At 37.7% G+C, this 576,716-nt stretch overlaps 3 protein-coding genes and 1 pseudogene across 13 annotated transcripts; 2 read left to right on the plus strand and 2 right to left on the minus strand.

Annotated features, from left to right (window-relative positions):
• Positions 1–24,336: 24,336 nt before the first annotated feature.
• Positions 24,337–379,391, minus strand: CCDC171 (coiled-coil domain containing 171; the record flags this gene model as incomplete). Of its 3 annotated transcripts, none has more annotated exons than XM_079707043.1 (25): positions 24,337–24,555; positions 71,385–71,537; positions 107,443–107,574; positions 130,018–130,072; positions 132,097–132,242; positions 171,838–172,023; positions 175,447–175,629; positions 176,118–176,344; positions 194,767–194,883; positions 195,732–196,236; positions 246,830–247,018; positions 255,132–255,299; positions 257,845–258,045; positions 258,884–258,949; positions 260,728–260,834; positions 274,335–274,437; positions 293,240–293,378; positions 301,051–301,211; positions 304,911–305,003; positions 320,215–320,361; positions 345,234–345,365; positions 347,801–347,991; positions 353,922–354,096; positions 371,928–372,063; positions 379,348–379,391. In XM_079707043.1, 25 exons carry the CDS (start codon positions 379,389–379,391, stop codon positions 24,337–24,339), a joined length of 3,975 nt encoding a protein of 1,324 aa, XP_079563169.1. The 3 variants fall into 3 exon arrangements, with proteins under 3 accessions (XP_079563169.1, XP_079563168.1, XP_079563170.1); XM_079707042.1 differs by having other exon boundaries at positions 258,884–258,973; XM_079707044.1 differs by lacking the exon at positions 345,234–345,365 and having other exon boundaries at positions 258,884–258,973.
• LOC307054377 (RNA-binding protein 7-like) lies at positions 275,142–275,880 on the plus strand (annotated as a pseudogene). Its single transcript has one exon. The product of its transcript is annotated as an RNA-binding protein 7-like (transcript).
• A 46,257-nt stretch (positions 379,392–425,648) lies between the features above and the next one.
• PSIP1 (PC4 and SRSF1 interacting protein 1) lies at positions 425,649–463,195 on the plus strand. Of its 5 annotated transcripts, XM_079707182.1 has the most exons (15): positions 425,649–425,799; positions 429,111–429,187; positions 441,036–441,174; positions 443,636–443,740; positions 444,977–445,039; positions 449,407–449,503; positions 450,905–450,980; positions 455,364–455,592; positions 456,514–456,632; positions 459,373–459,428; positions 460,029–460,099; positions 460,318–460,419; positions 460,530–460,743; positions 462,193–462,304; positions 463,120–463,195. In XM_079707182.1, exons 1-15 carry the CDS (start codon positions 425,728–425,730, stop codon positions 463,178–463,180), a joined length of 1,593 nt encoding a protein of 530 aa, XP_079563308.1. In that variant the 5' UTR covers positions 425,649–425,727; the 3' UTR covers positions 463,181–463,195. The 5 variants fall into 5 exon arrangements, with proteins under 5 accessions (XP_079563308.1, XP_079563309.1, XP_079563310.1 ...); XM_079707183.1 differs by lacking the exons at positions 459,373–459,428; positions 460,029–460,099; positions 460,318–460,419; ... (1 more) ...; positions 462,193–462,304; positions 463,120–463,195 and adding an exon at positions 458,083–458,566 and having other exon boundaries at positions 425,713–425,799; XM_079707184.1 differs by lacking the exons at positions 459,373–459,428; positions 460,029–460,099; positions 460,318–460,419; ... (1 more) ...; positions 462,193–462,304; positions 463,120–463,195 and adding an exon at positions 458,028–458,167 and having other exon boundaries at positions 425,713–425,799.
• A 4,877-nt stretch (positions 463,196–468,072) lies between these two features.
• SNAPC3 (small nuclear RNA activating complex polypeptide 3) lies at positions 468,073–504,632 on the minus strand (the record flags this gene model as incomplete). Of its 4 annotated transcripts, XM_079707187.1 has the most annotated exons (9): positions 468,073–468,372; positions 472,864–472,971; positions 476,226–476,390; positions 477,638–477,720; positions 485,913–486,062; positions 487,975–488,079; positions 496,339–496,423; positions 503,563–503,640; positions 504,313–504,632. In XM_079707187.1, 9 exons carry the CDS (start codon positions 504,630–504,632, stop codon positions 468,225–468,227), a joined length of 1,242 nt encoding a protein of 413 aa, XP_079563313.1. In that variant the 3' UTR covers positions 468,073–468,224. The 4 variants fall into 4 exon arrangements, with proteins under 4 accessions (XP_079563313.1, XP_079563316.1, XP_079563315.1 ...); XM_079707190.1 differs by lacking the exon at positions 485,913–486,062; XM_079707189.1 differs by lacking the exon at positions 476,226–476,390.
• Between the last annotated feature and the right edge of the window lie 72,084 nt (positions 504,633–576,716).

Here is a 576,716-nt window from a genome sequence, read left to right on the forward strand (position 1 = left end):
AATCATTAATTGCTATTATCAGCCCCTTTCATTTCCTAAACATCAGCAGTTTCTTAAAATTCTGCTTTCATTCCTCTACTACGTTATCCTTTCTTGTTCATCACTTGGTTCTGTGGTGTCTTTCAACCAAGTACAGAGTTTACAACTAGCCAATAATGGGAAGAAAAAGAATGGCCTGAAATTCTCCATTGATTAAACCGTCTATCTCAACAGCTGCACACAAAACTGAAAAAGTAGTCTGGCCACTTCTTGATGGATGTTATCAAGTACTTCCAAGGCTCCAGGTGGGTCTGCCCAACAGGACTCACTTCGATATCTCTCTTTTAATGAACTACTGAATTATCACCTTTTGGTGGCCAATTATTCTACATATCACAATATAACTTCTTTCTTCCCAAATTGTCAGTATTTTCCCGTATATCAAAGGTTGGACAGCAGGAGAATCTGCCATTCCCTCACTGCCTAATTCGGGCAACTCACAATCTCTGTGGATCTAAATATCCTCATATGTAAAAGGGAATCACAATAGCAAATTTTTGGATATTATGAGATAATATGAATAGAGTATTTTCCACAGAGCCTGGCTGCCAGGACGTATCCTAATAAGGAACTGTCCCTGTTAACAGTATTGTTATCACTGGCGTCTTGTTGACTAAATAAAGGGTACTAACTGAATGTAGGAGTGAGTACTCTTACTAAATGGTCAGCTGCATTCCCAGCTGCGAATGCATCTCTCACTCGACTAAGGAAGAAAATGAATTTACGTGATGCATCAAACAATCTTTTTAGCTGGTGTGTTGCATTATTTCAAGCAAGACTATTTCCATTTGCCACATTATAGAACCTCCCTTCTTATACTGCTCTTTGTATACAAATTCCTTTGCTATTTTTATAGAGTTTATTTTATTCTAAACATAAAATTATACATGTTCATTGTAGAAAATATAGACATATAGAAAAATATGATAAAGAAAACAACACTTATAAAGAAAATAAAAATTGTTCACAATTCCACTTCTGGTAGTATTTTGGTGTGTTTTCTCTCAATTATATACCAATGCAGCTATATAGATTATGTATACGTGTAGAAACAAATCAAAATCATTTTGCATATAGAAGTAATTCTAGCGGACTTCCAGGGAAGATGGCGGAAGAGTAAGACGCGGAGATCACCTTCCTCCCCACAGATACACCAGAAATACAGCTACACGTGGAACAACTCCTACAGAACACCTACTGAACGCTGGCAGAAGACCTCAGACCTCCCAAAAGGCAAGAAACTCCCCTACGTACCTGGGTAGGGCAAAAGAAAAAAGAACAGAGACAAAAGGATAGGGACGGGACCTGCACCAGTGGGAGGGAGCCGTGAAGGAGGAAAGGTTTCCACACACCAGGAAGCCCCTTCGCAGGCAGAGACTGCGGGTGGCGGAGGGGGAAAGCTTCCGAGTCGCGGAGGAGAGCACAGCAACAGGGGTGTGGAGGGCAAAGCGGAGAGATTCCCGCACAGAGGATCGGTGCCGACCAGCACTCACCAGCACGAGAGGCTTGTCTGCTCACCCGCCGGGTCGGGTGGGGGCTGGGAGCTGAGGCTCGGGCTTCGGTTGGAGCGCAGGGAGAGAACTGGGGCTGGCGGCGTGAACACAGCCTGAAGGGGCTAATGCGCCACAGCTAGCCGGGAGGGAGTCTGGGAAAAAATCTGGATCTGCCGAAGAGGCAAGAGACTTTTTCTTACCTCTTTGCTTCCTGGTGCGCAAGGAGAGGGGATTAAGAATGCTGCTTAAAGGAGCTCCAGAGACGGGCGCGAGCTGCGGCTGAAAGAGTGGACCCCAGAGACGGGCGTGGGACGCTGGGCTGCTGCTTCCGCCACCAAGAGGCCTGTGTGCGAGCACAGGTCACTGTCCACGCCGCCCTTCCTGGGAGCCTGTGCAGCCTGTCACTGCTGGGGTCCCGGGATCCAGGAACGGCTTCCCCAGGAGAGTGCACGGCGCGCCTCACGCTGGTGCAACGTCACGCCGCCTCTGACGCCGCAGGCTCGCCCCGCACTCCGTGCCCCTCCCTCCCCCCTGGCCTGAGTGAGCCAGAGTCCCCAAAGCGGCTGCTCCTTTAACCCTGTCCTGTCTGAGCGAAGAACAGACCCGCTCCGGCGACCTACACGCAGAGGCGGGGCGAAATGCAAAGCTGAGACCCGGGAGCTGTGAGAACAAAGAAGAAAAAGGGAAATCTCTTCCAGTAGCCTCAGAAGCAGCGGATTAAAGCTCCACAATCAACTTGATGTACCCTGAATCTGTGAAATACATGAATAGACAATGAATCATCCCAAACTGAGGAGTCTGAGCCGTGTGGATGAAAGGTTCTTGGTGCTTCAGCCAGGAGTCAGTGCTGTGCCTCTGAGGTGGGAGAGCCAACTTCAGGACACTGGTCCACAAGAGACCTCCCAGCTCCACATAATATCAAACGGCGAAAATCTTACAGAGATCTCCATTTCAACACCAGCACCCAGCTTCACTCAACGACCAGCAAGCTACAGTGCTGGACACCCTATGCCAAACAACTAGCAAGACAGGAACACAACGCCACCCATTAGCAGAGAGGCTGCCTAAAATCATAAAAAGTCCACAGATACCCCAAAACACACCACCAGACGTGGACCTGCCCACCAGAAAGACAAAATCCAGCCTCATCCACCAGAACACAGGCACTAGACCCCTCCACCAGGAAGCCTACACAACCACTGAACCACCCTTAGCCACTGGGGACAGACACCAAAAACAATGGGAACTACGAGCCTTCAGCCTGCAAAAAGGAGACCCCAAACACAGTAAGATAAGCAAAATGAGAAGACAGAAAAACACACAGCAGGAGAAGGAGCAAGATGAAAACCCACCACACCTAACAAATGAAGAGGAAATAGGCAGTCTACCTGAAAAAGAATTCAGAATAATGATAGTAAAGATGATCCAAAATCTTGGAAATAGAATAGACAAAATGCAAGAAACAGTTAACAAGGGCCTAGAAGAACTAAAGATGAATCAAGCAACAATTAGAAACACAATAAATGAAATTTAAAATACTCTAGATGGGATCAATAGCAGAATAACTGAGGCAGAAGAATGGATAAGTGACGTAGAAGATAAAATACTGGAAATAAATACTTCAGAGCAGAAGAAAGAAAAAAGAATAAAAAGAACTGAGGACAGTCTCAGAGACCTCTGGGACAACATTAAATGCACCAACATTCGAATTATAGGGGTTCCAGAAGAAGAAGAGAAAAAGAAAGGGACTGAGAAAATATTTGAAGAGATTATACTTGAAAACTTCCCTAATATGGGAAAGGAAATAGTTAATCAAGTCCAGGAGGCACAGAGAGTCCCATACAGGATAACTCCAAGGAGAAATACACCAAGACACATATTAATCAAACTGTCAAAAATTAGATACAAAGAAAACATATTAAAAGCAGCAAGGGAAAAACAACAAATAACACACAAGGGAATCCCCATAAGGTTAACAGCCGATCTTTCAGCAGAAACTCTGCAAGCCAGAAGGGGCTGACAGGACATATTTAAAGTGATGAAGGAGAAAAACCTGCAACCAAGATTACTCTACCCAGCAAGGATCTCATTCAGATTTGATGGAGAAATTAAAACGTTTACAGACAAGCAAAAGCTGAGAGAGCTCAGCACCACCAAACCAGCTTTACAACAAATGCTAAAGGAACTTCTCTAGGCAAGAAACACAATGAAGGAAAAGACCTACAATAACGAACCCAAAACAATGAAGGAAATGGGAATAGGAACATACATATCGATAATTACCTTAAATGTAAATGGACTAAATGCTCCCACCAAAAGACACAGATTGGCTGAATGGATACAAAAACAAGACCCATATATGTGCTGTCTACAAGAGACCCACTTCAGATCTAGAGACACATACAGACTGAAAGTAAGGGGATGGAAAAAGATATTCCATGCAAATGGAAACCAAAAGAAAGCTGGAGTAGCAATTCTCATATCAGACAAAATAGACTTTAAAATAAAGACTACTAGAAGAGACAAAGAAGGACACTACATAATGATCAAGGGATCGATCCAAGAAGAAGATATAACAATTGTAAATATTTATGCACCCAACATAGGAGCACCACAATACATAAGGCAAATACTAACATCCATAAAAGGGGAAATCGACAGTAACACATTCATAGTAGGGGACTTTAACACCCCACTTTCACCAATGGACAGATCATCCAAAATGAAAATAAATATGGAAACACAAGCTTTAAATGATACATTAAACAAGATGGACATAAATGATATTTATAGGACATTCCATCCAAAAACAACAGAATACACATTTTTCTCAAGCGCTCATGGAACATTCTCCAGGATAGATCATATCTTAGGTCACAAATCAAGACTTGGTAAATTTAAGAAAACTGAAATTGTATCAAGTATCTTTTCTGACCACAATTCTATGAGACTAGATATCAATTACAGGAAGAGATCTGTAAAAAATACAAACACATGGAGGCTAAACAATACACTACTCAATAACGAAGTGATCACTGAAGAAATCAAAGAGGAAATTAAAAAATACCTAGAAACAAATGACAATGGAGACACGACGACCCAAAACCTATGGGATGCAGCAAAAGCAGTTCTAAGAGGGAATTTTATAGCAATACAATCCCGCCTTAAGAAACAGGAAACATCTCGAATAAACAACCTAACCTTGCACCTAAAGCAATTAGATAAAGAAGAACAAAAACACCCCAAAGTTAGCAGAAGGAAAGAAATCATAAAATTCAGATCAGAAATAAATGAAAAAGAAATGAACGAAATGATAGCAAAGATCAATAAAACTAAAAGCTGGTTCTTTGAGAAGATAAACAAAATTGATAAACCATTAGCCAGACTCATCAAGAAAAAAAGGGAGAAGAATCAAATCAATAGAATTAGAAATGAAAAAGGAGAAGTAACAACTGACACTGCAGAAATACAAAAGATCATGAGAGATTACTACAAGCAACTCTATGCCAATAAAATGGACAACCTGGAAGAAATGGACAAATTATTTGAAATGCACAACCTTCTGAGACTGAATCAGGAAGAAATAGAAAATATGAACAGACCAATCACAAGCACTGAAATTGAAACTGTGATTAAAAATCTTCCTTTCAAAGCCCAGGACCAGATGGCTTCACAGGGGAATTCTATCAAACAATTAGGCAAGAGCTAACACCTATCCTTCTCAAACTCTTCCAAAATATAGCAGAGGGAGGAACACTCCCAAACTCATTCTACGAGGCGACCATCACCTTGATACCAAAACCAGGCAAGGATGTCACAAAGAAAGAAAACTACAGGCCAATATCACTGATGAACATAGATGCAAAAATCCTCAACAAAATACTAGCAAACAGAATCCAACAGCACATTAAAAGGATCATACACCATGATCAAGTGGGGTTTATTCCAGGAATGCAAGGATTCTTCAATATACGCAAATCAATCAACGTGATACACCATATTAACAAACTGAAGGAGAAAAACCATATGATCATCTCAATAGATGCAGAGAAAGCTTTCGACAAAATTCAACACCCAGTTATGATAAAAACCCCGCAGAAAGTAGGCATAGAGGGAACTTTCCTCAACATAATAAAGGTCATATATGACAAACCCACAGCCAACATCGTCCTCAATGGTGAAAAACTGAAACCATTTCCACTAAGATCAGGAACAAGACAAGGCTGCCCACTCTCACCACTCTTACTCAACATAGTTGTGGAAGTTTTAGCCACAGCAATCAGAGAAGAAAAGGAAATAAAAGGAATCCAAATCAGAAAAGAAGAAGTAAAGCTGTCACTGTTTGCTGATGACATGATACTACACACAGAGAATCCTAAAGATGCTACCAGAAAACTACTAGAGCTAATCAATGAATTTGGTAAAGTAGCAGGATACAAAATTAATGCACAGAAGTCTCTGGCATTCCTATATACTAATGATGGAAAATCTGAAAGTGAAATCAAGGAAACACTTCCATTTACCATTGCAACAAAAAGAATAAAATATCTAGGAATAAACCTACCTAAGGAGACAAAAGACCTGTATGCAGAAAATTATGACAGTGATGAAAGAAATTAAAGATGATACAAATAGATGGAGAGATATACCATGTTCTAAAATTGGAAGAATCAACATTGTGAAAATGACTCTACTACCCAAAGCAATCTACAGATTCAATGCAATCCCTATCAAACTACCACTGGCATTTTTCACAGAACTAGAACAAAAAATGTCACAATTTGTATGGAAACACAGAAGACCCCTAATAGCCAAAGCAATCTTGGGAACGAAAAATGGAGCTGGAGGAATCAAGCTCCCTGACCTCAGACTCTACTACAAAGCTACAGTAATCAAGACAGTATGGTACTGGCACATAAACAGAAAGATAGATCAATGGAACAGTATAGAAAGCCTAGAGATAAACCCACGCACATATGGTCACCTTATCTTTGATAAAGGAGGCAGGAATGTACAGTGGAGAAAGGACAGCCTGTTCAATAAGTGGTGCTGGGAAAACTGGACAGGGACATGTAAAAGTGTGAGATTAGATTACTCCCTAACACCATACACAAAAATAAGCTCAAAATGGATTAAGGACCTAAATGTAGGGTCAGAAACTATCAAACTCTTAGAGGAAAACATAGGCAGAACATTCTATGACATAAATCACAGCAAGATCCTTTTTGACCCACCTCCTAGAGAAATGGAAATAAAGACAAAAATAAACACATGGGACCTAATGAAACTTAAAACCTTTTGTGCAGCAAAGGAAACCATAAACAAGACCAAAAGACAACCCTCAGAATGGGAGAAAATATTTGCAAATGAAGCAACTGACAAAGGATTAATCTCCAAAATTTATAAGCAGCTCATGCAGCTCAATAACAAAAAAACAAACAACCCAATCCAAAAATGGGCAGAAGACCTAAATAGACATTTCTCCAAAGATATACAGACTGCCAACAAACACATGAAAGAATGCTCAACATCTTTAATCATTAGAGAAATGCAAATCAAAGCTAAAATGAGATATCATCTCACACCAGTCAGAATGGTAATCATCAAAAAATCTAGACACAATAAATGCTGGAGAGGGTGTGGAAAAAAGGGAACACTCTTGCACTGCTGGTGGGAATGTGAATTGGTACAGCCACTATGGAGAACAGTATGGAGGTTCCTTAAAAAACTACAAATAGAACTACCATATGACCCAGCAATCCCACTACTGGGCATATACCCTGAGAAAACTGTAATTCAAAAAGAGTCATGTACCAAAATGTTCATTGCAGCCCTATTTACAATAGCCCGGAGATGGAAACAACCTAAGTGTCCATCATCGGATGAATGGATAAAGAAGATGTGGCACATATATACAATGGAATATTACTCAGCCATAAAAAGAAACAAAATTGAGCTATTTGTAATGAGGTGGATAGACCTAGAGTCTGTCATACAGAGTGAAGTAAGTCAGAAAGAGAAAGACAAATACCATATGCTAACACATATATATGGAATTTAAGAAGAAAAAAAATGTCATGAAGAACCTAGGGGTAAGACAGGAATAAAGACATGGACCTACTAGAGAATGTACTTGAGGATATGGGGAGGGGGAAGGGTAAGCTGTGACAAAGCAAAAGAAAGGCATGGACATATATACACTACCAAACGTAAGGTAGATAGCTAGTGGGAAGCAGCCGCATAGCACAGGGAGATCAGCTCCGATGTTTGTGACCACCGAGAGGGGTGGGATAGGGAGGGTGGGTGGGAGACGCAAGAGGGAGGGGATATGGGAACATATGTATACATATAACTGATTCATTTTGTTATAAAGCAGAAACTAACACATCATTGTTAAGCAATTATACTCCAATAAAGATGTAAAAAAAAAAAAAAGAAGATGGAATTCTACTTAAAAGTAGGCTTGGTTCTCAAATGTAAATCCATTTGTGCAAAAGTCCATAGTGACTTTAAACTTATCACAACATGTGTTGTTGTTGGGTAAAATCAGCCCATTTTGTTCTGTTGTGTGGCTTAGTTCACATCTATAAAAGACTGTGAGTGGAAAGTCTATAAAAAGAGCAGTTTCTATATACAGTTTTACGTCCTATCTTTTTGATCAAACACCAAATCATGAGAATTTTGCATGTGAAATTTGCATGAGAACAATGCAATTAGTATTCTATGAAACTGTGATTCTCAATATTGCAGAATACATTGTTCTATAAATACAAAATTTATTCGACAATCCCTTATTTTGCTTTTATAAATAACCATGTGACACACATCACACAGAGAAATCTTAGTGTATATCACCGGTCATTTCCTTAGGAAAGAGTCCTAGAAGTTGGAGCAAGGGTAAAGAAATCATTTAAGGATTATGATATATAAGGCCAAATGCTTTCCAGCATGATTGTACTTATCTACACACTACTCACAGGGGCACAATTACTGGCACAAAGTTATCATGGTTTTAAAAATCCTCTCTGGTTAGACAAGCATGACGATGTATTCCCTTCCTTCCATTGTGGTACGCTTTCGGAGCCCTGGATGTCTATTCTTTCTCTAACCGTTATAGGTCGTAGGACTCCAAATGATCTGTAGTAGCTCACATTTGTCCCAGGGCCATGGCTCCACTGGCATTACCTTCTTCCTTGTCTTGTTGCCCACCTGGGCTCGACCATTCCAAAGCCGTACTGACCAGTTTTGCTTGATGTTGAGACTACACAGCTGTCTCTTCTGACACCAAGGACTACAAATTCCCCTCGTTTCTACTCTGCCACGGATTGGAAAGGGCTACTTATGTTTCCTCAATGGCTCTGGATGGGAGGATTGTTTCTGAGCGGAGTTTCTGGTTTCCCTACTTCAAATTCCCTCCTTATGTTGCAGCAGAAGTAAAGTTGTCACAGTAGTGCTTAGTTTCCAAAGTCCAACACACACACACACACACACACACACACACACACACATATTTTCAGTTCATGTCTTCCTACCTAGAGGTGAATAAACATAAGTGAAGTGATTACTATAGACTGCTCTGATCATAGGCAATCACATCCATCTCAATGAGCAGATTATTATAACTCCTTACACAATTATCCAGCACCAGTCAAAGAGATTTCCCAAACAGTATTCAACATGACGGTTTATCCAGGAACAACTGCCTGTGGGACTTTGGGAACAAGAACTGAGGATCCCTTAAAAGGTGCGAAATTCCTAATTGCTGCTTTCCTAGATATTCTCTACATACTTCAGAGATACACACACACACGCACACACACACACACACACACAATGTTACAAAATCCATAATACAAACTGCATAAAATATAAAAAATATTGCATATTACCAGGTTTCAAGCAATAAGAGAGTGTCGAAAATAAGAAAACAGTAAAAATTTCAGCTCTTAAGAAAGAACTTAGAAATTAAAGACATAAAAAAAGAAAAGAAGATTACTCCCATTTGCCTGGCAAGTATTGTGTTCCAAGTACTCTGTGGTTGAGTTCACCAAGGGACAGACAACTGGGGAAAAGAGAGCAGACATAATGACACAACCTCACAAAGTGTTCATTATTTATGGGAAAAGATGAAGAGGAGCCAGACAAGAAGAAGAATCTATCAAGAAAAAGTAGGAGGGTAACCAAGATCGCATATTTACGTGGAAGTTGAAACAGGAGCTGCAAGAAAGCAGGAACATATATATGTGTTAGCATGGGGATGTATGTGTATGTATAACTGATTCACTTTGTTATACAGCAGAAACTAACACACCTTGTAAAGCAATTATACTCCAATAAAGATGTTAAAAAGAAAGAAAGAAAGCAGGAACAAGTCCATAGTTAAGCACTGCACAAGAAGTCAAGGACAAAACCTGACAGAATTAGGTGGGATATATGGGTAGGAGGTGACCTTCAAGGGAGAATGAAAGTTCATGTTTCTTGAGTGACTTTTCTGGAGATGCCCATGATTTCCTCTTCACCCCACACCACTTTCTCATAGAATCTACCGTGTTCCCTTCCATCTCCATCTCTTCCCGTTGCCTCTGCTGAGCAGGTAACAGCCCAGAGGGACCCCTCTCTGGACACCAATGACTATAGGGAAGTGGACCACAAGAATCAAGAGTCTCAAGCTAAGATCATTTTGGTTCCTAAACTGGAAAATTATGTGATGCGAAGCCAAGGTGGTCAGGCCTGGGCCACATGGAAACAGCTGAGACAGCCAGTCAGCAAGGGAGAGAAGAAGCAGATGTGCAGACAGCTACAGTGATGAGAGACCAGGGAGCCTCAGGAACAGATGAGAGAGAAAGACTCTGCTTCCTCTGGAGGCTGGGCTGCACTCCTTGCCCTGGAGTTCCATGAATTACCCCCCTTTCCTTCCAATGATTTTAAGTGGGATTTGGTGCCTCATAATCAAATTACCCCTAATGGAGACACTGACTACTCTGTGCCATTGAGCTGTGTGCTAAGTATTCTCTCACAGAATGCTCACAAGAGCCCAGCAAAATAGGTGTCATTATCTCCCTTTTCCCTGAGAGTAATCTGAAGTCCATGAGGTTAAATGATGTGCCTAAGGTCACACAGCTGCTGAGTGACTTTGGTTCTAAATTCTCATACTACCACACTGGACCATAAACATGACACAAGCTCAATTACTGCTAATTGAGAAGGAGTCCTCAGAAGTGTAGAAAGGCTATGTCTGTGCTCTAATCTCTTCCTTTATATTAAGTTATAAACAGAACATTTTAATTTGCATTACTTATGCATTAGCATTCAGTATGCTGTATGAGAGAGGAAGTGTGTCGGAGAGAGACAGAGGCTCGGAAAAAGAAGTCTGTATTCTCCTGGTTCATGAAATACACTACAACTACAATATGAAATTTATCAGAAGTTCTTAGAGACTCTTAACAGAAGTATAAGCCTTTTCAGTTATTAAAAGGATTGAAAGCTTTTTATGGTGCATGAAAAAGACAAACTCCTCCCTTTCAAATTATTCTACTTTATAGTACAATTCCTTTAGCTGGGAGGACAACTTCAGACACTTTTTCAAATAACCCCAACCATTTAAAATGTACCTTTAGGAAGTCATGCTGAGAGTATATGGAAAAGAGACAGACAGAGTCAAAAAAGGGGGGTGGGGAAGGGGAAAGAAGGAAGAAGAAAAGGTAAGACATTGTTTCCAAAGTAGTAAGAATCTCCCAGTTGTTCTGGCCTACTTTAAAATGAGCTGGGTATTTCTATCCACAAAGAACACCTAACATTGTTTAGGTAGCTACAACTGAAAAATCTTCTTGTCCACTCCAGACAGATCTCTCCACCTATCTGTCATCCCCATCACACATAAATCAGGACCACTTACATTAACTCGACACTTTCACTGAAAGTTAGGACGCTGTCTTATCTCAGGCTGCTATAACAAAATACTATAGATTGGGTGGCTTAAACAACATTTATTTATCACAGTTCTGGAGGCTAAGAAGACCAAGATCAAGATGCCAGCCAATTCAGTTCTTAGTGAGGACCCTCTTCCTGACTTGCAGACAGCCACCTTCTCATTGTGTCCTTACATGATGGGAAAAAATGATGTCTCTCTCTCTTCTTTTTCGTATAAAGCCACTAATCCAATCATGGGGGCCCTACCCTCATGAACTCATCTAACCCTAATTACCTCCCAAAGGCCCCATCTCCAAAAGATCACGCTGGGGTCTATGGTTTCAACATATGAATTTTGAGGGGATACAATTCAGTCTGTAGCAAAACTTTGAACTATTAAAAGAAACTACTGAACTATTAAAAGAAAAAAAATATGTGAGCAACACCCCAGAATATCAGCCATGATATTACAACAGGATACAAATATCTACCCAAGTAGAATGATAACCTTTAAACAAACACCAAGGAACTTCTATACTTTAGGAAGTTTGGAGAAAAGATCTTTAAAGATGGTTTTAGGCATCTTAAACCATGAGAAATAATGTTTAAGCAAAGAGTTTTAGTAGATCTTCATTGAGAGAAGATCAAATTGGAAAACATGGGCATAGGCGGGGAGCAGAGGCCTTACATGTAGGCCACTGTCCCAGGAACAGAATCCAGATGCTGAGGATGCTGAGAGGAGGAAGGTCAGCTGCTACATCCTCTCTCTGGGCCATGTGCTAAGGAGACCCCTGGGACTGGGGGAAGTTCAAGAACTCTGACTTGAGACCAGTTTAAAAATCGATCCTGGAACCTTTGAAATCCTGAATACAACATGTAATTTCAGAAATTCAGTTGTTGCTTGAATTCAGTTTGGGGGGATAATTATTGTTGTTTTTGGAAAACCTCTTCCATAGATATTTGGGTTCTACAAAAGTAAAGCCAAGATCCTAATTTGAAATAAAAAATTTCCAGAAAACATTAATTGCTTTGTATAATTCTATCTAAAACTCTATTATGTGTGCAGTTGTCTGTCAGCAGACTGTGGCTAGGAACTAGGTTGGAAGGAAAGCTGAGATTACTTTCCTCACTCTTTCTAGGACTCACTGTATGGGTAGAGTACGTGGACTCCGAGTAAAGGAGACACACAGCAGAGCACACCCACTGTCAAGAAGTAAGGTGGCCTCTGGGACACGGCAACAGACCAGGAGAGTCACTCTGTGGCAGGGCTTTTCCTAAGAACACTGGGAGTCTTCATATTTATTACCATTTTAAGATTTTTCTCTTCTCTGATAAAATTCCCTTCAATTATTCTCATACCTTCATTAAAGTTTTGCTAAACATTATAGCTTGGTCTTAGTAAAGAGATTAAATTAATAGTCAAAAAATTATTAAAATAGTAAATTTTATGTTATGTAGATATTGCCACAATTTTATCCCACAAAGAAAAGCCCAGGCCCAGATAGGTTCACTAGTGAACTCTACTGAATGTATAAAGAAAAATTAACATCAATCCTCCCCAAGCTCTTCCAAAAAATAGAAGAGGAGGGAGAATTTCCCAATTAATTTCCTGTGAGCCCAGTATTAACCTAATACCAAACCAAAAAAAAACCCCTTCAGACCAATATCCTTTATAAACAGAGATGCAAGATCTTCAACAAATCCTAGCACATGGAATCCAGCAATATTACTAGCTGAGATTTATCCCAGGGACACAAGGTTGGTTTAATATGTGAAATTTAATCAATGGAACACATCACACTAATAGAATAAGGGCCAAAACCACATGATCATCTCAATAGATGAAGACAAATCATTTGACAAAAAGCTGATCCTAAAATTCAGATGGAAATGCAAGGGATAGAGAATAGCCAAAACAATCGTTAAAAGAAAATTAAAGTTGGAGGACTCACATGTTTCAAAAGTTAATTTCAAAGCTATGGTTATCAAGACAGTGTGATTCTGGCTAAGAATAGATATATATAGATCAATGGAACAGAACAGAGAGTCCAGAAATAAGCCCTTATACTTAGTCAAATGATTTTTGAAAAGAGTGCCAAGACAACTTAATGGAGAAAGAACAGTCTTTTAACAAATGGTGCTGGGACAACTGAATTTCATATGAAAAATAATAAAGTTGGACCCCTACCTCACACTATACACAGAAATTAACTCAAAATGGATCATTGGGCTTCCCTGGTGGCGCAGTGGTTGAGAGTCCGCCTGCCGATGCGGGGGACGCGGGTTCGTGCCCCGGTCTGGGAAGATCCCACATGCCGCGGAGCGGCTGGGCCCGTGAGCCATGGCTGCTGGGCCTGCGCGTCCAGAGCCTGTGCTCCGCAACGGGAGAGGCCACAGCAGTGAGAAGCCCACGTAATGCAAAAAAAAAAAAAAAAAAAAAAAAAATGGATCATTGACCTAAATGTAAGAGCCCAAACTATAAAACACTTAGAGGAAAACATGAAGTAAATCTTTGTGAACTTGGATTAGGCAATGATTTCTTAGCTATAACATCAAAAGCATGTGACAAAAGAAAAAATTAGGTAAATTGGACTTAACCCAAATCAAAAACGTTTGTGTTTCAAAGGACTATTAAATAAGTGAAAAGACAACCCACAGAATGGGAGAAAATATTTGCAAACCATGTACAAGGAACTTGTATCCAGATTATATAATGAACTGTTACAACTCAAGAATAAAAAGACAATCTGCATTTCCCTGATGATTAGCGATGTTGAGAATCTTCACGTGTCTGTAGGTCCTCCTCTGGAAAATGTCTGTTCAGCTCCTCTGCCCATTTTTTTTAATCAGGTTGTTTGGCTTTTTGATATTAAGTTGTATAGGTTCTTTTTACATATTGAATATTAACCTTTATCAGATGTATAATTTGCAAATATCTTCTCCCATTCAGTACATTGGCTTTTTGTTTGTTGATAGTTTTCTTCACTGTGCAAAAAGTTTTTTTTAGTTTGCTGTAGTTCCGTTTGTTTATTTTTGCTTTTGTTGCACTTGCATGAGGAGACAGGTCCAAAAAATACTGCTAAGACCGATGTCAAAGAGTGTACTGTGTCTGTTTTCTTCTAGGAGTTTCATGGTTTCATGTCTTACATTCCAGTCTAATCCATTTTGAATTTATTTTTGTATATGGTGGAAGATGGTGGTCCTGTTTTCTCAACACCATTTGTTGAAGAGACTGTCTGTTCTCAATTGTCTATTCTTGCCTCCTTTGTCATAGATTACTTAACCTGATATGCATGGGTTTATTGGGCTCTCTATTTTATTCCATTGATTTATATATGTCTGTGATTATCAAAAAGATGAAAAATAACAAGTGTTGGCAAGGATGTAGAGAAAAAGAACCCACATGCACTGTTGGTGGGAATATAAATAAGTTGGTGCAGCCACTATGGAAAACAGTCTGGAGGTTCCTCAAAAAATTAAAAATAGAACTACTGTATGATCCAATAATTCCACTTCTGGAAGATATATGCACACTTATGTTCATTGCACCATTATTTACAGTAGTCAAGATATGGAAACAATTTAAGTGTCCATTGATAGATGAATGAATAAAAAGGATGTGATTATATACATATATATACAACAAAATATTATTCAGACATAACAGAGAACGAAATCTTGCCATTTGCTACAACATGGATGGACCTACAGAGTATTATGCTAAGTAAAATAAGTCAGACAGAGAAAGACAGTTACCTTATGGTTTCACTTACATGTTGAGTCTAAAAGACAAAACAAACAAACAAAGCAAAAAAGAAACAGACTCAGAGATACAGAAAACAAACGTAGTTGCCAGAGGGGAAAGGAGTTGGGGGTGAAATAGGTGAAGGGGATTAAGAGGTACAAATTTCCAGTTATAAAATAAATAAGTCATGGGGGTGTAGTTTACAGCATAGGAAATATAGTCAGTAATATTGCAATAACTTTGTATGGTGACAGATGATAACTAGACTTACCTCAGTGGTCATTTAAAAAATGTATATAAATGTTGAGTCACTATGAGGTACACTTGAAACTATTACAATACTGTATGCCAACTGTACTTCAATTAAAGAAAAGAAGATGAATAGACCAATTGAAAAACAGGCAAAGGACATTTCTCCAAAAAAGATATACAAATGGCCAATAAACACATGCAAAGATGCTCAAAACCATTTGTCATTAGCAAAATGCAAATCAAAACCACAATGAGATACCACTTCATATCCACCAGTATGTCTATTATCAAAAAGATGGACAATAACAAGTTCTGGCAAAGATGTAGAGAAATTGGAAAACTCATACATTGCTGGTAGGAATGAGAGACAGTGTAGTCACCTTGGAAAACAGGCTGAAAATTCCTCAAAAGCTTAAACTTGGAGTTATCATATAACCCAGCCATCCCATTCCTAGGTATTTACACAAGAAAATGAAAACATATGCCCACACAAAAACTTCTACATGAATGTTCACAGCAGTATTCTTCATAATCATCCCAAAGTAGAAACAAACCAAATGTCAATTAACTGATGAGTGGATAAAGAAAATGTGGTATATCCATACAATGGAATATTATTCCACTTTAAAGGAATGAAATACTGATACATTGCTCCAATATAAATAAAACTTGAAAACATCATGTTAAATGAAAGAAGACAAGTAAAAAAGTCAATACATATGATTCTATTTACATGAAAGGTCCAAAATGGGCAAATCCATAGAGATAGGAAGTAGATTATAGTTGTCAGGGGCTGGGGGTAATGAGGAATAGAGAGTGACTGCCAATGGGTATGGAGCTTTTCTCTGGGGTAATGAAAATATTCTGTAATTAGAAAGTGGTAATGGTTGCACATCCTTGAAATATACTAAAAACTATGGAATGAATTATATGATATGTGAATTATATCACAATAGAGCTGTTTACTTTTTTAAAGATAAGCATGTGCTGTAATCTAAGTGTGTGAACTCTTATTTGAATTGTTATGAAGTAGATAAACTTAGTCAATGTGTGACTGTAAATTGCAAAGTTGTTTAGTGATAAAGGGACACAGGGTTTCTACTCTGATTAACTTGATATTCAGGGAAGACTGTGTCAGACTTTCTCTTACGAAGAACAGGATTCTGCCTCCCTACAGATTAAAGAGAGTAAGAAGCCCTACAGATTATTAAGTGACTTTGAAGTTGAAAATGGCACCCACGTGCCAGGACTGCTATGTGCAGCCCTATGGGTTGTGCACTAGTCATACAGATGATGTTATAAATGGTGCCCTCTGATGCTGTGCTGGCAGCCTGCTGTGTCCTTCAAGGAGTCTTGGACCCAGGCACACTTCAGTAAGAACATCACCACCTTTAATTACCTGAAAGCATAATTTTAATTCTCACTCTGAATGTGAACTCTGCTTCATAGGAATCTCTCTCTAGTCTTCACAGTTTATATTTAGAATTATTTCTCCCCAGCCCAGAGGAAAACTTAAGTGTAATCACAGGTGATGCTTCTGGAACCATAAAAGGACTCACGGTGAGCTCAGTAGTCAGCTGTACATCAAGGTCACTAGAACGAAGTGTTGCCTTTATGCCTCAGTTCCTAAATGATTTTCATGGAGTGTTCAAGTGCCATAGCTTTCCATGCACAGTTTTACTGTGACAGCCTCTTACTTTCAGACCAGAAGTGAGCTTAGAAAGAGTAAAGAAAAATATATTTTGCTTTTTGCTGGAAGAAAAAAGGCAAAATTAGATATCCTATTCTATATTCTAGATTTATTTCTTGTATGGTGCTCTCTACAAGGCATTCAATATGATTCCATTCACTCTGGATTGCATTTAAGATTTTTCCCTTATATAAATACACCAAAACATAGAAGGGATCTATTGAGAACAGGTAGCTCCCTTTATATTCTTGTCATTAGTGAATATTTATGAATATCTGATAGCTCTTAACCTGTCAGCTGAGCCTTCTACAGATCTAAATAAGACTTTTTATTTTACATAGTTTCCTACAGCAGCACAACATTTCTGGAGCCGCTTCACTGGGAGGACTCTGTCAACAATCAGCATTTCACTGGCATTAACATGCAGTAAAAGACAATGAAGCATGACTCAATTAAACAGCAAAAAAAAAAAAAAAAAAAAAAAAAAAAAAAGCCTGTCTTCAGATAACATTAACCCAGTAGTTTTCAAAACCTATGTGGGGTTTCTGCTGCATGACTAGCATTAAGGTCAGTGCTTTGAAAACCTGTGCCCAAGCATCTAACAAACCCGAACACAAGAGGATTTAGAGGAAAGAGCAAAACTCTGTTTTGATGTATCTCCTTCTCATACTGTATCCAGATATTTTACAATTTATAGCATACAATATCAATTAGATCTCACTGCTACAAAGATTAAGAACAAATTTCCCATTTGAGATGTCAATGGAAATTTAATTTGCACAGAAGATACAGTTTGGGAGACCTGTTTGGGAGTCAGCTGGATTTAAAACAAAAAAACAAACAAAAAAGGCTTGTGCAGGGGGTGGTTCAGAGAAAATATGAAAGCACCCAGGTATGAACTCACAGGACATCTGATACTTGGGTATGCCAATCGACACATTCCATAGCCAGAAAAGAGACATACTACAATTGCCAAGGTTCAAGAGAAAAGATGGCACTCTTCTATGATATGTAAATGTACATACTTATGTCTCACGTAACCAGGAGGGATGGATGTGTTCCTTACAGACCCAGAGGTTTATTTGTTCGTTTTGTTTTTGTTGTACTTGAAATATTTAACACCTTAGGTTTAAGCCTTCAAGATTTCAGGTTTCATTATATTGAACACAATCATTTCAGTTCAAGTTGCTCTCATTGAACTGCACCATTTTTAAAAAACTATATGATTTCACCAAAGTGAAGATAAAATATATTCAAATATTAGACAACAAAATTTTTTGAAGATTTCACTGTTTGCGAAAATTATTAAAATTCTTTCACTTCAATGGTAACAAAAAGCATGGATAAATGACATATGTTGAACTCATGGGTAAATAGCAAAGAAAAATGCTCTGGCACATTTAAAATATGATTTATAAATTCTGAATCATTATTTTAAGCTATGATTAAAATAAATTCTTTCAAGTTTGAATTTCTTTTGTAAGAAAGCTATAAAAATATGCCAACAGAAGGGGAACCAAATTAAAACAATAGACCTTTAAGATAAATGTACACATTTAAAGCATGATACCTTTTTAAAGTTGTAGACATTAAAATGCATACTGAAATCACAAGTTAATTTAAAAATCATCAAAAATGATGGCAATAGAATGTGACTAAATGTCCTAATTAGACAATCACTGTTTATTATATTCAGAAGCTAGGAATATAAAATGGAAACCTAAAAAAATGGGAATTTCAAGTTATGAAAGCAACTGATCAGGATAATTTAAAAGAAGAAATGATTTTTCTGTTAGAAAATATTAAAAGATCAATGTATTGATCTTTCCAAAGAACACTAAAAGTTTACTGGTTGAATTAGTTTCCCACCGCTGCTGCAAAAAATTACTACAAACTGTGGCTTAAAACAACACAAGTTTGTTCTCTTACCTTTCTGGACCCTTGAGAGGAGAACCTGTTTCTTGGTCTTTATTAGCTTCTAGCAGCGCCTGTATCCTCAGCTCATGGCCCCGTCCTCCATCTTCAAAGCGCATTGCCCGAATCTCTGCTTCCATTATTACATTGCCTTTCCCTCTCCATAGTCAAGTCAGCCTCTGCCTCCCACCCCTAATAGGACAACTGTGACTGCATTTAGGGCCCACCCAGATTATCCAGGATAATCTCCCCATCTCAAGATCCTGAGCTTAATCACACTCATAAAGTCCCTGTTGCCATTTAAGGTAACAGACACAGGTTCCAGGGATTCGGATGGGGATATCTTTAGGTTCATTATTCAGTCTGCCACAAAAGTCCAAAAAATATATTTTAAAATCCCCATCTCCATCCTAGGAGTTATACAAGTTAATGCTTTCTTGATCAGCTTTACTTAGCATATGTCATTATTTTCCATTGGGAAGTTACAGCTTGGTCAGGCTGGCTTACCATCAATATCTTTCAACTGAGGGTCTGTCCTAAGAGCATCCATTTGGTCTCTCAGCCCAAGCTAGAGACACTGGGCAACATAATAAAGGGGGCTGGTTCCTTTGAAAGGTAGGGACATACATCACGATTCTTCCCATTACTTGTCATACAGATAGACGGATGTGTTTTATTTTGTTTTGTCTAATCACTGGATAAATGATCTAGATTTCAAACTAAAACACACTTCTGAAAATTATTCCTTTGCTGTGCAAAAGCTTTTAAGTTTAATTATGTCCCATTTGTTTATCTTTATTTTTATTTTCATTACTCTAGGAGGTGGGTCAAAAAAGATCTTGCTGTGGTTTATGTCAAAGAGTGTTTTTTCTATGTTTTCCTCTAAGAGTTTTATAGTGTCTGGCCTTGCGTTTAGGTCTGTAATCCATTTGGACTTTATTTTTGTGTATGGTGTTATTTGTAGTGAGGTGGATGGACCTAGAGTCTGTCATACAGAGTGAAGTAAGTCAGAAAGAGAAAAACAAATACCGTATGCTAACGCATATATATGGAATCTACAAAAAAAAAATAAAGTGGTACTGATGAACCTAGTGGCAGGGCAGGAATAAAGATGTAAACATAGAGAATGGACTTGAGGACACAGGGGGTGGGGAGGGGGAAGCTGGAGCGAAGTGAGAGTAGCATTGACATATATACACTATTGAATGTAAAATAGCTAGTGGGAAGCAGCTGCACAGCACAGGGAGATCAGCTCGGTGCTTTGTGATGACCTAGAGGGGTGGGATAGGGAGGGAGGGAGGGAGGCTCAAGAGGGAGGGGATATGGGGACATATGTATGCATATGGCTGATTCACTTTGTTGTGCAACAGAAACTAACACAGTATTGTGAAGCAATGATACTCCAATAAAGATCTATTAAAACAAACAAAAAAACCCTTATGTGTTACCTGGGAGGATTAGCTTAACACGAATCGGTGCTGCAAAGATGTAAGGTTTTAAAAGTTTTTTCTTTCATTATTAAAATATATGTGTTCATTGATGAAAATGTGAAAGCTATAGATTGCAAAAATGAAGAAAATAAAAATCACCTGTAATACTGAAAAAAGAAAGTTATCCCTGGGGTTCCCTAGTGGCGCAGTGGTTGAGAGTCCGCCTGCCGATGCAGAGGACACGGGTTCTTGCCCCCGTCCGGGAAGATCCCACATGCCACGGAGCGGCTGGGCCTGTGAGCCATGGCCGCTGAGCCTGCGCATCCGGAGCCTGGGCTCCACAACGGGAGAGGCCACACCAGTGAGAGGCCCGCGCACCACAAAAAAAAAAAAAAAAAAAAATTATCGCTAACTAGACAGGAAAAAATTTTTTTAATTTGTCCTCTTTTAAAACTGCTAATTATTTGTGGAAGATAGGCCTAGTAAAGTGGAAATAATGTGGGCTTCGGAGTTATAGCTCTGGGCTTTACTAATTACTAGGTTCTGTGTGATCTTAGGTAGTCAAATGCTTAACATTTTAGATGCTCAGTTATTCATCTATAAGATGGTGATGGAAATACCTAAGAGGTTCATTGTGAGAACATTAGGGTTTTGCTATAATAGCTGGCATAGAATAGCTGCTCAGTAAATATGTTACTTTCTACCTTTTACATGAGAAAACTTGTCTATAAAAAGTGCTTAGTAAAATAAGATCGATTTACCATTGTTCAGTATTGTCTATAGAATAAATTCAGATATAACTGGTAAATAAAGTAACATGAAAATAGTAATGCTCTCATTGAACGCTTGATAACAGCATATATTATAAATGTGAAATAAGTAGTGTTGCCATGTTTAATAAGAGTCAGACATTCGGTAAATTAAAGTTATCATTCTACTATTTAAGGGGTTATTTACCTATGTCATTAAATTATCATTGAATTGGCAATTCTCCCAATTTCCTACACCTCTCTACATTTGCAGTATGTCAGCCTAAAATGTTTATGTTAAAAATGCTGGCAAAGCCTCAATAAGTATGACTTAGGTGTCAAAACAATAACTTTAAGAATCCCTTTGATAGTGATGGATAATACAAGTATTTTTTAGATCACAAAAGGTAAGAAAATCTACATACTAAGGTGTAAAGTAAAACTTCCTTTCCCCTCCAAAAGTATTTGAAGTCGTTCTCCTGAGAAAAGTCTACTTTATACATCATTCTTAAGGAAGTAAAGAAGCTGATAGAGCAACCGTCCTTGTCAACACAACACAGATCTCAAATATGCAGCAACTGGTCACTGAGGAGCTCGGAAGCAGTCTAGAGTTTCTCAGATCTCCATAGGATGTGTCATTAAATCTTCTCCTCCTGCTGGGTCTGACTTCTGGGGAAAAAAGCATACGGTATAAAAATTACTATATTTGGTAGTGAGTACAAATGATCACTCAAAAGGCTCATCCTTCAGTCTCTATGGCCTTTAGCATCTAGTTGGTTATAAATGTGACATGCTTTGATTTGATTTAATAATCTTTTTGAATTTATAGTTCAGAATTTATTGTATAAAAATTATCTGTAGAATCAGATACTCCCATATATGGAGAGACATATACATTTATTTCTGGTGTTATCCCATCAACAGATTGTAAAATTAAGGCAAGAAGACCAAGGTCTGTCCAAGGCAAAGTTTACAAAGGTGCTCCTTCCCCTTAAATTACTAGGATCTGAAAACAGATTTAACACAAACATACACACACAAACCAGACATATAAGTGATGTAAAGTAACACTGTTTTTCTGCAGTGTGAGAAGTGGAGGCTCAATGATGTCACATGACTAAAAAACTGTATTTGATTTCTATATGGGCAATATCTTAATCACCGTATGGAACGGCAGAGGAAAGTATTTTGAAATGTGCAGGAATTATTCTATGATCCATATAAAAACAATAGCATTTTCTGTGTTACAATAAATTTTCAAGTTGAATTTCATACATGTCATATTATATTACACAGGGCATATTCTTTAATATTCAAAACACAGAATGGTTAATAAAAAGAACTCCAAGGAAAGAAGTAGAGAAATTTGGTTAAAGATTCATTTTACTTCACAGAAACAGCTTTCAAGAGATTTATATAAAGCCTATTATATTGTCCCATACTATCAGAAATAGTATTGTGCTACACAGTATGACAGTAATAGTGCTGTGTTATCTCAGATGGTATAAGTCACTTGGTTGATTTGGCTAATACATAGACAGTACAATAATTTTATTTACCAAGTCCAATAAAAAAAATTCTCAGAAGTTGGGTATATTTGAATCAAATGTAACTGTAAAGTTACAACAATACAGATTCCATCATACCTACTGTTATTCTCTAATGCATCCATAATGAAGAACTCAAAAATGAAAAGTAATACAAAATATGGATTTTGTATTAAAATTCTTTGTCAAGAAGCACCATTCACATCAGAAGTTAATATCACTGGGGAGTTAAACGATTAAGACAAAAACAAATACATATTACAAATATCCTTTTGTTCTTCACTTACCATAATGCAAACTGCAAGGATTTAACCTTTAAGGGTTAAAGAGTTTAATCAATGTCAATGTCTGATCTTCTGAAGGCAATAAAGAACAGTCTGCCTAGCGATACCCAACAGAACATCACTTTGTCAAGCCACAAAGCACCCAAAAGCTTGTCAAGTAAGTTACCAGAAACCTCTTTGTGGTTAGAACTCAGCTCCTTCCTGCTTGACCTATTATTTGATATTTGACCACTTGGTTGCAAGACACTTGCTCTTTCTAGCTGAAATGTCACTGGGGCATCTTGTCAGCTCCCCGACATCTCGGCCTGACATACAATTTTACTTTTGTGTGCTACAAGGCAGAAAATGCAGGGCAATGGCCTTGTTTTAAATTCTGTCAGCATCAAAGATGGGCGTCACTCTTGGGTCCTACCAACAACACAAACAAAAAAGGAGTCTATTTTGAAGGTCAAAACAGCCATTACCTTGAAGTTTTTCAGCTTATACAAAATATATTACCTGCTGTACTGGTGTGGGAACTGTCCTTAAAAAGTGCCTAAACACACCACAGACATCTTCCCAGCACAACTGCACTACTTTCTTATCAAATGCAGGCTTGATAAAAGGATGAGTTTTCAGTGCCTGCAGGGACCAGATTCAGCAGTTAACTTAACTTGTTCAAATGGGCAAGTGGTATCATGTAGCTTTACAAGGAGCAACCTGACCTTCTCACATTGACCAGGAGTGACATTATTGTGCAGGAGGAGAAGCAGTCACATCATTTCTGTTTTGCACAACCTGCTTAAAGTTTGCAACTAAATGCTTGTCTTCAGTTGAGCTGACAAGAGAGAAGAGGGGGCTCAGTGAACCATGGCAGGGCTGCCATGAAATGACAGGAATCATTGGCATACATTTCAAATAGCTCTCTCAATCCTATTAAAGTATTGCAGTCCTGCTTTAAAATAGACAAGTATGAAACAACTTTGATAGATAGAGACTAAAATGGCTTATTGATTTTTTTTAAGTCTGAAGGAAATTACCCAAAATGTGTCATTCTTTAACATTTAAAAATATGTTACATAAAAATGAGCAACTGTGGTAATAAATAAAACTTAGAGGGAAAAAAAGTTGGTTATTTCATTATTCAAGGAGACATAGATACCTGCACACATCAAGGTATCACACAATTTTTAAAAACCCACGGCCACTTGTGCTGAAACAAAATTCAACTGATAAGAAAATCCCCCTTCAAAACAATTTTAATTGTACTGTAAACTCTTCCTGCATCCTTTTTATTTCATAAAGTCATAATCCAATCTGAGCTGGTCTCTTGGCAGTAGCAGACATCACTGGAGAGGACTGAGATGACGACACGGGCGCAGGATTTATAAGTGTCTCCTTTAAGGAAGTGTAAGTTGTGTCAGGTTCAGCTTTCAACAGCAAAAAATTCCCAACATAAACTGTGTCAGCAGGAAGAGCAGCTCTTGAAGGAATGGAGAGATTTGAACGGTCTTGTGATTCTGTCTATGATATAAAAAAGAAAAGAATAATAAACATAGAATTGAAGACGCTTAAACAGACTCTGATACCATAAACAGAGAAGTGGACTAAGAATCACTGTAATATGGAATGGGGTGGAAATTGTCACTTAAATAATCTATATGATAATACATAAATATGAAATTATTTTCCAAGTTGTGATTGAACCTCATTTGTTCTATATCATAAACTTGTCAGGACATCAGGTGTTTGCCTAGACATTAACACTTGGTATAAAACTTTTATCAAGTTATTGAATCAAAGGGTCAGTGCAATCAGGCATTTTTACCTCTGCTTCCATCCGCTGGCAAATTACAGAAACCAATGCTAATAATGTTTTCTCATTATGCTATATAATTGGGAGATTAGACTGCTTAGAAAATGAACTATGGATATTTATGTTTTTTAAGTTATCAGCCGGGGGACTTATTTAATTGAACAACATAGTACAAAGAAAAACAAGTTAATCCTAGTGCCTTATAGAAAACAGCACACCAACATATAAAATGCCAGTGAGATGAACTTTTTGTCTTTACCTTTAATAATACTGCCACTCTGTTTTAATAAAGACTGTTTCTGTTACGAGTATTTGGAAATCATATATCAAAATACGGGAGTGCAACATGAAAACAATTTGTCACATATTTTAAAACATTACAGTTACCCAGAAACTACTGGAAATCAAACTTAAGAAACCCACACACTCATTAAGTACTTAAAAACAGAATATTTTGTTGAAGCTATAATTTAAGCCTTATGTAGTACCAGTAAACAGTAGTTAGCCTTTAACATAAATGAAATTTTACCAGTAAAGCAGATAGGTGTTATTTTATGGCTTTTATAGATAGTAGGAAAATAGTAATCAATTGTATATCAGGGTTTTCCACATTCCCAGCAAATAAATGTTGCTGAGGTAAGTGTAGTCATAAGTGTATCCACTATAAACCACTTTTTATACTGCAGAGTTTTTTTTTTTAAAAACACACAAACATCTTTTTGGTAGATTCTCTTATGGTTTTGACAACAAAATAGCGTGAACTCTAAGGATCTGCTTTATTATGTCATGTTACACAAAACCGTTTCTACATGTGAAAACAAGAAGGAAGCTATCTCTGGCTTTAGGAATGTATTAGAAATTCAACTGTTGTATGTGTTACCATTTTTGTGGATGTTTTTTAAACTACAACTGGAGAAAAATCAATGGCTGCATCTAACACCTAGTTCAGCAATTTTCTTTGATCTCCGTTCTTTTGATTTCTTGATACTTCCACTGCAAGCCTACAGCTGACGGAAATCATCTCTTGTTCTGCTGGAAGTTAAAAAAAAAAAACTCACCTAAAATGACCACTTGAATGGCTTTATGAAGAAGGAGAGGATTTAGCTTATCCTTGCAGAAGGAAAAGAACTCCTGAGGTCTTGTGTTGACCCTGATTAGAAGCACTGATGAGGTTTCACTTGCAGAACCTTAATGCTGGGCCTAAGCATATCAGTCCAGAACCAGAACAGAGGCATCTCATTACGTCAGCGGCTCAAGGTATAGATTCCTGTACTTTTCCTGCTGCTAGAACCATCTTTGGTGATTTTTTTTTAGCCACGTATCTGAATTGGAAGTGTTATTACTTGATTGATTTTGCTGCTGTAAAGACTACAATGCCATCTACTAACTGATTCTGCCAGACTTAGGGGTGAGAGGAATAATGGAAGAGCAGGAGATGGTGGGGCAATCATACTATTTATTATGATAAAAAATATTGTCAGGCAGCCTTCAAAATTTTGTTGTTACATCTTTATAAATACTTCAAATTCTGGTCTAAAAAAACTATATATGAAAAGAGAGGAGTGTGCAGAATCAGACCAAGGAAGGTCACCTACTCTCTGCAAGTATTTTCTTCTTGATGCTTTAGACTAGAGAAAGGCAACTGTGCCAAACTGACCAACCATGCCTGTTTTGCAGTGTTAGATAGATGGATATATATTTTACTCAAATCTATATTCTGTACTTGAAGTTTCCTTTTCTTTTCTTATGAGTCCATCAACCTAACTCGTTACACATCCTTCAGGGAGGTCTCCAACTGCCCATCTCCCCTTAATATATTCAGTGGATCTTGGAACTCTACAAAGGGGCCCCTCTTTTGCCTTTTCTGATCTTACTTTTTCAAATGCCTATTTCCCACCATGTTGTCTGAAAGCATTTTTTAAAATCTAATATAACATTTTTGACTAAATAACCTTGAAATGGGGTATTGAGTATTTCTCTAGTATTTCAAGTCAGAGTCTCACTTTTTGCATACTGTCTTCTGACCTTATGTCCTAAACATGGGAAATAACCTTAAAAAAGAGATTTCTTTCAAGACTTTCACCCCTCAAAAGATAGGCCTTCCATCAAGTAAACAGACTTACTTTTGTGTAAATGAAAACAATTATTTTTCTGTTACTGAGGTCATTTGCTACACTTCATACACTGCTAGAAAATAATCTTTTTCATGAAATAGGATAAAATTTGATTTTAAGTCACTTAATAGCTTAAAAACAAACAAGCAAAAATTCTGGTGAAATCTTGATTTGAAAATAGGATGTTAAAATAACAAGTAAATATGAACTATTTTTCTTGTTACAAATAATATTCAGAAATATATCATAACACTTCTTTTTTTGCGGTACGCGGGCCTCTCACTGTTGTAGCCTCTCCCGTTGCAGAGCACAGGCTCTGGACGCGCAGGCTTAGCAGCCATGGCTCAGGGGCCCAGCCGCTCCGCGGCATGTGGGATCTTCCTGGACCGGGGCACGAATCCATGTCCCCTGCATCGGCAGGCGGACTCTCAACCACTGCACCACCAGGGAAGCCCTATCATAACACTTTTAATATAACACAGAGAGTAAAAGAGAGTTAAATAACTTTTTATTAGAGACCATTAAAAGTTAATATTCAGGGTTTCCCTTGTAGCACAGTGGTTAAGAATCCACCTGCCAACGCAGGGAACATGGGTTCAAGCTCTGGTTTTGGAAGATCCCACATGCCACGGAGCAACTAAGCCCGTGCGCCACAACTACTGAGCCTGTGCTCCAGAGCCTGCAAGCTACAACTACTGAAGCCCGCGCACCTAGAGCCCGTGCTCTGCAACGAGAAGCCACCGCAATGAGTAGCCCGCGCACCGCAACAAAGAGTAGCCCCCGCTCGCCACAACTACAGAAAGCCCACGCGCAGCAACGAAGACCCAACACAGCCAAAAATAAATAAATAAAATAAATAAATTTATTTTTTAAAAAGTGAATATTCACCATCTGATGTTATATTTTAATCTGTGCTCATTTAAGCTACTTTCTGAACTGCTGAGGTGTTCTGGTAGTCTCTCATGTAAATTCAAATTTAAGCAATTTCTAAAAAAGAAATTAGTTACCTTAAATAAAAGCTAGGTGTCATGTGAATCTTTATGGAGGCACTTTTATTTACTCAATAAGCTGTAAATGATTCTATTTGAACTGTTACAGTCCATCAGCTAAATATACATTCACAATACAAAATGTGCCTACTAAATTTCTGCATTTTAGAAATCTTATGAAATACAGTAATTAGACATGTCCATTAACCATTTTTCAAGACTTTAATATCTTCATTTTCTAAGGGTGTTTTTTTTCAACAACAAAAATAAAGCATTAGTGTAATAATAAGATAATGACTCAATAAACTATCTATAAATCAACGCCACTTTGCAGACCAAGGCTTCTGAAACAATGACACTAAGCCATTTGTCTCCTGTGTAGCATTTATGATCAAGTCTTCTAGAATCTAGTATTATAAAAAATGAGGAGTGATGCGATTTAGTAAGCCTGAATAGTATTGCAAGGAGATTATGCCAGTCACATAGTATGATGGAAAGAGTATTAGACTGGAGATCAGAAGACTATATTTTTCCCTCCCAGTTCTGCTATAATCTAGCTGGGTCATTTAGGCAAATGAATTAGTCCTCCTAGTTCTCACTTCCCTTGCCTATAAAATGAGGAGCTAGACTCTTTCCAGCTCTGAAGTTCTACAGGTCCACCATGATTCCAACCCATGATGACATATGATATAAGGTTAACACCTAACTTTTGTGAATAATTTAACCCAGAAATCAGAGTTCCCAAACATAATTCTTAAGATTTTGAGGGGATATGGATGGGCCGTTCTTAAGGGGAAGGAATACATACTGCACATGCTTCTTAAAAAAAGCCAAAGAGATGATAAAATTAGCCACAGTTTAGATGATGTGGCTATATGCAATTAAATTCTGATACATTTTTCATTACTTCGACCTCCATGATGATGTTTTAAGCCCTGTAAATTATTGACTGATTTTAAGTAGAGTGTGCGGCTCTACGTAAACTGATGAAGGAATCAAAGTACCCACAGAGGGCCTTACAATGAGGCTCCCTCGCCATTTCTACTTTAGCTCCTAATATGTTCTTACCACTAGAGCCTTAGTACTCAGAACACAGAATACTTCAAGTTAGTTAACCAAATTTTACCTGTCTGTTTTCCAGTTCTGCTGTGCTGGCCTCATAGGATGCTGCAGTTTACGCAGACAAACCGAGTTGACAATAATTACATATACAGTCTTCTCTTGAGGAATGCTCAGTTATGTACCTGAGATATGTCTGTCTATCTATCTCTCCATCCATCCACACACACATATACATGTACCTGATAAATATATCTACACACATATACTTGCTAATTTGCATATATATGTGTGTATATATATATACATATACATATATACACCTGCTACCATATCATTAAATATTTATTCCTTGTAATTATCAATTCTAACTTTTAGTTACCAATGCCAAAGCCGCAGAAATATTTTATGCATTCCTCTCTCCGTAAGTTATTAAATCTTAGTACAGACCAGTTTGGCTCTTTAGCTCAGTGACAACAAGATAGCCTAGGTGGGGATATGTGAGTCAGTCAGCAGAGCAGTGTAAAGGAGTCTCCAGATAGAAGAAAACAACCTGAGAGGTCTGGGTACCTAGAGATCAAGAAGGAAGGGCAATATGGAGGTAGAAACAAATCAGAAAAGAGAGGTAGAAGACATTAATTATCAACTTGATTCACACCACAACAATTTAGTCCTCAAGCAGACATTCAGCACTGGTTCAAGAGCCAAAGCTCTTAAGACAGACTGGTTCAGTTTCAGCCTCAATAACATGGTTAATGTAGTAGATTAATTGGATTATGGCTTCGATTCTTCAGGCTTCCTTATAGGCATGCCCTTTGCCATGTGACACTGCAGCTGTGTGCAGCCTGGTTCACAAGCACTTTACTTCCTTGTCCAGCCTCATCTAGCATTTCCTCACTTGTACTCTGTAATCCGGTTACATGGAACTTGTGAGTCAGGATATATGATGTTCCATAGTTCACACCTGCCTCCGGTCTGTCCACTGTCTGGGATACACTTCTACCCTATGTGGGGTAAATGCCTTCTCCACCTTTCAGACTCTGTCAAGGTTCCCCTCCTTGTAAGGCCTTTCCAGATCCTTGCCCCACCCTTCCCCAACTACAGTTAGCTGCTATATTCAATCACACATTGGCATTCCTTTATGAATATTTATTTTTCCATTTTCACTTATTTGTATACTTTTATCTCCCCAGAAAACAAGAGCACCTAGTGTAATGGAATCATGATTTTGTATTGCTAGCACTTAGCAGAGTATCTGGAAATAAGATTTCTAACTGATGAATGAATGAAACCACTCATGTTATTACTTCATGGTTTTGGTTTGATATTTGGTTATTTCATGTATATACACATTATGTCGCAATTAAAAGTAGCACAGTATAGTGGAAAGAATATGGGCTTTGAAACTGAAGAGGCCTCGGGTTCCAAACTTGAGTCTGCCATGTATTCACTATGTGATCTTAGACATGTTACTTAACCTGTGTGAGCCTGCATCCTATCCATAGCATAAGAAGAAACATCCCTCATGCAGTTGTTATAAGAATTAAGTGAAATAATATACACAAAAATGCATAACATACAGTAGCTCCCCTTCACCTCTCTTTCTACTCTTCTCAAGTGATAATAAATTCCAAATTTTTAATTATAGCTAACGTGTGAACATATATGTCAGGTACTGTGCTAGGTTTAGCTTTATAGGCATTATCTCAATTCTCAAAGCCACTCAGTGAGAAGGTATTACTATTACCCCATCTCACAGTCGAAGAACTAGGGCTCACAAGAGCGGAAAAAACTACTGCACGTTGCACAGACGCTTGGTCAGTGGTGAAAAGGGACATGATTCTTGATCCATGATTCTTCTCCCCTTATGCTTGGCCACTACCTCATCATGCCACCCAAGGAAGACATGGTCTCAGGCTTATTTATATCCAGAGCTGCTTCATAAAGACAGCAAGGGCTCAACACATCTCTGTGAAACTGGAAAATAAAAGCACACACATTGTACTAGAGATTAAAAGTAGATGTTTATATTTTTGGTAAATATATTTTCTCATAGTCCATTTGAATGTCCATGGTAGTGGAGTAAATAAATAGATTTTATGACATTTACATAAAATAAAAGTTCTAGCCCTTTCACCAAAGAAGCTTATGTGTTGTTATATTCAGAGATAAAACTCAGCACTGAAGTTTTAAATTACACTAGAACATTTAAACTTTATTTTTAAATTACTTTAAAGGTGTCTTATGCCTGACAAGATAACAATTCCCATTTTCTTCTCTTAGATGTTTAGATTTCCTGACATGATTGAGGTTGGAAAAAAGAGTCAAAGAATTTTCCCAGATGGCTTTTGTTCTTTCTTTTCCTACTTTCCTTCACACCCCTGTGCTCCCAGTCTGCTCCTTTCCTGACAATTCTGGTATACCTGACAGTAGAGAATGCCAGAAATGGCCAGAAAATGCAAAAGAGACCATGTTCCCCCTGTATCTTAAGAATGTATATTTTCAAACAAACACAGAGAGAATTTGAAATGTAAATATATCCATAAACTCAAGTATACAGAAAGGGACAAAACTGAATAAATAAAAACTTAAGCACACTATACAGAAAAATGCCATTGCAAAACTGAAATGACAAGCTGATAAAAATATGCACAACACACATGATAGCCATAGAGTGACTTTCTTAATTCACAAAAGGCTCATGCAAATCAAGAAAAAGAAGAACCTAACTGGAAAATAGGCTTGGGACAGTGTATTTATTAATATTGGGTTCAGCTGTAACAGAAAACTCAAAATGTTGGTGGCTTTAATAAGATAGAAGTTTATTTCTCTCTGATATGGCTATATGAATCTACCAGGAATCCAGACTGCTTCTATCTTGGGCTCCACAGCCTCAGTATGTAGCTTCCACCTCAGGGTCCAAAATGGTTGCTCAAGTTCCAGCCATTATATCTGCATTCTAGCCAGAAGAAAGAAGGATGGAGTAAAGGAGGAGGTATCACTTACATTTGAAAACACTTCCTAAATTCTGTTTACACCCCATTGGCCAGAACTTAGTCATATGGCTAACTTAGTTTCAGGGGAGTCTGAAATATGTAGCTTTTTCCCTCCCTGAATGGCCTGGGTAATAGTCAGAGGTTTTGTTACAAAGAAAAGAGAAAAGAGATCAGGAAGCCACTGACAGCCTCCGCCTCAGATATATATTGGCTGTTTGGTGGAGGACGCAGAAATACAATAACCAATAAACATATGAAAAAGAGCTAAACCTCATTCATAATTAAAGAAATGCAACACAAAACATGACAATGAAAGCTTGCTTTTCACCTATCAGATAGCCAAAAATTTAGATGTCTGATGATACCCACTGCTAAGAGAGGGAAACAGGCAAGTTCCTACCACGTAGGCAGGGCTGTATGCTGGTGCAATCTTTCAGGAAGGTTGCACCTGCCTTGATCCAGCAATTCTACTGCTAGGCATTTTTTCTATGGCTACACTCACAAAAGCTCACCAAGATGAGCATACAGATGTATTCATCAAAGCATTTTTTTAGGAAAACATTTTATAAATGAAACTAAAGGGTCCATCAACTGAGTGTTATTTAAGTGAAGTATGATACAACCATATCATATAACAATTTTCAAAACTGATGTAAATATGTAAGTACTGATGTAGAAATATGTCCAAGTGAAAGAAGAAGGTTCAAGACACTCTGTGTGTGTGTGTGTGTGTGTGTGTGTGTGTGTGTGTGTGTGTATAAAGAGAAAGAACCCATTTGTATTAAAAAAAAATAAGTATAGGGAATTCCCTGGCAGTCCAGTGGTTAGGACTCCGCGCTTCCACTGCAGGGGCCCTGGGTTCGATCCCTGATCTGGGAACTAAGATTCCATAAGCTGTGTGGAGTGACCAAAAAAAAAAAAAAGGTATAAACACATACATGCATACACATATCTTTTTTTCTTTCTGGAAAGGGAATCACAAGAAAACTGTTAATTATTTTTAGAAAAAGGGAATAAATTCGAGCGTGCATTATGAGGAAAAAGCTTTGAAAGCCCCAAATTTTCTTTCCATGTTTTTTATCTTTAAAACTACTGAATCATGAACAAAGGCTATGAAGTGGCAGTTCAGAGAGGTCAAAATACAGCTGATTAACAAATAAATGGGAAAAATGGTAACCGCCAATAGTAATCAAAACTGTAAAGGAAAATGAGATGTTTATTGCCAATCAAAATTCGATTTAAAAGATTATGATACTAAATGTTAGTGAAGGCATTATAAAACAGGCATTCATAAATTGCTAGTGATTGTATAAATTGATAGAACCATTTGGACTATAACTTGGCAACTGTCTTGAAATAGTTAATACCATTTGACCCAACAATTCCATTTATGATTAGTTTACTAATATTAATAACAGACAAAAACTGGAAATAATCCCATACTCAACAATAGAAGTACATTTAAGTAAGCTATAGCCACTTGATGGAGTATTATATGGCTGTAAAATTTACAGTTATAAACGGTTGGATAACATGGACAAATGCTTAAGCTTGACCAGGAGTCAGAAGCCTTTTTCTGTAAAGGATCAGATAAATATTTTATGCTTTGCAAGCCATATGCTCTCTGTTGCAAGTACTAAACTCTGCTGTTGTAGCCCCAAAGGAACTATAGACAATATATGTAAATAAATTAGTCTGGCCATGTTCCAATAAAAGTGCATTTATGAATGCTGAAATTTGAATGTAACATATTTTTCACATCGTGAGATATTAATCTTCTTTTGATTCATTTTTCAAACATTTAAAAATGTAAAAACCGTTCTTAGTTCTCAGGCTATACAAAAACAGGTGGCAAGTAGATTTGGTCCACAGGCTGTGCTTTGCCCACCCCTAAGCAAGACTATATGAGTGAAAAGGAGACGTGCAAAATTACATATGATACTTTTGTGAGGTACTGACATTGTAGGAATTTTTTTCCCTAAACTTCTGTATTTTCCAATTATCTACAACAAGCATGCCTTACTTTTGTAACTAAAAACCCTTCATTAAAAAAAGACTAATTTTGTATACACTGAAACCCATATTTTAGTATAGTTAGGACTCTGAACTGTGTGGTCAAAATGAAATGTAATTGGTTTGTTAAAGGTCTCAGAGGGGAGGTTTTGAACCAAGTGTTTTGCAAGTTCTGAAAATCGGATTTTAATTTAGCTGAGAACACTCTGTTATTTCAACATTTTCAGTTATCTAACTCATATCCACAATCTGACATTAAGTCTACACATACACAAATAATTTTATGAAATAACTTGTACCTCTACTCTGCACAAACGCAGCTCTTTATGTAGAGTGGCTACTTAACAACTTGTGTGCCTTCATTTTACTCCAAATAGCAATTCCAGCTGCCAAACTACAACTTCTGTGGTCAAAATGTACACATGTCACACTCTCTCTGGGAACTATTAGGCAAAAGTTTGCTGACCACTTTTTCATTACTGAAGAATTTCCTCTTAAAGTTATAAGCTCTTTTTATCCAATGTCAAAAATTAGTAATAATCTGGAAGCTATAAACTTCGACCTTTTAGCAGCATGTTTTTCTCTGAGTGGAATTACTGACCACGCATGCACTCAGGTAAAGGGGGCAGAAGGAAGGAAAAATCATCTAAAATTTAAAGGTGTATGAAAGACGATTTTCCTAAATCTTACTAACATTGTGTCAGTCACATATTTCAACAAAATTAGCAATAAATTCACATTTTAAAAGTTGAAACCCATTTTTTCCATGCCCCTCCTTTCCACTGCTGGTTTAAACCACGTTCCCTCATTACTCCACTATATCACACCTAGAATCCCCAGCAATTCTTCACGAGATGTTGCAAACAGTCTTGATTCCCCCACTGACCACCCAAGGGATCAGTCCTATATCCTCCAGGGCTGTTGACCCTCTGACCAGTGCCAGAGCTGGGCCTTTCTGGAGGGACTGGTTATATTCAGTTGAAAGAATGTGGCCTCTCTATTTTTCAGTGAGAGAGGGGCACTTCAGAAGTAAGACAAATCATGTGACCTGGAGTTCACATGTGTGGAATGCCTTCAAATCACAACAAGCACTGGGGAGTATGTTCCAAAACAAACCACTTAGCTGGCAATGACATTTCCTTTACATGATAGACAGGAATGTTACTTCTGATAGAACCAGGCCATTTCCAGCAGTCTCAAACTGAACCCATCTCTAGCGAGAACATATTATTGAATTGTGAGAATAATGCAGCAACCACAAAATTCCAAAATAATATAGCTATAGGTTGTATCTCAAGAATCTGCTCCCTACATGACCAATTCCATATGACAGACTTTCCCCATGGTTGCATAAGGCATAAGGCATACCTAAACCCACACTCATCATTAGTATCCTAAATTAGCTCTATTCATTAATTCTTTTAATAGATATCTATTAAAAGAATAAAATCAGGGCTTCCCTGGTGGCGCAGTGGTTGAGAGTCCGCCTGCCGATGCAGGGGACACGGGTTCGTGCCCCAGTCCGGGAGGATCCCACATGCCGTGGAGCGGCTGGGCCCGTGAGCCATGACCGCTGAGCCTGCGCGTCCGGAGCCTGTGCTCCACAACGGGAGAGGCCACAACAGTGAGAGGCCCACGTACCACAAAAAAAAAAAAAAAAAAAAAGAATAAAATCAAAGATTTAACTACAAGTGCCTATAAAGTGTCAGACACTGTTCTTGGTACTGGGACAGCAGTGAAATACACACCAAAAAAATTCTCTGCCCTTAGAGAGTTCACCCTGTCCTTAACTACCTGTGTCCTGAGCCAGTTCTCCTTAAATTACAATTTTCTCAATGCTCTAAAATCACACATCGGCTGTTTTCCTAGTGTTACGTTTTGATGCACAATGGCGCTGAGAGTTTGCCAGACACATTGTTCCATGGACACAAATAAGGTCCCAGTAATGAGTCATATTCCCCTGGTTCTTCCCTGACCTGCTTACACATGACCTCAACCTCCCCGTCAAGAGTTGCTGGGTGCCTGCAATCCCTCCATCAGGCTCTGCCTCCAACATATTAGGAGATGGGCTCACAGTGCCATACGGGTGACATCTCTACCCAGCACTGGCCCTACACCCACCCTTCCCTCTCTGTCGTCTGAAAACTGTGGCAACTCTGACTGGAACCCAGTGTCTCACACTGTCTGTCATAAAACATTTCTTTCAGCTTCCACCTGTAGGCATCTATTTCCAGATGTCAGTCCCTAGGCCTGCACGGAGGAGAAGCACTAGGCCATTCACTCCATTTCCATCGCCACCTTTGGGCACCTGCCCACAAAACCTCTGCTAGTCCTTCAACTGTCACCAAAGCCCTCGCTCACGTTAACTCCCGAAGAGCCTGCACGCCACTTTTTCACAAGGGCCTTGACTTTGAAACGCAGCTCAGGTTCAGGGTAGGGTATCCACAAGACAATGATTTTGACATAGGTTTCAAAGCTCTTTACTAAAATTTTTCATCAGTTATTTAAGTGCCTCATCACTTTCTCTAGCTTATAAATGCACTTTTAATTTTTGTAAACAAGTCATCCCTTCAGGCTTATCTCTATCTCCTACTTCATGTCTGTGTTATTGTATACATGCTTATTATTTGAGAATATTCAAAGTTGCTCTTGAAGATGAGAAAAAATAGGCTAGATGTTAACTCATAATAAGTGTTAAGCACAGAGAACGAATCAGCCGGTAGTGTCAGACAGAGGCAGAATCCACACGATAGGAATAGATTGTAAATTAGTACCCTGTAGGACAGGCTCCTTACAGATAGAAAGGGAAGGAAAGAGGGAGAGATGGGTCACCTCTAGGCTAATGTCATCCTCAAACTTCCCCCAGAACTGCAGATAAACCCAGAGCTGTCCAGCTACCTAAGTGGCAAGCTACAATGACTGGCCAGGAGTATTTGTCAAGGCAAGTGTGGATAAGTGGTCCCAGGCACCTTCGGTCACCCAATCCCCCTTTCTCAAACCTCCACCCTGGTCCTCATAACCTCACAAAGAATGGAGAAGGCTAATGTAGCCGAGAGAGAGGTCATATGAACACCATAAAAGCAAGGCATCAGGGAGTATGGTCCGTCTCCCTGCTGGCTCCCTACCTTCCACTTCTTACTGTGTGTTTTATTGACAGATTGAAACCATGTGATCTGAGGATCCTAATTTCGTCTGTGAGACCTCCTGTTCTGTGACCTCTGGGATAACCTGTTTGGTAGAGTACTCAGTGACTACCATTACATTAAGGCAATTTCTCATAAGCCACCTTTGCCCCCCAGTACTAATCAAAACACTGATCCTGAAGAAAGCCCTGCCTTCTCCTATCTCAGAGACTTTGTTTCACACTGCTTTTTCTATTTAAAAGGAGACTTCTTTGTCAGGCTTTGACAGTTTTCACAGCTCACCTCAGGTATCACCTTGCCCTCAAACTCCCCCTGCCTTCTAACCCCCCACATTTGGGTTATGTGCCCCTTCTTTGCATTATAGAAACATCCCACACATACTGCTTTTATAATAGCACAGCGTCACAATCTGCTGTTTGCTTAATTTGTGGTGTTTAATACAGTAGCCACTGGCCACATGTAATTGCTTAATTTTTAATTAATTAAAATTTAATTTAATGTAAAATTAAAAATTAGAGTTCCTCAGTCACACTAGCTGCCCTCCACGTGCTCAAAAGCCATGCCTCCACCATCACAGTAAGTCCTAATGGTCAGTGCTGCCTTGGAGTGTCCCTTCCTTGGAGGCATAGGCTAGTTTGTTTGTTTGTTTGTTTGTGTATTATCAGTGGCTTGACTAGTGACCGGCACATCGCAGGCACGCCGTATGTTTGCTTATTGTTCACCAAATGGACTGCTTCTAATCCATATTCCAAAGAAAGCCAACAGGAGGGCATGTTTTGATATAAAACTTTTCTCTCTCTGAAAAATATTTTTACTTCACAAAGTTTAATTTTCATTCTTTAATTCTAACTTTCTCTGATTTCTCCTTTCTAAAGTGTCCAAAGTTTCAGAAGGAACCTCACTGTTCCTTTCTGTGTTTATCTTTCCCAACTTTCTGGTGAGTGTCATCACGGCATTTCACCTTAGGCCGCTCTGAAAATGAAGGAAAGAAGCCTGGGACAAAAAGACAAGAGGACAGTTACCTTGGCAAGTGTCCATTCACAAGACACCCAGACCAGAATCCTAGCTCTCTTGAGCTAGGTTTTCTATATCAGAGAAAAATGCATTGCTTATCCTCTTTAATTTTCAATTTTTATACTCTCTTGAGAAAAAGATTCTATTATCAGCTAACTTTAGAGGCAATCTAATTGTTTGATGTAAACCTTCAAAGTTGCCTTTGAGTTGAATGTCTTCTGCTTGGGCAGAAAAGGGGAAAAGAGGGAATTTACATTCACTTTGCTAAACATTAGCATCTTTTGTTCAATCATTTGAATGCAGGACAGTTCCAGGAAACAGCTTAGAGAACAAGAGTTGACACATACAGTGGAAAATCTTTTAAGGTGCTTGGATTCAATGAGGGAGAAAGTGAGACGGAACCATATTTCAGCTCCCTAACTGTGCTCCAGTCTGCGGGAACTTTGTGACAGGTCTCTGTCTCTCAGCTACACTTGACTGGCTTTTGCTGACATTCAGCTGTCAGACAGCAACCCTCTACCAGGCCCCTAACATGCTCCACAGCTTCACCCAATTAGCTCGCTTTCACTTGACATGGCAGCAAAAAGCTTCATAATAGGTGGTCAAGGTGTACCGTGTCTGCCTGCCCTCGCACTGCTCACATACAGCAAGATGGTTAACTACTTTCTTCTTGCTTGTGAGCACATAACTAGGATGACTACAGTTTAGTCATTCCATCTATTGAATTGGACAGGAATCTAGGAAATACTACAGTGATGCACTAAGCTGCTCAAAAACAGACCTCTAGATGACTAAAGTTAAATTTCAAATCAGTTCCTTAGGCCCTTCTGAGAGGAAGATATGATTTGTAGGTTATCAAAACTTAATATCGACTAGCAATCAATTTACGGCTGTTTTCCCACTATATCACAAATAATAGGATTGTATAAAGATGACCTGGGATAGAAAAAGCATTTGACAAGTAAGAGCAGAAAGGTCTAGGCACAATTCAGGAGTATGGAATTTAGCCTTTGCTCATAAAAATATACTTTCTTGACAAACTCAAAAATTTTTCTATAAATTTTTGTCATGCTACTTAGCCTTTCAGATGAAATACATTGTACTTGAAAATACATTTGGCAAAGAAATAAAAACTCTTATACTTATTTTGAAAAATGATCTGAATAATTTACACATTTTCTCTCATCTCCCAATACATTCAGACATAAGCATATAATCCATTTTCACTTATTTGCACTCTGGAGATCTGAAAATTATTTTTTTAATGTTACGTAAAGAAAAAGAAAAGTAATATAAATTGTACCGCCTTTGGTTTCCTGCATTTATTAAGCCATGTGATGAAGAGGCCACCAAAAAAAGTCACTTTATGATAGGACCCTTCATTATTGACATCCAAATTCAGATTCTTGTAGCTATTACCAAGATAGAGTTACAATTTCAATTCCAAGTATCCTATCAGTAATCAAAGCTGAAAATCTAATTAAAGGAATGGGAATTCTAGCCTTCAGCACCATGAACTAATGCTAGTAGAGATTTACCACTACTTTACACCAGGCAAAGTAGAGTTTAAGTATACTTTGCCATCCTATATGAATCAGATGAGTCTCAAAGCTTTTGGAGTCAAGTCTGTAAGTAGCAGTGTTTCTGTGACATGCCTTCAAATTGAAGGAAATCTTTCTCTACATAAAATGCTTACTTGTTGTTTTGAACACTGCTCACTTCTTACTAGAAGCTCAAGGCAGGGACAGATCCTAACTGAACTGCTGGGCAATTAGGAAACCACCCAGCATCCATTTTATTCATTAAATCCTGTCAATGTTTCCATCTATATCTGGCCGCAGCCTAATTCTTCTCCATCTCCACTGTTACTACCCTCACACAGGTGATTCTCACTTCTCACTTGGATTTCTTTATTATGACTTATCACAATTCATTACAAGTATTCATGTATATGTCTGTCTTCTCACAAAAACCTTCAGATCCCTGACAGAAGGTCTCTTATCTCATCCTATTAAGGGTGTAATATAATACAATGCTTAAGAGTGAGGACTTTGGGTTCACACTGCCTAGGTTCAAATCTTGGACTCTACACTGGTAGTTTCTTCCTCTGAAAGGAGGAGATAATAACCCACCTTAGACAGGACAATTAGGATTAAATTAGTAACATACATAAAGTGCTCAGCACAGTGGCTGGCACATAGTAAGCATTCAATAAATACTGGCTGTTGTTGTTATTATTCTTACTATAACATCCTTAGAACTTGGCAAAGTACATAGCACATAGCAGGTAATAAATGCACGGTAAATGAATAATTAGGTATTCTTTTTGATTATTGTTTCATTTCAGGATGATGTAAAGAATAAAAATTGTTCATGAACAATATAGTGATCCTTTAGGCCTGAACCCAGATGGTGGAGTAGAAGGATGTGCTCTCTCTCCCTCTTGTAAGAAGACCAGAATCACAACTAGCTGCTGGACAATCAACAGGAAGACACTGGAACTTACCAAAAAAGATAACCCACATCCAAAGACAAAGGAGAAACCACAATGAGACGGTAGGAGGGGCGCAATCACAGTGAAATCAAATCCCATAACTGCTGGGTGGGTGACTCACAAACTGGAGAACACTTATACCACAGAAGTCCACCCACTGGAGTGAAGGTTCTGAGCCCCACGTCAGGCTTCCCAACCTGGGGGTCCGGCAACGGAAGGAGGAATTACTAGAGAATCAGACTTTGAAGGCTAGTGGGATTTGATTGCAGGACTTCAACAGGACTGGGGGAAACAGAGACTCCACTCTTGGAGGACACACACAAAGTAGTGTGCACATCGGGGCCCAGGGGAAGGAGCAGTGTCGCCAGGGGAGACTGAACCAGACCTACCTGCTAGTGTTGGAGGGTCTCCTGCAGAGGCAGGGTGGGGGGTGCTGTGTGGCTGTGGCTCGCCTTGGGGACAAGGACACTGGCAGCAGAAGTTCTGGGAAGTACTCCTTGGTGTGAGCCCTCCCAGAGTCCACCATTAGCCCCACCAAAGAGCCCAGGTAGGCTCCAGTGTTGGGTTGCCTCAGGCCAAACAACCAACAGGGAGGGAACCCAGCCCCACCCATCAGCAGTCAAGCAGATTAAAGTTTTACTAGCTCTGCCTACCAGAGCAACAGTCAGCTCTACCCACCACCAGTCCCTCCCATCAGGAAACTTGCACAAGCCTCTTAGATAGCCTCATCCACCAGAGGGCAGACAGCAGAAGCAAGAAGAACTGTGATTCTGAAGCCTGTGAAACAAACATGACATTCACAGAAAGACAGACAAGATGAAAAGGCAGAGGACTATGTACCAGATGAAGGAAAAAGATAAAACCCAAGAAAACAACTAAATGAAGTGGAGATAGGCAACCAACCAGAAAAAGAATTCAGAATAATGATAGTGAAGATGATCCAGGACCTCAGAAAATGAATGGAGGCAAAGATAGAGAAGATGCAAGAAATGTTTAACAAAGACCTAGAAGAATTAAAGAACAAACAAAGAGAGATGAACAATACAATAACTGAAATGAGAACTACACTAGAAGGAATCAATAGCAGAATAACTGAAGCAGAAGAACGGATAAGTGACCTGGAAGACAGAATGGCGGAATTCACTGCTGTGGAACAGAATAAAGAAAAAAGAATGAAAAGAAATGAAGACAGCCTAAGAGACCTCTGGGACAACATTAAACGCAGCAACATTCGCATTATAGGGGTCCCAGAAGGAGAAGAGAGAGAGAAAGGACCAGAGAAAATATTTGAAGAGATTATGGTTGAAAACTTCCCTAACATGGGAAAGGAAATAGCCACCCAAGTCCAGGAAGCACAGCGAGTCCCATACAGGAGAAACACAAGGAGAAACACACCGAGACACATAGTAATCAAACGGGCAAAAATTAAAGACAAAGAAAAATTATTGAAAGCAGCAAGGGAAAAATGACAAATAACATACAAGGGAACTCCCATAAGGTTAACAGTTAACTTCTCAGCAGTAACTCTACAAGCCAGAAGGGAGTGGCATGATATACTTAAAGTGATGAAAGGGAAGAACCTACAACCAAGATTACTCTACCCGGAAAGGATCTCATTTAGATTCGATGGAGAAATCAAAAGCTTTACAGACAAGCAAAAGCTACGAGAATTCAGCACCATCAAACCAGCTCTACAACAAATGCTAAAGGAGCTTCTCTAAGTGGGAAACACAAGAGAAGAAAAGGACCTACAAAAACAAGCCCAAAACAATTAAGAAAATGGTCACAGGAACATACATATCAATAATTACCTTAAACGTGAAAGGATTAAATGCTCCAACCAAAAGACACAGGCTTGCTGAATGGATACAAAAACAAGACCCATATATATGCTGTCTACAAGAGGAGACCCACTTTAGACCTAGGGACACATACAGTCTGAAAGTGAGGGGATGGAAAAAGATATTCCATGCAAATGGAAATCAAAAGGAAGCTGGAGTAGCATTACTCATATCAGATAAAATAGACTTTAAAATAAAGAATGTTACAAGACACAAGGAAGGACACTACATAATGATCAAGGGATCAATCCAAGAAGAAGATATAACAATTATAAATATATATGCACGCAACATAGGAGCACCTCAATACATAAGGCAACTGCTAACAGTTCTAAAAGAGGAAATCGACAGTAGCACAATAATAGTGGGGGACTTTAACACCTCACTTACACCAATGCACAGATCATTGAAAATGAAAATAAATAAGGAAACAGAAGCTTTAAATGACACAACAGACCAGATAGATTGAATTGATATTTATAGGACATTCCATCCAAAAACAGCAGATTACACTTTCTTCTCAAGTTTGCACGGAACATTCTCCAGGATAGATCACATCTTGGGTCACAAATCAAGCCTCAGTAAATTTAAGAAAACGGATATCATATCAAGCATCTTTTCTGACCACAACACTATGAGATTAGAAATGAATTACATAGAAATGCACAACCTACCAAGACTGACTCAGGAAGAAATAGAAAATATGAATAGACCAATCACAAGCACTGAAATTGAAACTGTGATTAAAAATCTTCCATCACACAAAAGCCCAGGACCAGATGGCTTCACAGGCGAATTCTATCAAACATTTAGAGAAGAGCTAACACCCATCCTTCTCAAACTCTTCCAAACAATATCAGAGGAAGGAACACTCCCAAACTCATTCTACAAGGCCACCATCACCTTGATACCAAAACCAGGCAAGGATGTCACAAAGAAAGAAAACTACAGGCCAATATCACTGATGAACAGAGATGCAAAAATCCTCAACAAAATACTAGCAAACAGAATCCAACAGCACATTAAAAGGATCATACACCATGATCAAGTGGGGTTTATTCCAGGAATGCAAGGATTCTTCAATATACGCAAATCAATCAATGTGATACACCATATTAACAAGTTGAAGGAGAAAAACCATATGATCATCTCAATAGATGCAGAGAAAGCTTTTGACAAAATTCAACACCCATTTATGATAAAAACCCTGCAGAAAGTAGGCATAGAGGGAACTTTCCTCAACATAATAAAGGCCATATATGACAAACCCACAGCCAACATTGTTCTCAATGGTGAAAAACTGAAACCATTTCCAGTAAGATCAGGAACAAGACAAGGCTGCCCACTCTCACCACTCTTATTCAACCTAGTTTTGGAAGTTTTAGCCACAGCAATCAGAGAAGAAAAGGAAATAAAAGGAATCCAAATTGGAAAAGAAGAAGTAAAGCTGTCACTGTTTGCAGATGACATGATACTATACATAGAGAATCCTAAAGATGCTACTGAAAAACTACTAGAGCTAATCAATGAATTTGGTAAAGTAGCAGGATACAAAATTAATGCACAGAAATCTCTGGCATTCCTGTACGCTAATGATGAAAAATCTGAAAATGAAATCAAGAAAACACTCCCATTTACCATTGCAACAAAAAGAATAAAATATCTAGGAATAAACCTACCTAAGGAGACAAAAGACCTGTATGCAGAAAATTATAAGACACTGATGAAAGAAATTAAAGATGATACAAATAGATGGAGAGATATACCATGTTCTAAAATTGGAAGAATCAATATTGTGAAAATGACTCTACTACCCAAAGCAATCTACAGATTCAATGCAATCCCTATCAAACTACCACTGGCATTTTTCACAGAACTAGAACAAAAAATTTCAAAATTTGTTTGGAAAAACAAAAGACCCCGAATAGCCAAAGCAATCTTGAGAACGAAAAATGGAGCTGGAGGAATCAGGCTCCCTGACTTCAGACTATACTACAAAGCTACAGTAATTAAGACAGTGTGGTACTGGCATAAAAACAGAAAGATAGATCAGTGGATCAGGATAGAAAGCCCAGAGATAAACCCACGCACATATGGCCAACTTATCTTTGATAAAGGAGGCAGGAATGTACAGTGGAGAAAGGACAGCCTCTTCAATAAGTGGTGCTGGGAAAACTGGACAGGGACATGTAAACGTATGAGATTAGATCATTCCCTAACACCATACACAAAAATGAACTCAAAATGGATTAAAGACCTAAATGTAAGGCCAGAAACTATCAAACTCTTAGAGGAAAACATAGGTAGAACACTCTATGACATAAATCACAGCAAGATCCTTTTGGACCCACCTCCTAGAGAAATGGAACTAAAAACAAAGATAAACAAATGGGACCTAATGAAACTTCAAAGCTTTTGCACAGCAAAGGAAACCATAAACAAGACCAAAAGACAACCCTCAGAATGGGAGAAAATATTTGCAAATGAAGCAACTGACAAAGGATTAATCTCCAAAATTTATAAACAGCTCATGCAGCTCAATAGCAAAAAAACAAACAACCCAATCCAAAAATGGGCAGAAGACTTAAATAGGCATTTCTCCAAAGAAGATATACAGACTGCCAACAAACACATGAAAGAATGCTCAACATCATTAATCATTAGAGAAATGCAAATCAAAACTACAATGAGATATCATCTCACACCAGTCAGAATGGCCATCATCAAGAAATCTAGAAACAATAAATGCTGGAGAGGGTGTGGAGAAAAGGGAACACTCTTGCACTGCTGGTGGGAATGTGAATTGGTACAGCCACTATGGAGAACAGTATGGAGGTTCCTTAAAAAACTACAAATAGAACTACCATATGACCCAGCAATCCCACTACTAGGCATATACCCTGAGAAAACCATAATTCAAAAAGAGACATGTACCAAAATGTTCATTGCAGCTCTATTCACAATAGCCCGGAGCTGGAAACAACCTAAGTGTCCATCATCGGATGAATGGATAAAGAAGATGTGGCACATATATACAATGGAATATTACTCAGCCATAAAAAGAAACGAAACTGAGCTATTTGTAATGAGGTGGATAGACCTAGAGTCTGTCATACAGAGTGAAGTAAGTCAGAAAGAGAAAGACAAATACCGTATGCTAACACATATATATGGAATTAAAAAAAAAAAATGTCATGAAGAACCTAGGGGTAAAACGGGAATAAAGACACAGACCTACTTGAGAATGGACTTGAGGATATGGGGAGGGGGAAGGGTAAGCTGTGACAAAGCGAAAGAGAGGCATGGACATATATACACTACCAAACGTAAGGTAGATAGATAGTGGGAAGCAGCCGCAGAGCACAGGGAGATCAGCTCGGTGCTTTGTGACCGCCTGGAGGGGTGGGATGGGGAGGGTGGGAGGGAGGGAGATGCATGAGGGAAGGGATGTGGAACAGATGTATATGTATGACTGATTCATTTTGTTATAAAGCAGAAACTAATAAAAAAAAAAATTTGAGACCAAAAAAAAAAAGAAATGAATTACAGGGCAAAAAACGTAAAAAACACAAACACATGGAGGCTAAACAATATGTTACTAAATAACCAAGAGATGACTCAAGAAATCAAAGAGGAAATCAAAAAATACCTAGAGAACAATGACAATGAAAACACAATGATCCAAAACCTATGTGATGCAGCAAAAGCAGTTCTAAGAGGGAAGTTTATAGCTATACAAGCCTACCTCAAGAAACAAGAAAAATCTCAAATAAACAATCTAACCTTACACCTAAAGGAACTAGAGAAAGAAGAACAAACAAAACCCAAAATTAGCAGAAGGAAAGAAATCATAAAGATCAGAGCAGAAATAAATGAAATAGAAACAAAGAAAACAATAGCAAAGATCAATAAAACTAAAAGCTGGTTCTTCGAGAAGATAAACAAAATTGATAAAACATCAGCCAGACTCATCAAGAAAAAGAGGGAAAGGACTCAAATCAATAAAATTAGGAATGAAAAAGGAGAAGTTACAACAGACACCACAGAACTACAAAGCATCCTAAGAGACTACTACAAGCAACTATGCCAATAAAATGGACAACCTGGAAGAAATGGACAAATTCTTAGAAAGGTATCACCTTCCAAGACTGACCAGGAAGAAATAGAAAATATGAACAGACCAATCACAAGTCATGAAATGAAACTGTGATTAAAAATCTTCCAACAAACAAAAGCCCAGGACCAGATGGCTTCACAGGTGAATTCTATCAAACATTTAGAGAACAGCTAACACCAATCCTTCTCAACCTCTTCCAAAAAATTGCAGAGGAAGGAACACTCCTAAACACATTCTATGAGGCCACCATCACCCTGATACCAAAACCAGACAAAGGGCTTCCCTGGTGGCGCAGTGGTTGAGAGTCCGCCTGCCGATGCAGGGGACACGGATTCGTGCCCCGGTCCGGGAAGATCCCACATGCCGTGGAGCGGCTAGGCCTGTGAGCCATGGCCGCTGAGCCTGCGCGTCCGGAGCCTGTGCTCCGCAACGGGAGAGACCACAACAGTGAGAGGCCCGCGTACCGCAAAAAAAAAAAAAACTAAACTAAACCCCATAGTAAACTTACCAACTATATTAGTTTCCTAGGACTGCTATAACAAATTGCCACAAACTCAGTGGCTAAAAACAACAGAATGTATTCTCTAACAGTTCTAGAGGCTAGAAGTCTGAAGTCAAGGTATCAACAGGACCGTGCTTTCTCCAAAGGTTCTAAGGAAGAATTCTTCCTTGTCTCTTCTAGCTTCTGGTGGTTACTGGCAATCCTTGTCATTCCTTAGTTTGGCGCTGCATCACTCCAATTTCTACCTCTGTCTTCACATGGCCATCTACCCTCTCTGTCTCTCTGTGTGTCTCCCCTTAAAAGGACACTGGTCACTGGATTTACGGCCTGCTCTAATCCAGTATGAAGTCATCTTAATTTAACTGATTATATCTGCAAAGGCCTTATTTCCAAAAAAGGTTACATTCTATCTGAATGAACATCAATCCTGAGTGAACTTCAATTTTCTAGAGGACTCTATTCAGCCTACTACCCCAACTACTAGCAACATAAGGAGGAATGAATTAGGGTTATTACTCTTTTAATTTTGGGCTTCGGGCACCTATGCAGTTCTACTTCAGACTGTTTTAAATAATAGCTTAAATATTAGTTCAGCAAAAACTCGTGGCTTTCCTAAGCCCTATTAACTTTTAAAGGTCATTGCTGATGAACATCATCTCTCATTAAAGCTATATGTTTAGCCTTCAAATGTTACTAAGCAAATGGAGCAAATATTTTTTGAGGCCTAGTTATATCTTAAAGTGAACTAAACTTTTTCCCCTTCATTTCCAATTGCTGAATATTTTACTTTCATTATAAACAAAATATTCAGAAAGCAGGAGGGTATTTTTAAAGTGTATTAAATGATGCCATGATAAACATAAGCTTTTATCCAAAAGTTCCACAAACACCCTATGAAAGAAATTTTTTAATGTCTGTGAACATTAAAGTCTCAGAATCTCTATAATATATGTGCAACTATAATTTTCTAATAAATACATGTAGAAATGGTTTATAACAATGGTGATACACATGGGTTGTTGTTCCATTATTCAAATTCATGTTATAGCAATTTATTGTCTCTCCCAAATCCCAAAGTAGCTTGATTTGCTAGGATCATGTTTTTCACTTTTTCAAAAAACATAATTGTATTACAATAGGATATTATTTATGCAAATAAATGAGACAGATTAAAATGTTAATTTTATAACCTATGAAATAAAACCTCTGTATTCAGGAAAGAAAAGTATTAAAATATAAAGCTGTTATCTCCTCCTGCCATCAATAAGCCAGGCATTTAACAATGTATCTTGAAACCTAACTAAATAAGATGATTTTAGGCAAAGATACAAAAATGCCAATCAGAAGGCATTCTAATGCTAACTCCAGCGCTCTGCCTAGAATAGGGGAGTTACTCTGACGCCTTGGTGGTTCCTTCCTACGTTGGGAACAGGTAAAAATTATAATTCTACGCTCAATCGATTAGAACATGATAGAAATGGTATTAGTCATAATAGCAGGGACTTTATAGGTATCCTTACTTTTAATCTTCATACAAGCCTACAGAGAGAAGCTATTATTATCCTCATTTTTACACATGAGGAAACTGAAGCACTCTTGAAGAGGCTGTTAAGTGAACCAGGTTCACATGGTTAGCAAGAGATGAAGCCAGGATCTGAATAATCCTACTCCAGGGCCCCAAAACCCAGCCACCGTGAATGAGCTCTTGAGTTGGACTGTGTTCAAATCTTTGCTTCAGCACCTGGTAAGCTGTACAATATGGAGATAATAATAGTACCAAAAAATAATATATAACCACAGGGGTGTTGTAAGTATTAAGTAAATTAACACATATTAAGTTCTGAGAATGTTGGTTCACACATGGAAAGTACTGGATAAATGTTAGCTAATCCTCCTCCTCCTCCTCCTCTTCCTGCTCTATACCAACCCTCTGGCTTGAAAACCACATATATATCCATAAGCCCTGTTCTGTTTCACGTTTACAGACTGTGCCTTTACCTGGAAGAAACTTTCTCTTGGTCACAAGGGGGCTTCAATAAGAAAAGGATTTAGGCCAAAAAGAAAAGTACTGGCCACAGTGGTTTACAAAGAGCCAGCGGTCTCAGTTCTTTGTCTTACTAGCTGGCTGATGCTGTACAAATCACACAACTTTTCTGAATCTCATAAATAATACCTTTATCACAAAAAGTTATAAGGTTGTATACATAGGAATATTTTGAAAACTGTAAAGAATTGCAGAAACAAAATTGTCATCATTATGGGGAAAGAAGCCAACTCATAGCTTGACCTTGATTGCATATAGCTCAACAGCATACTGCTTCTGCTCACACAGGTCTCCCTGTCCGGAATTCCTTATTCATCCCTATCATTCCTTCAAAATCAAGCTCAAATACAAATTCTCAAGAACATCCTAGCCACTCCAGTCCAAATAAATCTAACTCTTCAAACTCTATGAATATTCATCATCTTATTGCTTTACGTGAGTCTGTCCTGACTCACCAACTAGATTACATATCCATCAAATCAGTGACACTTCATTGTGCCTTTTTGTATTCAAAACTCCATATGCAGATACAACTATCTTTCTTACATAAAATATGGGAAGAGAAAGAGCTCTAAAAGATTTCAGAACTCTTCAAAAAGGAATTAAGCTCATTGACTGATGCAACAAACTTTTGTTGGTCACTTAGTAATGAGTCAGGCACAATGTGGGGACTAAGGATATAAGGATGATTAAACACAATACCTGACTTCCAGATCCCAAGCTTAGCAAGATCAAAAGTGTACGTAGGGGCTTCCCTGGTGGCGCAGTGGTTGAGAGTCCGCCTGCCGATGCAGGAGACACGGGTTTGTGCCCCGGTCCGGGAAGATCCCACATGCCGCGGAGCGGCTGGGCCCATAAGCCATGGCTGCTGAGCCTGCGCGTCCGGAGCCTGTGCTCCGCAACGGGAGAGGCCACAACAGTGAGAGGCCCGCGTACCACAAAAAAAAAAAAAAAAAAAATGTACGTAGGCCTGCAGGCCTTGATCTTGATCTAGTGCTAGATGTACATGTCTGGTTTGAAAGAGCAGCAGTGATTTGACGTACTCTTTGAAGGTATTAAGTTGATTCCTGGGACCTGACCCTTCTTTATCTCTTTTCCTAAATTGTTAAGAATCACTAAAGGAAAAAGTTTACCAGTGCTCCCAAGATTTTTCCAAACCAAGGACAGTCCCTGGATCAGGCTGGAACCTTGGAAGGAGCTGAAGTGGGAATAGTACAGCCTGATAACTTAAAAATAAATTCATAACCCCAACTGCATAAAAAATTCCATCATAAGTAATTGGGATATATCTCAATTCTCCTATATGATCCCAAAATAAATATATGATTTTTTAAAGATGGGATTTATTCATTTAATAAATATTAACTCATTGTTATTACATGCTTAATTGTTATGATTTCATATCAATGAGCCTGTTTTTTTGAAATATATAGTGTTCTCACCATTTACAGAAATAAAAGCAAGCACAAGTTCTTATCATCCTCTATATGATGTACTTCATATCCATCTCGAGGTTCTGAATTCATCAGTAAGTGTTTGCATCTGACTTCTGCTCCTCTTGTCCTTAAACTAATGTCCAACTGCCATCATGCCAATTCTAGGGTTACTGAATTAAATGCATCAATGACAACAGTGACAAAGCTGTTAACAATGCTGAGAAACACATGTGTACTACTGGATCATTATTATGTTGCCATGAACCTGATAGAAAACAGGAAATCTTCAAAGGGAACACTGACATCAAACAGAGCTGACAAGACAGCCAGCATTTTAACTCAGGATCTGTCTCCTTACTCAGTTTGGTCTGGGTTCAACAGCTACAGCTCAGGGTTCGGGGCTATTCTCTAGTGGGCTGACATTCCTACCACCAGATTCTTAAACTGTTTCTTCTTTCTTTCTTTCTTTCTTTAATTTGCTGTTCTGCATTGCTACTAATGTTGTAGGAGCTCTTTATCAGAGTTTAAGATTTCTATCCATAAATAAAGCAAAGAACAAGTTAACATAAAAAAATAAATAAAATAAAATAAAATTTCTAGAATACCCTATATCTTTCTTATGGTATATTTCTTATGGTAAAGAAACATAAATAGGACTTCTCTGGGGGTGCAGTGGTTAAGAATCTGCCTGCCAATGCAGGGGACACGGGTTTGAGCCCTGGTCCAGGAAGATCCCACATGCCGTGTAGCAACTAAGCCCGTGTACCACAACTACTGAGTCTGCGCTCTAGAGCCCGCAAGCCACAACTACTGAGCCCGCGTGCCACAACTACTGAAGTCCACGTGCCTAGAGCCCCGGCTCCACAATGAGAAGCCACCACAATGAGAAGCACGCTCACTGCAACGAAGAGTAGCCCCTGCTCACCGCAACTAGAGAAAGCCCATGTGCAGCAACGAAGACCCAATGCAGCCAATAAATAAATAAATAAATAAATAAATAAATAAAATTAAAAAATTAAAAAAAAGAAAAATAGTTTTTCCCCCTAGGGATATGGAATGTTAACACATAAGGATTATTTGTTGCAAAATTATGATTTCTACTAAACTAAAACATGTATCCTAAGCACTCTCTTTACTTGAACTTAGACCTTAAAAGAACAGCTCTTTTATTCTTTGTATTATTTTTAAGGCCTACAAGATGGTCAACTAGAATATCCCTTACCATCACCATTATTACTTATTTATTATACTTCAATAGTATGCTAGTGACTGAATAAGATAGAAACAAAGACACAATCCCTGATCTCAGGTGAACAGTTCAAATACAACCACATATGGGAAATTTCTTTCCTTTCCCATTTTCCTTCCCTTAAGAAAGGGGGTTGGGGAGATCATAGAAACAACATTTTCAATAGTAATTTGACATAACAAATGATCTTAATAATAAAGAATCTCTGAACCCACAGAGGCAGAGGACCAAACACAACCACAAGCTTGGCTTTTTGGTAACTGAACTCCTGAACAGGCTGGTAAACTTTAAGCTGGTCTACATAATTTGGAATTTGTGATGGAACTTTCAGCAAACAATTTCTATGTTCCAGATATTGTGCTAATATCTAGGAATAGAACAATCTCCTATTCACATGGCACTTCTAGTCTAATGGGGTTAGTCAATTAACAATCAATTACAATATGGTAAATTAATGTTATAATAGTATAATAGGGTGTTTGGGGGGAGACTTGGACTTTAAAACTTGGGGAAAAATCAACTAGGCACAAGGTAGGAAATAACATTACGAACAAAGGAATCAGCATATATCAAGGCTTGTGAGAGAGACAACCTGACACTAATGTTTACTAATTTAAGTAAAAAACAAACTAATTTAAGTTTAAAAAAAAACAACTAATAGATTGGTAATGCTACAAATGCCAAAATTTATAACCTTATATTAGGTCTTTGATTTTGTGATTAAAAATGAATTGGCTTATTTTATATAATATTTGAATATTTTGTTTCTAAATCACTAGTTAAAAGAGGGTTTCGGGCTGCTGCTTATTGTCTAGGGTGTTTTCCAAGCTACACATTCTGGGTCTCTTCAATAAATGAGCAGCCAATTTGAATAAAATTTCACAACTTTCTATTTTTAATACTGGATTTGAAACACTAAAGATACCAAAATGTTGGTATAAGAATTTTGATCCAATGAATGGAACTTATGGTTCTGGTGAAGATCATCTGAAATAAATTTCCATAACGATTTTTCGGTTTTGATTCCTTACTACCATTGTATTTCAACATCAGTGTTCCTTATGCCTCCTATCTTATCCAGTGTTACCCTATGGGTGCAACTTAAAAAAGAATAAGAATAAAAAGTTAACCTATAAAAATAGTTAAAATCACAATGGTATTCCAGAATTGCTCAACCTAAGTAATAAATTAACCAAGGGTCAAATCAGGAGTACTACCTGTGAGTTCCACTAGCCAACATTCTAATTTTATATGCATTCAGGGGCTGTCAATATTCCGTAACAAAGGTGAAAATATTTAAATACTCGTTTTATTTATTAATGTAAAAAACAGAAACTGAAACAGATGCCATTATCATCATGAATGACCTGAATCGTCTGAAAAACCTGCCAGATGGGGGAGGTAACATAGAAGTGACAAAAACCCATGAGAGGAAAGCCTTTAATTTGTACCTACATGCTCTGGAATGTTACCAAGTAGGACGGAAGGTTGTGACAGATTAATAAAGTGAAAGAGAAAAACATTTGTTTAGTACTGGAAGGCACCCTAGAGATCATCTGGTCAAATCTCCTCCTTTACAATTGTGGGAACTCCCAGAGAAGTCGCTCGCCCAGGACCATACAGCCAGTATGGCAGTGCCAGGAGTACGTTCCTAACTCTTGACTCCTCAGTCCAGTGTGTTTCCATAGCCCTGAATTAGGAGCACATCCCTTCAAATCCTCTGTGCCTCAAAAATCACAGGTAGATATGCTGAAGAGGTAGAGCAGTGAGTACATGTGAGTTGTCATGAGAAAGACAGAGAGGGAAGATCAGTGAAATGTTTGATAGACTGGCCAACTTTTACATCTTTGTTGGCTCCCAAATTCAGTCTGCAAGGTTGGCTTTATGTAAAGGGTCCTCCTCTTACTCCCAATAAGGAAATTCTGTGAATGTCCCTACCAAAAAGGAAGTCGAGGCATAAAGTCAGCTACCTCTGCACTTCTGTTCCCTTGTAAATTTCCTTCAGTCATTGAAAAAGAGAAATGACCATAACTGACTTAGAGCTTAACTGGATAAGGTGTTGAGATGTACAAGTAGATCAAAGACTGCATATAGGAAAGCCACACTTCAGTGTGGTACTCTGAAGAGTCTTTATTAAGTTTACTAAAGTCAAGTATAAGATGCAGACTGAAAAACACATGTTAACATGTGCTAACACATGATTTTATTTCTTTAAAGGTTAACTATATGCTTTTACCCAAAATATGTACATCACTATTCTCCCCAAAACAAATGATATAAAGTTATATATTTAATGAAAAAATCAGCATCAGCAATCAAAATCTTATAACAGTTGTTCCTTAAAAAGTTTATGCATAAAGTAAAGCAAAAATATTTGTTGTTCCTGTCTTCTTGATATGACAGGGGCTCTCAAACTTTTTTAATGCAGAAGTCTTTTGTTAAATTAAATCTTACTCAGAAATTTAACTTCTAAATAAGCTAAAAGTAAAGTTACCCTGCTTAGAATAGGGGTGGGAGTGAGAAATCTGTTCTCTAGGCTTCCCCACTCCCACCCTGAGGTACCCATATGAAACAGGGATAAATACAACTGAGACTTACTAAATGGATGTTTCTAATAAATGATAAACCCCTCTAAATCTAGCTTTCTTAGTTCTGAAATAGGGACCAATTTAAACTCTTTCAAATATAGCTAAAAAGCATTACTACACACCTGATGTCTTTGGTTATCAGTGTCATTAAAAGAAGAAACAACGTGGTTATAAAATCTGAATTATTTTAATAACCTTACTTTGAATTTCTTGGTTTTTTACCTGCTTTAGGAAAAACACTTAGCTTATTTTAAAGAATTGGAAGATTTTATATTCAAATAAATATGAATCAGGAAATGTAAGTACATGAACCAAGATATTAAACAAAGATTACTCCACAGGCAAAATATAACAATATATAAATAATGAATACCTATTTCTACATAGGATATCTATATAGATATACATATATATATATATCTAGATTCAAAACTCCTTCCTAGGCTGCCTTCTTTTCACCAAAAAAATGGTTATACTATCAAGAAAAGCCAAAAATGGATAGGGAATACATAAGAATCTATAATAGCCAATATGTTATTTAATAAAATATTTTAAAATTTAAGTCATAAGCCACCAGGAGGATTATCACTTTATCATGATAAAATTAGATATAATCTATACTGTATACAATCTATATGATACATTTTTTCAACCAAATTCGTATTTTCAGTTAGAACTCATCAGAAATAAGATGGTGGAGACTAGATACATAAAGCTGTAACCTTAGCTGGCCCTTACATTCTGGAAGGGTATCTTTCCAGTTGGTGTCAGACAAACACTGAGAACAAAAGGACATCCAAAGGAATAAGCTGAATTCAGATTCTATCAAAGTATGCCCTAAGCCAAAGTTCTGGGAAACCAAGACAGCTATTTCTTCCCAATTTCTCAGCTAACATAGAATCTTAAGAACAAATGTAATATATCCAAACTTCAAACCAGTATAACATAGAAGGGTTACACTTTCAATTCTCTGTGCAAAACAAAACTTCAAAAGGAAAGAGGAAGGTCCTTTGTCCTAGGTAAAAGGCCTAAGGCCTTAACCATAGACCTAGTGAATTTGCCACTCTTCATACACACTTTTTACTGAAAGAAAAAAATTAGCTTATTTTTGCACAAAAAACTATAAAACTTTTATTAAAGTTTAAATGTTCTTGTCTCTTAACAGCCTAAAGGCACATTCAACATAAACTTGGTCATTCTTAATGTTTCTCTACTACTTCATAACGTGGATTCCATTTTCTAAGAAAAATGTCTACTTCCATCTTTAGTTCAAGCATGGACTTTGGACACAGAGAGAGTAGTTCCCATCTTGGATCCCACACAGCATGATCTTAGGCAAATTACTTATCCTCTCTGGGACTGAGCTGCCTTATCTGCAATATAGGGAAATAATATTTCTCTCATAAGATTGATATGAAGATTAAATAAAATAATAAATGGAATAGATATAGATAGAATATGTCTCTATAGCACCTGTCAATTAGAAAATGTTACTGATATTATTTGGGGATTATTAATTTAAACTCAACTTTGAATTAGCTGCCCAGCTTTCTCCTTCAAGACATGTGCACTGTATCACCAACACAACTATTCATTCACCCATCCATTCCTGACAATCAACTACCTATGCATGAACTCTTAATTCGACTAGAACAAAAGTTTCCTTGTCCATACATGGTTCGGAATGAGTCCCTTAATTGGTCAATGAGTCTGACTGAAAAAGATGTGCCTTGACCACCCACTTGGTTGGATTTAATGTCTTGGATGTGGGAAATTTCATTTTAAAGAAATCATTTAGCTGTCTCTTGAGTATTCGGTTTGGCATAAATCATGCATTTTCAAGCAAAAGTTTCCTCCAAAATTATTATGAGAATTATGACTCTTTATGTTTGTTGTTCAGCTGCCCACCTTACTTTTTCGCATTGCTTTCTATTTAATGGCCACTTTTCAAATACTGACAAATTTTAAAAAACATTCATAGCATGTAAGGGGAGTTTTAGTCATCTAAAATACAATGGAGCTAGAACTACTTTAAATATGTAGCTCTAAAATTTATGATATCAGTGACAATTGTATTGAAAATCCCGAAGTATTGGAACCATCTAATTATTAAGACTTTTACTTTCCCTGCAGGTGTGAATACATGATTCTAATAAGCTTTCTCACTATGAAAAAACATACTTACATTAAAATATTAAAAACTATTTAATGAGGTCCATTTCCTTCCAAAAGTAAACTGAGGTTGTGTCTGAACCAGCTTGAGGCAAGGGAAGTTTCAAACATAACATTTTTAAAACTAGCCATTATTTCCCCCGTTGAAAAAAAAAATTGCAATTTTACTTCCTAACAGCAAGTGAAACTGTCAGGAAAATTTAGGTGTAATAAAACTGGGTGGTTAAACCAACATGCTGGACTTGAAATAAAACTGAATTAAAGGAATTAAAATTAATTCTTATGTCAGTCAACCCTTTAAAAATACTATTCAAAACTTACTGTTTTTACAAACAGAACTTCCTTGTTCTTAATAAAGTACAAAGTTAACCATCTCCTTAATGACCACTAATAGTGCTGCAGTTGAAATTGTGCATCGAACAATATTTTGCATAAAAATGTGTTGCTTGCTTCTGGCAACTTTTCTGCTGAAATAAAAAGTTGTCAAGCAGGGTGACTTTAGTGGTACAGAGTTTGAAAATGGTGGATTCAGTCCAAGGTTAGCTAATAACGGCCGACATGCCCTGGAATCTTGAGGGCTAAATCAACATTGTTTTCACAGCTGTAATTAAGCCACCTAATCAGAAGCACATTTTGACGGGACAGTTTCTGGAAGCCAGACATTACAATTTCTTATGCCTGGAGCGCAGTGGCCATGAGAAGTCCTCGTTTAATTTCAGGTTAAAAAGGGGAGGGGGCAGTAAAATAAAAGGACTATTTTTTTTAAGCAACATACAACTGTTGAAATGAAGCAGGCCTACGTGTTCATGCCTTGACCAGCCTTGCATCCCACCCTCCTCGAGCTCTCTGCTGAGTCCCCCAACTCTCAAGTGGCAGCTGCACACAGTGAGATGAAGAGTCTCTGCCAAGATCAACAGATGAGCTGGTCTAAACTGGCTCTCTGTGTGTTCTGACTGTAAATTGTGCTGGTGATGATTAGAGAACTCTAACACAGGATGTCGACTCTTAAAACTGTCCAGAGAAAATAATTTTTTTTAAGCTCAGGAAAAAAATTTTTTTAACTTTTTTTGTGGCTTGGTGCACAGTGTTGTGTCTGTAACTTTCATATGATTCAAATGAATTCACCCAAATTAAGCAACTCTATTATTAAAAAAGAAAAGGCCATGGCTTGGCTCATAGCAAGGACCTTCGTCTGGGGTTGTTTATGTAACAGTGCTGTAGAGTGTGGTTCTCCACCAGCACACCAGTCATGTGCTTCAACCACCTGCCAACTGAAGATATCCCTAAAATGATGAAAATCGAGGATGTGATAGTCACATCTTATCAAGTAGCCATGTGGATGTCTTTAAAACAGCTAAATTGCCAGCTGAGTTTGCTTTCTGCAGTGTTGTTGCATTCTGTAACATTTAAACTTTCAACCCCAGAGGCCATTGTAAAACTATCAATATGAAGGCACTAGTGGCTGGAGTCTGATTACATTTAGTTCTGCATTTTAATTACATATGGATTCTATTAACTAAAACTTTTGCCTTATAGGCAACATTTTAATCAAATTACTATAATTTTCAAATATGTTACAATAGTTTAACAAGTTAAAAGTTCACATTCCAAACATATTAAATATCAAAAAAACCTTTGCATAAAAAAAGGAAATACTCCTTACAGATACTCTAATATATTTTCAGATTACTTTGGGGACTTTTTGGGGACTACCTGGTTACAAGTTTTATTGTGAGATTTATTTAACTGGTGTACATTTGTAAATGGGTTATTGGTGTTGAATATAACCAAATTCAAAATACAATTATGTTATTATAAGTTTAGAAACATGCACTCACTTTATTGTTGTAAATTAAAGCAAGAACAAAATAAAGCACGGTTAGAATCTAAGTACTAAAAAGTATGTATAACTTCAGTGAAAGAATTTTTGAGCTGAGAGGGAATTTAGATTCCATCTAGTTGAAACCCTTCATTTTACAGCCAGGAAAAACCAAGACCAAGGAGCTTGTGTGATTTATTTCCCAAAGCTTTTTGAGTTGATAACAGAGGTTGTTCTAGAATCCAAGTTTCCTCTGACTCTCTGTCATGCTACTTTCCAGTACAATACACTGCCATTCTGTGTAAGCAACAATCTAGCTCCCTATTCCATACCTCCCAAGAACTAAAAGAAACATTTTGTCAGGTGGCAAAACACACTGGACATAAAATTAACCACTTTAACAATTTTAAAGTGTACAGTTCAGTGGCATCAAGTACATTCACAATGTTGTGCAACCATCATCACCATCTTAGCTCTAGAACTTTTCCATCACCCCAAAAGTAAATTCCATACCCATTAAACAGCCATTCTCCATTTCCTATTCCCCTGCCCCAGTCAACCACTTATCTGCTTTCTGTCTCTATGGAGACAGAACATGTCCATTCTGGACATTTTATATCAATGGAATCATACAATATGTGGCCTTTTGTGTCTGGCTTCTTTTATTTAGCAAACTGTTTTCAAAGTACATCCATGCTATAACATGTATCAGTACTTCATTCATTTTTATGGTTGGATAATATTCCATTGTCTGGATATAACACATTTGTTTATCCATTTATCAACTGATGGGCATTTGGGTTGTTTCCATCTTCTGGCTATTTTGAATAGTGCTGCTATGAACATTTGCTATTTTCCTTTATTTAAAAAATTTTTGTTTCATGGCATTCCTAGTAGTTGTAAAGTGGTATCTCGTTGTGGTTTTGATTTGCATTTCCCTACTGACTAATGATGTTGAGCATCTTTGCATGTGTTTGTTGGTCATTTGTATATCTTCTTTGGAGAAGTGTCTATTCAAGTCCTTTCCCCATTTCTAAAATTAGGTTGTTGTCTTTTTGTTGTTCAGTTGTAAGAGTTCTTTACATATTAGACCCTAATCAGATATATGAATTATAAATATTTTCTCCCAATCTGGGGTGTGTTTTTTTTTTTTTTTTTTTTGTGGTACGCGGGCCTCTCACTGTTGTGGCCTCTCCCGTTGCGGAGCACAGGCTCCAGACGCGCAGGCTCAGCAGCCATGGCCCATGGGCCCAGCCGCTCCGCGGCATATGGGATCCTCCCAGACCGGGGCACGAACCCGTATCCCCTGCATCGGCAGGCGGACTCCCAACCACTGCGCCACCAGGGAGGCCCTGGGGTGTGTTTTTTTAATGCACAAAAGTTTTTAATTTTGATGAGCTCTATTTTTTATTTTCTTATTTATGCTTTTAGTGTCGAATCTAAGAATCCATTGTCAAAGCCAAGCTCATGAAGATTCATATCTAAGTTTTTTATTAAGAATATTAGCTCTTATATTTAGGGCTTTGATCCATTTTGAGTTAATTTTTATATATGGTGTGAAGTAAGAGTTCAAGGAAATATATTTTTGAAAATGAGCTTTTTAGCGATTTATGTAAATTAGACTTCTATTTCTGAAATAAATCTCACATACTCTTACTTTTTGCTAGGCCCAGGCACAGTTAATTTTAATTTGGTATATCACTGTTATCATCAAACATTTACTGAGTACCCACCGTGTGAGTAAAAAGCATTATACTGGTCATTTTATGGTCTATGTGAGTAAAGATATACAGTCAGGGGCCCCATAGATCTGAAAAAGTTTAAAATTATTTAAGTGGTATGCTGAAAAGAATGTTCTTCTCTGTCAGAAATAATTTTCAGTCTTGGGTTTTTTGGTTTTTATAGGAAGAGTAGTAAAGAGGAGAAGAAATATGCAATTTGGATTACCTGAAAGTATTTACTTTAAATTTTACGTTGGTATAATAATATATAAACTATTCATTCTCATTAAGTGTTTGCTAGAGACATACATGAAATATAGTTTGATGGGAATTAAGAAAATTTTGTGTGGGAAAATCTGACGTGGAACTATGGTTTGTGCAAAGTATAAGTGCCATAACAAGTGTGTACTGAAAAGCAGCACTAAAGGACTGCTCTTCCAGTTAATTTCAATTCAAATAAACCAGCATTTTATTGAGGTGAGACCATTATAATGAATTATAAAAAATATCACCTCACAGACTCACAATATGGTAATCCATACACAACTAATTGATTATATAAGTCAGACTACTATATAGTTCTCAGACAGGTAAATTCAGTGATGAATGAGCATAACAAAGGAAACCCTTAATTCTGCCAACTGAGAGATGAACTAAAAAACCAGATGGAGTCAGGATACACCTCGATGCCAATGATAAAGAATTTTTGCTTTCATGAAGAAAGTGTAGAGCCAAAATACGTTTTGGGTCAAGCTATGGTCTGACCTTATCTGTGTGTTGGAAAGATAACTGGCACTAACGTGGCAGACAAGATGGAAGGGGAAAATCTACATATGGGGAAATGCATTGGAAGACCATTGCAATAACCCAGGGAAAACTTAATGTGAACACAAGGGTAGAAAGGAGAGACTGGGTCTAACAGATCCTGTGGTGGTAGAGACATTAAGACTTAGCAACTGATTAAATACTGGTGGTGGAGGGAAAGTATGTAGAACAAATGTTAAGGGTGCTACGTTGGGCTGCGAGGTGAATAGCTATGTCAGACACAGGGAACATAATGAAAGGAGAGTTTGGGAAAATGGGGAGTGGTAGAGTTAGATAACATGTTCAGTTTGGGACCTCAGTGAGTCTGAGGTTTTTGCAGAAAATCAGAATGGAGATTTCTGAAAATCTAGCAGGTAACTGAAGCCTTCAAAGAAATCAATTTAGTAAGAAAGATCAAATAGTAGAAGAGATACTCAGCATATTTAGTTGCCACCACTCTGAACAACTGGTAGGACTATTGAGAGCATTAGATTGCCAAACTGCCATCTCTATTCTCTACAGCTTAATTGCTAATTGATTATAATGATCAGAGTTGGAAATTTTCATTCTTGCTACTCTTTGCTCTACCCTTGTAACATTTCATCACTGAAGAACAGAATTATATAAATATATTTATTACATGTAAACATATTTTATATTTATACTTATATATAAAATATATCTAATATTAAATGTTTATAATAAAATGTTGGGTTGGCCAAAAAGTTCGTTCGGGTTTTTGTAACAGCATACCAAAAACTCGAACGAATTTTTTGGCCAACCCAATATATTTATATATTATATCAATTATATATGTATATACTTAAATATATATAAATATAAAATTTATAATATCTTGCCCCTACAGTCACTATACAGATATCATTCATCATAAAAGTAGCTCCTCTTACCGCAAAAAAAAAAAAAAAATTAACTTTTAAGGGTTTCCCTGGTGGCGCAGTGGTTGAGAGTCCGCCTGCCGATGCAGGGGACACGGGTTCGTGCCCCAGTCTGGGAAGATCCCACATGCCGCGGAGCGGCTGGGCCCGTGAGCCATGGCTGCTGAGCCTGCGTGTCCGGAGCCTGTGCTCCGCAACGGGAGAGGCCACAACAGTGAGAGGCCCGCGTACCGCAAAAAAAAAAAAAAAAAAAAAAAAGTAGCTCCTCTTAAACTGCATCATACAAAAACTAAAAGGCTACAGAAGAGGTGTGAGGCCAGTGGAATATACATTATTATTATCTCTAGGCCCCTGTTTACTGTATAAAAAAAGCTTGAGTTTCTGGACTATGAAAAACCTTTAAAAGTTTGGAAATTTGTGTCAAGGATCAAGGAAAATGTTTGCATATTGACTGGGCTGTCCCACCTTTTGATGTTTTTGTTTCCCTTATTTAACTCTGTTAGTATCCAAAGGCCAGAGCTGGAGCTCATGATTAAAATGTGGAAGGATTTAATGAGTATCTAAGTAAGCAATATTTAGTAAAAGGGTAAAACAAGGGCTGTTATGACATAAAATGTCAGTGAATTTTGAGAATTAAATGGAAAAGAATTAAATGGAAAAAATTAAATGTGCAGTTGGGAAGAGTAAGTACATAAAGCAAAGGGGGTAGATGTTTTCCAGTGCCATTAATGGAGACGTATGAGTCAGAGGGCTTCTCAGAAAGCTGAGAGTCACAGCCACAGTGCTCCTCCACAAGTCTGCATTATTTCTCACCATTCTCCACCTGATTCACGCTGCTCAAGTCATACAGACGTCTTTCCATCCCTTCAGCATTCCGTGCTTTCCCTTGTCAACTCCTCCTTAACCTTCATTATCACAACTAAGATCTCCATTCCTCAACTAGACCACCTGAAGCCAAGGTCAGATCCCCAGTTATGTGCTCTCATACCACTCTGTGATTCCACTTTAATGTCATTCTTTTAATTATCTGTATAATGGTTGTAGTCTCTACTCCACTTGAAAGCCCTTGATGGCAGAGATTTGTTTTAACCCACACTGCAGTCTCAGAGGAAAGCACCAGACAAGAAATCAGAGGCCTTGTTCTAATCTGATTGGGTTCTAATCAAAAACCTGGGAGTAAGTCTCGAGAATCTGTACTTGATACCACTGAACTGCACTGTACAGCCTGTCTCAACAAATTAAGGCTTGGTTTATGGCTCATTTTTAAAAATTATTTTTCTTGAAAGATGAAAAATTTCAATAATAAACATGAGTAATCAACTGAGATAAAGTAAAGTTTATGAAAACAATTTAACTAGAGTAAGTTACTTAAATTCTGTCAGTTTCTTTATCCATACAATACTAACAAACAATACTTACTCTCTCAAGAAAATGTAATAAAAATAAATATGACAGAATTTTAATTGAGAACTTAAGATAAAGGGGATCCTTTTTTTTATCTTAACAGATAAAAATAACATTAACCAAAGTATCTAAACCCTTCTGCTTGATTAACAGTATAACACCACTTGACAACTATCGAATCTGACATAATCTGAAAAATGATGCAATGATCTCTCCCCTGCAATATACTAAATGGAATGCTCCTCTGATTTGTTACTCACTATTTTCTCACAAATAAAGTACTGTAGAATCAAAAACATACTGCTTAAACATACAATGGAAATGAGGCAAATCAATACTGTAGCTTGAAGCACCATAACTCACAGCAAAGTATTTGGGTTTGGCATTCTATGTTTCACAGACTGAAATATCATGTGTTTCTCCACAGTTGTGGGTGTGCCGGTCTCCAAACACCCACAAGTAATTGGTTCTGACTGCTGTACTGTTCTCTACTGGACTGTACAGGATTCAAAAGCTCTTTACTCAAAGCTCTTTCTGGTTACTATTACTCAAGATAAAAGCTCTAGAACAGCCCTAAGTTAATGGGTCAAAGACCAAAACGCTGAAAATGTTAAAGTCCTGGCAAGTATACAATTGATGAGAACTCTTAGATGAACTCCAGCATCACTATTACATGTTACTGAACAAAAAATGAAAATGTCACCTAAAGGGGGATAAAGCTTTTAAAGATGACTATTCATATCTGCCATACAATCCATCTCTTTCTATGCATTACAATACCATGATATATTAAGTTTTTTCTTAACTAATAATGAATATTTATTTTTTATTCTTATCTAGTGAAATGGTAGAAAATTTAGAAATGAGCATATACTGACTTTCCTGAGTTCATTAAGTAAGTGATAACAACAGCAGCTAACATTAATACTGTATTTAGTATTAAATGTGCTAAAAGCACTGATTTAAGTGTTGTTTTAGATCTTTTGCCTACTCATAAAAAGATTTCCTCATGCTTACATATATTTCTTAAAGCTACAAGTATAGCTTAGCTGTATGATATATACGTAACTATCAGAAAAATTTGTATGTGTAGGGAAGCGAGCCAATATTTACTGAGGATCTACCAATACGCCAAACACTGTATCTTTGTTTAATCCTCACAACAATCCTACAATGTAGGGAATTTCACCTACATGTTACAAATACTGAAACTGATGCTTAGAGTATTGTGTGGGTAATAAATAAGAGTGCCAGAAAGCACCCCCAAGTCTGCCTGACTCTAAAGCTATATATGAGGGGAAGGAGGTGATGGTAATTGAAGCAGGTACTGGAGCAGAGAGCTAGTTCATCTGAGGACCCAGTAATGGAGTTTTGAGAATGGACCAAAATAACAAATACAGAGACCAAATAAGAACATCAAGAGTGAAACAGAGAAAGAATCAAATTAGGTTATAAAGTAAGAAGCAGGGATTGGATGGTGCAAGAATGGATTGGAAACATGTGAAGGTAGGGTTTGGAGTGACTGCTGCAAGCAGTCTTGGGCTCCAGTGGGTACAGGCTGTTTGGGTGAGTTGGATGTCTTTGATTCAGAGGGGGAATGGAACTAAAGCAACAATACATTTCTATTACACAAAAAAAACATATATAATTTAACTCATTAAATATATGTACTACGCATGAGGCCTATTCCTCAAATCAAAATAAAGCAAAGATTTTTTACAGCTCTTCCCCCTTAACAAGGTGTCAAATTGCTAGACATCCTTCAAAGACTCCTGCAAACATTTCATCTTCTCAGTACCTTCTTCTAACAATGTTAGGCGGAATGAACTCCTCCCTCATCTATGTTCCCACATACTTTATACATGCCTATTTTTAGTATTGATATTTGCTTATGTGACCATTTCCCTTGCTAGAAGAGGAATCCACAAAAGTAGAGGTTATGTCTTCACCTTCATCCCCATGAGACAGCTAAAATGGTAGACAAAAATCCAAAAATGTCAATAATTTTATTAAACTTAAATGCTCTAATCACCCAATTAAAAGCCAGAGATTGTCAAATGGATAAATACAACAAAACCAACCATATCTTTCTACAAGAAACCCACTGTAAATATAAAACATAGGTTAGGGCTTCCCTGGTGGCGCAGTGGTTGAGAGTCCGCCTGCCGATGCAGGGGACACGGGTTCGTGCCCCGGTCCGGGAAGATCCCACATGCCGCGGAGCGGCTGGGCCCGTGAGCCATGGCTGCTGGGCCTGCGCGTCCGGAGTCTGTGCTCCGCAACGGGAGAGGCCACAACAATGAGAGGCCCATGTACCACCAAAAAAAAAAAAAAAAAAACATAGGTTAAAAGAATGGGAAGAGATATATCATGCAAACACTAGTCAAAAGAAAGCTGGAGTTAAAAAAAAAGAAGTAGAAGAAAGCAGCATTATGAAAAAGGTGATAATTGAAATTATAAAAATGGACAGTACAGTGGACAGGGTCAAAACCAGACTACGGGAGGCCTATTTTAAGAAGATACTGAAACATATTTAAGTCATTCCTGTCTTAGAACTCCCTGAATCCTCTGAACACTCCACTCCTATTTTTCACACTTAATAGCTAAATCTTTGCGACAGATGCCTAAATTCACTTCTTTTGTTCAACTTCCACTAATTTCACCATCTCTTGCTGAAAGAGCCTTTGTTAAGTTTACCAAGGGCCTCCATGCACTAACTCCAAAGGCCATTTTTCAGTCCTCATATCACTTGCTTTTCAGCAGTATATGACACTATTGGCATGTCACCCTTCTTGAAATTCTCTCTTCTCATGGCATCATACTTTCTTGGTTTTCCTCTTCCCTCTTTGCCTGTTCCTTCACAGCTTCCTTTGCAACGTTACCCTCTTGTACTCAGGCATTATATGCTGGAGTTCTTCAAGCTTCATTCTTAGGCCTTTTTCTCTTCTTACTCTATAAACCATCCCTATGTCGTCTCAGTCTTGCTGACAGCTTCAAGTCCTACCCGTATAATAGTGACTTGAAATTGTTATCTCCAGCTTGGCATCTTCCTTGAATTTCACATCAAGCAGCCTTTGTGACATCTCCAGTTGGATGTCTCAGTGGCACCTCAAACTTAACATACTCAAAATTAAACTCACAATATCCTCTCCTGTTCCATTGTTTCTCTCTCAGTAAATGAGATCATTAATCCATTTCCAAAAGCAAAAAATCCTAGGAATTGTTTGACACACCCCTATCTCTTGTTTTTCACATTCAATTGTTTCTTCACACTACAGCCAAAGTGATCTTTTAAAAAAAGCAAATCCAAGCATATCACTCCTTCTTTAAAGTTTTTCAATGACTCTTCCTTTGCTCTCAAAACAAAGACAACAAAGTCTGACCTCTGCCCTTTTCTCCAGACCTTTCTTATCTCAGAGTACTCTTGCCTTTGCTCTCTTTATTCCAGCCATACTGGTCTTCCTCAATTTCTTCAATTTCTTCCTTCCACCACAGAGCCTTTGTAGATATCTGCGCTCCTCTCCTCCTGATCTGGAACACTATTCTCTTCCACCCCTGGGTAACTTATACCCAGTCTTCAGATACTAGCTTATGCATCACTGACCCAGAAAAGGCTTTACTGATACCTTAGACTAAGGCAGGCTCATTTGTTTAAAAAAACTCTTATACACTTAAGTTCTTCTCTTTCAGTGAACTTATCCTGGTAAGTAATTACACATTAATTAATGTGATTACATGAAAAATATTTACTTTCACTATTAGATTTTAAGTTCATGAGAGTAAAGATTGTCTGTTTAGGTTCACATGACATCCCTAGGACTAAAACTAACCCTGTCACAGACCAGATGCAGAATAAATATTAAACTAATGGGTGGAGAAAAGAGTTAACAAACAATAATACAAAGAAGGCAGAGCTCAACTAAGTAGAGGCCAGAGAGCCAAAGAAGAAAAGTCGATAACAAGAGAAACAAAGGAGATGAGTATTTAAAGAAGAAAGTAGTTGAAGCCTCATATGTCTGAGAAAGATGAAAGGAGATGAGAAGGAACCAATGGATAAGCAGAGCAAGCAGAAAATTATTGGTGACCTTTAAGAAAATAGTTTCAGTAGAATGAGCACATAGAAGAAGAAAGTATAGACTGCTTTTCAAGAATGTATCAGTGAAAAGAGGGGAACACAGGCTGCAGAAAGGGCAGAGAGCTCAGCCATGGGAATATACTAATGGTGATCATAGAGCAGGAGTTACATGCTCAAGGTTACAATAGGAAGCAGAACAAAATGACACAGTTTGAAACTGAAGATGTTATGTTAGTAAATAATCTTTTCCTATGGTGCAATCCAATTACTTTCTATAAATATAATGGTAATAAAAATAATAGCTAACTTTTTTTGGATTATTCACTAAGTGCAAGGCAAAGTGCAAAGTACTTTAAGACTTCTCACTACCTTTTTTTTTTCTTAGATTCCATATATATGTGTTAGCATACGGTATTTGTTTTTCTCTTTCTGACTTACTTCACTCTGTATGACAGACTCTAGGTCCATCCACCTCACTACAAATAACTCAATTTCGTTTCTTTTTATGGCTGAGTAATATTCCATTGTATATATGTGTCACATCTTCTTTATCCATTCATCCGATGATGGACACTTAGGTTGCTTCCACGTCCTGGCTATTGTAAATAGAGCTGCAATGAAATTTTGGTACATGACTCTTTTTGAATTATGGCTTTCTCAGGGTATATGCCCAGTAGTGGGATTGCTGGGTCGTATGGTAGTTCTATTTTTAGTTTTTTAAGGAACCTCCATACTGTTCTCCATAGTGGCTGTATCAATTTACATTCCCACCAACAGTGCAAGAGGGTTCCCTTTTCTCCACACTCTCTCCAGCATTTACTGTTTGCAGATTTTCTGATGATGGCCATTCTGACCGGTGTGAGATGATACCTCAATGTAGTTTTGATTTGCATTTCTCTAATGATTAGTGATGTTGAGCATTCTTTCATAGGTCATGAAGAACCTAGGAGTAAGACGGGAATAAAGACACAGACCTACTAGAGAATGGACTTGAGGATATGGGGAGGGGGAAGGGTAAGCTGTGACAAAGTGAGAGAGTGGCATGGACATATATACACTACCAAACATAAAATAGATAGCTAGTGGGAAGCAGCCGCATAGCACAGGGAGATCAGCTTGGTGGTTTGTGACCACCTAGATGGGTGGGATAGGGAGGGTGGGAGGGAGGGAGACACAAGAGGGAAGAGATATGGGAACATATGTATATGTATAACTGATTCACTTTGTTATAAAGCAGAAACTAACACACCATTGTAAAGCAATTATACTCCAATAAAGATGTTAAAAAAAAAAAAAGACTTCTCACTAGACCTCCCAACATCTCTATTAGAGAGTAGTATCATTATCCTCATTTTACAGACGAAAACCTGAGACCCAAGCCACCTGATTAGCAACTGACAGAAGTTGAATTGGAATCCAGATATATCTGACTTGTATGACAAGTCAGATATACCATTAATTGGTTAACCCGGTATCTATTCATTCCTCATTTCCTTGTCCCTTGACTCATTATAGCTCAAGGTGGCCACACAACCCATTTCCAGCTGATGGAATATAAGTGGAAGTATGTTTGGAACTTCCTTGGAAGGCTTTTTCTCTTTTAAATATATAAGCATTTAAATATACATTTAATATCTGTTATCTATTAAATTTATATTAAAATTTCTAAATATTAAAAAAATAAATATATGGCATAAATACTTAAATATTTTCTAAGTGGAAAGCCTTGCAATGCTTTATCATATATATAAAACAGGTAGTGCTGGGCCATCCCATTCCTCTGACTTGAATGTCATTCCAAATCCTAGAGCTGGCTTCCATCTTATGACAATCAGGGAGTGGCAGAGAAATTACAGAGAAGCTGAACCACTAAACCAATGACAATAGCCACCTACTTCTAGACTTCTTGCTGTATGAGAAAAAAAAACTGTCTTAAACATGTTAGTCAAGTTTTCTGTTATTTACACTTGACTGTACTTCTAATGGATGTAATTCCAAAGCCCATGCTCTTATCTACCAAACTATATAATCTCTCATCTATGAAATTAAAAGCTTAACCTCTCTCAGAGTTCTTAAGTGGTTCAAGTTAGAAAGTGCGTATAAATGTCTTGAAAAATAGAAATTAGTAGACAAATTTATTATTGTTTTCAAAACAGTGATTCTCAACTAAGGGAAGAGACTGGAGAGCATATATCCCATAGAAACATGGGATTAGGCAGCAGTGTCCTAGAAGGACACATCAGAATCTCATGGGGAAAATTTTCACATTACACACATTCCCTTTTGAGAATCACTGCCAGAGTGAACCTCCTCTTACTAATAAGATGATGAGCATATCCTGTAAATCTGTTCAGAAGGTTGAGAAGTGGAGCTTTATTATGATAGTGGGGGATATTAAGCACACCTCCATTAAGACATCAATAGCTTAATAATTGGTAAAAAATTTTTTGAACCCATGGGAAACAATCCCACCTTACCAAACTTTCTCAGAACATAAACAATTATTTTTATATGAATAACAGTAATAAACAACCAATAATGGTATGACCCAACAAAGCTGACATAGTATAATGTAATATTAACCAATGGGATCAGAGAGTTAACAGGAAAAAATGTAAATGTGTTTCAGAGAAAGACTAGAATGAATTCCAAATACTTACTCAAATCTTTATAAAGCTTTCCTCTTCATTTTGATTTCTCTTATTTGAGGTCAAATTTACTACTCTCTCACTAAGAAATTAACAGAGTAATTTTACAAATTGAACTCAACTGAATCTCATCTCAGGTCCCAAATAACTAGTTTGTTCATTTATTGGATTAGGTCCCCGTATGTTTCATTCAATAACCATTTGTTGAGCACCTACTGTGGGTCAGACTATTCTTGGCACTAGAGTGCCTTTACAGCTGTGAAGAAAATAACCAAAATTGCTTGTCCTTATGGAACTTATATTCTATGAGGGTAAGGAGCAAACAGACAAAAAGCAAATAAATAAAATACAATATATGTAAGTTGGTAAGTGCTATAGTGAAAAAAATAAAGCAAAGTGAAGGTAGACAGGCAACATGGGGTGAGAATGAGACAGAGCTTGTGGGGTGGGGGAGGGTTAGTGGTTGCAGTTTTAAATACCATGGTCATAAAGCTTTCATTTGGACGCTGACACTTGAGCTAGGACCTGAAGGAGCGGAAGAAACAAACCACAACTATGCATCTATTTGCTTTAATGCTAACTCTTTTTCTGTTGAATATATCATTTGAAATTGGTCAATAGCTAAAATGGCAAAATGATACTGTTTTTCCTTACAAGTCACCCAGATCCATTCTAATCAAACCAAATAGGGAAAAAAGACATTCTAATTATTGGTAACCCTCTGAATCTCACTGTTGAGATATGTTGACATACCTGGCTTTTGAGGAGAAAGTTTAAATGTGTATTTTATTCCTTTATGTCACAAATATATTCATTTTTTGATACTCCCCAAACGTGTATTTCAAATGTAGAAAATTTTGTTTAGTCTTAAATGAGCCCAAATTTCATCATGGGCTAAAATTTTAAGACATAAAATGACTGCCGAAACTGAATTTTAATCATATAGATGAATCACAACATGCATCTTTAGCTGGACATGTATTATGGATAAGACTAGCTTTCTACAGAGAATAATCACATGTTCTAATTACCATTTTGGTTATACGCATAATTAATAATATTCTGTCTTAATGGGACACACTGAATCTTCAGACAGTTGCAAGCTTTAACTATGCATACTGCCAAATCCAACTGTCAGCTGCACTGCCAAACACAAAGGAATCTTGATGTAGTGTTTTAGCATTGATAACAATATGCATATCTTTATACATGATACAATGGAAAAATTAATTGCTTTTCTTCCTTCAAAATTTTCTCCACACTTAATAATTTTACGTTGCTTGATTGATTACTCACCCTAAATTATATATACTGGTGAGTGATCTTATGAACAACAAAAACATGAATGTAAATGTGACCCAAGATTCAAAGAAGAAAAAAATATTGTAGGACTTACTGATTGTAAACTTTCATTTTCACGTAAACAAGCTGTGTGAAGTTCTGATTTCAAGGTTGCAATGTGACTTCGATGAGATGTCATTTCCTTTTCTAATGTAGCAATTCTAGTGCTTGCAAGCTGGTAGACATGCACGAAACTTTTAATCATAGCCTTAAGAAATAAAAATAATGCCACATACAATTCAAATAAAGCTGTCCCCAAAGGAGAATTTCCATAATTTGAAAGCAAAATCATTAAAATTTTAAAATAAACAACTTTTCATCCTCCTTTAAAATAATAAAGCTAAACCTCACATTTTATATTGAGAACCGTGACTATTTTAAGAAAGTTTGGGAGAAAATAATTGAGACTTTTTTCCAGAATATTTATTTAAATAAGGTGTACTTTGATCTATTGTGCTTAAAATTTAGAATGCAGTTTTTAAAGATGGCACACTTATTACCTTTGTAAAGTTAAATTCAAGTTGCAATTTGACCTAAATTTCAATCTTAAGACACACAACAGATGGATATATAAGCAAGATATTTCAAAATGAGCTCAGTAAAATTTTCAAACCACCTAGAAAACAATGTTTTGAAACAAAAGAAGCTGAACTAATCCTATGATTTTTTAAGAGTAAATAATATGATTCCTATATTGTAAGAAAAGCATAATTATTTTCATTCATATAACAAAGGAACACCCTTGCATTACACTGGATATAATAAAATAAATAACATAAGCAAGTGCTGGTAACTTTTTCTCTTCCCTAAGTAGTGTAATATTTGGGAGAATTGTTGGGCCTCTGTATCACAGTTTAATCATATTTTGTAGACTTTTGCTTCTAAAGCAAGCTGTAGTGAATTTTAAGTCCAAGAATACTATTACACCTTTGAAAGACTAAAAAGTCTTTCAACATACTTCAAATACAGTAAAGTAAAATCAAATATTTCAAAGACATATTCAAATATAATTTTATGTTATTTACAAGAAAACCATGTTCCAACTGCAGCCACAACTTAGAACAATGGTAGACAGTCTGAAAATTTCCAAATTATATTCAATCTGAAGAGTCTGGTTTGAGAGAGCTTTAAGAAACTAGATATTTGGGCAATTCTGAATGCATATGAAATAATCTGGTGAACAAAAAGTAAGAAATAACATACACAATGTCTGAGAAACAGAAGTGGGTGAGTTATTTGTAGTTAAAAGAAAATTCATAGCTTTTTGCCTAACAAATTCTTATTTGCCCTCAAAAACCCAGTTCAGAAACCACCTCTTTGGGCTCTTTTGAGGCCAAAGGCAGTGTTAACTTCTATTCTGGTTCTCTGTGGGTCCCTCATGCTTGCTTCTACTATTGCATTTATTGCTTTGGCAGAAATGCATTAGTTTACATGTTTATAGTCACTACACTAAGGAGCTACCGAGGCCAGATATTGTGTCAAATCTAATCATGTCTGTATCTTCAGGGATGGCTTGAATGACTGACAGGAATGAAGGAAGGAAGGAAGGAAAGGAGGGAGGGAGTGGAGGGAGGGGAGGGAGGGACAGAGGGAGGGATGGAGGGAGGGAGGGAGGGGAGAGAGAGAGACTGGAAAAGATGAAAAGCCACATTAGTCATATTCAGTTTGGCAAAAAATACCTTATAGAAAAGGATGAAGATACTTGGGAAAATATAACCTTAACACTCTAGTGAATAAATTACTACCCATACTTTATTCAAAGTCAAAAAAAGAAGCAAAAGCATAGCTGTAGGCATAAAAAGATAAAGTACACAAAAGTTCATTCTATTACCCAACACTAAATAAGCATGGTATGACCTCATGTTTGGGAACATCTCACATGTCCTAACATTCCTTACCTTGAGTCATTTTAAGGTAAGCTGAGGGCTAATACTAACACAAAATATGTCCCTGGGTTTCAAAAGTAGATAAAAATCAGAAATTACAAAATCATATCTGTTTCTTCCTACACCGAGTCTCTCTCTACTTCTGTAAATTCATTTATCTTCTCCACTGAGACGGTGGACCAGGAATCACAAGTCCTATTTTTTTCTGGTTCTCATGCTGCCACTTACTTAGCTTTATCTTGTTGGGCAATGCCATGTCATCTCTCTGAGCCTCCACCTTCTCCCTCTAGAAAATGGGAAGAAAAGTCTTTTTTTTTTGCTTATTTCTAAAACTGTTGTGAGGATCAGATAGTTAAAAATCTAATACAAAGCCATTCTCTTAACCCTTCAGCTATGTTGCACCTAATATAAAAAAGCCCTCTAAAAATGGTAAGCTAGTAAATTTCACTGTAGTATTACCATTGTTCTATTTTTAAATTCTCCACTAAGATCTTAATGAGACAATCTGTGATAGGTGGCTTGTATACATGTGTTCCTGTTATATAAGGACCTAAAGTGCATAAAATGCATGAAAACTTACATAAAGGCCTTATTTAATAAAAAGAAGAAAGTACTCTTCTATCAATAATAGGCTCCTGGATTATTATCTCAATGTAAGTCATAACAGAACTGGCCTCTAACATATAAAAAATTTCAACATTTAAAAAGTTGTCCTGAATGGAATTGAGGATATGGGGAGGGGGAAGGGTAAGCTGTGACAAAGTGAAAGAGCGGCATGGACATATATACACTACCAAACGTAAGGTAGATAGCTAGTGGGAAGCAGCCGCATAGCACAGGGAGATCAGCTCGGTGCTTTGTGACCGCCTGGAGGGGTGGGATAGGGAGGGTGGGAGGGAGACGCAAAAGGGAGGGGATATGGGAACATATGTATATGTATAACTGATTAAATTTGTTATAAAGCAAAAAAAAAAAAAAAAAAAAAAAAGTTGTCCTGGGGCTTCCCTGGTGGCGCAGTGGTTGAGAGTCCGCCTGCCGATGCAGGGGGCGCAGGTTCGTGCCCCGGTCCGGGAGGATCCCACGTGCCACGGAGTGGCTGGGCCTGTGGGCTGTGGCCGCTGGGCCTGCGCGTCCGGAGCCTGTGCTCCGCGGCGGGAGAGCCCACAGCGGTGAGAGGCCCGCGTACCGCAGCAAAAAAATAAAAAATAAAAAGTTGTCCTATTTCTTAAATTTGGAGAAACACATTTCATGAATTGTCACATACATGATATTCTAAAAGGAATTATAATATAAAAGGTATTCCTTCAAATCTCTTTTTGAAAAAATAAAATATTTTTTGAGCAGTTGTATCTGAATTTTTATGTGATGGATGGAACAAAAGTCATAATTATTTTGGCTCCTTCCTTGATCTGCTTTTAATAACTAAATTCTAATATTCAGTGCAGTATTAAGAGAAACCACATATTACTTCTTTATAACATTAAAAAGAATAAAATAATAATCTACTTTTTGCTTGGGATTTAGAGTCTTAAGCATTTAAAATCTTTAAAGCAGTATTTGAGAGATGAAAGCAATTTTCTATAACACTTACTGTATAGGATATTTTTTTCAGAGCAGCAAAGGTAAGGTAATCAATACAGAAAGTATGTTTCATGGAACTAGTGTAAGTAAAATATACTACATACTTCTAAGATGAAAACCTCCTTCAGAACTGAAAGGTAGGGAGGAGTGTCAGTGAAATCGCAAAGCTATTCAAAGAACCCACAGCTCTTTTGAAGAATAAAGAATGTTAACTTCCAGTATTAAAAAGTGATTCAAACTATGTTATAAAGGATGCCAGTGAAAAATCCAACTCTTTAATACAAAAGAAAGGTGCCAGCTTGGTAGAAGAAATGGAAATGACAGCTGGAATCAAGTGAGGGGGTGCGAGGAGAAGGGAGTGAGCATCTCATGACCTCTTCTCTATCAATCTCCTGAAGTCTAGCGCTATACAATACCCCTCACTCCTGTATTAAAACATCACACCTTTTTACATTAGGAAACAATGACAAAGCAGCATGATCCTGTCAAAAGCAAGCCCAGCACTTGAGAATTTACCCCATGTCATCTTTGGCCCTTGGGATTTTGACTATACCATGCAGTGAGATATGAATCTCAGTAGGGTTTATCTAGTTATATGAGAAACAGAACAAAAAACAGTTTCTGGACAAAAAATAGCCTTTTGTTTTAGAGATAATCTACTGTGTTTATAATCGGCATACCAAGATGAGAAAGTTCAAACATATAAAATTCCACATCCTATCTATTTCAAGGAAAAGCATAAGTGTTTTAGCATACAAAAAATTCTGAGATACAAACAGGTGACTGTCACTTGAGGACTAGTATGTTATTTATATAATTTGTTATGTACATATTATGTAGTTTAGACTGACTTCAAAATTGGACTTCAGGGAAAGTAGGAGCCTTGGGAAGCTGATGTTAGGAGAAGGAGCAATTAGTGGGAAATGTCATAAGGTCTAGATGCCAACAAAATAGTAAATTTTCTATTTATATTTTTGAGTAAGTAATTGGGAAGCAAAAACCTCTGACATTTACTTTAAATTTTGTAATTACGGATATACTTCATTTCTATATACTATATAAAGTAAGTATACCATGTAAAATAGATATACCAGATATACCAAATATGTGAAATATAATAAATCCCCATAATATGGGGAAAATGATTCCTACCTTACAAAGATTTTGTGGGGGTTAAATGAATATTAATACATGAAAAGACCTTAACTATCTGGCACACAGTAAACACTCAGGTAAATGTTAGCTATAATAATGACAACGATATCAAATTAGGAAAATTACTATTTTAACTCATAAAGATTCAATATTTCTGAGGGGTATTATTGGACATATAAGTATTTTAAATACAAGTTATTCTACACATTGAATATATTAAAATTCTTTCAAAGATAAAGAATTTTAGAGGCTAATGAATATTTACTTCCTAACAACAAAATGTCCCATTGATAATAAAAGTTACTATTTAAAGAACAAAATAAGCCATTTGCAGTGACATGGATGGACCAAGAGATGGTCATACTGAGTGAATTCAGAAAGAGAAAGACAAATATCATACGATATCACTTATATGTGGAATCTAACAAAAGGGTACAAATGAACTTAACTACAAAACAGAAATAGAATTACAGATGTAGAAAACAAACTTATGGTTACCAGGGGGTAATGGGAGGTGAGGGATGAATTGGGAGGTTGCGATTGACATACACACACTACTATATATAAAATAGATAACTAATAAGGACTTACTGTATAGTATAGGGAACTCTACTCAATACTCTGTGATGGCCTATATGGGAAAAGAATCTAAAAAAGAGTGGGTATATGTATATGCATAACTGGTTCACTTTGCTGTATACCTGAAACTAACACAACATTGTAAATCAACTGTACCCTAGTAAAAAAATTTTTTTTAATTAAAAAAATTAAAAAATAATTAAAAAATAATAAAATAAAAGTTACTATTTAAGATGTCTTTCCTACAAATGAAAGTCTTAGGATGATAACATTCTCATAGTTTTTAGTATCAAATTTTATTCCTTGGCACTTGGAATTAAAGGAAAATTATTTTCTTCATTATCACAAAATTACTCTGTAAGGTTGCTCATTTAGTTGACTTACCTTCATTCCAATATTTTATAATTGTAGGGATACAGCAGAGAATGAGGGTTAAAGGGTCTCTTACTAGTAGTCTGCAAATAGCAACTACGTCCCCCAGTCAAGAGCCAGTCTAAGATCTGGAAATGGACTGTTTAGTTTGGATGTTTGGTTTCTGGCCCTGGCCCTAAATACTATTCACCATGATATTCCAGTACAAAGTTATGTAGGAAAGACTCAATCAGGATGGCAGACTGCCATCTACCTCCTTGCTTTACCACACAGAGTTGCGCGTGTGTGTGTGTGTATGTGTGTGTGCATGCATGTGCAGGCATCAAAGCTGATAAGAATGCTTTCAGCTGAAAAGAATTCTGAGGAATCAATAAGGAAGAGAAAGTAGAAGGGCCCAGAAACAAAATTTTAGAGAAACCCTATCCAAAACACAAGCAAGAAAACACTTCCACAAAGGTATAACCAAGTACAAGTGGGCTTGAAACTAAGCATAAACAGCTATGAGAGGAGGGAGAGGGCCTTAACTTGGTTTTATCAGTAGCCCTGAAACCTCTTACTCTGAACAAAAAGTTATTACTAATGATTGTTAATGAAAGAAATATGATTGGATATGCTTTACAATTTTAAAAATCTTGTATAACTTTTTGTGATACAAGTATCCCTGCTCTTTGAAAGTTTGCCTTATGCCACTTCGCTTTCACGAAAGACCTGCATTTGTACCGGTTTTCGCTAACCGAAAGAAATCCGAAGAGGATTTTCGTTTTTACCAAAAAAGGCAAAAAAGCAAAAATAGCGTTCACTGTTTGTTTTGCAGTGAGCCCTTTTGGAGGCAGCGCTCACCCAGAGCAGTGAGAGTGGCCCCTCCAAGCTCCTTCCCCAGGAACTACTCTCAGCATCTCAGCACCAAGTCCACACAGCTTTGAACTGTGTCTGTGAGCATCTGTGCTTTGTCTCCATTTATTTTGTTCATCCATTAGCAAGGTGGGGCCTAGGGTAACTGCTCCTTCATTTAACGCCATTTCAGCTTATGACAGGTTATATAGGAATGCTCTGCTTTTGGATAGTGGGGAAACCTGTTTGGAAGTCTAATACTGAATCCTCACCCTGACCACTCCCGTGACATGGTAAATAGGGAAGATGCACTTGGCAAAAGTACACCACTGGTTGTGTTTATTAAATCATGACATGCATGTTTCAATCCTATCGATCAAGTAAATGAAGTTTTAATTGGAATTTTGGCTAAAATATTTCCAACTTCCCTGAATTAATCAACTGTTCTTTAAATTAATATATGTCCTGTTTTTATATTTTCACAAATGCATTTTATACTAAATACATTTTATATTTTTAACAAAAATTCAAACACATTTTTTGGTTCAAAAATTTTGCTTCTGGGCTTCCCTGGTGGCGCAGTGGTTGAGAGTCCGCCTGCTGATGCAGGGGACGCGGGTTCGTGCCCCGGTCTGGGAGGATCCCACATGCCGCGGAGCGGCTGGGCCCATGAGCCATGGCCGCTGAGCCTGTGCGTCCGGAGCCTGTGCTCCGCAACGGGAGAGGCCACAGCAGTGAGAGGCCCGCGTACAGCAAAAAAAAAAAAAAAAAAATTTTGCTTCTGAATTTTCTATGTGTATACACATATATGAATTTTTATAGATTTAGATCTTTTGGAAAAATTCCAAAATTCTGGAAACACTTTCAAACAACTATTTTCATAATGCTCCATAAAACTCCTTCAATAAAGCAGTTCAGTTTTTTTAAAACTTCTTGTGACAGAATGTGTTTTGTCTTGGCTTCTTTAAAAAAAAAATTTATAGATAGAATGCTTTTGATAGCCACTTGCCATCAAAGAAAAGGTCTACAGATTTGGAACCCTTCTCTTTATGTTACAGAAAAGTACATAATTCACACTCAAGTTCAAGAGTAATTTGAAGCACTTTGTCACAAGAAAAACAGCAAACCTTATATAGAAGATTTTAAAGACTACCTCTTATCTCATTGTAAACTACTGTAAAGACTACACTATGAAAAATAATTTAATCCATAAATTACTTAACCATATAGGGTACATAAGAGTTCGTGGTGAAATACAAAGAAAGTAAATAAACAAGTGAGGACACCATTCTCAGCCCTGCTGCACTGTAGAATCCTTCCACCTTTTCCCAAAATACCTAACAGGAAATATTAATGTCTAAAAAATGGACCAAGTGATGACACCAGTGCCAATCCATATCAAAGAATAAAAATTTTATCTCTTATTTTATTAAAAAAAAAGGGAAAGTCCATTGTCTTACATACACACTGGGATGTATTTAGTCTCCAAAGTGAGTTAAAATGGAAAAAAAAAATTGGAGACTTCCATATATAGATTTTATTTTATATTATATTTAGTTCTTTTAATAGACTACATTTTTTAGTGCAGTTTCAGGTTCACAGAAAAATTGAGTGGGAAGTACATAAATTTCCCATATACCCCCTGCCCCTACACACCCAAAAACGTCCCGCACCAGAGTGGTACATTTGTTACCATCAGTGAACCTACACTGACACATCATCACCCAAAACCCATAGTTTGCATTTGTGTTGACTCTTGGTGGTGTACATTCTATTGGTTTGGACAAATGTATAATGACATGTACCCACCATGGTAGTATCACACAGAAGAGTTTCAGTACCCTAAAAATTTTCTGTGCCTACTCATTCTTCCCTCCTCCCCAACCCCTGGCAATCACTGATCTTTTTACTGTCTCCACAGTTTTTATATTAACTTTTTAATCTTTCTTTTAAAAATCTTTTAAAATCATACCTTTAAAATATTCTATTTTTTTGTTTTATGTTATAGAGCTTATTTAACAATAACACAAGTATACAATTTATAAAGGTATAAATATACATACATACATATATTGGAGATACTGGTTCAAAAATAAAAGTAAGCAATCAACAAGTATGGAGAGCACTCCTCTGCATCACAGGGTGACTGAGCTAGGCAGCTCTTCCCCTACTGGTGTGAAGGAGAGGGCAACAGCTGTGTTTGTGCCCACAAACCAAAACAGAGAGTGGCCTAGAGTCAGAAGGGCACAAGTTGCTGGAGAGGGTGTGAAAAAAAGGGAACCCTCCTACCCTGTTGGTGAGAATGTAAATTGGTACAGCCACTATGGAGAACAGTATGGAGGATCCTAAAAAAACTAAAAATAGAGCTACCATATGATCCAGCAATCCTACTCATGGGCCTATATCTGGAGAAAACCATAATTCAAAAAGATACATGCAGGCGTCAAGATGGCAGTGTGGGAAGATACTGAGTTAGCATCTCCCCACAACTAGGGTGCCTGCCAGCTGCTGGTGGGGGACCCTGACACCCAAGGAGATGGGAGGAACCCCCAAGTGAACCAGTCATTCAAGTCCAGGAAGCACAGAGAGTCCCATACAGGACAAACTATAGGAAAAATACACCAAGACAAATATTGATCAAACTAACAAAAATTAAATTCAAAAAACAAAATTAAAAGCAGCAAGGGAAAAACAAAAAAATAACATACAAAGGAATCCCCATAAGGTTATCAGCTGATTTTTCAGCAGAAACTGCAGGCCAGAAGGGAGTGGCAGGATATCCTTAAAGTGATGAAAGAGAAAAAGCTCCAACCAAGATTACTCTACCCAGCAAGGGTCTCATTCAGATTCTACAGAGAAATCAAAAGCTTTTCAGACAAGCAAAAGCTAAGAGAACTCAGCACCACCAAACCAGCTTTACAACAAATGCTAAAGAAACTTCTCTAGGCAGGAAACACAAGAGAAGAAAAAGACCCACAAAAACAAACCCCAAACAATTAAGAAAATGGTAACAGCAACATACATACTGATAATAACCTTGAATGTAAATGGATTAAATGCCCCAACCAAAAGACACAGACTGGCTGAATGGATACAAAAACAAGACCCATATATACGCTGTCTACAAGAGACCCACTTCAGATGTAGGGACACATACAGATTGAAAGTGAAGGGATGGAAATATATATTCCATGCAAACGGAAATCAAAAGAAAGCTGGAGTAGCAATACTCGTATCAGAAAAAATAGACTTTAAAATAAAGACTGTTACAAGAGATAAGGAGGGACACTACATAATGATCAAAGGATCAATCCAAGAAGAAGATGTAACGATTAGAAATGTTTATGCACCCAACATAGGAGCACCTCAATACATAAGGCAAATGCTAACAACCATGAAAGGAGAAATCAAAAGTAACACAATAATAGTAGGGGACTTTAACACCCTACTTACACCAATGGACAGATCATCCAAACAGAAAATAAATAAGGAAACACAAGCTTTAAACAACACAATACACCAGATAGATTTAATTGATATTTATAGAACGTTCCACCCAAAAGTGGCAGAATACACTTTCTTCTCAAGTGCACATGGAACATTCTCCAGGATAGATCACATCTTGGGTCACAAATCAAGCCTTGGAAAATTTAAGAAAACTGAAATTGTATCAAGCATCTTTTCTGACTACGACACTATGAGACTGGAAATCAATTACAGGAAAAAAACTGTAAAAACCACAAATACATGGCGGCTAAACAGTGAACTACTAAATAACCAAGAGAATACTGAAGAAATCAGAGAAGAAATTAAAAAATACACAGAAACAAACGACAATGAAAACATGACGACCCAAAACCTATGGGACATGGCAAAAGCAGTTCTAAGAGGGAAGTTTATAGCAATTCAATCTCACCTCAAGAAACAGGAAAAATCTCAAATAAACAATCTAACACTACACTTAAAACAATTAGAGAAAGAAGAACAAAGAAAACCCAAAGTCAGTAGAAGGAAAGAAATCATAAAGATCAGAGCAGAAATAAATGAAATAGAAATGAAGAAAACAAGAGCAAAGATCAATAAATCTAAAATCTGGTTATTTGAGAAGATAAACAAAATTGATAAACCCTTAGCCAGACTCATCAAGAAAAAAAGGAAGAAGACTCTAATCAATAAAATTAGAATTGAAAAAGGAGAAATCACAACTGATACCGCAGAAATACAAAGGATTATAACAGACTACTACAAACAACTATATGCCAATAAAATGGACAACCACGAAGGAATGGACAAATTCTTGGAAGGGTACAATTTTCAAAGACTGAACCAGGAAGAATTAGAAAATATAAACAGACCTATCACAAGTAATGAAATTGAAACCATAATAAAAAATCTTCCAACAAACAAAAGTCTAGGACCAGATGGCTTCACAGGCAAATTCTATCAAACATTTAGAGAAGAGCTAACACCGATCCTTCTCAAACTCTTCCAAAAAATTGCTGAGGGAGAAACACTCCCAAATTCATTCTACGAAGCCACCATCACCCTGATACCAAAACCAGAAAAAGATATCACAAAAAAAGAAAACTATAGACCAATATCACTGATGAACATAGATGCAAAAATCCAGAACAAAATACTAGCAAACAGAATCCAACAACACATTAAAAGGATCATACACCATGATCAAGTGGGATTTATCCCAGGGAGCAAGAATTCTTCAATATATGCAAATCAATCAATGTGATACACCACATTAACAAATTAAGGAATAAAAACCATATGATCATCTCAATAGATACAGAAAAAGCTTTTGACAAAATTCAATACCCATTTATGATAAAAACTCTCCAGAAAATGGGCATAGAGGGAAACTACCTCAACCTAATAAAGGCCATATATGACAAACCCACAGCAAGCATCATACTCAATGGTGAAAAACTGAAAGCATTTCCACTAAGATTAGGAACAAGACAAGGATGTCCACTCTCACCACTATTATCCAACATAGCTTTGGAAGTCCTACCCACAGCAATCAGAGAACAAAAAGAAATAAAAGGAATACAAATTGGAAAAAAAGAAGTAAAACTGTCACTGTTTGCCGATGATATGATACTATACATAGAAAACCCTAAGGATGCCACCAGAAACTACTAGAGCCAATCAATGAATTTGGTAAGGTTTCAGGATACAAAATTAATGCACAGAAATTTCTGGCATTCCTATACACCAACAACAAAAAATCAGAAAGAGAAATTAAGGAAACAAGCCCATTCACCACTGCAACAAAAAGAATAAAATACCTAGGAATAAACCTGCCTAAGGAGGTGAAAGACCTGTACTCAGAAAACTATAAAACACTGATGAAAGAAATCAAAGATCACATAAACAGATGGTGAAATATACCATGTCCTTGGATTGGAAGAATCAATATTGTGAAAATGGCTATACTACCCAAAGCAACCTACAGATTCAATGCAATCCCTATCAAACTACCAATGGCATTCTTCACAGAATTAAAACAAAAAGCTTTACAATTTGTATGGAAACACAAAAGACCCCAAATAACCAAAGCAATCTTGAGAAAGAAAAACGGAGTTGCGGGTATCAGGTTCTCTGACTTCAAACTATACAAAAGCTACAGTAATATAGAAGGCATGGTACTGACACAAAAACAGAAATATAGATCTATGGTACAGGATAGAATGCCCAGAGGTAAACCTACGCACATATGGTCACCTAATTTACGAGAAAGGAGGCAAGAACATACAATGGAGAAAAGATAGTCTCTTCAATAAGTGGCGCTGGGAAAACTGGACAGCTACATGTAAAAGAATGAAATTAGAACACTACCTAACACTATACACAAAAATAAACTCCAAATGTATTAAAGGCCTAAATGTAAGACCAGACACTATAAAACTCTTAGAGGAAAACAGGAAAAACACCCTTTGACATAAACCACAGCAAGATCTTTTTTGACCCACCTCCTAGAGTAAAGGAAATAAAGACAAAAATAAACAAATGGGGGCTTCCCTGGTGGCACAGTGGTTGAGAGTCCGCCTGCCGATGCAGGGGACACGGGTTCGTGCCCCGGTCTGGGAGGATCCCACATGCCGCGGAGCGGCTGGGCCCATGAGCCATGGCCGCTGAGCCTGTGCGTCCGGAGCCTGTGCTCCGCAAGGGGAGAGGCCACAACAGTGAGAGGCCTGCGTAACGCTAAATAAATAAATAAATAAATAAATAAATAAATAAATAAATAAACAAATGGGACTTAATTAAACTTAAAAACTTTTGCACAGCAAAGGAAACCATGAACAAGACAAAAAGACAACCCTCAGAATGGGAGAAAATATTTGCAAATGAAACAACAGACAAAGGATTAATCTCCAAAATATACAAACAGCTCATGGAGTTCAATATCAAAAAAACAAACAATCCAGTTAAAAAATGGGTGGAAGACCTGAACAGACATTTCTCCAAGGAAGACATACAGATGGCCAAGAGGCACATGAAAAGATGCTCAACATCACTAATTATTAGAGAAATGCAAATCAAAACTACAATGAGGTATCATCTCATGCCCGTCAGTATGGCCATTATCAAAAAATCTAGAAACAATAAATGCTTTCCAGTGTGGTGAAAAGGGAATCCTCCTGCACTGTTGGTGGGAATGTGAATTGATACAACCACTATGGAAAACAGTATGGAGGTTCCTTAAAAAACTACAAATAGAACTACCATATGACCCAGCAATCCCACTACTGGGCATATACCCTGAGAAAACCATAATTCAAAAAGAGACATGTTCCACAGTGTTCACTGAAGCACTATTTACAATAGCCAAGACATAGAACCAACCTGAATGTCCATCGACAGATGAATGGATAAAGAAGATGTGGCACATATATACAATGGAATGTTACTCAGCCATAAAAAGAAACAAAATTGAGTTTTTTGTAGTGAGGTGGATGGACCTAGAGTCTGTCGTACAGAGTGAAGTAAGTCAGAAAAAGAAAAACAAATACCGTATGCTAACACACATATATGGAATCTAAAGGAAAAAAATGGTACTGATGAACCTAGTTGCAGGGCAGGAATAAAGATGTAGACATAGAGAATGGACTCGAGGACATGGGGTGGGATGGGGAAACTGGGGTGAAGTGAGAGGTGAGAGTAGCATCGACATATATACACTACCGAATGTAAAATAGTTAGCTAGTGGGAAGCAGCAGCATAGCACAGGGAGATCAGCTCGGTGCTTTGTGATGACCTAGAGGGGTGGGATAGGGAGGGTGGGAGGGAGGCTCAAGAGGGAGGGGATATGGGGACATATGTATGTATAAGGCTGATTCACTTTGGTGTACAACAGAAACTAACACAGTATTGTGAAGCAATTATACTCCAGTAAATATCTATTAAAAGCAAAAAAGATACATGTACCCCAATGTTCACTGCAACACTATTTACAATAGCCAGGACATGAAAGCAATCTATATGTCCATCGATGGATGAATGGATAAAGATGTGGTACCTATATACAATGGAATATTACTCAGCCATAAAAAAGAATGAAATAATACCATTTGCAGTGACATGGATGGACCTAGAGATTGTCACACTGAGTGAAGTAAGTCAGAGAGAGAAAGACAAATATCGTATGATATCACTTATATGTGGAATCTAAAAAAAGGGTACAAATGAACTTATTTACAAAACAGAAACAGAGTCACAGATGTAGAAAACAAACTTATGGTTACCAATGGGGGAAGGGGGCAGGGATAAATTGGGAGATTGGGATTGACACACACTCATTATTATATATATAAAAGATAATGAATAGGACCTACTGTATAGCACAAGGAACTCTACTCAATACTCTGTAATGACCTCTGTGGGAAAAGAATCTAAAAAAGAGTGGATATATGTATACGTGTACTGATTCACTTTGCTGTACAGCAGAAACTAACACAACATTGTAAATCAACTATACTCCAGTAGAATTAATTTAAACAAAAGGCACAAGTAAGGCTTCAGGAAGCCTCCACATCCAGAAGACAATCTACCAACTCAGTGTGCCCAACAGTGTGGATGTCCCATTTCTTTCCCTAACACCCAGATGCAAGCTCCAGTAATCAGAATCCTTATCTACATAAGCACAAAAGCAGCACCACACTCTAGGATTACCAAAAACTTAATGACTTAAAACAACACAAATTTAGTATCTCATAATTTCTATGGGTCTAGCATGGGTTAGCTGGGTCTTCCACTCAGGGTCTTACCAGGCTGAAATAAAAGTTTCAGTTGGAGCTGTGATCTCTCTGAGACTCAGGGCCCTCTTTCCAAGTTCATTCAAGTTGTTGGCAGAATTTAGTTCTTCCAGTTGTAGAACGGAGGTCTCCATTTTCTTGCTGGATTCAGCCAGCAAGAAAATCAGCCAGGGTGATTCTCAGCTCCTAAGGAAACCCCTCAAGTCCTTGCCAAATGGACCCCTCCTTTCTCAGCTTGGCTGTTTGCTTTCTTCCAGGCCAGAAGAAGAGCACATCTCTGACACTTCACCTTCTTTTAAAGGGCTCATCTGATTAGGTCAGGCCCATCCAGGATAATCTCCTATTTACTGGTCTCACCCTCAAGGAGAGAGGGTAAATTATATAATGCATCTACAGAACATCAGGGAGAAGATCTTGGGGGTCACATTATAATTCTGATTACCACAATCTAAACCATAGACCTTATACAAAAATGAACTCAAAATTGATCATAGATTTAAATGTAAAATATAAAGCTGTAAAAGTTTCAGAAGAAAATGTAGGAGAAAATCTTCGGCATCTAGGGCTTGGCAAAGAGTTCTTAGATATAATGCCAAAAGCATGATTCATAAAAGAAAAAAATCAGTAAGGTGAATTTCATCAAAATTTAAAACTTTTGCTTTGTGAAAGATCTTGTTATGAAGATTAAAAGACAAGCTACAGACAGGAAACAATTTGCAAACCACCTATCTGATAAAGAACTAGTTTCTGGAAAATATTTTTAAAACTCTCAAAACTCAATAGTAAAAAGACAAACACTCCAATTAGAAAATGAGCAAAATAAGGTACATTTTACCAAAGAATTCTCTTATACAAATTGCAAATAAGCATATTAAAAGGAGTTTCAAAATCACTAGCCATTAGAGAAAGAAAAAACCCACAGTGAGATATCACTACGTACCTAATGGAAGGGCTAAAAAAAAATTGTGACAACATCAAAAGCTGGCAAGGGAACAGAGAAACTGGATCTCTCATACATCCCGGTGAGAATGAAGAACGGTACAGCCATTCTAGAAAACAGTTTGGCAGTTTCTTAAAAAACTAAGCATCCACTTACATATGGCCTAGCAATCACATTTCTGAACATTTATCCTAGAGATCATAGCTTCACATGTAATAGCCAAAAATCGGAAACAATGAAAATGTCCTTCAATGGATGAATGGTTAAACATATTATGCACATCCATACCATGGATACTAGTCAGCAACATAAAGGAACAAACTATTGAAAGATGCAACAACTTGGATGGAACTCAAGGGCATCATGCTGAGTGAAAAAAGAGTCAACCTCAAAATGCCACATTCTGTAGGACTGCATTTATGTATTCTTGAAATAACAAAATTATAGAGACAAAATATTTAGTGGTTACCTGGGATTAGGGCTGATTTTGGGGGAGGGGTTGATATGTCTATAAAGTGGTTAGCTGAGGAAGATCTTTGTGGTGATGTAATAGAACTGTATCTTGATCACGGTGGTGACTACACAAATACACACGTGATAAAATGTCATAGAACTGGGCTACCCTGGTGGCGCAGTGGTTGAGAGTCCGCCTGCCAATGTAGGGGACATGGGTTTGTGCCCCGATCCGGGAAGATCCTACATGCCGCAGAGCGGCTGGGCCCGTGAGCCATGGCCGCTGAGCCTGTGTGTCCGGAGCCTGTGCTCCGCAACGGGAGAGGCCACAACAGTGAGAGGCCCGCATACCACAAAAAAAAAAAAAAAAAAAAAAATTGTCATAGAACTATACATACACATTGTAGCAATGTCAATTTTCTGGTTTTAATATTGTCCTAAAGTTATGTAAGATGTAACACTGGGGGAAAATGGGTGAAGGGTACATGGGGATTTCTTTCCTCTGTACTATTTTTGTAACTTCTTGTGAATCTACAATTATTTCAAAATAAAAAGGAGAGAAAAGTGTGTGTGTGTGTGTGTGTGTGTGTGGTATGCTAACATTTAACTAAAAAGAGGATATATATACATATCTAAATATATTTTAGAAACAAATAAACTTTTTTTGAAGTTTAAATGGTAGCTATTTTTCTGGCAAAGGCCTGGACTAGACTAACCTGTCTCCTGCCCCTAACTCCTAGAGACTCCTTTATACAGATACTTGGATTAAACAACCTAGCTTATCACACTCAACCTGACAGAGTGTCAGATAACTGTCTATATTTGCTCACTGACTGGCAAAGCAGTGCCAGAAGGAGCCATAGTAGAGCCTGAGGCATCAAAGAAGTCAGTGCAATCTGACTCAGTGCAATGTGCACTCAGCCCAACTCTCCACTCAAAGTCAACCCCACATCTGCCTCAAAGTAGCCCAAAGAGGGAGGTGAACCCACGCTCTACCACCAGAATCACCAAACACATTGGAATGTATGGGAGTCAGTAAATCCTAGGCTTGACCAAATCTTTGCCCAAGGTGCTCTCACTTCCTCTAGAGTCCCATTCTCCAAGGCTTACCAGAACCCCAGTTTTAACAACAACAATTACTATGTGCCAGACACCACATTATGAGCTTTGCATATTTTTCCAATTCTGGCAATAATCCTGTAGGACTCATATCATCTCTATTTTACAGAACAAGAAACTAGGGCTCAGCGATGCTAAGTACATTTTGCAAGGTCCCCTAGCTAATAAAGAAAGAAACTAGGTTTCGAATCCATGTCTGTCCAATTCCAAAGCCCATGCTTATCTCATGTGTTGCAAGCTTTCCAGTTTGCTTTGGACTGGTTTAGTGTTTTTTTGCTTTGTTTGTTTTGGCTATCTATCATACAAAGTTTCTCAGTTAAATCAGCAGAATTAATCTAGGCTTTCCAAGTTTCACAAAATTATGCAGATAGTCTATCACAACACTCATTTTTGTCAATTTAATTCATGTTTTCTCCTCTACTGACTGAAAAGGGTATAAAAGCAAAGCCCTCTTGAATTTTGCTATGAAACCAAGATTTTCAAAGATCTCAAACTCATTAATAATTATTATACTACATTGACTCTGAGCTACCAATTTTTGCTTATGTAATGGAAATATTTAGTTCAAGCAAAAGAACTTCAGATGGTATTTTCTTGGGGACTTCATTCATTCTGTAGAATGAGTTCAATAAACATTTCTAACAAATTAATGAATCTCTATACTATCCAAATATGTCACATAATTTCTATACTTCCCCCAAAGCATCTTTTGATTCTAGAAAAATGTAATATGAAAGAAGGTTGTGGGATTATTTTAATGAGAAAAAAATTAAGATTACAAATTATGGCAACTTTCCTATTATCCACACAATAGAAGATTACTTTGAAAAAAAGAGAAAATTTGGAAAACAACTTCTAGTGAGTTTAGTTGACTTATATACATAAAATGACAACGTGCTGTGCATCTCTCAGCAGCCTGATTTAAGGATTCAATAACATCAGTAAAGGACTTTACAAGCAAAATAAGACAGTGATATCCCAAATCCTACCCACACAGGATTAGCTCATGACTCAAATTCTCATTCTGAATGAGATCTAGGCATATTAGATATATGTACAGAAGGGAAGGGATTCCAAGGAACTATATTTTCATTTTTCGTACTAAGACTGGGGGAGGCCTTTATCTTGACATATCTGAAAATCTTCCTGGCAGAAAAATGACCTTTCCTTTATGTAGAAACTAGAATTTTGGTAAACCTGGTTTTCTTCCCCCCCTGTCTCATACAAGATGTTTTCCCATTCCTGGGGAGCCTACTTTTGACCGTCAATGTGCTAGGGGTTTGTGTGCATGTACTGGAATTACTATGTTTCCTTTAGAGACTGGTCTGGGGCACTGATATCCACTTAAGGTTGTGTACTCCTATTTATTTAGTAGAGGGAATGGTTAAAATCATGTGTAACTAGATACTTAATGTAATATGCACACAGATACTGAAATGCTTTTTAGTGATGATGGTGACAATGATAAGGATAGTAAATGTGTCAAGTAATTAAATAGAAGAAAAAAATTTTTTCTGCAAATGCACAACCTCCTTAAGTCAAGCACAACTAACGACAAACAGCATAAATTGACTTAATGTGGTGTTGCATATAGTTCAGGTATGTTTTTGTTGGTGTTATTTTATATAAGAAAAAGAGAATCAAAGTTCATTTTCTCCTTTTCGCCATTTGAAAGGGCCCTGGACTTGACTTACCCCAATGCTCAAAAGTTTTACTGGCACCACTTTGAAGGGTGTAAATATTGTAGCTTTTCAGGTATGAGAAGGAGCCTCATGGGAAACCATATTCAGCAGAGTTGCAGAATACTTTTGCAGCAGATTTTTTTAAATGATGTTTTCTTTGTATCGTGTTTAGACTCTCAACTTCTTTTCTGGCCTCCACTCAACCATGGCATATACAACTTCAATGTGCCAAAAACAAGACCAATTTTTTTTCAAATATTTTATTTCCAACCCGAATTGAATTAAGGCCAATTTGAGGCTAAATGCAGCATCTAGATTGATGGTGATTACTACTCTTATTACGCTAAAAGTTAATGTAAAGAAAGACCAAAAGGTTAAGACATGACATGTTGGTTTCCTATAAGAATATGAAAAAGAGATCATCAAAATAATCAGAGAATGAAATAAAGTTCCTCTTGGAAACTACTGCATATGGACATATAATAATATATATGTCCATAATATAATAATAAGAACTATAATAGTAGTAGCAATAATAAATTCCCTTACTTTAGGGACTTAAAATTTTAAGTAATATACAAAATGCTCATTATATAGGTAAATTATAGAATTTATTAACATGTTGCAAAACAAGGCCTGACAAACTGAGAATAGTTTAGTTAGTAAGTAACACAGAAATAATTGTGGGTCATAGGAAACCATGAAGAAACTTAACTTCACTACTTTAGCTCTCCATCAGAAAAAATATATATATTATTATAGTTACCATTTCTTGGGAACCTACTATGTCTTGACATCATTGTGAGTTTTACCATGGAGATTTATTAGCCTGCTTTAGATTCTATTGACATATAGATAAGACTTAGTATGGTATGAGTGTAAAAAGGAATATTTTGATTTAATGTAACGGTGTGAGCTGGAATTCAGGAAGTCTGGCTTTGTCCAAATGTTAAAACCATAACATCTGGCACTGATATGTGGAAATGTTTATATAAACTTTTGATAACTAAGAGTATATTCCTTGGAGATCACTGTTACTTTGACTATTCTCTAATTCTTATCAAGTAATAGATACACCTTTGCAGGATAATTTAGACTCCTCACGAAAAAGAAGGGCATTTTCTTGCTATATTAAATAAAGTATATGAAAATCTGAGCATGGTCTGTTTTCTGTAGCAAACATGCATAATCTCTAATCTTTACACTGTCCTTGCAAAACAGGAATTACTTAGCACAATTTTACATATAAAACTACTGATGTTCAGAGTCCATAAATAACTTTCTTAAGGGCACATTGCTAACAAGTGGCACAACTGAAAATCAGGAGTTCATCTGATTCCAGGCTCCTTGCTCCTTTCTTTTATATGCACACAGCTCTGCCTCTTAAAAAGCCCACAATAGAGAAAACTCCAGTTCATTAGTTAATGTATTCAACAAATATTATTGAGCACCTATTATGTTCCAGGTGCTGAAAATACAGTGCTAAAGACCAAGCCCTGCTCTCATGGGTCTTACATTCTAATTAGGGGAGGATAACAGACAAATACATTAGGTCATGTGCTATGGAGGAAAATAAAGCAGGGTCAGGGCTATAAAGTGTGAAGGGGGAAGTTAGTTAGTGATCAGAGAAGGCTTCCATGAGATGACATTGAAACAAAAACATGAATGAAGTGAAGGACTGAGCCTCATGAAGATCTGGTGTGAGGCACACCAAGTAAAGGGACCAGCAAGCACAAGGCCTCCGAAATGGGACTGTGCCTGCTGTGTTCAGTTACAGCAAAAAGGCCAGTATTGCTACACATTCATTGCTATAGACTCAGTGAGTGAGGCGGAGACCATTGAGAGATGGAAGTTGCAGAGTCAGGCCCAAGTCGTGAAGAGCCCAAGGGCAACATGAGACGGTTGGAGTTTATTTTAAGGGTGATGGGAAGCCATTTAGCTGTATGTGAAGAGAGGAGGCAAGTGCTGATTCCCATTTGTTAAGTTGGGGCAATAATACATTTTAAAATTTCATACTGAAACTGAGTGGATAAAACACCAATAGAGGAGATTATCTCCTCCAAAAGACGGAACTCTTCTTGTTTAAAACACTGTTTTTGAGGAGGATGTAAAACAAGGTTAGTGATACATTCAGGCCCTTTCCCAATCTTCACACTCCACAAAGGCTCATAGCCTGCATGTTGGCCCTTGACAGTCCCCGTATTAGTGCTTGTTTTGTTCCTCTTGTACTAGGAACTAACATTTGGGGTCCTTTTTTTTTTAAAACTCCTCCTCCCTGAATGCACATTCATCCTCTGTCATTTCAGTCATCTGTCAAGCACAGGGCTGGATACAGAGCAGGAATTCCATACTTACTTGTTAAGACTGACTGAATCAACTACATGTAAGATGGTATGGTTCTTCATTTTAGAGTTAGTGAGACCTTCAATTTCTGTAATAATGTGGACAATATTGAGAGTGCCTATTTATCCAAATTCAAAAGCTATTTGGAGCTTAACAAAGGGCACCTTATATCCCAATAATCTCTCTCTGATTGATACTTTTTGGAGACCAAAGGGATAACCAGCACTCCCCATTTGTCTGTGCCATAATCAACCTACAAAGATCCAACTGCTTTAATCAAATTTGAGCAGTGTAACAAAAACACATCCTAATTTTGATCTTTTGTGGGTTCAGTATGCAATATTTTTAAGGAGTGGTGTTAATACAAAAAGAAAAGTTATAGGGGCTTCCCTGGTGGCACAGTGGTTGAGAGTCCGCCTGCCGATGCAGGGGACACGGGTTCGTGCCCCGGTCTGGGAAGATCCCACATGCCACGGAGCGGCTGGGCCCGTGAGCCATGGCCACTGAGCCTGCGCGTCCGGAGCCTGTGCTCCGCAACGGGACAGGCCACGACAGTGAGAGGCCCGTGTACCGCTAAAAAAAAAAAAAAAGTTATAGAAATAAATTACTTACAGGGCTGAGAGCTAGTTGCTCACAACCAAAGAAAAACTGCCCAATCCAGTATCTCAAAACCAACAGCTTTCAGAAAGTGCACTTGATCTAAGCTACTGATAAAGAGTAAATACGTTAACACACACACACACACAATGTTGAACACTTATCTTTCCTCCTTTCACATAAAACTTAGCTTTATGAATCTCAGCAAAGGACATCCATTAGTGTCTTTACATCAATTTGTACGAAGATGCTAAAAAGCCATTTAGTTGGAATTATAAGAATTTAATGCACTTGTTTGTGGTTTAATTAAATGCAATATGAACAATTTTCAATATACCTAAAGAAAAGCAATCAGTAAAGAGAGTGAGAAAAAATTTTATGAGCTCTTTATTAAGAGCTAATCTTTTATTACCATGATCCCATTCTGATTCTGATATATATCAAATTGGTTTGGGAATCTACATGCTTCAGTCAGGGTTATCATCCTTGAATAACTCCTAAAATTTCTATTCTATGACAAAATTCATTGAAGTATATTAAACTATATCACTCCAAAAAAATAGTTACTATATTGTTTTAAGGACAAATTGGTTCTAAGGTGCTTTCTGATTTCAACAAAATCAATGAATTTATTTTTTGTACATTATGAAGGAACAAACAATAAGAAATCCAGCAGAGACCATAATTTATTCACAATACCACTGAGCTTAATTAACTGGAAAGAATCCTACCAATCATTTAGTTCTACCCTTGTTTGCAGATGAGACAATCCTATAGATGTCACTGCTGCAGAGCTACCAAGCAGCTCAGGCTGATACTCCAGATATTTCCCATCTGTATTTCCTGACAGTAACATTTTACATGAAAGGGGATTTTTAACTGCATAACCTTCAAGGCCCACTCAAATGCCACCTCCTCTATGAAGCCTCTCCTAATCTTCCCAGCAAGAATGAATTTCATTCTCCTCTAAAGCACAGGCTATGGTACTTTATCTATGTCTCTCCTACAGCAATCATTTTTTCCCTCTCATTTCAATCTCAAATTTTATATTCCCTCTAGAAAGATTTTTGAGTCACCCCTGTATCCCAGAGCACAGCACGATGCCTTGTTCTTGGCAGGTGCTCAATACATCATTGGATGATGTTAGCCAAACCCAAATCTATATGATTGAAAGAGCTGACCATTTTATTGTTTAAAGCCAATTTACTGGTTTGAATTGGTCTCTAAATATGCTCAAAAATATATAAAGAACTCATACAACTCAGTAGCATAAAAACAAATATTCCAATAAAAAATGGGCAAAGGATCTGAATAGAATTTTTCCAAAAACACATACAAATGGCCAACAGGCACCTGAAAAGGTACTCAATATCACTAGTCAAGAGGGAAGTGCGAATCAAAGCCACAATGAAATATCACCTCACATCAAATGCTGGTGAGGGTGTGGAGAAAAGGAAACCCTTGTGCACTGTTAGTGGGATTGTAAATTGGTTCAGCAACCATGGAAAACAGTATAAAGGTTCCCCCCAAAATGAAAAATGATCCAGCAATTCCACTTCTGGGACCATATCTGAAAGGAACAAAAACACTATGTCAAAGAGATGTCTGCACCCCTATGTTCACAGCAGCATTATTTACAATAGCCAAGACATGAAAACAACCTAAGTGTTGAACAACAGATGAATGGATAAAGAAGTCTTTATATATATGTATATATGTATGTGTGTGTGTATATATATATATATATATCAGCCATTAGAAAAACAAAAAGAAACTCCTGCCATTTGTGACAACATGGATGGAACTTGAGGGTAAGATGCTAACTGAAATACGTCAGACAGAGAAACACAAATACTGTCTGATCTCACTTAAAAACTCAGGAAAAAAGAGATCAGATTTATGGTTACCAGAGGTAGGAGGTGAGGAGAGAGGGGACTAGATGAAGGTAGGGTGGTCAAAAGATACAAACTTCCAGGTGTAAGGTATATAAGTTCTAGGGATGTAATGTACAACATGATGACTATAGTTCACATTGCTGTGTGGTAGATTTGAAAGTTGTCAAGAGAGTAAATCCAAAGTTCTCATCACAAAGAGAAAAACTTTTTTTTTCTTTTTTTTTTGTATATGAGATGATGGATGTTAACTAAACTAATTGCTGCAATCGTTTCACAACACTACATGTAAGTCAAATTATGCGGTACACCTTAAACTTATACAGTGCTGTATGTCAATTATATCTCAATAAAACTGGAAAAATAAAAAATAAAGCTATAACCAATACAATAAATCAATAAATACTCTCAAATGATATTTCCATTTTCCCTCTAGAATAACTAGAAAACTTTGGCTCAAAGGCCACCCTGGGGTTTCCCTGATGGCGCAGTGGTTAAGAATCCACCTGCCGGGCTTCCCTGGTGGCACAGTGGTTGAGAGTCCGCCTGCCGATGCAGGGGACACGGGTTCATGCCCCGGTTTGGGAAGATCCCACATGCTGCGGAGCGGTTGGGCCCGTGAGCCACAACTACTGAGCCCTCGTCCCACAAGTACTGAAGCCCGCGCGCCTAGAGCCCATGCTCTGCAACAAGAGAAGACACCGCAATGAGAAGCCCGTGCACTGCAATGAAGAGCAGCCCCCGCTCGCCACAACTAGGGAAAGCCTGCGCACAGCAATGAAGACCCAATGCAGCCAAAAATAAATAAATAAATAGATTAAAAAACAAAACAACAAAGGCCATCCTGGTTGCTAAGACTCCTCGCTCCCAGTTACCTCGCTCTCCTTACCTAGAGTGTGCCTAGACTCTAGGAAAGCCGGTTTCTTCAGACCCTTCAAGAGTCTGCATTACCTTACCCAGTGGGAACAAATTAGAAGGATATGCAAGAAAAGATAAGCAGTTTATGTGACCAGGAATTTCATCCATTCCGCTTTCAGAATATAAAAAGGAAGGGGCCTTGAAAGAATGTCTCAGGAGACTCCTACGCACATGGAACTGAAACATGCCTTTAGTTTCCAAACATGATCAGACTTGAGCAAAGTAAAGGCTATTAGAGCTATATCTGATTAGCCTATAACAACACAATTGTTGAAGTCTCTGAGTTTTTAGGGGGCACAAACTACATGATTCCTTTAAGGCTCAAAACATAAAACACAAGATACTAGATATTAAATTCAAATTTCACCTAAGAATACATGCCATGGGCTGAATGTGCCTCACTATAAGAAAAACACAAGTCTTTCATTGAAGCAGTAACATGTGTTATTTTGGTGGGAAATGTTTTATAATGTTGATACAGTTCCCACAATCCCAATCTGAAACCTCGGAACGAGATGTGTTTTGGAACTTGGGATTTTTCGGATTTTGGAAATATGGAGCATATACCGTATATTAACACTCTAGTTGGGATGTGGGGCAACACAGTCTAATCAAATACATTTTACAGCAAAACCTTGGAATGATCACACTGAGGGGTATAAGCTGAGCCACAGCTCTTCCCAGGCTTTGTCACAAAATTAGTTCAGGTCAAGTTTTGCCTCCGAGTTACCAGTTTTCAGAGCATTTTATTGCTACCTACCACTCAGTGCTAAAGAGAAGTCATTTAACCTCTTCATGTGCTGTAATCAAAAACTTGGTAATAACGTGAGACACCCAAAACTTTCAAAGAATCCCTTCTCACTGATGAAGAATCATAACATCCCTCAACTCACACACACTGTCTTAACAGTAATAATCTTAACTGCTATCTTTTGAGGGCTTTGTGTAAGTCCCCATGCTAAGTGTCTCATATTCTTTTTTTCTATTTTTTCCTATGATATAACTTAATAAATATACAAGGTGAAGCTGCATACTTTATTTTAATCTTGATTTCCTTCTCAATTTTAGAAGGATTAAAAACATGGAGTTTCTTCTAAATTTTACATGTTGTAGGTAAATCATTCTACCAGATAATCATTCAACCAAAGACCTAAGGTTTGAGGACTTTTTTAAGCCTTATTTGCAAATATACAACGTGGGCCTCTTTTAAATATGTCACAGATATCACTTAGGCTTATGATATGCCACTTTGCTAAACCTCCTACCACTGGCACAGAACCCAGGAGCTTTCTTCACCTTAGTGCTCTGTTTTCTATGTTGCCCTTTTAATCTTAATGAAGTTATACCAAGTCAGGTTCACTGTGATTAATATGCATTATAAAATATACTCCAGACAAAAATATTGCTCTGCAACACAGAAGCAATGTCATACACTCCACAGAGAAAATCTACCTGGGGTCTGTGGGGTGAAATAGCCCTCACTCAGAAGAGATATTAAGATATTAGTATTTCACAGTTTCCTCAGCGAGTTACTTCTTAAGTTAGTCTTTCCCACAAAAGTTACACCTCTTTTTAATCAGCACTATGAAATTTTTGGCCATTGAAAGAAAAAAAAAGAAGCTACTAGCACTTTACTAGAAGGCTCTGAAACTGAAAAGCATTTAAAGCTTCAAAATTACCCTATGTTTCATTGGTGACTTAATATACAGCACTTATACAACCTCAGATAAAATATTTTTTAAACCATGATTCTGACAACTCCAAGTTTACGTAAGTGGGGAGAGGAAGATTTACTATAATTTGAAAAGATTTAAGATCACTTTTAGTTCTCTTTTTCAATTCAATCCTCTATTTCTGTCCCTCTGTCTGTCTGTCTCTACCTACACACACCCCCCACCACACACACACATACACTCTTGTGACTGATAATAGTCTGTTTAATAAAACTTAAGGCATCTGTGGAATCATTACAAGAAATTAGTTTTGTACCTAGTTTTAGACTGAATGATTTACTGCATTTCCCTTAATCCTTAAGTTGCATATTCATTGCTGTATTCTCCTCTAAACGCCATCACTTAAATTGTCATGTAGAATAGGGCAGATCAGGGTCAGTTTATATAAGCGGCATCAATCTGAAGAACTTCATTGGTCTTTATTTCAAGGCATTATTCAAAGAAAACTGACATTAAGAGAGCCTTAACTGACAGCAAATGAAATCAATCAGCAAATCACTAAGCCATAATAAACTCACTCAATTTGTAGATAACCCTTCCTTTCCCAGGTCTTCACCTAGGCAGTCCATCAAACACTGTTTTTTGTCCAAGTAGCTAAAATGAAGAGCAATTCTGTTGTAGCCCTTGAAAGTTCAAGTGCTCACAGGCTTCACTCTCTCAATAATAAGCATTAAAAGGTATTATCGAGTAGGGTTATACTTAAATAGGCTTCAAAAATGAAAAAAAAAAAGATAAAGAAAGCTTCATTCTCTCAATAATAAGCATTAAAAGGTATTATCGAGTAGGGTTATACTTAAATAGGCTTCAAAAATGAAAAAAAAAAAAGACAGAGAAAGGGTCAAGTTTGAGATTTAGTTTTTGCCTCTTAACATTAATGGCAAAGAAATGATGTTCTATCATTCAGGAGCTTTTCTGCTTTGAGGTACCTAGAACCGAAAATTGTAACTAAAAATAAAATGCTCTGTACTTTCATATGTTTTGTGCTTTTGTTTCTTTGTTTTTAACTAGGTGTGTCTCAAACATTTCACATACAGGCAAATATTGTCACTTTCCAGAGTTGGAATTTGAAGTCCAAAAAAAAAAAATCATATGGTATAAATAAAGGCAACAAAATGAGTTAAAAGGACATATGAAGACAGTAGTAATGCTTGAATTACTTTAAAAAATAATTATTCAAATAGAAGTATATGGTGAACATTCACCAAAGTGTTAGCAATGGCTTTATACTGAGCTGTAAGAAAACACTAGAGTTGTGGAACATTTTGTTCTTTTTATTGCACATGTTGCTACTAAAGTGAAACCTGTATCAAACAGGTCATCAGTCAAAAGTCTCCAAGAGTCAAAACACTAAAACATTCCTCAACGTCCTTAGGTTACTTTTCCTGAAACACAGGCCTGTTTGCCGTTCAGTCCAACATAATTTATATTAATTTAGCATTTTACAATATAAAAAGCACCTTATCTCTCTTGATCTCCCCACATTACATTATCTCACCTGATCTCCCCACAACCCCATGAGTGAAAGCAAGACAGGCTTCACCACCTCCATTTAAAGATGAGGAAATAGGGGGCTCAGGGCTGTTGAGTGACCTGCCAAGATGGTTACATTACAGAGCCAGGACTTCAATCCAGGCATTCTGACTCTCCACGTAGGCTTTCTCCAATACTACATTGCTTGCCTCTTCCCCAGCAGACACAGTTATTTTATCTCTTCCAAATTCCCATTCTGATCAACATAACGTTTCCAGCAAACTCAGTGACATTCAGAAAATTGCACAGATTCATGGTTGCCAACTCCTCCATCATCTGATTTACTTGCTTTTCTTTTAGAAGGGCAAAAATCTCATCCTGAGATTGAAAACTAAGCGAGTCTACACCTGATCAAGGAATGTTTACAAGCCAAATATTTAAAGGAAAATCATTTAAAAACTACCTATTAGTGCTGTTTAATTTCCAAAGTTTTTTCATCCATGTCATGTGATCCTCACAACTGCCCCAAGATGCAGCAGGGCAATTATCATCATCTTCATGTTACAGATGACAAGGTGATGCACCAGAAGAATTAAGGGCCGAAAGCTCACAGACAGTGATTCTAGGATAAAACTCCAGTTGCACTCAGCACCACAAGGATGATAATTCATATTCATCCTTCACAAGAAAGGACAATGTTGTTTTCCATGAGAAAAAGACAAGACAACAACTGGATAAAATAATGAGAATTCCTGTTACCTGTGTAATTTGTGTCTACAGGTAAAGGATTCCATCTTTTCTGTGGCTAATCCTATTACTTTCTGGTAAAGTTGTATAACCTCTTCAACCTTCTGTGATAGTGACTCTGCTATGAATTTATTTTCTTCCAAATTATTCTTCCTTATAATAAACAAAGGAAGAAATGATTTGTAAAAACTAGAAAAAACAAGGCTTTATTTTAAATAATTCCTACCAGATTTTACTTAGTGTCAGTTCAGATCACTGATGCCAGGTCACTCCCACAGGGAATAATTCGTGAATATTTTCAGCTGAGTTAAGGAGTAGGGAGTCACTAGATTCCTCAGTATAAGATTCTGTGTAGCAGAAGCTTTATACAGATGCATTTCCTTGCCCTCATCTGTCATCCTGTCATTTTCAAAAGGCAAAGAGAGATTAAAGTCCCAACAGGAAAAGAAACAGAACAAAACTGCTGTTTCAGACCACCACTAACCTGAAATAAAACCCATGATCCAAGATGTAAAATGTCCTATCAGCTAAACATTTAAAAAAAACTTTTTAGCACTCCTAGCCTTAACAGATTTTTTCTTTTTTAGAAATCTTAGCTATCACTTAATGCCCAAGACTATGTTTTAACAACAGATACAAAGAAAAATACGGGTTTTTTTTTTTTTACAACAAGTCTTTTGAAATAAAATATGGGGATTAAGAAAATAATGGTAGCATATATCACCTGGTAAAATATCTGGACCAAAAAGCATAATTCTACATTTTTATTCTCAAGATTCTGCCCTAGGGCTTCCCTGGTGGTGCAGTGGTTGAGAGTCCGCCTGCCGATGCAGGGGACACGGGTTCGTGCCCCGGTCCGGGAGGACCCCGCGTGCCGCGGAGCGGCTGGGCCCGTGAGCCGTGGTTGCTGGGCCTGCGTGTCCGGAGCCTGTGCTCCACAACGGGGGAGGCCGCAGCAGTGGGAAGCCCACGTAATGCAAAAAAAAAAAAAAAAAAAAAGATTCTGCCCTAAAATTCTGTTTGATGCGCCCCCCTACGCCCTCCACCACCACCATCATCACCACCAAAAAAAGAGAAAAAATGCAAATCAAATAGGCAGAGGAAGGGAAGGGAGGAGGAAGGGAGGCAGGGAGAGTGAGAGGACTTAGGTGATAATACCGGAACTGCTCTAATAACGACTGATGGGCGAGGTTAAATTTCTAGCAAAGTCTTCCTGGTCAATGGAAACTAAAACGTCCTGAAACCTTAGGAGAAGATACAGATTCAGGACAACAAGGTGTAACTCACAATGACTATAAATCAATGTTTAAATGCTGTTATGCTATTATTTAATCACTGTTGTCCCAATTTGCAACACACCCTAAAATTAGTCCTTCTGTACACATTAACATCTTACTTCTCTTTATATTTTGTTTTATTTAGCATTGCTCACAGCTCTAGTACCAGCAAGTTTTGAAGAAACTTAATGTATGCTTGTGTATTATCAAATCTTCAGAGTAGAATTCTAAAATTTTAACTAGCAAATAACAAAAATATTTTCTCTGACAACATTACTTCAGGAAGTGCCATTTATTCTTCCTGGTGTCAACATGAAAAACAAATGCACTAATTCTTATATTCATCCTTGAGGTAAGCCTCAAATCCTGGACATTTAGATTCCTCACTGGCACAATTTTTGTTCTGTGGAACTGGAGATTACAGCTGTCAAGCAGCTAGATGAGACAAAGGATGGCATTTTTCCATCAAAATGTCTTTATTCTCAGATGAACTATATGATTTTTCCAGCTAATTGTTTTCGCCTAATAAACAGGTCTTCCCTGGGAAGCACTTTCCAGCCTTTGAAAAAGGTAGCATTTCAACATTCTCTTTGATGCCACAACTGAATTCTAAAATCATTTTATGTTTTTTAATTTAAAAGATATTTTGATTTATGAATTTAAGGAGAATTGCAGGGCTTCCTTGGTGGCGCAGTGGTTGAGAGTCCGCCTGCCGATGCAGGGGACACGGGTTCGTGCCCCGGTACGGGAAGATCCCACATGCCGCGGAGCGGCTGGGCCCGTGAGCCATGGCTGCTGAGCCTGCGCGTCCGGAGCCTGTGCTCCGCAATGGGAGAGGCCACAACAGTGAGAGGCCGCGTACCGCAAAAAAAAAAAAAAAAAAGAGAGAGAATTGCACACTCATTGATAACAACTTTAGATAACCCCAAAATCTTCTCGATCCCTTATTACAAAAATGACCCCATTTACCAAAAAGGTCAGATTTCCAATAATGTCAAACATTCAAACCACAGTCATGGACCCAGAAATAAATGAAAAGGAATATCTATGAGACATACAGCTGTCACAAAATATATTCTCTTTACTTCACCATGGAGACTCTTAGACTAAACCCTGACAACTCTGTAAATTAGGAACCCAGTGAGAATGGACATCTGAAAATAAGGGAAGACCTGAACTATAAAAAGAAGGTAAAACTTTCTTTTAGTATCAGAAAATAAAGAACCATACTTTAAAAAGGAAACTAAAGAACTAATAGAAGTCATCTAGTCTTTCAGGGACAACTGGGCAATTTTACATATTTAGTATTCTACATATTTAGCAATATTTCCATTTAAAATGGCTAATTTTCATGTTTTAAAAAATAATCAGAGATCTGAAAATTCACTTATGGGGATGGAATAACTTGAAGAAGAAAATATCTACATAATACAAGATTTCAAGTAAAACTGCCTAACATTTCTTTAACTTCTAACTATGCCCAAATGAAGACATTTCTTATACAACAATTAGAAGGCTGCTGCATTAAGCAGTGTAACTGGGAACACATGTGAAAAATTATTAAGAGTGATTCTTGATATTTTTATTCCCTGACAGTTTAGGTACTTAGGTACAAGGTATTTGTTCCTTCTCTATATTAAAAAAAAAAAATCCCTTCAAGATGCCCTTTTATGATTTAACTTTATAAATACAACAAAATAGCTGGAAGAAATTTCTATGCCTGGAAAATAAGTTAAATGTAAAAAAACATGGTATCCCAAAAGTTGCGGGTATAACACATAACAAACAACCACACCAAGTAAGGACTTTGTAATAACATGGTTAGGTTACGGGTGATTAAAGGATTACTGGATTTACGGTAAAGATTCTTGTTTAAAATCTTCATAAATAAATGGTTTCACAACGAAGCCTTTCTAATGAAGTGTTTATAAACATATATTTATAAAATATACTACATTTCCAGAGGTATAGTTATTGTGCACTAAGCCTTAAACACTTTTATGAGATGGTTCGGGGGACTTTTCCTTTTAAATGAAGTGGGTTTAGAAGTTAAAAAAAAAAATTGATCCCAAGTCTCTTAAAGGCGTGCACAACTTAGGCACAGCAGCTTCCTAAGGCACCTTGACCAGTGTCTGAAATCAAGTATTAATTCACCCATACATACTGAGGGCCTCTTCTATGTGAGGCAGGGTTCTGAGCTCTGATGATGCATCAGTGAACAAAACCAAGTTCCTGGTCTCATGACCTTTCATGTTAGTGGAGAGCTAATAAATAGTGAGTGTTTACAATGTACCTGTCACTATTCTAAGCACTTCAGGTGGATTAACCCACTCAATAGTCACACTTAGTTAGAAACTTCTATTATTTTCATTTTATAGATGAAGAGGCTGAAATACACAGTTTAAGTAACTTTCCCCATTAATCTCTTTTGGATTTCTATTCTCGCTATGATCTCCTCACAAACGAAATTGTATTTTATAGAGAGACCCTACCTTTATTCTTTTTTCCTCTCAGCTACCCTAAAACACACACACACACACACACACACACACACACACACAACACTATGCCATGGTTTACAAAAGGCAGAAAGGCATGATTAAAAGAATGAATGGACCAGTGCACCCTACTCACTGGATATGTGACCTTTAGCAATTTACTTCATCTCAGTAAACTTCAGCTTCTTCCTTTGTAAAATAGATAAAAGCAGAGCACCTATTATTCATAGGGATGTTGCAGGGATTAAATGAGAGAGTAAATGTAAGGTGCTTAGCACAGTAACTGGTATAGAATAAGCACTCAATAATATCAATATTGATATTGTTCTGTGTTGTTTATTGTTGAATGGGAATGGAGGCACAAACATTTATTGGATGCCTGCTAATATTTTCCAGATATTAAAAGCATCACATATCATAATTATTGAAAAAACACAATTCAAAGTATAAGACAATGAGTAACAGGTATCTTTATAAAGTATGGGCAGAATATTTTTTCTTACAAAGTCCTCTGCATTCACACTGTACTGGGCTTTTCAGCTAAAGCTAACTTGTCTAATCTAGGTGTTTTATTTTTTTCCAGTATCCTAGTAGACTAATATGCTGTTATTTAGGAGATAAAAGCCCAGGTATAATAGTTCTAAACTTGCCATAGGAGCTTAAACAGGGGTTACGTTGGCGACATGGCCTCACTGGAACATCAAGTAACAAGGAAAAGTAAATAGGGAGCTACAGTTGATCTTAATCAAAATTATTTGAAGCTTTTGAAGAAACAAGAAAGACTGAAGAAAACAAATGGAAAGATATAGAGAAAAGATTCTAAGTAACCATTTCTTTAAAAACAAAACCACCCACACACACCCCTCAAAAGTAATAAAATCAAGCTACTGTTGCTTACTTCATCTTTACAATGTTTCCCATACTGGTCACAGTAATAAGAGCCACCATGCGCTGTCTGCTTTCTTTGTGCTGGGCACTGTGCTCTCTGCTTTACATGCATTGCCTCATTCAAACTTACTACAAGCCTGAGAAATTGTTAGCATTACACTTTGTTGTAGATAAGGAAATCAGGGTTAAAAGCTAGCAGATCGCAGAGACTAGATGAACTGAATTATCTCCTGTAGAAGAGTATCAGTCACATGCTCTTCTGGGTACAGAGAGATAAGGTAATCCACTCATCCTCTTCAACTTTCAGTCATGCTCATTGGTCTTCCTTCCATCAAGGATTATACCTATAATAAAGCTTGCCCCTTTGGGAAAGACAGACAGTGGCTGTCTAGGAAAACTTCAGCTCCTACCGCTCTAAATGATGGTTGTATATGTTGGCCAAATAATTCAGACACTACCACATCCTGCATAGTGGTCCTCCCCTCATCATAATCGAAAGCTGTGCACGCTTTGAGTAGTCTGCTTCATCAGCACGCAGCACAAAGTTAAACAAATACTGAGTTCCTAAATATGTAGCCACACTTAGCATAAATATATATATTTACAAACTGCAAAAAGGTGAAAAGTAGAGTTCTATAATATTAGCCCGTCAAATGGAAACACAATTTTGTATCTGTGAATTTGTCCACAATACAGCATAAACTATGACCTACATCATACTCAGATGCATAATGTATACTTTGTAAATGGAAGAAAAACTCCACTGTAGATTTCAAAGGTTTCACTCTTACCATTTAACACAGGCATCTAGATTTTTACTGTCAGATTTTACCAGTTCAGGCTTTGCAGTCAAATACACCCAGACTTAAACCCAGACTCTAGGCCTTACCATTTACCTGCTGTTGATCTGAGGAGAGTTACCTGCTATAGTTGTTGTTTTCAATTGTAAAATGGAAATAATGCCATCTATTTGACAGGTCCATTGTGAGAATTAACTGAGATCATTTATTTAAACAGCTAAGCATGATACCTGTTACACAGTAAGTGCTCACTAAAATGGCACTTATAATAATAATAATAATTATTATTATTATAGTTATTATTATAATTAAGGTCTTCAATTAATACAGTGCCTTTCTTCTCAAAGTACTCCATATCACCAATTGTGTCCCTGTGCGTGTGTGTGTGTGTGTGTGTGTCAAACACTATTAGGGCCCAAATCATGTGCTCTTCTCTGCACAGGATACTAAACCAAAACATATATTACTAAACTACAATGCATGTTACAGCACGTCAATACAAAATTTACCCAAGTGTTTAGGTATCTGGCAACCCACATAACTATTTTTATTAGAACTTGGAAAAGATAGTAGTTTAAAATACAAGCCCATCCATTTCCTTCCTGTTATTCACAGATGTCAGAACTCTTATAGAGTTCATGCTTTGCCTCAAAAAATGGCATTCCTAAGAAGCAGTCTCTTTCCAAATCACCACAATCTAGAGTTTGGGGGAAGCCTTTATTTGTGAATTATGACAAGTACTAAGCCCTGTGAGATTCCAAATTAAGATAACCAAGCAAAGGATTACTTTACAACCACTAGAAAAATCTCAAATCATATTGTACTTAAATATAATCAAATTTTAAATGTACATCTTAATCTTGTACTAAATAATGGTACAGTATTCTAGCCTGTAACTGAAAATAAAAATGCCTTATGCTTCATTTTACACATATGTTTTAGATATATTGGTGGACAATCTAATGAAAGAAACAACATGCATTTTTTCTTTGTTGAGCACTAATTTGAGTACTAATAACAAATTAAATTAGGGTATGGAGCATGTAGGAAAAAATTAACATAGCCTCACTTGGACTGACGTTAATTTTGTACGAAGCTAAAATTTTACAGGGTCATAAACTGAAGAATGAAAAAAGTTTATCTTAAACCTCAAAATGTGAAAGGGACTGAGTTTTAAGAGATATTTCTCTTAAATATGTTGAAAAATCTAGGGTGCTATTGAACAAGGACAACCTCTTTTGAATTACCAGGTTCCCTATAGTTTACATAATCTCGATAGATTTTTCTAATAAAGAAATTGGGCATTAAAGGGAGAATAAAATACATACTAAATTTTGTTTGTCTGATTAAAAAATATTTTTAATCCTAAGGAGAAAAATGATCACAATAACCTAATAGTAACCTAGAATAGAAAGCTAGCTGCAGCATCTGAAAATAAATGTTTTTGAAAATAAATATCTTTATTAAGTTTATTTTAAAGTTATTTGAGGTTTTATGATTTGGTGCTTTGAGTTTTATAAATGAAATAACCCAGCTGGCACATATAACAAAGTTCACTAAAACTAAACATTGAAGTATAAGATACTTTTCAATGCAAAGTGCAGCTAGGTTCTAGATTTGCTGAAATTAAATTGCCACCTGAGAAATGTTGGATATACTTTGGAATTAACACTGAAAAATATCAAATATCTATCCTGATAATTTTATCTAAAGTGATTTATTGTAAAACAATAAGAGCTACAAATTCAGACTAGCTTAAAGAGATAACAGCCTAGCATCTTATTGTCCTCTGCTGCCCAAAAAGTATGTTCTTTTGATACAGTACTTAGCTATAAACCGCATGTTTTTCCTTGGTAAAAAATAAAAAACTTTTCTGGATTATTTAACTGGCTAGTTCTAGGCTTTAAAGAAAAAAACAATTATTTGTGAAATATAGTGTTACATGACAGAAGAAAAATGAGGAAAAATTATTTGCATCTCCTTCAAGTTAGTCACAATACTTTGAGGCTTCCATTCTCCGCAGTTAGTGCAATTTCTTTTTCTACGTGTCTCGGTAGCAAACAATGTAATTTAGACTCTAACCTGGCACGCTACAACCTCTGGCCCACCCTTGAGCCCCTCCATTGCAAAGGTCTCCAGGTGCAGTCTGGGTAGCTGCAGGGTGAAGTCATTCCTACTTGCCGCAGTCCGTGACAGCGAGATCTGATCTCTGACCTAAAGGGAAAAAAATAGCATCAATGGTAATTCCCCTTCAGACACATTAACTGGGATGAACTGGGTCCCCTTGAGCCCACTGAGTGGACTTGCATTGATCGCTGGACCTGAAATCCATGAATAAATTTAGGACTAATTGATTTTTCGTTGCAAATAAATCTCTAATTCAGAGTACTGGGGGAGAATGTTAAGAAGAAAAAGCATCCTCCTGCTTGAAATGAGGGAGGGAAGGAGAGTCGCTAGAGCTCTTCTGATCAAGAGGTTTTGAATTATTTTTTCACTGTTCCACCCTCAGAAGAAAAAGGAAAGGAAAAAACATCCACAAAATCAAAAATAAACAGTAATCTCCTACTTATTCTCACTTTCTTAATAACATGTTTAATTTAACTGGTATTAACTGATATATATTAAACAAGATAGTTATTAGGTACTAGGTCTTTGAAAAGAAAACTTCAATATGTACTCTAGAATAAAAACAAATATGCTCAACACACAAGGAGACTTAAAAATATACTAGCAAGAGGTCTGCTTGCCCTCTTTACTCTAAATTAAACTTGAGGCTTAATGATTAAATACATATAAACCAACTTGGTCACACAACTTCTAAATAAGATAATGGATAAAATTAGTAGCGTTTGTACCATATTTTAAGTATTCAGTAAGGTAACAATACAAACACATCACAGATATAGAGAATTGGAGAAACACCAATTCTCTAGCTAGCCTCTACATCACATGCAGTTGATATTACACTGCCACCTTCTGGACAAATGAGAAATACTCACTATAAAATATAAACAGATACAAGAAAATGCTCAGAAACATGTATTTTCATTTTTAATTTCCAAACTTAGTAAAAGCCTCAAAAATTCCACAGTTTAGTTTTCTTTTAAGACCAGTGATCTCTCATCTTCAATCATACAGTTTAATGATAGCAGTTTTCATATGTATACATATTTCCTAACTTTCCTTATACCTGAATAGGTTTTAAAAAATTATTTCTTTGACACCATATATTTGATAAATAGTATACAATTAGCTTAAAACCACAGGACAAAATGAGTTTTTATGAGGTAGCAAAGGTCAAGAATGGGGAGAACTATCATTGCTCAAATAAATGTATTTATATCTCTAGTTTTACCTGAGCAATTTCATATGTAACTTGGCAATAATATATGATAGAAATCCCAACCTTCATTTTTCTATTCCAGCTTGTAAAACTGTTTGAATTATTTCTTACTTTATGAATGAACTATCATACTACATAGGGTTTCCTTAAATCAGCAAACATGTGCAAATACATGATGACATCTTTCATCATTCGTGCTAATCTAAGTTATAAAAATCCTTATACTCTCAAGTTGAGCTGAAGAATTTCTGTCAATAAGTGAATGTCAAAGTGTATGCTGTAAAACATACACTATAATGCAATTTCTATAACAGTGTGAGTATGATATTCACGCCGGAGTCCTAATTCAGAATGTATATTTATCTGTAACAAACATTCTCCAGGCTTCAGTTAAGATGAGAATGCTTTTAACTCACTTAACAAAATAAAGCAAAGACATTTGTGAAATATGATTTAGGTTTTATATCTTATATGTATGGACACCTTCTCTTGCCTTTTTTTTTTTTTTTGTCACCAATGTGCACTCAGATAAAAGGAAACATTAATGTGGATTAAGGTACTGAGAATTTATCAACATCAAACCACTAGTGTTTTGCCTTCTACCCTTCTGAACAACAGTCAATAGATCTAAATATTTTACTGCACCCTGGCCAATTCATTGTTTGATGTTTAAAAACTCACCCAGAATCAAAGAAAATTTATTAAATTTGAGCCCCCAAATGAGATACTATTAGCTTTGAAAGTCAAGTTTAACTGCGATATTGATGATTCTCTTTTTTCTGTGACAAAATTCACTAGGGAAATCCTGGATGTCAAAGTACAAAAGCAGATTGCTAATATGGGCAAGGGGGGGCGGGGGGGAGGCTATGAGCAATGTAGGTATAATCCACAACACACTCCAAGCACTGGAGGTCCTTTAACCCGATTAATATCAGGCACCATACTTCATCTGTGAAGTCTGACATACAGGAACACTAAGCCGCATTTTATATTCTCTAAATAAACTTTCTGAACAACATTAAGCTGGGGTATCTGGCATTTAAAACTGTGATTTATTGTCAAATTAACATTTTCACTACAACATTATTTAATTTGCCAAATGAAATAATTCTTTGCATTTGTATTAGATAAGGAAAAAACTCAAATGCAGTTGTATTGCTAAACCTAATGATGGGCATCATAATTATAACATTATTTGAATAACATGCATGTGTTAAACTATCATTAAATTATAAATTATCTGTTGAATGTTGGCAGTGCCATCAAGAGATGGTGCCCCATGATATAATGTCACAAATATTTCTACTAAAATTTAAGAATTTTTTCCCACTTTGAAATTAAATCAAAACTTTGAAAATAGGCATCTAAAATAGTCTCCAAATATTTCAAGGAAAAGGATTTTTTTAAGTCTTGATAAAGGACTGTCCAAGAATTCTTTTATTTTAATGGAAAAAGGGAGTGAAAGCATCATGTTGAAAGAATACAAAACAGTGACACTAGGACAAGTGAAAATATAACGATGCAGCAAAGAGCAGCAAGGAAAGGTGACAGGGAACAGGAAAAATAAAGGGCGAAAAGGGGAGACTGTTCAGAAAGAATGCAAAAGGCAAGTCTCAATATCAGTGTGTGAACAAGGATAAGAGGGAAGAGATTCAACACAGAACAGTAAGTAGAAAGACTCTCACCTTGTTTCATTAAATTAGTTCATAAGAAAAATAGAACAGCAGGCTGAGAACAAAGTGACTAAGAGCAGAAAAGAGATAAGTGGGATTTCTTTAGGAAATGCTGCCCACTGGATAAAAAATGGTCCTTCAACAATGAGAATTTAAAGTAAATTTCTTTACTGTCAAAAAAATTTTGAAGTAACAATATTAGGACAATAAAATTATTTTTCTTCCTACTCTTCCTAGGGAAAAGTAGGTTCACCTTTTAAAATAAAGATTTCAGTGTGAATTTAGGATTAGAACAACCATCATCGCCTGTCTATGGATTAAATTATAATTTCAAATTAATCTGAAATTATAATTTCAAAAGCCAACATTTAACTCTGCTACAGTACATCCTTATTCATCCTATCATTCAGATGCTATACCCTTTTTACTCTGATTTATTTATATATGTGAGCAACAAATTATATATTTTTTTCTACTTTAAAATAGCTAACAGTTCATTTTAACATATAATAAAAATTTTCAAAGAATTCCACAATATAAATCTCAACTGTAAAATTGTATACATTTTTATAACATTCTATAAAAACTGTACAGTTTCATATTTTGATAAAGAATAAAGAAAAGCATACCTATATTACTCCACCCTAAATTTCTGATTTTTAGAAAGAGCAGTTTACTTTCTCCCTTTTGTATTACATACTTTCAGAAAGCAGATATTTCTCAAAGATAATGCCATAAGAAACAAGAAAAACAGAGGCATATAGCAAAAATTAAAAAAAGAAACTTTTTAAGAAGCCAAAACATCATTATGAAATATTTATTTTATTGTAACAATCCAGTTCCAGGTTTAAGTGATTCTTAAGATCCATACTGTACTGTTCCTAGTCCTCTGATTAGCGTTTTCTCACAAGCCACCAATCTCTCCTAATCTTCTGTACTGCTACCAAAACACACAAAAAACTATTTCTGCTAGATACATCAACTATGAAATTAAACTAGTCATTTTTAGAAAAACTGCTCAACTCTCAAAATATGACCTGTATCTTTTATCATGCACAGTTATAAAGCCCTCTGCACCCAATGTTCCAATTAATTTTTTAAAAATTCATGAAATATGGTACTAGTTGTGTTTTTACCAATAGGATACCCAGGACGAAGCAGTGAGGGTTTTGATAAAAACTCAGATACATTTGAGAACACGTGTAAGAAGATGTACACAATGCCTGAATCTTGAATGCCTGGGAAAAGCAACTGATAATCGGACTTTTATATCATACTCCTGACCTGCCTAAAATTTTATTCATTCCAATCTATTATGGCCCCCAGTATTTCAAAATAAACCTTTTTTTACCAGAGAGATTTCCATCATATACAGATCCCAACGATATTTCCTGTAACTTCCACTTTTATCATCCTGTGTTCAGGTTTTACTATGCTTCCATTCCCTGCCTTCCTTTGTCCTACTTCCTCCTCTGTACTTCCTTCCACATCCATTGATTCCTTATTGCTTTCCCTTCTCTCTTTATTCTATTTTTCACCCTATACACTAGTGCAGCCTAGGCATTATTTTTCACCCTATGCACTAGAGTGCAGAGTGCAGTTGGCACACTACAGCCCAGGGACCAAATCCAGACCACCGCCTGTTGTTGTATATAAAGTTTTATTGGAACACAGCCACACCCACTCACTTAGCTAATGTCTTTGGCTGCTTTCCTGCTATGAGGATAGAGTTGAATAGTTGAGACAGAGACCATATGGTCCACAAAGCCTAAAATATTTACTATCTGGCCCTTTAGAGAAAATGTCGGCCATCCCCTGCCTCAGAGGTATAGAAGCAAAGACTATATTTTTCACCATCTATAGATTTTTTTTTAAATGACCACATCTCATCAGAGAATGTATGAACAATTTCTAGTGAGTAAACCTTGTATCACTAACACAGGGTGCCAGCTCACAGATACTTCTGGCTCCTTCTTTCAAGTTTTACATAGTCCAGTATACAACTTGACTGGGTCTAACTTTCCTGGCCCAATGACTGATCACCACTCTAATACCTAAACAACAGAAAAGTTGGCTAAACAAGTAGTATAGGCATACTGGAGAGCCTTTTATAAATACAGAGAGAAGGGAATCCACGAGAGTTAACTATATACTCTGCAATAACACTAGCAGCAGAAAAAACCCTATGCATACAGAGGTTCTTAGTAAGCATGTGATCAAATAAGAACATCATTCCAAACTCGCAAATTCTACAAGGCAGTAGGAAAGAGAGGACAACAAAAAGATATTTAGACAGTTCCAGCACCCTGGTATGTGCCCAGTGACAGAAGCAGGGATTAAAGCATGTCAACGCAATGCAAATGACATTCACAAAATGGACAGTTACAACTAAATGGATATTTCCCTCTTTTACCTTTTCCTTAACTAATTAATTTATGAAATGGATAGAGTACAGTACTATTCTTATTAGTGACAATACCACTAGCACTTCCAAAAGTACTTCATACTTTTCAGGGTACTCACCACACTACCTCACTTCATTCTGTCATCCACCTTGTGAAAGAGCTACTGCCATCCCTAGTATGAGGATACTGTGTCCAGTGCTCCTAGCAACAAATAATAATGCCTCTAAATATCCACAATTAACAGTTAATAGATGAGGAAATTGCTCAAGATTTTGGTACTCCTTCCATTTCCCTACCTAAAAAGCAGCACTATCTTATTTTTCCTTTCCTTTGTCCCTTGTCTGGCAAGCTAGCAAAAATGTGTGTCATATAATTAGTTTTGTGATAAGCAGTGGAGACTATTATTGAAACATCCTTATTTTCCTCAGTAGTTTCATTGGACCTGTGGGCATTTCATTCATTCATGTTTTTTTCTCCCCCACCCGTCTTCCCTGCTCTCTCTCTCTCTCTCTCACACACACACACACACACACACTCACACACACACAATTATCATACTGGGAGACAAGTATCTGTGCAGCAATCATCCTTATACAATGGCCATAATCTCACAGAGAAGATCCCCAAACTATGAGGTTCCAAGATGTGTGCAACAGTTCCAGCTGTGCTCCACACCTGCAGGAAGGAGACCTTGGCACTCACAGCAGGAGCAGGCGTTCCACTGGTGCTGCAGCAGGCACAGAAACCCCTCACTTGAAAAGAAGGAAGTGAGAAACTAGACTTATTTTGCTGGCAGGTTATTTAACTTAGCCTACAACTCTGGAGCAGAGCCAGAACTCTCCAATGACGGCCTGCTGCTGTCGCCAGAAAAAAGGGCAAAATCCACCACTACCACAAACACCCCACACATTATAGTTCCATCCCAATTATGGAACTAAAAAACTGATCTTTTGAATCAAATTATCAAGCTGGCTACATCCCAATTAAGGATGTGAAAAACTGAACCCTCAAATCAAATTATCAAGGTGGAAAAATAGAGTGATTTAATCATGGACATCTTATAAAGGCACTAGACAGCATGATAAATCTGTGGTGTAGGTTATATACCATAGAATGCCCCTCATAAATAGATTACTGTGACCTTGAGTTATTTAAACAAACACAAAACCCATATTCAAGAATAGAGAAATGTATTTATGAATTGCTACAGTTCTCCACACAAAGATATTTTCTTTCCTAGGGTAAATTATTTCAAAGGGTAAAGACAGACGCACACTGAAATTAGTTATTTAGATGTGTTTAAGCTAAAAACTGGTAAGCACACGTACACGAAATTCTGTGGTCTCATCTTTGGTCTGTCAAGGTTTTTAAATCCCTCTTGAGCTGGAGTACCATTTTTAGCTTGGCTAGGTCAGAATGACACTGAACAATATGAACGATGACACACAAGACAGCTATATGGAAGAGTTGTCATCAGCAAGCCAGCTGTGCTAACACCTGTATGTCCTGCACAGCTTATCTTCAGAACCAGGATCAAGAAACTGAGAACGGAAAGGGGCTCAAAGATCATAAGTAACAGTTAGAGAGTCATTAATAAGTCACTTAAAGCTGGGTTATTAGAGGCAGATGACCATGTTTCAGCTTTAAAATAACTGTCAGTTTCATTAATTAAAAATTATTCTGTGGTCTTTGTATTCCTTGTAAATGCATTGAAAATTAAAAATCAAAGTTAACTATGTATTACCAAATATTGTCATTAACCATTTTTTAAGGTAAGATTATAAAATCACATTTAAAGATTTGGCTAGAATATAGAATCAAGATGGCGGAAGAGTAAGACGCGGAGATCACCTTCCTCCCCACGGATACACCAGAAATACAGCTACACGTGGAACAACTCCTACAGAACACCTACTGAACGCTGGCAGAAGACCCCAGACCCCCCAAAAGGCAAGAAACTCCCCACATACCTGGGTAGGGCAAAGCGGAGACATTCCCGCACAGAGGATCGGTGCCGAGCGGCACTCACCAGCCCGAGAGGCTTGTCTGCCTCGCCCGCGGTGCTGGAAGCTGAGGCTCGGGCTTTGGTCAGAGCGCAGGGAGAGGACTGGGGCTGGCGGCGAGAACTCAGCCTGAAGGGGGCTAATGTGCCACAGCTAGCCGGGAGGGAGTCCGGGAAAACTCTGGAGCTGCCGAAGAGGGAAGAGACTTTTTCTTCCCTCTTGGTTTCCTGGTGCGCGAGGAGAGGGGATTAAGAGCGCTGCTTAAAGGGGGCTCCACAGACGGGCGCGAGTCACGACTGAAAGCGCGGAGCCCAGTGACGGGCGTGGGAAGCTGGGGCTGCTGCTGCCGCCGCCAAGAAGCCTGTGTGCGAGCGCAGGTCACTGTCCACACCGCCCTTCTGGGAGCCTGTGCAGCCCGCCACTGCCGGGGCCCCGGGATCCAGGGGCGGCTTCCCTGGGAGAACGCACGGCGCGCCTCGGGCTGGTGCAACGTCACGCCGACCTCTGCCGCTGCAGGCTCGCCCCGCACTTCGTGCCCCTCCCTCCCGCCCGGCCTGAGAGAGCCAGAGTTCCCGAAGAGGCTGCTCCTTTAACCCTTTCCTGGCTGAGCGAAGAACGGACGCCCTCCGGCGACCTACACGCAGAGGCGGGGCCAAATCCAAAGCTGAGACCCGGGAGCTGTGAGAACAAAGAAGAGAAAGGGAAACCTCTCCCAGCAGCCTCAGAAGCAGCGGATTAAAGCTCCACAATCAACTTGATGTACCCTGCATCTGTGGAATACATGAATAGACAACAAATCATCCCAAATTGAGGAGCCAGGAGTCAGTGCTGTGCCTCTGAGGTGGGAGAGCCAACTTCAGGACACTGGTCCACAAGAGACCTCCCAGCTCCACAAAATATCAAACGGCGAAAATCTTCCAGAGATCTCCATCTCAACACCAGCACCCAGCTTCACTCAACGACCAGCAAGCTACAGTGCTGGACACCCTATGCCAAACAACTAGCAAGACAGGAACACAACGCCACCCATTAGCAGAGAGGCTGCCTAAAATCATAAAAAGTCTGCAGACACCCCAAAACACACCACCAGACTTGGACCTGCCCACCAGAAAGACAAGATCCAGCCTCATCCACCAGAACACAGGCACTAGTCCCCTCCACCAGGAAGCCTACACAACCCACTAAACCAACCTTAGCCACTGGGGCCAGACACCAAAAACAACAGGAACTACGAACCTGCAGCCTGCAAAAAGGAGACCCCAAACACAGTAACATAAGAAAAATGAGAAGACAGAAAAACACACAGCAGGAGAAGGAGCAAGATAAAAACCCACCAGACCTAACAAATGAAGAGGTAATAGGCAGTCTACCTGAAAAAGAATTCAGAATAATGATGGTAAAGATGATCCAAGATTCTATTTCCCAGATCCAAAATCTTGGAAATAGAATAGACAAAATGCAAGAAACAGTTAACAAGGACTTAGAAGAACTAAAGATGAATCAAGCATCGATTAAAAACACAATAAATGAAATGAAAAATACTCTAGATGGGATCAATAGCAGAATAACTGAGGCAGAAGAACGGATAAGTGAGGTGGAAGATAAAATAGTGGAAATAACTGCTGCAGAGCAAAATAAAGAAAAAAGAATGAAAAGAACAGAGGACAGTCTCAGAGACCTCTGGGACAACATTAAACGCACCAACATTCGAATTATAGGGGTTCCAGAAGAAGAAGAGAAAAAGAAAGGGACTGAGAAAATATTTGAAGAGATTATAGTTGAAAACTTCCCTAATATGGGAAAGGAAATAGTTAATCAAGTCCAGGAGGCACAGAGAGTCCCATACAGAATAAATCCAAGGAGAAATACGCCAAGACACATATTAATCAAACTGTCAAAAATTAAACACAAAGAAATCATATTAAAAGCAGCAAGGGAAAAACAACGAATAACACACAAGGGAATCCCCATCAGGATAACAGCTGATCTCTCAGCAGAAACTCTACAAGCCAGAAGGGAGTGGCAGGACATAATTAAAGTGATGAAGGAGAAAAACCTGCAACCAAGATTACTCTACCCAGCAAGGATCTCATTCAGATTTGATGGAGAAATTAAAACGTTTACAGACAAGCAAAAGCTGAGAGAGTTCAGCACCACCAAACCAGCTTTACAACAAATGCTAAAGGAACTTCTCTAGGCAAGAAACACAACAGAAGGAAAAGACCTACAATAACGAACCCAAAACAATTAAGAAAATGGGAATAGGAACATACATATCAATAATTACCTTAAATGTAAATGGACTAAATGCTCCCACCAAAAGACACAGAGTGGCTGAATGGATACAAAAACAAGACCCATATATATGCTGTCTACAAGAGACCCACTTCAGACCTAGAGACACATACAGACTGAAAGTAAGGGGATGGAAAAAGATATTCCATGCAAATGGAAACCAAAAGAAAGCTGGAGTAGCAATTCTCATATCAGACAAAATAGACTTTAAAATAAAGACTACTAGAAGAGACAAAGAAGGACACTACATAATGATCAAGGGATCGATCCAAGAAGAAGATATAACAATTGTAAATATTTATGCACCCAACATAGGAGCACCTCAATACATAAGGCAAACACTAACAGCCATAAAAGGAGAAATCGACAGTAACACAATCATAGTAGGGGACTTTAACACCCCACTTTCACCAATGGACAGATCATCCAAAATGAAAATAAATAAGGAAACACAAGCTTTAAATGATACATTAAACAAGATGGACTTAATTGATATTTATAGGACATTCCATCCAAAAACAACAGAATACACATTTTTCTCAAGTGCTCATGGAACATTCTCCAGGATAGATCATATCTTGGGTCACAAATCAAGCCTTGGTAAATTTAAGAAAATTGAAATTGTATCAAGTATCTTTTCCGACCACAATGCTATGAGACTACATATCAATTACAGGAAAAGAGCTGTAAAAAATACAAACACATGGAGGCTAAACAATACACTACTTAATAACGAAGTGATCACTGAAGAAATCAAAGAGGAAATTAAAAAATACCTAGAAACAAATGACAATGGAGACACGACAACCCAAAACCTATGGGATGCAGCAAAAGCAGTTCTAAGAGGGAAGTTTATAGCAATACAATCCCACCTCAGGAAACAGGAAACATCTCGACTAAACAACCTAACCTTGCACCTAAAGCAATTAGAGAAAGAAGAACAAAAACATCCCAAAGTTGGCAGAAGGAAAGAAATCATAAAAATCAGATCGGAAATAAATGAAAAAGAAATGAAGGAAACGATAGCAAAGATCAATAAAACTAAAAGCTGGTTCTTTGAGAAGATAAACAAAATTGATAAACCATTAGCCAGACTCATCAAGAAAGAAAGGGAGAAGACTCAAATCAACAGAATTAGAAATGAAAAAGGAGAAGTAACAACTGACACTGCAGAAATACAAAAGATCATGAGAGATTACTATAAGCAACTCTATGCCAATAAAATGGACAACCTGGAAGAAATGGACAAATTCTTAGAAATGCACAACCTGCCAAGACTGAATCAGGAAGAAATAGAACATATGAACAGACCAATCACAAGCACTGAAATTGAAACTGTGATAAAAAATCTTCCAACAAACAAAAGCCCAGGACCAGATGGCTTCACAGGCGAATTCTATCAAGCATTTAGAGAAGAGCTAACACCTATCCTTCTCAAACTCTTCCAAAATATAGCAGAGGGAGGAACACTCCCAAACTCATTCTACGAGGCCACCATCACCTTGATACAAAAACCAGACAAGGATGTCACAAAGAAAGAAAACTACAGGCCAATATCACTGATGAACATAGATGCAAAAATCCTCAACAAAATACCAGCACACAGAATCCAACAGCACATTAAAAGGATCATACACCATGATCAAGTGGGGTTTATTCCAGGAATGCAAGGATTCTTCAATATACGCAAATCAATCAACGTGATACACCATATTAACAAATTGAAGGAGAAAAACCATATGATCATCTCAATAGATGCAGAGAAAGCTTTTGACAAAATTCAACACCCATTTATGATAAAAACCCTGCAGAAAGTAGGCATAGAGGGAACTTTCCTCAACATAATAAAGGCCATATATGACAAACCCACAGCCAGCATCGTCCTCAATGGTGAAAAACTGAAACCATTTCCACTAAGATCAGGAACAAGACAAGGTTGCCCACTCTCACCACTCTTATTCAACATAGTTTTGGAAGTTTTAGCCACAGCAATCAGAGAAGAAAAGGAAATAAAAGGAATCCAAATCGGAAGAGAAGAAGTAAAGCTGTCACTGTTTGCAGATGACATGATACTATACATAGAGAATCCTAAAGATGCTACCAGAAAACTACTAGAGCTAATCAATGAATTTGGTAAAGTAGCAGGATACAAAATTAATGCACAGAAATCTCTGGCATTCCTATATACTAATGATGAAAAATCTGAAAGTGAAATCAAGGAAACACTCCCATTTACCATTGCAACAAAAAGAATAAAATATCTAGGAATAAACCTACCTAAGGAGACAAAAGACCTGTATGCAGAAAATTATAAGACACTGATGAAAGAAATTAAAGATGATACAAATAGATGGAGAGATGTACCATGTTCTTGGATTGGAAGAATCAACATTGTGAAAATGACTCTACTACCCAAAGCAATCTACAGATTCAATGCAATCCCTATCAAACTACCACTGGCATTTTTCACAGAAGTAGAACAAAAAATTTCACAATTTGTATGGAAACACAAAAGACCCCGAATAGCCAAAGCAATCTTGAGAACGAAAAACGGAGCTGGAGGAATCAGGCTCCCTGACTTCAGACTATACTACAAAGCTACAGTAATCAAGACAGTATGGTACTGGCACAAAAACAGAAATATAGATCAGTGGAACAGGATAGAAAGCCCAGAGATAAACCCACGCACATATGGTCACCTTATCTTTGATAAAGGAGGCAGGAATGTACAGTGGAGAAAGGACAGTCTCTTCAATAAGTGGTGCTGGGAAAACTGGACAGGGACATGTAAAAGTATGAGATTAGATCACTCCCTAACACCATACACAAAAATAAGCTCAAAATGGATTAAAGACCTAAATGTAAGGCCAGACACTATCAAACTCTTAGAGGAAAACATAGGCAGAACACTCTATGACATAAATCACAGCAAGATCCTTTTTGACCCACCTCCTAGAGAAATGGAAATAAAGACAAAAATAAACACATGGGACCTAATGAAACTTCAAAGCTTTTGCACAGCAAAGGAAACCATAAACAAGACCAAAAGACAACCCTCAGAATGGGAGAAAATATTTGCAAATGAAGCAACTGACAAAGGATTAATCTCCAAAATTTATAAGCAGCTCATGCAGCTCAATAACAAAAAAACAAACAACCCAATCCAAAAATGGGCAGAAGACCTAAATAGACATTTCTCCAAAGAAGATATACAGACTGCCAACAAACACATGAAAGGATGCTCAACATCTTTACTCATTAGAGAAATGCAAATCAAAACTACAATGAGATATCATCTCACACCAGTCAGAATGGCCATCATCAAAAAATCTAGAAACAATAAATGCTGGAGAGGGTGTGGAAAAAAGGGAACACTCTTGCACTGCTGGTGGGAATGTGAATTGGTACAGCCACTATGGAGAACGGTATGGAGGTTCCTTAAAAAACTACAAATAGAACTACCATATGACCCAGCAATCCCACTACTGGGCATATACCCTGAGAAAACCATAATTCAAAAAGAGACATGTACCAAAATATTCATAGCAGCCCTATTTACAATAGCCCGGAGATGGAAACAACCTAAGTGTCCATCATCGGATGAATGGGTAAAGAAGATGTGGCACATATATACAATGGAATATTACTCAGCCATAAAAAGAAATGAAATTGAGCTATTTGTAATGAGGTGGATGGACCTAGAGTCTGTCATACAGAGTGAAGTAAGTCAGAAAGAGAAAGACAAATACTGTATGCTGACACATATATATGGAATTTAAGAAAAAAATATGTCATGAAGAACATAGGGGTAAGACAGGAATAAAGACACAGACCTACTAGAGAATGGACTTGAGGATATGGGGAGGGGGAAGGGTAAGCTGTGACAAAGTGAAAGAGTGGCATGGACATATATACACTACCAAATGTAAGGTAGATAGCTAGTGGGAAGCAGCCGCATAGCACAGGGAGGTCAGCTCGGTGCTTTGTGACCGCCTGGAGGGGCGGGATAGGGAGGGTGGGAGGGAGACGCAAAAGGGAGGGGATATGGGAACATATGTATATGTATAACTGATTAAATTTGTTATAAAGCAAAAAAAAATAAAAAGAAAAAAAAAATGATTTGGCTATTTAGAGTCTCCACCTGTCAGATTCTATTTGACTCTATTTATTCCAGAATCCACTCTAACAATAGAAGTAATCATCTTTCTACTTCATAGGAGTTAAACTAGCTATTACCTCTAAATTTGTTGTTAGCATACCTCTCTTTCCTAGGGACATCCTTATAATTGAATCTAGGCTTTCTCCTCTAGATCTTGATTAGGCAAAGTAAATACATATGCTATTTTTACCAATCAAAAAATAAAGACAGGGGCTTCCCTGGTGGCGCAGTGGTTGAGAGTCTGCCTGACGATGCAGGGGACACAGGTTCGTGCCCCGGTCCAGGAAGATCCCACATGCCGCGGAGCGGCTGGGCCCGTGAGCCATGGCCGCTGAGCTTGCACGTCCGGAGCCTGTGCTCCGCAATGGGAGAGGCCACAACAGTGAGAGGCCCGCGTACCGCAAAATAAAATAAACAAATAAAATAAAATAAAATAAAGACAGTATCAGCAAGACTTCCACTGGAATCTAGAGGTGGCTTTAGTTATGTTTAGAGACTGGGTGATTGTAAAAGTTGGACTCATTCAACAAACATTCATTAAGTGCCTACTGGGTACCAGGCACTGTGATAGATGCTGAGGATATAAAAATTAAGGAGACAGAATTCCATCCCTCAAGGACTTCAAACTCTAGTGCATAATTAATCTCTCAAAATGTATTTCCTAGCCTCCCATTTATCTATAACGTCTTGTTTCTCCTGTCAATTGCTATACCACCTTTTTTCTTTGCCAGAGAGGATTATGTTAATCAATCTGAAACCTTTACCTTTAGCCCTGACTTTTCCCCTGAGGTCCTGACTCACATATCCTGCTGATCACTCCATATTACCTTAAACTCAGTATTTCCAAAACAAAACTCATCATTGTCTCCCTTTTTCTCCCTAACAAAAAGAAAAGAAAAAAAAATAAGAAAAGAAAAGAAAAAAAGCCTGCTCCTCTCTTTGTTTTCCCAACATCAGTTAATCACACTGCCCATCTTGGGAGTCATCCTCCCCTGCCTTTCACATCCCCATGTGCCATTTTACTAAATAAGCTTCATATCCTTTCTTCTGACACCACCAATCATCACTCTCCTGGTCCAAACCTTCACCAGCACTCATCTAGCCTACAGAATCACAGTTCTTAAAAACCACCTTCATTACTCAGTATTTCCAGTCTGCAGATGTGCCCCCTAGAGCCCCAGTTCAGTTTGGAAATCTGACCACATCACTCCTTAGCTTAAACCCTAGTTTAGTCTCACTTCCTCCATAATAAAGATCCAAGATTCTTAAAACAGCCAAAAAAAAAAAAAAAAAAAAAAAGTTATTCCATGACCTGGCTGCCACCTGCCTCATTCAGCAATCTGCTTGCACTTAATACTGAATTGAGGCTATTTAGCTATTCATGCTTCCATGCACTTGCACATGCTACTCTCTCTGCTGGAATGCCTTTCCCGTCCTTCCTCATACTTCAAACCCCTTCTAGGCTTTAATTTTCTTCTAAGAAATTTCCAGCCAACCCTTGGGTTTTCTAAGCATGCCTCATAGATGAATAACCCTATCTAAATGGATATGGAACTGCATCTTATGGATGCATATTTACCATAGTATACTGGAATTATCTGTGTCTCTACCTTGAAGAAAGGGACTATGAGATATATACCTACATACATACATACATACATACATATATATAATGTTGTTGTTGTTGTTGTTTGTGTGTTTGTTTCCCCAAAGGCTGGAACAGTTTCTGGCCCATAATATACATTCAAAAAGCATTTGTAGGACTTAACTATTTACAGTAAATATTGTGTTTTATGTTGGATTAGAGGTTTTAAGTGACTTCATTGTACAAGCAAATCCAAGAGCGTCATCAAAAACCCCTGTAACTTCCTAGTCATTGGTCTAGTGTCACTTCAGCCTTATAAGTTTACAGGATTTATACATGGAGGTATTCTAATCTTCTGAGGTTTCAAGATCATGACTTCCTGTTTTATCTTTTAGTCATCTCATTGAAAAGGCATCTGACACTTCTCATAAATGTTCAGAGGTAATTTTAAAGTTCATAGTATGCTATGATCATACATAGGAAACACTTTAGTTAATCCTTCCAAACTCAAGCAATCTCTAAAAGCCTCAAGAATCCAGCCATTCTGCTAATTCAAAAATAATTTTAAAAAGACTACAAAAAATATTCAGATTCTTCCCCACATTCCAACTTTACCAAAATCAACTTACTTTCACCAACAGCTACAGTAAAACAAGACATCTCTCTGTTAGTATCCAATAAATACTAACATAACTTAATTTTCTCATACCTAACCCTAAATAATCCACATATTATCCTATCCATCCAATCATTACCCTGTCCTGAAAATTATTTTGATATAATTATTGTACTTTCCCTCTTTTCCTCACAATAGAAATAATTAAGCATGTTTGGAGGGCTCTTAATTTTTTAAAAATTTCAATTCCTGAGAGGATATATGATCACTAATATTAGAAGCCTTCTGGTAAAATTATTAGGAAAATAAACGTATACAATTTTAGGGAGAGATGTTAGGAAAAATGGCAGAGTAAGGAACTCCAAAAGCCAGTCCCTACACAAAAGCAATGAATAAACTGGCAAAATTTATCAGAATCAACTTTTTCAGGACTCTGAAAACTATCTGAAAGTTTACAGCAACCAGCTGAAATCTTAATCAAGAAAAATCACCTGAATCTTGGTATTTAAGGAAATCTCCATCGAAATACTAACAGACCACTAAGTTAACAGAACAGAGATTTCAGTGGCCACACATGACCAAGAATACAGACCTTATGAAATTAGTTCAGGAAGTCACTGAGCAAACAAAAACTACTAGAGTAAACAGCAACAACAAACACTAGGGTTGGGAGAGAATCTGATTTCCAGAGTTGCCACATTATATATTCAAAATATCTACTTTTCAACCAAAAATTTTGAAGTATGCAAAGAAATAAGAAGGTATGGCCCACACATAAGAAAAACAGAAATTAATAGGAACTGTTCCTGAGGAAGCTTAGATACTAGATTATCACACAATGACTTTAAATCAATTATTACAAATGTGTTTCAAAAGTTAAAGGACACCATGTACAAAGAACCAAAGGAAACCACAAGAGTAACATCTTCCAAATGAGAAATATAAATAGATAAAAAGCATAGAAAGAAACCAAATAGAAATTTCGGAGTTGACATATTCAAAGTGTTGGGGGGAAAAAAATGTCAGTCTAAAATTCTATATCCAACAAAAATATTCTTCCAAAATGAAGGAGAAAGTAAGCCATTCCAAGATAAAAAGCTGAGGGTGTTCTTTACCACTAGTCCTGCCCTAGAAGAAAGGCTAAAGGGAGTCCTTTGGTCTGAAATGAAAGGACACTAGACAGTAACTCAAATCCACAAGAAGAAATCAAGAATTCCAGTGAAGGAAACTGAATACATAAATATAAAAGTCAGTATTAATGTATTTATGATTTGTAACTCCTCTTTTTTCCTATATGATTTAAAAGACAACTACATAAAACAATACTTATAAACTATTTCAAACCATACAGAATTACCTTAGAACTAAATAGCAAAAAGATATCTGGAAAATGCCCAAATATTTTCGAAATTAAACAACACACTTTTAAACAATGAATAGGTCAAAGAAGAAATCACAGAGAAAGTAGAAAATACTTTGAGATAAATGAAAACAAAAACACAACATACCAAAACTTATGGGAAGCAGTGACAGCAGTGTTCACATGGAAATTTATAGCTTAAACACCTACATTTAAAAAGAACAAAGATCTCAAATCAATAACCTAACCGTCTATCTGAGGGAACTGGAAAAAGAGGATCAAACTAAACCCAAAGCAAACAAAAGGAAGGAAATAATAAAGATTGGAACAGAGATAAACACAATAGAGAACAGAAAAATAATAGAGCAAATTAAGAAAACCAAATTTGGTTCCTTGAAAAGATCAACAAAATTGACAAACCTGAACTAGACTCACCAAGAAAAAAAGATTAATAAATTACTAAAATTAGAATTAAATTGGGGACATTTTACTACTGACTTTACAGAAATAAAACAATTCTAAGAAAATGAACAACTTTATGTCAACAAATTAGATAACCTAGATGAAAAAGATGAATTCCTAGAAACACATGAACTACCAAAGCTGAATCAAAAAGAAACAGATAATCTAAATAGATTTATTACAAGGAAAGAGATTGAATCAGTATTCAAAAAGCTTCCAGCAAAGAAAATCGCCGGACCAGACAACTTTACTGGTAAATTCTACCAAAAATGTAAACAATTAACACCGATCTTTCTCAAAGTCTCCCAAAAAAATTGAAGTGGAGGGGCTACTCCTATATTCATTCTATGAGGCCAGTATTACTCTGAAACCAAAGCCAGACAAAGATATAACAGGAAAACTGCAGACCAATATCTCTTACGATCACAGATGCAAAAATCCTCAAAAAACACTAGCAAACCAAATCTAGCAGCATATTCAAATGATTATACTCCACAATGAAGTGGTGTTTATACCAGAAATGCAAAGATGGTTTAACATATATAAGTCAATCTATGCAGTACACAACATTAGCAGAATGAAGATTAAAAAAAAAAAAATCATCTCATTTGATGCAGAAAGAGCATATGACAAAACCCAACAACACCCTTTCATGACAAGAAAACTTCAAAATACTAGAAACAGGAAAGAACTTCCTCAATCTGATACAGGACGTCTATAACATTTAATGGTGCAAGACCAAAAGTTTTCCCCATGGGCTTCCCTGGTGGCGCAGTGGCTGAGAGTCCGCCTGTCAATGAGGGGGACACGGGTTCGTGCCCCGATCTGGGAAGATCCCACATGCCGCAGAGCGGCTGGGCCCGTGAGCCATGGCCACTGAGCCTGAGTGTCCAGAGCCTGTGCTCCGCAATGGGAGAGGCCACAACAGTGAGAGGCCCGTGTCCCGCGAAAAAAAAAAAAAAAGCTTTCCCCATAAGATTAGGAACAACACACAAGAAAGTCTGTTGTCATCATATTATCATATGGCTAGGACTGGAAGTTCTAGTCAGGCAATTAGATGAAATAAAGGAATAAAGGGAGGGAGGGAGGGAAAGAAAAGGAAGAGAAGGAGGGAGGGAGGAGGGCAGGCATCCAAATTAGAAAGAGGTAAAACTATCTTTTATTTGTAGATATCATAATCTTATATGCAGAACGTCTTAAAGAATCCACAAAAAAGTTATTAGAGCTAATAAATTCAGTAAAGTTGCAGTATACAAGATCAACACCCAAAAATCAGTTATATTTTCATATGATCTATTGATTTGTCAATTGATATAGTCAACTGATTTTCACTAAGGCTACTAAGATTACTGAATGGAGGGAAAGAACAGTCTTTTTAATAAATGGTGCTGGGATAACTGGATATCCATGGAAAAGAGTGAAGTTGGATCCTTGCATCATACCATATACAAAAATTAACTCAATATGGACCAAAGACCTACATATGAGAGTTAACACTATAAAACTCTTTGAAGAAAACATAGGGTAAAATCTTCATGACCTTGGATTTGGCAATGCATTCTTAGATATGAGACCAAACACATGAGCAACAAAAGAAAAAGCTGGACTTCATCAAAGTTCAAAACTTTTGTTGATCAAAGGACACTAACAAAAAAGTAAAAAGACAACCCACAGAATGGGATGAGGGGGTATAGGAGTGACTGCTTAATGGCTACTGGGTTACTTTTGGGGGTGATAAAAATATTCTGGAGTTAGATAGTTGTAATGGTTGCACAACATTGTAAATATTGAAAGCCACTGAACTGTACATTTTTAAAATAGTTTAAGTGGTGATTTTTTTTAAAGTTCAATAGTTATGTTTTTTCCAAAATACAAAAAGTAGTTCAGAATTCAACTAAACAGAAAAGTGTGTGTATTAAAAAAAAATGTACCTCATGAAATGTTGTAATGATTTTGTTTTTCTCTTTGTCTTACTTTTCTTAATCCCAAATAACCTGAAATAAGCCCCCCAAAAGTTTCTTAATAAAAAGTTAACTTCTGGCCTATATTTAAAACAGCCATAAATAAAATATATTTAAATGTAATTTTTTAAAAAAAACTTGTTTCTTTGAAAAAAAAAGTATATGCTTTTAAATAAAAAATGACTAGCCTTCTTTATTAAATACTAGTATCAGTCCCAAATGGGATTTAAAAAATAATATACAGTCAACAGCTGTGTATATACAGTTTTAGGATTTAAAAAGTTGAATGTTAATGCGTCAAATTTAAAAATTACCAAATATACAAAAAGTAATCACTTTTCCTAAAAGCAAACATGTTTAGTTTAAGTTCTTTAAAGTACAAGAAAATAATTTCTACATGAAAGTAAGTTCTTTTTATTTGATTATTGTGAGAAATTAGTATTAAAATTCAATTCAGCAGGTTAAAATTTGGTTTTATTCTAGAATAACTGGTGCATACCTTGCAAACGTATGTGGTTAAGAAATATGAATAGCTATACTATTTGACTATGTACAGCAAACTATGCTGAAGAACTTGGATGTAACCACAGTCATTTTTACTGTACCATGAAAGAGCCTGGACCCTCCTTCTATACTACTCTTAGATTCTCCAAGACAGCAAAATGCCACTGGACAGTCCACAGTGGCCAAAAAAAATAAACCTGTAAACTCTGGCTTGAAGACAGGTGGGCTGCACCTTCCTGAGAGCTTCAGAGGGACCCTCTGGGTCTCCTCCTTATCACCCATTCGTTCTTACCCATACTTCGTAGAAAAGAGAATTAGCCCAATAATCAATTAGCCTTTCCTAAATTTTCACTTCAAGCTTGAAAAGTAATTGATAATTTAAAAATCACTATACATATAGAAGTTTCCAGAGACTTAAATCAAAATAACTAACTATTACATCTGAAGGGAGATTAAAAAGCCATATAGCAAAAGTAAATCTACAGTGGTTGTAGGCCAATTCTGCAGACATCTTTCTTTCCATATGACACGAAAATCAAAAGAACTGCAAATGAAGAACTGTATGATTACAACTGTCCTGTTGCAATCAGTCTTTATTGTATTTAAAATACATATTTTGCCATTCTCATAATGTAAGGGTAAGGTACAACATTTATATTTCACGTTGATGATGGTTTTTGTTTGATGTCAAAGTCCATTCCCAAGACAGCTGCTAACCAACATTACTTTCCTCTGTCTGGGGAGATGACAAACAATTGATTTCAAAGGCAACATTAACTGGTATAAAAAGGTATGCCATATACATGACATAATTTATTTTTCCTATCCAAAGTCTCACCACATACCAAAAAAAATCTAACCAAAGATGTCTCTTTTCCTACAAACCTAAATTCCAGATTTCTAGCATATATGGACTTGATGTGATTATATTTAAACTACACCGACAGGCTAAATTTTTTTAAGTGGGAAGGAGGAGAAATCACAATTTCAAATAATATTGCTTAAAAATAGCACTCAGAGTATTAGATTCTTTTTTTCAGAATACTTTCTGTGAGTCACTTTTTGCTAGTCACTTTCAATATCAAGGAATATAGAGGTCCATTGTTTTTAAAATGTTAAAATGTATTAAATATTAGTTTATTGATGTTATTTTGTATTTCCTTAACAGGATTAGTTTTTAGGATATTTTTAAGTGATTTAAAAACTATATTGTAGGGCTTCCCTGGTGGCGCAGTGGTTGAGAGTCCGCCTGCCGATGCAGGGGACGCGGGTTAGTGTCCCTGTCTGGGAAGATCCCACATGCCGCCGAGCGGCTGGGCCCGTGAGCCATGGCCGCTGAGCCTGCGTGTCCGGAGCCTGTGCTCCGCAACGGGAGAGGCCACAACAGTGAGAGGCCCGTGTACCGCAAAAAATAAATAAATAAATAAATAACTATATTGTATAAAAAACTTGATTCACAAAATTATTCTAAACATGATTCATTCATAAATTCCATATATCTTAAAAGTACTAGGTATTTACATTATTCCAACAAATTGTCTGTTAAACAATAACAGAAACAACATTTCTCTACTTTTAAATAATGAAATAATGAGACATCTTTGAATCTGGAGTGCTAACAAAATACACAGTCAGTATTGAGTCAATACTTAACAATATTAAGTTTTCAGTAATATTGTAATATCCTTATTATGCTGTTCATCACTACAAACTAAAAGTCAATTTATCATACAGAAGTAATCAAATTGAAAATAACAGATTATAATTAAGTATATTCAATTTCTACTTTAAGAATACATTCCTATAAAAAGGTAAATTACAACTTGAAAAACATTACTGCCTAGGTTAAGGTATATGAGTACTGCCAAATACAATACTTTATGTCTCTCTCTCTATATTAATATATGTATATAGTATCCTATAGTAGGTTTAAGAGTGGTAAGAGGTTAGACAGTGTGGTCAAACATTTTATCATTATAAGACATATATGAACCTTAATGACCTCTAGTTCAGTCAGCAAAGACCACAAATAACTCAAGTGCAATTATACCAGTTTGGGGAAACCACTATTTTCATAGTTTTATCACATACATAAAGTGAATTCTGAAAAAAGTTATGCAATATAGCATAGCTCAATACAAATTTTCAGTTATTTGAAAGGATCCTTTTGTTAATTTATTTTTAAAGAAAGCTACAAAATGAATTAAAGTACTTTGCAGTTAATAAAATTAATGACTAGGAAAACTGTGTCATAATACAATTTGAACAATATTGAAGAAAAATTATAATACCTTATGAAGCTCATTTTCTACTGTTCTCATATGATTAGCAACACATTCTTTGTCCCTAGAAACAAAATAAAGATTAGGTGTTAGTAAAACCCAAACCTTACTATAATTGCTACACATTTTAGTATAAGTGACTATTATTGAAAAATAAGGGTTGGTTTTTCCTAAAGTGTAAAACCTAACCATATTCACTAGTATACTTCTGCATTTAATTCTTATTTTCAGTTATACTGCCTGCCAAAAATTAGAGGGGGGAAAATTTCTTATGGATATTTTCAAAGTTAAAAGAGAGTGAAAAAGAAAGAAAGAAAAAAGAAATCATGATTACATTATTGATTTACAATGTGCTTAAAAGGCTAAACGTGCATTCTTTTGGCTTCTAATGAAAAAGACTTTAGAAATATTAGTGGTGGATATATAAATGGTCATACTGGGCACAATAATATTTTCCCTTCTCCATGGGTTTTTTGTGCTATAATAATTACACAAAAACCTTCTATGGCCTTGACTAGAAATATGCAAAGTTACTATTTTCTTCTCTAGCCTTGTATATTGAGTTTAGCCTTTATGATGAAATTAAAAGTTGGGATGAGAATGCTGAAGACAAAATTTTAATGGTGAATTATAAATTGAAAACTGTAAATAATGTATTAGCTCTCCAAATTTCAAATTAGCTTTCTTTAGTGTTATAAGAACATGTGCCCATGGTCACAGATCTCAGACTTGACAAATTCCTGAATTACCAGCAGTATTCTGAAGGCACAATATGAATCTAGAGGTTTTATAATCTTGTTTTCATTAATTTTAGAACTTTCAATGTTCTGAGACATACTAAAAATTACCTATGCTAAGCTTCTCATTTGACATGAGGAAACTGAGACTGAAAAATGACAGCAAAAAGCTGATGCAGTCAAACTTATATTTTTAAAAAATGACAATTACATATAACTAATATGGTAGTGCACTGTTATAGAGCTTTACAATTTTCCAAAAATGTATTGGTGGGTATTCAAACATGCCAATATTGTGGCATTGTGTAAACTCATTTTTTCATTATGTGTGAGCAGTATTCCAAGCCCACTGACAAAGCTGTGGGTATCCTAGGATGGCAAACTGCCCGTTTTATTATTTAGTTTACACACTACATTCATATTTCTTATGTTATGCTTAACAAGAGTTTGTCTCCAAACATTTTTAAGTTATAGTTATACATTTGTAAATATATATATACATACATATATGTATATGTGTGTATGTATTTGCAAGTACAGGAATCCAGAATTCCAAATTTAGAAAACACTGAGTTTATTAAAATTAGATGTTTAATCCATAAATAGATTTTCTTTAAGCCATGCTGTTGTAAAAAGGACTGTCTTAAAGTACTCCATGAAATTTGATGTGGGGAACAAATAAAAATACCCAAGAGAACTGTTCAATTTGAACTTCACAGTGTATGTCAACTTGATTACCTGGTAAAAGGAAAAACACTCTCATCACATTTACCCAGTTGCCCACTCTGAAAACTGCATATTTTTCTCTATTTAACATATTTGAATATACAGCTATAAAATTAAATGAATTTTCCATGATCAATATGTTTTTATTGCACTTAAAAAGATGCTACAATACCCATGTTGATTATATACTAACATTTCTTTATGGAAATATTACTTGTAATATTAGTATATTACAATATATGCAGAAGAAAATTTGGGAGGTAGTGGGGCAGAAAGGGATGAGAAATATGTGATAGGAGAAGCTATTCAAAACTTTAAAATAAAGAGTCTTATGTCTCATGTTAATGAAAACCTGGTTTCAAACATGTAATGCTACAACAGAACCTAAAATACACAGCATTAGAGGTAATATAGAAACTTATTCTTTTCTAAGGTTTCTCAATAAAATATACATTTAGTATGTTAAGAGTTTTCTTTTTTGAGGATATATCAGAGAATTTCAAAGAGAGACAGCTGTACTTTTGTTTTCTAACACTGTATTATCCAGGGCTAAAACCCAGAGCATGAAAGTAAGAATTGATCTTTTGTCTGTTTTAAGTGATCTCCCCAAGGTCCAAATGCTCACTTGGCTGCCATGCGGAGGGCACTCCGCACATCATGGATGTTCTCCTCCAGTCGACTCTTGTCCTGCTCCAGCTGGGTAAGATGTCTATTGAGCAGACGCAGAGATTGATCTTTTCTTCTCAGCTCCATCTTTGCCTCGGAGAGATTCTGCAAGCAGACAGAAAACAGAGTTACCTGTCAGCCCTGATAATTAACTTCAATTTATGCCATAGGCTATTAAACAAAGAAGGATACAGACTGACTGAGAAGTAGACTTGAGTCATTACACATCAAGGTTTAACAAATTTTCTGCAAAAAATTTTACATACTTACTAATTAGAAATGATAGAACTGATAAGATTTTGAAAAATGTTTAGCTGCAAAATACAACTCTGTTTTGTTTCTTTAAATACTGCAAGGCAAATACATTCTATTCTTACTAAAAATATTTGATTATTAAAAACCTCAGGTTGCGTTTTCTTTTAATGATAAAAAATAAAGATTTCAATGGAAAAAGCACATGAAATTTAGAGTCTATTTAAAACAAGTACTATCATATGTCAAAGTATGTATATGATGGAGAGGAAGGTAGATTAGGATACCTATAAGAGAAGGGGGAACCCAAAATTTAAAAGCACCTATCTTTTAAAATGTATCTATAACAGTTATGTTGCTATACACATCTCAGTGAACAAACACAATGGACTCAAAAATAAAATTCACTTATTTACCATAAAAAACTCTCATGTCAGAGAAAACACAAATGTGATCAACATGTTTCAACAGAGAGAGTTATAAACACTACTTGCACTTGGAATTATGTTCTGTAAATATTTTCCTAGTCATAGAAGTATAAGATTTGTTGATTGATATTTGCTATGTGCTTTAATCTGAAATATTCACTTAGCACAAAAATTTCAAGATACAAGAGTACAATTTCATCTTGGAACTTTAAGGTTAAAGGTCTTAGATTCAAAAACTCATAAGTTAAAGGAATATTTTCTTATTTTAAATTCTAGGATGTAAAATAATATAGGGATCAGAGGATCTCTTAGCACTAGAAATCTGCTCATTCCTTTGCCTATGAAGTTTCTAGAATATAAGCTTATCAACCAGTTTTTCAATTAAGTTTGTTGGACAGTGAACTAAATAATTGATTGCATACACATAATATTTTTTCTTCTTTCTAAGAGTGTAGCCACACATTAACATTCACAACTATACTTCAAATACCCAGTAAAGAACAACCAAGATGCAATAATTTCATGTTTAAAACTTTTCTAATAATATTATTTTAATGTACTCACAATAAGTAGTATAAAAACTCAAGCTGCCTGCATGGAGCTAAAACAATTAATTCACTCTGAACAATATGAATTGAAAGCAAAACCAGGTTTTTTTTTTTAAACATCTTTATTGGAGTATAATTGCTTTACAATGGTGTGTTAGTTTCTGCTGTATAACAAAGTGAATCAGCTATACATATACATATATCCCCATATCCCCTCCCTCTTGCGCCTCCCTCCCACCCTCCATATCCCACCCCTATAGGTGGTCACAAAGCACCAAGCTGATCTCCCTGTGCTATGCATCTGCTTCCCACTAGCTATCTATTTTACATTTGGTAGTGTATATATGTCAATGCTACTCTCTCACTTCGTCTCAGCTTCCCCTTAAACCAAGTATTTTTAAATGCTAAAAGAAATTTAATTCAGTATTTCACTTTCAAACAGTCAAGTTGCTGTCAGACAAATACAAGTCAAAAAACTAGAAATAAGCAAACTGTGACTACTTTTTCGATATTATGTTTTATTTTAAATCTTTAGTACTAACAGATCTTTAAGAATATCCCACTATGGAAGTAGTCACTGATTCAAACCAACTTAAAAAGACAACAAAGAATAGATTTGAAAAGCCATGCTAAACCTACTTATTTTGTGCCAATGTTAAGATATTTAAAGGCACTGAAGTATCATGAGATTTCTTTCTTTAAAAAAATAAAACCCATTTGAGTCCTTTTAAAGGCAATATTTCTGACATCTTTCAGGTAATAAAAAATGCTATTTTTCAGATGTGAATATAAAATTAATGATCCACCACCAGTTACACATAAAGCTTGAGTTCTTTTTCCAACAGAAATAATAGAATGTGCCACTCCATTCAAATTCTCTTGCTCAGTAATTCTTATGACTAGAGGTGTATATTTGTGAGGGATGTTCAGGATATTGATTCCAGCCTTGCCCAGAGCGAAGCTCACTGGTCCAATCTGAGAGAACCCATGACCTTAAAATCACTATAAAATCATACTTGACTTTTCAGCAATTCTATGATCTCCTTCCAAAGAAGATATAACTCATAGAATTAGAATCTCCACTATGTATCTAAATCTTCCAGTTTCCATCAGCTTTCATCTCCTTCTCTCAGGCGCAATGGCAGGGAGCCACCAAACTCTTCTAAAGCTTGCACTGTTTCAGAGGTACAGCTGAATAGCCTACTCTAAGACTGAAATTACAGACAACAAACAAAAAAATGGTATAAATAAGGTGATATGAATCATACTTCCTTAGTGTAAAAATGAAGAGATAACAGTTTTTGAAAAAAGAATAATCATAGTTATATAACTTATGGACACAGCATTCTCATTTTAAAGAGCTGAGGAACATCACAATGGAATCTATATACATCAATGAGTTCTAATGTTTGTGGTGATGTAAGCAAAACACCAAGACATAAAAAGTGATTCAGTAATATGTCTTTTCTCTGATGTTCACATTTTTGTGTTTGATGACAAAAGTAGAATCCTTAAAAATCCTAACACTAAGCTTTAAAAGAAGAAAAACATATTGGTGTGTGTGTGTATATATATGATGTATATACATACGTACCTATACCATATGTAATATATATTACAGACACATATAAAATTTTAACTTCAGCTTTTCTTTTCTCCCATTCAGATTTATCTAATTAAAACCCATGATAAACTTTATGGACTCTAATATTTCCAACTGAAGGACTGAAACCAAGAGGGTGTACCTCTGGGCAGCTAGGCAATGATGATAAGCAAGCAGGTTAGCCACTAATTTCTCAACCAGGGCAGACTGTGAAAGTGTGATGTCCTGATATCCAAGAAACTGTTCAGGGGAGAATAGGATAAATCAAGTTTAATAACTCTGCTCCTAATTGTTCCCCCAATGCTCAACTCTAATTACTTGGAGAACTCTCCTGACTGTCACCTGATATTAAGTTGTTGGAGGCTGAGCCTGGAACAGCAAGATAATCAATAAACATTTAGTGGGGAGAAGAATGAAGATCCTGTTAAGCAGTGGGAACCTGCAGCACCCAAAGCCCTTCTGCTCATGAGAAAACCTATGGGACAACCATAGCGATTGCAAAGCAATAATCCAAAGCACTGTTTTTAGGCCTTGAGGCCTTTAGGCAACAGTACATTTGACGAAAAAAGGTTAACACGGTCACCCTAATTACAGCCCACTTTCACATACTTCATATATAAGCGAAGACAAGCCAATTAGGTAGAAAAGAAGATAAGGGAAGTTTTATTTGTATACTAATTAAACCCCTGATGAAATTAAAGGAAAAACATACAGCTCTGTAATTGTGTCTGAGAAAGGTCACTTCAGGTTCAGTTATCAGAACAGCACAGCCTTAAGATATTTCACTTAATCCACAATACAGCCCTCATTTTGTACTCAGGTCTTAGTATTTACCAAAAAAAAAAAAAAAAAAATCAAAGCCTGATACTGCATTTATCTTTAAACTATGTTTTGAACAATTTTAGCTGCTAGAAAGTTAATGCTAAAAATGATAACAAAAGTTTAAAAGAAAATATACCATCTACACAAGAACCAATGCCACAATACTATTTATCAAATATTTCGAGTTTTCACTTTAAATCCAAAATGTTTTAAAGCAAAATTTTACAGCAAAATTCCAAGCTTACTATATTTCAGAAGCTATTCTGCAAGATATTTATTGTATTTCTTTTAAGATAATTATCTCATTGCTCATGTACACCTCTCATAGTCCAGGGAAAAAAGCTAATGCTTTCACTAAACTACTCTTATAAGAAGATATTTTTACAACTGATTGTTTTCCTAAGATGGTCATGAAAAGCTATGTACTACTAATGAAAGCTGGCAATGGGACTTCCCTGGTGGTCCAGTGGTTAAGAATCCGCCTTCCAATGCAGGGAATGCAGGTTCGACCCCAGGTCGTGGAACTAAGATCCCACATGCTGCGGGGCAACTAAGCCCGCATGCTGCAACTACAGAGCCCGCATGCCGCAACTACAGAGCCCACATGCCACAACTACAGAGCCCGCGTGCCACAACTAAGACCTGATGCAGCCAAAAATAATAAATTTTAAATAAATAAATAAATAAATAATGAAAGCTGGCAGGAAAAGTATGGATACCAAGGAAGTAGTTAAGTACAGAGAAAGCTTAGGGACAGAATACAGGATAGATGTGAATATTAAAATATCCACACATTTTTAAAATGTCTTTTCTTATCTAGAGTTTCTGAAGTTTCTATAATAAACATATGTTACTATTGAATAAGAACAAATTATTTTCTTAAGTCATACATAATTTCATATTTCTAAAGCTTTAAACATTTATTAAGGTTAACAATTTTTAAAAATTAATTGTGAATATAAATTGAAATTCTATTGCTTTGCACCTATGAAAACATTTCGTACAGTGGAATTTTTTAATAACAGTTTTATTGAGATATAATTCACATACCACATAATTCACTCTTTTAAAGTGTACAATTCAGTGGGTTTTATTATATTCACAAAGCTGTGCAACAATCACCAATGGAGGTGTTTTTTGAAGAGACGTTCTTAAAAAAAAACTTATCAAAACAACATGGCAACTTAAATGTAGTATATCTCATTATTTCACAGCAAGCTCTAATTTTAAATGACACAAGATATACAAGGTTTATAATTTTGTTCAGTAATAGTTTCAAAAGTATAAAATTTATAACATGAATTCCCTGAATCAGAATATTTGCTTAATAAATGTGGTATTTAGTAGAAAAGTTAAAGTTCCCTGAAAGAGTGTACACAACTCTCCAATTATTATTTCTGGATGTTAAGGGAATCATCCAACATAGTTCTTTCTCATAAGAGTACAGTACTACACTGCTTTAGACCATTAGGACAGCTAGGAAGACCAAGCCCCAAGAGATATCGCTTTTATAGATTTCCTTTTTGTCTAATGGGAAATATCTATGGATCCACATTTCTACAGACTAAAAGCTAATGGCTTATTCAATTTGGTATAAAAGTTAGTCATAGAAAATGTAAGACAAGACAACAACACAAGAGTTATGAAGAACTAAGCTACATTTCCTAGGTTAAGAAAAAAAATCTGTAACATTTTTTTTTCTAAAATTTTACTACTGTCCAACTGTAACTTTTGAATAAACATTCCTAGATTGTGATAAATTGGGTAAAACATCTCAGGGCACTAAAACTAATGTTGGAAAAGGAAATGGCACTGTCTTCAGCCCTACTATTATAATGTGACAACTAGAAAATTATATTAATCAAGAATTAGTAGCTGCCGGGTAGGTCAAACTACACAGGCTGCCACAGAAAGTATAAATTTAAAATGATACAACCACCAAATTTACAATTGGGTACACAAGTTAGGGATGAAACTAAAGAATGACATATTTTATAATAAAGCTTGAAAATCTATGAGATAAGCAATTAGAGAATTTACAATAAATATACAATAGTCAAAGATGTTAGTATGTGGTAAAATTAATATATGAATAAATTTCAGTTTTGGTAGTCTATATTTTATATGGATAATCTGAATTAAAATTTCTGCAATTTTAAGTTTTCTTAAGGACATTATCTTTTACTATTTTCTATAATAATTCTATGTAAAACATAGGTGACATTAATAAACCAAAGTTAAAAATCAAATAACTTACCCACTTACCCCACTTTGGGGTTCAGTAAATGACAGTCCTTGTTAGGACTCACATGTCTAGTAAGACAACAGATATGAAAATGTCCTATAAACCATAAAAGGCTACATAAATTTATTATGCCTAATTAATGCAATACTTACACTTCTACATGTAATGTCATTACATAGCCTTCTTTAAATCCCCACCTATATGTGGCAACTTATGAGTTTCTATATTATTTCTACATCATCGCTTATATATATGCATATGTATAAACATACATAAATTGTTTAAAATAACTATTTCTATCACACTTGAAAAAGATAAAATAACATTAACAAAAAAAAGTATAAAATAAGTCACTTTTATAAATAGGCCATATGGTAGATGATTATGAAAAAATGGAGTGGATGAGCAATGAAAATGCACCTTTAAAATTTTCAAAGTATGCTGTAAGACTTTGCTGTATGCTTTATGATTATTGGCGCCACGTTCTCACATGTTCCTTTGAAAATGTTCTCTTAAATTCCATCAATATAAAAGGAAAAAAGTTAATCCTTCTCAGGAAACTAACTGAAAGTGATCAATAGTAAAATATAGTGGAAAGAAAAGGAACCTCATAAAAGTGTTCAAAACATATTTAATGCTGTTTGTTCCAAGCCTTACATAGTACTACAAAACTCTGGTAGACTAACTGTGTTAGATAACAATGAGGTAAACTGGGAGAGAAATAGTTAAAGGACATTTTAAATGACAAAAAAAGGAGGATAATAAAGAGAATCATGAGAGCCCTCTCAACAGGAAAATACACTCAGAAAAGTACAGAACAGACAAGCAGCAGCTAGATTTATTGTGACACATGGCATGTAAGCAGTAATGTGGCAGTAATGTTTTCTCAGAGTATAAAACAAACTGCATTTGGCTGCACTACAGACCTCAGGAGACAGAAACTAGCTGCAGGTGACAGCCACCATGATGCTGTTATAATAAAATCAGCTCTTATACGACCTCTATGTTCTCTCAATGAATAGCTAAGAAATAAACGGATGGAATACAGTAAGTCCTTCTGTTAGACTTTATCAGCTACAGACTATTCAGCAGCTTCTAAAAACTTCACCCAGTTGAAAATCCTAGCTATGTGGAGGTCCAAAAAGCTTCAGAATTCCCTGGCAGTATTTTAAATGAGTCAAGCTATGAATTAGGTTGCAGAAAAATATCATTTAGAATATAAATACTGCTTTTAAATCATTTGAGAATTACCTAAAACAAATGTCTACTAAGAATTGAGAAAATATGAATAATTTATAAAGGGCTTCATATAGTTGGATTTCTGACATTTAAATAAAAAGAACTTATTGTCAGAAGAATTTTTCAATTTCAGGAATTCTTTTTGTGATGTAATTGAATAGGGTAGATAATCCTATACAATAATTAAAAGACCTTTACATTAATATTTTTATTGTACTACAGAATTTAAATGACTATCTTGAATTCTTGAATATGTTATATATTAAATAATATTAATAAAAGTAAATCCAATATCAGCTGAGTAAAAATCAATTATTTAAGAGAATCTGAAGGTCAATTTTAAACTAGAAGGGACTTCTCTGGCGGTCCAGTGGTTAAGACTTCACCTTCCAATGCAGGGGGTGAGGGTTTGATCCCTGACTGGGAAGCTAAGATCCACATGCCTCACGGCCAAAAACCCAAAACATAAAAGAGAAGCAGGGCTTCCCAGGTGGTGCAGTGGTTGAGAGTCTGCCTGCCGATGCAGGGGACACGGGTTCGTGCCCCGGTCCGGGAGGATCCCACATGCTGCGGAGCGGCTGGGCCCGTGAGCCATGGCCGCTGAGTCTGCACGTCTGGAGCCTGTGCCCCGCAACGGGAGAGGCCACAACAGTGAGAGGCCCGCATACTGCAAAACAAACAAACAAACAAAAACAGAAGCAATATTGTAACAAATTCAATAAAGAGTTTTAAAATGGTCTACATGAAAAAAATCTTTAAAAAAAGTTTAAATTAGAAAAATAAACTTAGGTTTTTTTTAGACTTACATGTAGACAAAACAAAATCAGAGTTTTTTTGTATTAAGTATTTCACACTGATTTCTATCTTAATTTCAGAGGTATATTCACAGGGGAAAATTCTGAACCACAAACATTTCCTACATTTCTCAATCCAGAGCATTCCACCTTTGTATGAAGGCACTAGGCCTGTTCTTGAACCATGCCTGTCATATTGTAAGCGTGCAATAAATGTTTGCTATTTTTAAAGCTTATTTCCCCCAAATCCTGGGGGGAAAAATAGCTTGAGTGACAACTGAACCATATTATCATCATCATACAAGCATTTAATAGTTACATTAACTCAATTGATTCTTCACAGTCCAGTGAGATAGATCACATTTTCATTCCTATTTTACATGCAAGGAAACTAAGAATCAGAAAAGTTTACTCCAAAATGTGAGCCCAAGTCTTCTAAATCTAAACCCTTAATCTTTTTTCAGTTGAGGTAACACTTGTTTCATGTGTACAACATTTTATGAAGATGTCCATGTACACTTCAGCATGCTCACCATCCAAAGTTTTGTTTCCATCCATCAACATACAGTTGACCCCCTTTACCCATTTCGTCCTCCCCCTACCTCCCTTCCCCTCTGGTAACCAGTACTCTGTTCTCTGTATCTATGTGTCTAAAACCTTATTCTTTATCCTGCACCACAATAGCAGTAACCATTTCTCCAGATTTTCCATAAAATCCCCTAACTGGGAAGTCCCCATGGAAATATAAAACTAGTATTTCACCTATGTATCAAGTTCTTGGTAAGGTCAGTAAGGCATTTCAGACTATTTAAATGGCTGCTTTCTATTTATATTGAAATACACTCCAATAAGGACATAAGTGTTATACAATGGCACTGCTTTAACATCAAAAATCAAAGCATGCACAATTCAGGATTCCCTGTGTGAAAGTAGGATCACTGTCATCATTTATGTACTAATGAAATAAGAAATAAATATTTGCATAGTAAGGATGAATTATACAGCATGCTACTGCAGTACAGAATTTTATATAATTCAGGACCACATTGGGCTGCTGCTTTTTTTTAACCTTTCAAAAGGCAAAGAAAGTTCTCTATGTCTCTTTCCTTTATAAGTTAGCACCAGCAATGAATTTTCCCTGCAGATCTTGAAATTTGGTTGCCTAGTATATGCCTCAACTTTTAAAATATTTTTTACAGGAACTCTACGCTCTCACAACAGTATATCAAGCTCTATAATATCAGCACTTGTACCTAAATCCTCCTGTTAAGGAGATTTTAACTCCTATGTAAAAAGTAATGTATATGCCAAATTTAATCTAAAAATACCACCCTTAAAGCACGGCCACCATACAGACTACATTATAATGTTATAGTAACAGAAGAATTAGTAATTAGTACTGAAATTTGTTAATCTGAGATATAAAAGTAGAGTTGCATTTGACTTAAAAGCATTCTATTATACTTACTCTGAAAGGGATAAGGGAGAGAAGATGAGGGAAAGGAAGGCAAGTGAAAGAGAGATGGAGAGCAGCAATTCAAATACCATAGTTCTGATGCTGCTCCAAGCCATAAACGTTTATCCACAGCAAGCCTGTAACAGGTGACATGAACAAAGCAAATGGCAACTACAATAAAACCAGCTGTTTCACCTGGTTGCCCTCACATCGCAAATATCTCTACTACTGCAAATACTCGAACTAGGAGGTAAAAGTGAGAGTGATTCTCCTGTATAAAAAAAATGTACCTTCATCTAACTAGGCCCTTGAATGTAAAGCAATCTCTTCATTTGGTATCCAACTGAAAGAACGGTAACATAGTCCAACATGGAAGAAAACCTGGCTGTTTTAGGTTTGTCTAGAATATGGCATCTCTAGTTTGGCCGCTCCAGAAAAGACTTTTTAAAGAAATAAAAACAAATAGGAACAGTTTATTAAATTGGGTAAACTGAAAGGGATTTAAAAATGAAATGGCTTAATCATTTTTCCACTAATAACTTCAAATATCCTGTTAGATTTCCCTAGGGATTCTTAAAGATACTTTTGACTATACAAGATTTTAGCCTCATAGGCTGATCCTAAAACCTAACCTCAACATAGCATGTGACTCTACTGTATTCATTTGTTCATTCAAGATACATTTATTTTACGCCTATCCATGCCACAGCCATAAATAGTAGTAGTAGTAGCAATAGTAATAATAGCTAACACTTCTTGAATACTTATCTTATGCCAGACATTAACACAGTTAGCCCTCATAACAACTCTATGAGTTAAATACTATTATTCCCATTTTACAAATGAGGTAACTGAGGCAGAGTTGAAGTAACTTGCCTAGATTACACAGAGCCAGAGTTCAAAACTAGCAGTATGATATGTAAATTAATGAAATACAAAGAATATACTCCTCTTGGAAATGACTTCCTATCTAGAAAAATATAGTTTAAAAAGCAACTTGTATTAAAGCCAGGTGACCAGTGTTGTGAAGAGCATTCTCAGCAGAATAAAATGCCATGCTCTGAGAAATCCAAGAGGTAACTTACATATAAAGATAAGGAGCTATTGAGAATGACAGGAGAAAAGATGAGAAAGGTACATATAGCCCAGATACGGTCAGAAAACTAGACTTTTCCTTGCATATGATTTTTATAAGTACTCCACAGAATTGCATCACTATATCTTGGGGGAAATGCTTGAATCAGTGAACTCCCAACCCCCAAACTTCTTCCAGAATTTGCTTTACTGTTCACTACGAGCTTTTGTGAGATTCCCAACCATCCAGCAGCTTTCTCTGATCTCTGTCTCAAGGATCACATACACAAACTATAACTGCCAAATTAGAATGAATACAAGAGATCATTCTGGCCATAATGCAACCACTCATTTACATCTTCAGTTAGGCTCTAACAAAGTTTTGATAAGATTTCACCTTTGAGAATCACGATTCAGTAATAAACTAGATAAAAAGGGATTTTAGAAAAAACTGGTTTGTGACAGATCATTTTCCTAGTATGGTAAAGAGTATTATCTCAAACTCATTTTTACATGACCCAAGCCGAGAGTATATATTAAATATTTACTTTATATAAATGCAGCATCCTAGCCATATATTTTCTATTTCTACTAATAACTACATGAAATCCTATAAGTTTTTTAAATCATATGACAGAGAGCCATAAGCTTTGAGTCACAGCAGAAATGTATGATAAAAACTATCTATTATTTTAGGAGCACCAAAAAGTGCATTAACAACTGAACTTAGCATTTTTTTAAGGAGAACTATGCTATTTGGTCTATAGTTTCAAACATATTTTTTATATTTTTACCAATAACAAATTGGTTATTATGTTGAGTTATTTTGGGGAAAAAAGGTTAGAACAAAGTTACCACTGTCAATAATCATTAAGTAAGGTCTCTAAATAAATAAGTAAAAGGGTGGGTACCAGCTTTCCCATTCTGTGATTAATGAACCACAAAAGTTAATTTTTAACATGTCTAAATGAAATATAAAAATTTTAATCCCTCTTCACTCCAATTAATTATAGAAAAAGAGACTGAGGCTGAGTAACAGGTTGCTAAAACGAAGATGAAGGCTCATATCTAAAACAACCACAGTTTGGAACTTCCCTGGTGGTCCAGTGGTTAAGACTCCAGGCTTCCACTGCAGGGGGCACAAGTTTGATCCCTGCTCAGGGAACTAAGATCCTCCATGCCACGAGGCACAGCCCCAAAATTTTTTGAAATAAATACATAAATAAAACAACCACAGTTTCAGCAACAGTTAGTACATTCAAACAAAGTATTAGGAAAAAGCAGTCAGATGGACCCAAGCCTCAGTACAATTTCTTGAGAAACTGTGCTTAGGAAAACTTGTCTCTCTGTTTGGGGAATAACGGTTGAAAAAATATATATACTCTGAGGAAGTAACTTAATACGGCAAAACATTATTTTGTAGCTTTGCTTCAAATGGAATTTTCCTGTGTGAGGATATGCATTTGTGTACACACACGCACACACACATATATATATACATACTCATAAATAGTACCATTTTGATTATAAAGGCTCTTCCCATAACATTAGTATGGCTTACGTTTCTGGTCCCTTTGTAACCAACCCATTCACCTGAAGAGAAACACACAGCCGTTCTATCCTTCTAAATGAGCGAGATCACCATCTAGCGAGATCACCATCACCATTGAAATGCCAAGCACAAGGCTTCTGGAGCCGAGAAAATGCTTCATGAAACATAGTTAACAGAGTCTTAACAGTCTAGAACAGCGGTCCCCAACCTTTTTGGCATGAGGGATCGGTTTGGTGGAAGACAATTTTTCCATGGACCAGGGTGGGGATGGTTTGGGATGATTCAAGTGATTACATTTATTGTGCACTTTATTTCTATTATTATTATATTGTAATATTAATGAAAAAATTATACAGCTCACCATAATGCAGAATCAGTGGGAGCCCTGAGCTTGTTTTCACTTGCCACTCACTGATGGGGTTTTGATATGAGTCTGCAAGCAATTGATTTATTACGGTCTCTGTGCAGTCAAACCTCTCTGCTAATGATAATCTGTATTTGCAGCCGCTCCCCAGTGCTAGCATCACTGCCTCAGCTCCACATCAGATCATCAGGCATTAGATTCTCATAAGGAGTGTGCAACCTAGATCCCTTGCATGCGCAGTTCACAGTAGGGTTCGTGCTCCTATGAAAATCTAATGCCACTGCTGATCTGACAGGAGACGGAGCTCAGGCGGTAATGCGAGTGATGGGGAGCAGCTGTAAATACAGATGAAGCTTCACTTGCTCACCCGCCACTCACCTCCTGCTGTGTGGCCCGGTTCCTAACAGGACATGGACTGGTACCAGTCCATGCCCAGGGGTTGGGGACCCCTGGTCTAGAACATTCAAGTTTATTTAAAGGAAAGCAGAATAACATCCTGAACAATCCTTTTACACTAATAAGAACTCTATAGCAAAAGAAAAAAGTTCCAACTAGACACATGGCCCCCTGTTTTCAACCCTCTTAACGAACTAGGGGAAAACAGTTGCAGATGTTAAAATGTAAAGTTATACAAAATTTGGTAAACATAGCTTACTAGAAAACAGATTCTTTATCTTTTCTGTATTTTATAAAGTTTAAATAATTAGTTATTGTACTGGACTGTATTTGTTCCACCTCCCTGAGGGGAAAGTATACTCTCCTGTCTCACTGATATATGGCTTGACCATTTGGTGCCACTTCTGGAAAGATTATATATTCCCTGTCCTGTCAAAATCAAAAGTGCAGAAGTTACTTTCTTTGACCACTGAAATGTGGGTAGAATTTAAAAAATAATGCCACATCCTAGCAGACAGAAGACCAGCAATGTCCTATAGAGAGACATTTATTATGAGACCAACAGTGTCCAAGATAGGGGCTGCTCTATCAGCCTCATTTATAAAGTGAGGAACCCATGAATCAGAAGCACAGCTGATCCACTATATGCGTATGTGGGATATGTGAGAAGTCTCTTGTTGTAACGCCACTGAAATTTTGGAGTCATTTGTTACTGCGACATTACACACAGTAAACTGACTGATATAGTTCTATTCCTACATGTGGCAATTTATTCTAGAATTTATACAGCTATGAAATCACCTGTGGACACTTTAAAAAGTCAGTTTCTAGTCTGACTTAAATACTGGATCATCATTAGAAGAAATTAATTATAACTGAATATTACAAACCAGAGCAATGAAGGGATGGAAAAAGATATTCCATGCAAATGGAAATCAAAAGAAAGCTGGACACAAGCACTGAAATTGAAACTGTGATTAAAAATCTTCCATCAAACAAAAGCCCAGGACCAGATGGCTTCACAGGCGAATTCTATCAAACATTTAGAGAAGAGCTAACACCCATCCTTCTCAAACTCTTCCAAACAATATCAGAGGAAGGAACACTCCCAAACTCATTCTACGAGGCCACCATCACCTTGATACCAAAACCAGGCAAGGATGTCACAAAGAAAGAAAACTACAGGCCAATATCACTGATGAACATAGATGCAAAAATCCTCAACAAAATACTAGCAAACAGAATCCAACAGCACATTAAAAGGATCATACACCATGATCAAGTGGGGTTTATTCCAGGAATGCAAGGATTCTTCAATATACGCAAATCAATCAATGTGATACACCATATTAACAAGTTGAAGGAGAAAAACCATATGATCATCTCAATAGATGCAGAGAAAGCTTTTGACAAAATTCAACACCCATTTATGATAAAAACTCTGCAGAAAGTAGGCATAGAGGGAACTTTCCTCAACATAATAAAGGCCATATATGACAAACCCACAGCCAACATTGTCCTCAATGGTGAAAAACTGAAACCATTTCCACTAAGATCAGGAACAAGACAAGGCTGCCCACTCTCACCACTCTTATTCAACATAGTTTTGGAAGTTTTAGCCACAGCAATCAGAGAAGAAAAGGAAATAAAAGGAATCCAAATTGGAAAAGAAGAAGTAAAGCTGTCACTGTTTGCAGATGACATGATACTATACATAGAGAATCCTAAAGATGCTACCGAAAAACTACTAGAGCTAATCAATGAATTTGGTAAAGTAGCAGGATACAAAATTAATGCACAGAAATCTCTGGCATTCCTGTACACTAATGATGAAAAATCTGAAAATGAAATCAAGAAAACACTCCCATTTACCATTGCAACAAAAAGAATAAAATATCTAGGAATAAACCTACCTAAGGAGACAAAAGACCTGTATGCAGAAAATTATAAGACACTGATGAAAGAAATTAAAGATGATATAAATAGATGGAGAGATATACCATGCTCCTGGATTGGAAGAATCAATATTGTGAAAATGACTCTACTACCCAAAGCAATCTACAGATTCAATGCAATCCCTATCAAACTACCACTGGCATTTTTCACAGAAGTAGAACAAAAAATTTCAAAATTTGTTTGGAAAAACAAAAGACCCCGAATAGCCAAAGCAATCTTGAGAACGAAAAACGGAGCTGGAGGAATCAGGCTGCCTGACTTCAGACTATACTACAAAGCTACAGTAATCAAGACAGTGTGGTACTGGCATAAAAACAGAAAGATAGATCAGTGGATCAGGATAGAAAGCCCAGAGATAAACCCACGCATATATGGCCAACTTATCTTTGATAAAGGAGGCAGGAATGTACAGTGGAGAAAGGACAGCCTCTTCAATAAGTGGTGCTGGGAAAACTGGACAGGGACATGTAAAAGTATGAGATTAGATCATTCCCTAACACCATACACAAAAATAAGCTCAAAATGGATTAAAGACCTAAATGTAAGGCCAGAAACTATCAAACTCTTAGAGGAAAACATAGGTAGAACACTCTATGACATAAATCACAGCAAGATCCTTTTGGACCCACCTCCTAGAGAAATGGAAATAAAAACAAAGATAAACAAATGGGACCTAATGAAACTTCAAAGCTTTTGCACAGCAAAGGAAACCATAAACAAGACCAAAAGACAACCCTCAGAATGGGAGAAAATATTTGCAAATGAAGCAACTGACAAAGGATTAATCTCCAAAATTTATAAACAGCTCATGCAGCTCAATAGCAAAAAAACAAACAACCCAATCCAAAAATGGGCAGAAGACTTAAATAGGCATTTCTCCAAAGAAGATATACAGACTGCCAACAAACACATGAAAGAATGCTCAACATCATTAATCATTAGAGAAATGCAAATCAAAACTACAATGAGATATCATCTCACACCAGTCAGAATGGCCATCATCAAGAAATCTAGAAACAATAAATGCTGGAGAGGGTGTGGAGAAAAGGGAACACTCTTGCACTGCTGGTGGGAATGTGAATTGGTACAGCCACTATGGAGAACAGTATGGAGGTTCCTTAAAAAACTACAAATAGAACTACCATATGACCCAGCAATCCCACTACTAGGCATATACCCTGAGAAAACCATAATTCAAAAAGAGACATGTACCAAAATGTTCATTGCAGCTCTATTCACAATAGCCCGGAGCTGGAAACAACCTAAGTGTCCATCATCGGATGAATGGATAAAGAAGATGTGGCACATATATACAATGGAATATTACTCAGCCATAAAAAGAAACGAAACTGAGCTATTTGTAATGAGGTGGATAGACCTAGAGTCTGTCATACAGAGTGAAGTAAGTCAGAAAGAGAAAGACAAATACCGTATGCTAACACATATATATGGAATTAAAAAAAAAAAAAATGTCATGAAGAACCTAGGGGTAAAACGGGAATAAAGACACAGACCTACTTGAGAATGGACTTGAGGATATGGGGAAGGGGAAGGGTAAGCTGTGACAAAGGGAAAGAGAGGCATGGACATATATACACTACCAAACGTAAGGTAGATAGATAGTGGGAAGCAGCCGCAGAGCACAGGGAGATCAGCTCGGTGCTTTGTGACCGCCTGGAGGGGTGGGATGGGGAGGGTGGGAGGGAGGGAGATGCATGAGGGAGGGGATGTGGGAACAGATGTATATGTATGACTGATTCACTTTGTTATAAAGCAGAAACTAATAAAAAAAGAAAAAAAAAAAAAAAGAAAGCTGGAGTAGCAAGACTCGTATCAGATAAAATAGACTTTAAAATAAAGACCGTTATAAGAGATAAGGAGGGACACTATATAATGATCAAAGGATCAATCCAAGAAGAAGATATAACAATTATAAGCATTTATGCATCCAAAATAAGAGCACCTCAATACATAAGGTTAACAACTATGAAAGGAGAAACCGACAGTAACACAATAATAGTAGGGGACTTTAACACCCCACTTACACCAATGGACAGATAATCCAAACAGAAAATAAATAAGGAAACACAAGCTTTAAATGACACAATACACCAGATATATTTAATTGATATTCATAGAACATTCCACCCACAAGTGGCAGAATACACTTTCTTCTCAAGTGCACAGAGAACATTCTCCAAGATAGATCACATCTGGGGTCACAAATCAAGCCTTGGAAAATTTAAGAAAATTGAAATCGTATCAAGCATCTTTTCTGACCACAATGCTATGAGATTGGAAATCAATTACAGGAAAAAAACTGTAAAAAACACAAATACATGGAGGCTAAACAGTGCACTACGAAATAACCAAGAGATCACTGAAGAAATCAAAGAAGAAATTAAAAAATAAATAGAAACAAAAGACAACAAAAACATGATAACCCAAAACCTATGGGATGCAGCAAAAGCTGTTCTAAGAGGAAAGTTTAAAGCAATTCAATCTCACCTCAAGAAACAAGAAAAATCTCAAATAAACAATCTAACCCTACACATAAACAACTAGAGAAAGAAGAACAAAGAAAACCCAAAGTCAGTAGAAGGAAAGAAATCATAAAGATCAGAGCAGAAATAAATGCAATAGAAACGAAGAAAACAAGAGCAAAGATCAATAAAACTAAAAGCTGGTTCTCTGAGAAGATAAACAAAATTGATAAACCCTTAGCCAGACTCATCAAGAAAAAAAGGGAGAGGACGCAAATCAATAAAATTAGAAATGAAAAAGGAGAAATCACAACTGACACTGCAGAAATACAAAGGATTATAAGAGACTACTACAAACACTATACACCAATAAAATGGACAACCATGAAGAAATGGACAAATTCTTGGAAAGGTACAATTTTCCAAGGAACACTGAACCAGGAAGAATTAAAAAATATAAACAGACCTATCACAAGTAATGAAATTGAAACCGTAATAAAAAATCTTCCAACAAACAAAAGTCCAGGACCAAATGGCTTCACAAGTGAATTCTAACAAATATTTAGAGAAGAGCTAACACCCATCCTTCTCAAACTCTTCCAAAGGGCTTCCCTAGTGGTGCAGTGGTTGAGAGTCCGCCTGCCAACACCTATTTATGATTAAAAAAAAACTCGAGAAAATGGGCATAGAGGGAAACTACCTCAACATAACAAAGTCCATATATAACAAACCGACAGCAAGCATCATACTCAACGGTGAAAAACTGAAGGCATTTCCACTAAGATCAAGAACAAGACAAGGATGTCCACCCTCACCACTCTTATTCAACATAGTTTAGGAAGTCCTAGTCACAGAAATCAGAGAAGAAAAAGAAATTAAAGGAATACAAATTGAAAAATAAGTAAAACTGTCACTGTTTGCCGATAACATGATACTATACACAGAAAATGCTAAAGATGCCACCAGAAAACTACTAGAACTATTCAATAAATTTGGTAAAGTTGGAGGATACAAAATTAATGCACAGAAATCTCTGGCATTCCTATACAACAACAATGAAAAATCAGAAAGAGAAATTAAGGAAACACTCCCATTTTCCACTGCAACAAAAAGAATAAAATACCTAGGAATAAACCTGCCAAAGGAGACGAAAGACTTGTACTCAGAAAACTATAAAACACTGATGAAAGAAATCAAAGATGACAGGAACAGATGGAGAAATATACCATGTTCTTGGAATGGAAGAATCAACATTGTGAAAATGACTATCCTACCCAAAGCAATCTACAGATTCAATGCAATCCCTATCAAATTGCCAATGGCATTCTTCACAGAATTAGAACAAAAAATTTTACAATTCGTATGGAAACACAAAAGACCCCAAATAACCAAAGCAATCTTGAGAAAGAAAAGCGGAGCTGCAGGAATCAGGCTCCCTGACTCCAAACTATACCACAAAGCTACAGTAATCCAGACAGTATGGTACTGGCACAAAAACAGAAAGATAGATCAATGGAACAGGATAGAAAGCCCAGAGATAAACCCACGCACATATGGTCACCTTATCTTTGATAAAGGAGGCAGGAATGCGGGCTTTCCTGGTGGCGCAGTGGTTGAGAGTCCGCCTGCCGATGCAGGGGACACGGGCTCGTGCCCCGGTCCGGAAAGATCCCACATGCCGCGGAGCGGCTGGGCCCGTGAGCCATGGCCACTGGGCCTGCGCGTCCGGAGCCTGTGCTCCGCAATGGGAGAAGCCACAACAGTGAGAGGCCTGCGTACCGCAAAAAAAAAAAAAAAAAAAGGAGGCAGGAATGTACAGTGCAGAAAGGACAGCCTGTTCAATAAGTGGTCCTGGGAAAACTGGACAGGTACATGTAAAAGTATGAGATTAGATCACTCCCTAACACCATATACAAAAATAAGCTCAAAATGGATTAAAGACCTAAATGTAAGGCCAGAAACTATCAAACTCTTAGAGGAAAACATAGACAGAACACTCTATGACATAAATCACAGCAAGATCCTTTTGGACCCACCTCCTAGAGAAATGGAAATAAAAACAAAAATAAACAAATGGGACCTAATGAAACTTCAAAGCTTTTGCACAGCAAAGGAAACCATAAACAAGACCAAAAGACAACCCTCAGAATGGGAGAAAATATTTGCAAATGAAGCAACTGACAAAGGATTAATCTCCAAAATTTATAAGCAGCTCATGCAGCTCAATAGCAAAAAAACAAACAACCCAATCCAAAAATGGGCAGAAGACCTAAATAGACATTTCTCCAAAGAAGATATACAGACTGCCAACAAACACATGAAAGAATGCTCAACATCAAAACTACAATGAGATATCATCTCACACCAGTCAGAATGGCCATCATCAAAAAATCTATAAACAATAAATGCTGGAGAGGGTGTGGAGAAAAGGGAACACTCTTGCACTGCTGGTGGGAATGTGAATTGGTACAGCCACTATGGAGAACAGTATGGAGGTTCCTTAAAAAACTACAAATAGAACTACCATATGACCCAGCAATCCCACTACTGGGCATATACCCTGAGAAAACCATAATTCAAAAAGAGTCATGTACCAAAATGTTCATTGCAGCTCTATTTACAATAGCCCGGAGATGGAAACAACCTAAGTGTCCATCATCGGATGAATGGATAAAGAAGATGTGGCACATATATACAATGGAATATTACTCAGCCATAAAAAGAAACAAAATTGAGCTATTTGTAATGAGGTGGATAGACCTAGAGTGTGTCATACAGAGTGAAGTAAGTCAGAAAGAGAAAGACAAATACCGTATGCTAACACATATATATGGAATTTAAGGAAAAAAATGTCATGAAGAACCTAGGGGTAAAACAGGAATAAAGACACAGACCTACTTGAGAATGGACTTGAGGATATGGGGAGGGGGAAGGGTAATCTGTGACAAAGCGAGAGAGAGGCATGGACATATATACACTACCAAATGTAAGGTAGATAGCTAGTGGGAAGCAGCTGCATAGCACAGGGAGATCAGCTCGGTGCTTTGTGACCGCCTGGAGAGTGGGATAGGGAGGGTGGGAGGGAGGGAGACGCAAGAGGGAAGGGATATGGGAACAGATGTATATGTATAACTGATTCACTATGTTATAAAGCAGAAACTAATACACCTTTGTGAAGCAATTATACTCCAATAAAGTTGTAAAAATATATATATAAAAAATTTTAAAAAATGTCCAGAGATAAACCCATGCACATATAGTCACGTAATTTACAACAAAGGAGGCAAGAACATACAATGGAGAAAAGACAGCCTCTTCAATAAGTGGTGCTGGGAACACTGGACAGCTACATGTAAAAGAATGAAATTAGAACATTCCCTTACACCACAGACAAAAATAAACTCAAAATGGATTAAAGACCTAAATGTAAGACCGGACACTATAAAACTCTTAGAGGAAAACATAGGAAGAACACTCTTTGACATAAACCACAGCAAGATCTTTTTTGATCCACCTCCTAGAGAAATGGAAGTAAAAACAAAAATAAACAAATGGGACCTAATGAAACTTAAGAGCTTTTGCACATCAAAGGAAACAATAAACAAGACGAAAAGACAACCTTCAGAATGGGAGAAAAAATTTGCAAACAAGTCAATGAACAAAGGATTAATCTCCAAAATATATAAACAGCTCATGCAACTCAATATTAAAAAAACAAACAACCCAATTAAAAAATGGGCAGGAGACCTAAATAGACATTTCTCCAAAGAAGACATACAGATGGCCAAGAAGCACATGAAAAGCTGCTCAACATCACTAATTATTAGAGAAATGCAAATCAAAACTACAATAAGTTATCACCTCACACCAGTTAGAACGGGCATGATCAAAAAATCTACAAACAACAAATGCTGGAGAGGGTGTGGAGTAAAGGGAACCCTCTTGCACTGTTGGTGGGAATGTAAATTGATACAGCCACTATGGAGAACAGTAGGGAGGTTCCTTAAAAAACTAAAAATAGAACTACCATACAACCCAGCAATCCCACTACTGGGCATATACCCTGAGAAAACCATAATTCAAAAAGAGGCATGTACCACAGTGTTCATTGCAGCACTATTTACAATAGTCAGGACATGGAACCAACCTAAATGTCCATCCATAGATTAATGGATAAAGAAGATGTGGCACATATATACAACGGAATATTACCCAGCCATAAAAAGAAACGACATTGAGTTATTTGTAGTGAGGTGGATGGACCCAGAGTCTGTCATATAGAGTGAAGTAAGTCAGAAAGAGAAAAACAAATACCATATGCTAACGCATATATATGGAATCTACAAAAAAAAAATGGTACTGATGAACCTAGTTTCAGGGCAGGAATAAAGGGGTAGACATAGAGAATGGACTTGAGGACATGGGGTGGGAGGAGAAAGCCGGGGCAAAGTGAGAGTAACATCGACATATATACACTATCGAATGTAAAATAATTGGCTGGGGGGAAGCAGCAGCATAGCACAGGGAGATCGGCTCGGTGCTTTGTGATGACCTAGAGGGGTGGGATAGGGAGGGTGGGAGGGAGGCTCACGAGGGAGGGGATATGGGGACATGAGTATGCATATGGGTGATTCACTTTGTTATGCAACATAAACTAACACACTATTGTGAAGCAATTACACTCCAATAAAGATCTATTTTAAAAATTAAAAATAAATAAAAACTCTAATAATTCAAAAAATAAAAAACCAGAGCAAGTTATTTGATTTTTTGTCAGTATAAAGATATGATAAACATATATCACTATCTTACAGAAAAATATTGAGTTTGCACACTACAAATTAAAATAAATTTATCTATACAGCTATAATTCATTTAAAGTTTTCTTCCAAAGCCTTCCCTAACTTATATATGCATATTTTAATTAATACTTTTCATTCTAAAAGATCTAATGAGGAGAAAATATGTCTAAGCAATTCTTTGTTTTCTTTCTTTCCTGTCTTAAAAATAAGTTATATTTACTGACATTTTAAAATGGCACTATATATTTCTAAATTTTAAAAAGGGGTACTATAATACTGTAAAACATGATACTATATTTTAAAATACGAATATGGTATACACATTACTAATATGATGTAAATATATATTTAAATTTTTGAAAGGTATACATCAAAATGGTAACAGAAACACTCTTTTCTTATTAATATTTTTCCATTACTTTCAACATAATATATATAAAATTTATCTAACCAAAGAATGCAACTGATACAATTCTCTTAAGATCAGCTTTCATCATGAAATCTTAGTTTAAATTTATATACAGGTTATCATAACAATAGTAATTGAAGTTGATTTTTTTAATGTGCTCTACTAAACGAAGGGTAGGAGATTACTAAGTTATATAACCCTTTATAGAACGGTTAAAATATCTATATATATATATAGGTATACGTAATATTCAGTTAAATCTAATCACTATCATTTATCCAACCCCTTGGGAAAGAAGGCTTCAATGATTTGTTTCCCTTCCAGAAAATAAGCACTAAGAGCCTTAGTATTTCTTAAGCTAACAGTAACATCATAATACTTATCTGTCTGATTCAGGGGATTTAATCAAACCCCCTTCATAATTAAATTTGCCTCTTTTTAAGACTTTTAGCCATGACACAGCATAGAAGCCCTAAATCCACATTCTTCACAGACAAATGATTTTCTGAATTCCACAAGGACTCTATGTCTGTTCTGTGTCACAGGGCTTAGATCAGAAAAACAAATGAATTCTATTTCCACCACAGAAGTGCGCTTGATGATTCTGGTCCACTTTGATAATCTGCCTTTTCTCCTGAATAAGATAAAACCACTATAAATGCGCATCCTGTTTCATCTATCATAGTGATTTTCCAATAATCCTTGTAAAGTACATATACTTCCCTAACAACATTTTGGAATTTTGTGAGGTTTCTTTAATCAGAAGACAAAACTGACAAATATGTTTTACTCTTTAGAGTTTCAGGCACTCTAATTTTATAGAGGTTAATACTACCCTATATACCTTTCTGGAATTAAAATATAGAAAATAATACTTGCCATAATAATACTTCCATAAGATCAAAGCACTACAAAGTCATTCATTAAGTAACCTTTAATTGTGAAAACACTAAAATAAAATGCTCATTTTAAGATTAGTAAACACTGGTGTTTTCTGAAATAGCATGTTAAATTACTGATGTAACAGTAAAATATCACTAAACTTCCAAATTAAACTTGAGCATCTTAATTAGATGTTTCTTACAAACAGAAAGTTATAATGATTTAGAATATATAGCCCCACATCGGGGTAAAATTGCCTCTAAAATTAATTAAACATTGTCACCTAATCATGTCACAAATATAAACGTATAATTAGATAATTTTCTCCAAAGTCTGAGACATTTAAAGTTACACTCATTCCATTATAAATGTAATATTCTAAAGTTGGTTCCTATAATTGAGCACAGTTAAATATATCTGAAACAAAACTAAGTCTCAGATTAATGAAAACTAAAATTAATACATTCAGACAGTAAATAAATTTTGATTAGCCCCTTAAGTTATAATGTACTCTTTACTAATTTAAAAATGGGGCCACTGAAAGAACAAATAAAAGTATTTTCATAGTTAACCATGAAATACTTGTAATTAAAGTATACGATTGGAATCATTGTCAAAGTGCATTCAAAGGAAATGATACTTCTCATAGAAAAAAGCCTTACTATTATTATCATCAATAAACATCTCCAAGTTCAGTCCTTGTTCCACCAATTACTAGCTCTGTGATCTGGGACAAGTTAAATTCTCTGTGCCTTGGTTTCCTCATCTGCAAATTATGGATAATAATACTTATCTAAAAAATTATTTTAATGATTAGGTGAGATATTATCTGCACGTTACTTAGCAGAGTCCTGAGAAAATAATAACTATTTCAAGGACAAATGCTAACAAAATTTACATAGTTCCTGAAACAACATTATACAATGGAGGTTTATAAGATTACAGAGGACCCCTGTTATAGTTAATAATAAAATAAACCACTGAGCAAATATAGGTCATAACATTATAAAATTGCATATTTATATAAAGTATTTTAGCATATTATCAATTCAATTAATCACAGAGGAAATACTTTAAAGAAACTAAAGACTCTCATTTAACATGGCAAAAACCAATTTCAGTCATTATGTATTTTATGCGACATAATCTAAATGAATATCATCTACAAAATTCTAAATACTTTATACATACTTGAAAATTCTGGTTTTCAAACTGAAATGTATATTTCAGACTAAAATTTTTTTTCACTTAAAGTATTTAAGATTTTCTTGCATGTGTATAATGCATGGATGTTGTTTCTAATTACATTTAATTTCCCTATTCTTGTTTATTCTCCCCTTCATCATTATTACCTGTTTTTTTTTAAACATCTTTATTGGAATATAATTGCTTTACACTGTTGTATTCATTGCTGCTATATAACAAAGTCAATCAGCTACACGTATACATATATCCCCATATCCCCTCCCTTTTGCATCTCCCTCTCATCCTCCCTATCCCACCCGTCTAGGTGGTCACAAAGCACCAAGCTGATCTGCCTGTGCTATGTGGCTGCTTCTCACTAGCTATCTGTTTTACATTTGGTAGTGTATATATGGCAATGCCACTCTCTCACTTCATCCCAGCTTACCCTTCCCCTCCCCGTGTCCTCAAGTCCATTCTCTATGTCTGCATCATTATTCCTGTCCTGCCCCTAGGTTCTTCAAAACCATTTTTTCTTTTTAGATACCATATATATGTGTTAGCATATGGTATTTGTTTTCCTCTTTCTGATTTACTTCACTCTGTATGACAGACTCTAGGTCCATCTACCTCACTACAAATAATTTCGTTTCTATTTATGGCTGAGTAATACCCCATTGTATATACGTGCCACATCTTCTTTATCCATTCATCTGTCGATGGACACTAAGGTTGCTTCCACGTCCTGGCTATTGTAAATAGTGCTGCAATGAACATTGTGGTACATGACTCTTTTTGAATTATGGTTTTCTCAGGGTATATGCCCAGTAGTGGGATTGCTGGGTCATATGGTAGTTCTATTTGTAGTTTATTAAGGAACCTCCATACTGTTCTCCATAGTGGCTGTATCAATTTACACTCACACCAGCAGTGCAAGAGGGTTCCCTTTTCTCCACACCCTCTCCAGCATATACTGTTTGTAGATTTTTTGATGATGGCCATTCTGATCAGTGTGAGGTGATACCTCATTGTAGTTTTCATTTGCATTTCTCTAATGATTAATGATGTTGAGCATCCTTTCATGTATTTGTTGGCAATCTGTATATCTTCTTTGGACAAATGTCTATTTAGGTCTTCTGCTCATTTTTGACTGGGTTTTTTGATTGTTGATATTGAGCTGCATGAGCTACTTATATATTTTGGAGATTAATCCTTTGTCAGTTGCTTCATTTGAAAATATTTTCTCCCATTCTGAGGGTTGTCTTTTCGTCTTCTTTATGGTTTCCTTTGCTGTGCAAAAGATTTTAAGTTTCATTACGTCTCATTTGTTTATTTTTGGTTTTATTTCCATTTCTCTAGGAGGTGGGTCAAAAAGGATCTTGCTGTGATTTACACCACAGAGTGTTCTGCCTATGCTTTCCTCTAAGAGTTTGATAGTGTCTGGCCTTACATTTAGGTCTTTAATCTATTTTAAGTTTATTTTTGTCTACGGTGTTAGGGAGTGTTCTAATTTCATTCTTTTACATGTAGCTGTCCAGTGTTCCCAGCACCACTTATTGAAGAGGCTGTCTTTTCTCCATTGTATATTCTTGCCTCCTTTATCAAAGATAAGGTGACCATATGGGTGTGGGTTGATCTCTGGGCATTCTATCCTGTACCATTGATCTATATTTCTGTTTTTGTGCCAGTACCATACTGTCTTGATTACTGTAGCTCTGTAGTATAGTCTGAAGTCAGGGAGCCTGTTTCCTCCAGCTCTGTTTTTCTTTCTCAAGATTGCTTTGGCTATTCAGAGTCTTTTGTGTTTCCATACATATTGTGAAATTTTTTGTTCTAGTCCTGTGAAAAATGCCATTGGTAGTTAGATAACGATTGCACTGAATCGGTAGATTGCTTTGGGTCATATACTCATTTTCACAAGGTTGATTTTTCCAATCCATGAACATGGCATATCTCTCCATCTGTTTGTATCATCTTTAATTTCTTTCAGCAGTGCCTTGTCTTATAGTTTTCTGCATACAGGTTTTTTTCTCCTTAGGTAGGTTTATTCCTAGGTATTTTATCCTTTTTGTTGCAGTGGTAAATGGGAGTGTTTCCTTAATTCCTCTTTCAGATTTTTCATCGTTAGTGTATAGGAATGCAAGACATTTCTGTGCATTAATTTTGTATCCTGCTACTTTACCAAATTCCTTGATAAGCTCTAGAAGTTTCTGAAGGCATCTTTAGGACTCTCCATCTATAGTATCATGTCATCCACAAACAGTGGCAGTTTTACTTCTTTTCTGATTTGTATTCCTTTTATTTCTTTTTCTTCTCTGATTGCTGTGGCTAAAACTTCCAAAACTGTTGAGTAATAGTGGTGAGAGTGGGCAACCTTGTCTTGTTCCTGATCTTAGTGGAAATGGTTTCAGGTTTTCACCATTGAGAACAAAGATGCTGTGGGTTTCTCATATGTGGCCTTTATTATGTTGAGGTAAGTTCCCTCTATGCCTACTTTCTGGAGGGTATTTATCATAAATGGGTGTCGAATTTTGTGGAAAGCTTTTTCTGTATCTATTGAGATTATCATATGGTTTTTCTCCTTCAATTTGTTAATATGGTGTATCACATTGATTGATTTACATATATTGAAGAATCCTTGCATTCAGGGATAAACCCCAGTTGATCATGGTGTATGATCCTTTCAATGTGTTGTTGGATTCTGTTTGCTAATATTTTGTTGAGGATTTTTGCATCTATGATATGCAACAGTGATATTGGCCTGTAGCTTTCTTTTTTTTGACATCTTTGTCTGGTTTTGGTATCAGGGTGATGGTGGCCTCATAGAATGAGTTTGGGAGTGTTCCTCCCTCTGCTCTATGTTGGAACACTTTGAGAAGGATAGGTGTTAGCTTGTCTCTAAATGTTTGGTAGAATTCACCTGTGAAGCCATCTGGTCCTGGGCTTTTGTTTCTTGGAAGATTTTTAATCACAGTTTCAATTTCAGTGCTTGTGATTGGTCTGTTTATATTTTCTATTTTTTCCTGGTTCAGTCTCAGAAGGTTGTGCTTTTCTAAGAATTTGTCCATTTCTTCCAGGTTGTCCATTTTATTGGCATAGAGTTGCTTGAAGTAATCTCTCATGATCCTTTGTATTTCTGCAGCGTCAGTTGTTACTTCCCCTTCTTCATTTCTAATTCTATTGATTTGAGTCTTTTCCCTTTTTTTCTTGACGAGTCTGTCTAATGGTTTATCAATTTTCCTTATGTTCTCAAAAAATCAGCTTCTAGTTTTATTGATCTTTGCTATTGTTTCCTTCATTTCTTTTTCATTTATTTCTGATCTGATATTTATGATTTCTTTCCCTCTACTAACTTTGGGGTTGTTTTGTTCTTCTTTCTCTAATTGCTTTATGAGTAAGTTAGGTTGTTTATTTGAGATTTTTCTTGTTTCTTGAGGTAGGATTGTATTGCTGTAAACTTACCTCTTAGAACTGCTTTTGTTGCATCCCATAGGCTTTGGGTCATTATCTTTTCATTGTCATTTGTGTCTAGGTATTTTTTGATTTCCTCCTTGATTTCTTCAGTGATCACTTGGTTATTTAGTAGTGTATTGTTTAGCCTCCATGTGTTTGCATTTTTTACAGTTTTTTTCCTGTAATTGATATCTAGTCTCATAGTGTTGTGGTCGGAAATGATAGTTGATACGATTTCAATTTTCTTAAATTTACCAAGGGTTGATTTGTGACCCAAGATATGATCTAACCTGGAGAATGTTCTATGAGCACTTGAGAAGAAAGTGTATTCTGTTGTGTTTAAGTGGAATGTCCTATAAATATCAATTAAGTCCATCTTGTTTAATGTGTCATTTAAAGCTTGTGTTTCCTTTTTTATTTTCATTTTGGATGATCTGTCCATTGCTGAAAGTGGGTTGTTAAAGTTCCCTACTGTTATTGTGTTACTGTCATTTTCCCCTTTTATGGCTGTTAGTATTTGCTTTATGTATTGAGGTGCTCCTATGTTGGGTGCATAAATATTTACAGTTGTTATATCTTCTTCTTGGATTGATCCCTGGATCATAATGTAGTGTCCTTCTTTGTCTCTTGTAATAGTCTTTATTTTAATGTCTATTTTGTCTGAAGGGGAATTGCTACTCCAGCTTTCTTTTGATTTCCATTTGCATGGAATATGTTTTTCCATCCCCTCACTTTCAGTCTGTATATGTCCCTAGGTCTGAAGTGGGTCTCCTGCAGACAGCATATATATGGGTCTTGTTTTTGTATCCATTCAGCCAGTCTATGTTTTTCGGTGGGAGCATTTAATCCATTTACATTTAAGGTAATTATCCATATGTATGTTCCTATTACCATTTTCTTAATTGTTTTGGATTTGTTGTTCTAAGTCTTTTCCTTCTCTTGTGTTTCCTGCCTAGAGAAGTTCCTTTAGCATTTGTTGTAAAGCTGGTTTGGGGGTGCTGAATTCTCTTAGCTTTTGCTTCTCTGTAAAGTTTTTAATTTCTCTGTTGAATCTGAATGAGATCCTTGCTGGGTAGAGTAATCTTGGTTGTAGGTTCTTCTTTAAACATTTCCTGCCACTCCCTTCTGGCTTGCAGAGTTTCTACTGAAAGATCAGCTGTTAACCTTATGGGGATTCCCTTGTACATTACTTGTTGTTTTTCCCTTGCTGTTTTTAATATTTTTTCTTTGTATTTAATTTTTGATAGTTCGATTAATATGTGTCTTGGCATGCTTCTCCTTGGATTTATCCTGTATGGGACTCTCTGCACTTCTTGGCCTTGACTATTTCCTTTCCCATATTAGGGAAGTTTTCAACTATAATCTCTTCAAATATTTTCTCAGTCCCTTTCTTTTTCTCTTCTTCTTCTGGGACCCCTATCATTCCACTGTTGGTGCATTTAATGCTGTCCCAGAGGTCTCTGAGACTGTCCTCAATTCTTTTCATTCTTCTTTTTCATTCTACTTGCAGTAGTTATTTCCACTATTTAATCTTCCAGATCACTTATCCATTCTTCTACCTAAGTTATTCTGCTATTGATTCTTTCTAGAGAATTTTAAATTTCATTTATTGTGTTGTTCATCCTTGCTTGTTTGCTCTTTAGTTCTTCTAGGTCCTTGTTAAACGTTTCTTGTATTTTCTCCATTCTAGTTCCAAGACCTTGGATCATCTTTACTATCATTACTCTGAATTCTTTTTCCGGTAGACTGCCTATTTCCTCTTCATTTGTTTGGTCTGGTGGGTTTTTACTTTGCTCCTTCATCTGCTGAGTATTTCTCTGTCTTCTCATTTTGCTTAACTTACTGTGTTTGGAGTCTCCTTTTCGCAGGCTGTTGGTTCATAGTTCCCATTGTTTTTGGCGTCTGCCCCCAGTGAGTAAGGTTGGTTCAGTGGGTTGTGTAGGCTTTCTGGTGGAGGGGACTGGTGCCTTTGCACTAATGGATAAGGTTGGATCTTGTCTTTCTGGTGGGCAGAACCACATCTGGTGGTGTGTTTTGGGGTGTCTGCAAACTTAGTATGATTTTAGGCAGCTACTCTGCTAATGGGTGGCATTGTGTTCCTGTCTTGCTAGTTGTTTGGCATGGGGTGTCCAGCACTGGAGCTTGCTGGTCTTTGAGTGGAGCTGGGTCTTGGCATTGAGATGGCAATATCTGGGAGAGCTCTCGCCGATTGATATTACGTGGGGCCGGAAGGTCTCTGGTGGCCCAGTGTCCTGAACTAGGCTCTCCCACCTTAGAGGCTCAGGCCTGACACCCGGCTGGAGAACGAAGACCCTGTCAGCCACACAGGAAAGGTGTTGCGTGCAGTGCTAACTCTCTGGTTCCACGGAGTCAATCTAAAATTTAACTTCATTTAAGGATGGTGGGCCAAGAGATCAAATGTCAACCACAACTAAACAAGGTCAAATCAGAGGGGAAAGAGATTTGACTTGTACATCACCGAGAAGTGGTTTCAGCGTGTGAATGTCCACTGTAGATTTACGTGGCCTTTCTATGATGTTGTATAACAAAAAGCTTAAAAAGTAAAATCTTTTTAGACTTAAACTTTAGTGAAAAGGAAATGGAGATCATAGGGATATTAGATTAAGATGAAAAGTAAAGGCACCCGAAGGAAAATTCCTTGTAAGTAGTGCTTCTTCACAGAAAACAAGATAAACAAATAGCAGGGCAGGGCAGGGGACAAAGGAGAAATTAAAAACAAAATACTCAAACACCCTCTAACTATAAGGGACTTTAATATTGCAACAAAACCAGAGAAAGACAGAAACCCAGAAAAATCATATACATTGATATTTAGGCTACCAGGAAAAATATTATTTCAAACATTTTCTTAAAAGACAGTTTTGTAGGCCTATTGATTCCTCTTGCACATTTCAAGGTAAAGTAGTTACTCTGTAGTCTACTCTATAATGTAACAAAGATCTCTCAGGAATCTGGATTTAACAAGAACCCTCTATTTTTTTTTTTTTTTTTTGTGGTATGCGGGCTTCTCACTGCTGTGGCCTCTCCCGTTGCGGAGAACAGGCTCTGGACACGCAGGCTCAGCGGCCATGGCTCATGGGCCCAGCCGCTCCGCAGCATGTGGGATCCTCCCAGACCGGGGCACAAACCCGTGTCCCCTGCATCGGCAGGCGGACTCTCAACCACTGCGCCACCAGGGAAGCCCAAGAACCCTCTATTTTTGAAAGAAAATCTAAAGACAAGTTAACAGCTCAAACTAACTGGAATAAATAGTATGCAAGTACATGTGCTTAGCATGCAATCTGCTTATGCAATAATCCCATTTTTCTTCCAAAGCATAAGTCAATAAATCTTTAACATAGTTCTTATATATACTTTACACATAGTTTTAACATATATAACATCAATCTCTTGTATAGCTAGTTTTGCAGAGTCCTCTCAGTAGAGAGAAAACACACGGTAAGCAGATGTATAGCTATTTAAGTTTTAGATGATTTAGACCTTAAAATTAGTAACTAACTTTCATGGTAACCTATTTACCCAATCTCACATCTTCAGATCTTTCACCTCTCTCTTCTTAACTTTCTTCTCATTCTCTCTCATCTTTATATATTCCAGAATCATGGCCTTCAATTCAGACATACCTACGTGGTCCTCATTTCTTTAAATTTCACTTTATCATAATCTTCCTTCAGGTTATCACGTATCATCTTTTCTTTTTGTCATTGTTAATTCCCCAAAAGTAAAATCTACATCTACTACTTTCACTTCCCATCCACACACTGGATGTAATAACAGTAGGAATTTTAAAGCCAACAAATCTAAATACAAATTCCTACTTTAATATTTACTTTTTGAGGAACTTTGGTCAAATTACTAACATCTCTGAGTTTTAGTTCCCTAATCTGTAAAGGAGGAAATTATGCTGCCTGTATCATGGGTTGCTGTAAGGGTTGAACGTGATAATATATTCAAAGTGTCTAGCGGTTACCACTCAATAAACAAACTAACGTCTTTCTATTCTTTGCCATGTGAAATCTGGCCTCTGGTTCCACCATTGTTCTAGCCGAGGCAGTACTCAATGTGTCAGTGTCCAGTTCCCAGCCTCTTCTATATGCCAATCAAGAAGGAGAGAGCTCAGTTATGAACTAAGGATACACAAACCTGGTGATTGTTTTTTCAAATAAACAGAAGCTAATTTTCTGACCTGTTTTTAGAAAAGAGTGAAATAATTTTACAGAGAAAAATGGTTTTAATGAAAACCTCAACTACCCTCTGACAACCTACGGCTTTTACAAATAGTATCATTCGGGCTTCTGTAGTACTTCTGTAGTACCCTCTATCTCTGTGCTGGCCCTCCTTATTCTGTATTACACTTACATGTACACTTACCTTTTCTCTCCCAGTAAACTGAGATGTTCCTGGGGACAGGAACAGCTATTCATTGAATAAATTTTTCCTTTGAAAAGTATCTTCTCTTAAAGAGTTTCTATATATAAACCTAAGCCTATGCAGAAATATTTTAAACAAAATTTTCAAAATTGATTCAAACTTACTACATAATATTTCTGGGCATTTGACACCATTGGAAATGCTTTCAATGAAATTCTTCACATATGACTTTTCTAGGTCCTGTTTTTCTATACCTCCTCTTCTTATTGTCTTCTAAATTTAGATCTTTCCTACATTTGTCTGCTCTTTCTTTCAAATCTTCAAGATATTTAATCTACTCCTTACATCTTTAACAACACTTTACTACAACCGCCAATTATATATTTCCTCACTTAAATTTACGATCACCTCAAATTAAATAAAACCAAAACTTGAAATCATAATCTTTCTTGCATTCCCCAAACTGATCCCTCACCCTATCTCTTTATGTTAGAAATACTATTAATCTTACAAAGTAAAATATTAATTCATCTTTTATTCCTCTCAATTCTATAGCCCCTATATTCACTCTGTTATGAAGTTCTACTATTAAAGACTTCTAAGAAAGAAAGGTCCTCATCTAAGATTTTTTTAAATGGGTAATAAGAAATAACAAAGTTAATCCTTTTCCCTCATTCTGGCCCAGAGGAAAGTACATCATGTATGGAGAATTCTAACTTTAATTGGTTAGGCATAGCTTAGAAGCAGAAAAGTATATTCGGCTACAACAAACTAGAGGTTCAAGTATCACAAGATTTTTCAACCCAAGTGGCCTATTCAATGTACAAGAAACAAAACTTAGGACACGGGGGCTTCCCTGGTGGCGCAGTGGTTGAGAATCCGCCTGCCAATGCAGGGGACATGGGTTCGAGCCCTGGTCTGGGAGGATCCCACGTGCCGCGGAGCGACTGGGCCCGTGAGCCACAACTACTGAGCCTGCGCGTCTGGAGCCTGTGCTCTGCAACAAGAGAGGCCGCGACAGTGAGAAGCCCGTGCACTGCAATGAAGAGTGGCCCCCGCTCGCCGCAACTAGAGAAAGTCCTCGCACAGAAATGAAGACCCAACACAGCCGAAAATAAATAAATAAATAAAAATAAAAATGGGAATCCCCTCCCCCATTGCCAGCAACTTTCACACTTCATTCCCCCTTCCTTATAAAAAAAAAAAAAAACAAAAAACAAAAACCTTAGGACACTCTCACCCACCTAGCTTAAACAGATTAAAAACATATACACAAAATTAGGAATAAGAAAGAGGTGATGATATCAGACACGTGTTAACTTTTAATGATTATAAGGAAAAATATGGCATACTCCTAGGTATATACAAACACATTTTCAAAGTTGGATGAAATGCAAGATTTCTATAGAAATAAATAGTCAGGCAACTGATTTAAGAAGGCCCAAAGTCCAGTTCAAAATGATATTTCTTCTCCCTATAAAAACTCCATTTTAGGAAGAAGTATCAACAAACAACAACAAAAATAAAGAGAAGGGCTATCAACCGAAGAAAATTTTCAGAATATATGAAAAGCAAGAATAGCTGACAAATGAAGTGCAGCAGAGGAAGTTTCAGCCTTCAGCCTAGAGTCCATGTGGAAGACGTGTACAGAAAAGAGGCGTGGTGGTGCTCTACAGCCTAGAAGAGCTCAAGACGTGAAAACACAAGAAACAAGGCAGGCATAAGTCCAGGGCCAGAGGACAGAAATTATTTGAAAGACTGCACTCAGAATGACCAACCACACCCACATGCCCCTCCCCCAACCAGGTGGAATCCACTGTAAACAGACATCTACCTGCAAGGAAAAAAAAGAAATGTATTCCATAAAATGAACTAAAACCACACAGAAATTGGATGAGTTCTCTAAGAGAGAAACAGGCAGCTGGGTATGGGTGACAGTGCCACAGAACAAAGACCAGTACTGACATTTGGGGGTCACCCAGCCTAACAGCCAGCTCACAGCCCCCCCCCTTTTTTTAACATCTTTATTGCTTTACAATGGTGTGTTAGTTTCTGCTTTATAACAAAGTGAATCAGTTATACATATACATATGTTCCCATATCTCTTCCCTCTTGCGTCTCCCTCCCTCCCACCCTCCCTATCCCACCCCTCTAGGTGGTCACAAAGCACTGAGCTGATCTCCCTGTGCTATGCGGCTGCTTCCCACCAGCTATCTATTTTACGTTTGGTAGTGTATATATGTCCATGCCACTCTCTCACTTTGTCCCAGCTTACCCTTCCCCCTCCCCATATCCTCAAGTCCATTCTCTAGTAGGTCTGCATCTTTATTCCTGTCCTGCCCCAGATTCTTCATGACCTTTTCTTTTTTTTTTTAGATTCCATATATATGTGTTAGCATACAGTATTTATTTTTCTCTTTCTGACTTACTTCACTCTGTATGACAGACTCTAGGTCCATCCACCTCACTACAAATAACTCAATTTCGTTTCTTTTTATGGCTGAGTAATATTCCATGTGTATATGTCCCACATCTTCTTTATCCATTCATCTGTTGATGGACACTTAGGTTGCTTCCACGTCCTGGCTATTGTAAATAGAGCTGCAGTGAACATTGTGGTACATGACTCGTTTTGAATTATGGTTTTCTCAGGGTATATGCCCAGTAGTGGGATTGCTGGGTCGTATCGTAGTTCTATTTGTTGTTTTCTTAAGGAACCTCCATACTGTCACAGCCCCTTCTAAAGGAAAGCCAACCAGCCACCAAGACTTGTCTCTGTACAAAGAGCACCTGATTAACTTTTCTTTTTCTTCATTTGTAAGTTTGAATGACAAAACAAATCTTTACCATAAATTTGAGGAAAGCCTAGGTTCCAGTTACTAGGGTTACATAACAAATTGCTCCATAATGCAGTGGTGTAAAACAACTATTTATTAGGCTTATGCATTCTGGGATCAGGAAATAAAATATGGCACAGCAGAGACTGCTCGTCTCTGCTCCCTGATAAATGGGGTCTCAGCAGAAGGCTGGAGTGTGAAATCATCTGAAGGCTCATTCACACATGTCTGGCAGTTGATGCTGCCTGGCTGCAAGAGACCTTGGCTGGGGCCATTAGCTGAAAACAGCCCTATGTAGCTCACCACATGACCTGGGTCTGAGAGAGACTCCAGAGAAAGACGAGAGTGAGAGCAAGAGAATGAACAGGCCAAAGCCATGCTGCCTCCTGTGACCTGGTCCTACAAGTCCTGCAGTGTCACTTTGTCCTTGTTCTACTCATAGCAGCAGTCAAAAGGCCTATCCAATTTCAGAGAGAGGGAAATAGACCTCACTTCTTGATATGAGAGCAGCAAGGCTCTGGAAGCATTTGTGGGACCAGAATTACTGCTGTGACCATTTGGCAAAATGCAATCTTCCATACCTTCAACATGAAAGAAAGGGAGCAACAGAAACAAACAAAAAATATATAGAGACACCTCAGGAGAATGAGAACTTAAATAATTGTTTATTGTCTATCAAAACTCACAATAAAAAACCACAATTTAAGAAGATACAGAAACTATCTTTTTAAAAGGATGTTATGAAAAGAGAACCAAAGAATTAAAATCAATTCTTAGAAATTAAAAATATGATACCAATACAAAATATTTAAATATAAAAATTAAGAGAAATTTATAGACTTTACCAGAATCTAAAATGCAAAGACAGAAAATAGAAGAGAAATTATAAGAAGCACAGAGATCAAGCCAGGATTTTTGACTTCTGACAGACTAATAAGTGTTCCAGAAAGAGAAAAGAGGAAAAAAAACAGGAGGAAATGAGAATGAATTCTGAAGCGTCTATCGAGTATTATTGCACAAGGTAGAAATGTTAATCCTCCAAGGCTTACCATCTACCTCATTTTGGTACTCTCCTACCACCGGTACTGAGATGAACTTCAAATAGTCTAAATTATAAACACTCAGTTGAAGAAAAGCATTTGAAAGCTAAATAGCTGCAGATTAAGACACTTCTAGAATTATTCCAATTTCCATTTCTAGCTACTTTAACCAATTTTCTTTTTAAAGAAATCTCTCATAGAGAGAAAATAAAATTCCCCAAATTCTGAAAGAAAATGCTGTACTGGAAATAGAATAGGCTATGAAGTTAGGCAGATCCTGAGTTCAAATTCTGACTCCAAAATCTACAAATATGTGACTCTGGGAAAATTTATTAATAACTCAGATCCTTAATTCATTATATAGTCATAATTTATTATGCTATTTTATGTTAACTTTCCAGGTAATTGCAAGGATTACAGAAAATGTGTATAAAGCATCTAATCCATAGGAGTTATATTTTTAACATGACTCAAAATCCTCATGAGAATCCACAGGTGTGAGAACCACATTCCCACTTTGCCTAAATCAAAGAAACATTCTCTGAGCTAATGCTAGGATGACTGATCCCCCCCATTGCCTGGTCTCATCTACTCCTTGTCTGTACTTCCAGTTACCAATTATGGGATTGATGTTTTTAAGGCGGAAGCCTGTCGCAATATGAGTTCTGCAAACGGGAGGCAGATCAATAGGTTTTATTTCTAACACTGTGAAATAGAAAAGTATTCTCATCTGAGATTCAGTCATGGATGGAAGAAGAAAAGCTGGGGTGATTCTGTTTCCTGCTTCCATGCCATGAGAGGAGAAACTTGAGAGAGTTAGACAAAAAAAGAGAAAAAGTAAATTCCTCCAACTTTTCTCTAAATGGATTACCACCATCCAAGTCTGAGAACCCAGGAGGAGAGGAAACATTTTAACAGCAGACTGGCCTAAAGTCTCAAAGCAATGCATGTAATGACTATCTCATAATAGTACTGTGAGCTATGAGAGGACTCAGACAATGATTTGGCCACTAGAGGCTGTCAGAGTAAATTAGAATTCACCATTTCAGTCAAGGTGCAATGATGAGTCTAGGGATAAATAGTAAAGAATTAGTAAGAAAGATATCTAATTGTACACAGATATTCGTTCCTTAAAAGAGTTTATACAATAGAAATCAGCCAGCTCCCTTCATGAACTTTCTCTGTTCAGCAATTTTTATAAAAAATTTTTCTTAATTGCAAAGAAAGAAAATCTGTGAAATCTGGATCTTACTAAAGCAGGCTTTGTAAATTCAGACCATAAGTGAAGCAAAGCACTTGCCACCACCCGGGGGCAGCATACCATCAACTGTTGGAAGCGACCAAAGAGCAAAGAGGCAACAGAAGACTTAACATGCAAACGACAAAGACCACACCCAAAATATGTCATAGAATAGGTTTCTAACAATATGCATTCCTAAGTATATTCAGATATACATACATGTATAGCTTATATATTTACATAGACAATACATAAGTAGAAATATATAATTATATATAAAATTATATTGTTATAAATTGTATTTTATATCTGTATAATACATATAATTTATATATAATGAAATATATGACTATATAATTAGTATATATGTAATTTACACATACATAAATATATGTAATTTATTTTTATAAAGTATAATTGTATAGTATGTGTATGTATATACATATAACTGAGTATATGTATATATACATGTATATATGCATGTATATAGGTATAATATATATGAATATTATTGAAAATGGAAAAACCAATATGTTATTTTTTATCTACTAAAATGGGAATTTTGAAAATAAATTGTACAATTTCTTCTTGTAAAGCTCAAGAAAGAATTTTCTCTCCCATGTAGCTTAATTCAGAATATTATTAAAAGGCTTGATAAGGGTAAATCAGATTCATCACTATTAAGTTTTCCTTAAGTGGGCAACATATGACAGGTGATAGGAATATGCATATTTTCAAGTGTAGAAGTGATAATATCTGTTCTAAAACTAACCTAAGAATGAATTTGTGAAAAGGCAAATATTTTTTTACTCTTTCATGGAAATATTCTTATAATACACAAAGAAAACATAGCACTTATCAACTTTCCCTTTAAATAGGTGTGAAGCATTTTATTTTTCTTAAATATATGAAAATTTCCTGCTGTGACAAATTAATATTACAATTTTTCAACAGCAACAGTCTTTAAACCTATTAAGGTCCCAAAGAGAAGCCTTTTAAGCAATATTAACAAATGTATTTTCCTTTACATAAAGCAACTTCATCATATATATTCCTAAGTCCTCTGTAGATATTTTTGTTTCTTCATTTATAAATATAAACAATAATACTTATTTCTAACATGTTATAACTGTTAAAATAATATGAAGTGCCTTACAATGTGTCTAACTGAAGTATATGCTCAGAAATGTTAGTTCTTCCTCTTTTCTAAAACTACACTACAAATAGCAAACTAACTTTACATAAAATTATGTGAATAAAAAACATCTGTGTGGGGGGAAATTCGTTGTTCCTTTTTACGCTCGGTGCAAAATAGGGCTTCCCTGGTGGCGCAGTGGTTGAGAGTCCGCCTGCCGGTGCAGGGGACACGGGTTCGTGCCCCAGTCCAGGAAGATCCCACATGCTGCGGAGCGGCTGGGCCCATGAGCCATGGCCGCTGAGCCTGCGCGTCCAGAGCCTGTGCTCCACAACAGGAGAGGCCACAACAGTGAGAGGCCCGCGTACCGCAAAAAAAAAAAAAAAAAAAGAATCAGAGAGACCTAGACCCAAAACCTTTCACATCCAAAAGACATGTGAATTTTCAATGTTTGGAGGGCATAAAACAAGAAAAAGAAAAAAACTAAGGACAGGAAGAAATGAAGATAAGTGAATGAAACAAAGAATAAAATTATTACTGGAAAAATCTCTACTTGGTTTCCATCCGGCAAAACCTACTTCTACATTTTCAATACATGTGAATCAAGCTTGGAATTGAGGTCCCAGAACCATGTTTCATTGCATCCTTATAAGTTCTTTTTTTAAAAAGATATATTTATTTATTTATTTATTTAATTTTTGGCTGCATTGGGTCTGCGTTGCTGTGCGTGGGCTTTCTCTAGGTGCAGCGAGCGGGGGCTACTCTTCGTTGTGGTGCACGGGCTTCTCATTGCAGTGGCTTCTCTTGTTGTGGAGCATGGGCTCTAGGTGCACGGGCTTCAGTAGTTGTTGCACGTGGGCTCAGTAGTTGTGGCTCACGGGCTTAGTTGCTCTGCGGCACGTGGGATCTTCCCGGACCAGGGCTCGAACTTATGTCCCCTGCATTGGCAGGTTGATTCTTAACCACTGCACCACCAGGGAAGTCCCATCCTTCTAAGTTCTCACAGAATAAAATTTCATATCTTGGGATCTCTTCCCTGTTCAAGAGATGTACATGATTCCCTCAAAGACCCACACCTGGAAGAAATAAACCCTTATGCAAGGGATGTTTTCCTACCTTAACAGCTTCTCCAAGAGTTTGGTTTCTGTCAGCTTCCTCACTGGAATGTAATTCAAGCTTATAATTCAACTCCTGTAGTTGCTGTGCCTGCTCCTTCAATAGCATTTGAGCCTGCTGTTCCCGTAGTAATGCATTATTCAATTCTTCACATGCACTTTCAAACTTCTCCTGGGTGATCAATTTCTGAACAAAGCAAAAAAATTTTAATTATAAGCTAACTGCATTGTTGTATCATTTAATCTTCAGAACTCTATTTGCTAACATAAAGAGAATACAAACATTTCTAAATATCTGATATATGACAAAAGTACAATTCATTTTTCTTAATTTCCTAAGTCAAGATAAAAAACATCACTCTGGGGCTCTCCTGGTGGTGCAGTGGTTGAGAGTCCACCTGCCGATGCAGGGGACACGGGTTCGTGCCCCGGTGCGGGAGGATCCCACATGCCACGGAGCGGCTGGGCCTGTGAGCCATGGCCGCTGAGCCTGCGCATCCGGAGCCTGTGCTCCACAACAGGAGAGGCCACAACAGTGAGAGGCACGCGTACCACAAAAAAAAGAAAGAAAAGAAAAAAAAAATCACTCTGATTTTTTTTGGCCGTGCCATGCAACATGCAGTTCCCCAACCAAGGATCGAACCCATGCCCCCTGTAGTAGAAGCATGGAGTTTTAACCACTGGACCACCAGGGAAGCCCCACATCACTCTGATTTTTAAAGCACAACAGCTATACTCCCAAAGTTATAATTTTTAGTCAAATAAAATCTCAGGAAATATTCATGTTCTAAGTAAATCCATAACGCTCGGTTTAAATCTTGATACATGAGCACTTTTTATAAAGATAACGATGTGGGAATTAAAGCTTTTAACAAGTTCAAATGCTTTTAAAGGATAACCTGAAAGTCTGTGTTCAGTGTATGTTACCATTCAGGTTTTCCTGGTCAAACCACCCTCTTCTTGGAGAGTCCTTACCACAGCATACCTCTCTCACTCCCACCACCACTCACACTATTGCCATCTTCTTGTATTTTCTTCACAGCCATTATCATTATCTAAATTCAACTCAGATAGTTGTTGACATTTTTATTGCCTGTCTGCACCCTTCCACCAACCACACATTTAAGGATGTGAGCTCCACAGGGCAGAGACCTCCTTCAGCTTGCTCACCCATCACACAGAGGAGTGCCTGGCATTCAGTAGCTTCTCAGTAGGTATTTGCTGAATAAAAGAATATCTATTCATATATAAACACCTGCCAATAAAACTCTGCACAACTTTTACAATATCATGACTGCATCTGCTCTGGGATAACTGACAGTTCTAGAGAGGGGCCATCTCTTAAGGGGTATGTAATCCAGAACACGACATACTTGTATTATCTCCTGTGCAAAACTCTTAAACAAACAAAAATTAGTTACAACAAATGGCAAGAGACACCTTGATCTTGAGGTACAAAGAACAGAAATCTTTAACAAATGGTAGGTAACCTGAGAAATATATGTGGAAAACTAAAGGAAACCATGCAGGTCTCTTAATCACACTAAGTGTATATAAATCTATTTAAGACTGATAACTTTCCCATTGTTGAAAAGAATTTGAGGTGTCAACTTTTTAACATCCCTCTATTCGTTAATGGCACAGCACTTCTCTGGGTCTTGTGAACAAGTATTTTTGTACTTCTTCTACCTTTTACTTGTTATGCTGTTTTAAATTACCACTCCTTGCCATCAGAACATTCTGTTCTTTGCAATCCACTTGGCCTCTATAAATGAAGATCCCCGTCACTTTGCAGGACTTCTTCCCACTCTTCCAAAATTTCTCCTTTACCTAAAAACTTAGCTAATGTTAGCCTTTCTCTTGTCCATACATCCCTCCCAGAGACTGGTGCAATTCTGTTCACTCTTCTGTGACTAAATAGGGTCAAACAAGTATAGCAATGCAGAATAAGAAAGAGATAGTGTGTGAAAGCAGTTGTATGGAGCTAATAAACCAAAAACAATAAAAAGATCATGGGAGTTAGCTATTAAAGAACAACTGTCAGTAGATGATCATGGGAGTTAGCTGTTAAAGAGCACCTGTCAGTAGATGAACATGATATTCCAAAACAGTGCAGGTACTAAATCACTTTTGGTGGGCAGGATGTGTCCCTTTATGTTACAATTTTAGATTAACTATAAGAAGCTGTTTTGTTTGCCTCCTGTGTACTTTGCCTGAAATAAATGAAAGATGATGGTTGCAGGCACACTCCCTGATTTTTAAAGAGGAAAATAGCATCATTTCCCCATCTATTCTGTTTTTAGTAAAACGATCCTTTATTAACATAGCTGGATATGAACATTAACCACTTTAGTGAAGTGGTTGAAAGTTTGCGTTTTGGAGTCAGAATACCGAGGTTCAAATCCTGTCATTTCCACATACTAACTGTGTGACTTTTGGCAAGTTACTTAGCTGTTCTGTGCCCTACATTTCCTCATCTGTTAAAAAAAAAAACAATGGATAATAATATTATTGAATTATTATTGATATGAGTGGACTAAATGAATCAACACCTTAAAGTGCTTAGGGGCAGTGCCTGATACACGTTCAATATGATCATTAAATGTTAGAAATCATCACTTTATAACTTTATACTACATAACTGGATGTCAAATATAAAAATTACATACACCATTCCTTCAATTATTATTTCAATTAATGCTATTTTTATTTCTACACTTCAGTGGAAGAAATTCACACTAAACATTTCTTGGAACACATTCTTTGCTCTTGCTGCAAGCCAGTTACTCAACCAAAGTTTATTTGCCATAGCAGTTAACCATCCTAACTACAGCTTAATCATTTTCTATACTTTCAGTCACAGTATACATTTTTTTTTTTTTTTTTTGCGGTACATGGGCCTCTCACTGCTGTGGCCTCTCCCTCCGCGGAGCACAGGCTCCAGACGCACAGGCTCAGCGGCCATGGCTCACTGGCCCAGCCGCTCCACAGCACGTGGGATCCTCCCGGACCGGGGCATGAACCCATGTCCCCTGCATCGGCAGGCAGACCCTCAACCACTGTGCCACCAGGGAAGCCCCACAGTATACATTTTAACAGGGCTATAAGCTCTGCTGACACAATCAGTACTACTTTAAGCATCTGGAATAAATCTTTTTTTTTCAATGTTTTTTGAGATGATTTTAATGATGCTGTGCTTTTTATTTAATTGACACACAACACTGCTTAAGTTTAAGATGTACAATGTATTCATTTGATACACTTCTAACTTGCAAAACAATTACCACTGCAGCCCTAGCTAACTCTATTAAGTCACATAATTATTACTTCTTTTTTGTGGTGAGAACATTTAAGTTCTAGTCTCTTAGCAAATTTGAAATGTATAATACATTACTGTTGGGGAATTTTAGAAGGGAAGTTTTCTAAAGAAGAAGAAATTCTATTAATGGGATTTGATCATTTGAAAAAGGAAACATAATAAAAAGTTAAGGAAAACAAACATATATATTTGCCCTGTGATATTTTATATACATATTATATGTATATAATACATATTTTATATCAGAGGAGAGCTCACCAAAACCATAGTTTTTAAATCACATATACTTACTGACTGCTTAAGTTCATTTAACTGCATCTGAAGACCCTGGGTTTTGTCAAGCTCCTTCTTCAGTTCATTCACATTTCGTTTGAGTTCTGTGACCTCTAAGCGTAGTGAGTGGCGCTCCACTTCTGCTGTGTGCAGTCTTTGTGTAAATCCAAATATTTGCTTCTGTAATGATGCTGTGCTTTCCTATTGTCAAGTAAGAGCAATTTTATAAAAAGTCACTTCAGATTTACTAGTAAGTCCATAGCAATGGTCATTTTACCAAATTAAATGTAACTTAGGTTATACAGAAAACAATACTAGCTCTTACTAAAACTTAAAGTGAAAGCTTTATTTTTTTATGTGACCAGTAATTTGCCTTATATGAAATGAAAAATGAACAAATGAAGAAAAGAAATAATCTAGATGGCTAGAAAACAGAAAAGATAATTGTTTATGTCTTACACAATTCTGTTGCAGTATACTTGTACAGAACAGTTAATTCAGAACTTTTGTATTTTGATATTATGGACACTTATTTGGAAGTTCTTTTATTTATCATATTAAACTATTATATGAAATCTAAAAGAAATCTACCTACACTTGTGTACAACTAATATAAACTACAAATAAATTTGATTTGGAGTTAAATTTACAAGTCCTAAAATCCCTATTTAATGAAATTGCATACATACCAAAATGGGCACATGGCCACATAGACCGTATTTCAGGGCCAGTGTGTTTACTTTATGAAGTCCACGGGCCAGCCTCTGAACCAGGGAATCTTTTTCCACATATGTAATACTCCTGTTGCTGTGCAAAGGTATACTGTCCATTGCCAGCTTAATTCTACCCATGAGTTTTGCAAAAGAATTCTTGGCTTCTCCTATAAGCAAATATCCACAAATTCTGGAATTTGGATCTTCAAAGAAAAAGAAAAAAAGCACAGAAAAATAAGAATTGTCTCTTGTTCATTTCACAACACTGCCAGTCACAACACAATGAAAATATTTTCTCAGTTATATCATTCCCATCCACCTGTAGTAATCCATTCAAGAAGTCCCCGCCTATATCAATTTTCACTATGTAAGAAATAGCCCACCTACTAAATAATGTATCTAAAGAAAATGTGCATGTATTTACAGTATGTCATTCATACTGAACACTATGACACTAAAAAATCATCACTCCTTTCTGTGTTTTAAAACCTAACAAATTCATTTTCTATTTACAACTACTGAAGCTTATTACCTTAATGTCACACTATTTATATTCTCAGACAAGAAAATATAACTTGCCTTATTCCAAGGCAATTAAAATTTTACAACTACAATTACTAATTTCCCCGTAGGATTTTGGTAATCATCCCTCTCATATAATGGACTTAAGGTCCCAGCATATCCAACATGGCCTGCTTACTGCTAGATTCATCAGGTCTGTAATTAATAATTGTATTTAATGTTGATAAATAAAATTGTCAGTGTTCTTTCTATTAATTGGTATTCCAAATAATGGTTAATAGGTTTATTTATGCCTTAATAAAAGTCGTGTAATTTAGTTTTCCCTCCGCTAGGCATGTCTTAATCTGTCATTACTTGTGTTACGATACTATCCGTGTAAAATGACGAACACGGAGAGACTCTTTAAATTCTGTAGTATACCATTCTATATTTCAAGAACCTCTGCTGTTGGGAGTTAGTTTAAATCTTGTCTTTATATCGTAAGCACAAAAAGCATATTTGGCCAGTTTTATCCAAGAGAAAAATGTTCCATAATTCTAAGAACACATGGTTCGACACTGAAGAGCAGCACTGACTGAGAAGGTGATCCATCAGTGGTTTTCTATGTCAGAAAAAAACCATCTCACGGAAGCTAGATAAAAGCTCATTGTTCTAGGAAATTTTCAGGAATACAAAAATGATAAAGTTTTCACAGATAAAGAGCCTTTAGAAGCAAAAATCAACTATAATTAAATTTTAATGAATAGTGGTTTTTTACTATATCACAGCAATGTGTTGTGTAGACACTAACCACTCTGAGAGGTGAAATTAAGTGGCAATATAATTCCATAAGGCATTCCTTTGAATTTTTAACAAGCGGGAAAGAGGCATACACTCTAAGTTACTGACTGCTACTCTCAATGAATTAGAGAGAGAGCACTAAATAATTTTATGCTTTGACGAATAAGAAGTATTTTTACGATATACTTCACATTATACAGTATAGAGTACAATTAATTCAATATTAAATAAATGAAGAAACAAAAAAATCCTCTAGTGACACAGTTGTAGAATTATTTGTATAATGATACAGAAGAGAAAAAATGTCACTAAAATTCCTCATGTCTAAACTTGTCTAGACTAGTTAAAATGCTTGACTTGTTACATTTAACAAATTCTTGTTTACACTAAATACATTTGTTAATCACTTTTCCCCTATCTAATAGCCTGTCTTTCAAGAAAGAAGAGGACTCTATGTTCTGCAACTACCTTTTCCAATAGAAGGGGCAATATTGCACATCTAAGGTTAAAATCTTCAAAACAAATTCACAGAGAATTGTTTCGACCAGTAGTTCTAAACCTGTGAATTACAGACCTTGAGGCAGGGGGGAGGGGAGGTTGAAAAGTTATTATAAGAGTTCCACCACTTTCAACTGCAGTATTGCCATTTGACCTTTATTTAGCCCTAAAAAAATATGTAGCATGAATAAATATATGCTTATGATGTTGTTAGTAATAAAATTAAAAGTCCTTCAAAACATTGCAGAAGTCAACTGCTGCTAAAAATACAACTATCGTGTGGGAAGAGCAGTCTACAATGTGTTTTCTTATTAAAATGGAATCCTCACACTCAGATTGAGAAACACGCTTTTAATGAAGAAAAGGGAAGAGTGAATAATTATTTAATTAATATGTATGTAAATATGTCATTATTTAATTTAATAATAATGTGAGTCATGAATATAATAATAAAAATAATGCCTAATGGTAATAATGTTCGAAATGTTAATCATGAGTAATGTTAACTGCATTAAAATTTGACTCAGTTCTAGACAGTCGGGAACATTTTCTCATCCTTGACACCTCCATCTTTCTTGCCATCTCGCTCACATCCAATCACATCACATTTCTACCATCTATACAGTTTTTTCTGTGATCATGGCATTGTCTCACCTATGTTCTTACAAGGGTCTCCCTACTCTTCTCCAGTCATTTCCCCTCTTCAATCCATCCTCCACCGTAGAAAAACTGACTTCTAAAACACAAATAGGATCTTGTCACGACCCCTGCTTAAGCTTCAGTGAGTCTCCTCAGATCTGGGAATAAATTTCAAACTCCTTAAACATGGCTCAGAAGGTCCTACATGATCTGACCCCTGCTTACTTTTCCAGGAGCATCTTTCACTATTATCCCTTTCATGTATAACTCCTTTCAAGTGACCCCAACACATCACAATCATAGAGCACTCTTCTGAGCAAAAAAATGCCTGTGTCTTCAAAGAGCTGTAATTTGCACAGCCAACATTGTCCTCAATGGTGAAAAACTGAAACCATTTCCACTAAGATCAGGAACAAGACAAGGCTGCCCACTCTCACCACTCTTATTCAACCTAGTTTTGGAAGTTTTAGCCACAGCAATCAGAGAAGAAAAGGAAATAAAAGGAATCCAAATTGGAAAAGAAGAAGTAAAGCTGTCACTGTTTGCAGATGACATGATACTATACATAGAGAATCCTAAAGATGCTACTGAAAAACTACTAGAGCTAATCAATGAATTTGGTAAAGTAGCAGGATACAAAATTAATGCACAGAAATCTCTGGCATTCCTGTACACTAATGATGAAAAATCTGAAAATGAAATCAAGAAAACACTCCCATTTACCATTGCAACAAAAAGAATAAAATATCTAGGAATAAACCTACCTAAGGAGACAAAAGACCTGTATGCAGAAAATTATAAGACACTGATGAAAGAAATTAAAGATGATACAAATAGATGGAGAGATATACCATGCTCCTGGATTGGAAGAATCAATATTGTGAAAATGACTCTACTACCCAAAGCAATCTACAGATTCAATGCAATCCCTATCAAACTACCACTGGCATTTTTCACAGAACTAGAACAAAAAATTTCAAAATTTGTTTGGAAAAACAAAAGACCCCGAATAGCCAAAGCAATCTTGAGAACGAAAAATGGAGCTGGAGGAATCAGGCTGCCTGACTTCAGACTATACTACAAAGCTACAGTAATCAAGACAGTGTGGTACTGGCATAAGAACAGAAAGATAGATCAATGGAACAGGATAGAAAGCCCAGAGATAAACCCACACACATATGGTCACCTTATCTTTGATAAAGGAGGCAGGAATGTACAGTGGAGAAAGGACAGCCTCTTCAATAAGTGGTGCTGGGAAAACTGGACAGGGACATGTAAACGTATGAGATTAGATCATTCCCTAACACCATACACAAAAATAAGCTCAAAATGGATTAAAGACCTAAATGTAAGGCCAGAAACTATCAAACTCTTAGAGGAAAACATAGGCAGAACACTCTATGACATAAATCACAGCAAGATCCTTTTGGACCCACCTCCTAGAGAAATGGAAATAAAAACAAAGATAAACAAATGGGACCTAATGAAACTTCAAAGCTTTTGCACAGCAAAGGAAACCATAAACAAGACCAAAAGACAACCCTCAGAATGGGAGAAAATATTTGCAAATGAAGCAACTGACAAAGGATTAATCTCCAAAATTTATAAACAGCTCATGCAGCTCAATAGCAAAAAAACAAACAACCCAATCCAAAAATGGGCAGAAGACTTAAATAGGCATTTCTCCAAAGAAGATATACAGACTGCCAACAAACACATGAAAGAATGCTCAACATCATTAATCATTAGAGAAATGCAAATCAAAACTACAATGAGATATCATCTCACACCAGTCAGAATGGCCATCATCAAGAAATCTAGAAACAATAAATGCTGGAGAGGGTGTGGAGAAAAGGGAACACTCTTGCACTGCTGGTGGGAATGTGAATTGGTACAGCCACTATGGAGAACAGTATGGAGCTTCCTTAAAAAACTACAAATAGAACTACCATATGACCCAGCAATCCCACTACTAGGCATATACCCTGAGAAAACCATAATTCAAAAAGAGACATGTACCAAAATGTTCATTGCAGCTCTATTCACAATAGCCCGGAGCTGGAAACAACCTAAGTGTCCATCATCGGATGAATGGATAAAGAAGATGTGGCACATATATACAATGGAATATTACTCAGCCATAAAAAGAAACGAAACTGAGCTATTTGTAATGAGGTGGATAGACCTAGAGTCTGTCATACAGAGTGAAGTAAGTCAGAAAGAGAAAGACAAATACTGTATGCTAACACATATATATGGAATTTTTTTTAAAAATGTCATGAAGAACCTAGGGGTAAAACGGGAATAAAGACACAGACCTACTTGAGAATGGACTTGAGGATATGGGGAGGGGGAAGGGTAAGCTGTGACAAAGCGAAAGAGAGGCATGGACATATATACACTACCAAACGTAAGGTACATAGATAGTGGGAAGCAGCCGCAGAGCACAGGGAGATCAGCTCGGTGCTTTGTGACCGCCTGGAGGGGTGGGATGGGGAGGGTGGGAGGGAGGGAGATGCATGAGGGAAGGGATGTGGGAACAGATGTATATGTATGACTGATTCACTTTGTTATAAAGCAGAAACTAATTAAAAAAATAAATAAAAGTTAAAAAAAAAAAACAAAGAGCTGTAATTTGAAAATATGAATCAGTTTTCAAACTTGGGAGCCAATCATTAAGGTAAGATTCAAAACCGTGTTCTATCTAAAGATGAAACTAAAAATACTATGAAAAAAAGCCCAAAATACTATTTTCAAAAAGTAATAACAGAATGTCTTACCATATTTTAAAACTTCAAGAAATACTCATGAAAAGGGCAGTATGATACCGATACCAGAAGAGACAGGAAGATTAATGGAATTGACTGGAGAGACGGGAAATAGATCCAAGTACGTATAATAAATATATACTAAATGGCATATCTTAATTCACTAGGTAAAAGATAGATGACGGAATTAAAATGTATTGGGGCTAGCTGGTCATCCATACACAAATAAATATTATTAATTTCCTCACTACTTCTCTGAAAATAATTCCAGATAAAATCCAAGATTTAATGTAAAAATCAAAAATACTAGACCAAAATATGAACAACACCACCTGAGGTGAGGCTAGCCTTTCTAAATAAATCACCAAAGGAAAACCATAAAGTAAATGATTAATAATGTTAATCATATAAAAATGCACAAACAAAATTAAAATACAAACTGGAAAAATTATTTACACTATATGGCAAAGTGCTAATATGTGTGATACACAAGGAGTTCTTATAATTCTATAAGAAACAAACACACACCCATATATGAAATAATGAGATAATTTGTAAAAGAATATGAATGGGTGTAGAACAAATGAAAAGATATGCAACCGAGCAGTCAAAATTACAAATAAGGAATGATACAGTTTCTTTTGCCTTTCAAACCGATAAAAATTAAAAAGATTGTTAAAACTTCATGCACCAAAGGCATTATGAGAAAGCCAGAACTCTCAGTACTGTTCAAAGGAGTGTAAGCAAAGCAACTTTTACAAAAGGCAGACTGGCAATACTTTCCAAACATAAAATATGCAAACTCATTTCTGAGGAGTTTAGCCAAGGAAATAATTGCACAAGTATAAAATGATTTTATGTACAAACATGTTAATTACAGCATAGTTTATTATAATATTAATTAAAATAGTAAAAAAATATGAAAAAATGCCAATATCCATCAACAGGGAATTTTCAGAGTAAACTATATAAACAATGAAATAGTATGTGATCGAATACAATTAATGATGTACACCTACCGTATTGACATGGAAAGACATTTATTATCCAGTGAGTAGAAAAAAAATTATGATGAGGCATGATTGTATGACTCCCTCATATAAAACTGGGTGTGTTTGTATGTATACCTGTTCGTACACATGTCTGGGAGATTTGTAGAAATCATTCAAGTGTTAAGAATGATTGGGGATGGCCTTTTGGGTGATTTTTATTTCTTCTGTGCAGGTTGCTATACTGTGTGAAGTTTTTATACCAAGCATAAACACTTTTCCAGAAATAACAAAACTATTTTAAAAAGCACTGTCAGGCTTCCCTGGTGGCGCAGTGGTTGAGAGTCCGCCTGCCGATGCAGGGAACACGGGTTCGTGCCCCGGTCTGGGAGGATCCCGCATGCCGCGGAGCAGCTGGGCTCGTGAGCCACGGCCGCTGAGCCTGCGCGTCCAGAGCCTGTGCTCCGCAATGGGAGAGGCCACAACAGTGAGAGGCCCGCGTACCGAAAAAAAAAAAAAAAAAAAAAAAAAAAAAACAAAAAAAACAGCACTGTATACTGTCTTCCTCATTCATTCATTAAACAGCTAGCTATAGGGCAACTCATATGCATGAAGGCACTGTGTTAGGCAATGTGGAGAGGAGATCTATAACACTGATTAAGAATCAGTAGCTCGGGGCTTCCCTGGTGGCGCAGTGGTTGAGAATCTGCCTGCTAATGCAGGGGACACGGGTTCGAGCCCTGGTCTGGGAGGATCCCACATGCCGCGGAGCAACTAGGCCCGTGAGCCACGACTACTGAGCCTGCGCGTCTGGAGCCTGTGCTCCGCAACAAGAGGCCGCGATAGTGAGAGGCCTGCGCACCGCGATGAAGAGTGGCCCCCGCTTGCCACAACTAGAGAAAGCCCTCGCACAGAAACGAAGACGCAACACAGCAAAAATAAATAAATAAATTAATAAAAACTCCTACCCCCAACATCAAAAAAAAAAAGAATCAGCAGCTCCTGTTTCTATCAGCGTTATTTATAAATAATACTATAGATACAAATGCCCAATAATAGAACTACTCAAAAACATATCTTGATTTAGACAAATGGTATTTAGGGGAATGATTATCAAAAGCAGGGGTTCTTGGATTTCCCTGGTGGTGCAGTGGTTAAGAATCCACCTGCCAATGCAGGGGACACGGGTTCGAACCCTGGTCCGGGAAGATCCCACATGCCGCGGAGCAACTAAGCCCATGCACCACAACTACTGAGCCTGCACTCTAGAGGCCACGAGCCACAACTACAGAGCCCACATGCCACAACTACTGAAGCCCGTGTGCCTGAAGCCCATGCTCCTCAACAAGAGAAGCCACCACAATGAGAAGCCCGCGCACCACAAGGAAGAGTAGCCCCTGCTCGCTGCAACTAGAGAAAAGCCTGCACACAGCAACAAAGAACCAACACAGCCATAAATAAATAAATAAATAAATAAATAGTATCCAGTTTTTTAAAAAACGCAGGGGTTCTTGCTCATTTTTTGTCCCGTGTATACCCTCAATAGCCTAGTAAAACCTATGGATCCCCTTCTTAGCATAATACTTTTAAACATGTTAAGTCAAAATATCTAGGGTTACAAAGGAAGCAAATTTTATTAAAATGTAGTTTTCAAACTATTTTAAGTTTTATTATAAATATATTATGCATAAGACAATACATTTAAAATATAGACTGAAATTTTTTTAAAAGACATAGCATGGTGAAAGTTGTTGCTTAGCCAAACTAAGAATATTGAACTATGAGGTGATCTTTAACATGTCATGCTGGACATCAAATATTTTTATTTTTTTATTTTTTTATATTTAGAAGTGATTAGAATCCTGATCCACAAATATATACTGCTGCAAATGTAATTAAAGTTCCTATAGTTCACTTTACAAGGTATAAGTAGGCATCTCTCAAAAAATACTAGAGTGCTCCAAGATTCTTAAATTCTTAACATATACACACTACTATATATAAAATAGACAACCAACAAGGACCAACTGTATAGCACAGGGAACTACACTCAGTATTTTATAATAACCTATAAGGGAAAAGAATATATATATATATATATGTATAACTGAATCAATTTGCTGTACACTTGAAAATAACACAGCATTGTAAATCAACTATACTTAAATAAAAAAGTAAAATTTAGGGGCTTCCCTGGTGGCCCAGTGGTTGAGAGTCCGCCTGCCGATGCAGGGGACACGGGTTCATGCCCTGGTCTGGGAAAATCCCACATGCCGCGGAGCAGCTGGGCCCATGAGCCATGGCTGCTGAGCCTGCGCGTCCGGAGCCTGTGCTCCGCAACGGGAGAGGCCACAACAGTGAGAGGCCTGCGTACCGCAAAAAATAAAAAGTAAAATTTAAAAAAAGAAAACCTATTGTGGAAAGTTTTTTGTTCAAAAGTCAGTGAGTTCATCTTTGGCTAGGTCAACTTATTCAATAAGTTTATATCAGAAAGAAAAATGATTGTGAATCTATGGTTCAAATTTGATGCTATGAAGATAGAAGGAACTTAAGTAGCACTTTTGAAAGAGTTCTAAAGTGTTTCCAGGTGCTTGCAGGTTGCGCTTTCAAAGAAATCACAGAATTTTGTACTTAGGGAATACTGGAAAGCAACATAGACACGAAGAATATAGAAGCTCAACTGGATGGATGAACAACTACTAGGTGTACAATTGTCCTGATACATGGCCAGCTACATTGCACCAGCATCCATCTGTACATAGAAGACTGTTATTACATACCATGTATGTGATGAGTCTCATGATTACTGATCATCAAAGATGAGCATAAACAATATCTGGAGATAGCTGCAACAACTGTATTACAACTTGAAAATATCTGTAATTCCTACTAGTAAATAAGTCACCATGCTGCTAATATTATCATGGTCTGTCATCACCATTCATAATTGAAGGAAATGTTCATTAATGGTTAGTGAAACAAGATGTAATTATTTTCCATCCAAGTCCACAGATGCTCCCCCTCTGAATTCTATCCACGGACCATTTTGAGAAGGGTTCTATGAACCCCAGATTAAGAGATCCCTTATCTAAGGAATATACTACACAATCATAAAACTATATCCTTCAGCCTCTGCTTCTGTGTCAACTTAAATAATAAGAAAGCTGCATACCTGGACTACTCCACTCAGAGAACCATAATATAATATGCTCTCAGTTTTCACTGAAGACAAACATAAGCAACACTAACAAGAAAAAAACTTCTGTATCTTCTATGAAGTAGCTTTTAAAGACATAAATTGTGAATGTTATTCAATATTTTCAATATGATAATCCACGTAATAAATTCCTCTTAGGGTTTAGTAGCAAAAAAAAGTATTAATGGTTTTCTCCGTATGTTTGGAGAAATAAGAGAGCATCTCATATCTGGGCAACAACAAGCAGCTCAGTTTAGCTAAACTGTAGGTTTATCAATGAGACTACAGGGAGGTGAGACTATACAAATAAATGAGAATCAGATCAAGAAAGGTCTTGTACACCGAGCTAAAGAGTTGATTCATAAAGTAGGAAATGAGGAACAATACTGCTGCTGATACAAAGATATGTAACAAACCAAGCACTGCCAATATGCAATAACTCATTTAAACCATTACAATAGCCAAGGAGATGGTACAATTATTATAGCCATTTAAAATAAGTGCGAGAAAAAGAACAATGAAAAATGGTACATAGAATGACCCAGTCATATTGGAATACACACAAAACAACTTGAAAGAAGTATACACAAATATTAATCATACTCTCAGGGAGATTACAAGAGCTATCTTATAGTGATATTTTACAAATACCTGTAAGCTGCCATAATTTTTTTTCTGGAACAAGGTGGAGGTTTAAAATATTTTTAAATACACATGTATTATTTTAGAATAGATCTGAGAGGAAATTTTTTCTTTTTTTCTTTTACAAAAATCTTAAAAAATAATTGTGTCGTTTTTTTAAGACAGTATCTGGATATTCAACTAAATCTTCTAAGAAAAGGCTCTTAAAAGTTTTCTACAAACTGCCTATAAGTTGCAAAATATGTAAAAGCCTCATATATGTTTCTTAAAATAATTTTGATTTTGTATATTATTTTAACAAATAAATATATTCTATGAAAATTGTGACACTAGAATTTTACACAGTCATGAACACTTCCAAGGATAAATTATTCATTCAAAAATTGTTAAGAATAATAGGCAAATAAATTTTAATTTAGAAAACAAAAATTCTTTCACATTTTCCATATGCTTGAAAATTCTCGGAATAAAATGTTTGAAAAAATATGGGAAAATGCAAGAATAATAATTTTAAAAGTCACAAAATAAAAGTCAGTAAGTTAAATGTGGCTCAAAATAGACACTAATAGCTCAAGTACTAAAAATGATCCACGGTCAGATTGTACTTATTTCAATTTCAGATATGAGTGAAATTATGTGTATAACAAAATTCTCTAAATTACTTCTTCTCACACTTTACTGTGGTTATAAATCATCTTGTTAAAATGCAGATTCTGGCTGAATAGCTCTGGAATGGAGTCTGAGATTGTGTATTTCTAACACCCCCCAGTTAATGCTGATGCTGCTGGTCGACAACCACACTTGGAGTAACACATCTCTTTTTATTCTTTGTTAGGATTCACTAAAGCCTTTAAAAGCTTTAAAATATATACTAATAACTACTTATTAATACAAGTATCTTTACTTACTGCTTTGAACTTCCTAATATGAAACCTCAGTGTTGTGCCGAATACAACCTAGATTTCTGAGTTTTACCTGGAAGAGCTGCTATGACCTCTACAAAGTTAACTCAAAGTATATGATGAAAGAAAGCTGTGAGTAGTAATAGCAGGGGCATGTATATTTGAGTCATCTATCCTCTAGATAATTAAAATTCAATTATAATTGAAATGCATAAATGTGTAAGAAAATGGATGAACATTCTACTCATAATCATCTACTCCTGTATTTGTTCAGAGATATTCCAAAGCAAATCAGCACAATTGTTTCTATCTTGAGAAATTCAGTCTGAACAAGTCATATAAAAATGCTCAGCTATCTATAGGGTTCTTTAGTCCACTCCTATAATGATTGATATCCCAGCCCTTCAGTGGAAGTAACATTCTCCCCTGTTTGAGGTAAATGATCTCTTGCAGGCACACCATTTGGATACCTGGAAGAGGTAATTTATCTCAAGTGGGCAAACACTTTAATGAAAGCAAGAGGTTGCCACCTGTCCAGTATTTACAGAGACAACATGGAAACTGGGGTCTTTGCCCACTGCCTGTAAATACATCGTCAAAGTTTAAGAAGGCAGCAGTGGCATCTACCTTTAGCAAACACCTCACTTTCTGAGCAATGAATTCAAGCTACCACTATTGAACTTCCAGTTTCACAAAAAGGTATAAACTAATATACAGGTTCCACTGAAATGTCAGTGCACAAAAAAGAGAGGGGCTTCCCTGGTGGCGCAGTGGTTGAGAGTCCGCCTGCCGATGCAGGGGACATGGGTTTGTGCCCCGGCCCGGGAAGATCCCACATGCCACTCCGCGGCTCGGCCCGTAAGCCATGGCCGCTGAGCCTGCACGTCCGGAGCCTGTGCTCCGCAACAGGAGAGGCCACAGCAGTGAGAGGCCCGCGTACCACAAAAAAAAAAAAAAAAAAGAGATAACACAACATTTATTGGACAATTACATACACAAGGGACTTGGCTGAGAAAGTTACATTTACTCCTAATAACTCTATGAGCTAGGAACCGCCCTTAGCCAAATTTTACAGATGGATGAAGAAGGATGAAATGATCTTCCCAATGTCACACACATAGTAAGCAGTGGAACCCAGATTCAAATCTAGAATCCAAGTTCTTAATCCATATTCTACTGCATATCCAACATGCTTCATGTTCTCTCTTAGACAATTCTAAAACCTTCTCTCCTAATTAGTTAATAGTATAATTCAGAACTTACTCTAAAAAGATAAGCACCTAACTTTTCAAAAGAGTAATTTACTGATTTTTTTTGAACAATGATAATAGAAGCAATAGTTACTATTTAATATATTAAAAGCTACTACTTGCTATTGCCATACATGTACTAGTTTTCCTGGAGCTAAAAAGAAAAAAGTGAAAATGAATGAGATAATGCCATTTGCAGCAACATGGACGGAGCTAGAGATTATCAGGCTAAGTGAAGTAAGTCAGAAAGAGAAAGACAAATACCATACAATAGCACTTATATGTGGAATCTAAAATATGATGCAAATGAACTTATTTACAAAATAGAAACAGATTCACAGACTTAGAAAACAAACTTATGGTTACCAAAGGGGAAGGGAGGGAGAGATAAATCAGGAGTTTGTGATTAGCAGATACAGATTACTAGAGATAAACTAGGTAAGCAACAAGGTCCTACTGTATAGCACAGGGAAGTATATTCAATATCTTGTAATAAACTATGATGGAAAAGAATATGAAAAAGATTTTATTTATACATATATATGAATCACTTTGCTGTACACCAGAAACTAATACAATATTGTAAATAAAAAGAAAAAAGTGACAGTGATGCCATCAATCGGTAGTCCTGACATGTAATATGATTTAAATTTTCAGCAAGTTCTTCAAAAAGACAGAAGGAACAGAGAAGAAAAATCAGAGTTCTAAGAAATATCCTCTTTCATTTCAGAATTTTCATATTTCCTAAATAGACTTTCCCAAGATTTTGCCATTTCAATTTCCCACATGGCTGAAAGAATTAAGATACTATTCATAGTATTAGATGATTCAAGGGACAAGGAATCAATTGCAAATCAAAGCTGAACTGAGGGCTTCCCTGGTGGCGCAGTGGTTGAGAGTCCGCCTGCCGATGCAGGGGACACGAGTTCGTGCCCCGGTCTGGGAAGATCCCACATGCCGCGGAGCGGCTGGGCCTGTGACCCATGGCCGCTGAGCCTGCGCGTCCGGAGCCTGTGCTCCACAATGGGAGAGGCCACAACAGTGAGAGGCCCGCATACCGCAAAAAAAATAAAAAAAAATTAAAAAAAAAAAAGCTGAACTGATATTCTTGATACCTGCCCTATGATGAAAAACTCCTTCTGTAAATTGGTTAAATAGATGAAGGAATGCCCAACTGATATATATTACCCAGACATTACAATGATTCTCTAGAAGATTATTAACAGAAATAGAGAAAAATCCTCAAAAAGTATGATATTTTTTAAACTATAGCTATGATAGTATATCATAAGCAAAGCATAGCATCACTTCTGTGATATTCTTGCTGAAAATGCATAAGCTAAATCTGATCATGAGGAAACAAACAAATCAAAATTAAGGGATATTCTACAAATAATTGGCTTGTAATCTTCAAGGTCACGATGGTCAAGGAAGCACTGAGGAACTCTTCCATACTGAAGAAGACTAAAGAGACATGACTAAATGCAACACATAATTCTAAACCAGATCCTCTTGCTAAAAATGACGTGGTTGGGACAAATAGGGGAAGTTGAATGGAGTCTGAATGGTAGTAATGTATCAGTGTTGGTTTCCTGATGTTGATCATTGCACTATGGTTACATAGAAGAATGTCTTTGAAATACATGCTATAATACGAGGGAGTGATGGGGCATCAAGTAAGCAACCTGCTCTCAGACCATTCAGGAAACAGAATTCTGTTGTGAACTAGTTGCAACTTTTCCATAAGTTTGAGGGTATTTCAGAATAATTTTTAAATGAAGATATTAAAGAGTATGTAGCCTATGATATCATTTATATCATTTGTTAGTCTGCTAGTGGATGGATGAGTAGGTGGCATGAAGGGAGGAAGGAAGGGTGAATGGATAGAGAGAGAAAGAGGGATAAAATAGATGGGAAGAACACATAAGAACACATAAAAATGCTTACATTAACTATCCCTATATGATGGGAAAATATGTTTGTTTTGTTATTGTTCTCTGATTTATTTCTTTTCCAAGTTTTCTGAATTGACCTGTTTTCTTGTATAATGGAGGTAGTAGAAGTGAAGGTAATTTGAAAAAAAAGAACAAACAAAAACAATCCTCTCTGCTGCACATGTTGATTAGCTGATTCATTCCATCCACAAACTCTTCCTTCTCTTTTGTCAATCTCCAGGTAGCCATCTAGGGAGAATCATGTGAATGATTCAGCTCAGGCCAATGAAACAAGCTCAGGCCAGGCCAATGAAACAACAGCAAAAGTCTGCTGGGGAAGCTTTTGAGAAAGCTTTTGCCTTCCTGATATAAAGGGATATATTCAGCAACACATGTCTTCATATTTTTAACAATTTTCTTGATATATAATTCACACACAATATAACTTACCCATTTAAAGTGTACAAATCCCTGGTTTTTAATATAATCACAGTTATGCAGCCATTACCACAGCAATTTTACAAAATTTTAGTCACCCCCAAAAGAAACTCCATATCTATTAGCAGCCACTTCCCATAACCCCCAACCCCTCCCCAGCCTTAGGCAGCCCCTAATGTACTTTCTGTCTCTAGATTTGCCTAATCTGCATATTCCAAATAAATGGAATAATATGATATGTGATTTCAAATAAATGGAATCATATTATATACAATCTTTTGTGATGTAGCATATTGCTTTCATGGTTCATCCATGTTGTAGCAAGTATCAGTACTTCATTACTCTTTATGGCCCAATTATATTTTATTGTTTGGATATCTGTCCATTACCCATTTATCAGTTGATGGGCATTTGAGTTTGTTTCCATTTCTTGACTATGCATTATGCTGCAGTAAACATTCATTGCACAAGTTTTTGTACATATATGTTTTCATTTCTCTTGGATATATACCTAGAAGGGGAATTGCTGGTTCAAATGATAACTCTATGTTTAATATTTTGGGGAAATGCCACTCTTTCCCAAAGCAGCTATATCATTTTTTATTCTCACCAGCAATGTATGAATGTCTTCACACTGTGTCCCTCCCTTCTCCTTCCTGCACAAATACAATCCTGATGCCTAAAAGCAGAGTGACCAGCTTAAAACTAGGAGGCATAAACACGAAGATGCTAATGGCTTAGCAGAAAGACACAGTCTGGATTTCTATCTACCTCCAGACTTACTATTTGGGAGGAAAAAAACCTTATATGAATAAGCTACTCTAAGTGGGGGTCTTCTATTAGGTACAAAGAAAGCAAACCTGTGATGCCCCCAAACATCCAATGTCATTATATTCAGAGGAATAAATTTCTTCCTGATCTATATGTATACTAATTTATAACAGAACCATGTTTTAACAAGTTGGAGCTGTATGGGATGTGTAAATGGTCTTGAAATTTTAAGATAAACTAATGTATTTTTATTTTATTTACTCTAAATTTTTATGAAATTTCTTCATTATTATTCAGTTAATGCAATAAATCTTAATAAAGACCGATATCTGAAGTAAGAAAAGTAAGTGAAAGAGTAAACAAAGGCATTCTAAGCACTTTACAAATTAACTCATTTAGTCCTCTAAACTCTGAGCTAGGTAAAACTTACTATTCCCACTCTACAAATAAAGAAACTGGGAAACAGAGTTTAAATAACTTGCCCATGTCATGTGGCTAGCATCAGAGTCAGTATTCAAAGTCAGGCAGAATACCTGCTTAACCCTACACTGTGTTGCCTCCACTGTACAGCAATTTAGCAATTTTAGAACAGAAAATTAATCATTAGTAGTCTAAAAATGTATACAGGTAGGCGTGTGTGTATTCATGTTCATTAATGCTAAATTCTATTTTCATGGTGAGATGGGTGGTAAGGGAACAACAATTTTTTTTAGCACCCATTATGTACCAGATACCATACAAAACATTCAACAAGCATTATCTCATTAATTCCTCATAACAATGGGGAAGATGATACATCTTCATTTCTGGGAAAAGAGTGTGAGGCCCAGTAAAGTTAAGTAACTTGCCCAATTTCACACAGCTAATAACTAGTAATGCTGAATATAATATCAAGTCTGCCTTGTTCAAAGCTAATGCTCTTTCTACTATACAATAATGATTACCTATTTAGATTTTTCAGACACTTAAACTATAAACTCAACATGACTGTATAAACTGTTCTGGCTTTACATTTATTACCCTTATCTGTTGATAATCATAGACTTTGAAAATATTTTCCCACCTTTTCTGCTAAAATATCTAAAATTTCTACTAGGATACACATAAAAATGAAAACACAATTACCTAGATAACAATACATTAAACCCTTCATCATGTTTTGAAAGAATTATTCTATAAGCCCAGCTAGTCAAGCCACCACTGCAGAAGATCCACACTGATCATTTTTGTACTTGTTCAGTAACAATTATCTATCTGCCTGGACCATATCCTTTCCAATACTCTTCAGGACTTTGATACATCAATTATTTTCCCCTTCTAAGCAACAATCATTTTCTCTTCTCCAAGTAGTGTTCTTTATCCAACAACATTTAAAGGCTTGCCTAAAAATAAGTTTTCCTGAACTTGCTATTTCCTCAAGCTAGAGGCATACCAGGTTCTAACATCAAAGACAGCTTGTTCCTAGAGATAGGCAAGCATGTAAAACACCACTCTTGGTCTACCTTTTACTTCATAGGCCTTACCTACACATATTTTTATCAGGGTCTGAATAAAAATTTTGTCAATATTTTAACTTAAAAATGTTACCAGGGGCTACTTTTAGAAAATGTGCTCAGGGGAAATCGCTGCCTACTTTCATAAATCAACAATCTGATCCCATGCCAATGATCTACCCTTTCCCCCACTACTTCCCAATATGGTTAGAGTAGACAATATATTTTATCCATAAGTCAGACCTGCTACGCATGGATTTACATTCTCACCTCTTGAATGTCCCTTCTTCCCATTCTATGCTTATTCCCACCTCTACATCTCTGCTTAAGCTATGCCCTGCATCTGAATGCCAGCTCTCCTCTCTAACTTACTGTCATTCTAGGCCCAACTAAATCACTAGTCCCTGAAGCTTTCCCAATACTCATAAGCCCACATTGAGCTTTACCTTCTGCGTATTCTTACATTTAAAGCCTGTACTTCCTCATCCAATCCTTGATTACATTCTGCCTAAGTTGTTCATGAGTTGTCGCTCTTATTCTTATGACCATTATGTATATTTTCTAGAGGATGGATCAAGTCACATCTTTTTCTTTTATCTCCTCAAGCATATAGCACAGTGATTAAAAAAAATGCATTAAATAAAGTAATAATATAAATAAGATTATAGCTTAAGAAACCAATCTATTTTATGCCCACATGCCTGAAAAAATATGACTAACAAAAATCATCTGTTTATTAAACTAAACCCCAAAATTTATTAAGTTCTTTCAAGAATGTTACAATTGTGCTTTGAAGTTATAATAGCAACATTCTTAAAATATATTTATTTGCACTTTCATTTCATACTCCAAACCCAGTATGTTGAGATTTTGCCGATACATTAAAATATGCATATTTCTTACCAACATTTATGGCCACAACCTAAAAATAATCTTTGGATCATAAGTTTTGTACTATAAGAGCCTAGTTTACATGTTTGAAATCACAATAAATGATCTATATTTACACAGCAGAATTGTCTGAAGAATTAAATTACATCCCAAATTATCATTTCATTAATACTTAGAATATTTCATTATGCAGGCAAGTATTAACAAGTCTACTGTACATTTTTTTCTATTAATGTGTCTGAAACGACCATAATTAGTCCAATGACATAGCTTAAGCAGTAGGTAACTGTATGTTACTCTTTAAGTGTAGAGAAATTAGTTTTCATTGAACCTTTCACATAAACATGCCACACAATCTGAGTCATGAAAAAATAAACTTGCATTTTAGACCTTTGGAAATCACTGGTTATAGGTGGCTTCACACCTAGTGGAAAGGAGCAGACTATTTAAATTAACTCTATTTAAAATTAAATAGAAAAAATAAAAACATGTTGCCAAAGGAGAGAGAAAAATTTTCTACTGATTCAGTTATTATTCGGATTTCTAAAGCACATGGCCAGGAACAGAAGAAAGGTTAAAACATTTGAAAGAATATTACCAGTATTACTTAATAAAAAAGCTAATGATGAGTTTTCCATAGGAAAAGCATGTCACAAAGGAAACAACAGGTGAATGTATTCACCGAGAAGTGTCATTTAATTTCCCCATAAAGACAAAATTAACATCAAAAATTACATTAATTCACTACTTCATTAAATATAGGTTTAGTAATCTCTCTGTACCTGAATAAAAGAAAGATAAAAACAAATACATTTTCTTCCTTGAAGGTTTATTAGAATTTGTACCATAAAGAATTTCTGGACATTTGCTTTTTAAATGTATTTTGCAAGGACATAAAAAGGGGAATCATACCTGTTTTACTAATAGTTTCCTGTAACTCAGCCATAGAACTGATTATTGCAGCAAGAAGGTCAGAACTGGTGAGCCAACTGAGAGCTTGCATACAACGTAACTGCTCCTTTTGATGTTCTGCAAAAACAGAAGAAAATCCATTATGCAATTCTACAAAAATTTATTAAAATCCATTTAAAAATTATGGCAATATTTAGCTATTTAAGAAGTAGATCAAAATTTGTACGTAGAACTTCACCTAGTGCAGAGAAGTCTACAATAGATGTGAGATTTTATTGACTTTATTTACGGTTCAATTTTTCCATATAAGAAGAGAAGTCAAATAATGTATTTGATCATGAAACAAACAGGCATTTTATTAACTCCTCTCTATATATAATGGTAACTGACATCATAAAAGAAAAGGGAGAAGGAAATTTTCTTTAGTTCTACTTACTTAATAGCTTGCTTTTGAAAAGTTAAAAACTGAAATAATTGTTTCCTCAGAATAGTCAAGCATTCAAAAAAAGTTAGCTATAAAACTTACATTAGTTTCATTTTCATTCAATTCTTCAATAGATTTTTAACTCTAATCATTTTATACTAATTCAAAGAAAGTGAAAGTAAATTATGCTACAAATTAATTTTAAATAGGGCAGAGTTTCTGGATTGACTTTATTGAAAAATCGCTGTACAAACTTTTCAACTTACTGTCAAAAGAGTATTCAAATATAATAAAGCTAGACAAAGTTGAAATCATATATATTTGCTACTTTCTTTATATTTTAATGTTTATAACAAAAAATTAAAGCCTAATTTATACATAGATACACACTTATTCATACACACATACATATCTACATATGTATGTAGATATGTTACATGATTTGACATTGTAAATGATTTTTTTATGTTTTTGCCCAACATATTCACTTCGTATGTCACTTACATTCGACTCAGATTTTTAAAAGCACAAATTATCTTACTTGGAAATTTATTCTTGTCTTTGGGCTCTCCTGTACACACCAACATGCCTATGCCTTCTTTGAAACTCTCCATCCAGGTAAAAAGAGACGCACACGACTGGCCCAAAATCTTGAGTCTGTTTGCTGCCAAAATTGCAATAACACCTTTCCGGAATACACGTATTAATCCTTTGAATGCTTTTTTCTTCATCTTGGCTTCCTCTTGCTTCTTTTCTTCTACAGTTGACAAAGCCTGGGCTAGAGTTCTAATTTCCAATTTTAACAACTCAAAGGTGTCGACCTGCTGCTGGAGAAAATTTCTCTGTGTGGATAAGGCAGATGATCGGCTATACAGAGGATATAAGGCACCAGCCATCAATGCGCAGGCCGCCAGCAAGGATGTTTGTTCCTTTTTAGTCTGTGATAACAAGTTTTTGAAATGTGTGTTTTCAACAACCAATTGTTCACGTGACTTCTCAATACGGTTCAATTTTTCCATATTTTTTTCAGCAATTTCTTGAAATTTCTATAAGAAAAGTCAAATAATATATTTGATCATGAAACAGGCATTTTATTAACTCCTCTTTTAAAAAAGAAAAACTTTTGCTGACAACTAGTTCTTTTTCTTCAAAAGATCTATGTTCTAAAATATCCAAAAAATACATATGATAGAGCAACAGTGGCCCAAACAGCTTAGATCTAAATGTGCACAGTAATTTTTAAATCCCTTATATGGAAGCTTTACACAAAGTAGAGCACATACATTTAAAAATACTTTGTAAATTTCCTGTATACTTATGCATAAATACACATATTCAGAAAAAGAAAATTTCTTCTCTTCCATTACTCAGTAACATGTATTTCCTACTTTTAAACAGAAATCACACCAGCATTAGAGGCTTTTCTATACGTAAAAAGACTTAACTTTTTGTCAAAATAGCAAAGGGTTAAATAAATAATACAATACACAGCATCTGACTATCTGCCATTTACTAGATGAGAGGGGACTGATTCTGAGAGCATACTCTCTTATTTCAGTTTCTTCCTCCCCAATACGGAAGGCTGTGCAAAGTACAGCTCCAGTGCTGGGAGTAAATTACTAACTGTGGGCTGGGCCTCAGCAGCACTCTGGTCCTTTTTTCCTGATCAAGGTACTCATAATTCAAAACTTAATATGCAACATACAGAAATTTTAACTGCAGGCACTGGATTTTAATCACTAGAAAATAAACTAGCTCTCCATGAAATCTTATACCTAATCATTAAGGAATTGTTGAAACAGAGTAAATTCAGAAGATGACAGATGCCAATTTCTTTTACTGATTCATTTATCATTCGATAAACATTTATTCATTGCTTACTAAATTCCAAACGCTAGGAAAACAGACAAATAAATCAATGATTATGGTATAATGCTGTGATGGAGCTATGCTAGATTGCCAGAGATGCACAAAAGGATGTTTATACCAAATGACGTTGACAGGCTTTTGGAGGAATATGGCAAAGGACAAGTGGGAGTGAGATGTGTAATAGAAAGAACAACAACAAAAAACTCAACTCCACCAATAAGGAGGCTAGCCAATGGCTACCCTTATAATAAAATTTAATCTAATCTAGTCCATGGTGATTTAACAGCTTTAGCTGAATCTTTACTTAACCAAATAAGCTGCCCTGGCTTGTCCATGGACTTCGTTCTTTTTAAAACAGGCCAAGGGAGTTCAATTTGAATAAGGGGGTCAGTCAGAGACTAAGAAAAATCATGCTCTTGGGGCTTCCCTGGTGGCGCAGTGGTTGAGAGTCCGCCTGCCGATGCAGGGGACATGGGTTCGTGCCCCGGTCTGGGAGGATCCCACATGCCGCGGAGCAGCTGGGCCCGTGAGCCATGGCCGCTGGGCCTGCGCGTCCGGAGCCTGTGCTCCGCAACGGGGAGAGGCCACAGCAGTGAGAGGCCCACGTACCACGAAAAAAAAAAAAAAAGAAAAGAAAAATCATGCTCTATATAAAGTGAAGCAGTATCTTCATTATGAGAGAATCCTTTGGGGGGCATTAAGGAAAATATTTCTCTTTGTATTATTGGTTCAGGTCACACTCCGTCTGAAATTTAACAATGGTGTTTGGGAAAGGTTTACAGTGAGTGTCTGATTCAAGAGTTATCCACAAACAACTAGAACAATCAAAGGCATTTCCAAAATTTACACTGGCAGGAAGACTTCAAAGGTGTTCAGACTTAGAGAAAATCATACAAACTCTTAACTACTATGCAAGATTTAAGTGTCAAAGCCTACCATGGACAATGTTGACAGGAAGTAGCCAAAAGGATTCAAACTTGTCGAAACACATGGCTGAGGAAAGCAACCCCCGGACCAAAACCAGTCCTGAGGCTAGGGGATGAGGTTCCCAAAGGTGCACGGTGAGTAGAAGGAGGCACTCAGAAGTACAGTCCTGAATACAAACGAGTAAAGGAAGTATACAAGAGACCACTCTCTGATGGATTCAACTTCTTGAATGCTTTCCCTTGGGCAGGAGGGAAATTGGATTTAGTCTTGGTTTTAAATGTTTCTCTGCTATACTTTAATTTCCTTTATTTACTCCAACTATTCTCTGAAGTCTGATCCAGCCGTACCTGTGGTGGTACTGTGAGAAATAAAGGAATGGGGAAATAAGGGAATTGTAGCTTGCTCCAACCACATCTCTACTGATAGCCAAGTTGTGGCAGCAGTAGTCTATCAATGGGCCTGTGTCCCAGAGCTCCATATAAAGACCACTAGTAAAGGTCATGGTGTTCCACTGGGAGCAGCTGGAAGATGCAAGAAACTCTGAGAGCCAAGTGGACGGCTTAGAAGCAGATGTACAACAGCCTTTATGAAAAGGGAAAACTGACAAAAGTTACAGCTAGAAAAAGCAGGAAGACTAGCATATAGCAAAGGAAGAGCCAGAAAACAAAGTAATGTGTTCTAAGGAAGTACAAATAATTCAGAATGTTCGAAGAGGAAAATGATGGAAATTTGAGAAATATGTAGATAATAAATGATTAAGCTAAAGAATTTAAACTTTACCGAGAAAGCTATGAGAAACCATAAACTTGGGACAGTTGCTAAGCTTTAGTAAATGGATGGAAAAATTGGAAACATTAATAAAGACTGCCTGGGATAGCAGTAGAGTTTCAGGGAGTAGAGGGAGCAAATGGAAATTACAAAGTTTAATTCCATATTCTCTCCAAAATCAACTCCACCAGTTCATTTAGAGAAAAAAAGGAAAATTATAGAAAATCTAGGATAAAAGAGATGCACTGGTCATACCTAAGTAATCAAAATAAAAATGAACCTAATCGGGGTGGACCTGAGCGTCCTGAGGGGAAACGGCGAAAGGGAGGCACAGGGTCCGCCTGGAGCGTCAGCGTCGCTCCTCCTGACAGCGGGGAAAGCGGCTTAAAACTCACCCTTAGGCTCGCAAGCCCCTTATTCAGCCAAGTCCCTCTGAGCTCCTTCCTCCCTGAGCAAGCACAGGTCACTCTCCACACCTCCCCTCCTGGGAGCCTATGCAGCCTGCCACTGCCAGAGTCCCGGGATCCAAGGAAAACTTCCCCCAGAGAACGCACGGTGCGCCTCAGCCTGGTGCAACGTCACGCCGGCCTCTGACGCCGCAGGCTCTCCCCGCATCCATACCCCTCCCTCCCCCCGGCCTCAGTGAGCCAGAGCCCCCAAATCAGCTGCTCTTTTAACCCCGTCCTGTCTGAGCAAAGAATAGATGCCCTCAGGCGACCTACACGCAGAGACGAGTCCAAATCCAAAGCTGAACCCCAGGACCTATGCGAACAAAGAAGAGAAAGGGAAAGCTCTCCCAGCAGCCTCAGGAGCAGCGGATTAAATCTCCACAATCAACGTGATGTACGCTGCATCTGTAGAATACCTGAATAGACAACGAATCATCCCAAATTGAGATGGTGGACTTTGGGAGCCACAATATATATATATTTTTTCCCTTTTTCTCTTTTTGTGAGTGTATGTGTATGCTTCTGTGTGTGATTTTGACTGTATAGCTTTGCTTTTACCATTTGTCCTAGGGTTCTGTCTGTCCGGGGTTTTTTTTGTTTTTTCTTTCTTTCTTTTTTTTCTCCCTTTTATTCTGAGACATGTGGATGACAGGCTCTTGGTGCTCCAGACAGGCATCAGGGCTATGCCTCTGAGGTGGGAGAGCCAAGTTCAGGTCACGGGTCCACAAGAGACCTCCCAGCTCCACGTAACATCAAATGGCAAAAATCTCCCAGAGATCTCCATCTCAATGCCAAGACCCAGCTCCACTCAACAACCAGCAAGCTACAGTGCTGGACACCCTATGCCAAACAACTACCAAGACAGGAACACAACCCCATCCATTAGCAGACAGGCTGCCTAAAATCATAAGGCCACAGGCACCTCAAAACACACCACCAGACGTGGACCTGCCCACCAGAAAGACAAGATCCAGCCTCATCCACCAGAACACAGGCACTAGTCCCCTATACCAGGAACCCTACACAACCCACTAAACCAGCCTTAGGCACTGGGGACAAACACCAAAAACAATGGGAACTACAAACCTGCAGCCTGCGAAAAGGAGACCCTGAACACAGTAAGCTAAGCAAAATGAGAAGAAAGACAAACACACAGCAGATGAAGGAGCAAGGCAAAAACCCACCAAACCTAACAAATGAAGAAGAAATAGGCAGTCTACCTGAAAAAGAATTCAAAATAATGATAGTAAAGATGATCCAAAATCTTGGAAATAGAATGGAGAGCATACCAGAAACACTTAACAAGGAACTAGAAGAACTAAACGGCAAACAAACAGTGACAAACAACACAATAAATGAAATTAAAAACTCTCTAGAAGGGATCAATAGCAGAATAACTGAGGCAGAAGAATGGATAAGTGACCTGGAAGATAAAATAGTGGAAATAATTGCTGCAGAGCAGAAAAAAGAAAAAAGAATGACAAGAATTGAGGACCGTCTCAGAGACCTCTGGGACAACATTAAACACACCAAGATTTGAATTACAGGGGACCCAGAAGAAGAAGAGAAGAAGGGACTGAGAAAATATTTGAAGAGATTATAGTTGAAAACTTCCCTAATATGGGAAAGGAAATAGTGAATCAAGTCTAGGAAGCACAGAGAGTCCCATACAGGATAAATCCAAGTAGACACACGCCAAGACACATATTAATCAAACTCTCAAAAATTAAATACAAAGAAAAAATATTAAAAGCAGTAAGGGAAAAACAACAAAAAACACACAAGGTAATCCCCATAAGGTTAACAGCTGAACATTCAGCAGAAACTCTGCAAGCCAGAAGGGAGTGGCAGGACATATTTAAAGTGATGAAGGAGAAAAACCTAAAACCAAGATTACTCTACCCAGCAAGGATCTCATTCAGATTTGACAGAGAAATTAAATCCTTTACAGACAAGCAAAAGCTAAGAGAGTTCAGCACCCCCAAACCAGCTTTACAACAAATGCTAAAGGAACTTCTCTAGGCAGGAAACGCAAGAGAAGGAAAAGACCTACAACCAAACACAGAACAATTAAGAAAATGGTAATAGGAACATACATATCAATAATTACCTTAAATGTAAATGGATTAAATGCTCCAACCGAAAGACACAGAGTGGCTGAATGGATACAAAAACAAGACCCGTATATATGCTGTCTACAAGAGACCCACTTCAGACCTAGGGACACATACAGACTGAAAGTGAGGGGATGGAAAAAGATATTCCATGCAAATGGAAATCAAAACAAAGCTGGAGTAGCAATTCTCATATCAGAAAAAAAGACTTTAAAACAAAGACTATTACAAGAGACAAAGAAGGACACTACAGAATGATCAAGGGATCAATCCAAGAAGAAGATATAACAATTGTAAATATTTATGCACCCAACATAGGAGCACCACAATACGTAAGGCAAATGCTAACAGCCATAAAAGGGGAAATCGACAGTAACACAATCATAGTAGGGGACATTAACACCGCACTTTCATCAATGGACAGATCATTCAAATGAAAATAAATAAGGAAACACAAGCTTTAAATGATACTTTAAACAAGATAGACTTAATTGATATTTATAGGACATTCCATCCAAAACAATAGAATACACATGCTTCTCAAGTGCTCATGGAACATTCTCCAGGATAGATCATATCTTGGGTCACAAATCAAGCCTTGGGAAATTTTAAAAATTGAAATAGTATCAAGTATCTTTTCCGACCACAACTCTATGAGACTAGATATCAATTACAGGAAAAAAACTGTAAAACATACAAACACATGGAGGCTAAACAATACACTACTTAATAACCAAGAGATCACAGAGGAAATCAAAAACTACCTAGAAACAAATGACAATGAAAACATGATGACCCAAACCTATGGGATGCAGCAAAAGCAGTTCTAACAGGGAAGTTTATAGCAATACAATCCTACCTTAAGAAACAAGAAACACCTCAAATAAACAAACTAACCTTAAACCTAAAGCAATTAGAGAAAGAAGAACAAAAAAACCCCAAAGTTAGCAGAAGGAAAGAAATCATAAATATCAGATCAGAAATAAAGGAAAAAGAAATGAAGGAAATGACAGCAAAGATCAATAAAACTAAAAGCTGGTTCTTTGAGAAGATAAACAAAATTGATACACCATTAGACAGACTCATCAAGAAAAAAAGGGAGAAGACTCAAATCAATAGAATTTGAAATGAAAAAGGAGAAGTAACAACTGACACTGCAGAAATACAAAGGATCATGAGAGATTACTACAAGCAACTCTATGCCAATAAAATGGACAACCTGGAAGAAATGGACAAATTCTTAGAAACGCACAACATTCTGAGACTGAACCAGAAAGAAATAGAAAATATGAACAGACCAATCACAAGCATTGAAATTGAAACTGTGATTAAAAATCTTCCAACAAACAAAAGCCCAGGACCAGATGGCTTCACAGGAGAATTCTATCAAACATTTAGGGAAGAGATAACACCTATGCTTCTCAAACTCTTACAAAATATAGCAGACAGAGGAACACTCCCAAACTCATTCTACAAGGTCACCATCACCCTGATACCAAAACCAGACAAAGATGTCACAAAGAAAGAAAACTACAGGCCAATATCTCTGATGAGGATAGATGCAAAAATCCTCAACAAAAGACTAGCGAACAGAATCCAACTGCTGTTGGATCATAAACCAGGATCATAAACCATGATCAAGTGGGGTTTATTCCAGGAATGCAAGGATTCTTCAATATACGCAAATCAATCAACGTGATATACCATATTAACAAATTGAAGGAGAAAAACCATATGATCATCTCAATAGATGCAGAGAAAGCTTTCGACAAAATTCAACACCCATTTATGATAAAAACCCTGCAGAAAGTAGGCATAGAGGGAACTTTCCTCAACATAATAAAGGCCATATATGACAAACCCACAGCCAACATCGTCCTCAATGGTGAAAAACTGAAACCATTTCCACTAAGATCAGGAACAAGACAAGGCTGCCCACTCTCACCACTCTTATTCAACATAGTTTTGGAAGTTTTAGCCACAGCAATCAGAGAAGTAAAGGAAATAAAAGGAATCCAAATCGGAAAAGAAGAAGTAAAGCTGTCACTGTTTGCAGATGACATGATACTATACATAGAGAATGCTAAGGATGCTACCAGAAAACTACTAGAGCTAATCAATGAATTTGGTAAAGTAGCAGGATACAAAATTAATGCACAGAAATCTCTGGCATTCCTATACACTAATGATGAAAAATCTGAAAGTGAAATCAAGAAAATTCTCCCATTTACCACTGCAACAAAAAGAAAAAAATATCTAGGAATAAACCTACCTAAGGAGACAAAAGAGCTGTATGCAGAAAATTATAACACACTGATGAAAGAAATTAAAGATGATACAAATAGATGGAGAGATATACCATGTTCTTGGATTGGAACAATCAACATTATGAAAATGACTCTACTACCCAAAGCAATCTACAGATTCAATGCAATCCCTATCAAACTACCAATGGCATTTTTCACAGAACTAGAACAAAAAATGTCACAATTTGTATGGAAACACAAAAGACCCCGAATAGCCAAAGCAATCTTGAGAAAGAAAAATGTAGCTGGAGGAATCAGGCTCCCTGACTTCAAACTATACTACAAAGCTACAATAATCAAGACAGTATGGTACTGGCACAAAAACAGAAATATAGATCAATGGAATAGGATAGAAAGCCCAGAGATAAACCCACACACATATGGTCACCTTATCTTTGATAAAGGAGGCAAGAATATACAGCGGAGAAAAGCCAGCCTCTTCAATAAGCGGTGCTGGGAAAACTGGACAGCCACATGTAAAAGAATGGAATTAGAACACTCCCTAACACCATATACAAAAATAAACTCCAAATGGATTAAAGACCTAAATGTAAGGCCAGACACTACCAAACCCTTAGAGGAAAAGATAGGCAGAACACTCTTTGACATAAATCACAGCAAGATCCTTTTTGACCCACCTCCTAGAGAAATGGAAATAAAAACAAAAATAAACAAATGGGACCTAAGGATATTTAAAAGCTTTTGCACAGCAAAGGAAACCATAAACAAGACGAAAGGACAACCCTCAGAATGGCAGAAAATATTTGCAAATGAAGCAACTGACAAGGATTAATCTCCAAAATTTACAAGCAGCTCATGCAGCTCAATATCAAAAAAACAAACAACCCAATCCAAAAATGGGCAGAAGACCTAAACAGACATTTCTCCAAAGAAGATATACAGATTGCCAACAAACACATGAAAGAATGCTCAACATCATTAATCATTAGAGAAATGCAAATCAAAACTACAATGAGATATCATCTCACACCATTCAGAATGGCCATCATCATAAAATCTACAAACCATAATGCTGGAGAGGGTGTGGAGAAAAGGGAACCCTCTTGTATTTTTGGTGGGAATGTAAACTGATACAGCCACTAAGGAGAACAGTATGGAGATTCCTTAAAAAATTACAAATAGAACTACCATACGACCCAGGAATCCCACTACTGGGCATATACCCTGAGAAAACCATAATTCAAAAAGAGTCAGGTACCACAATGTTCATTGCAGCTCTATTTACAATAGCCAGGACATGGAAGCAACCTAAGTGTCCATCATCAGATGAATGGATAAAGAAGATGTGGCACATATATACAATGGAATATTACTCAGCCATAAAAAGGAACGAAATTGAGTTATTTGTAGTGAGGTGGATGGACCTAGTCTGTCATACAGAGTGAAGTAAGTCAGAAAGAGAAAAACAAATACCATATGCTAACACATATGTATGGAATCTAAAAAAAAAGAAAAGAAAAGGTCATGAAGAACCTAGGGGCAAGACAGGAATAAAGACACAGACTACTAGAGAATGGACTTGAGGATACGGGGAGGGGGAAGGGTAAGCTGGGTCAAAGTGAGAGAGTGGCATGGACATATATACACTACCAAATGTAAAACAGAGAGCTAGTGGGAAGCAGTTGCACAGCACATGGAGATCAGCTTGGTGCTTTGTGACTACCTAGAGGGGTGGGATAGGGAGGGTGGGAGGGAGGGAGACACATGAGGGAATAGATATGGGGACATAGGTATATGTATAACTGATTCACTTTGTTATAAAGCAGAAACTAACACACCATTGTAAAGTAGTTATACTCCAAAAAAGACATTAAGAAGAAAAAAAAATGAACCTAATCATTTGGGTTCTACACTTTTACAGATATCAAAGTCTCAGGCAGAAGTCGGTTTTTAACAAATATCACTTTTTTGACCAAAAAAAAATTGTTAAAAGATATATTTGCTAATGATATTTTAAATATTTCAAAAAAAATCAGTCACTGGTCAAAATCAAATGGATTGTGGAAGGAGAGATAAAAGTAAAGTAAACGTATTGCAAAAAGATTTAATTTTACTGCATGATAGATTCCTCTACTCTATACAGCTGGTCCATTTCCACAGAGCATCAGGTTAAAGTTAAAGCATTTCAGAGAGACAGCCAGAAACAGATAGTCCTGGGATGAGGATAAGAGAGCAATTAAAACATGGTTAGAAATGGATAAAAATCGGGAATATATTACAAAAAATACCCTACTTCTCTCTATATAGAGGAAAAACAGGAGCACACTGGAATTTCTGGAAAACAGAATTGAGATTCTTGACTTACACAGCCAGTTTTCATTTTAGGCTACCTGGTTGGTAGAAGCAGTAGTGATGTAATAAAGCAATTTTAAAGATCCTCATGTCATTTTATGGCTCCCATATTTTGATCATTTGTATTGGTTATTTATTTAAAAGTGCTAGTTAATATTAATTACTACCACTATGAATGATTTCATGAGACTCATCATATAGTTTGTATTGTAAGAAAGAGATGCTATTCACAAATTGCTAAAAGAATAAAAATAAGACTAAGAATATGTATGAAGTGGTAAATTCTACCAAATATTCAAAGATGATTCAATACCTATCATTCTCAAAATCTTCCAAAAAATTGAAGAGGAGAGAACACTTGCTAATGCATTTTATAAGGCCAACATTATCTTGATACCAAAACCAGACAAGCACAAGACAAAAAAATAAAATTATATGCCAATATCTTTAATGAATATAAATGGAAAAATCCTCAAAAAATATTAGCAAACTGGGAATTCCCCGGTGGTCCAGTGGTTAGGACTCCAAGCTTTTATTGCCGAGGGCCCGGGTTCAATCCCTGGTTGGGGAACTAAGATCCCACAAGCCATGCAGCATGGCCAAAAAAAAAACCATTAGCAAACCAAATACAACAGTACATTAAAAGGATCATACACCATGATAGTGGGATTTATTCCAGGAATGCAAGGATTGTTCAATATCTGCGAATCAATCAACATGATATACCACATTAACAAAACAAAGGATAAAAATCACATGATTATCTCAACAGATGCAGAAAAAGCATTTGACAAGATTCAACACCTATTTATAATAAAAGCTCCCAATAAAATGGGTATAGAAGGAAGGTACCGTAACATAATAAAGGCTATTTATGACAAACCCACTAGCATCATACTCAATGGTGAAAAATTAAAAGCTATCCCTCTAAGATCAGGAACAAAACAAGGATGCCCACTATCACCACTCATATTCTACTTGGTATTAGAAGTCCTAGCCAGAGCAATTAGGCATGAAAAAGAAATAAAAGACACCCAAATTGGAAAAGAAGAAGTAAAACTGTCCCTATCTGCTGATGATAGTATTTTATATATAGAAAAACCTAAAGTTGCCACCAAAAAACTATTAAAAATAATAAATGAATACAGTCAAGTTGCAGGGTACAAAATCAGTATACAAAAATCTGTTTTGTGTTTCTATACACTAACAACAAACTAGCAGAAAGAGAAATTTTTTTAAAAATCACATTTACAATCACAACAAAAAGAATAAAATATCTAGGAATAAATTCAACCAAGGAGGTGAAAGACCTGTAGACCGAAAACTATAAGACACTGTTGAAAACACTGAAGACATGAAAAAATAGAAAGATATTCCGTGTTCATAGACTGGAAGAATTACAACTGTTAAAATGTCCATATTACCTAAAGTAATCTACAGATTCAGTGCAATCTCTGTCAAAATCTCAATAATATTTTTCACAAAAATAGAGCAAAAAAATGCTAAAATTTGTATGAAACCAATAATAGCCAATGCAATCCCAAGGGAAAAAAAAAGTTCAAGGTATCACATTCCCTTATTTCATATTATACTACAAAGCTATACTAATCAAAACAGCATGGTATTGGCAGAAAAACAGACAGATCAATGGAACAGAACTGAAAGTCCAGATATAAACTCTCACATATATGGACAATTAATTTATATTAAAGGAGTAAAGAACATACAATGGATAAAGGACAGTCTCTTCAATAAATGGTGTTGGGAAAACTGGACAGCCACATGCAAAAGAATGAAACTAGATCACTATCTTACACCATATACAAAAATTAACTCAAAATGGATTAAAGACTTGAATGTAAGAACTGAAGCCATAAAAATCCTAGAAAAAAACATAGGCAGCAGTATGCTCTCTGACATCAGCTTTAGCAATATCATTCTAGATATGTCTCCTAAGGCAAGGGAAATGAAAACAAAATATACAAATAGGACTACATCAAACTAAAAAGCTTCTGTACAGCAAAAGAAACCATTAACAAAGCAAAAGGACAACCTACCAAATGGAGAAGAAATTTGCAAATCATATATCTATAAGCAGCCAATATCCAAAACATAAAAGAACTCATACAACTCAACAACAAACAACTCAATTAAAAAGTGGGCAGAGCATCTGAATACACATTTTTCCCCAAGAAGAAATAAAGACAGCCAACAGTCACATGAAAAGGTGTTCAACATCACCAATTATTAGAAAAACGCAAGTTAAAACAGCAATGAAATATTATCTTGTTACCAAACCACGTCCATTTGTCTAAGCTGCAGCAAGCCAAATGCTGAGACAAAGATTTGCAGCAGAGAAAAGGTTTCTTCACGAGGCAGCCAAGCAAAGAGATGGGAGAACAAATCTCAAATCCACCTCCCCAAAGATGAAGGGCTGGGGATACTTCTGGGTAAAGCTGAGGCATGGGGAGTGTGGGGAAAGTAATTGGAGACAAGAAAAAGGTGAGGTATCATCATTCTGCACAGGTGCAAGTAAGCTACATGCTTCTCCTCGGGATGCACGTTCTGTAGGTGGAGTTTTGGGCCTTCTGACGTCAAAAGGTCACTGATTGTACATTCACGCATGCCCATTTGGAGGGTTGGTGATCCCACCAGTCCTCACCAGATCAAACTCTAACTGGACACAGCTGACTCCAAGTTCCTGAAAAACAACTCAGGCAAACATTTTTTAGGCTACCTGATGCTTACAGAACAACTAAAGCAAGCTTGATCAGTGAAGGCAGGTTACAGTTCATTATTTATTAAGCAAGTTACAGTTTAATGGATCTAACTGATGACTACCCTCAGTCTCAATCTCATGTGCATTAGAATGACTAATTATCAAAAAGACAACAAATAAGTATTGGTGAGGATGTGGAGAAAAGGGAACACTTGTGCACTATTGGTGGGAATGTAAACTGGTGCAGCCACTGTAGAAAACAGTATGGAGATTGCTCAAAAAATTAAGTATATACTTAATTTACTACCATATGATCCAGCTGTTCCACTTCTCCAAATTTATCCAAATATGAAAACACTAATTCGAAAAGATATATTATTGCACTGCACTCTGCAGGCCTGCAAGTCTTGGAGTTGCCAAGCCTTGACACTGAAGAAAGAGCCCAGAGACAGTGACAGACAGTAGTGATTTACTGGACAGGGGGATCTTACACAAAGGGTCCTGGAGCTACACCTCACCATGTGGGGCAGATGCTGGGCAGGACATGACAACAGTCTTTGCTACTCAGGGGAGAAGGAGGCTACCATTTATAGGGGGAATTGATGTCAGGTGGGCTCATCAGTTACCAGGAGCTAATTAAGCCTTATAATTAAGACAACTGGATAGTCATGTGAGTGAAGCAGGGACTGGTCTAGCAGAGGATGTACAGAGAGCAAGAGAATAGGCATCTTGAGTGTAGCCTAACCATACATATATGTACCCCTATGTTCACTGCAGCATTATTTACAAGAGCTGAGATATGGAAACAACCTCACTGCCCATCAACAGATGAATGGATAAAGAAGATGTGGTATATACAAGCAATGGAATACTATTAAGCCATAAAAAAGATGAAATCTTGCCATTTTCAACAAGGGTGGACCTTGAAGGTATTATGCTAAGTGAAATGAGTCAGAGAGAGAAAGACAAATACCCTATCAATTCACTCATATGTGGAATATAAAACACAAACAAACAAAAACAAAATAAATGAAAAACCAAACAAAAACAAACATGTAGACACAGAGAACAGAGTAGTGGTTACAGAGGGAAAGGGTCAGGAGAGGGCAAAATGGTTAAAGAGGGTCAACTGTATGGTGATATATGGAAACCAGACTTTTGGTGGTGGGCATGCTATAGTGTATTCAGAAGTTGAATTAAAATGTTGTACACATGAAATTTATATAATGTTATAAATCAGAGTTAGCTCAATTTTTTTAAAAAAGAAATTATTAAAAAATAATATATGTGAAGTCTGTATATAAATAAAAATAAACAATCTCTGAAAGACTTTGTCTAACAACCGTCTGTTGTCCTAAATCATTCTTGGTTTATATAATCAAGATACCAAGTATTAACGGTTATCAAAAAAAAATCAGCCAGGACAACATTCAATTAAATAACTAGGATTAGCAGAGTGGGATATTTGAAATAAAGATTTTAAAATAATGAAATTAAGTACTTAAATTTTTAAAGCTCTTATTGACAAATATGAGATTAAGAAAATCACACTAATATTAATGCTAATAAATACTGAGAGTTTGGATTATTTCTTAACAATTACATTTCTGCATTCCTGGCAGATCCACTGAAATCCAGAATTATAGATCTGACTGCCCACTAGGCATCTCCCCCTAGATACCTCATAACCATCTCAAGTACTGCTGTTTTTCCTCCTAAAGGTGTTTATAATAGTCCTCTTTACGAGTACATTGAACCAACATCTACCCAATTGTTCCAGTCAAAAACTTTGTAGTAAGTCTTAATTCCTCCTTCTTTCACCAGATCCTCTCCATCCCTAAATCAAAGCCATCAGCAAGCAATGCTAGTTTCATGTCGGACTGTGTCAATCCAATCCTATAGCTGAAACTCTTTACTGAACCAAGGTCTCCCCTCAGGTCACAACACGCCCACATGCCTTCTGTAAAGACTTCACTTTCTCCTAGGATCCTCAACTTGAAGAAAAAGGAGATGATCTGCTCCTTTGCTATCCAGACAGGAACCTCATCACCATTGTGACTTTTCACAATTTATCCATGGTCTCTAGTACCACCAGGTCCTTTCCTTTCAACTCCCCTAACACTATTCAAATTCTAACAATTTCCTGAGCCCATTTCAGGGTCCATCTATTCCATGACACCTATTACTAACATTCTCATTCATGCTGACTTCGACCTTCTCTGAACATAATTAAACCACTCAGGCACTTAATTCCTGCACTGCTACTTAACTTATTTCATGTGTATATATCTACTCTCCCTCAAATACAATAGAGTGCTAGTTCCTAGAGGCCAGGAATTATTTACCATGGTGCCTGTCACAATGCTCTATATGCTGTGGGTATTTTATAAATATTAAGTGAATTAAATAATCTGTTATAAAATGTTCCCTGATGCTTAGCACAGTGTTTTGCCTATAATAAGCACTGAGTAAATACCCAATGAATAAAAAGTTTTACAAATGTAAAGAGAAGAAAAATAAAATCCAAAAAAGATGTGATTTCCAAATATAATTTGGAACTTATCAACATGTCAGAATTCTGTTTTAAATTAATTCTGATATTCCAGAGAGACTTTCAGAGGCATTGCATTATTTACTGTGAATTATTCTTGAAGAACAAAGCTTGTTTGATGGTAAGGCTAGAAACAGCTATAAGAGCAAGTATTCCTTAAAAAAGAAAACCTATGTTCTTTACCAAAGAAGATTAAAGACCAATATTTTTCAAACAAACATAAGGAACATCACTTTCAAATGGGACAAAAGTATTCCTAGTACTGGTATAATCTGCTCCTTAGTGTGTTTAATTTCAAAAATAATATTCATAAATCCCCCCAAAAAAATTCTTAAAGAATTTTAACAACCTGAAACTATAAAATTTATACCTTTTGCACAGACTTTTTTTGGCATGTCAAAAATACTATCTAATTTTATTAGTTTTCCTTGACTTTTAGATTCAAAGTGCACCCAAAATGATGGGGAGAGGACAGTTTCTTTCCCTAATGAATCATGCACTTACTTCCTGAAACACAGGAGCCTTGAGGGATACCTTACTGGCTTTCAGCAACCCGTGAACTGTGAGACTTTGGGCCAGAAATTAGAAACTTCCCTACAGAGTAAAATTCTTTTTTATCACTTTCGCTTGCTGATTTCTTATTCTTTATGTTGGCAAAAAGACAAACTGCAAACTGGACAGTCAGTGACAAATAGATATCAAAGGACTACATTTTAAAAGTCTTTTATATGTTTCATATCTTGTCTTTTTATCAAATGGTAATATTTCAAAATATAATAAACATAAATTCGCCAGCTTTTCCTACAATGTAAATGTTTCTCTGTTAAAAAAATAAAGCACATTTTGTGGAGAAATTGGAGCCTTCATACACTGCCTGTGGAGATGTTGAAATGGTGCAGAGCCTTTTGAAAACAGTTTGGCAGTTCTTCAAAAAGTTAAATATAGAGTTACCATATGACCCAGAAATTCCATTATCTGATCTTCATATATATACTCAAGCCCCATAACGGCTAATTACTTAACTTAAAAACACTATCTTCACATTTTGTAAGTTTAGCACATCAAGAATATTGCAATATGTGTCGAAAATGGTACATGCCTGTGTGTACTCTAGCTTCTAAGGCAGTACAAATTATAAAATTATCCAAAGAGATAAGCCAAGCTCTCAAAAGAAAAGAGTTCTCCTTATCATTAGACTGAGAATAAATTGTCAATACAGGCAAGAGGCTTGATTTACTGATTGTTAAAAGATATTACCTCAGACTGTTGGAAAGTTAGCATGACCTCTAAGTTCTGATCTGTCTGATGTCTCCCTTCCTTCTGGGCTTTCAGATCCTGATAACACGGCCCAGTCTAGTCTCCTAGACTCTAGTCTCCTCCAGGAAGCCTTCAAACTTTGACCACCTTCAATTCTGAGTTGATAGCATTCTTTTGGCAATTAATTACATACAGCCTTGTGATAAACCTTGTATTATTTAATTTTTCATGTGTTTCTATAATGCCTCCCCAACTAAATTTGACACTTTTTGAGAAAATAACTAAGTATTATACCTCTGTGTTAGTACCACAGCATGAAACACAGTGTTCTATATATCTGATATATATATAACATGTATTTATTTAATTAATATTAACTATATTATATAAAAGTTATTTTGCTATTCTTACCTACAGTAGTAATTTTGCAATACAGTATACTAAAAATTCAGTCTCTCAGAAAAAAAGAAGTCTGAGGAAAATAAGAGATAGGGAACTACCATTTTTGAATGACTAACAGCATGGCATTGGTTAGCTCTTTAATATATTATCATGTTTCACTACCAGTTAAGCAACATTCACTCGCAAAAGTGAGTTCAAGAAATATGAAACTGAGTTGTCACTATACCTGCTTTCAGATATTACTTTATACACAAAAATAGCATGTTTCTAAAAGAAACAGTGTTTTAGTATAGTGCAAAAAGGACTGGAAGATAAGGATGATGATAATATATTTAAACAGCACGGAACATTCACTTTGTAATTACTAAACGCCAAGCAAGGTGCTAAACATTTCACATCTGTTATCTCCATTTTAATTCTGACTCTAGAACTTCCTCGCTACACAAATGAGTGATACCAGTTCTCTGAACCTTATTTTCCACATTTGTAAAATAGAAATGCTGTTTAAGTTACCTTTCTCACATGGTTGTTGTGGGGATCAAGTAAGAGGAGGCAAGCAAAAGTATGAAAAGCGTTGAAAAATCGATCAAGCGTTACAAAAATTCAATTGATAGCGTTATTATTAAGAAAATCAGGGGCTTCCCTGGTGGTGCAGTGGTTGAGAATCCACCTGCTAATGCAGGGGACACGGGTTTGAGCCCTGGTCTGGGAAGAGCCCACATGCAGTGGAGCGACTAAGCCCGGGCGCCACAACTACTGAGCCTGCGCTCCAGAGCCCCCGAGCTGCAACCACTGAGCCCAGGTGCCACAACTACTGAAGCCCGCATGCCTAGGGCCCGTACTCTGCAACAAGAGAAGCCACTGCAATGAAAAGCCCATGCACCGCAACAAAGAGTAACCCCCTCTCGCTGCAACTAGAGAAAGCCAGCACGCAGCAACGAAGACCCAACACAGCCACAATTAAATAAATAAATAAAATAAATTTTTAAATTTTTTTTAATTAAAAAGAAAAACAGCTTCTAAAGCAATTATTTAAAAAGTAGTCAGAGGACTTTCCTATATTTCATTAGAGTCGCCCAGTCACAGCTACTCACAGTCCATCAAAACACAGTGTGTACCGGATTGTGTCTAACTCCCCGTGAATCATTTCAGGCAGGCATGTATCCCTATCACCATCAACAATATAAACAAGCTGCACTTTATCTCTGAATATTTTTGGAATTCAATTTAAAAGAAAAATAGTTCAACATCTAATAACACTTTTATGATTAACTCAGATTTTTTGCCAAATGTACTCTTAACACTGTGATGTAAGAGGAATAAAATACAATATATTATGATGAACCTGAATTTCTTTGATTTTTGTTCTCCATTCTAAATTCACTTGTTTTTACTAAAATGTCACATAAACCAAAAGTGTTTACAACAAACATCACATCAAGGGTTAACCATACTTAACTGACAATGCAAAATCTTTAGTTCTAGAGAGGAAGTTCTTGTTCCAGTAATTTCATCTTTTTCAGATAGAAAAGAAATAAGAACATAAGTACTAAGATTACAAAAGCAAAGTTAGTAAGGCAGTGTAACATGGCACTCAGCCCTGATCCTTCAGTAGGCATATATGTTTGAGATATATTTATATGATGGCTCCAAAGTATTTAAATTCAAGAATTACCAAACCATGTGGCTAGCACATTTTAACTAACACTAAAAACCTGCTAAAAACCAAGCTTCCTATTCTACAAGTTTCATTACCTAATAGCATTTCCACTAATTGTTTTGGGGTTTTTTTTAGGATTTTTTTTTGATGTGGACCATTTTTTTAAGTCTTTATTGAATGTGTTACAATGTTGCTTCTATTTTATGTTTTGGTTTTTTGGCCCTGAGGCACGTGGGATCTTAGTTCCCCAACCAGGGATCAAACCCACACGCTCCACATTGGAAGGCTAAGTCTTAACCACTGGACCGCCAGGGAATTGTTTTAAAAGCTTACACATCCAAAAATCTTGCAAATTATAATACTTTACATTTTTTCAAATAAAAGCAATTAAAATCCAAAAATTGTTTTTTATTTAACTACCTGTCTTTTACTAACCACTTCTTTACAGTAACCAGACACTAAGCACAGGGCTCTATAGATAAGTCATTTGTTCTCCAGCAGATGGCACCTATTAGTGACTATGTTCATCTGACATTAAATATCCTCTACAACCCACAATCCTATGAAAAACTGTGGATTTTTGACTCTCATGTCCTTATCAACACAATTTTTGAAAATTAAGTGAGGTAAAATGAAAATATCTTTATTTGCATTGCAGCTTTGGGGAAAAGAGCAGAGAAATAGAATTAATCATAGGAAAATTTCCTAAAGTAAAATTTATAGGTCCTGTAATATATATTATAATATCCGTTTACCAAATATAAACCCAAATGAATTGCTGTTGTGTATCCAATTACATTTTATGAAAATTCAAATATTGTAAATAAATAATATAGACAATATGCCAATATATAATATTAATGTACTTTTAGGAATAATGAAATGATACTTTTAGTTTGCATACACAGGGATCAAAGCCAGGATGTTACACATTCTTAAGAGAAAAGTCTTCGGTGAGATCTCCTAAAACATTAGCATTTGTCATAACTGATTCCCTTACTTGAGAAAATGAATTGCTATGCCTTTCTGCAGATTTAGAATAAAGGAAGTGAGTTCAAAACACTGATAGGATAGTTTGAAATCAGGAATTGTGATACCTCCAATTTTGTTCTTTTTTCTCAGGATTGCTTTTGCTCCTCGGGGTCTTTTGTGTTTCCACACAAATTTTAGGATTGTTTCTTTTATTTCTGTGAAGAATTCCTTTGGTATTTTGATGGGGATTGTGTTGAATCTCTAGATGGCTTTGGGTGGTATGGTCATTTTAACAATATTAATTCTTCTGATCCATGAAGAAGGGATGCCTTTCCCTTTGTATTTTCCTCAATTGCTTTCAGCAAAGTCTTGCAGTTTTCATCTTCCAGAACTTTTACTTTTCTGGTAAATTTATTCCTAAATATTTTATTGTTTTTGATGCTATTGTGAATGGGATAGTTTTCTTTATTTCTTATTCCAATGCTTCCTCATTAATGTAAAGGAATGCCACAGATTTCTATAAGTAGATTTTGTAACCTGCTACTTTACTAAAATCATCAATTAATTACAACAGTGTTTTGATTCACTCCTTGGGATTTCCTTATATATTGGGATATATAAGATCATAGCATCAGCAAGCCATAGTAATAAAAAAAAATGTGGCATTGGCACCAAAATAGGGAACAAGACCAATGGAAGAGAACAGAGAGTCCAAAATTAAAACACGACCTTTATGGTCTGCTAATATTCAACAAGGGAACCAAGAACCCAATGGGGAAAAGATACTCTCTTCAATGGGGAAAAGATACTCTATTCAACAAACGGTGCTGGGAAAACTGGAGAAATACATGCAGAACAATGAAATTAGACCCCTTTCTCACACCATTCATAAAAATTAACTCAAAATGGATCAAAAACTTAAACATAAGACCTAATACCATAACACTCCTAAAGAAAACATAGAGAAGAAGCCCAAAGATATTGGTCTTGCCAATGATATTTTGAATATGACATCAACAGCACAATCAATACAAATAAAAATCAACAACAGGGAATACATCAAACTCAAAAGTTTCTGCACTGCAAAATAAATAATTAACAAAATGCAATGGCTGCCTACAGACTTGGAGGGAATTTTTACAAGCCATATGTCAGATAAGGGGTTAATATTCAAAATATATAAAGAACTAACACAACTTTTTTTGAATTTTATTTTACTTATTATTTTATACAGCGGGTTCTTAGTAGTTATCCATTTTATACATATTAGTGTATATATGCCAATCCCAATCTCCCAATCCATCACAACACCACCAGCACCACACCCTGCCATTAACCCCCCATGGTGCCCATACATTTGTTCTCTACGTCTGTGTCTCAATTTCTGACCTGCAAACCAGTTCATCTGTGCCACTTTTCTAGGTTCCACATATATGCATTAATATATGATATTTGTTTTTCTCTTTCTCACTTACTTCACTCTGTATGACAGTCTCTAGATCCATGCACGTCTCTAAAAATAACCCAATTTCATTCCTTTTTATGGCTGAGTAATATTCCATTGTATATATGAACCACATCTTTATCCATTCGTCTGTTGACGGGCATTTAGGTTGCTTCCATGACCTGGCTATTGTAAATAGTGTGGCAATGAACGTAGGATTGCATGTGTCTTTTTGAATTATGGTTTTCTCTGGATATATGCTCAGTAGTGGGATTGCTGGGTCATATGGTAATTCTATTTTTAGTTTTTTAAGGAACCTCCATACTGTTCTCCATAGTGGCTGTATCAATTTACATTCCCACCAACGGTGCAAGAGGGTTCCCTTTTCTACACACCCTCTCCAGAATTTATTGTTTGTAGATTTTTTGATGATGGCCATTCTAACTGGTGTGAGGTGATACCTCATTGTAGTTTTGATTTGCATTTCTCTAATAATTAGTGATGTTGAGCAGCTTTTCATGTGCTTCTTGCCATCCATCTGTCTTCTCTGAAGAAATGTCTATTGAGGTCTTCTGCCCATTTATGGATTGGGTTGTTTGTTTTTTTAATATTGAGATGCATGAGCTGTTTATATATTTTGGAGATTAATCCTTTGTCCACTGATTCATTTGCAAATATTTTCTCCCATTCTGAGTGCTGTCTTTTCGTCTTGTTTGTAGTTTCCTTTGCTTTGCAAAAGCTTTTAAGTTTCATTAGGTCCCACTTGTTTATTTTTGTTTTTACTTCTAGGAGGTGGGTCAAAAAGGTCTTGCTGTGATTTATGTGAAACAGTGTTCTTCCTATGTTTTCCTCTAAGAATTTTATAGTTTCCGGGCTTATATTTAGGTCTCTAATCCATTTTGAGCTTATTTTTGTGTATGGTGTTAGGGAGTGTTCTAATTTCATTCTTTTACATGTAGCTGTCCAGTTTTCCCAGCATCACTTATTGAAGAGGCTGTCTTTTCTCCTTTGTATATCCTTGCCTCCTTTGTCATAGATTAGTTGACCATAGGTGAGTGGATTTATCTCAGGGCTTTCTATCCTATTCCATTGACCTATATTTCTGTTTTTATGCCAGTATCATATTGTCTTGATGACTGTAGCTTTCTAGTATAGTCTGAAGTCAGGGAGTCTGATTTATCCAGCTCGGTTTTTTCCCCTCAAGAATGCTTTGGCTATTCTGGGTCTTTTCTGTCTCCATACAAATTTGAAGAATTTTGTTCTAATTCTGTAAAAAATGCCATTGGTAATTTGATAGTGATTGCATTGAATCTGTAGATTGCTTTGGGTAGTATAGTCATTTTCACAATGTTGATTCTTCCAATCCAAAAATATGGTATATCTCTCTATCTGTTTGTATCATCTTTAATTTCTTTCAGCAGTGTCTTACAGTTTTGTGCATAAAGTTCTTTTGTGTCCCTATGTAGGATTATTCCTGGTATTTTATTCTTTTTTGTTGCAGTGGTAAATGGGAGTGTTTCCTTGATTTCTCTTTCAGATTTTTCATCATTCGTGTATAAGAATGCAAGAGATTTCTGTGCATTAATTTTGTACCTTGCAACTTTACCAAATTCACTGATTAACTCTAATAGTTATCTGGTGGCATCTTTGGGATTCTCTATGTATAGTATCATGTCATCTGCAAACAGTGACAGTCTACTTCTTCTTTTCCATTTGGATTCCTTTTGTTTCTTTTTTGTCTCTGATTACCATGGCTAGGACTTCCAAAACTATGTTGAATAATAGTGGAGAGAGTGGACATCCTTGTCTTGCTCCTGATCTTAGAGGAAATGCTTTCAGTTTTTCACCATTGAGAATGATGTTTGCTGTGAGTTGTCATACATGGCATATATGGCCGTTATTATGTTGAGGTAGGTTCCCTCTATGCCCACTTTCCGGAGAGTTTTTATCACAAATGGGTGTTGAAATTTTTTCAAAAGCTTTTTCTGCATCTATTGAGATGATCATATGGTTTTTATTCTTCGATTTGTTAATATGGTTTACCACTTTGATTGATTTGAGTATATTGAAGAATACGTGCATCCCTGGGATAAACCCCACTTGATCATGGTGTATGATCCTTATAATGTGTTGTTGGATTCTGTTTGCTAGTATTTTGTTGAGGATTTTTGCATCTATATTCATCAGTGGTATTGGTCTGTAATTTTCTTTTTTTGTGACATCTTTGTCTAGTTTTCGTATCAGGGTTATGGTGGCCTCATAGAATGAGTTTGGGAGTGTTCCTTCCTCTGCAATTTTTTGGAAGAGTTTGAGAAGGATGGGTGTTAGCTCTTCTCTAAATGTTTGATAGAATTCACCTGTGAAGCCATCTGGTCCTGGACTTTTGTTTGTTGGAAGATTTTTAATCACAGTTTCAATTTCATTACTTGTGATTGGTCTGTTCATATTTCCTATTTCTTCCTGGTTCAGTCTTGGAAGGTGATACCTTTCTAAGAATTTGTCCAGTTCTTCCAGGTTGTCCATTTTATTTGCATAGAGTTGCTTGTAGTAGTCTCTTAGGATGCTTTGTATTTCTGCACTCTGTTGTAACTTCTTTTTCATTTCTCATTTTATTGATTTGAGTCCTCTCCCTCTTTTTCTTGATGAGTCTGGCCAATGGTTTATCAATTTCGTTTATCTTCTCAAAGAACCAGCTTTTAGTTTTATTGATTTTTGCTGTTTGTTTTCTTTGTTTCTATTTCATTTTTCTGCTCTGATCTTTATGATTTCTTTCCTTCTACTAACTTTGGGTTTTATTGGGTTGTTGTTGTTTTTGTTTTTGTTTTTTGCGGTACGCGAGCCTCTCACTGTTGTGGTCTCTCCCGTTGCGGAGCACAGGCTCCGGACGCGCAGGCTCAGGGGCCATGGCTCACGGGCCTAGCCACTCCACGCATGTGGAATCTTCCCAGACTGGAGCACGAACCCGTGTCCCCTGTCTCGGCAGGCGGACTCTCAACCACTGTGCCACCAGGGAAGCCCTAACTTTGGGTTTTGTTTCTTCTTCTTTCTCTAGTTCCTTTAGGTGTAAGTTTAGATTGTTTACTTGAGATTTTTCTTGTTTCTTGAGGTAGGCTTGTATTGCTATAAACTTCCCTCTTAGAACTGCTTTTACTGCATCCCATAGGTGTTGGATCGTCGTGTTTTCATTGACATTTGTCTCTAGGTATTTTTTGATTTCTTCTTTGATTTCTTCATTCATCTCTTGGTTATTTAGTAATGTATTCCTTTGCCTCCATATGTTTGTGTTTTTTTACACTTTTTTCCCTGTAATTGATTTCTAATCTCATAGTGTTGTGGTCAAAAAAGATGCTTGATATGATTTCAATTTTCTTAAATTTACTTAGGTGTGATTTGTGACCCAAGATATGATCTATCCTGGAGAATGTTCCATGAGCACTTGAGAAGAAAGTGTAATCTGCTGTTTTTAGATGGAATGTCTTACAAATATCAATTCAATCTATCGGGTCAATTGTGTCATTTAAAGCTTCTGTTTCCTTATTAATTTTCTGTTTGGATGATCTGTCCATTGGTGTAACTGCGGTGTTAACGTCCCCCACTATTATTTTGTTACTGTTGATTTCCTCTTTTATATGTGTTAGCAGTTGCCTTATCTATTGAGGTGCTCCTATGTTGGGTGCATATATATTTATACTTGTTATATCTTCTTTTTGTATTCATCCCTTGATCAGTATGTAGTGTCCTCCCTTGTCTCTTGTAGCATACTTTAAAGTCTATTTTATCTGATATGAGTATTGCTACTCCAGCTTTCTTTTGATTTCCATTTGCATGGAATATCTTTCTCCATCCCCTCACTTTCAGTCTGTATGTGTCCCTAGGTCTGAAGTGGGTCTTTTGTAGACAGCATATATATGGGTCTTGTTTTTGTATCCATTCAGTGAGCCTGTCTTTTGGTTGGAGCATTTAATCCATTCACAATTAAGGTAATTATCGGTATGTATGTTCCTATTCCCATTTTCTTAATTGTTTTGGGTTTGTTTTTGTAGGTGCTTTTCTCCTGTTGTGTTTCCCACTTAGAGAAGTTCCTTTAGCATTTGTTGTAGAGCTGGTTTGGTGGTGCTGAATTCTCATAGCTTTTGCTTGTCTGTAAAGCTTTTGATTTCTCCATTGTATCTGAATGAGATCCTTGCCGGGTAGAGTAATCTTGGTTGTAGGTTTTCCCCTTTCATCACTTTAAATATGTCAGGCCACTTCTTTCTGGCTTGTAGAGTTTCTGCTGAGAAATCAGCTGTTAACCTTATGGGAGTTCCCTTGTATATTATTTGTTGTTTTTCCCTTGGTTCTTTCAATAATTTTTGTCTTTAATTTTTGAAAATTTGATTACTATGTGTCTCGGCGTGTTTCTCCTTGGGTTTATTCTGTATGGGAGTCTCTGCACTTCTTGGACTTGGGTGGCTATTTCCTTTCCCATGTTAGGGAAGTTTTTGGCTATAATCTCTTCAAATATTTTCTCTGGTCCTTTCTCTTTCTCTTCTCCTTCTGGGACCCCTATAATGTGAATGTTGTTGCATTTAATGTTGTCCCAGAGGTCTCTTAGGCTGTCTTCATTTCTTTTCATCCTTTTTATTTATTCTGTTCTGCAGCAGTGAATTCCACCATTCTGTCTTCCAGGTCACTTATCCATTCTTCTGCCTCAGTTGTTCTTCTATTGATTCCTTCTAGTGTATTTTTCATTTCAGGTATTGTATTGCTCATCTCTGTTTGTTTTTTCTTTAATTCTTCTAGGTCTTTGTTAAACATTTCTTGCATCTTCTCGATCTTTGCCTCCATTCTTTTTCCAAGGTCCCGAATCATCTTCACTACAATTCTTCTGAATTCTTTTTCTGGAAAGTTTCCTATCTCCACTTCATTTAGTTGTTTTTCTGGGGTTTTATCTTGTTCCTTCATCAGGTACATAGTCCTCTGCCTTTTTATTTTGTATATCTCTCTGTGAATGTGGTTTTTGTTCCACAGGCTGCAGGATTGTAGTTCTTCTTGCTTCTGCTGTCCGCCCTCTGGCGGATGAGGCTACCTAAGAGGCTTATGCAAATTTCCTGATCGGAGGGGCTGGTGGTGGGTAGAGCTGGCTCTTGCTCTGGTGGGCAGAGCACAGTAAGACTTTAATCTGCTTGTTGGCTGATTGGTGGGGCTGCCTTCCCTCCCTGTTGGTTGTTTGGCCCAAGGCGGACCCAGCACTGGAGACTACCCGGGCTCTTTGGTGGGGCTAATGGCGGTCTCTGGGAGGGCTCACACCGAGGAGTACTTCCCAGAATTTCTGCTTCCAGTGTCCTTGTCCTCACTGTGAGACACAGCCACCCCCGCCTCTGCAGGAGACCCTCCAACTCTAGAAGATAGGTCTGATTTAGGTTCCTATGGGGTCACTGCTCCTTCCCCTGGGACCCTATGTGCACACTACTTTGTGTGTGTCCTCCAAGAGTGGAGTCTCTGTTTCCCCCAGTGCTGTCGAAGTCCTGCAATCAAATCCCACTAGCCTTCAAAGTATGATTCTCTAGGAATTCCTCCTTCCCTTGCCGGACCCCCAGGTTGGGAAGCCTAACGTGGGGCTCAGAACCTTCACTCCAGTGGGTGGACTTCTGTGGTATAAGTGTTCTCCAGTTTGTGAGTCACCCACCCAGCAGTTATGGGATTTGGTTTTATTGTGATTGCACCCCTCCTGCCGTCTCATTGTGGCTTCTCCTTCGTCTTTGGATGTGGGGTATCTTTTTTGGTGAGTTCCAGTGTCTTCCTGTCGATGACTGTTCAGCAGCTAATGTGATTCCGGCGCTCTCACAAGAGGGAGTGAGAGCACATCCTTCTACTCCACCACCTTGAACCAATCCCAAACTAACACAACTTAATAAGTAAAAAATGATTTTAATATGGGCAGGGAGGACCTTCAAGATGGCAGAGGAGTAAGATGTGGAGATCACCTTCCTCCCTAAAAATACATCAAAAATACATCTACATGTGGAACAACTCCTACAGAACACCTACTGAACGCTGGCAGAAGAACTCAGACCTCCCAAAAGGCAAGAAACTCCCCACGTACCTGCGTAGGGCAAAAGAAAAAAGAAAACACAAAGACAAAAGAATAGGGATGGGACCTGCACCTCTGGGAGGGAGCTGTGATGGAGGAAATGTTTCCACACACTAGGAACCTCTTCACTGGCAGAGACGGGGGTGGGCGGTGGGGAAGCTTCGGAGCCACAGAGGAAAGTGCAGCAACAGGGGTGCAGAGGGCAAAGTGGAGAGATTCCCACACAGAGGATCGGTGCCAACCAGCACTCACCAGCCCGAAGACTTGTCCGCGCACCCGCTGGGGCAGGTAGGGGCTGGGAGCTGAGGCTCAGGCTTCAGAGGTCAGATCCCAGGGAGAAGACTGGGGTTGGCTGTGTGAAGACAGCCTGATGGGGCTAGTGAGCCACAGCTAGCCGGGAGGGAGTCTAGGAAAAAGTCTTGACCTGCCAAAGACGCAAGAGACCATTGTTTCGGGGTGCCCAAGGAGACAGGATTCCTTCCAGGTGTGCCCACAGAAGGCAGAGCACTGCCTAAGCAAGCTCCAGAGATGGGTGCAAACCACAGCTATCAGCTAAGACCCCAGAGATGTGTATGAAACTGGTAATGCTGCCTCTACTGCTACCAAGGATCCTGTGTGCAAGCACAGGTTACTATCCACACCACCACCCCACCCTGGGAGCGTGTGCAGCCTGCCACTGCCAGGGTCCCATGATCCAGGGACAACTTCCCTAGGAGAACACTAGGCGCACCTCAGGCTGTTGCAACATCATGCTGGAGTCTGCCACCGCCCTGCATTCCAATTATGACTACCGTACCCTTCCCTCTCCCCGGCCTGAGTGGGCAAGAGCACCTTAATCAGCCACTGCTTTAACCCCCTCCTGTCTCAGCAAGGAACAGATGCCTGAGGGCAAACTACACGCAGAGGCGGGGCCAAATCCAAAGCTGAACCCAAGGAGCTGTGTGACCAAAGGAAGAGAAAGGGAAATTTCTCCATGCAGCCTCAGGAGCAGCGGATTAAATCCCCACAATCAACTTGATGTACCCTGCATCTGTGGAATACCTGAATAGATGACGAATCATCCCAAAATTGAGGTGGAGGATTTTGGGTGCAACTGTAGACGTGGGGTTTGCTGTCTGCAACTGATTTGTTTCTGACTTTTATGTTTATCATAATTTAGTTTTTAGCGCTTGTTATCATTGGTGGATTTTCTTATTGGTTTAGTTGCTCTCTTCTTTTTTTTTATTTTTGTTTTCTTTTCTTCTACCTTGTCTTCTGAGCCATGTGGCTGACAGGGTGTTGGTGCTATGGCCTGATGTCAGGCCTGACGCTCCGAGGTGGGAGAGCCGAGAGCAGGACGTTGGACCACCAGACACCTCCTGGCCCCACGTAATATTAACTGGCAAGAATTCTCCCAAACATCTCCATCTCAACGCTAAGACCCAGATCCACCCAACAGCCAGCAAGCTCCAGTGCTGGACATCCCATTCCAAACCACTAGCAAGACAGGAACACACCCATTAGTAGAGAGGCTGCCTAAAATCATACTAAGTTCACAGACACCCCAAAACATACCACCAGACATGGTCTTTCCCATCAGAAAGACAAGATCCAGCCCCACCCAACAAAACACAGGCACCAGTCCCCTCCACCAGGAAGCCTACACAGCCACTGAAACAACCTCACTCACTGGGGGCAGAAATCAAAAACAACAGGAACTATGAGCCGGCAGCCTGCAAAAAGGAGACCCCAAACACAGTAAGTTAAACAAAATGAGAAGACACAGAAATATGCAGCAGATGAAGAATCAAGGTAAAAAGCCACCAGACCAAACAAAAGAAGAGGAAATAGACAGTCTACCTGAAAAAGAATTCAGAGTTATGATAGCAAAGATGATCCAAAATCTTGGAAATAGAATGGAGAAAATACAAGAAACGTTTAAGAAGGACCTATAAGAACTAAAGAGCAAACAAACAATGATGAACAACACAATAAATGAACTTAAAAATTCTCTAGAAGGAATCAAGAGCAGTATAACTGAGGAAGAAGAATGGATAAGTGATCTGGAAGATAAAATAGTGGAAATAACTCCAGCAGAGCCAAATAAAGAAAAAAAGAATGAAAAGAATTGAGGACAGCCTCAGAGACTTCTGGGACAACATTAAACACACCAACATTCGAATCATAGGGGTCCCAGAAGAATAAGAGAAAAAGAAAGGGTCTGAGAAAATATTTAAAGAGATTATAGTTGAAAACTTCCCTAACATGGGAAAGGAAATAGTTAATCAAGTCCAGGAAGTGCAGAGAGGCCCATACAGGGTAAATCCAAGGAGAAACACACCAAGACACATATTAACCAAACTATCAAAAATTAAATACAAAGAAAAAAAATTAAGCAGCAAGGGAAAAGCAACAAACAACATACAAGGGAATTCCCATAAGCTTAACAGCTGATCTTTCACCAGAAACTCTGCAAGCCAGAAGAAGGGAGTGGCAGGAAATGTTCAAAGTGATGAAAGGGAGAAAGCTACAACCAAGATTACTCTACCTGGCAAGGAACTCATTCAGATTCGACAGAGAAATTAAAACCTTTACAGACAAGCAAAAGTTAAGAGAATTCAGCACCATCAAGCCAGCTATAAAACAAATGCTAAGGGAACGTCCCTAGGCAGGAAAAACAAGAGAAGGAAAAGACCTACAAAAACAAACCCAAAACAATTAAGAAAATGGTAAAAGGAACATACACATCAATAATTATCTTAAATGTAAATGGATTAAATGCTCCAACCGAAAGACATAGACTGGCTGAATGGATACAAAAACAAGACTCATATATATGTTGTCTACAAGAGACCCACTTCAGACCTAGGGATACATACAGACTGAAAGTGAGGGGATGGAAAAAGATATTCCATGCAAATGGAAATCAAAAGGAAGCTGGAGTGGCAATTCTCATATCAGACAAAATAGACTTTAAAATAAAGACTATTACAAGAGACAAAGAAGGACACTACATAATGATCAAGGGATCAATCCGAGGAGAAGATATAACAATTGTGTATATTTATGTACCCAACATAGGAGCACCTCAATACATAAGGCAAATGCTAACAGCCATAAAAGGGGAAATCAACAGTAAAACAATAATAGTAGGGGACTTTAACACCCCACTTTCACCAATGGACAGATCATCCAAAATGAAAATAAATAAGAAAACACAAGCTTTAACTGACACATTAGACAAGATGGACTTAATTGATATTTATAGGACATTCCATCCAAAATCAACAGAATACATTTCTTCTCAAGTGCTCATGGAACATTCTCCAGGATAGATCATATCTTGGGTCACAAATCAAGCCTTGGTAAATTTAAGAAAATTGAAATCATATCAAGTATCTTTTCTGACCACAGTGCTACGAGACTAGATATCAATTACAGGGGGAAAAAAACTGTAAAAAACACAAACGCCTGGAGGTTATACAAAAATCTGAAAGAGAAATTAAGGAAACACTCCCATTTATCACTGCAACAAAAAGAATAAAATACCTAGGAATAAACCTACCTAAGGAGACAAAAGACCTGTATGCAGAAAACTATAAAACACTGATGAAAGAAATTAAACATGATACAAACAGAGAGATATACCATGTTCTTGGATTGGAAGAATCAACATTGTGAAAACGACTATGCTACCCAAAGCAATCTACAGATTTAGTGCAATCCCTATCAAACTACCAATGGCATTTTTTACAGAACTAGAACAAAAAATTTCACAATTTGTATGGAAACTCAAAAGACCCCAAATAGCCAAAGCAATTCTGAGAAAGAAAAATGTAGAGGGGCCGGAGGAAGATGGCGGAAGAGTAAGACGCGGAGATCACCTTCCTCCCCACAGATACATCAGAAATTCATCTACACGTGGAACAACTCCAACAGAACACCTACTGAACGCTGACAGAAGACCTCAGACCCCCCAAAAGGCAAGAAACTCCCCACATACCTGGGTAGGTCAAAAGAAAAAAAGAATAAACAGAGACAATAGGATATGGACGGGACCTGCACCAGTGGGAGGGAGCCGTGAAGGAGGGAAGGTTTCTACACACTACAAGCCCCTTCGCGGGCGGAGACTGCAGGTGGCGGAGGGGGAAAGCTTCGGAGTAGCGGAGGAGAGCACAGCAACAGGGGTGCGGAGGGCAAAGCGGAGAGATTTTGGCACAGAGGATCGGTGCCCTCAGGCACACACCAGCCCGAGAGACTTGTCTGCTCGGCCGCCAGGGCGGGCGGGGCTGGGAGCTGAGGCTCGGGTATCGGCTTTCAGTCGGAGCGCAGGGAGAGGTCTGGGGCTGGCGGCAGGAAGAGACCCTGAAGGGGTTAGTGCTAGCCCGGAGGGAGTCCGGGGAAAGGGTCTGGAGCTACCGGAGAGGCAAGAGGCTTTTTTCCCTTTTGTTGCCTGGTGCACGAGGAGAGGGCATTCCCCTCCCTCCCCTCTGCCTGAGTGAGCCAGAGCCCCCGAATCAGCGGCTCCTTTAAACCCGTCCTGTCTGAGCGAAGAACGGACGCCCTCCGGCGACCTACGCGCAGAGGCGGGGCCAGGTCCAAGGCTGAGACCCGGGAGCTGTGAGAGCAGAGACAGGGAAATCTCTCTGTGCAGCCTCCGAGGCAGCGGATTAAAGCTCCACGGTCCATTTGATGTGCCCTGCGTCTGTGGAGTGCATCAATGGACAGCGAATCATCCCAAATTCAGGAAGTGGACCTTGAGGACAAGATTTAAGACTTTCCCCCCCTTTTTTTTTCCTCTTTTTACAACGAATTATCTCAAATTAAGGAGGTGGACTTAGCAAGATTTCAGACTTTTCGCCCTTTTCCTCTTTTTACAACGAATTATCCCAAATCGAGGAGGTGGACTTGGAGAGCAAGATTTTTTATTTTTCCCCCTGCTCTCTTTTTGTGAATGTGTATGTGTAATCTTCTGTGTAAGATTCTCTCTGTATAGCTTTGCTTCCACCATATGTCCCAGGGTTCTATCGGTCCATGTTTTTTTTCAATAATTACTTTTTAATTTTAATAACGCTACTATATTTCATACTTTATTCTATTTTACTTTACCTGCTCTTTCTTTTTTTCTCCCTTCCCTCCCTCCCTCCCTCCCTCCGCTCCTCCTTTCCTTCTTTCTTTTTCTTTCCTCCATCCCTCCCTCCCTCCCACCCTTCTTCTTTCCACTTTCTTTTTCTTTCCTTCCTCCCTCCCTCCCTCCCTCCTGTCTTTCTTTCTTTCTTTCCTTCCTCCCTCCCTCCCTCTCTTCTTCCATTCACTCTTCCTTTTGCTTTCATTCCTCCCACCCTCCCTCCTTTCTTTCCTTCTTTCTTTCCATCCTTCCTCCCTCCCTCCTTTCTTTCTTCCTTCCTTCCTTCCTTCCTTTCTTCCCTTCTTCCTTTCTTTCAATCTCTCTTTCTTTCTTCTACTAATTATTTCTCTCTACTTTTTCTCACTGTTATTCTGAGCCGGGTGGATGAAAGGCTCTTGGTGCTGCAGCCAGGAGTTAGTGCCGTGCCTCTGAAGTGGGAGAGCCAACTTCAGGACACGGGTCCACAAGAGACCTCCCAGCTCCACATAATATCAAGCAGCGAAAATCTCCCAGGGATCTCCATCTCAACACCAGCACCCAGCTTCAGTCAACAACCAGCAAGCTACAGTGCTGGTCACCCTATGCCAAGCAACTAGCAAGGCAGGAACACAACCCCACCCATTAGCAGAGAGGCTACCTAAAAACATAATAAGGCCACAGACACCCCAAAACACACCACCAGACGTGGACCTGTCCACCAGAAAGACAAGATCGAGCTTCAACCACCAGAACACAGGCATGAGTCCCCCCCACCAGGAAGCCTACACAACCTACTGAAACAACCTTAGCCACGGGGGACAGACACCAAAAACAACGGGAACTACGAATCTGCAGCCTGCAAAAAGGAGACCCCAAACACAGTAACATAAGCAAAATGAGAAAGCAGAAAAACACACAGCAGGTGAAGGAGCAAGATAAAAACCTACCAGACCTAACAAATGAAGAGGTAATAGGCAGTCTACCTGAAAAAGAATTCAGAATAATGATAGTAAAGCTGATCCAAGATTCTATTTCCCAGATCCAAAATCTTGGAAATAGAATAGACAATATGCAAGAAACAGTTAACAAGGACCTAGAAGAACTAAAGATGAATCAAGCAATGATTAAAAACACAATAAATGAAATGAAAAATACTCTAGATGGGATCAATAGCAGAATAACTGAGGCAGAAGAACGGATAAGTGAGGTGGAAGATAAAATAGTGGAAATAACTGATGCAGAGAAAAATAAAGAAAAAAGAATGAAAAGAACAGAGGACAGTCTCAGAGACCTCTGGGACAACATTAAACGCACCAACATTCGAATTATAGGGGTTCCAGAAGAAGAAGAGAAAAAGAAAGGGACTGAGAAAATATTTGAAGAGATTATAGTTGAAAACTTCCCTAATATGGGAAAGGAAATAGTTAATCAAGTCCAGGAGGCACAGAGAGTCCCATACAGAATAAATCCAAGAAGAAATACGCCAAGACACATATTAATCAAACTGTCAAAAATTAAACACAAAGAAATCATATTAAAAGCAGCAAGTGAAAAACAACAAATAACACACAAGGGAATCCCCATCAGGTTAACAGCTGATCTCTCAGCAGAAACTCTACAAGCCAGAAGGGAGTGGCAGGACATAATTAAAGTGATGAAGGAGAGAAACCTGCAACCAAGATTACTCTACCCAGCAAGGATCTCATTCAGATTTGATGGAGAAATTAAAACCTTTACAGACAAGCAAAAGTTGAGAGAGTTCAGCACCACCAAACCAGCTTTACAACAAATGCTAAAGGAACTTCTCTAGGCAAGAAACACAACAGAAGGACTATACCTACAATAACGAACCCAAAGCCATTAAGGAAATGGGAATAGGAACATACATATCAATAATTACCTTAAATGTAAATGGACTAAATGCTCCCACCAAAAGACGCAGAGTGGCTGAATGGATACAAAAACAAGACCCATATATATGCTGTCTACAAGAGACCCACTTCAGACCTAGAGACACATACAGATTGAAAGTAAGGGGATGGAAAAAGATATTCCATGCAAATGGAAATCAAAAGAAAGCTGAAGTAGCAATTCTTATATCAGACAAAATAGACTTTAAAATAAAGACTATTAGAAGAGACAAAGAAGGACACTACATAACGATAAAGGGATCGATCCAAGAAGAAGATATAACAATTGTAAATATTTATGCACCCAACATAGGAGCACCTCAATACATAAGGCAAATACTAACAGCCATAAAAGGGGAAATCGACAGTAACACAATCATAGTAGGAGACTTTAACACCCCACTTTCACCAATGGACAGATCATCCAAAATGAAAATAAATAAGGAAACACAAGCTTTAAATGATACATTAAACAAGATGGACTTAATTGATATTTATAGGACATTCCACCCAAAAACAACAGAATACACATTTTTCTCAAGTGCTCATGGAACATTCTCCAGGATAGATCATATCTTGGGTCACAAATCAAGCCTTGGTAAATTTAAGAAAATTGAAATTGTATCAAGTATCTTTTCCGACCACAATGCTATGAGACTAGACATCAATTACAGGAAAAGATCTGTAAAAAATACAAACACATGGAGGCTAAACAATACACTACTCAATAACGAAGTGATCACTGAAGAAATCAAAGAGGAAATTAAGAAATACCTAGAAACAAATGACAATGGAGACACGACGACCCAAAACCTATGGGACGCAGCAAAAGCAGTTCTAAGGGGGAAGTTTATAGCAATACAATCCCACCTTAAGAAACAGGAAACATTTCGAGTAAACAACCTGACCCTGCACCTAAAGCAATTAGAGAAAGAAGAACAAAAAACCCCCAAAGTTAGCAGAAGGAAAGAAATCATAAAGATCAGATCAGAAATAAATGAAAAAGAAATGAAGGAAACGATAGCAAAGATCAACCAAACTAAAAGCTGGTTCTTTGAGAAGATAAACAAAATTGACAAACCATTAGCCAGACTCATCAAGAAAAGAAGGGAGAAGACTCAAATCAGTAGAATTAGAAATGAAAAAGGAGAAGTAACAACTGACACTGCAGAAATACAAAAGATCATGAGAGATTACTATAAGCAACTCTATGCCAATAAAATGGACAACCTGGAAGAAATGGACAAATTCTTAGAAATGCACAACCTACCAAGACTGACTCAGGAAGAAATAGAAAATATGAATAGACCAATCACAAGCACTGAAATTGAAACTGTGATTAAAAATCTTCCATCAAACAAAAGCCCAGGACCAGATGGCTTCACAGGCGAATTCTATCAAACATTTAGAGAAGAGCTAACACCCATCCTTCTCAAACTCTTCCAAACAATATCAGAGGAAGGAACACTCCCAAACTCATTCTACGAGGCCACCATCACCTTGATACCAAAACCAGGCAAGGATGTCACAAAGAAAGAAAACTACAGGCCAATATCACTGATGAACATAGATGCAAAAATCCTCAACAAAATACTAGCAAACAGAATCCAACAGCACATTAAAAGGATCATACACCATGATCAAGTGGGGTTTATTCCAGGAATGCAAGGATTCTTCAATATACGCAAATCAATCAATGTGATACACCATATTAACAAGTTGAAGGAGAAAAACCATATGATCATCTCAATAGATGCAGAGAAAGCTTTCGACAAAATTCAACACCCATTTATGATAAAAACCCTGCAGAAAGTAGGCATAGAGGGAACTTTCCTCAACATAATAAAGGCCATATATGACAAACCCACAGCCAACATTGTCCTCAATGGTGAAAAACTGAAACCATTTCCACTAAGATCAGAAACAAGACAAGGCTGCCCACTCTCACCACTCTTATTCAACATAGTTTTGGAAGTTTTAGCCACAGCAATCAGAGAAGAAAAGGAAATAAAAGGAATCCAAATTGGAAAAGAAGAAGTAAAGCTGTCACTGTTTGCAGATGACATGATACTATACATAGAGAATCCTAAAGATGCTACCGAAAAACTACTAGAGCTAATCAATGAATTTGGTAAAGTAGCAGGATACAAAATTAATGCACAGAAATCTCTGGCATTCCTGTACACTAATGATGAAAAATCTGAAAATGAAATCAAGAAAACACTCCCATTTACCATTGCAACAAAAAGAATAAAATATCTAGGAATAAACCTACCTAAGGAGACAAAAGACCTGTATGCAGAAAATTATAAGACACTGATGAAAGAAATTAAAGATGATATAAATAGATGGAGAGATATACCATGCTCCTGGATTGGAAGAATCAATATTGTGAAAATGACTCTACTACCCAAAGCAATCTACAGATTCAATGCAATCCCTATCAAACTACCACTGGCATTTTTCACAGAAGTAGAACAAAAAATTTCAAAATTTGTTTGGAAAAACAAAAGACCCCGAATAGCCAAAGCAATCTTGAGAACGAAAAACGGAGCTGGAGGAATCAGGCTGCCTGACTTCAGACTATACTACAAAGCTACAGTAATTAAGACAGTGTGGTACTGGCATAAAAACAGAAAGATAGATCAGTGGATCAGGATAGAAAGCCCAGAGATAAACCCACGCACATATGGCCAACTTATCTTTGATAAAGGAGGCAGGAATGTACAGTGGAGAAAGGACAGCCTCTTCAATAAGTGGTGCTGGGAAAACTGGACAGGGACATGTAAAAGTATGAGATTAGATCATTCCCTAACACCATACACAAAAATAAGCTCAAAATGGATTAAAGACCTAAATGTAAGGCCAGAAACTATCAAACTCCTAGAGGAAAACATAGGTAGAACACTCTATGACATAAATCACAGCAAGATCCTTTTGGACCCACCTCCTAGAGAAATGGAAATAAAAACAAAGATAAACAAATGGGACCTAATGAAACTTCAAAGCTTTTGCACAGCAAAGGAAACCATAAACAAGACCAAAAGACAACCCTCAGAATGGGAGAAAATATTTGCAAATGAAGCAACTGACAAAGGATTAATCTCCAAAATTTATAAGCAGCTCATGCAGCTCAATAGCAAAAAAACAAACAACCCAATCCAAAAATGGGCAGAAGACTTAAATAGGCATTTCTCCAAAGAAGATATACAGACTGCCAACAAACACATGAAAGAATGCTCAACATCATTAATCATTAGAGAAATGCAAATCAAAACTACAATGAGATATCATCTCACACCAGTCAGAATGGCCATCATCAAGAAATCTAGAAACAATAAATGCTGGAGAGGGTGTGGAGAAAAGGGAACACTCTTGCACTGCTGGTGGGAATGTGAATTGGTACAGCCACTATGGAGAACAGTATGGAGGTTCCTTAAAAAACTAAAAATAGAACTACCATATGACCCAGCAATCCCACTACTAGGCATATACCCTGAGAAAACCATAATTCAAAAAGAGACATGTACCAAAATGTTCATTGCAGCTCTATTCACAATAGCCCGGAGCTGGAAACAACCTAAGTGTCCATCATCGGATGAATGGATAAAGAAGATGTGGCACATATATACAATGGAATATTACTCAGCCATAAAAAGAAACGAAACTGAGCTATTTGTAATGAGGTGGATAGACCTAGAGTCTGTCATACAGAGTGAAGTAAGTCAGAAAGAGAAAGACAAATACCGTATGCTAACACATATATATGGAATTAAAAAAAAAAAATGTCATGAAGAACCTAGGGGTAAAACGGGAATAAAGACACAGACCTACTTGAGAATGGACTTGAGGATATGGGGAAGGGGAAGGGGAAGCTGTGACAAAGGGAAAGAGAGGCATGGACATATATACACTACCAAACGTAAGGTAGATAGATAGTGGGAAGCAGCCGCAGAGCACAGGGAGATCAGTTCGGTGCTTTGTGACCGCCTGGAGGGGTGGGATGGGGAGGGTGGGAGGGAGGGAGATGCATGAGGGAAGGGATGTGGGAACAGATGTATATGTATGACTGATTCACTTTGTTATAAAGCAGAAACTAATAAAAAATAAATAAATAAATAAATAAATAAATAAAAGAAAAATGTAGCTGGAGGAATCAGGCTCCCTTACTTCACAATATACTACAAAGCTACAGTAATAAAGACAGTATGGTACTTGCATAAAAACAGAAATATAGATCACTGGAACAGGATAGGAAGCCCAGAGATAAACCCACGCACATATGGTTACCTTATCTTTGACAAAGGAGGCAAGTATATACCATGGAGAAAAGACAGCCTCTTCAAGAAGTGGTGCTGGGAAAACTGGAAAGCTACATGTAAAAGAATGAAATTAGAACACTTCCTAACCACCATACATAAAAATAAACTCAAAATGGATTAAAGATGTAAATGTAAGGCCAGACACTATCAAACTCTTAGAGGAAAGCATAGGCAGAACACTCTTTGACATAAATCACAGCAAGATCCTTTTGGACCCACCTCCTAGAGAAATGGAAATAAAAACAAAAATAAATGGGCTTCCCTGTGGCTCAGTGTTTGAGAGTCCGCCTGCTGATGCAGGGGTCACGGGTTTGTGCCCCGGTCCAGGACGACCCCACATGCCATGGAGCGGCTGGGCCTGTGGGCCATGGCCACTGAGCCTGCGCTTCCGGAGCCTGGGCTCTGCGGTGGGAGAGGCTGCAATGGTGAGAGGCCCACGTACCGCAAAAAAAATAAAATAATAAAATAAAAAGAAATAAACAAATGGGACCTAAGGAAACTTAAAAGCTTTTGCACAGCAAAGGAAACCATAAACAAGACGAAAATTCAACCCTCAGAATGGGAGAAAATAATTGCAAACAAATCAATGGACAGAGGGTTAATCTCCAAAATATACAAGCAGCTCATGCAGCTCAACATCAAAGAAACAAACAACCCAATCCAAAAATGTGTTGAATACCTAAATAGACATTTCTCCAAAGAAGATATACAGATTGACAACAAACACATGAAAGTATGCTCAACATCACTAATCATTAGAGAAAGGCAAATCAAAACTACAGTGAGATATCATCTCACACCAGTCAGAATGGCCAACATCAAAAAATCTACAAACTATAGGGCTTCCCTGGTGGTGCAGTGGTTGAGAGGCCGCCTGCCGATGCAGGGGGCACGGGTTTGTGCCCCGGTCCGGGACGACCCCACATGCCACGGAGCGTCTGGGCCCGTGGGCCATGGCCGCTGAGCCTGCGCATCTGGAGCCTGTGCTCCGCAACGGGAGAGGCCACAACAGTGAGAGGCCCGCGTACCACCAAAAAAAAAAAAAAAAAATCTACAAACTATAAATGCTGGGAGGGTATGGAGAAACAGGAACCCTCTTGCACTGTTGGTAGGAATGTAAACTGATACAGGCACTACGGATAAAAGTATGGAACTAAAAATAGAACTACCATACAACCCAGATATCCTACTATTGGGCATATACCCTGAGAAAACCATAATTCGAAAAGAGACATGTACCACAATGTTCACTGCAGCACTATTTACAGTAGCCAGGACATGGAAGCAACTTAAGTGTCCATCAACAGAAGAATGGATAAAGAAGATGTGGCACATATATACAATAGAATATTACTCAGCCATAAAAAGAAATGAAATCAAGTTATTTGTAGTGAGGTGGACGGACCTAGAGCCTATCATACAGAGTAAAGTAAGTCAGAAAGAGAAAAATACCATATGCTAACACACATATATGGAATCTTAAAAAAAAAATTGTTCTGATGAACCTAGGGGCAGGACAGGAATAAAGATGCAGACGTAGAGAATGGACTTGAGGACACGGGGAGGGGGAAGGGTAAGCTGGGATGAAGTGAAAGAGTTAAACTGACATATATACACTACCAAATGTAAAATAGATAGCTAGTGGGAAGCAGCTGCACAGAAGCAGCTGCACAGCACAGGGAGATCAGCTCGGTGCTTTGTGACCACCTAGAGGGGTGAGATAGGCAGTGTGGGAGGGAGACGCAAGAGGGAGGGGATATGCGGATATATGTATATGTATAGCTGACTTACTTCAGAAACTAACACAATATTGTGAAGCAACTTTACTCCAATAAAGATGTTAAAATAATAAAATAAAATAAAAATGGGCAGGACTAAATAGACATTTTTCCAAAGAGGACATCAAAATGGTCAACAGGCACATGAGAAGATGCTCAACATCACTAATCATCAGGGAAATGCAAAACCACAATGGGATATCATCACCTCACACCTGTTATTACGGCTATCATCAAGAAGACAAGAGACAATAGGTGCTGGTGAGGCTGTGGTGAAAAAGAAACCCTTATACACTATTGGGGAGAATGTAAATTCGTCCAACCACTCAGGAAAACAATATGAAAGTTCCTCCAAAAATTAAAAATAGACCTACTGTACGATCCAGGAGTTTCACTTCTCAAAATATACCCAAAGGAAATAAAAACAGTAATTCAATGAGATATATACACTCCCATGTTTACTACAGCACTAGTCACAATAGCCAAAATATAGAAACAACCCAAATGCCCATCAACAAATAAATGGGTAAAAAATACGTACATCACAATGTAATATTTTTCACCCATGAAAAAGGAGTACATCCTGCCATTTGTGACAACATGAATGAACCTTGATCACACTACATTAAGCAAGATAAGCCAGACAGAGAAAGACAAGTACCGTATGATATCACTGATGTGCGAAATCTAAAAAACCAAACAGGTTAAATGTACAAAGTTGTAACAACTACTAAAATAAACATAGAGATCTCATAGACAATAATATTGTACTATAAGTATGTGATGTAATAAATATCATTACAATGGCAACCATATTACAATATGTTAATGTATCAAAGTTATACAATGTATATGTTAAATTTACATATTATGTGTCAAATTTATACAATTAAAAAAACAGATAGGAATTGAAGAAAGCTGGAAGACTCACACTACCTGATTTCAAGATGTACCAAAAAGCTATAGAAATCAAATCAGGGTGGTACTGAAAAGAGAGCAGACACATAAATAAATGAAATAGATGAGAAAGTCTAAAAATAGACACACAAATACAATCAATTGATTCCTGAGAAAGGTGCAAAGGCAATTCAATAGATAAAGGATAGTCTTTAAACAAACAGTACTGGAACATGGACATCCACATGCAAAAAAAAGGACACTAACCCACACCTAACACCTTTATAAAAATTAACTCAAAATGGATCATAGATCTATACGTAAAACCTAAAATTATACAACATCTAGAAGAAAACATAGGAAGAAATCCTGGTGACCCTGCACTAGGGAAAGAGTTCTTAGATACCATAATAAAAGCACAATCCACAAAAGAAAAAAACTGATAAACTGAACTTCATAAAAATTTAAAATATTTGCTCTGCAAAAGTACTTTTAGGAGAATGGGAAAGAATACTTGCAAATCACATATGAGACAAATGACTTGTATCAGAATATATAAACAACACTGGAAATTCAGCAATAAGAAAACAAGCAACCTAATTACAAAGTGGGCAAAAGATATGAACATACAACTCAACAAAGAAGATATACAGATGGCAGAAAAGCATATGAAAAAATGCTCAACATTATTATTCATCAGGGTAAATGTAAATTAAAACCATAATGACATACCACTCATCCCTGTCAGAATGGCTAAAAAGAAAAAGAAAAAATGATGAAACCACATGCTGGCACAGATGCAGAGCAATGAGAACTCTCTTACATTGTTAGTGAGAAGGCAAAACAGTACAGTCACTTGGGAAAACAATTTGATAGTTTCATATAAAGTTAAATATATACTTACCATATAACCCAGAAATCAGACTCCTAAGTATTCACCCAAGAAAAATAAAAACTTATGATCACACAAAAACCTATCCATGAATATTTAAAGCATCTTTAATCATAATTGTAAAAAATAAAAACAACCCAAAGTCCCATCTGCAAGTATGTGGACAAAGAAACAGTGCTACATCCATACAATGGAATATTACTCAGCAGTAAAAATGAGTGAGCGACTGATACAAGCAATGATGTGAATAATTTCCAAACATATTTTGTTGAGTGAAGTAAGACCTAAAATGCTACATACTGTATGATTCCATTTATATGACATTCTGGAAAAGGCAAAACTGTAGGGATGCAACAAACCTGCAGTTCCCATATATATTGTTGTTTTTTCACAAAGGGACCAGTGCAACTAAATGAGGAAAGTAAAACCTTGAATAAATGGTGTGGGAACAACAAATGCAGGGAGAAAATGAACCTTAGCCTCCATCTAACATCACACACAAAAATTAATCTGAGATGGCTCACAGACCTAGACATAAAAGTTAAAACTACAAAACCTCTAGAAGAAATGATACATTATCTTCACAATCTTGGGGTATAGAAAAATTGCTTACCACATAAAAATAAAATACTCAAAAGAGTAAAAGATGTATAAGTTGAACTTAGCCAAAAATTTAAAACTTGTGATCATCAAAAGAAACATTAAAAAATGAAAAGGCAAGTGAGATATTGAAAAAAAAATCTGTGATACCTATGTATGACAAAGAATTTACTATATCCAGAATTTATAAAGAAGTTTTACAAATCAACAAACAACCCAATTTTTTTCATGTACAAACACCTGAAGAGACACTTCACAAAAGAAGATATATAAATGGCAATAAGAACATGAAAAGTGCTCAACATCATTAATCACCAAGAAAATGTGAATTAAAACCACAATGAAATCCCATTTTAAAACAACTAGAATGGCTAAAATTTAAAAGACTGACAATGCCAAATTTTGCAGAGGATGTAGAACAATGAAAACTCTCATACACTGATGGTAGAAATATAAAACGATAGAACCATTTTGGAAAAAATTTTGATAGTTTTTACTAAATATACACCTATCTTATGACCTAGCAACTACACTCTTAACTTTAAAAAAATGAAAAAATATGTCAATAAAATACTTATACAACGTTTGTAGCAATTTTATTTACAATAGCCAAAAACTGGAAAAAAGAGAAGTATCCATCAATTCACAATTTATCAAATTGTGGTATAATTATAAAATAGAATGCTACTCAACTATAAAAAGAATGAACTACTGATAAACACAACAGCAAGGATGAATATCAAAAAATATGTTGAGTGAAATAAGCCAGCCACCAAAGACTACACACTAAATGATTCCATTGAGATGAAATTCTAGAACAAATGAAAGTAATCTGTGATGATAGGTATGAGAACAATGGTTGCCTATGGGGAGTGGAAACTGACTGGAAGAGGTCACAAAAGAACTTTCTGAGGTAATAAAAATGTTTAAGTCTTCAGTGGGGTGATGGGTACATGCGTGCTTACATTGATCAATCATTGACTGGTACACTTAAGATCTGTTCATTTCACTTCATGTCAATGTTACCTCTAAAAACATGATTTAGATCTTTTACTACAGTGGTAGAAAGTGCAGAACGTATCACATGGCACCGTGCATGTAGTGAACAAAGGCCACTTTTAGAGAATGTATGAATTCATTCAAATTCATAAAGAAAGGCTTAATTTCATATAGGGTCCAAATGCTTAGGAAAACAGAATGGTCTTATTTTAAGCAATCTGAAACTGTTTGTTGGCTACTTTTTAAAATTTGGTTTCTGGAGAAATAAGGAGATTGGTTCAAGATCGTGGAGTAGAAGGACACGCTCTCACGCCCTCTTGCAAGAGCACTGGAATCACAACTAACTGCTGAACAGTCATCAACAGGAAGACACTGGAACTCACCAAAAGAGATACCCCACATCCAAAGACAAAGGAAGAGCCACAATGAGATGGTAGGAGGGGTGCAATCACAATAAAATCGAATCCCATAACTGCTGGGTGGGTGACTCACAAACTGGAGAACACTTATACCACAGAAGTCCACCCACTGGAGTGAAGGTTCTGAGCCCCACGTTAGGCTTCCCAACCTGGGGGTCCGGCAAGGGAAGGAGGAATTCCTAGAGAATCATACTTTGAAGGCTAGCGGGATTTGATTGCAGGACTTCGACAGCACTGGGGGAAACAGAGGCTCCACTCTTGGAGGGAACACACAAAGTAGTGTGCACATAGGGTCCCAGGGGAAGGAGCAGTGACCCCATAGGAACCTAAATCAGACCTATCTTCTAGAGTTGGAGGGTCTCCTGCAGAGGCGGGGGTGGCTGTGTCTCACAGTGAGGACAAGGACACTGGAAGCAGAAATTCTGGGAAGTACTCCTCGGTGTGAGCCCTCCCAGAGACCGCCATTAGCCCCACCAAAGAGCCCGGGTAGTCTCCAGTGCTGGGTCCGCCTTGGGCCAAACAACCAACAGGGAGGGAAGGCAGCCCCACCAATCAGCCAACAAGCAGATTAAAGTCTTACTGTGCTCTGCCCACCAGAGCAAGAGCCAGCTCTACCCACCACCAGCCCCTCCGATCAGGAAATTTGCATAAGCCTCTTAGGTAGCCTCATCCGCCAGAGGGCGGACAGCAGAAGCAAGAAGAACTACAATCCTGCAGCCTGTGGAACAAAAACCACATTCACAGAGAGATATACAAAATAAAAAGGCAGAGGACTATGTACCAGATGAAGGAACAAGATAAAACCCCAGAAAAACAACTAAATGAAGTGGAGATTGGCAACTTTCCAGAAAAAGAATTCAGAATAATGATAGTGAAGATGATCCAGGACCTCGGAAAAAGAATGGAGGCAAAGATCGAGAAGATGCAAGAAATGTTTAACAAAGACCTAGAAGAATTAAAGAACAAACACCTAGAATTAAAGAACAAACAAACAGAGGTGAACAATACAATAACTGAAATGAAATATACACTACAAGGAATCAATAGCAGAATAACTGAGGCAGAAGAACGGATAAGTCACCTGGAAGACACAACGGTGGAATTCACTGCTTCAAAGCAGAATGAAGAAAAAAGAATGGAAAGAAATAAAGAAAGCCTAAGAGGCCCCTGGGACAACATTAAATTAAGAGACCTCTGCACCGACATTCAAATCACAGGGGTCCCAGAAGAAGAAGAAAACAAGAAAGGGTCTGAGAAAATATTTGAAGAGATTAGAGTTGAAAACTTCCCTAACATGGGAAAAGAAATAGTCAAACAAGTCCAGGAAGCAGGGAGAGTCCCAGGCAGGATACACCCAAGGAGAAACATGCTGAGACACATAGCAATCAAACTGACAAAAATTAAAGACAAAGAAAAATTATTAAAAGCAACAAGGGGAAAACGACAAATAACATACAAGGCAATTCCCACAAAGATAACAGCTGATTTCTCAGCAGAAACTCTACAAGCCAGAAGGGAGTGGCATGATATATTTAAAGTGATGAAAGGGAAGAACCTACAACCAAGATTACTCTACGTGGCAAGGATCTCACTCAGATTCAACAGGGAAATCAAAAGCTTTACAGACAAGCAAAAGCTAAGAGAATTCAGCACCACAAAACAAGCTCTAAAGCAAATGCTAAAGGAACTTCTCTAAGTGGGAAACACAACAGGAGAAAAGCACCTACAAAAACAAATGCAAAACAATTAAGCAAATGGTAATAGAAACATACATACCAATAATTACCATGAATGTGAATGGATTAAATACTCCAACCAAAAGACAGGCTCACTGAATGGATACAAACACAAGACCCATATATATGCTGTCTACAAGAGACCCACCTCAGACTTAGGGACACATACAGACTAAAAGTGAGGGGATGGAAAAAGATATTCCACGCAAATGGAAATCAAAAAAAAGCTGGAGTAGCTATACTCATATCAGATAAAATAGACTTTAAAATAAAGAATGTTACAAGAGACAAGGAATGGGCTTCTCTGGTGGCGCAGTGGTTGAGAATCTGCCTGCCAATGCAGGGGATACGGGTTTGTGCCCTGGTCTGGGAAGATCCCACATGCCACAGAGCGGCTAGGCCCGTGAGCCATGGCTGCTGGGCCTGCGTGTCCGGAGCCTGTGCTCCGCAACGGGAGAGGCCACAACAGTGAGAGGCCCGTGTACCGCAAAAAAATAAAAAATAAATAAATAAATAAAAAGAGACAAGGAAGGACACTACATAATGATCAACGGATCAATCCAAGAAGAAGATATAACAATTATAAATATATATGCACCCAACGTAGGAGCACCTCAATACATAAGGCAACTGCTAACACCTATAAAAGAGGAAATCAACAGTAACACAATAATAGTGGGGGACGTTAACACCTCACTTACACCAATGGACAGATTATCCAAAATGAAAATAAACAAGGAAACAGAAGCTTTAAATGCCACAATAGACCAGATAGATTAAATTGATATTTATAGGACATTCCATACAAAAACAGCAGATTACACTTTCTTCTCAAGTGTGCATGGAACATTCTCCAGGACAGATCACATATTGGGTCACAAATCAAGCCTCAGTAAATTTAAGAAAATTGAAATCATATCAAGCATCTTTTTTGACCACAACACTATGAGATTAGAAATCAATTACAGAGAAAAAAACGTGAAAAACACAAACACATGGAGGCTAAACAATACATTATTAAACAACCAAGAGATGAATGAAGAAATCAAAGAGGAAATCAAAAACTACCTAGAGACAAATGGCAATGAAAACATGATGATCCAAAACCTATGGGATGCAGCAAAAGCAGTTCTAAGAGGGAAGTTTATAGCTATACAAGCCTACCTCAAGAAACAAGAAAAATCTCAAGTAAACAATCTAAACTTACACCTAAAGGAACTAGAGAAAGAAGAACAAACAAAACCCAAAGTTAGCAGAAGGTAAAGATCAGAGCAGCAGAAAGAAATGAAATAGAAACAAAGAAAACAATAGCAAAGATCAATAAAACTAAAAGCTGGTTCTTTGAGAAGATAAACAAAATTGATAAACCATTAGCCAGACTCATCAAGAAAAAGAGGGAGAGGACTCAAATCAATAAAATGAGAAATGAAAAAGAAGTTACAACAGAGTGCAGAAATACAAAGCATCCTAAGAGACTACTACAAGCAACTCTATGTGAATAAAATGAACAACCTGGAAGAAATAGACAAATTCTTAGAAAGGTATCACCTTCCAAGACTGAACCAGGAAGAAATAGGAAATATGAACAGACCAATCACAAGTAACGAAATTGAAACTGTGATTAAAAATCTTCCGACAAACAAAAGTCCAGGACCAGATGGCTTCACAGGTGAATTCTATCAAACATTTAGAGAAGAGCTAACACCCATCCTTCTCAAACTCTTCCAAAAAATTGCAGAGGAAGGAACACTCCCAAACTCATTCTATGAGGCCACCATAACCCTGATACAAAAACTAGACAAAGATGTCACAAAAAAAGAAAATTACAGACCAATATCACTGATGAATATAGATGCAAAAATCCTCAACAAAATACCAGCAAACAGAATCCAACAACACATTAAAAGGATCATACACCACGATCAGGTGGCATTTATCCCAGGGATGCACGTATTCTTCAATATACTCAAATCAATCAAAGTGGTAAACCATATTAACAAATTGAAGAATAAAAACCATATGATCATCTCAACAGATGCAGAAAAAGCTTTTGTAAAAATTTCAACACCATTTGTGATAAAAACTCTCCGGAAAGTGGGCATAGAGGGAACCTACCTCAACATAATAAAGGCCATATATGACAACCCACAGCAAACATCATTCTCAATGGTGAAAAACTGAAAGCATTTCCTCTAAGATCAGGAAAAAGACAAGGTGGCCCACTCTCACCACTATTATTCAACATAGTTTTGGAAGTTTTAGCCACAGCATTCAGAGAAGAAAAAGAAATAAAAGGAATCTAAATCAGAAAAGAAGTAAAACTGTCACAGTTTTCAGATGACATGATCCTATACATAGAGAACCCTAAAGTTGCCAGCAGAAAACTAAAAACTACTAGAACTAATCAATGAATTTGGTAAGATTCCAGGATACAAATTTAATGCACAGAAATCTCTTGCATTCTTATACACTAACAACGAAAGATCAAAAAGAGAAATTAAAGAAACACTCCCATTCACCATTGCAACAAAAGAATAAAATACCTAGGAATAAACCTACCTAACGAGGTAAAAGACCTGTACTCAGAAAACTATAAGACACTGATGAAAGAAATCAAAGATGACACAATCAGATGGAGAGATATACCATGTTCTTGGATTGGAAGAATCAACATTGTGAAAATGACTATACTACCCAAAGCAATCTACAGATTCAAAGCAATCCTTATCAAATTACCAATGGCATTTTTTACAGAACTAGAACAAAAAAATCTTCAAATTTATATGGAGACAGAAAAGACCCAGAATAGCCAAAGCAGTCTTGAGGGAAAAAAACAGAGCTGGAGTAATCAGAATCCCTGACTTCAGACTATACCACAAAGCTACAGTCATCAAGACAATATTGTACTGGCACAAAAACAGAAATACAGATCAATGGAACAGGATAGAAATCCCACAGACAAACCCATGCACCTATGGTCAATTAATCTATGACAAAGGAGGCAAGGGTATACAATGGAGAAAAGACAGCCTCTTCAATAAGTGATGCTGGGAAAACCGGACAGCTACATGTAAAAGAATGAAATTAGAACACTCCCTAACACCATACACAAAAATAAACTCAAAATGGATTAGAGACCTAAATATAAGCCCGGAAACTATAAAACTCTTAGAGGAAAACATAGGAAGAACACTGGTTCACATAAATCACAGCAAGACCTTTTTTGACCCACCTCCTAGGAGTAAAAACAAAAATAAACAAATGGGACCTAATGAAACTTAACGAGCTTTTGCACATCAAAGGAAACTATAAACAAGACGAAAAGACAACCCTCAGAATGGGAGAAAATATTTGCAAACAAGTCAACAAAGGATTAATCTCCAAAATATATAAACAGCTCATGCAGCTCAATATTAAAAGAACAAACAACCCCATTAAAAAATGGGCAGGAGACCTATATAGACATTTCTCCAAAGAAGGCATACAGATGGCCGAGAAGCACATGAAAAGCTGCTCAACATCACTAATCATTAGAGAAATGCAAATCAAAGCTACAGTGAGGTATCACCTCACACCAGTTAGAATGGACATCATCAAAAAATCTACAAACAATAAATGCTGGAGAGGGTGTGGTAAAAAGGGAACCCTCCTGCACTGTTGGTGGGGATGTAAATTGATACAGCCACTATGGAGAACAGTATGGAGGTTCCTTAAAAAACTAAAAATAGAATTACCATATGACCCAGCAATCCCACTACTGGGCATATACCCTGAGAAAACCATAATTCAAAAAGACACATGCACCTCAGTGTTCATTGCAGCACTTTTTACAATAGCCAGGTCATGGAAGCAACCTAAATGACATCAACAGACAAATGGATAAAGAAGATGTGGTACACGTATACAATGGGATATTACTCCACCATAAAAAAGGAACAAAATTGGGTCATTTGCAGAGATGTGGATGGACCTAGAGACTGTCATACAGAGTGAAGTAAGTCCGAAAGAGAAAAACAAATATTGTATGTTAACGCATATATGTGGAATCTAGAAAAATAGCAAAGATGAACTGGTTTGCAAAGCAGAAATAGAGACACAGATGCAGAGAACAAACGTATGGACACCAAGGGGGTAAAGCGGGTAGGGGGGAGGCGTGATGGTGGTGCATGAATTGGGAGATTGGGATTGACATGTATATACTAATATGTATGTATGTATAAATGTATAAATATGTATAAAATAGGTAACCAATAAGAACCTGCTGTATAAAAAGTAAATAAATAAAATTCAAAAGAAAAAGAGAAAGGAAAAAAAATTTTTAAGTGAACAAAATAAATAAATAAAAATAAAGTAAAATAAGATGTGGTTTCCTGTTTTAATTAGACTTGCCAAGATAAGCATGAGTGGATCAAATAAAGAAGATATATACTGAATCAAGTATGAGAAAAATATACAGCCTTCTGGTTTCTAGGTATCTTATCTTGAGAACAAGTGACCAATTATTAAATTCAATACAAAAAAAAGTACACACTATCTTTGTTATTCCTCATTGGGCAGGGATGACGGTTAACCATACAAATTATGTTGACAATATTTTGCACTGGAAAAAAATATAGTTCTGTTAACTACCCATAATTTCTGTTCTCAATCGAATCCAACGTAGAGGACATATTATATCTCACAGACAATAGTTTGCTACTGGGTCTACAACTACAACTCTAGTCCTTCAACAATGTTAGGAGGTATGACAAATTTCAACCCCACATGGATTAAAATGATGGTTCACATAGAAACCCCCATGAATGGAATAAGCTGGATCAAAGGATATCTACACTAAAAGAGACAATATTTTACCAAAGTTTCTTAACCTTTATTTCTAAAATAAGGGAAATACTATTTTAGTATTTAATTGATCCACATATTCTAGGATGTTTTAACCAGAAACCCATCTACTTCCAAACTTAAATAAAAGACAATCCGTAATACGCCGGAGTGCACACAGGCCCATTTCTGTGTGTGTGTGTGTGTCTGCATGATCACATGTATGTGTAACTAACAAGCAAGTTCTGTGTGGTTCTCCAAAGTTGTAACTGACTTGGCATGGGTACTGAAAGAAAACACTTAGAAGTAAAAGATTGAGCATTCCATTTTAAAGCTCTTTATGGAAGTAGCATACCTGTGCCCTCTTCCGTACCTCCAGGAGGAGTTCGGAGTACTGCAGCTCCAGTTCCTTCTTTTGCTTGTGCCAGCAGTTCTCCTGGGCTTTGATCTGCTCTGACACTTTGTTAAAGGTGTCCTCCTGGGTTTGCTGAAGCTCTCTCATCGTATCAGACTTGTTTTTACAGATATACTCTAGATGACGTATCTAATTGGGGAAATGCAACAAATAAGATAGGCTCACAAACAAGTCCTTTGTATCATCTCCCCCCAAAATCTATTCCAGAATTTTATACTACATTTTATTCCTTAAGATCATATAAAAATTTTAAGATAAAATGAAAAAAAAATTAAGAAACAGGAATTAGTAGAACAAAATTATATTTTAGCAGAAAATGTGTGAATTGCATGTATAGATGACATCTATTCATTTTCTCTAATAATGTTACTTATTCTATAATCAATTTTACTGAGAAAATTAAGAAGAATATTTTAACTTCTAGAGCCAAAGCTCAAACTGTTCAGATATCTCAATGGGAAAGGAAGTATTTAAATGAGATTTACAAATCTACAAACATTTTACATATAATAAAGCAGAATGTTCCAACCATTTTTTATTTCACATTCAAAACAATGGAGAGAAAATCCTCATCATCTAACGTGTATAACAATTAATGATGTTTGAAACTATGAAAAACTATTAAAACACAATACCATCTCAGAGGATTAAAACAGGTACTCATTTTCATTATCAGTACTTTTCAAATCCGTTATACACATAGTCACAATCAAGAACAGCATCTCTGAGATAAGAAGTGATTTAGGAACAACTCCTACAGAACACCTACTGAACGCTGGCAGAAGACCTCACACCTCCCAAAAGGCAAGAAACTCCCCACGTACCTGGGTAGGGCAAAGCGGAGAGATTCCCGCACAGAAGATCGGTGCCAACCGGCACTCACCAGCCCGAGAGTCTTGTCTGCTCGCCCGCCGGGGCGGGCGGCGCTGGGAGCTGAGGCTCGGGCTTCGGTCGGAGAGCAGGGAGAGGACTGGGGCTGGCGGCGTGAACACAGCCTGAAGGGGCTAATGCGCCACAGCTAGCCGGGAGGGAGTCCAGGGAAAAGTATGGAGCTGCCGAAGAGGCAAGAGACTTTTTCTTCCCTCTTTGTTTCCTGGTGCGTGAGGAGAGGGGATTAAGAGCGCTGCTTAAAGGAGCTCCGGAGACAGGCGCGAGCCGCGGCTGAAAGCGCGGACCCCAGAGACAGGCTTGGGACGCTGGGGCTGCTGCCGCCGCCACGAGGCCTGTGTGTGAACGCAGGTCACTGTCCACGCCTCCCTTCCGGGGAGCCTGTGCAGCCCGTCACTGCTGGGGTCCCGGGATCCAGGGACGGCTTCCCTGGGAGAACGCACAGCGCGCCTCCGGCTGGTGCCACATCACGCTGGCTTCTGCCGCCGCAGGCTCACCCCGCCCTCCGTGCCCCTCCCTCCCCCCCAGCCTGAATGAGCCAGGGTCCCCGAAGCGGCTGCTCCTTTAACCCTGTCCTGTCTGAGCGAAGAACAGACGCCCTCCGGCGACCTACATGCAGAGGCGGGGCCAAATCCAAAGCTGAGACCCGGGAGCTGTGAGAACAAACAAGAGAAAGGGAAATCTCTCCCAGCAGCCTCAGAAGCAGCGGACTAAAGCTCCACAATCAACTTGATGTACCCTGCATCTGTGGAATACATGAATAGACAACAAATCATCCCAAATTGAGGAGCCAGGAGTCAGTGCTGTGCCTCTGAGGTGGGAGAGCCAACTTCAGGACACTGGTCCACAAGAGACCTCCCAGCTCCACATAATATCAAACGGCGAAAATCTTCCAGAGATCTCCATCTCAACACCAGCACCCAGCTTCAGTCAACGACCAGCAAGCTACAGTGCTGGTCACCCTATGCCAAACAACTAGCAAGACAGGAACACAACGCCAGCCATTAGCAGAGAGGCTGCCTAAAGTCATAAAAAGTCCACAGACACCCCAAAACACACCACCAGACGTGGACCTGCCCACCAGAAAGACAAGATCCAGCCTCATCCACCACAACACAGGCACTAGTCCCCTACACCAGGAAGCCTACAGAACCCACTAAACCAACCTTAGCCACTGGGGACAGACACCAAAAACAACGGGAACTATGAACCTGCAGCCTGCAAAAAGGAGACCCCAAACACAGTAACATAAGCAAAATGAGAAGACAGAAAAACATACAGCAGCAGAAGGAGCAAGATAAAAACCCACCAGACCTAACAAATGAAGAGGAAATAGGCAGTCTACCTGAAAAAGAATTCAGAATAATGATAGTAAAGATGATCCAAAATCTTGGAAATAGAAGAGACAAAATGCAAGAAACAGTTAACAAGGACCTAGAAGAACTAAAGATGAATCAAGCAATGATTAAAAACACAATAAGTGAAATGAAAAATACTCTAGATGCGATCAATAGCAGAATAACTGAGGCAGAAGAACGGATAAGTGAGGTGGAAGATAAAATAGTGGAAATAACTACTGCAGAGCAGAAGAAAGAAAAAAGAATGAAAAGAACTGAGAACAGTCTCAGAGACCTCTGGGACAACATTAAACACACCAACATTCGAATTATAGGGGTTCCAGAAGAAGAAGAGAAAAAGAAAGGGACTGAGAAAATATTTGAAGAGATTATACTTGAAAACTTCCCTAATATGGGAAAGGAAATAGTCAGTCAAATCCAGGAGGCACAGAGAGTCCCATACAGGATAAATCCAAGGAGAAATACGCCAAGACACATATTAATCAAACTGTCAAAAATTAAATACAAAGGAAACATATTAAAAGCAGCAAGGGAAAAACAACAAATAACACACAAGGGAATCCCCATAAGGTTAACAGCTGCTCTTTCAGCAGAAACTCTGCAAGCCAGAAGGGACTGGCAGGACATATTTAAAGTGTTGAAGGAGAAAAACCTGCAACCAAGATTACTCTACCCAGTAAGGATCTCATTCAGATTTGATGGAGAAATTAAAACCTTTCAGACAAGCAAAAGCTGAGAGAGTTCAGCACCACCAAACCAGCTTTACAACAAATGCTAAAGGAACTTCTCTAGGCAAGAAACAAAACAGAAGGAAAAGACCTACAATAACGAACCCAAAACAATTAAGAAAATGGGAATAGGAACATACATATCGATAATTACCTTAAACGTAAATGGACTAAATGCTCCCACCAAAAGACACAGATTGGCTGAATGGATACAAAAACAAGACTCATATATATGCTGTCTATAAGAGACCCACTTCAGACCTAGGGACATATACAGACTGAAAGTAAGGGGATGGAAAAAGATATTCCATGCAAATGGAAACCAAAAGAAAGCTGGAGTAGCAATTCTCATATCAGACAAAATAGACTTTAAAATAAAGACTATTACAAGAGACAAAGAAGGACACTATATAATGATCAAGGGATCGATCCAAGAAGAAGATATAACAATTGTAAATATTTATGCACCCAACATAGGAGCACCACAATACATAAGGCAAATACTAACATCCATAAAAGGGGAAATCGACAGTAACACATTCATAGTAGGGGACTTTAACACCCCACTTTCACCAATGGACAGATCATCCAAAATGAAAATAAATAAGAAAACACAAGCTTTAAATGATACATTAAACAAGATGGACTTAATTGATATTTATAGGACATTCCATCCAAAAACAACAGAATACACATTTTTCTCAAGTGTTCATGGAACATTCTCCAGGATAGATCATATCTTGGGTCACAAATCAAGCCTTGGTAAATTTAAGAAAATTGAAATTGTATCAAGTATCTTTTCCGACCACAATGCTGAGACTAGATATCAATTACAGGAAAAGAGCTGTAAAAAATACAAACACATGGAGGCTAAACAATACACTACTTAATAATGAAGTGATCACTGAAGAAATCAAAGAGGAAATTAAAAAATACCTAGAAACAAATGACAATGGAGACACGACGACCCAAAACCTATGGGATGCAGCAAAAGCAGTTCTAAGAGGCAAGTTTATAGCAATACAATCCCACCTTAAGAAACAGGAAACATCTCGAATAAACAACCTAACCTTGCACCTAAAGCAATTAGAGAAAGAAGAACAAAAACATCCCAAAGTTAGCAGAAGGAAAGAAATCATAAAAACCAGATCAAAAATAAATAAAAAAGAAATGAAGGAAACGATAGCAAAGATCAATAAAATTAACAGCTGGTTCTTTGAGAAGATAAACAAAATTGATAAACCATTAGCCAGACTCATCAAGAAAAAAAGGGAGAAGACTCAAATCAATAGAATTAGAAATGAAAAAGGAGAAGTAACAACTGACACTGCAGAAATACAAAACATCATGAGAGATTACTACAAGCAACTCTATGCCAATAAAATGGACAACCTGGAAGAAATGGACAAATTCTTAGAAATGCACAACCTTCTGAGACTGAATCAGGAAGAAATAGAAAATATGAACAGACCAATCACAAGCACTGAAATTGAAACTGTGATTAAAAATCTTCCTTCCAAAGCCCAGGACCAGATGGCTTCACAGGGGAATTCTATCAAACATTTAGAGAAGAGCTAACACCTATCCTTCTCAAACTCTTCCAAAATATAGCAGAGGGGGGAACACTCGCAAACTCATTCTACAAGGTCACCATCACCCTGATACCAAAACCAGACAAGGATGTCACAAAGAAAGAAAACTACAGGCCAATATCACTGATGAACATAGATGCAAAAATCCTCAACAAAATACTAGCAAACAGAATCCAACAGCACATTAAAAGGATCATACACCATGATCAAGTGGGGTTTATTCCAGGAGTGCAAGGATTCTTCAATATATGCAAATCAATCAACATGATACACCATATTAACAAATTGAAGGAGAAAAACCATATGATCATCTCAATAGATGCAGAGAAAGCTTTCGACAAAATTCAACACCCATTTATGATAAAAACCCTGCAGAAAGTAGGCATAGAGGGAACTTTCCTCAACATAATAAAGGCCATATATGACAAACCCACAGCCAGCATCGTCCTCAATGGTGAAAAACTGAAACCATTTCCACTAAGATCAGGAACAAGACAAGGTTGCCCACTCTCACCACTCTTATTCAACATAGTTTTGGAAGTTTTAGCCACAGCAATCAGAGAAGAAAAGGAAATAAAAGGAATCCAAATCAGAAAAGAAGAAGTAAAGCTGTTACTGTTTGCAGATGACACGATACTATACATAGAGAATCCTAAAGATGCTACCAGAAAACTACTAGAGCTAATCAATGAATTTGGTAAAGTAGCAGGATACAAAATTAATGCACAGAAATCTCTGGCATTCCTATACACTAATGATGAAAAATCTGAAAGTGAAATCAAGAAAATTCTCCCATTTACCACTGCAACAAAAAGATAAAATATCTAGGAATAAACCTACCTAAGGAGACAAAAGACCTGTATGCAGAAAATTATAAGACACTGATGAAAGAAATTAAAGATGATACAAATAGATGGAGAGATATACCATGTTCTTGGACTGGAAGAATCAACATTGTGAAAATGACTCTGCTACCCAAAGCAATCTACAGATTCAATGCAATCCCTATCAAACTACCACTGGCATTTTTCACAGAACTAGAACAAAAAATTTCACAATTTGTATGGAAACACAAAAGACCCCGAATAGCCAAAGCAATCTTGAGAATGAAAAATGGAGCTGGAGGAATCAGGCTCCCTGACTTCAGACTATACTACAAAGCTACAGTAATCAAGACAGTATGGTACTGGCACAAAAACAGAAAGATAGATCAATGGAGCAGGATAGAAAGCCCAGAGATAAACCCACGCACATATGGTCACCTTATCTTTGATAAAGGAGGCAGGAATGTACAGTGCAGAAAGGACAGTCTCTTCAATAAGTGGTGCTGGGAAAACTGGACAGGGACATGTAAAAGTATGAGATTAGATTACTCCCTAACACCATACACAAAAATAAGCTAAAAATGGATTAAAGACCTAAATGTAAGGCCAGACACTATCAAACTCTTAGAGGAAAACATAGGCAGAACACTCTATGACATAAATCACAGCAAGATCCTTTTGGACCCACCTCCTAGAGAAATGGAAATAAAGACAAAAATAAACACATGGGACCTAATGAAACTTAAAAGCTTTTGTACAGCAAAGGAAACCATAAATAAGACCAAAAGACAACCCTTAGAATGGGAGAAAATATTTGCAAATGAAGCAACTGACAAAGGATTAATGTCCAAAATTTATAAGCAGCTCATGCAGCTCAATAACAAAAAAACAAACAACCCAATCCAAAAATGGGCAGAAGACCTAAATAGACATTTCTCCACATAAGATATACAGACTGCCAACAAACACATGAAAGGATGCTCAACATCTTTACTCATTAGAGAAATGCAAATCAAAACTACAATGAGATATCATCTCACACCAGTCAGAATGGACATCATCAAAAAATCTAGAAAGAATAAATGCTGGAGAGGCTGTGGAAAAAAGGGAACACTCTTGCACTGCTGGTAGGAATGTGAATTGGTACAGCCACTATGGAGAACAGTATGGAGGTTCCTTAAAAAACTAAAAATAGAACTACCATATGACCCAGCAGTCCCACTACTGGCCATATACCTTGAGAAAAACATAATTCAAAAAGAGTCATGTACCAAAATGTTCATAACAGCCCTATTTACAATAGCCCGGAGATGGAAACAACCTAAGTGTCCATCATCGGATGAATGGATAAAGAAGATGTGGCACATATATACAATGGAAATTACTCAGCCATAAAAAGAAACGAAATTGAGCTATTTGTAATGAGGTGGATGGACCTAGAGTCTGTCATACAGAGTGAAGTAAGTCAGAAAGAGAAAGACAAATACTGTATGCTGACACATATATATGGAATTTAAGAAAAAAAAATGTCATGAAGAACATAGGGGTAAGACAGGAATAAAGACACAGACCTACTAGAGAATGGACTTGAGGATATGGGAAGGGGGAAGGGTAAGCTGTGACAAAGCGAAAGAGAGGCATGGACATATATACACTACCAAACGAAAGGTAGATAGCTAGTGGGAAGCAGCCACATAGCACAGGGAGATCAGCTCGGTGCTTTGTGACCGCTTGGAGGGGTGGGATAGGGAGGGTGGGAGGGATATGCAAGAGGGAGGGGATATGGGAACATATGTATATGTATAACTGATTAAATTTGTTATAAAGCAGAAACTAACACACCATTGTTAAGAAATTATACTCTAATAAAGATGTAAAAAAAAAAGAACAGCATCTCCACTTCTCACAATTTATTCCCTCATTTCCTCAATCCTACTTCTCAGTGCCTATGACTGTTTGCCAATAGGACCAAGACAAAATGCTCTTACTCTAAAACTGGGCCAAGATGCTATTTCATTACTTCAACAGAAGTAATGAAAAAAAAACTTAGGGAACAGTTTTTCTCTCTGTGTCCCTTAAGAGCAAATGTCACTGCAACTAAGATCTGGAAACTAGATCACATAAATATAGTTCTGACTAGTTCAATAGACCTGGGATAAGAATCAATACCTTTAACGGAGGAATACACTGGACTGCTAAGCCACTTTCATTTTCAATAACCAAAATGAGGTTTTTTCATTTTTTTTTGGAAAGACTGAATTCCTAGGTTTGTGAATGATAAAGGCACCATAATAGTCTACTGTTTTCTCCTACAATATATCCTTCTTACATTCTAAAGCACTGAATGGGTTTTGCAATATAGTTTGTTATATTATAAGAAATATCATAAACATAATTTTTAAATTTTAAGTGCTTTTAAAGTAACACCTTGTTATTTCCTGAGCAAAGAATTTTAAGATCATGTTTTGAATAACTGTATCTTGTTTCTATTTTATGCTAACATAAAGTGTTGGTTTATTAATGTAAATGACTAAGTTCTTTGAATTGCTTCATCAGTAAGATTAATTTATTTTCTTTTAATTAAGTCCCTGTGGCTAACACTGGCTAGCAGTATTAGCATGTCCTGAACAGAAAGTGGAGCTCAGAGACTTCATACAGACTTCAGTCACATTTACATGCCCATAGCAATGGCATCAAACTGAGTTGTAGACAAGCCATAATTAATGGTATTGAATTATTAACACCCAAATTCTTTTTGAAATAAGATGAATGTCAGCCCCTCTTAATGATACTGTGATGTGGACAAATGTCACTGAATTTAATAGAGGTATCTGGTGCCTGAGGACAGTTACCTTCTCATTAGCCCTGTTGAGGTCTATGATCCAGGCATCAACATTCTCCTGCAAAACTGCACAAAGCTCAGACCAAGAGAATTTATCCAGCATGCCTTCTGGTTGTTTTATGAGCACAGAGCCTGCTATCAAGTGCTGATACAAGGTATGAAGGAAGGTTAGCTTCTCCTACGAGAAAAAAAGAAATTAATTCCAGTATATAAACACTGTAAGAAGTAAAACACTTAATATACATGGTGAAGAATTTATTTCAAAAATCCTGGAAAGGAATGAAGATACTCAAGTATTAGAATATCGCCATTTTGGTGACTTCTTTTACATTCAAAATTAAGCATCAGGCAGAAACTTGAAATTGCTTACATTTAGTTTTCAAAACCAAAATCTCAAGTCTAGAAGCCAGAAGACCCGGGTTCTGCTAAGGACGTGATCTGAGTAAGTGTCTGTTCAGACCTCACCTTCCCCAGCTGTAACATGAGGTATCTGGACTAGTTGTTTCTAAGCCCTTCTAACTGGAACTTAGTATGGTAATTCTATAATTTCATATTTACATTTACCAAAAAAGATGTTATTTAAGTCAAAAAACTAATATAAAGAGAAGAGCGTTACCCAACTCTGTTGAAGAAAAAGTTATACCAATATCTGTACTTTACATGCACACAAGTATTCAGCCTTCCTCCTCCTCCAGAGATTCCAGTTTACTTACCACTTATAGGAAATCTATCCCAAGCCCCCTAGGCAAAGCAGAGAGTGATATGAAAGAGATGGAAGATGGGCTCATTTTTCTTCCCCACTTAGAAGTTCATACCATATTTGGCACACTGGGCATTTGTAGGTGTTTAAATATTACAAAGTTAACAGTCCAAAAAATGGACATAGCTGCCCAAGATATACTTTCAAAACTGTCCAATTAAAAATATGTTAAAAAATCCTTTAAAATTATATTGCCATTGTCATAGCTAAGCCATCCATTGTTTAATGACCTAGAAACTCTATACTGCAAATTCAGTAAAAAGCTGATCCCATCTTGAACACACAAGGAGAGTTCCTTCTAAAATGCTAAATGGCTCTCTTTATAAGGCATTTCATCTATAAAGTCAAAGAATGGAACTCAAGACAAGGTAATTGTGAAGCTGCAAAATGAGTATTTTATGTAGATAAAATAACTTCCCTCAAGATTTTTTAACAGATCAGCAGGAAAACTTTTAAAAGAAGAAAATTTAAGAGGAAAAAATAGGAATTCTAATCTTCCAGATAAGAAAAACTGAATGTAGTACATGTAAAGGTTTTATAGTTAGAAATTGTGGTGAAAGTTTTCCAATATATATAAAATTGTGCATCTTTAATTCTCCCTGTATGTCACCTTAGTTTTTTTCCAAATATAACAATTTAAAAACCAAAAAAATTGAATATATAGTTATATCCACAAACTTGAGTTAGGATATCAGAAGAGTCTTCATAAATATGCTATGTCTTTTTCTTTTTTAAGCAATTAAAGATGTGTTTTGCATTTTCAACTAAGTTGAGATGTTTAAAAATCTTGTCAAATATAACTAACCAAACAGAATATTCAGGCACTGAAAATCGTTCCTCTCCACATTTTGCCAAGTGATCGAGTTCTTCCGAAAGGGTAATTCATTGTGTTGCCATCATGTCCTTTTTGCTTGGGCTGTGATGAACCGTGCATGATAATCATCCATTTGGCGTGAAAAGAGAATCTCAAGATCCAAAATCAATTCACACATGTTGAACCTAACCACAATGCTGTAGACATGCTGACTTTACAATACAGTCAGGCTTCTAGTTTCCTTTACTTTAATCATTATCTGATGTGTAGAACAATTCCAGCCCCTTCATGTGGACACAATTTAAATCCCAGACTGTAAGAAGAGTGGAAAGAATGTTTCCTTTTTACTCTCTTGGCATTCATGTTCGTATTTGTTGGAGTAATGAACTCAATATGCAGGACGACTCAGATAAACTAGCTCCACACTAGCTAGACTAGCTCTACCTCCCATGGGTAAAAGAAAATATAAGATAACAATTCTACTCACACAGGCTCATACAGTTATATAAAAGTTTGTCATAATATTTTAAGAAGCCATTAATAAATTAACACAGATAGGTAACTCTCAAGGGCATCCAAATAAACTTTTAACTTTGTGGGACTTGTATTTTTCTAAATTTTGTTTAATATCCTACAATTATAAAGAGTAAGGTGACTGTCTATTACAGTAGATATTATTCCTGTTTTGCAAATAAGGAAACAAAGATGTGGAGAGACCAAGCTATGTGGCTTGTCCATATTCACAGTTTATAAATAAAAGTACCTCTATCCATGTCAATTCTTTCTGATTACAAAAAAGATTCTTTCCACCATGGCAGGCTACTAAACTACTGAAATAAAAAATAATTTTGTCATTGGCAAACAGGACTGTTAGGAGCATAGCTACTTGAGATAGGATGTTCTAATAGCGAAAATTACTTGTATAAGTGATAAAAGGGTTAAACTACTTTATTTCTCTTGCAAAATAGGATCATACAAGAGTAATGGAATGACTGATTTTGCAGCTGGCATGAAGATTTCAAAAGAGCTCAGAAGAATTTTTTGAATTAAATCAAATAAGAATAAAAACAGACACTTGACAGATGTAAACTTCTAAAACTGAGATTAGTGCAAGGCCTTTCCTGACAGTCATCTTGTCTCAGGTAATACCTCAGTATCCTTATGGAAAGTCTGGGAAAGCTTCTGCAGCTCACTTTCAGATTGGGCTGCTCGCGCCATTTCTTTCTCCCAACAGTGCAGCATATTTTGTAGTTCCACTTTTAAAGTGCTTATTAGAGCCTCTCTGTCTGCACATTTAGTGCGTAAATGACTTAACTCTTTATTGACATCAGCCAATTTATCCTGAAGGTCCTGTTGGAGACACCAAATAAAGAGATTGTATCAAGATGATAACATTTAAATATAAAATGTTAATTACTTACTCCAAAAAGCTCTTTGAGTTTTCCTTTCAACTCGTTATAAGAATATAACTTGGTAGCCCCCAAATTTTTTTAAACTTGTAAATAACATTTTAAAAATAAATCTCTTACATTTACTATAAGAACACTTACTTCCCAATGACATTCCAAATACCAATAGAAATCTCAAATATGTGACATAAAATTCTGCTGAACTATTTACTCCTTACCCTTAACAAATTCTACTCAAGTATGTCCATGATAAACGACATGAACCAACACCAAAAAATTCCAACTCTGAACGTTGGATTAGTACAATTTTGCAAAGATGTAGTACATAAGACCAGCACAGAAAATAAACTGTTGCCCTAGACCTTAGCCAGGTGTGGTCACAGCCCACTACTAGGCATGATGTACTAAAAACAATGGCTCCACCCCAAAATGATGAAAACTGACCCCAAATATTGATGTGCTATGTAAAATATGTTGAATGTGTATCTAAGGCTGGATATCAAATCTTAAATCATTTTTTGAATCTATGGTATTATAATTAAATCTGGGAAATGAATTTTTCCTTTAACCAAAACAATTTCCAATCAAGTTTTATTTTTTTAATGAAAAAACATTCTTCTTACTTTGACCAACATTAAAAAAAGTTTTTAATTGTATCTAAACATACTTAATCAAAAATAGGAAGATATATTTTCAGATATCTCTACTTAAAAATATGCCCTAAATAATTATATTTGTTTCCTAATAAAAAAGGAAAAAGTTATTCTAAATCACAATACCTTTATATTTTTAGCATGAGATTCTACCTTCTGTTTGGTAGACTCAAGTTCATTAGATGCCTTTTCCTTAGCATGATTCACGTTGCTTAGCTGATGAAAGAAAATGTAAGTAAACTTTAAAAATATTTTTCAACGGTGGGTAACTCAAAAGCTAATCTTTAAATGTTTTTATGCAATTACTTAAATACAAACTTTTTATAGTAATCCAGAGACTTAAAAAATTATTTCTTTTGGTTAACTATGTAATTTCTGTCCCAAGTTCACATGGCTAAAAAGAAAAGAAAGCATTCAAGCTTAAAATGTCAGTAATGTTATTGTGTTTTTACTAGATATCTGGATAAAGGATTTCATTCTTACTGTAAACAAATATAACTTTATTCTTAAAATCCTACTGGACCAAAATGCCAGAAGCAGTGGTATCTATACAGAAAGAAAAGAGGACAGACCAGAAGACTGTTCTTTCTACATGACGAGAATATTCACTGGTCTCTCAGTCCATATGACAACTTCAGGGTCGGTCACATGCTGTCCTACTGGGAAGGCTTGTGGCAGGTCATCAGTTGGTCCTGCTCCGCTTGTGATTTATTTTCTTTGACAGTTCATTCTTCTTTCTGTCAGACTGCTCTTTTTGCTTTCTTTGCAGCCACCCCTTGGTCTCCCCACTGCTGTCTCTGGCACTGGTTCACAACAAAGCGCATTACTAAGCCAAAGCCTGCTGAGTCGACTTTTCAACTGTGCTGAGGATCATGTGACATTCATCCTCCCAAATAACAATTCGCTGTGGGTAATATGTTCCTAGTTACCCTGCAGCTTCCAGACCTAGGCCTCAGAAGAGTTTCATAAACTACTAACAATACAGGCTGTCTTGTCTCACTGAGAGTTAGCAATGTTTGCTCTTTATAGAAATTTAATTATTTCAGTGGTCACTTTCTTTTATACCTTTTGAACAATTACAATTACTGAGGGCATTAAGAAGACTCACTTTTCCTTCTTTATTCACCTTAGCAAACTAAAGTAAAATATGCCTCTTCTTATGGGAAATATAAGGGTTTCAAGGCCTTTGTATTACATAAAAGAAACAGATAAACAGAGGGATAAACACTAAATTCCATGCTATGTGGCTTGTCTTTGGTTGGAACAATTGTTTGTTGCTTTGCTAACTAATTGTGTTTAATGCAGTTACTTCATATTCTCTAATTTAACAAGATGTAACTAAATAAACTCTTCAATCTTTAAAGCACAAATTCATAAAACATTTTAATACCCAAGAAAATTATCAACCCACAAGTTAAACAATACAAAAGAGAAGATAAATAAAAGCATGAGCTTTTTCAATCAGGAAACTAAAAACCTCCAAGCTACATCAAACAGATATTTGTTTTTAAAACCTTCTAACGCTTTACTCCCTTTAGAGAATGCACACTAATTTCTCTCTTTTTTATTGACTTCTACAATTTGTAGAACTCCTAAGCCAAAATACTGGCAAACCCTAAATTTCCAGTACCTATTCCAAATTTCATAAAAACACATTAACATTTAAATATAACATATATTAACTAAATGAGTTGCATAGCTCTTTTGTTAAATTAAAATAGATAAATTATGAAGACCAAGAAGTGACAGTCTTTATAACTTTGAAAATAGTAGTGTGACAAAAGAGAGAGTGAGACTCGACTTTAGGCCACACTTAAAGAAAGAACAGTGACAGACAACTTGTTATTTTTTGTATCTGTAAAGCTGTCAAATCAACATTCCCAATACTTTTGACCTTTGTAACAAGCAAGTAATATGTACTGCTGCAGGCCGAAGGCTATTTGTGTGGAGCCAAACAGTGCAAGTGTTACCTCATTAGATGCATCTTCCAGCTTGTTCTGGTAATCTGTCAAGGTACGCCTCAAACTCTCAAGGACAACAGAGAAGCTGGGAGGTTTATCTTTGTCCCTGTGGATGCCTAGAGAAAAATACAGGATGAAAATATACTGTTAAAGTCACAAAGGGACAACAGCTAAGCAAACAGTAACAGAGATATTACAATTAGATATAACTGAAAAGACATCATGATATACCAAGTAGAATCTTATCCTCATAAGTATACTGCTGTATAGCCTAGTATTAATAGCTTTTCTAAACAAGTGATCAAATTAAGTTCATAATATATCAAGTCCAAATTTATGGCTACTTTGTACCTTACTATGCCCACCTTGTAGTTAGTAGTAAAGCTCTTTTTTTTTTCCTATTTCCAAGGTAACTGAAGTATCTGTACACACCTGTTATCCAACAATTAAATAAACAGTCTGTACTAAACACTGTTTGGGGGAGTTACATACATTTACTTTGGTCCTTGTGTTTCTGATCAGTCAGGCCTATTTTTTCCTTAAACAATTTCTGAACCCAAGAGCACATAATTTTCTGTTATGCTTGGAAATAATGTTCTTCAATCCTTAAAATTCTCAAGTTACAATTTGAAATAAATAATAAAAATACTATTATCTACATAGGCCACATCATGTTTCAATTAAAACCCTTAAAACTGATACTCCTTGTAAAAATATGAGTATTTCCATATTATGCCCTCAAACCATTTTAATTTAGGTAGGCCATAAGTTAGTTGAGCTAATCAAGATCACATGGTCAAATGTTTATTTTTTAAACTTTTAAAAAAGATTTACTATTTATTTATTTATTTATTTTATTCATTTTTGGCTGCATCAGGTCTTAGTTGCAGCATGCAGGATATTTGTTAAGGAACGCGGGCTCTTCATTGTGGTGCGTGGGCTTCTCTCTAGTTGTGGCGTGTGGGTTTTCTCTTCGCTAGTTGTAGCTCACAGGCTCCAGGGCATGTGGACTCTGCAGTTTGCAGCACTCGGGCTCTAGGTGAGGCGTGCAAGCTCAGTAGTTGTGCACATGGGCTTAGTTGCCCCTCAGCATGTGGGATCTTAGTTCCCTGACCAGGGATCGAACCCCCGTCCCCTGCACTGTAAAGCAGATTCTTTACCACTGGACCACCAGGGAAGTCCCTCAAATGTAGTTTAAAATAGTAATCCAAAATAATCAAAAGTTTCGTTTCAAAAACCACTTTGAACTGATTGCTTATTGTACTACTCATTAACTGTTAAAAATTAAATAGCAAATTTTAAAATATACTTACTAAAATTACTTTTATTTTCCTATATTTTCTCCCTATCATATTTTACAATCTAAATATTAATATCGATAAGAAGCATTCACAATACCTTTTTTATTATTCATTGATTCATTCATTCAACTAATTTAATGCATTTAATGCATTCCTACTATGTATTAATCCTAGGCATTAGGCACATGGAGGTAGATAAGAATGGTGTAGTCTCTGTTCTCATAGAATTTACAGTCTAAAAAGAGGAGGTAAGATTGTAAACAAATAATTACATAAGATCATTCATCCATTCTTCAAGTATTCAGTTGCTGGAACTTTGGGGAGAGGAGGGACAAAGGCAGTAATACAGGAAAGAAAGAATGAATAAAGGGGAAAAAAATGTTTGGTTAATAACAGAACAACTTTATTCATATCAGAGTATTAGTGATAATTATTATTTTAATTTTGGACAAAATGTTATTAATAAACTTATTACATTCACCAAAGTATAATTTAAACACTATCTTAAGTATGGGTACACCTTAGATTTTCTTAAACAGAAGAATAATAATAAATTTAAAAACCAAAAGTAGGGCTTCCCTGGTGGCGCAGTGGTTGAGAGTCTGCCTGCCGATGCAGGGCACGTGGGTTCCTGCCCCGGTCAGGGAAGATCCCACATGCCGCGGAGCGGCTGGGCCCGTGAGCCATGGCCGCTGAGCCTGCGCTCCGCAACGCGAGAGGCCACAACAGTGAGAGGCCCGCGTGCCGCAAAAAAAAAAAAAAAAAAGCCAAAAGTAATATGGAAACAACGTATATCCCAGCTTGCGGGGGGAGCAGGAAAGACAGTGCTCTCAGCCGTGAAAATGAAGGAGACAGTACTCTTTGTAATGACTGCGAGTTGGAGAGACAACTCATTAAAATTTTTATTAAAGGTCTTACCAAATATATTTTTAAAAAATTGCTCTCTTGCACAAGATAAAAAAAGTGTAATGTATAATTCTTTTCTTCTGCTACTACACAAGTAGGTCATGAATAAATCATTTGAGGACACCCAGGAAACCTTAGCTTATACAATAAGGGAGAAAACTTGCTCTTAGAAATCCAGAAGAATAAAATCATCATAATATGGGTGTTGAGGAATAAGGAGACAAAACGTCTTCTCCTTACTGACTCATGCACATCTTATATTCTACATAAAAAAGTTTCTTTGCCTGAAAATGCTTTTACAATAAAATTCAGCTGAAGTACAAAGTATGCCTTATGTCCCACCCACATTCATTATAAAAAGAAATACTTACTGGTCCCTTAACATGAAGAAAATATTTACAAATAAAAAAGAAAGGGTCGCTCAGGACCCAGGAGCTTACTGACTAAAATTTTATTTAACCTAATAATATCCTAATCACTGTACTATTGTCCACAAAACAATAAACTATTAAAGCTATCCTATCAGTGGATGGTCTAAAACCTCACAGTAAAGATTAAAAAAATAAAATAAAATAAAATTTTAACAGTAGTCATAAATAGCTTTTCAAAGGTTAAAGTCCAAATGAAGAACAGAATGTGTCAGGATGTGTCATTTATACTTCAATTACGCCAACTCAAAAATCTTCTGAGTTTCTCTGTCCCTGTCCCTATACATGTGTGTCTCTATACATGGGTGCCAGCCTATACTTTCACATCACTGCTGCCTGTCTCAGTCTCTTTCTCACTTTTAAGTACATTTCAACAAGATATACCTTGGCAAATCTTTTCTTTGAATTAGTAGCCCATAGGAGGGAGTGAGGAAGAAGAACAGGTCCCAAACCTTCTATTTAAATGTTCCCTTTTGGACAATCTGAAAAACTAAATATTTTTAAATGACTCAAATAAACCACTGTTTTTCAAGATGGTGTTATCACCTCAGTAACCCCACAGTTCCACAGGAGAAACAGTAGGTTGTAATGAATGAGGTGAGTCTATTTCCTCCACCCTGTCAACCATTGTCTTATCTACTTCAGTATCCTGCAAGACCTCAATTATTAAGAAATAATGGACAGAGACTATAAAACAAAAGACTGAGCTTTTTTTTAAAAAAAAAAGATATCTGTTGTAGAACATGAGTAGTCACGTTCATCCTCAGAACAAATAGGGAAAAAAGAAAAGAAAACCCTGTTGTTTAATGCTGATTTTTAATCATGTAATAAAACACAGAAAATGACATTCAAATGGGTTTTTCACCTGAGAAAATCTAAATATTTAATACATTGATGACTAAGAAAATTCTTTTTTCATTCTAAAAGCACTGAATATAAACATTTTGTTGGCAGTTATACTTTTCAAACTCAGACTACATTCCATATATTAACTTGTTTTATTCACTGAGATCATAAACAAACATCTTCATTATCTTGCAAACACTGGTACCCATTCTAGAGTTTTTAAGGAAAATGACTCATAACTTCTCTAACATATGGACAGTATTTATCATGTAAATCCTGTTCACCCACCTACTCTGTCCCCAGGAAGAGTCCAAAAAACCTTTCCTTTACCAAGGTTTGAGAAATGTATTGGTTGGGGGGAGCCTCAGCATCGTTGATGAGCTCTGTATGGCTTGGCAGTAAGCATCTAGGCCAGGTAGCTGGAAAGCCATGGATAACAGTGGGAAATGGTGCCACAAAAGCTGGGTTCCCTGAATTCAGTGGGGATGCTGGAATCTCAAGTGACAGGCCAAGTGGTAGCACTTAATTTTCAGAGACAAAATGCACATGGTTACCATAATGGGCAGTGGATTCAAAGCAATAAACAAAATGGTTTTACCCACAGAGACCGCTGGCTTTGGCTAACTGATCATGGTGTTCCTAGGACTAAAATAGGCACTCTACTTGAATGTTACCCGATCTGTATAAGTAGAAAAGCTCTGGGTCTAATTACCAGAACTAGGAGTTAAATCAACACAAAAGACAGTCTTGGCCCTCAACCAATTCTCAGTCTTGAGCTAGTTCACAGACCCAGTGTCCCTAGAATAAAGAGGATGGATCCTCTTCAGGAATCCTGACGTACTGCCAAAAGCTTATACTGTATGTAAATCTTTCTCCTAGCTTTCCTCAAAGAAACATGCAACCATTTACCCGGGTGACCATGTACTGAGGAAGGGGAGTTACTCACATATACCATGGATAACTGGACACTGGATCGGAACTGACACTAATTTCTGGAGACCTAATATGCTACTGTGGTTCACTAGTTAGGTAGGAGCTTACAGAGGTCAGTTTTGGCTAAGGTCTATCTCCACTGGGCCCAGTAGGTACTTGAACCCACACAGTTATTCCCACACTTTAGAATGCATTGTTATAAAAGACAAATGCAGAAACTGGCACAATGCCCATAGCAGTTACCTGACCCATGGAGTGAGGGATTTACAGAGGAAAACAAAACAGAAAAAAAGCAATTGGAAGTCACCAAAACTTTTACCTACCAAAATAGTAAATCAAAAATAATGCCACATTCCTGGAGAGACTGAAGAGATTAGCCCCTCTGTTAAAGAGTATAAAGGGGTGGAGATTCCAACCACATCAGCATTCAACTCATCTATCCGGCTAGTGCAGCATACAGATGGGTCTTAAGGAATGATAGTGAATTACTGTAAGCATGATCACATGTGACTCCAACTGCAGCTTCAGTTAAAGATGTAGTTTCATTGTTGGAGCAAATCGATACATTTCCTGGCAACTAGAAGGAAGCTATTTCTTCTATCCTTTTAGTAAAAATCACCAAAACAGTTAGTTTCTGCTTGCAGGGCCAGCAATCTACCTTCATGGCCCTACCTCAGAGCTATATCAACTCTAGCATAATCCAGTCTGTAGAAATTCTGATCAACTCTTCATTCTGGAAGACATCCCGTATTCCACTTAATTCTCTACCAAGTTGATGATATCATTCTGACTGCTTGAGTTTACGCAGGCCAAGTTTGGCAGATCCTTACAGGTGAATGATAGTGTAAACTTTTAGGATTTTGGAACAAAGGAAGCCATCCTCTACAGATAACTATTCTCTTGAAAATCAGCTTTCAACTGGCTACTAGTCCTTAGCAGATACTGCATTCATGCCCACCAATTTAGCACATGACCTGTGTTGCCCATCATAAAATGTCTGATCCACCAGCTCATGAACTTGGGCATGCACAATATCACTCTACCATCAAGTGAAAGTGGTACATACAAAACTGGATTCAAACAAGTCCTGAAGGTACAAGTAAGTTGCATGAATAAGTAATCCAGATTGCCATGGGCCCTATTCTTGTTACATTGCTTCTTCCCTCTTAACCTACACCCTGGACCCATGGAAAAGTTCCCTATAACCAGTTGACTAATGGGGTGGAGGGGGCGGAATGGGCTTGTTATATAGATGTTTCTGTATGATGTGCTGATACTACCCAAAAGTTGACAGTTGTGGCATGACAGCCCCACTCAAGGGTGGCCTTGAAGGACAGTGGTGAAGCAAAAATCCTCCCAGTATGCAGGAATGGACCCAACTATCATTTTGTCTGGAATGAGAGAGGACCAAAGGTACAAATATACACTAATTTGGAGGTAGTAGCTAACAGTTTGGCTAATGGTCAGGGACTCGAAAAGAACATTATTGGAAAACTGGTAACAAGGTGGTCTAGGCAAGAGTGTGTGGACAGACCTCTCCAGATGGTCACTGTGCCCAGATCAACTTAAGTAGAGGAGGATCTTAACAATCAGGAGGACAAGATGAAGCATTCTGTGGATGTCAGCTAGCATATTTTCCCAGCCACCTTTGTCCTTGCTCATCTTTGTTGCCCCTACAACACAGGAGTCATGGCAGCAAGGACAGAGGTAATGCATGGGTTCAGCAACATGGACTTCCATTCGCCAAGGCTGATAGGATTACAACTCCTGTTAAGTGCCAAATCCACCAACAGCAAAGACAAACACTGAATCCATGATACGACACCACTCTCTAGTAGCACAGCCAGTCACCTTGTGGCAAGTTGATTATACTAAGTCATTTCCATCATGGGATAATCAATGCTCATTCTTACTAAGGTAGACACTCTAGAAAGACATTTTCCTTCCCTGACCATAATATTTCTGCTGAAACTGTCATCCATGAATTTACAAAATGTCTTATTCACCATTATGTATTCCATGTAGCATTGCTTCTGACCAAGGAACTCATTTCATAGCAAATGAAATATGGAAATTGGCTCATTTTCATAGAATTCACTGGTCTTACTATGTCTCCCAACACTCTGAAGTAGCTGGCATACAGAATAGTGTAATGGCCTTTTGAAGATTCATAGCACTGGCTGGATGGCAACATTTTTTTTTTTTTTTTTGCAGTACGCGGGCCTCTCACTGTTGTGGCCTCTCCCGTTGCGGAGCACAGGCTCCGGACACGCAGGCTCAGCGGCCATGGCTCACGGGCCCAGCCGCTCCGCGGCATGTGGGATCTTCCCGGACCGGTGCACGAACCCGTGTCCCCTGCATCGGCAGGCGGACTTGCAATGACTGTGCCACCAGGGAAGCCCTGGATGGCAACATTTTGTGGGACAAGGATAATATCCTCCAAAGATACAGTTTGTGCTCTGAGTCAGCAATCAGTATATGGTATGTTTCTCCCATAGCCAGGAATCACAGGTCCAGGAATCAAATGTTGGAAATGGGAGTGGCTCATATTACACCTAATGATCTACCAGTGAAATGTCTGCTTCCCATCCCAGGAATTGTGGGCTCTATTGGTCTAAGTCTTAATTCCCAAGGAAGAAATGCTTCCACCATGGGACACAGCAATGGTTCCATTAAAAATGGAAGCTGAGACTGTCACCTGGTCATTTCTGAGCTCTTCATGCCAGGAAACCAAAGAGCAAAGAAGGTTCTTCTATACAAAGACAATTGGTCTTGCTTACCAAGGGAAAATGGGTGGTAAGAAAGAGTATATCTAGAATGCAGGACATCCCACAGGACTCCCACTTGAGTACACTCAAGTTCTGTGATAAAAGTTGATGGACAAACAATCCCACTTCTGGGTGTATATCCAAAAGAACTGAAAGCAGGGTCTAGAAGAGATATTTGTATATCCATGTTGACAGAAGCACTATTCACTATAGCCAAGAGGTGGAAGCAACCCAAAAGTCCATCAGCAGATGAATGAATAAACAAAATGTGATAAATACATACAATGGAGTATTATTTGCCTTAAAAAGGAAGGAATTCCTGTCATATGCCATGTCATGGATTAACCTTGAGGACATTATACTAAGTAAAATAAGCCAATCACAAAAAGATAATATATGATTCCATTATATGAGGTACCTAAAGTAGTCAAATTCATAGAAACAGAAAGTAGAATGGTGGTTGTGAGGAGTTTGCAGGAGGGAGAAAAAGGGGTGGTTAATTTTATGTGTAAACTTGACTGGGTTAGGGGCCCAGATATTCAGTTAAACATTATTTCTGGGTATGTCTATGAGGCTATTTTTGGATGAGGCTGACATCTGAATCAGTAGACTGAGTAAAGCAGACTGCCCTCCCCAACGTGGGTGGGCCTCATCTAACCCACTGAAGGCCCAAATAGAACAAAAGGCTAAGTAAGAAAGGATTCTTTCTCTCTGCCTGACTATCTTCATTTGGGACATCAGTCTTCCCCTGCCTTTGGACTCAGCCTCAGACTGGAACTTACACCAGGGTCTCCTGTTTCTCAGGCCTCCAGAGTCAGACTGCCTCTCCTGGGACTCCTCATTTCTCAGCCACCTTAATTGTGTGATTAGTTAATGATCTCATTAGAAATGCTGAGCCCTCTTAGTGCAGTCACTTCTTTGGATTTCACAAACCAAAGCTATGGGCATGATGAATTAGGACACGTTTGGTTTGTAAACCTCAGTGAATTGGGAGGTGAGGGAAGCAAGAGAGAAGAAACTGGCAAGTGACACCAAAGGAGACCTGTGTGCTGCAGACATCCTCAACTTCTCAGTAAACCATGAACCTCTAATTAAAAGGTACCAGCCACAGGGTTCACAAGGACAATTAAAATTCTCAAGATACTAGATCTAGGCAATAATCCTTTATAAGGATAGAAAGGAGGAGAGAGGAGAGGAAAAGTACCATTTGTTGTCCTGATTTTCCTAAGAACAGTCCCTGAAACTGCCCAATTCCTGAGTGATATGCACATACCTAAAGGCATCAAATGCTGTTGCTATTATTTCCTAGGGTCCTTCAGCCTCTCCAGTAGAAAGAAAAAGAATACATCTGGAGTATTACAAATGATTTCCTCAAGGAAGGAAAGGTTGAAGAAGGTTGGAGGGGCTCTGTCTCAGTCAACACAAAAGTCAAGCACCCTAAGGAGGATCCAAGACTGAGTCAGAAGAAAAACTTTCTTTCATGAACCTAATGAAGGAAAAGTCACATTCTATATGCTTGCTAACATCCTCAGGCAGAGGTAAAACTATAGTAGAAGAAACACTTGAGGCAGAAAGACTACATGGGTTCAAAGTGGGAAAGGATTTCTCCCCATACACACTCTAAGAATTTCTATCAAAAGAAATATGAGCAGCTGTAGTGTGTCAATTTTAGTGGAAAGTAGAATTCAGAAATAGGAAATAAGTGTCCCTAGTTGAGTAAATTGAGGCTACCTTGTCTAATAATAGTAGGCAATCAAGGTGACATTTCTATAACCCATGAAAGACTGTACATCTTTTCCAATGAAGACGGAAAGTCAATCTTCCTGGTGACTCCTTATGGATTACTACCCAAAGGGCTGCTAAAATTTTGAAAGAGATTCCATGACTACCTTTATAACCTCAAAAACTATAATTTAAAATAGAATTTCAACCTATCAATTCATTCATACTTTTTTATTCATTCATATTCAATAAATATTCGAGTGCCTCCTTTGTGCCAAGTACTATTCTACCTGCTTAAAATCCTCTAGTAAATAAAAGAGACAAAGATCCTTGCCCTCATGGAGCTTGGATATTGTGATGGTTAATTTTACGTGCCAACTTGACTGGGCTAAAGATATGCCCAGATATCTAGTAAAACATTATTTCTGGGTGTGTCTGTGAGAGTGTTTCTGGAACAGATTAGCATTTGAATCAGTAGACTAAGTAAAGAAGATCTGCCCTCACCAATGTGGGAGGGCAATATCCAATCCATTGGCCTCCCTTATCCACTCCCTACTCCTATCCCCTCCTCCTCCCACCCCAATAGAACAAAAAGGCAGAAGGGAAAATACTCTTTTTTTTTAAGCTGGGATTTTCATCTTCTCCAGCCCTCAGACATCCTGCTCCTGGTTCTTGAGCCTTTAGATTCTAGAAGTTATGCCAGTGGCCCCCAGTTACTTAGGCTTTTGGACTCAGACTGAATTATATCACTGGCTTTCCTGGTTCTTCAGCTTGCAGAGGACAGATCATGAGATTTCTTAGCCTCCATAACCATGTGCAACAACTCCTATAATGTATCTCCTCTTGTTGTATCTATATATATCTTATTGGTTCTGTTTCTCTGGAGAACCCTGACAACGCAGATATAATAATAAATGCACCACATAGCCTGTTAGAAATGTTGGACACCAATAAGTGCCATGGGATAAAACGTAGAGCAGAAAAGGGAGAGAGGTAGGGAGGCAAGCAGCATGGGACTGGGTAGTGAGTAAGCTTCACAGAGAAGGTGAGATTTGAGCATAGATTCAAGGAAGATAAGAAAGAGAGCTATGCTGATATATCTAGGTGAGGAACTTTTCAGGTAAAAGCAATGGCCAACACAAAGGCCCCCAAGGCAGGACCTTGCTTGGTATGGTCAAGAAACAGCCAGAGGACAGAGTGGCCCAAACAGGGAGAGGGATGGGGAGAGTAGTAGGAGGTGAGGACAAAGAAGTGATAAAAATAGGGGTAGACCATGTAGGGTCTTGCAAGCCATTGCCCGCACTTCAGTTTCTACTCTTAGCAAAGCGCAGAGCCCAGCGAGCTTTACAGCAAAGGAATGACATGCTCTGGTTTAGGTTTTCAAATGCTCATTCTGATGGCTTTAGAGAAAGAGACCGAAGGGGAACGAGAGGGAAGAGGTGTTGGAGGCACTAGGAAACAAGGTGTAAACTGTCACACTGATTTCTGGTGTAAAGATCAAGTTAAATCCTCTAAGTAAATAAATTCCTGAATGTCTTAGACTAACTGAAACTTCGCCTTATCTGCTGCATGAAGATAAACTGATGAGTTACTCTTGCTTCAGAAAGATTTCTTCATGTAGAAGACCACGAAATCTGAAGAAGACAGGAAATAGAACACCTGGCAACTGCTGTCAACTCTGGACTAAAATTCATTCAGAAAATTAGCTTTCATTCCTACCATCTTAAAGAGCAAGTCAAAAAAAAAAAAAGAAAGAAAAATTTGTAACCATCCCTCTAAATGTCTACCATGGATTATTTTTCCTGAAATGGAGCGGGGTGTGGGGGGTGGGTGGCGTGGTAGGTGGAGTATATATTGAACTGAAAGGTAATAAAAGGGGGTAAGGTACTATGGCCTACTTGCCATAACTACAAAACAGAGGATCTCTCTGGAAAACCCTTTCCAAGATAACAGAATTAATTTTGTAACAAATTCTAAAGCTGTGCTACCATCACATAGTAAGAATATTTCTATTTGAAATAGATTTTTTCTTAAAGACATATATACTATGAGATATATACATGTTTATATAAACAATCACACACACACACACACACACACACACACACCCTTGAATTATCCTAAGATAAGTTTTTTAATTATTTCATTTCAGAGGAACAAATTATTTGGTCATCTTTGTGTAGTTGAAGCCAGGTCTGATGCAGTAAGGCAATCTCAATTGTTCAGGCACTTCCATAAAATGTTGAGCAATAAGGTTTATTAACTACATCCCTCTTTGTTAAGTAACAAAAACCCAACCTGAGGTGGTATGAGCAGAAAGGGAGTCCATTATAGTTATACAGGGCTATTTCATGGAAGCCAAGAGCAAAAATAAAATCAAGTCTGAAGCAGGTACGTGAATGAGTCAGGGTATCAGCAGGAAGAAATGGCATACTCAGAAGAGTTCACTGGAAGAAAATTTAATGAAGATATTTACAGAAATGTGAACAGGTTAAGAGAACCAAAAAGATATGATGAGGCACGAAGAGCCAGAAAGACTGGAAAACCAGTACCATGGCTTAGGGGGGGTCAACTGGAAGGAACGTTGTTACCATAGTCCAACACAAGCCACAGCTGCGGAAGAGGACCCAACTTGACAGAAGCTGTAACTGCCAAACATGAAACCACTGCCAGGAATGCACTGGAACAGAGGGAGCAGGGGAAATAAACACCCTGACTTTCTTTGCTTTCCTTTCTTCCTCCACCCTCTTAATCTCCTGCTGGTGCACCCACTGTCCAAATCCAACCCCAAAGCTAGAGGGCAAAGGAGCCCAGATCATGCAGTCCACAGAGGTCAGCCTCTACAAGGCAAAACAGAGACCATAGGAGAATGATTCTAGGGCAAGTAAAAAGTGAATAACCAGCACGATATGGAAACAAAGACCACTATAACAGTACAAAAATCAGTAATTCAGCACACAGTCCCTTTCCCAAGAACACTTTCTCTGTAATATACAGGATGTGCATATATACATGGGAAACTAGGACATTCAAAAAGAATTGTTACTAGGACTTCCCTGGCAGTCCAATGGTTAAGACTCTGCACTTCCACTGCAGACAATTCTTTTTCTATAGGTTTAGTAATAACTTATGAGTTGCTTTATTATCAACTAATTTTAAACCTCAAAGGAGACATGACCTCATTATTCTTAGCTTTTCTAATTCAACTCTGAATATTGAAGCATTAAGATATGCTATGGGGCTTCCCTGGTAGCGCAGTGGTTGAGAGTCCGCCTGCCGATGCAGGGGACACAGGTTCATGTCCCGGTCTGGGAAGATCCCACATGCCGCGGAGCGGCTGGGCCCGTGAGCCATGGCCGCTGAGCCTGCGTGTCCGGAGCCTGTGCTCCGCAACGGGAGAGGCCACAACAGTGAGAGGCCCACATACCGCAAAAAAAAAAAAAAAAAAAGATATGCTATGATAATAATTTAACAACTTTTAAAGATCCTAAAACCATTAAACAATGATACATCTCAATAATAAAATAGTACCACTGCAAAAGAAAATTTTATACTCCAAAGCTTTATTTAGCAAATACAATTAAAAAGTGGATATCTATATTTTTATGTCACTTGTAATCACCTTGAGTTTTCCACAGTAACGAACCATGAAACACTAATGCTTTTAGAAAAAGTTTAAATAAAAACAAAGTTAAAAATAGATAATAGCAAATCACACTAAATTTCTAATGGTTCACCAACAGAAATCTGCAGATCCATAATGTGAAAATAGGCCTTGTTCATATCTTTCTGCTTTTTTTGAGGACAACAAACTTTCCTGAACTTAAGTGTTTCCTAAAGAACTCATTTGCCAAATATCTGTTTGATTCCTTGAGAAAAACAGAGTCTTCAAGCTATTTTAAGGTGTAAGGAATTTAATTTTATATGCTTTTTTGAAAAATATAACTGAGTTAGAAAGCAACTAAATAATTTGAAGCTGACAGTATGGCAAAAGAAAACAGGTAGAAAAGTGAAAGTATTTAAGTCAAAGCTACTATAGCACACATAATGGCATACACACAAAAAAATTAAGGAAGTAGAAATCATGGAATGGACGGAACTCATTAGCCAACTAATGCTTTTCCTAGTTCCCAAAATATGCCTAACCAATATACAATCTTTATAGTTCTTTATCATATTAAGTGGGCTAATACTAAAACCGAAACATTTTACCTAAGCACTTTTATCTGGAGAGTATGTATACGGTAGTAGGAAATCAAGGAGAAAACCAGCTCAGAAAGCAATAGTGTAGAATATGCACTGTGTTACAGCCTGTGTCCTACATAACCTTTTGAATGCATGACCTTTAAGTTGCTGAAGGTTGCCTCAGAATTTGGCTCAGTTTGATGGAAACATCTGTTCCCCTTGCAGGTATACTGTAAGGACTTTTTTCTCAGTTGGATTCAGAACACAGCAAGTGAGCCCTTGTCTGTCCAATCATACAGACACCAACACTTGTAAATCAAGTTCTGGGAGGACAACAGCAGGTCCACAGTCCGTCACCCTTTCTTAGCCAGCTAGGCCAACTGACTGCTGTGAGAACTGCTCTTATCATGTCATCAAATCAAAACATGTTGAGATGAGGGACTATAAGAAGCATCTGCAGAATTCCCAAAATGCAGTGACTTTGGAACATTGACAGATGCATCTGTCATTTCATACCTTCAACTAACCTGATGTCCATTGGCCAGACACAGAAAAGCTGTCCAAGATTGATTCCAACTCTTTCACGTTATTTTCACATGTCTCTACCAGAAAAGCCTGGTGCTTCTTAGCCTTTTAATTAAGAAAAAAATTACACATAATAAGGTCACGCATTATAAGAGTTGCAGATTTTTTATGTGAACACATATAGCACAATTAAGTGTAAACGAGCTAATAATTACTCCATTCAAATCTATTATTAATAAACTTCTTTCTGTCATAATCATACCTTTTACTTGGCTTAATGCAACACTGTGTAAGGTCTCAATAACAATTTACTGAGGTCTTAGTGCCTGGCACTATTCTCAGTATTTTAACATAATAATTCGTTTTATCCTCACAACAAATCTATGAGGGAAGGGCTATCATTATCCCAATTCTACAGATAAGGAAACAGAGACACAGAGAAATTAAGGAAAACTTTAAAAGATCACGCTTGCAGTCATGTAGCAAATTGCCAGATGGTGTTCAAAAGTGAATGCAGTATGACCAGTTATAAGGAACTGCAGCAGTTTACTCAAGAGGTGATGGTAGCTTAGATTAGGGTCTTAGCAGAGCAAAAGGGGTGTGGGGTGTATGCACTGAAGGATGTTGTGGGGGGGGGTGTATACTTAGAAGGTGCAATGGCCAACCTTGGTAACACTGCACTGGGTTAGATGACATTGACTGGATTGGAGTGGATTGGACTGGATTGGATTAGATGAGATTGGAGAAGTGCTCAGATAAAATGAGGAGTCAAGACTGACCCCACTTTTTCGGGAGGCGGCGATGCTGAGATGGGGGCGGTGGCAGCCGAAGCGGATCGTACTCTCTTTGTGGGCAACCTTGAAACGAAAGTGACAGAGGAGCTGCTTTTCAAGCTTTTCCACCAGGCTGGGCCAGTAATAAAAGTGAAAATTCCAAAAGATAAGGATGGTAAACCAAAGCAGTTTGCATTTGTGAATTTCAAACGTGAAGTATCTGTTCCTTATGCCATAAATCTGCTTAACGGAATCAAACTTTTTGGAAGGCCCACCCATCAAAATTCAGTTTAGATCAGGAAGTAGCCATGCCTCACAGGAGGTCCGTTTGTCATATCCCCAGCATCATGTTGGAAGTTCAAGCCCTACTTCCACATCTCCTAGCAGGTATGAAAGGACAGTGGATAACATGACTCCATCAGCACCGATAATTCAAAGATCTTTTTCTTCTTCAGAAAATTTTCAGAGACAAGCAGTGATGAACAGTGTTTTGAGACAGATGTCATATGGAGGGAAATTTGGTTCTCCACATCTGGATCAACCAGGATTTTCCCCATCAGTTCAGTCACATAATCATACTTTTAACCAGTCTTCAACCTCCCAGTGCCGCCAAGATACACCATTATCATGGCAAAAAGTCAGACAGAATTCTCATCCCTACATAGTGGATAGACATTATAGCCGTGAACAGCTTTACACTGATCATGGGTCCGACCATCATTACAGAGGAAACAGAGATGATTTCTTCTGTGAAGAGAGAAATCACAATGGCTAGAGCCATGACTATGATAACAGAAGAGACAGTGGTAGAGATGGAAAATGGCACTCATCTAGACACTAACAAGTGTTAAAAGGATGTTTTCATAGGGTCTTTATAGGCCCTTTTTGTTAAGTTGTTTCTGGGAATGTTTTCTTAAAAAACTCTATAGAGCAGCTTCACAAGTTGCCACATTTCTTTATAAAATTTTTTAAACCTAACTGCAGTCTAATACAGAAATGAGAAGAATTGTGGTTCTAGTTTTATTACATTAATAACCTTTCACCTCAGGGTTTTAAGAAGAGGAAAGGGTTTTATGCAAAAGAAAGTGCCACAATTCCTAATCATTTTAGACAATTGAGGAATGAATGTATTATATCGATAAGTTGTATTATGAAGCAAATATTTTAATTATCTGTTATCTTTTTGTATTGCAAGAAGTTTCTTGTTAGGGAATCAGATTTTTGGGGTATATAATGGCAATCTACAGATTCAATAACCTTTAAGGCCACAGCAGTGAGAGGCCCACGTACCACAAAAAAAAAAAAAAAAGATCAAGATGAGAAAAAAAAATTAATTACATGGGACTGAGTGAACTGATGAGGATGACTATAATTTTTGTGACTTTCTGTTTGAATTAAAAAAAAAATCCCACAAGGACTCAGAGGCAAAAAATATACAAATCAATTTTCATTGCAAAATAAAGGACCTGTTACAGTGGAGGATTACTGGACTGAATGTCAATATTATGACATAGTATGAATGTGTTTCGTGTTTGGTAATTGCAATCACTGTTGCTTTTGTTGTGGCCATCCATTTACAATGCTTGGTGTCAGTTTATTTATACTCTTGTAAAAATAAAATACAGTGTGTGTGTGTGGAAAAAAAACAACAACAAAAAAGAAAAATTTATACAGAAAATCTGATGGAATCCACAAAAAGTTATAAGAATCATAAGTGAGTTTAGCAATGCTGTAGAATATAACATCAAAATTGAAATTCTATTTCTATATAGTAGAAGTGAATAATAAGAAACTTAATTTTTTAAATACCACTTATAATATTATAAGTAAATATGATATAGTTAGGAATAAATCTGACAAAAAAGGTGCAAGACCTGTATACTACAAACTTCAAAACATTGCTGAAATCTTAAAGGGCTTAAATAAATGGAGAGATATACCATTTCAACGGTCAAAGGACTCAATATTGTTAAGATATCAATTCTTCCCAATATGATCTATAGATACAATACACTAAGGATACAAGAAAAAAAAAAAAAAAGAATCCACCTGCCAATGCAGGGGACACAGGTTCGAGCCCTGGTCCGGGAAGATACCACATGCCACAGAGCAACTAAGCCCGTGCGCCACAACTACTGAGCCTGTGCTCTACAGCCCGCAAGCCACAACTACTGAAGCCCGTGTACCTAGAGCCCGTGCTCCACAACAAGAGAAGCCACCACAATGAGAAGCCTGCACACCACAACGAAGAGTAGCCCCCGCTCACCGCAACTAGAGAAAGCCTGCATGCAACAACGAAGACCCAACGCAGTCAAAAATAAATAAGTTAAAAAAAAAAAAAAGACTGATCCCAACCAAGGTTTTGGACTAGAAGAGTTGGGCGTATTTCAGTACTTCAGTGAGAAAGACAGAAGTAGAAAAGGTCTTATTTTGGCTATTTCTGTTTGTTTATTTACTTGTTTGCTTGTTTTTGGCAGGGAGTGTAAATCATAAATTCTGTTTTGATCATACTCCATTAAAATACCTTTATGAGACTCCCAGCACCAGTAGAATACCTGGCAAATAACAGACCCTAAATATATTTGAATTAACAAAAAACAAATAAAGTAGAAAAATACAGGAGGCAGCTGGACATAATGGCATAAAGCTCAGAAGAGAAGTCAGATATAGGCTTGGGATTCATCTAGGGATATGTGAGCTTGCCTTGAGAGTGTTTGATGGGAAGAGAAAAGAGCCTTGGATAAAGACTAAGGAACTCCAGAATTTAATACTTAGAAAAGAAAAAGTCAGCAAAGAAGACCGGAAAAGGAGGAAGAAAAACAGAAGAGGATAATGTCATGAAAACCAAGATTACAAAAACATTGTAAACATTGACTCTCTAAAGAGTCCAACTTGTGTAAACTACAATGAACAGCAGAAGTGCCTGTTTCCCCATACCTTTCCAATGGTAAGCATTATCAACTTATTTTACTGTGTATTTCTTTAATTTTAAATAAGATTAAGCATTTTTTCATATGTTTATGAGCCACCTGTATTTCTTTTTCTGTGAACTGCCTTTTCATGTGCCCATTTCTATATTACATTGTCCACATTTTCCATAGTGATTTATTACAGTCCTTTGCAAATTATGGAAACAATCACTTTGTCATACATGTTGCAAATCATTATTGCTAATTTGTCATTTGCCTTCTGACTACATTCTTAGAAACAAAAATTTTTTAGGTAATCAAATTTATCGATAATTTGCTTTGGGACTTCTAGATTTTGTGTTGTACTTTCCTTGCTCCAAGATTATAAAACACCTAAATTCCCTTTTTCTTCTGGTGCTTTTTTTTTATTGGAATAAAATTGCTTTACAATGTTGTGTTAGTTTCTGCTGTACAATGAAGTAAATCAGCTATATGTATACCTATATCCCCTCCCTCTTTATCTTCCTCTTTTATGACTCTGATCAATCTAGAATTTGTTTGATGTAAGCAATATGGCAGGGACTTAGTTATATTGTTTCCTCTTATGTATAGCCAGTTACTTAAAAACTATGAGATAATCTATCTTTATACATTGATTTGGCATACTGTATGACATTGTGATTTATAATAAGGAATATATATTTGATCTTCACCCATGGTTCCTGGCACATAGCTCCTAAAACCCTTGTAATTTCCTGTATAAGAGCCATAAAGGCATCTTTTGTTATACTATTTAGTTTTGCTCCCAGTTCCCGAAATAGCTTCAGAGTGATAAAGGTGAAATGGGTGTCAAAATTCCTTTCAACCACATCTGAGTTTTATGTTAATGAGTTGATTTTTGGAAAGACCCTAGATAACCTAAGGATGGGGGCTGGTTGCCAGGGGAACCAACCATGTGATTAGAAGGTTGGAACTTTCAGTTCCACACCCCCACCCCCCGCCAACCTCCTGGGAGGAGAGAGAAGCTAGAGGTTGAATCAATCACCAATGGCTGGCTTCACTGGTGGCGCAGTGGTTAAGAATCCACCTGCCAAGGCAGGGGACATGGGTTCGATCCCTGGTCCAGGAAGATCCCACATGCCACTGAGCAACTAAGCCCGCGAGCCACAACTACTGAGCCTGCGTGCCACAACTACTGAAGCCCACATGCCTAGAGCCCATGCTCTGCAACAAGAGAAACCATAGCAACGAGAAGCCCGTGCACCAACACAAAGAGTAGCCCCTGCTCGCCGCAGCTAGAGAAAGCCCGCGCACGGCAACGAAGACCCAATGCAGCCAAAAATAAATAAATAAATAAATAAACAAGTACGTAAAATCACCAATGACCAGTGATCTAATCAATCATGCCTACATAATGAAGCCTCCATGAAAATGCAGAAGAATGGGGTTCCAGGAGCTTCTGGGTTGGGAAACACCTGGAGATGCCAGTAGGATGGCATATCCAGAGAGCATGGAAGCTCAGAGACTCTTCCCACATACCTTGCCCTATGCCGTTCCCGAGTTATACTTTTATAAAAACAAACCTGCAATCTAGTAAATAAACTGTTTTCCTATGTTCTGTGAGCCACTTTAGCAAATTAATGGAACCTGAGAAGGAAGTTGTGGAAACCTCCGCTTTATAGCTGGGTGGTCAGAAACACTTGCAACTGGCCTCTGAGGGTGTGTGTGTGTGTGTGTGTGTGTGTGTTTGTGTGTGTGTGTGTGTGTGTGTGTGTGTGTGTGTGTAGGGAAGGGGGGAGGGGGGAGCAGTCTTATGGAACTGAATTCTTAACTTGTGGGATCTGACACTATCTCCAGGTACATAATTGAGTTCAATAGTAGGACACGTAGCTGGTGTGGCAGAATTGCTTGGTGTGGGGAAATCTACACACACTTGGTGACTGCCAGTGTTCTGTGTGAGCAACGTTGCATGTAGAGAGAGGAGATACATGAGTATGTTTTTCCTCAGAGCTGAAGTTTTTTCCTGTATGCATGCAACTTTATGACACATTAAATTCCCATACATATTCATAGCTATTTTTGAACTCTCTGTTTCATTGATTTCTCTATTTTGTCAGTATCAATTCTTAATTATGGTAACTTTATTTTTTATTTTTACTGAGATATAATTGACGTAACATACAATTCACCCAATTAAAGTGTACAATTTAATGTTTTTAGTATATTCACAGAATTGTGCCATCATAACCACAGTCTAAATTTAGAACACTGTTGTCCCCACTAAAATATATGCCATATGCATTGACTGCCACTCTCCACTCTCCCATTTCCACACCCAGCCCAAGCAACCACCATTCTTATTTCTGTTTCTATAGATTTGCTTCTTCTGGACACTTCATATAAATGCAATCATAAAATACAGCCTTTTATGACTGACTTCTTTCACAAAGAATAATATTTTCAAGGTTCAGCTGTGTTATAGTATGTATAAGTATTTTGTTTATTTTCATTGCTAAATAATACTACATCATAGGGATAAGTCACACTTTATTTATCCATTCATCAGTTGAAAAACATTTGGGTTGTTTCCACTTTTTGGTTATTATGAATAATGCTGCTACAAACATCCATGTACAGGTTTTTATGTGGATGTATGTTTTCACTTCTCCTGGGTATATACCTAGGAGTGAAACTACTGAGTCTTATGGACACTCTAGGTTTAACTTTTTAAAAACCTGCCAAATGTTTTTCCAAAGGGGCTTCCATTTTTTACCTTCCCCCCAGCAAAGTGTGAGGATTCCAACTTCTCCACATGTTCACCAAAACTTGCTACTGTCCATTTTTAAATTATAATCATGCTAATCAGTGTGAAGAGGCATCTCATTGTGGTTTTGATTTGCATAACCTTGATTAATGATTTTGAAAATCTTTTAACATGCTTATTGGCCATTCGTATATATTCTTTGAAGAAATGTCCACTTAAACTTTTAGCATATTTTTAATTGTTATTTCTCTAATATTAAGGGGTGAGAGGCATTTATACATTCTGAATACAAGTTCTTTATCAGTCACTTGATTTGCAAAAATTTTCTAGCACTTTGTGATTGTTTTCACTTTCTTTACAGTATCCTTTGAAGTACAGAAGTTTTTAATTTTGGTGAATTATTGTATCTATTTGTAGATACATTGTATCTATTTGTATCTATTTTTGTATCATTGTAACTATTTTTTTGTCACTTGTGCTTTTGCTGTGGCTCCTAAAGAATCAGTGCCTAAGAGTTTTGTAGTTTCAGCTATTCTATTTGGGCCTACGAACCATTTAACTTTTGTGTAGGGGTTCAAATTCATTCTCTAGCTTGTGGATACCCAGTTCTTTCAGCACCATTTGCTGAAAAATATTACTCTTTTAATATGATTAACTTGAATTAACTTGGCACCCTTTTCAAAAACAATTAAACATAATTGTAGGGGTTTATTTCAGTACTCTCAATTCTTTTCCATTGATCTATATGTCGACATTATGCCAATACCACAGTGTCTTGATTACTATAGCCTTGTAGTAAGCTTTAAAATTGGGAAATGTTACTCCTCCAACTTTACTCTTCTTTTGCAAGATTATTTTGGCTATTCTGTCTCCTGCATTTCCAAATGAATTTTACAATCAGCTTGTCAGTATCTCCAAAAATCCAGCTGGGATTTTGATAGAGATTGCACTGAATCTATACATCAGTTTGAGGAGTACTAATATCTTAACAAGTAATAATATTAGTTCTTATGATCCATGAACATATAATGTCTTTCCACTCACTTAGGTCTTGTTTAATTTTTTTAAGTGATGATTTCTTGTTTTCAGCATACAATTCTTGTACTTCTTTTGTTACTCCTAAGTACTTTATTCCTTTTGACACTATCATAAATGAAATTGCTTCCTTTATTTCATCTTTGGATTGTTCATTGCTGGTGTATAGAAATACACTTGATTTTGGTATTGATCTTGCATTGTACCCTGCAACCCTGCTAAACTTATTTATTATTTCTAATAGTTGTGTGTGTGTGAGTTCCTTATAATTTTCTAATATACAAGATTACATGATCTGCAAATAGATAGTTTACGTCTTCCTTTCCAAAATTAATGCATTTTATTTCTTTTTCTTGCCTTATTGCCCTGGCTGGAACCACCAGTACAATGTTGACTAAACATGGTGAGAGTATACATCCTTGTCTTGTTCCTGACCTTGGAAAGAAAGCAGTCTTTCACCATTAACTTTGATGTTGGCTCTAGGTTTTTCATAGATGATCTTTCCCAGGTTGAGAAAGATCCTTTCTTCTCCTAGCTTGTTGAGCATCTTTATCATGAAAAATGTTGAATCTTATCAAATTTTTTCTCTGTCTATTGAGATGATCATTTGGTTTTTGTCATTCTATTAATAAAGTCTATTAACTAGTTGATTTTCAGATGTTACACCAGTCTTACATTATGGGATAAATCCCACTTGATCATAGTGTAAAATCTTTTTTATAAATTGTTGGATTTGGTTTGCTAGCACATTGTTGAGGATTTTGGCATTATACTCAAAAGGAAGACTGGTCTGAGTTTTCTTTTCTTGCTGTGTCTTTGGTTTGTTATCAGGGTAATAAAACTAACTTCACATAATGCGAGGGGAAGTGTTGCCTCCTCTTCTCTTTTTTGAAAGAATCTGTGAAGAATTGGTGTTAATTCTTCTTAAACATTTAGTAGAATTCACCAGTGAAGCCTTCTGGGCCTGGACTTTCCTCTAAGAAAAGTTTCTTGATTACTAAGTCAATCTCTTTATTTGTTATAGGTCTATCCAGATTTTCTATTTCTTCTTTACTAGTTTTGGTAGTTTGTGTCTTTCTAGACATCTGTCCATTTCATCTAAATTATCTAATTTGTTGGCATATAGTTGTTCACAGTATTCTCTTATAATTCTTTTATTCCTGTATAGTCAATAGTTGTGTCCCCTCTTTCATTCATGATTTTAATAATTTGAGTCTCCTCTCTTTTTCCCTTGGTCAGTCTAACTAAATGTTAATCAATTTAGTTATCTTTCCAAAGAATCAACTTTTGGTTTCATTGATTTCCTCTATTATTCCATATTATTATTTCTTTTGTTTCTGTTTTAGTCTTTATTGTTTCTTTTCTTCCACTTGTTTTGGGTTTAGTTTGCTCTTCTTTTTCTAGTTTCTTAAGGTGAAACGTTAGGTTATTAATTTGAGGATTTTTTTTTAATACAAGTGACTCCAGCTATAAATTTTCCTCTTAAGCACTGTGTTAGCTGCATCCTATAAGATTTGATATGTTGTTTCAGTTTTCACTCATCTTATTTCAAATAAGGTCAGTCCCTGCAGAGCTCTTTCCCCTTACAGCCAGCCAGCCTATCCCCCTGGGCAGAACTCCTGTGCCACTGCACTGGAGCTGGGAGTGAGGACCCACTTTTCCAAAACAACAATCCTGCTCTCTAAGGGACCAAGTGTAACCCGTGGTGTTCTGGGGCAAGGGCAGTCGGCCCCACTATTCTTGGCCTGCCATGCCTGGGGTAGAAATACTATATTCCAAGTGAAAGCTGGGTAGCGGAAGAGAGATCTGGTCCTCTCAGCCCCGCCTGCCTGGAATAGAGTTGCTACAACACAGGGGTCTGAGAGATGAGAAATTCCAGCAGTGTACCTCTCCTACAATGAAAGCATAGCCCCAGCCTTGGAGCTAGAGAGAGAGGAAGGGATCATCCTCTTGGCTGCAACAGCCCAGGGTAGAGGTTCTATAACAAGGAGCAGGGGGTAGAAAAGGGGTTATGGAACCAGCCATTACTCAAATGCCACACTCTTGCTGTTCTTACTGAAATTTACTAGATTTTCTTATTTTCAATAGCTTGAGATACAACTTGCATAATTCATCCATTTAAAGTACACAATTCAATGGTTTTTAGTACATTCATAGAGTTGCTCAACCATCACCACAATCAATTTTAGAACAATTTCATCACATCAAAAAGAGATCCCATTCCCATTAGCAGTCACGCCCCATTTTCTCCCAATCCCTTCAGCCCTAGGCAACCCTAATCTACTTTCTATCTCTACAGATAGCTTACTCTAGACATTTCATATAAATTGAATTATAGATTATATGTCTGGCTTTTGTGTCTGGTTTCCTTCACCTAGCTTAATGTTTTCAAGTTTTATCCATTTTGAACCACTGATCAGTATTTTATTTCTTTTTATCCCTGAATAATATTCCATGTTATGTTTTTACCAACTTTTGTTCATCGATTCATCAGCTGATAGACATTTGGGTTGTTTCAATTGCTTTGCTGTTATCAAAAATGCTGCTATGGGGCTTCCCTGGTGGCGCAGTGGTTGAGAGTCCACCTGCCAATGCAGGGGACATGGGTTCATGCCCCGGACTGGGAAGATCCCACGTGCCACGGAGCGGCTGGGCCATGGCCGCTGGGCCTGCGCATCCGGAGCCTGTGCTCCGCAACAGGAGAGGACACAACAGTGAGAGGCCCGCGTACCACAAAACAAAACAAAACAAAAAAATGCTGCTATGAATATGTAGATGTATATTTTCATTTCTATTGGGTATATACCTAGGAGTACAATTACTAAGTTATATGGTAACTCCAATTTTAACTTCCAAACTATTTTGAGGAACTTCCAAACTATTTTCCAAAGTGGAGGCATCATTTTACATTCCCTGCATAAGTGTATGAGGATTCCAATTCTTTCACATCCTTGCCAATAACTGCTATTACATGTCCTTTTTATTACAGTCATCCTAGTGTATGTGATACAATATGTCATTATGGTTTTGATTTGCATTTTCCTGATGACTAGTGATACTGAGCAGCTTTTTATGTGTTTACTGGCCATTTATATATTTTCTGTGGAGAAGTCTCTTTTCAGATCTTTTGTCCAGTTTTCGATTAGGTTGTCTTTCTATTGTTGAGTTATAAGAGTTCTTTCAGTTAAAACTCCATTATCAGATATATGAGCTGCAAATATTTTCTCCCGTTCTATAAGTTGTCTTTTTACTTTTCTGATGGTGTTCTTTGAAGAACTAAGGTTTTTAATTTTGATGATTAGTAGATTTTCTTGAATGAAAGTTTCTCCTTTGCCCTTAGGACAATTTTCAGAGCTTTATATGGTTGGTTTTTTGTTGTTTTTTTTTTAATTTTTCACCAATTAAATTTTTTTTGTTAGGTTCACCAAGCTCCTTACTCCATCATTTCAGAAGTTCTTCCCTACAATATATTTTAATGTCCTAAAGGTTTAGTATCCTAGGACTTCTTATTCAGCATTTTCCTAATATTATCATAGAAGTATATTTCCAGAGGAAATCCAGCATCATATTCACAAATTACATACATATACACACACTCTATTATTTCAATACATATATTATCTTTAATGCTCACTGAAAATCCTGCACAGTAGATATTATTAGCACTATTTTACAATGAGCAAACAGATTCAGAGGGATAATATCACTAAAGGTCACACAACTATTATGAGATGGAATTGTGGATTAAAACCCAGATCAATCTGTCGCCAAAATATATGTTTTTCTATTATGAAATGCCAACTGAGGCTAAGTCCCAATCAATCTCAAGGAATAGAAATTTATATAAGTATAAATGTAGAATTCCAGAAAAATTGCATACTTGGAGTCAGCTTAATATAAAGGTTCAATTAAATTCCTAGTTCAACAATAATTCTTCTCTTTCAAGTGTAGGGTTCAATACTGACTAAACAATGAGCTAAATATGTGAAATAAGTCAGACAGAAAAAGACAAATACCATATAATCTCACGTGTGGAATCTAAAAAACAAAACAAATAAACAAAACAAAATGAAAACAGACTCATAGATACAGAGAACAAATGGTGGTTGCCAGAGGGGAGATGGGGGAATGGGTGAAGTAGGTGAAGGGAATCAAGAGGTACAAACCTCCAGTTATAGAATAAATAAGTCACAGGGATGCATTATACACCATAAGGCATATCCTCAATTATACCATAATAACTTTGTATGGGGACAGATGGTTACTAGATGACTTACCATGGTGATCACTTCATAATGTATTTAAATGTTGAATCACTATGTTGTATAACCTAACATAATATTGTACATCAGCTATATTTCAATTTTAAAAAGATGAACTAAAATTTCAATACCATTACAGTTTAAAACCAAATTTAATGTCAAATTAGCCAGGAAACACTGATTAGTGTAAAATTTTTCAAACAATAAAGAAAAGATTTGATGAATGACAGGCTTAAAAAGAATTAATTAACTATGCCTTAAAGTTGCTATTCTATTTATAATTAGTAGTATTATAATTTTCTACAGAGATATCTGGGTCATAGTCTCATAATACAGCCAATACAAATTTTACTTACATCTAATAGGTTTATGAACCAGGTTATGACCAGAAAAACTCCTTTTCATTGTTTTTTACTGAAGTAGAGTTGATTTACAAAACTGTGTTAGTTTCAAGTGTACAGCAAAGTGTCCTTTTCTTTTTACAGTTGACAATTTTTTTCCTAATAAATTGTTTTGTTTTATAAATGGAGCTTCCATTCTTCATTCATATAGAGAAAACATTTGGAACTTTTATTAAGTGTGGATTGCATTTATATTTAAATTTTGTTCTCAAAGCTGTTAGTTCTCTTAGTAGCCTTTTGATATGCAAGAAATTCTAGAATAAAAACAGAACCTACTAACTAAATAAATAAAACTACTGGGTCAAAAACAAAGTGCAAAGCAAGATAAAATACTAAGTTTCTAATTTTTGATTAACATGCTTTATTGTGTGACATAAAGAGTAAGTTTAGGTTAAATGTTAAAATGCTGATTCAACAAATTCTGTAATTCTAAACATGCACAGAAGTTTAAAAGACAAAATGGTAGGATAAAAGAACTCACTTCTTTTTGCCTTGGACATAATTCACATAAAGAGTTTATTACCCTAGGAATAAAAGTTCCTTACTGCTATGTTGGCTAACCAGATGATGTTCGGATGAACATTTATTGATCACTCACCATGAACCAAGGACTACGTTATAGATGTCATGATGAATCTACAACCAGTGTAGAAAGGGGACTAAAAATATCAAAATGTATTATTAAAGAGGAGTCAAGGTTGGTTATAAAATATCTTTAACCAGAAAGATAATGAGATGACAAAGAACTATGTAGTATTTCCACCTTGGTATACTATACACACTGCTAAAGTAAATGAATTTCTGGCTTAATCTAACATGTCATTCTATCATCTTATCTTCCTTTGAGCCTATAAAAACTCATCCCTCACTTTTGCTAATCATGCATGAATATCATAAATTGATATGCATGTAAATAAAAATTTCTAATACAAACTTGTGAAAAAAACATAAAAAAGCATATGCAAACTTTTATATCTAGAAATTAGCCAAATGAGCCCTGCTGATCTGCAATGGAAAAGTTGACTCAAACCATAAATAAGAATAAAAGCAATTAAGGGGAACTGTTAATAAGGTTAAAAATTATAGAAAAAACAAACAGGTAAAAAATAAATACCTTTACTTAGTCACTAGATTTGTTTAATGAAATTAGCATTTTAAAAGTAGGTTGAACTTTTGTAGCAGTGATACGTAACACCTATAATTTCTGAACAGTTTTGAACTCACATAAGCTTTTAAATTAGTTTAAATATATTTTAAGCCATTACAAAGGAATTCTGAAAAAAACAGAGGAGCATCAGAACCTGCAACCGACATCACATACTTATGCTCCACATCTCACCTTTTTATTTTATCTTCCACCCAGTTACCACATAGGCAGCCCATTTGTAAGGCCTCCAGGAGAGCTTGCTCAGCTAAACTGAATTTGATCTGGTTAGCTTTCATAATCATCACCATCTGCAGCTTTTCCTTTGATCATATTGAAGATAACTAATCTTCTTACTTCTTCATAAAACAGTTTACTATTTTTTCCCTCCTTGCTCACCTATGCTGCTTCCACGGATGTGAGCAGTCTATGATCCCAATGCTTATGGCATATGATGAACTGTCATCTTCCCTTACACAGCTTTACACTTAGTTTATTTTTCAGAAAATGCTACTGTCCAATCTCAATTTAGGCCCTGACATATAAATATCTCCCTCTATCTCTATCTTTCTCTCTCTCTCTCCTTCTCTCTCTCTCTCTCTCTGTCACACACACACACATGCACACTCACACGCACACACACACACAAACACACAAACACAATACCATTTTATTTTTTCCCAGATTTAAATTTTCAAAACTTAAGAATATATATATTAATAAATTTCAAAAAGCTTAATAAAAAAGCTTTATGCCCACATTATAAATTTAGGAAGCCAGTCATATAATGCACATTTAAATACACAAATACAAACATACACACATTTGAGAAATACTATTTAATAGTATTAAATTTTTAAGGACCACTACGAGAGACAGAAAGTGATGTTTATATTAGCAAAAACAATGCTCATATATAAATACTACTCCTGTTATTGGTAAAAAGCAGGAATCAACAGATTTTGAATAAAAATTCAGAATAGAATTTTTATTAGCCCATTAGTTTTGAATGCCTCCTGCAAAATCAGAAACATGTCCTTCTAAAGCAAACCTAACTGATCATTTGATGCAAAAATATTATCAAGAAACTTTTGCTTTACCACAAAGCACAGCAATCAAAGCACTTGCCAAAATCCTATCTAATGCTAGCAATCGTTATTATTATATAATCAGTCAAGCCCCCAAAGTATAGGGAAAAAATATACACTTGACCATTTTCAATCACAAGTTCTTTAGAGAATAAAATATTCTTTGAGCAAAACCTCATGAGAACTAGAATTCCCTTTTCAATATGTGGTCTCTCCTAGAGCTGTAACTAAATATTACCGAGTGGCAGAAAAACAAATCTCAAGAAATGATGGACTTAAAAAAATTTCATTGTGGAAAGCACAAAGCAAATCCTAATAATACCAATTTGAAAATGATAGCTCCCCTGCTTCAAGAGAAGCAGATACAAAAACTCACAGTAAAAAAAAAAAAAAAACACCTCACAGTAATGACTAAAAGACCCAACTGGATCTATTGAACCTCTGATGGGCTTTAATAAGCATGATCACTAAGCAGCTTGAACTTGAAATTCGGTTTTAATTAGTAGTTGATTAAATCATTATTAAATTCATAGAATTTAAAATTAATAGTTCAACTTTAATCAAAACTTTTTAAAGTCAAATTCAGTAGTGTATAACATGGAACATGAAACTAATTTTGTTAAATCCTTAGATGCCCTATGTTGAAATTCTATTAATTTTATGACATTAAAAATAATAATATACTACTCATTTGCTAATCATATCTTCTAAATCCACACCTTGAATAGGAGTAATTTCACGAATATAAAAGTACAATTAATGTTGGCTGGGTTTATATTCCTTAAATATCAACAAAAGACTCAACATAACCAGTTTGAACTTTTCCAAAATTATGCTCTATATTTTTATTCTCTCTCTTGAAACAGGGAAGCTATCACTTTGCAACTGGCTTATTGACACTGTGTATATCCTGACCTGGATGATCTCTATGGTTTCTTCCAATTCTGAGAGGCTAGACCTTAGGTTATACAACTGATATTTTTAAGTCTCAAAACTTCCTGAAGCCTTTGCATATATTAATAATACCTTGATCTCACTAGTAAACCTATAGAGGAAAGTGGCTTTAATTTTCTCTTACAATGCAACATAGAAAATAAAGACCAAGACTTGAATAATGGTCATGAATGTGACCTAAACTAGAAAACAAGTGGTTACCTCAAAGGGAGAGGAAAATTACCTGTATCTAACTTATGCTTCCCATCTATATTCTATAAAAGCTGACACTATCTTGTTCAATAGAAACATAACTGTGGGAAAGACACACTAGGGTATGTAGGATCATAGGATGTCATTAAAACAAAGTTTTGTTTCCAAAAACAAAAGGTAAAAGCCTCTTCTTAAGGCATTTTCTCTTCAGTCAAAAACAATTATGAATTCAAAGCAAAAATAACAGACTGTGAGGATGCAGAACTAAAAAAACCTCCATTTTTTATGGTTTAAAATTTTTAATTTGACAGATATCTCTTTAGAGAGAAATTTATAAGATTCCCCTCCCAACTCAAAGGCCACTAACTTACAGAAAAAATAAAAGGAAATAAAGGACTATGTACCCAAAAAATGATTTAAGAAAAGCTACATATGAGTTTTTTAATAAAAAATAAAACACTGTACTTACTATTTAAAGTAATAGTATTTTCATTAAATATTTTTTAAATTTCATATTATGGTTGGGTAAAGAGATAGAAAGCAACTGTTCTAAAAAGAATAAAGCAGAACAAGTTAAAGGAGAAAGCTAATAATAAGGAAGGATAAAAAGAGGAGGACAAGAAAACAGAAAGATGGAAGAAAATAAGACATAAAGCTACGGCTTTAAGAGAGATGAAAAAACAGAGAGGAACATATAAATAGTTAGGCTGAACCATGTGAACTGTAGACCACTTAGGCTGCAACCTGAATACGTTTCTGAACATCCCAATGGCTCTTCCACCAGTCAGAACAATAGTGCTTTATTGGCTGAGTGCCAATGGTCCAAACAAGCAAACGGTGGTTGCTAGTGAGCTACAACTCGCCTTATTTCAGACCATCCACCAAACTGTAAAAGTTAAAAAGTAAAAACCTATTGGCACCACATAAATTATTTTTAATCACAAAGCATGCTGAATTCAGTGGTGAATTCAGCCAGTCGTCTTTTATCTAGTCATTGGAGTGCTAGGAGACCAGAATCAGGAGGATTCACGCAACTTATATTGCTGACAATGTCTTCGCCATTGCATTCTCAGTTATAACTCACTTTCCAAACTGTTTGATTACAGCAAGACCAATACTCAGCTCAATGACTCTGACGTGTTTCTCTCCACCATGATTCACCCTCCTGAATCAGGAGGGAGAAGTGGGATAGCCCATGAAATTTAGGGTAGCACATAACAGTGAATAGGCACTACAGCATGCCACACAGAGAGCTCTAAGCTTTCTAAAATCCCACATCCAAAGAACTCAAACTACAAATTCAAACACAGTGTAAGCAATAATATCAATCCCTTTATCAGAACAAACTGGATATCCTGAGTTAAATGGAGACAGAGTTGGACATTAGAGGATATACAGACATTTGCTCCAGGAAAAGAAGGAGCATTTCAGTCAATGTGGTCAAAAATATGAAAAACCAAAACAGAAGCAAGAAAGTTATGAAAATATATAATTTGTTTAGGAAGCCAAGAGTACTCTAATGTGGCTGAAGCAAGACAGAGGGCCACCTGTCTGTATGTAATATTGGGTCATTTGAAAATGATAAAGAGTTTAAATGTTATCCCATCATTACTTTCTTTGTCATTGTTACCTTTCTAACTAGGCAGCATTGATTTGGCTACCACTTCTTAGTATAACCCTGAGTTTCCATCTTTTTGGACAAGGAAAAAAATATTCATTTTCCTCAGTAACTAACATCGCTAAGAGTTGTGGAATATAATTGCAAGTGAAGTAGCCAAGTCTTTGGGGAAGGTATGTACGTGGAGAACAAGACAAAGAGGAAATAGAGTATTACTATAAACTTTATGCCCTCCCTCTTGGGGTTCTGAGAAAACTGCAGAGTTGGAGTATGTGCATCAACCAAATAAATCCATCCAACAAATGTTTATTGAGGCAAGTACTACTGTGGAATCTTGGCATGTAAAATGAAGTTAGCCTCAATGCACTCTCAATCTCTTGGCAGAGATAATACACATCAGATTTTGGTGTTATGATAAAGATGCTAAACTAAGAACTAAGGAAACACAAAGTTGGGAGAGGGCAGAATTCTGAATTTAGGTGGATGAAAAAGTAGGAAAAGATGGAACCATAGAAAGCCTCACAGACTGCAAAATTTCAGAGCTGACCATCACAGGATAATATAGGAATTTGTTAAAAGAAGAGAATGAGCATTTCAGTCAACGTGGGTCAAAAAATAAACAGTCTGAACAAATGTAAGACATTGTGAAGATATATAATGTGTTTACAAAGCTGAGAGTACTTTACTGTGGCTGAAGCAAGATAAAGAGAGGGCAACGGCAATAGAAGAAGCTGGAAAAGTTAACATAGAGCCGCAAACAAAAGGGCCTTAGATTACATGACACGAAGCTGGACTTTATTCTGAAAGCAACAGGGAGACATTGATTGTTTTTTAATAAATGGAAGGTGACAAGAGCAGATCAATACTTTAGAAAGATAAATTTGGTGATGGTGTGAAGGCTCGATTATTGGGGAATGGAGACAGAGTGATCAGGTTCAAAATGATTATAAAAGGGAGTCTTTGGGGCTTCCCTGGTAGCGCACCACAACGAAGAGTAGTCCCCACTCGCCACAACTAGAGAAAGCCTGCGCGCAGCAACGAAGACCCAACACAGCCAAAAAATAAATTTAAAAAAATAAAAATAGGGCTTCCCCGGTGGCGCAACGGTTAAGAATCCACCTGCCAATGCAGGGGACACGGGTTCGAGCCCTGGTCCAGGAAGATCCCACGTGCCACAGAGCAACTAAGCCCATGAGCCACAACTACTGGGCCTGCGTATCACAACCACTGAAGCCTGTGCGCCTAGAGCCCGTGTTTCCCAACAAGAGAAGCCACCGCAGTGAGAGGCCCGCGCACCACAACGAAGAGCAGCCCCCGCTCGCCGCAACCAGAGAAAAGCCCACGCACAGCAATGAAGACCCAACGCAGCCAAAAATAAAATAAATTTATTTTTTAAAAAAGCAGGGGGAGTCTTTGAAATCATTAGATCTACTGATTATAAACCCTAACTCCACCTCCATCTAGGTAACATTGTTTTATGCACTTAAAAAAAAAAAGAAAGAAAAACACCTGAATCAATTTGAAAACACTCTGTAATTCAGACTTCCACTAATTCATTTAGTTTTCCCAATTATTCCAAAGAACAGAGGTTTTATTATGTATAGCTTTGTTGTACACAGTGTCTCCAGTTTTGAAATTTTATATCAATGCCACTAAAATTACTTTCATACAATTATCTCATGGCATGTAGTGAGAAAAAAAAACCTGTTAAACATCCAATTTGACCCAATAAAGTAACTGCCATAGGGTTTTCTTTTCTATCCTTACCATTACAAGTTCTTCCTGTAATTCACTGCAACTTTTTTCATTATACTGGAGTCTCTCTGAAAGGTCTATAATTACTTTCTTCTGTTCCTCGATTTCTTCATTTAGTTTCTTGTTTTTGGAGAAATACTCTCTTTCTAATCTGAAAAGTTAAAGTGTCAGAGCAGGTTTTTCAAATATGCTTTTATCAGGTCCTATTATACAACTTTAACACAAGTGGCAGATGTATTATATATCATGGTTTCATGCCCAGAGGTTTTAAAGGTCACTTCTCATTTTTTCAAATTGAAAGAATTGTACATTCTTAAATGAAAGACTCTAAAGGAATAATAGCCCCACTTTTTGATAGCAGATATCTGTACTATACCCAAGGTTATAAGCAAAATAGATCTGGTTAGTGTTGATTCACCACTATTTATGATAAACAAACCCCACCCACCACAGTTCAATTAACTCAGAGACTGCCTCAAAACAGAAAGCAGTCCTATCAAATGATTTTCAAATTAAAGTATAACATTAGAAATGACACAAATGTTTTACTCCTGACTGTCCATGCAAGTGGAACTGGTGTGGTGACATGGAAAATCCAAAAGCAAGAATAATCAAAAATCATTCATATTCACTGTCAAAACATAAATTTCAAAGGATTTCCTTGCCTATTTGAATTTTGCTCAGGCTAGCACTAAGCTGTATTTACATTCTTGTTTGGACATAAGATGACAAGCAGTTCGGAAGTATTTTAAATTTTGCTGTAGATAATCCACCAAGTGGATAATTTTAATTCAAATTAAAGTGTTGCTGCTATTTTTAATCTGATATCTTCCTGATAAATGTAGTAGATCTGTTTCCTATAACTTTTAAGCTGTAATATGGGAGATAGGGTGACTCAGTCTAACCAAATCCACACTACACTCAGGCTGTAATCAAATGAAGACCTAATTTTTGAATAACACATGATCTTATTCTGAACAGTCAACACTTCTTTCTCTAGGAATGGAAAAGAGACAATTCTAGTGCCAACCCTTTGGTATATTCTTCCTTGAATCAAGGATATTCCATGGCAGAGTGGGTAAAATTTAAACATGTATAGATTAGATAAGACATTGAAATCAACTTCCCAGAAAGTAAAACTAAACAACAAAAATGGATCAAAGTAGAGAAAAGATAAGAAAATCAATCCAGGAATCCCAACATATAAATAACAGAAATTCTAGAAACAGAAGGTAAAGAAAGTGGAAAGGGAGAAATCAGCAAAGTAGTAATATAAGAGAATTTGCCAGAAACAAATTATTCAAATCTCTAAAATTGAAAGAGCTCAGTGAGTGCCCAGCATGAATGAAAAACAACCTATGCCAGGCCCATCATCATGAAATTTCAGAACAGTGGGAACAAAAAGAAGATTCCACATTGTGTTCATAGAGTACAGAAATACATATTATTAGTATTATTTTATCATGTGTTACAATCTAACACCAATAAACCATTTCTAGATATTTGCCTATGTTTCCAGACTTGGTAACATATATACTCTATACAAGTTTCCAGAGGAAAACACAGGCCTCATACAAAGATCAGGAATCAAATGACTTCAGTCTTCTTGACACTAGAACTGAAAAAACAGCCAGCTAAACTATGCAAAAGGGTAAAGATCAAGTAAAGACATTTTCAGAATGCAAGTTTTAAAATTTTTCCTCTGATGTATAATTTCTCAAGAAGCTACTTTACAAGGGAGTAAATCAAACAAGGAAGATGGGCACGAGATCAGTAAACAAGAGATCCAATATAAGAGAAGTAAAGGCAATGCCAAGGATGATGGTGAAGAGAAGTCCTGGGATGACTGTGACAGGGAGCCTATAAAACAATTCGTCCAGAAAGGAGGAGGTGGAGAGAAGAGTCCAAGAGTGATACATCTTACAAGAAGCTCAAAATGATAGAATTTCTGAGGTATAGAAACATAATGAGAGATTTTCAATTTTGTTAGACAGTTTAAGAATAACTTAGTGATTGGTGCACACAAACTAATCCATCATAAAATGAGACAATTATTAACTACTCATTCGTGTGATGATTCAGCAAATCTTTACTTTGCAGCTCTTGTGTACCAAGCACTAGTCTAGACTTTGGGAGATAGCAATGAACAAAACAAAGTTCCTTTCCACATAGGAAGACACAATAAACAACAAAGAATATAATAAAACGTTGTATAGAGTAATAAAGATGCCGGACCAAAAAAAAATGTAGAAATATACACCAAAATACAACCCTACTGAAAGGATGGGAGGAAGGAAGAAATAAGTGTGTGCTGTGTGGTAGAAATGTACAATGTAGATAAATAAGTTGAGGCCAATAGATAACACGTAGAGGTGGAAGTTGAAAAAGTGGCACAATATGCATGTTATTTAGAAATACAAAGTTAAATATCAGAAGAAACAGCTGTAAGAATTAAAATTGGTTGCTTCAGGGCTTCCCTGGTGGCGCAGTGGTTGAGAGTCCGCCTGCCGATGCAGGGGACACAGGTTCGTGCCCCGGTTCGGGAGGATCCCACATGCCGCGGAGCGGCCGGGCCCGTGAGCCAGGGCAGCTGAGCCTGCGCGTCCGGAGCCTCGGCTCCGCAGTGGGAGAGGCCACAACGGTGAGAGGCCAGTGTACCGCAAAAAAAAAAAAAATTGGTTTCTTCAAAAGAGCAGAAACTGGTCGTAGAAAGCAATGGGGTACCAAAATGTGGTTTATCATGAGCTTAAAAGCACTATTTTACTTCTTAGATTATGTACAAGGGCTAACTTTAATAAAATCAAATTTTAATTTAAAAAATTATTAAGCAGCAAATATAAAATTAAATGCACCTGTTATTTGGTGCTATTTTATAAATAAAGTCCAAGTTGAGTCCACTGAAATGGGGAACATCCCTTGCTGTCAGTAATCTCACGCACAACCCAAAGAAGCTGGCTCCTATGCTTCTGCCAACAGCCCCACCCAAGAGGAATGAGTAGGGCGGGAGTAAACTGAAGGTTCAAGGGAGCCCCAGTCTCTTTGAACCCAATAGAGAAGAGTCAGGACTTGACAGATGGAGGATTTTAGGCAAGAAAGGAAAGGGAGAAGAAGGAAACTTGTAGTTAAGAGCTGTTCTTTCCTACTGGATTCCCATTTTGCTGTTGTTGTTATTGTTGTTTAAGAGTTCAGCTAAGAATTTGACAACAGTACAGCTGTTTTAACAAATAGCCACCTTCAGGCTACCTTTTACCAAGAATATAAACAATAATAGTGCCACAAGTTATAATACTGGGTTGGCTAAAAAGTTCACTCATTTTTTTCAGTAATTTGGCTCTAGTACACCTTACTTGTCTTTACCTTCATTCAAAATAATTTTGTTAGACTGTATTGTGACAGCTGTCATATCAGCGTGCATTTAAAAAAACTTATCAAATTTGGTGAATTTTTGTGTAGCCATTTGGATATTGAAGATGGAATAAAAAAGCAAATTTTTGGCATATTATGCTTTTATTATTTCAAGAAAGGTAAAAACGCAACTGAAACACACAAAAAAAGATTTGTGCAGTGTATGGAGAAGGTGCTGTGACTGATCGAACGTGTCAAAAGTGGTTTGCGAAGTTTTGTGCTGGAGATTTCTCACTGGATGATGCTCCACGGTCGGGTAGACCAGTTGAAGTTGATAGTGATCAAATCGAGACATTAACTGAGAACAATCAATGTTATACCACGCGGGAGAGAACCGACATACTCAAAATATCCTAATCAAGCACTGAAAATCATTTGCACCAGCTTGGTTATGTTAATCGCTTTGATGTTTGAGTTCCACATAAGTTAAGCGAAAGAAACCTTTATGACCGTATTTCCGCATGCGATTCTCTAATGAAACGTAACAAAAATGTTTCGTTTTTAAAACAAATTGTGACGGATGATGAAAAGTGTACAATAATGTGGAACAGAAGAGATCGTGGAGCAAGCGAAATGAACCACCACCAACCACACCAAAGGTCGGTCTTCATCCAAAGAAGGTGATGTGCATACGGTGGGATTGGAAGGGAGTGAAAAACAAACAATTAATTCCAACAAGTACTGCTCTCAATTAGACCAACTGAAAGTGGCACTCGACGAAAAGCATCCGGAATTAGTCAACATAAAATACATAATCATCCATCAGGATAACACAAGACTGCATGTTTCTTTGATGACCAGGCAAAAACTCTTACAGCTTGGCTGGGAAGTTCTGATTCACCCGCCATATTCACCAGACATTGCACCTTCGGATTTCCATTGATTTCGGTCTTTACAAAATTCTCTTAATGGAAAAAAGTTCAAATCCCTGGAAGACTGTAAAAGGCACCTGGAACAGTTCTCTGCTCAAAAAGATAAAAAGTTTTGGGAAGATGGAATTATGAAGTTGCCTGAAAAATGGCAGAAGTTAGTGGAACAAAATGGTGAATACATTGTTCAATAAAGTTCTTGGTGAAAATAAAAAATGTGTCTTTTATTTTTACTTAAAAACCAAAGGAACTTTTTGGCCAACCCAGTATTTTTGTACTTCTTTTTATACTTTTGGTTGATGTATTTAGAAAAATAAAGAAGTCCCTAAATACTGAATGTAATAAAATAAATTCAGATTCAGTCTGTTCAGTATCATATCCTTGACTAGCATTATTTTAAACTAAATTTAAACTTAAACTAGATTTAAGGATTATCAGGATCTTCTCTCTACCATTGCCCAACAATCAGTTACCACAGCTAATGAAGACCTGACATATTGAAGGGAATTCCCTGGCGGTCCAGTGGTTAGGTCTCTGTGCTTTCACTGCCAAGGGCACAGGTTCAATCCCTGGTGGGGGAATTAAGATCCCACAAGCCACTCAGTGAGGGCAAAAATTAAAAAAAAAAAATTTCAAGTATTAAAAAAAATTATTGAAAAATTTTAGTTTTATACTTTAAGTTTTCAATGGAAAAAAATTTATAACTAAGGAAATTTAATTAGAGGAATATAGAGAACATATATTCTTTATAAAATTATACATTATATGTATTCATTAAAATAGCCTGTTGTTCAAATTCTTAGCTGAGTTCTTCAAAAGATGTTTAATATATAATAATTTTATTTATTATATCATTATATGTAATATTTAATATATAATAATATATTAAAATATATACATATATTCCATCTAATATATATGTATACATATGTATATTCCATCTACGTATGTATATATATATATATTCCATTGAAACCAGTTTCATGCAGGAATATTCACTGTTATGAAACTGTTGGCCAAAATTAAAACTCTAAAATACACACACAGCTTTTTCCTTCTGCCTTTTAATGAGATCCTGCCTAGATCTACCTGGAAGGAAACAGAAGCTTAAAACCCTTAACCACCTGCAAGGTTCAGGCAGCATTTCCTCTAAAACCTCGTTATCACCAACTGCTAAATCAGATCTATCCAAAAGGTAAAACAATGTCCTACCCCAAAACTCACTGCTCTCAAAGTTGTAAATTAAGGGTATTATTTACCTTAAAGACCTAAAATATCAATTCTCCTTTTGAAATACATTATCCAAAACTTAGAACTACTTTGAAAAATTAATACTTGAGAGTTTGTGACTCTTAAAGACTTTAAAGAAGATTCTGAAAAAGAATCAGAAGTATAGGTAGAAAATGAAATAACTTATCCAATCATCCCTCATGTCATATCAGTCCTTCTCATACCTCTGATAAATAGAAAGAAAGTGGCTGTCGTATGACATACAATAGCAAGAAGGAGGGGATTGGGGAAGAGAAGTCACAGAAACTATCAATGAGTCGTGGACTTTAATTACTACTTAATTTTTACTGTTTCTTGTTTATTTATTAATATTATTAGTAACTTTTATTATAGCACAGTTATATAGGGATGAAGAACAGATAAGGGACATTATATTAAAGCATTTAGGATTGTTAGCTGGTGCTTAGTTGTAATACATAATTAATATTTAGAACTGTTAGTTTGTGCTTATTGGAATACAAAACTTGAGTAAAATTTTTCAAGCACCAAAACACAAATAATAGCAAAACAAACTTAAGGAAAAAATTTGCTCTGGAGTCCAATTTTAAAAGTACATAGGTTAGGGCTTCCTTGGTGGCGCAGTGGTTGAGAATCTGCCTGCCAATGCAGGAGACACGGGTTCGAGCCCTGGTCTAGGAAGATCCCACATGCCGCGGGGCAACTAGGCCCGTGAGCCACAACTACTGAGCCTGCGCGTCTGGAGCCTGTGCCCCACAACGAGAGGCCGCGACAGTGAAAGGCCCGTGCACCGTGATGAAGAGTGGCCCCCGCTTGCCGCAACTAGAGAAAGCCCCTGCACAGAAATGAAGACCCAATACAACAAAAAATAAATAAAAAAATAAAATAAAAAGCAGTTTCTTTAAAAAAAAAAAAAAAAAAAAGTACATAGGTTAAAATCTTAGAGCTTAAACGTTAGCAATTATCTTAAAATTCCTCTAATCCAACCTTTGCAGAGCTCTGTTCTTCAGTATCCATGACAAAGAATCATCTACCCCCTGTTTCGAACTTTCCAAGGCAGAGAGTTCACTAGTTCCCCAAAGAAGCCTATTATTTCACTGCTGGAAAGCTTTAATTGTTGGGGGTACAGTCTGACTTCTTACAGTTTCACTAGTAGGTCATAATCATTACCTCAAAGCAACAGTAAAGAAGCCTGTACTATATGCTACATAAAGGCCCTTCAAAAATATTTATATATAAATGTGCAGATTCAAGGTATGATTCAAAGGAAATAAAGGAGCATAAGTCCTTAGAATAATGTTCACAGAACGTCATTTAAGTCATTCTGGAGGAAGCAAGAAAATTCAGTTAAGAATTACTCATTTAATGTATTATAAGCATTACTAATACAGGTAATCACAGTTAAAGAGTTTTAAATTTTTTCAAACTTCAGTCTTTCAAGTCCAATCTTTATAGTTTCTGCCATAGTCACAACTCTAAATAATACTTTTCTTTAAATTAACTCACATCATAAGTTAAATGAAGTATTTTAAAAGGAAACTATATTACAACTGTAAATGGAAAACTACTATCTGTCATAAATAGAAATAAACATTCAAAATAAATACATAACTCTAATATATCAACCTATTATCATGTCATGTACCAATGGTGGTACACATTTCATCCTCTGAGAGGAAATGGCTTAAACTGTCTACTATTGACTTATTTTTGGAAGCATATTAAATAGATATAAACTTCTTAAAATTTTTCACAGAACTTTTCAGATGACACATATTTGAACTGAAAAAGGTTAAAATCAATAGGAGTCAGAAAGATCCTGACTCTACACTTAGCTGTGTGTCCTTACCCTCATTAGGCCTCAATTTTCACATCTGTAGAACAGGGATAAAAAAGAGTAGCTACCTCATAGGGTGTTATAAATTAAATAAAACCATGCAATGCTAGGTATGAAGTGAGCCACATACATGTTAGCCCCAGTAGCAATATTACTCCTACTGTTATTTCTACAGTTTACGAAAATCTCAAACATTACCCATCTCCCACATAGCCCATTTTAGGTGGCCTAGAAGTCAAGGCCTTAAAGATACTATATTACATCAGTAAATATAAAATACATTAATATATTTACTTTCTAGTATAAGAAAGTATTTCTGCATTTCTGAGACTCCTTGAAATTGCCATGATACTTCAAAATCCAACAGAGCATTTCCATATTTACCTAGTACTACACATTCATACTCATGTAGATTTCATAAACTCTTAATATTAATTTAGAGAGTTTTACAGTATTACACTTACATATTTAGTTTTGCAAAGCTCTCTTGTGCATTATGCTTTTCTCGTTCATATACACTTTCAACTTCTTTGAATTTATTCTTGATCATTTCTAAATCAGCAACAGCTTCTGCTTGGCTGGCCTTTTCTACCTGCAAATCTCCTTCAAGGTCTCGAATCTGTAACTACCAGATGACAGAAAAGTAATTAAAGCAAGAAAGGAAACACTAGCACCAATATCAAATTGAGTAGAATACTTTATCAAACAGCAGATTATCATTCATCCAAACAAGTCTTTCTTTCTGTTTTTGGTTTAAAAAAGGAAAATAAACAAAAGGCAATGTATTCCCTTTCTCAACATGTGTAATGGAAGAGAAGAGTGGAAGAATACAGACTCAACTGTGCTATGAAAAGGGACAGGCGGATACAATATAATGCGTCCCATCAAAGTGCCTAATTTTGATCTACTAACCCATTTGGACATTTTTTTAATAAACATAATAAATTAAGTGGTTTTTGAAAACTAGAGGGAAGTATCCTTCCTCTCTTTTGAGAAACATTATTATATGAACATCTTTATAAGCCTAACAAAGTTAACAGATCTTTTTATACCTGGAGATTTCTTACTGTAGAAAAGCAAAATTTTTATTATCAAATAATACTATTTGACTAAAATATTTATGTGTCTAGTAATATGATATCTAGGATTTGCTTCAAAATAATCTGGGGGTGGTGGAGTAGAAGAGTGTTAATATTATAGATAAAACACAATTGTCCTGTGAGATAAGTCTTGAAGCTGAGTGATGGGTACACGGGGAGTCCATTTTACTGTTCTCTCTACCTTTGCATGTACTTGAAATTTTACACAACAAGACATTTTAAAAACTAGATTCCCTGTATACGCCAACAGTAGAATAGATAAACAAAGTGCATATCCATAAAAGAATAATTTGTAGCTATAAAAAGGCTACAAAATAACTTTTGAAAAGCAAGTTGTCTACGTGTCTCTGTGTAGTGTTAATACATATTGGGAGGAGCAGAGTCCAGATTATTGTATGCAGTATGCTATATTTTAGGTAAACAAGTGGAAAAAATAAGGATAGACAGCAGGAAAGAGAGAACAATAGGAGAGACAAGAGTGAAAGCAAGAGTTTTTGATCGCTAAATTTTGTTTTAATTTTTGAACTATGTGAATATTTTATCTGTTTAGAAAATTAAGTTAAGAATAAAAAAATAGCTTGCTAAAGCTCAAAAAAGGAGGGCGGTAGGAAAAAAATGCTTCACACTAGATAGAAAATGGGGCTTTAGAACAGTAAGTCTCAGGTTTGAGTCGCAGCTCTACAAATCAACTTATATGCCCTTGGGCATATTAAACTCCAAAAGCCTGAGGTTCCTCATCTGTAAACAGTAAATACTAACAAAACAATAATAATAATAATATACAGACTCTACAGGGTGGCTACAAAGATCTAATGAGACAACATTTATTTAATATTAATATGTATTTAACATTAAATGTAAATATATAATAACTATTTAATAAGTGTTTAGATAAATATTTATTAGGCACTTAATATGTGCCAGGCAATGAGCTAGTGCTCACGGTATATACAATCATCATGAAAATACACAGTCTCAGCTCTTGTTAGGAAAGGACAGACCATAAGAGAATATAGGCAAGTGCTTCCTGCCACAAAAGCAGGCCCAAAGGGCCATGAAATCAGAAAAAAGCTATGAACTCTGGGTGACACAAGCTTCCCAGGGATGGCAAAACATAACCTGAGTTAGGAAAAATGAACTCACCAAAAAATGAAGCGTAGGAAATATGAAAATGTTTCATAAACTAATCCATACAAATAGTAATCACCAGAATTATTTCTAATTATCCAAAACTACTTTGGATTAATTGAAACACTTATTCTCTTACACTAAAGTAAGGAAGTAGAATAGATATGTAGATACAACTTCATACATTTTCAAATTTGGTCTTTTAAACTTTATTTTTCTTTGTTGTTATTATGTCTAAACCCGGTGTACAAGTAAAAATTAATAAGTCCAGGAAACATTTTCTTCTATCTACATTCTTTCAGAATGTAGATATGTATGCTCTTTCAGAAACTATGCACATTCAATCACAAATGATAAACCAATCCATCTGAAACAAAAATAGACTTAAACAATTCCAAGTCACTCTTCTGAATCTACTTTCTCATTTTTATGACATAGCATCCAAACAAATTTAATAACAGAATACTTCAAACATATTTTTAACTACCATTTATAGTAAGATGGTGATTAATTACAACTCAGTAGTCTCATTTGCTTTTAAACTAGTCTGAAACTGAAGTTTACTGGGTGTACCTCACTAAAAATACTTGTCAATATTTATAGATATATGATTCAAATACACACTTCTGCTTTTTTCCTAAGTTATAGTACTAAGTTGGGTATCAAATATTAATTTTTAATTATACGAGTAAAAAATATACATGTTAACAATTTTCATTTTTATACCTATTAACTATATATTCCCAGTGATATAACTACAATGAAAAACTTAATTTTGAATTCTACTTCTTGCATGAATTTAAAACTTCAGCCTTATTGCTTATTAATGCCATTTTGGGTAATCCAATCATTTTTTTCTAAAAAAAAAAAAAGCTTAACTTACACAAATTTGCTTTACATATAGATGCCCTCAAATACATGGGTCTGACCACCTAGAGGGGTGGGATAGGGAGGGTGGGAGGGAGGGAGATGCAAGAGGGAAGAGATATGGGGACATATGTATATGTATAACTGATTCACTTTGTTATAAAGCAGAAATTGACACACAATTGTAAAGCAATTATACTCTAATAAAGATGTTTAAAAAAAATACATGGGTCTGAGAATTTTGCAGGTAAAAGGCATTTCATTAAAGATAAAAGTAAAAAACAATTATTTTAAAATTCTCACAAAGTTAGTTGCATCCTAATTAAGACCTGTTTAAATAATAAAATAAAACTCTGCAAATTCTATTAATTAATTTTTAATATAGGGGAAAAGTCTAAGTCTCTTTTAAAAAACCAAATTAAATTATGGACTTAGACTTATGGAACTTTAGGTAAAACTATTTACAACAAAGGTTGAGGGTCTGACTTGGTCCACGACAGTAGTTTGCCAATCCCCAGTTAAAATGCCTTTGCTAATCTTAGAAGTTCCTTCTCATTCTCTAAGCCCTAGGGAAAAGGACACTTTCCTTAGGATGCCTTCATTCAGTTCCCCTCCCAGATTTAAGCCTTCTCTTTATTATGCTCCCATAGTACTTTAGTATTTAATATTTCTACCTATACATCAACATATAGGTACACAGTATCTCTGGTAATGGAATGTTTGAGTCCCAAAAGGAACTCATTCACCTTTATGCCTTCAGCTCTTAATATAGTGACAGGTGATATGCACAGGATATGCACTCAATCAATGAAGGTGCATATTTTTAAATGTTTTCAGAAAGAAATTCATCCCAAGGTTGTTGATAAAAGAACACTCTGATCAGCAGATCTTCCTGTAACGCGCCAGATGGCAAACACATTGGACTTTGCAGAACGTGAGGTCTCTGTCGCATCTACTCCACTTTGCCAAGGTAGCACAAAAGCCACCACGGACAAGATAAAACTTCATAAGCACGCTCAGTGGGTGAGATTCAGCCTGTGGGGTGTAGTGTGCCAGCTCCTCTCTAACAGAGTAAAGACTATCTTCAACTATATCATTATAGTAAATAGAATAATGCATGTCTTAACAACATGCTACCTATTCTAAACGCACACCTTAGTTCTCTGAACATAATGCTGTTTCTCCCAGCTTAATAAAATCCATAAAAAAAAATGCTGTTCACATTTTACCTGAATAATTTCAGAATTAAATTTCGATTCCAAATGTGCTGCTTTCTCTGCTTCAATATCTTCTTCTAATTTCCTCACTCTTAGAGTAGTTGCCTGAAAACATTAAGTTTAAACATTGGAATTTAAATTGAATATAGGCCACTATATTGTAATTAACACTTTGGATGACTATAGCCTCATTTTTTCATTTGCAAGAGTATAAAAGTCATGTTAAAAAAATCATGCTCAGGAAGAATGCTCCAGAGCTTGTTTTCTTTCAGTTATACTTTACATGTAATAAATTACACATATTGAAATTGTATAACTTGGTAAGTTTTGTATATATACACCCACGAAATCATTGCCATAATCAAGACAGACAAATATTTCCGTTACCCCAGAAGATTCCTTGTGTCCCTTGGTAACCCCTTCATCCAGTCCTCACCACCCCACCCCTAACCCCCAAGTAAACACTGATCTGCTTTTTTGTCACTATAGATCATTTCCTGTTTTCCAGAATTCAATATAAATTGAATCACACAGTGCATACTATTTATTGCCTGGCTTCTTTCTCCCCACAAAATTATTTTGAGTTTCATCCATGTGGTTGCACATACCAATAGTTCACTTTTTACTGTTAAAGTGTTCCACTGTGTTGATACACCGCAATCGGTTTATCAGTTCACCTACTGATGGACATTTGAATTGGATGCTATACAAAGGAATATATATAGGGCTATATATTAGGGCTATACAAAGGAATCTTCTATGAGCAATTGTGTATAAATCTTTGTATGGACATACACTTTCATTTCTCTAGGATAAATAGTGAAGGACAGAATGACTGGGTCAGATGGTAGGCATATGTTTAATGTTTTATGAAACTGACAAACTGTTTCACAGATTGTTTCCAATTTCATACATCTTCACCAACACTTGGCATGGTAATCTTTTGGGTTATTTGGGGGCAAGGGTTAGACATTCAAATAGGAATGTAATGGTATCTCATTTTAGTTTCCATTTTCATTTTCCTAATAACAAATGACATTGAGCATCTTTTCAGGTATTTATTTACTATCTGTATATCTTTTCTGGTGAAGTTTCTGCTTAAATCTTTTTCTCATTTTTTAATTGGGCTGTTTGTTTTCTTATTATTGAATCTTGAAAATTCATTATATAATCTGGATAAAAGTCATTTGTTGGGTATGTGATTTGCAAATATTTACTCCCAAATATTGTCTACAGCTTGTCTTTTCATTCACTTAATGTTAGTGTCTTTCATATAGCAAAAGTTTTTGTTACGACAAAGTCTAATTTATTAGTTTTTCAAGCTGGAGTCAGCCCCGCCACACCTAGAGTCCTGTCTGTCAAATATAGATAGTTCATCAGTGAAAGAGAAAGACAATAGTAATTTAATTTCCTTTCTTAGATAAAATTTGGGCAAGAAATGTTTCTATTCGTTATACTTATTCTGTCATTTAGCCTTAGCGAAAGGTTTTTTTAAATGCTCGGCTTGATTAAGTTGATTTTTCCTCTTTTCTCCTGCCATTTCTTTTTTGCATACAGACAGAGATGGTAATGTATCACAACCAGAAGGGGCATAAATAAAAATAGGATAATCCAAAAACTAATCAAGTGGTCTGTGGATAAGTAAGAAATGACTACACTTTTCCTTGAGCAAAACATATTCCTATAATGTCTGCTACAGTGCAGAGCATAAACACAAAAAAGGTGAAAAAAACCCAAGTGCCCATCAACTGATGAATGGATAAACAAAATGTGGTATATCCATACAATGGAATATTATTCAGCCATAAAAAGGAATTAAGTACCAACACATGCCACAACATAGATTAACCTTGAAAATATATGTTAAGCGAAAGATACCAGACACAAAAGACCACATATTAAATGACTTCATTTATACGAAATGGCCAGAATAGGCAAATCCATAGAGACAGAAAGTGTCTGAGTGGTTTCCAATAGCTGGGGACAGGGGAAGGAAGGAATGAGCACTGACTGCTAATGGGCATAAAGTTTCTTATTGGGGTGATAAGAATGTTCCAGAATCAGATAGTGGCAATGGTTTCATAACCCTGAACTGCATACTTTAAAAGAGTGTATTCAGGGCTTCCCTGGTGGCGCAGTGGTTGAGAGTTCGCCTGCCAATGCAGGGGACACGGGTTCGTGCCCCGGTCCAGGAAGATCCCACATGCCGCGGAGCGGCTGGGCCCGTGAGCCATTGCCGCTGAGCCTGCGCGTCCGGAGCCTGTGCTCCGCAACAGGAGAGGCCACAACACTGAGAGGCCCGCGTACCGCAAAAAAAAAAAAAAAAAGTGTATTCAATAATATGTGAAGTATATCTCAATAAAAAATAAAAAGAATCCCTAAGTGTAGGAACCAATGACATTTCAAAGAAGTGATCGCCACCTATGTCAAGCTTCTTCATTTCTGTTTAAAAGTTCCTCTCAATGCTGACTTTGAATCCTAGAACAAGGGATCCCCACTGGTTGTAGGTATGAAGCATGATACATACTAGATCAGAAAAATTCTTAATGGTTAGCCAGATTAAAATGAGTATTACCCTAGGGCCAATACTAGTAAAAAAAAAAAAATTTTTTTAAATGTAATGCCACAAGATGAAGTTCCTGTCCTTGAAGAACTAAAGTCAACTTTCTCAATATTAAAAATCCTTGTGTTAGGTTCTGCAAGTCAGAAGAAGTCTAACCAGTGTCAAGGAAATAACTCACAGACATTGAGAATAAAGGATCAAAACAGGCAAAAAGATAATAAAGGGCAAACAGAAGAAACCAGTCTAATAATGTTAATATATTCTTTCATATTCCAAAAGGCATTTACATAGTTTTATCAAAATAAGTGTTATATTTTATTAAAATACAGAATATTCAGTGGTTCCATGATAAAAGAGGCAAGTTTTCATTTTTCATGTACATGTTGTCATATTAATCAATTAATCTGATTTCACTCCAAAAGTCACGAAGACTTTTTTTCTGCCTAAACCAAAATCATACGGGTTGAAATAATAAACCAGAGATCCCACCTTTATTTCCATACCTTCCTGTTTTAAATGAAATGTCCAGAAGAAAACAAATCGATAAACTGTTTATTATTATTAAAACAATAAATTAATCAGTAAGGACAGCAAAAATAATCTTCACATATTTAAACAAATTTCTTCCAAGAGTGCGTTTTGTTGACATAATTAAAGCCCTCCTAATAAATACTTTTTAAAAATTTTCTAGTCTGCTGAATTAATTCTTATCTCCAGCAGAGGGTGCTAGAGGAACATCAACTTGCTGTTCACAAGTATTTTTCTCCAATATCAACTAAGAGAACTAGTACAACTATCATTATCTCCAATCCTAATATAATCAACACAGCAAGAGCGGAAAGCATAAGAGAATTCAGATTAAAGTACAAAATCCAACACAAATTCATATATACCCCCGGCCAATTTAACTATATATAAATTTGCCTGTAGTACAAGGATTACACTATATACTGTCTGTTCCCTAATACTATGAACATCAGAGTTATGTGACACAAAATGGTCACATATTTTATCATTTATTAGCTGGATGTCACGTCCTTTCTGACTGCAATATACTGCCAAGAGATTTTTATTCCAGTAAATTCTGTGTTCATTGTACCCAAATTTTTTAATTTTTATTCCAGTAAATTCTGTGTTCATTGTACCCAATTTTTTTTATTTTATGATTTGTATCTCACTAAATCACAGTAAGCCCAATTAGACAGTCTACTCCACTTAAGAAAAGTGAGTGTTCATTCTTTGAAGAGGGTAGCATAGAAAACATTATTTTATCATAACACAGGGCATGAGCCGCCAACTCCAATTCACAAGCAGAACTAACAAAACACATCCAGACCACATTTGTTCTCCACACCACATCTGCTCCCATGGCTTCCATGGGCCTGTTCCAAAGTTTCACAAAAATTATGAAAACATATGTGTTCAAGGAATTTGCTGAGACACTGGGCAAAAACAGCTCCTACTACATTCTTACCTCCTCAAACAGAATATGCCCAGCCCAGAGGATATACATGAACTTAAAGGGATTAGTCAAGCAGAAAAACCTTGATATATGAAATTTAGCCCACTAAAATGGACATCAAGAAAAACAAGGGAGGAAATATCACACAAGTACCTACCAATCAGAGACTTCTCGGTAGTGTGTTAGATAGTACTGTTTCCAAAACAGTTGTACAAAGTTTACCCCAGAATATCAATAGCTGTATAAATAGGAAGTGGTTGTTTATTTAACTATTGTTCCAGATTTTATCACCTGATATTTCCCATTAATGAAAACTCTTACAAGTAACCAATATAGTAATAAGCCATCTTCAAAAAGATGATTCTAAGGGACTGATTAATTCTATAATGGTTATTTTAGTGGTAAGTATATGTATTATATTTTAGTGGTTGTAAATAATATATTAAGTGTGTGTTAACAATTAATGACAATTAACTACAATCCTTATTCCCTGTGTGGGAGAAAACAAGAGTAGTTACTATACTTGGAGCTCTTAAACTGAAGATCTCAAAGTATTTTTTGTTACCAAAATAAATATCTTAGAGAGTCAGAATCTCTAAGGAACAGAATTTACAAGCCACAAATTCTGTTTGGCATGGTAATAAATTAATTTAGCATCTTTAAAGTCATCTTTACCTTTTCTAGCAGTAAAAACTTCAGTATTTAACAAAATTTTTAATGAACTTCCAGTTTTAAAATCCATTATGAACATAAATACAAAAATGTGTAAGACTTATAAGCACAATAGTATAACCCAGGTGATTTCATTATTTACCTTTTATAGTTGGTAATCAACACAAACAGGTGTTTAAAAATCATTCCTACAAACACATGATGGCTTTAAAAAGATGATTCATATGAGGTTGCTTCACAGACAATACAAAAGGTGAGAATCATTTTTCTTTTCCTTTTTCACTTGAGTATGGTATATGTGTAAGTAAAAAACTACACTCTACCCTTCTTTATGTTACCATAAATAGAATATGACTGACAGAAGCAATTCAGAATTTATTTGCAAAGACTGCTCTCTCTCCACTGTAATCTTCACGAGATTCTTCAGTTCACTCAGAATTAGGTTTGCATCTTCTCTTTTCTCTTTTCTTATTGAGTTAAACTTATTTCCCATGATTAAAAAAGAAAAAAAACCTCCCCTATTTGTAAAGAGGTTTATAAAAGCCACGGATATTTCTTTTTCCAGTTCACTTTTCCCTTGGTTCTCTGGTATCCAGCACCACATTTAGAAAATTGGATTGGGAATCTGTTACTTTTTTAATCTAAGAAAACATTGCTCCATGTTAAGATAATTAAGCCACACAATAGTCTATAGCATATCAGATTTTTAAAAATTTTTATACACACACACACACACATATAAACTTCTTTGGCCCAGGCACATAAAGAAATCACCTCATGTGGCACATATATACAATAGAATATTACTCAGCCATAAAAAGAAACGAAATTGAGCTATTTGTAATGAGGTGGATGGACCTAGAGTCTGTCATACAGAGTGAAGTAAGTCAGAAACAGAAAGACAAATACTGTATGCTGACACATATATATGGAATTTAAGAAAAAAAATGTCATGAAGAACATAGGGGTAAGACAGGAATAAAGACACAGACCTACTAGAGAATGGACTTGAGGATATGGGGAGGGGGAAGGGTAAGCTGGGACAAAGTGAAAGAGGGGCATGGACATATATACACTACCAAACGTAAGGTAGATAGCTAGTGGGAAGCAGCCGCATAGCACAGGGAGATCAGCTTGGTGCTTTGTGACCGCCTGGAGGGGTGGGATAGGGAGGGCGGGAGGGAGACGCAAAAGGGAGGGGATATGGGAACATATGTATATGTATAACTGATTAAATTTGTTATAAAGCAAAAAATAAAAATAAAAATAAATAAAATAAAAAAAAAAGAAAGGCAGATAGAAAAAAAAAAAAAAGCTGAACCACTGAAGTGTATTGTTCCTACCTATAGGGATATAGAAAATTATCTGGAATCTGACAGATTAATAGTTGATTACTTTTCTTAAATATCATTATTGCTTTGATATTCAATAAAAGACATTTGAATGATTAGAATTCAAAATGAAAAAAAAAAAGAAATCACCTCTTCACGAAATGTAACTGTGGAAGCTTCATTAAAATTTAAAACATTTATTAGGCTAAACGTCTATTAGTTGCTTTAGTCTGATATTACTGACATTTAATAATGTGTTCTACTAAATTAAAATTTTAACAATTTTCCTCTTTATTATTATTTTATTTTATATTAATCCTTTTTTAAAAATACCAATGATGATTATAAGTACCTAGAATTACTAGTACTTAATGTCTCCACAACTGAATGTAAAACTACATAAACTGCTTTCTAGGAATTTAACTTCTCCTTCATTATGTCATCATCTGGTCAAAGAGCCAATACAAAATACATTCACTTAAATATAAAACAAAAATTTGTAAGGTGTCTAAACATGAAGAATTGTAGATAAGTCACAGGACTATACTTGTCCACTTAGAAAATTCTTATAAATAGAATAAAAATAGACTCTCTGGACACCCTCAAAGCTTCAAATTCCCCCAAAGCAGAGACCTGGTATTATCAAAAGTATTTACAGAGTAGCTAAGAAAAAACTCAATATAAAACTAGTCTAAAACAATTTTATATTTACAACATTAATCAATTTAAAAAAAAGAAATTGGGGCAAGTAAGTATTTTACAAGAAAAAAAAATCAATACGGAGTTATCCAGAAACAAATCCTAAAGTTTAGGCATTAGACACTACCTCAATTGAGTCAAAAGTGACTTATCAAGAATCTTACCAACAAAAATCACTGTTACCTAGCACTTCTTCATACCTATAAGGCAATTAAAATGTTTTTAGTGATGATCATAGCGTTTTATAGCATCCTAAAGTGTCTTCTAAATGATCTTTTTAAATTCTAAGTATATTCAGAACTTTATTCTAATCCTTTTCTAATAGGCCATCCACAAACTACATGATATTAAAAATGATGATATAAAATATGATGATGCGTTCCTGAATTTTCTGGCCTGAAAAAATGTTCAGCACAAATGACAAATAAGCTAAAATACTACTTGGAATATAATCTCATTTTTAAATTTCTTTCTCTAACCTCATATAAAATTAGACCATGTGTGGTAAGTGTATGAGTAATTTATCTTTGCCAAGTTCAAGTTCATAATCTGGCATTATTATTGAGAGTTCCTATACACTCCACATCCCGTTTTCCCTATTAAAACATCTGACAATCATATAGCACAAAGAACCCATTAAAAACATATAATGGATCTGAACACCTATTTCTCCAACGATATACAAATGGCCAATAAGCACATGAAATGATATTCAGCATCATCAGACAACAGAGAAATGCAAAGCAAAACCACGAGATACCATTATACACCCACTAAAGTGGTTATAATTAGAAAGACTAAAAATAACAAGTGTTGGTGAGGATCTGAAGACACTGGAACCCTCATGCATTGCTGCTGGGAATGTAAAATGGTGCCTCCACTGTGCAAAACAGTCCGACAGCCCCTCAAAAAGTTAAACATAGAGATATCATGTCACCTAGCATGCCCACTCCTAGGTGGAACTGAAAACATGTCCACACAAAAACTTGTACACGGGGCTTCCCTGGTGGTGCAGTGGTTAAGAGTCCGCCTGCCGATGCAGGGGACACGGGTTCGTGCCCCGGTCCAGGAAGATCCCGCATGCCGCGGAGCGGCTAGGCCCGTGAGCCATGGCCGCTGAGCCTGCGCGTCCGGAGCCTGTGCTCCGCAACAGGAGAGGCCACAACAGTGAGAGGCCCGCATATCGCAAAAAAAAAAAAAAAAAAAAAAAAAAACTTGTACACAAATGTTCATGGAGGCATTATTCACGATAGCCAAAAAGTGAAAACAGCATAAATGTCTATCAACTGATGAATGGATATACAAAATGTGGTATATAATACAATGGGAGATTATTTAGTAATAAAGAGGAATGAAGTGTTGATACATGATACAACATGGATGAATCCTAAAAACATCCTACTATGTGAAAAAAAACACCAAAGACCACATATTGCATGACTCCACTAATATGAAATGTTCAGAACACGCAAATATATAGAAGCAGAAGTAAATTAATGTTTTTTTAGGGATGAGAGGGATGGGGAAAGAGGAGAGTGATAGCTAATGGGTGTGGGGTTTCTTACTGAGGTGATGAAAACATGCTCCAATCGACTGTAGTGATAGCTGTACAACTCTGTGAATATACTAAGAACTACTGAATTGTACCCTATAAATGGGTGAATTTGTAGCATGCAAATTATATCTCAATAAAGTTTGGGGTTTTTTTAAATCATCAGTATGAAGAGTTTAACCTCCAGGCATCCACCTCCACCCTAATTAGCCTACAACTACCCCTCCCTAACCACCACACAAACACAAACTGGAGGTTTATTATCTGGAAAATGTCAATCTGAAGCCAAGGTTGGACATAGAGATACATGGGGTGGGCAGAGCAGGGGTAGGGGGGTTGGTGTACAAGACTGAAGCCAGGGGAAATTCTGTATAGTGAATAGTATGAAACACAGATTTTTCCTCCATTTCCTTCTTCCATTTAATAACCACCAAAGAGGAAACTAGCAGGTCACTCCTTGTAGAAACAAAGAGAAAAGTCCTATGGACTGTAACATTTCACCACTTCCCAATGAAATATTTGGCACATCTCATCACTCTACAGTAAGGTTTCCCTAAGGTCAATACTTACATTCAACTGCCTACTCAACATCTCCACATGGATGTCTAATGGGCATGTCAAATTTAACATCTCTAAAACCAAACTCCTCATCTCTCCCGAATTTACTCCACTTGCATTCTTGGCCAGGTTGAGTAAATGACAGTGCCATTCCCCCAAAGGCTCAAGCCAAAATCTTTGGCATTATCTTTTACTCCCTTTCTTTTTCTCTCACAAGCCATGTCCAATAAGTCTGAAAATCCTACTGGTTCTATCTTCCAAAACACATACAAATCTGACTACCTCCTCTACCACTACTTTGGTCTAAAGCACCATAATCTCTCATCTAATTACTTTAATAGTTTCCTAAATGGCCTCTTACAATCTGTCTTCCAAAGAGTATACAGAATGATGCTTTTAAAAAAAATTAGAGGGGACATGTCACTCCTCTGCTTAAAACCTTTCAATGGCTTTCCATCTCAGAAAGAAAGCCAAAGTTCTTACAATGAACTCCAAAAGACCTTCAAGACTCTATAACATCTGCCTACCATTCTCTACACCCTACTAGTCTCTCTCTTGCTCAATCCATTTCAATCACACTGGCCTACTTGCTATTCCTCAAACTTTCCAAGCACACTCGCATCTCATGGCCTTTACACTTTCTATTCCTTCTACCTAGAATCTCTTCCTCCGGATAGCCACATGGCTCAATCCTTTTCTTCCTTCAGGTCTCTGCTCAAATGCCGTCTTATCAAGTCAGCCTTCCTTGACCACTAACACAAGAAGGTAACCATTCCACCCCACCATTTATTACTCCCCTTGTCTTCTTTATTCCTCTCCATAGGGCTTATCATATTCTATTTCATTTCATGTGTGATTCTCCCTGACAAGAGTGTCAATTTCAAGAGGGAAGAGGCTTTGTTTTGCTCACTGCTATGCCTCAAACACCCAAAAGTGCGCCTGACACTCTCGAGGTTTTCTGAATAAACAAATGAATACAGTAGTCATAATATAGGATCAGGATGCTATAAAAATGGTACAGAGAACAAGAGCCCTCAGAAACTAAAAAGAAAACATATTCAATTAGAAGATTAGAAAAGTCAAGTAAATCTCCCACGAAGCAACAATAACAAAAATACAGAGAGAAAGACAACAAAAGGTAAGAAAAGCAAAACATCAACCAGTTGGTCTACCAAATGAACAATTAAAAACCCAAGAAAGAGAGAATAAAAAACCCCTGAGCAGGAAATTATGAAGAAATAACACAAGAGAATTACACAAAATAAAGATCATGAGTCTCCTAACTAAAATGGCCACCAAATGCGCTGCACAATGAACACAAAAATATCTATACTAAGAATCATTGTTTATCTTTGATGTTCTGAAATTTTATAGTTAGTGGGAACTCTATAGCAGAAATAGCTTGGTGTCTTCACAAATACAAGGGAAAAAGAAAGCTATAGATGGAGAACCTATAGATTGAGAGACTTAAGAGACATATCAACCAATTATAATGTGTAGACCTACTAGGGATTCTGATTCAAACAAACTGTAATCATACATACATTTTTATGCCATATATGTAGCAATATGAAATTTAAATAATATCTGGATATTTGATTATATTAAGTAATTACTGTTAATTTAAGTTTGATATTGATAATGTGGTTCTAAATAAAAGGCCCCTTATTTTTTAGAAATCACAATGAAATATTTATGGTTAAAATGATATGATGCCTGGGATTTGTTTCAATATAATATGGGAAGAAGGAAAGTGAATAGGGGTATGAATGATTCAAGATAACCCATAAATGAATAATTTTTGAAGCTGGTGATGGGTACCATTAGGTTATTATACTATGCTGTCTACCTTTTTTAATATTTAAAGTTTTCTATTTAAAAAAAGTGAAAAAAAAGAAAAGGGAACCCTCATGCACAATGGGTGAGAATGTAAACTGGTACAACCACTATGGAAAATAGTATGGAGAGTTCTCAAAAAATTAAAAATAGAAAAATAAAAAAATAGAACTACCATATGATCCAGCAATCCTGCTTTTTGGTATTTATCCAAAGAAAACAAAAACACTAGTTAGAAAAGATATATGCACCCCTATGTTCACTGCAGCATTATTTACAACAGCAAAGCTATGGTAGCAAACTAGGTGCCCACCAACAAATGAATGGATAAAGATGTGAGATATATATATATATATATATATATATATATATATAAAATGCAATATTACTCATCGATAAAAAGGATGAAATCTTGATATTTGCAACATGGATGGACCTAGAGGGTATTAACCTAAGTGAAATAAGTCAGACAGAGAAAGACAAATACTATATGATTTCACTTACATGTGGAATCTAAAAATGCAAAACAAATGAACAAACATGACAAAACAAAAACAGTTATAGCTACAGAGAACAAACAGGTGATTGTCAGAGGGTAGGGCATGGGAGGGGAAGAAAGATACATGTGAAGGAGATTAAGAGGTACAAACTCTCAGCTGTAAAATAAATGAGTCACAGGTATGACATGTATAGGGTAGGGAATATAGCCAGTAACTAGGTAATATTTTTTGTGTGGTGACAAATCATAACCAGACTTATACGGTGATCATTTTGAAATGTGCAGAAATATCAAATCACTACGCTGTGTAATAGGAACTCACATAGTGTTGTAGGTCAATTATACTTCAAAAACAATCAACCTCATAGAAAAAGATATCAGATTTATGGTTACCAGAGGCAGGGGGGTGAGGGGAGGGGTAACTGGATGAAGGCAGTGAAAGGTACAAACTCCCAGTTATAAGATAAATAAGTACTAGGGATGCAATGTACAACATGTTATATATAATTAATACTGCTGTATGTTATATATGAAAGTTGCTAAGAGTTAGTCCTAAGAGTTCTCATCATAAGAAAAAAATGTTTTTTTTCTGTTTCTTTAATTTTTTATCTATATGAGATGATAGATGTTCACCAAACTTATTTTCATAATCACTGCATGACGTATGTAAATCAATAATTATGCTCTATACCTTAAGCTTATACAGCGCTGTATGTTGATTATATCTCACTAACTGGAAGAAAAAAAGCCTTAAAAAAAATAGAGAAACAGGAAAGCTTTCAGAGAGGAAGAGTGAGAAAAGGGTCACCACAAGGGAACACAAACAAGAATAACATCAGGCCTCTCAACAGCGACAGAAGAGACTGGGAACGAGGGAGGCAAGGCCTTTAAATTCTGAAAGAAAGAATTCCATCCTAAAATTCTATATTCAGCCAAATTCTATCTACCTTAATACTTTATTGATAAAAAAAATCATGTTCAGATACGAAAGATCAAATAAAGCTTAGCTCCCATACACCCTTTCTTTAGAAGCTACTAGTCTATGTACTCCAATGAAGTGAAGAAGGCAAGAGACCTAAGAAACTGAAGATCCAACAGAGGATAATGAAAAAGTCCCCGGGTGACAGCTATGCCATATGCCTAGAAAGCAATGAGGAGATAGAACAGGAGAGAGTCCCAGAAGAACATGATAATTTTCTGAGAACAGACTCTATAAAGCAGACAAACAGAATTCCTTCAAGGTTTTAAAAATTTACACACCCACCATCATGGTACAAGAATTTTTAACAGCACCCTCACCAGTGCTGGGTACTATCATTTTCGTTAATCTTATTATTTTGAGTGTTACTGTCTTTCTTACATTATGGTGAGGTGGAGCATTTTTCCTATGTTTGTTATCCATCTGAAATTATTCTTTCATATCTTCTTTAATTTACTTGGTAGATTTTTTCATAAAGACCTTCTCCTTTCTCTTATCTAACAGTAGGGGATTTAGAGAGACAGAAATATATTTACCCTTTGCTGTAAATATTTTTCTCATTTGGTTGTCCTTTTATTCGAAGTGGGGATTTTACTTACATATGACTTTAATCTTTCCTAGTCAAAGCTATAAATCCATTCCTAAATATTTTATTCCTTGGTTTTTATGATTAGTAGTAAGTCATAATGACTCAGAGAGCAGAAAAAATTAAACTACATTTTCTTCTTATTTTATCATTGTTTTTAATATTTCACTCTTTTTAATCCAACTGGAATTTATTTTACAATATAATGTAAGATAGGAATCTAATTTTATTTTGTCCCAAATAGTTAAACAATCATTTCAACACGATTCACTGAATAATTTTTCCTATCCTTACTGATTTAAAATGATATACTCTACAAGTCTACTACTGACCTTTCAATTCTGACATTGAAAGTCTGGTCTTAGAGGTATTGTACTTTTTGGCCACTCAACAATCTTTCCCCTTCTTTTTTACCAGCACCCTAATTTCTATATAAGAATTTATTTGGGGGGCTTTAATTTTAGCATAATTAGAGGAATTTACTTGGGGCAAATTACCTCTTTCAATCAAATGTTCTCTTCCAGATTAGAATCCTGAATAAAGTTACAAAAAGAATAAAAACTATTGGTACCAATTCACCTCAGCTTCATCCATCATTTCTGCTACCAAGAACTCTGGAGATGCTCTGGGACTCATATGATTTCTAAGTTGATTCCCCAACATTCCTTGTGATTCTGTGGATATGATTCCCATATTCTTCCAATGAATTCCCTATTTATGTTAACCAAAGTTGGTTTCTGTTGCATACAACCAAAAGAACACAATTGATATATTACTGAAGTTTTATAATCTGTACTAACTTCTGGTATAGTAAGTGCCCACTCATTACTCTTACCAAAATGTTTTATAAATCCTCATGTGGATGAACTTTAGAATCTGTCTTCCCAAGATAATTCCACTCAATCTTTGATTGGAACTGCTTTAACCCATAATATAATCTAGCGAGGATTCATAACTTTACACTGTTAAGGGTTCCCAAAATGTCTCACCATTTTCTTTTAAGACTCTCAGTTAAATTTCATAATTTTTTTTTTTTTTTTTTTTTTGCTGTACACGGGCCTCTCACTGTTGTGGCCTCTCCCGTTGCGGAGCACAGGCTCCGGACGCGCAGGCTCAGCGGTCATGGCTCATGGGCCCAGCCGCTCCGCGGCATGTGGGATCCTCCCAGACCGGGGCACGAACCCGTGTCCCCTGCATCGGCAGGCGGACTCTCAACCACTGCGCCACCAGGGAAGCCCTAAATTTCATAATTTTTAATGTATTTGTTGTTAACTGTATTCCTGTTTTTGTCACTATGGTGACAAAAACTTTTTTAGTATCTTATTCTCTGATTATTACTGGTATATTAGAGTGTAAACATAATTGCTATATATTATTTTCTTCTTGACCTCCTTATTGAATGTTCTTACTAGTGTCAATAATTTCAAAGATGATTTTCTTGACCATTTAGGGTTATTAGCATATCATCTGAAAATAATCAGAATCATACCCCCTTCTTTCCAAAATTATAATTTTTTATCACTGTTCTTGCTTTTATATATTTCTTTGGGTAAAATTCTCAGCACAGTGTTAACTGACAGAAGTGAGTTTAATGAGAGTACCTCCACCATTTTATCATTAAATACTCTTTATAAATGTTTATTTACCTTATAAGAATTATAAATTATGTTTAAGACAAACTTCTTTATCTATTGAAATACTTAATTTCCCACAAAGCAAAAGAAAATTTTTTTTTAAATTAACAAATAAATTAGTAATCTCTCAAGATTTAAAGTGGTTATCAGTATCATTTACTCACAAAAGTCATATTTTTTCATTTGTAAATTAATGCTCCTTTCCTATCTAAAGTCTAACCTGGGGACTCCCCTCGTGGCACAGTGGTTAAGAATCTGCCTGCCAATGCAGGGGACACAGGTTCAAGCCCTGGTCCAGGAAGATCCCACTTGCTGCAGAGCAACTAAGCCCATGCACCACAGCTACTGAGCCTGCACTCTAGAGCTCGCAAGCCACAATTACTGAGCCCACGTGCCACAACTACTGAAGCTCATGTTCCCAGAGCCTGTACTCCACAACAAGAGAAGTCACCACAATGAGAAGCCCGTGCAACGCAACGAAGAGTAGCCCCTACTCGCCACAACTAGAGAAAGCCCGCATGCAGCAATGAAGACCCAACATAGCCAAAAATAAGTAATATAAATAAAAATAAATTTATAAAAAAATAAAAAATAAAAATAAAGTCTAACCTGAAAAGCACTTCACAATACTATGCAGCTAGTACACAGCATTCAAACTACAAAATTAGAATTTAATATCTTTTCTTATGTTGCTTCCTCAAACTTGTAATATAAACAATTACCTTCAAACTTTCCAAATATTCCAGGACAATTAATTATTAAAAATGAATAGTTTTTTTTTAATTAGGAGCAAAATATAATTTACTCAAATACAAAAGTTTTCAAGGAAGCCAATATTCAATATATATAAATGTCAAAAATTATATTTTATTACAGAGTAAAACTTTGTCCTTAAATTACTAATTAGCCATCATATATGTGCTATAAAAGAATGAGAAAATATACCTCAAACTCTTTTCTAAGACGTTCCTCTCGTTGAATGCTAAATTTGAATTCACTTGTCTGTCGATGTAAAAGGTCAGAGCTCTCCATGTGTTTGGCTTCTAATTTTTCTACTTTCTCGTGCATATTTTGTAAAGCATTATATTGCTCCTAGAAAATAGTTCATTTTTGCATCAATAAAGTTTATAAGCCAATAATGACTAAAATTTATTCTATAAAATACAGTGAGCAACTAAACCTGTACTTCAACCATAATAATAGGTTAATTTATATAAGCAAGAGAGGCCAAGATATTCTCTAGCGATGTTTCAGAATATACATGTGTTTAAAAAGTGCTACTGGAGTTTTACAACTTAAAAAATCTGAATAAGGGAAGGACCTTCAAGATGGCGGAGGAGTAAGACGTGAAGACCACCTTCCTCCCCACAAATACATCAAAAATACATCTAGGGCTTCCCTGGTGGTGCAGTGGTTGGAAATCCGCCTGCCAATGCAGGGGACATGGGTTCGAGCCTGGGTCCAGGAAGATCCCACATGCCGCGAAGCAACTATGCCCGTGCGCCACAACTACTGAGCCTGCGCTCTAGAGCTCACGTGCCACAACTAGTTAGCCTGCATGCCACAACTACTGAAACCCGTGCGCCTAGAGCCTGTGCTCTGCAACAAGAGAAGCCACCACAATAAGAAGCCCGCGCAAAGCATCGAGGAGCGGCCCCCGCTCACCACAACTAGAGAAAGCCCATGCGTATAATGAAGACCCAGTGCAGGCAAAAATAAATAAATAAAATAAATTAATTAAAAGAAAAAAAAACATCTACATGTGGAACAACTCCTACAGAACACCTACTGAATGCTGGCAGAAGACCTCAGACTTCCCAAAAGGCAAGAAAATCCCCACGTACCTGGGTAGGGCAAAAGAAAAAAGAAAATACAGAGACAAAAGAATAGGGACAAGACCTGCACCTCTGGGAGGGAGCTGAGAAGGAGGAAAAGTTTCCACACACTAGGAAGCCCCTTCACTGGCGGAGACGGGGGGTGGGTGGGGGAGAAGCTTCGGAGTCACGGAGGAGAGCACAGCAACAGGGGTGCAGAGGGCAAAGCAGAGAGATTCCCGCACAGAGGATCTGTGCTGACCAGCACTCACCAGCCTGAGAGGCTTGTCTGCTCACCTGCCAGGGCAGGTGGGGGCTGGGAGCTGAGGCTCGGGCTTCGGTCGGATGGAGGGAGAGGACTGGGGTTGGCTGCATGAAGACAGCCTGAGGGTGATAGTGCACCACAGCTAGCCAGGAGGGAGTCTGGAAAAAGTCTGGACCTGCCGAAGAGGCAAGAGACCCTTGTTTCGGGGTGCGCAAGGAGAGGGGATTCATCCCCATCTGCCCACAGGAGGCAGAGCACTGCCTAAACAAGCTCCAGAGACAGGCATGAGCCATGGCTATCAGCTCGGACCCCAGAGACGGGCATGAAACACTAACGCAGCCATGAAGAATGCTGTGTGCAAGCACAGGTCACTATCCACACACACACACAACCCGCCCATGGAGCCTATGCAGACCGCCACTGCCAGGGTCCCATGATCCAGGGACAACTTCCCTGGGAGAACACACAGCACACCTCAGGCTGTTGCAATGTCACGCTGGCTTCTGCCACCACAGGCTTGCCCCACATTCCAATTCTGACTACTGTCCCCTCCCTCCCCCCGGCTTGAGTGAGCCAGAGCCCCCTAATCAGCTGATGCTTAAACCCCCTCCTGTCTGGGTGGGAAAAAGATGACTGACAGTGACCTACATGCAGAGGTGGGGCCAAAACCAAAGCAGAACCCCAGGAGCTGTGCAGACAAAGAAGAGAAATGGAAGTTTCTCCATGCAGCCTCAGGAGCAGTGGATTAAATCTCCACAATCAACTTGATGTACCCTGAATCTGTGGAATACCTGAATAGAAGAATCATCCCAAAATTGAGGCAGCGGATTTTGAGAGCAACTGTAGACTTGGGGTTTGCTGTCTGCAACTGATTTGTTACTGATTTTCATGTTTATCTTAGTTTAGTTTTTAGCACTTGTTATCATGGGTGAATTTGTTTATTGGTTTGGTTGCTATCTTCTTTTTTTATTATTTTTCTTTTTATGTTAATAAATTCTTTTCTTTCTTTTTTTCTCCCTTTTCTTCTGAGCCGTGTGGCTGACAGGGTCGTGGTGCTCCAGCCTGGTGTCAGGCCTGAGCCTCTGAGGTGGGAGAGCCGAGTTCAGGACACTGGACCACCACAGACCTCCCAGCCGCACGTAATATAAATTGATCACAGCTCTCCCAGAGATCTCAGTCTCAACACTAAGACACAGCTCCACCCAACAGCAAGCAAGCTCCAGTGCTGGATGCCCTATGCCAAACAACTAGCAAGACAGGAACACAACCCCACCCATTACCAGAAAGGCTGCCTAAAACCATAATAAGGGCACAGACACCCCAAAACACACCACCAGATGCGGTCCTGCCCACCAGAAAAAGAAGATCCAGCCCCACCCACCAGAACACAGGCACCAGTCCCCTCCACCAGTAAGCCTACACAAGCAACTCAACCAACCTCATCCACTGGGGGCAGACACCAAAAACAAGGGAACTACAAACCTGCAGCCTGCGAAAAGGAGACTCCAAACACAGCAAGTAAACAAAATGAGAAAACAGAGAAATATGCAACAGATGAAGGAACAAGGTAAAAACCCACCAGACCAAACAAATGAAGAGGAAATAGGCAGTCTACCTGAAAGAGAATTCAGAGTAATGATAGTAAAGATGATTCAAAATCTTGGAAATAGATTGGAGAAAATAGAAGAAACATTTAACAAGGACCTAGAAGAACTAAAGAGCAAACAAACAAAGATGAATAACACAATAAATGAAATTAAAAATTCTCTAGAAGGAAGCAGTAGCAGAAATAACTGAGGCAGAAGAATGGATAAGTGACCTGGAAGATAAAATGGTGGAAATAACTACCACAGAGCAGAATAAAGGAAAAAAATGAAAAGAATTGAGGACAGACTCAGAGAGCTCTGGGACAACATTAAACGTACCAACATTCAAATTATAGGGATCCCAGAGGAAGAAGAGAAAAAGAAAGGGACTGAGAAAATATTTGAAGAGATTATAGTTGAAAAGTTCCCTAATATAGGAAGGAAATAGTTAACCAAGTCCAGGAAGCGCAGAGAGTCCCATACAAGATAAATCCAACGAGAAACACGTCAAGACACATATTAATCAAACTATCAAAAATTAAATACATAGAAAAAATATTAAAAGCAGCAAGGGAAAAGCAACAAGTAACATACAACGGTGTCCCCAAAAGGTTAACAGCTGATCTTTCAGCAGAAACTCTGCAAGCCAGAAGGGAGTGGCAGGACAAATTTAAAGTGATGAAAAGGAAAAACCTACAACAAAGATTACTCTACCCAGCAAGGATCTCATTCAGATTCAACGGAGAAATTAAAACCTTTACCGACAAGCAAAAGTTAAGAGAATTCAGCACCACCAAACCAGCTTCACAACAAATGCAAAAGGAACTTCTCTAGGCAGGAAACACAAGAGAAGGAAAAGACCTACAAAAACAAACCCCAAACAATGAAGAAAATGGTAATAGGAACACATATATCAATAATTACCTTAAATGTAAATGGATTAACTGCTCCCACCAAAAGACACAGACTGGCTGAATGGATACAAAAACAAGACCTGTATATATGCTGTCTACAAGAGACCCACTTCAGACCTAGGGACACATACAGACTGAAAGTGAGGGGATGGAAAAAGATATTCCATGCAAATGGAAATCAAAAGAAAGCTGAAGTAGCAGTCCTCATATCAGACAAAATAGACTTTAAAATAAAGACTATTATAAGAGACAAAAAAGGACACTACATAATGATCAAGGAATCAATCCGAGAAAAAGATATAACAATTGCAAATATTTATGCACCCAACATAGGAGCACCTCAATACATAAGACAAATGCTAACAGCCTTAAAAGGGAAAATCGACAGTAACACAAGAATAGTGGGGGACTTTAACACCCCACTTTCACCAATGGACAGATCATCTGAAATGAAAATAAATAAGGAAACACAAGCTTTAAATGACACATTAGACAAGATGGACTTAACTGATATTTATAGAACATTCCATCCAAAACAACAGAATACACTTTCTTCTCAAGTGCTCATGGAACATCCTCCAGGATAGACCATAACCTGGGTGACAAATCAAGCCTTGGTAAATTTGAGAAAACTGAAATCATACCAAGTATCTTTTCTGACCACAAAGCTATGAGACTAAATATCAATTAGGGGAGAAAAAACTATATAAAATACAAACACATGGAGGCTAAAAAATATGCTCCTAAAAAACCAAGAGATCACTGAAGAAATCAAAGAGGAAATCAAAAAATACCTAGACACAAATGACAATGAAAACATGACGACCGAAAGCTTATGGGATGCAGCAAAAGTAGTTTTAAGAGGGAAGTTTATAGCAATACAATCCTACCTCAAGCAATAAGAAAAACCTCAAATAAACAACCTAACCTTACACCTAAAGATATTAGAGAAAGAAGAACAAAAAACCCCAAAGTTAGCAGAAGGAAAGAAATCATAAAGATCAGAAATAAATGAAAAAGAAATGAAGAAAAAAATAGCAAAGATCAATAAAGCTAAAAGCTGGTTCGTTGAGAAGATAAACAAAACTGATAAACCATTAGCCAGACTCATCAAAAAAATAAGGGAGAACACTCAAATGAACAGAATTAGAAATGAAGACAGAGAAGTCACAACTGACAATGCAGAAATACAAAGGATCATGAGAGATTACTACAAGCAACTCTATGCCAATAAAATGGACAACCTGGAAAAAATGCACAAATTCTTAGAAAGGCACAACCTTCCGAGATTGAACCAGGAAGAAACAGAAAATATAAACAGACCGATCACAAGCACTGAAATTGAAACTGTGATTAAAAATCTTCCAACAAACAAAAGTCCAGGACCAGATGGCTTCACAGGTGAATTCTATCAAACATTTAGAGAAGAGCTAACATACATCCTTCTCAAACTCTTCCAAAATATAGCAGAGGGAGGAGCACTCCCAAACTCATCTACGAAGCCACCATCACCCTGATACCAAAACCAGACAAAGATGTCACAAAGAGAAAACTACAGGCCAGTAACACCGATGAACATAAATGCAAAAATCCTGAGCAAAATACCAGGAAACAGAATCCAACAGCACATTAAAAGGATTATACACCATGATCAAGTGGGGTTTATCCCAGGAATGCAAGGATTCTTCAATATATGCAAATCATTCAATGTGATACACCATATTAACAAACTGAAGGAGAAAAACCATAGGATCATCTCAATAGATGCAGAAAAAGCTTTTGACAAAATTCAACACCTATTTATGATAAAAACTCTCCAGAAAGTAGGCACAGAGGGAACCTACCTCAACATAACAAAGGCCATATATAACAAACCCACAGCCAACATCATTCTCAATGGTGAAAAACTGAAAGCATTTCCTCTAAGATCAGGAATAAGATAAGGTTGCCCACTCTCACCACTATTATTCAACATAGTTTTGGAAGTTTTAGCCACAGTAATCAGAGAAGATAAAGAAATAACAGGAAGCTAAATCGGAAAAGAAGAAGTAAAACTGTAACTGTTTGCAGATGGCGTGATACTATACATAGAGAATCCTAAAGATGCTACCAGAAAATTACTAGAGCTAACCAGCAAATGTGGTAGAGTAGCAGGATACAGAATTAATGCACAGAAATCTCTGGCATTCCTATAAACTAATGATGAAAAATCGAAAAGAGAAATTAAGGAAACACTCCCATTTACCACTGCAACAAAAAGAACAAAATACATAGGAATAAACCTACCTAAGGAGACAAAACACCTATATGCAGAAAACTATAAGACACTGATGAAAGAAATTAAAGATGATACAAACAGATGGAGAGATATACCATGTTCCTGGATTGGAAGAATCAACATTGTGAAAATGACTCTAGTACCCAAAGCAATCTACAGATTCAGTGCAATCCGTACCAAACTACCAATGGCATTTTTCACAGAACTAGAACAAAAAATTTCACAATTTGTATGGAAACACAAAAGACCCTGAATAGCCAAAGCAATCCTGAGAAGGAAGAACAGAACTGGAGGAATCAGGCTCCCTGGCTTCAGGCTATACTACAAAGCTACAGTAATCAAAACAGTGTGGTACTGGCACAAAAACAGAAATATAAACCAATGGAACAGGATAGAATGCCCAGAGATAAACCCATGCACATATGGTCACCCTAATTTTGATAAAGGAGGCAAAAGTATATAATGGAGAAAAGACAGCCTCTTCAATAAGTGGTGCTGGGAAAACTGGACAGCTACATGTGAAAGAATGAAATTAGAACACTCCCTAATACTATACACAAAAATAAACTCAAAATGGATTAAAGACCTAAATGTAAGGCCAGACACTATAAAACTCTTAGAGGAAAACACAGGCAGAACACTCTATGACATAAATCACAGCAAGATCCTTTTGGACCCACCTCCTAGAGAAATGGAAATAAATACAAAAAGAAACAAATGGGACATAATGAAACTTAAAAGCTTTTGCACAGCAAAGGAAACCATAAACAAGACCAAAAGACAACCCTTAGAATGGGAGAAAATATTTGCAAATGAAGCAGCTGACAAAGGATTAATCTCCAAAATTTACAAGCAGCTCATGCAGCTCAATAACAAAAAAACAAACAACCCAATCCAAAAATGGGCAGAAGACCTATATAGACATTTCTCCAAAGAAGATATACAGACTGCCAACAAACACATGAAAGAATGCTCAACATCATTAATCATTAGAGAAATGCAAATCAAAACTACAATGAGATATCATTTCACACCAGTCAGAATGGCCATCATCAAAGATCTACAAACAATAAATGCTGGAGAGGGTGTGGAGAAAAGGGAGCACTCTTGCACTGCTGGTGGGAATGTGAATTGGTACAGCCACTTTGGAGAACAGTATGGAGGTTCCTTAAAAAACTAAAAATAGAACTACCATATGACCCAGCAATCCCACTATTGGGCATATACCCTGAGAAAACAATAATTCAAGAAGAGTCATGTACCAAAATGTTCATTGCAGCTCTATTTACAATAGCCAGGAGATGGAAGCAATCTAAGTGTCCATCATCAGATGAATGGATAAGGAAGATGTGGCATATATATACAATGGAATATTACTCAGCCATAAAAAGAAACGAAATTGAGGGTTTTTAGTGAGGTGGATGGACTCTGTCATACAGAGTGAAGTAAGTCAGAAAGAGAAAGACAAATACCGTATGCTAACACATATATATGGAATTTAAGGGGAAAAAAATGTCATGAAGAACCTAGGGGTAAGACAGGAACAAAGACACAGACCTACCAGAGAATGGACTTGAGGATATGGGGAGGGGGAAGGGTAAGGTGTGACAAAGTGAGAGAGTGGCATGGACATATATACACTACCAAATGTAAAATAGATAGCTAGTGGGAAGCAGCCGCATAGCATAGGGAGATCAGCTCGGTGCTTTGTGACCACCTAGAGGGGTGGGATAGGGAGGGTGGGAGGGAGGGAGACGCAAGAGGGAAGAGATATGGGAACTTATGTATATGTATAACTGATTCACTTTGGTATAAAGCAGAAACTAACACACCATTGTAAAGCAATTATACTCCAATAAAAATGTTAAAAAAATGATGAAAAAACCCTCAGAATGGGAGAAAATATTTGCAAACGAAGCAACTGACAAAGGATTAATCTCCAAAATATACAAGCAGCTCATGCAGGTCAATATCATAAAAAAAAAGAACAACCCAATCAAAAAATGGGCAGAAGACCTAAATAGACATTTCTCCAAACAAGATATACAGGTTGCCAACAAACACATGAAAGGATGCTCAACATCATTAATCATTAGAGAAATGCAAATCAAAACTACAGTGAGGTATCACCTCACACCGGTCAGAATGGCCATCATCAAAAAATCTACAAACAATAAATGCTGGAGAGGGTGTGAAGATAAAGGAACCCTCTTGCACTGTTGGCGGGAATGTAAATTGATACAGCCACTAAGGAGAACAGTATGGAGGTGTCTTTAAAAACTACAAATAGAACTACCATATGACCGAGCAATCCGACCATTGGGCATATACCCTGAGAAAACCATAATTCAAAGAGTCATGCACCCCAGTGTTCACTGTAGCTCTATTTACAGTAGCCAGGACATGGAAGTAACCTAAGTGTCCGTCGACAGATGAATGGATAAAGAAGATGTGGCACATATATACAATGGAATATTACTCAGCCATAAAAAGAAATGAAATTGAGTTATTTGTAGTGAGGTGGATGGACCCAGAGTCCATCAAACAGAGTGAAGTATGTCAGAAAGAGAAAAACAAATACTGTATGCTGACACATATATATGGAATCTAAGAAAAAAAAACGGTTCTGATAAACCTAGGGGCAGGACAGAAATAAAGATGCAGATGTACAGAATGGACTTGAGGACACGGGGAGGGGCATGGGTAAGCTGGGACGAAGTGAGAGAGTGGCATGGACATATATATACTACCAAATGTAAAATAGCTAGTGGGAAGCAGCTGCATAGCACAGGGAGATCAGCTAAGTGCTTGGTGACCCCCTAGAAGGGTGGGATAGGGAGGGTGGGAGGGAGATGCTAGAGGGCGGGGATATGGGGATATATGTATACATATAGCTGATTCACTTTGTTATACAGCAGAAACTAACACAACATTGTAAAGCAATTATAGTCCAATAAAGATGTTAAAGAAATCTGATTAATACATATTACAACTGAAAATGTAGATAGCTTACTATAATTTTACTCTAGTTCAATTGACCTCTGAGGGTATTTACATAATGTTATAGTTCAACTGACATATATTAGGTTTTCCCTTCTCATTAAAATTTGATTAAAATTTTAGTAATACAAATGTGTATTGCTCCTTTGTGTGATAAGGAATGATTAGCTTGAATGCCTAATAATGACCCTTGAGAGATTTTTATGTGAGCTCATGGTACTTTAACTATGCTTAGAGCTTTTTAGGTTGCAGCCACTAGATGGCTGTATTTCATTTTCTCTTCAGTGTTCAAGTTTTTAAATCTTTGCTGTACTACTGAAAGAAAAATAACATCAGGTAGTTCTACTTAAATCTCTCGATATTCTTTTCCAACTAAACTCAGAAATCAGAGTTGAATTTTATGGAAGTTCAAATATAAACTTAATACACATATCAAAGATATTTTCCACAGTAACTAATCTAGATTCATCTTTCCTACTTAAGGTCTTTGACAAAGCCCTTTTTCCCACCTTCCCCTCACCAGCATAATCTTACTCAGCATACAAACATATATTTGTACATGCATCCAAGTATTCCTAGCCACTCAAAAGGTGTCATCAGAATCTGAGTCAGAATGTTGCAAGCACCAAATATAATTCTCTATAAAAATTCTCTATAAAAGATTCTAGTCTGGAAAGTAACCGGCAGTATAGTCCACAGTCAAAGGATGAAGAACAAAATTTACTTTAATTCCTTCTCCCACATTCCCTCATTTATAATTACTACTCTATAGCCAAGTACACATGAACTCTTAAGAATTATTTTCTGCAGGTAATGGAAACTCCTTAATAGAAGTTCATCAACTTATATGTTTTCAATCTTTAAACTATCATAGAAAAGAACAAAGCTACGTAGCATAGCACGAGTGTGCCAACATTGCCTACAACCAACAGACAGCACTCACCGTTTTTATCATAACACTCTGGATTCAGAAGCAAATGGTATGATGAACAGCCTTATGTAAGCTGATTACATCATAAGAGTACCTTCATATATGAAAGCACGTTTAAGACCATTAAGCACTACACAAGTATAAGATACCACTATTATTCTATATGATAGGGCCTCCTCCTTCAAGCAATCAATAGTATTAATTCAAATCTACTGTTAAAATACATGCCTTCTTGATTTACAAATACATAATCTCCAACTTTCAACCATTCACTTAGACTACTGTGTACACATTAAAATGAATAAATAGCAATTTACAAGGCCAATCACAAAGTAACACAAATAATTTGAAATAAAAACAAAGTCTATAACCAAAAATACTTATCTCCTAGTTGATGGCAATTATTTCAAACAATATTTATTTATTTATTTATTTATTTTTTTTTTTTTTTTTTTCGGTACGCGGGCCTCTCACTGTTGTGGCCTCTCCCGTTGCGGAGCACAGGCTCTGGATGCGCAGGCTCAGCGGCCATGGCTCACGGGCCCAGCCGCTCCGCGGCATATGGGATCCTCCCAGACCGGGGCACGAACCCGTATCCCCTGCATCAGCAGGCGGACTCTCAACCACTGCGCCACCAGGGAGGCCCTCAAACAATATTTATTAAATCAAGTAAAAGAAATTAAAGAATTCAGGAAGTCTCACAAGATTTATTTATAAGAAAAGATGACTTGTGATTCCCATTCTATTGATAAATAGTATAGAAAGAAAACAATCATTCCAAATACTACACTAATGTATGCCCATCGTTCCATGTGAGTTTGAATTTAATCCTATAAAGAAGAACTGGAAAATGAATGGCCGATCAGTTAGGGCTTTTACTTTGTGATACTTGACTTATATTAAATATTACTTAACAAACAGCTTTCAAATAAAAGTCTTTCAAGATGTAGATGAAATTCTGACCTAAAAATCACAGTTTTAATGCAGAGGTCAAGTAGTCACTAATATTATGTGATAATTACTATATATTATTAGATATGGATATAAACACACCTACATAGTTTTTACTAAAAAAACTGTTTTCCTCAGTGTAGTGTAGTTTTTAGGAATTCTATTCACATACCCAAGAAACTTATATTACATAACAAAGTTAACAGATTACATTAATTAAAATTACCTTGATTGGTTTTCTAATGTTAGACTTACTTGGCATTTCTTGTATAAAGGCTTTTTAGATTATATCTTTTTCCATTTTGCTATATTCAGTTGGCTAAAAATCTGTATAATATTTTTGCACGTATATTCATGAGTGAGATTGGCTATAATTATCTTTCCTTGTATCCTTGTCAGTTTAGTATCAAGATTATTAGTTTGGTATGTTATCAAGTTTTCTTTTCATTCTCTGGCAGAGTTTATGTAAGACTGAAATTATTTGCTCCTTGAATGTTTCTTTCTGTTCATTGGTGAAGCAGCATAAGCCTGGAATTTTGACAATGATTCAATCAAGTTTTCTACTTCCTACATCTTCTTAAGTTATTTGGGGAAGGTAGAAGGATTTTATCTATCTCTTTCAAATATCCACCAGATAACCCTACAGCGAAGATCATGGTTGAAAGAGCTAACCCAACACTCAAAAACTTCTAATAAGTTTTTCAGTCCCTCACTCTTAAACATAAGAAAACACGGTACTTGAAAAAATTCCCCAACATGAAAGATGGAATCTAAATCAAATGGGGAGGGCAAAAACATTCCCTGAGAGGAGTATATACAAAGAGAAGAAAACTTTAGAATATCTTCAGAGAACATAAGTAAGTTCCAGAAAGGCAGAGTAAGGACCACCAATAATTCTTTCCTCCATTAAAGTAACAAGAACACTGGCAAAAAATGTCAAAATCAAATTTTTCATAACTGAAAACTAACCAAAGGCTTGCAATAATCTAAGAAGCATTTATTCAAGAAAATCAGCCGAATCTCAGTAAGAATAGCAAGCTTTGTAGCATTTAAACTCGCCCTAATTCCACACTCCCTTCCCCCAACTCCTGGTGGCCTTGAAAATCAACAACCTCAATACAACAGCCAAGACATGGAAATAACCTTAATGTCCATCAATGGATAAATAAATAAAATATGGTATAAAAGTATACAGATGTGTATGTATATATATTATATACACAGTTGACCCCTGAACAACATGGGTATGTGTTTGAACTGCATGGGTCCATTTATATGTAGATTTTTTTTCAATAAATACATTCGATAATTTTTTGGAGATTTGTGACAAGTTGAAAAAACTCACAGACAAACTGCATAGCCTAGAAGTATCAAAAAAATAAGAAAAAGTTAGGTATGTCAAGAATGCATAAAATATGTAGACTCTAATCTATTTTATCATTTATTACCATAAAAAATATATAAATCTATTATAAAACATTAAAATTTATCAAAACTTATGCACACAAACACAGACTACATGGCCTCGTTCACAGCCAAAAGAAATGTAAACAAACATAAAGATGCAGTATTAAATCATAACTGCATAAAATTAACTGTACTCCATAGTGTACTACTGTAATAATTTTGTAGCCACCTCCTATGGCATTGCTCAAGTGTTGCAAGTATATGCTTAAAATGCACATGCTACTCATCTCCACATGAGCAGTTCATTTCTCCAGTAAACTTCATATCGCAACAAAAAGTAATCTCTCTCTCTCTCTCTCTCTCTCTCTCTCTCTCTCTCTCTCTCTCGGTTCTCACTTTTTCATTGTGTTTAGTGCATTGTGCTTAGTAAACCTTGAATAACAACATGGGACCCCTATGAAGTATCACTAGTGATGCTGGAAGTGGTCCCAAGAAGCAAAGAAAAATCATGACATTACAAGAAAAAGCCGAATTGCTTGATAGGCCCCATAGATTCAGGTCTGCAGCTGTGACTGCCTGCCATTTCAAGAAAAATGAATCCAGTGTTAAGGACCATTATAAAAAACAAGAAAAGGAAATTAGTGAGGCCATGGCTGCAGCTACAACAGCAGGTGAGAAAACTTGGCACTTTTTGCAATATACCTTTTTTATCTTATATTGAAAAGGCAGCTTTTATGTGGGTGCAGCATTGCTCTGAGAAAGGCGTACCTATAGACTCTAATATGATTCAAGAAAAAGCGAAATCACTATATGACAACTTAAAGCAAAAGGATGGTGAAGGATCTAAAGCTGGAGAATTTAATGCCAGCAAAGAATAGTTTGATAATTTTAAGAAGAGGTTTGGCTTTAAAAATGCCAAGATAACAGAAGAGGCAACTTCTGAAAACCAAGAGGCAGCAGACAAGTTCCCAGATGCCTTTAAGAAAATCACTGAGGGCTAAAATATGGCACAAATGAAGCTATCTACAAAACAGAAACAGACTCACCGACATAGAGAACAGACTTGTAGTTACCAAGAGGAAGCGGGGGAGGGAGAGGAATGGATTGGAGTTTGGGGTTAGCAGATGCAAACTATTACATTTAGAATGGATAAACAAGGTCCTGCTGCAGAGCACAGGGAACTATATCCAATCTCCTGGGATAAACTATAATGGAAAAGAATATTTTTAAATGTATATTGTATATAATTGAGTCACTGCTGTACAGCAGAAAATAGCACAACATTGTAAATCAACTATAATTCAATTAAAAAAAAGGAAATCATTGAGGAGAAATGATATCTGCCTGAACGGGTTTTTAATGCAGAAAAAAATGCCCTATTCTGGAAAAAAATGCCCAAAGGACATTTATTCATAAGGAAGAGAAGCAAGCACCAGGGTTTAAGGTAGGAAGGGATAGGCTAACTCTATTGTTTTGTGCAAATGCAGTTGGATTTATGATCAGTACTGCCCTTATCTACAAAGCTGCTAACCCCTGAGCTGCCAGTCCTTTGGTTGTACAACAAGAAGGCCTAAACAACAAGAATACATTTTCTGCATTGGTTCCATCGATGCTATGTCCCTGAAGTCAGGAAATACCTTGCCAGTAAGGGACTGCCTTTTAAAGTTCTTTTGTTATTGGACATGCCCCTGGCCACCCAGAACCCCATAAGTTTAACACCAAAGACACTAAAATGGTCCACTTGCCCCAAATACAACATCTCTAATTCAGTCTCTCGATCAGGGGGTCATAAGAACCTTTAACACTCATTATACATGGTACTCTACAGAAAGGATGGTCAATGCTATGGAAGAGAACCCTGACTGAGAGAACATCATAAAAGTCTGGAAGGATTACAGCATTGAAAAAATGCCATTGTTGTTATAGAAAAAGCTGTGAAAGCCATCAATCCGGAAACAATAAATCCCTGCTAGAGAAAACTGTGGCCAGATGTTGTCCATGACTTCACAGAATTTACGACAGAGCCAATCAAGGAAATTGTGAAAGAGATCATAGATATGGCAAAAAAAAAAAAAAATGGGGGGTGAAGGGTTTCAAGATATGAATCTTGGAGAAGTTCAAGAGCTGAGACAGCACACCAGAAGAATTAACAGAAGATTTCCTGATGGAGATGAGTGTTTCTAAACCAGTGTCAGATGATAAGGAAGAAGACATAGAAGAAGCAGTGCCAGAAAACAAATTGACATTAGACAATCTGGTAGAAGGGTGCTGATTTGAAGACTGCTTTTGACTTCTTTTACAACATGGACCCTTCTATGACATGGGCACTGAAACTAAAGCAAACAATGAAAGAAGGATTGGTATCATATAGAAACATTTTTAGAGAAATGAAAAAGCAAAAACGGCAGACAGAAAGGACAATGTAGTTCCATAAAGTTACACCAGTGTGCCTGCCTCTCCTGCCTCCCCTTCCATCTCCTGCGTCTCTTCCACCACCGCCACCCCTGAGACAGCGAGACCAAGCCCTCCTCCTGCTCTTCCTCAGCCGACTCAACATGAAGATGACAAGGATGAAGACCTTTACATGACCCACTTCCACTTAATGAATAGCAAATAATCATCATGCCATACAGTTAATAAACTTATCTGTTGTGTATGTGTGTGTTTTCATGTGAAAACTGAATAACTGTACAGCAAGAACTATATGAGATGCTTTTGTCAGCATCATCACCTAAGTATTCATCGCGTTGAACATCATGTGCAAGATCTGTACTGAAGTAGATAGTCTATCCTGACATAGGCATAGGTGAGTGATATTTAATATAAAATTAATAATGTGTTAGTTTTCTGTTTTATAACTTTGCCTTCGAAGATTCACGTTGCCATATCGTACATCTCTCTCTAATAATTGGAGAAACTGAGTATTAGCCCATGATCACAGGTAAGTGGTTTTTTAAATTTAACGATGTTTCCAATACTGTATTATGGAAAGACTGTAATACTGTATGCCATAAAAATTTTATTTTATAAATATTTTATAAACTGAATATTAAGATATGATGTATAGCATGATGGCTATAGTTAACATTACCATACTGTATATTTGAAAGTTGCTAAGAGAGTAGATCTTTTTTTTTTTTAAATAAATTTATTTATTTATTTTTATTTTATTTTTGGCTGCATTGGGTCTCCGTCGCTGCACGCGGGCTTTCTCTAGTTGTGGCAAGCGGGGACCACTCTTCGTCGTGGTGCATGGGCTTCTCATTGCGGTGGCTTCTCTTGTTGCAGAGCACGGGCTCTAAGGTGCGCGGGCTTCAGTAGTTGTGGTGCGTGGGCTCAGCAGTTGTGGCTCGCGGGCCCTAGAGCGCAGGCTCAGTAGTTGTGGCTCACGGGCTTAGCTGCTCTGCAGCATGTGGGATCTTCCCGGACCAGAACCCGAACCCGTGTCCCCTGCATTGGCAGGCGGATTCTTAACCACTGCGCCACCAGGGAAGCCCAAGAGTAGATCTTAAACGTTCTCATCTCGGGCTTCCCTGGTGGCGCAGTGGTTGAGCGTCCGCCTGCCGATTCAGAGGACACAGGTTCGTGCCCCAGTCCGGGAAGATCCCACATGCCGCGGAGCGGCTGGGCCCGTGAGCCATGGCCGCTGAGTCTGCGCGCCCGGAGCCTGTGCTCCGCAACAGGAGAGGCCACAACGGTGAGAGGCCCGCGTACCACAAAAAAAAAAAAAAAGTTCTCATCTCAAGAAAAAAAAATCTGTAACTGTGTGAGGTAATGGAAGTTAACTAAACTCGTAATCATTTTGCAGTATATATATATATCAAATCATTCATGTTGTACACCTTAAACTTATAGAGTATATATGTCAAGTATGTCTCAAAAAAACTGGAAAAAAAAAAAGAACTGTAGCTATGAAACCCAGCACCCTAGCTGCTTTTAATACTAAAAAACATTCAGTAAAACCAGAGCTCAAATATGAGATGAAAAGTGAGACTCTAAGGTCTCAGAAGGTCATATGCAGAAAGAGCAAAAACAGGGCACCACCAGTTAAACAGATTGGATCAAAGCTATCCAATCATCTCTGCTTGCTCCTGAAATCCCACTTAAATGAAGATAGAATAAAAATGAGTGGCAGAAAAGATGACAGCCAACAAGAGATGTCAAAAGCAAATTTGCAAGATGGAAAGTAAATGGACAAGTGATAAATGACAGGTTTCAGCTTTCTCAACTTTGTTAAATACTCAAAAAGGGAAGAGCCTAATAGCAAGCTGAATTCATATCCATAAAAGATCAGAAATTGGAAGCAGCAATCATCCCTGAAGCCAAGCCATGGGGTAGCAATGAATACAGAACACAGTTGGAAGCCTCTGTAAGCAGCAGTTAGTTATATCCTCAGATCTCCTCTGCCAACTCCCTCCCTGACAAAGTCTCCTCTCCATCCTGGAAAAAGAGAAAGAGTTTATTTACTAACAAGAGAGGTTGCCCCCAAAAAGGTTCTGAGGTCATGAAAACCAGACAAAACTGAAGGTCAGGGTAAGACACCTTATTCAAAATCAGGAGATTGGGAAATAGTGGGAAGTGAGACTTCACGGCTCCCTTTCTCTCTTCAGCTCCCAGAACATTGACTCTTACACTTAAGGTACTATAAGCACAAGGAGAAGCCTAGAAGACTCCTTTGTGGGGAAACTACCAGTCCAAGGGAAAAGACCTGCAGATCCTGGCATTTCTAAGGTTCCCCAATTAAATGGAATGGCTCCACATACACAAAGCTTTCTCCCAGCTTTTTAGTGCTTCATTCTTAAACATGAACATACAGCCAAGGATCAGCAGACACTTGAGGAAAGCTTCTCATGTGAAACTCAGACAAATGGGGTCAAACACTCAGAAAAAACAAAGACAATCTAGGGGGGAAGAATGAGGGGAACCACCTTCAAAACAAATATGACTTCTATCCTCAGAGAGCTAAAATAAGGTATTACAAACATGAAATAAGAAGACTCTACTATAAAAAGGTATAGCCAAGAAACAAGAAACAGCTCTTGGAAATTAAAAACCCAAAAGCAGGGGCTTCCCTGGTGGCGCAGTGGTTGAGAGTCCGCCTGCCGATGCAGGGGACACGGGTTCGTGCCCCGGTCCGGGAAGATCCCACATGCCATGGAGCGGCTAGGCCCGTGAGCCATGGCCACTGAGCCTGCGCGTCTGGAGCCTGTGCTCCGCAACGGGAGAGGCCGCAACAGTGAGAGGCCCGCATACCACACACACACACAAAAAAACCCAAAAGCAGAAATGAGAATTCAACAGAAAAGTTGCTATATAAAACTGAAGAAATCTCCTCAAAAATAGAACAAAAATATAAAAGGATGGAAAACAGAAGAAATTAAGGATGTCAATTTATGCCAAACTGACCTATAAATCCAATTCAATTCCAATCAAAATTACAGCAAGGTTTCTTGGTGGAATGTAACAAGCCAATTCTCAAACTCATATAGAAGATTAAAAGGATAAGAATTACTCTCCTCCTCACCCCCCCAGAAAAAATATTAAGAATATGGAGGAGGGAACTTGCCCTATCTGATTTACTCTAAAGCCATGGTAAATAAAACAATTTAGTATTGGTTCAGAAATAGACCAACATGTAACTGAAGCAGAACAGAGCACCAGAAACCAAACCTTAGATATAAAGAAACTTGATATATGACACAGATGACATTTTAAATCAATAAGTGGTAACAGAATAGACAAGTGAATAACTAGTACAGGGACATTTGGTCATCCATTTGGAAAAAATAAAATTAGACCCTCCCTCATGCTCTATACAGAAAAATATATTTTTCTTTATGACTTTGGATTATATGAGACATAAAAAGCACTATCAATAAGGGAAAAAACTGATACATTCAACTACATTAAAATTTAAAAGTGCACATCAAACACAATGTGGATTGTCTCCATGTCTCCACAAAGAGGAAAAAGATGTTTGCCATGGAGATTTAAGTAACCAAGCAACCAAATATATTAAAAACTCTTATAAATCAGTAAGAATATACAAACAATCCAAAAGGAAAAGGGGAAAAAATATAAAATTGCAGTTCACAAAAGAAGAAACATAAATGGCCAATAAACATAACATGTTCCACGTCAGGGAAATAGAAACTTAAGCAAGAGCAAGAGACAATTTCACACGCATCCTATTGCAAAAGAAATTAAATCTGGGGACTTCCCCAGTGGTCCAGTGGTAAAGAGTCCGCCTTCCAGTGCAGGGGATCCAGGTTCGATCACTGGTTGGGGAACTAAGATCCCACCTATGCCGCGGGGCAACTAAGCCCAAGCACCACTACTGAGCCCGCGCTCCTCAACTAGAGAGCCCACGTGTGGCAAACTACAGAGTCCACGCTCTCTGGAGCCTGCGTGCAACTACAGAGAGGAAAAAAACCGCATGCCACAACTAGAGAGAAGCTCGCATGCCCCAACGAAAGATCCCGCGTGCCGCAACTAAGACCAGACGCAGACAAAAATAAATTTAAATAGAAATTAAATCTGAAAAATACCAAGTGCTCAAGAGACTGCAAGGGAAGAGAAACTCTTCTCTCAAATCGATACAACCCCTTGGGAGAATAATTTAGCATATATTTTACCTCTTAATAATTGCATACACACTAAATACATCCCACATAAACAAAAATATTTGATGTTCATGGAAGCGTTGTCTGCAATAATTGAAACTTGGAAAGAACTTAAATCTCAATCAATCCAGTAATGGTTAAACTAATTATGACATATGCTTTGGAAAAAATACTATAGATCAGTTAAATTGAATGAACCAGAGATAGTTTATTAACTTGGCTAAGTCTGAAAAACACAAGTGAGAAAGACAAGTTGGACAAAGACTCATACTGTGTGATACTGTATGTATATTTTAAAAATATACAAAATACTAAAAAAAATGATATATCATAAATGTTTACAGACAGAAAATTAAACACCAACTTCAGAATGATGGTTATCTTTTGGCGATGAGGTGGTGGTGGGATGGTGAAGTGATTCAGTCTTCAGTGATATGAAATTCGCTATGAATTCTTAAGCAAATATGACAAACACATGATCTAGATGGTAAGTGTTTGCTATATTAATGGTATTGGTTGGTTATATTGAGTATTAATTATATATTATATATTAATCCCTATTATTTTTTGTATGTTCAAATATTTATAATAGGTGTATGGTTTAATCAATGCAATCCATGTCTGGAGTACATTATAACATAAAAGAAAATTCCAAAAGAACTACAAAATACCTCATGCAGTTATACATCAAGATTAACTTGCCTGCTCCAAAATAAATTTTTTTAATTTTTGTCACAGAATTTATTTTCTCATCAAACCAAAGCTACCTGGATCCTTACAGTGAAGTGTGTGTGTGTGTGTGTGTGTCTGTGTGTGTGTGTCTGTGTGTGTGTAACAAATAAAATCACAGTAAGGATAGAGGAAATTGAGTGAGTTTTTCTTTTCTCCACTAGAGGGAGGTGTTGAACTTACAATATTTTAAAATGGAGCTTGTTTTGGAACTGACATTTAACATCAAAGTAAACCACACTGTGCTCTTAGAAAATAAACTTGCTTTCTTTCCACACCTTCCAGAAAATAGCCCCCAAAGTATAATTCTTTATACTTACTCATATAAACACTATTTCTTGAACTCCAAAATATGGTTTCAAGTCTGAAGGATTAAAGTAGTTAGAAACATATCAGAGCTAAAGTACTCCCCCTTCCTAACTTATGAAATATATCAATATAGATATAGTTACAACCTTAGTCTAGTACATGGTTATCTCTCTAAATCCCCAAAGCCAGCATAGTTCTACAATCAAAAATAGTGTTTACTACTGTAGAGTATAAACTAGTACTAACTTTATGTAATACCTATCACAAATTATAAATCCATAAACTTGAAGACCAAGCAATTATACTTCTAGGCATTTATACAGCTAAATCACATGTACAACAGAGCAAAGATATGGACAAGAATGTTAGTGACTCATTTTAAATTAAAGCAAAAACTTTTGAAGGAAATAAAATGTCTATCAATAAGGGATTTGTTATATGTATTAGGAACTTCCACATGACAGAAAAGCTCTGAAACACTACAAGAATAGTGTAAGAATATCAAAAGATGGACGCCAAATATTACTGAGGCATATTTATGTAAATATAATAATATATGTTTATACACCCTTAGATGAGGAGTAGGCCTGGAGCGGGCAGGCTTGCAGGGGAGGGGGGGATTCCTTCACTTTGTGCTTTTAAATTTCCCTAAATTCAGGACATTTTTACAATAAGAACAATATTATGTAATTTTATAAACTGAATATTAAGATATTTCCTGTTTGGAAACAACAGGCAGTACCAGTGCCAGACTCACTTTCTATGCCATTTGCTTACAAAGGGCACCAGCAGACAGTTTCCCAGGAAGCTACCAAGAAAAGCGCCTTGCTACCCTAGATCATTTAAGGCAAAACTCTGAAATACTTCCTTTTCATGCAACTTACTCCAAGCTGTCCCTAGATCACAACTGTGCTTACCAGGTCAACCTCTGACATGTTGTACCCCAGTCCCTAGCTGCTGTCTTATCATACAGCCAATGATTGATGCCCACACCTAGTCTGATACCTTCCTTTACCCCCTCGCCCCCCCACTCTTCCTCCTCCTTCTTCAGTCTGCGGTATTATTTTCAGTCTACATTTCCCATGCTCTTTTGCCGTCACAAACTCTCCCACCCCTTGATCACTAGATATATAAACCAAATTTAGTCAGTGAATGAGGAAAGGGTCACTTTGTTCCGTGGCTTAGTTACAGAATTTTGGAAATAAATTAAATATGAAAAACATACATTCATCTTTTGAATGTTTTCAATCCTACTGATGAGTTATACATTGAAATGAACTATAAAAATGACAAAGGAAAGAGCATGATGGTTTACCACTGCATGTCCCACACTGCCTACAACAGAAAAGCTCATGGCTAAAATAAGCATCCTCAAAGTTCACATTGCTATTGCAGAAAACAAAGAAATAAATAAAAACAAAACAAATGTTCATTTTAAATAAAATTTTTAAATAAATAGAGATAAAAAATAACATATTTTTTCCAAGATCACTATAAACACATCATTCTAAAATTACCGTGGCTTTGCTTTGGTTTGAAATTTCAAATAATGCTAAAGACATGGAATTTTTATGTTTATTAAAAGAGGACAGGCATTTAAAAAATGAAAAACACTTTCTTAAAATGAGGTAACTCCATTAATATTCCAGAGAAGTACACCTCTATTCAGCGCTTCAATTACTGGGAAAGAAAGGAGACATGGCATAAAATTAAGATTTGCTTTTTATAGTGAGCCTGAATTCTAAAGCCCAGATGAGAGAAATATTATACCAGCTTTGTCTGTTAAAGATGGGGTTTCATGTAGGTTTATTTAAAACTTATTTTAAAAACTGAATTCCCTTAGAGAGCTACACAAAAGAACACTATGTGATACTAACACCTAATTATAGGATGAAAACCTGAACCCATCAACAGCCAATAGAGAGAGGAGAGAATTTCCATCTATCCCTCAAGTTGTTTTAAAAAAGACTTTTTTAAAATATAAAAGGTTTCTAAGCTTGCTTTATAAAAGGAAAAGCAGTTTTCTTTTGTTAAAATAAAAAGGATAAGAAATTGAGAGACAGTGTTCTGAACATTTTGGTTACAGAGTACAATAAAATCTATTTCACAGAAGGTGGTAGTAACTAAGGAGTATATTCCCCTATTCTTCCCACACATAATAATTAAAGATTCATACAGAATTTCAAATTCTCTTAATACTTCATAATACAAAGTCTGATGTAACCACGTACATTTCATGTGAGATTTACAGGACTGACCAGGAAACTGCTATCAAAATCACATCATCCACACATTTAAATACAGGTCTCTGCATCATATTATATAAGTTCCAGGCTTCTGACTGGTAGCACTGGAAATTTCTGAGTATTTTAAAAAAAACGGGGGGGAGGGGTTGGGACTGCCCTGGTGGTGCAGTGGTTAAGAATCCACCTGCCAATAAAGGGGACACGGGTTCAATCCCTGGTCCAGGAAGATCCCACATGCCATGGAGCAACTAAGCCCGCGTGCCACAACTACTGAGCCTGCACTCTAGGGCCCACATGCCACAACTACTGAGCCCATGTGCTGCAACTACTGAAGCCCACATGCCTAGAGCCCGTGCTCCACAACAAGAGAAGCCACAATGAGATGCCCGCACTCCAGAGCAAAGAGTAGCCCCCACTAGCCGCAACTAGAGAAAGCCCGCGCACAGCAATGAAGACCCAACGCAGCCAAAAAATAATAAATAAATAATAAAAGGGTTATTTTCATTTACTTATGTGTACTTGTTTGTTCTAGGTAACCCTGAAGACAATTATCAACAACAGCTCAAATGTCCTCTGCTCTGTGGTGATCTCCCCAATCTCCCAGGCAATTAATTCATTTCTCTTTTATGATCCCATAGCATTTTGTTCAAAATGTTATTATATTACAATATATTTTCTCTCTTTACATGTCTCTCCATGTTGAGATATCTTTTAGGACAGAAATCATATCTTAATCAATTTTATATCTTCAGGACCCACAGAAGGAACTCAGAAAGTACTTAGGGAATGAATAAATGAACGAGTGACTGAATGAATGAGAGAACTAACTATACAAATTACAAGCAGACTCTAAAAATAACAGGAGCTAAAAATAGAGCTATCATATGATCCTGCAATCCCACTCCTGGGCATATACCGGGAGAAAAACATTCCGAAAGGATTCATGCACCCCAGTGTTCACTGCAGTGCTGTTTACAATAGCCAAGACATGGAAGCAACCTAAATAAATGTCCATCGACAAAAGAATGCATAAAGAAGATGTGGTACATATATACAATGGAATATTACTCAGCCACTAAAAAGAATGAAATAATGCCATTTGCAGCAACATGGATGGACCTAGAGACTGTCATACTGAGTGAAGTAAGTCAGACAGAGAAAGAGAAATATCGTGTGTGATATCGCTTATGTGTGGAATTTTTTTTAAAAAGATAGAAATGAACTTATTTACAGAAGAGAGAGAGACTCACAGACTTTGTTGTATACCTGAAACTAACACAACATTGTTAATCAACTATACTCCAATATAAAATAAAAAGTTAAAGAAGCAAATAAATAAATAAACGGGGTTACTAATGAAGCATAAGTTATTCATGTTAGACAAATTTGAAGTCATGGCCTTAGAGAGTTCAAGTCTACTAATAAAGAGTATAATTAGCTTTATATCATAAGAAAATCTGAAAATATATTTACCATTACCTCTGCTTAATTTATTTCCAGTGGTTGGCACATGTATGACAAATAAAGCCTTTATAAAATCTCAAAAACAAATAAAATAACATAAAATAAAAAAATAAAAACACTAAGAGGTCTAAAGAGTGACTGTCTTTCCAAATTTCACAGAGGGAGAGACTGGGAAGAAAAGGATTGCCCAAGGACCAAAGGTTTGGGAAAGATATGATTTTGTTGGTATTCTGAACGCTTACATATACAACAAATACAGAATTTCCACTGTTTACTGCCAGCTTTCACTCTTAAAGAAATAAGGTGCTTTCTATTCTCTGCAGGTTTTGGGCCGCCTTCATCTCACAAAATTGTTCCTAACACAAAGCAACTCTAAAATTTATTTTAGATGGATATTTTTCATTCTGTAAAGAATGCAGGGCTTCCCTGGTGGCGCAGTGGTTAAGAGTCCGCCTGCCGATGCAGGGGACACGGGTTCGTGCCCCGGTCCGGGAAGATCCCACATGCCGCGGAGCAGCTGGGCCTGTGAGCCATGCATGGCCGCTGAGCCTGTGCGTCCGGAGCCTGTGCTCCGCAACGGGAGAGGCCACAAAAGTGAGAGGCCCGCGTACTGCAAAAAAAAAAAAAAAAAAAAAAAAAAAAAAAGAATGCATATCTTTGACATCTATATAAAGACTACATTTCAATTTGTCATTTTGTGTAGAAAAAATGTTTGTCTTACCACAGAATAATTAAGAGAAGAAATGATGGAAATTTATTTGAAATTTTAAATTAGTTGGTTAGTGAATGAACAGTTTTAATTTCTCCTACCTCTCCTTCAAAATAATTTACATATAATCTCCTAAAAGAATGCAAAGTGAACAGGAGTAAAAATCTGGAGACTTGTAGTCTTTTCCCACACTAATCACTCAGTATATGATGTGAGTAAATCACAAATTGCCATCTGCTCATCTATAATGGGGATTAGATATAATCAGTGATTTTCAAATTGGACTACTCGAAGCCTGGGGGATTCTGTGATTTTGCGGGGAAGAGGTTAAAAGAGCATGATTAAGAATTTGCACTTCTTAAAAAGAGTTCCAAAAAAAATCACTATATTATATGATTTATAAGCATCCTCTAATATCCAAAATCTGATTATTCTATTTCTTTATGTTGTTAAAGACTAACAGTCTCATATTTTAAATTGGAACACTAAATGCCAAATGTGTATGTGTCTTTTAAAAATCAAATAATTTATGCAGTAGAAGTCACCCAACTCTAATTCTAATAGTATCTTTTGGAAACAGTTGCCCATATTGTCATGTAACTACAAATGAAACACGGCCTTCCAGAGAGCAAAGACTAGGAATTATTTTTTCCTTGAGTAAGCGAGTCAATTATCACACTAATGTAATTTTTAATTTCATAAGCATTAAAAACATATTTATTATTTTTTTTAAAATACCTGTACTATAAGTTGTAACTCTCTTCTTTCTGCTTCCCATTGTTCTGCTTGTAATCTAAACTCCTCCAATGCTGTCTCCCTGATATGGGACTCCATCTCATTCTTCTCCTGCTGATGTTTTTCCAACGCTTCCTTTACGTGAATAAAATCTTGTTTTAGTATTAGATCAATAAAAGTTATCTTTCTTCCTTCATCCACAATTTAAATATACAAAGGGCTCTCCTTACCTATACAGACTGTTAAAACTCATTATGATTTATGTTCAAATCATTAATTAATAGAATTATATTTTGATCATCAGAAAGTATATGTGAATAAGAAGCTATGGTTACCCATTTAAGCAACATTTCATATATATATAGATATAGATATAGATAGATATAAATAGATATAGATATTTAACCCAATTTTTCCCAAAAATTTAACTGCAGGGGATTGAACAAAATGCATCATATGATAGAGACAAAACAAAGTAGATTGTTTGGCAAATATGTAATCTATATGTAAAGGAGATAATATGGAAAGCTCTAATTAGCTATAGAAAGACTATTTGGATTATCCCTGATAATTTATATATAAATCTGACAAAGAACACTGTATTTACCAAAGGGGAGAAGGAGGAGTTTTGTGCAACAAATCAGTATAGGGAAACTCTAGAATGTTAAAAATTTGAAAAGTCAAAAAAATTGTTTTTAGGTTTAGACTATTAACTAATTTCTAGTTCTACAGATAAACAATATTTGCAAGAGGTTTTTCTTCTGGGGTTTTCCCAGTTGTACTACATTTATAAGATCTAATCTGGTTCAAAATCTTAGAAGTATAAAATGCAGGTTTCCCAAGAAGCCCAATTTTCTAAACTATAGGGTTTTAAACTAAGTCTGCATTAACACAAGGAGAAAGATTCTGTGGTTTACATGAGACAGAGGGAAAGCCTCCTGTGTCCTTATAAACTGTAGCGTGGTTCTGCATAATAAAGACTGCCCTCCCAACTTTCACTAATGGAAAGCCAACAGGAGGAGCCTTGAGGCTTTTTCCCCTTAGGGCAAAACAGTGACTCCTCTTCACCCCCAAAGGTCTCTGTGCAGATTAGTTCAAAGCCAATTGTATAAAATCAAAGCAACGTTCTCCTACCAAATAGGTGATCAAGATCACATCAAGATCTATAAGAGATCTTGAGATGCAGGCTGATTGACTATAAGGAATGCTGCCACCATTACCCTCTTTCCCCATAGCTCTAGACATTTCATGTGGAGAAGTTTATACAAAGCAGTTCAGGGACTTGTAGTTCCAGGTGCCACCTAAACTCCCCCCATTCAAATACTAGTGGAGCCCTTGTATATGCCAGGCACTGTTCCAGGGTCTAGGAATATTACGATAAAGAGAAGAGAAAACTGTGACTGTTGACATGCAGGAAATCAAAAGAAGATATGCTGACAATGTCAGGGAACCTTTGTGCTGAAACTTTTACATTTAACAAATGCTTTTGTAAAATTATTTTTAGTGAAGATTTATTTCCAATATTCTGAAAAGCCATTTACACCAGTGGTACATGTAGAGCATTTTTATCATGTAATTTTTAAAATAAATTTATTTATTTGTTTGTTTGTTTTTGGCTGAGTTGGGTCTTTGTTGCTGCACACGGGCTCTCTCTAGTTGCAGCGAGCGGGGGCTACTCTTCGTTGTGGTGCACGGGCTTCTCACTGCGGTGGCTTCTCTTATTGTGGAGCACGGGCTCTAGGTGCACGGGCTTCAGTAGTTGTGGCTCACGGGCTCTAGAGCACAGTCTCAGTAGTTGTGGCGCACGGGCTTAGTTGCTCCGCAGCATGTGGGATCTTCCTGGACCAGGGCTCGAACCTGTGTCCCCTGCATTGGCAGGCGGATTCTTGACCATTGTGCCACCAGGGAAGCCCTATCACATATTTTTAAATTTAAATTGGTACTTCCAAAAAATGGCAAATACAGACAATTCAAAATCTATCTTTTAAGTGGGTGGCAACTTCAACATTAAACCATACTTTTACTTTAGAGACTAAAAAGGAACAAAAAATGGGAGAATAAATAGCTCACAATAATTTCAATAAAAGGTCATCAAATATTTATATACCGTGCCTATATAGAATGTACCCTACACAGATAATGAAGATTACATCAGATACATAAAAATTTTTCTATATTTATTGCATATTCAGGTCAAAATCTGGGGCCCACATTTCTAAAATTACAAATTTTCATGTTGCTGGACCAAAAGGGTTGTGGGTTCTTATCTTCTTACAGTATGCACATATAAGTGAGCTTTTTTTTTTTTTTATCAGAGATCTCAAACTGTTTTTCACAAAAGAAACAATATATATATTAATATATTGCTAAAGCATATAAAAAATAGACCTGCAAAAATGCCCCTAAAAAGGAAAGAAGAGAGGGAGAAAGGAAGGGAGTTATGGGGGGGTGGGGAAGAAATTAGATTTTCTTGCTTTCTGGTATTTTCCTTTCCAAAAATAACTTCAAATAATGTATAATACATATAATGAATATTAAATATAGAAAAATTCCTTCATAAAATATTTTACCTGTACAGTTTTCTCTAGTCTGCTTTTTTCTTTCATAACTAAATCATATTTTTGATCGCAGTTTTGAATTATATTGTCTCTTTCCTCCAAATCACATTCAAATCTTCTGCATTCTTCTTTCCATTTCTGCTGGGAAGTCTGAAATGCTTTCTCCATCCCACTTGCCTTTCCCTGAAGTTCTGCATTCTGAGCTATTAAAAATATAAAAGAATAATAGGTACATTTACAACCATAAATTAAAACCGTACGAGTTCAGAAACTAGGCTTTGGAGCTGATTTCATTTACAGCATGATATTAAGACAAAACATTTAACCACTTCATACCAGTGAACTCTTGAAAAGTTCCTGTCCCAAAACCAATCTATTCTACAATTTCTCAATCTCTTCTTCCCCTCCAGACAGAGGTGATTTTGCTGTGAAATGGTTATGACATATTCCTAGAGGCACGCCCAAGTTTAGATGCACCAGCTGCAACTCAAATGCTTTTTCTCTTATTCAAGAAAATAAATCAAAAAATTTTTTAACTGTGACATATAATAGGGCTACTTTTTCAAAAGACTTGATAGATTACAAATTTTGATTTTTGACTTGGCAACAAGTTAGTTGTGGCATATCTTACACTTGATACTGTCACAAAATTGAGGTTGGAAACCCCAGAACTATAGCTCTTTACTCCCCCAAAGTTAGGCTCGATTCACCTCTCATCCTAGTATTACCTCAACAATAACCATCACTTCCCAACTCATTATGGCTGCTGTTCTGCCTCAACACCTAGAAAGAAGTGATGAAAGGCTTCCAGGTCTGGCTCCATCACCTACCACCTGATTAAACCTCCCTGACTCTATAAGCCTCAGTGGGAATAAAGTTGTTGTAAAGATAAAAATGAGGAAATATGTACAAACATACTTGTTAAACAAACCAAAAAAAAAAAATCCAGTTAGTAGTATTATTTTTAAATTATATTTGTGTTTTGAATGGATCATATGTTCAAACTATAAAAGTTATTATCAAAGGTACAAAAAGTCTCCCTCCCATCAAGTTACTCTCTCTACAAGACATTATTTTATGGTTTAGTATCCTGTATTGCAGGTAAAAAGTTTGAGGCCATTTTGATTCCTGTTCCTTTGCATCTGGCCTATTTTTCTTTCCTTTCCTTTTCTTTTCTCTTTGAAAGCTTTAGGATCTTTCTTTGGTCTCTATTTTTCTGGAGTTTCATAATACTATGCCTTCACATGGGTCTATTTTTTTCCACTATGGTGAATATTCTGTGGACTCTTTCAATCTGGCAACTCACATCCTTCAGCTCTGAGACTTTTTTTTAAGTAATTTCATTGATCATTTATCCCTCTCTGTTTTCTCTCTTATCTCTTTCTTTCAATATTACCTATTATTCAGATTGGGCCTCAAAGTTTCTTGCCTTTTCTCTCCTATTTTTCCACCTTTGCCTTTTTTACCCTAATTTTGGGATATTTCTTCCATCTTTATCTTCCAATGCTTCTACTGATATTTTTCATTTCTGATTTCACATTTTTTATATCTTTATTGGAATATAATTGCTTTACAATGGTTAGTTTCTGCTTTATAACAAAGTGAATCAGTTATACATATACATATGTTCCCATCTCTCTTCCCTCTTGCATCTCCCTCCCTCCCACCCTCCCTATCCCACCCCTCTAGGTGGTCACAAAGCACCGAGCTGATCTCCCTGTGCTATGCGGCTGCTTCCCACTAGCTATCTATTTTACGTTTGGTAGTGTATATATGTCCATGCCACTCTCTCACTTTGTCACAGCTTACCCTTCCCCCTCCCCATATCCTCAAGTCCATTCTCTAGTAGGTCTGTGTCTTTATTCCTGTCTTACCCCTAGGTTCTTCATGACATTTTTTTTTCTTAAATTCCATATATATGTGTTAGCATACGGTATTTGTCTTTCTCTTTCTGACTTACTTCACTCTGTATGACAGACTCTAGGTCCATCCACCTCATTACAAATAACTCAATTTCGTTTCTTTTTATGGCTGAGTAATATTCCATTGTATATATGTGCCACATCTTCTTTATCCATTCATCCGATGATGGACACTTAGGTTGTTTCCAAAAATATGGAACACTTCACGAATTTGCGTATCATACTTGCGCAGGGGCCATGCTAATCTTCTCTATATTGTTCCAATTTTAGTATATGTGCTGCCAAAGCGAGCACCTGATTTCACATTTTTAATTTCTAAGAGCTTTCTTTTTTATATACCACCTGGTTCTTGCATCATGGATGGAATATATTCTTTTTCAGCTCTGAGGATATTAATAATGCTTATTTGTTAAATCTTCTCCTTGCAGAGTTTCTGATTCTTCCAAATTATTTTTTTCTTTCCATTTTAGAGGCTTTCCACAAGTATCTGCTAACTCTTGGCTGCCTGCTCCCAATTAAGTGTAACTATAAGGGTGACATACCTTTTATACATCCACATAACCACTACCTAGATTCTGAGCTTCAGGATGAAACTTGATAACTGTGGTCTGATCAAAGTAGGCCATTTATTAGGAAATCCCCAACATCAGCATCATTAGGTTTTTCCTCTTGGCTTGGTCAGATGACCCATGGAAGAGTTTTCCAAGCTCCCACATGAAGTATAGATATCTCAGTGCTAGCTTTTGGGAAAGTCAATAGAAAAAAGGAAGCTGAAAGGAATAGTTCCTCAATATTTAACATTGAGTATGTTATCTTCCTGTTTTTGCCAGTCTGGATACCCTGTATTTTATCAGCTCCAGATATTAAGTCCCCCGAATTACACTAGGAAGTGGGAGCAATCCCAGAATATCATAGTCTTGGGAAGGGGATCTAAGAACCTAAGTGCCTCTAGAGCAAACAGATTTCATCTAACCCTCTTTATTTTACTTCTGCTATTCCAATTCCTAATTCCAAAGGTAGCTGGTGCTTCCAGTTCATAAGCCTTTGATTACCTAACAAGTTGTGTGCCAGCTTTCCCAACCCCTGGCTTAGGATTCTGATGTCTCAGGTCTGCTAAGTCAGTTATCCCTCATCCATTCATTTTCCAGCTTCCAAAATTTTCTCTCTTATCTTGTCTCCTCTCTCAATCATTATGAGATTATCTCTTTTAATATCCCGTAACTCCATCAGGTTGTTTTTTATTCTACCCTCAATATTTTATCATACATATAAAGTTTAAAGTATTGTAAAATGAACACCTGTAAACCTCAGACTAGACTCTATGATTGTTAACATTTTCCCATATGTATTTTCTTTACCACACATTCATCCATCTATCCATGCATCCACTCATTTTTTTCATCCATCAGACCATACTCTTTTATGCATTTCAAAACAAGTTGCAAAGAAAAGTACATTTCACTGCTGAATAATTAAGCATTCATATCAATAATATAGAATTCAATTTTTTTTGCAGGTAAAATTTACATATAGTGAAATGGACAAATCTTAAGTGCTCCATTCAAAGAGACTTGACAAATGCATACACTCATGTAATCAAAATCCCTATCAAAATACAGAAAATTTCCTTCAATCGGAAAAGTTTCCCCCTACTTTTCCTAGTTAGTCCTCACTGCCAACCCATCCTAGAGGTAACCGCTGTTCTGATTTTTTTTTCACCAACGACTAGTTTTTTCTGTCCTAGAATTTCATATAATGGAATCATACAGGAAGTCCTCTTCTGTGTAAAGTTTCACTCAGCATAATGTTTTTGAGATTCACTCATGTTACTGAATGTATCAGTAGTTGGTTCATTTTTATTGCTTAGTAATATTTCATTGAATGAATATACAAAAATTGTTTCTTGGGCTTCCCTGGTGGCACAGTGGTTGAGAATCTGCCTGCTAATGCAGGGGACACGGGTTCGAGCCCTGGGCTGGGAGGATCCCACATGCCGCGGAGCAACTAGGCCCGTGAGCCACAACTACTGAGCCTGCGCGTCTGGAGCCTGTGCTCCGCAACGAGAGGCCGCGATAGTGAAAGGCCCACGCACTGCGATGAAGAGTGGCCCCCGCTTGCCACAGCTAGAGAGAAAGCCCTCGCACAGAAACGAAGACCCAACACAGCAAAAATAAATAAATTAATAAACTCCTACCCCCAACATCTTCAAAAAAAAAAAAAATTGTTTCTTCATTCTTCTGTCAATGGATATTTGGGGTTTTTCTCCAATTTGCGGCTGCCATGAATAGAGCTGCTATGAAATTCTTATACAAGTCTTTTGTGGACAAATGTTTCTCAGAGAAACTACCAAAGAGTGAAACTTCTGGGTCACTGGATAAATATATGTTTAAATTGTTTCTTCATTCTTCCGTCAATGGATATTTGGGGTTTTTCTCCAATTTGCGGCTGCCATGAATAGAGCTGCTATGAAATTCTTATACAAGTCTTTTGTGGACAAATGTTTCTCAGAGAAACTACCAAAGAGTGAAACTTCTGGGTCACTGGATAAATATATGCTTATTTTAAAAGAAATTGCCAAGTTTTTTTCCAAAGTAGTTGTACCATTTCACTTTCTCATTAACAAAGTATAAGAGTTCCAGTTCCTCTACATCCTAACTAACATTTGGTATTGACAGTCGTTTCAATGAGAGCCATCGGATGGGTATCAGTGACAGTCACTGTGGTTTTAGTTTGCATTTCTCTGATAACAAATGAGGGTAAGCATTTTTCATGTGATCAATGGCCATTCTTCTATCTTCCTCTGTAAAGTGTCTTGAAATCATTTGACTTTGGGCAAGTAACTTCCCATCTTCCCTGGACTTCAACTTCCTCATAATTAAATAAAAGTCATTAACTTGTACATCTAGTGCCTTTCAAGTCTTATAATCCTAAGTTCCAGATAGTAGTTTAGTAATTAAATGCCAAAGGTAATCAAAAGTATTTTTGACCAATGGCCAGGCCAAGACTAGGGATCATAACCTTTATAATATTATAACTTGACATTCACTTGGCCCCATGCAGTTAACAAAGCACTTTTATTTTCTCATTTCATCCTTAAAACAACCTAGGTTCGAGTATCAGTAAGTGGCAGAATCAGGACCTAAATCTAAATCTTCAGAATTCACGTTCAGTGTTCTCTTCATTAAAACCTGCTGAGTATAAGAATGTTCAGGGCGGGCTTCCCTGGTGGCGCAGTGGTTGAGAGTCCGCCTGCCGATGCAGGGGACACGGGTTTGTGCCCCGGTCTGGGAAGATCCCACATGCCGCAGAGCGGCTGGGCCCGTGAGGCATGGCCGCTGAGCCTGCGCGTCCGGAGCCTGTGCTCCGCAATGGGAGAGGCCACAACAGTGAGAGGCCCGTGTACCGCAAAAAAAAAAAAAAAAAAAAAAAAAAAAGAATGTTCAGGTCAACATTATTCTTAATAAACAAAAACCAGACACTACCCACTACCAATAGAAATGGATGAATATAAGTGTGGTGTGTTCACACTATATAATACTAAACAACAATATGAAGTTCATATGACAATAGGAATTAACTCACAAGCACAATGTTGAAGAAAAGAAGCCAGATACAAAAGAGTACATACTATATGATTCCTTTCATATAAAGTACAAAAAAGAGGCAACGTTAATTATTGCTATTAAAAATCAGGATAGCAGTTAACTATGTGGAGGACTTCTGGTAATTTTCCATTTCATGACCCAGGTGCTGGTTATAAGTCATACACTTATCTAGGCACACTTCTTTATATATATTATATATAAACCTAGCTAATCAACAAATCACCTGCAGTGCTTCTTGAACATACAGATTTTCTCAAGCTAGAGATTCTGTTTCAGATTACATGTGATAGGAGGTCTATGAAATTTTTTTAAATCTCTATGTGATTCTGCTGATTATTCATGGAACAAGTGCTCTAAAAAGTGATTAACAGAATTTTGAACCCATTTTTCTATACTTGTACAAAAAAAATAATGTAAGGTAAAGTAAATGAATGTTCACATAATTGCCAGAAGATATACACACACAGCAAAGTCTGTCCATCAAAGGCCAGTCAAAGAAAGCAAAACCCTACCTCTGATCCTATATGGAATGCATACACAACAGGGAGCAATGATATACAATGACGTTACAACCCTAAACATGGAAAGAAATAGAAATAGTTTTACCACAGAGTTTTTCTTGGATCCTATGTGCCTCAGCTAATCTTTCTTCAGCAGCCCGCCTTCTGAGTCCAGCTTCCTTTCTAGCAACAGCCAGGTCATATTCCAGACTTTGTCGCAATGCCTCTCCTTTTTCAACCTCAGATCGTAGCTTGGCAATCTGGCTCTCGTAGCTTGCCAGCTAAAAACAGACTTCTGATATCATGAACCAATATAAAAATATGTCTCCAAGATTATGAGATCATGCACCCAAACACTTAAATTTCTTAGAGAAATTTGTTTCTATAATATTTATAAGACAAGAATTTACACATCTATACTTTCTAAAAGACTGGAAAAGAAGCACTAGCCTTACTCACCAAATAACATTCATTAATTTTCTTATTTTAGAGAATCCACTAGAGAAAAAAAAATTTAATTCTTATATGCACTTCTTATTAAAAGTAAAGAGAAATCACAGGTTTTAATCAGAAAAAGTCATACCTAAGAAGTGAAAAAAAATGCATGACATATAGTAAGAACTTAAAAATTCCTTCTCGGGCTTCCCTGGTGGCGCAGTGGTTGAGGGTCTGCCTGCCGATGCAGGGGACACAGGTTCGAACCCTGGTCATGGAGCTAAGGTCCCACATGCTGCACAGTGCAGCCAAAAAAATAAATAAAAATAAAATAAAATGCCTTTAAAAAAGCAGCAAATAGTATCATAATTTAGTAAATATTGTCTATATTATTTCTCTGGATTATGACATTACTCATAGAGCATAAAGTAATAAAAGTGCCTGTTTTACAGGGATTTTAATGAACAAATATCTAATTTATCTACTATTTAGATAACTAGATAGTTAATAACTAGATTTAATTTATCTAATATCCTTCCATGAAGTAGTGTGACAGGAGACAGGTCAGAGAGTTAGAACCAGATGATTTATAAAGTCCCTTCCCTCTCTGAAATTCTATGATCTAATCAATGATTCATTAAATGATATTAAATACTTGCTACATGTCAAGTACAGTGAAAGATATAAAAACAAACATTATAGAGCCCCTGATCTCAAGTAATGAAACGCTATAGAAAGTCATAGGGATTAGTTTTACAAAAGAGGTAAAAATGTTATGATAGTTCAAAGAAAAGCAAAATTACTTCTTGCTGGAAGGAGAGAAAGAAATGATGGATGAGAGAGAATCCTAGGAAGGTATCAAATGGGAAAGCATCAAGCTACTATATCAGGCTAGAAATAGATGGTCCAATTACCAAGTAAGAAAAGACAAAAAGGATTTCTAAAGGGCAACATCAGAAATTACCATAAATAGCAGTTAATATGTAGAGTGCAGCGGGAGTTACACTCTTTTTAACATATAAAAAAAATTTCCATTTTTATAAATGTTAGAAAAGTAAATGTCTTCAGCACACTTATACTCACAAAATAAGAATTTACAAATATCTTTTAATAAGTTAGTGGAAAAAAACACAAAACCTTTATTACATCTACAAGATAACTCCATTTATTTCAGAATCACGCCATCCCTCCCTGCCCAGGAATAAAGTTGTTATTTGGGCACTCCCAGTTGTGCCAGTCATTTACCTGTTTGTCCTCAGACACACATACACCCATCCTTCTCCAGCTCTACTCCATATTCTAGGAACTACATGTGCCAGACTTCCTTGCCCACTGGCTTCTTGGGAGTTTGGATCAATGAGAGGCACTTGTGGCATATGTGAGGACAGGAAAGGAGAAGCCAGGGTATTTGTCCCTCTCTAGATCTACCCTGAGCAGCATCTGTCTTCCCTGTGGCTGCAAATCCTTCGGGATAGCTAGCTTTTTTCAACCTTGAAAATGGAAGCAACTTCCTAATGTTGTTACCCTCTGGGTTGCCTTAACATCCCCTATTTGTCTTTTTACCTCTTCTGGTACTTGTGTAATCAATTCCATTTGGACACCAAATGATATTACTCTTGGTATCAGAAATAGCCTCAAGATGGGTTTCTGATATTTTGTGGTAAACCTATATGAGCATAAATACAATGAAGACCTTTTTGCAGGTAGAAATGAGATACTTTTGCAGTGAGCCATGGCCTCCAGTGGGATCACAAGTATTTAAATTATCATGTGCAATTGTTTAAAATAAAGTGCCAGCTGAGTTCAAGCCTTTGGGAAATGAAGTAGCAACTGCACTTGACCAACATGGCAGTTTTGTTTACTACAAGACCCATGGCATGGGAAGGCTAAATCTAACTATGCTAGAGAATTTACAAAAATGAAAAGGTAATCCCAGGGCTCTAGAATCTCAGCTCAAGACAGTCAGAAAGCCAGAGAGTTTCTATGTTGACTTTAAAGAATCTCTTATTTCTCATAGCCCCATGGCAGACAAGGCTAAAGACCAGATGGAAAATCTAATTATGGGGAATGCAGAATTAAAATACAAGTTGAATAAAGAGCCTCAACAAGTTTCTAACGTTAAGATGGTATATATCAGCTGGGCATTAGGTAGAAAGGAAGGAGATGGATGAGGACTTTTGGAATTAGACAATCCTGAAAACTGTACACTTCCAATCTCCTCTAAACACCCCTTCTCCCAACAACAGCAGCCTCTTCTCCCTGTCTGAGCTACTTGACCTTCCCTTGCTTAAAGACTTAGTGAGGACCATAACTGAAATAGCTGTCTTGCAACAGGATTTGCAAGACCCACTTTCATCTCTTTGTCGCCATCGATAGACCCAGACCTCAGTAAGCCACAGGGGGAGAAATGCAGTCTTCTCTGGGAGAAGATAGCTTCTATAGCAAAAGGACTGCAAAATCTTGCTAATCTTGTAATAGAAGGAACCCGCAGAACAAATATAGGCTTGATTTGGATTTAATAAGCTAGCTGTAACAATTTGCTTGGAATGGGTGACTGTAAATTGAATTCAACATCAGCCTGCATCACTTAATAAAGTCAAAATGCCAGTACTTTCCTGATATAATATGCAGACTTAAGAAGATGGGAGTGGCGGCTTCCCTGGTGGTCCGGTGGCTAAGACTCTACACTCCCAATGCAAGGGGCCTGGGTTCGATCCCTGGTCAGGGAACTAGATCCCACATGCTGCAACTAAAAGAGCCCACATGCTGCAACTAAAGATCCCGCATGGGGGTTTCCCTGGTGGCGCAGTGGTTAAGAATCCGCCTGCCAATGCAGGGGACACAGGTTCGAGCCCTGGCCCAGGAAGATCCCACATGCCGCAGAGCAACTAAGCCCGTGAGCCACAACTACTGAGCCTGAGATCTAGAGCCCATGAGCCACAACTACTGAGCCCACGTGCCACAACTACTGAAGCCTGCGTGCCTAGAGCCTGGCTCCGCAGCAAGAGAAGCCACGACAATGAGAAGCCCACGCATCGCAACGAAGAGTAGCCCCCACTCACCACAACTAGCGAAAGCCCGCGCACAGCAATGAAGACCCAACACAGCCAAAAATTAAAATTAATTAATTAATTAATTTTTTAAAAAAAGATCTCGCATGCCGCAACGAAGATCCCCCACGCGGCAATGAAGATCCCGTGTGCCGCAATTAAGACCCGGTGCAGCCAAATAAATAAATAAATATTTAAAAAATAAAATAAAATAAAAGAAGATGGGAGTGCTTTTTTTTTTTTTGCGGTATGTGGGCCTCTCACTGTTGTGGCCTCCCCGGCTGCGGAGCACAGGCTCCAGACGTGCAGGCTCAGCAGCCATGGCTCACGGGCCCAGCCGCTCCGTGGCATGTGGGATCCTCCCAGACCGGGGCACGAACCCATGTCCCCTGCATCGGCAGGTGGACCCTCAACCACTGCGCCACCAGGGAAGCCTGGGAATGCTTTTTTTTATGAGCAAACCAAAACCTCCCCTTTCGCCAACTGCATCCTCTTTGAGGGCCCAAAGGACATTGTTTTCCTAATTAAAGTGCTCTATAATACACTGGCCAGCAAAAGCACCCTTAGAAAGCTCTAGCGGCTAACTTCTATATACCAGAGATAATAGTAGACGGTAAAGATAATGGTGGGATATGTCACAATTGAGATGGACTCGCCAACCTCAAACAAAATGGTGAAATTCCAGAGCAGCAAAGGCCAAGTGGTAGCAATTAACCAGTAGAGACAAGGTGAGCACAGTTCCTATAATGGACGGCTGGAGTACAACAGTAATCATAGCATCTGACCTCCAGGTATTTGTGGTGGTATCTAATTGATCCTTGTGTATCCAGGAATTAAAGAGATGGGCAGCCTTCTAAAGTGCGGTGCAGTAGATATATAATCCAAGAAATTTTAAATTTTGTGTAATTTTAAATTTTCTAGTAGCAATATTTTGAAAAGTAAAAATAAATATGTGAAACTAATTTTAACATTTTATTTAACCCAGTATATCCAAGATTCTTTATTTCAACATAAAATCAACATGAAAAATTATTAGTGAGCTATTTCACTTTTTTTAGATATTTTACACCTTTTTGTATCAAGTTTTTGAAATCCAGTGTGTATTTATATCACATCTTAATTCAGACTAGTCACATTTCAAATGCTCAAAAGACACATGTGGCTAATGGCCACCATATTGGAGAAGCGATTCTAAAGCATTATTTGGTCTAAACAACAACAACAAAAACAAAAAACCAAAAAAACCAAACTGACAAAAAAACAGAAAAACTCCAAGTTTGGTGAGCAGAATCCTTACTTAAGTCTCTAAAATATGAAGTCATACCCTCCCATCAGTTCCCAGACTCCCTGACTCCTTGAGGCACTGCCACAAGTACATACTGTAAACTTCCCCGAGCCTTTCCCAATGCGCAAGGTACAAGTTCTGAACTGGAGACTAGCATTTACTATATCTCGCATACACAGATCCAGGAAATAAAGGATGGAAGTGGAAGTGGCCTCTCTCTATTAACATAGCCTCTAATAACCTTACCATCTACCAACCCACTCACCGGTTTCCCCCTCCCACCCAAACATGCAAACACCCAAAATATTGGGCTTTGATATTTTAGAAGAGATCTTAATTTACAAAGGGTGAATACTTCCACCAGGTGACACAAAAATGATCCACTTTGATACATACTGCAACATGGATTAACTCTGGAAACATTATGCCAAATGAAACAAAACAAACACAAAAGGACAAATACTCTATGGTGCCACTTATATAAAGTATCTATCTAGAATATGCAAATGCATAGAAATATAAAGTAGATTAGAGGTTATCAGGGGTGGGGTGGGGGTGGGGGAAGGAGGACGGGGGAGTTATTGCTTAACAGGTACAGTTTCTGTTTGGGATGATAAACATTTTTGAAAATAGATACCGGTGATGGTTGCACAGTGCTGTGAACATAAATATAACTGAATTGTACACTTAAAATGGTTAAAATTGTAAATGTTATATATTTTTTACCACAGTAAAAAGAATTTTTTTTAATCCATTATATCAGAAGCTGAGACTACCTCTAGGCTAGTTTTGGGCTCCTTGTGCCAGTGAAACAAGAGACAAAGAAAGATGATGTTACCAGAGTCCTGAATACCAAGACTGGCTGGGGTGACTGATCCTGATTACCAAGGGGATAGTGAGGCAGAGGAGACCATGGAAACCTGGGGATTCAATGGTATGATTCTCAGTATATCCATATCTACAGAGATCCAATAGAGGTGGCACCATTAAGGAATCAAACTTTTCAAGAATGAAATGTGGTCACACCACCAAGGAAAATGCTGGCAGAGGGTAAGGGGAACAAGGAATCAGTTGTGACAGAAGTGAAGTGAAAAATATCAGCTTATAACCCTAGGACCAGTTCTGAGAATAAGAACGGCAGCAGCTCTGCATATCTGTTATATGTATATATTAGTGATTTTTTTGTTTGCTCCTCATCTCTGGCATTATATGAAGAATGTTGGTACTACTGGTCTCAATTTAATTCATGAGACACAAAATTATAAGATTCTGATGGTGAGAATACATATCATCTGTGAGATAGAAACAATGGACTGATAAGCCTTTGTGTCTCCCATTGTGGAGTGGGTGAGAGCATCTTTGTATAGAGGATATTTGAGTTGCCTTGCAAGATTACGCAGGAACAAGGTATTATTGCATGGGAGTTACACATGAGCAGAAGAGTGATAATGAATGCTGAAGAGCAAAAAGTGTGGACTGTCAATCATTTGTCCATTTGATCCATTTCTCAACCCCCTTCTTTTGCTCTACTCTATTATATCATAGGAACTGTAATTCCCACGCTCCATTGTTAAATGGCTCTACTTCCGGCAGTGTCTCTGACAGTAGCTGCATCTCTTTTCAGGTTCCAGCTGCCTATCCTTCATTCCAACATCCCAACCTGACTGAACAGCCCCTACCATGGTTCTCCCTCCCGCCAGACAGCTCCAACTTCTGGACTCTGGTAACATCATCTCCTCCCATTGGTCCTCTGGCCTAGAGGTGATGGTGGCTTCCTGATGTAACTAATCTCTAGGTGGCCTCATCATTCCCTGTTTGAATTCCTAGGTCTTTCATCACCTGTACAACCAATTCCGTCTATTAATGTCCCTCTTTTAGCCTGACTGGGCCTTATTTGATTTCCAGAGCTACCCACAGAGCTGTGAAAAACATATCCTCTAGCTGTGAAAAACAACCATGAGGCTGTTTTCTCATTTAAGCTTCAACATATGCACTACAACATGCAACAGCAACAAAATGGTATCTCCCTCCTTTTCAAAACAAGTCTTCATTCTTTTAGGTCTTATGCTCAACCAGTTGTCTTAGAACCTCCTCTCTGTGTCATCCTCCATGTCTTCCCTGATGCCCTCCTACAGCATGTCTCAGCCTCTAAAAGGTCTTTCACCATTTTTACTCCATGACCCTCTTTGGCAATCTGGCAAAGCCTTTTCAAAATAATGTAATTACATGCATAAAATAAAATACACAAGATAACAAAAAGAATCAAAGTATAAAAATAAATATATGATACAACAACCAATTTGTGATGCTGTAATCTATGTTACTTCTTTAATAACACATTAAATAACAAGTTGTACTCACAAGTCTAATAACCATTTCAAAGTAATGACAAGTATAAACAATATTTCAATATATTTGCAGTAACTGAAGTATGGTATGTGTCTGCAATTTCTATTGGTGATAAATTCAAAAGTACTGCTAATCTTACTATACTTGCTGTTAAAAGAACGATAGGCTGGGCCAAGCCCTTCATAACTGAAGGAAATGCTTAACATGAGTTAGAGGTTAATAAAAATAAAAATATAATTTCTCCCTATCAAACTACATGGATTCCTTGATTTCTCAGTTTGTAATGACCCCTGCTTAAGACCCCTACTCCTAAGAAATCTGGCGGGATCAGTCAAACATCTTTAGGTCTTGAACCCTAGAAAGCCTATTGCTTTGTCCTAGGTATCCAGTAACTTTTGGCTAGAGAAAGTTACATTGCTTTTCCTTATTCTCTCCCATCTTCATTGCTCTAAAAGATTTTCTTGCTCTATCGTTACTATCGGGGCCAATGAGATATCTGAATAGCTTCATGATCTCTTGTCCTACTTTGCACATCTGTATTATTGTGCTCAAATAATTTTAATAACCACTGCAACAGTGAAAACCTTGTGGCATTTTCCCATATCAATCATCCACATTAGTACAACTTAGTTTCATTCAGAAGCTGTGAGTCTATAAGAAACTCCTCTCCCCCATACCCTCTGCCCACTAATAAATATTCTCAACAGTAACCTATTATTTCCATACCTAGGAAAGAAAACTGGGGCTCAGAAAACTGACATAAGTTACCCAAGAACCCACAATAATGAAATTCCTAGAGAAGTCATTTTAAAGATTTTTATTATTTTTTATTGTGGTATAACTGACATTAATTTCAGGTGTACAACATAATGATTAATATTTATATATATTGCAAAATGATCACCACATAATTCTAGTTAACATCCATCACCATACATAGTTATAATTTTTTTTCTTGTGATGAGAACTTTTAAGATCTACTCTCCTAGCAACTTTCAAAAATGCAATACAATACATTATTAACTATGTTGCCATGCTGTATATTACATCCCCAGGACTCATTTTATAACTGGGAAGTGTGTACATTTGGACCCCCTTCACCCATTTCCCCTACCTACAACCACCCCCTGCCTCTGACAACCACCAATTTATTCTCTGTATCTATGAGCTTGGGGTTTTCTTTAATTTTTAAATTCTACCTATAAATTATATCATACAGATGTATATGTATGACTGATTCACTTTGTTATAAGGCAGAAACTAATAAAAAAAAAAGAAAAAAAAAGGGTATCATACAGTATTTGTCTTTTTTTAACATCTTTATTGGAGCATAATTGCTTTACAATGTTGTGTTAGTTTCTGCTGTACAACAAACTAAATCAGCTATACATATAAATTTATCCCCATTTCTCCTCCCTCTTGCGTCTCCCTCCCACCCTCCCTAACCCACCCCTCTAGGTGGTCACAAATCACGGAGCTGATCTCTCTGTGCCATGCGGCTGCTTCCAAATAGCTATCTATTTTACATTTGGTAGTGTATATATGTCCATGCCACTCTCTCACTTCGTCCCAGCTTACCCTTCCCCCTCCCCATGTCCTCAAGTCCATTCTCTACATCTGCGTCTTTATTCCTGTCCTATCCCTAGGTTCTTCAGAACCACTTTTTTTTTTTTTTTAGATTCCATATATATGCGTTAGCATACAGTATTTGTTTTTCTCTTTCTGACTTACTTCACTCTGTATGACAGTCTCTAGGTCCATCCACCTCACTGCAAATAACTCAATGTTGTTTCTTTATATAGCTGAGTAATATTCCATTGTATATATGTACCACATCTTCTTTATCCATTCATCTGTTGATGGACACTTAGGTTGCTTCCATGTCCTGGCTATTGTAAATAGTGCTGCAATGAACACTGGGGTACATGAATCTTTTTGAATTATGGTTTTCTCAGGGTATATGCCCAGTAGTGGGACTCCTGGGTCATGTGGTAGTTCTGTTTTTAGTTTTTTAAAGAACCTCCATACTGTTCTCCATAGTGGCTGTATCAGTTTACATTCCCACCAACAGTGCAAGAGGGTTCCCCTTTTTCCACACCCTCTCCGGCATATACTGTTTGTAGATTTTTTGATGATGGCCATTCTGACCGGTGTGAGGTGATATCTCATTGTACTTTTGATTTGGATTTCTCTAATGATTAGTGATGTTGAGCATCCTTTCACGTGTTTGTTGGCAATCTGTATATCTTCTCTGGAGAAATATCTGTTTGGGTCTTCTGCCCATTTTTGGATTGGGTTGTTTATGTTATTAATATTGACCTGCATGAGCTGCTTGTATATTTTGGAGATAAACCCTTTATCAGTTGCTTCATTTGGAAATATTTTCTCCCATTCTGAGGGTTGTTCTTTTCGTCTTGTTTAGTTTCCTTTGTTGAGCAAAAGCTTTTAAGTTTCATTACATCCTATATATTTCTTTTTGTTTTTATTTCCATTTCTCTAGGAAGTGGGCCAAAAAGGATCTTCCTGTGATTTATGTCGAAGAGTGTTCTGCCTATGTTTTCCTCTTAGAGATTTATAGTGCCTGGCCTTACATTTAGGCCTTTAATCCATTTTGAGTTTATTTTTGTGTATGGTGTTAGGAAGTGTTCTAATTTCATTCCTTTACATGTAGCTGTCCAGTGTTCCCAGCACCACTTATTGAAGAGGCTGTCTTTTCTCCATTGTATATTTTTGTCTCATTTATCAAAGATAAGATAACCATATGTGCATGGGTTTATCTCTGGGCTTTCTATCCTGTTTCATTGATCTATATTTCTGTCTTTGTACCAGTACCATACTGTCTTGATTACTGCAGCTTTATAATATAGTGTGAAGTCAGGGACCCTGATTCCTCCAGCTCCATTTTTCTTTCTCAAGATTGCTTTGGCTATTCGGGGTCTTTGGTGTTTCCATACAAATTGTTAAATTTTTTGTTCTGGTTCTGTGAAAATTGCCATTGGTAGTCTGATAGGGATTGCATTGAATCTGAAGATTGCTTTGGATAATATAGTCATTTTCACAATGTTGATTCTTCCAATCCAAGAACATGGTATATCTCTCCATCTGTTTGTATCATCTTTAATTTCTTTCATCAGTGTCTTACAGTTTTCTGCATACAGGTCTTTTGTCTCCTTAGGTAGGTTTATTCCTAGGTATTTTATTCCTTTTGTTGCAATGGTAAATGGGAGTGTTTCCTTAATTTCTCTTTCAGATTTTTCATCATTAGTGCATGGAATGAAAGAGATTTGTGTGCATTAATTTTGTATCCTGCTACATTACCAAATTTATTGATTAGCTCTAGTACTTTTCTGGTAGCATGTTTAGGATTCTCTATGTATAGTATCATGTCATCTGCAAATGGTGACAGCTTTACTTCTTCTTTTCTGATTTGGATTCCTTTTCTCTCTTTTTCTTCTCTGACTGCTGTGGCTAAAGTTCCAAAACTATGTTGAATAATAGTGGTGAGAGTGGGCAACCTTGCCTTGTTCCTGATCTTAGTGGAAATGGTTTCAGTTTTTCACCACTGAGAACAATGCTACCTATGGGTTTGTCATATATGGCCTGTTATGTTGAGGTAAGCTCCCTCTATGCTTACTTTCTGGAGGGTTTTTATCATAAATGGGTGTTGAATTTTGTCAAACGCTTTTTCTGTGTCTATTGAGATCATCATATGGATTTTATCCTTCAGTTTGTTAATATGGTGCATCACATTGATTGCTTTGTGTATACTAAAGAATCCTTACATTCCTGGGATAAACCCAACTTGATCATGGTGTATGATCCCTTTAATGTGCTGCTGAATTCTGTTGAGGATTTTTGCATCTATGTTCATCAGTGATACTGGCCTGTAGTTTTCTTCTTCTGTGGCATCTTTGTCTGGTTTTGGTATCAGGGTGATGGTGGCCTCGCAGAATGAGTTTGGGAGTGTTCCTCCTTCTGCTATATCTTGGAAGAGTTTGAGAAGGATAGGTGTTAGCTCTTCTCTCAGTGTTTGATAGAATTCACCTGTGAAGCCATCTGGTCCTGGACTCTTGTTTGTTGGATGATTTTTAATCACAGTTTCAATTTCAGTGCTTGTGACTGGTCTGTTTATATTTTCTATTTCTTCCTGGTTCAGTCTTGGAATGTTGTGCTTTTCCAAGAATTTGTCCATTTCTTCCAGGTTGTCCATTTTATTGGCATATAGTTGCTTGTTGTAATCTCTTATGATCCTTTGTATTTCTTCAGTGTCAGTTGTTACTTCTCCTTTTTCATTTCTAATTCTATTGATTTGAGCCTTCTCCCTTTTTATCTTGAGGAGTCTGGCTAATGGTTTAATCAATTATGCTTATCTTCTCAAAGAACCTGGTTTTAGTTTTATCAATCTTTGCTATTGTTTCCTTCATTTCTTTTTCATTTATTTCAGACCTGATCTTTATGATTTCTTTCCTTCTACTAACTTTGGGGGTTTTTTTGTTCTTCTTTCTCTAATTGCTTTAGGTGCAAGGTTAGGTTGTTTATTCGAGATGTTTCCTGTTTCTTAAGGTAGGATTGTATTGCTATAAACTTCCCTCTTAGAACTGCTTTTGCTGCATCCCATAGGTTTTGGGTCATGGTGTTTTCATTGTCATTTGTTTCTAGGTATTTTTGATTTCCTCTTGATTTCTTCAGTGATCTCTTGGTTATTTAGTAGTGTATTGTTTAGCCTCCATGTGTTTGTATGTTTTACAGTTTTTTTCCTGTAATTGATATGTAGTCTCATAGCGTTGTGGTCAGAAAAGATACTTGATATGATTTCAATTTTCTTAAATTTGCCAAGGCTCGATGTGTGACCCAAGATATGATCTATCCTGGAGAATGTTCCATGAGCACTTGAGAAGAAAGTGTATTCTGTTGCTTTTGGATGGAATGTCCTATAAATATCAATTAAGTCCATCTTGTGTAATGTGTCTTTTAAAGAATGTGTTTCCTTATTTATTTTCACTTTGGATGTTCTGTCCATTGGTGAAAGTGGGGTGCTAAAGTCCCCTACTATGACTGTGTTACTCTTGATTTCCCCTTTTATGGCTGTTAGCATTTGCCTTATGTATTGAGGCGCTCCTATGTTGGGTGCATAAATATTTATAATTGTTATATCTTCTTCTTGGATTGCTCCCTTGATCACTATGTAATGTCCTTCTTTGTCTCTTGTAATAGTCTTTATTTTAAAGTCTATTTTGTCTGATATAAGAGCTGCTACTCCATCTTTCTTTTGATTTCCATTTGCATGGAAATCTTTTTCCATCCCCTCACTTTCAGTCTGAATGTGTCCCTAGGTCTGAAGTGGGTCTGTTGTAGACAGCATATATATGGGTCTTGTTTTTGTACCCATTCAGCCAGTCTATGTCTTTTGGTTGGTGCATTTAATCCACTTACATTTAAGGCAATTATCAATATGCATGTTCCTATTACCATTTTCTTAATTGTTTTGGGTTTGTTTTTGTAGGTCTTTTCCGTCTCTTGTGTTTCCTGCCTAGAGAAGTTCCTTTTGCATTTGTTGTGAAGCTGGTTTGGTGGTGCTGAATTCTCTTAACTTTTGCTTGTCGGTAAAGGTTTTAATTTCTCCATCAAATCTGAATGAGATCCTTGCTGGGAAGAGTAATCTTCGTTGTAGGTTTTCCCCTTTCATCACTTTAATTATGTCCTGCCACTCCCTTCTGACTTGCAGAGTTTCTGCTAAAAAATCAACTGTTAACCTTATGGGGATTCCCTTGTATGTTATTTGTTGCTTTTCCCTTGCTGCTTTTAATATTTTTCCTTCGTATTTTATTTTTGATAGTTTGATTAATATGTGTCTTGGTGTGCTTCTCCTTATATTTATCCTGTATGGGACTCTTTCTGCTTCCTGGACTTGACTGATTATTTCCTTTCCCATGTTAGGGAAATTTTCAACTATAATCTCTTCAAATATTTTCTCAGTCCCTTTCTTTTTCTCTTCATCTTCTGGGACCCTATAATTCAAATGTTGGTGCGTTTAATGTTGTCCCAGAGGTCTCTGAGACTGTCCTCAATTCTTTTCATTCTTTTTTCTTTATTCTGCTCTGTGGTAGTTATTTCCACCATTTTATCTTCCAGGTCATTTATCCGTTCTTCTGCCTCAGTTATTCTGCTATTGATTCCTTCTAGAGAACTTTTCATTTCATTTATTGTGTGGTTCATTGTTGTTGTTTGCCCTTTAGTTCTTCTAAGTCCTTGTTAAACATTTCTTGTATTTTCTCTGTTCTATTTCCAAGATTTGGGATCATCTTTACTATCATTACTCTGAATTCTTTTTCAGGTAGGCTGCCTATTTCCTCTTCATTTGTCTGGTCTGGTGGGTTTTTACTTTGCTCCTTCATCTGCTGAGTATTTCTCTGTCTTCTCATTTTGCTTAACTTACTGCGCTTGGGGTCTCCTTTCGCAGGCCACAGGTTCATAGTTCCCATTGTTTTTGGTGTCTGCCCCCAGTGTATAAGGTTGGTTCAGTGGGTTGTGTAGGCTTCCTGCTGGAGGGGACTGGTGCCTGTGTTTTGGTGGGTGGGGATGGATCTTTTCTTTCTGGTGGGCAGGACCACGTCCGGTGGTGTGTTTTGGGGTGTCTGTGAACTGATTATGATTTTAGGCAGCCTCTCTGCTAATGGGTGGGGTTGTGTTCCTGTCTTGCTAGCTGTTTGGCATAGGGTGTCCAGCACTGTAGCTTGCTGGTTGTTGAGTGGAGCTGGGTCTTAGCGTTGAGATGGAGATCTCTGTGAGAGCTCTTGCCGTTTGATATTACATGGGGCTGAGAGGTTTCTGGTGGTCCAATGTCCTGAACTCGGCTCTCCCACCTCAGAGGTTCAGGCCTGACACCCGGCCGGAGCACCAAGACCCTGTCAGCCACTCAGCTCAGTAGAAAAGGGAGGAAAAGAAAGACAAAAAGAAAGAAAATAATAAAACAAAATAATTAAAATAAAAAATAAATTATTAAAAATAAAAAAGCAATAAAAAAAAGAAAGAAGAGAACAACCAAACCAAAAAACAAATCCATCAATGATAACAAGCGCTAAAAACTATCCAAAAAAAAAAAGGAAAGACAGAACCCTAGGACAAATGGTAAAAGCAAAGCCACACAGACAAAATCACACAGAGAAGCATACACATACACACTCACAAAAACAGGAAAAGAAAAAATATTTTTTAAAAAAGGAAGAGAGCAACCAAATCAATAAACAAATTTACCAGTGATAATAAGCTCTAAATACTAAACTAAAATAAACATAAAACCAGAAACAAATTAGATGCAGAAAGCAAACCCCAAGTCTACAGTTGCTCCCAAAGTCCACTGCCCCAATTTTGGGATGATTCATTGTCTATTCAGGTATTTCACAGATGCAGGGTACATCAGGTTGACTGTGGAGATTTAATCTGCTGCTCCTGAGGCTGCTGGGAGAGATTTCCCTTTCTCTTCTTTGTTCGCATAGCTCCTGGGGTTCAGCTTTGGATCTGGCACCACCTCTGCATGTAGGTCGCCTGAGGGCGTCTGTTCCCCGCCCAGACAGGATGGGGTTAAAAGAGCAGCTGATTCGGGGGCTCTGGCTCACTCAGGCCAGAGGGAAGGAGGGGTACAGAATGCGGGGTGAGCCTGCGGCAGCAGAGGCCAGCATGACGTTTTAACAGCCGGAGGCACAATGTGTGTTCTCCCAGGGAAGGTGTCCCTGGATCACGGGACCCCGGCAGTGGTGGGCTGCATAGGCTCCCAGGAGGGGAGGTGTGGATAGTGTCCTGTGCTTGTACACAGGCTTCTTGGTGGCTGCAGCAGCAGCCTTAGCATTTCATGTCCGTCTCTGGTGTCCACGCTGATAGCCGCAGCTCGTGCCCATCTCTGGAGCTCGTTTAGGCAGTACTCTGGATCACCTCTCCTCATGCACCCCAAAACAATGGTCTCTTGCCTCTTAGGCAGGTCCAGACTTTTTCCCAGACTCCCTCCCGGATAGCTGTGGTGCACTAGCCCCCTTCAGGCTGTGTTCACACAGCCAACCCCAGTCCTCTCCCTGTGATATGACCTCTGAAGCCGGAGCCCCATCTCCCAGCCCATATCCATCCTGGTGGTTGAGCAGACAAGCCTCTCAGGCTGGTGAGTGCTGGTCAGAACCGATCCTCTGTGCGGGAATCTCTCCACTTTACCCTCTGCACCCCTGTTGCTGCGCTCTCCTCCGTGGCTCCAAAGCTTCCCACCCCCCCCCCGCCCACCCACCGTCTCCACCAGTAAAGGGGCTTCCTAGTGTGTGGCAACTTTTCCTCCTTCACAGCTCCCTCCCAGAGGGGCAGGTCCTGTCTCTATTCTTCTGTCTCTGTTTTTTCTTTTTCCTTTTGCCCTGCCCAGGTATGTGGGGAGTTTCTTGCCTTTTGGGAAGTCTGAGGTCTTCTGCCACCGTTCAGTAGGTGTTCTGTAGGAGTTGTTCCACATGTAGATGTATTTCTGATGTGTTTGTGGGAAGGAAGGTAATCTCCACATCTTACTCCTCTGCCATCTTGAAGGTCCCTCCAGTATTTTTCTTTCTCTGTCTGACTCATTTCACTTACCCTAATGGCCCCAAGGTCCATCTATATTGTCACAAATGGCAAGACGTCACTGTTTTTTTTAGTGAATAATATTCCATTTTATACACACACACACACACACACACACACACACACACACACACACAGACTTCCCTGGTGGTGCAGTGGTTAAGAATCTACTTACCAATGAGGGGGACACAGGTTTGAGCCCTGGTCCGGGAAGATCCCACCTGCTGCAGAGCAACTAAGCCTGTGTGCCACAACTACTGAGCCTGCACTCTAGAGCCCACGAGCCACAACTACTGAGCCTGTGTGCCACAACTACTGAAGCCCGCATGCCTAGAGCCCGTGCTCCGCAACAAGAGAAGCCAATGCAATGAGAAGCCCGTGCACCACAACAAAGAGTAGCCCCCACTCGCTGCAACTAGAGAAAGCCCGCATGCGGCAACAAAGACCTAATGTGGCCAAAAATAATAAAAAATAATATATATATACATATATATGTGTATATATATATATTTGAAACATTTTCTTTATCCATTCATCTATTGATGGGACACTTATATTTTAAAGAAATTTTGTGGCAATCACCCAGTGTGTTAGCATTAGGAGTACCTGATAAGACAAATATCTGGCCTTAGTTTTTAGATAGTTTCATTCCTCTCTGCCTTGCTTTATAATGGACATATTTAGAAATTACATGGCTAAAAAAATTACTACATAATATGAGTAAAATCAGCTAAACAAATAATTGAAACAGTAAAACTGAACAGTAATACAAACCTGGAGTTGAACCAACTATAACTACCTATTTTGAGAAAATTCTCTTTCTTCCATGAGATAATTTCCAATCTCTTTAATGTGAACACATAATTCAAAATATTTTGATCAAATAAAAGATAATAAATGTATGTTCTGATAAGAGAAATGTGATAACTATAAATATATGTGAAAGAATATATTTAATGGATGAATGATTATCATGACACTAATATTCTGAAGTAAAATGTACATTTGGTTTATAAAATAAGTTTTGGAGATTATGAACAATTAGCACCCATTTAACAAATACTACTTTATATTCAGTATGTAATAGTACAACATAAATAAAAGTAATTACTACTTCAATTATCACTTTAAAATTACCTCAATTGCCATTAAAAATACAAATAAAACAGTCATAGATTGATCGCTTGTTATTTTAATCATAAACCACTGTTTCTTAGAGAACCTGAAGAAAATCATTTTTCCGAACGTTTATTCAACACACAGCTACTGAGGGCCTACTACGTGCCAATAAGCAACTCGACAGGTACAGGGACAAAGCATGGTCACTACTTTCAGCTCTCACGAAGCTTAAGGACTAAAGAAGCACAGGTAAGCGTGAAATAAATGTTTTAGCTCTAAAATATCTGTAACAGCAACATTTTATGGGAGAGGAAAGAAAGGAGTAATCATTTTCACCTAGCAAGGCTTTAAAAGGTTTCCTGACAGAATAGCATCAGAATTTAGCAAAAAGGAGAGGAAAATACACTGTTTATGCTTAACTGTCAATAAATTACAACTACTATTACAGTGCACAGACCCTTCTCAAATTCTATTTCATTTAATTGTCGCAACAACTCTTTGGGACCAGCATTTCACAATGAGAAACCAAAGATGTACAGGATAAATAACTCGCCCAAGGTCACATATCTTGTAAATGGAAGGGCCAAGAATGAGTCCAGGTCTCTGTAACTCGATATTCTTTCCACTACATCGGCCTGCCTAAGCTGAGCTTTAAGAATGAGTAAGATTTAAATAAAGAAAAAGAAGAAAACAGAGAAGAAAGACAACAGACAGAAGAGACATAAAGATATAATTCATGAATTATCCTAGAGTAAAAAATAACTTCTGTCCTTGGAATATATGCATATACATATGACATACAGATATTTATATATATATACACACATACTAATAAAATCAAAGATATAAAGATATAATTGAAAAAGAAACTAAGATAATTCATGAATTACACTGATCAAAAATTCCATACTCAAATCTAATTGTTTAAGAGACTGTTCTATGACTGAGACCATAAGGAAACTACATTAAGATTTCCAAAATGCCTAATTTACAAATCCCTTAGTCACCAAACACATTCATCAATTAACACTTTTGAGCAAATATAATTCATTAATTAAAATAAAAGTAAGGCAACATACCAATAAATACAATACTTCATTAAATTTCTACTTTAACACTCCTATACAATTCCACTGTATTTAAAAAAACCATCTGTCTTATTAATGTCCTTTTTAAGCACACGAATGTTACAGTGATAAATGTTAAAACAAGTACTTTCTAATATGAAATGAATCTAAAATAATCAAACTCTACTTTTAACATTATCTGAGAAGAAAATAAATTCTACCTCTGCATTGTGCTTAGCTGTTATTTCTAATTTTTCTTTCTTAGCCCAATGGAGTTTCTTTCTGAGATCAGCAGTAATATCCAAGTCTGTTTCATTTTTAACCATTTGTTTTATATCAGATGAGGCATTCTTCAACCTATAAAATGAGATCAAAATAAAATATAATTATTATTAAGGATATTTCCAGCATTTCCCGTATTTCTGATAACTTATTTTTCAAAAAAAAAACAGTGAACATGTTATGGTCCTTACCCTAAAAAAACTTACATGCCAGTAAAAGATACTGATTGCAAAAGCTAGACAGAAATGCAAAGCAGTATATGACTAGAAACAAACCACTGTCCACTGGGAAACCACCATATTGTTCAAGATGGGCAATAAAGGTTATCTGATCCTATCACAAGCTGGCAAGTTTTGGAGAACACTGAGTTCTTTCCTTTTAACCTTTTTAAATAACATATCTTACTTAATGCAAATATAACACATATTACAAAAAGATAAAGTGTAAGAGAATACAGACTCATGCTTTTAAATGGCAGAGTAAAGTTCTACTCTCTCCCCAAAAGTAAAATTAAAATTTTAACTAATTTAACAGCAAAGAGAATTTAGAGATATAAACTCACAAGGAGAATTAGTACCAGAGATGAGACAATAGCAATAAAATACTGGAAGTTGGAACGCAGGTGGATAAGTGGTATGTGATTTATGTAAGAGAGCTGAATTCAAAGCCAACAGTAGGAAAAGCAACCTGATTTACGCCAGAGTCCCAAAAAGCTCAGTTCACTGGCAACACCTTTTAAAATAGGGGTAAAAGCAGAGCAGAAAACAGGAGAATTGGTTGAAAGTCTGCCAAAGAAATAATAAGATCCTCAGACCCTCTGCCCTATACACCACACAACTGGGTATTGATTTTTTCCCCACTCTGGCAGAACACTAGGGGTTTATCCCCTGGAGAGGATAAAACAGAACGTCTCTGGATTGGAGACATCAGATACTAATCGGGTAAGTGTTCCATACCAAAAGCAAGAGACTCGAGTAAAAAGTTATATAATAAATTATATCCCTGGTCTTCTAATGCTTATTGTCTAACAGAACAATGTCAGCCAAAGCAGAGACTAGATGGATCTTCCCTGGAGAATCTAACCAGCCAGGTGAAAAAGACCTAAAGATGCTGATGTTAGGGGTTCTCCAGCAAAACAGCTTAACCAGATCACCCTACAGAGAATGCCTCATACACTGAGCTTCCAATCAACTTTTTAGGCCTCTACTTTTAAATATGAACAGAGAGCCAAGGATCACCAGAAGTTAAGCTGCATCTGATAAGAAAGACAGAGACTACAAGAGGCAGGGAAGAAGTCAAAGATGATGCAGGGAAAAGATAACTTTAAAAAAAGAAAAAACCCTTAACATTAAAATCCTCAGAAAAATAGGAGAGGATAAAAAAATCCATAAAACAAAAACTGGATGTAATTAAAAATGAAATATTCATAGAAAAAAAGAGCTCTTGGAAATCAAAAACACAAACTAAGAAATGAAAAACTAAATAAATAAATGTAAAAACAAAAATCTCCCAGATGCCTAAAAGCATTCCAAGAGAAAATAATTTCCAATTTAGAATTTTATGCTCAACAAGTACCATTCAAAGACAAGAGTATGAGAGAGACTATTTCAGATCTACAAGACATCAAAACATTTATAAGGGGCTACTGGAAGACTTATTTCACCAAAATAAGGACCCACACTGAGAAAGAGAAAGAAATGGGATCCCAGAAGTAGGGTACTCAAGATAAGAAAACAGCAAAGGGATGTCTAAGATAGTGATGAAAGGAAGCACCCAGTGAAATTTGTGCAGCGAATCACTTAAAGGGCAATCTGTTCCAACTGTACTGGCCAATGCCTCCAGGAGTAATTTCTTTAAGATGAAAAGAGAAAAATAACAGAATACATCAACTATGTGAACATATTGAGAGATTTATAAAACTTCGTGGGAGTGTGAAGTTGAATTCATAAGTTCATGGAAATTACGCCAAGTAAACAACAAATGAGACAACTATTAATTAAATCCAAGAAAAACAAAATGTATACGAGAGAAAAAATGTCACTGAATACTACTACATCGCTCAACTGGAAGTTTTGATAATTATATGATAATGTAAACATTGATTAATCTAACCAAGATTATATATCACTAAATGAAGAGAGAATAGAAAAGGGAGGCAAGTATGAATGAAAACTAAATTATGAACTTCTATAGTGGAAAGTCAGTAGATAATGGCTAAACATGAAAAATCAAATAGTAATATAAAAAAATTTTTTGAAGAGGTATGGATTTTAAAAAACCATCTCAGAGAGTTGAAAATGATTCTTTCTAGGGATAAAGAAAGTTATTTGTCTCAAGGTAATAAGTACTGCTATTTTTCCTAACAGCAGTAAGTAAGACTTTTAGAACAATTAGTCTTTAAATAACATGCATATGTAATTTTTTTAAAATAAGACTAAAATAAAACAACAGGGAATCAATGAAACCAAAATTTGATTCTTTAAATAGATGAATAAACTTGATAAACCTTTGGTTAGCTAGACAAAGAAAAAAGAGAAGAAACTCAAAGTATAAGCAAAGAATAAAAAAGGGAATGGCACTACCAACCTAGAAGGATTATAATGAATACCATCAACAACTTTATGTTAACAAGTTAGACAATTTAAATCAAATGGACAAATTCCTAAAAGGACAGTAATTACTAAAACTAACTCAAAAAGAAAGAGAAAATCTGAATAGACCTATAACAGATAACAACAATGAATTAATAATTTTAAAAATCTAATCATAGAGAAAGTCCAAGTCCAGATTCTACCAAACTTTAAGGAAGAAATAATACCAATCCTCACATTAGAGGAGGAAACATTTCTCCAAATCATTGAGTCCAGCATTACCTAATACCAAAATATGGCAGACATCTCAAGAAAGGAAGAGTACAGACCAAGATCTTTCATGAATAGAGATACAAAAAATCCTCAACAAAACATTAGCAAACCAAATCCAGCAACATCTTGAAAGAATTAAATTACAACATGATTAATTGGGATTTATCCCCAAAATAGAAAATTGGTATAATGTCTGAAACTCAAGTGATGTAATATACCATTTTACTAAAACAAAGAATGAAAACTATATGATCATCTCAACAGATACAGAAAAAGTATTTGACAAAATCCAACACCCATTCATGATTTAAAAAAATAAAAAGTAACACTCAACAAACTAGGAATACAAGGAAATTTCATCAATCTGATAAAGGGCCTCTATGAAAAACTGCCAAAAAGTAGCATCAAACTTAATGGTGAAACACTGAAAGCTTCCCCTAAGACTGGGAACAAAACAAAGATGTCTGCTAGTAACACTTCTATTCAAGACTGTATTGGAGGTTCTAGACAGTGCAATCAGGAAAAAAAAAAAGAAAAGAAAAGAAATAAAAGGCACATATACTGGAAGGGAAGAAGCTTTAATTGCAAAGAACATGATCCTGTAAGATTATCCTAAGAAATCCATTAAGAAGCAAAAAGACTAGAACTAAAAAACAATTTCAGCAAGGTCACAGAATATAAGATCAATATGCAAAAACCAATCACATTTCTAAACACTAGCAATAAATAATCCAAAACTGAAATTTAAAAAATAATTCCACTTATAATAGCATCAAGTAAATAAAATAGATTTAGGATTAAATTTAACAAAAAATGTGCAAGACTTCTACACTGAAAAGCATAAATTATTGTTGAGCTAAACTGAAGACCTAAGTAAATGAAAAGACATTCCAGGGCTTCCCTGGTGGCGCAGTGGTTGAGAGTCTGCCTGCCAATGCAGGGGACACGGGTTCGAGCCCTGGTCTGGGAGGATCCCACATGCCGCGGAGCAACTAAGCCCGTGCGCCACAGCTACTGAGCCTGCGCGTCTGAAGCCTGTGCTCCTCAACAAGAGAAGGCCGCGGCAGTGAGAGGCCTGCGCACCGCGATGAAGAGTGGCCCCCGCTCGCCGCAACTAGAGAAAGCCCTAGCACAGAAACGAAGACCCAACACAGCCAAAAATAAATAAATAAATTTATAAAAAAAAAAAAAAAGACATTCCACATTCACATTCATGTATTTGAAGACTAGTATTTTAAGATGACCACTTTCCCCAAATTGATCTACAGATTCAACATATTGCCTACCAAAATTCCAGCAGGCTTATTTTTGCAGAAATTGACAAGCTGACCCTAAAAATTATATGGAAAAGCAAAGGACTCAGAAAAACCAAAATAATCTTTAAGAAAAACTAATGGGAGGACTTGCACCTTCTAAATTCAAAACTTACCATAAAGCTACAGTAATCAGAACAGTGTAGAATTTGAATTAAGAATAAACACGTAGATCAGTGTACCAGAATTGAGACCACAGAAATAAAGTCATATATATATACAGTCAATTAATTTTCAACAAAGGTGTCAAGACAATTCAATGGGGAAAAGATAGTCTTATCAACAAATGGTGCTAAAACAAGTGATCTCCATAGGGAAAAAGATAAATTTAGACCCTTACTTCACACCATATACTACAAAGTAACTGAAAATGGAGCCCAGACCTAAATGTAAGAACTAAAATTATAAAAATTCTAGAAAAAAACTTAGAAGAAAAATCTTCATGACCTTAAGTTGGGCAAAATTTCTTAGATATGAAACCAAAAGCACAATGCATAAAGAAAAAGAATTGAACTTCATAAAAATTAATAACTTTTACACTTCAAAAGACATTATTAAGAAAATGAAGTCAAGCCAATAAATGGGAAAAGATATTTGAAAATTATATATCTGATAAAGGATTTGTATCCAGAATACATAAAGAACTCTTTTTTTTAAATAAATTTATTTTATTATTATTTTTTTTTTGGCTGTGTTGGGTCTTCATTGCTGCACACGGGCTTTTCTCTAGTTGTGGCGAGAGGGCGCTACTCTTCGTTGCAGTGTGCGGGCTTCTCATTGTGGTGGCTTCTCTTGTTGCGGAGCATGGGCTCCAGGCACGTGGGCTTCAGTAGTTGTGGCACACGGGCTTAGTTGCTTCATGGCATGTGGGATCTTCCCAGACCAGGGCTCGAACCCGTGTCCCTGCATTGGCAGGCGGATTCTTAACCACTGCGCCACCAGGGAAGCCCCTAGAATACATAAAGAACTCCTGAAGCTCGATAACAAAAAGATGAATAACTCAATTTAAAATCAGGCAAAAGATCTGAATAGGCTTTTCACCAATGAAGATACACAAATGGCCAAAAAAAGCACATGCAAAGATGTTCAACATCATTGCTCACTAGGAAAACACAAAATAAAATCACAATGACATATTACTTTACTCTCACTGGAATGGCTATAATCAAAAAGTCAGAAAACAACAAGTGTTGGGGAGGATGTGGAAATGTATAAAACCCTTATACACTGCTGGTGGAAATGTAAAATGGTTCAGTCACTTTAGAATACAATTTGGCAGTTGCTTAGAAATTTTAACATAAATTTACTATATGATGAAGTAATGGTGCTCCTAAGAATCTACCCAAGAGAAATAAAATATGTCTACACAAAGACTTGCACACAAGTGTTTATAGCAGAGTTATTCATAATAGGCAAAATGTGGAAACAATCCAAATGTCCATCAACTGGTGAATGGTTAACTAAAATGTATATACCCATAAAATGGAATAATATTCAGCAATAAGAACAAAGTACTGACACATGTTACAACATAATAAATCTGAAGAACATGCCTACTGAAAAGAAGCCAGACACAAATGACCACATGTTGTATGACCCCAGCTATATGAATTGTTCAAAAAAGGCAAATCTATAGAAACAGAAAGTACATTCGTGGTAAATAGCAGAGTTTAAATAACTTCATCGGTCCAGATTCTAGAAGTCTGAAGAGTAATTTAACCATTAAAAATTATGACAGATGTATATTAATTTGGCAAGATGTTCCCCCCAAAATTGAAAAAGCAAGATACTAAATAATGTAAAATATTATTCTAATTTTTAAAATATATATTTATATGTTCAAAAGAAAAGGTCTGGGCAAGTAAATACCAAAATACTGTCGGTAGCTAACTCTAAGTGGTAGGATTATAAGCAGTTTCATTGTTTTATTCATCTGTATTTCTTAAATTATTCGAAAAACACATGCATTATCTGCATTAAAATATACATTATCTATGTGTATATATATATATGCACCTATATAAGACAGGATATCAGAGCAAGAAGGAACCTTAAAACACTCTGTTTAGCAGTTTTGAACCATCTTCCTCACCATAGTGGTAGAGAACCAGCTGATGAGACCTCACTCTTAACCCTTGAAACATCTAAAACAAAAAATTCTTTTTAAGATAAAATTTTAGTAAAGAAAAATATTAATATTTTACTCATTTATTCTCTGTCTTGCTCCAGAAAGGATTTCAGGTAGCTCCTAAAGACAGGTGGGAAATGTTTACAAAGCAAATCCTATTTATAAAGCAAGGTACATGTTAGTCATGGTACTCCCCCCACCCACACATCCTTGCTGAAAAGGTGCTCAAGATCAGTTCTTCTCAAACTAAACGTGAGCAAGGACTATCCCCACCCCACTCCCATTGCTTCTGTAAAATACATTTAAAAGGGATAACTAAAAAAGAAAATTTAAAAACAGATAAAATTCAACTCTAAGTCTTTTATTATTAGATTCAACAAACAGAAAATTACTGTTACATGATTATAAGTTTCTAAACACTTGCTTTCAATTTCTGTACTTATTTCTTCATAAACCACACTTTGAGTTGCACTCTCCGAAATGATTCCATTTCGTATTATGGACTCAGAGTTTTTATATTATTTACATAAGATATGAATAAACCAAAGGTAGGCACCTCACCCAAAGGCATATATGAATGGTACAAAAAAGATGAGCAACAGCAATTCTTCGAATGTAAACTCCAAGAAAAGGAGCATTAGCAAGAGGAGCTAAAACTAACAGAACGCTTAAGTAGAGTGATGAATCAGAGTTGGGGCAATGAGGAAATAAGAGGAAACACAGCAACACAGATTGTGGCAAGCCAAGTAATAATGAATAAGCAGAAGAAAAGATTTAGAGAAGTGGAAAAGAATAAGCAAGTCTCTAGGGACTGGAGAAAGTACAGACACTGACTTTTGTACAGAGTTAGCAAAGGAACATAAAGAGCCACACAGAGTCTCCAGACCCAGTTCTGGTTTCTATGAGGCACCATTCCTGCTCCTCCAGTCCCATGAAATTTCCACTTCCCTTACCATCCCGTGAGAATTCTTACAATCAGCCTCTCCAACCACTTATTTCTCCCTGCTCCCTGCAACCAAAAGCATTCCTCAACTAGAAGAGACTGGAGGCTTACCTTTGGATATCACCAGGGGCATTATTTGAAGTGTTCAAACTCATGATGAGTCCTCCAACTCTTTCAAAATACCCCGCTGTTCCTTAATGATATACTTCGTTATTAATGATTAAAACTGTCCAAGATGTCTGTGGCTTACAGGTTACACGGGCTGAAGCCTGTTAAAATAGTAAACAATATAACAGTAGTTATTTATATGAGTCCTGAGACTAGGGGTGATTTTTCTTTTGTTTTTTGACTTATCTGTATTTTTAAGATTATTCTTTTAAAAACATGTAAATACTTGTATTTTTAAAAGCCACAGTGTTTGGGGACTTCCCTGGTGGTCCAGTGGGTAAGACTCCATGCTCCCAATGCAGGGGGCCCAGATTCAATCCCTGGTCAGGGAACTAGATCCCGCATGCATGGCACATCTAAGAGTTCACATGCCACAACTAAGAGTCTGCATGCCACAACAAAAGGATTCCACGTGCCGCAATGAAGGCCCCGCGTGCCACAACTAAGACCTGACACAGCCTAAATAAATAAATAAACATTTTTTTAAGTTATAAAAATAAAAAATAAAATAAAAGCCACAGTGTTTTATTTCTTTTTAAATAAGATTAGAAACAAAAATGACAAAACATCAGAAAGAAATTCCTTCTTATAAGAATAAGCTAATACTATTAGATTCTTTTAATTTCTCAAATAAAAAGTAATAAAATAGTGACTAATTGTTCTTAAACTGGAAGAGGAATAGGTAGTGCCTACCTCTAGGGCACAGAATTCAGTATGAAAGAAAATGCAGTCCAGGGATGTTTTGGGGTCCCAAAAGACTTTTTCATAAATGAAATATTTTTAATGCAATGTTACAATCAAAGAGGCCAAGGCACTCCCACATAAAAGATCTTACAGTAATTTTCAAAGGCCTTCTCCCAAGGGATTGAGGAGGAAAAAGGAAAGGAGAGAGTATTTGTCACTTACCCTGGCCTTCTCTCCAGAACACTCTTCTACCAGAGATACTCAAAATTATACAGAGTCAACAATTGTAAGTTACTTTACTACAGTATGAAGGACTCTCTGGGTAAACATCTCAACCAGAGAGATAACAATAACTAACTAACTCCAAATAGACACAAATATGAAGATCTCACAAGGTCTCTTGGTATCCCCAGTAGAAGTCCAATATCCTAAGAAAGACCATGAGATTTGGTCTCAGAGAGATCTGTGCTAGGATTCCAATAAGCTTCTTACAAGTATGTGGTCATGGGCAAGTCACTTAAACTCTCTGAGCTTGTCTCCTCAACCATAAGGAGATAACTATATCAAGCTCATATATTTGATATTTAAGTAATATACACAGCACATATACAGTACACAGTCACTGTCAGTTTCTATTACTGTAACACAAACCCTCTGAGATCTCTGATAAAGGAAAGGAGTAGGTGACACTTGGGGTGATTTGGTCTGGTTAAAGACGTAATAAAAGAATTGTTTAGTGGGAATTCCCTAATGGTCCAGTGGTTAGGACTTGGAGCTCTCACTGCCAGGGGCCTGGGTTCAATCCCTGGTGGGGGACTAAGATCTCACAAGTCAGGTGGCGCAACCAAAAAAGTAAAAACATAAAAATTAAAAGGCCAGGACACTGGCCTGAGAGGCCAGGACAATGAGTGATAAATGACCCACCAAGGCACACCATTATGAAAAAAAAAGAATTGTTTAGTAAAACTGTAGGTATACAGGGATAGCTAGAAGATGCCCCCCTCAAAAAAAATCTAAACTGATCTGTCCCTGCTCCCAATAAACAACCCTGAGAGAGATCACTGAAAGAAAAGAGCCTCAAACAAGCCAACTGAGATGTAGACTCAAACACAGTACTAAGAACTGACTAATGGCTCCTACAGCCAAACACTAAGGGATCTTCAAAACAGTCAGTGATTCACACAGCTGATGCAGAATAGTTTGACCTAGGACAAAGAAGAGAGAACTTTTACCAAGATGGGGGGAAAAAATCCCATTTCTCCAGGGACCTAAATACTAAGTTTGGGAATAGTGGTAGACAAACAAACACCACTATCATTAATCTATTGAGCACCTAGTAAAATGTCAAGCACTGGGTATGTAAAGATTATCCTTTTCAACAGAGAAAACTAAGAGATTAGAAGTAATTTGTCAAAAGACACATAGTTACAGAACCAAAATTCCAACTCATTACTACCTGTCTATCTAACTCTAAAGCCCAAGCTCTTTCTACAAGGTCATTGTTGATACAGTTAAGCTATAAATTACCTTACCTGAGGTTCATTATCCTCATTTCAATTACAGAAACTCATCTAATTCAGAAAGTCTTAAATGACTTGCCTAAGGCCAGTCAGCTACTAAGTAGGGGACACCAAGGACTCAATCAAGCTCTTCTGATACTGAGTCCCAAAATCTTTTCATCTTACCACCATGCCCCCAAAGCTCAGACTCCAGAGGAACTGCCTTCAGAATGGAAGTATAAGAGTTAGAAGGGACTCTTCCATACTTAAGAGTAATGTACAACGCTCAAAAGTATGTACAAAATGTTTCTATTTTTAAAGTGAAAAGGATGAAACACACACACACATGCATATGTGTCACAATAGGCATAAACAGAGCCTCTATTTACCTCACAGGAAAAGAATTTATATACTTAGGGCCTTAATAATGTCTGCGTTTTTTGTTTTGTTTTGATCTTGGGCAGAGAAGTGTGGGAAGAGGTAGGTTTACCAAATTTTCACATAGTTGTTTCAATAAAGCTAAATTGAAGGCAACCACCATTTTTCAGTGTATTATTTTGCTATGTAACATCTTCAAATCTGAATGGTCTTCTAGAGAGAAAATGGTCTTCTATAGCTCAGGTGCAAGTTTCATTAACTTCCAGATCACTGATACAGATAACGTAGTAGGCAGATGGTCCCCATGATCTCTGCCCCCTGGTGTTTCTCTCTTGTATAACACCCTCCCCTTTACTGCGGGCAGAACCTGTGACTTGCTTCTAACCAACAGAATATGGCAAAGGTGACAGGCTGCACTCCCATGATTATATTATGTTATATAAGACTCTGTCCTAGCAGAGTGAAGTGACAGACAACCTCTAGCTGATTGTGAAGAAGCACACTGTCACGCTGTGAACTGCCTACGGAGAGGGCCACGTGGCAGAGAACTGCAGGCAGCCTCCAACCCACAGGCAGTAAAAAGCCGGATCCCTCGGTCATACAGATGCCAACAGGAAATACATTCTGCCAACAACCTGAATGAACTGGGTAGCAGATTCTTTCCAGTCAAGCCTCCAGATGAGAACACAGCCAGCAGCACCTTGACAGCAACTTAGTGAAACTCTGAACAGAGGGCACATCTAAGCGGTGCCCAGATTCCTGACCTACAAAGACTGAGAAATAATAAATGAGGGCTGTTTGAAGCCACTAAGTTTTTGGTAACTTGTTACACAACAAAAGAAAACTAATATGTATAAGAAGCTTGAAAATGCTTTTACAGGGTTAAATAGAAAAAAGAGTGACATGTAAACTACAAAATGGGTTCTTACACCAGCCCTGCTTGTGTGTGTCTTTTATAAAGTCTCTTTGTTTTTCTATAGTTTAATTTCCTAATTAATTTACATAACAGAGTTTATAAAAATCCTATCTAAGGTAACTAGATAGAGAAACTAGAAAATCATGGGCAATATTTACAAAAAACAAAAAAATAAAAATGAATAAGGGCAAACCACCAACAGCCACAAAACCTGTATGGAGTGGAGGTATCTACAGAGAAGCAAGCAGAGGAAAATAACAAGTATGCATCTGAAAGGACCCCCAAAGGATCAGCAGACAGTTAATGGGAAGAGCTGTAGTACAACCTGAGAGCAGCAGCTGAAACTGGCACATGAAACAGGCATATGGTAAGAGAGTCTTGAAAGGGTTGGTACAGTCCAGCCTCACAGACCTTCATAACTGACCTGTCAAGTTACTTCCTGGACAGGGGCCCACACTAATGAGAATCAGTAGAGGCTGGAATCAAAACTGAGCAGGGGCTTCCCTGGTGGCGCAGTGGTTGAGAGTCCGCCTGCCGATGCAGGGGTCATGGGTTCGTGCCCCAGTCCGGGAAGATCCCACATGCCATGGAGCGGCTAGGCCCGTGAGCCATGGCCACTGAGCCTGTGTGTCCGGAGCCTGTGCTTTGCAACGGGAGAGGCCACAACAGTGAGAGGCCCACGTACCGCAAAAAAAAAAAAAAAACCCTGAGCAGGATAGGGGCAATGAAAACAAAGTAAAGACATGGCCCAGACCAAACTGTAGGAGGAAAGAGAACCAGGAAATCTCAGAACCAAGCCACCATAGTTTTTAACACTCACAACAAACAAAAGACAGGGTTCTGTGAAGTTAGAAAAGCTTTCCTGAACCTTGCTCAAAGTTCAGGTAAACTAACCTTTCATAAAAATAAGCAACAGAAAAGTAGGGTGGTCAAATCCCATACAAACATAAGGAAATAGAGAGTAGGGAACAGAATGGACTCCTATAACTGAAAGAATGACAGAAAGACATGCCCACAAAACAGATGAAAATCATAACTTACTACTTCAAAATGAGCTACAAGACATTAACAAAATGGTATAAGGCATGAAAGAATAGGAATCAGAATTAGAGACTGAATAAGGCACTTAAACTTAAATACTGAACTGACTTCTCTTAAGTAAATAAATAAATATATAAATATCAGAAAAATTAAAATAAATTAAAATAAAATTTTAAAAAACCTCAGAAATAAGGTGAAAAAGATCAGAAAGAATTAGAAATTAAAAATCATTTCTGCAAGGAAGATTAAATTAGAGGGAACAAGAGTAAATACACATGATCAAAAAAATGCCTTTAAGGACATATGAAATGAAAAGGAAGTAAAATTTTTAAATAAAAATTTAAGAAAGAGATCAAAATGATTCAAGAGAAAGTGAAAAAATACTGAAAATAGGCAAAGAATAACCAACATGCGGACAGCAGGAGTCCCTGAATAAGAAGATCAAAGCAAGGGGAACGGAACAAACAATAAAAACTGTAATTCAAGAAAACTGTCCTGAAATACAAAGATTTTAATCCACACTTTCAACAAACAAACTGCATATCTCAGAATACTGATCCAGCACAACCAACAAGACACATTCTAAGATAATTACTGGACTTTAACAAAAACTTGTACACAAATGTTCATAGCACCATTGTTCATAAATAGCCAAAAAGTGAAAACAACCCAAATATCCATCAATCGGCCAATATATAAACAAAATATGAAATATTATTCAACGATAAAAAGAAATGAAGTACCGATATATGCCACAACATGGATGAATGTTGAAAACATTATGCTAAGTGAAAGAAGCCGGATGCAAAAGGCCATATATTGTATAACTCCATTTATGTGAAATTTCCAGAATAGGTAAATCTATAGAAACAGAAAATAGACTTGTGGTTATCAGAGAGTAGAGAGGGGGGAATTGGGTCTGACTTCTAGCAGGTTATGAGGATTCTTTTGGCGGGTGTGGGGGGGGCGTGATGGAAATGTTCTGGAATTAGATAATGGTGATTGCTGTACAGTTTAGTGAATATATTGAAAACCATCAAATTGTATACTTTAAAATGGTGAATTTTATGTTAGGTGAATTATATCCTAATTTTTTACATTCATCATTATAAAAAATATATCCTGTCTATAGTCTCCTTTGGCAAACTCTTATTTTCTTTCTCTCGTTGATATCAGCTCTTGATGACACTAGGGCTCAAGGTCCTAGGACTCAAGGTATTTTAGGAAAACTAAATCAACAAAGGGCCAAATGTAGGTCTGTGGTTGAATTTAAACTATGATGGAACTTCTATGCTATTGAATATAGCAGAGATGTAGCAAAATCTCCCTTTTCTTTCACCAGAATGGAAAGAGGAAATGATGAGGAAGCTAAAGTAGCTAGGTACAGTAATGAAAATATCAGTGGAATATTTTCATTTAGCTAAGCCAAAGAAATGCAGGGTCCCCACATAATGTTCCTAGCTTTACTTGAAACTTTCCTATGAAATGTTACAAGTTAAGATAAACAATAATTTGGCTAATCTATATGTGTAATTAAAAATTTCTTATGATATGCAATCAATGTTAGCCTTTCTCTTCAGCCTCAATATCTGTGTAACTCTTTAAATAATGCTTTCCACTTGAAAATATTAAATTCATCATTATCTATGAACAAATTGATACCCCAAAGCCACTCCCTGCTGTCATCATCCCTACTGTGGCAAACAACCCTTCTACAGGTATCATGCTCAAGACTCTATAGATTATCTCATTTCACTCTACACCAACCCCAAGGGAAGATACCATTAATACCCCCATTTTATACCAGGGGGAAACTGGGGCTTAAAGATATTCAGTCACTTGTCCAAAGTCACATCTCTAGTAAGTGACAAAGTCATGATTCAAAGCCCCATCAATCCACCTAGATTGAGAAATCCCTGACTCCAGAGCTCTGCTGTGTGCCTTGCTATTGACCTTCAAGACATGGCTCACCCCATGGCTTCCCTTGCTTGTCAGGGAAGCACTCTGCTCGATACTGCAGATATCTTAAACACAGATCATTCTTTCACACTTCCAAACTAACTACAAGTCAGGGTCTTCTTAATGAGAGATGACTCAGACTTCCAGTGGATTTCTCAATCCGGATGGAATTTCCACAGGGCTGGGCCAAAACCAGGGCATGCTTTGGGCAGTGATGGATAACAGCAAAGTTTAAATCAGCTTTTTATGTTAATGTATTAATATCTTAATCTTCTCCTGGTAGTGAAGTTGGACTACTCTCACCATTCCCACTGAAATAGATGAGGGGATGTTATGTATACCATTCTTCAATAAGCACTTTTTAGAAATAGGTAATCGGGCAACTGAGGCCAAGAGATCAATGGTCTGGACATCCCGAGAGTAAGTAAGACAATTCTGCTTTAGATTTCAGAGCCACCACTGGTACTAAGTTTTCCTACCTCACATCTGAGTCCTGTGGGTCTCCAGAATGTACTCATCTCTCTCAATGTGTCTGCACAGATCAGGGGAAAGGGGAGGGGCGGGGAGGATGAAAAGATAAAAGCTATTATTGAGCACTTCCTACATGCCAGACACTACATTAAGCATACCTGATCTCAGTGAATCGTCCCAATAACCCTAGAGATTATTATGCACATTTCACAGATGAGAACACTGAGGCTTGGAGAGGTTGAGTAACTTGTGTAAAGATATCCAGTGGGAGGGTTAGAATTCAAGCTCATATTCTGGCTGACTCCTAAATCCATCCTCTTTCATAACACAGTGCTGTCTTCAACAGTAACCACAACTGTGTTGTGGGTGTCTATCAGCAAACTTACACATTTCATCTTTAAAAAAGATGTTTGGTTCTTTCATGAAAACAAGATCAAGACAAATGGGCTGAGGCAATCAAAGTACTTTAGAATTAAATGCGACTTTAGAGACCAAGTCCATCCTCCTTATCTGACACATAAGGCATCTTAATGCCCAGGGAGCTTAGGTGATTTGCCTGAGGTCACACAGCTAATAAAAGCCTCCACCAGACTAATACAGAAAGCTCCAGACTAAAATTACTGCCTTCATCTTTCCTTTTAGGTTGCACTGCCTTTGTTTCTCTTCAGTTCAAGGGAAACCAAGTGCATTTCCAACTCTAGGCTTTTGTTATTCGGCACTAACTGTTCAATAAAACAAGTGACAAAAAATGGTAGGTTTTCTTCACCAAGATTATGAAAACAACTATAAAACATCGATGTGTAATGTCTTCAAAAGAGTCGGACACCTAATGAAATTGCTTCTCAAGTAAACTTACGCAGTTATCATTGGAGATCTGCTTAAAACGAAAAAAAGGTGTATTTGCCTAGAATAAATATCACATGGAATAAATAAAGAACAGTCAAAAGTAGGCTCCACTTCTGCAGAAATTGCACAGCCCGGGAAAAACTCACAGCCCTCTCTTCTGTCTCCTAAGAGTCCTGGCGTAGAAGCTACAGAAGACAGCCTAGCATAAACTCTTTCTTTGGTTTACCGAGCATTTATAGAATGTCTAGGGCGTGGCTAGCATTTTTATTAAAAAGGGATGAAAAAGACCTGGTCCTTGTCCTCGAAGGACTTATTGATTCTTGAGAGGGAAAGAGCCCAGCAGTCCGGAGTTGTAAACCTAAGAAGCTCCAAGTCCAGGCCCTCTGGGTCCTGCCCTCTGGTCCCTACCCAGTCCTGTGGGTACTGAGGCAGCGGCCTTTGGCTAGGATGCTCCAGGAAGATCTTCCTCCAGGTGGGCGCAGAGGCCCGGCCCAGGGAGCTGGAGGTGTGTCCCCACAGACGATACGAACTGCCACAGAACAGCCTCAAACTAACTCGGGGTCCCCATAACCCTCACTGCAGCCCCCATACCTTTCCTCTCAACACCTCCCCGCTCAAATCTTTCCCCTCCAAAACCCCACACCCGGTGGTTACCTCAGGGGTCTCCCGTGATCCAGACTGCACACCCAAGACCCCTGGGGCAGCTTCGGATCTCAAAGGCAGAAAGAGGCCCAGGCAGACCGCGGGGTCAGAGCAAAAACTGTTGGGACACGACGGACTCTAAGACCCAGGGAGGGGGAACAAAGAGCACAGGGGGGAACAAGAGGGAGACCAGCCCCAGGGAGACGGTGTTTACAACTGCCACTTCCGGAGACTCGACTTCCCTCGCAGACCTCCGCAGACTTTGGCTGGCCGCGGCCCCGCCCGGACCCGGGCGGCCCCTTTCCTCCCGCCTCCAGCAGCCGGCAGCTCCAGGATACGCACTCGGAGACCGCCGGGCTCTGATTGGAAGATCCGGGCCCGCGAAGCTGCGCGGCTTCGCTGGAAGGCCACCGGCGCATGCGCTGTTGCTAGGGAGCGGCGCGTTCGCGAACGCGCGCGGTCCCGCGCCTGGCGCGGGCCCTCCCCCCTTCTTCCTCCGCCTGAGGACCCCTCGGCCCACGTTCCAGTGTGGTGGTCTCAGTGTGAGGTGCCCGGGTCACCGTCGCAGAATCCCCAGAGAGCCGACTGAAAAGGCAGGTTTCTAAGCCCTAGCTCCTTTTCCCCGCCTACTGAATAAAAATCTTAAGAGGTCGGCTCCCAGATGCTGCATTTTTAAGCTGGCTCCCCTGCTGATCCGTAGGGTCAGGACAGCCCCTCGGGGTCCGTGGTCTGGTACCAGAACCGGGGGAAATTCTCTGGGCTCGCTTCTGCACCAATGGTTGGTTTCCCGCTGTTCAGACCGCTCTCCGCCTGCCGGACGCTTCTAGTCCCCTCCTCCCATCCCCGTTGTATCCCAGCTTGTGGTTGTAAACGGGAACGGAAAATGTGGGCCAGCGCGCTGATCCTGCTGCAGCGCCTTTCGTTATAAATATTATGTAACGAGGTACCTCACGAAAAAGTCCTCAGAGCCTTAGCAAGTGCTCCAGCTCCCTTTCCTACCCTCGTCCTCTTCCCCACCCCCGACACACACACACATACACACGCACCCCACACACGCTTTCCTCGTTGATAATTTATACTTTGGTTTCTCCTGGTAGCCGCTACCGCCTCAGGGAGTTTGGAAAACCAAATCCTCTTTTGTTCCTTGGCTTTTGAAAGCCTGTTCCCCAAAGAACAATGCAAATTGGCGGGATTTTGCCTCAGGATTTAATCTTCAACACCACCACCTCCTCCTCCCGAAAAGGTGTTTAATACAAAAAGAACCTTTTATGACAAAATAGTGCCTTGTGGCTTGTAATCAACCTGAAACCAGGTGTAGGGGCCGTCTTTCCCCTGTCTCCCTGGGATTAAAACCTCCTTGATTCCTGTAACACTGAAACTCTGAAACTTTAATTGGCTTGAGTTTAGTCATTTAGATTAGGAAAGGAGGCACATCCCGCTTCAGTAGTTTAGCCAGAAAGAGGATAATTTCTTCAAAGAAAAGAATTTATGGAAAGAAAAGAGCCCACTCTAACATTTAGAAACGAAATGGACAATTACAACAGACTAATGATATTAGGGCTTTTTTTACCTTACAAGTTTTAAATAATATAAAATTTTTATTTGTGTTTTAGCAAAATCACAAAATTGAATATTGTACAGCAAGAAATGCCAAATGTACTATACTGCACACTTTTTTAAAATGAAAAAAATGGATGCAACATGAAGACTTGAAATCTTCATTTATTTGTTCATTCAGCATTTATTGAATACAGACTATATACCCAGCCCAGAACTAGGTGGTAGAAATGCAGGATGCAGTGGGATTCAGAAGAGGGAAGTATAATATCAACCCTGAACAACCAGAAAGGCTTTATGGAGAACTTTGAATTCAGTCTGGGAAGGTAGTTATAGATTCACCAAGTTAAAAGGAATTGGAAGACATGGAAGCTGCAAACAGGGCAGGAAACAGCAAGAGGCATTTGGAAAACTGAACAAAGCTTTGTGTGCGGTCTTGGGGTAGCGGATGTGGGGAGTAAGATGTCAGGCTAGAGAGGTAAGCAGAACCCAGATCACAGAGGGCCGTCTAGGTCATACTTAGTTTACCAAGCAACAGAGCTAAATGAAGGATGTTGAGCAGAAAAGTTCTAATAATTAAACAATAAATCAGACTGTTATCAAATACTTGGAGGTTTTCTGTGTTTTTCTAGTAGTTACAAGGTCAATTCTTTGTTGTCTCTTGTTTGCCTAACATGCTACTACTTAGGAAAGCTGTACAGAAAGATGCTGTCTAGCCCACTTCTCTTTTAGCCTCGAGTCACAATTCTCATCTCATTCTTTCTCTTGAGATATTATTCGATCCATCACCCCCACTCTTCCAAAACAGCTTTCGCAGTCAATAATGACCTCATTACCAAATCCCAGGCTCCTTGAATTCGCTGACACTTTGATTACCCTCAGATTTCTTTCCAGCATAGGTGAGACTCAGGGTTTAGGCAGCTCTCTGACCTCTTTGCTGCTGCTCAGGAAACCATTATCACCTTGCCCCTTAAGGGGATACTTTCTCAGTTTTGCCCTCAACCTTCACCATTTACCACAGTAGCTTTCTTGGTGATGTCATCCATTCCTGCAAGTGTGAACTCTGCGTCCACAACTTTCAATTCTTTATGTCCACCTCACATACCATAATATCATAAGCTGGGCCCTGATCTTGAATTTTTAACACTCATTTGAACAGTGTCATTTTAATGTCTGTCAGTATTGAGTTCAATATATCTAAAACTTAATGATCTTTCTCACCTTCTCACTGGAGCCCCACAAACTGCTCTACCTATTTATAAAATGTATAATCTCAGACACCCAAACAAAAAAAACTTAGAGAATCTTTCTTCTCTCTCGGGCTCTCAATTCCTTCATCTGAGAATTACTAAATCTTACTTACTTTGTCTCCTGTGGCCTTTCTATGCCTCCTACTAATCATCTTCATTTATTTGTTTCCTTATTGTTTCATATCCAGACACTTGTAATCAGGACCTTTGCTGTGGCTGACGCAAGTCACCCACCTCCTCCTCCTGTGCAAATTCTCAACATTTTTACAAGTTGACAGCTAACATCTAGGGCATTTTTAAACCGGGAAATATGAGAGGAGAAGATCAAAAAATAGAAAAAAATCAAAAGCAGGCCTAAGGGTACATATGCACCTTTCTGACACTAAGGGAGTGTTATGAGCTGATTGTGTACATGTGAGCCGCAGGGTTTTTTTTTTTTTTTTTTTTTTTTTTTTGCGGTATGCGGGCCTCTCACTGTTGTGGCCTCTCCCGTTGCGGAGCACAGGCTCCGGACGCGCAGGCTCAGCGGCCATGGCTCACGGGCCCAGCCACTCCGCGGCACGTGGGATCCTCCCGGACCTGGGCACGAACCCGTGTCCGCTGCATCGGCAGGCGGACTCTCAACCACTGCGCCACCAGGGAAGCCCCCGCAGGGTTTTTTAACACCAGATGAGCCACATCCTTTTGACCCTAGTAACCTCTCCCAGAAGGTTCAAACACCAGGTGCTTGATTATTACACTGCTTTGGTATCAATTGTTAGACCTGCGAGCCCTGCCATAATTGTTGCTCTTGGTGGCCCTGGTTCTTTGCTCCTTCAATCCCCATACTGTGTGCTACAACGGAAATGATCCTTCCGAAGCATAACTCTGATTACATTACCCTCCATTAATTCTTTTAATGGCTTCTCAGTCCTTACTGGATAAAACCCATACTTTTCCTCCATCCATCAAGGGCCCTTATTCTTGTCCCTACCTGCCTTTCCAGCCTTACCTTCTCTTAACTCACAATAAATCTTCCCTCTCACTCACATCAGCAACAGAAAACACAAATAAATGTAATAAGAGGTCGATATGGACTTATATTAAAAGTTTTAAGATATATAGGCTAATATAAAAGATAACATTATTTATTAAACATATGTGCCAAGCACTATGCTAAGTGGTTTCACATGTATTCTAATTTTTTTCAAAAAAGCATATGTCTTTATCCTTTGTTCCGATAGTAAATACATGGTCACTTAAGTCAGGGCAATTTTAAAAGTAAAATTCTCCCCCAAGTCCTACCTTCCCAGTCTAGATTTAAAAACTGTTAGGGGGCTTCCCTGGTGGCACAGTGGTTGAGAGTCTGCCTGCCGATGCAGGGGACACAGGTTCGTGCCCCGGTCCAGGAAGATCCCACATGCCGCGGAGCGGCTGGGCCCGTGAGCCATGGCCGCTGAGCCTGCGCGTCCGGAGCCTGTGCTCTGCAATGAGAGAGGCCACAACAGGGAGAGGCCCGCGTACCACAAAAAAAAAAAAAAAAAAAAAAAAAAAAAAAAAACTGTTAGGAATGTATTATATTTCTAATATAACATTTTGATGCATAAATAAATACGTTTTAAAGAAGGCACATTTATTCATTTATTTCTATATTTACGCAAGTGTGCATACACACAATAGTAGCAGACACTGCTTTTCCATTTCCTACACCATCCTAGCTGAAAACCTTAATTTGTTTGCAGCAGTAATAGGTAGAACTTCAGGAGATGAATGGTCTGATCTATGCTATTTCCTCCTGCTAGCTACTGGTTCTCCAAAGCTCCCTGGTAGCTAGGGTTGGCTGTGTTACCCGTTCTGAACAATGAAATGTAAGGGCACACCTACTGAGGTAATAAAAAGAGCCTTGATCCTCCATGACACTCCTTAGTTTCTGATCCATTCCTGGACTTCCTTCTGATGCAAACGATGAATGGTCTTAGAATTCAAGTCTGTGCTAGTCATGTTTTCTGTTATTTGAAGCCAGTGGTGTGCTGATTTCCTTGATGTATACTAGATACTGCCACTGTGGCTAGTTTCAAGCAACCAACATGCAGTCTCTTGACTGCAGAGTTCAGAAGAAATATGTACATTTGGCTCTCAAGAGTCCTGTGGGAGCCAGCTCCAGCACATCATTGCTATTGATAGGTAGGTAGGTAGATAGATTTTTTTTTAACTTAACAATACAGCTTTAATACATTTCTATGTTAATATGAAAAAATATACCTTTATATGGCTGTATTGTAATCTATTTTATGAATGCCCATAATTTATCCCATCATTTAGGTTGTTTCTGCTTTGTTTCTTTACTTAAAAAATAAAAATAAAACACTGTCTCCAAAGGTATACTTTGCATATTTGTCTTTTTTTTTTTTTGGCCACACCATGCAGCATGTGGGATCCTAGTTCCCCAACCAGGGATTAAACCCATGCCCCCTGCAGTGGAAGCGTGGAGTCTTAACCACTGGACCACCAGGGAAGTCCCACATATTTGTCTTTTTAAAGTCATAGTATAAATATCTAGAATAGAAATTGATGGATAAAAGGATAAGCATTGAAAACCAAAACCGATATAATTACCTTTCCCTATGTTAAATACAGTAAGTCCCCTACATACGAACCTTCCAACCTTCAAGTTTCAAACTTTCAAAGATGCAAATGTGCATCTGGTTCCAACAAGGAACCAGAACCTGTGCCATCAATGTCAGGCATGAGTGAAATTGCAGCTTGCCCTCCATCTCCTATTGCTGATGATCCTTCAGCTCTACCATCTCCCACCTCCTCTCCCTCCTCCAGTCAGTAACTCTTCTTGACTGTTCACTCAGTGCCAGCCCCTGTATGCCAGCTGTTGTACTGTACTACTGTACTTTTCAAGGTACTGTAGTGTATTATTTTAAATGTTTTCTTTATTTTTTGTGTTTTTTTAATGTATTATTCGTGTGAAAAGTATTATAAACCTACTAGAGTACAGTACTATATAGCTGATTGTGTTAGTTGGCTAACTAACAAAGTTAGCTACCTAGGCTAACTTTGTTGAACTTACAAACAACTTGGACTTACGAATGCGCTCTTGGAATGGAACTCATTCATGTGTAGGGGACTTACTATAATAGTGGGACTAGACATACTTTCCTGTACTTTTGTTAGACAATTCTGGGACCAAACAAAGATAATCTTGTATAACTGATTCACTTTGTTATAAAGCAGAAACTAAGACACCATTGTAAAGTAATTATACTCCAATAAAGATGTAAAAAATGAAATAAATAAATAACCTTGTTGCTTGCTCCAGTTGACACTTTTTCCTGGAAGATAAGGCTGTGAACTTACTGAACAGATTGCTTATGAAGGCTAACAGTTTATTTACCAAGAAATTATTCAAAACCATTGCCTTGGGGCTTCTCTGGTGGCGCAGTGGTTGAGAGTCCGCCTGCCAATGCAGGGGACACGGGTTCGTGCCCCGGTCTGGGAAGATCTCACGTGCCGCGGAGCAGCTGGGCCCGTGAGCCATGGCCGCTGAGCCTGCGCGTCCGGAGCCTGTGCTTTGCAACGGGAGAGGCCACAACAGTGAGAGGCCCGCGTACTGCAAAAAAAACACAAAAAAACATTGCCTTGCTGTGCCCACCAATCTAAGGCTGTTGTATCATAAACTCTGCCTAATCCCAAACATTTCCCTGACTTGCTTCTCTCCCTAAAACCCTAAAAATAACTGGCCCTAATTTTTCATTTTGAGTCACTACTAAGGCTCAATCAAGGTAGTGTTCTTCCTTACTACAGTAAATCTAATAAACTTAACAGTTTTTATGATGAGCTTTTAAGGAGTCAACATTTGATAGCTGTACTTTAATTTTTTATACATAGTACCAGGTTACTTTTCAGAAAGAGTATCAATTTAAAGAAATATCAACATTGTATGAGAGTATCTACTTCTTTCTGCCCTTGCCAGCAGCAGATATTTTTGCGGTATTGAAATGTTTCCAATCTGATAAGCAAAAAGTGATATGCCATTGTTCTAATGTTCTTTTAATTTGCATTTATCTGATTACTGATGAAGTTTAGTAACATACAGAAATGCCACTTTTTAATGTAACTAGATGCATTAAATCACTAATACACCACTACTGCCATCAGAATTTAGAAAGTTTGTACCAAGTCTAAGAATTTAATTCATAACCTTATAATGAATAATTATAAAGCTGCAGCCAAGTCATTGTAGATAAGGTAGCATCCTTTAAAGAAATATAAATTTAAATTAAATATTTAATTTAAACACTGAGCCTATTTATTATTATTCCTGGCCAATCTAAAAAGCGCAATTTAGAAATGTTAAGGAGTGGGAGTGAGGGCCATAATAAAAGAAAGGAACCAAAGTCAGTTTGTATAACAATGTGAAGTAATTATTCCAATATGACTAGTGGTGTTTTTGCAAATTATGGGCAATAGGAATGTGTTTTTCTTCTGCTTGTAAATTTAAACTAGCATTCTCCAATATTTATACTTAAGTGATATGAATGATATCTATTTCTAGTCTCATATTTACTTAGACTTCCAAAAAAAATAAAGAAGCTATGTGCATTTCTCTCTAGTGGGAAGGTCTGAAAGAGGTCCAGATTTCTTAACCTGCGTGGGACTGCTAGACTATCCTCTTTGGTTAGAAGTTAGGATTTCCCAAAAGGAAAAAGGAAGCACTCTGGCCTCAATCTGAAGAATGAGGAGAGAAGAACTGAGGGAGTACATAGTGGACCTCTAAGTTTATAACTTAGTGGGCATCTTTGTCTCCAGCTTTGTAAAAAGGCACATTTAATGTATAGTCTTAAATGTTACAACTCTCACTAGAGAATAGCTTTATAGTTGGAGTTGTAGATGGAAGGAAGGTCCAATTCATGAAGCAAAGCTAGGCCTACCCCCATATTACCCTCTTCTTGCCTTCTGTAGAATCCCTTGTAGAGATGTCCACATTGATGAAGGAGGTGCAGTTAATGAGTTCCAGGTTGTGAGCAACTCAAAGGAACACAGAAGCATTGAGGGGCTCACTGGCAGAGAAGCAGTGGCCAACTCAGAAGCAACTGTAAGACAAAGCCCTCCCCTTTTAAAAAAATATACTTGAGAAGGATGACTCTTTAAGAGGACTGAAAGTTTGGGAGATATCTATCTATACATATACTTATAGATAGATATGCTTATAGATAGATATACAGATATGTATACACACATATATCTTTATGTCTGCATTTTCTATTCGGATCAATGTATCTATCTGTCTATGTCCCAATATCACCATGTTTTAATTATTATACCTTTATAGTACATTTTTAACTTTTAGGCCATCTCATTTTTCAAAATTTTCTATGCATTTAATTAATTAAGATTTGTTAACAAATATTTACTGAATGCTTACTATTTGCTAGATGTTGTAGGTTATAAAAATATAAACGCAAACAGTACACACAAAAATCTCTGCTCTCATGGAACTTACATTTTAGTGAGGGGACACAGGGGAAACCAACATAATCCCTATCAGTGAGTTACACCCTCATGAGACCAAGCATGCTTTCTTGTCCCTATGTTAAATACTACTGACACCAAGCAAAAATAATCTATTTGCTCCAGAAAATACCTATTCCTGTAAGATAATGCTGTGAACTAAAAAGTTTATTTATCAAGACCAAAAGCTTTCTCATTAAGACTTGCCTCAAGACCTTCCTCCACACTCTGCCCAACAATTCATCCATCCCAAGGCGTTCCTTACTAGCAAAACCCTTTAAAACCTCCCTAAAAAAGAGCCTTCCCTACTTTCCTCATTGTGAGTTACTTTGGAGGTGAGTTTAGGTAAGATAAGAAGGAAAGCTAGACACTCAGAGCTTTTAGCATGAGTTCAAAAGTCTTTTTTTAAAATGTTTTATATGTAAATATACAAGTTTACTTAAAATTTTTTAAAGTCCATGTAATATTACTGATAAATAGATGATTCTTTGGATATATTAGTCGTAACACCTTTAGCTTAAAACAACTTTGTCGTCTCTCTGACTTTCTCACAATAAAAATGTTAGCTAAATATATATATATTACATATTTTTTAATACATGCCTTGGGTTTAGTTTCTCATGATTTAAACCTTTTAAATTTCTACATTAATTCTATGGGCCCAGTAAGTTATTATTTCCATGGATGGTTTAAGATTACAAACATAAGGGAATTCCCTGGGGGTCCAGTGGTTAGGACTCTGCGCTTTCACTACTGTGGGCCCGGGGGTAGGTCCCTGGTCTGGGAACTAGGATCCTGCAGGCTGCGCCATGCAGCCAAAAAAGAAAAAAGATTACAAACATAAAACTGTATTTGGCTAAATGAAATTGCAGTAATGGATACTTTTTTCTTTTTCTTTTTTTCTTTTTGGCTGTGCAGGGTCTTTGTTGCTGCGCACAGGCTTTCTCTAGTTGCAGTGAGTGGGGCTACTCTTCGTTGTGGTGCACGGGCTTCTCATTGCGGTGGCTTTTCTTGTTGTAGAGCATGGGCTGTAGGCACACGGGCTTCAGTAGTTGCAGCATGTGGGCTCAGTAGTTGCAGCATGCGGGCCCCAGAGCACACAGGCTTCCATAGTTGCAGTGCATGGGCTCATTATTTGCAGTGCATGGGCTCTAGCGTGCATAGGCTTCAGTAGTTGTGGCGCACGGGCTCAGTAGTTGTGGCTTGGAGGCTCTCAAGTGCAGGCTCAGTAGTTGCGGCACACAGGCTTAGCTGCTCTGTGGCATGTGGGATCTTCCCAGACCAGGAATCAAACCTGTGTCCCCTGCATCGGCAGGAAGATTCCCAACCATTGCGCCAGCAGGGAAATTCCAGTAATGGATATTTTTAAAGGATATAATCTCATGGATTCTTACAATACTGTGCGTGATAAGGATTCAATGAGTTAACACAAATTGTAATTTCCAGATTTTTTAGTCAATCTTAAGACCTTAAATTTATATTAAAATAAGTTTGTTAACAAACAGACTGTGGTTACTCAAATAATTTTTATGTAAAAAAAGACCACTAAAAAAAAATAGACCACTAAAAATAATTTTAAACTACTCTTGGTCCTAATTTTTATATATGGAATGGCTATAGAATAGCAATAGCAAGATGTGCAAATGTTTTTAAATTATTATATACACACATATATAATTCTGCCTACTTAAAATGTATTAAAGTAGTATAATCCATATACCTATACCTATATCCATGCTCAGTGGAAAAAATTAGCAAGATAGTTCTTGGTTTCCTACCTTATAATTTCTCTTATGTTTTAAAATTCCAAAATTTGTAATAATGAGAATCATTAAATAGAAAGAGGAATTTGCAATCAAAACCGTAAATATGGCATGCCTGTTTGTTGTTTAAGGATATTGTTGCAGTATATAAAGATGTTATATTCAACAACATACATACATTGCTCTGTTAATGCTAAATATATTTTAAAGTTATATTTTAAAGCTAGTTAAAACCATTAATTTAATCATCTATTAGTGTACAGTAAGTCCCCTACATACGAACCTTCAAGCTGCAAACTTTCAAAGACGCGAACATGCGTTCCATCAACATCAGGCATGAGTGAAATTGCAGCTTGCCCTCCATCTCCTACTGCTGACGATCCTTCAGCTCTACCATCTCCCACCTCCTCTCCCTCCTCCAGTCAGTAACTCTTCTTGCCTGTTCACTTGATGCCAGCCCCTGGATGCCAGCTGTTGTACTGTACTACTTTTCAAGGTACTGTACTGTATGATTAAAAATGTTTTCTTTATTTCTTGTGTTTGCTTGTTTTCTATGTATTATTTGTGTGAAAAGTATGATAAACGTATTACAGTACAGTACTATATAGCCGATTGTGTTAGTTGGGTACCTAGGCTAACTTTGTTGGGACTTACGAACAAATGGGACTTAACAAACACACTCTCGGAGCAGAATTCGTTCATGTGTAGGCGACTTACTGTATTTATATATTTGTATATGTCTAAATGCATGCATAAAAAGGTATACAAAGATAAATTCAAAAAGTTTATTTAAAATAAGAGAAATAATAGAAGACAAAGTTGAGAGCCTATGTATTCTTTAGTGTTAATTTTAATATGGATGGAAAACAAAAAGTAATTAGAATCTGATTTTTTTTCCCTGTAAAGTAACCTGATTATTTTGGCTCAGATAAATAAAAGTTCTTTTTTATTCCCCAAATAGTCTAATTCTCTAGACTTTTGGCATATTTCTGAATCATTTTGACAAGAAGTTAAAAAAGAAGTTAAGTTCAGGAATTCCCTGGCAGTCCAGTGGTTAGGGCTCCACACTTTCACTGCCAAGGGCACAGGTTCAATCCCTGCGGGGAACTAAGATCCCACAAGCTGCGCGGTGTGGCCAAGAAGAAAAGTTAAGTTTCTAATAACATTATTACATATTGTTGTGTATTTCCTATTTATTACCTGTAACTATTTCTTGACTTTGAATAAGATAACTCATGTTTGTATCTTATCTCCTCTGACAACTCTTCTTGATTTTTTCTGTCCCAAATTCAGAATAGTCAGACTGTTAAGCTTTCTTGTAAATCAAAACTTTCTTCAAGTTTACTGGAATAGCCACCAGCACAGCCAAAGACTTATAAAAGAAAAATAGTAAAAATAATTAGGCTTGTTTGACATTCTCCAAATTTAATCAACTTAAAACTGTTGTGAGAACTCTTTATCAAATTTGGATAAAAACAAAATTATAAAAAATTTTCAATAACCAAGAACTACTTATGCACCAGTCATCAATTTGATATCATTGCTCTGCTCCAAATCTACACTTTTTGCCCTGATTCATGATACCAGTGCTGGTCCCCACAATCATATCTCTGTGGCCAGCAAATGAAATGTTATGGTTGTTCAGTGGAGTGACACTGCATGGCCACAGCTGCAGGAAGACATTTTTCCTTTAGGCTGTAGATCTCCATTATCATTCTCCAACAGAGGAGCTCCAGCTTTATTCTCAGGCTATTCTTTCTCTTCTTGACACTACTTTAGATCAGGTCCAGCCAACTTACATCCTCTGGCGGCAGCTGGCCACTTCTACTGACTGATCCAGGCTGCCCACACTCTCCAGCAATGGTGAACCAATTCTACAGACCACTCTAGTGAGTTTCTTCACTCCTGGCAGCCTGAGTGGCTGTGTATGTGGTAGGTATGTCCTCTTTGAAGAGGTCTGAATCTCAGCCTTGGGGGAGTGTTTGGTGAGAGGAGGTTCTTTGCCTAGTCTCCAGTTCTTTTATTGCTTATTCCTCCTCAACCTAGAGGTAAGAGCTGCTTTTATGCACCTGCTATTCTAGATCCCTTAGACTCTTCTTTTATCTCTGTCTCCTATTAGTTAATAATTATTTTTATTAAATTTTCCCTGTTCAAAAAACTGATGTTGTTTCTGTCTCTTGTCTGGTCCCTGACTGACATATCTTAGAAATATACTTTTGATCACGTCCAAAGACTGGTACAATAAATATCTCCAAAAAGTTTTTATTTCTAGGCTATTAAGTTCCAATGTCTCTGTCAATCAGGGACCATGATAATACACTTTGTGATACAAATCAAAAAGCCTTGGAGTCTCCTTTCTTTTCATAATATGCTTCAGTCACTGTAAAAAACAGACACTACAGCAAAACTCTAGAATGTTGATCCTTAGAACCACTTCTTTTAAGCAGAGAGATTTAAGTCATTTAAATTACTGGAAAACTGTACTGACCAAAAATGACAAGATCAGGAGGAGACAGCTTCCACCTAGGACTCTTAGATCAAGAAGATGACTGCATGAAGTAGATAGTTTCCAACCAAGACTTGTGAAATAAGCTCTAAAGTCACATGGAGTCGTAGACTGCCATGTGTCAATAAGCATGATTTTGCTCTTTATTTGCCAAGCTGTTTTCTTTCCTCTTGGTTGCCTTAAGGTTTTGGATTATTAACTATGATATTTACAAGATCTTTAACCTTAACAATGTTTTTTGCATCCCTAGTCACTCCCTGGTAAAAGTCTAATGCTTGGCTACAATTTTGTTGTGATTTGGCTAAAACACAAAATCAAATAAACTCTTGAGTTTATATTCTCTTTCCTTGGGGTGCCATTCATTTTCCTTTTATATTAGTTCCCTATAATAAATCAGTTGATTTCCTGGGTAAATGGATTCAACCACTAAGTGACTTTTTTTTTGAGTAACACAACAGGTTAGACATCCAGAAATGCCCTATAATGTTCCTCCTCTAAAGAAAAAACACTTGGGGACTGTGTAATAAATCATTTGACTGGCCTTTGTCCCTAGTTCTTAGGAGATAATCTCGAAACCCTTAAAACCTACTGGGTGATAGGGGAGTCTTTGTTATTCATGGTGGACTCCTCAGACCAAACCAGACAGTTTATGCTAATGAGGTGACCCAGATGGGGGCCAGACCAGAAGGACAATCCATGTGATTAGAGGGTTGGGACTGTGAGCCATGTGATATCAGCTTGACCTCTGGGGAAGAAAGAGAGCCTGAAGTTTAAGTTCAACCAGATGCGTAATGATTAAATCAATCGTGCCTAAGTAAAGAAACTTCAATAAGAACTCTGGATGCTAAAGCTCAGGTGAGCTTCCCTGGTTGGCAATGCTCATTGAGTATTTTCACACTTTGATGCTGGAAAGGTAACACATCCCTGAGGATGATAGGAACTTCATGTTTGAAACTCTCCCTGACTTCATCCTATGTACCTCTTCTTTTGGCTGGTTCTAATTTGTAGCCTTTTGCTATAATAAAACTGTAACCATAAGTGTAGCACTTTTACTAAATTCTGTGAGTCTTTTTAGTGAGTTATCAAACCTGAGGGTGGTCATGGGAAACCCTGAATTTGCAGGCAACTGGTCAAAAGTGAGGGTCACCCTGGGGACGCCCACAATTATGGCTAGTATCTGAAGTGAGAGCAGTTTTATGGAGGACTCTATTCTCAGAATTTTCAGCTTGACAAACTTATTATAGGAAACTTTTGTAGGAGCTAGCCTTTGTAATCAATAGAAATAGAGCTTGGAAAGGGTTTAAAAACAGATGGAGCATATTCAAAGACTATATCACTTTTATAAGAAAAGAACACTAGTGCACTTAACCCCAAGCTCTTTCCCTTGAACCAACTAATGATCTCTTTATTACAAATATAATTTCCTGACACCAACAATACTTATATAATGTTGAAAAACATTACCATACCATTTGACAACTCCATAGAGATATTATTACAAAAAATATACCATTGGTTGTCCTCTTGCTACTGGTATTAAATTTGTGGCAAAAAAACTGACTGCTACTAGCAGATTGAATAGAGATAAGTTATCTTGGTTAATTGATGCCTGCTTTCAAGATAGATTCCAATATCACCCAGGTTTCATTTTAGCCCACAAAATTCCCTTCACAGAAAAAAACATCTTTAAACAATTTATTCAACAAAGGAAAACTTGGATTTGCTTTGAGTTCAAAAACTTTAAAAACTGAATATTTGGGGGACTGCCTTCTTCTATACCCAAGGCTTTTCATTTTATGCTTTCCAAGAGGCCTGAAAAGTAGGAGTAATCCTACATGTTTATGGTTCAGAAAATAGTAAAACTAGATAAGGTGTCTAAGACTATGGAACTCACCTAAAATTTCATGAGGTTGGACAAACAATGGTTCAAAACAGTCACTAGATGTTGTATTGGCTTCTTGAAGGAGAGCGTGTGCTAAGGGAAATAATGTTGTACTTAGATTTCTCTGGGATCTTTAATATTACTAAAAAGATCTGGAAAAAACAAATATCATGAGACTAAATAATCTGGCTAATACCCAAATCTCTGGTTCTGAGAGCTCTTCATATTTGAAATGGAAACTATTCTATTAATTTAATCTTTATCCAAATTAGGTTAGCATTTGTTTGTGTCACCCTGCTCAAATGCAAAACTCAAGAATCTTAAGGCAGTTGAGCAGTCACTCTGCCTGCTGATGATCTCCCACCAAAAACAAACAAACAAAACAAAACAAAACAAGAAAAGTTGACACTTGTAGAAGTTAGAACAACTAATATCAGAAATTACACTCAACCACCACGTATCAAACATGGTGTAGATCCAGTTTGATTATGTCCCCAAATGATAATACTCCTCCACATTAGCCTAGAGAATGATAAAAGAGGGGACTGGGAATTTAAACCAACATAATTCTCAAGTCCCTGTGTTAAATAATAACAAAGCAAAAATACTGGCTTCTGGTTGGGGAATATAACGTGAACTAACTAGTTTGTTTATCAAAACTGCTAGCTCATCAAGACTTGCTTCAAAATTCTTGCTTTACTGAGTCCACTGATCCAAAGCTATTATATCATAAACTCTGCTCACCCTCAACCAGTTCCCCAGCTTGCAAGACCTGCCTTTAAATTGCCCAGCCCAGGTCCTAAATCTCTATAAATGCCTCTCCCTAATTTCCTCATTCTGAGGCACCCCTTAGACCCTGTCATGGTGATGCTTTCCCTTAAGCAAAAGTAAAATAAATTTAGCTTTTTTGATCAATGTGTTTTCTGTGTGCATGTGTGAGTTTTCTGTTAGAAGGGGTCAACAGTTGATGTAAGCAATAAACAAGTAAGTAAAAAATATATAGCATGCCAGATGAGGATAAGTGCTGTGAAAAAATAAGCAAAGAAGTGGGGAAGGAAATGCATGTGGGTGGTGGCGGGTAGGTCCGGTGTTCTAATTTTAGATCAGGTAATCAGGGAAGGCCTCCCTAAGTGGATAACATTTGAGCAAAGACCTGTAGGCGTTGAGGCAGTAAGCATGCAGCTATTTAGAGAAAGAGCATTCCAGAAAGAGGGACTAGCAATTGCAATGGGTGTGAGGCAGGAACTTGCCTGGCATGTTGAAGAAGTAACAAGGAGGCCAGTATGGCTAGAGAAGAGACAGCAAATGGCAGAGAGATTGGATATGGGGAATAAAAGCTAATGGGAGGGAAATAGTTTGTATAGGGCCTTTTCTTTAAATGACATGGGCAACCATTCAGGTGAACTTTACAATCATTTTATCAAGGAATTACTAGAAATGTTTAGATAATTGACATTTTTATGGTATTGAATCCCCCCATCCAAGAATATATCTCTCCATTTATTCTAGAGTTTCTTTTATATCCTTCAGTAAACCATATACAGTTTTGCCCCATGAATCTTATAAATCTGTGTTAAATTTATTACTAGGCTTTTAAAATATATATATATATATATATATATTTTTTATTTTGGCTGTGCCGGGTCCTAGTTGCCACATGCTGGATCTTGTTGTGACATGCGGGATGTTTAGTTGCAGGATGCAGGATACTTTTTTTAGTTGCAGCATGCAGACTCTTAGTTGAGGTATGCAGGATCTAGTTCCCTGGCCAGGGATCGAACCCTGCATTGGGAGCACAGAGTCTTACGCACTGGATCACCAGGGAAATCTCTATTACTAGGTTTTAAAGGTTTGTTTTTGTTTGTTTCCTTGTTTTTTATTGGAGTATAGTTGCTTTACAATGTTGTGTTAGTCTGTGCTGTACAATGAAGTGAATCAGCTATATGTATACCTATATCCCCTACCTGTTGGACCTCCCTCCCACCCCACCCCCCATCCCACCCATCTAGGTTGTCACAGAACACCAAGCTGAGCTTCCTGCAGTTTACAACATGTTCCTGCTAGCTATCTATTTTACACATGGTAGTGTTTATATGTCAATCCTAATCTCCCAATTTGTCCCACCCTCTCCTTCCCCCTCCATATCCACATGTCCATTCTCTATATCTGCGTCTATTCCTGCCCTGGAAATAGGTTCATCTGTACCATTTTTCTAGATTCCACATGTATACATTAATATATGATAATTGTTTTTCTCTTTCTGGCTTACTTCACTCTGTATGACAGACTCTAGGTCCATCCACATCTCTACAAATGACCCAATTTCCTTCCTTTTTACGGCTGAGTAATATTCCATTGTATATATGTACCACACCTTCTTTAACCATTCATCTGTTATTGGACATTTAGGTTGTTTCCATGTCCTGGCATTGTGAATAGTGCTGGAATGAACACTGGGGTACATGTGTCCTTTTGAATTATTGTTTTCTCAGGGTATATGCTCAATAGTGGGATTGCTGGGTCATATGGTAGTTCTATTTTTAGTTTTTTAAGGAACCTCCATACTGTTCTCCACAGTGGCTGTATCAATTTACATTCCCACCAACAGTGCAGGAGGGTTCCCTTTTCTCCACACCCTCTCCAGCATTTATTGTTTATAGATTTTTTGATGATGGCCATTCTGACCTGTGTGAGGTGATACCTCATTGTAGTTTTTTTGTTTTTTTTGTTTTTTTTTTTTGCGGTATGTGGGCCTCGCACTGTTGTGACCTCTCCCGTTGCGGAGCACAGGCTCCGGACGCGCAGGCTCAACAGCCATGGCTCCCGGCCCAGCCGCTCTGCGGCATGTGGGATCCTCCCAGACCGGGGCACGAACCCATGTCGCCTGCATCGGCAGGCGGACTCTCAACCACTGCGCCACCAGGGAAGCCCCTCATTGTAGTTTTGATTTGCATTTCTCTAATAATTAGTGCTGTTGAGCATCCTTTCATGTGCCCCTTGGCCACTTGTATGTGAAAGGTTTGTTTTTGTTTGGATTAGTGTTTTGCTTTGGGGGTTTTCCCTCCAGTACATTCTCTAACTGGACCACATCTCAGTTACTACTGTTACTCTAAACTCAACTACTATTCTGACCTCTATCAAGACAGGTTAGTTTTGCCTATTTTCGCCTTTATATAATTATTAGGATATTTTTTAAAACTACTAATTTTTAATATATTCCTCTTAAAGACAGTTAAAACAGTTTGGAATTAATTCTAACATCTATTTAGTACATTTTCTTGGCATATTTTGGTAATAGTTATAGTGTCTCCAAATAGTGACAATTTTTTCTCTTCAGTCTTGGTAGTTATAACTTACTTCTGTTACCTAGCTTACTGCACTGGATAGAATTCTCAGGACAATTTGAATAAATCAGGCCATTAATGTGAAATAATTCTTACATTTAATCCCTTTAAATATATTTCTGACTGATTAAATTAGAAATTGTTTTTATATTAAGAAAGTATCTTTCTCTCACTAATTTCCTTTTTTTTTTTTAACCAAAAGCCTATTTTTGCATCTGTAGTGAGCACTAAGTGGTATATTGAACGAGAAAACCAGTGGGATGTAATAAAAATGCACCTATACGTTGTTTCCCATGGTCCCTTTAACATGTATTCAAGAGGCAAGGTTTATTGCTTCCCCTTGGATGAAACTCAAGTTTGAGTTTTTTTTTTTTTTTTTTTTTTTGGCTGCAGCACAGCTTGCAGGATCTTAGTTCCCTGACCAGGGATTGAACCTGGGTCCTCAGCAGTGAAAGTGCACAATGACTGCCAGAGAATTCCCAAGTTTGACTACTCTGATTACTCTTAGGTGATTGGAAGTCCAGACATCATTGTAGGAGGCAAAATGTACTTTTAATTCAGTAATTAGAATGTCTTGTCCAATATATGAATTGAAATATATTAACGCTTCAATCTGCATTCAAAGGTAAGATTGCTCCACCCACACACTTTTAGGTGGGCCTGGTTTCAGGTGGGATGCCTGTTTTTATGGAAGGAAATATAGTCAATCTCTTCTCTCTTTTCCACTCACTCCCTTGGAGGAGGAAGTGAAAGGGAAACAGACAACTTATACTTAACTTCTACTATTGTAAGATGACCTCATATTCTCTGAGCCTAGAAAATTTGCTTGTGACTAAATTTTAAAATAAAATATCACAAACATATAGAGAGGAGCATACATGACACAGCTCAATGAAATTTTGCAAAATGAGATTTTCCATGTAACTAGGACCCAAATCAAGAAACAGACTATTGCCAGACTCCAGAATTCTCCCTTGTACCACCTCTTAGCCACATGCTTACTCGCTGACCTATTTTAATATGGGTAGTTTTGCCTATTTTTTTGACTTCTCTGTAAATGGAATTATAGAGAATGTAATATTTTATATCTCATTTCTTTCACTCAACATCTGTGAGATTCATTCATATCATTGAATGATTCAGTAAGTCATTCTTTCACTTACTACTGGATAATATTCCATTGTCTGAATATACCACATTTACTTGTCCATTCTACACTTGGGAAGCCTTCAGTCTGGGCTAATACAAATAATTCTGCTATAAACATCTTGTACATGTCTTTGATATACATATGTCTATAATTTTCTTAGGCACATACCTATGATTGGAATTGCTGGATCAAAGGGACCATCAAATGTTTAAAGCTATCTTTTTCTGCATTGAGACTTTTGTGAACACTTCCTGAGGCTCCTTGCTGCTATCCTCCATCTACAACTCCCATGACATGGGCAACAGAATGGCCTGCCACTCTCCACTCAGCTCCTGGGTTTCCAATAGTATTCCACATGGTTTCTCTTTTGGAGTCTCATTGCCCTTTTGTGAGTCTTCTCGGTCAGGAGTCAACAAGGCTCCAGTCTGCCCCACCTTCTCTGTTCCCCCACCAGAGGGAGGTATGTTCATTTTCTAAGAGATCTTATTAAAGCCCCTGACTTGGGAATCGGGAGCAACCTTCTACCTCTGCTGCTTGGGGCATTTGAGACACAAAATATACCATAAATTTTCTCTAAAAAAAAAATCTCTTCAGAATTGTTCTTGAATACCCCCCCATATCTGGTTCTTTTTAATGTTCTTAGAGTGGGAATGGGATCCAAGATGAGTTATCATTCATTTGAAAATCTGAAGATTGGTCTGTCTCATGACTCACTTTGAAATTAATCCATCATTGCTCAGTACCTCAGTCAAAAGTTCAAGTATAATATCCTAACACATAATCATTTTTTCCACTTTTCCCTATTAATATGCTATTTAAATATTGTCTAGGGACTTCCTTGGTGGCGCAGTGGTTAAGAATCTGCCTGCCAGTGCAGAGGACATGGGTTCGATCCCTGCTCCGGGAAGATCCCACATGCTCCGGAGTAACTAAGCCTGTGCACCACAACTACTGAGCCTGCGCTCTAGAGCCCGTATGCCACAACTACTGAAGCCCATGAGCCACAGCTACCGAGCCCACGTGCCACAACTACTGAAGCCTGTGCGCCTAGAGCCCGTGCTCTGCAACAAGAGAAGCCACTGCAATCAGAACCTGCTCACCACAACTAAAGAAAGCCCGGGTGCAGCAACAAAGACCCAACGCAGCCATAAACAAACAAATAAATAAATAAATTTATTTAAAAAAATATATTGTCTAACACAGTCATCTTTGCAATCCTGAAACTACTTGATCATCACGTTCAAGTTTGTATTTATTGTATTCGTAATAACTGTTGGATTTGAGTTGCCATTTTTTCTTAAATTGAAGTGTACTTGATTTACAATGCTGTGTTAGTTTCTGGTGTACAGCAAAGTGATTCAGTTATTCTTTTTCATATCCTTTTCCATTATGGTTTATTACGGGATATTGAATATAGTTCTTATGCTATACAATAGGACCTTGTTTATCTAGTCTATATATAGTTTATCTAGTCTATATATATAATAGTTTGCATCTGCTAGTCCCAAACTCCCAGTCTATCCCTCTCCCACTTCCCCTCCCCCTTGGCAACCACAAGTCTGTTCTCTGTCTGTGAGTCTGTTTCTGTTTCATAGAGAAGTTCATTTGTGTCATATTTTAGATCCCACATATAACTGATATCATATGGTATTTGTCTTTCTTGTTCTGACTTACTTCACTTAGGGTGGTAATCTCTAGGTCCATCCATGTAGCTGCAAATGGCATTATTTCATTCTTTTTTGTGGCTGAGTAATATTCCATTGTATATATGTACACATCTTCTTTATCCATTCATCTGTGGATGAACATTTAGGTTATTTCTATGTCTTGGCTATCGTGAATAGTACTGTTATGAACATAAGGGTGTATGTATCTTTTTGAATTATAGTTTTGCCTGGATATATGCCCAGGAGTGGGATTGCTGGATGATATGGCAAATCTATTTCGAGCTGCCATTTTTTTAAAGTTTGTAATTATATTCATAAATGAGATTGGACTATAAGTTTTTTTTAATGCTACCTTTTATATGTTTTAGTGTTAGCATCATATTGGAATTGTAAAATGAATTAGGGATCTTTTCATACTCATCTTTAAATATTATAAGAATAACCTTTCTTTGAAAGGTTGAAAAACTCAACTTTAACCTTCTATGCTTGATGTCTTTTAGGGAGGAAGAATTTGACTTGAAAAAACAACAAGGGCCCCTAAAAATAATTGTGGAAGAATTGGGGGGACCATATTGGAATTTCAATAATCACATGAAGGGGTAAGAAGAAGAGAAATAAACTTGCTACTGTTATTGGGATCTTTTTTTTCTTTAATCATAGAGAAAATATTTGCATTGAGAATTGCATAAGGCAGAGTTCTTTGCTACAGTCAAAAGAATCTTACTCTAGATATTCCAAGCAGAAAGGTATTTGCTATATTTAATGCAAGAGTTTACTGAATAATCTGAAAGACTGGAGGAGAAGGCTTTAGGTTGAGTGTAGTAAATAGTTAACATTGGTGGCCTGTAATGAACCATGCCTCTTGGTTGTCAAACCCTTGTGGAGACCCCGTCCCTTGAAACTGGAATGGCCTTGTATCTTATCGTGACTTATTTTAACCAATAGAATGCAATGGGGTGACACTGTGCCAGTTCTGGGCCTAAGCTTTGGGAAGGCCTAGCAGCATTTGCTCTTATGCTCTGTCTATAAGAAGCCCAGCTACCCTGTGGGAGAAACCAGATGCAGAAACCACATGGAGAGTTGAGGGCACAAGACTAGATAGTGAAGACCTGAGGAACCCAACCAAATTTGAGAAACAAGGCCCCCTGTTTTCTATGACCTATTTTGAGCTCTTCCAGCCAGCCTCTAGCAATCTGAGTTACCCTACGTGAGGCACCAGACGTGTACGTTTCACTTACATCTTGGATGGACCAGCCTCCTGCAGGCACCACATGGAATAGATATGAACTTTCCCTCTGTGCCCTGTTCAAATTCCTGACCCACAGAATTATGAGAAATAATAACACAGTTGTTGTTTGAAGCTCCTAAGTTTTGAAGTAGTTTGTTACACAGCAATAAATAAACAGAAAACACTCCCAAACCCCAAGGGAAACCAAATTCCAAAACCAAATTGACCTGGTAAGAAAGTTTCCACCACCACCCATCTTGGAAACATGCTGCCTCCTGTCCTCTGCCAGACAAACAACTGCTTTCCACCCTATCTGTGTCCTCACCTCTGAAAAAAAGGTTCATGCAAATGCTTGTGCCTGGTGCAACTTAGGTCACGAGTCCAGGAACAGAGAGGCTGGGAAACATAAGTTTGGGGATTCTAATTTGAGAAAGGAGATTCTTACTATAAAAAGTTAAAAAACTTTGAAGGAGCTGTTCAAAAGATTTTAAGCAGGCAAAAAATGTTTAACTGTAAAGAATTGTCTTACAAAGCTAAAGTTTGATGGTCATATCCGAAGCTATTATTTCTGTTTCTGTTGTAGTATATTTTATTATTTTTATCTCATAATTCATAGTGCATTTTTCTCATATTTTGCCCATACCACTACTACCTCTCATTTCAACTCCTAATAGATTAAGAGCAGCTTGAAGCAGCAGACATAGGTTGTTCTGCAAAAGGGTACAAGTTTGGGTAAATTTTAAGGTCCTTTACAGGTTCCAGAACAACTTAACTTTTCTTTTGCCTTCTGTGGGTGGTTTATTTTATCTCTAGTTTTAGAAATCATCCCATGTTTGTACTCACTTCCATTTTTTCAGATTTATCGAGGTCTATTTTACATGCCAGAAAATTTACCCATTGTATGCATACAATTACATTTGTTTGTTTTTTATAAATTTATAGATCTGGGCAACCATCATCATAATCCAGTTTTACAGCATTTTCATCACCAGAAGTTTCCCTCATGCCTGTTTCCAGTCCCTTCCCACTCCCACCCAAACTCCAGGAAACCACTGATGTTCTTTCTGTTTCTGTAGATTTGCCATTGATTGACATTTCATATAAATGAAAATATATAATATCACATCAATTTTTAAAAGAAAAAAGATGTATGTTTTTTACATAAGTAATATATGTTTGTTCTAAAAACTTCAGAAATACAGGTTAAAAAAAGAAGAAAAATATAAAAACCAATTGTAACCCCACTACCAGGAACTAACAGCAGTTAACATATCAGTATACATAGAAAAGAAAGAGTAAAGCCCAAATTCTTTATTGTGGTCTACAAGCCCTGCATGATCTAGACTCTTTCAATGTCATCTAATGCCTTATTCCCACACCCCTCTTCACACTCCAGCCAAATAGGTTTTATTCAGTTTTAGGAATATTCCAAGCTCTTTGCATATGCAATTCATCTTGCCTGGAACTCTTCCTTCATCCTTTGAATGATTAGCTCTTTCTCTTCCTTCAAGGGACTGTTTAAAACTCATCTCCAAGGACAGGTCATCCCTCACTACCCTGCCTAAATTAGCCCCAGACTCACCCTCTTCTTCATATATTTCCTTCATAACACTTGATTCAATCTGAAATTATTTTATTCAGTTGCCTGTTTGCCTTTTTGTTTGTCTCCTCCAATTGACTGTAAATTCCATGAGGGCAGAATGGCCATATCAATTATGTTTAGTGTTGTATCCCTAGTACCTCTCCTCAAACAGGTAAGTATTAGTGGAATGAATGAGTTGAATACAGTTACTTATCCTCTCCATGCCTTAGATTTTCATTAAAAATGGGGGGACAGGAGCTTCCCTGGTGGCGCAGTGGTTGAGAGTCCGCCTGCTGATGCAGGGGACACGGGTTCGTGCCCCGGTCCGGGAAGATCCCACATGCCGCGGAGCGGCTGGGCCCGTGAGCCATGGCCGCTGAGCCTGCGCGTCTGGAGCCTGTGTTCCGCAACGGGAGAGGCCACATCAGTGAGAGGCCCGTGTACCGCAAAAAAAAAATAATAATAATAAAAATGGGGGGACAACTGCACCTTCCTCATAGGATTTTTTATAAGCATATAGTAAATTATTATTATTATTATTATTATTATATCATTATCATTATTTTAGAATCTTTGGGGAGGACTTTTTTGATTTCTTCATTCCCTTTGGACTTTTCAGTTTTCTTTCGGCTTTGCGATTTCCTTCCCTTGAAATGTCCTATTACTTTGGGTTGTTTGATGCTATTCCCTTCAATGTAGCTGGTATAGTAAAAAGGCCTAGAGTCTTATCCTCCCACTATCTATACTGTCTAGAAGACCAAGGAGAATTCAGAGTGGGGCCCAAGAGTAACAAGGCAGTGAGTGTGTAGATAGATGTCTGAAACCAATTGCTCTGTGCCTTTAAGAGAACGCCTTCCTTTTCCTTATCACTCTTTTTCTTGGCTTCATCTTCCTGAGCCTCTTCTTAACTGTAGAGAAAAGTTTTCATGGCCCCAAGGAATGGCCAAGTTTGAGATTTGAGGCTATAGGGATTAAAAAAAACACTGTAAGATCACCTGAGATTCAACCCAGCACAACAGATCCAAGGGTTACACCTATGGGATCAAAGACATGATTCCATAGCAAAGAAAAGTGTGCATTATCTGAGCTGTTCTCTACACATGTCTCTTCAGGATGTCTGGTGGCAGACTGTTAACCATGGTCAAGATCCTCCTGTTCACACTCTCTTTCTATCAGGGACATGACTAACACATAGAATATACTATTCTTTTCTTTATTCCTCTCTACCCCAATAACCCTACTCTCCTACTAGTAAGTTAGGATAAGAAGTGTTCATTTTAGGATGAGGAAAGAGTTTTGGAGATGCAGAGTGGTGATGGTTGCACAACAATGTAAATTTACTTAATGCCACTGAACTGTACACTTTAAAATGGTTAAAGTGGTAAATTTTATGTTACATGTTAACGCACAAAAAAAGAACTGTTATTTTTGTTTGTTTGTTTTGAGGTTTTTTTTGGCTGTGGGGCTTGCAGGATTTTCCCCGACCAGGGATTGAACCCGTGCCCCCTGCCATGGAAGCGCAGAGTCCTAACCAGTGGACATCCAAGGAGTTCCCAAGAAGTGTTATTCTAAATGTAGCTACGCTGGCTTTTGTTAGGTAACCCAAAACAGGAAGAAAAATCCCTTGAAAGATTTATGGCACTATATTGGTAGTAAGTTAGAACAGGAGATATGGATAAAAATTCAGTACATTTCTTTCCCTTTTTTTGTTCTACTCTAACCAGGAGGCGAGAAGTAGGAGCGGGTAAAAAGATACTGAATTGAACTTGAGAGGCCTGACCAATCTAAGCTGGACTGAAGAGACTAGACTGAATGAGAAGTTGAGTTTTGCCTCCTTCACAACTAATTCTACGTCTTAATTTTCCCTTTACCTAAAATGTCAGTGAAGAAAACAAATGACAGTTTCTCGGCATCACTCCTGTGCAACATTTTTGACCATTTCCTCAGCCTTGCAGCTGTTTGGAAAACTGTACCTTAGGTATGTATAAATATACACTTGAACTTTATAATGAACATGGTCATACTTCCTTTCTCGATCATATATACTAATGTGAAATTATAACTATAGTCTAAGTAATTTATGGTATTTAATTTTTATACAAAGAGGAAATGTATAACTGCATTTAAAGGATGAAATTTTATATATCTGCATAGTCCTCAAAAAATTATTCTGGCATTCAACAGTGATGATGTTGCATATGGTTAAAATGCTCTAAAACCTCTACCAGTGTATTGCTTACTCATGCTGTTACACTACAAATGTTATGAGAAAAGTAAGCTCAAGTAAATGCATGCAAAACTAAATAATTCTGAATCCCAGACGTCCATGTCATTGAAACATTGCAAAAAGGAAAACAATTTCTGAATAGAGTTAGTAGAAATAACATTATAGCCTAGTTTTCTAAGTTCTGCATTTATATTTTCACAACCAGTTTCTTCTATCTTTATGTAGTTTAAAATTATTATCTTCCTTTACGAATATGTTTATATAGCTTTTTCCAACACTGTTTATTTAACATTGCTTAAATCCTGTGCACTAAAACAACTAATTTTACTGTTCCTAGCTATACAGATGGTCCCCAACTTATGATGGTTCCACTTACAATTTTTGACTTTATGGTGGTGTGAAACTGATCCAAATTCAATAGAAATGGTACTTCACATCTTGAATTTTGATTTTTTTTCCTGGGCTAGTAATATGTGCTTTGGATTTTCTCATGATGCTGGGCAGCGGTAGTGAGCTTCTGATCACCAGGGTAAACAACCATTCTGTGACTATATAACCAGTCTATTTTTCATTTTCATTACAGTATTCAGTAGATTACATGAGACTTTCAACATTTTATTATAAAATAGGCTGTGTGTTAGATGACTTTGCACAACTGTAGGCTGATGTAAATGTCTGAGCATGCTTGAGGTAGACTAAGCTAAGCTACAATATTCAGTAGGTTATGTGTATTAAATGCATCTCTGACAGGATATTTTCAACTTAGAATAGGTTTATTGGGACGTTACCCCATCGTAAGTCAGACAGATCTGTCATATAAACACTGGGACAATGTTATGAAGGTTTGGAAATCTTATACAAAGCTTCTTGATTGGAAAAGGTAAATAAAGAGCCCATGGGGGACTTCCCTGGTGGCACAGTGGTTGAGAGTCCGCCTGCCGATGCAGGGGACACAGGTTCGTGCCCCGGTCTGGGATGATCCCACATGCCGCAGAGCGGCTGGGCCCGTGAGCCATGGCCGCTGAGCCTGTGCGTCCGGAGCCTGTGCTCCGCAAAGGGAGAGACCACAACAGTGAGAGGCCCGCGTACCGCAAAAAAAAAAAAAGAGCCCATGGGGAGGCAGAACTCAATTCTCTTCTCTGAACTCTGAGAGTTGTTTATTTGTTGCTCTATGGTGGTATTTTTTACTTCCTCTCTTGTTTTATAGATATTTTTGTACTTTGAGCTCCTATGGAGGCTAGGATGATATCTTAGATGTTCAATAAATATCTGCAGTTGAATATATATTAGTTAGTTAAAATAAAAATGGGCGAACTACATTACCCAAAGATAAATTACTAGCTAGAAGTAATGGTTCATAAACATGCTAAGGCAGGAGAGGAGCTGGATATACTAGAGAAAGTTCAAGAATTACACCCAGAGTAGAGAAATAGAAGAGGAATGCCAACATAAATGTAAGAACAAAGAGAAAAAAAAGAAAAAAGACTAGTAGAAGTTAAGAGACAAGACTGCCTGGGCAGCCTGTTACAGCCTAATTCCAAAGAAGGGACTCCTTTTTCCCTTGAGGAGATAGGTACCAGGGCAGAAGAAAACTATCTAGCACAGGGAGATCAATGGTACAACATATAATTTAAGAATCAAATTATTGGCTAGGACAAAAGGGACAGAATAAATGAATTTAGTTACAGTCCCAGCCCTGCAGGCAACACAATTTTTTAAAATTTATTTATTTATTTATTTATTTTTGGCTCTGTTGGGTTTTCATTGCTGCATGCAGGCTTTCTCCAGTTGTGGCAAGCAGGGGCTACTCTTCGTTGTGGTGCACGGGCTTCTCGTTGTGGTGACCTCTCTTGTTGTGGAGCACGGGCTCTAGGCACGCAGGCTTCAGTAGTTGTGGCACACGGGCTTAGTTGCTCTGTGGCGCGTGGTATCTTCTTGTACCAGTACTCAAACCCATGTCCCCTGCATTGGCAGGCAGATTCTTAACCACTGTGCCACCAGGGAAGTTCCAGTACAATTATTTTAATGCACTAGAGATTAAAGATTCAACTTCCATTTATGAAATTAACTTAGTCATGATGATTTGATTAAGCTAGATTATATTTCCCCAAATCTCCTTCCCTGGAGGGTTCCAAATTAGAGTTGGCCAAAAGAAGAATTTGAGATCGATTTGGAAGATGGGAGTGAAGCAGCAGCCGTTACTCTGAAGTTCATTGTGGTTAGATGCAGGAAGAGACAGATATAGAGGACCAGAAGGGTCTAGCTTGTCCTCATTTTCCTTCAGTCCACACCTGGATCTTCTTCTCAACTCCTGACCCCATTGACCAACACTGGTCTCAGGCTCAACACCAGATGCTTGAGAGATGATCCACAGAGGTGGTAGGTGAATAGAGGCGCAACTTCCCACAGATCCCCCCATAAGCCTTCCATATACAAGTCTATTTTGGCAGCTGGACTTGCTTGGTTTCTCATATTGACTTGCTGGTTACTGTCTCTCTAGTCTTCCAGTATACCTCTTGGACCTTCACTTCTCCAGTTCTTCCCACAAGAATTTCTACTTGCTATTAAAAAAGAAAAAGAAAAAAGAAACTCTTGTCCTATATCTCGTAGTAGTTCTACTTCCCTGACTGAAGAAGCTATTAATTTCAGAAGAAACTGAGCTCACTGAAAAATTCTGAAATAATTATGTTTTGTTTAAAACCCCCATTTAAGAACCCTATTTGTTGTTTGTAGCAGAGATATATGAAATTAGGAGGACCCTTACAGTCGTCTGGTATGAAGTACAAAATGACAAACTCTGATTAGATCTCTGATCTTAAATACCTTACAAACTAATTAGGGAGACATAAGATTTACCCAGATGGATTACATAGATACTTATGCATATGTACGTCAGACATCATTGTTTTGTTAATTGAATTCCTATTCACGACCCCTTTCTCACTTGTACTTTCCAGCCAGGAGTAGATATGAATTCTGTCCAATAAGACAAAATAAGTCTGCTGGGTGTGACTTTTGGGAGAGCTTCTGTTTTCTAACTAAAAAGAGATGGACCTGGTTAGCCTACCCCTTCATCCTATGCCCTTTCTTCCTATATGAAATTCAGATGTGGTTCCCAGAGAGCAATCATCTGCTTATAAGTAGACCAGCCAATATAAGGAAAAGGTCAAGTGAATTGAAGACACATTGGTCCTAAAGTCATCCAGCTGCAGTGTCAGCATCTATATCTTAACTTCTTTTGTATAAGCTACTATAACAGAGTTTCTGTCAACTAAGTCTGAAAGCATTTTAAACTAAGACAATATGTTAATTTAAAAGTGAGTACTACAGAAAGTAGTATATATGGGATTTTAGAATAGATGATGAGGCTAAAAATGAGACCTAAGAGATATAACAAGGTTTGGACTTTCAAGAGAAGGAAAATGGTGAATAAGCAGAGAGTTATTGAAGGACATTTCTTAGGGAGACAATGGTGTGGAGAAAGGCACAGGGACAATCATATAATAAATGGTGGCCAGCAAAGGAACTTTTCTATACTTCACTCAAACTGGTAGTATGTCAACAGAAGTAGTCTGTGATAAATTACGTACATATAATGTAATAACTAGAACAAAAACTAAAAAATTTATACAAAGAAATATACTCAAAAACACTATGGGTAAATCAAAATGGAATTGTAACAAAAGTTAAAAGAAACTACAGGAAGGTATAGAAAAGGAAACAAAGAGGACAAAAAACAAAAAATATGTAAAATGTCAGAATTAAGCCCTAACATATCAATAGTTACATTAAATGTAAGTGATTTAAATACTGTAATTAAAAGACAGAGATTGGCATCATGGATTAAAAGACATGACCCAACTATCTGCTGTCAATAAGAAACACGCTTCAAATATAAAAACATGTTAGCAAAAGGCTGGAAAATTCATACCATGAAAACATTTATTAAAAGAAAGCAGGAATAGCTATATTAATATCAGATAAAGTAGACTTGTAAGCAAAAATAAAAATAATAATAATACTAGAGACAGGAAGAATCATTAAACAATAATAAAAGGGTCTGGGACTTCCCTGGTGGCACAGTGGTTAAGACTCCACGCTCCCAATGCAGGGGGCCTGGGTTTGATCCCTGGTCAGGGAACTAGATCCCACATGTATGCTTCAACTAAGGAGCCCGCTGGCCGCAACTAGGACCCAGCGCATCCAAATAAATAAATAAATTAATTAATTAAATTAATATTTTAAAAAGTAATAATAAAAGGGTCCATCAATCAGGAAAACAAAGCAATGCTAAATGTATAGCCACCAAACAACAGAGCTATAAAATATATGAAGCAGAAACTGATAGAACTGAAAAAAGAAAGAAAGAAAGCCACAACTATCATTGGAGACTTCATTTCTCTCTCAACAATTGTTAGGACAACTAGACAGAAAATAATGAAGTATATACAAGAACTCAACAGTGCCATCAACCAGCAGGATATAATGGACATTTATTGAATATTCTACCTAACAAAAGCAGAATATACAGTCTTTTCAAGCACCCTTGGAACATATACAATTTAGACCATATCCTGTACTATAAAACAATCCTCAAAAAATGTAAAAGAACTGAAATCATATGAAGTGTATTCTTTGTCCCTATTTACAGGTAACATAATTGTTTATGTAGAAAATCCATCAAAATCTATCACAATTTTTTTTTCCTAAAACTAATAAGTGAGTTCAGGAAGGTCTCAAAATATAGGATAAACATACAAAAATCAATCCTATATACCGGGAATGAACATATGAACAATGAAATTAAAATTACAATAGCTCCAAAACATTAAATACTTAATTGTAAATCTAACAAACCATATATGGGGTTTGTAGGCTGAAAATGAAAAATGCTAATGAAAAAATTAAAGATGATCTAAATTAGTGGAGAGACATACTGTGTTCATGGATTAGAAGACTCAACTTACTGAAGATATCAAATCTCCCCAAATTGATGTATAAATTTAACATAATTCTTATCAAATACCAGGAAGATTTTTAAATAGATATAGACAAGCTTATTCTAAAATTCTCATGGAAAAGCAAGAAACCAGAATTGCCAGAAAAAAAACTTAAGAAACCAGAATAAAGTAGAAGGAATCATTCTACCTGATTGTATGATTTATTATAGAGCATCAGTAAGCATGAGTGTGTTAGTATTTCAGTAATCAAGGTTGTGGCTCAGACAGAAAGACATGATGATCAGTTAAACAAAATAGAGAAATAATCCCACATTAGTATGGCAAAGTGATTTTCAACAGAGGTAAAAAGCCAACTCAATGAAACAAGGGTAGTTTCAGCAAAGGTGCTGGAAGATTTGGATATCCATAGACAAAAAAAAAAGAAGAAAAGAAAAGCCTCAAACCTTACCCAAAAATTAACTCAAATGGATCATAGATTTAAATATAAGATGTTAAATTAGAAAAGTTTTACAAGAAAACACAGGAGAAAAATCTTGGGAACCTAAGGCTTGGTAAAGACATGACAACAAAAGCATCATCCACAAAAGAAAAAAAAATGATAAATAAAAAATTGATAAATCAAAATTAACAACTTTTAGTTGGTGAAAGATCTGGTAAAGTTGAAAAGACAAGCTATTGACTGGAAGAAAATATTTGCAAATCACATCTGACAAAGGATTCTTATCTGGAATATATAAAGAATGCTCAAAATTCAACAGTGAAAGAACAATCCACTTAGAAAATGGACAAAGGACATGAAGAGACATTTCACCAAACAGATAACGCAGATGGTAAATAAGCACATGAAAAGATGCTTAATATCACTAATTATTAGAGAAGTGGACCTTCTCATTGACCTATTAGAACAGTGAAAAGAAAAAATAGTGACAATTCCAAATGGTGGTAAAGGTGTGAAAAAACTAGATCTCTTATACATTTATTATTGGTGGGAATATAAAATGATATAGCCACCTTGGAAAACAGTTTCTTAAAAAAGTAAGTATAGGGGGCTTCCCTGGTGGCACAGTGGTTGAGAGTCTGCCTGCTGATGCAGGGAACACGGGTTCGTGCCCCGGTCCAGAAGGATCCCACATGCCGCGGAGCGGCTGGGCCCGTGAGCCATGGCCACTGAGCCTACGCGTCCAGAGCCTGTGCTCCGCAAAGGGAGAGGCCACAACAGTGAGAGGCCCGCGTACCGCAAACAACAACAACAACAACAAAAAAACAACTAAGTATAGAGACTTCCCTGGTGGTCCAGTGGTTAAGACTCCGTGCTCCCAATGCAGGGGGCCCCAGTTCTACCCCTGGTCAGGGAACTAGATCCTGCATGCTACAACTAAAGATCCCACGTGCCACAACTAAGACCTAGTGCAGCCAAATAAATAATATAAATAAATAAATAAATATTTTTAAAAACCCAAAAATCTAAGTATGCAACTACTTATGACCCAGTAATTGCACTCCTGGGCATTTATCTCAGAGGAATTAAAACTTATACCTACATAAAAACTACACACGCATGTTCATAACAGTTTTGTTTGTAATGGCCACTATCTGGAAACAGCCAAAATATCTTTCAATAGGTGAATGTCTAAAAAAAATTGTGTATATCTATACCATGGAATCTACTCAGATATAAAAAGCAATGCACCACTGATACATGGAACAGTGTTTTGGATGGATTTCAAAAACATTAAGATGAGTGGAAAAAGCCCATCCGAAAAGGTTATGTACTGTATGATTCCATGTATATAATGGAATGAAATGACAAAATTCTTTCCAGCTGTTCTAATGACCATCCAGACTCATTGATGCTTCTCTAATCCCTTGTGTCTGAGAATGACTCTCCTCATTGATAAATCTAGTTGCTACCTCACATACTAGTACATCTTAGTTTTGCCCCTCTTAAGGACCAAAGTTCCAAATACTTTTGACTTCCAGAGAAAGCTAGGCTTAGACCAGATTTATGACATCTCTAACTGAACTAGCTCTTTGATTAATGTTCTTTATCTTCCCCATATTCTTGCTAACTTCCCCACCACAAGGCTTAAAATATCACGTGTAAGGAAACAGTTCATACCATATGACCCAGCAATCCCACTACTGGGCATATACCCTGAGAAAACCATAATTCAAAAAGAGTCATGTACCACAATGTTCATTGCAGCACTATTTACAATAGCCAGGACATGGAAGCAACCTAACTGTCCATCGACAGATGAATGGATAAAGAAGATGTGGCACATATATACAATGGAATATTACTCAGCCATAGAAAGAAATGAAATTGAGTTATTTGTAGTGAGGTGGATGGACCTAGAGTCTGTCATACAGAGTGAAGTAAGTCAGAAAGAGAAAAACAAATACCGTATGCTAACACATATACATGGAATCTAAAAAAAAAAAAGAAAAAATGGCTCTGACGAGCCTAGGGGCAGGACAGGAATACAGACGCAGATGTAGAGGATGAACTTGAGGATATGGGCAGGGGGAAGGGTAAGCTGGGACGAAGTGAGATAGTAGCACTGACATATATACACTACCATATGTAAAATAGATAGCTAGTGGGAAGCAGCTGCATCACACTGGGTGATCAGCTCAGTGCTCTGTGACCACCTAGAGAGGTGGGATAGGGAGGGTGGGAGGGAGATGCAAAAGGGGGGGGGATGTGGGTATATATGTATACATATAGCTGATTCACTTTGTTATACAGCAGAAACTAACACAACGTTGTAAAGCAATTATACTCCAATAAAGATGTTAAACCCAACAGTTCAGTAATTGCTGCTCATACCACTAAGTTTAAGTTGTGTTACTAATAGTGTGTATTAGTGTGGGGAATTATGCACATTATATGTAAAAGATGTGAAGGAAGGGATTATCATTGCTAAATTTGGGGGATAAGCATCAACTCTTACTTAGAATGATTTCCATTAAAATGATTAGAATGAATGTATTTGTAGTCAATGAGAAATGTCAGTGCTTTTAAAGGGTTAACCTTTAAGCACGTGAAAAATTCACAAAGTCAAAACAAATTAAGTACTCTCAAGTGTCTTCGTATCTGCTTTCTCAGCTTAAATGATGAGGGAGATCCTGTCAGAGTTTTTCACCTGCCCCTTCCTCTAATTTATTTAACAAATATTTATTGAGACAAATTTTATTGAGTGCCTGCGAATGCCAGGCACTGATCACTAAGATAGTGCCTTCTTCTAAGTAGTTTAAAGACTAGTCAGAAAGATTGTAATTAAGAAATTATGGCACAGTGAGATGAGGTCAGAAGTCTTTCGAGAGGAGATTTTTGGGTTGAGTCCTCTAGGACTAGAAGGAGTTAAACAGAATGGTCTGGTGGTAGGACACGCTGCGAATAGGGTGGGGCAGAGGGAGGCGGTCAGGAAATTTGAAGCTGGGAATACTTTCAAGTGCAAAGACAGAAGGTGGAAGAGTGCTGGGCTGCTTTTACTTCCAGCATCTTTTTCTAATTACACAGTGCTGCTGGCCCCCTGCTCCACCTAGAGGTGGTGTGGGATCACACAAAGGCGGGGACTTGAGAACAGACTGGGGGGACCGTTGCCTTGGCCATTTGAGTAGATGTATGATTTGGGGCAAGTTGCTCAAATTCTGTGAGCCTGTTTTCTCACTTATAAAATGGGGATAGTAACACCTGGATTAAATGAGAGACTGTAAGTCAAGCTCCTCCCTCAATTCATTTAGATCTCCTTTCCCCCTCCCCCTTGCTTCAGTTGTTTTGGAAATTGTATTTTCTCCTTACAACTCCCTTCATTGCTCCTCTAATCTCTATCTTGCTATACTTTTCCTGGCATCCCCACTAAGAAGGCTGACTGTGGGGGAGGGGTGCATCGAGCTTGGCTGGAGAAGAGCACAAGCTCACAGTAGTTCTGAAAAGCTCTCCAAGGGGCTCTGTTGAGCCCAACACTTGCGCCTCCCTCTCCCCTCCCCTCCCCCTCCGCTCTGGAACTGCTGCTCCCAGGGATCCTGGGCTTTTGTTCTCTAGAGGCTTAAACTACCACCTGTTTTGCTTTGACTATTGTTTAAAGGGTATCGCCCATTGTCTACAGACTATCAAAAATAGAAACTGCCGAAACTTAAAGATAGCAAGAGCTAAGTTTGTACTTTCTTTCTTTCTTTCTTTCTTTTAAAATACTAACACTAAAACATCAATGCTTTTTCATTTTCCCTCTATTTCCATTCCTTTTCTGAGGACCTCCCCACTCCCAATAATTTTACTTGTTGGTAACATCATTAAGCACTAATAAAAAGTTATCTTTTGATATTAATTATAATTTATCTATTAATATATATCTGTCTTCCCTACTTGATTTTGAGTTCCTATGATCTGTAGTATCTTGTACAGCAGTAGTTTCTCAAACTTGAATATGCATAAGAATCATCTGGGGATCTTGTTAAAATGCAGATTCTGATTTAGCAGGTCTGGCAAGGGGCTGTGTTTCTTCTAACAAGCTCCCAGGTGAAGCCCCTGGACCACACTTGGAGTTGCAAAGCCTTACTGGGTTTAGAACAAAGGAGGTACACAAGAAATGGTTGCTGGATGATGCCTTGGTCTCTCCTACTCAGTGCTTGGAATTTTCTTCAATACATCTTTCTCCACTTTTTCCTGTGCACTATTTATGACTAACTGACAATTATTCCTTTGTGTACTTAGCTGTGCCCTTCCTTCCCCTTTGCATAGTCAACAGTCTCATCCAGAAACCAGTCACTTAAGGAGTACAACAGTAATCTCCAGCCTCTTTCTACTGTCATCTACTTTGTAGCAAGCAAGAATAACTTTTTAAAGAATCATCTTTACCTTTGTTGCTCAGCAACCTATAGTAGCTCTCAAGTATACATCATATCAAACTCAAAGTCACGATGAAAAGCTTCAAGACATTTCTCCAACCCTTCCCTCTTGCTTGCTAGTCAATTTCTCTTTTTGCAGCACTTGGAACCCTTTGCATATTGCTGAGGTATGAGTCAGTCTCCTTGCAATACGTTTTGCATTGCAAATGTCTTCTTTCATTCTTTTTAAAGGCCTATGTGTATCTTTTTCAAAAAATTCTCAATTTTTACCTATTTACTGTTAAGCTTTGCTTGATTTATTTGTGAGTCCTTCGTTTAAAGGAGTATGAGCTACATACTATTATTTATTTTTTTTTGTGCTTTTTTTCATATTTTTGTTCAGTTTTAAATGAGAAGTGTCTGTGCTTGCTGTTCATGGTTGTATCCCTAGCCCATGAGAGTGCTTGACACACTAGGTACTTTGGGAGGGGACTCAGTGAAGGATGAAACACAATTTAAGATCAGCTTTTATTACTTTTCAAAATGCTTTCTTTGCTACATTTATTGGGAAATTGGGTGAACGTTAATGGTTAAATAAGACAATTCTGGTGATGTAATTCTGGTACCGTAAAAATATTAAAGTATCAATTCACATCAGAAGGCTAGTAATAACTACCAACACATTAAAAAATGTACTGGCTACAGGATAAAAAAATAATTTTAGAAATCCCTTGAAGAGTATTTTGAGAGAGAAGCATTTGAGGTTTAGCAGCACTTTACACTGTACTACCTACAAGCTACCATTCTACTAGGGAAATAAAATTTAGATGCATTTAAAATACAGTATGGGCCCAAACCCACATCCTATCGAAAAGGCTTATGCTTTCCTATCATTGTTTTCTATACTGCACGTTTTGCATTCGTTAGGACTGCATATTTCTTAATAGTTCTTGGTGCTTTAAATTTAAAAGAAAATAAATGGGGCTTTCTCGTATTACAGTTTCAAGGAAAAGGAGACTGCAGGGCCCCTTCAGCAAGGTTTAAGAGGCCTACAAGCTGCACACCCGTGCAACCGCCTCATGCTCCGATTTCATCTATGGGTTTTTGTACAGTTCTTTTTTGGATGGTGCAAACCGCGCAAGTGCAGCATTAAAAACCTCTCCACCCTGGGAAACGATGCAAGAACATGCAGCTTAGGCTGCCAGATTCTCTCCAACACACAGCCAAGGGCTGGAGGCCCGTATACCCGCCCCCAAACCCCGTCCACAACAATCGTTTCCTCCCTCCCCGCCTTTTACATACAGTACACATACAAATACACACACGCAGAGCAGCCAGCAGGGGCGGGCCGGGCCCGACCACTCCGCAAACCGCAGGGGGGAGCCACAGCGGGCCAAGCTGTTTGCTCCCCCTTCTTTGTTTCTTCTCACTCTTATCTCTCTCCATCAGGCTGCACCTGTTAGGAAAAAGCGAACTTGGGGATCTAGGGTCTCCTGAAGTCCCGTTTCGAAGCCACATACCTTCGGCGGTTGTTGCGTTATCCCCCCTCCGTCGGCTAGCAGTTGGTCCCGCCCCAGTGCTAGCGGGCGCCGAGCGGGAGCCGCGCGGGAGCAGCGCAGCGACGGCGGCGGCGGCGGCGGCAGCGGTAGCGGCGTTTGCTATTCGGAGTTGTTGAGACGCCTCTGCGGCAGCTGGTGGCGCAGGTGGCTTGCGTGGACGCGGGCAGAGGCGGCCGGCCCGCCACCGCAGCCTCAGCGCTCGCGGCCCCGGCAGGTGAGCGGGCGGCGGGGACTCGCCCCGCCCCCCCTCGGTGGCCTCACTCCTGGCTGTAGCGGGGAAGTGGCCGCGGCCCGCCCGGGAGCAGAGGCTTCGGCCCGGGGCTGCGACCGTAGGGAAGAAGGCTGGGGGAGAGGCCGTGTGTGGATGGGAGGAGAACGTTCCCTTGCCTTTTTCTTCCCGCCGACCCCCCACCCTCTCGGGGCTTAAGCTTGGGGGAAAAAAGCCAGAGGAAAGATGGGGCGGGAGAAAGGGGAATTCGGGGCTGAGAAGCATCTCTGCCTCAGGTGGTGGCGTCTTTTCGGTCGTCGAGCGGTGGACCTTGCGAAGCCTGGAGAGCTAGCTCTCGGGCTGCGGAGGCCGCGCACTCGCGCGGGAGGAGCGTGAGGCGGCTCTCCCCTCACTCTACCACCCCCCTCCCTACCCCCTCCCCCTCCTCCCCCCCTTCCCCCATCCCTCCCTTTACGGCCCCTCCCTTCGGGTTTCTGAGCTTTAATCGCCCTCCATGCTCTCCCTCGCAGGCGCGTCGGGACACCCCGAGGCATCCTCCCCCTCCCGCCGCCGCGGGAGCCTCGGCTGCCGTCCACCCTCCCGCATCTCCTCGCAGTCCGCACCGCCACACCTCCTCCCTGTGCTCGGACCCTCGGCCTCGCCCCCGAAACATGACTCGCGACTTCAAACCTGGGGACCTCATCTTCGCCAAGATGAAAGGTTACCCTCATTGGCCAGCTCGAGTAAGTGATTTTTAGCCTTCGCGTTTAGCGGTGCTACCTTCCTCAGAGGCCTACTTCCTATACCCTTTTCTCAATTTTTTTTTCTCGTGTCCTTTCTCTCCCTCGCTTTCACTTAGTCTCATTTGTAACCTGACCTTTTATTTTAGTTTTTTGCCCACTAATCTTCCATGTAATTTAAAAATTCAGGTGTTTATACATACTTAGGTATTTTCCTTTGGTTTGTTTTTGACAGACTTTGGCAGGTTTTCTTAATATGAAATATTTCAAGGTGATGCCATTAGTGTTCCATTGTAGGTGAAAATAATCAAGTATGGATTTTGTGTTTAAAAATTAAGGAAACAGGCATTTTCTTAACTTTGAGTAAAATGCAAAATACCAGTGAAATCTATGCAAACTATTGGGTGTCAAAGAGTTCTACGTGATTAAATTAACATAGGTATTCTTTCCTGTTTTATGGTTGATGAGACCTTCTGGATTGACTTGTTTAATAAGATATAGGACTGGATATTCTTGAAAATGCTACAATAAGGTAGCATCACGGAACGTCTAGAAAGTTTATTTTCACGTTTTTATTGGTGAAGTTTGCCTTATGACCTTGAAGAAGTTGTTTTACCTCTCTGATTGTTTCCCACAGGCAAAAGGAGGAGTAGACCCATATTCCTGGGTTCACATGTAGTGCAGAGAGGTGATTAAGGACTGAGGGTTTTTTGTAACATTTAGGAATAGAGACTGTCTAAAATATCTAAGTACCATTTTCAGGAAAAGATCTTTTAGGTTATGGTAGGACTCAGGTTCTAAGGTAGTGATAGAACCTAGCAAATGTTGAGCTCAATTAGATTAGTAAGCTCAAGGTCCTTCTTAAATATAAACATGAGATATTCTAAAGTTGTAATTTCCACTAATTTACTCTTCTTTGAGGACTGTATTTCTTAAAGATAATTAAATCCTGTAGTTTTAATTATGTCAGTTGGGAGGAAAAGTAACCATTGATTACAGGGAATCATGGAGTGAGTTGCTGAGTGCTATCCAAATATAAAATATTCACTGTTTCTTAATTTTTCCCATCTAGCTCTTTACAGACTCAGGTTTACTGGTTTCCTTCCCCAGCCTGGAAAGATTTTTTTTTCCCGAGTCTATTAAGTCTACCTTTTCAGTGGAGTCTTATTGAAAAAATCCTTAATCATAATTCGTCTGTCTATTTGACACTTTATTTCCTTTGTGATAACCTTTAATTTTAACTCTTATGTGCATTCTTTGACCTCCAGGTAGTTTGTAAGCTTTTCCAGAGCAATACATACAAACTGAATTTCCTTATTACACACCCTCCCAATCCTTAGTACGTAAATCATACGCTAAAAAACACCTTATGTTTTTTTGCAGGTCCGCTCTTTACTTTCATGTTTAAGTAAAGAGCACAGGGAAACTGAGCAGGTTTAAGGCCCCTGCAAAATACTTTTTTTGTGGTTTTAGCGTCATTTATTTTGAGGTGTTATAAAATCTGAGTATATGGGGTACATCTTTATTCAGATTTCTATGCGACAGTGCAGTTAAAAACCAAATGAAAATGTTTTAAAAATTATCTACTCTTCTAAATCATCTTCCCCACATGCTTCAGTCTGTTAGGTGACTAAGAATGCTAATAAAAGCAAAATAGAGTAGCCTTAGGAGGGCCAGAGTATTTTCTTTCTTTCTTTAATAAATTCTATATTTAACATTCTGTCTTCTCTCCAATCTTATGAATTCTAAGTCTTTGCTTTAGAGAGTTTAAATATGTATTTAAGGTCTCAGCTGTGAAGGTGACAGTCATTGTTCCAGTTTTGATTTTAACGTTTTCTGCCTGTGTATCCCAGGCTTATTACTTTTTAAGTCTTGCACATTCTTGTAATCCTGTACCAGTAGTAATCGTTTTTAAAGTCAGCTTAAAAAAATTGCCTAGCATTTATTAAACTTTTTAGGTGCTGGACATTTGCATAAACTTTTAAAGCTGTTTGCTGGCAGAAAGCATATGAGCTGAGGTGACAAATATATCCCATATCTTAAGGCCTCTGAGGATTTTCACAATTTAACAATTTGTCACAAAGTTGAAAAGACAGTATAATCTTCATATAGGTGGGGAAGTTAAGTTCCCAAGGGTCTTGGGTGCCAACGATTCTTATTGATGTCTGAAACCTTCAGATTGCCAACATCACCCTCATGGTCTTTTCTTAAACATGATAATGCATGTGGAGCATCATAGGTCTGCTGGTGGTCTGTACCCTTCTTAATAGTCAGCTGATTTTTTAAATTAAAGTGTCTTTGAAATTATGAAAGTTCTGAAATAGAAATGTTATTATGAAGTTTAAATAAATAAATAATGAAGTAGAAATGTTAAATTCTGGCTAAATACTACTGCCTGATGGCCTTAACTCTGGTAAGCGAAAGTATCAAGTATTACAGATGTGTTAGACATAACAGTACCTGATACTTTCTTCCTTACTTAATTAGAAGTATTAAAGTATTAAAAGAGAAATGAAAAAGGAACAGGTAACCTCATGTGATTCAGCCATGTGGGTCTAAGATCTTTTCAGAATATGTGTTTCAGACTTGGAGAAATACTGTTTTAAACTTGTTAATGTCTCCTATATTTGGGTAGCCTCCCTGCGGAAATAGCATTTAAAATTTTTGAATAGGTTCAGACTCCCTTATCTGGAATTCTTAGGGCCAGATGTGTTTAAAAATTCAGAACGGGCTTCCCTGGTGGCGCAGTGGTTAGTAGTCCGCCTGCCGATGCAGGGGACACGGGTTCGTGCCCTGGTCTGGGAAGATCCCACATGCCGCGGAGCGGCTGGGCCCGTGAGCCATGGCCGCTGAGCCTGCGCGTCCGGAGCCTGTGCTCCGCAACGGGAGAGGCCACAGCAGTGAGAGGCCCACGTACTGCAAAAAAAAGAAAAAAAAAATTCAGAACTTCGGGATTTTAGAAAGGTAATGATGGTACATATGCCATATATCTTGCTCCTAGTGGGGTCTGGGATGGCACATGGTAATCTAACACGATATTTCTGTGGAGAAGCATCAGTAGAAATGCTAGGTGGATAAAAGAAATGATGGAATAGCTTCAGTGTCAATCCAGGTTTTGCTACCAAATGAGTTTTGAGAGAAATATTGGTTTTCAGAGCTTCTTGGGTTTCAGAACTGGAGGTAAGGGATTGTGGACCTGTAGAACTGGTCCATTTTATAGCAGATCCCTTTTGGATGTCTTGTTTTCAGTTTATTCTGATGTGTTTACGTGCGTATGATTTAAAAGATTTTAATTTTTCTGATTTTTTTTTTAGGTAGATGAAGTTCCTGATGGAGCTGTAAAACCACCCACAAACAAACTACCCATTTTCTTTTTTGGAACTCATGAGACGTAAGTCCTTTTAGCTCTAAAAGCAAATCAGAGTTAATTTAGCACGTTCTGTGGGCATATAACGAAAAACAAGTAGAGATTAATTCAGAGAGAAAATGCTAAAGTAACAGGAGACGTTAAAATCATCTTTGAACTTGGAAAAAAGTCTTCAAGTTTTCTTTTAAAATTTATTTTTATGGTAGAACAATTAGACACTGTAGATTTAACTTTTATTGAAATGGATGTCCTAATCATAAAAGAAAGATGTAGGGAAGGGATATGGGAACAGATGTATATGTATAACTGATTCACTTTGTTATAAAGCAGAAACTAATAAAAAAATAAAAATAAATTTAAAAAAGATGTACATTGATCCTCTCATCAATCAGAAGAATAACTGATGGATGAAAATATATAAGGGAAGTTCTAACAAGGCATTCAGTATTCATATTTAGTATAATTAGTGCTTTTCACGACAACCTGGCACCCTATTTTAGGCTTTGATTTTAGCCACACAAATGGTATATTGTGGGAAAGGTGAGAAGAAATCTGGATAATTCCTTCTGTGTGTATTTATATGGTCCTGAGAGCCACTGTTACTGCTCTGCTGCCCCTGGTGGATTTGTGGGCAGAGAACTGATTTGGTGAAGCAAATTAATTTTTCAAAAATTGCACACACACAAAAAAATTTGCAATAGAATATTGAACTGTTACTTCTGGGTGCAGAGGATTACTCCAGGGGCTATCTCCTTAGTTTTGAAAAATAATGTACTATGTGCCTGTATTTTAATAGCCTTACAAGTTGTATATAACCTCGTTGATTTTGAACTTTAAGTTTAGAATTTGCAATAATTTTGGTAAAGTAGACTTGTTTACCTGGGATCAGGTGAAACAAAACTGGTGATGCTCTAATTAGAATTATATATTCCTTAGAGTGTGTACAGTGGCAACATTTATTTAATGTTGCTTAGCTACTGTATGAACTTTCACATAATTTTAAGAAATAGCTTTATTAATATGTACTTTACATCATAAAGTTCACTTCTTAAAGTGTATAATTCCGTGGATTTTAGTATATTTATTTCGATAACCATTAGCAGTCACTCTTCATTCCCTCCCCCTCCAGCCCAGGATACCCACTAGTTTATTGTCTGTCTATTTTTGCCAATTCTGGACATTTCATATGAATGATATCATACAGTGCCACGTAATTATCTGCTTTAAAATACAGTTTTGAGTCCAGAATTGTATTGGCCTTCACCGTAATTACTTTGAGTTGGATCCAGGTATATCCTCTGAATATAAAAATTTAATTTGTAAAAAAATGATGAGTTTCTGATTCTCTAGGATAATCTACTGTTTAAAACTCTTCCATAAATTTAATAGGGAAAGATATCTTTTAATGAAAAACTGTGTACTCTCTATTTGAGTAGGGGTTTTCAAAGTGTGGTACCAGGTCAAGCTGCACCCCACATGGAAACAGCACATGGGAACTTCAGATAGTACGCATGCAAATTCTTGGACCTCACTTGAAGCAGAAGCTGAGGTGTGGGGCCCAGCAGTCTGTTCTAACTAGCCTTCCAGATACTTCTGGTGCCTGTGAAGTTTGGGAACACTTTATCAGAGTAAAGTGAGTAGACATTCCCTAGAATTTTTATGTATGCTTATAGTACCATAGAACACATAGTTAATTTTTATGCTAAATTTAGAAGAACGATCATCCCTTCCCCAACATTTAAAAATGAGGATTTTTATGTTGTAAATATCTGTGAATTATAAACCAGAACAGACTACACCAAATAATTAAATTTTCATAAGCATTGTTTGGTTAGTAACAAAACAGTGGTATTAAGTGGTTAATGAAGACAGTGAATTACTAATATTCAAGAATTAGAATATATTCAGGATATTAAAGTATAACTTTAAAATTAAGCTAATGGGGCTTCCCTGGTGGCACAGTGGTTAAGAATCCGCCTGCCAATGCAGGGGACACGGGTTTGAGCCCTGGTCTGGGAAGATCCCACATGCCACGGAACAACTAAGTCCGTGTGCCACAACTACTGAGCCTGCGCTCTAGAGCCAGCGCTCCGCAACAAGGGAGGCCACCGCAATGAGAAGCCGGTGCACTGCAGCAAAGAGTAGCCCCTGCTCGCCTCAACTAGAGAAAAACCCAGGTGCAGCAACAGACCCAGTGCAGCCAAAAATAAAAAATAAATAAATTAAAAAAAATTAAGCTAATGATAATAAATTTTCACTTCAAAATGCACTTGTAATTTTTGTGCCTTAGTGATCTCATAAGTACACCATTACCTTTGGAAAGGCAGTGCTGTCGTATCTGTTGGTCTGGTGACTTAACTTTTTGTTTGGTATTTAAGGTTGATTTTTAGAAACTAGATCTCACTGATTATTTGCCTTTCCGCCCCCCTCAGAAGTTGGGAGGGCAGTTATATGAACCTTTCAATTTGGAATTTGTATAAATAGGAGTTTGTTCTAATAGCCTGTAGTTAGGGAGATGGGAAAGGAAGAACATAGAAGAAGAAATGGCAATTTAGAAAACTGTACTTATTCATAACTTATTTATAGATTAAGTTTTTTTATTGTTAATTTGGAGCAGAATCCTTTTGTAATTGCATTCTTTTCCTGACTTGCAACCATCTGACTTTTCATAGTGTTTTATACCTTTCACAGTAAATTCATCCAGCCAAGTTTTGAATATTAGATAACAATGAGCCCTTATGTATACCAAACATGATGGCCTACTAGGTATCTTAAAACTAATATATTCAAAACAGATTCTTAGTAAATGAGACAAGGATGCAGGACTTTGCCGGAGGCAAAAATCGTGGTGTTATCCCTGATTTCCTATTACAGTCTTTTCCCTTCCTCCCCACATCTAGTCAGTCAGCATGTCTTGTTCTTTTCCTTTAATGTGCATTCTGATCTAATTTTTTCCATCTCTTCTACTACCACTTAAGTTCATGCTGCAGTTAGTTTTAGAAATAGTGTCCTACTCCTATCTTTTTTTAAAAAATAAATTTATTTATTTATTTTTGGCTGCATTGGGTCTTTGTTGCTGTGCACGGGCTTTCTCTAGTTGCGGCGAGTGGGGGCTACTCTTCATTGTGGTGCGCGGGCTTCTCATTGCAGTGGCTTCTCTCGTTGCGGAGTATGGGCTCTAGGCGTGCAGCCTTCAGTAGTTGTGGTGTGCGGGCTTCAGTAGTTATGGCACGCAGGCTCAGTAGTTGTGGTGCACGGGCTTAGTTGCTCCGCAGCATGTGGGATCTTCCCGGACCAGCGTTCGAACCCGTGTCCCCTGCGTTGGCAGGCGGATTCTTAACCACTGCACCACCAGGGAAACCCCCTAATCCTATCTTGGTCTCGGTTTTCACTCGTAATGTATAGTCAAAGTGAACTTGATATTCCAGTCAGATCGTGTCATTTCTCTGTCCAAAACCCGTCAGTGGCTGCATTGTTACAAGCAAAACTCCCAAGTTTTTTCAACAAATGCTATTTATGAGACCCTATATGAACTAGTCTGTGTTTACCTTTCCAACCTCATCATGTTTTTTTCACTGTTACACAAATATATTTCATCTTGTCTCAAGTCCTTCTTGACTGTTTTCTCTTTGTTGGGAAAGATATGTCTTCAGGTTTTCAGTCATTTAGATCTTAGCTCAAATCCTCCTTTTTATGCTTTTTCTCCATTGCACTGATGACTGAAATTTTTTTCTTTTCCTTCACTCACAAGTGAAAAGCTTGGAGAGTAGGGACCTTGTCTATCTTGTTTGTCATCATTTGCTTAAGTGCCTGCCACATAGTAGCTGTTAAATAAATGTTTGGTGATAGATTGACAGCTCTGTGACCTAGATAAAATCATTTATGGATTATGAATTTGCTGTCCATTAACTGGCATTTGTATAGTTTTTTTTTTTTTTTTTTTTTTTTTTTTTTTGCGGTACGCGGGCCTCTCACTGTTGTGGCCACTCCCGTTGCAGAGCACAGGCTCCGGACGCGCAGGCTCAGCGGCCATGGCTCACGGGCCCAGCCGCTCCGCGGCATGTGGGATCTTCCCAGACCGGGGCACGAACCCGTATCCCCTGCATCGGCAGGCGGACTCTCAACCACTGCGCCACCAGGGAAGCCCTGTATAGTTTTTAAGACAACTGATCGTAAGGCTGTCTTTGAATCCTGCCATATATCTGCTATATGACCTTGGGCAGGTTACCTAGCCTTGTGTCCTTCTCTACCTTACTTGTAAAATGGGAATAATAAAATACTTGACCTCAGAATTTGAGGTGCAAACAAGATACTACATGAAAGATGCTTAGAATAGTGCTTGGCATGTATTAAACACTAAGTATATGTCAGCTAAGCTATTAATAGTTAAAGGTAATGTTGCATATTATTTTTTCACGACTAATACTTGTGTTTATTGTTTGCAGTGCAGTTTGAGTTTTGCTGACTAATTACCATTGCTAATTGAGGGAATACTCTCATCTAAGGTCTATTTATTTCTCTAAAGTCAGAAAATTTTAAATGAAGATGGTGTTTTTGCCGCTTTTATCTCCTTACTGCTCTTGTCTTAATTCAAAGATGTTAGATGCACAGTTCTAGGAACCTTAAAAATATCCATCACAGGCTGTTTCAAAACCTGCCTAATGTACAGTTTTAGGAGTGAAGGTGAATGGGGGAAGTACTGCTTGTTGGTCGGTTTTTTGTATAACCTGTCCACAAGAAAGGAATAAAGAAATGAATCATAAGGATAGGATTTTATTTTCTCCTACACTAGTTTTTCTATACAGTTTCTGTACTACAGACATCGCTGTATATGTTGGTGAGGGGCTTGTATGGTTTCTCATGAGCCTTATATAATGAGAGGAACTGTTTTTTCATCTCTATACTGTCAGGTTCATGGCACATAGTAGATGTATCAATTGTCTGTTGCATCATCTTCTATTATAAAATAGTGTGTGCTGTTATAAAATCTAGTTTAAAACAGTATGTTTCCTATTTTGTGATTTAATAATAATAGAGAAATGAAGCAGCAAGTTAGAATCAATGTTTTAAAAGGTAGACGTTTCTGTATTATAATATGACTTGGCAACATTAAATGAGTTTTGAGCTTCATGTCTTTAGCTCTGACAAGCATTCGCATCCCTTTTTTTTTTTTTTTTTTTTTCCTTTGCGGTACACGGGCCTCTCACTGTTGTGGCCTCTCCCGTTGCGGAGCACAGGCTCCGGACGCGCAGGCTCAGCGGCCATGGCTCACTGGCCCAGCCGCTCTGTGGCATGTGGGATCTTCCCGGACCGGGGCACGAACCCGTGTCCCGTGCATCGGCAGGCGGACTCCCAACCACTGCGCCACCAGGGAAGCCCCCTGGCATCCCATTTTTTATGTGCAACTCTGGTTTGCTTTAAAGGAAAGGTTCTAGGTGTGTGATAACTGAGTTTTTGTGAGACATGTATGTGTATGTTTTCGTGGGTATTTACATTGTTTCCAAAAAGTGACTTTAGAGAGAGAACTGCTTTTCTGTTTACTTACATTCTGTGAGAATTGGGATACACAGGAACACACTTATGGTCTTCAGGCATATGCCACGTAAGAAACACACTTGCAGGCTTTAAGTTGCTTCAGAATTACAACATTAGTACTGTAGTTAATGATTTGCTCTTTTCTTAGGACATTTTACATGAGCTTTGATCCTTGTGGGCTTTGACATTGGTATTTGAAATGAGTTCATACGTATAGGGATATAACATCAATATTTTATTAGTAGATATTTCAAAGACTATATTACAGTGGTTAGAGGAAACCCTGAAACCTTTTTAAGGGAACGTTGTACAGAGTGGAGGCTATGCTGTTTAATAGCTAGATAACCTTGCCTGCGTCAGTTAATCTTTCTGGCCTTCAGTTTTCTAATCTTTAAAAGGAGGATCTTGGTGATCCCTAAGTGTTCCTTTCAGCTCTGGAATTTGGTGGGTAATGTACTTTGAATTAATGTATATCTTTTCATTGTAAAAATTTTAAAGACAATGTTAAAAGAGTTCTCTACAAAGGAAACAGTCATTTTTACTACTATTTTTTAGAAACAACCCCTAGACCTGTTACTGTTTTAGTATACTTTCTTTGAGATTTATATGTCATTTAAAAATGGAATGCTTTGAAGAATGAATCAGAGCCACAGCCACATAAGGTTGTGCCCTTGGGGACTAGCGCTGGCTGTTTAAAAACTAATCTGAGCCCTGTGCACCAAACCTGTGGGATTGCATCCCTGGGGAGGATTCTTTGTGTGTGTGTGTTTTCTTCTTCTTTTTTTAAATTGAATTGTAATTGATATATATTGTATAAGTTTAAGGTGTGTTGATTTTGATACATTTATATATTGCAATATTACCACCATGATTTGATACATTTATATATTGCAATATGATTACCTGCCACCATAGCATTAGCTAACATCTCCATCAGGTCCCTTAATTAGTCATTTCTTTTTTTGTGGTGACAACATGGGAGGATTCTTTTTTCATCCACCATAGTTTTTTGAGTCTCATTAAGGAGCTCTGTAGTCTTGAGCATATCATTTGAGCCAACAGTTCTACTTAGAATTTATTAGGAAGATATGTGAAAAGATTGAGCAATACATTATTTACTATAGCTGCATTTTATAATAGAAAATTTGATACAGAAAATGGTCCAACAGTAGATAAATTTTGGGAAAGCTATTCAATGAAATAGTATTTAGCTGTTAAGTAATTGTTGACATGAAAAGATGTTCATTATAATTTGAGAAAGTATTTATGGATGAGTATGTATCATATCCATTAAAATGACATGTTTATATCTGTATATATGCAACAAACAAGTGGGTGAAAACAGTGGCTATCTGTAGTTGGTAAAATTCTGGATCATTTTTGTTTTCTTTGATGGGATGTGGTATTCACTGAAAAATATTTTAACAGCTTTATTGAGATGTAATTCATATCCCAAACAATTAATCCAGTTAAAACGTACAATTCAATAGATCTTAGTATATCCAGAGAGTAGTGTAGACATTAGCACAGTTTTAGAACATCTTCATCACCCCAAAAACAGACCCTGTACTCATTAGCAGATACTTTGCATTTCTCCTTTCTCCCTCCTGTCTTGCCATAGGGAACCACTAATCACTTTGCCTGTTCTGAGCATTTCATATAAATTGAACTATACAATATGAGGTCTTTAATGACCTTTTTTTTTTTAAACTTAGCATAATGTTTTTGTTTTTGTTTTGTGGTACGCGGGCCTCTCACTGCTGTGGCCTCTCCCGTTGTGGAGCACAGGCTCCGGACGCGCAGGCTCAGCGGCCATGGCTCACGGGCCCAGCCACTCCGCGGCATGTGGGATCCTCCCGGACCGGGGCACGAACCCGTGTCCCCTGCATCGGCAGGCGGACCCTCAACCACTGCGCCACCGGGGAAGCCCTAGCATAGTGTTTTCAAGGTTCATCTATATTTTGTAGCATGTACTTTGTCTTTACAGTATTGCCAAATATTCCATTGTATTGGTCTGTATCCATTCATCAGTTGATATTTGGATTGTTTCTACTTTGGACAAATATAAATAATGCTGCTGTGAACATTTGTGAGCAAGTTTTTGTGTGGACATGTCTTTTCTGTAGGAGTGGAATTCCTGGGTCACATGGTAACTGAGTTTAATCTTTTGAGGAATTGCCAGGCTTTTTTGTTTGTTTGTTTTTTGTTTTTTTTGTTGGCTGTGCTAGCTCTTAGTTGCGGGACATGGGATCTTTAGTTGTGGCGTGCGGGATCTAGTTCCCTGACCAAGGATCAAACCCAGGCCCCCTGCATTGGGAGTGTGGAGTCTTAGCCACTGGACCACCAGGGAAGTCCCTGCAAGACTTTTCAGATCAGCTATGCACCATTTTATATTTCTGTCAGCTATGTGTGAGGATTCTAATTTCTCTGTATCTTTGCCAAGACTTGTTATTGTCTTTTTTATTACAACTATCCTATTGGGTGTGAAGGTAGTATCTTATCCTGGTTTTGATTTACATTTCACTGATAGCTAATGACACTCAGCATCTTTTCATGTGTGAGTATTTTTTTAACCATCTATATTTAACATGAATTATTTAGATTTGCAAAGGTCTTCTCTCAGTTGGAAAGGCATAATTATTTAATTTTTGGTATATTGATAAACGTAAATTTAAGTATGACTTATAATATGAACATAATAGTAAAATAATAGAAAGTAGTGCTTGAAAACCTGACTGGAGGAGGAGCAGGGAGAGAAGTTTTTTAAAACCTATTCTGCAAAATTAAGAATAAAGGTTAACCAAGTGTAATAAAAATTATATGTAAAACAAGGTGGTATGAATAAGGCCAAATATAAGTGACTACACTATGTGAATAGAATTCTCTCTTAAGACCTTTTGATTGGATTAATCCTATTAAACTACCTGTGTCTTATTTTCTGAGACAAGGCTCAAACAAGTCACGGCCAAGTAACAATATAATGTCACAAAGAAAGCAAGAGTGGGACCATTGCTGTCTGATAAAAGTAGAATTTAAAGTCAAAGCATGAAGAGGAGAGAAGGATACAGGTATTCCTTAGCTTTGCATAGTTCTAGTATGTTTAAATTTTGGTTACCGTGGTTTAGGTAAACAGTGCCAGTCCCCGCAACAATGTTTCAAATTTCACTTACTCTGGAATATTAACTGTAACTGTGTAGACTACAAAATTTGTTGCTAGTCCTTCAGTCCACAAATCAAGATGTAAATAACAGATGCATAGCATGTCACTTTTCTTGAAGTTTCCTGGTGATTGGTCATTGGGCATCTGTTTCTCAATTCAAGCATAGATAGCACAATGTGTAGTAGTGTTGTTGCCTCTTTGTCTTTCAATGATATATCCACCCAGGTTACATTTAAAGAAAAAACAAGATGGGGAATCGGCCAACAAAGAAACTGATAATGCCAGAAGTGAAATTTGAATTGAATGTAAATGCAGTTATAGAATAAATAGCCTTGTGAATAATAACCTTGTGAATGTAGATGTGCTGTATATGGGGAGACTAGATACACAGCCAGAGCAGCTTAGGGAAGGCAAGCTTATCAACATAAATGAGGAAAGTGGTTGTAATAAAAAGGATGAAGATGTCTCAGAGGAAGTGACGCCAACAAAAAGCATTAAAGATATGTCATAACATTGAAAGTACAAAAGACAAAACGTTAGAAACTGATCAGATTTAGAAAGGAGTATGACACATTGCCTTAGGCGTAGAAAATATGCTTACTCCATGTCATAAGTTATGTGATCAGAAGGGGCAAGCACTGTTCAAACTATTCTTAAGTTTTTTACAAAGACATGAAACACTTTAATCTCAATGTTTCTAATGTTTTAAATTACAGTGTACTAAATAATTAGTATTAGTTTTACTATATTTAAAATTTCCTTACACACTGTCAGTGCATTTAGTGTTTTGATAATTTTTGAAGGTTTTGGAACAATTGTAATTTTTCCCATTGTTCAATAAGATTGCCTTGAACAGTCATTTTTGTGTTCTCTCATTGTCATACAAAGTGAGGACTGCCTATTTTGGGGAAAGAAAAATTATATAAATTGAACTGTCAAACCTTTATATGCTAAATAACATCATGGTAGAATCAGTTTTCTCTTTTGAATACCTTTTTGGTTTAGAATCATATCTAAAAATGACCCATGTTTGAAGTTTTAAGACATTTTTCTGCAATTTTATTAAGTATTTAAGGTCCCTTCCACTTGTTCAAGTTCCTGATGCCATCAGTTTTGAACCCTTGGGGGATTTTGAACTATAAATTAGGGTACTGTCTCGCTTTCTTCTATATTGCTGTTTAGTATCCAACTTTCTTAAGTCTTCCCAGCTTTCAAACCTGTTGATAATGTCCCTTGTCATCTTTAACCTTATGAGTTATGGGGTTTTAGGAGAGAGAATTGCTTTGTTCTAACTAGAAGTATGTTTTATTTTTGATGGTGTTTTAACTAGAGTCATCTACTTGGAATTTGAAGCTGATTATGCAGGAGGAATTGCTTTACTGTTTTAACTAAATGTGTTAAATTTTCTAATTTTAGATTATGGGTAGGAATGAATGATGCCTAGTAAAAGTCTGCATTTCTAGATCAAATGAGATAGTGATGATTTAAGTGTGCCTTAACTGATGTGCAGTTAAAATACACGGATACTTTGAGTATTTATAAATTGCAGAATTTAAATAATAAAGCTGACTTATATGCATTTGATTATATTTAAGTAGAGCCCTAAGTCTCTTTTTTATTGAAATTTTATCTTAAAGCCTTTTAAAATATTCTAAAGTGCAATGTGAGCTATAGTCATTAGGTCCCTAATTCTTAAAGAATTTCAGCAGATACGGAATTTGTGATAGATAATTAGTAATGAATAATCTTAAATTGTAGCATATTTTAGAGGAAATGAGTAGTAATTTGATTTTCCTCTTGCTTTGGAGAATACATATATATCAGCCATTATAGCAAAAAACTGGTACATTCTCTGCATCTACCTTTATAGGACTGACAGACTTCTACAGAACTGACTGACATAGGGAGATATATGATGGGGTTGTTCTGGGAATTATATTTAAATATATATGTATATATACACAAAAAAATAGTTGTCATCATTCACGGGTTCCAAATTTATTAATTTGCCTGCTCACTAAAATGTATTTATAATCCCAAATCAATACCTGTGGAGCCTTCACGGTCATGTCTGTGTGTGAAATGGCAAAAAATTTGAGTAACTTGATGCACACATTCCTAGCTGAGGCTGAACCAAGACCATGCTTTACCTTGTTTCAGCTCTCATATTGTAAACAAGTGTCCTTTTTGCAGTCTGTAGTGCCACGGCTTTTGTATTTTTGTGCTTTTTCTTGGTCATTTTGCCGTTTATAATAGTACCCAAATGAAGTGCTGAAGTGCCATTTGGTGTTCGTAAGTGCAAGAAGCCTGTGCTTTGCCTTATGGAGAAAATACGTGTTACGTAAGCTGTTGGCTGTGAGTTCAGTGTTAATGAATTACCAGTGTATATTAAATAAGGTGTCTTTAAACAGAAACACATAAAACAATGTTATGTACTGATTGGTTGACAAAAATGTTGTGACCAGAGGAACCTACCCTGTATTTACCCTGGAGCAGTGGTACAGTATTCCTTAATTCAGTGTTCATGGTGACATTATAGAATATAATTACCATGAATACAAGAATTGACTGTAATATATGTGTGTGTGTGTGTGTGTGTGTGTGTGTGTGTGTGTGTGTGTGTGTATGAATGAACAAACAAGTTACAACATCTGATTCCCTCATTGAATAAAGTAAAAGTCTTAACATACTTATTTTCTAAAAATCTACTTGTATGTATATACAAATATTTATTGACAATGTTTTATGAGTTGTATAATATTCCAAACTACTTTGTAGTAAAACTATATTTAGAATGCATTTAAATGTATAGATTAATGCAGTCTTGTGACATCTCTTTTTTCATTTTTATGCATTTTTATAGTAAAATCTGTAAAATTATTATAGCAAAATTTACCATTTTTAAGTGTGCAGTTTAGTGGCATTCAGTATATTGACATTGTTGTGCAATTTGTGTGTTTTTTTTAAATTAGGATTATGGATCTAGGAGTTTGTGACTGAATTTAATAAAAGCATTTGGAATTAAATATTATTTGTGACTACCTTTAATTTATGTATGATTTTTAATGCGTTTTAGATTAAGAATTTTTGATAATTGCGTTCACAGGGTAGTGCTATTTAATCACTTATATTTGAGATTGCTTTACACTCACATTTCCCCCCCACCTCCTTTTTTAGTGCTTTTTTAGGCCCAAAGGACATATTTCCTTACTCAGAAAATAAGGAAAAGTACGGCAAACCAAATAAACGAAAAGGCTTTAATGAAGGTTTATGGGAGATAGATAACAATCCGAAAGTGAAATTCTCAAGTCAACAGGTGCGTCATATTACATAAAATTTAGTTTAGTATTATTTACTCAGTTTTGGAGAATAATCACTATTCTAGCTACAGGAAAATGATTGAAGAGCCTTATAAATTTCAGATTAAATTGTTCTTATTTGTGAGGTTGAACCTTGGACTTTTGTATCTAGATAACTGATGAAATTCTTGCCTTTGTGGTCAAATAGATCTCAGAAAACTGGGAAACACTCAGTTATTTAAATCCTGATTGAGGGTTTATTTAATGTATTGAATTTAAAGTCATATGTACTGTTTCCTTAAATTCAGGTTTAATAACTTGAAGGGCGTGTTTTTTTCTCATTTTAATTTCTAAATCCATAAAATTTATTAGAATATGAACTTCATGTGGGTTAAATTAAATATGTGACAAAAATACTTATAGCACTATGCAAATTATACTTATTTTTGGTTTCTAGAAGAGCAACCTTTAAACTTTCTTTTTATTCTGTTCTCTGTGTGTGTGTGTGTGTGTGTCCAGACTTGAATTAGTAAAAAACTAGGATGAGTATGAGTAAACCTAAAGAAGGAAATAACACACTGAAAATTTTGCAACTTTCTACCTTTTTTTTTTTTTTTTTTTTTTTTTTTTTTTTTTTTGCGGTAGGCGGGCCTCTCACTGTTGTGGCCTCTCCCCTTGCGGAGCACAGGCTCCGGAGCACAGGCTCAGCGGCCACGGCTCACGGGCCCAGCCGCTCCACGGCATGTGGGATCCTCCCAGACCGGGGCACGAACCCGCGTCCCCTGCATCGGCAGGTGGACTCTCAACCACTGCGCCACCAGGGAAGCCCTACCTTTAAATCTATATAATTTTTAGTTCTTTGCGTGTACCATGCTTTTTTCTCATGTTTGAGAACTTTTCAGATGCTGTTCTGTCTGCAACATTGAAATCTTTCATTGATGTTCCAGGGCTGCATTAGATGGTCCTAAGTGCCTTCATTATCCACTTATTTGTTACAGTATTCATCATATCACATCATAATTGCTTCTGTACTTGTCTTAACTGCCACAGGCTTATTAGTTCCATAAAAAAGGAAGTTGTATGTGTCCTTTGTGCTGGCATTCTTACATGTGTTGAAGGAATAGTTATCCACTAAATGTTTGTTGCACAAATGTAAGAAAGGTTTCCCATCCTTATTGCCTTGGGAGTCCAAGGAGACTGAGTTGATTGTTTCCTGAAAATAACATTTTGTAACTTAACTTGGATCACACATCCTATGGTTGTGCTTTCAAGGTCGTTTTCATCCTCCAGATTGCCTAGCATAGTCACTTTATCCTTTGTTCTTATCTACCTACTTAATCTCCAGGTAGTTTTCACAGTACATACTTGGAATTTTCCATTTCACAGTGAAATTTTTCGTTGGTTGTGTGCATGAAACTCAACAATTTTCTGTTCTTAACAAAAGTATGAATGATTATGGTGGTGCGATGTACTCTGTGTTCCCAGCCCAGACATCCCCAGTGGCACATTCCTGTGGTTTGGTGCAAGCGTTGATGCCCAAGCCTATACAAAAGAAACAACAAAAAAAAATTGGCCATCATAATTTATAAATATTTCTATCGTGCTATAAGTAATTTTGGGCACATTTTTACATTTTTTGTATACCTTTATAATTTGTGAGTTATCAGCATTGCCTTTTTTTACAGAAAAGGAAATGGGTTTACAGTTTAAAGAATTGCCAAAGGAAATAGCTAGAAAGGTGCACAGTTTGGATTGCAGTCCCTTCATCTTGTAGATTGGGAGCTTTACCCTCACCTCCCAATGTATACTGTGTTGCCTCTGGTATTCATCGTTTTGGTTGGTTTTATGAAAATCTAGGGACCCTAGGGTACATGCTTAAGTATCTCTCATATGGGGGTACTTTTAAAATTTAATGATTACTGGACTCTCCCACTCAGTGTCTGTTAAATCAAAATCACTTAAGTTTGGGTCTCAGGAATCTGCATTTTAAATAAACTAAGTTTGAGATATAGATCAATAAGATTCCTTAAAGTTGTGACATAATATCCTTTGTTAATAAGGCTGTTCGTCTTAGAGTACATAGATTAGCTTCTTTATCCAGAATATTTCAATAGTTGAATACAGTGTAGGCCTGTGCTCCTCTAAATCACCTTACATTGTATCTTGTTGGGCATTTGCTGGTTAGAACTTCAGAATGTTATTCTTTGTAATTGTACTTTTAATTTCTGCCTCACCATTTTATCTGCTGAGATTGTATGCATCAATTGCAGGAATATAGTTCCATGTAAGACTTTCCTAAATAATATAGTAGCGTTAAAAACTTTTCAAAATTGTGTATATTAAAAGTATCCTGTGCAACAGAAATGAGGGTACTTTTCTAGCTTTCTTACAAACAGGCTTTGATTTTTCATGGGTACAAAATTTTAAAGTTGGCGTAAAATACTATTTTGTGAAACTAATAGACTTGATTGTTCATAGGCATCAACTAAACAATCAAATGCGTCATCTGATGTTGAAGTTGAAGAAAAAGAAACTAGTGTTTCAAAGGAAGATACTGACCATGAAGAAAAAGCCAGCAACGAGGTGTGTTTAATTTCTCTTGCATTCTAAACCCATTTTGTTGCAAGGAAGAATTGTAAAATGAGTTGATTGTGGCACAGTAGAAAGTAATCTTTAAAGTAGTTGAGTAATGAATGGGAAAATATTAAAGGCTTATTTCCTTGTGTAAATATTAAATATAGTATTGTAAAATAATTTTTGCATCTTTAAGATGCATGGGTATTTTTATTTGAAGTTACTTTGCTGTGCAAAATATTGAGGTACAACTAGGAGAGTCGCTTACTGTTTGTTAGGAATATTTTTAAAGTGAGGTATTGTTGGATGGATGTACGGGAAAGGATATTGAACCGAATTTTTAAAAACCTAGATTTAGGGCTTCCCTGGTGGCGCAGTGGTTGAGAGCCCGCCTGCCGATGCAGAGGACACAGGTTCGTGTCCCGGTCCGGGAAGATCCCACATGCCGCGGAGAGGCTGGGCCCGTGAGCCATGGCCGCTGAGCCTGCGCGTCCGGAGCCTGTGCTCCACAACGGGAGAGGCCACAACAGTGAGAGGCCCGCGTATCGCAAAAAATTAAATAAATAAATAAATAAAAACCTAGATTTATTTCCACCTCTGTATTTGATTATCTGAGTGGGGATACTCATTTAGCCTTTCTAGGCTTCATGAAGTTGTTACTTGATCTCCAGAGTCCCGACCACCTCTTAACATTCACAATACTAAAACTGAGGATTCTACTGTAGAAAGAGTGTTTTGTAAATTTAAATAGACAAACCTCCCAGTGTACGAGCAAGTGTGACTTTTATATTTGATCTGACAGAGGAAAGCTTTTTTTTTTTTTAGGTGAATATACTGGTGATTACTTACACTTTATAATGAATTAATGTTAAGACTTTTAATGTTTATAATTTCAAAGGTCAGAGAAGCAAAACAAGTTTCCGTAGTACTTTTAGTGAAACGTGCTTGTGATTTTTTTTTTCTTTTTTTTTTGCGGTACGCGGCCCTCTCACTGCTGTGGCCCCTCCTGTCGCGGAGCACAGGCTCTGGACGCGCAGGCCCAGCGGCCACGGCCCAAGGGCCCAGCCACTCCGCGGCACGTGGGATCCTCCTGGACTTGGGCACGAACCCGTGTCCCCTGCATCGGCAGGCAGACTCTCAACCACCGCACCACCAGGGAAGCCCTGATTTTTAATTTAAGAAATTTTCTTTCAGTCATGGCATAATTATCAATTTCATCTGTTGTGTTTTTTTTTTTTTTTTAAGGATGTGACTAAAGCAGTTGACATAACCACTCCAAAAGCTGCCAGAAGAGGGAGAAAGAGAAAGGTAATTCTACTGCTTAACCACAGAGATCTTAAAAGAATTTTTATTTTAGTTGGATTGAGGGAGTGTAGATAATGAAACGGTACCATTTAATTTAGACTTAGCCCTTCACTCTAAGTCCTTTAATTTTTTTAAAGGATTATGTTGTTTAAAGGTTATGTTGTTCACTTATCAAAACTATCTGTTTCTTTTCTTAGTGATACAGCACCCTTAAGTTGAATGGTATACAAAATAAAACACACCAATTTTCATTCCTTTTAATGATGCTGTCTCAAGTTTTCTCTATAAAATGGATAATATATATACTCATAAGACTGTTGAGAGAATTAAATGAGTTAATACATGTAAAATATTTATAATAAATCCTGGTAATAGTGCTTTGTAAGTGCCCATTATTATGTTATTACTTTACAGCATTGTTGCATGAAATGAAAGTATGTGACAGTTTAGGACAAAGTACCTCTTATGCTTTTAATTAGTGTTTCTTCTTCCCTGTGTGAAGTTTTGTTCATCACACCTTTTTCTGGCCTATTTATGTCTCAGACTGTTATTATATGACAAAGCTACAAAGAAAACTTAAGAGTTCAGTCTTTAAAAAAAATTTTTTTTGTAGTATTCTGAGTTCAGTGTCTTATAAGGAAGTAAAATGAAAACAAATAATTACAGTGGCTTTTTATTCCCTGTGGGGTGTGTGTGAAGGGGTATGATAACTTTAACAAGATTTTAAAAGATAGGCAGAATTTTAGTCAGGCAGATGAAGGAGGCAGGGAGGAGCATGTGAGGCAATTACAGAGGCATAGAGAAAATTTTGCTTCAAGCATTTCACGTATTGCATTTCAGTATTATCAGACCATAAAGTTTGAGGGAAACAAGTACAAAAACCCCAGTGTGTTACCCTGAAGAACTTGAACTTAAAGAAGTGGTGGGAAGCCATTGAATCATTTTAAATTTCAGGTACTTCTCTTTTTAAAGCAGTGTGAATGATGGGGATTGGACTGGAGCAGTGAGGCCAGTTCACTGATAAATTCATTCAGAATTTGGTACTCACTTCACTGGCCCAGACAGAAAATCAGCAGCGAATAAGGAAGATAAGGTTTCTGTACTTATTGAACTTATATTTTTGTTGAGACAGACAATAAATACATAAAACAAGAGAATTAAAATGGAGAGTTATGATTGGGACTTGGTAACTAAATTATGAAAGGCCTTTGTAAAGAGTTAGCATGACATTTTTAGTGGTGTAGATGAGAGATAGGATTTTAAGAGCACCTTAGGAGGTAAAGTTAATAGTTGATTGGAAGTGGGTGTGAAGTGAGGGGGAGGTATCTAGGATGACTCAGGGTGTTGGCTTGGATGACTAGGTTATACACTGAGAATGCAGGAGATGTTTTGGGAGTAGAGGCATGAGGAGGAGGATGTGAAACACCGTTGAGAAGTAGACTGAAGATGCATATTTCTCTGACACCAAAGGGGGAAAAGGTAGAAGTTACAATTGCAGTCTCTGACATAAAGATAGGATTTAGATAGGTAGTCAGGGGAGAACGTTTACTGAGAAGAACGCAGAAAACCAGAATCCTGAGAGATTATAATGGCGATGAAAGCCTGCCTTGTAAAATTATGGCTGAGAATGAACTGTCAGGAGAAAAATCTAAGAGAGGATATCAAGCTAAACAAGGGAGGAGAGAATTTTAAGAATGAGGGAGTGGTTAGTAGTGTCCTGATGCAGAAGGGGCCCAATAATAATTGACAATTAGGATCCCCCAGGATACCTTAAGGTCAAACGGTAAGAACAGATGAAGTAGGTTAAAGAATAAAATGTTTAATGTTGAAATTACACTGTGCTTTTGAAATCTTTGAAGGGGAGGAGAGAGAATGCTGCAACAAGGATTTGCATGGTTAAGGGAGGGTGTTAAAAGTGAAAAAATATAATAGAGGCTTTAACACTTTTTCTTTGCGAAACCAGGAAAGATCAAAGATGTGGAAAGTATAAAATTACTGTAAGTTAAGAATAATGCTGGGTGAGAGAAAAGGGAGGACACATTTGAGGGAATTGACTTGATGGGAAAGAGACGGACATTTCATCTTTTTTCACATTGAAGGGAAGGGTGGGCAAGACTATTACAAACTTCTAGGGAGACTTGGAAATTAAGGGAATCCCTTCCTGCTGGCCTCAGTCTCTCCCTTCTCCCTCACCAAATGCAAAGCAAGACTGCCTGTGTGGTGTAAGGCAGAAAGAAAGGACTGAAAGTTTATGCTAGAGAAGGAAAGGGCATGACAAAAGACAGGGTAAAGGATTAATGGATGGCTTTGAGATCACAAATGAAGTTGCATAAAATGAATGCATGTTTGTATAATTTTTTTTCAGCAGGGCTCAGCAGCAGGGAAGGTAGAGTTTTATAGTAACTCTCTGTTGGAGATTTGCAGGACAGGTGCAGCAAAACAAGAATGCAGATGAATAGTAGTTCCATGAGGTTTTTGAGGGATGGGGGGGCCTTTATGTAAAGTCACGAAGGGAGTAGAGCTAGAAAGCGGGGTAACGGGGAGAAAATTTGTCAAAGGCTTAGAGGTCTCAGTGAGATAAAGTAAAATATGGAAGAAATTAATCTAGAGTCAATATTTGCATTTGAGATATTTAAATATATATATATTTGAAATAATAGTCCTTTCTCTAGATAAAATATTTCTTATTCTTTAATATTTTCACGAGGAATGGTTTTGACTTGCATGATTTTGCTATAATAGTCAAGAATATATGTCTATGGAAGGGCTGTATTTTTGCTTCGTATAGTGTTATTTATGGCATTAGTTATTGATGACCTTCTTACCTCTTATTGGTATCTCAAAAAGATTCATACCTGTAATTCTTATGCGATGTCATGATTTATTTCCAAAAGTTGAAAGTGTAATTGAAGAGGGGATTTTTTTGCACTGAAGAGTTCATCAGTTTGAACTGAATTTTGGAGAACTTTTGCCCTCTTAACTGCTCACCCTCCTAACTCAATAGAAGAGCTCTCATACAGTCTTGGGTTCTCAACCTTTGGTATAAAAACAGATGCCCAGCTCCCTACTCCAGAGCTACCATCAAATCAGGATTGGGGTGGGGGGTGGTAGGTGGTCTGTAAGTTCCTAAAATTAGAAATACAACTTGAGCTAATGTTTTTGAAGCAATTTTTGTAATGTTCCTTGAGAACAATTCAAGGGTTACCTTAGATGAGTTTCTTGACTTTTAATAATGCTTTGAATATACATTATTATATTGCAACTACAAAGGCAAAAATAATGTTTAAAAACTAAGAAAGAAATGGATAAATTCTTAGAAGTGGGATTGCTGAGTCAGATTTGCATATTCTGTATTGCTGATATTCATAATGATCAGAAATGTATTACCAGTTTATTGATTTGATCACCATTAATCAATATGAGTAATTCTCCACATTCTTACCAAAATTGGGCATTACCTCTTAAGTGTTTGCAAATCAGATTGTTGATTAAAAGATTAAAAAAATTTTTTATCAGTAAGGTTGGATTATGCAAGTTTTGGCATGATGCTTTATTGCCTTTATTTTTATTGAGATAGTTCAGGCTGAATTCTAAATAATTGGGGGTGGGGGAGCAGCTCATAGTAGTCCTCCCATTCTTCTCTTTGTTCTCTTTGCTATTTATTTTCTCTCTTTTCGATTATGATATGTTTGCATTTCCTTTCTAATTGGTGGTTATTAACCTTTGTTCTACTCTAATGCTTGAATTGATTAAACTGATTCTCATTTGGGGCTATTGTCTCATTACCTGGGGCATTATAGTTTGCAAAGGGTCATTGGGATTTCTTTACAGTAGTAAATCCTTCTTTATGGAAAATAAGAATAACTCCTAGGGAAGAACAGCAGATGTCTCAGTTCAAAAATAAAACATGTACATATTAACAAAGTTAAAGAATGGAAATATCAGCAACTTAATTTCTTGCCTTTTCTAACATTAATTTAGGTTGTACATCATAAGTATGCAATATAAAGTGTTAGCATTTTGAGATACTCAATGAAAGTACATTTATAAGCAATGTGTGGGATATTACAGTGTAATTACATTATACTTTAACATTTTGCATCAAGAATATTCATTTTATTTTTATAAATGGCTTTTTTAGGTTGAGAATATCTAAAAAGTGAGTTGTTTACTAGAATTACTCACTAGAATTATAAGCTAAATTTGAGGATATCACTCTGATGAGCCAACTGTTGAAAAATAATGAAGATCAATATATGTTATGCTTGTATTTGAACTTGTTATCCTATAGTGGCACGTTTTTGCCATTGAACTAAATTTGGAATGCCTACTGTGTGCTAAATAAGTTAATTTAAATCTTTGTGATTTAGGCAGAAAAACAAGTAGAAACCGAGGAGACAGGAGTAGTGACTACAGCAACAGCATCTGTTAATCTAAAAGTGAGTCCTAAAAGAGGACGACCTGCAGGTAGGATTATTAATGTTTAAATAGCTGGCTTGTGATTAATATTCTAATCCATTAAGGTGTTGTACCTCAGCTACTTTGGAATAGGTGAATAGGTACTTGGTTATGTGTAATATATAAATTTCAAAGGAGATAAACATTAAGGTTTCTGCTCTTTGTAATAAAGTATTTAAATTTGAAATAATTGCTTGAGACTTCATTTTCTGTTTTATCCCCATTACATTTTCCTTTAATAGCGGCAAATGAGGCTGTGGTGAGATTTAAAATCCATGAACAATGGGTTTATTTTACCTCTTTCTTTAGAAATATTAAGCTTTCCAAAAGGAATCATAATGAAAACAAGAGAAAAACAGCATTTGAATAATCAAAGCTATTAAATTATTGCATTCTTTCTTTATTAGGGCCTGTACAATATGCAGATGTCTTAAGCACCGCCTATTTAAAGTATTTTCCTAATTTGGCAAATAGGAAATAGTTTGGAAGGATCTGTCTCTAATACAAAGTAAAACAAAGAATATTAGCCAAGATAGAGCGAATTTTTTTTTCTACTTCATAACATAGGATTCTGGTTTTGTTTTTTTTTTTTTTTGGCTGCGTCTGGTCTTAGTTCGACACACAGGCTCTTCATTGCGGCACACGGGCTTCTCTCTAGTTGTGGCGTGCGGGTTTTTTCTCTAGCTGTGGCATGCCAGGCTCCAGGGCTCCTGGGCTCTATAGTTTGTAGCACGCAGGCTCTCTCGTTGAGGTGTGTTAGCTCAGTAGTTGAGGCACACAGGTTTAGTTGCCCCGCGGCATGTGGGACCTTAGTTCCCTGACCGGGGATCGAACCCGCATCCCCTGCATTGGCAGGCGGATTCTTTACCACTGGACCACCAGGGAAGTGAAGTCCCATAACATAGGATTCTTAATGAAACGGGATAAAATGAGTAATACCCAAAAAGAAAAAAAAAACAATTTACCTAATTTTTACTTTGGAATTTAATAGTGTAATGGATCACATTAATGGTGTTGTTAGAAAATTCAGTGAATTCTGATAACAAATTTTCAAATATGTGAGCATACATATACAAATACTGTAATATGTATATGAATGTTGAATATAAGTGCTGCTATCTCCTATAAAGTTGAATTTTGTGACATTCCTATTAAAACAACGAGGGATGTTCTTTTAAGCCCTCAGCCATACTAAGGACAGATTGAAAATACTCTTGATTCACCTCTGTAAATTTTCTGCTGTTAACTCATTTGAACCACTGGAGGATATGATTTTTAAAACCTAAAGTAATTGTTATCTGTAATAAACTAATATTCTTAGTATATATCATTTGTAACTTTTATATGTGAGATCTACATCTTAACGGGAAAGCTGGTAGTTACAAAATTTTTTTTTCCTGTGAATGTCAGCTACAGAAGTCAAGATTCCAAAACCAAGAGGCAGACCCAAAATGGTAAAACAGCCCTGTCCTTCGGAGAGTGACGTGTGAGTATAATTAGTTACGCAGTAAAAGAGACATTTCACTTTCAATATGTATAAATTTCTTTGCATTTTTACCAGTTTTATTTACAGGGTGTTCATTGCTATTACTATTTTGTATTTCTAAGAATTATGGGCAAAACAGTTGAAAAATAGTTTTCATTATATAAAAAGTTACAATTGATAGGGAATCAAGAAAAATCTGATATGATTATCATTTCATTAATCTAAGACATTTTCTTGTGTATTAGGATATAAGATACTTGGATAATGCAGGGTAAAATTTATAATAGTTCCCTTTTGTTTAAGGGAATTTTTAGACAAAGTATTTTTGAAGCAATTCCCACAAATCTTGCTCCTCCAGAATTATCTTTATTTAAAAAATAATAACACTTAACATTATTTTTGTAAATTTAAAGTTTTAAAGTATTTTGGAATGATAACTAGTTATTAACAAAATAATCAGTTTTTTTTTCTTGCCATCTTTCTTTTCCATTATTGATCTTGTTTGTGTTGGATTTTCTGGGTAGAAACTTCACCAGCAGGAATATGTATTTAGACAAAGAGGGCAAAACTTTGTAGCTACTGTGTTTAAAGATTTTATAGAAAAGGCTTAAGTGAGTATGTCATTTAAGAATGGATTTACAGTATTTTGAATGAAAATATTTTATTGGAAATTTCAGGTATAGAAGTGTTGGTACTTTTCAGCCAATATATGTTTAAAGAGTTTTATTTTACTGCCAAGCTAGCTGTTAAAATATTCTCGAAAATAGTGGCCAAAAATTACAACATGGTTTTAACTACTACAGTGAAATTAAGAAATTAGGTACATGCAAGTGAGTTTATGGTTTTTTGTTGTTGTTGTTGTTTTGCGGTACCCGGGCCTCTCACTGTTGTGGCCTCTCCCATTGCGGAGCGCAGGCTCCGGACGCGCAGGCCTATCGGCCATGGCTCACGGGCCCAGCTGCTCCGCGACATGTGGGATCTTCCCGGACCAGGGCACGAACCCATGTCCCCTGCATTGGCAGGCGGACTCTCAACCACTGCGCCACCAGGGAAGCCCAGTTTATGTTTTTAAACATACCAAGTAAATCTCACTCATCTCCTCCCTAAGATGTCTTCTCTAATAAGGGCATCAAGCATCAAGTCTAGGATTTTACGATCAACATAAGGCCTTGATCTATCTGCTCCCCTCTCCCTTTTATATATGCACATTGATCTGGGAGGGATAGGGAACCATAATAAATACTCCCAAGGAGAAGATTAAGAGGCACACAGCAGTCATTGCTCCCCAGGAAATATGAAATTCTGTTGGGAAAATATTGTGAGATCCCCCTGTTTTAGATATAAGGAATATTTCCTTGATTAGGTCCGTCCCAATTTTCCCTGAGAGTATCTTCCTAGTCCATTTCTCTCCATGGCTTTTGGCTGATTCTTGGACTGGAAAGTATTAACCCTCCTTATTAGCTGAGCAGCTTTCTTATTCTGCTTTCATACTTTATGGAGTTGGGCCCAAGATTCCTTTTTAAATATCCATTAGTTTCTCTTAATGCAGGCTAGAGTCCCTTTTGATAGTAATAATACTTTATTGTTAGCATGTGTCTGTTTAATTCTAGTCAGCTTCATGTGCTGTGGTCTCACTCATAAGACTTCTCCAGACATGCTTATCTTTTTATACTTAAATAAAAGCACTTTTGAGTTTATAGGTTTTCCTGAAAACCTACTCCCTGGTTTCTTTTTTTTTTTTAAACTTGTTTTTATTATTTATTTATTTTATTATTATTTTATTTATTTATTTATGGCTGTGTTGGGTCTTCGTGTCTGTGCGAGGGCTTTCTCTAGTTGCAGCAAGTGGGGGCCACTCTTCATCACGGTGCGCGGGCCTCTCACTATCGCGGCCTCTCTTGTTGCGGAGCACAGGCTCCAGATGCGCAGGCTCAGTAGTTGTGACTCACGGGCCTAGTTGCTCCGCGGCATGTGGGATCTTCCCAGACCAGGGCTTGAACCCGTGTCCCCTGCACTGGCAGGCAGATTCTCAACCACCGCGCCACCAGGGAAGCCCCCTGGTTTCTTTTTCATAGAACCATTTGTTCATCAGAAGGATCAAGGTATCCCAATTTGAATTCTTAAGGCTGGCAACTTAACAACCTTGATTGGATCTTTGACTCCAGTCTTTGTCTGAATTTGAAAATCTTTTACAGGATGGAAGTGACTTTCAACACTGAAATGCATGGAATTTTTTTCTCCTTCCTTTGTCCTATTATTTTTTAAACTTACCTCTTTCTTGAAGTACCATATCAAATTTATGTTGATAACAATCAACTCAAAATGCCAATATTCTATCTTGAAACCTCTTCACCCAGAGCCACAAGTTCACTGAATAAGTTTTCTCTCCAGTTTTCACAGATGACAGTTTTACCCATTGTATAATATATTAGGGTTTCAAATGCAAAGTAAGTGTCAAACGTTTTAGGTTTTGATGATGGACAACCCCAAAATACCAGTAGCTTACAATATTTATTTTTCACTTGTGCTATATGTAGGCTGGGCATTGGCTGTTATAGCTACTCTCAGCTTTGTATCTGGGCAAAAACTCAGTGGAGAGTAGAGCAAAACTATATAAGCTCTTCTGAAACTTAAGCTCTCCACCATGAGAACAGTGTGTATCTGCTAGTGACAGCTTCTTTGCTGTGGGTCCTGAAATGACAAGACAGTGGATAGAGTCCAGAAGAGCTGAAACCATCTCATAATCCTCATGTAAAGTAAAAATACTTGTTATAAGCCACTGAGATATTTTGGGTTGTGTTTGCATTAATTTTTGCTATTAACATGTATTTATAATTTTCTTTAGTCTTTTAATATGTTTCCTATTGTACCTTGACCTATTAGAAAGGGTATTATCACCATGAGGTCTGTTTTTCATGGAAGATGGTAAGGAGGGAGGACCATTGGGAAGAGACTTAATTGCAGCAAGCAGTGACAGTTACGTTTATGGGAGTTCTCTGCTTTGACACTGTTTTAAAAACTTTGAAATAATAATCCCATTTCTTAAAAACTTAACGATGCACTTAAATCTACCTTTAAAAAAGAAAAACAGCTGCATGGTATTCCACTATGTATGTATCATAATTCTTAAAAGTTTATTTCTTGTATGGATACATTTTTTTAGACATTGTCATCTGTCATTTTGTACATGTGCAAATGTATTGGTTAGAATACATTGCTAGAAGTAGATTTACTGGGTTAAAAGGATATTTTTATTTTTAATACCTGCCTCTTTGCATAGGGGGTAACATTTTGGGGGAGGCAGTTCGTCAATATCTATTAAGAACCATGGGAATGCCTTTTATATTTGATTCTCTATTCCCATCTCCACAAAACAATCATTATTAAAATATTTACCCCCTTGTGGAAGTATTAAAGAAAGTTAAGTGATTTTACTTGCCTGCTTTTTCTTCCACTGATTAAAAGTAAAGGATGAAACCTATATAACATTTAAAAATAAACATAGCCAATGGAAGTTATGTGACAAAAAATTTCTAAAGAAATAAAGTGATTTTTTTTTTCTTTTCCAATTTAATAATCTTAAGGGTTCAAAGGAAGCAGTTGTCTGGTAGGTCAGTGGATTTGGAATTGAGATATTGGGCTATTTGACCTTTTGTACCATCATTTTCTCATTCGTTAAATGGAATGGGTTGGACTAAATGATCGGGGGTCCCTTCCAGCTTTCAAATCCATTGGTGTAATTATATAATATGTGTAAATCTCAATGAAATTCCTTGAACACTTTAATATTAAGGTTAATTGGCCATATATTTTACCATTATATGCGTCAGTTGGGAGCCTTTTACATTGCAAAGCATATTTCTTTAAATTTTAAAATGAGCGTATTTCACCATTACGCAGTTCGATTCTGCAATTGTATTTTTCCCAGCGTGGCTACTTTTACAAATATGTAGAATACGAGCTCCATAAAATCTAGGCATCTTACACACCTTATACACTGCTGTTCCCCAAAGTCAAGAACAGTACCATGGCATATGAGATAGTACTCAATATTTTTAGTACTCAATTTTTCAGTGGATGAGTCACATTACAAAAAACATGGAAAACGGGGAAAAATCACTTTTTTATTACCCTAATGCCACTGTAATTTTTCTATCTTCTAACATATTAAAAGGATGTTCTTTTCCTTTTATGATTGGTTGATAATGACACTCCATTATATTTTACTTAAAGATATTTAAAATCTGTTTTTAAATAAAAAACAAACTACATGTAGCTTATTGTTATCCAGAGTACTTATTCAGTTAACTCAGAGAGGTGGTTGAATGACAAGTACTAATGATACATAAAAGATTATTTTTCATTGTTGTGCCTGTGAAATAGGGTAACTGAAGAAGACAAAAGTAAGAAAAAGGGGCAAGAGGAAAAACAGCCTAAAAAGCAGCTTAAAAAGGATGAAGAGGGCCAGAAGGAAGAAGATAAGCCAAGAAAAGAGCCAGATAAAAAAGAGGGGAAAAAAGAAGTTGAATCAAAAAGGAAAAATTTAGCTAAAACAGGGCTTACATCAACCTCTGATTCTGAAGAGGAAGGGGATGATCAAGAAGGTGAAAAGGTAGAATGTTTGCATATCAAATAAAATATTTGTTCTATTTTTAGTTTACTATGTAGTTCTTAATCTTTAGGAAAGTTTCAGCATCTTTATGAAAGTTTATAAATGTGATTAAAAGTTAAAATGAATTTCTTTACCTTTCTGAATAAACTTGAATTACCTGTGTTAAAAAGCATATTTGAAACTTTATTGTACATCCTAAGTTTCTCTTACCTTTTCACAATTACATGGAAATTAAATGTCACATGATAAACTTCCAGTCCCCACCTACCTACTGACAGAAGGTAGAAAGGTAGAGAATTAAGCGAGATAGGTTGTGACCAGTGAAGACAGATGTAAAAAGGTACATAGATTTTTATTATTTACCTCAATGAAATTCTTAACACTTCAGGCCTATTTAGGGTACATTTTATTGGTGGTACTTTATTTGAATACAACAGTTGTTTAGGAATTTCATTAAAGCTGTATGTTCTTTTTTGTATAAAAACACAAGTTTTGTGTATAGCCTTGGAAATCTACAGACCCAGGTTGTATAGGCCTTTCATTTATGTTTATCTAATTTATTAGTACTTCAGGAGCCCAAAACTAAATTCGGTAGGTTGAGCAGGTACTTGTCAGTAAACAGGTACTGAAGTCAAAGTCATAGTACAGAGGCAAATAGCCTGAGGTACTTCATTTTAACTCATCTTAACCAAAGCATATCATTCCTATAGCAGTGCAGTAGATTATAAATCGCAAAATCATCAAGGGGAAAGTTAAATTTAGATAGCAACAACGTGTAATTCTGAGGGGTTTTTTTAATTAGTAATTTATTCATCCCTTAAGAAAACTAGTTGCTTCTTTTCTTCCAAGATTGTAATCATAGAAGCATCAGTCACTGACTTGATAGTTAACTAAAACCATCCTAATTCTCAAATAAAACAGAAGAGAAAAGGTGGAAGAAACTTTCAGACTGCTCATAGAAGGAATATGCTGAAAGGCCAACATGAGAAAGAAGCAGCAGATAGAAAACGCAAGCAAGAGGAACAAATGGAAACTGAGCAGTAAGTATTTTCTTTTTCTAAATTTCGATTTCTTTTTTTAAGCTAGCATGAAATGTTTAAACAATAGAATCTCATTTTCCAGACTTTCTGAAGCCTTTTAAAGAAGTGATTTTTCCAGTGTGTTAGAAAAATGTCCTCTGTATATGATAATCATGTTTCAGGCTTCATTCTTTTCTGAGTAAAGAGGATGAAATTTACTGAGATAATCACCCTGTGAATATTTTTAATTTAAACTGAAAGTGCAGTAGGGCTTAACTGTTAAGTGGCTTTGTAGAAAATGTCCTTATCCTCTACTATTTTCTTGTATAATATTAAATAGAGAAAGATAATTGGTGGAGAAAGAATGAAAGAAATACCCGTATTTGTCATACCACCAGCAGCCCTCCCCCAGAAGACCAGCAAAAATAACAAAAGCACAGTTGGAAACCCAAGAAGCCAGTAAAAGAAAATTTAAAGGCTGACAGGGTTTGCATTAGATGTGTGCAATATAAATCGAGTTGAAGCTAAGAAGTTTTGATACCTGGAGACAATATATTTACCATGGGGAATTTCTTTCCCCTTTAAGTTTATTCTATAAAATAACTATAAGAGGGAAAATAGCAATGCCAATGATGATTAGGCTTCATATGTTTATTACATTTGTTTCCTAGTTATCTTTAGACTGTCACTTCTGAGTTCTTTCTCTGAAAAACCTTTCTTTCTTTGTGAAGCGTCTTGCATTATTCTGACTAAACTTTGTTTTTTTGTTGTTTTAGTGAGGAGGTGATTTTAAAAACATGCTCTAGGTCACTAAGACAAACTCAATAAAAAATAGTGAAATTCTTAAAACTATTCTTAAGTAATTTTGTACTTTTTTTATATATAATAAATCTGTAAGCCGAAAGTCTTTCTTGATAAGTATAGCGTTTGACCATCTGCTTTCTTAGTCTTTTTGGAGGATATATAAACAGTTTTAGCTACTTGAGGGAGTAATGTAAAAATTGATCTAAAGCTCAGAAATGTTACTCCCTTTAATGTTAGACTTTGACCATTTATGTAAATACTAGAGTTATTTTTTGTTACCTATCCTTTCCTGTCCTTTCACTGAAAAGTTGTTGGACTGTTTGTTGCTTTTAACTTTATTGTGCTCCCCAAATTAAGATATAAAATTAGTTGTTGCTTAGTAAATCTAGCCCAACCCTTCTTCAGTATCTCAGAGTTAATCTTTATGTGTTTCAATTTCTTTTTGAATGTCCTCCGAATGTAACTTTCTCAAATTCTAATATTTGTGTTTTCTTTCCTTCTCCTGTTATTACAAAACTTTGTACTTGGACAGTTTTGCTCTGTAAAGCATTTCAGATGCAGCTTGTATGAAATGCATTATGCAAAATAAAGTTTATTGTATTGTATTCCCAGCCAAACAACATGTAATCTACAGTAATAAAAAATATATCTCATTTTGGGCTCAAAGCATTAATCCAGTTACTGAAAAGAAAATACAAGTGGAGCAAACAAGAGATGAAGATCTTGAGACAGACTCATTGGACTGAATTTCCCCCTCCCCCCCCTTGATGGAAGAATGTTCCAGATTCTAAATTGAGGACTTCATTAATGGCATTATTACTGTGTTATGATTGTTAAAAAAAATTTCCTGTAAGATACACACTACATACCAATGTCGGCCATCATTCCTGTTAAAAGAGTTTTTTACCAAGCTTAAAATGAAGCTTTTGTGTTTGAAAGTTATAATAAGCTCAGATGAAGATGGTGGTTGTACATTATTTCATTTAGAAAATATAAAAATTAATTTTGTTTTGAAGCTAGGTGTTAAACTGGAGTAGCTACTATACCCCCAGAGAATGGGGCAGTTGTGCCCTTACCCTTGACACTCCTTTGTTGTTCAGTTCTTTAGAAGATTAATAATTGTTTTTTAATCCTGAGAGATTAAACAGTAGACTTGTTAAGAAAACAAAAATGAAATTGTAACCAAAATTTTAAAATAAAGTTTTTTAAAAAAAATACCTGATTTTTAGATATTTTTTTGTTCTTGTCTATTTCAATTGGTTTATTATAATAGGGCCTGAACTCCGAGTCAAGGTACTAGAAATTATTAAGAATTCATTTTTAAATGGTTATTTTTGTGATTTACAGTAAAATGGTACCTTTTCATTTGTGAAATGGTATGTAAATGTTAGTGAATGTCATTTAAGTTTGATATATTGGCGCAAAAAAAAATCCCACTCCATTTTAATCTAGTATAATAAACAGTCTATTTAACCTTGAAACTAACTTTGAACCCCTAAAATTATCTACCCTTGGGAGATATGGGAACAATTAAATCAGTCTATTTTGACATGTTATTTTAAAAAATAATTGTGATGTAGAATTCATGAAACATAGGCATTCTCTTCCCACTATGGCCTATTTATCCACTGACCTAAAGTCGGTCTTTTAACACAGTATTGTTGGAACAAAATTTCACCGAGGCAGCCATTAAAATTTATTTGTAATGCCACTGAAAAAGTAGATTGTTACATCACTTTAGCATGTTAATTTTTACATTTTGAGTTTTGCTTATATTTATACTAATTAATACTAATGTGGCATTACCGAGTTCTAAAAATTATAGTCAATTCCTTGTGATCTAGGCCACTGACTATTTTAAAGAAAAATTTTAACTTTTACATAAGGGATTGTGGGCATTTGGTAACCAGTCACAAAGTTCCAATGTTTTTGAAATATTTGTGTTAACATTTGATAGGCAGAATAAAGATGAAGGAAAGAAGCCAGAAGTTAAGAAAGTGGAGAAGAAGCGAGGTTAGTTATTTCACTTTCTAAGATGTATAAAATTGTATTCTACACAGAAAGGAAGTTTTACAGACACTTAACTGTATAGGTTTTGAAACTGGTCATTTTATGTTCTTATGTTCAAGTACACATTTCAAATCCCTAATGGATTCTATATACCTTGCATTGTTTTTAAGTGTTATCAGGTGAACTTGCTAAGGAGTCATGTTTGTTATTTTACTGCGCAATATATGATGAAGTCAAATTTTTATAACATTGCCTAAAGCTAGATGTTTTACCATTTCTGACAAATCTGGTTTCAGATGGATTTTTTAGTTTCGGTTAAATGTGTAAGGGTGAAGCAGTGCCTTAAGGATTGCAGAAGAGGAGTTATTGGATGCAAACTGCTTTTTTCTTAGCAACATGCAGCTAGATGGTGATTCTTTGCTTATATGATGAATGTTGGTTTCCTAAATACTAAAAATGGCAGATAACTTCTTAATGATGTAGGCAGATTACAAAGAACATTTTAAAAAATTTACCAAATCTTTCCATTATACTTTGCTTAGATTATACAAAAATACTGGTTTTGGAAAATCTATTTACTGTGTTTCACATTTTAATTTATAGAAACATCAATGGATTCTCGACTTCAAAGGATACATGCTGAAATTAAAAATTCACTCAAAATTGATAATCTTGTAAGTGTTTAATACCTCATTTAAAAATACAGTGCTGCTTTTATAGCTTCATATTTTATTTTCTCACATGATTTTATAAGTGTGTAAATTTGAGATAACAGACTATTACTGGTTATTTTGTACTGCCTTGTTATTTGAGATTTTAAAAGTAATCTCTAGAAATAGATTATATGGGTTGTGGTAATTAACAGTTATGAAATTACTATTTTGTCATGAAGGATGTGAACAGATGTATTGAGGCCTTGGATGAACTTGCTTCACTTCAGGTCACAATGCAGCAAGCTCAAAAACACACAGAGATGATTACAACACTGAAAAAAGTAAGTGATCTTGAGTCATGTAGATTTTTAAAATTTCCTCATTATCACCACTTCATTAAGTAACATTTAAAAAATTAAGAAAATTATGAGTATATGTTTTGTTTTCTCAGATACGGCGATTCAAAGTTAGTCAGGTTATCATGGAAAAGTCTACAATGTTGTATAACAAGTTTAAGAACATGTTTTTGGTTGGTGAAGGAGATTCTGTGATCACACAAGTGCTGAATAAATCTCTTGCCGAACAAAGACAGCATGAGGAAGCAAATAAAACCAAAGATCAGGGGAAGAAAGGGCCAAACAAAAAGCTAGAAAAGGAACAAACAGGTATGTGGTAACTGTTCGCTGGAACTACTTTTCAAAAATGGCTTCAATATTTAATCCTATTAATACCTTATCTATATTAAATGATGAGAAAGTCTCATAAAGCCCTTAGCAGAACATGATCAGCCTTAGCTTCTGGATTTCTTTTTCATCCCTAAGTTTTCATCAAGTTTAAATTAGTAGTAGTAGTGGTTGCTATTCTCTTTCCATTTAAATTAGGAAACATTTCTAACCTACACAGAAGTTGAGGGAAATGAACTTCCCATGTCCCCATCACTCAGCTTCTGCAATTATCAATACATGAGTATTGCTTTTTTATATCCCCATCAAGTTTCTCTGTGACACCCCTGAAGATTATTTTGAAGCAAATTCCAAATACACTATTTCAATCATAAATATTTTAGGATGTATATATGACCGATGCTTAAAACAGAATCCATAGTTACAGGCATACCCCACAGGTTTGGTTCCAGACTACTGTAATAAAGTGAGTCACATGAGTTTTTTGGTTTCCCAGGGTGTATAAAAGCTTTTTACCCTACACTGTAATCTGTTAAGTGTGCAGTAGGATTATGTCTAAAAAAACAATATACATACCTTAATAAAAGAATACTTTGTTGCTAAGAAAATGTTAACAAATCATCTGAGCCTTCAGTGAGTCATAGTAGTAACATCAAGTATCACTTGACCACAGATCACTATAACAAAAGTCAAAAAGCTTGAAATACTGTGAGAATTACCAAAATGTGACACAGAGAAGTGGACTGATCAAATGCTGTTAGGAAAATGGTGCTGATAAACATTCTTGATGCAGGATTGCCACAAACGTTGAATTTGTTAAAAAAAAAAAAAATATATATATATATATATCTACGAAGCGCAATAAATCGAGGTCTGCCTGTACCATTAGCCACTTCCCGAAAATTAGCAGCTTCCCCAATTCCACAGTACTAAAACATCTTAACAGCAACTGCTTAATGTAGGAAAAAAATGTTCCAAAGAAGATGAATTTTGTTACTCACTTATTAGGGAATGATATAGGTCTCCTTAGAGATTTGTTAATGAAATAATACTTACCGGGACGCCCTCATCATTTTGTCATAAGAGACGAAATCATGTTAATTAACTACTTTGCCATGTTTTGTTGTTAAACACAAAATCTTACTGTGATTCTCATTGCTTTTTCTAAGAACTAGAATAAATCATAATGCTCCAAAGAGTTGTACCACCCTTTCGTGTTCCTGATAACAGTAACAAATGGAATAATCAGATTAGTAACCTACTTCTTATATGGGTAGATATATGTAGTAACCCCATTTCTTATTGTGCCTTGTCTACCCAAAGGATTACAGTGTAATTTCAAATAAAATACAGTATTAGAAACTTTGGGACTATGTTTTATTTTTGATTTGGGGTCTTTCTAACAGTTTTTCCACTGAAATCTTTATAAAGGTTCAAAGACTCTAAATGGAGGATCGGACGCTCAAGACAGTAATCAACCACAACATAATGGAGACAGCAATGAAGAAAGCAAAGACAACCACGAGGCCAGCAGTAAGAAAAAGTGAGGACATGTTTTAGTGGGTTGTGATGTATGTTTTAATTTTTAAATCACATTGCTGTTCCAAGGTTATTTGTGTAAGGGATTATATTTTCATCACTCACTTCCTGAATTCAGGATTCAAGACGCAAATTAAAATGGCCAAGCCATAAAGAAACTTTGCTTAAAACTAATATGCCACTGTATTCAAGGGAATAGAGCAAGGCAGGAATCCTGTTTTAAAAAATAACTGTTCCTTGGACTTCTTCCACTGATAACACCTTTAATAATGACCCATGTCCATACTTCTTGAATTTTGACAGGATACAGAAATTAGATCTAGAATCCTAGGCTGTGTTGTATTATCATACCCACTCTAAAATAACTAGATCTGTAACCATAGTTATCTAAATCTTGGTTTGTCCACCGTACACTTGAAGGACTTGGAATCAAGCATCCTTTCTAATTCTGAAATTCAGGGAAACCTTGTCTGTGTGTATATTACCCTCTCTTCTTAAGATTTATAATATGTTGGTATCACAGATATAACACTTCCATGTTCTTTAAAGAGAATTCATTTTAAAGCTGGAAATGGTGGGAGAGGGCCTGGGGCCATGATGCTTTCCTGAGTTATTTTGCTTGATGTGCACAGTACTTTGGGAAGAAGACACAACATGGTAAAATAAAATTTTGGACAAAAGATAACAATTAACAATAAGTCACAGAAAAAAATCTTTTGGTGATTTTAAAAACAAATGCACAGATTTAATATCTTTTTTCCTCCTGAGGGAAAAGTCCTAATCCCAGTTGTCACACCTTTCTTTCCCCCTTTTCTTTAGGCCATCCAGTGAAGAGAGAGAGACTGAAATATCTCTGAAGGATTCTACACTAGATAACTAGGTTGACATACCTGGAATATAAAGAACATTTGAGAAGTTTGTAATGGTTTTCATTCAAAATATTTAGACTGCTGAAAGTTTTAAATTTTTATAAGCATAGGTTTTGATGTTTAAAACTTGTTTTGAGGGAGAAATCTCCTTATCTTTGTTTAAAAGTGACTAAACGTTGCTAATTGTACTTGTGCAGTATTAACAGCTACATTATACAGTAAATGTGAGGGAAAGTCCATTTTAGGAAATGTTAAACTGCTTTTCCAGACATTGGTTGTAGTATATTTTCAATTAGTGTGTGTGTGTTAATGTGTAATTGATAGTAGAAAAAGGTTACATTTTCAAAACTGCTACTTGGATAAACCTTTCCTCTTTTCCCAAATACTGTGGGTTTTGTGCATAGTTTTTACAAATCTTGGATTTACCAGACTGTCTTTTCATTGTTTGTGGGTTTTTGTAGAAGTTAATCATTTTTACAATAGATAATGTTACTTCTATACAAGTATTCACTCCCTCCCTCCTTTTATCAGAAGTTAATTTTAATCTCAGTCTACATTGTGCTACATTATCCTGCTGCTTTGTAACAATGTGTGGTCTGTATGCCTTTTTGTATGACAACTAGATATCCAACTGACGTTGAACTGTTCTCTGGGGTACAAAACTCATGTTAACTTTTGAAGGTAATTTAGTTTTGTGGCTGGGAATTCAGTGAAGTCACATGAGTTTCCTGCAGCGAGCAGGAGTATATATAGGAATGAATCTGGCTTTAGGGTTCAACCATTTAAGATCCTTTACAGGCACTAGCAGCTGAAACTGAAAACTAAATGATAAAAGTTTATTTTTGAGAAATGTCTCGAGTTTCTGAATTTTTTAAAAAGTCACACATTAAAGAAGTCACTAAGTATTTTTTTAATTGGAAAAAATGCAATCCATAATGCTTTTGCAGTAAATAAAAGTAAATACTATATAAGGAAACAAACCTATTTGAAAACATGGCTGTACCAGAAGGGAATTTTTATTTCTATGTCATACATGTGACAGGATTGCAAAAAGCGGAAACACAGTAGACAAAAGTAAAGGAGTTGTCTGTATTATCATGGATATGGACTAAATCAGGGTGAACCAAGGTTAACACAAAATTTAAGGGTAACAACATAGCATTTCTAAGGTATTTTGAATACTAGGTCAGTTGGTGGTTTGCAGTAGCTTAAAAGACACTTCTCATGTTTAGAAACTGAATATGGGGAAAAGGCTTAATTACCAGTGTTTGCATGTGACATGCATCGTATGCTCTGACCTCTCGGGTAACTGTTTTCATCTATAGATGAAAAGTTTGAAACATTTCAGTAATTGGAGTTTTGCTTTTGAGAGGTCTTACAATGGAACTAGGACCCACTGTTTTGAGGGAACTCTTGCTATTATATGTTTGGTCCTTAATACAATTTAAATTTGGACAGATTTATTCTAGTTAAGCCATAAGTGTCAACATGTAAACTTGTTTTGATTAAAGAGTTTTTCTATCAAAGTCTACTAGTAAATTACTTATTTGCCATTTATAAAACTGTGCTGGAATTCTGGGTTTGCTTCCAAGAGAGTATACTTGGTCATAGAAAATGTATTATTTGGGGACACAGGGTTACTAAAACATAAGCTCAAAATGATAAAAATAAAGGAAATGTTATCTTTTGGTTTACCCTTCCTTTTTTTTCGGTGACCCAACGGATCTATATAGTTTTACCAAGAAACCACAGACTATTCAAATGCTGGAGAGAAATATAGTAGCATTCTGATTATTTATGTCTGCTTTTATGGGCTGACCTTGCTCTAGCCAATTGATTCATGTAGCCTTTAAAACACTGTTGCCTTCTCTACCCTCATTTCAAGAAAAAATTTTGTCATAGGTTGATTCACAGATATACTATTCTCAGAGCTCTTAAGAAAAAGTCATATTAACAGGTATCAATTTTCGGGAGCACTGGCTCAATTTAAATTTGTATTTGACCAAAACTATATAGCTGAACAAGCCAGTAAGAGATACTTTAAATGAGATCGCTAGCCCCAACCCAAACGTTTTTTTTTTTTTAATATATAAGCAACATCTCTTTTGTGATTTTTTTTTTTTTTTAACCATCAGATAACGTTTAAAAGAGTAAGTTACACATGACTTGGCAGAATCAGTTGTTGCATGTTTTCTCAGCTGCTCTAGAGAAATTTCAGCTGTATCATCTAAATCGGAGAACCTGAAACAGCTTGACTGGAATGATTTCAAATAGAAGGATGATTGATAGATTTTATCCAGTTTTTGCTGATACATTGATTGTAGTGTACCCATACACACTTACCTGGTTAAAGACGTCAGGTCAAGATCAGGTCTGCCATCTAATCCTGTACAAGAGCAAAGGCTTTTACAGGGCTCTGTGAGGGCTTCACTAATACAACTTATCCAGAGAAAGGATCTATTGGAAATAGCAAACCCATAATTACATATTAAGAAACGGAGAAGCTGCTATATAGTCCAAAAATGTGTTTACATATTTATGCTGTGTAATTTTCCAACCTCAGATGACAGAGACACTGAAATTTGATTGGGAGAAAGGTCAAATTATCCTTAAAGGATACTGAAGCCTAAAATAGGTATTGCTTTTCTAGGTAATCATTTTGTGCCTGTCTCTCCACTAGTATATCAAAATTTCATTCATTTCTAACTACAGAGGATGTTGATTAATAAGTTCATAACATTTTCATGTTTGCCTTCTTTAGATAAAATGTTGACTGTAGTTTGTCATTTGTTTAAAACTGAATTTTACAGCTACAAAATCCCTGATTCAAGACATCTTTTTTTTTTTTTTTTTTTTTTTTTTTTTTTTTTTTGTGGTACGCGGGCCTCTCACTGTTGTGGCCTCTCCCGTTGCGGAGCACAGGCTCCGGATGCACAGGCTCAGCAGCCATGGCTCACGGGCCCAGCCGCTCCGCGGTATATGGGATCCTCCCAGACCGGGGCACGAACCCGTATCCCCTGCATCGGCAGGCGGACTCTCAACCACTGCGCCACCAGGGAGGCCCCAAGACATCTTAAATATGCCTACTTCAAGTTAGGGGTTTCTTTTGAGTTCAACATAGTGGGAGACCTGTGTAACTGATATGCAATACATTAGCAAGTTCTGAGAGTAGTGGTAGGCCTTTAGACCTCACCAGGAAATGATAATAGAAACATATCTGAGCCTTTGTGACTTTGGTGAAGAAGTTAACCTTAAGGACCAGCATAATAATAATCTCAGAGAAGAACAAAATAAGAATTTCAATAGCAGTAATGTTTTAACTGATAGCCTTCTTTGCCAGTAAAATAAATTGATTGGTACCATGCATGGATTAATGCTGCTTGTGACAATCCACTTTCTGGAATTTGCTGTTTTGAGATACAAAATGATGAAAATAAAAGTAAACAGACCCTTGCATACTAATGGAAGACCTATAAAGAATGCAGTTTAAAAATAAAGGAAGCAAAAATTCATTTTTACCTGTGGAACTTTAAAGAATTAGATAAATCTTTGGTTTTCCAGCAGGATTTTCAATCTGTTCTAATTCAGCATCATTGGACACATGAAAGTAAACATGTAGGCAATAACAGCCAGCCAGCCATGGAGGGACCTCTTATTTCCTTATGCTGATTTTCTGGTGTATTGACTGAATCAGTGAATATGACCACCGCTAGAAACAGGTCCTTGTCTTCTACATACCAATCGACTTAATTGACTTATGTGGCATTTAAGTCCATAAAACATTTCACTGTCAACCTTTTAAACACAGTCTTTTAGGCTTCATCAGTTTTTTTATTTATATGGTAAATGTTCTCAGCCATCCAGGGAAAGTGGAATCCAGCCGAATTCAAATATAACCTAGAAGAGAGAACATGAAATTTAAGTACAACACATTTAAAATGTTTAATTCTGTTTAATATTTTTCCAGCATTCCTAAAAGTATTAAACAGAATTAAATTTTCCACCAAAAATTTCCAGAAAACGTTTCAATATAGGTAGCTACAATTTTCTCTCATGGATCTAGACCTCAGAATTTATCAAAGTTGCCCTTTGGCCCAGAATGAGAATAGGGTAACTAGACTATCATAACCAGAAGAATGAAGAGCTGGGACAGAAAAACAATTGTGTTTTTGCATACAGGATGCTGTGTATTATTGCCTAAGAATCATGATCCACAGCTAGCAATGCATAGGATCTTGATTTCCCATGTCCATTCATTGGTCATATGAGATAAAATCTATTTCTTTGAATCATAAAAATATTAAATTGACATGCATTTTAATCTAATAGCATTTGTGATTCCAAAAACTTCTGGTCAAGAAACGAAGATTCAGCTTAAGTGTTACTTCTGTAAAGGTATGAGTGTATACTCAAGATCTTTATACATTCGTTGTTTGTGTAGTGAGTCTTTCTGAAGTGTTAAGTGTGCCTAGTTTCTACCAAAACAAAACCTAACATTACAAAAGAGCTCAGTGTAAGATTAAATTACACAATAGCTACTCTTAATATTGTATTTATTAAATAATCTGCTTTTATTCTTAATTTCTCCCTCATTTTTATTACAGATATTTGGAGGATCTTTACCTTGGAAGCCTCATGGTACAAGGTGTAGCGCTCACATTCTTCAAAGAATTTTCAAAACACTTCCATCACTTGATGTATAATGATAGATGAGCAAAAAGCCCTCTGGACAAAGAGTGAATAGGCATACTACAGACTGGGAGAAAACCAGAATACTTGTATCTGACAAAGGATTTGTACTCAGGATACATAAAGTACTCCTACAAATCAATGAGACAACTCAAAAATGGGCAAAAAAGCACTGAATAAAAACTATACTTTGGAATATTAAAATAATTTAATATATTTCGAAACATTTAAATACATTCAAGTTGCTTAATAAGAAGACCTGTGATTTGAATTTTCTTTGCTGGGGTGGTAACTTCAGCTGATGGTTTCAGGTAGATCCTGCTCCTCACTGGCATTTCTTGGAAGTAAAGGGTACACATTTTGATATTAACTAAAGGTTCCAGGATCAACATAAGGATAAGCGAGGAATTCCCCCAGTTTGTTGCCTTCTGAATCATAGTGGAGCATTCGGAAGCAAACATCACAAAAGAAACATGGGTCCTCTGGTGCAAAACTGTCATTGTTCGTCACCCATCTGTAGTTTAAAAAGATATATATTATTATAAGACTTTTTCATGCTTTAATATGCTGCAGTAGTTATGACCTGTAATAATATGTATACATAACATTCCCACTATTTCCTTATTTTAGCTTATTTATATAGTCCTTTATATAATTTTGTATACACATGTATACATACAGACATATCACTACCAATACTCTACAAGGGAAAGGACAACTGTGCTCTGAAAGACTTCTCCTTAAAGGTAAGTAGAAAAGAATGTAAATCCATACTTGAAAGCATCACATACTTGCCATGACATACCTATCCTTCAAATAACTGTTCACATAAACACAAATGTTTCCTTCTAATAGGCCATCTTGAAAATGCATATTAGATACACTACAGGCTTGATAAACTTTTTGCTTAATTTTTCTAACTGGTAAATTAGTACTGGTTAACTTGAAAACTCCAGCTTTTTTTTTTTAACATCTTTATTGGACTATAATTGCTTTACAATGGTGTGTTAGTTTCTGCTGTATAACAAAGTGAATCCGCTATACATATACATATATCCCCGTATCTCCTCCCTCTTGCGTCTCCCTCCCACCCTCCCTATCCCACCCCTCTAGGTGGTCACAAAGCACCCAGCTGATCTCCCTGTGCTATGCAGCTGCTTCCCACTAGCTATTTTACATTTGGTACAAGTCAATGCCACTCTCACTTCATCCCAGCTTACCCTTCCCCCTCCCCATGTCCTCAAGTCCATTCTCTACGTCTGCATCTTTATTCCTGTCCTGCCCCTAGGTTCTTCAGAAACATTTTTTTTTTTAGATTCCATATATATGTTAGCACACAGTATTTGTTTTTCTTTCTGACTTAGTTCAAGCTGTATGACAGACTCTAGGTCCATCCACCTCACTACAAATAAATTTCGTTTCTTTTTATGGCTGAGTAATATTCCATGTATATATGTGCCACATCTTCTTTATCCGTTCATCTGTCAGTGGACACTTAGGTTGCTTCCATGTCCTGGCTATTGTAAATAGAGCTGCAGTGAACATTGTGGTACGTGATGCTTTTTGAATTATGGTTTTCTTAGGGTCTGTGCCCAGTAGTGGGATTGCTGGGTCGTATGGTAGTTCTGTTTTTAGTTTTTTAAGGAACCTCCATACAGTTCTCCATAGTGGCTGTATCAATTTACATTCCCACCAAGAGTGCAAGAGGGTTCCCTTTTCTCCACACGCTCTCCAGCATTTATTGTCTGTAGATTTTTTGATGATGCCCATTCTGACGGGTGTGCGGTGATACCTCATTGTAAAAACTCCAGGTTTTTAACCTAGAATTTAGGATTAAAATGTTACAACGTGTATACAAATGGGAATATGGGCAACATTATTCAAATGAGGTTTTGGTTTTTGACCTGAAATGTCACATTAAGCGAAAATGGTATTTTTCAGTCTATCTGAATTCTGCATCCCATGGAATGTTTTGACATCCTGATTTCCATTTTGATCTGATAACTGATTTATCATGTTTTCCTACTGATGATTTGGAAAAGCATATTGTGAATATATGCAAATCAATCAATGTGATACACCATGTTAACAAATTGAAGGATGAATACCATATGATCATCTCAATAGATGCAGAAAAGGCTTTCAACAAAATTCAACACCTATTTATGATAAAAATCCTCCAGAAAGTAAGCACAGAGGGAACTTACCTCAACATAATAAAGGCCATATATGACAAACCCACAGCCAACATCATCCTCAATGGTGAAAAACTGAAACCATTTCCACTAAGATCAGGAACAAGACAAGGTGGCCCATTCTCACCACTATTATTCAACATAGTTTTGGAAGTTTTAGCCACAGCAATCAGAGAAGAAAAAGAAATAAAAGGAATCCAAATTGGAAAAGAAGAAGTAAAGCTGTCACTGTTTGCAGATGACATGATACTATACATAGAGAATCCTAAAGATGCTACCAGAAAACTACTAGAGCTAATCAATGAATTTGGTAAAGTTGCAGGACACAGAACGCACAGAAATCTCTTTCATTCCTATGCACTAATGATGAAAAATCTGAAAGAGAAATTAAGGAAACACTCCCATTTACCACTGCAACAAAAAGAATAAAATACCTAGGAATAAACCTTCCTAAGGAGACAGAAGACCTGTATGCAGAAAACTATAAGACAATGATGAAAGAAATTAAAGATGATACAACAGATGGAGCGATATACCATGTTCTTGGATTGGAAGAATCAACATTGTGAAAATGACTCTAGTACCCAAAGCAATCTACAGATTCAGTGCAATCCGTACCAAACTACCAATGGCATTTTTCACAGAACTAGAACAAAATATTTAACAATTAGTATGGAAACACAAAAGACCCTGAATAGCCAAAGCAATCTTGAGAACGAAAAATGGAGCTCCCAGACTTCAGACTATACTACAAAGCTACAGTAATCAAGACAGTATAGTACTGGCACAAAAACAGAAATATAGATCAATGGAACAGGATAGAAAGCCCAGAGATAAACCCATGCACATATGGTCACCTTATTTTTGATAAAGGAGGCAAGAACATACAATGGAGAAAAGACAGCCTCTTCAGTAAGTGGTGCTGGGAAAACTGGACAGCTACATGTAAAAGAATGAAATTAGAACACTCCCTAACACCATACACAAAAATAAACTCAAAATGGATTAAAGACCTGAATGTAAGGCCAGACACTATCAAACTCTTAGAGGAAAACATAGGCAGAACATTCTATGACATAAATCACAGCAAGATTCTTTTGACCCACCTCCTAGAGAAATGGAAATAAAAACAAATGGGACCTAATGAAACTTCAAAGCTTTTGCACAGCAAAGGAAACCATAAACAAGACCAAAAGACAACCCTCAGAAATGGAGAAAATATTTGCAAATGAAGCAGCTGACAAAGGATTAATCTCCAAAATTTACAAGCAGCTCATGCAGCTCAATATCAAAAAAAAAAACAACCCAATCCAAAAGTGGGCAGAACACCTAAATAGACATTTCTCCAAAGAAGGTATACACAGATAGCCAACAAACACATGAAAGGATGCTCAACATCACTAATCACTAGAGAATTGCAAGTCAAAACTACAAAGAGGTATCACCTCACACCAGTCAGAATGGCCATCATCAAAAAATCTACATAACTAAATGCTGGAGGGGGTGTGGAGAAAAAGGAACCCTCTTGCACTGTTGGTGGGAATGTAAACTGATACAGCCACTATGGAGAACAGTATGGAGGTTCCTTAAAAAACTAAAAACAGAACTACCATATGACCAAGCAATCCCACTACTGGGCACAGACCCTGAGAAAACCATAATTCAAAAAGCATCACGTACCACAATGTTCATTGCAGCTCTATTTACAATAGCCAGGACATGGAAGCAACCTAAGTGTCCACTGACAGATGAACGGATAAAGAAGATGTGGCACATATATACATGGAATATTACTCAGCCATAAAAAGAAACGAAACTGAGTTATTTGTAGTGAGGTGGATGGACCTAGAGTCTGTCATACAGCTTGAACTAAGTCAGAAAAACAAATACCATATGGCTAACACATATATATGGAATCTAAAAAAAAAAAAATGGTTCTGAAGAACCTAAGGGGCAGGACAGGAATAAAGACACAGATGTAGAGAATGGACTTTAGGACACTGCAAGGGGGAAGGGTAAGCTGGGACGAAGTAAGAGAGTGGCATGGACATATATACACTACCAAATGTAAAACAGATAGCTAGTGGGAAGCAGCTGCATAGCCCAGGGAGATCAGCTCGGTGCTACCCTAGAGGGGTGGGAGGGAGACGCAAGAAGGAGGAGATATGGGGATATATATATATATATATACATATAGCTGATTCAGTTTGTCATACAGCAGAAACTAACATACCATTGTAAAGCAATTATACTCCAATAAAGATGTTAAAAAAAAAAAACATATTGTGGTGGGGAACCCAAAACAAACTGATGACACTAAATTCTTCCCTTTTCGTCTAAATGGCTTTTGACTCTGAGCCACAGTTTAAAAAAATCTAAACATGCAAAACCACAAAATTTTATGAAACCGTATTTTGACCTCATTAAAAATGAGATGCAGTGTTATTTTTATCATCGAGAAGCCGTGAATGAAGCCAATTTTTTAAACTGCTAACAAGAGGCAGAAAGAATATGGCTCCCTGATGACATACATCATCCAGCGTAAATTATCAACCAAACTAAAGTTTGACCTAATCCCTAGACTTCCATTATACATAATTCCTTATTGTCTAAAACATGGCTCTAACCTACTAAACTGATTTGTACTACTGTTTGTACTGCTTTCCTACTAGATAAAACCCTTTATATTATTTATATTCTGGAGTGTAAATCCTCAATTCAAAACAGAAAATAAACTGAAATACCAAAAATCTAAAGTACTTGACTATTAAAAACCAATACTTTTCAAGGAAAAAAACAGAATCACTTACCTAGCTGTGTACATTTTACAAACAAAACATTTTCTGGTCCAGAGCCAATGCTTCTTGATAAGAAGGGGATAGAGCGTCCTATCCAGGCAGTCATTATGATGCACAAGCCTTTTGTACATGAAAAAATAAATGATGATATTGTAGTGCAAATTTTTGTGATCCGTAATGAAATATATCCTTACCTCAAAATTAACAACACAGTAGGTATATTTTTCAATTTATTGTGTTCCACAAAACACTTTCTCCAAAAGAGCATTTGGGATTAAACAATATTTTCTTTCATGTGAAACTTCCCAAATCCCTTTATGGCCATGTGCACTATGACTCTTAAGAGGGATATACTGTAGGCAGCATTTCTTGAATGTATTCCTTCAGAGAATTCTTGCTTTGCTCAACACGTAGTACACAGAGCAAGTGTACTCAGTGCTATTTTACCTAGATTAAGTGGTTTTGTGTTACAAACATGGCTCTTTTTTTTTTTATTAAAAGAGCTCTCATTAAAATCCAAATCTGGCTTCTGTTATAATGTGAATTGGTAGGACTTCAGTTTTAGGTGTCAGAATTCAGAAATTTTAAGTGGGAGTCAGTTCTCACTATGCCACTAATCAGCTTAGTGGGTTTGGATAAATCCATTAACCATGCTGGACCCCAGATTCTTCATCTGAAAAATGAATGGAATGCACAACAGTATTTTAAAGGCCCCTGATAATTATAAAATTTGATTTTTCTTTTTTTTTAGTAAGAAAGGGTAGCAGGGCTTCCCTGGTGGCGCAGTGGTTGGGAGTTCACCTGCCGATGCAGGGGACACGGGTTCGTGCCCCAGTTGGGAACGATCCCACATGCCGCAGAGCGGCTAGCTCCGTGAGCCATGGCCGCTGAGCCTGCACGTCCAGAGCCTGTGCTCCGCAACGGGAGAGGCCACAACAGTGAGAGGCCCGTGTACCGCAAAAAAAAAAAAAAAGAAAGGGTAGCAATACATTAACTTCACCATCAGAAAATGATTAATAAACTTTTAATAGTTTACCAACTATTAAACTATGGAATGGCACTGAATGATTAATCCTCCTGTAAGATAAAAATTACTTGCAGTCAGTTACATTAAAAAACTCCTTAGGAAAGTCCTACAGTGCAAATGCTTAACAAGTGTAAATTGTTTTTCCAAGTTGCCTTGAATTTAAGGAATGACACTACAGCAATATGCCTACACTGTAAGAAATGTAAGGAAACTCAGATCACCAGAAAAAAGTCGACTGTCTTCCATCTTATGCTTATACTGAGGCACAGTCCCTCTCATTTGAGTGAAGAGCAAGCAGAACATTTTATAAAAACTTAAAGAACACTTTATCAAAGAAGTAAACCTATATAATTTTAAGTCATATAAATCTGAGGTTTATGAGCTCTCCTGGCTCTTGCTTCATTAATTCTTCCCTAGAGGCAACTGTTTTCCATTCTTTTAACTGCCTCTTTCTCCCGTTGCGGAGCACAGGCTCTGGACACGCAGGCCCAGCGGCCATGGCTCACGGGTCCAGCCGCTCCGCGGCATGTGGAATCTTCCCGGACCGGGGCACGAACCCGTGTCCCCTGCATCGGCAGGCGGACTCTCAACCACTGCGCCACCAGGGAAGCCCATAACTGCCTCTTTTTTTTTTTTTTTTTTTTTTGTGGTATGCGGGCCTCTCACTGTTGTGGCCTCTCCCGTTGCAGAGCACAGGCTCCGGACGCGCAGGCTCAGCGGCCATGGCTCACGGGCCCAGCCGCTCCACGGCATGTAGGATCTTCCTGGACTGGGGCATGAACCCGTGTCCCCTGCATCGGCAGGCGGACTCTCAACCACTGCGCCACCAGGGAAGCCCTAACTGCCTCTTTTTAATTTAGCTCCTCAACATCCCTCTGCAGAACTACGAAACTTTGGTTAAATAGATATTTAATGTTTAAATTATGACAAATGAATTAAACATCCCCCTAAACCACAGAATTGACTATAGGTTCATTTTACTGTGCAACACTTTTGTCTTCCAGCTACTAATTCTCTCATGTTTGCATTTGCTAAGGTTTCAGTGTACCTGTCACTAATTCAGTTCCCTATTTTCTGACAGAATAGTAAACATGCTTTCCAAATGGGCTACACACCAAGGGGAGGTCTAGCAGTCTCAGGACATGCTTCCTTTGTCCCCTGTCCTGCTCCAATCTCTGGACTAAGCTGTTCTCTAGGTCTGTTCTACAGCCATCATTCTGGGACTTCGCTTTCCCATCATTCTGAGAGTTCCTTTTATGTCTTATCTATTCTGCTCTGCATCCCATGTTTTCCTTTTTCAAGGTTTACTCTTTGTGTAAAGTACTTCTGGTAGCTTCCTGAGAATGAGGGCATGGGAGGTAAATTTTTAGAGACCAATCACTAAAACCCCAAAAAAGTGGAAGCAGGGACTTTCTAAAACCATCAGAATGAGTATATCATTGTTCCATAAAAAAATCTGAATCGTCTCTCAGAAGAAATCAAGCCAAGGACAGAGCAGGGTTTATTCCTATATAGTGGTCCTTCATAAATTGAGATTTCCTAAATAAGGAAATGAATAGCCTTATTCATTAAAGGTACCAGCTATACAAAATTTATAACTAATCCCTAAATCTCATTTTAGACTATTTCATTCCTGACCACTCTAAATCTTTATCAAAGCATTAAGCCTTCATATTTGTCAAATATTAGAATTACTCTTCTCTTCCCCCAGTTCCCTTTTACCTCCTTCAAATTTTGGCAAAAAGAGAAGAAACCTAGAAATATAGCTGCAGATTTGCAAAGCAAAGGGCCTATATGATATACAAAGTGGATGACTATTACCTGAATAATAGCTGTCCAATATACAAAGATACTTACTTTTATTTACAGATTTTTAACCCTTTAATAAACAGTAAAGTATTTCTTTTTTTTAATAATAAAAATCCAGCTTGTATTGTTTGTCTTTATACCAGCACTGTCATAAAATATAATTTTTAATATTTTTTAATGGAGGAAGGGGCCCATGGAGACTCATAGAAGTCATACACTATCCTCGGGCAAAGGAGAAGCTTCAGTTATTTTTCTTGATTTTTGGCATATTCTACCATTTCAAATGGCTCACACTGGTTAATCACTAAAGTAATTATTACAGATTTTCCAAAAGACAAACAGTAGAAGATGCAAATGGATGCAGAGTTGGTCACTGCACAGCAAGCAGTTATTTTTGCTGCTCCTGAACGAAGCTGCATTGATGATTACTTTTATTCCTCTTACTTCAAACAAACAAAACTACCTGTGCTTTTATACTGTGAAATAAAGAAAAGGAAAACAGGACAAATAACAAAATGTTCTGAGTTCTACCACTTACCTTATGTCAGTAATAACAACAACGTGTTCACAGTCTCCCTGGTGACAGTATAAGTAAGGAAAACCCAGTTTAATACACAAGTCATTGAAGGTGAAATCTTCCATCTTAGCAGTCTGAAACTTTCCATAGCCTCTATCATGGGACTCTGACCACTCAATGATGGTTCTGAGGAGGAAAACGGCAAGGATGTATCACTGCTCCAAGCGGTTTGCAACTGCATATTTCACAAAAGCCAGCTCACCAAATTAACTGGACAGCTACCAACTTGAAATGAAAACCAGAGTGGTTGATACATGTTGCAAGTAGGAAGGAACTCTGAATTTTTCTGTATCCATTAGCGCAGCAGTTCTCAAAGTAAGGTCCTGAGACTCCCACAGAGGTTTGTGAGGTCAAAATTATCTTTATGGTAATCTTAAAACTCTTTTCAATTCTGATTCTCTCATAAACACCAGTTTTCTGGAGGATATGTGATGTGTGTTATCACTTCAGATTGAACGGAAAATGTATAACAACGTCACTCTTCTCACTATTTTATTTTGTTCTGGAAAAGTTATTTTTCACAAAATTGTTATTAATGGTAACTGTAACTGGACTATTTATATTAGTTAATATTTTTAAATATTTCTTAGTTTCAATTTCTAATACAGTGACTATTTACAGTTATAACCCACATAAACAAAAGCTCTTTGGAGTCAATTATTTACAGTATAAAGGAGTGCGGAGACCAAGTCTGAGAACTGCTGCATTAGAATATAGATACAAATGGCTATAATGAGAGTTTACATAAACACTCAGAAAAAATATACATATATACTCTACTTGCCAGGATACCAATAATAAAAGTATGGTAATACTTTTATGTAGATAACATGATGTCAGACATAGATTTTTCATGTTATGTACATAAGCAACCTTACATACACACATCCACTCCAAACAGTATACACTGGACAAGCAGAAAAAATAGTGAAAGATTAATTTACTATCACCTAAACATGAAGAACAGAGATTAATAAAGTGTTTAAGTGGGATTTAATCTTTTTTTCAGATGTATCTAAGGCTCAACACAAGATTTACTATAATTTCTGAAACAGCAGATAATACATTTAAAAAATAATTCTAGATAGCTGGCAAAGATCTTGAAATGGTCTATGTATGTCTTTGGTAAGAATATTTTCTTCTTGGGGTAAAAATCTGATTAACTTACTATAACATAGGCCAACCAGATAACTTTGAAAATATTTTAAAAATATTTTATGAGATACTTTTTAACCCCAAAACAAACAAAAAACAATCTAACAAAATAATTCCTTGGCAAAGATTCTTAAGAGACCAATAATAGAATTTGTGGTGATAACCCTATTTTGACAATGAGAAACAGGAAAGACTTTAGGATTTTTGGAAAGATATACCTGCTCAAATCTCTGCATTCAGGGTATCTTGTATCATTGTAAAATATTCCTTCAAAATAAAAGAAGGCTGATTTATATAGGTCCTGAAAGAAAACAGATGGTATTAACAAAGTATTAATTCCACATTTGTGTGTCATAAAATCACGCTAATATGTTTTACAATAATGTCATGCAACTTCACAGAATATGTTCAGTTCATTAATTTATTATTTAACAGGAACCTCCTATGTGGGAAGTATTATGTTGGTTACCAGGGATAAAGATATAAAGGCACAATCCTTGCTGCTATTTACAATTTTATCCTTTTGTAGTTTTAATCACTAGGTTTGATTTAAATTTGTATACTGTCCTGAGATTCATGAAAGGAACCCAATTAGAAATAAAATAAACTTTAATATTATTTTATTACATATGATACACGGCAGTGACAGTGATTTTGGATACCAGAACTAAAAACTTAAACAAAGCCACATCTTTGATGTTTCCCCAGTGTTAATGACAATGATCATGGAGACACCTTTGATGTTTCCCCAGTGTTAATGACAATGATCATGGAGCTACCTTTGATGTTTCCCCAGTGTTAATGACAGTGATCATGGAGCTATGTTGTTCTGTCCTTTCTTGTATTTTCAATGGGCTTCTATAAAAATTCCCCCTTTATATTTTCAGTAACTCTTAGGCAGGCAGAATGTGAATATCTATTCTTATTCAAGCAATCTTGCCCAAAGTACCATAGAACCCTCAGGTTTCAACTTTCAGACTACCAGACTTTCCATCAGAGGGGTGGTCTCTTAATCCTGACCTTATAACCGAATCATAAAAATACCACAGACCAAGTCTCACCTCAGATCCATTAAGTGAGAATCTCTGATGATGTGGGCTCAGGCACCAATATTTTCCCAACCCCCTCAGGAGATTCAGATGTGCAACCAGCGCTGAGAAGCACTCTGTTAGACTCGCCCTTCACCATTTGCTTAGAATTAGACCCCTGGGTGAGAGTCAGAAGACCTATGTCTTTTTCCTACACTTACTCCTCAGACCTCAGTTTCCTCACCTGTACAGTACCTGCCATGCTATCTTATAGGATTGTGGTGAGAATCAAAAGCAGTTTATGAACTATAAAAGATATATAAGTTTCAGGCATTAAAATAATATCACCCTAAGATAGCCTAATTTCTCTCCTTCTTCGAAGCTTCTATTTTTCTTTCTTATTTTTCTTCATTCCCCCATTTACACATCACCTGGCACTGGCGTCAGACACCCTTCTAAGACTGGCTAGGCTATTTCTTCTCAGACTACTCAACTGAATCTCCTGACCCTCTGTTTCCCCGTGTAAAATCTGAGTAAAGCCAATACGTTCTTCCCATGTGGTTGCAGAGATAAAAGGATATAACGTACTATAATGCCATGCCTGGCTGCTGTAACACAAAATACACCACTTACTATACTTCTAAACCTTCAAAGAGGTAAGCTAGGGTCCAAAATAAAGATTCTGAAAGAATCACTACTGCCTTATTTTGGAAACAAAACAAAGAAAGTTTAGTGTATATAAAAATATGTTCATATAGAACTTTATCTTAAGTGATTCAGGCAGTTTAAAACCTTTGGTGTAATTATTAATTAGAAGGGGGACTCTAAAAGAACAAAAATCTTTTCATTATATCATTATATAAATGGCTAGAAAAGAAGATGTGAGTAATCTCACTATCAGTTAATTTTCATTTTCAATGGTAACCAGAGATCCTCAACTAACTAGTTTCCCTATTTGTCAGCTAGTTTAGCTGACCAAGTTGCAAGGGAGGGAAATAACCAACTGACATGGAAAAACTATAAGAAGTATAAGAAGTTACTTCTGTTATTAATCTAATGTAATCTAAAGGTCTACCTGTTACTATTTCAAATTTATAAACAAAGTAACTATGGATAACTAGTATGATCATTTGAACAAAGTCATTATCTATATGTCATTTTAAGCATCTAATAATCATGTACTCTCTTGCTATCATTCAAGTCAGCTGCGTTAGAAGCTCAGCTACATTCCTAAGATTTGCTATGAGGAAAATAGTAATGGGGAAAAGAAGTGTCAGAGAAGGCTGGGTAAGAAAATTTTTACAACTTACATTTATGTTACCATTTTTCCTATACCCAGGCTTTACTTATAATAAGTAACAATAATATGTGTGTGAAGTATTTTCTCAGAGTTCCTGTAAGTAAGACCCTTAAGAGACTATTGACAAAAAGAGATTGACTAATCTGAGCTATGTTAAAAAGATTGATAGATCAGACATTAAAACCTGATGGACTATTAAAAACAAACAAACCTGAGCAGAAAATACTGACACTGATTTTATACATATATTTTAACAATGTACTTCATTCTTGAACTACTATAGTCTAAAACAAACATTAGCAAAACATTATTTTAGACATGGCTTTTAAAAGAGATTTAAATACACTGGCCCAATTCTCCTAGTCCTCTCACACACCAAATTCATCAAAGAAAGTATTTTGTTCAAATCTTGTTTATTGGCTGGAAATAAGATTCTCATTTCCTCAGCTACAAGAGCTGCAAGTCACTAATTTGTTCCATGATCACCAGTGAAATACATGCCAAATATCTCCCTGTCAAAAAAACCATTATAACTTAAGGACCTATTTTCAGTTTGTTAGGTGTAACAATGGCATGGGGTAAACAGAAGAAATAATTCTGGCAAAATGCTGAGAACTGTAATGGGTACATAAGGCCTCCTTATACTATTCTCTTTTTCATGTGTATGTTTAAAATTTTCCAAGGCAAAACTTTAAAAAAAAAAACAAAACACTGTAAAATACAAATGCCAATCATTGAAATAAAAATCTTTCCACAGGCCAAACAACTATGAGTTCACCTTTGTAAAACATAGCTTAGAACAAGGAGGCAAATGAAACAGGTCCCTGAACAGGCAAAGATTCCACAAAGCCCATGTACTAGAATCTTGCCGTTAATCACAGCACAGCTCAAGTTCTCACTCAGTGCTTGCTCACCAAATAAATAAAAGGGTAGGGAAAGATATCTGAAGCCAGGCATAGTACCAACATGGCAAAGAAAGATCGTGGGGCTTTGAAGGCAAGCTGGCAATGGTCTGAATCCAGTCTCTACCACTGCTTACTGAACACGGGTAACTCATGACGATGCTCTGACCCATCTTTTTCTTACCTGTAAAATGGTGATAATTCTTTCCAAAGATACTGTACTATCAACTAGTGTACTATACAACTGGCACACGATAAGTGCTAAATAATCAGAGGATATTATTTTAATACATGGAAGACGCAAAAACAATGAAACAGCAGATGTATAAATAGGACTATGGGTCATTTAGTCCCCTGCTTAGAAAGCTGCTGAAGGCATCAGCACTGATGTACAAACACAATAAACTAAACAAGTCTGTTAAAAACACTCTCCAGGATTCCTGGAGCTAAGACTGATTCCCAGATCTGACTCACCGCTGTGAGCAGTCATGACATGGTCAGAATAAGGAGGGTGAATTCAGATTTTTCTTCTTAAATTGATCTTATAAACTTATAGCTACACCTTGTTATTCTTTTTTCCCCCACAGGGTAGAGAAACTTTGCAGAAGACTGCTTCTCCTTTAAAAGAAAAGATAAATCTTCTATTTCCTGGTGTGCATACAGCCTTGAGATTCCACTTGTTTCTCTTTAATGTTTACCTTCAAAAGCACCAAGCTGGCAAACCTGAAGAACCCAAAGATCTTAAAACCACTTTCAATATAACTCAAAAACTATGCTGGTCTCCATGCCAGTCACCCAAAAGACTGGAATACAGCCAGCCTTGTGGGGCAGACAAACATATCAAATAGTATCAGCATATTATTATAAAGCACTATAATGGACAAACGAAATGGGGCCAGAGTGGCAAACGGAGGACAGTCAAGAAGCATCTCAAATAATAAGCGAGGGAAAGGGCTTCCCACCCACGTTCAAACACTCAGAGGCATAAGAAAGTATGGTACGCTTGAGCCAGATAAATTCACTGTGGCTGAAAGATAAGGTGTAAAAGCAGGGGGTGAACAATATAGAAAGTTAACTTGAGAATCACCATAACAAAAGGCCTTATATGTCAGCCTAAGGAGCTTGGACCACAGGCAACAGAGAACCACTGAGACTTTTAGATCGGAGAATGACAGGATCAATTTTTTAAAGTTTTCAAAAAGAACGGATTTATTCTTTTAGAGCAGTTTTACGTTTATCATAAAATAGGGAGGTACAGAGGCCTCCCACACACCCCCTACCCCCCCCACGCGCACAGCCTGCCCATTATCAACACCACTCACCAGAGTGGTACATTTGCTACCAAGGAGGAACCTAAACTGACACATCATAATCACCCAAAGTCCACAGCTTACTTTACAGTTCACTCCTGGTGTTCGATTTGTTTTTGAAAGACATCTTGAGTGGCAGGTATGGGACAGTCTAAAGGTGGGGAAACCAGCTAAGAGGTCTCTGTAATAGTTCCAGGAGAAGATGCTGAGGGCCCAAACTAAAGCATATGGCAGTGGAAAAAAAGAGCCTGGAGCTATTATGGCAGGATAAACAGCAACGGACAGGGAGAGTTTCATCTGAAGAAAAAGGGAGATGGTAGAATAATGAGTTTAAGACTAACTGAGCTTGAGGTATGTGGGTTCATTTATTCAGCAAAGACTTGGGCACTGCCTCTGTGTCACATATCATCACAGGAATACATCACTGAACAAAACACAGTCCCTGCCCTCATGATTCAAGGGAAGGAAGACAGACAAATATATAACATGATGTTAGGTAGTGATGAGTGTTATTAGCATGTCAGGGGAAGAGAACACTAATACAGGGAAAGACCTCTCTGTCGAGGCAACATCTAAAAGAAGAAATGAGGGAGTGAGCCATCTGAATACCTGGTGAAGAACACTCTAGGGTGAGGGAACATAAGATACAAAGGCTCTGAGCAGGACCCTGCTTAGCATACATGAGAAAGAGCAAGAATGGCAGGTTGTTTGAAGGCAACAAGTGACAAAGAGGGTGTTAGGATATGAAGTTGGGAGGCAGACAGGACCAGATAATGGACCACAGTAAGGACTTTGTATTTTATTCTAGATATAAGAGAAAGCCACTATAGACTTTCAAGCTGAAAAGCAATGGGATCTGATACTTTACAGTATCATCTGGCTGGTATAAAGGATAAACAGAAGTGTGGAAAGGGGCAGGAGGAACAGTCACTAGGCTACTGCAAAAGTCCAGGCAAGAGATGATGGTGATTTAACCAGCCTGGTGCCTGTGAAGGAGCAGAGACGTGGGCAGATCCTAAATATAATTTGAAAGTAGAGACAAAGCACTTGCTGATGCCTTCAATGTGGGATGAAAAGGAAACAAAGATGATTCCAAGGTTTTTAGCTAAGTAACCAGGTGTAGAATGAGTATATTTACTGAGATGGGAACACTGGGGAAAGTACAGATTTGAGGAAGAAGAGAGAACTAGAGTCTGTTTTTGAACAAATTAAGTTTGAAATGGCTATGAGACATTCAGTAATTGTCAAGGAGGCAGTTGGAAAAAATAAGTCTGGAGTTCAGAGAAGATGTTGGGATTGGAGATAAAAATCTGGGCTAGGAATCTGGATGAGATCGCCTAGGGAGTATACACAGAGGAGAGGTCTGAGAATTGATTCAAAGGGCTTAGTAACATTTACAAGTCAGGAGGATGAGAAGCATCCAGCAGAAGAATTAAAAGTCAGATAGAAAGAAAATTAGGTGGGTGTAACATTTTTTTTTTTTAATAAATAAATTTATTTATTTTTGGCTGCACTGGGTCTTCCTTGCTGCACACAGGCTTTCTCTAGTTGTGGCGAGTGGGGGCTACCCTTCGTTGCGGTGCGCAGCCTTCTCATTGCAGCGGCTTCTCTTGTCGCAGAGCATGGGCTCTAAGTCCGTGGGCTTCAGTAGTTGTGGCCCACGGGCTCAGTAGTTGTGGCCCACGGGCCCTAGAGCGCAGGCTTCAGTAGTTGTGGCACACGGGTTTAGGTGCTCTGCGGAATGTGGGATCTTCGCAGACCAGGGGTTGAACCCGTGTCCCCTGCATTGGCAGGCAGATTCTTAATCACTGTGCCACCAGGGAAGTCCCGGTGGGTATAACATCTTAAAAGCCAAGTGAAGAAAGTGTTTCAAGTAAGAAGGAATATTCAATTGGGTCATGTGCTGATGAGAGGTCAAATAAGATGAGAACTAAGTCTATGGTGGCATCAGTAAAGTGATTTTGGTGGAGTGGTGATGAATAAAAGTGAGTGTAAGACAAAGCGGGGGGAGAAAAAGAGAAACAATGAATTGAGGTACTATTATTAATTCTTATTATTAACTCATTAACTCTTGAGACAGTTTACTGAGAAGAAAGCAGAAAGATGAGATGGTAGCTAGAGGAAGATACAGGGTCAAGAAGAGGTTTAGAATGAGAGATGGGAGATATTACAGCCCACTTGTGTACTGATGGGACAGCCAACAGAATGGAAAAAATGATGATGCAGGGAAGAGAGGGGATAAATACAAGAACAAAGTCCTTGGTTATGCAATGGCAGATGGAATCCAGTAGACACCTAGATTGGCTTTTGATAGCAGCAGGTTTAGCCCATCCGTTGTAACAGGTGCGAAGGCAGAATGCATGGGCAAATGGGTAAATGTGGGTAAAAGATAATGGAAAATTCTTTTCTGATAACTTATTTTCTCAGTGAAATTAACAGCAAGGTTTTCAGCTGAAGGTAAGCCACAAGGAAAGGATGTTGGCAGTTTCAGAAGGAATAAAACAGTTACCTTGAAAAGTGGCAGAGTGTATCGACTATAAAGAGGTGGTAAAAATGCTGGGCAGCACTGAGGCTAAGTGAGAATGCCCAGTGACGCTTACAAATAATGGACCAAGAGAGAAAGAGATTTACAAAGATTGGAGTATACTTAAAACCATGAAAACTGCGGGGAAAGCCCAGAAGATCAATTTAGAATAAGAACTAAGATGAAACCTAAGTTATAATAACATCTATACGGCTGGTGATAAAGGAATGAGCAAAAAGAAGAGATTTGTGATGGTTCCTGTCCAAACTCTTATCTCCATTCTAGTTGTTCTAAACATCTTAGTGATCTACAGGAGATGCTGCCCCTCTTAAGTATGCCAGTAAATCTGAGGTCCTCTGCCAGAGTTGTACCAGGTAACAGAATTAGGTCAAGCTTGCTCTATGATGAAATTCAGAAGGATCAAGGCCCTACTGTTATTGAGTAAGCAATCCCTTCTGGAAACTGTAGGTGGCCAGTCTGCCACTTGGGTCCTTTCTATCCTGATCCAATGAGTATGCAGGGTTTCTCTGTCCTTTTGAGAGCAGCACCCTGGGAAACACCAGCAAGGACCATCACCAGATATTACATCCTTGTTTGCTTCGATCCTTGAACTAACAGGTTCTTCTATGGGCACTGATGTTCTCGGGTGGACTCCAACGCTTTGCTGGGGGCAGTTATGACAGACAAACTCATAGAGTCTGAAAGAGAAGACAGTGAACAGCAAATTCCAATGCTACAGTGAGGTCAAAGTGTATGAACATGGAATAGAGACCTATTGGTTAGACAATTAGGTGGCCTGTGACCTTAGAAAGAAGACTGTACAGAAAATGGTTGAGAAATAAATGGGAAATGAAGAAATCAAAACTGAATATAGCCTCATCTTTAAAAAGGTCTTGATGACAAAAAGAAGGGAAGAGGGACTTCCCTGGTGACGCAGTGGTTAAGAATCCTCCTGCCAATGCAGGGGATACAGGTTCGAGCCCTGGTCCAGGAAGATCCCACATGCCACAGAGCAAATAAGCCCATGCAGCAGAACTACTGAGCCTGCACTCTAGAGCCCGCGAGCCACAACTACTGAGCCCACGTGCCACAACTACTGAAGTCCGTGTGCCTAGAGACCGTGCAAAGCAACAAAAGAGAAGCCACCACAATCAGAAGCTCGCACACTGCAATGAAGAGTGGTGCCCGCTCGCCGTAACTGGAGAAAGCCTGCGCGTAGCAATGAAGACCCAACACGGCCAAAACTCAATCAATAAATAAATTTTTTAAAAAAATAGAAGGGAAGAGATAAGCTTGATGCAATGGCATAGAAGAAGAAAGCATTTACCAGAATATTTATGAGCCTGTTCACCTAAAATCACTATTTCCTTAGCTTATTATTATTATTTCCTCTTGTTTTATGAGTGTTAGAAAAAAAAAATCACCTTACTTTGCTGATGTGTTCAGGGGCTTGGTCAGGACTGTTGCTGAATTCCCCACCAATCTGGAGGTCACTGACACAGCAAATTGAATCCCTCAGTTCCGTGAGCTTTTGACTGCCCAATACCAGCATCGTCTGGTATGGTTTGTGTTCTTTGTGCTACAAGTCAGACAGTAAATAAATCAGTGTTCACTTAGAGACAAAGCAATTAAACTATAAATCCTGTCATGACCAGATCTAAATTAAGTTACTAGTTTTCTTACTTTAAGTTATTCCCATAATATGGTGTCCTGTGTTTTCTTAGATTCTCCATTTGTCTACTCGGCATCGACTAATTATAGATCCAAACTAATCGCCAAAGTTGTTTACATCTTCCCTGTGATCCAGAGCCCATACTCTAAAACCGTCTCTTTTATCTAACTCTCATATACCAAGCCAATATTTCTGCTGTCCTAAGTCAATCCAGAGCCAGGTACCAGAAACTAGGGACAGCCTGATAGCCCAGAGGCCACTGGAATTATTCAAGATAGCCAACCCTAAACTTTTACTCTGCCCTGCCATGTCTTTCCCATGGAAACCCAATAAAGGCTGTGGCCTATGCTTTTCCCTTGCCTCCTGACTGATACTGGTGCTTCCCCCTGTGGCCCTGCATGATGTGGCATACTCTTTCCCCTCAGGAAATGTAAACAATAAAAATATTTCAATGGCACTGGCCTCTAGTGCTGTCACTCAGTCACCTCCATAAATTAAAATCCTGTGAGTACAATTGAGATACTTGGTGCTGTGGTCTGACTGCTCATGTTTGTCCAAAATTCACACATTGGAAGACCCAATGTGATGGTGTTAGGAGGTGGGGCCTTTGAAGGTGATTAGGTCATGAGGGTGGAACCCTCATGAATGGGATTAGTGCCCTTATAAGAAAGAAGTATGTAACCCAGAAGACCCTCACCAGATGCCGGCATGCTGATCTTAGACTTCCAGCCTCTAGAACTGTGAGAAACAAGTTTCTGTTGCTTATAAGGTACCCAGTCTGTGCTATTTTGTTATAGCAGCCAGAATGGACTAATACACCTGGCAATAAAACTTTTTTAGTTTAAGCTAAATTTTATAATCAAGATGCTACTAAAGTGACACTAACATGAAGAGCCTTTGGAATATAACTTCACTGTCTTAAATTTTCCTGGAAGTTACCTCACTGAAGTCAAGCAATCTATACACTACCCGCATGTTATAAATGCAGAGGTTTGGTTTTATTGGTTTTGTTTTGCTTTGTTTTGATTGATAATTTGAGATCTTAATCAAACAAGGTAATTAGTACTATTTCCCAGATAATTCATAAAAGTCTATTTATTCACAAGTGCAATTTATGTAGAGTAATATTTCAATGAAACCTTATCAAAGTTTATGATACATGTATTTGGAGAATCAAGAATATATACACTCTGGGGATATGTGAACAGATGTATATGTATAACTGATTCACTTCGTTATAAAGCAGAAACTAATACACCATTGTGAAGCAATTATACTCCAATAAAGTTGTATAAAAAAAAAAGAATATATACACTCTGGGCTGGGATAGAGTTCTCTTTATTAGAGACTCCTAAGAAATTCCTGGATACCCCTGACCTGTTAACTTTCTGCATTTTCATCTAAGAAGAGCTGTCTTTAGCTAGTTCAATAACTTTCCCCAAATTTTGAATCAGTGAAAAAAAAACCCACCCCCTTCCTTCACCAGTTTTTCTTCAAAAAACAATCCTTAAGAATTCATATTTTCAGAATCATTGTGGATTTACATACACTTCCAGTTGCTACTAATACAGAAATCAGGTATACATTCCAACACTGTAACTGTAATCCTATTACTCAGATAATTTGAAATCTGACCTTATTTACCATATTCCTTATATAAAAAAGAACCCAAGAATATAGACAGAATGTCATATGAGACAGCATATGCTTGCATTTATTTTGGTTCAAATAAGGTTCCAATAATTAAACTTCAAATAATTAAATTCTTTGACAAAAGTCACTCATATTATCTGTGAATCCAAAAGGTTTTACTACTGACCTTATGAAATATAACAGGGTACAAGATATTCACAGATAGGATAAGCTCTCCTTCTTTAATCATGTCTGCTGGATTTTCAGGCTTTTTTCCTATGGCATGTGACTCCTGAAGAAGGAAAACAAGTTAATAAGACATTAAAATCAGACACTGTGACCCAGATCAGAGGCAGTGTAGAATAAGGGCTATAAGCAAGGGCTTGAGTCAGCCCTGGGTTTGACTCCTAATTCCATTTCAAGAAAATTGTTAAAAACCTCTCTAAGCTTTAGTTTCATCATCTATAAAAAACAGAAAATACTTATTTTACAGAATGGTTGCTGGAAATGTATAATAAAGCATCTAATAAGACATTTGGCACTAAGTGCTTAGCAACTGATGATAAAACAGGAGCATCACCTAATGTTGGTATAATACTGGCAGTTACTAACACTTTTACATACCTCCACTCATATTATCATAAAAGCTATTTGACGGATGAAGCTTAGGTTCACCAATTTACCCAAGGTAAATCAGAGTTAGATTGCAAATACAAATCTGTTTGACTCTAAATCCCGTTTTTTACTACACTGTCACATCTTTAATCCATCAATACATCACACTCTCTTTTATATGTGCTTAATAACTATAAAATAGAGGCCAGCAGGGAGGACTGGTTAAGAAGTAAAGGTGCAAAAGATGTTTTAAAAACAGATGGTAGTGACATTGTGCAAAATGGCACAGCAGGAAGCTCTAGGGGATCAGTCCCTCCAGCAAAGCAACCATTAAGATGGAAAGAGACTGGAATCAACTATTTTGGCACTCTGGAACCTCATCAGACACTTGTATCAACCAGGTGAGTGCCTGATGAAGGAGCAAGCTGCTGATCTTTCCTAGGTAAGCAGAGGGTGTAAACTAACTATGATGGGCTAAGAACTACCATCATTTAGCCCTGTTGCAGATGTGGAGACAGCAGCCTGTGGTCTTGGAAAAGGTGGCCAACACCAGGACAAGCAGTGGGATCTTGTTCTCCAAAAGCTGGGAAGAGTGTGTTTTGGTTGGTCTGGCAATGTCCTGAGGGTCCTGGTGCAGATACTTGCCTTCGGTTTTACCAGCAGTGGCTTCCCCCAGCAGCATCTACTGGAAAATTTAAAGACACAGGACCCTTTGTGGAGTCAGACATTTAAGGAAATCTTAGTCAGGTCACTGGCTGACCAAAGTGATAATTAATCAGAAACATCAGTGACCATACGGGCATACCTTGGAGATATCACAGGTTCACCTCCAGACCACCGCAGTAACAAATACTGCAATAAAGTGAATCATATGAATTTTTTGGTTTCCCAATGCACATAAGTTATATTTACACTATACTGTACTCTGTTAAGTGTGCAATAATAGCATTATGCCCCAAAAAACAATGTACAGACCGCAATTTAAAACACTTTTTGCTAAAAAATGCTATCTTCTGAGCCTCAACAAGTTGTAGTAATAATGTCAATGTTCACTGATCATATAGATCACCAAAATAAATACAATAATGAAAAAGTTTGAAATATTGTGGGAATTACCAAAATGTGACAGAGACATCAAGTGAGCAAATGCTGTTGGAAAAATGGTGCAATAGACTTGCTCAATGGAGGGTTACCACAAACCTTCACTTTGTAAAAAAACGCAATTATCTGTGAAGTATATAATCAAGTGCAATAAAATACGGTATGCCTGTACACAACAAGGACTACACATTGGAAAAACAGTTTGGAAACGTCACAAACAGGTCCAGCTCTCAACAAGTAAAAAACACACTCAGAATGTCTAGTTCTTGACAAAAACTTATAAAATACACAAAGAAACAGGAAAATATTGCCCATTCACAAGAAAAAAAGAATTTGACAGAAACTACCATTGAGGAAGCCCAAACATTGAAATTACTAGTCTAAGATGTTAAATCAGCTGTCTTAAACGCACTCAGTTAGCTAAAGGAAACCATAAACAAAGAACTAAAGGAAATCAGGTGCCTCAATAAGATTAAAAGATGATTTCTCAGGACTTCCCTGGTGGTCCAGTGGGTAAGACTCCACGCTCCCAAGGCAGGGGGCCCAGGTTCGATCCCTGGGTCAGGGAACTAGATCCTGCAGGGATGCCACAACTAAAAGGTCCACATGCCATGACTAAGAAGTCCACATGCCGCAACTAAGAGTCCGCGTGCTACAACTAAGACCCGGCACAGCCAAAAATAATAAATAAATAACAAACAAACATATTTTTTTTAAAAAGATGGTTTCTCACCAGTAACCACGTAGATAAGAAGGTAGTGCAATGATATATTTAAAGTTGTGAAAAAAAACGAAACAGTCAACCAAGAATTCTACACCCTGCAAAACTAGCCTTCAGGAATGAAGGAGAAACTAAGCCATTTTCAGATAAACAAAAGCTGAGGGAGTTCATTACCAGTAGACCTGCCCTATAAGAAATGTTAAAGAGAATTCTTCAGCCTGAGATGAAGACACTAGACAGTAACTTGAATCTATAAGAAATAAGGAACACTGGTAAAGGTAAAAACATAAGTAAATATAACAGCCAGAATTACTGTACTTTTGGTTTGTAACTTCTTTTTTTCCTTATGTGATTTCAAAAGCAAATGCCTAAAACAATATTTATAAACTATGTTAACAGACACATAATATATAAAGATGTTATCTGTGACAATCACAATATAAAGGGAAGAGACGGAGAGGTATAGGACTATATATATATATATATACACACACACACTACTGAAAAAGTTGGTATTACTAAAACTAGGTTGTTCTATGTTTAAGATGTTAATTTTAATCTGCAAGGTAACCACTAAGAAAATAAGAACACATACAGAAGGAAAACAGAATGGAGTCAAAAGGATACACCACAAAAATTCAGTTAAATACAAACTGAATGGAAGAACTGAAGAACAAAAAACATATATGACATACAAATAGCTAAATAGCAGAGGTAAATCCTCATCAATAATTACTCTAAATGTAAATGGACTAAACTCTCCTATTAAAAAGGCAGAAGACTGGCAGGTTGGATAAAACTAGATCCATCTATGCACTCTCTACAACAGACAGACTTTAGATATGAAGACACAAAGAGACTGAAAGTAAAAGATGGAAAAAGATATTCCATACAAATAGTAACCAAAAGAAAGCTAAGGGTGCTGTATTACTGTCAAACAAAATAGACTTTAAGTCAAAGAAAGGTCACAAGAGACAAAGAAGGGCATTATATATTGATAAAAGATACAATCCAGCAAGATACAATACTTATATGCAGCTAACAATAGAACTTCACAAGATATAAAGGGAAAACTGACAGAACTGAAGGGAAAACAGATGGTTTCTACAATAATACTTGGAGATTTCAATACCTCACCCTCAACAATAAGTAGAACATCCATATGGAAAATTAATAAGGAGATAGAAGACTTGAACAACACTAGAAACCAGTTAGAACTAACAGACATATATAGAACACTCTATCCAACAATAGCAGAATATACATGCTTTTCAAGGGCACAGGGACCATTCTCTAGGATAGACCACAAAGTGTTAATAAATTTTAAAAATTAAAATCATTAAAAGTATCATTTCTGGAACCTCCCTGGTGGCGCAGTGGTTAAGAATCCGCCTGCCAATGCAGGGGACATGGGTTCAATCCCTGGTCCAGGAAGATCCCACATGCCGTGGAGCAACAAAGCCCATGCGCCACAACTACTGAGCCTGAGCTCTAGAGCCCGTGAGCCACAACTACTGAGCCCATGTGCCACAACTACTGAAGCCCAAGGGCCTAGAGCCTGTGCTCCGCAACAAGAGAAGCCACTGCAATGAAAAGCCTGCACGCCGCAACAAAGAGTAGCCCCCACTTGCCGCAACTAGAGAAAGCCCACATGCAGCAATGAAGACCCAACACAGCCAAAAATAAATAAATAAAATAAATATATATTTTTAAAAAGTATCATTTCTGATCACAATGGAATGAAACTAGAAATCAGTAACAGGAGGAAAACTGAAAAATTCCATGTAGAAATTAAACAGCATGCTTTTAAACAACCAATGGGTCAAAAAAGAAATCACAAGGGAAATTACAAAATACTTTGAAACAAATGAAAACAAAAACACAACATAAGAAACTTATGGGGGCTTCCCTGGTGGCGCAGTGGTTGGGAGTCCGCCTGCCAATGCAGGAGACACGGGTTCGAGCCCTGGTCTGGGAGGATCCCACATGCCGCGGAGCAACTGGGCCCATGAGCCACAACTACTGAGCCTGCGCATCTGGAGCCTGTGCTCCGCAACAAGAGAGGCCACGATAGTGAGAGGCCCGTGGCACCATGATGAAGAGTGGCCCCTGCTTGCCGCACCTAGAGAAAGCCCTTGCACAGAAACACAGCAAAAATAAATATGTAAATAAATTTAAAAAAAAAAAGAAAGAAACTTATGGGATGCAGCAAAAGCAGTACAAAGAGGGAAACTTACAGCTCTAAACATCTACATTAGAAAAGAACAATCTCAAACCAATAACCTAAGGAACAAGAAAAAGAAAACTAAACCCAAAGCTAGCAGAAGGAAGGAAATAAATCAAAACTCAAGAAGAAATAGAAAATGTGAATGGACCTGTAACAAGTAAGAAAATTAAATCAGAAATTAAAAACCTCCTAACAAAGAAAAGCCCAGGACCAGATGGCTTCACTGGTGAATTTATCAATCCTTCCTGAAGTCCTCCAAAAAATCTGAAGAGGAGGGAATACTTCCTAACTCATTCTATGAGATCAGCATACTCTGATACCAAAGTCAGACAAAGACAATATGAGAAAACTACAGGCCAACATCCCTTATAAATATAAATATAAAAATTCTCAACAAAATACTAGCAAAACAAGTTCAACAGCATATAAAAGGGATCACATATCACAACCAAGTGGGATTCATCCTCAGGATGCAAGGGTAGTTCAACAAATGCAAATCAATGTAATATACCACACTAACAGAATGATGGAAAAAAACACATCATCTCAATTGATGCAGAAAAAACATTTGACGGGCTTCCCTGGTGGCGCAGTGGTTGAGAGTCCGTCTGCCGATGCAGGGGACACGGGTTCGTGCCCCGGTCTGGGAGGATCCCACATGCCGCGGAGCGGCTATGCCCGTGAGCCATGGCCGCTAAGCCTGCGCGTCCGGAGCCTGTGCTCCGCAATGGGAGAGGCCACAACAGTGAGAGGCCCGCGTACCGCAAAAAAAAAAAAAGAAAAAACATTTGACAAAATCCAATACCCTTTCTTGATAAAAACATTAAATAAAATAGGAATCAAAGGGAACTTACTCAATATGATAAAAGTCATATATGAAAAACCCACAGCTAAACTAATACTCAATAGTTAAAGATTGATAAGGATGTACACTTCTGCCACTTCTATTCAACAAAGTACTAGAGAAATTCTAGCCAGAGAAATTAGGGGGAAAAGGAAGGAAAGAAGGAAGGAAGGGAGGAAGGGAGGAAGACAGGTCAAGTGAGCAACCAAATTGGAAAAGAATAAAGTTATCTCTGCAGATGAGATGCATGATCTTCTATGTAAAAAATCCTAAAGAACTCACACACACAAAAAATCCTGTTAGAGCTAATAAATTTAGCAAAGTTGCAGGATATAAAACCAACACAAAAATCAGTTGTATTTCTATACAATAGCAATGAACAATTTGAAAAGAATATTAAGAAAACAATTCCATTTAAAATAGCAAGGAAAGAAATAAAATACTTAGTAAACAATTTAAGAAAGGAGATGAAAGACTTGTACACACAAAAAAACTACAAAATGTTGCTGAACAAAATTAAAGACAACCTAAACAAACTGAAAGACATCTTTTGTTCATGGATTGGAAGACAGTATCCAATTTGGTAGTATAATGCTACCCAAAACAATATAAAGATTTGATGCAATCCCTATCAAAACCTCAATGCTTTTTTTGTTATTACAGAAATAGAAAAACTCATCCTAAAATTCGTATGGAATTTCAAGGGACCATGAATAGTGAAAACAATTTTGAAAAAGAACAAAATTGGAAGACTAACATTTCCAAATTTCAAAAATGACCACAAAGCCACAGTAATCAAAACAATGTGGTACCAGGATATGGACAGACATACAGACCAATGAAATAGAATAGAGAACTCAGAAATAAACCTTATTTGGTCAACTGACTTTTAACAAAGGTACCAAAACCACTCAATAGGGAATGGACAGTCTTTTGTGCTGGGAAAACTGAATATCCACATGCAGAAGAATGAAGTTGAACCTTTACCTTATACCATACATAAAAATTAACTAAAAATGGATCAACTTAAGAGCTAAAACTATAAAACTCTTATAGAAAACAGGGTAAAATAAAATCTTCATGACGTTGGATTTGGCGATTGTTTCTTAAGTATGACATCAAAAGCACAAATAACGAAAGAAAAAAACAGATAACTTGTATTTTATCAAATTTTTAAACTTTTGTATATCAAAGGACACTATCAAGAGAGTAAAAAGACAATCCACAGAATGGAAGAAAATATTTTAAAGTTATACATATGGTAAGCGTCTAGTATCCAGAACATACAAAGAACTCACAACTCAAAAACAAAGAGACAAACGAGCCAATTTAAATATTGGCAAAGGACTCAAAGGACTTTAATAGACCTTTCTCCAAAGAAAATATACAAATGGCCAAAAAGCACACGAAAAGATGCCCAACATCAATAATCATTAGGGAAATGCAAATCAAAACCATAATGAATACCACTTCACACCCATTAAGATGGCTATTATCAAAGCCTAGAAAATAATAAATGCTGACAAGAATGTGGAGAAACTGAAACATTCCCACATTGCTGGTGGGAATATAAAATAATTCAACCTCTGTGGAAAACAGTTTGGTAGTTCCTCAAAATGTTAAACCTAGAATTACCATATGACCAAGCAATTCCACTCCTTGGTATATACTGAAAAGAGCTGAAAATGGACTCAAACAGATACTTGTACACTAATGTTCATTATAGCATCATTTACAAGAGCCAAAAGCAGCTATTACCCAAATGTCCAACAGATGAATGAATAAACAAAATGTGGTATATCCATACAATGGAATATTATTCAGCCATAAAAAGGAATGAAGTTCTCATGCATGCTACAGCATGGAAGAACCATTAAAACATTATAGTAAGTAAAATAGGCCAGATACAAAAGAACAAATACTGCATGATTCTACTTATATGAAATATTTATAATAGGCAAATCCACAGAAATGGAAAGTAGAACAGAGGTTACCAGGGGCTGGGGGAAGGGAGAATGGGGAGTTGGTGTTAATGGGTATAGAATTTCTGTTTGGGATGATGAAAAAGTTCAGAAAATAGTGGTGATGCTTACACGGCATTGTGAATGTACTTAATGCCACTTAAATGAACATTTAAAATGGTTAAAATGTTAAATTTTATGTTATGTAAATTCTACAATTATAAAAATAAGTGAGAGAGAACAGATGCCCTTCTGCACTATTAAGTGCCTAAAACAGCATTTGGCTCGTAATAAGTTGTCAAGAACATGTACTGAATGAACCTATCATGTCTACTAACACTTAATTCCTCATTATTCACCATCTTAAATTATTCTGAGGGTTTTAGCTAAGAAATAATGGATTAGAAAAGAATATAGTTAAACCAAAATCAGGAGCAGAACAAAAATATCAGAAAGAGGGTGATGAAAGGCATGAAATAAGCCTAATACAGAGGGCAAGACCAAAGTAAAAGCAAAAATAAAGGCTGAGATCTGACAGGAAAATGTGCCATCCCTTGAATTTTTTTTTTTTTTTTTTTTTTTTGCGGTACGCGGGCCTCTCACTGCTGTGGCCTCTCCCGTTGCGGAGCACCGGCTCCAGACGTGCAGGCTCAGTGGCCACAGCTCACGGGCCCAACTGCTCCGCAGCATGTGGGATCTTCGCGGACCGGGGCACAAACCCGTGTCCCCTGCATCAGCAGGCGGACTCTCAACCACTGCGCCACCAGGGAAGCCCCATCCCTTGAATTTTTTTCCTTTTTTTTTTTGGCTGCACTGCATGGCTTGCGGGATCTTAGTTCCCCAACCAGGGATCGAATCTGTGCCCTCGGCAGTGAAAGTGGAGTCCTAACCACTGGACTGCCAGGGAATTCCCCATCACTTGAATTTTATTGATTTTTTTCTCCTACTAGTTCCCAGTCCCAGTGAAGTTTCTCTAATTTGTTTCTAATTAAGCACATCCAATATAAAGCCACCATACAGTCATCACTAACATCAATGAGAGTTTGTTTCATGGGAAAAGGTGGAAAAGATAAGACATTTACCATCTCATAAGCAAATGTTTCTTGTCTGCAGACCCGGTCCATCGTTATCGTTTCTTCTCGGTGTTCCAGAAGTCTCTTTCTAACCCTGTTACAAGAAAAATCAAACTTCAACATTCTTTACTGGGGCTTCAAAAATATCTTTAATATTTAGCTTTTTATTCTGAACTAATTTTAGACTTAAAGAAAGGCTGCAAAAATAGTACAAAGAATTCCTTTATATCTCTTACCTGGCTTTCCCTGTTAACATCTTACATGTTCATAGAATAATTATCAAGACCAGGAAATTAACATTAATACAGTATTATTAACTAAAGAACTTTTTTGAATTTCACAAATTTTTAACTTTAGTGCCTCTTTTTTTTGTCCCAGGATCCTATTCAGACACCACATTGCATTTCTAATTTCTCCTTTCCCCTCCAGTCTTTTACAGTTCCTCAGTCTCTGTCTTTCATGACCTTGACACTTTCAAAGAGCCCTAATCAGTGTTTTTATAGAAAGTCCCTCAATTTGGGTTTCATTGCTGTTGCCTCATAATTGGAGTAAGCTTATAAACTTTTGACAAGAATACCACAAAAATGATGTTTTCCTCCTTCTCACTGTATCGTCCTGATGTTCATAATGTTAATATTAGTATGTCTTATTCCTGTAGATATCTACCTTGGTTAAGCTCCTGTCTGCCAGGTTCCTACACTACAAAGATATTTTCTTTTCCTTTGTCCCTGATAAGTGTTTGCAGGGAGATATTTTGAGACTATGCAAATCTTGTTTCTCCTCAAACTTTCATCCAGGAATTTTAGCAGTCACCAGTAGATTTTGTCTACAACACTTATTACTGTGGTTTATACCTAACAGTGATTCTCTATTTTCCTCCTTTAACATTTATTCATTGGTATTATGAGGAAGACCTGCCTCTTTCTTCCTATTTATTTATTTATTTGGTTATTTATATTATTTGTATGAACTCATAAATATTTACTTTATTCTATGGGTTAAAATCTAATACTATTGTTATTCTGTTGCTCAAATTATTCTAGTTTTGGCCACTAGGAACTCCTTCAACTTGGCTCTGTTCTTTCAACAAGTCATCTTTTTTTTTTTTTTCTTGTTAAGCATTTCCTTACTTTCTGGCACTACAGAAGATGCTCAAGGCTCACCCTGTATTTTCGTGTCTCAGCCCTGGAATCAACCACTTCTCCACGGAGCCCTAGTTCCTTCACTGGAGAGAGGTTTAGACACCTGTACCTGAGCATGAGGTGTTCTCATTGTTACCGCAGTCACTGCTCCAGGACTCTCAGCAGAGAGAGGTACGAAACATACATATATATACTAAACCACACATGTACAAATATCTGTTTCTGTATTTTTCTGTTTATATATATATATATTTTTTTTTTTTTTTTTTTTGTGGTATGCGGGCCTCTCACTGTTGTGGCCTCTCCCGTTGCGGAGCACAGGCTCCGGATGCGCAGGCTCAGCAGCCATGGCTCACGGGCCCAGCCGCTCCGCGGCATATGGGATCCTCCCAGACCGGGGCACGAACCCGTATCCCCTGCATCGGCAGGCGGACTCTCAACCACTGCGCCACCAGGGAGGCCCTGTTTATATATTTTTTAACTTCAATAATGTAGTTTATTTAACCCAATACTCTGTTATATATTTTTAAAGCCATTGAGTTCATACTAATACTTCTAATCCCAAACTAAAATCAGGATTCATTTTAGCCTTCAACCTTTCCTTGTTTATAACTTTTCTCCACAAGTAAGAAACCCAGCTCCCTTTATCTATAATCTATTCACTTACACGTTCAGTTCTTTAAAAAACATGGTTTCAGAATTGCTAACCTACACCCCTGTGAAAAACACTAAAAATTAGTAGTTCTTTTTGTCTTCAGCCTTACAACACTGAATCCAAGTACACTTTTTTTGTTTTGTTTTTTTTTGCGGTACGCGGGCCTCTCACTGTTGTGGCCTCTCCTGCTGCGGAGCACAGGCTCCGGACACGCAGGCTCAGCAGCCATGGCTCATGGGCCCAGCCACTCCGTGGCATGTGGGATCTTCCCGGACCGGGGCACGAACCCGTGTCCCCTGCATCAGCAGGCGGACTCTCAACCACTGCGCCACCAGCGAAGCCCCCAAGTACACTTTTATACAGAATCAGATTAGATCTTTCTTACTAATTCTCTTCAGTGTTGTTATGCCATTCATTTGTAACACAATTAGACTCATTTGTTAGTTTTCATGTTCTATTTTGGGTCTCCCCCTACATCTTGGCTGGTTTTAATTGTCTGATTACTTTTGGGTTGTGTAAAATATATGTGAAACACTACTATGATTCTAAGAGTTATAAAAAGTATACATATTCACAGAAGTATCATTCCCTCTTTGTCCCAACCACTAACCTGTACCTATTTCCTCCTTTCTTTCCACCTCTGTCCTACCCACCCACCACAGGCCACCCATCTCTACAGTCTGGTTTACCCTCTCCATTTCTTTTGTTCAAATACACAGATACCTATGTATTTTCTTATATTCCTTTTTGTGTCAGTCTGAGTTCAATTAGGAGAAAAAAAACTAAACAGTAATTTGAACAGAGAAAGCTTAATCTAAAGAATTATTAACTTTTAACAGAGGACTGGAGTAATGAGGGACTGGCAAGTAAGAAGTAGAGAATGCTAGAGAATACAGGAAGAGCATACAAGGAACCCTACACCTTGTGCTAAGAACGAATACCCAAGGAAGGGTCCCTTTTCTTCCCCCAGGACTGAGAGCCAGACCCTGTTGGAGAGGAAATGGCTGTGACTCGCTGAATGGCAGAGAAGTTGCTAGGGTGCATCAGTGGAAACTGCTGGAAATCTGCCCTCAAGGGTGTCAGGAAAAGCTTTTCCAGGGAGGTTTCAAGGGGAGTGGAGTGGCAGGGAAAGCTCTGTGTTACTGACTGCCGGGTACTGCAGGAGCTGGATGCTGGGGAAGCTGTGTGCGCTGCAGGACCCTGCTGAGCCAGCACATGGCACAAAGAAGCAGAACTCCTTCCTCATGCAAAGTCTCTCCTGTGCCCTTTACTGACAAAGCTTAATACTGTGCCAGTTGGGAAAGGAAAAATATTTAAAGAGCTGAGACTCATTTTTACAGAGCAGGCGAAAAGGGTACACTTTTAGATGAGAGCCAGTAAATTGATACCCAGTGAAACTTCTTTTTTCCAAGAAGGGTAACGTATGCTTCTGGGCTTTGCTTTTGTCACGTAACAGTATTTCCTAGAAATCTCTCTACTGGTTCATCCTTCCTTATCCTTTAGCACAGCTACTCAATACTGCACTGTGTGGATGTCCTATAATTTCTTCAACACTATCCTATGTATGTATATTTAGGATATTTCAAATATTTGCTATTACAAATAATGCTGCAACGAATAATCTTATGCATAATAAATTTTCATGTTGTTGGAGGTATATCTTCAGTAGAGATTGCCAGAAGTGGGACTGCTAAGTGCCTATGTAATTTTGTGTTGAGCATTACCCGATTTCCCTAGAGGAGGGCTGTTATCAATTTACGTTTCTATCAGGAATGTCTGAAAATGCCTGCTTCCCTCAGCCTCATCAAAAGAATGTATATTTTAAAATTTGTGCCAGTCTGATAGGAGAAAAAAGGTATCTGTCATTTTAACTTGCATTTCTCTAATAATGAACCTGCATGAACATTTTTTTCACGTTTGTGAGTCATTTTTATATCTTTTTTGTGTGTGAGTTATTGGTTCATATCTTTTCCCCATTTTCCCTTTGGGTTTTTGGTCTTTGTCCCTCAACTTTTAAGGTATTATATATTTGGGTTACCAGCTCTTTGTGTATATGTTATATTTTCTCCAAGTCTGGCAGCTGTCTTTTGACTTTGTTTATGGTGTTTTTTGTCATGCAAAATTTAAAATTTTTATATGTAGTCAATTTTATCAATCTTTTCCTTTTATTACCTCTGGATTTAAATCATAGTTAGAAAGCCTTTCAGTACACCAAGGTAGGTACGTTTCACTTTCTACATTTTGATCCCAATCCCTCTGGAGTTTATTCTTGTGTATAGCGTCATACTAAATTTCCATATGCATTTGAATCTAACTGGACTTTCTCTTCTATTCCACTGGTCTATTTGTCTATTCATGAACTAGTACCCACTGTTTTAATTATAAAGACTTTGTAGTATATTTTAATATATGGTAAAATTACCAGGCACTCACAATTTTCTCCTCCTCACCCAGTTTTTTTCCTAGTTATTCTTGAATATATTCCATATGAACTTTATTATCAACTGTCTAACTCCAAAAAATAACCAATATTTTTAGTATTTTTATTGGGATTGCACTTAATCTGTAAATTAACTTAGAAAGAACTAACAACATTATAATGCTTAGTATTCCTATTCAAGAACAGAGGCTATCTTTCAATGTTTTAAAGATTTTTTGAGTCTTTCAGGAGGGTTTAAAATTTTCCCTTACCTCAGTTTTACACATTTCTTGTTAAATTTCTTAAGTATTTAACCTTTTTGACTATTGTAAATGGGATTTTCCTCCACTATTATGTCCTCTAATTGTTTACTGTTTGTATCTACAAAGGCTATTTTTTTTATTTATCAATTTTGTATCCTGTTCTTACACTAAATTCTTTGTTGGTTTCTGTCTGTTTTAGCATTGATTTCTTTTCCAGGTAATACCATTAAATCATTCACAAATAGAACTAGTTTTTCTTCTTTATCTACTCTTATGCTTCTAATTGATTCCACTTGTCAAACTGCATGGCTAATCCTATAATACAATGCTGAAAAGCAGTGAGATACTAGGCATGCTTGCTTATTCCAAATCTTAGCAGAAATACATGTACTGCTTCTCTATTAAGTAAGATACTAGCTTTACAACTAAGGTATATATATTTTACCACGTTGTAACAGTAGCCCTGTTAGAACAGTTCCATGTTAGAATGGCCTGATTTTTGTTTTTGTTAGTAAATTCTAGTTTTATTATGTTGTGATCAGAGAGTGCTGTTTGTTTTATTTCTACTCAATGGATGTTATGATGTTTCCTCTGTGACCTAATATATAACCAACTTTTGTGAATGTGTCACGCAGTCTCTAACACAGGGTTATAAATTTTATGTATATATATGTATCTCCATAAGACATATCCTACTGATTATGTTGTTTAGAGCTCTTACCTCCTCACTTTTTATAGCCAGTTGATCTGTCTTGTGCTGAGATTGGTGTATTAAAGTGCCCTATTGTTAGTGTGTTTCTAGCTATGTTTCCTTGTATCCCCTATAGTTTTGTTTTATAAAGTTGGTTGCTGTATTCTTTGGGGTATATATATTGTAAGTATTCTATCTTAACTGTGGTTTGTGGCTTTTAGCACTAAAATGTGTCCTTTGTCATATTTAATGTTTGGGGACTTGAATTTTATTAGTCTGTTATCAGGACCATTACATCTGCTCAATTTTTCTTTCCATTTATCTGGTATACTTTTGTCCCACCATTTATTTTTAGCCTCTCTGAATTACTTTATTTTAGATGTGTCTGTTGTCTCTGCAAGGTTTTTGTTTTGTGAGCCTAATCTAAACCCTTTTATGAGACTGGAGAAAAACTGATGCCTTTGGCCTCAATTCTATTACATTTTCTAATTGTATGTATTTTGTTATATTAGCTGTTTTTTTCATTATGAGACGTGACTTTCTGCTTGTCTATTTTTTAAAATTTTATTTATTTATTTTTGGCTGTGTTGGGTCTTCGTTTCTGTGTGAGGGCTTTCTCTAGTTGTGGCAAGCAGGGGCCACTCTTCATCATGGTGCCACGGGCCTCTCACTATCGTGGCCTCTCTTGTTGCGGAGCACAGGCTCCAGACGCGCAGGCTCAGTAGTTGTGGCTCACGGGCCTAGTTGCTCCGCGGCATGTGGGATCTGCCCAGACCAGGGCTTGAACCCGTGTTCCCTGCATTGGCTGGCAGATTCTCAACCACTGCACCACCAGGGAAGCCCTGCTTGTCTATTTTTTAGAAATTGCAGAGGGAGGTTTGGTCTTTGCATTTTTGTTCCAGTGGTTACCTTTGTATTTATATATTTTTTAATGCCCCTTGTTACCCATTTTCTCTCTGAAATATAACTGTTTTACTAGGATACATCTTAGAGTTGATAATTCCGAGTTAATTTTCCCAGGTAACCAGTGAGCCCTTTTAATTTGTTTGGGTTTTCTTCCCCATTCTGGAAATTTTTCTTAGATTATATTCTTAAATATTCTATTTACAAGCTATTGTATTAAAAACATAAATATTGTTTTTATGTATAATAAAAATATATAATATTTTTTAATAAAAATATATAAAATATGTATAAATAACCCAACAACAAGGTAGGGTTGAAACGCCTGCCTAAATTTTTGAGGGGGACAATAGAAAGGGTAGGATAAAGGAAGACAACATAGCTGAGATGGTGCAAAGTAAGCGGGCTACAAACTGGAAATTACAAATTTCACTATTCCATGCAGTTTCTCTATAATAGTATTACCATAGAGCAGCCTTTCTCAAAATGTGGTTGGCAGACCGGAATTGATCTATGAGCTATTTGTTTTCCAGTCAGTACAGACAATGAGAGTAAGCATTTAGAAATGTTCACACCTATATGACAGTAATATTACTGTTGAATTTAATGATAAAAAACTTGGAGTTTTATTATGTTTGCCTTTTAATTTCATTTTTCTAGTAATTCATTTTTATCCTAATTTACAAAAGTATGGATCTGACAGAAAATTTTAAAACACGAGTCCTTTACCACACTATCAGAGTATTTAGCTTGCCACCCCAAAATCTAAGCGGATTAACTGTACCTTTGTAAACACTTAAAAATAAACACAAATTTGAATATGGACTGGATATTAGAGATAATGCTGTTACTGTTAATTTTCTTAGGTATAATAATACCACTCTGATTAAGTAGTAGGATCATACTTTTAGAAGCTATACGCTGATGTACTTAGCGGTAAATTATCATGATGTCTGCAACTTACTGAATGGTTCAGCAATAGAAAAAGACACACACGAGGTATCTCAAACACATACAGCTAAAGCCAATACGGCCACATGTCAACAATGGTTGAATTTAGGAGGTGGGATAACAATACCATACTGTCAACTTTCGAATAATATAATGTTGAAAAAAATATTTAAATAAGTAGCAAGTAACAAAAGCAAAGTCCTCCATACCCCAAAGTCACTAGGTCAGTATTTTCTGGGATGACTTCTGGATCCTCCCCTTCCTCAAGGCACTTCAGTTTATCAAGACTAAAACAAAAACAAACAAACAAAGCAATCACCGCATCCTGTCCTTAGCAAGCAGGGGTTGTGTCCTAAATACATCACTGAATAATTAAGCAATCAAATAACCAGAATTAAAGGCGAATTCTGTGCAAATATTCTATAAAGAAAGGGATATATGGCTGGTTGAAGGCGGCCAATACTGTTAAATGGAGAAAGAGATCGTTATTTTAATATTTTCATTTAAAATAAGGCACTTTGAAGAATATCTCAATAACAGCATACCCAGGAGGTACCCAAAAGAGACCAGAGATAATCAAAGTTTTGACACTGTTGTGGTTAAATCTCCTTCCAGCCTCATCATAAACTAAGGTTCCTCCGTCGTCCAAGTGTCTTGTCAAAGACAGATACACGTCGCTGTTACTGATTGCTTTCCTACATTAATAAGCACTTTAAAAACTAGTGAATAGAAAAATTAATCTTTCATGTGGTTCTCTCGTCCCTTCAATTCCACTAGCAGAAATTGTGCATTCCCATCACGGGACTTCTCCCGTTGTTCCGGGAAAGCTTTGATAGGGCGGCCCTTCTACCCCGGGGAAACCACAGGCCCGCCCCCACGATGAGGCCCAGGGGCGCGCAGGAGCAAGGCTGCACCCGGGTTGACTCCAAGCCGCAAGAGCCCCTCGGCCCCGCACTCACCCGCACACCGCCCTCAGCTCGGCTGCCGCTTCCAGGCTGCAGCCCAGATCCCGGGCCACGGCCTCATCCTCCCGGCCGGGGTCTGCAACCCCTCGGCCCCCGGGCAGCGCCGGTGCCGGCGGCTCCTTCAGCGACAAGTCCCCTTCACCGCGCAGCCGGCCAAGCCACAACTCCCCGAAAGCGGCCACATGGAAAACGCGCGTATTCAACTCAGGAAGCTCGTAGTCTGGGAAGTTGCAGCCGCCACTGCTGGGAACAGGGTTCTGCCTGCCACCCACCCCGCCGCCGCATGTTGAGCCGCCCCTGCTGCCTTCAGCCATGTTCGCCCCTCTCCCTTCTCGGCGAAAAGCGGCTGATCAAGGCCTCGCGGGGCTTGCTGGGTCTTGTAGTTGCGCGTAGCCCGGGCCGGCGAGCAACTGGGCTGCACTGGCGCAGCTTTAGACACTACGTTTCCCGTCAGGCCCCGAGTTGGGCCCGCCCCCGGGCGCGGCAGCACGAGCCTCCGCGTGAAGGGCTTGAACTCATTGTTCTCTGGTCTTGGCTCACAAGAGAGCGGCTGCGGTTTTCTTTTCACCGCAGCTTGTCTGGGTGGGTTCTCAGCCCGCTCGGTTACACAGCATCGCTCTATGCGGGATAGGGCGGTTTGGGCACGCCCCTTGGTCCCCCTTGTTGTTTTCCTTTCGGCCCTGAGGTGCGGAACTTTTCCTTGACTCCAGGGTTCGAGAGCTGCGCTGCTGCCTCACTGCCCCAAAGCCTGAGAGACTTGAGGGTCGAAGTCTGAGACCCGGGGCACGACTGGCCCTCCAGGTCCGGTTCGTTTAGAGTGTTTTAAGGTGTTTAGAGTGTTTTAAGTTTCCTTCTTGCTCTGATATCCTACGGCCCCATGTTAGTGTGTATATACGTATCATTGCTGTACACGCGCAGAATAATGTTTATTGAGCGCCTACTGTGTATCAGACGCTGTACAGTATTATCCCTAACGTATATTTTTAAAAATCACAACAGCTTTTACAGGCAGGTATTATCATCCCAGTTGTGCTGTTGAGGAAGGAGTTAACTGCTAGGAAATAGAAGCAAGGTCGGAAGTCTGGGATTTTATCTGTAAACTAAGAAACTCTCCCTCCAGGAGAGGACCTGAGGATGTGCCCTTAGACATAGCTTGTGTCAGACAGTGGAAGCGTTCGAAGGAAAAAAGCCAAGAGTTTAAATAAGCAAAGGCAGAAAATAGAGAAGTCACGGTGACTTGGAATAGTGGGGCTGAGGCCATCTTCTCCCCTAGACTTGCCATGATGTAAGCCAGTAATTTCTTTAATCTTTAGCTAGTTTGAGTTGAATTCTCACAACCTGAGGACAATTAGTCTTCCCAGTGCCTGTAAACCTTGCTCTAAATCCCTTAACAGGGGAGCTCTCACTCCAGAGAATGAAGTCACGTTTCAGATGTAAGAACTCTAACATATATCTGGAGATTCAGTAAATTGTCTTCAGGAGTGTAGACCACAATGGTTCCTGAGAAGCAGTGGGAAGGGGCAGGACCAGAAAGAACACAGCAGGGGAAGGTGGTTCACTATGAGGTGTGGCATTTCAGAACAGCATCTTGAGATGTGTGGATCGCAGGGATCAGGGGGGAAAGAAGGGTTAGTGGTCGGCACCAACGGAACTCCTTTGAGTCTTAGCGCCAGCAGCCACTCCTTGGAATAAGTCTAAAGAGGTCCAGAATAACCACTGCAGCATAAAAATTATTTTGAGCTGAAGGCATTTGAGAATTGGCTTTTTTTCCTGAACTCCATTATCTTCCTAAATGTGGAGCCTCCCCAAAGAACTCAATTGTCATAAATCCCCTCCCACAACTAGAGAAGATTGACTAGAAGTGGGCTTACACATTGTCACAAAGCTGTATCTCCCATCTGTTCTCCTAAGGAGCTATTTATCTTTCCTGAAAGTCATTTGTTTTCCAATAAGTGCCCTTTCTCCCCCTCCCCTATTAAGAAGTCATTTGTTTTCCTGTAGGTGCTGCGCTCCCCTTCCCCTTGTCTCATTAAGATAGTACATAAGCCCAAATTCTAACCGCCTCCTTGAGTCAACTTTTTCTGTGAACTCTCATTAATCTGTCTTTTGTCAGTTTCATTCACAGTTCCCAAATGACAATATAAGAGCGTAGAGGAAGTTTCTCCTCTTCAGCCATGGCAAAGGAAGCTTCTGGCCCTGTTGCAAGTTTGGCAGAAAATGGGAGCATTCTTAGACCTGGCACTAGGACCAGACAACAACAAAAAAGAGATAGAAAGGTTCTAAAATCACAGAATAGATATAGTCCTTGTAATTCTGGGTGAGTTTTGTATGATTCCTGAGGGAGGAAAAAAAAAAAGTTTTCCCAATTGTGGATATTGGAACCAACCACTGGGTTGAGGTCGTGGCATTAATTTAGAGACAAGATTCTGAGTAGTGGCACAAACCAAGATTATGACTCTTGATTGGAGAGTAGGAATAGGGAGACATGAGCTCTCAAAGTTTACCTCTGAGCATTAGTTTCCTCACTTGAGATGCTTACATGAGCTCATCAGGTGATGAAAACTGGCTTGCTGGGGGGAGCCGTGGCAAACTGGGGAGTACCAGCCTCTTTCTACAAAGCTACCGTGGCTGCCATGTAGGAATGCAGGATTTCTCCACCAGAGCTTCCAACATTTCTAAAGAAGTCAGATATTAAGCCTTTTAACAACAACAACAAAAAAAGTGAAATCTCCTGATCTTCAAATGTGGGCAATTAATTTTGTTAAATTACTTAAACAAGGAGGCCATTAGATTGAGGTGGCTCCAATACAATGGCAGCCTGCCTCAGAAAACCAAAGTCTAAGTCTGTAAATGCCTCAAGGTTACCAAATCAAAATGCTAAGGACAACCAATCGCAAACAGCCAACTAAACTTCAACTGTAACCATTCAATAATTACTTTGTTGCTGCCTTTTCTCTATAAGATTCTCTCCCCAGGCTCCAGTCAGTGGAGTTCTCCTAACCACTTCCTGTTTGGCGCTGCCCTATTTGAATTGATTTTTGCTCAAAGAGAGTCAAAAATTTTAACATGCCTCAGTTTATCCTTTAACAGTTCATATAACATTTAAAAACAGTATTCAAACCAAACACAACACACATAGGCATCTGGCCAGTGGCCTGTTTGTGATCTCTCATCTACTGTATCTCTAAAATTCACCCAGCTCCCAATTTATGTAATTCCAAAAGTGAACTTCTTTCGTCTTGGTTTCCAAAGTAATTCTACCACTGCCCCAAGGCCTCCTTTCTCAGAATCAGACTATAGGTAACTGGGAGTCTCACTTGGGGTTGAAACCGTATGTTTCCCACATTTCAACAGTAACTGTCCAAGTTGTATTTCCATCTAGTTCTCTCTGATGTCTAAATCTTTCCTATAGCTAAGTCATTTATTTTATTCTTCTCCTCTGGCTTTGGCTTTTTTCCCTCTGAGTGGATAATTGGTCTGGATTTTTAAAAATAATTTTTGAATAAGCACATAATTTAAAAGGTAGAAATATCAGCTGCATTATTATTGACTATATTCCAATATAGTCAATAACAATGTAATATCTTTGTATGGTGAGAGATGGTAACTACACTTATGGTGATCATTTTATAATGTATAGAAATATCATATCACTATGTTGTGCACCAGGAACTAACATAGTGTTGTAGGTCAATGATACTTCAAAAAACAAACTTGTAGAAAAAGAGATCAGACTGTGGTTACCAGGGGCAAGGGGTGGGGAGAGGGAGACTGGATGAAAGTGGTCAAAAAGTAGAAACTTACAGTTATAAGATAAATGAGTACAAGGGATGTAATATACAACACGATTAACATAATTATTGCTGCTATATATTATATATGAAAGTTAAGAGAGTATATCCTAAGAGTTCTCATCACAAGGAAGAAAATAGTTTTTTTCTTTTTCTTTTACTTTGTATCTGTATAAGATGATGGATATTCCCTAAACTTATTGTGATAATCGCTTCATTGATGTATGTAATCATTATGCTGTACACCTTAAACTTATACAGTGCTGTATGTCAATTATATCTCAATAAAAGTGGAAGAACAAAAAGATACAAATATCATGCAGTGAAAGTCTCCCTTTCTATCTTTTCCCCAGTCATGTAGAGCCCCTTCCTAGATTTCTGGAGGCAACCATAACCTCCAGTTAGCAATTTCTTGTGTATCTTTCCAGAGAGATCATGTATTTTATATAAATATATATGTATGTATGTATACATATTGCACACACACATATGTATGCATGTACACACATATTTTGCATACAATACATGCTGTTCTATATTCTATACCTCATGTTTTTCATGTGAGGTTATATCTTAGACATCCTTTTATATAAATATAAAAAGCATCCTATTTCTTCCACTGTATCTATCAAATTTCTTTAACTAGTTCTCCCTTGAAGTACATTTAGGCTGTTTGTAGTCTTCTGCTTGTACAATTAATGCAGCAATGAATAATCTTACAGGCAGTCATTTTGCTGATTACTATCTGTCCTCGGGCCCCCATTAAAAACTCTATTTAAAAATTATTCTTTTGCACTCTCTTGGATTACTCACCCTGGGGGAAGCTGGCTGCATGTCATGAGGACACTCAGATGTCACTATGGAGACGCTGATATGATGAGGAACTGAGAAGAGGCCTCTTATCATTGATCAGCACTAACCTGTCAGGTAGTTGAGGGAACCACCTTGGAAGCAGACCCTCCAGCCCAGTCAAGCCTAAGAGAACTGCATCCCTGCCAACACTAGCTCATCTGTTCCCAGATTCCTGACCCACAGAAATTGTGTGAGATAATAAATATTTAAGCTGCCACATTTTGGGGTAACCTGTTACACAGCAATAGATAACTAATAGAGGGAGTGAGGTGAACACAGCCATGCATTAAGAGGGTAGATCTATACAGGGGACCTTGCCAGAGAGGCAAGAAGTAGGGAAATAATTAAGGAAACATTTGCAATAATACAGTTAAGAGGCAATGGAGGGTCTATGAAAAGAGACAAGGATGGGCTCATCCAGCCCTGGAGAAACAACCTGAGTTTGTACATTAATGATGATATTCTATAATAGCAATTTTAGTACATTAACGATGGTATTGACAACAGCAATTTTAGTCATCTGACTCTGGTTGATTAGCGTTCAGTTGGCACAGGATTGAGGTCAGGGGGGACAAGAAAGGGAATAAAGTTTTGGATAGAGAGATTAATCATAAACTCAGTAAGGGAACTTGGTTTTAGGGGGACTTGGTTTCGATAATAAAAATGCAGGGGGCTTCCCTGGTGGCGCAGTGGTTGAGAGTCTGCCTGCCGATGCGGGGGACACGGGTTCGTGCCCCGGTCCGGGAGGATCCCACATGCCGCGGAGCGGCTGGGCCCGTGAGCCATGGCCACTGAGCCTGTGTGTCCAGAGCCTGTGCTCTGCAACGGGAGAGGCCACAACAGTGGGAGGCCCGCATACCGCAAAAAAAAAAACGAAAAAAAAAAAGCATGAAGATTCATCTACTTGAACAGCAATATTTCTAAAAATGACTGATTCTGAGAGTATTAAATGCTGTTGCACCAATTGAAATCACCTTTCAACTCTGACCTTGGTCAGAATGGGCTCTTCGTATTGAATGGTGACTTCCTTCTCCTAGTCATCTTCTTTTGACTCTCTGTTGATCCTATCTTGTTGAATAGCATTTCCAACTGTGGGACACCATTTGGGGAACATTCTTGCCTTGAGGTGCTGACATCTTGTTTGGGAAAAATCTGGATAATCAAGATTATGCCCTGTTTTGTCTGTTCTTTCCTTTACTTTCACCATTGTCAAATACACACACACATACACATATAAAGGATTCTTTTGGTTAAGCGTTGTTTGTGTTTCGAAGCACTGATGAGTTTTATCTAAAAATAGAAATGGTGTCTCTAAATTTACAAATACTCTTTTGCAATCCAACCGTCATCTTGACTAAGCATAAATCTCTATTGATCAATTACCAAAACTACACTGCTGTGGCCATATTCTAAACCAACTGATTTTACCAATTGATTTTTCAGTCATTTACATTTGACCCATGATTATCAGGGAGCATACCTAAATTTAAGTGGCAGTTACAGAGTGCTGGATCTTTCTTATTTTCGGGTTCTGTGGGGCAGGCATTCCCAACAGTTTCAAAGAAAGGCCCTGCAAGAGCAACTGTGGAACAGCTTTGGCTACAGCCACCTCATCTTTGGTATTTCCACTGAGAGGGGTAGGGCCAAATGCCCAATTCTCATTCACCCCTTAGGCATCGCGAGGCTTTAGGAAAATGAGAACTAGCCAGCTCTTTCCACAACAGGGTTGAGGACACCTTAAAGATACCAAAAGGAGAAAATCTTTTGCTTGGTGCTGTTCCTGGATTCTCTGCTTCAACAGATTACATGTTCATGTGGAGGATTGCTTTCCTGAAGCCAGGGGACCATGTGGGAGTTTCTCTCTGCCAAAGAAAGGAGTAGCAGAAGGACGGAAAGGGAATGTGTGACGGGAAAGACAGCTGAAGTACCCTTAGTCATAAAGGCAGTTGGTAGAATAATAATAACAATTTAGTGAGAAGTAAGATTTATAATCTTTCAGAGGCCTGATATGAATTATAAGGAATTTTAACAACTGAGGTGGAAAACCTGAATTGAGTATCCTCTTCAATTCTAAGCAATGATCCTTTTCAAAGCTGAATAACTGTTAATAGATATATATCTGCATAATGAATTTTTCAAAATAATCATTGTTTTTTTTTTTTTGGCTGCGTTGGGTCTTCGGTGCTGCACGCGGGCTTTCTCTAGTTGTGGTGAGCAGGGGCTACTCTTCGTTGCGGTGCACGGGCTTCTCATGGCGGTGGCTTCTCTTGTTGCGGAGCACAGGCTCTAGGTGCGCAGGCTTCAGTAGTTGTGGCACGAGGGCTCAGTAGTTGTGGCTCACGGGCTCTAGAGCGCAGGCTCAGTAGTTGTGGCGCACGGGCTTAGTTGCTCCGAGGCATGTGGGATCTTCCCGGACCAGGGATTGAACCTGTGTCCCCTGCACTGGCAGGAGGATTCTTAACCACTGCGCCACTAGGGAAGCCCTGCATAATGACTTTTTTTTTTTAATTCTCTAAATTGTCTCCAACTAATTGTTTTAGGATACCTCTATTGTTTGCTGTTCTCCCACCATCCCCACCTCTGTTCCACTGATAAGTACAAATTAGGCAATTAGCTTTTTCCAAGAACAATGCCAAATTTATTGGAAGGTATTTAAAATCTTGGATTAACAAAGAGAGTGAGAGAGTCTACTGGTAGAAAATAATAGAATCAGAGAAAAGAAGTATCAGAAAACATTTTAGTCCCTTTTGATTATAGGGACTGTGGACATGGAGAGATTTGGAAGAAGCTGTCATTTTTTGGAGGGAGGCTTGAACCAGGACATTGTCTGACTACCATGATGTGAGGCTGGTATCATCCTAAGATTCTGCAACCAAGCATACTTTTTTAAAATCTGTTGAAGCTCACCTACTACCTCTATGAGACACATTCACTGATGTAAGAGGAAAAGATCCTGGAAATGGTATAAAATGATTGAAGGTTAGAAGCTGTGGGACCAGGTAATGAAATACTCTCTGATATTAGATTTTGCCCTTGTCTCAGAAGGAAAGCATCTTTCAACTGTAAAGTTTCTTTCTTTCTTTCCATACTCCTTGGAAGCAAGTCACTAAGCACAGTTCATACTCATGGGGGTGTGGAGTGGGGAAGGAGTGGGAATTAAGTTTCATCTCCTAGAGCAGGGAGTAGTTACATATTGATAAGTTATTTGAAATCCTATAAAGGAGATTTGTCTCTTCTCCTTCACTTATTTAATTATTCAATCTTTTATTTATATCAGTATGGACTCATGGATATTTATTTTATGTTTTGGATTATCATCCATCACTATGTATTGATCACGTGCTTCAGATGCTTTGACATCGGGGTCTTGCTGAGCCTGGAGAGACTGCCCCTCCCAGGGATAGCCAATTTCTAGAGATAGTAAAGGATTCTCCTTTGAGTGTGTCTTTCAAATGCAAACCAACCTACCCAGAATGGGCACACACACACCCCCACCTCCTCTATCAGGTTCTCACTCTCAAGGTTACTATACCTCTGCCCTAATTAGCCAGGTCCAGGTACCAGCCAACTACAGGCAGCCCCTATGCCCCAGAACCACTGAAATTATTTAAATCAGCCAATCCTAAACCTGCTTACCTTGCCTCACCTGTTTCTTCCTGCAGAAACTACAACAAGGGCTGTTGCCCACATTTCCCTCTTGCTCCCTCTGCCTCCTGATCAATCCTGGTGCTTCCTCCTGTGGCCCCCTGCTGTGTGGCATGCCCCCTCTTAGGAACGGTGAGTAACAAACCATCTTTACGCTGGCAGTCATCTCTTGATCTGCTAGCCTTCACCATAGATGAGTAATAATAAAACCTACGTTTTTTTGTTTTTTTGTTCTTGCGGTAAGCGGGCCTCTCACTGCTGTGGCCTCTCCCGTTGCGGAGCACAGGCTCCGGACGTGCAGGCTCAGCGGCCATTGCTCACGGGCCCAGCCGCTCTGCAGCATGTGGGATCTTCCCAGACCGGGGCACGAACCCGTGTCCCCTGCATCGGCAGCCGGACTCTCAACCACTGCGCCACCAGGGAAGCCCAAAACCTACGTTTTAAAGCTACTTATTTATTTTATTGCTCACATTGTTCCAGCTTTGGTTATTGAGAGCTTTCAGATCGGCTCCTGTGTCCCTTTCACATCCTCCCTGTCCTCTTGTTTTTTGAGCGCTTCCTTACTTTCTGGTGCAACAAGATGCTTCTGACTCACATACTCCCTGCCCAATGCCTAGAATCAGCCATTTCTCCAAGAAACCCTGGTTCTTTTTATTGGAGAATGGTATCACCATTGATTTTTGTAAATAAAGTTTTATTTACATGAACACAGTCATGTTTATTCAATTTCTTATTGTTTATGACTGGTTTTGCATTACAACAGCAGAGTAGTTACAAGAGACTGAATGGCCTGAAAATCCTGAAATATTTGCTATCTGGCCCTTTACGGATGTTAACTAGACTGTGTGATCATTTCACAATATATACAAATATTGAATCATTATGTTGTACATCTGAAACTAACATAATGTTACATGTCAATTATACCTCAATTAAAAAAATATGTAATTATAGTAAAAAAATGTTTGCTGACTCCTTTTTTAGATGAAGGTGACGTGCTTCTTTCTTTCTCTTTAAAATTTATTTTACTGAAGTATAGCTGTTTTACAAGGTTGTGTTAATTTCTGCCATACAGCAAAGTGATTCAGTTATACATATGTATATTCTTTTCTCGTATTCTTTTCTATTATAGTTTATCACAGGATATTGAATATACTTCTCTGTGCTATACAGTAGGGCCTTGTTGTTTATCCAATCTATATATAATAGTTTGCATCTGCTAATCCCAAACTCCCTATCCATCCCTCCCCTACCCCCTTGGCAACCACAAGTCTGTTCTCTATGTTGCTCATTTCTATAAGAATAGGTCTTATGGAAGTCCAAAAACTGAAGTGTTCATGAGATCTGACACCAGGAATCAACAGTACATTTTCTTCCACGGCTTTTTGGCTTCCATTGTGCACTTCCCCTCCATTCCTTTCCTCTCTATCAGGTAGTTCTCACTGGCCCCTCATGTAGGCTGCTAAGTTGCGGTGCGGGGAAACTCCCCTTCTAGCTACGTTAGAAGGGAGGAGCTGGTAAAGAGGAATTTAATTAGAGTTGGCACCACCTTCTAGGATGGTAAAGGGAGCCACGTACACCTCTGGTCATGTAAGCTAGGCCCAGGGAGAAAAAGAAAAAAAGCAATTCCTTCCAACACAATTATGCTTTTGCAACTTGTCGCATTAATGCCATTTTCACATACACTTTCCTTGTATATGATTAGACACTGTAGCTGAGAAAAAAACTACTCACCTTGGAGAGTGTGCCCTGCTTTTTAGGAACATTTCAGAAGATGTCAAGCACATCAAACACTAGGGATTATCCTCATGCTTCCAGAGTCAGCAGTGACTAAGCAAAGCAGAGCCCCTCAGGTGCTCGAGTTTGCAACTCCCTGCAAAAGACAGAGAGGAGGACTGTCCTCTTCCTACAAGGAGGGCAGGGGTTTACTGAGGGAGTGGGCGGGCATGGGGGCACCTTGCTGGGGGCTTCAAAGAGAGGCTACATAGGTGGAGAGGGGTTGAAGAGAGGGGACATTTATATTAGACTCCCTGCTTTTGAAGACCTAGTCTGGAAGGCATTTGCTGGTGTCTAGCAGAATAAAGAATAAAGTCCAGCACCATTACAGCCTAATCCTGGGTGATGAACATCTGTAGCTCATTCATAATACAGTGTGTGTCTGGTCAGGGGAGACTGAGCAGCAAAGTTTCTCCGGAAGGAGCAGTAAGTGCTCTCTGATGGCTTAGTCGTGCTCCAGCAATAAGAGGGCAGGAGACACGCCTGCAGCATGGGGCAGAGTCTCGCAGCACCAGAGACAGTCAGACTGCCTTTTCCCTTAAGGCAGAGAAGAAGAGATCTGTACTGCTTTGCCCCACATGCTTCATATTCGCGTGCTGCATAAGGACACCTGATAAGGTTGCCAGATTTAGCAAATGAAAAGTGCGGGACATATCCACTTACATTTGAATTTCAGATATAAATAGTGAATGAATAACTTTTTAGTATAAGTATATCCCATGCGCTATCTGGGATATACTTGTGCGAAAAACCTTTTTGTTGTTTTTGTTGATCTGAAATTCAAATTCAACTACTCTTTATTTTATCTGGCAACCCTATGCCTGGGTCTACTTCATAACCTTTCAGATCAGCTCATGGAGCTGCCAGAAACTTCCCTCTAGATCTTTTGAGGGAGAGAGAAAAAGCTAAAAGCAGAAAGAGGACAGGACTGGCCCAGTTTTTCCTGTTTTGGAAAAGCCCTGCATACCAGGCCATGCTAGGCCATTGATCAGCATTCAAATGGCCCTGTCCTGTGTCCACTTCCAGTCTAATCAGTGTGGCCATGGTCATGGCTGTTGGGAGGTGTGGCGGCCCATACAGAGTTTGTTTACATAGGTAGAAGGCAGTTAGGCATGTCATTATGTCCAGGGCACTTATGTCTGCCAGCAGGCTCCTTCACTCCAGCCCTCCTCCTCCCCCACTTCTCTACCTCACGCCAGAAGAGGCTCCTTTTCTAGAACCCCTAACCTCAACTCAGTGCTGGCCCCTCTCCTCCCTTAGTCTGAAGACTCTCAGATATGACTCCGATGTTTTTTGACCTGCTTAACTGCCTCCTGACACTCACTCACTCTTGCCCTCATCAGGTTGACCTTCTAGCCTGCTTCTTTTCTTGCACTATTTTCCTCTGTTCATCCAGATCATTTAAGGCTCAACTAAAACCACTCAGTTCTGTGAAGCCTTTTCCACTCCAATCTGTACTGTTCTGCCCAAACTTTATACATTGTCCTGGATCACCTCAGAAGTTTAATTGGCCTATGTTTGTTTCCTTTCTTTTAAACTGAAAATTAAAATCACAGAACTAAAAACTTTTTAAGCACCCATAATGCCAACAATCCCAACCTAAAATGACTTTTCAAGAATTTTGTAATATGCATATATCACTTATATGGCTGCCTGCTGTCCCATATTTATATCTTTCAGCTTTTGTGATCTGAGAGGTAAGACTCCCTGTCACCCAGCTCCAAATAGCAACAACCCAAGAGGATGATTAATCCAGCTTACAGCACGTGCCCACCACATAGTGCCCCATTCCTTTCAACCAGTGGCTGCGGCTAGAGGAATGACCTGTTATGTTTGGCTAGATCTAGATCACCCTGTGGCCACGGGATTAGGTACGATGATTGACAACTCTGCCAGAATGAAAAGCAGAGTTGGCAAGTAGATGGGAGAAGAACAGTACTCCAAAGTAAGGAACGTAATCATGGGTGGACAGAAATAAGAGCTGTCTACAAAAGCCAAGATTCTTCTAAGTTTTGGTAGAATGACCCAATCCCCTCCAATCTGGTCATCCTTTGGTGAATTGAAAACAAAATTTTTGCAACTATTACATTGAGGACTGAACTCTCAGGCAATGGTATATATCAGAGGACACTTTAATTTGAGAGACACTGATTTTACTTAATTATACCTTCTTTCCTTTGAGTGTCTGAATAAATTTTATAATAATCAGATGGCATGGAATGTCTAAGGAGGATTATTGTTATCCTTCTTTTAAAGAGGAGGGTATTGAGTCTTGAAAGAATGGAAAAACTTTACAAGGCCTGTCTAACGACATACACTGGCCCATTGCCTGAGGTAAGTCAGAACTTTTCAGCCTTGTACCTTATACGCTCCATGAGGGAGGCTCCTAAAGTTAAAAATATCAGTGGATTTTTTTAAAACTGGAAGATGACTTTAGGGTATGCAGTTTTGTTTCTTCCCCCCGAAAAGTGTTTTAAATGAAAATCCTTCACCTCCTTTCAGGAATAAGGCAGAAGGAATGTTGTTTAAACTGAACAATTACACCCACATCATAGAAGTTCTATTTCCAAATCTATCTGGTAGGTTTTCCTGTTGACAACATTTTGGTTTCACACAAGCCATAAATTTCCTCTAATGTCTGTGTTCTTAAAGGTGCCTAGTCTCACATTATGTAATTGCTGTGAACAGTTAGCTTTAGAATATTACTACCCACATAAGAGGGAGGTGAAGCAAAACATTCTTCCCTTATTTTCTTTTGCCAGCCAGTTGCTGACTCATAGAGCAGTTTTAAAAAACTGTGTTGTCTTCTGAGCCCTGTGTCTAACTTTGGTATTTGCTTGCAATGTATTTTTTGAAAATTTGTTTACATTGTTGAATAGATAACATTTTCACTTTGTTCAAAAATAAAAAATGTTCAGTGAAAAGTCTCACTCTCACCTCTTTTACTGCCCCATACCCAATGGTAACCAATTTTATCAAATGTATATAACTTGTACAGCTTTTTAATACAAATGTGAACAAGTATGAATATATATATATATATATATATATATATATATATATATATGTATATTCTCATTTTACCCCACTTAAAACAAAGGGCAGTATTGTTCTAAACATTGCTTTTTTACTTAGCATTGTATCTTTTTTTTCTTTTAACATCTTTATTGGAGTATAATTGCTTTACAATGGTGTGTTAGCTTCTGCTTTATAAAAAAGTGAATCAGCTATACATATACATATATCCCCATATCTCCTCCCTCTTGCAACTCCCTCCCACCCTCCCTATCCCACCCCTCTAGGTGGTCACAAAGCACCAAGCTGATCTCCCTGTGCTATGTGGCTGCTTCCCACTAGCTATCTATTTTACATTTGGTAGTATATATAAGTCCACGCCAATCTCTCACTTCATCCCAGTTTACCCTTCCCCCTCCCCGGGTCCTCAAATCCATTCTCTAATCTGCATCTTTATTCCTGTCCTGCCCCTAGGTTCTTCAGAATTAGCATTGTATCTTAAAGTTCTTTCATATTGGTAAATAGAGAACTTTCTCACTCTTTTTAAAGTTGCATAGTCTTCCATCAAATGGATACACCATATTTATTTAATCTGTGCTCATTAATTTACACATGGTTTTTTTTTCAGTCTCTTACAAAAAATGCTGCAATGATTAACCTTATACATAAGTCATTTGTTACATGTACAAATACATCTGTAGGACAAATCTCAGGAATAAGATTGCAAGGTTGAATAGTTAACAAATTGTCATTCTTGCAGTTTTCCTAAAGCAGTCCTACCATTCTTCCCTTCATGAATTCATCCTTATTCTCCAAAACTCATTTTAAACTTTAGCTACTCTGCAAAGACTTTCTGATCCCCTTTCTAAAGATTGTCATTTGCTTCCACATCAGTGCTCTCACTGCCTCATATTTGTACCCTCATTATAGCTCTTAGATTTTGTACTGAGATTATCTATTGGTATGGCAGTTACTTTCACTGGTCTATGATGTTCAAAAGCAGGGATGCTGCCTGTACATTTTTGTAACTCTAGGACCATGGACAGTGCCTAGTGTGCAGTAGATGCTCAATACAGATGGATGGATGCATAGATTGATGAATAAATAAATATGACCAAAGAAATTACTATTACTGGAAAAAGTTCCAAAAATTATCCTATAGAGAACCTAGGACAAATATCAATGTTAAATACAAGTATGCATGATTATGCATTAAGATTTGGCTTGGCTAGGTGAGTTGACTGAAAGACAGGTTCTGAACCAGGAGCAGGATACATTGAGCTCAGATAAGTAGTCAACAATTGAGATCTGGGGCTTCCCTGGTGGCGCAGTGGTTGAGAGTCTGCCTGCCGATGCAGGGGACACGGGTTCGTGCCCCAGTCCGGGAAGATCCCACATGCCGCGGAGCGGCTGGGCCCGTGAGCCATGGCCGCTGAGCCTGCGCGTCCGGAGCCTGTGCTCCGCAACGGGAGAGGCCACAACAGTGAGAGGCCCGTGTACCACAAAAAAAAAAACAACAAAAAAAAAACAGTTGAGATCTGTACTGGATAAGGTTCATATGGATGCAAGAACCAGAAACACATCTTCTATCACTTAAGCAAAAATTAGATTTATTGTGGAAGTTTACAATAGAAGGCAGAGCTATTGTAACAGCCAGGCCTCAGGAAGGGTTGGTAACAGGGTCAGTCCTTTAGAAATAAGAAGAGCTTGTGGGTTTCTCTCATGGACATTGCCAGAGATGACTCAGCTCTTACCACTTTCTGTCTCTGTTTAAGTTCTCAAAGTTCCCAGGAAAGTACCGGATGGGTCAGGAGTCTCTTCCCTTGGATCATTCAGGCATAACTAAAGGACAGAATGGATAACATAGGCATAGCCTTTTGGGAAACCATTATGTGCCAGGCCGCCATTGTAATTTTTGACTACAGAGGAACCAAGGTGACAAGGTAGTGGGTTTCTTGTCAGGTGTGTATGTCAGAATGACAAGGAAGCCAGGGAAACCTAGAAACCAGGTCAGTGGGGTAAGGAATCGGATAGGAGAGCAAGCAGAAGCCTAGACATCAAGACTTGGGCAATAGGTCAGAAGTGGACTGACAGGCAGCCAAATGTGGAGTTGGAGTCATCTGAGCACATCTGGCCCCAGGTCAAGATTGGCTCTGGGAACTAGAAGAGGCCAAGCCTGCCCTTGGGAAATGAGTTGGGGAGCCAGTAGGAAGGATGTGCAGGCTGGGCCTGGCACGGACCATTCCTTGACGCAGAATTTGGAGCAGAGCTCTTCATTCATACGTATTTCCCTTCACTTGTTGGCCAGCTGGCAGTGTGAAGGACTGGCCCAGCATGCCTCAGTCCCAACGAAGTGTACCAACAACAATGCTCATGTATGTCATTGTCTCTCGGTTATTGGTGTTTATTGTTTTTTTCTAGCTGTTGTTATTTGGCCTTGAATCCAACTTATATGCTGGTGTGACTGAGAAAAGGGAGGATATTAGTGTTCATTTTGTGTCTACTATGTTCTAGACATAGTGATAGAGATCTCATATGCATTATTACATTTTAAAAATATCCTCAAAAGAGCTCTTTGAGGGAAGGATTAGGCCCCTTTTTATAGATAAATTAACTGAGGCAAGGAATGTGTCTTTGTCTGTTCAGGCTGCTATAATGAAACACCACAGACTGGGCAGCTTATAAACCACAAATATTTATTTTTTTACAGTTCTAGAGGCTTGGAAGTCCAAGATCATGGTACTGGCATCTTTGGTGTCTGGTAAGGGCCCACTTCGTAGATGGCTATTTTTTGTTGTAATTTCACATGGCAGAAGGGCTAGGGAGCTTTCCCTCTGAGGCTTCTCTTAAAAGAGCACTAATCCCACTCCTAAGGGCTCTGTTTTCATGACCTAGTCACCTCCCAGAGGCCCTGTCACCTCATACAATCACCTGGGAGGTTAGGTTTCAACATATGAATACTGGGGGAACACAAACATTCAGACCAGAGCAGAAGGTCTAATAACTTGAACAAAGTTCTCTCAGACCCCAATGCTCATATTTCCTTCTTCACAGCACTCTCTAGACTCTTTTGGGCCTCATCACATGCACACTGGGACCTGTTTTCTTGATAGTGACAGTATGACAGCCATACTGCCACAGGCAATGGAACGTACTTGGAATCAGGAAACTTCAACTCTGGGCTCAGCTGTGTTATCAATTAGGTGGTAGCTTAGTTTTCTCATCTGTAAAGTGAGTGGGTTGAACTAGCCAACATCAAGGCTCTTTTACTGCTCTAAAAATGCCATGCCTCTGGTTTCATAGCCTTTGAGGCAATTAAAGATCACTTCTGCTTTAGAGAACTTTAATTTGGTCTGTAGCTATACGCCATGCTGGTGCCACGTTTTGTTAGCCTCTGCAAAGTATGTTGTATTCTTGACATTTTTCTTTATTCCTTTGCTAATTTTTTCCATGTGATATCATATATGATTCAGTGAAGCAGACTTGTACACCACAGCAGTGTGCTCTGGCATTCCCAAGGAGTCTTTGAACTTACCTATATAGTTTCTCAGGGATAAGGTACATTGCCATTTTCACTTTCAGGATTGGCCCATAAAAGTTATTTTAAAACTTTCTCCCCCATTTTTAGTGGTGAAAATTGTTTTTCAAATATAATTCTTATTTAGAACTCCAAACTGTAAAGCAAATGTAACTGGATGTGAAAAAAAAAGTTATTACATCAACAGCTGAGAAAAAAAAATTCCTGCTGGGGGAAAAGTGGTTTTTGGATTGGAAAAGACTTCTATGTAAAGAAAGTGAGACAAACTTTTCAGCACTAGAAGTGAATGAAAATTTGGAGGTGGAAGGCTTGCACAAAAGAGTAGAGAAAGGGCTCGGCCGTACAGTGGTAGGTTGGAACTCAAGGCCCCTGAAACTGATGGAAGGATCTTTTCTAGGAGTGGGGTGTGTCTAATATTCAATTTTTAATTCTTAGGTTTCTGTGATGGAAATCTGAGTGTAAGTGCCTGACATTAAGCTTTTGATTGCCGAGGCATCCATTTCGAAGATATCCATCTTGAATAAACATACTGCCAGCATTGTGCTTTATAAGGTTGACAGATAGTCAAATCTTAGAAAGTAGTAGAACATAGCAATTAAGAGCGCAGGTCTGATTTCTTAGTGTAGACACATCCTGGCTATATGAAACCAGGCTAATTACTTATCTGTATTTTCATTGTCTCCCCTATAAAACGGAGTTTACAGGCTAGTGTTACTGCTTTATATAGCTGCACTTTCATTTTTGACCTAAACTGAATCACCCCACTTTGTCATTGATTTTTTTTTTCTCCAGACTTCGACCCTAATGATTTTTAGCTTATCCCAAATACATGAAAATCTTCATAAAATAAAAGGGATAATTACAGATAAAACAACAACTAATAAACAAACTTCTGAAAGCAAGTCTATTGTAGAAATTTTAAACTACAGCTAGTAATAGTATCTAATTAAGCATAGAGTTTCCCATGAAGGTAATTTTTAGTGGGATGGTATAACTTTATCGTTATCTCAAGTACTATAAAATAGAAGAAATCATACACACCTTCCACTTGTGGGCATCTGGATCTGCACAGGTGAGACCCCAGTGTGACACCCACAGAAAGATGGCCAAAGATGAGTCCCCTGGTAATTAGCACGGGCACAGTAGGAATAGGCCACAAAAGATTAGGGTTGACCAAGTTTAGAGATGTGGTTCTCATTTTCCCTAATAACTAAATCCTTACAGATACCCAACGTTCCCAGAGGCTGGGTGTCTTTTTCCTTTTGTCACCCACCCCCACCCACCCTGTCTACTATCTATTTAGCTCTACCTGTGATGTTTCTTACTTCTTTTGGAAGTAGAGGCAACCAATAGGCTGCCTCTCCCCAGCTTAGATGCCCTGGACCATCTTCCTATTTGGATATTAGCCAGCAGCATTCAAGTCCTGTCTCTTGTTTCTATAATAACCAATTGCCAGATTCAGGTTTCCCTAAATTAACTGACCCCTAGCTTTGTTCCTAAGTTCATACCCAGACTTCATTGGTTTGGCTCAGTCAGATACCATCCATGATCCAGTTAAAACCAAAGAACCAATATTCTAGAGCCTGCAGGTAGAGCAAATTAAACAAAACGTGAATAGAAGGAAAGAACTAATAAAAGAGAAGTGAGAAAGATAAGTCACAGAAGTAGTATATTAAATTATTAAAACAAACAGTTGATTATTTGAAAATATTAATGGAATTGAGGAGGAATGATAAAGAAAAAAAACAGGAGAGGCAAAATTATAAATATCAAGAACAAAAAAGAGTCTCTTTAGAAAGTGGTATTGGGAAAGTTGGACAGCTGCATGTAAATCAATGAAGCTAGAACACACTCTCACAGCATACACAAAAATAAACTCAAAATGGCTTAAAGACTTAAATGTAAGACATGACACCATAAAACTCCTAGAACAGAACATTGGCAAAACATTCTCTGACATAAATCATACCAATGTTTTCTTAGTGACCTAAAAAAACCATCTACCAAGGCAATAGAAATAAAAGCAAAAATAAACAAATGGGACCTAATCAAACTTATAAGCTTTTACACAGCAAAGGAAAAAATCAACAAAATGGGGCTTCCCTGGTGGCGCAGTGGTTGAGAGTCCGCCTGCCGATGCAGGGGACGCGGGTTCGTGCCCCGGTCTGGGAAGATCCCACATGCTGCGGAGTGGCTGGGCCCGTGAGCCATGGCCGCTGGGCCTGTGCGTCCTGAGCCTGTGCTCCGCAACGGGAGAGGCCACAACGGTGGGAGGCCTGTGTACCGCAAAAAAAAAAAAAAAAAAAAAAAAAAAAAATCAACAAAATGAAAAGACAACCTACACCCTGGGAGAAAATATTTGCAAATGATGTGACCAACAAGGGCTTAATTTCCAAAATGTACAACAGCTCATACAACTTAATAACAAAAAAACAAACAACCCAATCAAAAAATGGGCAGAAGACCTAAATAGACATTTCTCCAAAGAAGACATACAGATAGCCACTGGGCCCATGAAAAGATGTTCAACGTCACTAATTATTAGAGAAATGCAAATCAAAACTACAATGCGGTACACCTCACACTGGTCAGAATGGCCATCATTAAAAGTCTACAAATAATAAAGGCAGGAGAGGGTGTGGAGAAACGGGAACCCTTCTGCACTATTGGTGGGAATGTCAATTGGTATAGCCACTATGGAGAACAGTATGGAAGTTCCTGAAAAAAACTAAAAATAGAGTTGCCATATGATCCAGAAATTCCATTCCTGGGCATATATCTGGACAAAACTGTAATTAAAAAAGACAGAGGCAAGATGGCGGTGTGGGGGCTTCCCTGGTGGTGCAGTGGTTGAGAGTCCGCCTGCCGACGCAGGGGACGCAGGTTCGTGCCCCGGTCCGGGAAGATCCCACATGCCGCGGAGCGGCTGGGCCCGTGAGCCATGGCCGCTGAGCCTGTGCGTCCGGAGCCTGTGCTCCGCAACGGGAGAGGCCACAACACTGAGAGGCCCGCGTACCGCAAAAAAAAAAAAAAAAAAAAAAGATGGCGGTGTGGGAAGATGCGGAGTTAGCCTGGGGTGCCTGCCGGCTGCTGGTGGGGAACTCTGACCCCCTAGGAGATGGAAGCCACCCCAGAGTGAACCGGTAGGATGTAGGGGGACCGAGGGGGGAGGACAAGTGGAGGCCAGACAAGATTGGAGTCCCTGAGGCTGGGGAGATCAGGAGAGGCAGGCAGGAGGGACTCTCCAGGAAGAGCAGAGAGGAGCAGAGGGCAATCACCTGGCCCACTCAGCTGGGGAGCTTGCTGAGCTCCCAAGCCGATCCCCCACACTCCAAGGCCACTCCAGGCTGCGTGGGTCCTTAGGGGCATAGGAGGGAGGCCGGGGGATCAGGAGAGGCATGCGGGAGGGGCCCTCAGGGAGGAGTGGGAGAGGAACAGAGGGCAACTGCCCCACCCACTCGGGCACGGGGAGCCTGTTGAGCTCCCAGGCCAGTCCCCTGCCCTCCAATGCCCCCCCTTCTGCCCTCCCCTGCCCGCATTGGTCCTGGGGGCATAGGCGGGAGGCCTGGAAGACCAGGCAGGAGATGCAGAAGGGAGCGGCCCTCCCAGACCCCAGACTGGAGGAGCAGGAGAGGAGAGGAGGGCATTTGCCCCGCCCATTCAAACCCAGGAAGCCTGCTGGGTGCCCAGGTGAGGCCCCTGCCCTCTGAGACCAGGGATGGAGGGCACGCCGGGGTCCCATCTGTTCCTTGAGCCTAAGCCCCACGCCTCACAGCTCCCAGGGCCTTTTCCAGCCCTGTGGGTCCTGAGGATTGGCCCCACCCACTGCCCAAACCTCACCCTTGCTTAGGCCCTGCTCTCCACAGCCAAGGCCTCCCCCGTTCCCCCATCCCAACTTTTTTTTTCTTTTCCCTCCTCTTCTTTTTTACTATTGTGATACTGATGTACTTTCCAGTTGTTGATTCATCTATATTTTTATTTTTACATTCTTTCTAACATATCTGTTAGTTTCCTAGTCTAATTTCATTTTTTACTTTGTCATTGTTCTTTTTTTTTTTTTTGCTGCTCCACACAGCTTGCGGGATCTTGATTGATGAGCCCGGGGTTGAGCAGAAGCTCCTGCAGTGGGAGCTCCAAGTCAAAAACACTGGACTAACTGAGAAGCTCAGACCCTGGGGAATATTCATCAGAGTGATGTCTCACAGAGTTCCTCATCTCAGCACTAAGACCCAGTTCTACGCAATAGCCTACAGACTCCAGTGTTGGAAGCCTCAGGCCAAACAACCAGTAAAACAGGAACACAATCCCACTAAAAAAAAAAGAGCAAAAAAATATGTCACCGATGAATGAGCAAGGTAAAAACCTACATGACCAAATAAATGAAGAGGAAATAGGCAATATACCTGAAAAAGAATTCAGAGTAATGATGGTAAAGATGATCCAGATTCTCGGAAATAGAATGGAAGCACGCATTGAGAAAATACAAGAAATGTTTAACAAAGATCCAGAAGAACTAAAGAACAAACAAACAGAGATGAACAACACAATAACTGAAATGAAAAACACACTAGAAGGAATCAATAACAGAATAATGGAGGCAGAAGAACGAATAAGTGAGATGTAAGACAAAATGGTGGAAATAACTGTTGAGGAGCAGAATAAACAAAAAAGAATGAAAAGAATCAAAGACAATCTCAGAGACCTCTGGGACAACACTAAACACACCAACATTCAAACTATAGGGGTCCCAGAAGAAGAAGAGAAAAAGAAAGGGTCTGAGAAAATATTTAAAGAGATTATAGTGGAAAACTTCCCTAACATGGGAAAGGAAATAGTCACCTAAGTCCAGGAAGCACAGAGTCCCATACAGGATAAACCCTAGGAAAAACACATATTAATCAAATTAACAAAAATTAAATTCAAAGAAAAAATATTAAAAGCAGCAAGGGAAAAACAAAAAATAAGATACAAAGGAATCCGTATAAGGTTATCAGCTGATTTTTCAGTGGAAACTCTGCAGGCCAGAAGGGAGTAGCAGTATATACTTAAAGTGATGAAAGAAAAAAAAAACTACAACCAAGATTACTCTACCCAGCAAGGATCTCATTCAGATTCAACGGAGAAATCAAAAGCTTTTCAGAGAAGCAAGACCTAAGAGAATTCAGCACCATCAAACCAGCTTTACAACAAATGCTAAAGAAACTTCTCTAGGCGGGAAACACAAGAGAAGAAAAAGACTCACAAAAACAAACCCAAAACAATTAAGAAAATGGTAATAGGAACATACATATCAATAATAACCTTGAATGTAAATGGATTAAATGCCCCAACCAAAAGACACAGACTGGCTGAATGGATGCAAAAACAAGAGCCATATATATGCTGTCTACAAGACAACCACTTCAGACCTAGGGACACATACAGACTGAGAGTGAGGGAATGGAAAAAGATATTCCATGCAAATGGAAATCAAAAGAAAGCTGGAGTAGCAATATTTGTATCAGATAAAATAGACTTTAAAATAAAGACTGTTACAAGAGATAAGGAGGGAAACTACATAATGATCAAAGGATCAATCCAAGAAGAAGATGTAACAATTATAAATGTTTATGCACCCAACATAGCAGCACTTCAATACATAAGGCACATGCTAACAACCATGAAAGGAGAAATCGACAGTAACACAATAATAGTAGGGGACTTTAACACCCCACTTACACCAATGGACAGATCATCCAAACAGAAAATAAATAAGGAAACACAAGCTTTAAATGACACAATAGGCCAGATAGATCTAACTGTTATTTATAGAATATTCAACCCAAAAGTGGCAGAATACACTTTCTACTCAAGTGCACATGGAACATTCTCCAGGATAGATCACATTGTGGGTCACAAATCAAGCTTTGGAAAATTTAAGAAAACTGAAATTATATCAAGCATCTTTTCTGACCACAACAATGAGACTGCAAATCAATTACAGGAAAAAAACTACAAAACACACAAATACATGGAGGCTAAACAGTGTGCTACTAAATAACCAAGAGATCACTGAAGAAATCAAAGAAGAAATTAAAAAATACATAGAAACAAATGACAACAAAAACACAACAACCCAAAACCTATGGGACGCTGCAAAAGCAGTTCTAAGAGGGAAGTTTATAGCAATTCAATTTCACCTCAAGAAACAAGAAAAATCTCAAATAAACAATATAACCCTACACTTAAAACAACTAGAGAAAGAAAACAAAGAAAACCCAAAGTCAGTAGAAGGAAAGAAATCATAAAGATGAGAGCAGAAATAAATGAAATAGAAATGAAGAAAACAAGAGCAAAGATCAATAAAACTAAAACTGGTTCTTTGAGAAGATAAACAAAATTGATAAACCCTTAGCCAGACTCATCAGGAAAAAAGGGGAGAGGATGCAAATCAATAAAGTTAGAAATGAAAAAGGAGAAATCACAACTGACACTGCAGAAATATAAAGAATTATAAGAGACTACTACAAACAACTATACGCCAATAAAATGGACAACCACGAAGAAATGGACAGTTCTCGGAAAGGTACAATTTTCCAAGACTGAACCAGGAAGAATTAGAAAATATAAACAGACCTATCACAAGTAATGAAATTGAAACTGTAATTAAAAATCTTCCAACAAACAAAAGTCCAGGACCAGATGGCTTCACAGGCGAATTCTATCAAACATTTAGAGAAGAACTAACACTGATCCTTCTCAAACTCTTCCAAAAAATTGCAGAGGGAGAAACACTCTCAAATTCATTCTATGAAGCCACCATCACCCTGATACCAAAACCAGAAAAATATATCACAAAAAAAGAAAATTATAGGCCATTATCACTGATGAACGTAGACGCAAAAATCCTGAACAAAATACTAGCAAACAGAATCCAACAGCACATTAAAAGGATCATACACCATGATCAAGTAGGGTTTATCCCAGGAATTCAAGGATTCTTCAATATATGAAAACCAATCAATCTGATACACCACATTAACAAATTAAGGAATAAAAACCATATGATAAACTCAATAGATGCAGAAAAAGCTTTTGACAAAATTCAACACCTATTTATGATAAAAAATCTCCAGACAATGGGCATAGAGGGAACCTCCCTCAACATAATAAAGGCCATATATGACAAACCCACAGGAAGCATCATATTCAATGGTGAAAAACTGAAAGCATTTCCACTAAGATCAGGAACAAGACAAGGATGTCCACTCTCGCCACTCTTATTCAACATAGTTTTGGAAGTCCTAGCCACAGTGATCAGAGAAGAAAAAGAAAAGGAATACAAATTGGAAAAGAAGAAGTAAAACTGTCACTGTTTGCCAATGACATGACACTATACATAGAACATCCTAAAGATGCCACCAGAAAACTACTAGAACTAATCAATGAATGTGGTAAGGTTGCAGGATACAAAATTAATGCACAGAAATCTCTGGCATTCTTATACACCAACAATGAAAAATCAGAAAGAGAAATTAAGGAAACACTCCCATTTACCATTGCAACAAAAAGAATAAAATACCTAGGAATAAACTTGCCTAAGGAGGAAAAAGACTTGTACTCAGAAAACTAAAAAACACTGATGAAAGAAATCAAAGATGACATAAACAGATGGAGAAATATACCCTGTTCTCGCGTATGAAGAATCAATACTGTGTAAATGAATATACTGCCCAGAGCAATCTACAGATTCAATGCAATCCCTATCAAACTATCAATGGCATTCTTCGCAGAATTAGAACAAAAAATCTTACAATTTGTATGGAAACACAAAATACCCCGAATATCAAAGCAATCCTGAGAAAAAGAAACGGAGTTGGAGTAATCAGGCTCCCTGACTTCGAACTATACCACAAAGATACAGTAATCAGGACAGTATGGTACTGGCACAAAAACAGAAATATAGGTCAATGGAACAGGATAGAATGTCCAGAGATAAACCCATGCACATATGGGCACCTAATTTATGACAAAGGAGGCAAGAACGTACACTGGAGAAAAGACAGCCTCTTCAGGCTTCCCTGGTGGCGCAGTGGTTGAGAGTCCGCCTGCCGATGCAGGGGACACGGGTTCGTGCCCCGGTCCGGGAAGATCCCACATGCCGCAGAGCGGCTGGGCCCGTGAGCCATGGCTGCTGAGCCTGCACGTCAGGAGCCTGTGCTCCGCAATGGGAGAGGCCACAACAGTGAGAGGCCTGCATACCGCAAACAAAAAAAAAAAAAAAAAAAAAAAGACAGCCTCTTCAATAAGAGGTGCTGGGAAAACTGGACAGCTACATGTAAAAGAATGAAATTAGAACACTACCTAACACCATACACAAAAATAAACTCAAAATGGATTAAAGACTTAAATGTAAGACCAGACACTATAAAACTTTTAGAGGAAAACACAGGAAAAACACTCTTTGACATAAACTACAGCAAGATCTTTTTTGACCCACCTCCTAGAGTAGCAGAAATAAAAACAAAAACAAACAAATGGGACCTAATGAAACTTAAAAAGCTTAAAAGCTTTTGCACAGCAAAGGAAACCATAAACAAGACAAAAAGATAACTCTTAGAATGGGAGAAAATATTTGCAAATGAAACAACAGACAAAGGATTAATCTCCAAAATATACAAACAGCTCATGGAGCTCAATATCAAAAAAACAAACAATAGTTAAAAAATGGGCAGAAGACCTAAATAGACATTTCACCAAGGAAGACATACAGATGGCCAAGAGGCACATGAAAAGATGCTCAACATCACTAATTATTAGAGAAATGCAAATCAAAACTACAATGAGGTATCCCCTCATACCAGTCAGAATGGCTATTATCAAAAAAGCTAGAAACAATAAATGCTGTAAAGGTTGTAGTGAAAAGGGAACCCTCCTACACTGTTGGTGGGAATGTAAATTGATACAACCACTATGGAAAACAGTATGGAGGTTCCTCCAAAAACTAAAAATAGAACTACTATATGACAGAGCAATCCCACTACTGGGCATATACCCTGAGAAAACCATAATTCAAAAAGAGACATGTACCACAATGTTCACTGCAGCACTATTTACAATAGCCAGGACAGGGAGCCAATCTGAATGTCCATTGACAGATGCATGGATAAAGAAGATGTGGTACATATATACAATGGAATATTACTCAGCCAGAAAAAGAAATGAAATTGAGTTATTTGTAGTGAGGTGGATGGACCTAGAGACTGTCATACAGAGTGAAGTAAGTCAGAAAGAAAAAAACAAATACCGTATGCTAACTCATATATATGGAATCTAAAAAAAAAAAAAAATGGTACTGATGAACCTAGTTCAGGGCAGGAATAAAGAGGTAGACATAGAGAATGGACTTGATGACATGGGGTGGGAGGCCAAAGCTGGGGTGAAGTGAGAGTAGCATCGACATATATACACTACCAAATGTAAAATAGTTGGCTGGTGGGAAGCAGTAGCATAGCACTGGGAGATCGGCTCTGTGCTTTGCGATGACCTAGGGGTTGGGATAGGGAGGATGGGAGGGAGGCTCAAGAGGGAGGGGATATGGGGACATGCATATGCATATGGCTGATTTGCTTTGTTGTGCAACAGAAACTAACACAGTATTGTGAAGCAATTACACTCCAATAAAGATGTATTAAAAAAAAAAGATACATGCACCCTTATGTTCATAGTAGCACTATTTACAATAGCCAAGACATGGAAACAACCTAAATGTCCATCGACAGATGAATGGATAAAAATGTGGTATATATATACAATGGAATATTACTCAGCCATAAAAAGAATGAAATAATGCCATTTGCAGCAACATGAATGGACATAGAGATTATCATACTAAGTGAAGTAAGTCAGAAAGAGAAGGACAAATGCCATATGACATCAGTTACATGTGGAATCTAAAATATGACACAAATGAACTTATCTACAAGACAGAAACAGACTCACAGACATAAAGAACAGATTTGTGGTTGCCAAGGGGGAGGAGGGGCGGGGGAGGGATGGATTGGGAGTTTGGGATTAGCAGGTGCAAACTATTGTATATAGAATGGAGAAACAGTAAGGTCCTACTGTATAGCACAGGGAAATATATTCAATATCCTGTAATAAACCATAATGGAAAAGAATATGAAAAAGATATGAATATGAATATATATAATATATTCTCTGAATCAGTTTGCTGACACCAGAAACTAACACATTATAAATCAACTATATTTCAATTTTTAAAAAAAGAATAAAAAATGAGGGCTATCACTATAAATCCTATAAAAAGAAGGATAATTAAGGAATATTATGATCAGCTTTATGTCAATGAATTTGACAAATTAGATAAAACATACAAATTCTTGGAAAAACCTAACTTACCAAAACCAATACAAAGAAATAAAATACCTGTATAACCCTATAACTGCTAAATAAATTGTATTTGCAAATTTAAAAACCTTCTCAAGAAGAAAACTCAGGCCCAGATGATTTTACTTGTGATTCTATCAAAAATTTTAAAAAGAAATAATACCAATCTTACACAAACTCAGGAAAAGGGAAGATACAACACTTCCAGATTGTTTTATGAGGCCAACAAAACCTGACATGATTATCACAAGAAACAGAAACCACAGACTAGTATCTCTCATGAACAGAGACACAAAAACCTTAACTAGGGCTTCCCTGGTGGCGCAGTGGTTGAGAGTCTGCCTGCCAATACAGAGGACGCGGGTTCGTGCCCTGGTCTGGGGGGATCCCACGTGCCGCGGAGCGGCTGGGCCCATGGGCCATGGCCGCTGAGCCTGCGCGTCCGGAGCCTGTGCTCCGCAGCAGGAGGGGCCACAGCGGTGAGAGGCCCGCGTACCACAAAAAACAAAAACAAAAACAAAAAACCTTAACTAAATATTAGGAAATTGAATCAAGAAATATATATATGAGGATAACACATCATGACCATGCAGAATTTATCTATGAATGAAAGTTTGATTGGTTTAACATTCCGAAATCAATCAGTATAATTCATTGCATTAACAGAATAAAGGTAAAAAATGTTATAGCATCTCAATAGATACAGAAAAAGCATTTCACAAAACTCAACATCCATGTATGAAAATTTTCAGCAGACTACAAAAAGAAGGGAATTTCCTTAATCTGATAAAGATCACCTACAAAAAATTATAGCTAACTTTATACTTAATGATGAAAGACAATGTTTTCCCCCTAAGACTGTGAACAAGGCAAGGATGCTGTTATGGACTGAATGTTTGTCTCCCCTCAAAATCATATGTTGAAACCTTACCCTCCAATGTGATGGTATTAGGAGGTGAGGCCTTTGGAAGGTAATTAGGATCGATGAGGTCATGAGGGTCGAGTCCCCATGAATGGGATTAGTGTCCTTATAAGAGTCATGAGAGAGCTTGCTTCCTCTTTCTTCCTGCCATGTGAGGACACAAAAAGTCAGTCATCTGCCACACAGAAGTGGGCTTTCACCAGAACCCAACCATGCTAGCACCATGATCTTGGACTTCTAGCCTCCAGAACAGTGAGAAATAAGCTTCTGTTGTTGATAAGCCACCCAGCTTATGGTATTTTTGGTATAGCAGCTCAAACTGACTAAGACATGTCTACTCCTACCACTTTTATTTGATACTGTATTGGAGGTCCCAGCTAGTTTAATAAAGCAAGAAAAAGGAATAAAAAATATAAAGAGTGGAACAGAAGAAGTAAAAGTGTCACAAACAACATGACTGTCTACATAGGAATTCCTACAGAAACTGTGAAAAATCTACTATAAATAATAAATGAGTTAGCAAGATTGTAGGACATAAGATGAATAATAAAAAATAAACTGTGTTTCTGTATTACAGCACAGAACAATTGGAAGTTAAAATCAAAAATCAATATGATTTAAAATGTCATTAAAAACTGAAACACTGGGCTTCCCTGGTGGCGCAGTGGTTGAGAGTCCGCCTGCCGATGCAGGGGACACGGGTTCGTTCCCTGGGCCGGGAAGATCCCACGTGCCATGGAGCGGCTGGGCCCGTGAGCCATGGCCGCTGAGCCTGTGCGTCCGGAGCCTGTGCTCCGCAGCGGGAGAGGCCACAACAGTGAGAGGCCCGCGTACCGCAAAAAAAAAAAAAAAAAAAACTGAAACACTGGGGCTTCCCTGGTGGCGCAGTGGTTGAGAGTCCGCCTGCCGATGCAGGGGACACGGGTTCGTGCCCCGATCCCGGAAGATCCCACATGCCGCGGAGCGGCTGGGCCCGCGAGCCATGGCCGCGGAGCCTGTGTGTCCGGAGCCTGTGCTCCGCAACGGGAGAGGCCACAGCAGTGAGAGGCCCGCGTACAGCAAAAAAAAAAAAAAAAAAAAAAAAACTGAAACACTTAGGGATGAATTTAATGAAATAACTGTACACTGAAAACTACAAAACAATACTGAGAGAAACTTAAGAACACCTATTTAGGAGATGTATACATGCTCAGGGATTGGTAGACTCAATATTATTAAAATGTTAATCCCACCCCCTCAAATTATCTGTGGACTGAATGAAATCCTAATCAAAATCCCCACAGTTTTTTTTGTAGACAATAATCAGCTGATTCTCCAATTTATAGAGAAGTGCAAAGGACCTAGAACAGCCAAAGTAATCCTGAAAAAGCAGGAAAAAATTGGAGGACTTGTACTTCCCGATTTAAAGGCTTACAATTCACCTGCTGTGTAATATTTATAAAATGGTAGCCATTGAATAGAATATCAAGTTCAGAAATAGACCCACACATATATGGCCACTGATTTTTAACAAAGGTGCCAAGGTTCAGTGCAGGAAAGCATAGTCTTAAGGGTGTTGGATCAACATGAAAATACATATGTATTAAGAAAAAGAACCTAGAACTTTACCTCACATCTTTTATAAGAATTATCTTGAAATTCATCATAGATATAAACATAAGAGCCCAAACTGTAACGTTTATACATGAAAATAAAGGAGAAAATCTTTGTGGTGTTGGGTTAGGCAATGGTTTCTTAGGTAGGGAACAAAAGCATAACCATAAAAGAAAAACTAATAAACTTGACGTCATCAAAATGAAAAATTTTGCTCTTCCAAAGACACTATTAAGAAAATTAATGGCAAGCCATGTAGGGAAAATATTTGCAAAATTCGTATCTTATTAAAAACATATATCTAAAATATATACTTTACGATTCAATAATAAGCAATGCAATTAAAAATGGGCAAAAGAGTAGAACTGACATTTCACTGAAGAATATTTTAAAAACTGGCAAATAAGCACATGAAAAGATGATGAACATCATTACTCACTAGAGAAATGTAAATTAAAACCACAATAAGACAACACTACAAACCACTGGAATGATAAAATTCAATAAATGACAATTTTTGGCAAGGATATGAAGCAACTGCTACTCTGAAAAACAGTTGGACTTTTCAAAAAAAAAAAGTTAAAATACACTTACCATACATCCCAGCAATCTTGCTAGATATTTTCCCAAGAGATATGAAAACGTTTGTCCACTCAAAACTTCTACTCAGATGTTCATAGCAACTTTATTCACAGTAGCAAAAACTGGAAATAATCTGAATGTCCAGCAACTGTTGAATGGATAAACATATTGTAATGTTAAAAAATAATCACGAAAACCAATTCGATTCCATACAATGAAATATTACTCATCAATAAGATGGAATAGACTGCTGATATACACCAACACAGAGATAAATCTCAAAAGATTATGCTGAGTAAAAGAATTTCTATTTCTAAAATCACTGTGACAGAAAATTGACTGGTTGTTGCCTGGGCCTGAGAGTTGGGGGAGGGGAATGACTGCAAACTGGCATGGGTCACTTTTTGGGGCTATGGAATGCTCTGTATCTTGTTTGGGGTCATGATTATAGGACTGTCTACATTTGTCAAAACTTATCAAACTCCACTTAAAATGTGTGAATTTTATTGCATGTAAATTACATCTCAGTAAAACTCATTTTTAGGAAAAAAATATTGCCTTTACAGAAAGAAGTAATTTTATTTACTTATTAAATCAAATAAAGCCTTTATAGCTTTTCTTAAAGTATAGCAATTGAATAGAATATCAAGTTCAGAAGCTTCAATTTGTGTTTCATAATACCGAGAGTGAAAATCTATAAGACTTACTAGAAAAAAAGAGACAAAGCGGCTGCTTAGAGAGAGTTACCTTGGAATTGATCCACTAGGTTTAACCACATCTCACAATAGATCTGTGTTCCCTGAATTTTCAATAGAGGGTTCCTTATTAACACCTGGCAGTCAAGGTAAGGCTGCCTTGTTCATGCTCACCACACCTTGCTTAAATTCAGGTATCAGAAGAGGGTTGCCAGGTATCTTCACTCCACACTCAGAATAGCCTGAAGGGAACATACTTGTAAATGGAAACACAGGCTGTGTTCTGTCCTGGGCTGGCTCTGGAGGGTTCCCGCAGGGCTGAACATAGGCTCACATTCAGCTCCTCTAAATGTCTGATCTGGAAAGAAGACAGCTTGTGATGAAAACCAATCTCTTGGCAAAAGCTACAAATTACCATTTCAGAATTTTCTAGCACAAAATAACTATACCATATGTTGTTCATACCCCTTGGGAGATGCCCTTTAAATTATGTCTTAATGCATGAAAGAACCTTTACTCAAGGGAGAACAAGAAAGGCAGTCATTCCTATAAAGGACTCCGAATAAAAGAGCCAATGAGCTAAAAAGCAGGAGTCAGCAATTATGGAGGCAAAGGACACACAGGATTTGGTTTCTTTAACCAGCTTGACACAAAGCAATCCCCAGCAGAAATCTCAGAGCTCAGAGCTAAGCTCAGATGTTTGCAAAGTCTAAGCTAAATATACTGATACCAACTTCAAGGATGAGGTGGAGTGGCAGCAAAAAGCAAAACAAAGGAGGATAATACGTGTTTTGCTGTTCTTAGAGGCAACTTGGTACAGAAAGATGGTTTTGGGCTTAAGTCACTTCACTACTCTGGGTTGGCCTCTCTCTCCCTGTCCTCTCTCCCCCAATCTCTTTAAGGTTAATAATATCTGTCTCGATGAGCAATTGTGAGGTTTAAAGAGAACGCATGCAGGGCACCTTAGCACAACGTCTGGCTCCAAGTAGTTCAGTGAGTACTAAATATTATATGTAACAGGATGTTAAATGTCACACGTTGCAGATTAAATCGTAAATGTGCTACGTGAAGGATGTATGCATTTTCTGTGGCTCTCCACATGGGGAAGTGGTAACATTGCAGGATTAAATTCCCAGATGGTTAGGAAATAGTAAGCAACTCATCACAATAGAGATGCACTTGCATTTATCAGGGGACACGGAGAGATCCCCAGTGGTGGGGGTGACTTGGTTATTCTGTGTATCCTCCGAGATCCATTATTCTCCCCAGGAGGCTAACCCCTGAGAACTCTATTACTTGAGCTCCCTTGCTGGCTAGCTACCAGGTGGGTTTGGCCAACGCGAAGCACTGGCAGGAAATCACTGAGCAAGAGGAGGGAGTTCTAGGCATTTCTTCCCACTGCCTCCTTGCATAGGTATTGTGTCTTTGGCAATGTTTGCATCCTTCCAGGACTACATTACAGAGAGGCGTCTCCTCTTTTGCAATCTCAGCCTTCACTGGGCTCTGGTGCTACTGTTCCCTTCCCTTGCCCTCTCCGACCTGGAGTGGTAATGGCTTTCACTGTTACAAATCTGTATGTGACATCATCCCTTCTGTGTTCCATTAACCCTGTGCTCACCTCTATAAGCAGGCCCTTCATTAGAGTCTCTTTGTTTGAACCATCTGGGGCAAATGTTATTGTCTGCTAGATCAGGGGTCTCCCCAAAATTCATAAACGCACTCTCTAAAGATAAAGCTTTGATTATCAGGCAGTTTCAGAGAGTGCCAACTAGTTAACTGTAACAGTGCAAGTAATAATTTTCTTGGAAATACGAGAAACACAGGTAGTAAAAGAGAGGCGAAGGAGTAAAAGCCCAAAGTGAGAGAAGGAAAGAAGCTGATAACATCTGGCAATAAGCCAGAGCAGGGCAATGGGAGGAGAGGCCCCAGCTGAACATGAAGTTCAAAGTTTGACTATTACATAAGACTTGAAATACTGAAAACTGACAAGGGGACCTTGAATCACCTGACAATAATTAGAAAAGCCATAGGATCTGCTTCCATTTTTATGCACGGGAAGAGGAAGAACAAGCCCCAGTGAATATATTTCAAAGGAGAGTGGGAGATAAATTTGTTTATTCTTATACACTAAGGGCATGCTTTTCAATATAATGCTTACATAATGACAGCTCTAGAAAGACTTATTTACACAGCACAGGTCATGGAGTTGGGGCCCAACCTGGATTTTGCTTGCTTATCTACTTAGCTCTAGACCTGCTGCTAAATCATCAACTTCATACTGGCATGGAAACCTGTTCATTTCCTTATTTTATGAGCAGAGGACATTTCCTTCCGATTTCTTTGCCCTGGTATAATCTTTTGCAAATGCCACACTGACATGCAGATGTATAATATTTATATACTTATATGGCACCATATAACAAATCACCATGGCTTGATTAGTTTAACTATTAATCTATACTCTCTGGTTAGACAGAAAGAGAAGATGAGTGTTGTTCCTGTTTAGATTGCATGCAGAAATCCGTGGTGGACTTGCAGGAGGGCGGTGGATCACAGAAGCACGACCTAGGAAAGGACTGTCATCACCGAATCCAACTTCATATCATGGCCATATTTTGTGCTACTTTCCAAGGGATGATACTTAGCGTTTTAGCATCTGAAATGCAATAGTTAGGGCATCCTAAAGTGTTTGGGCTTGGGGGCCTGACTCCCTTTGACCAAACACACATGTATAAACCTCAAATGCCTATTTGTTAATTAACCACTAGATCTATACTGATCACGACCAAAGAGTTATGTTGCTGATCAACATGTTCTTGTCCTATTTGCAAAATCTATGTGGGAAGCCAGAATCCAATAAGATGATTACTCAGGGAGCACAGAATTAGCGGAAAGGAAAACAACTGGATGACTTTAATGGCTAATGTCATCTAGGAATGATAAATGGCAGGAATCTGGCTGTTAGGCTATCTTGGCCCAAGGGTGGGGACAGCAGTGTGCACCCTGGCCCTGTGCTAGATGCATCAAGTCCGTGTCTGTGTCTCTGACTCTCGTTCATGCTTCATTTACCAACCCAACCACAACCAGATAGACACTCTTTCTTTAGGTGTGTTAACAAAGATACTTCAAGTTATGGTTACTTTGGCTGGCACAGAAATCTTGGCATCCTTCTCTTTACCATAAGATTGCCAAGCTCTGATACAATTCTTTCTTTGCTTATGATATAATCCAGCTCACAGAGGGCGTTTTTTTCCCTCTTTATCTCCAACTCCTTATCGAATCCTCATTTTGGGTCATGTCTACTACCTATGGCTACCAGATGGGAATGCATGATCTGTAGGACTAGTTTTCGCTGAGTGCTATGCGTCTTAATTTCAGGCTTCCAAGCAGAGGGCCAGATGGTTATCTGTCTGTAGATGTTTCTCTAAATAGTTTCTGCCCTCAGGACCTCATATCAAAAGTTATTGCTTTTTAAAAATTTTTATTTAATTAATTTTTGGCTGTGTTGGGTCTTCTTTGCTGCACGGGCTCAGCAGTTGTGGCGCACGGGCTCAGTAGTTGTGGCACATGGGCTCAGTAGTTGTGGCTCGTGGGCTCTAGAGCGCAGGCTCAGTAGCTGTGGTGCACGGGCTTAGTTGCTCCACGGCATGTGGGATCTTCCCAGACCAGGGCTCAAACCCGGGTCCCCTGCATTGGCAGGCGGACTTTTAACCATTACGCCACCAGGGAAGCCCTAGGTGATTGCTTTTTAATGGGCACATCTTGGACCTGATGAGCTATCATCTCTAAAATCTAAAACTCGAAAAGTCCATGCTCTGACCACAAACTCCCATCCTTCCAGCTCTCACTCCAGCTCTAACCCCTGACCCTCAATCTCAAAGGAACTTTGAAATACCTTAATCCCTTTATCTACCCACTCCTGGCCATATTTCCCTCACCTAATCCATAGCCTGATGAAGTAACACGTAACCGCTCTCTCACTAGGAGGCTCAAGACTCACATCCTAGTGCTCTTCCGTACTTGCCCTGCACTTCCATGAACCAGACCTTGGCCTTCTTTGCTTCCACAAAAAGGCAGCAGTTTTTTGGTTTTTTTTTTTTGGGTACGCGGGCTTCTCACTGTTGTGGCCTCTCCCGTTGCAGAGCACAGGCTCCAGATGTGCAGGCTCAGCGGCCATGGCTCACGGGCCCAGCCGCTCTGCAGCATGTGGGATCTTCCCGGACCAGGGCACGAACCCGTGTCCCCTGCATCGGCAGGTGGACTCTCAACCACTGCACCACCAGGGAAGCCCAAGGCAGCAGTTTTGCTGAAGGAAGAACAATCATTAAGCAGATTGGAACCACTTCAGGTTCATAATCTTCAATTTTAACTGTACTCACCTTTTTTTTTCCTTCTTTCTTGGCCCGGAGGCTTGTGGGATCTTAGTTCTTCCACCAGGGATTGAACCTGGGCCCCGGCAGTGAAAGCGCCAAACCCTAACCACTGGACCGCCAGGGAATTCCCTGTACTCATGTTTCAATAATTTCTTTACCTGATAACAACAAGCTCCTCTCTTATCTAGCAGTTAGAAAATGTCACCATTCTCCTCCAGGCTTCTAACTCACCCCCAGCTCTGCCTCCCTCAGTTGTTCCTGCTTATTTATTTCATAGATAAAATAGGGGCAGTCCCACAGACATTTACTTACTACCTGCGCTTCCCCACATCAGCATTTATACACAGACACGTGCATCCTTACTTCTTTTCTCTCACTCACAGGAGCAGCTGTTTCTCCCTACAGCATTTTCAGGCTAATCCTTCCACCTGGGCTCTGATTAGGCTGTGGCTTTTAAAAAATCATCTGTTTTCTTTCTGACCTTTCTCTGCTAGCACCTTCTTCTCAGCCTAAAAATGTGATCAAATCTCTTTTATCTTAAAAATAATAAAACCAAAGTCCTTCATTAATTCTACATTTTCCTCTACACATGAGCCCCTCTATCCTTCCATTCACAGTCAAGCTCCTTACAGGTCTACACTCCTTATCTCTACGTTTTCATCTCCCATTCACTCTCCAGTTTACTACCATCTGTCTCCTGCCCGCAGTATTCCATTGAAACTGTTCTGGAAAATGTTCTCAGTGGCCTTTTTGGAGAAGTCAATGAACTCTTATTTGATCTCAATACATACTGTTGCTGTTGAAAGTTGGTTGCACTTTCATTAGAGGGCTTTTCTAATTATTTCGGCTGCCCAACTTAGAAGCCTCCTCTGCTGAATGATTTCTTCACTCCATGAACCTTGGGGGAGGCAGATACTACATCTCACGATGGATGCTAAAAATAGAGTCATTGCCAGCTTCCTTGATAGAGGGCACTGCTCGTGAAGTAGGCTTGGCTATTCTGATGCATCTGCTTCAGACACTTATTCCAGCTAGTGATGCAAAGAACAGAGACAGTAGACTTCTCACTGATCGTGGAGAACATGCCTGCAGTATTCAGTGTCTTTTCATTCAGGCACTGCAAGTAGTCTAGTCTGCAGAGACTGGTGGTGGCCCCACCCAACCAATTCTGTGGTGTGATTCGTGGATGTGATTCTGACTGCGTAGCCTCTGGGCCTTCCAGGTGACTTAATGTACTACCCAATAGCCTTAGATCTTTTCCCCCTTATGTTTAAGTCAACCAGAGTGGTTTCTGCTCTTTGCAGCTAAGAGCTCTGACCACCGCAATTTCATTTTTGAACTGAATACTGCCTTTGATCGATGAATTCTCCACTCCCACTTCCTTCTTCCTCTGATCGGCGACCATTCTAATGTATTAACTATATCTTTGAACTTGAATGTGTTCTCATATAACGTGTAATGTTCTGTGTGCATGTTTTTTAGTTCACATAAATGGTATCTTGCTAGGAGCTTTTTTTCTTTTGTACCTTTAAAAAAACTCAGCACCAGGTTTTAAAAATCTGTTTTGTATATCTAGTGTGTTGTATTTAACTGATGCATGGAGCTGTTTCCACACTAGGTCTCTGGCTTAAAACTTCCTTCTAACACATAAATGTTGCAATGAACCCCTTTGTACATGTGGCCTCACGCTCGCCTGCGTGTGAATGGCTCTGGTATGGTTTACGAGGAGTGGGATGGCTGGGACATACGGAATACACTGATTAAATGTAAGTACTGTCATATCGCCTCCTAGAATGGTCACAGGAGTCATCTACTACAGTGGAAGAAACAGTTTTCCTTGGCTCTCTTAGGGTCCCTGGCTGGGTCTGAGAAGTAAACGGACAAAGACAGATGAACGGGAGAGGCGCATACACATCTTATTGAATTTTCACATGTACATGGGAAACGTCACAAGAAAATGAAGACCCGAAGAAGTGACTAGAGGATACTTTTATACCTTTTAGACAAAGAAACAAAAAAATTGTGAAGAATTGACAAGATAAAGGGTTTGGGGCTGGGAGAAGTACACGTTGAAGCAGTAACTGGGAAGATAAGGGTTAGTTTAACAAGAATTGTTTGTACAGGTTTCTTGGCCCCAGATTTCCTGTCTGGTGATAAGAATTTCTTCCTGGTGCAGGGAAGGTACCTCTCACATGGGAGTTTTATGCCTTGTTTCAAGAAAGAAGAGCAAGGGAGAATGGGGGTCAGAGTGACGTTTTTGCTTTTGCTGTTTTCTCAGATTCCTTCACCTGAAGAGATGCGATATGCCAAGGTGCCATATTTTGGGGTAGTGTATCCTGAACCCCTTCACTACCAACTGTATTTCCATTCCTCACATCCTTACCAAAACTTAGTATCTATCATTCTAATTCTTTTTTTTTTTTTAAACTTTAATTATGAGGAAATTTTCCTTTAAATTTATTTATTTATTCTTGTCTGTGTTGGGTCTTCATTTCTGTGTGAGGGCTTTCTCTAGTTGTGGCAAGCGGAGGCCACTCTTCATCGCGGTGCGCGGGCCTCTCACTATTGCGGCCTCTCTTGTTGCGGAGCACAGGCTCCAGATGCGCAGGCTCAGTAGTTGTGGCTCACGGGCCTAGTTGTTCAGCGGCATGTGGGATCTTCCCAGACCAGGGCTCGAACCCGTGTCCCCTGCATCAGCAAGCGGATTCTCAACCACTGTGCCATCAAGGAAGCCCCTGTCATAATTTTTTAAATAGCTGCTATAGAAAACTAATACAAACCGCTTGATGATTTGTTTTTTACATTAAGTATACATCTGTGAAACCACCTTCTCCAACATAGAGGTTGGAGATGTGTGCCTTGAAGAGGTGCAGTGGAAGCAACGGAAGTGACCTGAGGCAGATTCCCTGAGAGCAGAGGCCCCGACAGCAGACATCTTTGAAAGGAGCCAGAGTAGAACATGAAGGTAGTTAACAGATGCCACCAAGGTTCCTGAAAATACCTGGGAGACTTTGCAAGGAGATGGCTGACACTGAGAACGTGACCGCCATTTGATCAACTCTGGGTTGGATGGGCTGGGAAATACGTAACTACTTTCTGCCCCCTCCCCTCCTTGACTACGGAGCCTAAAAACTGTATCTTACATGTGGCTTTATTTCTAGCTCCTGGAACATTTCTTGGCCTAGGGTAAGTACTCATTAAATGTTTGTTGAATGAAGAGCTACAGTCTCTTGACTCATTCTTTTCTATTTGCAAAATGGAGAGTTTTTTCCTATACTGAAATGACATTTATTTTGCCTTTTACCTTGAAGTCCCAGGTAGCACTTAATCCTAAACTTCATTTCACTGCCAGCCTTGGCTTAGAAATGTTCAGCACTGGGGCATCTCAGTTTCAATACAGCCTCCACAGCTTGGTCTCAGTCTTCTACCTCGTGATCACAGCATTTAGTAATGTGCACCTGCAGTATCCAGGCTTTGGGATGGGACCTTGAGTCACAAACCCCTGGGCTTGGTGAATGGTTCCTACAGTGCCTCTCCCTGGATGACACCTCCTCTAGCCCTAATCAGCCCTGGGATGCCTACTTACCCTTTGAGACCCAGGTCACCTCTACGAGGTCAAGTTCTTCATCCCCTCAGGCACAATGAGTCGCCTCCTTTTTGATTTACACAGCACTTTATTCTCACTCTAATAGACCTTACCGTGAGATCTAATTTCTCTCTGAACATATTTCTTCTGCAGTTAAGAAAGGCCATCTCATCGATGGGTTTATCTGGGTCCTCACTGATTAGCACAGTGCCTAGCACACAGTAGGTGCTTGTTTTCATCAGGGTTTTCCAGAGAAATAGAACCAATTACATAGATAGATAGAGATGGATAGATAGTAGATAGATAGATACATAGATACACAGATACATAGATACATAGATACACAGATACATAGATACACAGATACATAGATACACAGATACACAGATACATAGATACATAAATACACAGATACACAGATACATAGATTTATTTTAAAGAATTGGCTTATGTGATTGTGGGGGCTGGCAAGTCTGAAATTTATAGAATGGAAATTCAGCTAACGGTGTTGCAGTCTTGAGTCTGAAATCCATAGGGCAGGCCTGCAGGCTAGAAACTCAAGCCAAGTTTCTCTGTAGCAGTCTTCAGGCCGAATTGCTTCTTCTCAGCAGCTGATTAGATGAAGCTTCATGCAGGTAATCTACTTAAAGTCAACTGATTATAAATGTTAACCATATCCACAAATACCTTCACAGCAACATCTAGACTAGCCTTTGACCAGACAATTGTCACCATAACCTCGCCAAGTTAGCACATAAAGTTAACCATCTCAGTGCTCAATACACATTTATTGCAAAAATTAAACAGATGTCTAATAAGTCTTCCGGAAGTCAAGAGAAGAGAGCAGTGGGCTTTGGCACAGATTTCCAAACTTACAATGTTCTCAAGTGATAAAATAATCGCATTTGTTCATTGAGCAGGTAGCCATCAGAACCCTGCAAGACAGAGAGAGAGGGCGGGAGAATACATACATCTGCTGTGAATCAGACCAATCTATGTACGTGGACACAGGCAATACATCCATCCACTTACTTTAATTCTACATGGTGGCAATACGGCTTTAATAAACTTTGATCAAAATTATTTATTTTACCATTAATTGCTGTGGCACCAAAGAAAACACTCTCAGAGGCAAACAAGAATGCTTTAAAGTGGTTCTTTGTACAGACTGAAAATGATGAATTCAAGAGTGTCATCTCAAGGGTTTGTTTTTTTTTAACATCTTTATTGGAGTATAATTGCTTTACAATAGTGTGTTAGTTTCTGCTTTATAACAAAGTGAATCAACTATACATATGCATATATCCCCATATCCCCTCCCTCTAGCGTCTCCCTCCCACCCTCCCTATCCCACCCCTCTAGGTGGTCACAAAGCACCGAGCTGGTCTCCCTGTGCTATACGGCTGCTTCCCACTATCTAGCTGTTTTACATTTGGTAGTATATATAAGTCCATGCTACTCTCTCACTTCCTCCCAGCTTACCCTTCCCCCTCCCCGTGCATCTCCAGGTTTTGACTAAGTTGTGAAACCAACAGGGTGCAGGAAGGAGTGGAACTGAGGGCCAGTGGTTAGGGGTCCTGCCTGGACAGAGCCTCCCTCCATAAAATGGTGTTTCCCAGGCTGGACTCTTTCCTTTAAGTAGCTCAGGAGGCAAGAGTGGAAAGATTCAGGGCTTTTACAGAAAAAAAAAAAAAAAGTTTCCGCATCTATAAAATGGGCATAATAATAATGACAAATATTAGGCTGAGCCATATGAAATTACCAATGTCCAACCACTTCTGGATGCCAGAAATGGAAATTTCATGTGACTCAGCCAAAGAGATAAGCTATTAAGTGAGGAGTAGAGGTCCATTATAGGTGATCAGTAACTACTGACTCTCATCTTTGTCATGAGGCTTGGGCTGGAGGCTGAGGCAGGCCCTGGTCTAGAGGAGCCAAAGTTAACTCAGCCCCCGAGGTGGGCAGGCAGCATGAGGAAGCCCAGCACTGGGCTCCAGTGGGTGGGGCTGAGTCTTTAACAAGACCTTGGGGTTCTTCCTCCAAAATATCCTGCTCCAGTGGGTGGGGCTGAGTCTTTAACAAGACCCTGGGGTTTTTCCTCCAAAATATCCTGGTTCAGAGCACTGAGTAAAAGGAATCTCAGTGTTGAAAAGACTAAGAGAGCATGGAAAAATGAATGGGGAACTGGTGGATAAAAGTCCTTATTTGTTCGGTAGCCCTCCCCGACATGAAGTTGTGGAAGCAGAAGCAACAGTGACTGATTTTCCTACTGTTACACCCCTATGTGCACACGTAGATGGGAGAACTGAAAGGGACTGAAGTTCTCAAAAGTCACACGGAGGAAGAAAAAACAGAAACAAAAGGGTGGAGAAATATTGAAACTATTATCAGCTCCTCAACTCGTCACACTGAAATCAAATTATCACTAATTAGATAAATGCAAAAGAACATATTTAATTTTTGTGATGCCTCTGTTGGTGTCACCATTCCTGCTCTATAGAGAAGGAAACCAAGGGGAGAAGAGATTAGACAATTTTTGAAAAATGATTCCAATTAAGTCAAGTGCCATTTCCCACCAGTTGTTAAGAATGCCATTCAGTACACAGACAGCTGGCTCTCGGTACATGTCTCCTCTCGATTTCAAAAATTCTCTTGTAATAAAAAAATGATTGCCTGGGCAGTCTCACAAAAGCACATTCTGTTTCATGTTGTCACACACTCAGCTTCCCCAGGACACTGTGTAAGTACTACTTTTCAGATTGACTTTCTTATGCAATTGCCAATTGTTTCTTCTGATGCTAGAATATTTATTTTTAATTGTATGATTTCGATTATTTAGGTTATGTTCACATTCTCTAAAAAATCCTATTGAACAAGGATGCAAAATGGGGGAAAAACTCTTCTGAACTACAGAGGGTAGAATCTAATAGTCATGTTAATAGGGTTCATGAATGCAAGCTGCTGGCCCATCAATTTTTCCATCCAGGAAGGCAACAACAGAAATGTCTAACAGTTTGAATTTTTTTTTTTTTTTTTTTAAGATAAGTCTGGGGACTTCCCTGGTGGCGCAGTGGTTAAGAATCTGCCTGCCAATGCAGGGAACACGGGTTTGAGCCCTGGTGTGGGCAGATCCCACATGCCGTGGAGCAACTAAGCCTGTGCGCCACAACTACTGAGTCTGCGCTCTAGAGCCCACGAGCCACAACTACTGAGCCCGCATGCCACAACTACTGAAGCCCACGGGCCGGGAGCCCATGCTCCGCAACAAGAGAAGCCGCCACAATGAGAAGACTGCGCACCGCAACAAAGAGTAGCCCCTGCTCGCAGCAACTAGAGAAAGCCCTTGTGTAGCAACGAAGACCCAACGCAGCCAAAATAAATAAATAAAATAGGGCCTCCCTGGTGGCGCAGTGGTTGAGAGTCCGCCTGCTGATGCAGGGGATACGGGTTCGTGCCCCGGTCTGGGAGGATCCCATATGCCGTGGAGCGGCTGGGCCCGTGAGCCATGGCCGCTGAGCCTGCGCATCCAGAGCCTGTGCTCCGCAACGGGAGAGGCCACAACAGTGAGAGGCCCGCGTACCGCAAAAAAAGAAAAAATAAAAATAAAAATAAATAAAATAAACTTATTTAAAAATATATATGTATATATAAGTCTGAAAGGTAAACAGCATCTTTTTCTACATATAGCATCCATGCTGTCTCATTATGGAAACTTCAAAAATTATGGGAAAATATAAAGAAGAAATAACAATTCAAAATTCTTCCTCCATGAAAGTGCCACTGTGAACCTTGTAGTGTATGCTTCTCCTCAGTCTGGCAAAGAGGTATTTTCAGATGAAAAGAATCCTGCTGCAAAATAATCAGTGAGGTGATTGTTCAAAATTCAAGGGAGAAAGGTGAATTGGTTGGGTAATCATTTAATGCTTCTACCTTTGCTCTGATATAATCATTTCTTAGTAACAGAGGACAGTGTAAACTTTGAGATTGCTGCAAAATGCTTTCAGGCTCTCACAGATACAACCTTTTCACTGGAGCAGCTACATTAATGAGCAATACCAGTCCGATGTCAACTTCATTAGATCTTTTCACAATTAGGCATACTCCTGAATATTATAGTAGAGCTCCGGAATTTGGAATTTAAGGGCTTTGGGGGGAGATAATTTTGATTTAAGTGCAACTGATTTCCATGAATGCTCCTACTGGTGCAAACATTTTGGGAAAGGGACAAGTGAATACACGGTAACCTGATTTTGAAGTAATTGAAGAGAGGGACTTTAATATTGGAGGATGGTGTGGTGTGTGCTTCTAGCTGAGCTCTCTGAAGGGGTTAAGCTGGAAGTTGGAGGAGCTGATTTGTTGAGAAACTTTAGGGTCTTGGGACCCTGGTCCTTCAGAGCTGGTGGCACATGATGGCACAGAGCCAGGGCAGATGCCAGCCTTCTTGGGCACTGGGGTTAGATGTGGGAGATAGCACATTTGGGGCTGGCTTTGGAGATCTCCCAAAGATACCATTAGCAGTGGCCCTGGCGGAGATATTCCAAGTGGCATAAAAGGCAGGGGCTGTCCGAGGAGGAAGACAAGGAGAGGAAGCCAGCATATTGCCCAGAAAATTTGAGAGGAGGTGGAAGGAGGATTTTGCAAGGAAGGTTAGAGAGCCTGGTTGAGTAAAAAGTGCAAAATTAGTTAACCAGGTACTTTCCTTATGAACTGCATTTGGCTGCCAACACAGAGAACTGAAACAACAGAAGCCTATACAAGGTGGGCTGGAGTGGCTCTGGAGTGTCGCCCGTGTCCTGGGTTTATTCTAACTTTCTGCTCCACAGCCTTAACAAGGGGCACAAGGTCTTTTGTGGTTTCAAGATGGGAAATGCAGCACCTCCTACCACATCCACTTTGAGGCAGAAAGATGGAGGAACGGATATTACTGGTTTACTAGTGCTACCATAAAAAAGTACCATAGTCTGGGTGGCTTAAACAACAGAAATTTATCGTATCACAGTTCTAAACGCTAGAAGCCAGAGATCAAGGTGTTGGCAAGGTTAGCTTCTTCTGAGGCCTGTCTCCTTGGCTCGTAGATGGCCCCCTCCTCTTGTCCTTACACGGTCTTCCATCTGTGTTCCTCTTTGTCTGTGTCCTGATCTCTTCTTCTTACAAAGACACCAGTCATATTGGATTAGGACCCACTTTATAACTTAATTCCCATTTTAACTTAATTCCCTCTTTAAGGGCCCTATGTCCAAATACAATCACATTCTAGGGATTAGGACTTTCACATATGATTTTGGAAGGGAGCACAATTCAACCCGTAACAAAGGGGGGAAAGGCAAAAGGGTGGGTCTCAGCTGGCAGCCCTCCTTTAATGGGTTTTTCATGAAGCCATGACCCAAAACCTGTCACTCCCACCCGTCAGGTCGTTCTTCATGAAAAGGTGGGAAATGTAGTTTTGTATGACTTGACACATGGCTGCTTCACTTACTAAACTTGGGTTTGTGTTGGTAAAGAAGAGGAAATGGATATGTGAATGATCTGGCCAGACCAGGGTAGTGAAGCTAGTTATTCTGACTCAGTGACTCGTATGGCTCTGTAACACATGGCTGTGTCTGTGAAGAATGTACATATTTGGACTATGGATATCTAGTCACCAGGATTGTATATTGGGGCCAGTGTGGTATGGCATGGAGTTGGTGGCTGGCCATCCACAAGAGACCTCAGCATCCCCCGTGGGGCAAAACTTGTGGCTGCCTTTGTAAGGGCGCTAAGGCTTAGGGTGCGAAGTAGGGCAGCAAAGGTAAAGCGAGAGAGAGAAAAGAGAAAGGAAGTGTGGGAGTAGGGGATGAGGACGAGGACAGGAGGAAAGGATAAACTGTGAAAACAAATGCCAGGATGAGGAATAAGCAGGTCCCCTTTCCAGACACTGCAGTTCCCACCCCCAGGGACACAGTGGGAGGGGAGGGGCAGTGAGCTGGGATGGGGGGATGTCCTGGGACCAAGTTCCCCAGCAGGATGTATGAGTCATCCAGGCGAGCAGTCACTCAAAATCAAACCTGAAAGGAAACAGAAGAGAACAGAAGAGAATGAAGGCGAGAAAAGAGGAGAGAGGGAGGGAGGGAGGGAGGGAAGAGGGAGAGAGACGGGGAGAGAGAGAAAGAGGTCCTGAACAAGCACTGAGGCAATGTGTTGGGGGCCAGTTCAGCTGGGAGCAGTCCTAAAAACCTGGCAGGCTTGCTGGGGACAGCTCCAGTTCTCTGTTATTTCTTTGGACAAGAGGGAATTCTCCTATTTGGTACTAACCTCTGCTCATCTACGAGCTTCCTGAGTTCTGAGTCACTGATTTCCCATGCTACTAAAGGGTGAAATGATGCTAAGATGAATATTATAAACATTGGGCTAATTCTGCTCATTGCCATCAAGGCTACTGCCTGTGATACCTGTGCCTTGGTCCTTGTGCATGCATTAGTCATTGAGGTTTTTACTGGAAAGTATTATTTGATTTCTAATGCAAATGCGGCAGTGCCCTTTCCACCAGCTGAGGCAGGCAGAGCTCCCCAGAGTGGGAAGGGATGGTGTTACCGTGGTGATGAGATGACTGGCTGAGCACAAGGCTAAGCACCCTCCTGTAGAAGGGCAGGAAGAAGTCATTCCTTACTCTCTCCCCATGAGTCATAGCTGATTTACATAACCCCTTCGTTTTTCATTAAAAGCTGACATCTACTGGGAAAGAAAGTCAGAACAATGGTCAAGGTGGGAAAGCATTGCCTCTTCAACCAACACCATCTTGGTTTTCTGGTTTAAGCTTCTAATTAACATATCGGTGGGAATTCCCTGGCAGTCCAGTGGTTAGGGCTCCGCGCTTCCACTGTAGGTAGGGGGTAACCAGGTACAATCTCTGGTCGGGGAACTAATCCCGCAAGCAATGTGGCACGGCCAAAAAAAAAAAGATATTGGTTTCTGCTGAGGGCATGTATAAAGTGGTTAAATTTTAAAACGTCAGCCAAAATTTGAAGGATGGGATAAACTGGCTAGTAAACTAGGTTATCAGCTATGTCACACTGAACAGCATACTCTACCTTTTAAACTTGTGTGAGAATACATGTATTTCCTCCTAAGGTTGATACTTGGAAGTAGAAAACACTCTTTTGGACGTTTGTTTACAAAGTCCTGAGGATAGTACTGACCTTTTCATTTGTGGCAAATAGTATACGTATAAGCATTGAATAAATGAATGCTTTTAATAAATCACTCACATGAACACTCATACCTTGCTGGTGGGAATACAAAAGGGTACAGCCACTTTGGAAAACAGTTTGGTAATTTGGCTAGGTAATAAGGTCCAATTATTTGGTCAAACACCAGTCTAGATGTTGCCATGAAGATATTTTTTAGATGTGATTAATATGTATAATTAGTAGACTTTGAGTAAAGCCAGTTACCCTCCATAAAGTGGGTGGGCCTCATCTGATCAGTTGAAAGCCTTAGAAGCAAAGGATGGGGTTTCCTGAAGAAAAAGTAATTCTGCCTCAAGATTGCAACACAGAAGGTCTTCCCTGGTGGTGCAGTGATTAAGAATCCGCCTGCCAATGCAGGGGACACGGGTTCGAGCCCTGGCCCGGGAAGATCCCACATGCCGTGGAGCAACAAAGCCCATGCACCACAACTACTGAGCCTGAGCTCTAGAGCCCGCAAGCCACAACTGCTGAGCCCACGTGCCACAACTACTGAAGCCTGCATACCTAGAGCCCGTGCTCTGCAACAAGAGAAGCCACAACAAACAGAAGCCCGCACACTGCAATGAAGAGTAGCACACACTCACCGCAACTAGAGAAAGCCCATGCACAGCAATGAAGACCCAACACAGCCAAAAATAAATAAATAAATAAATAAATAAATTTATTTTTTAAAAAAAAGATTGCAACACAGAAACCCTCCCTGAGTCTCCTGTTTGCCAGTACCTGCCCTGCAGATTTTGGACTCAGGATTGCAACATCAACTCTTATCTCTCTCAAAAAGTATCAGTAGGTATAGATGTAGATAGAATTTCCTATTGGTTCTGTTTCTCTGGAGAACCTAATACACCATACAATTCATCAATCCTAGGCCTAGGTATTTACCTATGAGAAATGAAAAAATATGGTAAAATAAAGACCTGAATGTGAATGTTTCTATCTGCTTCATTCATAATCGCCAAGAATGGAAACACAACCCAAATATTCTCCAACTGGTGAATGAAGAAACAAACTGTTTCATCCATGCAATGCAATATTACTTGGCAACAGAAAGGAAAAGACTATTGCTACACACAACAACTTGGATAAATCTCAAAGGCATCATGCTGAACAACAGAAGTAAATTTCAAAAGTCTGCATGAGTCTATTTTTTTTTCTTTTTGGCATGAGTGTATTTAAATGAAATTCTGGAAAAGGCAAAACTATATGAATAGAAAACAGATCAGTGGTCACCAGGGCCTGGAGTTGGGGGTGGGACTGCCAGCAAAGAAGAATGAGGGAATTTGTTGTGGTGATGGAACTGTTCTACATCTTTTTTGTTGTTGTTGTTCTACATCTTGATTGTGGTTACATGACCATATGTACTTGTCAAAACATAAATCTATACACTAAGAAGGGTAATTTTACTGTACACAAATTATACCTTATTGAATCTGACATAAAAAAAAACCTCAGTCCTTTTATGGTCATTCTCGTAATCTCTTATTCTGTGGGAAGACATAGTAAAAAAATTAATTCTAATAAATCATTGCATTTTTCAGGGAGACAGAAGTATTGATACTTGATGGACTATAACATAAAACAATTTTTTCTGGGATAACAAAAATTTTATGTGAACTAGAAATTCTCATTTATTTGAGATTTATTTATAGATTATTTTAGAATAGGAACATTTTGTAACTAATGTAGTGGAAAAAAACCAACGCATGATTGGTAGGTTATATTTTAAGCTAACTTAAGTTATGTTTAGTAAACAGAGATTTGCTTTTTAAATAGCTATATCCTTTGACCTAGTGATTTCCTACTTAGTAGTGTATTCTGAGAAGACAATTAGACAAGAGTATGGGACATCCATGGAGTTTTGTTTATAGCAGTGAAAAATGAGGAATAACCTAAATGATCATCAATAAAAGATTGGTGACATAAGTAATGTTGTACCCATTAAAAAGCTATAGGTCTATATTTATTAACACAGAAAGAGGTATGATATAATAAGTGAAAAAACAGGCCACAAAGCAGAATATATGCTATGATTTCATTTTTTAAAATATGCATGTGGGGTTTCCCTGCTGGCGCAGTGGTTGAGAGTCCGCCTGCCGATGCAGGGGACACGGGTTCGTGCCCCGGTCTGGGAGGATCCCACATGCTGCGGAGCGGCTGGGCCCGTGAGCCATGGCCGCTGAGCCTGTGCGTCCAGAGCCTGTGCTCCGCAATGGGAGAAGCCACAACAGTGAGAGGCCCACGTACCGCAAAAAAAAAAAGAAAAAAAAATGCATGTGAATGTATATTTATTTTGTGAGTGTATTTAGAAAAAAGTTTGGAAGCTTAGAACAACAGACTATGAACAGTAATAAATTAGTTACTCATGGTGGGATTACAGAGCCAACACTTTCCATATTGTTTGCATTAAACAATTAAAATACTTTATAATTAGAAAAACAAATCTATTTCTACTTTGTAAAAGAAACAAAACTTGTCTACTATTCCCCACACATCACCAAATCATTAAAAACATGAAAATAATTAAATGGGCATCATGTTAATGCAAAAACAAAAACAGTTTTATTTATGTAAACATAGCTAATCCAGGCAGTTTAGCCTTTATAAATATGAAATATATAAGACTGAAGGAAAAAATTGGAGAGGGGTACAAGTTTTCAGGTCATGCAACAAAGATATGTAAAAATAGTACAGTGGCTCAGTGACCTCAGAAAAATGCTAGCAAAAATATACTCTCTGGAAATAAATACTGCAAATAGCAAGGACAGGAAAACTCAACTCTTTCCATAATGAGTAATAACAAGAGAGCTGTCATGACACCAATACCAAGATCCTAAAATATAAAAAGTGGGAAAGAGCAGCAAAACTAACCAGAGAAGATTCAGTTGAAAATAGTGGTGAAGAAAATCACCAAACATTGTGCTATGAGTTTTCAAAAATCATAAAACATTGCTTCTCTAAAGGAAGACACAAAAGCAGGAATATAAGAACTTATGAAAGAGATGGCGACCTACTTGAGAATGGACTTGAGGATATGGGGAAGGGGAAGGGTAAGCTGTGACAAAGGGAAAGAGAGGCATGGACATATATACACTACCAAACGTAAGGTAGATAGATAGTGGGAAGCAGCCGCAGAGCACAGGGAGATCAGCTCGGTGCTTTGTGACCGCCTGGAGGGGTGGGATGGGGAGGGTGGGAGGGAGGGAGATGCATGAGGGAAGGGATGTGGGAACAGATGTATATGTATGACTGATTCACTTTGTTATAAAGCAGAAACTAATAAAAAAAAAAAAGAGATGGCGAGAAAAAGGAGGACACGGCCAGAAAGCAGGAGGAGATGAAATATGGGCTGGAGTTTATTCTAGAAATTTGAATATTGGAAATATATTAATAATTTTTATCATATTAATAGATTGGAGGAGGAAAATCATATAATTATCTCCATAGGTGCTGAAAATACATCTGACCAAATTCAACAACTATGCTTGATAAAAATACTGAATAAAATATAGATAACATGGTGAAATAAATTAATTTCAGCTTAAAACCAATGTCATGCTTAATGACAACTTCGAAATATTTCCAATAAAGTCAGGAACAAGATAATGATATCCATCGTCACTACTATTATTTAACAGGGTGCTAGAGATTTTAGCTAATGCAATTAGATAAGAGAAGAAATTAGAGGTGTAAAAATTGGAGAGGAGAAAGTGAAACAATCACTATTGGCAGATATTATTATTGTAAAACTTAGGAAACCCAAAATAATTGAACAAGAAACTACCCGATATAGTAAATGTTAGGTACAAGCTTAATAGCTTAACATATATGTACAAATCACAATCAGACAAAATGAGGAAAACCCCATTTACAATAGCAACCACATAATGATTTGACATCTGCATATACAATACTATGAAATGATCATCATTATAGGTCTAGCAACCATCTGTTCCTACAAAAGGTTATTACAGTACTATTGATCATATTCCTTATACTGTATGTTACATTCATGTGCCTTATTTATAACTGGAGGTTTATATGTCTTAATCCCCTTCACCTATTCCCTCTCTATTCCCCAACCCCTACCCTTCTGTCAACTACCCGATTGTTCTCTGTATCTATGAGTCTGTTTTTGTTTTGCTTTGTTTTGTTTGTGTGTTTTGGTTTTTAGATTCCACATATAAGTGAGATCAAGCAGCATCTGTCCTTCTGACTTATTTCACTTAGCATACATAATACCCTCTAGTGACATTCATGTTGTCTCAAATGGCAAGATTTCATTTTCTTTATGGCTGAATAATATTCCAATGTATATGTATGTGTGTGTGTGTATATATATGTATATATGTATGTATTTATATATGTGTATACCACATATTCTTTATTCATTCATCTATCAATGAACACTTATGGAAGGTTGCTTCCATATCTTGGCTATTGTAAATAATGCAGCAGTGAACACTGGAGTCAGTAACTTTTTGAATTAGTGTTTTTGTTTTATTTGGGTAAATATCCAGAAGTAAAATCTTCATATCCTTGTCAAAACTTTTTCTGTTGTTGTCTTTTTGATGCTAGCCATTCTGACAAGTGTGAAGTAGCATTTCATCATGGTTTTGATTTGCATTTGCCTGATGGTTAGTGATGTTGAGCATATTTTCATGTGTCTGTTGACCATTTGTATGTCCTCTTTGGAAAAATGTCTAATCGGGTACTTGGACCATTTTGTCAATGGGTTTTTTTTTTTGATATTGAGTCATATGAGTTCTTTGTATATCTTGGATGTTAACCTTTTATCTGATATATCTTTTGCAGATATCTTCTCTTATTCAATAGTCTGCCTTTTCTTTTTGTTGAAATTTTACTTCACTGTGCAAAAGTTTTTGTGTGTGCAAAAGCTTTTTGGTTTGATGTAGTCCCATTTGTTTATTTTGCTTTTTTTCCCCTCATCTAAGGAGACATATCCAAAAACATAGTGCTAAGACTGATGTCAAAGAGCATACTGCCTATGTTTTCTTCTAGGAATTTTATAATTTTCAGTCTTACATTCAAATCTTTAGTTCATTTTTTATATGGTGTGAGAAATAGTCCAGTTTTCCTACCCCCACTTATTGAAGAGGCCATCTTTTCTCCATTGTATATTCTTGCTTCCTCTGTCATAGATTAATTGACCTTATAAGTGTGGGTTTATCTCTAGGCTCTCTATTCTGTTCCATTGATTTATGTATCTGTTTTTGTGCCAGTACCATACTGTTTTGATTACTGTAGCCTTTTAGTACAGTTTGAAATCAGGGTCCTTGATACCTCCAGTGCTCTTCTTCTTTCTTGCTATTCGGGGTCTTTTCTGTTTCCAAACAAATTTTAGAATTATATGTTCTATTTCCATTAAAGATATCATTGGAATTTTGGTAGGGATTGCATTGAGTCTGTAGATTGCTTTAGGTAATATGGATATTTAAACAACATTAATTCTTCTAATCCATGAGCACAGAATATCCTTCTTTTTCTTTGGGTCATCTTCAATTTCTTTCATCAACGTCTTATAGTTTTCAGAGTACAGGTCTTTTATCTCTGGTTAAAAAGAATAAAAAAAGAATAAAATAGGTATTTTATTCTTTTTGATGCAATTGTAAATGGGATTATTTTCTTAATTTCTCTTTCTTATAGCTTGTTATTAATGTACAGAACACAACAGATTTCTGTATATTAATTTTGTATCCTGCAAATTTACTTATTTCATTTATTAGTTCTAATAGTTTTTGTTGCATTTTTATGGTTTTCTATATATAGTATCATGTCATCTGCAAATACTGACAGTTTTACTTCTTCCTTTCCAATTTGGATTCCTTTTATTTCTTTTTTTTTTTGACTGATTGCTGTGACTAGGACTACCAATAGTATGTTGAATAAAAGTGGCAAGAGTGGGCATCATTGTCTTGTTCTGATCTTAGAAGAAATGGTCTTTTCTTTTCCACTTAGAGAAGTACCTTTAACATTTCTTTTTTTTCAATATTTATTTATTTATTGGGCTGTGTCAGGTCTTAGTTGCAGCACACGGGATCTTTCATTTTGGCGTGTGGGATCTTCATTGCAATGTGCGGGCTTCTCTCTAGTTGTGGCGTGCAGGCTCCAGAGTGCATGGCTTCATTTATTGGGGTGTGTGGGCTCTCTAGTTGTGGCAAGTGGGCTCAGTAGTTACGGCCTGTGGGCTTAGTTGTCCCGTGGCATGTGGGATCCCAGTTCCCTGACCAGGGATTGAATTCGCGTCCCCTGCATTGCAAGAGAGATTCTCAACCACTGGACCACCGGGGAAGTCCCAACCTTTCTTGTAAAGCTGATTTAGTGGTGCTGCTGAACTCTTTTAGCTTTTGCATGCCTATAAAACTCTTTACCTTTCCTTTAGATCTTAATGCTAGCCTTGCCGTCTGGAATATTCTTGGTTGTAGGTTTTTTCTTTTCATCACTTTGAATATATCATGCCACTCCTGTTTGGTCTGCAGAGTTTCTGCTGAAAAGTCAGCTGATAGCCTTATGGCAGTTCCCTACTTGCTTTTCCCTTGCTGCTTTTAAGATTCTCTCTTTATATTTAACTTTTGCCATTTTAATTATAATGTGTCTTGGTGTGGACATCTTTGGGCTCATCTTGGTTGGGACTCTGTGATTCCTGGACCTCAATGTCTGATTCCTTTCCCAGGTTAGGGAGTTTTTCGGGTACTATTTCTTCAAATAAGTTCTCTGATGCTTTCTCTCTCTATTCTAATTCTGGGACCCCTATAATGCAAATGTTAGTACACTTGATGTTGACCCAGAGGTATCTTAAACTATTCTCATTTTTAAAAAATTATTTTTTCTGTTCAGCTTGGGTGATTTCCACTATTCTGTCTTCCAGTTCACTGATCCATCCCTCTGTATCCTCTAATCTACTGATGATTCCTTCTAGTGTATTTTTAAATTTCAGTTATTATATTCTTCAGCTATGTTTGGTTCTTATTTATGTTTTCCAACTCTTGTTTAAAATTCTCACTGTTTGTTCCTTCTTCTCCTGAGTTCATTGAGCATCCTTATAATCATTACCTTGAACTCTTTAACAGGTAGATTGCTTATCTCCACTTTGTTTTGTTCTTTTTCCAAGGTTTTGTCTTATTCCTTCACTTGGAACATATTCCCCTGTTTTCTCATTTTGCCTAATTCTCTGTGTTTATTCCCATGTAATAGGTAAGTCAGTTACATTTCTCAGTCTTGGAGAAGCAGCCTTATGTAGGAGGCATCCTATGGGATGCACTCCCCTCTGGTCACCAGAGCTATGTGCTCTAGGGGTATCCCCAGTGAGGGCTGTGTGAACCCTTCTGTTGTGGCAGGACTGACTACTGTTGGCGTGCTGGTAGGTGGAACTGGCTCCCAACTCAGTTAGCTTCCAGGCCCTGCCTCATGTGGTAACTGCTGGCCTGCTGGTGGGTGGGGGCAAGTTTGGGTCCCAGGTGGCTGGTTTCAGGGCCCGGGGGACCTGATGCTGGTGCTGGCTCTCTTTTATACATTCATATAAAAGAATACTGAGCAGTGGTAAAGTGAATGGCCTATAGCTACATGTATCTACATGGGTAAATCTCAAAACAATGTTATGAAAAATCATGTACATGTGGCACATGTTACCCTTTACATAAAGTTTAAAACTCACAAAATAATTCTATATATTGTTTATGGATACACAGATATAGTAAAAGAATAAGAGCCTGCATGAGAAGTATAAACATCAAATTCATGATAACAGTTACATTTTTAGTGGGAGTGCACAGGGGGCCTTAAAAGTATCTGTAATGTTTCATTTTTAATATCTGAAGCGAATATGGCATAAGGGAAAGATCTGATAAATCTTTGAGTTGGATCCACAGATATCTCCTACATTATTCCCCATAATTTTTTCTGTATGTTTGGTAACCTCATTATAGGTAACTACATTTTTAAAAACTTTGTAAAATGTCTTCTTTGAATCTACTGTCCACCAACATGATCATTCCTCCTCCTTTCCCAGTTTGGGAGCCTCCCAAGCATAAAATACTGCTTGAACAACAGCTATTCCCATTGATTAATGTGTCATCAGTCGAAGTCTTTTTGTCAAAAGGGTACACCTTAGCTTTGATTGTACTAAATCACATTCTTTTTTTTTTTTTTTTGCGGTAGGCGGGCCTCTCACTGTTGTGGCCTCTCCCCTTGCGGAGCACAGGCTCCGGAGCACAGGCTCAGTGGCCATGGCTCACGGGCCTAGCCGCTCTGCGGCATGTGGGATCTTCCCAGACCGGGGCACGAACCCGTGTCCCCTGCATCGGCAGGCGGACTCTCAACCACTGCGCCACCAGGGAAGCCCTAAATCACATTCTTGAATCTATAAAGCATTCAATTTAGACCTTTTTTTTTTTGCCTGATGCAGGCCTCTAGGGCCACTTTGTTTAAAACAATACTGAGAAAAACAAACATTACGTTGACTGCCTTGGTTTTGCAAAAATGACAGATGGTTAAAATGACTTAAATGGTGGCACCACTGACCGATTTTTTTTTTCCCTCCTAAGTTAACAACTCTTCTGTTCTGTGAGTGAGCTGTATCAACGCTGGCTGCCCTTGGATAGTTAAAAAGGAAAAGCCAAGTCCAGCTTCAATCCAGAAAAATTAAATCAGAATCTCTGAGATAGGGTCAATTTGGGCTTTCTTTAAAATCCCTATATCAAACTCCTCCCTCTTCCTCTTCCTCCTCTTTCTTCTCATGAAGTTTAATAAATAATAGTTAATAATGCATCTGGGAAGCAGAGAGACCCCAGCAGCAGCAGCAGCTGATGATGAAGAGAGAGGCAGTGGCAGAGGGGGGGCACCTTTTATTTCTATTTTTAAAGGGACAGGACACTAATTTTACCCCACTTCAACCTTGAATTGAGGGGGGTGGGGGGAAGGCGGCTGAGTTCCTTCCCCCACCCTCCAGCCCTGAGACCTGAGAGGGGGATTGAGCCTGAGAGAGAAGGAGAAGGAGTTTCTTCTTCTTCGAAAATCCCCCATCCACGACTCCTACCCCCTCACCCCTCCACTAGCCTCCCTCCCGAGCCCCCTCCATCCTCCTCCTCTTTGGCCGTGAAAGGAGAGAAAGAGACCAAAAGCCTCTTAGCAACACAGACCCTTCTCTGCTGCTGCTGCTGCTGCTGCTGCTGCTGCTGCTGTTGCTGCTGCTGTTCCTGCTGCTGCTGCTGCTGCTGCTGCTACTGCTGCTGCTGCTTGGCCCTGGCTGGAGACATCTCACTACACCCGGGAGCAGCCACTTCCCCAGCTCTCCTCCTCCTTCGCCTCCTCCTCCTCCTCCACTCCCCCGCCCTTTATTACCCTTTGTGTCATCCTCCACAGCTCCAGGGAAGGCACTCAAAAGTGGGGGGCAGGAAAGACTCCCCTGCCATCCAGGCTGCCGCATAACATTGAGCAGAGCTCCCTGTGCTATACAATACATCAGAAATTCATCTACACGTGGAACAACTCCAACAGAACACCTACTGAACGCTGACAGAAGACCTCAGACCCCCCAAAAGGCAAGAAACTCCCCACATACCTGGCCGGGTGGATGAAAGGCTCTTGGTGCTGCAGCCAGGAGTCAGTGCTGTGCCTCTGAAGCGGGAGAGCCAACCTCAGGACACGGGTCCACATGAGACCTCCCAGCTCCACATAATATCAAGCAGTGAAAATCTCCCAGGGATCTCCATCTCAACACCAGCACCCAGCTTCAGTCAATGACCAGCAAGCTAGAGTGCTGGTCACCCTATGCCAAGCAACTAGCAAGGCAGGAACACAACCCCACCCATTAGCAGAGAGGCTACCTAAAAACATAATAAGGCCACAGGCACCCCAAAACACACCACCAGACGTGGACCTGTCCACCAGAAAGACAAGATCGAGCCTCAACCACCAGAACACAGGCATTAGTCCCCCCCACCAGGAAGCCTACACAACCTACTGAAACAACCTTAGCCACGGGGGACAGATACCAAAAACAACGGGAACTACGAATCTGCAGCCTGCAAAAAGGAGACCCCAAACACAGTAACATAAGCAAAATGAGAAAGCAGAAAAACACACAGCAGGTGAAGGAGCAAGATAAAAACCTACCAGACCTAACAAATGAAGAGGTAATAGGCAGTCTACCTGAAAAAGAATTCAGAATAATGATAGTAAAGATGATCCAAAATCTTGGAAATAGAATAGACAAAATGCAAGAAACAGTTAACAAGGACCTAGAAGAACTAAAGATGAATCAAGCATCGATTAAAAACACAATAAATGAAATGAAAAATACTCTAGATGGGATCAATAGCAGAATAACTGAGGCAGAAGAACGGATAAGTGAGGTGGAAGATAAAATAGTGGAAATAACTGATGCAGAGCAAAATAAAGAAAAAAGAATGAAAAGAATAGAGGACAGTCTCAGAGACCTCTGGGACAACATTAAATGCACCAACATTCGAATTATAGGGGTTCCAGAAGAAGAAGAGAAAAAGAAAGGGACTGAGAAAATATTTGAAGAGATTATAGTTGAAAACTTCCCTAATGTGGGAAAGGAAATAGTTAATCAAGTCCAGGAGGCACAGAGAGTCCCATACAGAATAAATCCAAGGAGAAATACGCCAAGACACATATTAATCAAACTGTCAAAAATTAAACACAAAGAAATCATATTAAAAGCAGCAAGGGAAAAACAACAAATAACACACAAGGGAATCCCCATCAGGTTAACAGCTGATCTCTCAGCAGAAACTCTACAAGCCAGAAGGGAGTGGCAGGACATAATTAAAGTGATGAAGGAGAGAAACCTGCAACCAAGATTACTCTACCCAGCAAGGATCTCATTCAGATTTGATGGAGAAATTAAAACGTTTACAGACAAGCAAAAGCTGAGAGAGTTCAGCACCACCAAACCAGCTTTACAACAAATGCTAAAGGAACTTCTCTAGGCAAGAAACACAACAGAAGGAATATACCTACAATAACGAACCCAAAGCAGTTAAGGAAATGGGAATAGAAACATACATATCAATAATTACCTTAAATGTAAATGGACTAAATGCTCCCACCAAAAGACACAGAGTGGCTGAATGGATACAAAAACAAGACCCATATATATGCTGTCTACAAGAGACCCACTTCAGACCTAGAGACACATACAGATTGAAAGTAAGGGGATGGAAAAAGATATTCCATGCAAATGGAAATCAAAAGAAAGCTGGAGTAGCAATTCTTATATCAGACAAAATAGACTTTAAAATAAAGACTATTAGAAGAGACAAAGAAGGACACTACATAACGATAAAGGGATCGATCCAAGAAGAAGATATAACAATTGTAAATATTTATGCACCCAACATAGGAGCACCTCAATACATAAGGCAAATACTAACAGCCATAAAAGGGGAAATCGACAGTAACACAATCATAGTAGGGGACTTTAACACCCCACTTTCACCAATGGACAGATCATCCAAAATGAAAATAAATAAGGAAACACAAGCTTTAAATGATACATTAAAGAAGATGGACTTAGTTGATATTTATAGGACATTCCATCCAAAAACAACAGAATACACATTTTTCTCAAGTGCTCATGGAACATTCTCCAGGATAGATCATATCTTGGGTCACAAATCAAGCCTTGGTAAATTTAAGAAAATTGAAATTGTATCAAGTATCTTTTCCGACCACAATGCTATGAGACTAGACATCAATTACAGGAAAAGATCTGTAAAAAATACAAACACATGGAGGCTAAACAATACACTACTCAATAACAAAGTGATCACTGAAGAAATCAAAGAGGAAATTAAAAAATACCTAGAAACAAATGACAATGGAGACACAACAACCCAAAACCTATGGGACGCAGCAAAAGCAGTTCTAAGGGGGAAGTTTATAGCAATACAATCCCACCTTAAGAAACAGGAAACATTTCGAGTAAACAACCTGACCCTGCACCTAAAGCAATTAGAGAAAGAAGAACAAAAAACCCCCAAAGTTAGCAGAAGGAAAGAAATCATAAAGATCAGATCAGAAATAAATGAAAAAGAAATGAAGGAAACAATAGCAAAGATCAATAAAACTAAAAGCTGGTTCTTTGAGAAGATAAACAAAATTGACAAACCATTAGCCAGACTCATCAAGAAAAGAAGGGAGAAGACTCAAATCAATAGAATTAGAAATGAAAAAGGAGAAGTAACAACTGACACTGCAGAAATACAAAAGATCATGAGAGATTACTATAAGCAACTCTATGCCAATAAAATGGACAACCTGGAAGAAATGGACAAATTCTTAGAAATGCACAACCTACCAAGACTGACTCAGGAAGAAATAGAAAATATGAATAGACCAATCACAAGCACTGAAATTGAAACTGTGATTAAAAATCTTCCATCAAACAAAAGCCCAGGACCAGATGGCTTCACAGGCGAATTCTATCAAACATTTAGAGAAGAGCTAACACCCATCCTTCTCAAACTCTTCCAAACAATATCAGAGGAAGGAACACTCCCAAACTCATTCTATGAGGCCACCATCACCTTGATACCAAAACCAGGCAAGGATGTCACAAAGAAAGAAAACTACAGGCCAATATCACTGATGAACATAGATGCAAAAATCCTCAACAAAATACTAGCAAACAGAATCCAACAGCACATTAAAAGGATCATACACCATGATCAAGTGGAGTTTATTCCAGGAATGCAAGGATTCTTCAATATACGCAAATCAATCAATGTGATACACCATATTAACAAGTTGAAGGAGAAAAACCATATGATCATCTCAATAGATGCAGAGAAAGCTTTTGACAAAATTCAACACCCATTTATGATAAAAACCCTGCAGAAAGTAGGCATAGAGGGAACTTTCCTCAACATAATAAAGGCCATATATGACAAACCCACAGCCAACATTGTCCTCAATGGTGAAAAACTGAAACCATTTCCACTAAGATCAGGAACAAGACAAGGCTGCCCACTCTCACCACTCTTATTCAACCTAGTTTTGGAAGTTTTAGCCACAGCAATCAGAGAAGAAAAGGAAATAAAAGGAATCCAAATTGGAAAAGAAGAAGTAAAGCTGTCACTGTTTGCAGATGACATGATACTATACATAGAGAATCCTAAAGATGCTACCGAAAAACTACTAGAGCTAATCAAAGAATTCGGTAAAGTAGCAGGATACAAAATTAATGCACAGAAATCTCTGGCATTCCTGTACACTAATGATGAAAAATCTGAAAATGAAATCAAGAAAACACTCCCATTTACCATTGCAACAAAAAGAATAAAATATCTAGGAATAAACCTACCTAAGGAGACAAAAGACCTGTATGCAGAAAATTATAAGACACTGATGAAAGAAATTAAAGATGATATAAATAGATGGAGAGATATACCATGCTCCTGGATTGGAAGAATCAATATTGTGAAAATGACTCTACTACCCAAAGCAATCTACAGATTCAATGCAATCCCTATCAAACTACCACTGGCATTTTTCACAGAAGTAGAACAAAAAATTTCAAAATTTGTTTGGAAAAACAAAAGACCCCGAATAGCCAAAGCAATCTTGAGAACGAAAAACGGAGCTGGAGGAATCAGGCTCCCTGACTTCAGACTATACTACAAAGCTACAGTAATTAAGACAGTGTGGTACTGGCATAAAAACAGAAAGATAGATCAGTGGATCAGGATAGAAAGCCCAGAGATAAACCCACGCACATATGGCCAACTTATCTTTGATAAAGGAGGCAGGAATGTACAGTGGAGAAAGGACAGCCTCTTCAATAAGTGGTGCTGGGAAAACTGGACAGGGACATGTAAAAGTATGAGATTAGATCATTCCCTAACACCATACACAAAAATAAGCTCAAAATGGATTAAAGACCTAAATGTAAGGCCAGAAACTATCAAACTCTTAGAGGAAAACATAGGTAGAACACTCTATGACATAAATCACAGCAAGATCCTTTTGGACCCACCTCCTAGAGAAATGGAACTAAAAACAAAGATAAACAAATGGGACCTAATGAAACTTCAAAGCTTTTGCACAGCAAAGGAAACCATAAACAAGACCAAAAGACAACCCTCAGAATGGGAGAAAATATTTGCAAATGAAGCAACTGACAAAGGATTAATCTCCAAAATTTATAAACAGCTCATGCAGCTCAATAGCAAAAAAACAAACAACCCAATCCAAAAATGGGCAGAAGACTTAAATAGGCATTTCTCCAAAGAAGATATACTGACTGCCAACAAACACATGAAAGAATGCTCAACATCATTAATCATTAGAGAAATGCAAATCAAAACTACAATGAGATATCATCTCACACCAGTCAGAATGGCCATCATCAAGAAACCTAGAAACAATAAATGCTGGAGAGGGTGTGGAGAAAAGGGAACACTCTTGCACTGCTGGTGGGAATGTGAATTGGTACAGCCACTATGGAGAACAGTATGGAGGTTCCTTAAAAAATTAAAAATAGAACTACCATATGACCCAGCAATCCCACTACTAGGCATATACCCTGAGAAAACCATAATTCAAAAAGAGACATGTACCAAAATGTTCATTGCAGCTCTATTCACAATAGCCCGGAGCTGGAAACAACCTAAGTGTCCATCATCCGATGAATGGATAAAGAAGATGTGGCACATATATACAATGGAATATTACTCAGCCATAAAAAGGAACGAAACTGAGCTATTTGTAATGAGGTGGATAGACCTAGAGTCTGTCATACAGAGTGAAGTAAGTCAGAAAGAGAAAGACAAATACCGTATGCTAACACATATATATGGAATTAAAAAAAAAAATGTCATGAAGAACCTAGGGGTAAAGCAGGAATAAAGACACAGACCTACTTGAGAACGGACTTGAGGATATGGGGAGGGTGAAGGGTAAGCTGTGACAAAGCGAAAGAGAGGCATGGACATATATACACTACCAAACGTAAGGTAGATAGATAGTGGGAAGCAGCCGCAGAGCACAGGGAGATCAGCTCGGTGCTTTGTGACCGCCTGGAGGGGTGGGATGGGGAGGGTGGGAGGGAGGGAGACGCAATAGGGAAGGGATGTGGGAACAGATGTGTATGTATGACTGATTCACTTTGTTATAAAGCAGAAACTAATAAAAAATAAATTAAAAAAAAAATGTTAGAAGGAAAAAATAATAATAATAATAATGCATCTGGGGCTTTCCTGGTGGCGCAGTGGTTGAGAGTCCGCCTGCCCATGCAGGGTACACGGGTTCATGACCGGGTCCAGGAAGATCCCACACGCCGCGGAGCGGCTAGGCCCGTGAGCCATGGCCGCTGAGCCTGCGTGTCCGGAGCCTGTGCTCCGCAACGGGAGAGGCCACAACAGTGAGAGGCCCGCGTACCAAAAAAAAAATAATAATAATGCATCTGAAGCTTTTATGTAGCCCTCCTACCCCTACAGAAGTAACCACTATCCTGATTTTCTCTTTTAACTTAGGAGATTTTTACAGGTCTTTTGACTTACAAGTCTGGCTTACAAGTCTTGCTCTACTCTTTGCCACCCTCTGAACACACCTATTAAAGTTCCCAACTAAAGAGCAGTTACTGGGCTTCTCTCGTGGCGCAGTGGTTGAGAATCCACCTGCCAATGCAGGGGACATGGGTTCAAGCCCTGGTCTGGGAAGATCCCACGTGCTGCGTAGCAACTAGGCCTGTGAGCCACAACTACTGAGCCTGTGCGTCTGGAGCCTGTGCTCCTCAACAAGAGAGGCCGCGATAGTGAGAGGCCCGCGCACCGCGACGATGAAAAGTGGTCCCCGCTTGCCGCAACTAGAGAAAGCCCTCGCACAGAAACGAAGACCCAACACAGCCATAAATAAATAAATAAATAAATATATTTTTTTTAAAGTGGCATTAGTTGTTATTAAAAAAAAAAAAAGAGCAGTTACTGTACGTCCTATTCTGAACAATTCTGAACAATGTCCACCGACAAATGATCATTGCAATCAGGAACTGTCGCTTCTACTAAAATTTGCTTACAAACTGATTTGCTATATGCAAATTTATCCCAGGATAGACTTATTTTATCCTTCATAGCTATTTTTGTCCCATAATGTTATTTAATAGGAATAAAATTGAATGAAGATATTTTGAAAGTAAAGACTCTTGAAAGTTGTTGACATAGTTGGGAGTTTCTCAACTCAGGGTATATCTATAAAGAAATAAGCTTCCTATGTGTTTTATGGAAACCAAGGAGGTGTAGGCACAGTGGAAATGTGACATATCCTGGGTGCTTAGGGTTGTTCTACTTCCTATGGTGAATGGACATGCATAACTGATATGAATAATTGAGTTCCACAAGTTATTGATATTTGAATTAAATAATATGGAACTCTGTGCAAAATTAACTGCAAGTGAGACACTTGACACTTTAAAGAAGATAATTAAGATGAAAAGTAAATATCTATAACCAACATAAGTGACTAAAAGAAAACAGGGAACTTCTTTTTAAAAGGATGGTGGGAAAGATGTCTATGATATTGTAGCAAGCTCTTTTCTAGAGGTTTAATGTGTTCAAATAGATGATTAATTATGAGAGTGAAGGGGGTCAGAGTATGCCACCCTAAATATGCCACTCTGGCATATTTATTTTGAGCTGAAGAGAGCTGAGAATCATCAGATGCAGAAAGAAGTCTTCTCAGAGCTTCCCTGTCTGACTGAAAACAGAAACTTCTGAGAAATGAGTACTGCCAGAAATCCCCTCTCCTGGGGGAGTTTTCTGGCCACGAAGAAGATGGAAAGTGAGCACCAAGATGGACCTGCACAAACAAACATTATTAAAATAATACAAAAAACCCCCCCCACAGTTTGGGAATTCCCTGGCGGTCCAGTGGTTAGGACTTGGTGCTTTCACTGCCGGGGTCCTGAGCTCCATACCTGGTTGGGGAACTAAGATCCTGAAAACCATACCATGTGGCCAAAAAATAATAATAATACTTATCTTCCATTAGTTTCCCCATATATTTACCTTCCCACTCTTTACTACTCCTAGAAGCTAAAAACCCTTTTCCTTTGTCTTATCACTTCTCCACAAATTCACTGTCCTTTGTTAAAATGATATATAAGCCTCTGAGTCTGATTGCCTCTTTGGGGTTTTCATTGTATTTCTGTAAGCCCCCCACCATATGCATACATAATAACCTTTTTTTTTTCTTGTTAATCTGTCTTTTGTCAGCCTAATTTGTAGGGCCCCATTCACTGAACATAAGAGGGTACAGGAAAAAGATTTTTCCTCCCCTACAAAGATGAAGACTAAAGAATTATCTTTTAAAATGAACCACAAGAGTTAAATTTAGCTAAAGAAATTTTTGTTCTGGAAAAAAAAAAAAAACTTGAGTGGAAAAATATTCTGTGAAGATTTGACCATTCAGCTAAGTGATGAACAGAATAGCCAAGAATATCCTTCTCTTCTATTAAAGAAAACTGGGAAAAGGTTGTTTTTATTATTTTTTTAAACAGTAGGCAGTAGGTTTAGTTTTCTGCCATGACCTGGAAAAAACATATTGAAGTCTGTGGCAGAACACTGCCCCAGACCACCAAGTTGTCAAAATCATAGGCAGAATCATTTGCAGCAACATGGATGCAACTAGAGATTATCATACTAAGTGAAGTAAGTCAGAATGAGAAAGACAAATACCATATGATATCACTTATATGTGGAATCTAAAATATGACACAGGGCTTCCCTGGTGGCGCAGTGGTTGAGAATCCGCCTGCCAATGCAGGGGACACGGGTTCGAGCCCTGGTCTGGGAAGATCCCACATGCTGCGGAGCAACTAAGTCCATGCACCACAACTACTGAGCCTGCGCTCTACAGCCGGTGAACCACAACTACTGAGCCCGTGTGCTGCAAATACTGAAGCCTGCGCGCCTAGAGCCCGTGCTCCACAGCAAGAGAAGCCACAGCAATGAGAAGCCCCAGCAATGAGAAGCCTGCGCACCGAAACAAAGAGTAGCCCCCGTTCTCCACAACTAGAGAAAGCCCGTGCTCAGCAACAAAGACCCAACACAGCCAAAAAAGTAAATAAAATAAATAAATTAAAAAAATAAAATAAAAAATATATGGCACAAATGAACCTATCTACAAAACAGAAACTGAATCACAGACACACACAGAACAGACTTGTGGTTGCCAAGGGGGAGGGTGGGAGGGAGAGGGATGGACTGGGAGTCTGGGGTTAGTAGATGCAAACTATTACGTTCAGAATGTACAAACAGCAAGGTCCTACTGTATAGCACAGGGAACTATATCCAATCTCCTGGGATAAACCATAATGGAAAAGAATAAAAAAAAGAATATATATACATGTATAACTGAGTCATTCTGCTGTACAGCAGAAATTAGCACAACATTGTAAATCAACTATACTTCAATAAAAAGCAGAGAATAAAAACATCATAGGCAGAATCTATGTTGAAAAGCTTCTATGACAATCAAGAATACATCCTGTAAGCAAAAGTAACCAGTCAGAACATCTTAATGGTTCGACCCAATGGTTTTATGAGTAAAAGCCAGTAGTGAGGGGAAAAAAAAACCCACAGTGGCATTCAGGCTCATAGCCTGGCTTTTCTGAAATTGTTTTGGACCCTCCCAAGCTTTTCTAAAATCAGCTGTGAGTGACTTCTGGCTTTTTCCAAAATGAATAATCCTTAAATAATAATCCTTAGCAAATAAAATAAAAGACAAAATTTGAAGGGGGTTATCTTGATGAGGAATTATTAAAATTATATGTGGAGTTACTACTCCACATATAATCTCTTCTGGAAGAGATGAACACTCATTTGGATGTCTCTTAACCACTAGTATGTAGCAAAACTAGTATGTAGCAAAACTGGTCTTGGGACCCATAACCACCCTGACATGTAAGCCAGGACTAGATTCCTAACACGTTTCAGGCACACAGCCATTGCTGGATCTTTATCCCCAGTGTTTCTTGACAACCATTCCTTGTCTATGCCAGTCAGCAGTACTTCTCTATCCCCATCTCATCAGTTTGTCTCTCCATGGACCACTATTCCAGGTCATATATATGGGTTCACCAGAGCAATGCTTGTCAATGTACATGTTTTAAAAGGCATTTTGAAAAACACATTAAAATGTGAATCTTTATGAAATAAAGAAGAATTCACACACATATTTAACTCCTTACAAAGATGCCAGTCACAGTGTTGCTTAAAAATAGGAAAAACTGGGTACAAATGACATGTCTAATATCTGGGGATTGTTAAATAAATATGGTAAATCAAAACAAAGGAATACAATGCAGCTGTTTAAAATGATGCTGTTTAAAATGATGTTATAGAAGGAAATATCTTTATGTGGGAAAGCTGTTCATGATTTATAATATTGTGAAATGAAACTAGATTATAAAAATGCATACTTCCTATGAACCTCATTTTATAAACTAATACATATGAATATCATTCATTGGAAAAAGGTCTGGAATGATAAATTCCAATGGACTTTAAACTGCTCTGAAGAACTCTAAGGTGCCAAGAGGTACTTCAGGGCTCAACTTGGGGATTGTTTGAGGGCTTTCAGGGCACCACCCTCTATTTTTTAATCTGTTTTACATATTGATCTCCTACATAAGATTCATTTGAAGAAAAGGTTTTGGAAATTTGAAAAATGTGCTAATCACTAATATATACTGTGCGATTAAGTAGTAGTTATAAAACATCACTAGATGTTTTTCTCCATTTTTTATTTAAACCCTCAAGTCCCAGTTGACCTAGCAGGAAGTCCAGTTACCTCAGGGGTAACTTTCTTATCTTCTCTTTCCTTATCTGCATTTTCAGATTTTTTTTTATAATGCAGAGCATTGCTTTTGTAATAAGAAAAAAGGTTATTTTAATTTGCAAAAAGCTAATGACATAAACCTGACTGCTGATTTAATATCTTCAAATGTCACTGTCAAGTGGATTAAAGACATAAGCATAATTGAAATGCTCTATTTAAAATAAAACATACAATCATATCTTGATTTCTCAAACTCTTGATAGATTTAAGATTTTCCCTTTGAGTTTAGGCCTGCTCTCGGAATTACCATCCACTTTCTTACTTGAACCACCCTCTTAATTTCCACCAACACCAAGTTCTATTGGACAGTGCTGGCTGTCATCCAAATACCAAAATGCCATGCAAAAGCCATAATGCTTTTCTTTCCAGCCTGACCTTCTGTCAGTCCTTCATGCTCCCTCTAGGCTGAAGTCACACTAATAGTACCACTTACATATCTAAACCCAACAGCTGTTCATATGTCACTGCATTTGTACATGCTGTACAGGGCCTGGTGAGTTCCTTTCCACTGAATAGGGCCCTTTCCATTCAACAGGGCCTGACGAATTCCTCCTACTCAATCCTTTGTGATCTAACACACTTGACAACTCTCCTTGTCTTTCCTGATTCTCCCAGGCATAGACAGTTGCTTTGTTCTGTTTCTTCCAAAAACTGTTTACATTAGTGTGCTTTCCACATCCTCTCTTCTCTGGTAGACTGAATTCACGAGGGCAGGAACCACATCGTACCCATCTTCATATTGCTAGCAGCGAAGCCACCTCCTGGCGCATAAGCTCTTGATCGAGGTTTATTAATAAATACTGTCTTATGATAGCTTTTTTAAAAAAATAAATTTATTTATTTTTGGCTGCATTGGGTCTTTGTTGCTGCACAAGGGCTTTCTCTAGTTGCTGCGAGTGGGGGCTACTCTTCATTGTGGTGCACGGGCCTCTCATTGTGGTGGCTTCTCTTGTTGTGGAGCACGGGCTCTAGGTGCGCGGGCTTCAGTAGTTGTGGCTCGTGGGCTCTAGAGCGCAGGCTCAGTAGTTGTGGCACACGGGCTTAGTTGCTCCGCGGCATGTGGAATCTTCCCGGACCAGGGCTTGAACCCGTGTCCCCTGCACTGGCAGGAGGATTCTTAACCACTACCACCAGGGAAGTCCTTATAATAGCTTTTTAAGTGTATGTGTATCTTGTGCAAGACTAAGCTCCATCTCATGTGACAACCAAGATGCTCTCTTGGGAAGGGATGGAAGACTATGACTGAGTGGGGAAGAGAATTGTGATTGTGGGCACAAGGGGGCAGCTGTGTATTTACTGATCCTGGTCTAGGTTGGATTTTTTTCAGTTTCCCTCTGTGGTTACTGAACAAGGCTAAAATATTTGGCTTTAGTCCAAATGATATCACATGCAGGGAGACAGATTTCTCACCCTAAATAGTAATCTGACTGGCTAAAATGAATTTCTCATTCATGTGCATAGGTAAATCAGTTACTTGACACCCTGGCTACCCGTTAGAGTCATTCAAAGAACTTAAGCATTTTTAAAGTCTGGGCCCCACTTCAGACCAAATAAATCAGAATCTCCAGAGCAGAGCCAGGCATCAACATTTTTAAAGAGCTTCCCAGGTGATTTTCATGGCCAGAGTGGCAAAGCACTGAGTTACATCGTTTGCATCTTGTCATAATCAGATGTGGGTTTTTCTTAGTCAACTGCGTCCAGAACATGATGGTGGAACATGTCAAGTCGCTGTTATTACCAGTGAAGTGTAGCTGTTTCACCAGGTGTGTCTATTGCATGACTAGTGAAAGTCAGAGAAAATGACAAAGGTCAGCATGGGTTTATTTGGTATCTTTGGTGAAAGAGGAGTTAAGATCAAATTTTAGGAGACTTCCATTCTACCAAATTGACTGTTGATAATACTTACATGTCTCTGCTACATGCTCACCACTTCCACTGACTCTGGGTGGAAGCACAAGCAGTAGAGATGAGGTCTCCGTGCTCAAGGGAGAAAGGTGAAGGGGAGGGGAGGAATGGTGACAAAAATTTACGTGTGTGTTCTAGGCACTTTTTATAGGTTATCGCATGTAAGCCTCATGACAACCTGGCACATTAGATGTGACTATCATCACTTTACACATAAGAAAACTGATTCTCTTAGTTTCTTCTTCCACAAAATGGGAATATTAATGGTTTTTACCTTTTTTTTTGACAGTTCAGATAACACTTATTTTTTTCATATTGTAAGTCCATAAGCTTTATTTTATTTTATTTTTTTAAACATCTTTATTGGAGTATAATTGCTTTACAATGGTGTGTTAGTTTCTGCTGTATAACAAAGTGAATCAGCTATACATACACATATATCCCCATATCTCCTCCCTCTTGCGTCTCCCTCCCATTTACCTCCTTTCTTGAAGAGCGAATGAATTAATGCATATTAAGCTCTCAGCATCACTGGAGCATATAAGCTCTCAATGAATGTTGGAAATTATTGTCATTGCCCAAGATCTCAAAACTGGCAAGAGAGGGGATTAAAAGCCAGGGCCATCTGATTCCAGAACCATGAACTTTCCTCTCTACCTTGCAGCACTGGTGGGGATTTAACAATAACGCCATGATACTGCAATATGAAGTTGCAATATGTGCAAAACACAATGAAGTGTCAAAGGCAGGTAGAGGAAAGAGCATGAGATCTGCACATTTGTATCAGCAAAGGAAGCCAGTGAGTGTGAAGCACAAGATTGAGAAATAAAAAATCTGGAGATTTGGGTGGTGGCCACTGCTGGGCTTCAACTTCTAGCTGTATAGGGCAAGGTGGCAGAGACCCTGGCACCCTGTGCCCCACCACTGATGCCCAGATGGAGGTCGTCAAGTGGGTGGTGGTGGGAGATGGAGTTGTAAGTAAAACTTGCCTACTGATGTGGGATGCCACCAATGCATTTCCTGGAGAATAGATCTCCACTGTCTTTGATAACTATTCTTCCCATGTTATGGCAGATGGAAAACTGGTGAATCTGGGCTTATGGATGCAGCTGGACAACAAGATGATGACAGATCACATCCTTATCCTGTCCACAAGCTGACGTATTCTTTTTTTTTTTTTTTGCGGTATGCGGGCCTCTCACTGTTGTGGCCTCTCCCATTGCGGAGCACAGGCTCCGGATGCACAGGCTCAGCGGCCATGGCTCACGGGCCCAGCCGCTCCGCGGCATATGGGATCTTCCCGGACCGGGGCACGAACCCGTATCCCCTGCATCGGCAGGCGGACTCTCAACCACTGCGCCACCAGGGAGGCCCAAGCTGACGTATTCTTAATTTGCTTTTCTCTTTTGAGTCCTGCATCTTGTGAAAATGTCCGTGCAAAGTGGTATCCTGAAGTGTGACACCGTTGTCTCAACACACCCCTCGTCCTAATGGCAGCTAAATTTGACCTTAGGGATGATAAAGACATGACTGAAACTGAAGGAAAGGCTGACTGCCGTCAGGTATCCTCAATGTGTAGCCATGGTTGAGGAAATCTGTGCTGTGCAACACCAAGAATGCTGGGCTCTGACACAGCGAGGTTGCTACATGGTGTTTGATGAAGCTCTTCCAGTGGGTCTCTCCCATCTCCCGTCAAGAGGATGAGAGAACGCCTGCTGTTGAAAATGTCTGAGCACCTCACTCCTTGCCCCACGCCCCTGAGAACTTTTGTACACTTTGCTGAAAAACGCTGGCACCTTTGCACTGAATGCCAACTTTTTGTTACAGATCAGGTTCCCCATAAAACCATTCTGAAACAAGCAGGAACTTTAAAGTTTTGTTTAAGGTCTAAGAGTTAAAACTTGCATGTTCTATTAAAATTTACCCCTAAAATGGAAAAAAAATCTGGATTCAAGCCCTACCTTCACCATGTACTAGCTAACTGACTTTAGGCGAATTACATTTGTAGTGGCCTCAATTTCTTCACTTGCATAAAATAGGAATAATAATAGTACTTATTTTGTGATATCTTTTTTTGCAAAAAATAAGTGTGATCATCTATGTAAAAGACTTATGCTAATTAAATAGTTTGGTTTTAGTTAGGTAGAGGAAAGAATTTGAAGCTAGGACAGAAGCAACATAGGTCTGCCATGACCTAGCTCATTTCCTTTGGGCAAATTCCCTGACATCCTTACTTTCAGTTCACCCCTTGTTAACTAAGTTTGGTAAGCAGGTAGCAGTGTGGTAGGCATTCAGCAAATGTTAGCGCCATCTTTCTCCTTCCAATCTCTTATAAAATGAGATAATTGGAATGGGTTACTGCTTTACAACCTGGCTAGTTATCAGAATAATCTTCAGAGCTTAAAAAAAGAAGAAAGAAACTGATCAGTCAGAACGTGTGTGTTCAGAGCCATGGACTAGATGATCTATGAGATTCATTCATGGTCTGATGATTGGTTATTTTTAACCTCATGAGGAAAATATGATTTGTGTTTGATTTTAAACTATTTGTTTATTCTTCTTTTTCTACAAATTATTTGAATCCATGTATAATATTACATAACAATAAAAGGGACAACATATGAGGATCAGGGAACCTTGAAGGGTTATTGTGAGGATGAAACATGATAGTTCAGGCAGGCACTTAACACATGGCTGGTCAAGGTTGAGAATCAGTAATGGCAGCTATTGTTACATGGGTGAATAGATCAATTATCACTCTCCCTAAACATCACTTTGAAAGATGGCTTTGGAAAACAGTGGGTGACTGATGGATGTTGTGTTCTCTAGAACACAGATATTCTGTAATATTGATTAAGGGCAATTAAAGGAAGTGTAGAAGAGTGTGGGGGATAGGACTTTCCAGAAGAAGGGGACCATTTGGGCAGAGTTCCCAGGTTCTGACTTGGTGTGTTTGGGTGATTGATGAGACAACCTGAGAGGCGGGGGGTGGGGTGCTGGGAAATAAGGTCAGATTATAGAGGTCTTGAAGGCTGAGTAGAGAAATGTATATCTGGTGGAACTACTGAAGCTTAGTTTGCTGAGTTTATGGCTATGGCCACCTCTCACAAACTCATAAGACCACCTTGTATTTCCAAAGCAATTTTAAGGACATATGCCCAGGAGCTGGGAAAGAGAAGGCACTAGGAGGCAAGCCCGTCTTTGTTTTCTTCTGGGGGAAAGAAAGTAAAACGAAAATGTTCAGGACACTGCTCCCCTCAGACACAGTTTGTACCTCTAAAGGGCATGATGCAGATTGTCAGCCATACTTTCCTTCTGTGAATTCATATTGGTGATGTGAACTAAGAATGCCACCTGCTGTATCATAAACAAAGGATGTTGCAGCCATCAAGCCACCACATTACAGCCACCTTGACAGTGAGTCCTGAGGGAACTCAGGATGGAAACAAAGAATGCCTACCATCTAGCAGTCAATGGCTGCAGCCACCCCCAATGGTGCACACTGAGGAGACTAAGGATGAGAAAACACATGATACTGCCCCCCAACCCCATGCCAATAGCTGAGGTGCATATCAAAGGAATAATTTCAATAGGCCCAGACTTTGCATATTCCCATACATAGAAATGTGCTAATTTCATCAACTTGAGATGTCTGGTTTTCTTTTATTAACAGTAATCTTCTGATGTTCCCAATACCTGGTCTTTTGTTGCTAAAACTCCTATATATCCTGGCTCCCTGAGCCCTTTGCCTCTTTGGAGCGGTCACTCAGAGTTATTTGAGATGCTGTCTCCTGCGCTTGAAGTCCTAAGAATGTTTGCTGAATAAAACATAACTCTCAACTTTTAGGTTGTGTATTTTTTTTCAGTTTTCAGTCGATGGTGACAAGCCCTGTGCTCTATCACCAAGTCACCCCAGAATGACAGAAGCCCATGGTACTCTAATGGATGCCTGATTCAGGTGCCTACCATGGGGCAAAAAATATCTGACTAATTGTAGCTCATTTAAAGGTAGCTATTGGGAAGAATTTCAGTGCTCCACCTGGGCACCCAGTATGACTTGTGACAAACTTCCACTATGGCCTGGTTGTCCTTATCTTTAACATAAAATCATTTGTGTCACAATTTGTACTGATCCAACTCCAGGTATTTTCAAGTGGTTTATAGTCTGTGTTCACATCCCAAGCACATTTTTAGGGGAGGGGTCACTGGGCTTTCTTCCTTCCCCCTTTTGCCTCTTGGATTCTCATTAGTGTTCAAGAGCCTTGAGGCTGAAAATGAGCAGGACCCTGTAGGGCCTTCCCAGGGACAGACCACCACCCCCACCACACTCCCTATCCCCCACCTCTTGTTTGTAGAAAAGCTTTAGCCTTCTAGGCCTTCCCCAAGTTCCAAAGAGCAATTTTAATCAGAGAAGTGAGAAAATGCAGAAACAAAGGAAAACAGTCAAAATAATAATAGGCTATTATTATCAAAACAAGACAAAATAATAATAGGTTAGCCATAAAACAAAGTCAAGGACCTTTAGTTCCTCCTCAAGGGCTATAGATAATATCCTGAGCCATATCCTTGAGTTGTTTTGCAGAAACTAAAACCCTCACCAGGTGGAAGAAGTTAACTGCATGCTGACCA

Source organism: Hyperoodon ampullatus (genome assembly GCF_949752795.1).
Source record: "Hyperoodon ampullatus genome assembly, chromosome: 6".
Lineage (NCBI taxonomy): Eukaryota > Metazoa > Chordata > Mammalia > Artiodactyla > Ziphiidae > Hyperoodon > Hyperoodon ampullatus.

Coding starts and splice junctions, on each gene's coding strand:
- PSIP1 (XM_079707182.1), top strand. CDS start 425,728: ATGACTCGCGACTTCAAACCTGGGGACCTCATCTTCGCCAAGATGAAA. Junction 443,741..444,976: donor AAGAAAAAGCCAGCAACGAG/GTGTGTTTAATT, acceptor TTTTTTTTTAAG/GATGTGACTAAAGCAGTTGA. Junction 462,305..463,119: donor GAGGCCAGCAGTAAGAAAAA/GTGAGGACATGT, acceptor CCTTTTCTTTAG/GCCATCCAGTGAAGAGAGAG.